Here is a 564,356-nt window from a genome sequence, read left to right as displayed (position 1 = left end):
ATGGGCTAGGGAGCTGGCATGTGATCATCCATGCTCTTTAACTAGGAACAAGATCCCCGAAGGCCTATCAGGCCTATCCCCTGTCACCTAGTGCTTTCTCACGCAACTCACAGGCATGGTTCAGGAGACAGCATGGACAAAGGACTGTTCCCTCTGGGCAGTACAGATGAGGCCACTTATTTGGAAGGAGGAGAATTTAAACATGCGGATACAAGCCCTCAGGGGCAAAACCTGGGTACTTGCCTATTTTATTTACTAGTACTAGGGTAGCCATAAAGACAGGATGGGACACTGTGGGGAACTTTTAAGTATAAGATCAAGATTGTATCTGCAAGACTCACCATACTAAGACCATGATGTTTCAAATACTAATGAATACATTCATGCACAAGAGTAATTTTCTCAAATTAATTAGGATTACTCCTATGCATAAAAGTATGCCAGCGTAGGTGTTTGCAGAAGAGGTTTTGGAATGTCAGTCATCATAAAGCCATCAGTTAAAGTACACTCATAAATGCTTTTGCTTGGAAGATTGTATTAACCTTAATATAAAATACATGTTTTCTGGGTCTGATGACTCAGGAAGAACTTGCAAGTCTATACCTCAACCCATTAATCTTATATAAATAAACATTCCCCTTGTGAAAGGGAGTCCCATAGCATTAATAATAGGAATCTTTCTCAACCATAATCAGATTCTGTAAGAATCATTTAGAAACATTTAGATTAATTATTTGTTGCGAATTATTCACTTAGCTCTGTCTGTTCAATCAAGCGGCAAGGCTCTATTTCTTTCGGCAACATGAGGTAGTATAATAGAAGACAGAGTTTCCACACTTAGCTCTCATATCCAACACCGTTTAATTAAAGTCTCAACTGTGAGCCTGGCCAAAGTTTTGAAGGTTTGAATTCAGGCCCACTGGAGTGAAAGCCCCACTTATTAAGTTTGCTTCTTCACTTGACTCCACCTAACTTCATCAAGGGGCCAATCTTTAATGGTAATGTGTTTAAATGCCAAAGTAGGGGGAGAGAGTACAGGGTGTACTACTTCACAACCTGCCTTCAAAATAAACTTTGCCCATGTCACCAAGATTTACTTATATAGAACTGATGGGTATTAAAAGTAGAATGCTGAGAGGGCGTTTTTCCTACAGCACTGGTATCTCTTAAAGTTTTTAATGTATGCTGAGTTTTGCTAAGTTTCTTGGCATTGACTTCATCACAGTTGGAGAAAGTCAAAATGGACTGTCTTCCAAACTTTTGTGGTCTAAATAAATCAAGTTACAAATAAGGACTCTCTTAAGTGATGAGTAAACATTTCCATAGTCTGATCTACCAATGCCAAGTGCTGGAGCTTCTATTCTTGTCTGAAATGAACACTGAAGCCTGCAAATTTTTGAAATATTCCACCTTCCTGAAAATCTCTCTGTGCTTCAGTCGTGCTCAGTTGCTAGTTCAGAATCTCCTATTCTTCACAGCTTGTGGAGATTTGCATTAGGAAAAAATATATATATTTTGCAGAGAAATTGAGATTAGAAAGAGATATCAAACTGATGTGCAACAGTCCCTTTCAGGAATTATATGCTGATGTTCAACTTTCACTTTTGCATTTTCTGACGTTTTATTCAACAACAACCAAAAAAAAATCTCTTTAACCACCCCTAGCTATGAAAGACAGGAAAAGCATACCCCAACTGAGAAAATGCAGATGAAAGACTATTGCTTCCAAACGCACCATGGGAAATGAAAACCCAGAGAACTCCCTAGCCTGAGGAAAGCTGTAGAGGTAAGCAGTCCAAAAAAAATTCCACCAGCAGAAGCAGCCAAATCAGAGATCTTTGGGCGTCCTGGGAATTCTTTACAGGATGAGTGGAATTGCTCTGCGATGCGCTCAGTTGGAGCTACCTACTCCACCTCTCTCCACATCTCCATCTCTTCATTTCAGCTTTACAGTGGTCCCCCTTTCCTTTTCCTTTCCTCCTCTTACCCTGTTTGTTGGCTCCCCTTCCCCACGGGCTTCCCTTTCATTTTTCTTACAACGAAAATGAAAGTGTTCTCAAATGTCATTTCCCTCATGAAAAATTACAAAACAAAACAAAAAAAATCCTACACCATGTTTTTAAAAGAAAATTGATCTATGTAAAAAAGAAACACAAACAAGGAGCTGTGCCACAGCAGCAATTACAAGCCCAAAGAAGTCCAGATACTGTTTGTACTAGACTCCCTATGTGCGTGTGCACACACAGATATTCCCTCCTCCCAGTCCTAACTGACTTACAGGTAAGTAGCCATTAAAAGTAGATTCAGAGGTGTTTAGTAAGATCTGGTCTTAACCAAACAAATCAGGACTGCTGACAGATTTACAGAGAAGGGGAGAAGATACTGGGTGTGAGAGGCCTGAAAATCGCTAACAAACATAAACTGGCTCTAGTCTGTGGACTATGTTTTACTTACCAGTCTTGGGCTAACACCCAGGACTTTTCTTTCTTTGCAAAGGTATGATGTCAGGCACATGGCAGTTCTTGAGATTCTGTGTAAGCCAGCATTGCCAGAGGCTCTGTGCAGGTGTGGTTAACAGTTATTTAATGATTCTTCACAATTGCATGTATCTGTCTGAACATAAATACAGTCTGATCATAATCTTTCTTTTCACACCATGAATTTGCCCTACTATTTCCACCCCTGCAGGATCTCAAATGCCTGATCACAGTTGTTACAAAACTTGGATTCACTGGATCATTTCAAACTATCCATAAGCATTTTGTTGTCCTGTTAGCTTGGTAAGGTGAGGAAAATGGAGGCAGTACATTTGATACAAATGCTGCAGTTCTACACTTAAATTCTGTAAATTTGACTCCCTGGTGACTCATGGGACTCTTCTTTCCACAGGTTTACACACTGATGACAAGTATTGTTAAGCTTCTAAAAGTAAAATAATAAGAAACAAGGCACTGGCAATTCCTGGAAAAAGCTCTCAGTCGTCCTCCTCTCCCCAGCAGTAACATGAGCCTTTATTCAGCATAAATCCTAGTAATATTCAATTAGTTAAAATAATTTTGAGTGATAGTTTGACTGTTTCTTTTCCAAAAGGTAATAGTTTTCCTAATTAGTCACTTGCTTTGATAAGGCACTGACTTTTACTCTAATCTAAATTAACAAGACTTTATCTACCTGCATCATTTAAACACACCCTACTTGCAAATCTGGTATGACTAAAAACCAAGACAAGTGTTTGGTTTCATTTTACATTTGCTTCAAAGTGCCCCACTTGGAGGTTAATTATTAAACTACTCAACTATATGTAAAAGTTCAGGGAAACAACGAGGTTAGTAGGTAGAGCAGTAGTTCAGGAATTAGGAAACCTGTGTCCTATTTCCAGCTTAGATCGTGTGCATTTGGACAAGACATTTAAATTCTGTGAACCTTTCCTTACAAAACAGAAATAGCAACACCCCCTGCACAAAGCCCTTTGACATCTTTAGGGAAGAAACTTCATGTGTGTGAGGCAACCGTATGTTTGTTCGCACTTTCAAGAGACTGAAACTCAGCTAATCCCTTAAGAACTCATCTAGGAACTTGAGATCAGATACTCAACCCATGCAACTCAGCAAAACTAATGATTTTGTCAGAGCTGTAGAGATCTTCGCAGCTGAAGAACCAGCTCCTCAAGCTTTTACTGCATTTCTCTGTCAGCTGCAAAATGGTGAAAACACACCTAATCTCTGGAACACAGTCTGGAGTTTATAAATCTCCTGCCTCCGCCATCCTGAAGTATTATAATACACGTACCCTCGGTGTAATTATGCTGCCTATCCCAGGAGCAAGCAAGCAGCAGCATGGACCAGATTTTCAAAGATACCAACGTTGTTCTGGAGTTGTCCATGGGGTGGGAGGATTAGATTCTGACAATTCAGATCTTGAAGCAGGGAAGGAAAGTGGCAAACAGCAAATGGAGTACAGAACATACATAAGAGACATAACCTGGGGGCATTGCTGCCAAAGTCCATGTACCACAGGAAGGCCACTCTACAGCCTGCTCCTGAATAACTCCCTTAAAATGCAGTTCACTTGGTCTTGAGAAACACAACAAAACAAAACAACAACAAATTTCAAAGTTTTTTACACCATCATTTATTTACATAATTTGCTAATGCTTACATAAACCATGGGATTCCACACAGAAAAAACTTCTTAAAAACAAACAAAGAAGAAAATAAATATAAAACAACACAGAAATAAGAATGTTGAATATTTATTGCTATTCATCCAGAATATTATTGGCAAGATGATTCATTTGTTAATTCATGGTGCTATAAATAGTACTGTAACTTAGTTGAACGGAAACATATCCTTCACTATCTCTAGTCACTTGTTTACCCATGTAAAATATATGTGTTTTGAGTTGGTGTAGGTATATTCCAGGAAGGGCTAGCAAAGTTCAATGACTCCGACAAACATTCAAAGCCCTTTGGCTCTCAGTTAATTTTCTTGTGCTTCTCTTACTATGTTGTTCACTCTGCTCCATCAATGCATGGACTGAAAGTCAGTAAGAGGCTATTGTAACAACTCAGCCAGTATTTCCTAATATCATGGGCCAGTGATAGCAAGCCTCTGGCACCAATACCAAGTTTGGCGCCAACAGATATTTGGTCTGGCACCAGCAATAACAAGCTATGATGGTTTCTTTTTTAGTTTGTTTGGCACCAGTAGCAAGAAACATTCACCATTCCTGGCAGAGTGCCACAGAATTTCACCAAATGGCTTCTGAATCATAACTTCATAACAAACATAACACAACATAGCTTCTAATTGTGGTAGAGTCTGTCTTAGCAAGCAATTCTGTCCTGAAAATTACATCCAGACTTATCAATACCTATGCTGCCTTCCAATACCAATTTCTTTCTTACTGTAATAATAATCTCCTTGAAGAGATCCACAGACCCATAAGTGCATCACCATTTGGATTTTCTCTCTCTTGGTGCAATTAGATGAAAACAGGCTATGAGAAAAGCCTATGGGGACAGTTACTAAATTAAGTCATCACAAAATATGTTGTAAATACCACGTTGACTTAACTTCCCTCCTCACCCTGTACTCTTTGTGTCATGTACCTTCTCAGACTGCAGACATGCAATATACTCCACAGACATTCACCTTATGCTGGTGTGGAGCCCCATTCAAGCCCCCAAGGCTTAACACAGCTAGTAACAAGAGAGAATTACCTATACATTTTCTGAGGTTCGTGACAGCCTAATCCCAGTTCTGGCAGATCCTTGCTAAATGGCACAACATTTGTGATTAGGCCTCATGGTGGATACCTCAGCGGACACAACACAAGTTGAGGACGCTGAAGAGCTCAGTTCTATAGACAGGATTACAACAGACCTGACAAACAAATTTCAGCAGGACATTTCCCCTTCACTTCTCTTTGGCTGTAATCCAGGTGAGCTTCGAGATCCCTGGGTGGGAAGGACAGTGTAAGAACAGGGAATTAATTCTCTAGTACTAGGCATTACTAACAACAGCAATAATGTCATCCTCTTCACAGGAGAAAACCTGTCCCTGCCCATTCTGTCACAATCCAGTACAAAGGAGAAAAGAAATTTACTTAGGTGTAGACTTTTTTTATGAGACATGAAGTGGGCATGAGAAAATTTCATCCTGAGCAACAGCTCCCAAGAAACTAAATACTGGGTGAAAAAAAAAAAAAGTTTAAACACAAGTCCCCATTGTAAATTCAGCCCTCGGTATCTGCCAAAGACACAACGAAACCTCTGCCCAAAGGGAATGCCTGTTCCTGTGGAAAACTGCAGATCCATAGAGTTCACAATGAAAGATTCATGCAGATATGCATTCTAACCCAGACGTCAAACCCTTCCTCTCAAGGTCTAAATAAATTTCCACTAGCCTCCTTTCTTATGGCTTAGTTTCTAGCTGGATATCCTTCAACTATAAAAATATATATAGTGCAATTAGCCAATCTTCACAGACTCTATAGTTCATTTATGCATGCTAGGCACATCTCCCGCTGTGAGTAGCCCATCTAAAGAGAACTCTTTGAACTGGTCTATTGTTGCTCATGTAGTGTATTGCATTGTCCAATTTCATCATTCCTGGCAAGGCACCGCCACTCCTGCAGCTTGCTGCAGGAGGAGAAAAGAGATGATGAAGCACTTTGTCCAGCTGGTGTGCCGGACATCTCAGATGTACAAATAAGCTTGCCTACCACTAGCTATAGGACTTCCCCCAGTCACCATAGAGAGACATATATTCACCAGTTGTGCTTATATGATCTTATCTGGAAGTCTTCTCTAATCTCGATAATCTTGATAGCCATCTGGAGGTACAGGGACAGAAAAGACAGTAAAAAAGGATCAGAAGGGAAAAAAAAGATTAAAAAAAAAAAATTAAAAGCAAGCCCATAGAGCGACGAACCTTTGCATAATGTTCACTGGAGCATAAAGCCAAATCATGGCTTAAAACACCATGCAGGCAACACAACTGGATCAACCAAAACCATGCCCACAACCACCAGACTGCGTAGTGTTTTGCTACATGTAGTAAGGAATATTTTTAGAACTCTAAGGCTGAGCAAACTGCCCTACCCTCAAGCACACATTGGCATACTCTTGCTGTTTCTGAAGTAAAGGAGTGGAATACTACTGAACATGGGAAGCAAAGTTGACTGTGTGATTTGCAAGCAACCATTCACAATTCTTCTATTTGTCTTTGACTAGGTACTGTTTTGGGTAGGAAAAGAGGGGGTCATACATCAAATAAATCCTGCTCTGCTGCGCTAGAGAGGAAGAGACATTTCATTTTAGAACAAAGAATCTAGATTTTTTTTACATTGCTTCACTAGAAGTTTTTGGAGGTTTTTCTTGGGGTGATGGGGGTGGAGTGTTTGGCTTTGCTATAATACAGCACATCAAAGCGCTTTTGATGTGAAGTTTACTTAACAGAATCAGTTTTTCCGATGATTGTGTTAATCTTTATAAACCTGAAGGCGATACTGTGCCTTTTAAAAAACTATAGCAGGAAAAGACTTGAGGTTACATATACTCTCAGTGGTGAGAGACAGGAGGAGTTGTACTATGTCACCACTTCTTAAAACTACACCCGTTCTTTCATGGGCAGCAATAGCAATGGGCTTGACTCCACTCCGACTTGGACCAGGAAGGCTCTATTTAAACCCAGCACAGATCTCACATAAGCACCTTCATCTGTTTTCTCAGGTAAGAGTCACCATAGATTTCAGGGTCAGTTTATACAGGGACTTGCTGAGAGGCAGCACAGAGGCCTTGAGCCCACACAAGAATAAACACTGATCTTAGAAAGGTACTCTGCTCCATTAATAGCCATTAATAGCTATCTTTAATTGTGTTATTTTGAACACAAGCTTCTGTCCCCTCTTAAATCTTGCAAAACCAGCTTTGCCATCCACTCCTCGTCTTGAAGTATGGCTGTGAAAAGCTTCTGTTATGTCTGACGTGTTTACCTACAGCATTTGAATGACTTTTTAAGTTCTTTGAATAAAGATAAGAGACAATGTGTACATTTTCCACACAAATAGTGGAACGGTAATAAAATAAACATCAAAGGTAAGCTAGCAAATCATCGCTACTTCACTGCTATTTACAACAAAAGCAGGAAGAGGAAAAACCTACCCTCGCCATTGGCATCATCTTAGAAAATACAAGTTTTGGAAGGAATGATAGCTTTTTCCCATACTCTTAAACACAAACATTGGCACCTACAGCTAATGCAGTGAAAGATCTCTGTTTACATTACAGGGAGACAACAACAAGAAACCAAGAGAGGTCTCCCTCCTCTTATTTTTGTCATTCAATTACCCATTTTTCTGAACTAGTATAGCTTTAGTGGGAACAGGAAGACATCAAACCCATTATTAAAGTTAGAGAGAGTACAACCAAATGGACAGAAGGACCTCTCATTGTTCAGTATTTAAGACCCACACAAACTGAAAAAAAATGTCAAATCTTTGAAACACTTTGCAGGTGTGTGTGGGAATGTATATATTCTATTCAAGAGAGATGGGGAAAGAAAAGTAGGACTGTTTGTTTCTTCTGTTAGTCTTTCAAGTCCGACTTCTTTTAAGTTCCTCCCCAACACACCTTGACGGCCAGACCGCAGGAGCACAGTCCTAGATAGAGTGACTCTGCATTTTTAAGCATTTATTCTAAAACAAAGTCTGATTTAGAAAAACTGCTTTGGGAAAAATATGGAGCAATCCAACACTTACTCTAGGACACAAAAGTCAAAGTATACGTATGAGAAATAAAATATAAGCATCATGCTAGATTTCTGCTGACATTTTTGTTTTGTTATAGTTTTGCAGATACTAGCACTACTGCTGTAGGAAGTCAAATGGGGTTTTGCAACTGACTTTGAATGAAGAGCAGGGCAGGACTGAACAGAGAGTTTACAGAGAAGTTACTGCTGTCTTGCTCTCTTCATTGAGCTGTTCTGTCCAACATACTGCTAAAGAGGACCGAACTTCTGACTTCTGAAGGAGCCTAAGACCCTGGCAAGTGCAAAGCTACAATTAAGCAGAAAAGTCAAGGTCACTTTTTCTAGAAAAAAAAGCATCTAGATAGAATTTCAGAATACTTTTGTGCCAGGCATTACAGAAAATTTATAGATCCACAATGTTAAAAAAATATTACAGCAAGTCACTTAAAATAAATAAATAATTAATTAAAAATAAAGATTTTATTGAAGAGCGACAATTATAACATTACAAACATCCGGAAGAGATCAAGCAACACTACTATATGCACAGTAGCACACCTAAAACTGAGGTTAAGGTTTTGACTACTTCTCTCCCGCGGCGAAAGCGCACAGCATTGCCTACCTGTTCACATCTTACCCCTACACAGGGCGTGCTTACGACAGAAGGAAAGAGGGGCCAGGACTGAAACGACTTTGTCGGGCTACATAAATCATGAGGAATTCCCAGCTGCGGAGCAGCGTGCTATTTTCCAACAGGTTGTTGAGCTGTCACATTACAACTTGTTGCTCTATGCAGCGCTATTAAAATAAATCACGGCGCGTACCAGGTTCTGCTCTGCCACCTATAAGTCGCTCCGCATTTTACACCTGGGAGGCGGGCCCGGCGATGCGAAGTCACGCCGAGCGGCCGCTTGGTTCGAAATGCCCGGGAAGGGGAGGAACCTGGCAGGAGAAAATGCAAACAAGTTTCGTAAAGTAACTTTCCAACAAGACCTCGCTGTCATCTCGGCTAATTACGGCTCTGATACGGCTTATTAGTGCGTACCCACCTTTGCTACCTTGCTTCTCCACCCACCACCCTTTCAGATCTTTTTCCTAGCTCCGCCTCTCGCCGGCGTTATAATGGGCTGGTCTGAAAGTGGTGGAGAGACACAGAACCACAGGGGAAGAGAGAGATAATGACAATAACGCTAATAACCCTAATAACCCGGCTGCTCCCCGCGCCGCAGCGAGGAGCCGGCCCGGCTGCCCGGCGCTGACGGGGACCCGCAGCGGCGAGGAGGAAGCCGGAGAGAGCGGAGCAAGTGACCCCGGCGGCCCTCCGGAGCATCGCCCCGCCACCGGGGAGCGCCCGACGGGACCGGCGGAAGCGCCCCGAGGACCACCGGGCTCGGGGGGGCGCGGAGAGGAGCCCCGGCAGCCGGCCCTCCGCGGGAACCCGCTTTCCTCCGGCCCTATGGAGCAAGCCGCGTAGCGACAAGGGGGACGGAGAGAGAGCGGCAGCCTCGCAGGGCGACGAGGACGCGGAGGGGGAAGCCGTCGGAAGCACCCCGGTGCCGATCCCGGTCCCGGTGCCGGTGCCCGCCTAGCTGCCCGGGGCGCGGTGCCCGTCCGGCCTCCGCGGAGCTGTCCAAGGCGGTGCGGGGCCAGAGCCGGCCCCCCCCCCGGCACCGCCCGGCCCCGCCGCCTCCCCCCCGGGCCTCGCCGTCGGGGCAGCGCTGAGGGGCGGGGGTCGCCCCCTCGGCCGACCCGCGGGGCGCCATGAAGCTGGAGGTGTTCTCGCAGCATTACGAGGACAAGCTGAGCGCCGGCAGCGACCAGGAAGGCAGCGGCTCCCTCTCCCCGGCGCCGGCAGACAGCGAGCTGGGCTCCGACGGCGACTGCGCCGCCAACAGCCCCGGCGGCGGGGCCGGGAGGACGGGGCGCCCCCCGCAGCAGCCCCCCCCGGCCCCTCAGCAGCCTCCGCCGCCGCCACCCCCGCCGCCGCCGCCCGAGAGCGCCAAGGGGAAGCCCTACACGCGGCGCCCCAAGCCGCCCTACTCCTACATCGCGCTGATCGCCATGGCCATCCGGGACTCCGCCGGGGGCCGCCTGACCCTGGCCGAGATCAACGACTACCTGATGAGCCGCTTCCCCTTCTTCCGCGGCGCCTACACGGGCTGGCGCAACTCGGTGCGCCACAACCTCTCGCTCAACGACTGCTTCGTCAAGGTGCTGCGCGATCCGGCGCGGCCCTGGGGCAAGGACAACTACTGGATGCTCAACCCCAGCAGCGAGTACACCTTCGCCGACGGCGTCTTCCGACGGCGCCGCAAGCGCCTGAGCCGCGCCGCCCCGCCGCCCGCCCGCCCCGTCGCCGCCCCGCCGCCACCGCCGCCACCGCCGCCGCCGCCGGGGGAGGCGACCGGAGCGGGCTCCGCGTCCCCCGGCGGCTCCCCGCGGTGCTGCTGCGCCTCCTCGCCCTGCAACTGCGCGCCGGGCCCCGGCGCTAAGAAGGAGGCGGCGACAGCGGGCGGCGCAGCCAAGTTCTCCAGCTCCTTCGCCATCGAGAGCCTCCTCCGGAGGCCGCCGGGGCCCCGCGCCCCCCCGCAGCCTCCCCCGCAGCCCCACGGCCGCCTCGTGTGGCCGGCGCCCCCCGCGCCCCCGCCGCACCTGCTGGCCGGTCCCTACCCGCTGCTGCCCTACCCGGGGGCCGCGCAGCCCCCCCCCGCCGCCCTCTACGGGGGGGGTCTCCTGCAGCTCTGCGCCTACGGGCTGCCCGAGCCGCCGCCGCTGCTGCTGCACGGCGGGCGGCAGGCGCTGCCCCGCGGGGAGCCGTCGGGGGAGCGGCCGCCGGAGCCGCTCTTCCCCGCCGGCCTCCACAAAGGGGGCCGGGGGGGACCGCAGCCGGGGTCCCCGCTGTACGCCCCCCTCCGGGTGCAGCCGGCCGCCGGGGGCTCGGCCGCCTTCCAGCCGTACGCCGTGGAGACCCCTCTGGCTTAATGGAGCCCCCACCCCTCCGTCTGCCCCGCGAGGGGAGGCAGGGAAAGGGGCGAGGAGGAGGCTCTGGATCCCGCACTTTAGCCCCAGAAGCGCCCAAAGCCTCCAAGCGAAAGCCTTCGGTGACTGTGCCTTAGAGAAATGACAGCGGGTTCGCGTCAACCCAACCCAAACCGGCCCCAAACGTGCCGTTTCGGACATAGCCATGAGCCTCAAGTGCTTCTTACTGTTCGTCGAGACTACTTGACTTCAGCCATTCCCTCGCCTTCCCCTTTGGGCCCCCCGTCCCCCCCTTTTTTTTTGTCCCCGCACCTCCCGCCACCGACGCCTTCGGTGACAGCAGGGGCTGTCCCCGCGGTGGCGGCAGCCGGGGGTCGCGCTGTGCACTCGGGAAGGCGGGGAGGGGTGGTGGGAGGGTGGGAAAGGGGGGTCGGGGGGCTGCTGCGGAGCCGTAGGGTCTGTACTGCAAAGCATCACTGTGCCAAAAGAAGCCTTTTCTCCTGTCCGGCAACTAGCATTTCGTGGGAAGGGAGGACATTAAATTATTTATAAAAGTAGTGTTTTTTTTTATTTTTATTTTGTTTTTCACACGAGGAAAGTGCGGCTTTTTTAATTAATTAATTATTGCTCGGGGGAAGGGGGGACAGGGAAACGCCAGGCGTTGGCACCCCTGCTGGCTGGAGCCCTACACTTAAGGCCACGACCCCTGCTACTGGAAAGAGTGATGTTTTTCGTATTTTATTTTCGTGTTTGTATATAATAGATGTGCGTGTGCATTTTACTGATGCTCGGCCACGATGTTCCTTCTTTTTTTTCCCCTCCTCTCCCCTAATAAAAGCCTTCCCCAGGTAAAGCCTGCGCTAAGGAGAAGAGCGCGATGCCTGTGCTGGGAAGGGAGGCTGCGGGGGGCACCCGCGCGGGACCCCCGCGCTATTTGGACCGCAGGAGGTGAGGGAGCTTCTTCCCCCGGCTCAGGGACTGCCTCCAGCTTTGGAAGTCCTTAAATTCCTCGCGTCAAATCGCCTTGCCCCGCTGCTCTTCAGCCCTGCGAAAAAATAAGGGCTGGCTGCCCAAACCGGGGGAGGCTTGCAGCGTGCGGAAGTCCTGCGCGTCTGCCTGCCGTTTTTTATCATTATTATTATTATTATTATTATTATTGTTTCACGAAGGACAGCAGGCGAAAGGCAATCTTGTTGTCATCTCTCGGTGCAAAGCAAACCCGCCGCAGGAAGGTCGTTAGCACGACCGCTGCTGACGGAGCCAACCTGGCATCTACAGGGGGCGAAAACGCAGCAGCCTGAGCTCTATTGGAGTATTTGCCGGTAATAAAAAAGTTTTCACACCTTGCCTTCTCCCGAAGCGTGTTGTGTTAAGGCTGTTTCGTATCGCCAGAAGTGAGCAAAGAAAGCCTCAGAGAGACCGAGGCGGAAAAAGGGAAGGATTGGTTTTTAACTGCCCGTGGTACTGAATTAGAGGCTACCGGCGTCCCCGAACTCACAGGGTTGGGGTTTTTTGTTTAGTTTCGTGTTTTTTTGTTTGTTTTGTTTTTTACAAGCTCTGAAATGGTCATCTGGGGTTTGTGTGCTTTAATAATAATAATAAGGGACGAAAACCGGCGGGCTTTTTTCCCCCCGAGTCTTCTGTAACCATGGATCCCCGAAACAAACGATGACAAGCAGGATTTCGGGTGCTGGTTGTTTTCTAAGAACCCTTTTTTATGGACCCTGGGCTTTTCCCCCCACTTCCTCTTCCCTCAGCGCCGGGGTTCAGCCCTGGCATAGCTCCTCTCCTACCCGCAAAAAACTTTGCAAAATAGCAAAGGTGGGCTCGGAAAGGAAAGCTTCAAACAGAACGATCTGCAGGCGAAAACCCCGACTTGTTTCAATAAAGCTCAAGCAGATTTCACGGTGTGTTTAGCTCAGACCATAACATTCATCAGAACACTGCGAGAGATTAGTGACTAATGTATTAAGTAATCCAACCCTTGAAGGAATTGGTTTTTATGTACACACACATGCACACATACACACACTTAGCATTTCGACATCATTTTTGCCTTCCAGGCTCTGTGCAAATATTAATCTGCCCTTCTATAATCTACCCTTTCCTCGAGCAGGCATTGTAACATCTCTTCCTTTATAGGAGCCCGTACGAGTCGTCAGCAGGCAACTGCTAGCAGCTTTTGGTGTTGTCGACCTGCAGCGGCCAGGTTTCAGGATATGTTAAAAGCACCTTGGTAGAGCGGGGAATTTCGTATTACAGCCACAAGCGCGGATTTAAACGGATGTATGCAGGCGCGAGTAGCGATATGTAGCAACAGGATGGCATTCGGCTTTCTCCGTCGAGAAAAGCACCCTTTCTAGTAAAAAGTAGTTAAAAGAGAAAGAAAAAAAAAAAAGAAAAAAAAAAAAAGCCCACGGAGCTTGTTAGGCATCTGAGGGGTTTGGATGCTCCGGGAAGCACAGGTCCCGGCACAGTGCCAGTGCCCGGGGTTTTGCCTCCCCCTTTCCCCGCTCAGCATCCAGCAGCGGGACGGCAGAAGAGTTGGGGAGCATCGTTTCCTCTCCCCATCCCTGAAGAGGAAGACGAGGGGCGAATTTCCCCCGCCGGGTGGAAATCTCCTCCCTCGTGAGGCTGCTTAAATCCATGCCGCGTTTCTGAGCAAGGGAGCTGGAGGGGTTGGTTCACAAGCAAGTGAATTTACAGGGAGGGATGAGGGAGGACGAAGAAGAAGCGGGGTGGGTCTCGGCTGCCGCCCCTGTCCGGTCCCGCAGCCCTCGGGGGCGCCCCACTGCCGGGACCCCCGGCCGGAGCGGAGCCGGGAGGCCTGGGCTGGTGCCTGGCCATAAATCCGTGCTGTCAGCTGTGACAGACGGCTGGTGAAACGCAGCACCTGTCCAAACACTTTCCAGCAGCAGGTAATCAGAGAACCGACACTTTACATTTTTGTGTGGAACAAGCAAATTAACCATTTCGCAGACCTTTCCAAAACAGCGAGGTTTGTATGTCTGGGCACTTTGTCTTTCTTAACGTCTAATAAATCAGGATGACAGAACAGAGAAAAAGCCTTTCTCCTTTTGATATTTGACATGTCAGCAGTAAACCAATACTTCTATGCTATGTTCTTCCAGCCCCATGAAGGTCTACATCACCCAGCGTATGAGACCTGGTTGGGTGGGTACAGTCTGGGATACAGGAGAGGATTTTGCACACTGCACAGGCACAGCTGGTGTCAGTGGCACAGAAAACGCCGCTGGAAGAAGGATGGAGCATAAAAGTTTCATCTGTGTATGAGAGGCTCTGCAAAAAAACCATGCTGACAGCTCCAAACTCCCCAGTCTATGCGCACCCTCAGTGGAAGCCCCAGCAGAACTGCCTGTGTATTCCAGTCCAGACCGAGTCCTGGTTTTAAATGAATTTTTTTAAAAGAGATCCGTATTACCAAATAAATATATTATGTTTGAGACTTTGTTTCACAACAAGTTCATCTCTCACAGTTCCTGAATGCCTTACTGTGTTTTAAAGAGGAAAAAAGTGATACCTGACAGCCAAAACATTTTCAACAAACATTTCAGGGAGTTTTCCCCTCCTCTTGAAACCCTGAACTACGTAGTTGTTAAAACCAGTTACTTGAATAATGTTGGTCCTAACTACTTTCTTAAATCTCCTAGAATTTTAACCTACTGAGCAGTAGAACTGCATAATTTCCTCCTTCATGGATTAAACCCAATTACAAAGGAAAGATTTAAGAACTTCATGCACTTCAAGAATTAACAGATGCCAAACACAAACTCATTGAAAAAAAATCTTGCAAAAGTGATCTGTGAATAACTGCTCATATATATTGCATAGAACCCACACAGCAGGGAGATACAATAATACACTTTATAATCTCTTTTGTGGTGGAGGCCAAAAGTTTTATTCCTTTACCTTACTTGGGAGATGTCAGTCGAGCAGCCTTTTGTGTTGTTTTCCTATCAGATTATCTAACCCCATTCACCAGCTACATCTGATGAAGCCTGAAACTTGCTTTCGCCTTTACACCCAATGACCCATAAAATGGGATAAAATGCCCGTTAGTATCCCTAATCCTTATTCAGGAAGAAGTCCATTCAAAGCAGCCACTTTATTCAAGAGCCATCTCAGCACAGCAGCACTAGCTACAAGACTCAGTTCAATACAGACCTCTGGTGATAGCCTCTAAGCAGAAGTGCAGCCTTGATACCAGCTTAATTTCATGCTGGTTACTGAGTGGAGTGACAGAAGATGGACATCAATTTGCTTCAGGATCCTGTCCAGTTCTTCTGACCCAAACTTTTTCCAAATGGGGTTTCCTAGTGGCAGGGTGCATCAGGCACAGAAGACCCTTAACAATGAAGTTTTAGAAACAGAAAAGACCTGGATTTACAGGTCCCCCATCATTCACACCACAACATAAGTAGTCCAAGGTAAAACTTCCTACACAAAAGCAAGGAGAATGTCCACAGCCCCATACGGAAGGGTAGAGCTTCTCAACCAAAGCCCAGATTTTGCACAATTTTTCATGGAGCTGGGGAAGGTGTTTCTTTTAATAACAGACAAGAGAGTTCATTTATTGTGCCAGGCTTTTTGCCTTTTAAGTCTGAAGTAGACATAAAACCAAAGGTGAAATCCACCTCCAGCCAAATTCAACACGCTACAGCTGTGATTTTGGCAAGGGTGATTGTATCCTGTTGCAACTTTGCTGAGTACTGCAATAGCTCTTTAATAATGGGGTGAATATGGCTCCATCTTTCATTTATGTTCTGGAGAGGAAACATTTTCTTCTTGAATAAACTGTCCTGACATCATGGACACTCTTAGAAGTCTTGAAACCAGCTTCAGAAAAGACATCTATGAAGACCAAATACCCTGTCATAAAATCAGTCAGAGGACTAGTGAGAGCCTGGCCTTTCCTAGACATTCAAGCCAATATTAACGCATCATTATTGAAGTTATATAGATTGCCAGTTTCAAAAACTAGTAATTTACATAGTCTCCAGCCTTGCATAGGAGCTAAACATTGTTATTGCCTTCAGGAAGTTTAACCTCCATACATCTGGATGGACTAGGCCTTTGTCCTCTTTTCCAGAGCCAGAGGGGGTGTGTATAAGGAAGGACTGAGAGTACACACTGTCATAATATTTGTGTTCTTGCACCATGGTATTGTTTTCTTTGTTATGACATGTTTCAAAATTTCTGAGCTCTTTCAAGCAGGATGGCATACTAATAACCTCCTTTGCTATGAGGAAAAGCAATGCTTCTGTGGGTTCTTTCCTCTCCTTAATAGCAGAGCAGAGAATATTCAAGCTGGAACAGTACAATTCTCCTCTTGAGTAGGATGTCTTGAAGAGAGTACGTGGCACTATTAGATAGAAATGAATCAAGGAGCATTAGATACAAAGGTACACACAAAGAAAAATAGGTTGACACCTCATTTTCCAAATTCCACTGTAGTTGTTTCCTGATCATGGCTATTTACTGAGTACATTTATAAGCAGTATGTAAGGGTTCATTATCTTTTTTACAAGTATAATTTAGCTGGTTTAGGGTCCAGTAGGTTTATTTTAGCTTTGTTTGAACTACAGTTAAAGGCAATGCTTTGCCATTGGAGTAATCCTCCAATAGCATCTGATAAACAACTTGTAACCATTCCTACATAGCATTTTGCTTGTTACCCTTACTACTACTAAAGGGTTTAGTCTGCTGTGGAGAAGCAATGTTAATCAATATCATGCCAGAGCCAAGCTGTGCTTAACTACAGGTATTCTGCAACTCCACGAAGTATCCCAGGCTACTGCACTGAATAGAAATTTCTTAAGCAAGACTTCTGTGAAATTCATTTTACAGAGTTCTCCCAAGTTGAATTAGAGATCTTAAAATTTCAGCAGAAACCCAGGAATCTGATCTCCTAACCTTGTATTTTTGTCAGTAGCTGTTACAACTAGCCAGATTAACTTCCATACTTTAAATAGAAGTTGCAACAGTCTTACTTCAAGGCTTTGAAAAGATCTTTTTTTTGTAAGATATCAGAAGTTACCTACAGCCTTTCAAAACAGACATATGACCAAGTGTTTATTTCAATTCCTTCCACAACATTTGCTGTTAAAAATTGTGTTCTCTTCCTAAAGAAAATATTTTCTCTAGATTTCTAACAGGAATCTATGAAAATAGAGGCATGATAGGCTTCTAGAATTACCTGATTCACTTTCTTCCAGTTTATTTTTAATAACTTGAGAGCAAGACATTATCCAGTATCTGAAGCTATGAGGGGATGAAATGTTTTTCTTTGTGAGAAAAGTTAATTTGCATCACCATGTAATAACAGATTTTTAGTACTATTTGGTATTCCTAAACCAAGTATATCATGCAGTTCTCTTTCACCAAACAACTCCTGTTGCTCTGGGTACATCATACAGCCATCTTCAGGACAGTAGCATGTGTTCATTACTCATCCTCCTCGCACAACAGAACTAATTCCTCTCTTTGGCATATACAAGCCTCAATTAGTTGTATGTTATCATCACATTCCCCATTAATCACTTAGCAGAACTGTACAGATGCACAGCAGCTTTCTTGCCTTTTCCTCATAAGTCAGTCCAGGAAGCCCCCTAGTCATTTCTGTTTTTCTCTGAACTTCTCTGTAGTATCATCTCTTTCTGACTAATCAGAAGACACAGCGAAGGCATAGCTTTCTGTGTCATAATACCTGGAGTCATGTCAGGTTCTTCCCACGCCCCCCAGTTCCAGAAACAGCAGGTTAAAGAAGGACAAAAGTTATCTTCCCAAGCAGCCAGACTAACACAGGACAGAGTACACAGACTCCAATTACCCAACCATATCAGTAGTAACAACTTAAAAAAATCTTCAGTGTAGTATTTCAGTCTTGTTCAGAGGAACATCCTTCCCTTTCGCCTCCCTCTGCTCCCTTATCTTGTCCTTTTCCAAGGCCATTCTTGAGGAAGCAAAAGCGCTTTATCCCTTGGGTCTAGTCTACAAAACACAAAGCACAGAAAGACTGAACTTGTCATATATAGGCACTAGACTCTTGATGCCAACATCCTTTGCTAAGACAACTGGCCCAAGTCTTGCAGACACCACCTCTGAATGGGGAAGAAAAGGCAAACATATGAACTTCTGGATCAGAGCTCCTAACCTAGCTAGCACACCCGGGCTGAGACAAAGTCTCCGCAGACACTTCAGCCAAACCAAAATAAGCGTATTTCTCTATGAGTGCCAGTCCCCAGGAAATCATGGGCAACCTCTGGGTCTTGTACATACAAGAAAGTCAAACAATTGTCAGAGCTACACCAGAGCAATCAGGTTTGAACTTTCCTATTCAAAAGGAAAATCATAGATTGGTTTTCCCCTTTGCTGTAAAAGTTTCCCCCACCTCATACTGCTCCCAGTGACCGACTACAAGGGAGAATTACCTCCATGTTATCACTTCTGTCCCCACAGACAACAGGTTGAAATCTGACCAGTTGACTTGACAAGCTCAGCATGTTATCTTATTTCTTTTTCTCTAGCCAGACAACCAGAGCAAGGAACAGTAAGGCTACCCAAATTACTTCTAATCAATGCTTTCATCAGTACCATTGAAATTAGATACAAGCTGTACATAATTCCCCTCAAGACCAAAAAGTCCTGTAACTTGCATAAGAAGTGAAAGACAGCTATTTGCATAGTTTGATTTAAACTTTGGGGAATTATGCTGGGTTTTCCTACAGGGTGGAGATGACTCCTCAGACTGGAAAACTTTCTGAAGCAGCTAGAAATCAATCAGTTGACAGTGTTTTGTGAGACACTGGAACAGTGTCAAGAGCCTGTTAGTTGGACAAATAAGCTGGTCTAGCAGAGAAGGGAATAGGATAAATAGTTCTAGGGGTAGTGCTTGCACCAATTAACAGATTCTGAAGCTTGTCTAATTCTGAGGTACAACATATGACCTTTCATTTTCAAGTCAGTGTGGTATCAACAATTGGTAACTAAAATAGTTTCACATAGTGCTGCATTAAAAAAAAAATCTCTGCAGTTTAATATGCAGGCAAGTAAGTACCACACAGCCACCTGTTCATTCCCTCTCCTCCCAGCAGGATGGGGGAGAGAATTAAAAGTGATAAAAGTGCAAGAACTCATCAGTTGCTATCAAGACAGTTTAATAAGAAAAAAAGGGGAAAAATATTCAGGTGCTGCACAAAACAATTGCTCACCACAACAGCCCCCAAGACCAACAACAAATTCCCCCATTTTTTTTTTTTTTTTTTTTAACTGAGCACTTCATATGGTACATTCTGGGTCAGCTGTTCTGGCTGTGTCCCCGCCCGGCTTCTTGTGCAGCCCCAGCCTCCTCCTGGCAGGGCAGTGTGAGAAGCTGAATAGTCCTTCATTTAGTGTAAGCACTGCTCTGCAACAATTAAAACAATGTTTTATCAGCAGTATTCTCATCTTAAATCCAAAACACAGTACCCTACCAGCTACTAGGAGGAAAATTAACTCTATCCCAGCCAAAACCAGGACACACACCTTAAACTTAATTATTCAAAAATAAAAATAGGACTATTGTGCTCAAACATCTATATTTTATGTACATATACCACTGAAACATGCTGCTTAAATTACAGGATCAAACTATTTGTCTTTCTATAGGATTCCTGCATCATCCAATAACAAGTTGTGAGAAGGAATCAACCTTGTGCAACTAAAAAGAATGTTTTCAGGGCCCTGACTCAACCTCAACTCAGGTGGTTTATTTCAAGTGAGGAAAAAATGAAAAGATGTTTCAGCATTTAGATTGTAGGGTTCTAGATATGCAGGTACATAGGAAAACTAGCTAAAGTCTTTTTTTTCTGCCAGCTTAATACCTGTATATATAGAAACCTGTTACAAATTAAGCTGTACTTTTTTCATTTGGGGTACTTCTGGTAGCTAGTTATATTAGTAATACATGCAGTCATTACTTTACCGTAATTTGTTGTAATATAGAGGACACAAATCAAAAGACAGACTCCTTATGATATCATGCACAATGTCACAGTATCCTTTTAGAAATGATGTTTTGCAATTTCTGAACAGTCACATGCACCTAGAGTCGAGTCTAGCTCAGATAGTAATCTGAGCCATGGGATCCTTCCCTTTAGCACAGTTCTGCTCTTCCTCACCAGGAAAAGAAGCCTGACTTCACACGCTGGTGCCTATAGGTCTCTCTGACCTGATGAGGTCTGACAAAACTGTACCCCCACCCTCACATTCACTCTTATTAAACTGCTTGCAAAACAGGACTGAACACTGCTCAATTTATTTTGGTTGGTTGCTCTCATAAGCAAGATCCATCTGTCTCTGATGCAAGGCCTATGAGCAGCATCCTACAAATGGAGACTGTCCCCATAGCCCAGATCAATCAGCCAGCACTATGCAAAGTACAGTACAGGAGCACTGCTGATATTTATGGTACTAAAAGGAGGACTTGATATCCATAAACTCTATCCATGAACTCTATTAGTTCATTCCTCAAAATTGCATATACTGATCTTGGACCATGCTTGTTCAGTGCACACAGTTTCTGCTGATACCAATTACTTCTCAGACCATATACACGACCCTTAAAAGCTGGAAGTCAAGAACACCACAAATCGATCATTGTACTTTACCATTTCGTAACTGGTATAAGACATTTGAATTGTATAAATAACATATGCCCTAAAAAGTGCTAGTAGGAGTAGATGCAAGCAATGATGAATTCCCATTTATTTGAAAGATTTCCTATTCATTAACATGAACAGACAAATTTTGAAATTATATTTCCATATATTAACTGGGAAGTATGTTGCCTATCTAGCTCCAGCCTTATAATTTCATTCCATAACAGAAAAAAGTTAATGATACCAAAAAATAAACTTTTAAAGGTACACACATCTACATGATAGCTACAGCTGATTTCAGCAGGTGTTCTCTTGGACACTAAATACCTCAGTCATTCAGGTCTTGTTGGGAGTGGCTCAAAACCCAGTAGAGCCAGGAACTAAATGTGAGCAGCTATACATTAATCTTAATTGCTATTCTATAAATAGTCTGGGAAAGAAGCTAATGGGAAACCCCAGCCAAATTGAGCAACCAGAGTCATGATGGGGGTATTTTTTTGTCCCCTGCATTATTAAAAGGCCAAATGAGTGTTCAAATTAGAAGGCTCGAATACTGACATGAAACCCTGTTTTGAGCAAGAGGCTCGTTTTGGCATAAAGCCAAAAAAGTAATTTTAATCTGATAAATTGCTCCATGTTTTCATCTTTTGCTGCACTGTTTCTTTAAGTTCTCCTATGTAAGAGCCAGATTTGAAATCTTAAGGTGCTGAAAATGCTGTTTACTTACGTAACAATTTTTTTTTCTGTATCTTAAGTTTATTACAAAGATATTTAAGGCCACAATAGCAAGAAACTGTGAGGGGCCAATACAATTTCAGGGTGCTGATCTTACCACAAGCAAGGCCACATCCAGTTTTTCCAAGGCATGTAACACAGAATAGGTTGAAGAAACAAGTGTGCCTGCTTTCGTGCATTAACAGCCCACAAACTCTGTAAGGTTCTGCCCCTGACAGGCAGGAAAAGTCTGCCACTTCAAGGATGTCACACAATAACACCCACAAGCTCATGCAATGCCATCCTTACCATTAACAGAAGGAAACTAGCAGGAAGTGAAAGCAAAGAGCAACACTTGGATGCCAAAAGATCTGCCAGACCAGGTCTCCCAGCAGCAAATGTCCTAGATGGGCATAAAAAACACTAAAGCTTTAAAACACATACTCTTACCCACCAGGGTGGATCACAGTAGGCAGTAGTTAGATAGCTATGGACAACGGCTCCTCATTCTGTACCAAAATAGAGGAAAGCTGCCCCCTCACGTATGAGGGCCCAGACTCTGCAGACAACCCTGACATCTAGAGTGATGATTCATTCTCCTCTTACCAGAGCTGCTCTCCACAGGCTGTCTGAAGGCATAGTAGCTTTGCCCAAGCCCTACCAACCACTGTTGCCTCTTGGGATGATCAGCTGTCATCTACGGCAGCAACTGGAAGGAGCCTGAATGAGGAGGGAATAACAGAGTCCTCTGAAGGTAATGCTGCAGCTCTGACAGCACAGTCACAAGTCAACAGGTTTGTAAGTTTCCAGTTTAAACACTTATCACTCTGCAGCTCCGAGCACACCACCCCAAGGGTTCCCTTCTGCCCCACTGATATAGATGTTATCATTTTCTATCATGTAAACTTAACTACTGTTCAAGTTACACTGATATGTGATAACCATCCATATCAGGTTAGAAACAGACCTGAGCTCTGAGATGTTTACATGCACGGACTGGTAGAGAAGTTTGACTGGTGGTCGTTTTTGCATAAGGCTCTTTCTACTCTGTTCTAAAGGTTGTACATAATTATTTGATAGTATTTGTTGAAAAAGAATATAGTGAGGACAAAGCCAAAGGGATAACTTTCCATTAGGAGACACTATCCTATTTGAAACTATTCATGTCTCAAAAAGTTTTTGAGGTATCAAAATATAGATATCAACAAATCAACAACTCAAAAGTTTTTATTCAGAGACTTGAAAAGCAGTGGCATGTATGCCAATGTCTGACATTTGTTTTATTCCCTTCAGTAGCAGTTTTATTTACCACCTTCCTGCAAAATATATGGGAAAAATATGAAAAATAATTTTTAGGTCTGCCATTTAATAAACAGAATTTCAATAGAGTTCATATCAAGACATTCAACACATGATTTGAAAAATACATCCATATTGTTTTCACAAATAGAAGTTTCAGTTTTTTGGCAAGTTGCCATTTACACTAACATGACAAAAATGACTGCACTTCATTTCTGGCTGCACAAACATGTATTCCTATTCACTTAAATAACTGAAGTAGTTTATCTTGGTAAAAAGCTGTATGCTATTATAGAGAAGGGTAGGTTAAACTTGGTCACATCTGAACGATGAACATAGGGCCCATAGACAAAAAAAAAAGTAAAAACTTAAACCTGCAAGTACTGTTTCACTGATGTGAATTTTACCATGAAAAATTTTGCATGAAAAAGGGTTTAGAGATCCAGTTTCTTGCTCTGCAACCAGAGAAGGGCCCACAGGCTACAAAGAGGAGGGAATCCAGCCCTCTGACATGAGAAAGGAAGGAATGAGTCTCCTTTCTGTACAGCAGTGTGCACCTGCACTGAGGATGGTGGAGGTGACCGCACTGTTCATGACCCCATAGATTTCATTTGAACCTAAGAGGCAATGCTGTCTCTTCCTGTACCCACAAATGATGCTGAAAGACCCAAGCAGGGCAGGTAGCTTGTCAGATACCACCAGCACACCATGTCAGGTAGGCAACCTCTTCCCCAGCTGCTCTGTCCAAGAGAGCTCCGCTGTATACCATGCAGCTCACACATCTTACTTAAAGCTCAAGTTTATTTCTGACCCATGTGAGTCCATCTTACAGATCTATAATTAGTAGAAAACACTACAGGAAACACCAAACTGGATTGTGAGAAGAGTTATACATCTTTTCATAGGAATCCATGCAATTCCCAAATCCCTTCAGACATGTCCAATTTTAAAAACCTATCCTATATCAAACCAAGGGCCTATTTAGGCCAGGCTCCCATCTGAGACAGCTATTCTCCATAGCTTAAAGAATGTACAACAGCAGGTAAACACATTCCCAAAGCATTTCCTAAGCCTGCATGAAGCTTACAATAACTAAGTCAAAACAGGACCCTTGTGTTCCCTAGCCCTTGAAGAACTTTTCCTTCAGGAATGTCCCATCACTTTGAGCCCATAACATTTTTTGCAGTTCAATTCCACAGTTAGTCTTGTCATGTAATGAAGCATCTTCTGCTTCATCACACTGAATGTGCCACATAATAGAGCTCAGGATAAACAGGTGTCAGCTGAGAGAAATTGGCAACCATTTTTCTAAGCACTTTTCTCCTCTCACAAGAGACCTCTATCACATTCCCTTTCTGAGGCATCCCTTGAAGAGTCACAGTACATTCATTCCCTATCTTGACCATATTTGTGAAACTCTACTGTAACATTTTGAGATGCAGAAGTGGTGGCAACTGCAAGGGGTTGGGAGGCCTGGAACCACATACACCATTTGAGAGCTGAGTATACCATGGATCCATATAATCCAAATACATATGATGCATTAATAGACATCAATAAATAACCTTTACTTGCTGCTATTGCTTTTTTTTTTTCCAGCTGCTACTAACTACAGACCTTTAATTTTCATTAGAAAAATCAAAACCTCTCTCCTGTGGTAATTGCTGTTTCAGAGCCCCACCTGCTGCTGCTTTTTTTTTTTCCTTCAGAGTTTGAGCTGCTCTACATGAAAAATCCAGGCATACCCCACCCAGCTTTGGCAGATCAGCTTGGACCTATGTATGCCATCAGTACTAGGTATGTGGCTCTGTCCCTTCATCTTTATGCTACACGAGATTTTATAGATCTTGCAACACACCATGTGAGTTCCCTTTGAAGACTAAAAGCTTGTGGAAGCCAGATGAAGTTAGTCATGCTTGAAAAACCTATAGGCAATCATCCAACCCACCATCCATACCAGGGGCATCTGTAGTTGCATATACCATTCTTGAAGCCTTGTCTACCACCCGAGCAGGCAGCAGAAGCACCAGCCCAGTTGAAGACCAAATCTAATTATACACAAATTATGTATTAATTAAACTACAGATCTGTTCTTCTGACCCTAAAGAGCAGCCATAGATATCTTAAGTACCTGGAAAATTTTTTAATTGGAGCAGGCAGAGAAAGTTTTCATGGCATAACAGGACTGGACAGAGGCAGCAGGAACAAGAGCTATCTTGTCCACCTTCTTTTATAATAGAGTGGCTGAATTATTTTGGCCATTTCTGCAGGCCTGGCTACTTTCTGTAGTCAGAAGACTTCCTGATTTTAACAGGTTTTGGCTAGATTTTAGTCTTATTCACCAAAAAACATTTAAGTCACTTACATTTTGTACAAAATTATTTTCAGGGCAAGCTTGCATGCCTACCACTACCCTATCCACTGTGAAGAGCAAGACTCTGTCTTTCTGCTTATCCAGAGAGGCACAGAAGGAATGCTTTGGAAGAGATTCCTATTTCATTTGTACTTGTGAATCAGCCAAAAGCTATTAAAGCAAGGAAAAGCACCTTCAGGAGAGTATAACATCCATCATACCTTTTCCTCTTTCCCCCAACAACTTCTTTTGTTTAATATTAGCTTCAGTAACAAAAAAGTCATTACAATTTACCCAAGCTACAAGATAGCTTAAATATTAACAAGGTTGTAAAGCCACTGGGGGTAAGAGCCCGGAGCTGTATAATAATAAAGTGAGGCTCAGCAAGATTCCATAATTATTTGTTACACAACCCAAGAAACTAGCTAGAGCATTTCTAAGATTATACACCTCTCATATATGATGTCTAACCATGCCAGAAATTACATAAGGCTTTTTATAACAATCATTAGTCATTAAAAATGCAGAACAAAGGGCCATTATGACCAGAGGTGACAATCCAAGAATTAGTTTACTCAGGACCTGATCCAAAGCCCATCATAGTGATTTTTGTATATTTCAACGTGCTTTGGATCAGACATTCAGTATTTTCCATGTTGCAGAGTTTCCTTTCAGAGTTTTGTGGAACAAGACAACAAGCTGCAGAGGACTGTAGAGGAAATAAAAGCAGGCATTTATCCCTGCCAGAGCTGAGAACTCAAAACTAGCACCTGTTTTTGTGGCAGTAACATTTGCTTTACATCCTTCCAAAAAGTTGTTGGCCATCAATCCAGATTCCCAAATATGGGTTCAGGTGCTTTCTAAGTATTTCAGCTCTGGAGACACTGACCTATGCAACCAGTCACAGAAGGGGCTGCAGGCTGTACCTGGAACTGTTCAGATGCAGGTGAATATATCTATCCCTGTGCACTTTTATGTCAAGACAAATGCAAAACACATGACTGGTTGTATTGCTTTAACAGAAAGTTGACATCTGCAACATGCAAATACAGCTCTTAACTCTATTTGTATCCACCAGGAAGCCCCTTTGAATAAGAGCATATAGCCTAGGGAGACAGTTCATCTGTAAGCTTGCAGGTGATGATTCTTTCCTTCCTTCACACATGTTAAGGGCTCTGGAGAAGACGTGCTATGGCCAGAAAGAAAAATAGCATTGTGGAATATACAATTTTACAAATTGACCTGGAAAACACAAGACTCTAGCAAAAGAAATAATAGTTCAAATTGATTTGGCAGGGAGCAATCTGCAGGATATGATTCAAAGATCTCACATCTGAAGCACTGCTCTGTAGCAGTTATATGCCTAGAGTCAACATCTTTCACAAGGAAAGAGTGAGAAAATCCACCTCATAATACATCAGAAATCAACAGAACCTTGCATATCATAAGGTGGAAAGAGGACACCTCTTAATTGTCTTTCTAATAACCTAAGGGACATTTGATGAAGCTGGTAGAATCCAGGTGGTTTGTTCGACCCCAGAAAAAGAAAATTTTATAGCCCCATTCTGAGAGGTCTCACCTCAACTGAGTGGGGCAGGCCTGCTAGGTAGATACCTATGCATCTGCCTAGCAGACCATGGTGGGGCTTCTGGACCCCCTGATTTTGTTGCCACATCTACACCTGCACCCCCAGGTCTGACAGTCAAGCCACAATGTCACTCAGGACTGAGAGAGCATTCTTGGCCCATCCAGCTTCATAAGTTCTGTTAGCCCACAATCCCCTCAATATGTGTAATAAACCCTAAGCCTGGCCTCATCTAAGGGTTACACAGCTGCAGGAACATTACTTCAACATACACTTTCATAGTCTTTCCAGACACAAATTATCTGTAGCCTCACAGAAGGAACCAGTTTTCAGCTGGCAAATTCATTGTGACAGCAGTAATAGGGGACAATATTTCAGTGAAGAATCATTGTCTTGTTCAACTGCTTTCTAGATATCATAATTCATAATGGTGCTGAGTAGCCAGGGGTCCTGCCTAAACATCCAATTTCCACTTGTAATTCTCTTTGCTCTGGTTCTTGCTGTTGGGGAGCAGCAGAGAGGTTATGGTCTGCATGCCTGGACCAGGCACACCAAAGACCTGCACAAGGGCTCACCTCCATGGGGCCTCTGAAGATGCCCCATCTTCTGATGCTGTGATTTCTAAATCTGACCCAGCAAAGGCAATACTCTCACCAGGCAGAGTGACACTGCCATCAAAGATCATGAGGAGAACAAAAACCCACACCCACCCAGCAGTTAAAAGGACTTTCTTCTTTTCCCACTTCCCAAAAGACTAATCCATCAAATTGCTTTTTGCTGGGATACTCAATCTTTCTTTTTCTTCAGCAACCACCTCTGGACATGTTAACCATTTTCCACACAGAGCAGGAGGCTCAGTCTTTTCCACTATTCACCCTTAAAGGAGGAGCTATTCCTGTAGAAGACACTTGGCCCTCATTCTGTTCTTTAGGCACTATATACCCTGACAAATGAAAGCATTAGAGAATTTGATGTAATTTTTCCAGCATTCCTAGACAGAAATGAACACCTTTTCAATCAAAAGAATTTTTTAGATGCTCACAGGAAAAGAATGTAAGCCAAAAGGGGTTTGCCTTCCAATAGAAATGTCACCAGCCTTTACACACCTTGTGACACCTTAAGCCTCTAAAATAGTAGCAAACACACTATCGTATCCGGCAAGAAAAAAAAACACGTTGCTCTTCCTCCCCCAAGTAGCTTGAAAAACACAGACTGAAGTGTGTAACTAGTCTACTTAGTTTTAATTTAACCATTTGCTGAACTGCTTGCTGGATTGGCACACCCATTAAGAAAAAACAAGCAACGTGTTTGTAGAGGTGTGCAGATAATCAAGGCAACACTGCAGCCTGCAGGTACCTTTTAAGATAACACCAGGACACACCTGGATACTCCTGTTCTCCACTCCCACAGAGCACACCAGCAGTGACAGACTGGAAGATCTTTTGAAGTCACTTTAGAGGGCTGACAGCAAGAAGCAGAGCAAAATTAATTATTCAGGGTGGGCTTGTAAGCACAAGGAAATGCTGCCTTACCTTTTTTTCCCCCCTTTCTAAGTAACAGAATGCATCTGTGAAGGTTATTTGTACAGTTTTTTTTTTACCTTTAATTCTTGTATCTTATTAGTATAGGAAATACTAAAAACCTCAAGAAGATAAATCATGCAGTTGTACACAGAACTGGGAACATAAGAAGGAAATGGAGAGGCTCAAAACTGAAAATGAGCACAAAAGGTAGGGACCAAATGAGCTAACTCTTCCATTGCCTTCTTTGATTTAGACACTAGATCTCAAAACAGTCCACCTACTCTGTCAAAGGTTTCTTTTTTCAAGTCTATTGTCCTATCCTCAGAGGTCAGGTACTCTACCAGTATCCTTTTCAAAACACTATGTCACCCTCTTCACATAAATTACCTCAGCACTTCAGATGCTTTGTCATTTCCTCCAAGCAATAACAGCCAGAAATATAATAGCATCTTTTTACAGCTTTCTCCACATTCTTACACAGTTAAGCATTCTCAGCACATTCCAAGCTTTTGATTAATTTTGTCCTCTTATATTATATTTTATTGAAATTCCTCCATGGCCTGCCTTTTAAATCTTCCTGGTAGCTACTCAAAACAAAATTCTGCTCTACCTCCTACACTCTATTATGTGACCTCCAGGAAACTTCTGTCTTTTCTTTTACTACTCAGAAGCATTCAATAAACTTGCTGCTCATCATTTTACTCTGCAGACAGAATGTGTATTCTTGGCATCCAGAGCAATCCTTTCCTTCTCTTTTACTGTCTCTCTTCCAAGAGATGTTATTCTGACGTAGCAGTCACACAATCTATCTGCCAGGTCTTTGTGGGACTTGTTATACTATAACCTTGGCTGTGATCTAAGACTTTGAATTCTTTTTTTATTGCCCTTTCCTCAGGGCTAGAGATATCCCAAGTGCTCAGCTCACCACAATGTTATTCTCAGTCCTGTTTCTCTGCAGGCCTTCTAACATTTCCCCATTCTCCCCTCCACAGGAGCCAGGATACTCACTTACCTGTGGATTCTCATCATTGCCCTTTCAAACCTAGTTCAGCCTTCTTTGGTCTAGAAATGCTCCTCCCCTGCTTTGTTAATTTGCCATCATCTTCTGTTTCTTCTTTCTCAAAGCCCTGGTTCACTGCCAAGAGACACAGAACAACTCCATGAGGACCCTTTGGTCACCTACACTTTCCCTCTAGCACTTGCCTGGCTTTCTGTTTGGCTTAAGCAACTGTTCTAGTACCCAGGACAACAGGAGAAGCAGTCTGAGGGCTATTTCTGTGCCCTTAAAAAACAGTACCAGATCACTAACTGCCCCTCTTATCTCAGCCTTTTGGACTGTACAGTCACGACACTTTCTCCTCCTCTGCTGCACTAAGTCCCTCAGAGGCTTACATATAAGATCACAGCTTGCCTTACCCACACCCTCAGCTTTAACTACATTTAAACAGCAGTACACTGAAAAAGAATCACTCCACTTTAACTCTACTGTTTCCAAGAACTAGCGTATGCACTGCCAAAGCTAAACAGCAGCCAGGCTCAGACATCCAACAGATCATTTCCCGCTACAGAAGGCAATTCCTTTACTTCCACTCTTTGTAGATTACCCAGTGGAAATGACTACAACTCATACAGCGTCTATTTACCTGCCACTTGATAGCACTAAATGCCTCACACAAGGACTATAGTAACCCCTCTGCTTGCAAACCAGAGAAAACCTACAAGGCCCAAAACCCTCACTCTTATAGCTGCCTTAATCAGCAGTGCATTGGAAAGAGCTGTGCTGCTCAGGTTCTGGAGCCCTTTGTATCCACCCCTCCTAGCTTTATGTTCTCTCAGGCCAATCTCTTCAATACAGCAGTCAGGTGTTGGTCATTTAGGTAGTTTCCCACGTTTATACAAACATGGTTTGGAACTGATGCTCAGTCCTTTGTCCATGGCGTAGTTTTCAATGTCGTAGTGTCTTTCATGAACCGTTCTGAAACAGGAATAATTAAAAGGGCTCTAATGGGTATCAGCTATGGAAATGGCTTTTGCTATACTGTGTAATTCTTCTGCATGCACGTGCATTCCTTGCAATACCCAGTGATCACCACAGTGATCCTGGATGGTTCCTAGCTGTGTTCCAGGCAAGCACAGGAAGAGGGAAAGAGCATGAAGCAATGACAAAAAGACAGAAAAATAGGAATCTCATAAGTTCAAGTAACCATACGTTTTCCAGTATTTCAGCAGGAGTTTCTTAATTTTCTATACCTTTGAGGGAGACAGAAAAGTTATGAAAATCCCTGTGATTTTTCAGCATCTCCAAAACAAAGCCCTCATGACTTTTCTGCCATGAATTTTCCCCAGGCACCCACAGAGTCTTTCTTACATAAATGGTGTGGGTCACAATCTGCAAGTGAATTTGTAACGTGAGATTTCTAATGTTATCCTTATGGCACAAATGGGCAAGAAGACGTATTAGGAATATTATGTGCTCAGGCTATGCTGTACTTTCAAGATGAAAGAGGAGCCAAAGTTAAGACTGAGTTTGAATATTGAATTTAAGAAGAGCAAAAAGCCATAGAAATGTCACTCCCTGCAACTGTGCCTTTTTTATGGTTATTACGATTTTAGAAGTTAAAAATTATTTTTGGGAGTAGGTTCTTTCTTGTTCCTAGTACTCATTCCAAAGTCATTGACATTAGTGGAAAGTTTCCAGATTAGAATATGAATCGGGCCAATCTTTCAAGAGTATATTTTTATTGAGAAACTATGGAAGGGAAAAAAGTGTGAAACCAGTGATTTTCTTTCAGTGAGAATACACAGGGGACGAAAGGGGTGAAGGAGTTCTTAACTGAGCCTCATAAGTGAGCTCTGACAGGGGCTCTTCTGCAGGTCTAGAAAGAAGAGCAGTATGTACCACCTGCTCCTGCACTCCCTGCACTTGATAATAAAGCCACAGAGTAGCAGAAGAAGACAGAAATCTTGCTTGGTTTCTGACGGCGTAAAGGTGGCACCTTAAACAACCAACCAAATGAATAGTGACAGCTAGTTAAGGACAGGCTCTGTGCAGAGCACTCATAGTCCAAATAGGTAAGATGGACAATAAATGACAAGCAATCTTATTAAACCTATTTTATGGGTAGGAAATGGAGCCCTGAAGAAATTAAGTGCCTTGCTCAAAGCCATTCAGGAAATCAGTGTCAGAGGAAACAAAGTCAAACCTGAGTGTCACTGTAGTTCCTTCCTCTCAATACTATTTTGACCATCAGGGCTGCTTTCAATTAAGTCTTTTATTGAGGACATCTCTCTCTAACTCTGCATTTTTATTGAATGTCCCACATGGTGGACCTGGGGAACCTGTAGAATTACGAGTGTCTCCAGCCAGCTTCTTTACTGTGTTTTATGAACCTTAATGAGCCCCCACAGAAAGCTGCAATACCTACATCAAGGGGGAAGGGAGAGGAGAAGCAGAAATAGCAACATTGTGCACAGTTTTTAGTGTGCAGTCCAGGTTCACGGAGTGGTATGTAAACAATCTGATTTGCTACGTTTAAGGACAGGCACAATTTTAGGAAATTCATGTAACCTGTTAGCCTAGTGACCTCTAGATAACCTATTCAACAACAATGAAACGTACAGTATGCCGGGGAGGCGGAGGGGCAACACTGGGAAGATGCTTTGTTGCCATAGGAAATTGGCCAAACAAAACTCTCTCATCATTTTTGATGTTCACTTGATGAGTCTGTAAAAGGAGAAGAGTATCAGCTTGCTAGAAAAACCATTTCCTGACAGATTCACAGTGAATTTGGCTGCCCCATTGGCGTTCAGGCACTAGCGCTGAGACTTGGGGCTGCGTACGCTTGTCTCAATCCTCTCGTCCAAGAGTTCTGCTTTTCCACAGACTCGGGTGAGATGGAGTCCAAAAAGAAAGTGGTTCCACATTGTCCACAGCTTTTCATCCCAAAGGCACAAAGGGAGTGTGCAAATCAAGCCCTTTTGCCTTAAAATACGCACTCTCAGCACGGGCTACAGAAATTCAGACAAGGGGAGACCCAGAAACATAGAAGTACATACAGATTGGAAATGAAGGAAAATCTGTTAAAAACAGAAGCAAAGTTTTTCTACAAGGCTGCTTGACAACATCTTATATCGTACATTTAGTAAGCAGCTGTCTGTGTAAATACCTTATCAGGCAAAGACAAGGAACAAAACTGTTCACCCTGCCTAGGTTTCTTATTCTAGTGGACAGTAAAGTGTCCTTTGTTGTGAGCTGTGAGGAGAGGTTACATGGCAAGCATGTGCTACCCTTTGCCTTTTTCACCTAGCCTACTTCAGAAAACACATAGTCTTTGATTAGAAACTAACATATGCTGAAGTACTTTCTTGACTAATACAAACATCCCCATCACCTTAGGTAGTCTACAGTCTGAAAATCTGTACTGAAGTGACTTGCCCACTGGCAATGCAGAGGTCTTGACAACGTCCTTTCGTTTTCTCCTTTTGCTCTCACTTCTGTCTGCCAGGAACTGCACTAGTGATCGGAAGCCAACCACATGTAAACACACTGTTTTATCCAGCTCAATATTTGTGTATTTCTCAAAGCCTGGGCTTGCTGTGTACCACATTGTAGGAATGCAGAGGAGAGAGATCATTGTAGCTGCATCATTTTTGTATTGTTTTATGTAAGAACCTGGAGGAACACTGTGAGGTGGGCTGGCAGCAACAGTAGGCAAAAAGAAACACAGAGAGGAAAAGTTTCATTGCAAGTCTATCTCTGCCTGTATCTCCTCCATCTTTAGAAAAGTCTTTTTGACTCTTTCTCCTCCCAATCCTCAATGATAACATACTGGAGCTTCGTTACTCTTGGAAAAATAAAATCAAAACATAGGAATGGCAAGAGTCACCAGTACAGTGTTGCAAGAGCAAGAAATCTTGTTCTTTATCACCTTGTTATGTTGGTCCTGCAAGCCTAGCCATAAAAAAACACCTTGTAACAATACCTAATATCCAATATGTCTGCAACAAAACACACTTTCCGTGTAATCTGACTGTATCAAATTCGTATACTCTACAGAAAGAATGACTTGGAACGGGAAGAAAGGAGGAACTCTGAGCACTAGGAAAACTCAAAGGAACATTTTATTGTAACATTTATAATAGAAAGTTGGGGGGTTTAGTTTCGCCTCAAGGTGTAACTTGCTAATAAAAGTTCTGGAAAACCTGCTGTGTGTAAGAGCCCTGGCCTATGATGTCAGAATTCATTATGCACACAGGGGCTATTTACAGCCTTGTAAAGTTGTAGACAAGGAAATTGTTGCTGAAATATGGTTTCAAAAGTTTAAAGGTAATCATTCTACTGGTGTATACACCTCAGCTATTGAACAGATCTTTTAAACGGTTCCGTGTAAACCAAGAAAAAATCATATGGCTTGAGTAGTAAATATCCACCCATGTTTCTTCATATGTGTTGGGTCTACAATTATATATATGCACAGGGACAAGAGTGGTGTCTTTAGTTTTATTCAGGAGTTATCTGGGTAAACCTATAAATAAAGCATATGCATAAGGTGTTCAGAGGACAAACAGGAAACAATTTTCACTGCCCTATTACCATTTCCCATTTCCCCCAAGATCAAGAAAAAGGCAGGGGGTGAAGAACTAAAAGTGAAAACAAACAAATATATTTTCAGCTGTTTAAATCTAAAGATGTTTTGTCAAAAATGGTGAAATATTTATTGAAATATAATTTTTTCTACTGATGTTTTTTCATCAGAAGAATTGTGGAGACATCATGTTTTATCCAGGTCCAGCCAACACTTGAGACAAAAACGCTGCTGACTTTGCTGGGTCAGGATAGGTCTACAGGAACTCCCTAAGAAAGCAGTTACTCTGGTTCATACAACTGAGACTGGCACTTTATATTTATATTTAAAATTGGGGAAAAATCTGTTCAGTGTGGTGTGCTCTGTTTCCCTCAATTGCTGCATGCTGTTTTATTCTTCAGCTGTAAGTGTTTTAATTGCTGCTATAGTGATTTTTCCATCACTCTGGAAAGGTTTTGTGGCCAGGTGTTGTTTGTCATTTGTCCCACAGTAGCTGGAAATAATATAATTACAAAAATGTAGGAAAATGTGCTCAGCATTGGGGATTACTAGCCAATCCAAGCATTTTCCTACTGAAGCACTTTCTCAAATATTCCTTCTCACAGCAGCCCAAACGATTTTCTAGCTCCGACTGAGTTAACTTCCCAAGCATTCCAGTTTTATTTATTTTTTCTAATGCACTTGTCAGCTACTTCAAACTCCACCCCAGCTCCTGACAGCAAGGCCAATCGAACACCCTCTCATTGTGGTTTCATGGGGAACCAGCTCACGGCCGCAGAAATGGACTGCACCCAATGGCACGAGACCAAAAATAACTGCACCACTTCCACTTTTTTCAATGCGTCTGCATTGTTCCAATAGCACTGAGATATTACTACTGATTAATTCTGCTATATAAATAATGTGCAAAATGGGGGATAGCTTTAAGCCTTTTTCCTGCTTTTACTCATGTTCACACTAAAAGTTCCCTTGCATTCAATAAGCTCTGTACACCAGACTTACACTGACATAATTTCATTAACTTAGCTGAATTACTCCTTGTTTATAGCAGCGGAAGTGAGTGGAAAATCAAGGCCAACAGGATAAGAAATAATCCTATTATCCTGCCCAGCAAGATTGCTCTGGATTTAGAACTGAGATTTAGGTTTAACATGGGCTTCTTTTGTCACGTAAGTTCTTACACCTTTCCTTACTCTCTCTACAGCCACTTTGGTGAGCTCACTCAGCTCAGTCTTTCAGGCTCCCCTCCTTCCTTCCTCTGCTGTGTGTGCTTCCTCAACAGATCTAACCAGGGCAGTAGGTAACTCACCAGGAGTTTAGGGTGCGTAGTGATCCACTCAGACAGCAGCAAATTATAAATATCATGTTGGCAGAAATCCTCCCAAACTGGGAATTTCCCTGTGCCTATCACAACACGCATTAGAAGTCCCAAAAGGCAGCAGTATGCATGGGTAATGTGACCAGCCACAAAACTCAGTTAAGTTCCTCTCACATCCCTCTGACCCTGTAAACCACAGGCTCTACATGAGTGCTCCTTACACTGCCACATCCTTTCTACGTGTAACAGAAATCACCAATGCATCAATTCTGCCAATACAAATGTAGTTATATTAGACCTAGCACAGGCCTAACTAACATTTTCAAAATGGGTTGGCAGAGATTTCATCTGTGTTTGTCACCCTGTGGCCCTCAGGATACTGAAAATGCAACTTGACTGCCACTGATGGCAATAAAATGTGTATGGACTCTGCTAGACCCAAAGAAGCCTCAGGTGAGGAAACACCAGGGCAAGAAAAATCATTGTATGTGGCACTAGTTTATATAAATATTTTACATATGTGTTGCATACATGTGTGTGTGTTTGTTATATGTGTGAAAATGTAAAGAGAAATAAATAAAGGATGTATGTGTGCGTAAACATATATATCTGTACCTATATGTATAAAAAAAGTCTATTTCTGATTTAGAATCTAAGTAGCTGGTAATAAGCCTGTTTTTCCTAACTTTTGGCTCAAAACACACCACTTCACCAGGCTGGGTCCAACCTCAGAGAAGAAATAACTTTGGGATAAAACTGGAGACAGGTTGAAAAGAAAGATAGCCACTGGGACATAATCCAGGCATACAAATAATCTGGATATCACTGCTGGTCAGTTTTACACTCGGATGTCTCAGTGAGATGAATGGTCCAGAGCACTACAAGGGCTCAGACTTCTAAAGGCCTCCACCCCCAGCATCAGATTCATATTTTTTATGTGGAGCTCAGAGGCTGAACCTGCTACTTCCTTTGAGCCAGATTTCCCCTTGGATTCATGCTGCAGATTTCAGGAGTTGGAATAAGTTATTCATTGGAGAATAAATTAGTTATTGGCAGGACAACTTTGGCAGAAGCTTAATCTTCCAATCAGTTTCTCCACTAGCATTCTTCTATCCTGGAGAAAAGGGCACGTCCTCCTGGGTCTAGCGTTTCTCAGGGTAAGTTTGCAGTCAGACTCAATTTGGAGGGGAAAAGATGTGATATTTTCTCTTAAAACAATAAGCTCCTTCTCCATTAAGGCCCACATGCTTTTTTTCTTTTTCTTAAGAGAACAGGAAGAGGAGCAGAGAAAAAAGCCTAATTAAAGTAACAGTAGGATTTGTGTGAGTACATGCAGGACATGATATCCTATGCACCACATGGCACAGGAGAGTTGCTGCTTTCCCCTTGGGAAGCCCCTGCCTCTCACCCACTCCATGGCCGTTGTTTCATTTCTTTTTCTGCTCTCTCCCAGGTGTCTTTAGAGCCTCCAAACCACAGCACCTGATCGTTGGAGGTAATCAGATGCATGATTAGCCATTAGGTGGATACCACATTGTCCCACCCATTAGATGGGACTCTGACCCTTTAGCTAATGTCTTACCAGACATCACCTCCACCCTGTGAAAGTGCACAGCACAGTTCCCATGCAGATCCTCTGGGAAAGGGGAAGTAGGATGGAGGTGGCTGGCTCACAGCCTCTGCACTGTATCTCTAACTGGTTATTGTTTGTTGTACTGCAAGAGCATCTGCAGATCCCTGCTGCACATTCCAGCCTCACTGTTCAGTGACTGGACGTACACCTAGCAGGAAAGGCATCCTTCTATGCAGAGATTACAGAGCATGTGTCTTGGTCCTTAGACACAGCTTGGGAAGTGCTGTGACAAGATCCAAAGAGCTGTAAGCTCCTGTAACGTTAATGTGTTGACTCAGCATCTTTCATGCATATTACTGGATTTCAGAGCCATGTCTAGGGTGACAGCTGTAGATGGGGCCAGGACTGCCCATGAGAGCAATCCCCCCACCCTGGGGTCTGCTGGCCGCTCAGCCTGATGCATTCCTCAACCAGCACATCTAAGGATGTCCTCCTTGACACCTGTCTGAATCCACAGCAGTTCCCTTCTGATGCAGATCCTGCTTTGCTTCTGGGAGGGTCAATCTTCATCCTCTGCAGTCTCCAACAGTAATAAGGGGAGAAACCTGCAGAGAGGAGCCCACAACTATCCCAGCTCCACGCACTAGTCTTTCTCTCTCTCACAGCATCATTGCTCCCCACTCCAGTAACTGTGCCTTGCCCTTGCAGGTCTCCACTCCTTTCTGGACTCCTTTCTTACCTAGCAGCCAAAAATCCCAGCCCACAGACAGCGCCACTGTGGTGTCACTTTACCCACCCCACTCCCCCCCTTTTACCAGCATTGCTGCAAGTGGGGGCAAAGACAGGTCTGAGAAAAAGTGCTCAATGCAGCCCACCTGCTAAATTGTGAGCTGGAAGAGTGCTGCCTTGTCCTGCTACTGCAGGCACTGGCTCAAGGAAAGGCAAACATCTTCATGTGCAATAGCAAAGACAGTATAGTGTTCTCAGGGTGGGAAGAAGATGGTAATATTTTTGCATGGAGAAGAACATGGGAGAACAAGGGGAAGCACAAGAACTTGCTTGAAAGGAGAAAGGAGAAAGAAAGGAGAAAGGAGAAGAAGGAGAGAAGAGAGAAGAATAAAGGAAGAAAGGAGAAAAAGCAAAAGTGAAAAGGCGAAGGGAAAAAGGCAAATGGAAAGGAAAAGGAAAAGGGAAAGCAAAGGGAAAGGGGAAGGAAGGAGAATGAGCAGGAGGAGAAGGAGAAGGAGAAGGAGAAGGAGAAGGAGAAGGAGAAGGAGAAGGAGAAGGAGAAGGAGAAGGAGAAGGAGAAGGAGAAGGAGAAGGAGAAGGAGAAGGAGAAGGAGAAGGAGAAGGAGAAGGAGAAGGAGAAAGAGAAGGAGAAGGAGAAAAGGAGAAAAGGAGAAAAGGAGAAGGAGAAGGAGAAGGAGAAGGAGAAGGAGAAGGAGAAGGAGAAGGAGAAGGAGAAGGAGAAGGAGAAGGAGAAGGAGAAGGAGAAGGAGAAGGAGAAGGAGAAGGAGAAGGAGAAGGAGAAGGAGAAGGAGAAGGAGAAGGAGAAGGAGAAGGAGAAGGAGAAGGAGAAGGAGAAGGAGGAGACTGAAAGGGAAAGGGAAAGGGAAAGGGAAAGGGAAGGGAAAGGGAAAGGGAAAGGAAAAGGAAAAGGAAAAGGAAAAGGAAAAGGAAAAGGAAAAAGAAAAGGAAAAGGAAAAGGAAAAGGAAAAGGAAAAGGAAAAGGAAAAGGAAAAGGAAAAGGAAAAGGAAAAGGAAAAGGAAAAGGAAAAGAAAAGGAAAAGGAAAAGGAAAAGGAAATGGAAAAGGAAAAGGAAAAGGAAAAGGAAAAGGAAAAGGAAAAGGAAAAGGAAAAGGAAAAGGAAAAGGAAAAGGAAAAGGAAACGCTCTTTCTCTAAACCATTCTCTTCTGCTATTTGCATTTTTGTTTTTCTGGCAGTTGAAAACAAGGAAGTGAAAAGGATATAACCGTATCTAGTGCTTGATGAGATTCCGTGCTTTGCATCTGTAACACAGCCGTATCGGCGGGCTGTTTCTGCGGGAGAGGAGGAGCAAAACCCCTTCGTCCCCGTGCCGGCCACTTCTTTGGATCTTCCCCGGTGCCCCTCAAGAGGCTGCCCCGGGGAGGCTCCGGGGGGTTCCGAGGCTGCCGGCACCGCGGGGCTCCGTGGGTCAGAGCATCTCCTAAGGGGATGTCCGCGCTGCGTTTTTGGCCCCCAGACGGTTCCCCTTGGGGGAAGGATAAATCCGGGCACTTCTCTCCGGTCCCCAGCCCGAGAACAGCGGGGTTATTTAGGGCCACGCGGCCCTGGATCCTGGAACAACTCTCAGCCTTCCTCTCCTCTTCCAAACAATAAAAGCCCTCCTCCAAGTATTTAATAAATACGAACTCATAACCTAAGTGTGGTGTCAACCTCGTGTTCCAAAGGCATCGCAGGTCTTTGGAAGCAGAGGCTGTTACCCTGCCCTGGGACAAATCCCAGGCGAGAGTTTTTGCTTACGAGTGCTCAGTCCCCGCCTGGCCCCTGACTGCCGGGGGATTTATTTCCGTGGCAAGAAGCGGGCATGGCTGGCCTTATCAGCAGGGATGACACGAGAGACAAACAAGGGGGCCTTGAAAATCATCGAGGTCGGGGAGGGGGGGGGGGTCCTTCTTCCTTTCCAAGAGAGAAAAACCAACCCGAGAGGGTTTACAAGCGAGCAGCTCCCGGCCCGTGGCAGCAAGGTGCGCGCTGGGGGCGAAGCCGAGAGCCCGGGGGTGTCGCTGCGGGGGTGCCGGGGCCGTGCTGTCCCGGCAGGTGGGGCCGTGCCGGGGCCCCCATTTCCAGGAGCCCAGCGCCACCCAGCGGAGAGGCCGGGCCGGCGGCACGGGGGGCTCCCCGCCGCGAGGAGGGGGTCCCGGCGGCCCCGGTCCCCCCCCTGCCGCCCGGCGGCACTGCGGCTCCCAGAGCCACCCCCGCCGAGGGGGCAGCCTGCGAGGGGCTTCGTTAAGAAACCTCTCCCTCTACATGGATTTGGGTATGGATTTGGGTCCTTTTCTTTTTTTTTTTTTTTTTTGGTGTTTCCCCCCTCCGCTGTAGAGGAAGAGATGGATCTGCTATTCCGCAATGTCCTAATGAGTTTGGGAAAGCAAGCAATAACGGTGTGTATATACTCTGTCAGTGGAAGTTAAAAAAATAATAATAATCAAAAAAAAAAAAAAGTTAATCATTCGGAGGGTTTTTTGGCCCGGACTCCGTGTTTCCGAAAGGTCAGTGGTATCATTTTGACGTTGATTATGTAGCTGTTCTGGTCCCAAGTATGCTCCCCTCCCCTCCTAGCGTGGTGTGCGAGGATTGTATTTGAAAGGGAGGAAGCAGATACCGAAAGTGATGGCTGATGAATTGTCTAAACCCTTCAGGGACATTTCGTGCGGGGGCTCGGAGGCAGCTCATCAATAAAAGCCTCCCGGATGGAGGAGGGAGAGAGAGAAAGGGCGCTGGGAGTGTGTGCGGGGGGGACCCCGGAGGCACCATCGCCCCCCTTCCCCTTTGATCCGGTGGGGGACCCTAGCAGACCCAAGGCTTTGGAGGCACCGGTGTAAAGAGGTGTGTGCGGGGGGAGAAGGGGACACATAGAGCCCCTAAAAGCACACACCAAAAAAAAAAAAAAAAAAAAAAGATGTAAAAGGGGCTTTCGGGTTTCCTGCCCCCGCCACCTCGGAGTGGCCCTAATGAGTGAGGAGGTGGCCGCAGAGTCCGTGCCCGCGTTTGGCAGGCTCGGTCCTTAGGTGCGAGCTCGGATTATTACTTTTTTCCAACCTCTGTTCGTAAATCATGTCATAATCCGGCACTCGGTAACCCGGCCCTACCTTTGAGTGGGTCGTTATGTTTTACGGGCTTTACTTAGAAATTAATGAAAACCTCTCTCACGAAAGAGGGGGGCTAGGGTGGAGGGAAGGCGGGGAGCGGGAGCGAGCAGGGAAACCTGCTCCTGATTAGGGCCTTCCCCGAAATTCATAGGCGAGCACCCTCCGATGCTGGATCCTTTTTCCCAGCCAGCCTCCCCGCTCTGGCACGGCACGGCACGGCACGGCACGGCGGCTCCCCCGGGTTCCTGCGGGATGGGGACATGGGGACAGGATGGGGAAGTTTTTGGGGCTGGGGTCCGGGACAGAGCGGGGGGGGGGGGGGATGTAGGGAGGGATGCAGGGGTTTGGGGTCACCGCTGGCTCGCTCGCCGCGGCCAAACGGTTTGCTCCAAATGGTATGGAAAGTAATTAAGGTCGGAGCACGCATGAAAATTATTGACAATGTGTAAAGTCAGAAATCTCATTTGATCGGAATGTAAACCCGGGCGGGTGAGAAGCCAGGCAAAAAAAAAAAAAAAAAAAGTTACCGCGCGCTCGGATCTCGGGCCAAACCCTGTTTTGCCCTTACTCGCGGCTGTCAGTGGGGTATGCGGAGCGGGATCCTACAGCTTTCCCTACAGCCTGCAGGAACGCAGATACCTGCGCCGGTCTCCAAACTTTCCGCTTCTTATTTTACCCCGCTCCCGTCACGTTTTATTTACACCCGCAGAGGATGCTCGGAGACAAAAGAGTTTTGTTTTGCCTTTTTTTTTTTTTCTTTTTCCACGTCAAAGATGTTTTATATTTTTGGAAGGGTTGTGTTTCCTTTTAAAGAGGTGACCTATATCCTGACCACTGTAGGGGGTTTATTTTGATGCTCCGGGAAGTTCAGTGGGAGCTGTGCAGAGCTGGGAGGGGATGAAATCTTTACCTTTCTCACCGGGCATAGGAAAAGCCAAGCCTACCCACACAAAGACTTGGTGGAAGTACTCGGGGGTGACACTTGCAAACCCGACGCTGTTCTTGGCGGCGGAGCGGAGCTCTCCCTTGCAACACCCCCGTTACCTGCTTCCTCCATCCCTCGGAGCCCGGCCGGGGGGGCTGCCAGGGTGCCCCCAGCAAGGCTGGGACCTCGGGGAAAGCAACGAGGGGCGCCGGATGGAGCCTGCAGCCCGAGAGGCGGCTGCCCGGGAGGGTTGCAGGGCTCCCGTGCACTGAGGAGGACCTCTTCTCCCACCTGCTGAGGCCGCTTTCCCCCTGAAAAACCCTTCCCCAAAGGCGAATAGATGCTGCTCTTCGCCTGGCTTCTCGCCCAAACCTTGTTTCTCGCCTGGCCTTTCTCTCCTTCCTCAGGCACTGAGCAAAGCCGCCCCGGACCGGGGAGGAAAGAGAAAGGTGCCCTACTAATTCGCGACCACTACCTTCATGGAGGTGTCCCGATCTGGGCTTAGCTCCCCTCACATCCACACACTGCTAAAAAAATTCCTAAGGTATATTAATGGGAAGCCAGCCAAAGCTACGAGGCGATCCCCCAGGTAACCCCTGCAAAATGCTACGAGAGCGGTGCCCGCTCTGGGCACTGAGCACCTTGGCTGATGCTATTGGGGCTGGGCTGGTTTTGTGGTTAATTTGCTCTTTTCTATTTCTTTTAGTATTGTTATTAATATTTTCCCCCGCAAGGAGAGGTAGGCCCCCGCTCTTTGCTCTGAAGGTCCTTGCCTGCCCTGGGGACGGGAGGTGCTCCCCCGACCTGGGATGCTTCAACCCCAACCACGGGATGCCGAGACCCTCTTCCTTTTCCTTCAGCCTCCGGAAAGGAGAGAGACCCCCAGCTCTTCAGCGGGAGCTGGGAAAAAGGGTCCCGACGGCAGCCTGCAGGGAGCCATCTATAAAAAGAGTCACGCCTGCTCCTCTTTGCGTACGCAAAGAAGGGGAGGGGGGTGGAGGAAAACAGGGAAAAAAAAAAAAAAAAACTCTCCAAACAAACACTGGGATCGCACGGCTACTGCCAGAGGTCCCGAGAAGTCAAGAGGTCCCGGGAGCAGCACAAAGGACGGGGCAGGACCGCTGCCAGCCCCTTCCCATCCCGGCCTCTCTGTCCCCTCCGCCCGGCGTCCTCCCGCCGCCTCGGGGCCGGTCCCGTCCCGGGAGGGCTCCCGGTGCCTCCGGGACCGGTTCCCGGTTGCCGGGAGCTCGCCTGCGGCCGGTGGGCTCCTCCCGCTCGGTAAAAACGCCCGCATGTCCCCCATGCGGCGGCGCATCGCCGTCAGCCGCCGTGGATCGAGAGCTAAGCCCAGGCACCCTGAAACTGACAGTCGGAGGAAAATCCTCCGGGGCTTAAGGAAAGGCACTTTTACAATACTGCGGGGATTTGTTTAAGTTTCAGTCTCGGGTTTAATTGGAAAAACGCTTCTCATCTGCAGGACCTCAGAGCAGGGGAAAGAGCCTCAAGCACGCAGTTAAAAAATAAAAATGGGGGGGGGAGCAGAAGAAGAACCAAAAAAAAAAAAAATGCGAGGACTCCAAGATAACCGTAAACATTTGTCTTTCATATTTGTCTCCCATTTTCTTAACTGGTTTAGTCTACGCTATTTCATTTAGCCCACGAAGCAGAGGGGACAGTGTTATGAACATGAAACTGAAACCGCAATAATGAAGAGATTTCCTAGAATAAAAACGATGATTATAGAACAACATCTGAGTAACCAAATCTGCCAAAAAGTTTAATTTCCGTATGCTCTGGTAAAACAAACCAGTTGTGCTCCAAAGCTGGGATCAGCTCAGAAATGGATACACCAACCAAAATAAACATCTCCACCAAACAGCAAATGCACTTCTGTTTAATCAGAGGCACTTCAAACCATCTTTTAAGGCCTCAGTACCATGTCTTGGAGACTTCTTAATGCTATGTTTAAAACAATCGTCTGTGGAGAAGAGGACGTTTCTAGCAGGTAGGAGGGAGATGACCCAGCGTGTGAGCCCCGATTCCCTTGTCAGGGCAGCGTGGAGATGACCGCAGACATTTGCTCTCTTCCCTCGGGTTTTGGTACATTGTCCGTGCGGGTTTGCCCCGTGGCAAAACACCGACATCCCCCTAAACCGTGACATCTGCCTGGGAATTAAATGCCCCTTGCCACCCCGCCGCTACAGCACGGAGCAAGGCGGGCTGTCTGAGAGGTGGCCAGGTCAGAGCCATCTACAGCCCTCTTCCCCCCTGCACCGGCGGGTATTTAATGCCTTCAGCCTCCCGACGCTGGCCGCAGTGGCTCGGGGATGCCACCCGCGAGTGGGACAGCCGTGATTTGCAGCCGGACGGCCCGCCGCGGAAGGCGACGAAGGACGCTCGCCCGCCGACCTACAGCAGGGAAGGATGTTTACGCACAAAAGCACGGGTTTTCTTAAAATATTCCCCATCGGTCGTTGCAACGAGACCGGGAATCGCACGTCAGCCTCCTCCCCGCCCCTCCGAGAAAAATAAAAGATATGTGTTTTTGTGGGGGGTTTTGTTCTTAATTTACAACGGGAACTATTTAAACCGATGCCCCAGGAAAGGTGAGCACGATCTATTGGCAGAGAAGTCTTTTTTTTTTTTCTTTCTATTAAAAATTTGTAGAAAACCTTGCCGGACTTGGCAGTGTTTTTCTTAGCTGATTCTCAGGTACAATCAAGCCCTTTTCGGACACATTCCCATGTACGTAGCAGTGGTGATCTGGAGGAAGCTGTCGACGCCTGTTCAGTTAATTTAGGTTTTCTTTGTCTAATTACTGGGGAGCTTAGGGAAAAGGAGCCGGGCTCAGGGCAGTAAACTGACACTTGGGCTCTGTGTGTGGTATCCAGGCAGAGTTTGATGGAAAAAGCCTGCTTCCACTCAACTGCAGGTCACTGTCTGGGACCAGCCCCACCCCCTCCCTGCCAGTACCCACCAGCGAGCTCCCAGCACGGAGCTGCACTGGAGACAGACGGACACACGGATACACACACACACACACACACACAGAGGGCTGCAGGCACGGCGCTCCCCTCTGCCCAGGTCCTTCCCACCGCCGCGCCTTTGCTGCAGCAACCCTGCCCGCCGCCGTCCTCCTCCTCCCGTCTCCAGTTTGATGCTGGAGTCTCCCAAGGCAACTGGGAGCAGCCCTGTGGCTCCGACGGCCCCTCTCCTCCCTGCCCCGTTTCCTCCGGCAAACGGCGGCTCCCAGCAGGGGCGACCCCCCCTCTCTTCCCCCCCCCCCCCCCCCCGATTTGAGGTTGCACCGGGAGAACATCGTCGAGGAGGGAAAGGAGGGAGGGAGGGAAGGAGGGAGCATCCTTGGTGCTCCGACACAACCCCTGGCTGCTCCTCATTTTATATGCGGAGGGGTGCGGGTGGCAAGGGGTACCGAGAAGCTGTCCCCATCCTAAGGAAAAAAAGAAAAAAGAAAAAAAAAAAAAAACAGCGGTCTGGTAGGCTTGAGGAGCGGAGCAGCAGCAGCAGCGCCTCCTGCCCAGATGAAGAGTGGCCACAGGCCAGCTGGAAAGGGGGTGGTCTCCCGCTCCTGCTCGCTCCCCCTCTATCTCCGCCGCCCGGCTGATTTCTTAGCCGGATTCAGGGGGGTCTGCAGGGAAAGAAATAAAATCATAATAATAAAAAAAAAAAAAAAGAGCGAGCGAGATTGAAGAACCCGATAGGCGGTCGAGCCTCTAAGGCAGGAAAAAAGTGCCTGTGAAGGGCTGAGGGTGCGGAAGGGGCCGGGGGCGGGCCGGGGGGGCTCCTGCTCTTCCTCCCCGTGCCGATTTAGGCAGCGGGACGGTGCCCAGGTGGGGGGCAGAGGAGGAAGCGGAGCGGGGCTGAGCGGAGCCTCGGCGGGCGGCGCGGGGAGGGAGGGCGGGGGCCGGGCCGGGGCCGGGCCAGGGCCGTGCCGGGGCCGTGCCGGGGCCGTGCCGGGGCCGTGCCGGTCCATCCCGCCCCGGCGGAAAGCAGAGGAGCCGTGGCGCAAGGGGCCGGCCGGGAGGGATGCGCAGGGCGCCGCCGCCGCGCTGAGGAGGTGCCCGGAGGACAGCGGCTCCCGGAGCCCCCCCGCTCTCCCCAGACCCCCCCTCCTCCTCCTCCTCCGCGGGGCACCCCCCGCCCCGGTACCCACCCCGCCCGGCTCCCCCCCTTCCCTCCCCGCCTCACCCCAGCCGGCCCCATTCCCCTCCCTCCGCCAGATGACCACCGCCAGCGGCCAGCAGCGGCTGGAGCCCCCCGTCCCTCTCCGCTCCTGCAGCCCGGCTCCCGGAGCTCTCCAGATGAGCCGGCCGCCCTCCTCCGCCCTGGAGACCTCCACCTCCTCTTCCTCCACCTCCACCTCCTCCTCCTCCTCCTCCTCCTCGGCGGCGGCGGCGACCTCCAAGAGCAAGAAGGCCAGCTCGGGGCTGCGGCGGCCGGAGAAGCCCCCCTACTCCTACATCGCCCTGATCGTCATGGCCATCCAGAGCTCGCCCTCCAAGCGGCTGACCCTCAGCGAGATCTACCAGTTCCTGCAGGCCCGCTTCCCCTTCTTCCGCGGCTCCTACCAGGGCTGGAAGAACTCGGTGCGCCACAACCTCTCGCTCAACGAGTGCTTCATCAAGCTGCCCAAGGGGCTGGGCCGCCCGGGCAAGGGCCACTACTGGACCATCGACCCGGCCAGCGAGTTCATGTTCGAGGAGGGCTCCTTCCGACGGCGGCCCCGCGGCTTCAGGAGGAAGTGCCAGGCGCTCAAGCCCATGTACCGCATGATGAACGGGCTGGGCTTCGGCGCCTCCATCCTCCCGCAGGGCTTCGACTTCCAGGCGCCCCCCGCCTCCCTCGCCTGCCACTCCAACGGCTACAACCTCGACATGATGCCCAACGCCATGGCCAGCGGCTACGAGGGACTCAGCGGCGGCCACCACGTCCCGCACATGTCGCCCAACCCCGGCTCGACCTACATGGCCAGCTGCCCGGTGACTGCCAACGGGGACTACGGCCCCGACAGCAGCAGCAGCCCCGTGCCCTCCTCGCCGGCCATGGCGAGCGCCATCGAGTGCCACTCGCCCTACACGAGCCCTTCGGCTCACTGGACAGCCTCGGGGGCCTCGCCCTACCTCAAGCAGCAGGGCCTCCCCGCCGCCAACGCCGCCTCCTCGGGCATCCACTCCAGCGTGCCCTCCTACTCCCTGGAGCAGGGCTACCTGCACCAGAGCCCCCGCGACGACCTCTCAGGTAGGGGGGGCTGCGGGGATGCCCCGGACCCGGCCCCCCCGCCGCGGGTCTCCGCCGGCAGCGGGGGGCTTCGGCGGGGACCCCCCGGCCGCGGCGGGGCAGGGGCGAAAGAGGGGGCACGGTCTGCCAGAGGGACAGGGTGGCAGGGGGGTCGGAGCCGGTCTGTTTCGGGACGGGGGGGATGGCTGAGGGCGTAGGGCATCGCTCCGTCCCGGCTTTAGTTCGTGCCCCCCCCAACCCCCCCTTCCCCGGGCGCCTCGGTAAACCGCGGGGACTCGTAGGGGGAGGCATCGGAAAAGGCGTTAAATATTATCCCCAAAGCCCTGCGGGCTGCAGGGGGAAAAGGAAAAAAAAAAAAAAAAAAGGAAAAAAAAGAAAAAGCAAAGCCGCTAATCTCGAGAAATGCGAAGGAGATTAAAGCAGATCCAATGCATTTCTGCAAGCGGAGGGAAAAAGGGTTTCTTCTGCTCTCTTTCTCACCCCCTCCCTGCCCGGCCGGTGATTACAGACAATGTCTGCTCAGAAAAAAATCCTAGCACAAAAATGGGTAAAAGATGTTGGGCTCTTACGGGGAAATTTTCCAAATAGCCCTTTTAAACGTGGGTCCCGGAGGTTAAGCAAACAAAGACAGTCTGGGCTGGACCACACCGAAGAGGATTTTAGCCTGACTTAACCCCTATGAGAGCGGGGTCTTGTTCAATTTTATGGGAATTTCAACAAGTAACAAATACAGGCGACCCTCAGCGCTGGGTCCCCTCCTGCCCCCGCCTTGGGCTCCTGTCAATCACCCCCCGGTCCCCCTCCGAGCCCCGCACCCTGCCCCGGCCTCCCCGCGGGGTGTGCGTGCGGGGAGCCCCGCAGCGGGCAGCCGGGGGGCGCGGAGGGGTTGCCCGGCACAGCAGCGAGCCGCCTTCCCTCTATTTAAATAACAACAATAATCATCGTCATCAAAAATTAAAGGTGACAAAACACTAATCAGCCCTGCAGTGGCTGCAGGGGAGAGGAGCGGGTCGCTGTGCCTTACCCGGGGGCTGGCGCAGAGCGGGCTGCGCGTCCTCCGCAGGGCTGCTCCGTGCCCACGGGGCTCTGCTGCTGCGCTTTAAATCCGTTTTTCGGAGATGCAGCCGCCCCTTCCACGGGGCTTGGTGGCCGAGAGGGGTTCACCAGGGCATGCCCCGCCGAAATGCCTCCCTTCGCCGCTAGCCACTTCGGCTTGGCTTTGTTGCTGTCGCTGTTGTTGCTTGGATTGGTTTTTTATCTGTTTGTTTGTTTGCTTTTCTTTCGGATTTTTTTTTGTTTGTTTTGTTTTGTTTTTTTCTTTGTTTTACTTCTGTCGGTGGCCCGGCCGCCCCGCGGGGACACGCGTGGCGAGGGAGCGGGGCTGCGTGGCGGCTGCCCCCTCCTCCTGCCAGGCACCCGAGGTGCCAAAGGCGATACCTGGAAGAGAAACGTTCATTGCGGGGCAGCCCACGAGCAGCTTCTGAAAACAAAAAGCAGAGAGAGAGAGAGAGAAACAGAGAGAGGGGAAGGGTTCTGGTTCCCCCGAAGCCTCCCGCCACGGTTTCCGAGGCTGGGGCAGTTTAAGTGCGGCTCTTTTCTGTTGGAGGACGGATGTACAGACAGACCGATGGACGCTTTTTTAATGCCGACGACGAGCGTCCACTTCCAGCAGCTCAGATTTAGTGCCTCTGCTTTGCGAAACGGCGTTTCTCCGGCTATTTTGCACAGCCTCAGCTCTGGAGTAGGGATCCGGGCCCTGGACTTTGGGAACAAACCATCCCCATTCCTTGATTAGATAAGAAAAAAAAAATCTTTTTTATTATTATTATTTGCGCGGATCCACTCCTCGTTCGTGTGTGATCCGCAAAATCTCTGCGGCGCAATCGTTTCGGTAGAATGAAAGGAGATAGGGAAAAACGATCCGAGCTCTTTCATTCGTAATTATTCCCAGCAATAATCTTTCTCCTCCTCTCCCCACAAAAGCAGCAGCAAGTGAATTCCGCTTTTCCCTTTCTTTTAAATGCAAAAGCAAATTCGGTGGCAATCGCTGTGGATCTGTTAATAACCCCCTACTCATGACAGCGACGGGGAGGACTTGAAACTTTGAATTTGCATCAGACCCAAGAATAAGAGAGGAAAAAAATTGGAAACAGGAGGCTCGGTTCTGCTAAAAGGATTTTGAAGCTGGGGAGGTGGGGGTGGTACGGATTTTTTTCGCACACTATTAAATCCTGCTAAATGATTGAATCAGGATTGTAATAAAGTGCCCTGGTTTATGGTGAGCATACCAGCAGGGTTATTAGAAAGCCGAGGAAATCCAGCGAAATAATCACTTTTATAAAGTGAGCTCTGCGGGGTGAAGAAGGGGACAGTGCTGGAGGAGCCGGGCTGTGCTCGCCGCCGCCGGGGCTCGCTGCACAAATCGCTAAAGTTGCCGGCTCCGTGATGCTGGGGAAAACCGTGCACGTCTCCCTCTTTTTTTCCCCTATCCCTTCTCTTTCTTTCCGTGCTGCTTTCTTTCTTTTTTCCTTTTTTTTTTTTTTTTTGACCCTCGGTCAGATTTGACAGGGTCCCACCAGCCGAGCCTGACATCCCCGCGCCAAAGCAAAGCAAATCCTTCCCTGGCTCCGTCCTGCAGGCCTTGCTCAGCTGATCCCCCCCTCCCCACTGGATCCTGTAGGATCCCTGCCAGGCTAAAGATCCCCGCGCGGCGCGGGCTGGAGGGCGATCTCCCACGGGGCCCCTTGCGCTCCGTCCCCCGAAGGGTTTCCTTAGGCTGTGGGAAATGAAAATCGGAATTTGAAAGGTCATTTACATGTCGGGGCCGCGGATGTACGTCGCCCGCTGCTGTTGACGAGGCGTGGGGTGTCCTCGCCCTGTATCTGAGGCTCACGAGAGCACACGCCAGTACAGGGGCGCAGCTCGCACATACCCCCCCAAAACCAAAACACACCATCAGCACACAAACGAATGCCACAAATGAGTGGTGGCAATTCAACCTGCAGCCCCCCAGTCAAAAGCAAGCCCCTCCCGTCCCACCCGACTGCCCCCCGGGAGTGGGATTTGGGAGAGAGGGAGGGGAAGGCAGCGAGGGTCAGGATCCAATTGCGATGTCCCCGGCGCACCCAGAAAACCACGCGAGTCGCATCCTTTGCTCACATCCCCAGTCTCACCGGACCCCGGGCACGACCGAGGGACATTCAGGGGACAGATGCCCGGCCGTGCCCGCGTTGCCGCACGCAGGGGTGCCCCGAGCCACGCCGTGCGCCCGGGACGCGTTCACGCGTGTGCCCGTGGCTCTGCCGCTTGTGGTGCGCCCTACAAGCGGGACAGGGGACAGGCTTCCTCGGGAAGGGGATCTCCCACACCGAGCAGGGACAGGAGGAAGCCTCTCCTCCGTGTGGGTGAGCTACCTGGTTTCTGAGCAGTTCTTCTCTCCTTCTCTTGCAGTGGGATTGCCTCGCTACCAGCATCACCCGTCCCCGGTGTGCGACAGGAAGGATTTTGTCCTCAATTTTAACGGCATTTCTTCTTTTCACCCTTCGGCTAGCGGCTCTTACTACCACCATCACCACCATCAAAGCGTCTGCCAGGACATCAAGCCCTGCGTGATGTAAAGGCAGCGCACCAACAGAGACAATCAGGTGGCGTCGAGCAGAGCCGAGGTATAGACGGACCCACGCAGACGAAATATAATGTGCACTCTGATAGCATTGATAGTACACGAGTCACTTAGCAAAAATTACCTAAGGAAGCAGTTTTCGGGCCCCTCCACTCCTTGAAGGACACGACACGTACAGCCGGTGTAACTCCGAAGCGCTCCCCAAAATCGCGCCTCGCTAGGTGAGACTGAGCGTCCCTGAGCACGCCGGTGGTAAAACGCCTTTCCGTCGTCTCCTAAAGAGCCGAGCTTTGGGGAAGTGAACGAGCCGAAATATTTTTGTACGAGAAAGTCTCTTTGAATAGGAAAAAACAGTCTCCCAGCTCAGCACCTGCGAGGACACCCCCCTCCGTTTTCCTTCCTTTTTTTTCTCCCCCCGAGCCCCACCGAGGACACTTTTTATGGACTCCAGCACCAACCGATCGATATTATTAAAACAGTATTGTTTAGCCCTTTCGTGTATAGACTTTAAGAAAAGTTCATTTTTTTCCAGTATTGCAGCAAGACAACGTTTTGTTTTTTATTTTTACAAAAGTTGTTTTTCTACCACAATATTTTTAAAGAAATATTTTAAATAAATCTCGTGTATACTCACACACTATTGCTTTAAAAGGAGAATATATTTGCACTTATGTATACTTTTTACAGTTTGCCAAAATATTTTGATGTACAAATTTTCTTTTTTTTTTTCCAATAAAATGTATATAAACGACAACGCACTGGGCAGGCACTTCTTTCCCCTCGGCCCCTTTCCGAGAAATTTCCTCTCCCTTTGCATCCCCCGTTGTTAAAGCTGCAACCCCAAATCCTGAAGGCTCTGGAGGACGAGAGAGAAGGAGGGGGGGGGGGGGGGGGACGACCCGTGCCCCAGGGTCGGGGGCTGCTCTGCCTGAGCCCAGGCTGTTCTTCTGGGTAAACTCGAAGGTAACGAGGGCAGCGGACACACAAGCAGCAGGGACCAGGTTTCCTGCTTCTTCTCCCGAGGGCTCCTTCCCCCTCGAAATGTTCAGGGCTGTTTGCAGGTGCCCCCCTCCCCACGGCCACGCAGCCCCCCTGCGCCCCGGCGAGGCTTCGCCAGGGGGCTGCAGGCAGGAGGGGGCGTCACGGGGAGGAGTGGGGGCGAGAAGGATCCTTGATAAAACCGTGGCTTGATAAGCATCGAGGGGCTGGGCGCGGGGAGAACCGAGAATAGCGTGGCCAGAAAGAAAAAAAAAAAGGGAGGGGGGGAAGGGGAAAAAAAAAAAAAAAAAAAGGAAAGCCGGTGGGGATAAAAGCACCCCCTCTGCGCCCCCCGACCCAGGGCACCCCCGGCGGTCCAACCCCTCACCATAGTGCCCGAAGAAGCTGAAGAGCGGGTTAGTTTTGGCAAAATAGGTAGCTGTGCAGATAGACGCCTGCATGCAGATATACGCACATGCCTATCGATTATATACATGCACTTATACATGCGTAATGACATATAGGCGTGCACACATATATAATTCTTCATCTTTTCAAATATATATTTATGCTCAAACATGCCCTTTTCTTCCCCGAGCTTCTCAGGGCCTGTGATAAATTATAAAGTCAGTTTCAGAGTTTGCTCCGACCACAGTGCTGTGTTTACATTCTTTCCGAGGCAAGCCTGCATGGTCGTAATTTATATCCTAAACACTCGAACGTAACTTGTTTATACAGGAATGACAGGACCTCAAAGAGAAAAAAACTGCCTTTGCCTCACCGGCGGCCTCGCGTGGGGTGCCAGTGCCCTCCAGCGGCACGACGCCGGCATCGGCCTCCCGCAAGCCCCGGCCTCTTCCCCAGCCTCCGCGGCGGAGGCTCGCAGCCTCGTGGATTATCTGATTTTGGGCATTGTGGTTCCCCCACCCTGCCCCGGCTCCTGGACGTGATTACAGGGCAGAGAAGGGGACTGAGTCCTCCTAAGAAAGGGGAAGGATCTGCTGGGGCATCCTGCGGGTTGGAGCTTCTGGGCTCTCCCGTAAGGATTCCTCTCCTCTAGCAGACTAAGGTTCCCTTTTCGCCCGGAAAGCTTCCCAAACAAAGGACGTTTCAGAAGCAGTACTCTTCTAGACATCGGTATGTTTCTGGGTGCTGTCTGTAAAATTAACCCGGTGTCTTTTCTTTTTTTTTCTTTTTTATTTTTTTAATTTATTTTTATTTTTCCCTGAATTTAAGGGTGACCAGCAAATGCCGGGGAAAAAAAAAAAAAAAAAGGCTAGATTTTTAAGTTAATTTGATCTGATTTTGTTTTGATATTTGATTTTATTATAGTACTCTCTAGCCTAGAAACCCGGTTTTTGTTTAATCTAAAGAACTCCAGTGGCTGCGGAGCCCATGAGAGCCAAGACCAAGAGCTACGCCATGGAGAGGACAAGGTATTTATGTTTTAGCCATGCAGTTAAAAACTTTTTGCGTCTTTTTACATTTGTTAACAATCACTGAACATGCATGAGTGCTAAGTATCCTAGAAAAAGAAAACCTTTGTTAGAGATCCATCACCTTGGGCCTTCTAATCACAGTACTAAAGGTGCAGTACCCATCCCTGAGACTTCCAGAGGTCTATAACACCAAAGAAAACTGGAATTTCTAGTGTTAACACAAACCCAGAAATCTAGATGTGTAGATGTAGCCTGAGCATCGTGAGAGAGCCCGGGAGGACACACCCAACTTTGAGTGTGTATTTGCTAGCCACAATGTGAGGAAACCTCTAGCTGATATGCTAAAATCAGCATCAGCTGGTGCACAGCATGGGAAGGTCTGCATCCCTGCAGCCTTCTGAGTTGTTGCTCTGTTTTATGAGGAGTCTTTTCTCATCCTCTTTATCGTTCATTATCTTCTCATTCTTTGCCAGCTGATGTCCCTAACTGCTTTGTCCTCTGTATGTGGATTGCCAGATACCTAAACACCACCTTTTATTTCTTTACAGTGCTTTCATCCAAGTAGCACCCAACAAGCACCGAACTCCATTGACAGAGTCATTGGTCACCTCTGGTCACCTCTGGCTTCCAGCCTAGGGCTATAGCCTCTACAAAACCTTTCTCCTTACAGGTGAGCACAGAGGAGGATGAGAAGATATTACTTCTAGGTATGCTTCTAGTCTATCCTGAGGAAGGTCTTGCACGTCTAAAAGTCTACGTTATTTTTTCCAGCAAGATCGGTTGGTCTAATGCTTCAGTAACGTGTCTCCCGCAAACCTTGCCTCACTAATGACCTCAGTCCATCCCGGCTACAAGAAAGCTACGACTAAATTACAAATAGTTAGTCATCTCGACTGATCGCCTAGCTCCCATTTGGTGAGGCACTGAGGCAAATGGACTGAGTGTAGGCTAATCCAAACATTTCCATTATTAGAGCACACCAGCCAGAGTTTCCGCAGGATGGGAATGAAATCACGCTGGAGCGCCTCAAACAGTTTGCATGTGATCTGCTATAATCTTAGATATATATTTTCTCCATTCTCTGGTTTCATCACAGTCTTACTGCCTCAGTGGAGGGATTTTGCTTGTGAGGGTGTTTATGTTACACAGAAAAAACCACTCAACCACTCCAAAGCTGGGATCGTTTGAACAATCAATTTAACGTTGACAAAATTAGCCAAATGCAGAGATATCTTATGCAGGACATCAAATTTCTCGCTGACATTTGACCAAAGTGTTTTTTTAAAACAGTCAGTTTATTAATCCCATTAAATCCCTTCGCCTATTATTCTATTAAGACCAACACAAGATTAATATCTTGCTGCATTTTGTCCCAGCTGGCAAAGTGCTTTGAGCAACACAAAATTTTCAGCTTAGTGTGAGAATTTTAGTCTGATTTGGAGGCAAAGAAAATACTTTTTTTAAAACTCAATAACAATACGAATGATTTTATTGAAGTAGAAAGACTTGCTCGTAACATATGCATGAGGTAATATTTAAATAAGCCTGCTCAGAGAAATGGTAGGTATTTCAGTTAGGCCCTGAGAAAGCTAGGTACTGCTTTCAATTATAATTTTAATATACCTGAGCATGTGAGCAGTCCCATTAAAGTCAATGGGACTGAGCAGCTGCTTAGAGTTAGAAGTGCTTTGCTGAGGAAGGACGATGGGACCAGAATCAAACACTACAGGTTCCTCTTATGTGCTGCAGCTGCGCACTCCATAAGAGCTGGGGTAGAATATACCTGGTTCATATACAGAATGAAAATTAATTCAAAACATACTCTGGCTTTGAATAGAGATGTATTTTACAAAACCTGCTGGCATTAATCTGCATGAAATACTGCCTTAGCTAATAAGAACACCCGGGCTTTATTTATATATTGAGCCATTTGATAGATACAAATGAAGAAAGAGGTAAATAGAAGCCAACATATTTTTGAATAAAAGCCCAGAGGTTCTCTCAGAGTTCAATGATCTTTGTGTCTAGATTATAAAGAATTCGGAGCAGCTTCATCTGACTTGCCAACTACTGAATAGAGCTCCAAAACATCTGTAATATTAAACAACTTCAAGCCTCCTTTTTATGCTTGTTTTCATCCAATGGTGATTTATAGAAATCTATTGGCTTCTCCATTGGTCATTTCTAAAAAGAAACATTCTGGGAGGTGGAGGAGGTTTTAAAATTTGTTGGGACACCACTACCAAACTGCAGCTGGAATTAGAGGTATTTGACAGTGGATTTAGATTTATTTGAGAGATTATGGAGAAATGTTAACTGCATCACATTGGTTATTTTAACCACTGCAAAATGAATTTGCAGTGTTGTGCAAAGAGCCATTGGGCTCACAGGTAATTTGATGTATTCAGAGTACATTGAAAAGACTGAGCTGGTTTTGAGGAACAGATAACGGATGGATTCCTTGGACTGGATCTCCACTGGTAACATTTTCCTTGCAGCAGAGTTGCAGCCCATTAATTCTCACTGTCCAAATATAGGTAGCATTAGTTTAAATAGAAGTTTTATAACTGATTCAGCTGAGCTACTGAAATCCTTCGTGTACGCAATCTTATCTCATTTTCAGAGATCCTCTTTGGATTGGCTTATACCTGTCCTGATTAACATATACCAAACACATTTTACTTTATGAGAACTCTTTTTTTTTATCAGTTCAAGGTAGTTTAAAATTCTTCTTTGAGACTTAGTCTCAGGCACAGCAATTTTCTGATATGTTGAAAGGTGTGATTTAGTTCAAACTGCATAACGGGTGTTTACGGGCACTCCATCACCATAATCCCTCGTTTATACAAGTACAGCTGCAAGCTATGCCAATACAACCAAATTTAAAGTGGTATCAACTCCCTAAGGCTTATTGAAATTAAACAGCACGATGTCTGTGACTGTGCAATCCTTACATTAAAGGGCTGCAACTTTTCCTTGCAAGAAAACTAAATATTCGAAACTGGATCTAAAGCATGAGCATAGTGGGAACTCCTGGACAATTTTACTTTTGGAATCAAGGCTTTAAAGTCAGCCTCTGGCCCTTGCATTGACTTTTTTTTGTTTGTTTCTTAAACTGGAGGTTTCCTCCTCAGAGATTTGTTGACCACTGGTGGTTTGCAGAGCATTTGCTGGTGGCTTAGAGTCAGCTCTTTGGTTACAGGACAGTGCTTCTCATCCTTTGCGGTGGGTGAATAGGAACAAATGGGAGTGGGAAGATGCAGTGAAGATGAGAGTCAGCAGCATGATTCACTCTATTAAAAAAAAAAAAAAGGCAAAAAAAAAAAAGCTGTTGACTTTAAAACTGCTGAAGCACAGAAATGTTTCCAGCCCCTGCCACGTCTCCTCTGGGACATGGTCTTAGTGCTGGTAAGGTTGGATGGTCCCCTAGCCAATAAGGAAGGGAGAACAGAGTTGTCACTGGACAAGGAGCAGCAGGAAAGCACTGGAGGAAGTGTACTTTGATCCCAGGTGACTGAACAGGCAGAGCTGTAGTAAAGATGGTGAGAAATATGAATGTTATCAGACCTGAGTAATAATTGATAAAATGCGTGCAAGAATGGGTAACTAGTGTAGACATCATGGGAAGCTCCACTGTGTAGCTCTGAAAGGCAGAATTACGTTGCTTAAAATAACCTTCACGTTCCACTTCTCACATCATGCACTAACCCCTGCTTTCACACATGGAAATCCCCCCTTTCTGCAGTGCACCCCTTTTTCCCTCCTGAGGCAGGACAGAGCTACTCTGCAATGACTCACAAATACTCCCGCGTTGATCTGGGAACTGGGATACTTGAATGCATTAATGTATTGGTTTTGCTTAGTGTGAGGTGGCAAGGAGAAGCGGACAGGAAAAAGGCAATAGCTCAAGATAAGCGACCTCCAGTAAACAAACAGAGGCTTGTGCAGGACAGCGGAGGAGCAGGGGGTCGGAGGAATCTGGCTCAATTTCCTATTGAAAGTATCCAAAGTAGCCTGAACAAGCAGAACCAGGGCCCAGGACTAAGCCAAGTTACTCAGCAGGCTCAGAGGCTCTGTCAGGAAAGCAGTAGGAGCTGTTTGGGGAAATCTGTCTGAGAAACTGGCATGTCTGAAGCAGCCCAGCATTACTCAAGCTCCTAAGAGTAGGCAATATGGACAAGTGTACTGAGCAGGTAGCTTTTTTTTCAAGCATCTTTTCTTTCTAAAAGCATTATTTCTTCTGTGAAAACCAATCAACTGCCTGTATTTCATGACTACTCTATCCCTGGATATTCCCAACTGTAGGTTTGCCAAAGGATGATAAATGCTCGGCCCCACAGAAAAAACTGGCTGATGAAGCCTGAACTTCCACACAGGAAAGGAAAGGACCACAGCCCTGTGCTTGCTCTCAGCGAGAGCATAAGGAGGACAAAGGTGGAGCTCAGCTGGAGCAGTGGTGCCTGATGTCAGCATGGTTGTAAGGATAACAGTGGTGAACATCCAGGAAGGTGATGACAGCAGCAAGAGCCTAATCTGGCCAACAGAGTGCAGAGTGGTATTCCCTCGGCATGCATTAGCCTTAGTCCTCTAGTATTTTCATCCTTCTTTTGCTGTCCCCTCCCACCTTTCCATGCCTGCTGATTGCCCCAGAAGATTTCTCCCTCTGCCAAGTGAATTTTCTTCAAATTCTGGGATACAAGCCTTGCTCCTGTACTGCTTCAGACAATGGCCTTTGTTACCAAAACCATGAAGGCAAGGAGTGGCCACGAATGATTCATACATCACTGTTTCTCTTCTAATATAATAAAAGCAGATACACAGATCTCTGCAAGCTCTTGACATTTCCTCTACATATTCTCACTAATTTCCTCCTTATTGTTACAGATGAATTACTCACACTGCAGCCCTACTACATGACCAGGGTTTAAAACATCCCTCAGCAAAAGAAAAGATATTCATATATGCTCGTTTCTCAAATCCAAAGAGAAGGAGTCCTGAAACTTCCTCTTTTTACTGCAGTGTGTTGATTCTCTCCTCCAAAGTTCCCACTGCCCAAAGGAAATAACATGGACTCTCCAACTCTGTTGCTGAAGGAAGAGGTCAAAAGAAAAGACAGCCAGAAGAGATGAGGGCAGGCTCATAGCAACTCAGCAGTTCAGGCCCAGAGGAGGCACTGGGAAGAGCAACAGGAGCACAAACCAGGTACTCAGCTCAGTGGAGATGAGCAAGCTCTTCTACCAGCCAGAAGTGTATTTGTTGATTACCTTCTCGGCTTCGTACTTGGATCCATCCTTTGGCATCGGAAGGAAATGTGATCAACAGGCCATGCTCTCATTGAGTAGAAAAGCACTGGCAGTAAGCAGCTGACATTTGTCTGTCCCAGGAGAGCCCTGCCTTCTTCCTCAGCCAGCACTGTCCCTCACCTGGGGGCTGGCTGTCTCCCCAGGGACGTCTCTGAGAGCAGTGCAGAAGGGCATTAGACATCAAAGCAGTTTCCACCTGCCCGTAGTCAGTTCTGGGTGTAAGTGCCTCCAGGGTCCCCAGGCAGGAACCACACTCCAAGGGTGAAAAACAGAAAACAGATGCTCGTATGAAACAGACCATCCCATCCAGGGGCATCTCAGGACATATTTATTAGTCAGGAGCATGCTCCACAGCAAATCATGGCTTTCCTTCTGTATGGAAAAGCTTTTGATGGTTGGCTACTAATGGCTAACAATGAGGCAAATCTATAGTCCAGACAGGCTTTAGATATGCCAAAAAGATCCGTGTGCTGGCAAACGCACCGTTCAGCTTGTTCATTTCCTGTGCGCTGTATGAAACAGCCAGAACCCTTTCTCACTATTTAATTCTTTGAATGCAAAGTAAAATAAAAACAGAAGAAACATCAAGCTGGAAAAAAAATCCCAAGCTCAGTACCTCAGGAGGGACTTGTGCACAGGGAGAGCAGACAGATGAGCTGGGAAAGCCCCCAGTTATAGCATACGTTCTGCATAGCCTGCTCTGTGGAGACAATAATAAATTCCTCTCTTGCCCGCACAACTGGCATTGACAAAGTCACTTCCTTCCTTCAGAAAGAGGACCCAACGCAGCTTTTCCTCATCCTTACAGACAAAGACAATAGGTAGAGCTCTAGAAAAACACCATCAGCCCCATAAAAAGCACATGTTCTCATGTTCTCCCAGTTGGACTCATGTCACTAAGAAGTGTAGCAAGCTCCTCATCAGTCCCGACTCAAAGTTCACATGGTCCAGGAGCCAGTGCTTGAGGGGAGGGGGGCAGAAAATCGGTGGACTTAAAAAAAGTGGTAAGGGCTTTAGCACCCCCTGCTTGCTCATGGTGGAGTGTCACCAGAGGGAGTGATCTACATCCCAAATGTCAGTCACTGTTTTAGGAAGATCAGCTGTTGCATAAAATTTTTCCAAATCATCCATTCCCCAAAATACTCACTTGGCAGTCGAAGAACTGCTTACCCAATTCAGCATGAATTTCTTTTCCAAGCCCATAGGTCAGTGCTGCACCCAAATAAGATGTTCTTTCAACCTGTTCAGCCCATTTCACCTGCACTAGAAGCTTCAGAAGATGTAAGAAATTTTGTTGCAGACAAGTATGAGATAACTTGCATCCACACCAACCACTCTGACAGTGAAGACTGCACTCAGCTTTCAACTTAGCTCTTGGTCTCTGTGGCATCCTGTGCTGGAGGGTGCCAGAGGCTGCTTAGATGACACGTAAAAGACTGGTTTCTTTCTGTCCATTATGTCTGTTCTGACTGTAATGCCAAGACAAGGGAGAACAGAAGCTCCTCTTTCATCTTAACTATTTTTTTAATTCATTTTTAAGTGGTTTTACCGCATCTCATCCTGTCTTCTTCCTGAAGCAGCTAACCATCATCTTCAGACTTTCTCACCCCTACAATCTTACAGTGATTCCTTCCCCACTTCACAAGAAGTGAAACCTGCTTAAGCAGACCGCAGTTTTCTATAACATAGACATCAAAGCTCAATGTAAAAACTCCTTTTGCAGAAAAAAAAAAAAACAATAAAACAAAAAAACAGTCAAAATTGGCATCAGAGGAAAAGGAATCTGACCTGTTAGAGACATTTGCTTTAGGAAAACATGAACCTTAAGCTCAGCAAGCATATTTCTCTCCACTGACTATGTTCAGGTGATGGGCTCATGGGAAAATATAGTCAGATAAACTGTATGTGCACTGGCTGAGATGCCAGGTCCTGTACAACATGTAATAGACGAAAGTGCTCTGCTGTCTTCTAGCATAATGCTGTATAGTCCCCAGCACTCTCCAACTGCAGCTCACAGCTGCACGGAGAGCAGAAGTTTCTCTTAAGCTGCCTTCAATAAGCCCTAAGTCTTTTTCCGGAACAAGTTTCAAATGCTCCCAGTCACACAAATATTTTGCCTTCCTCTCCAGTATGTCTTATTCTGCATGTGCCACCAATTTAGCTCTATTTGCCATTGCACTGGTCCTTTGCCTGCTTTGGCTAAGTCCCTCTCACATGGCTCCCCCACTGAAGTACCAGGGTTTGACTGACATAAATAACTTTGTTTGTATTTGGACAGCTCAATTCCCCTTTCCAGGCTGCCAATATCTATGTTAAACAATACCAGACCTTGGCGCTCCTCTGCCAGCCTTTTTTCAGGGACAGAAATAAGCCATTTATTCTTGTTTATTACCTCCAACCTCTTAGCCAGCTTTTGGTTCATGGCATCCCATCACGTGATAAACTTACTTTCTTCAGGTCTTTCTTCAAACTTAAACAGGACCTTATCAAAGGCTTTTAATGTAAGGATGGTGGATGCTAGAGTTCAGATAATTATTTCAGATATTTATTTCAGGTTGGAAATATTTAGATGCAACTGGAAGCTTGGTGCCCAGAGTGGATGTAGTGCATTTCAAGCCCATGAATAAACATCTTCTCGTCTTAGTTACACTGCTGCAAACATGGAAAAGCTTTATTACTTTTGGTTGATTACTTGATGAGAGTTGGCATAACTGCAAGAAAAACCTGCTACAAAAGTTCTGAGTTTACAGTCTGATCAGATACTGTATTGTAAATATACTGAGCTGTTGTTATCAGTAACAATCTTATTTATAATATCACCTTGTCCAATGCACTGGGAAGACTATGTACTTACAGATATCAGCATTTTGTTATTAAATGCACCTGTTAATCATAGTAAGAGTTAATGGTGTTGCGGAGAGCATGACAAGAAGAGAGGAGATTAAGAAAGAAAACCAGCAAATACAAAGACCCCATAGAAAACACACACACAAAAAATGTTGGTTTGAAAGCTATTGTTGCACCTTGACTTGCTTTGTGACTGCACAGAGGAAAACAAAGGAGGCAGCTGGGAGGAAACATGCAGGAAATGAAATAAAGATGGTTGTGAGATGCCTCCAGAAATGAGAGAGTGACCAATGCCCAGTGGAGTGGGAAGTAGCTATCCATCCAGGCACTGGTCAGTTTGGAGAGCAAGCTGGTCTGTCACCAACCCTGTCTGGACCTGAGCTGGCAGGCACCACTGTCTAAAACCATTCCCAGTAGAAAGGCAGCGAGCGGTGCCCTGCCTCTCCCAGCCATAGAGCGGGAGTGCCGAGACACACAAAATTTGAGAGGAAAGAATGAAGTTTAAGTCATACTCACGCATGTGGGCCTTCCTTTGTTATTTTAACCCAGTTATCGGAGCACCATGTTCCTGTTGATTCTTGAGTTCTGCTTTGTGTTGGAAAGGCCAAACGGCGTCACTGAATGCATTGTCTGGTTGCAGAGCTCCCAAGAGGGTGACTTCCAGCAGAGATCCAAGGCAGACCAGACTAGCAAAGTGAGCCATGGGGACATACATGTCCCTTTTGGACTGGGACATGGGGCGAGAGGATATAGACTGTAGGGGTTACTCCCTACCTGGGCAGATAAGCCCATAGACAGGCTCTGGAGGTACACAGAGGGCAGCAGGCACATTGGCCATGGTGGGACCATGTTGACATGGACAGACAGGTACAGGCTCCTTCCACAGCTCTGCACTGTGACATCCTGATGTACCAAGCCCATCCTGGCTAATAGGGTGCCTTTGGTTGTGGGTTTACAGTCTGCAAACCCAATATTGCCCGGGGGCCTGGAAAGCATGACATCCACTTGCTGCTGTGCGCTGACACCCAGGGGATGAGTCATGGATGGTGTGTCCGGGAAGCAGGAGAGCCCGAAGAAATGGCTGAAGGAGGATGTTAGTAGGAAGGCTTCACAAAAAGTGAGCCTACAAATAAAAGGTTTTGAGCTATAGGTGGAGAAAACACGTGTGGGGCCAGGGCTCAGAAATAGGTATGAATAAAAAGTACATAAAAAAGGACAAAAGAGAGGTGGTTGGGGCAATTCTAATGAGAAAAGGGGGTGGGAAACCTGAGGAAAGGAAAAGTGTTAGGCAAAGAGTGGGCTAAGACAAAGAGAAGTTCAGGAGGATGAAGGGGTGAATGAAAATATGATGCTGGGAAGGCATTTTATGAATGAAAGAAGGAAGCTAACATGTCTAACCTGCAGGACGGGAAGTCCTTTCCTTTTAGTACAAACATAGGAGGAGAACAGCCATCACCTTTCCTTGGGAGCTCAGTTCAGAAAAGGAAATGCAGAAATGCATGAAATGAAAGGGCAGTAGGGGATGGGAAAAAAAGAGAAATCTGAATGAGGATGAAAATGATCCTTCCTTTATTCTGGAGGAGAAGGATATATATCAACAAGTATAGTATCATACATATCAACACATACTTGTTATTTTTTTATTTTTCCTCTGGTCTTCTTTTATTCTCTCTAAAATATTTCTAGGTAGCTAAAATGGTTGCCACAAATGTATCAGAATGCTACTGAAATTCACATGGTTTCTCTGCGCAGAGGACAGAGACATTGCAATATATATTATCTCCTCTCAAAAGCATTTTTAGCTACCAGATGAAAGTGAATTTAGCTCACACATGGGTAACATTTGCAGATTCCTGCAAAGATGAGCTTTAGCTGTTCTAGCTGCTTCAGTATTCCTGTTTCCCTTATACCTGTAGTCTTCCTGCAGAGATAAAATCGCTGAGAAAGAATATAGATTTGCTCCTTCAGAAAAGCCTTTTTTTTTTTTTTTGGTCTTATCAGTGCAATAAGTACATCCTGTGCACAGAAACTTTAAAAAAAATAAAAAATCAAAGTTCCCTGGGACCTCACCATTAGACTAGGCTGCCGGAGTATTATAAAATGGCTCAAGTAAATAAATAACATTGCATTGTCCAAAAACTCCTTTCTTGGAAAGCTTTGTATCCAAGCTCTTTATGCAGTAAAGGTAACATCAACATCTTCCTGGTCCTTTAAAATGTAGTCTATTACATTGCTATAAAAAATGCAGGGAAAAGATACTCCAAAATTATTCCAAATAAGGTAAATCTGAAGCATAATTTATTACAGTCATAAATCCTCATGTAAATGTCAGCAGCCAGTAGATCCTGGACTTCAGTGATGGCAGCTCTCCTAGTAGGAAAGAGGCAGTGTTTAGTTTGAGGCTGTAAAAATCCTCATCTGTGGTCTCTGGACAGCCAAAACTCAGAGCCCGCCTCCCAGCTGTAGGAAGAGGCTCAGATGTGCAAGATCCCTATCAGGATTTAGTGTCAGGGTAACAGCTATCAGCAGCACAAGCAATGGCACAGAGGGGTGGTCAGAGCAGGACAGACCTCTGCTTTCACCTGGGACACCAAAGACATCTTTGCTATGGGAATTGTGTGCTGCATCAGCAAGATACACCAGCTCTGGGGCCAGAAGCCTGTTGCCTAACACTTGGAGGTTGCTTGTTACAGATCACTCCCAGGGTTTTGGGGATGCGGAAAACCTCGGGGTACCCAACTGCTGAGTTTGGAGGAGACTGATGGCTTGGAGTAGGCAGCTTGGAGCAGAGCCACCAGGCTTGGCTGCTGCTGCAGGAAGGATGGCCACAGAGCAAGGAGCCAGCTTCTGCCCTCCGGCTGACTCCTTGTGTGCTTTCCACTGGGCCAGGCCAACATTTTCCACTTGTGTTCCCTCCAGCCTAGGTGAGCTGAGTCCCTGTGCCCATGGCCGTTTGCATGCCTTTCTCCTTAGCTCTGGTATGCCTGTTGCCTGGCATGCCTGAAGCAGCCCTCATCTCTGCAGCAGGGTGATTCAGATGCAGGGTGGTAGGTGATTTATGACATAAAACAACACCAAAGCTGGTAGTTGGGGCTTTTACTGTGTTCAATTTTAATACAGGCCATCAAAAAGTCTACCTTGACTGACTCATACATGCACATCTATGAAGGAAGGTCATAACATTATGGCACTAAGAGCTGCTCAAGGTTTTGCTAAGGCAAATGCCTACAGTAGGAGATGCTGTTTATGTTTAAAAATAAAAATAGTTTATTTACAGAATGACCACATTCTCAAGGTGAAAAAAACAGAGCATATAACCCGTGGGAGGATAACTGCTGAAGATGTCTGGAATGAGGAACAAGGATGCTATTCTTGCCCTCTTTTTCTCCTTTTTTCTCTCTTTTGCTTCATTCTTCTCTTTCTTTCTCCATCTCACTCTCAGCCATATCTGAAATGCTTCTCTCATGCCTGTCCTCTCTTCCCTCCCTCTGCAAGCACCTGGTCCCAACATCACAACTTCATGGCAGTGGTGGGAATGGGCAAACTCTGGGGCTGGCCTGCTTGTGCAGCACTGTAGAAGCACTGTGAAAGTAGGTGATACAGGGAACACCCTTTGGAAGGTTCTCCTCAGACTTGGATGGGAGTTGAATGACATTTGGCACTCAGTGAAAAAAGGTCTTGTCTGAATCAGCCCATTACTCATGTCAATGGCTTGCTCATCACGTCAGCCTCAGGCCCTGCTGGGCTTCTGGGGCTCGTATAGGCAGAATAGTTGAGCCCCAGAATTCTCCTATTGGAAAACAAATGCAAAGGTGGAACTTCAGGGAGGAATTGCTCCCTAAACTCTAGAGGGGTGATTGAGTACTTACAAACAGGTCTTGTCATTGTCTTTCAGCTTTGGCCTTTAAAAGCTGTACAGTTAGAAGCAATAACTGAAAAAAGAAAGATGCTTTGTTCTAATGTTCGTTCTAAATTTATATATATATAAAAGCTTTATATATATAGAGAGAGAGAGAATATATATATTTTTTAGCTCCAGCAAGTGAGGACAGTCTGAGTTATGTTATTAACCTTTTTCTCCATTCTTCTCCATTTCCCCTTCATGCTCCTGTCTACTGTGGCTCTGCCTGCTTCAGCCTTGCTTTTGATTTTTCAAAACACAGATGCAAGCAGATAATGAGGCCACAGGAGGAGAATCCTTCAGGATGTCTTGTTTGGTTTGGAAATATTTAAATGTCTGCTGCATTTCCTTTGAGCACAAGGCAGGAGTCTGTGAAAGTGCACTGCTCCTTCTGCTACCCGCAGTACTGCTAGGGGTGGGAGAGTGTGCGTGCATGTAAGCATATGTGTGCATGTGTGCATGGGATGTTTTCTAATCTTTTCAGCATGGCTCTTTTTCCTGGGATAATGTAAAACATTTCTCTAGGTCACATTTCCCTGGAGGAAAGGATTTTAACTATAGTAATTCAGGTGAAACTTTTCTTTATAAACAGTCTGCCAGCTTCACATGATTGCAGCAAAATCATAACTCTCTAAGTAATGAACGGTTTGAAGAGTGATTTTTCTGGTTTGGATAGATTTAAATGTTAGGGTCCATTATGGATGACGGACGGTTGTTTTAGATTAAGGGATCATAATCAAGATGAAAATTCTATTGTTTTGTCATATACAAAGCGGTGAATGGCTGTTAGATGAATTACATGCTGAATCTGAGAATCAGATTCAATCAGCTTTATTGCTAGAGTGGTACAAAACAGTTGCCCAAGAGACCATAACGCAGAAAGAGAAACCTTCCTCATTTAGTTCTACAAAGTTAAAACAGCTTGTTGCAGGTTGCTCCAGACTTTCCATTGCCATACACCTTGTGGCCTGGCTGCCATGGATGTGGCTTGGGAGGAGATGAGACATAGCTCTGACTGAAAGGCAAGGATCAGAAAAGGACACTTCATGGCAGACAAATGTGCATAGAAGAACAATGGCTTGTTCAAAGCAATAGTATTCATGCTATAAAGAGCTGTGTCTTGCAAAACATGCAAGATCACTTCCTGACTTCAGTACTCTCATTTGGACCCTAGAGTTCAAATTTAGAATGTGACTATCAATACAATGAGCAATAGATTAAATTTTGCTATAAATAAATAAAAGGATATTACAGTCTGATCCAGGAAATTCAATGAATGTACAAATACCATAAGCATGACAAATTAACTTAAAATTCTGAAGTGATTTGGACAGATTTTCAGAAACAAGTTTGTTTCAAAGAAGTGTTAGTTACAAATGCTATTGCACACTGTCATTGCTACAAACACACTGTCCCAATATATGCACGTAAGTCTCACCATGAATTTTCTTGTTCATTTGAAAATAACTGTCTTTTATTGCCTATACCTTTTTGTGTCATTTTGATCATTGAATACTGATGTATCCAAGGTTTTTGTACCCGTCATAAAAATTTTTCAGCTTTTCTTCTTAGCTTACATAACTACAAGGTTTTGGAAACAAAGGATGAAAACCTTCCAAGTGTTTTTTTTTTTAATTCCTAAGGAGACAATAAATATAAGGAAATATTTTTAACACAACTTACTGTATTGGTGGAGACTGTGGTGTAAAGAGCATTTTTTTCTATTTCAGTTCATTGCGCCAACAGTTGAGTGATGCGGCTACTTTACTGTTAAAAATAGAAATAGTAATACAAGTTTAGAGCTGGATACTATGAAATGCACTCTACAACCACAAATGCATTCCAGGGTATTGTTTCTGGTAAATATGTGTACTGGATTTATCTTGTGGGCAAGACACTTTTGAAAGAGTGGGATGTATCCATCCACTAAGGATGGATATTGGATGAGAGCACGGTGAACACACATACACATGCAAGCATACACGCACACACACTCACACACACATATAAAAGTAAATATTTATTAAATGGATGTCTCAGTGTCAGCCCTGCTCTGTATGTTGACATGATCCAAGTCTAGAAACCACAGCTCAAAACAAAACAACCTATGAATACTTGACCTGGAAACAGTGAGAAATTCTTCTGCCATTCACCGATCTTCTGATGTTTAACCCTTACCAGTTCCGCTTCTGCTTTGTCTGTGAATAGCTGATAGGAAGACTTACGGCACGGGAAGTGAGATATATTATGTATCTCCAATAAATTAACTACCTTTGGGGAGCAGGGTCAGATAAGTAGGACGTGTTCTGAACAAACGGAGAAAAAGCTCACACAGTACATACTGCTCCCAGAAGGGAAAAAAAGAAATAAAACCTTTGAAACGACAAAGATTCTTACATTCAAATTACTGCTTTCCAAGTCTGTAATTTCTCAGCTAGGTCAAAACAGAAAATGAGTGATTACTGTTACAACTGGCATACACTCTGCACTTTGGCTGCATTTAAGATACACAACATTTTCCAGAGAATTATGTTGGATAATTTGTCTTGTGTATTTTAAGCCTTTTTCACATGTCCTGAAAGACATAAGCAATAAAATACCTTAAGGAGTGCAGTGGCTGAAGAGGGGAGGCAGCATGGGCCCAGTGTCAGGGCACCCGGGTGCTTTTCCTGGCGGTGCTGCCCATCTATCATATAACTCCAGATGGGTTGCTTATACCACTACTCCCCAGCTTGCCTGCCTAAAGTTCAAAATCTCTTTGGCAAGAGTAATTTCCAATGTCAATAGCACTGTTTATCTTCACACAGAAGAGAAAAAAAAAAAGGAGTAACTGCAGCTAGACACCTACATCCAGATCGACAGGCAGAAGTAAGCAGCGTGATTTGCAGAACAAAGCTCCCATGGACCGTTGTATGGCACTGTACCTGTTTGGACATTTGTGCTGCCAAACTTGCACAGCTTTGGAGAGTCTGTGTAAGGAGAGAGGGTGCTTGAAGGAATTTCACACCAGGAGCCACACTCGGGTTCTCGGAGGACCCTGTGTTCCCAGTGCCCCAAGCATCCAGGTTGGTCATCTGCTGGAACAGGCTATTGCTTGTCTCTGCCCAGGTTACTTTTTTATGGAAATCAGATCACAAGAAGGAAGGGCTGAAGGTTAAAGGGGCTTGCACTGAATCTGGGTGATCACACACACATACAGGAAATTGAATTACATGACTGAGTTTTCCAGAGCAGACAGATTTGTCTTCCCCAGGGGGTATCGTGTCTTTCCCCACTGACTACATAGTCTAGGGAAACTGGGCTTCCGTCTTTGGCATCTACCTCACCTAGAAAATGCGAATACTTGTCTGCCTATAGCTTGCCTAAATTCTAAAGCACACACCAACCAGACCAATATTTTTCTTACGTCATACTCTACAAATTCCATTGAACTGCATTCCCCCCTTCACTTCCTCTCTTATATCAAAACTAACAAAATTATTTTAGATAACTCCACATTTAGTTTTAAGTTTACACTTACAGAAGCAGTCACATAAAAATATTACACCGTTTGGCCTTCTCATAAAAGCATTTTTATTCTGAACTTCAAGCATACACTCTGATCCTATTAAATTCAATATCCCTCCAGTCTGTCGCAAACCAATGACCTTCCTCAAGAGAATTTCTCTTTAAAATCAGAATCACATGTAATTAGTTCCTTGGCTAGATTCTGCTATTAACACAGAAGAGGAAAAAATTTTAATTCTGCTGATAAATTGTGGTTCTAGCCAGGAAAAAAAAATAAATAAAAGAATGTAGAAGTAAAACTCTGTTTCCCTATCACCATTTGGTGGCATCCAAATAAAAATGGAACTCTGAAATCCAAATTTCATGCCTATGGAGTCATGAATTGTTAAGGTCAGAAAAGACCTCTTGACACAGGTGATCAAGGGCCAATGAAGGGAGGTGCTTTGTTGGACCAGTTACTTGCAAATGACAAAGAACTGACCAGTGATGTGAAGGCTGGGGACGGCCTATTCTACAGTGATCATGAGATGGTGTAGTTCATGGTCCTGAGAGAAGGGAACAAGACAAAATGCAGTGTCACAGCCTTGGACCTCAGGAGGGCAGATAGAAGCTCTTTTTGGAAGAAGCCAACACAATAAGGTCCTGGAGAGAGAGGGGGTCCAGAAGAGCTGTTTGATTTTCAAGGATCACCTCCTCAAAGCTCAAGAGTGGCCCATCCCAATAAGCTGGAAATCAAGCAAAGGCAACAGGAGCCCTTCAGGGATGAACAAGGAGATCCTGACTAAATGTAAACATAAAAAGGAAGTGTTAAATAGGTGGAAGCAGGGGCAGGTGACCCAGGAAGAACACACTGACACTGTTCTAGTGCGAAGGGGTGGGGTAAGGCAAACCAAAGCCCACCTGGAGTTGAATCTGTTGAGGGATGTGAAGAGCAAAGGTCTTCTACAAGTACATGAGCAGAGAAAGGAAGTCTAAGGAAAATGTGGCCCCACAGCTGGGCAGGGTAGTGGACCTGGTGACAAAAGACATGTAAAAGACCAAGGTACTGAATACTGCTTTTGCCTCAGCAGTCCCAGGTTCCTGAGACCAATGGGGAAGTTTGGAGCAAGAAAGACTTACCCTTGGTGAAGAAAGATCTGGGTAGGGAATATTTAAGCAAATAAGGCCTATATAAAACTATGGGCCCCGATAACATGCACCCATGAGAGCTGAGGAAGTTGGCTGATGTCATTGTGAGGCCACTCTTGGTAATTTTTAAAAGGTCGTGGCAGCTGGAGGGCATTCCTAAGAACAGCAAAAAGAAGAGTATCACTGCTAACTTCAAAAGGAGCAAAAAGGACAATGCAGCGAACTACTGGTCAGTCTCATCTCAATCCCTGGGAATGTAATGGAGCAAATTATCCCGTAAATCATTTCCAGAAACATTAAGGACAAGAAGGTGATTGAGAGTAGTCAGAATGGGTTTATGAAGGGGAAATCATGCTTGACCAAACTGATGGCCTTCTACAACAAAGTAACTAGCTCAATGGATGCAGGGAGGGCAGTGGATTTTGTTTATCTTTTCTTTATTAAGGTTTTCGGCACCATCTCCCATAACATCCTCATTGACAAACTGATGAAGTACAAGCTAGATAAGTGGACAGTGAGATAGAGTGAAAACTGGCTGAGCTGCCAGGCTCAAAGGGTTGTAATCAGCAACACAAAGTCCAGCTGGAGGCCAGTCACTAATGGCGTGCCCCAGAGGTCAATACTGGGTCCAATAGTGGTAAACATCTTCATTAATAACCTTGACGATGGGATAGAGTGCACTCTCAGCAAGGCTGCAGATGATATAAAGCTGGGGTTAGCAGCTGATATGCCAGACGGGTGTGTTGCCATTCAGAGGCACTTCAACAAGCTGGAGAGATGGACCAAAAAGACCCTCATGGAAGGGAAATGCAAAGTCCTGCATATGGAGAGGAATGTACTCCATGCACCAATACAGGCTGGGTGCTGCTGACCGGTTGGAAAGCAGCTTTGCAGAAAAGGAGATTGGGTGGACGCTAGTGTGCCCATGAGCTATCAATGCACCCTCACATCAGTGATGGCCAACAGCATCCTGAGCTTCTCTAGGAAGGGTGTTACCAGTAGGTTGAGGGATATAATCTTTCCCCTCTACTCAGTGCTGGTGAGATACATGGAGAGTGGTGGGCCCAGATCTGGAATCCCCAGTACCAGAGTGATGTGGGCATACCGGACTATGTTGAAGGGACTGGAGCATCTCTTATAAGAGGAGAGGCTGAGAGGGGTGGGACTGTTCAGCCTGGAGTAAAGAAGGCTCAGGGGGGAAGCTTATCAATGTGTATAAATACCTGAAAGGCGGGAGTAAGGAAGATGAAGCCAGACCATTCTCAGTAATGTCCAGTGACAGGAAAAGAGGAAATGGGCACAAACTGAAATACAAGGAAATCTATTTAAGCACAAGAACAACACACACACACACTTTATACTGTGAAGGTGGTCATACACTAGCACAGGTTTCCCATAGAGGTTGAGAAATCTCCTTCCACAGAGATATTCAACACCCAAAATTGCCCTGAGCAATCTGCTGTAGCTGACCATGCTCTGAGCAGGGGTTTGGTCCTGATGGTCTCCAGAGCTGCCCTCCAGCCTCATCTGTTCTGTGATTCTGTGGTCTTCGAGATAATTTTGTCAGATCTCATGCATTACACCGGCCACAGAATTTCATTCATGGTTTCCTCATACACCAAACTCAGAAATGCTAACTGAACTAAGCTTCAGTTTTAGATGGGTGTCTGGACTGGGGTGTAAGATTTCAGGGGATGGTAAATCCACTACACCCTTGGTTATCTTTTAAGTAATTAACTTCACTGTCAAGAAACCACCCATCCTTTTATCTAATCATCGTCTCCCATTAAGAAAACAGCCAATAACTGAATATTTCCATATCCAAAAACTAAGTCCTCATTTCTGCTTGTGCACAAATACTGTTTGCACTGAGTTCAGCCCAAGTACAGCTGGTTTAAACTTTCCAAACACTTCTGAGGGGTACACATAACCAAGAATTGGGTTCGGTTTGCTTTTCAGCCTCATTAGTGCGGACAACTTGAGAAGGAGACTACAGACATGACAACCCACAGGGAAAAGTGGATCAACTGAGTAAGAAGGAACAATTTTTAAGATGCTTTTCAAGATGAAATCATACACTCGTTAATAAAATGATGAGCCAGAGGTTGGCAAATGTTACCTGTTTGAGATCCACACTGAGGGTGGGGGGCTGAAACCCATCTTTTCCAGTTTACCCTGCACAGCCATGGGCAATTCTCCTCCTCTGCTATTGCAGTCCTGGGGCCTCTTGCAGAGAGTGAATTGTTGATTAGACCTTGTACTTTGATGATGTACTTAAAGATAAGAAAATAAATATATGCTATAGACAGTATGTATGGCTCATGTTATACATAAGACATTTTTCCTGCTTTTGAGAGATGTATATAATTCCCTACTCATCAGAAAGGGGAGTACCTTCTGCTATTTAGAAGTATGATGTTTCAACAATCTTTGTGAAACAAAGGCATACCCTAATCCACTGTTGAAAATGTTACAATAGCAGCTCACATTTTCACATTTAATGCTGCACTTAAAACCAGAATTTCATATTTCTAGCACTCTGCCATCCTGGTTTGGCTGGTCTCTAATCCCTACCACAACACTAATTTTAGCTAATAATAATCACCATTGTTTTCTTCAAATAAGCCCACAGTAACCAAAGTGGTGAGGCAATGAAGTACGTAGTTTCTTTTATAGCCCAATATCTCCATCTTATGGTCATAGCATGTATAAGTACTAAGCTTTTCAGTATTCATTTTACCATGACTTTTAATGGAGAATTCTGTGTAACAGGTAAAACTGTTTAGTATTTTATCAGAAATAAGTGGGATGGTGGTTTTTCTTTTTTTCAAAAAATTTAGGATTTTGAATAGGATATCTCTACTGAGGGTAGAGGTGATGTAAATTACAGATACATTCCCAGCCTGTACTTTTCAACACTAGTGCTGTAAGTCATAAGGAAACAGGAGCTATGTAGACATTAGCTACCCATCTAGGTGCTAACAAACCAGGGATTATCACCATTTTTTTTCCCTGCAGAATTCCCAAGGGAAAACTAAGTCATGCAATACTAATAGTGTATTTCCATGAATAATTTTACAGTCTTAATACAGTAAAGTTGGAATCCAGGTGACAAGGGTCCAGGTAGTCAGGAGCAGACACACAGCTCAGCTCTGTGTAGTGAACTATCTGTGTGCTACACAGCTGTCCCAGGGTAGCTGCTTGTGGCCTGCATGGCCTAGGAGGACCCAACTGAGCAGGCAGCAGTGGAGAGCTGGAGGGAAAGAGCTTGGCAGGAAACAGCTGCTGGTAGAGAAAAGTGATAGACAACAGCACTGATTGCTCTCTCAGAAATGCGCTCCAGATGGTGATATGGCATGCTGTGGTTCACTGAGAGCAACTTTGTTTGTACTGGGCTAGAATATCAACTCCTGCCTCCACTAAAAAAAAGGGCATGGATATGCTGAGGCCTCAAAATCAGATGGGAATAATGAAATCAGACTAGCATACTAGCCAGATTCTGTTCTGTGAGATATGCACTATACATCAAGCAAAAATGATGCAATTGATAGTGCACATCTTCTGTCGCATGATAGCCCTGTTCTGGCACTGCATGGCAGCACCACATGATTTCCTGAAAGGAAAAAAAAAAAAAAAAAGAAAAAGGATAAGAGAAACTGATACTGTACCTAACTAGCCTCAAAACATAAAATATTTTATTTACCCATCCATGCCAGTCTTGGCACAGAGTAGGTCATAGAATGTGTGAGTAAATTATTCTTTCAGGAATATCAAAGAAAACCAATTTCTGCCTCAAGGGCTTCCTCTAATCAGAGACCCAGGCAAGCAGCAAACTCGCCTTTACTTACATAGTCCACTTTGGACTGCTGCCTTTCCACATAATTCTGAACAGCAAAACCTGCTAACCACACAGCATCTCTTCCCAAGACCAAACATTTACTCTCACACTAGAGAAATTAACTCAAAAAAATGTATTTATCCATACTGCTTGGAAAAACCTGCAACAACAGTACATTTTAGAGTGGGAAAAGTATTAATTTTGCCAGATGTGTTAAGCATTTTGTCAGTTTTAATGCAGCGTAATGATAAAGACAAATACCCAGTAGCCCATCCAGTCTGCCTACCCACTACAGCTCTTTTGTTTGGCCAATGAAGAGTCCGTCACCAAGCACACTGCTAGCACTGTTTCTAATAGTTTAGGATAGATGTGATGCTAAGCTGTTGTGTCTTGAAAGAAGGTCTTCTATTTTTTTCTAAGGTTCTCTGGTTAAGTTTAATCCAAGAACCATCACAAAAGAAGCGCTAAGGGAAATTGCAAGGGAGCACAGACATGCCTGTTCTCATACTGTGATTGTATAGGCTTGGGAACAGGAAAGGCTCTGTAAATGTTACATAAGACGTGCTTGTTTATTTAAAGTAGCACCCGTCTACTGAAAATCCCTGCAGTATTGATCACATTGAACTGAAACATGTGTCCCTCCCCACAGGAGCAGCAGAGTCTCCAGAATAATCAGGTCCCATGACACACAACACATACTGAGGGACCACAACCAAAAGATGTAAGTAGTATATACTTGTTACCAGCAATGCAATCTTTCCTCTAAAATGGGACATCTCTGCCCAGGCTATACAAACTGTGCAATGACAAAGTGAAGGAATGGGAAACCATTACTTCACACTTTGCTTTGTCTTGCGTTTTTCAAGCAAACTTAAATTCCAGCAGTCTTTATTTAGACTAATACTTACCGAGAGAAACAGTTTGGATTTATTTGTCAGCTGGAGCAAGCTCACTGCAGGTGCCTGACTTACCTTTTTCTCATGTCTGCACAGTGGCTGGGCTTCCTGCCGCTCTGAATGCTGGAGGAGGACCATGCAGCCAGTATAGCACAGCAGCCCAGAGGGGACCTTCTCACTCAAGTCACTCTTCATCATACGCCTGTGGTCGATGAACCATTTAAATGTTCCATGAGTTATTTCTCATCATGGGAACTGGAATGGCTCACACTGCCTCAAACTGCACTCGGCAATATTCAAGAGTAGAGCTGAACCATTGCAAGCCTCCATCATAAAAAGAAAACTAAACAAGAGACTCAAACAACTCAAAAACCAACAAACAAACAAATAAAAAAGGCACCGAAGCAAGGAAGCGAGAAAGCAAGGAAGCAAGAAAGCAAGAAAGATGTATCTAAAAATGCAAGATGAGTAAGAGAAAGACTGTTGCTAGAGCTGGTGTTCCTAAATTATAACATTAGTAAGTCAAAATGTGGTGTTAGGATCCAAAATCAGCTCCCCTCCTTGAATAGTCCACATGTGCACAACAATCACAAAGTAAATCATAGCCACTACAGCTATGCTTAAGCAAAATGTTTCTGCTTATTTTCCAGTATAACACTTACCAACAGTAGATAGTGGTAACTGCAAGACATTTGCCAATAAAGCAAAAAACTGAAGCATTAACTCTCTTTTGCCAAGGCAAATGCTTTGAACCAAGACAGCAATCAGTCTTTAAATTGTAACAGTTAAAACAGGTAGCTGAACTTCCTAATTTATGGTGATATTCACCATCCCTTTCCAAAATTAATTCTGATTTTCTTAATTCACTTTCCATAATTCTCATACCACACAAACCACTGCATTCTCCTTGCAAGGTCAGGAAAGATTTTGCACTTTGTGAATCATGGATAATAATAGGCATACTGCACTGAAAGACAAAGCCAGGGAACATAAGTTTTATGCTTGCAACAGGATAGTGCCTGCATTTCATCACTGTCCTCTCCCTTCTGAGCCCAGGAAAGATGGTCGTAGAGTTTCTGACCGGAGCTGAAGAGACATACAGTGATGGTTTCCTCCAGTTCCTTATGCTTCTTTATTCTTGGTCTGCCTATAGCATCCCCACAAAAATGCCCATGCATTCTACCGTAATTTAAAGGGGATAAAAAATGCAGCTTCCCTGAAATAGTGAATTATAAAAGAGCACTGCAGAGATAAGAGAAGTGTGGAACTGCCATATCTATTAGCAGCTTCATAGTTAAGACCTTCCCCAATGTATCAACAGATAAAGCTACAGCCTAAGCAATGCACTGTACATATTTGCTCACATTGCATGGCAGGTATATCCTCCTCAGTAAAAATGATCAACTGCTTATCCATAGGATACTCCAGTGAGGTTATGTCAGGAGCCAAAATAACAACAATAACAAAACAAAACAAAAAAACAAACAAAAAAGAGATATTTTCATACAGAATAAACATCCCCACACCTGTTACAGTGTTGATGGCCACAGGATGCTGACAGATGCTGCTTTGCTCAGAAGAGACAACATGTCTCTGAGTGCTGCTTGGGCAGCAAAGGCTTCTGACCTCACATCTCATTGAAATCTCTGGGCATTTCACTAATGATACCAGACTTCATCTTGCAATGCTAAGTAGGTAAATAAACCATATGGAAACTGCCTATTTTACAATAGGTATGTAATAAGACTCCAAACACCCACAATTTCTCATTTTTATAAGAAGATGCAACTTTTGTTTTACTAAATAAATAAGAGGTATAGGGAAAAATGCAGTAAAATTATTAAGACGGTTTTCTTTGAAGAGGTGCTACACGCAATCCGAGTAAAATGCCTTTGTGGAATGAGATCAGAACTTCCCCTTCAATTCATAGCACATTTTAGAGAATATTACACATGTATGATACCTGAAGAAAATGAAGAATGCAAAACACAAGTAAATCTAAGGAGCACATCCATGTTCAAGGACCAATCACTGCCATAGCCCTGGATGCAAGAAGGTACTGCTTTAAGAGCTGCTGAAGTATCATTTACAGAAAACCCTTTCCTCAAGGGAAAGCAACATCACCTGGTAACTTCTGTAGTCCAAGTGCCATCACTGCAGTAATCCTGGGGCAGAGGTGACCTGCAGGTTGCCCCAAGGCCAGCCTCTTGGCAGCACGATGGGGCTGCCTGTGCAGTCTCAGCTCTTTATAAGGCACAGGAACCAGTAAGTGGCAGCCTTTCCGAGGGGGGCTTGCGAGCTGCAGGAAGAAGAGCCTGACAAATTAGGATCCATAAGTCCCTGACTTATCTTTTACCACATCTAAGGATCAGGGTAGTGGTCCATTTTTTCCTGCCACTTGTGTAACTCCCCTTGCATCGCCTTGGTTGACTCAGCTAGGCATGAGCTGTAGGCAAGGCACAATCCTTTCTTTTTGCTTGCGGTCTCCCTCCCCATGTTCACTGTCTCGGGGGCAATTTTGACTCACAGCCCAGAAACTGGAAGAAAAGTCACAGTGCTTGACACTGGGAGGCTTACAGCAAGCAAGCAGTAACGAAGCACAAATTTCTCAGGAGGTATATAGAGGATATTTCAAGAATATCATTAAATGTTGGTTCTGAAGTTCTTTAATGGGACCTAAAGCAACTGGCATTCCATTTCCATGCACTTAGTGTGTGTTTTGCATTAAACATTAATCATGATCCTTGAATATTTAGGCACAAAGAATTCGTGTGTTTTCTGACACACGTGTTGATGTTGGATTTATAGTTAAGATATTCTAAAGATTAAGTGCTCCCCTTAGTGTTAGCAATTTAGAAGGCACATAGCTATTTCCTCTCGTCTAAATATGTGATGATGCAACAGCCAAAATAAATACCCCCAAACACAGTCAGGTTGAAGTGCCCATAATATCAATGAGACACAGCTTTAATATAAATAAAATACTGCTTATAAAACTTTGGCTGGATCAGAGAGAAGAAAAAAAAAAGTAAGACTAGATCCAATGTACACTCATAATCCGTTGCATAGGAAAAGGGATAATTGCAACTTAATTTGAGGAGTTTTGCAAAGAGATGTCTTTAAATTAAATTTATTAAATACGTGCAATATAATTACACCCATAAAAATAAAGTCGTTCAAAAAAGCATTATTATTACTGAGTTATTAGAGTTAACAGTGTTTATAAAGCACTGAGACTTTGCCTGCTGCCCTTAGAGAAACACAATACTTAGCAAAAATCAAAAGCCATGCCTTGGCCCAAAGACCCAGTCCCCATCTTGGTCCATCTGGGAATTCCTCCGCAGGAGGGAAATGCCTGCTTGGCACACAGCCTCCGTGGTGGAAAGACTTCACACCCTTTAAACTTGTCCACCATGGAGTGCAGCTAGCACGCCCGGAAGAGAAGTAGAGGATGGGAAGAGATGATGGCAGCTCTGGTGATGGCCTACAAGGCACAGAGCAGGCTCGGTGACCCAGCCACAGCCACTCCTCCCCCTGCAAGCCCAGGAAATTAGGGAAATGGAGAAGCCGTCAAGCCATTTTTCTTCCCCTGTTTCCCAATGGCTGAGAAGGTGCATATGGCGCAGGTGAAAATCAGTACCGCAAGAGCTTGGTATTGCAGCAGAGGAGGGATCAGTGATCATATCCAGCATGAAAGCAATGGTTGTAATGGTTTTGATGGCTTCACGCCATCAAATAAGATGGAATTGCTTCTCACCAGACCCAAAGAGGTAACTTTCAGATGGTTACATTTCATGGAATAGGTGGGCTTTCAAGAAGTGATTTGGAGAAGGAAATGGAGGGCACTGACACACATTAATCAGAAGGCAGCATGGAAAGGGGCCCCCAGGCAGGAGTGGGGGAAGCAGACAAAAGGAGCAGTCACGGCAGATCACCAAGGGCAGGAAAGAACGGAGCAGAAATAAAAGCACTATTTTAGGTAAGGTATGAAATGTGAAGGGTTTATGGAGTTCAAACACCTCTGGAGGGAAAACAAGAGATGAAGACAGCACAGAGACAGGGAGACAGGGAATGAATGGCGTGAGGTGGCAAGCTTGCCGGAGGGATTTGGAGCAGACTGAGGGACTGAGAGCAAAATGGGCCGAGCCTAAAGACTGGGATGTGATAGCTGGAGCAAGAAATAACCAGAGAAAGTCTTCAAGTGTTGGCAGAGGGGACAGTAAGGAGGCTATTCCTGTTGGAGCACTAGGGAGAGAAAGAAGACAATTTAGATCAGCGGAAAGAGAAAGGTCTCAATGAATAATGTCACTTAGCCGTTTAGAAATGTTCCTGTTCCCTTTAAAAGGAAGGCATAATGAGGAAGCAGGAATGCCATGGTTAAAAGAGAGACAAGGAAGTCATTCAGGACTAGAAGAGCTCAAAGCAAGGATGGAAAATGACTAAAGGAAGGAAAGATATGTGTATATGTAGAATGGTTGGTTGCATTGTTGCACACATGTGCATCCCCTCCCCGCTCCTCTTTCTGTACAGAGCAGCAGCACCCAGCCCCACTTTGGAGCTGAGCTGTGGCCGAAGCTGTGTGTCCTAAGGGCCCACCAAAGTTACCCAAGCACACTGCTAGGCACTGGAAAAAAAAAAAAAAAAAAAAAAAGGCAAATCAAAATGGATCCCAAATGCAGCCATTCGGTTGGCTGGAAACCCTAGGCCAGATCTTCAGCTCATACAAACTGGCTTAATTCCACAGACATCGCCGGAGATTCTTGACTTACAGCAGCGCTGAGGAGCTGTCCCTGTGTTCCCATCACTCACAGGAAAGAGCGTATGTTTCTTTTCTGAGTCCAGACCCACAATGAGAAGCAAACTGAGCACTGTATTAATAAAAGAAACCTCCCAGCAGCAATTCAATAGTATAAAATTCCATGTATTTTCTTTTTAAGTCTTTAAAATAACTACTGGACACAAGACTCTCTTGAAATCCTACTGTATCTCCCTTCATCCTGGCGTTGCATTTTGCCTCCTATCCAGGATGAGGTCCTAACTGTTACAGTGCTTCATTTTTCATTTTCTGTTTTCTGATTTCAAGCATATGTTTTTAAAAGTAACCTTTTTGGCATCCTCCTTCAGTGAGGCTTAATGGCCTGTTTACATTTTCATTTAAAATGTTTCTCTATCTTAAATGAGCAAGATAAATAGCTCCATCATACAATGGCTTTCATTTTATAGTAGTTGAGTGTCACTTTATATCAGTGGAAATGCAGACGTGGTCTTTCTTCAAGAGTTTGAAACTAAATAGCTGGTGCACATCTGTTTAAATTTAATTTGAACCTAAGGGTTCTAAAATGAAAGTAAAATGGAAAAAAAGAAACAACTTTTTTGTGTGCGTATTTGTTAAAACAAGTAGAATAGAAAATTTCCATTCTTATTCCTTTATTTCTTATTCCCATATTTGACTATTAAATGACCCAAACATTCATGAAAGTCTTACGGAAATCAGTTGCTTTCATTCTGGTATTTCAGTTTCTTTTATCTTTTGCACTAGGTCTCCTTAGAAGTCTGTTACACCATGTATTCTTCCCCCCGTGTGTAAACCCCATCCAATGAACACCTATAAAGTGTAATCCTATCCTCCCCCCCCCCCAAAAAAAAAAGAAAGCTTTAAATTTTAAAAGTCAAAATCCAGCCTAGTAAACAGCAAAGCTTGTTTTACAAAATTATGAGATGAGACAGCCACTCGAGCCATTTGCAAAACCTTGCAAAACCCACCTACATGACCTACATGCACAGCTGCAAACACAGGTTCCAGGGAGTCCCTAGGAAGAAGGAGGAAGAGGTGCATGGGTGAAACCTGAATTCACCACCCCAGCCAGCTCTGTTGAGAAATGGGTGGGCACACAGCGAGGCCTTTTCTTCCCCTGGAGCAGCAGTAGGTCGGGGGCCTTACTGCTGTGCCCACAGCAGACAGTCCCCCCACTCCCTCTCCCTGGGCAAGTCAGAATAAAGGAGCAACCTGAAATGTGACTGGGGACACTAATCAGCAACAAAAACTCCGCCGATGCAGCAGTCCGCTTAGGGTTTGGGGCAGTCCTGGGCTTTTTATGGCATGGCACCTTCTGGATGAGTGTCAGAGGCGCTGGTTTCCCAGTCAGGCTGAGGCTGCTCAGCTTTGTGTGAATACAAACCACCAGCTCTCGGATAGCCTCAATATCCTCCTAAACAAACGCACACCCTACGGGGGCAGGCTGAACAAAGCTTTCATGACCCCTTTTCTAACAAAACCCGCCTCTGACTCAGTTTTTGGCAGGAGAGAAAGAAAGGAGGGATCCTTCTGAGACGTGCTCAGTGGGAGGGCTTCGGCAAGGGAACATCAGAAGGACCCACCAGATGGACGCTTGGACTACATCTAAAGCTTTCTCACATTTCTTTTCCTTCCTCCCCACCCTCCTTCCCCCTCCCAAGCACTCAATTTACCTCTTCCCTGCTTGTCTACAAAGTGGCTGTTCAAAGTGCCGGGGCCGTGATGGAAGCCCACACGCGCACGCAGGAGCACAGGGGCTGACACTCTGCACGTGCCGGCTGCTGCAGGAAAGGCCCTTTGAGACAGCAGCCTGGCTGCAAAGCACACAGCATGGAAGTCTCACTCCTCCAGTCCATGTCCACACTCTCCAATTTACAGGTAGCCCCCCAGACCAGACCTACCTCTGTCCCCTACATCTGAGACTCCTCCAAAGCCACTTCAGACATGAGGTGGGTGGAAAGAGACCCTGCACAATGTGCTGGCACCAATAAGCTGCCTGCAAGACACTTGTACAGACCTCCCAAAGCCACCACTTTAATGCAACGAAGGTGGTGGACAGGAAGGAAAAAGGAATAGAAGGATCCCTCTGCACTGATTCCAGTGGGATTTGGAGCTGATTTAATGACGAAAATTATTCCAGGCTCTTAAATTGCTATGGTTTCCCCTCTGGTTGAATGCTGGTATTCCTTTAAGGATTCCATATATATATATATATATATATATATAACTACAATATACTTATAATAGTGAGCATTTCTAGTTCTCTCCCATGTGATTTACCTCACTCATCTTTATCCTGTCTTTTTAGAAATAAGGATTTGACTCTTCTTCATATTGAGGGCACTAGTTTGCTAACAGGCCAAAAAGCATCAGTTTGTCATTTTAAGCAGATCTACTTTCTTCAGGTTCTTGGCAAGAAAAACCTCTTGCTTTAAAAGACAGCAAGTGTCCTGTCTTGTCTTGTTATTCCATTGGGAATGGATTATTCTTTTATGTATGCTTTGATGTTGAAATAAAAGGTTCTTTAAATACTATTTCACCGTACTGGTTATAAAAATGCTGTAATTTCCTTGTTATTTATCTTATTGGAAGTAAGTCAGCGACAAAAGCACAAAAACCATATACACAGAAGCTTCCTAAATACCCTTTTTATCCACGGTGCTCGGTTTTATTGAAGGACTCCAAATCCATTGTCTGTGAATGGAACTCCATCGTTATCGTCTACATGTTGTTATTCCCACTCCCAGTCTGAGTACAGATACACACACGTGTCTGCACTAATGGTCACTGCAATACATCACATCCTCACTCAGGCATGGATTTAATGGGAGAGGCTGGATGTGCTGCGGAGGGCATGTTTCCAGTCATGTGTTGCACAAGTGACTGTACAAGGCTTCTGTATTTGGCCTTGCCAACACTAATACTCTTAGATAGCACCCTGATTCAGAGAAGTTCCCGTCTGTGGCTCTGGTGGCAGTTACACAGCAAAGGCCAGTGCATACGCATGTGAACATTTACAGGTTTCACATTAAATCCCACCTGAATGAAACCAGCACACAGCATAAATTCAGCCCACCATGTATGTCTTGAGTCATGAAAGCAGTTCATGCCAAGAAAACTGCAGGCTATTAAAAACACCTTTGATACAAATCTCAAAGTACTGAGTCTTACAATTCACTTGCGCTCATAAAGCTACACTGACTCCAAATGCTGTCTTCACTTAGTCCAGTAGAAGCCAGAGAAGGATCAGGCCTTGGCTTTTAATCCTGATTATAGAGTTGTACAGAGATGTGTTCAGACCTGACTTTAAAAAATCCAGTACAACTGAAAGCAAGTTGTCCAATTAGCTCCATGACACCATTCCCAAAATGTGTTAGCACTTCTGCTGTTGAAAGACAGCATGCCTCACCACTGAGCCATAACGTACGTGACATTATATGAAGAAAGGCAATCAGACTGCTAATTCTTAAATGGATCCTAATGAAAAGCAACAAAAAGTCGGTGTCAGGAAGAACAATAAGCACCAAAGGAAGATGAAGATACACCTTCTATTAACTTTTGCTCACAACCACAAAGAGCTCCTCTGCTGTAGTCTGCTCCTGTTCATAGTGAGCCCATGATGGGTTAACACCTTAGACATTCACTGAACACCACAATACATTTGCACTGTTGATGGCTCAAGTCAGCAAATACTGGACAAGACTCATGGTGAAATTTCATAAATTATTGTTAAGGAGGTATATTGGTTCTGGGCATAAAACTGTCATTGGATAGTATTGGCTACCTTAAAACACGGAGGCAGGCCTGCACATGCTATTTGAGTCAGTGCAAAGATACAAGAGCAAACTGTGAGAATTTTTTTTGTTTTGTTTTATGGTTAAGCTTGCTTCAGGGTCATTTTAGAATTAACTGAAATGATCAGGTAAGATTATCTCACATTCAGCCCCACACAAGGGCCAGAAAGGCATGGCTGTGAGAATTCATGGAGGAGTAATAAAGGAATCAGGCTGACAAATCAGAAATATCTCTGAAAACTATGCTTTGTTTTACTCTTGGAATCACCTTCTGGAAAAAAAGAAGAAAAAAAAAAAAAAAAGGCTATTAGGTATTTGGTTATAGGGGGCTGTAAAGAAACACCCAGTACCAGCTAGAGCGGAGAGTTTTACTCTAATCTGCATTTGTGATCAGTAGACACAAGATCAGGGTATCAATGAGGAAAGACATTTTGTTCTTGGCTTTTCAAAAACTTCTGGATGAAAGGCCAAATAACAAAAGCCTAGCTATATAACAAGTAACTCTGTATTTTACAGGTTTTTAAAAGACACTTCATAATGTTTAACTAGTAACTTAAGCCCAGTTTGGGTATTTTGAGTATAAAGCAGAAAACCTGTCCACAGCCAATTCTAAAAACAAGAACCCAAAATACAAAGGAACTCCAAAAAATTTAAAATTGGGAACAATGTTGCATTGTCAGGGACTAGATTTAATAGGTGTCTTTGGTGTTCAGTATCCCAGTATCTACATGTCCTGGCTTCCTGAGAGGTTGGGCTGCATCTGCGGTACATAGAGATTGGAAAGTTTGTGGTAGAGCAGAAAAATTCTAGATTTCCAAGTGTTTTAGCTTACTCAACAATACTGCCTATTTTAGCTCGCCCAATTCTTCTTTCCCCCTTGGGAAGAAACTTCACATCTGAGAGGAGAAACAGCCTGCCTGGTCTCCGCTTTCTCAGAGGGACTTTGGGTTGAATTTGCCTCAGTCTTGCCCTCCACTTCCTACATTTCCCTCCTACCAAGGAGAACACAACACTCTTGCAGGTAGCTACCATCATGCCACCAAAAAGGTACAAATTTGTACTTGGCAGTCTAGTCTGTCTGCTAAGTTGTAGTAAGGGATGGAGCTGGAGCTGAGGCAGCTTGTTTTCAGAATGATCCTTTCTCTTTCCCTGATTTTCATCTCAGTTGACTGACTCTTGTATACATCATAAATATCCTATACATGTCTTAGGCATAGTATTAATACAGAAATAAATGTTCCTGTGGAGCGCTTGAGATATCTTCTGGTAGTGCTACAGGCACTGCTAACTTCTTCCAGAAATTATACAGGTTTCCTGGATTGGGAAGAGCAGGACACGATCTGCAGCCAGTGTGAACTGAAGCAGTTTCCAGTAATGTGAGGATCAGGCCCAGGAAAGCAGTCCATTTCCTCTGGAAAGGAAAGCCCCCCACCTCTTTCACTATAAATATACCAGATTTGTGTGCTTTGTTTTGAGACCAGTTTCCTAAGGAAACATGGTCTATACAGTCATGCTGCGTTTGTCTGTTTCTGTTCCCCACTGGTAACTCTCATTACTCATCTCAGCCAGATTTGACAGAGAGGGTCGCAGTCTCCAATACATAAAGATTTATTTTTTGCACCTCGGTGACCAGGAAGAGAAATCATTTGTTGTTCTTTATGTCTTCCCTAAGATACAAGCCTTACCATGTGCTTTTTCTGTCTGAGACAGAGAATCCAGAGGAGGAAGAGATCTTGTGAGACAGGTTGGTAGGAAACCGGGTGGTGTTAGTTCCTCTGCTCCGGGAACTACTTGTTTAGTTTAACCTCTGCAGGAAGTGTCCAGCATGGTAGGTTTCAGGCAGTCAGTACCCATAATACCTTTTTTGATCCTGACCACTTCAGATTTCAAAAGTTACAGATGTTTTCAGAGATCTGAGAAGGTATTGTGCTGGTCTTTGAAGGCTGAAGAGATTCTGATGCTTTTCTGTCACCCATCTTCCTGTCTTCCTGATGTCTTTATTTTCTTGGAGCAATGTTTCAGGGTGTACTTTGGGGTGCACTGGGGGAACTCCCTTTCCCAGCTCCCTTCCTGCCAGCGTAACCAAGTCTCAACTCTCCTGGCCTTGCAGATCATGCAGTCACTTGCAATGTTTTAGATTCAATGGACAACAGGAGTCCACACATGGTAATGACTTGAATTCACCTGCTCAAGTGCAGTCATCTCATAACACAAAGTAGAGGAAAATCAAACCTTAAGGATCCCATAAGAGAGCATTTTATAGCCACTGCACAGCAGTGAAAAATGCACACAGCATGAGGCAGAAAGTCTCCATAGAGTCTTATTTGTGTTACAACCCTCTATTAATCATAGCTGTGATATTATCCTGGGATGTGTAAGCATAAAGTCATCACCTTTTTTTTTGTTTAATGATGATGTTGTTTTATCAACTGCTTCTTCATCTACGTATAACAAGCACAAAAAATAGTGCTTAAAGGACATCTATTAACAAGAAAAAAATACCATAACAGAATTGCATTAAAGGTTCCACACAGCAACTTATTTCCTCTCATTATTTAACAAACTTATCACGTAGACATATCTTTCTCAAGGCAGACATGATAATTCATTGGAGAAATGACAGCTATTTTTATGCAAAGCAGAAACTAATGAAGTAAGAAAACGTATTGAGAGATTTTTGGCTATATACATATTTGGATTCTGAGCATGGTGTTCATATGGCAGCTGCTTTGCTGGATACTGCCTCACTGATGGCTTGTGGCATTGATTTATTGACATGCCCAAACCAGAAATTAAGGCAGCCTCAGGGGAGGATATCAACTGACCTGTAAATTGGAACATGTGTTTTGGGTTTTTTTGTTGTGCTTTTTTTTTTTCAACAAGACTTCTGCCACTGACTTCAATATTTTCCATTTAACAACAACAACAAAATCCTGTTTCATATCTCAGACATACCAGGTCATAATAATAATAATTTAGGACAATGGACTCATGCTGACATCTGCCAGCAGAGGATCTAGCTCCTGAGGTTAAATTATTTTTTTCCTATACAGCGCTAGAAAGAGATACCTTCTTTTTCACAGTCTTTTTCCAAAATAAAGACTGATCTCAGGTAACAAACTATGAGATCAGTGAGTACTGAATTCTGGCCAGGCTATTAGCAAGCTGGTGAAAGAGCACTCTCACAAAGCTGTTTGCCACATCTGCCCAGGTTTGATAACACAACAGACTCCCCCAAGTCCCTGTCTTGAATTACCCCCAGACCAGGTTTCTACCAGTCAGTCAAATTTTATCTGAGTCATTTATCCACCCACACCGGCGGGCGCGTGGGAGCAGCCAACCTAGGGCAAGCATCCATCGGGAGCTTGGCCAAATTGGAGACTGACGGGGCACGCCGGGCCCACATAATTAGATACCAATTTTTGTAACCAAATTGCAAGGGAACGATGCTGCCTACCTCTATGCTGGCAGAGTTCCTCACATGATATGGCCCAATACTGAAGGGAAAGAAAACGGTGATAATTCTGTCATCTGAGCTATTCATGAAGCATTTGCTAGGCATTTTTGAGGCAGAAACGGTGTTTCTGGAAGCAGCAGAAATCTTAAGCCAGGAGAAAGTTCAGGAGAACGTCTCACATTTAGAAGCATATTTTCCAGCGAATGTCAGTGCCTCGCCACTGAAACCCAGCCAAACCCTCAGCCACCGCCCGCAGGAGGTAGCACAGGCATTTTCCTTGTGTGACCATCCCCAAGCCCAGAACCGGCTGGCAGAGCATCACCAGCCACCTCCTGGGCTCTGCGCCTCCCCCTGCGTGATCAGGCCTGAGTGACTGCCCATCCCAGGAGCCATCACACCCACGCCTGCCCCATGGCTTTTGGCTTGCATGGGGTGCTGGCATCTCGTCAGCATCACGGTAACTGGCACAAGGTGCCTGGGGTCCAGCTGAGAAGGATGCGTGTTACGTGGCAAAATACAGCATCGCCATTGTCATAATTCCAGTATTTGTTCTGCAGTGTCTGCACACCGGTTTTCATCCTTGCCATCTGGCCTAATCAGCTGGGTCGTTTCCTGTATACTTACACCCACAGGAGAGTATAGCATAAAACCACCTTTTAGTTTTGTTTTTCCTTTCTAATGGAAAGGCAAACCAAACCCTAACAGCCATATTTTCCTTACAACTTTTTTACTAAACTCTTTGCACACACTGCTATGCTGCCTGACTACTCTCAATTACCTTAATCTGATTTTCAATCTCTGTAACACATGATGATATTAGCAAGAGTTATTTTACAGAAAGGCTGAGTTCCGGTGTCGGTTTACCTCTTCAGTGCTGGCAGACGTGCTACTTGTTCCTTGTTCCTCCCCACTCCTCCAACAACTGAAGGAAAGGTGCTCTCGCTGGCTTTGCACCAGTGCAGTGCAGCACACGGGGAATGTGAACGGCTCTGAGCAACTGCCTTGAGCTGCTGTGCACTCTAGCTTGGTGGCAAATACCTCAATGGCCTTCAGTTTCTCTTCCAACTGTAGATTTACTAACAGGAAAATTACAATAGCTTTCAGACAATGTGCAAAACCACGTTCTGTGAATTAGAGGGTCTTTTTCCTTTGGTTTTACAGAACATCCATACCAGGTATTCTTTGTTTTTGCTGGTGTGGATTGTTTTGAATAGCATCCATTTGAACAAGCACTGAAAACTAATACTTTTTGTTTGCTCAGTAAGCTCTGGATGCATTTGCACTGACACTAGAGCGAAAGGAAAATAATGGCCTTGATCTTTCCCTCAACCACCAAGACCAAAAGGCGAAGGAAATCCACCACCTGTCCCTAGATCTCCACCTCCAACATCAGACAGAAGAAAACAATTGCCTTCCTTGGAGACCTCACAAAGAATAAAGCTGTTACTAAATAAAATTCCCATGCCAGCAACTTTGGGAATAACTCTGTTGTTATTGTTACAGCAAAATCCCCATTGAGTCTGAAGGGCTTTCATGTGAACGGAAAAGGGTCTGGAAAAGAAGCTGAACTCACAGCAAGACAAGAATTCCAGTGTTGCTTCCGCTGCCATAGATCTGGGGCCTGGTGGTTCAACCAACTCATTCTCCAGACTGACAACACTTGTCTTTCCTCGCTGTTTGCTCTTGATTTTCACAACCCACCACAGCTCTGAGCCTACAAGGATGGGCACAGAACATGCCCTGGTAATACAGCATTCATGACTAAGGAGATGTCGGACTTTGGGGTCTGAAAAATAAAGCTCATGGTGAGCATCACATTTCATCAGTTATTCAGTCTTCATACGTCACTAACAAGGAAAGAACAAGTCAATATTACAACTATTCAGAGCTTATTATTTTAACAGTAGCAATGTTTTAACTGCAATAATGGTTGTGCTCAGGCAAAAGGAGCAGATCCAAATTTGGTCTCCAAATGCAGGATTTCTAAATATCCATATGAAGTCAATGCCAACACTTGCCAGCTCACAAACCCAGTCATCAGGGCCACTCACAAAGACCTATACCCTCTCCAGCACTGCTTCTAGCCAGCCAGGTTTTGCCAGCTCCAATCCAACCTGCACTGGGCTTGCATGGGTGCTGCCTGCCTGTCCTGAGTGGTGTGTGTGGATGGATCCAGGCTGACTCATGGGGAGAGCACGGAGGCAGCAAGTATGGCTCTGCCTGCAAAAGAAACTGCAAAGATTTGTTATAAGCCAACACAAGAGAGAGCCCTGGCATCACAGCGATGGCCACACTGCTGAGATGGAAGGTAAAATGTGTTGAAAGGAGGTGAGGGTCAATGTTCTAATTAAAGTGCTTATAATTTATGGGCCATCAATAAAGGCATTTTTCTAGTTTAGAGAGTCATTAGGAGTCAAGAGAATGAAGTTGTACCCGTGACTTGCTACATAACTTCTCCACCACTCAGTTTGCATCCTTACAAACAAAAAAGAAAGAATAAGATCAGCAGGAGGAACAATGCACTAAAGCCTATAAAGTTCCTTCAGATATTGGCTCTATGGTAAATTAAAATAGAAAATTTTAACGATCTCTTAGTTAGTGAGATAGATGGAAGCAAGGCCTCTGGGTAACCTTAAGGTATTGCTTTCATTGTGTACTAACAATTTATTAACATTCTTTCATTTTCATTTCCCAAATCCATCGTAATTAATTCTTAAACTTTTCTGAGTATATTAAGTCTTTTATTCAAAGAAAGGTGTCCTCTCCCCAGCTGGCCTAGAAACCCTGGCCTGTGATTAGAGAGGTAGGCTTTTAACAATTTATAAGACATTTTCTGCACTTTTAAAGAGTTTTCTCAGCCACCTCTACTTAGAAATGCCTCCCCACTCCAACAGCGGCAGGTCCCTCGCCACACCTCTCGGCACAAGCCCGACAGGCATACATGTGTGTGCTCAGACCTGAGCCTTGGCTGCTGAGCAGAGACTGCCAATTGTACCACGCCGTACTTAATTAAGTAGCAGTTTTATGAGGTGGACTGCAGTACACAGGGGACAGGCACGAGACCACCAGATTTATGGCATTTCGGTGCTGAGCTGACAGGGCGGCAGTATTCACACAGCGAAAAACGCATTGCAAGAAAGCTAATGTAGCAAGAGAGCCCCAAAAAAAGAAAAAGGGTGTGTGTGCATGTAGAAAGACCAGGTAGGAAATTCACAGTTGGGCATTAAAACCCCAGTGCCCAGCAAGGCAACATTAAGGTGGCATCCTGCCGATGCCTGGCTGCTGGGGTCTGTAATCCTTGGCTGTGGGTTAAAATTCCCAGTTTTTATGGCTGCAGAGGTGTCGGGCTCCACCACTGGCGTGCGGACAGCAGGTTCCCCACCAGTGAGCGCTGCCCAGCCTGCCCCGGGTACCTCCTGCTGTGGCCAAGAGAGGCTGTGATGCATTGGGTAGCCAGATGGACATCTGTCCAAGAGGAATGGGAATGGGAGCTGGGGGAGAATGGCTTTAAACCTGCTTTTAAAAGAATATTCGTCTCTCTTTCCTATATCTCGCTCCGATGAGTGGGCTCTTGTTTGTCTCGGTGGGACATTACCACCATTTCAGAGGCATTTTCCAGAAGAGCCTGGAATTATAAAAAGTAGGAATAAAATGGCTGCAGGAGAAGTGAATGGGTAACTGAGTTGTTGTGTAGAGTCAAACTTCAATAGGTCTGGAACACAGAAAAGCTCAGCTCTACCCCCAGCAACATTTTAGACCCATTACAGGCAGTGCTCTCATACATTGGCCCAACGTGATTAATCCGGGCAACTACGAGCTGGTGGAGTCAGCTCCATCCATCCACAACAGACTCTCAGTCCCATGAGGGACAGAAGAGCTGGAACTGATTATCCCCAGGGCACTTCTCCACAGGGTTTTATTCAGGAGTAACAGCTCAGGAATTCACTCTGAAAGAAGATTGCGCTACCCGGAACAAGGAACTGTCTCCCCAGACTTAAGTGCCCACATATACAGTTAATATGTTATGGTTTAGCCTGAATTTTTTACCTTAATCCATAACATAGATGAAGCCTAAATCCTGATGGACACCAAGGGCGGGATTGCTCAGTACAGACATACGTGTGGATACTTCTATCGTGGCTTCCAGGGCAGTCTTCTGACACAAAGCAGAACAGCCTATTGCTCAGCCCACACCAGCAGCGAGGGTTTCCTGGGGCCAAGGGGCACCTGGCCCCTGATTTCCTGGGGCACTCTCTGCTATAAGCCCTTTCCCACAGCAAGGCCCTCTGCTACACAGCAGAGGGGCAGTGCAGAAAACCCCAAAGCTGTCACCTCTGCAGGACAAAGAGTCTTTTGTTTTCTTTGACATGAACTAAAGTTACTCTTTGCTACCCAAGGGGCCTGAAGCCACCAGAAGAAGCCTTAGCTCTATCTCCAAATTGCAACAGTGCTGTGGCTTCAGACAGCAGGTAACTTTGCTTCAGCAGCCCAAGTTTGAATATCTCACCCAAGAACTCCATAAGTCTATTGTAATTTGGCAGAGAAAGACTTCTACCCTGATACTGTGATGTGATCTTGCTAGCCGTAATCAGGCTTCATGCTGTGCCAGGGCAATCTGGAAAAACTCTTACTTCCCCACCTGCACTTGCTTTCAGCAGACCAAATCCAGGACTCTGGCTGTAAAGTACTTCTATTCTGGCACCTCCTGCTGGGCAAAATGAGCCCCACAGTCTTGAAAAATATTGTCACTTTATACCCGTGGTGGTGTCAGTGGTACCCTGAAGGAGCACAGGCCGCTGGCGTCCAACACCATCCAGCCCCTTTGCTCCCACTGCTCACTCAAAGCAGAACTAGAAGCTGTGCTCCAGCTCACAAAAAAAGCTTGCAAGAAGAGACAAGAACCACCAGTAACAACTCATAACAGTAATAATAGCAGAGATCGGTGTTACAAATAAAGAGTGGCAGTCCGTCCAAAGCACCACCTGGGTAACTTGTCTTCTGGGAGACAAACTGGCAGAAGACAACTTCAGAGAGCTTTACAGCTGAAGTCCACCAGTGGATCATTCAAAATACTTTTCCCCAAATACCCAAAGTGACTTTGACCAAAAAGTTTGCTTTCTGGAAAAAACAGTTCATTAACTTCTGCTTCTTCTTTAAAAATCGGAGGAATAAAACTGCTTGAAAGAACCAAAAGGCTAAAGGCCTACCCTCTGTCTGTTATTCTGCAGTATTGTATTGTATTATGTATATATGTATGTATGTATGTATTATATATGTATGTATTATGCATACATTTGGGGTCTGGCTCTCTGTGCAGATCTTGCACCTCTCGGCATTAAGGCTTTTTATATTTGGGGTGTAAGTCAGTCCCATGTACACTGAAATAAAGTCCACCCATGAAGTCTGCATGCAGATCTGAAATCATTCATTTCACATCACAGGTCTGAGAATTTACAGATCAAGCTCTCTGAAGTGTTTCAGGTCTATCCATACTTTTATTTCATCAAAAAAGAAAAAGAAAAAAAAAAAAGAAAAAGAAAAAAAATAAATGAAAAGAAAAAAGAAAAAACAGGGCTAGTTATGTTGAAATTAGTTTCGCAGAGAGTTTGGACATATCTACAAATGAATCAAGCTAAAAGCAACATCACAACTAAGAGGTGCAAGAACCCATCTCATGTGCCAATTTCATGGACAAGATTCTTTAGACAAAATTTTGTGCCATAAATAATCATGGAAAATTCTCTTCAAAGGGTTTTGAGCCTTCATTTCTCATCTCCAAAATATGTAACCTTAGTACCATCTTTTTTCACATGTTTGTCTTACCTCTTCTAGCAGATTTCTCTGAGAAACAGCAACCATGCATGCTCTCTTCTGCCTGCAGCTGGCTGGGGCACACTATCTCCACTGGGATAATGAGGCCTTCCATAAGAAATGAGGACTTTCTAAAAGGAGAGAACTATTACTACTACTACTAATAATAATAACAATAATAATAATAATAAAGGAAAAAATGTAGAGCTTCCAGGTATTACTATTTAGGTATATTCTTGGATTTACCCAAACACATCCCCTTTTTTTATTTTTCATCTGGGAATTTTGTCCATGTGGAATTTAAGGCTCTCAGAAATATTCCAGGACTTTCTAAAGGTATTGCATCCTGATTGCAGGAGGACAAGAAATCTCCTTGCTTTCAGCTGCACACAAAGTTGAGGTCTGTATGTAGGGAACCTTCTCTCCAAAAGGGTACATTAATGGGACACCCACAGCCAGCACGTTCCCCCTGCCACCATGCCACCCAGCACTGTGACAAGCAGCTTTCCACAGAGCACACAAGCTAATCTTAAACCTTCTTTTTGTAGGGAGGCAGAGAGAACCAGCAGCTCATCTTATAGCCTGGAAAATACAGTTCAGCTGTGGCATGGGGTATAACAGGACCAGCCAGTCACACACAGTGCAAGTGCATAAAATAAAACCAGTCCTTCCCCAAAACAGCAGAAACACCACATGTGCACAGACCTGGGCTAAGTGCACATCTGCATGCAGCAGGCTGCAAAATGCCAGAGAGAAAAAACAGCAGTACCACGAACACAAATGAAAACTGAGGATTATTTGTACTGGGGGATTTCCTCCCAAGCCTCTGCTGACCCAAAATGTGCAGTTACAGCTCGAAAATCATTCCTGCAGCTGGGGAGCAAAGCACTAGAGGGCACCAGCAGGATAGGGCCAGTCCTGCTGCTGGAGCTAGCTGCCTAACTGGTGATTAAACACTTCTCTTTCCTTTTTCCCCGTCTTTTTATTTTTTTTTCCTTTTCCATTTCTTAAAAGGAGGTTTAGCTCACTACCATAAGCAATACACACCTCTGCCCTGCACAGTCATGAGCGTCCTGCTGTTAAAGAGAAAAGTTGGGTGCTAAGCCCATAAATGGAGAGATTTTGCAGCTCCCTGCCTTTCCACAGAGCAGCACAGACTTTAAATACCCAAGGTGCAGAGCATGAGGGGGGCATCAGGCGGTCTGGGCAGTACATCCCATCTGTACATCTACATCTGGGCAGCATCCCTCCAGAGCACGAAAACTGCTTGTTTAGCAGAATTTGACATTCATAATATCCACAGCCTGATGTCAGGAAAGGCAACCAAGGAAGCAAAAGAAGATGCAGGATGGAGACCTGTTGCCAGTCTGCCTCCTTTTCCTCCGGGTTGCCCATTTCTCCCTCATCCTGCTCCCACAGGGTGCCCCAGCCTCTGCAGCAGGTGCTGCCTTGACTCCCTTGGGGCCACCTTTGCACGGCTGCTCTTGCTCCCCCATCAGCATCACCTTCGCACCTCCTCTCTCCCCTGCTTAAATACTCACACTCAGGGGCCGTACCAGCGGTGGGAAGGCCGAGCTGCCCCCTCCTCACAGGAAGGCAGGGGGGCTGCGCTGGCAGGCAGCGCCTTCCCCCGCCTCCCCATCACCTCGAGCATCCACCTTTGGGGACCGGCAGCAGGTTTATACGCTCGCTGCTGTGCCTTTGCTGAGCAGAGACTGCCAATTGTGCTGCACTGTACTTAATTATGTAGTAGTTTTATGAGGTGGACTGCAGCACACGGGGGACCAACGTGAGACTGCCAGATTTATTGCGCTTTAACTTTGAGCTGACAGTATAACAGGCTCTAAGAGGTAAGTCCTCAGTGCTTTATTCACTGATCATTTGCCCTCTCCCTGTGTTTTCATACAAGGCTTTGGAGCCTGTCTGGGACTACGGGGAGAAGCTGGAACAGTGAATAGGAGCAGTAAAAGGAGAGAAAGGAAGGCAAACAGACAGGGAAAAAGAGACCCAAGGAGAGGGAGGGAGAGAGAGGAGGAGGAGAGGCAGCTTCTCAGTATAAACCCGCAACCAGGTTCTCCAGAACCCATGGCTCTTGCTTTTTGTGTCATTTTTTGTTGTTGTTGTGAAATGGGCATCACAAACTGGAGCCTCATCAGGAGAAGTAATGCCACCTGAGATGCGAATGGCAGCATCGCTGCTGGATCACTAGCTCAGCACCACTGCTAGGACAACAGCAACACTCATATTTCACCAAAATAATAAGAGGACCTTCTTGTGGGTTTTTGGCTGGGAACAATCTGCCATCATCCCACTGAAAAGTGACAAGAGGAGTTATTCCAACAGGAGGTCTTCACCCACATCCTTTGACAACATGGACTGGCCTTAGCCACATGCACTCAGGGTTTGGGGGGAAGAAATACTGCCTAGTTGTGGTATGTGGTTGGCTATGTGCACCAGGAGGATGGAAAAACCATCACATTTTTTTTTCTTTCTTTTTTTTTTTTAATCTGCACTTGTGCGGTATTTAAAATATTGCTTTGAATCTATACAGATTTTCAGTTATTGGACCTCTTGGATTTTTAAACCTCCCTGACTCTCAGCCAGACTGCCTCCGTCTGCATTGAAAGGAGCCATTCTTCTTCTTCTCCTTTTTTTTTTTTCTTTTTTTTTCCTTCAGTGAAACTGGAGCCTTTCCCTTCCCGTAACTTTCAGCTGGCTGAGCCATTCCTAGATCTCTGCATTTTTCACTTTGCAGGCTGACCCCCAGGACTTCAGGAGACTCATAAGAGAAGTTATGTGACACATTGGCTGCTGTGAAAAGCCATGCTGATAAAGGCAAAATGCTACAGATGGCAAAATAAAAATAAAATAAAATTAAAATTAAAAAAAAAATAAATCTATGTCCACAAGGAAGAAGCTGGGTGCAAATATTCAGATGGCAACACTATCAACTACAAACTACTGGAAAAGCAGCAAAAAATAGCAAGGTTTTACAGTGTAAGACAATAAAGTACATGTACCATTTTTCATTATAATTACTTTTTCCAGAAGACTAGTAGGAACAATGTTTTAGCTGTTTCAAATTGTCTTTCAAATGCAATTATTAAGAAATAATCACATTATTAGAAAATCATCTGATCAGAGTAAAACTGTAAGTTTAAACTAGTTCAAATTAACAGATGTAAATTGTTACAGACACTTTATAGGGAACAGCACATTTCACTTGGAAAAGTAAATATATAACATTATTGAAATGGAGTTTAAATGATTAAACTGCTGTAGAGATCTTTTAAAAAAAGTCCCAGGACATGCTATCAAATACAAAATCACACAATCCATTAAATTTTTCATGGGACTTAGTGTTTGAGAAAGTTTAGTAAAATCCCCGGGATGCCCTATGATTTTTAATACTGATTCATTGCAAAAAAAATACCATCAAAAATGAGCTCTTAGTTTATAAGTTACCATACGTAAAGGATTCGCAAAATTAATTTCTTCACCCAACACTGTGAATAGTCTTGACCACTACACAGTCTGAATGCCAAAATTTTCCCCTGCAATTTTCAAAGAGCAAGCACCCTTAGATGCTACTGCATTTGGAGGAAGGATAAAATTCTATGTTGCACTGACACAGAAAAGGACAGAAATGCTACTGGGGTGCTCTAACTTACAGCTTTGAACCGCTTCTCCCATAAAATAGCAACACACCTAAACTCTCATTTTACTTCTGGAATTACCTGGGGAAGGGTCATCCCTGAACCCATCACAGGACCAAAAGATGAGGTGTTTTTAAGATTACAGAGGATGGATGCCCAGTTACCACCCTGATACTTACACTGTAATGTCTTTGTGTCTGGATCTGCCTCCCACCGTGTGTCTGTATTGCACTTAGCACAAAAGAAGCCCAGCTCCTTTGGGGCACCTATCTGGTACAGGAATATGGATGCTAATATGGATGCTAAACAATAACAATTAACTAAATGCCTTGAGAGGTGATTCAATTTCACAGCAAAGTTTTATGGAAGAAATACATACTAAATATTCTGTTATCCTATCTGAAAGCATGCTTTTCCTTTTTTTTTTCTCCACGAATGTGATTTTTTTTTAAAGAAGCTTAAATATAATTAAATGTTAGGTTTATAAGAAGTTGGTAAGCAAGATAAACTTCAGTCTTTACAGAACTCTTATTTTATACAACTTCACACAGACCACAGTCATAGATACAGATTTAAATGGGAAAAGAAAAAAAAAAAAGAGAGAGAAAGAGAAGACAAGGAAGACTGCAATAAAAATGTTTTAACAAAAGGTCATTAACAGGATCTTATTTAACTATCAGTGTGTAAGAGATGAGAAAGAAGATCTAAATGGCAGTGAGAATTCTTTAGACTTCCATTCAGCACCTTCATGGGTGGAAAAGGTTGTGCTGCACCTTGCTGCTGGAGCTTTCTGTCATTAAGGCACATTAACATCGCCCCAGCACGGCGAGCTCGTGTTGTGTCAGCTCTGCATACCAGCCTGCGTACGTAGGATTTCACACCGTCACAACGGGAAGATTTTACTTATCCATCAATGGCTAGGAAATGTCAGATAAGCGGACAAAGGAAAACGCCAAAGCGTGATTAGGCAACCTCTCTCCTTTACGAAACGGTTTCCCATGCTGGGAAGGTGAACGGGACTCCAAAAAGCAAGTGTTTGCTCCCACCAGCAGCCAAACCTCTTTCCCTGAAAGTCGGCATCCCTCATGGAGGGGGTGAGCGGGTTTCACACCATGCCCTACCCACCTGCCTGCCCAGGGTCCCCTCCAGTGACCGCTCACCAGCTCCATCCCCTGCCTGATGCACGGGGCCATACACAGTGCGCAGCACCCAGCTCCAGCCTGGCAGACGCCCCCAGCAGCCCTCCTGTGCCTGCTTGCCACAGCAACGTGTTTTTTCGCATCTTCCACTTGTCCTTCCACGCTCGCTGGGGCATTTGGGAACTATTTGGATCTGCACTTCTCTGAGATCTTTCAGCACCACGTATAAAAATTAATGGGATGAATCATGCACGCGCTGGATGTTTAAGGCATGTGCGTCTGTGACTCCCTGTAATTTTTCAACCTGTTTTCCAATTTCAACCAAGTTTGACAGAGGGGCAAATGATGCTGGGACACAAAGTTCCCACAGGCTCTGTGAAAACAGACATCTGAATAGAGGAAATTGGCAAGGCGACTGCACGAAAGGCAGCAGGATCAGCTCAGCTCTCATGAGACAGGAGTACACCCTAAAGACACAAACACACAGGAAACCAGGTTTCACTGGGTCTGCAGCTCATGGAGCTGCTTGATTCCATGATAAATCATGTCTGTGCATGACTGGTGGGCAATCTGCACCGTGTTTTATGAATAAAATGGAGCCTGACTGCTCCTTTCCAGCATTAGCACTAGCAAAGCGACACATGGAGCTTCAGAAATTCAGCCCCAAAGCACATTTCCCAGGCCTACACATGGTGAGCTGTGCTTTCAAGGAGAACTGGAGCACTGGCACAGGAAAAGCAAGGTCAGGCCGACACTTTTCGTTCCCAGGGACACCCCACACTGTTCAGCACTGGAAAACGTGGAAACACCTACTCCTGCAAAAGGGAAGGAGAGCCAACATGTGCCTGGCTGCTGTCATTTGGAGGAGACACAAGATGAAACTAAGACGTGCACCCCTCACTCCTCCCGAAATTGTGCTCTCTCTGCAATATGACCAGTCCGCAAAGCTTTCCTAAAATACAAAGAAAAGCAGGTTAAATGGGCTTAGAAATGCAAACTGTTTTTGTGACTAGCTGTTAAATCCAGATCTGTCCCCAGGAATTCAGGAGGCATCTCCAGCAGGAAGAAGATGGAGCAGACAGAACAAGTTCTCCAAACTGAGGATACACAGCTCCGTGCAAGCGTTGCATTGAGCCAAGGCATCAACACCCACTTTCTCAGCAACCAACTCTGTCTGCACACCAATACACCCCAACAGTACCCACAATGGAAATTGAACACAAGTGTGCGGATTGCCACTCTCATTTTCAGGCTCATTTTCAGATTAGGCCTTTGCTGGGAGGCTCTTCCTCTCCATTTTTCTCAGGATAATTTTAAATACTCATCGCTTTCTAGGACCTTGTTTATTCTGCCATCCATCCATGCTCCTGAGGAGCTCTCTCGCATGTCTCTCCCAGGGAAGTGCAAACCTTCACAAAGCAACCACTAGCAAAACACCTCTGCACACACAAGCTAACTCGACCCTTTTTTTTGGACAATGCCTATTTTGGGGAAAGGCAAAGCTGTTATTTCAGGCAGTTCATTTTGTAATGCAGTCTAACTCATCTGAGTTTTTATTTTCTTAAATGGCTATGGAGAAGCAATCACGCCTGAGCCGTAAGGCCATACTGTGTGTTTGCTTTGTAAATACCCAGTTTCACATCTGTCAAGCTCATTGTGTATGTAAACCAAGACGTTTTTTATACGTAACCACAGTGAGAAAGAGCTAACTATCTTCACAATTACATACATTTTTTCTTCCTAAAAACTCACAGGAGGAGTTTGTCTACCTCTGGGCCAATGACTCTGGTTATGCACAAAGACAAGCACACATTAAAAACAAAAATGCACGTGCTGCTTGTATCTCCATGACTGTAGGAATCACCTCTGCTGTGCACCTATGCACGGTCGGAAGACCGAATACCTAGGTATTCACTCTCAAACCCACATATTCTTCATCTTTTACTTAAAGGGGAGTCCGTGCTAAGGGTCCTGGTTGCACAAATAACCCAGGGACCAGAGACATGGATGCGAGCAGGTTTAACATTCCACCAAGCAGGAGGCAGCGGTGACCTACATACCCCCGTCGATACATTTCACAAGAAACTGCAAGTCGCTTCAGCAAAATATGACTCCTTTGATACCTTCCTGTTTAATTTAATACAGACTTTTAGTATCCAAAGAACCCCACTGCTTTGAAATCAGGAAACTCGGTCAAAGACTTAGGCAGTCAGCCCACAGCTGGCAAGCACAGTTCAGGGGCCTAAAATACAACTGCTCACTAGGCTTACGTTCAGAGACAATGGAGCTTTTAAAATTAAGGCTTGTATACACAGGCAAATTTATCAGCCTAATTATAGTGGCATAATTAGGCCGATAAATTTCCCTGTGTAGACAAGCCCTGAGACTCTCAAACTCATAACTAGGCAGCTCTTTGGGGTGGGGGGGTGGGGGTGAAAGGGGGTGAAAAAGCAACTCCTGGAATATCCAAGCAATAAATTTTCTCTCTCTCTCTAATTTTTCCTAAGATTATTTTTTCCCTCCAAGCGAAACATGTATTTCATTTCAAATTGAGATCTGGAAGAACCTTTGATACATGTTTTTAGACAAATTAGAAACAACAATCACAAATATCCCTTGAATGGGCACTGGTCTGTCTTCTATGTCATTAAAAAAACAAACAAACAAACAAAAAAACATACTCATGGACAGAGCCACAGTAGTCTGAGCTTTCTCAGATTACAGTCTGAAGAACAGAATGAAGCTCACTTTTTAGGACTGTGCAGATGATGTGAGACTCTCAGACACTCCTGTCCCTCCACAAGCATCAAGAGAAGCCTACGCTGTTAGAACCATGGTCCAGACACGCCAGGAACAACGTTATTGTTAACTCTCTTCCTTTCCATCCCTCCCTCGCCAATCTTTCCACACAGGCGTATCACGTAACTCCCCTTTGAGGCTGCCAACTCCGCAACGACATAGATCAAACCTAATCTGGAAACAGCGCAAGACGCCTGACCAGGACAAGTCTTCTCTGGTCTGTGTGTGGTTAGAAAGAGTCACTCATTCCAGGCACCCTGTGCGTTTCACTCTGCCTCACCATCCTGGTGCTCTGAAGCACTGCTGTGACAACAAGGGTCATATGGGGGGAAGAGTCATGGCAGGACAACCACACTGAACCGAAACCCAAGCCCCTTCCTAATGGACAGCAGCACTGCCTGCATACCCTTCTTGCACCCCATAGTGTGTGATCCCAGCCCAGTTATTGCTAGTATCGAGTAAGTGACCCAGGCTTCATGAGAATTGTGACAATACAACTACTGCAGAGGTTAATCTGCAAGTGCTGGCTTCAGAAACTCATAATCTCCCTCAAAACAAACCTTTGGTGAGCTCAGAAAATCCAGCCTTCAGCTTCAGCCACTTCCTCATCCCATCCTTTAATCTCCTCCCTATCTTCAACTTCCTTCATCTTCCATACTTCTTGTCATGGGACACAGCCCTCTGCCTTGCTGATGGCAAAGACTTTCTCAATAACCAAGCTTTCTTCCCAGCCTATCCCTCCTCTTTTTCACAATGGTATCAGCACAGCACCAAGCAGGTAGAAGGAGGGCTGGGGTCCCCATTATCCTAGGCACTGCCTGCACACACAGTGGAAGGGAGACCCATCTTCTCGAACAAATAAGGCCTAAAGAAATGTTATTCCCATTTTACAGATGGGAAACCAAGACCAAAGATATTAAATGTCTAGCCCCAGGAAGTCTGCAGCCAAGGCAGGAACTGACCCCCTATTTCCTGAGAGCCAGCATTCAGTGCCTAATCGCACATGATCAGTCTTCCTCTCTACCTCCCTGTAGGCACTGGGAATTTGTACTCAACATCTCCACATGTTTCTCTTGTGCTCCATTACACACAGTCCTACACACCTAGATGGGACTCCTTAATAAATAATTGTACGTAGATCCCTGCATTTCTCCTCTACTTGTCAACCCGTGCCTCCCTTACGGCACAGGAATTAGGCTTTCCTTCCTGTATTCCCAGTGTAATTATCAAGAAAACTTTCCTTCTGGTGTAGTCTTCCTACACCATGGACACTTTAAATCTCACACATAAATCTCTTTCATTTCAGTGGGTCTCTCTTCTGGAGAATGACGTTTAATAGTGATCTTTTTAAAATCAGGTTCAGTCCCCTGTTTCCCACTCCCATCTGCTGGAAGCAAGTTTCCACTTGGACAGGAAGTCAGTCTTTGATTTCATAAATGATTACAAGAAGATTTAACATCCTCAGGAGCACAACTATTTTGATTAGAATATTTTTACTCCAATTTCTTTTCCAGCTGCCTCACTTCTGATACAAACCCCAAGATACAAAAATCCTTCAGAATTCACCCACAGAAATTCCCGTACAGAAGCTGGTCATTTGCCCTCTCATGGCCTTAGGAAGATCTTTCTCACTCTTCCCTAAGACCCTGGCTCCACGTAACACAGAGGAATAAAGGAGGGAGCCTTCAACATGTGGGCTCTCTGCTGGTCTCTCCCTCAAGCCCTGGCAGCCGATGTGCTGAGCATGTGTATGTGTGGGCTTGTTTGCTTTAGTTTACTGAGGAAAAACCTCCACTTTGTTACTGCAGCCCTACAGAATGCTGAGACTGCCACTAAGAGCAATATGTCTTAAAAGGCGGGGGAGCCTGACAGATAAAGGCATCGCCCACCATCACTACCTCAGATAGGCTGGCATGAGTGTAATTTTACAGGCAGTGCTCACTTGGGCACAACCTTTCCCTCTTCACACTGTGGCAGACAGAAGGAAAACATCAGAAGCTGCGTGCACTGTGCCCTAGTGGATTGGAGGTTTCTGGCTTCAAAAGCCTTATTTGAGCTGTAAGACACAATCTTTCTGCAGCTTTGCTTTTGAAGACTTTGTGCTATTTATCCTTTCAAACATCACCTCCCTGAAGATACGTGTATATGTAAAATGAGATGGTAGCACGAGGGCCACAGCCACAAGTCTCCCTCTAGTCTTCTCAAAGGCTGTCAGAAGCTCTAAAGGTTCTCCTTCAAGGATGTTCCTGACTCTGTTACCGAGTCCAAATGGGTTGGGACCAAACACGATTTTTTAATTATTTTTTTAATCAAGATCATCATTATCCCATCCTTGATCAGCAGTCAAGCAGCTTCACTTCAGCAGCACTGAAACAGGACAAACAATGTGAAGCCAACTTCACTTCTGAGGACTTCACTCCAAACCCATTCTCCAAGGACCAAAGAGTCTCTTCTGAGATCCCGGTTACCCAGCTCCAGTTTGCAGGTGGCACACCCATCCAGGAATAGGATGATTAAATGCAGCCTATGTTTCAACACCATGCTCAGTACAGTCCACTCTCAGTCTTGGTTAGCCTGTTTGGATTTGAACTGGCGTGCCTGGAGACTCAGACTTCCCTTTCCATAATATCATCAGCAATCATGTCAGTGCCTGTGGCTGTTGTGCTAGGATGGAGAAAATAAACTTCCCCATCCTAGCACAAATGTTTCGATGTTAAGGCCAGGGGAACTTACTGATATCTTTGTGTCTGACATCTAGAACAACGTGGACTGTAAGATTATGCTAGGTAATTCATACTTCAAGTTCAATAACTGTGGTTGAACAACAACCACAATAAATATGCAATCATGGAAAATCTACCACAGTTCTTAGTAAGTTGTTCCAATGGTTAATTACCCCCGCTGTTAAAAACGTACACCTGGGTTTCAGTCTGAAGCTGTGTAGCTTCAGCTCCTGGCTAGCACATACCAATACACCTATGTCTACTGAACTACACAATCCCTCATACTGCGTTACGGATCCTCCTTAGGTATCTTTAGACTGTGACAAGCAACTTGTTTGAAGGCAAAACAAGTGGAATTCCCCTCACATCTATTGCTATCTTGAGGTGGTTTTTTTTTTGGTTTCTTTTCAGTCTTTCAGTTGCCTTTGTAACTTTCCTCTGAACCTTCTCTATTTTTTCTTACCTTCATGAAACAAGTTGTGGATCTTGCTGAGCTGTAAGTGGTTCTCTCAACATTCACAGAACTAAACTACCTCCTTAGGTTTTGTTCTGAACACTTCCAAATGCTTTCATGAAATCCTTCCAGGGTGCCCTGTATTTTGACCAACCCTGCAAGTTACAGCAGCGTTTCCAAATCACTAAGACCAAAATCATGCTAAGTGACATTAAGGTGAAGCAACAAGACCTTGAATTCCCACATTAAAATAAAATAAAATTAAAAAGAAACAGTCTAATGGCAAGATCAGTGAGCAGAATGATCTTCCCCCTGCTCCCATTTCTTTATGTGGGTGAAAGCTTTCACAGTTGATTTGAGCCAGTGGCTACCAGCTGCTGTTTAAATTTTACCTCAGTTCTTTCTACCTGCCACTCAGACGGCCTGAGGAGATACAACATATTCAAGACCAACTTTCCTTTTTAATCAGAAAGCAAGCAAGTCCACATGGCTTGTTTCGGCCCAAAATGCTGACCAGCCAAGCAGAGTCAGCATAACTGTCAGGCCCTACAAATAAGGTCTAAGTTTGCAGCTGTGATAGACTTGTAATAGCACCTTACAGAAGGGCCAGCACTTTTCTAACAGCATGCATTTCGAACCTTTTCTTTCCAGTGGAAGCAAACAAACCTGGCTCAGATTATTTTGTGGTAGAGCCTCACTGGCTTAAAACTAGCAATATAACCTATCTGCCTGCTTTGAGTATCATAACTGCAAAGCAGAGCTCAAGAGGTTTTGTCTCTTTACTCCTATTAAGTCTTCCATTGTTGTAGCAGCACTCTCACCTAACTCAGTCACTTTCTGGAGGTCACTTTATGGCCTAAAACAGAACAAATGAAACCCTTTCCTTGCCTCTTAAGCAGAAGAACTACCATGGTCTGCCTGCATGAAACATCTTTGCTCAAGGAAGGAAGAGAGTCAGAAGAGCTCCACCACACCCCCAAACCCCGTCTTTCCCCATACACAGTGCCACTGCTCTCAAAGCATTAATAAAGCAGGTGTTGAAAGAGAGGCTCAGCCTGAGGCATGCTCAGCAGTACACTTGTCGCTTGACCCACCTCCTCATCCCAAAGATTAATTAGGCCTAGCCCCTCCCTGTTAAGTTGCCTCTTAGGCACATTGCTCAGCCTTTCTCCTCTTGCCTCTGGCATATTCACTCACTAACTTTTTATTTCAATATTCATGTTTTCCAGTTTGTAAAGCCCTCCACTGATTTTCCTTTCCTAGACTGGCCTAAGGACCATGCTCCATTAAGGGGACATGGGGGAGGAAGGGTGTCTGGAGGGAGAAGGAGCACAGCTGGGGCAGGACGGGGAGCTTCCAGTCTCTGTTCTCTAAGTCTTCCCCATGACACGGTCCTGGGTGAAAGGCACCAGCTGGGCTGAGAGACAACCCCACTTCTTCTCACCGCCAGAAGCAGCCCTCTCACTGCCATGTGCTTGTTTGAGAGATGCAAGTTCAGAGGTCCTCATGCAGTGGCAGGGTTGGCACCCATCAGCCCCCCAGCTTGGGCAAAGGTTGGGGATGACATCTAGGGACAGAGGTGTTGTATTTGTCTCCAGAAAAGCCCTCTGTACTCTGAACCCTGCCTAGGAAAGGGGAAAGATCTGAGGACTAAACCTCCCCTACTTCCTACCAGCTAGCTGGTATGGCTCTGTGCTTAGCATGTTAGCTACTGCCATTTCTTTTCTTATGTGACTTGCTCTTTTTGTGCAGCATCTGTGGAGCTCAGCTACCTTGCTTGGTGCTGAGGATCCCACTTTCAGCCCTGCAACTCCTTGGCCGAGTTTTAACTTGTGCTCCTGTCCACATGCCCTGTTCGTTTATGCCATCTGGATAGACTGGAAGCTCTTCGGGGCAATGCCTACCTTTTGCCACATGCGTACAGCAATATGTTCAGTGGGACCTTAATTAAGGTCTCTAGATGTTGTTGTAATATAAAAAATAAATATTGATTAGTAGGATCAGCAGATCCACATACCAGACATATTGCAAGACACGCCCCCGCTGTGCTTGCACATGCTGATACGTAAATGTGCCTGCAATGGTTAATACCACTGTATATTTGGCTTGTCTGTGCACTGTATGTTTTTCATGTATTACCCTTTTCTTTCATAATCAGATGTCACTTAATATCCTGACTAAGAACATTCTGTAACACAGTAGCACGAGTTTGGACAGAATCATGAAATTATCTTTGAAATGTAACACAGATGGAAAGATCAGATGACAAGTCTCTTCCATTTCTTTTAACTTTCTACTGTGGCTACCCGTGTTTTAAAATCCTAAACCATCAACGGGCTCATTCTTCATGTTGGTGATGAACTAAGTCATACTCACAGCTATCTGATTTTTGTACATGGATTGCACATTCCAGAGAAAATCCATAATGGAAAACATAATTGCAGTAACAAGCACCCTACAGGGATGCAAAATTCCTCAGAAGGATTGTTGGGGGTTAATAGGGCTCTTCTTTGCACAGTTCTGTATAGCCATTCCTATTCATATTGACTGAGCACTAGAGGAAAAGTAATAAAATTACCAGCTAAAGCCCAGGTTCCTGCCTATTCAGTATACCACACTAACTTCTAAAGACAGAGCTCTGATTGTATGGCTGAGCTAAACAGGATGGCTGTTTTTAACACCGTCCTAGCTTATGGTAACCATTAAGTACAACCTGACTTCCCATTACAACATACCACTGTGAACACCTATTAGTAGCTAATTGAATCATCTAAAAGTGGTCATAATTCAGACCTCCGTTCATATTTTTGTAATGTTTCTTATGGCTTTTACTATAGTACAAGAGAAGATGCAAATCAAGGTTCTGTTTAAGTGTTCATGGCGGAACGGGAGTTTAAATGGAAATCTAATGGAGTGACAAAGGGGAATAAAGCCACATTGTATTTTTGATGTTACCCATGAGACATGATAGGAGAAACTAATAACGGGCTAACAAGGCTCCCTATCTCTAAACATTTTCCAGCTGTGAGCCACTGAAGAGCCAAAAGACCTCTCTGAGTCAACACCAACAAATGCACGTACTCACGTCGTAATTTTCTGCAATTGCTATTTATAATTTCAATGCATAACTTCAAGGCTATACAGTATTTTCATTCTCCTTTATATTTAAAGAAATAAAAGTATTTCAACTTGTAGGCATCATGAGTTGTTTTTCAGATCACTATATCCTGAAGCTTTCCATTTTATTGTAGTGTTTTGGCATTTGTTTTGTATTGTTTTTTAAATATGAGTATGTTTTTATTATAATATGAAAGGCAAAGCACTATTATTGCTGGGTTTGTGCATATTTGCTGCCAAGTTTTTTTAATTTAACTTTCAGACTGATATCATAAAGCATTTTCATCAAACCTGTGGAAAACGCATTAGGTGTTAAGGTAGAAATTAGAATTAGGTAGAAATAGGGCTACTTCAAATTAGCATAAATTAGCTTAAACAAAAAGAACAGTTTAAACAAGCTACTCAAACTGAAAGAATACACTTCACTGATTTCAACAGAACTGTCAAGAGCAGATAATAAAGATAGCACACCTCAGGTGGATGTTACCTGAGCAAAAAGGTCCTCTGCCTTCTGCTGAGTCACAGCAATACAATGCTTCCAGGCCATTGCAACACAAAGTAAGGTGCAATTGCTCAAAACTTACTCAAGGTGTCATTGAGGTTTGTATCAGTTACGCAGATCCATACTGGAGGAAAAGAAAAAGAAATGTTTAGGCAAAACTTCTGCACCTCCCTCCTAAAGTGAATGACATAGCCACTGTTGAGTCTGCCTAATGTAGTTATCTATTTGCACGAGGAGGTATGAATTTCCTCAATATACTTGAGAAGGGGTGCAGACCCACTGCACCCAATTTCCACATTACCTAGTCCAGAAAAGGGCTCTTTAGACCTGCAGATTTGGCTGTGGGACCCAATGCCCAGTCACATCCATCTTATTGCGTGGGCCTTTGAGTTTTATTAGAGAAGCCAGATGCTCATGCCCTGTATCAGCATTCAGTGTGGACTACTGCCTGGTTTGAATAACCACCATTTTTCAACCGATACCACAAGAGGTTTAAATCACCTGCTGCTCGTCAGAGTGTTCCCCACCGGATTAGCACGAAGCATTTTGATGGAGAGAGACCAGTGGATTGCCTCCCCAGTGAATATATAATAATAAGGATGTGTTTTACATAGGAGATGGGAATTCTTCCCCGCAGATACACATGTGCAGCCCTGCTGGCTTTCTTGGAAGCCACATACATACTTTTGAACAAACAAACAACAACCACATCACTTCTCCCAGGCTAAAAGATCATGCTAGCTTTCTCCCACAAGCTTATTAATGTGCCAGAAATAAGCAACTAAACCCTTAATTAGGCAATCCAAACAACAACAGCTTTAATATCCAGCACCCAGAACTTTGATTCAATCCTCACTTCAAGCACTATGAAATCTGTATTTGTTAAAACCTTCAGAAATTTCTGGAACAAGTAGCAATGGGAAGGTAATGGCTGGGCACATAAGGCAACTGCCCTCTGGCTGCCAGATGGGCTCACACATGTGTGTGCATCTCTCCTGGGTTTTGGGAAGCCCCTACTGCCCTTGTAACCACCAGAGCTCCAAGAGGTTCTTCCTCTGCTCAAGCTGGGGGGACTCTATCTCATTGGAAAGCAGTTGACCATCCTTTGTGAGCATGTAGACATCTGTGCTGCATACCAAGGACGTGGCAATGTGGCTGGCACTGGGCTATCAGGGGCATAGCAGCAGCTCAGAAGGATGTGTCAGAGTGGCCTGTTTGCCCTATAAAGGCTCTTGGCATTGAGAAGAATATCCTTATCTCATTAGCTGAGCTGTAATGAGCTATCAGCATTCACATTTTTTATTTCAGCATGAATGGTAAAAGAAAAAATAATAATCTCCCAAAGACAGGAAAATCAAGGCCAGTTAGTAGATTGTGTGCCTGTCGCACTTTCATTCAGTCCTCATCCCATGGAAGAAAGGAAATTAAAATTCCTTTTTTTTTTTTAATTCTCAACTTTGACCCACTAAGCTTCAAGGTCATGACCTCCATTTGGGAAAAGCTGCACTTTCTCCTCTTCCCCAGCTCACACACACACACACTCCATGAAAACATTACCCTAATGACCACTGACAAAACAATGCCTGAAGGAATGTGTCAAATATAAGCATCCAAATAAGAGAGCCAACAAAACATGCCTGTCTCTTAATTTAAATTCCAAACATAGGTTAGTATCAAAAAACTGTCCCAAAAAGCTGTACATTTTTTACTAGACAACCAGTTCATCCTTAAATAAATTGACTGAAAATGGCTAGAAATTAAATAAAACAGCAGCACCTGAGAGCAACAATTAATTCTGGGTTCTTTCCTTCCCAGGCCTTCATTTGTATTTCTTTCCCTTAACTTAATACCTGTAATTTTTCCTCCCTTTTTTAGATGTTATCTTTAGTTATTTCTTTACCTCTCCTTTTCCATGTTTTCTTGATTTTCCTCTCATTTTCTGTGGAGCCTAACTCAGGGTTCCCCATGGAGCTCATTCACAGTCAAAAGTCTCTTAGTCAGGGAAACCTTCCACATCATCACGTTTGTCAGTGCAGTTTCTCCAGCTTTCATTATACCCTTGGGCTAAGGACCGTGTGAGCCCTGGGTCTGGGGAAAGGAAGTTTGCTCTTCCTGCCGACCACGACAGCTGTCTTCAAGCATCCCAGCTGGATTTCTTGAACCCAGAATGGGAAAACTCCAGTTTAGGTTCTGTCCATAGGCAAATTTCTTTTACCCCTCAGATGTGCCATGCTCTTTGAAATTTCTGCCATTTGCTCCTGGGTCCTTTACTGAGGCTCTGGTTAATATTGTCAGAGAGCTGCTCCTTACTGGGAGGCAGCAACTAACAGGGATGTACCCCATGCTCAACCCTGGCACATCCAGATACAACATGAGCCTGATGTAAGTAGGGATCCTACCTCCTGATGTGTTTCACCGTTCTCTTTCTACATCTGTAGCTGCTCTTCCTACTCTGAAAAGGTGCAAAATGTTAGAGTTCACCAATACGTATTCCATAATATTTACTGTCTGGTCACATTCACTGCTGATGGTACAGAGGAAGTATTTTTCTAGCGTCTTACTTGACTTTAGCTTGTCCTATTCTCTCTTTATCTGCTTTTCATTTAATGCAATTCAGTTTATCACCCTCCTCCCAGTCATGAAACACCAAGTTTGCTATCCAAGAAAATATCCACCAACCCCTGAAAAGCCACGGCCATGCGGCATTACACGTGCTGAGAATGTCCTCATGCCAGTCCCAGCAGAGACCGTGTGCAGGTGCAAGCTAAATGCTCGCTTTGGTCCTTTTCACCACAAAGCATTAAATCTCAGGATCCCTTAATGCTCCCACCCAGGCTCGCAGCAGGCACGTCTGAAGAGACATGCGTTCAAGCATCTCGTAGTGCTGGCGAGGCACTTAGTTAAGCGTTCCCCTTTTGGGCCTCACTTTTGCTACTATGCACATTAATGCTCAAGGCTATGCAGCTGCACTCCAGTTCATGCAGGATCAGGTTCCCCTGCCCTCTTTCTCCTGGCTTAGCACTTATTTCTCTTTTTTTTTTCTTTTTTTTTGCCCTATACTCATGCATGCAACACTTCAGACAGCAGTGCGCCATTAAGCTCAGAGAGAACATGCATGAGCACTTCATAGCTCTCCACGCAGCCTTTTTGCCTGCCCTTCCCTTCAAAGAGCCTGCTCCAAAAGCTGACTGAAGCCAGCGAAAGTCTCCCCGTCGGCCTTGGAGCGGGCCCAAAGCAAGGGACACAATTAGACAGGAACAGAGGCACTAACGAAAGGCAGCTTGCCTGCCAGCAGGCAAAACACAGGGAGACCCACAAGGAGAAAGCCGTGTTTGAGGGCCAAGCTTACAATCCTTTTTGTGATGAGCCTCTCTGCAGTGGAAGCCCTGCCAAGCAGCCTGTGTTCTTCGTGACTTCCACTCGAGCCGCATGCTGAGGCACTTGGCGGAGGCTTTGAACTGCGAGGCGAAGACAGGGCGCGGGCACTGCCTCGCTCTTTTAATCTGTCAGATTTATCTGCTTAATATATATTTTATTGTCTTGTTTATTCTTTTTACGAGTCTTATTATTACAAAGCAGTATTTTTTAAATGGCAGTGGAAAATATGCCAATTGAAGATGTTTGGGAGGGTCAAAAAGAAACCCCAAATAAAATCCCATATCCAAATTGGGGTGTGGGGGGGATGTCTATTGTTCTTCTCATTCCCCTTTTTGTTCTGCATGTACCAGTGAGCCAGAAGGAGATGTCTCAGAGCGATTCTCTCCAGCCCTCTCCCAATAAATAGGACAATACAAGAGTCTTCACAGCCCAACAGTTCCTACTGCCTGTTACTCAATAACTTGCAAACACATACTGTGTTAGCACCACCCAGCATGAAATAAAGTCCACGCTCAATGCAAATTGTTCCTGGCTCTCCATTTTTCATACTGTTCCTTCTCCAAAATAACCTCACTTTAACGACTTATCTATCTAATTTAGATGTCGGTGCTTTCTACTCACATTGACATCAGTTGCAACAAATACAAATGTATTATCTACGCCAAAAGAAAATCCAGCAGATCATTTTATAAGAGTTGTAAGATGATATGTTTGGATGAAGCGTCTAGCAGGGTCCTGCCAGAGCTCTGGTTTGTTTAACATTTTCAGCAGTTATCTAGAAGCAGAAGTAGAAAAAAACATTAATTATATTCGCATTTGACACCAAGACTAGGGAAGGGGAGGGAAAACTAGAAGTTTACAGGGAAAATGTAAATTGGTTTACGAGGATTTGAGAATTAGACAAGCATTATTCAAATGTTGCAAATTTATAATTACAATATGTCAGCAAGCATCTTATCACATTTGGATAACCCGATGATACCATGGAAGATACTTTGCACAGAAGAAAAATGGTAATATATTGGACCCCCAACTGGATTATCCATTCTTTACATAGTATTTTAAATGCTGTATAAATTAATAGATGCATGGAGCTCTCAGCAGAAGAAAAGACCTACAACTGAAGAGGAAAGCAACAGAGATGATGGAAAGACTCAAACAACTGCTGCATATGCAGTTTGCCCCTATAGCCCAATGAGAAGAGTGAAATTCAGCTACTTAATGATCACAGATCATCTGCACAGCTCTGTCTTAAATGCCATATGTAAAGTACGGCTTACTGCAACCCAGATTTGTCTACATGTGAAATGACAAAACACGTGCAAAAGAAGATGAGAGAGCTAGAAAAAAAGGAGCAGTTATGCAAGACAAGATAGCTCAGGAGTGTTAGTACATGACAGAAGAGTCCATGAGAATTACAGCCTGTGCTGCGTAGGTGCCGGATGCAGGATCAGTACTCCCTGCAGGAAAAGCTTTCCTCAACACTGTGAGCTGTTGCAAGGTCCCAGAGACCTGCAGCTGTTGTGAGTCACTGCCCAGCTGGGGTGAACCCAGCACATCACTCTTTGGCATGCACAGGAAATGGACCCTGTCCCATACCCAGCTTGAAGGCCAGCAGACAGACTTCAGATGAATTGTCTGAACCATAAATTGCCCACACAACCTTGTTCTTAGAACCACAGAATGGAATCCTAGAATATCCTGAGTTGAAAGAGACCCACAAGGATCATCAAGTCCAACTCTTGGCTACACACAGGACCACCTAAAAATTAAGCCATATGTCCAAGAGTGTTGCCCAAATCCTTTTTGAGCTCCGGCAGGTTCAGTGACATGACCACTGCCCTGGGGAGCCTGTCCCAGTGCCTGACCACCTTCTCAGTGAAGAGCCTTTCCCTAACCCCCAGCCTGACCCTCCCCTGTCCCAGCTCCATGCCGTTCCCTCGGGTCCTGTCGCTGTCCCCAGAGAGCAGAGCTCAGCGCCTGCCCCTCCGCTCCCCTCGTGAGGGAGCTGCAGGCCGCCATGAGTCCTCCTCCTCTTACTCTGGCTGCAGCCTATTGCTCATTTCTGTCTCCTCACTACCAGCTCATAGCTCCTTCCTGGTATTCAGCCTGGCCTCCTTGTCCTCCATTTCAGCTGGTGCTTGGTTCAGGATGACATACCACGGTGTGGACACCATAGTGGCTCCTGTCCCAAGCTCCCCCCCCGCACCCTTCCTCTTGGAGGAAGAGCTCACTCTGCTCTTCCTGCAGCCTTGCACGGGCTCCCTGACCCAGCACAACCCCTGTGGACACCTTGGTCTTGCCCCTTCTGCTCTTTGTGGCCACAAGACAAAAGAACTGACAGTGCCTCCTTTCCTCTAAAATTTGGTCAGATCCTTGTCCCGGGCATTCACCTCATCCTGAACTGAGCACTACCTGGAAACCAGCACAGCTCTCAATACTACAGTTTTCTTTATCTTCCTGCCCCAAATATACTGTGTACCATAAAAAATAACAATGCAACTCTGACTAGATGATGAATGTATAAAAAAATACATCAAAACCTGAGTGCAGCCATGAGGGTGAAAGCATGATACAGGTGCCTCAGCACATTTTGGACAGAAGTCTTGAGCTCGGTTTCATCAGGTGAGTGTTCTAAAGAGCCTGTCCCAAGGTGCTTCAGTAGTCATGGAGCAGTCAAGCCTCCAACTTGGTATCATGAGGGAAGTACCCCAGCTCTGCCATTGCGTATAGGAAAACCTCTGGGAATGAGCACATGGAAAACTCATTCCCTTTGTGGTTTTCCCTTCTCATCATTCCATGAATCAGGCAGCATTTATAAGAATCTTAGGTCAGCAAATTCCAACTGAACACAGTGGAGATTTGGGCACCTCTATCTGCCCCTTATTAGTGAGTTCCCAAGAAACAAGCATGGTAGAATTTGACCGCCCTGTCCTACCTCCCTCTCCTCCAAGTTAACAGCATGAAAGCCCAGAAGTTTTACTGACATACCCGCATAGCTAGCATGCACCATACTGAATTTCAGTATGACACACTCTGGGTTTCAGCTGGGATATATCTATACCAGTATACTTGGCCATTATTGCATCAGGAACATGCATCCAGGCCAGCTGCCAGGACAGAGTTTGCTAGTGAACTAGTTTCCTAAACGAGGTGGCAGCAAGAAAACTGCCCACTGGGTACAGTTCCTGGCACACTCCAGTTGCCAGAACAGGCCTAAAAATTGTTCAGAGTGAGTGTCAGTTGCAAAGGGCCATGCTCACACCAGAGAATGTGCTAGCAGTTTACTAGCATAGACAATCATGTTCCAGGGCCAAAAAAGGCTGCCAGACATGCTTAGATTTACTAGTACAGGCTCAGCCTCAGCATCTGTCTTTTTCCCATGTGAGTAATGATACAACACCGTCCCAGAATGTGGCAACCACACAGCTAAAAAGGGATCAGATTGCATCCTTTGTGTAGGAAGGTGGAAAGGTACATGCTGGATATTTCCTTCCCACTTGATCTCCTCACGGTGAGCTGAGCCAGATCAGCATATTTGCCTTTATCCAATCTGCTCATGATAGGTAGGAAAGTACATCTGAATACCTTCTTCAGGGCAATTTCATTGGTCCTAAGGTTATTTCTGAAATTTGCTCAGATTCTTCAAGAGTGCTTCACACACGAATACCTCTCAGTATAAACATATTATTTATAATAACATGCTTTGGCAAATGACATTCAGAATATGCTTCCCAGTCCACATCAAAGTTTAGAAGGATACCACTCCTGAATGCAGCTTTGGATATACATTTTAAGGGTAAAAATCTTCCCTCTGAGGCCTATAGACTTACATGTGGAACAATATATATGGCAGATAAGAATGGCTGCTCTGATTCTCCTCACTTCGTTGTAAATCAGGAGTGATTCTTTCAATATCAGATTGTCTGCCAGCATAAAACTTGTACCACAGGAGGAACAGTAAGTCCATAACTGTGTCTGACTTTACGAGCCATTCTGGCCAAATACCCATTTCCAGCTGTGTCATCCACAAAGAGTGCAGTCTCCAGTCCCCTTACCTACACATCACTGCCAGCAGTTATTGTCCTCTCAGCTCTAGGAATTCCTCAGCCATGTTTAGCACATTGCACCAAAGTCTCTAAAATGGTTTAAATTGCAGAGCTAATCCATTTTGACTAAAATGCTTATGTAAATCTTCCAGGAGAGTGAGAGGGGCCTTCAGAAGGTGGATAGCAAACAGCAGTTGAAAATAGCAACATCTTCAACAGATGCCACTGTTAGCAGATCATCCTAGTTATAAAACACAGAGCAATAGCTTTAGAACAGATGCTAAGCAAGGAATAAAATGGATGTGCTTTGTGTCAGAGGTAGAGGATAAAAGACAAAGCTGACTGCATTAGGTGCATTCCCTCCAGCTATATCTTCAGGAGAAAAAAAAAAAAAGTGTATTGTTACTGGCTAGCTCCAAACACAGACTCCGATTTATCCTCAGCACTTGATTTTCACAGTCAAAGATCAAGTGGAAAAGAAGACAAGATCTAAGTCAGGGAACAACTTCATCTGGAAGGGACCTCCAGAGATCCCTTCTCCAAGTCCACGCTCAAGACAGAGCCACCTCCTGCACCTTCGTGCCACCTGTGGGAGGACATGGAAAGGAGAGGAAATGAACTGTGGTGCCAGGACCCTGTTCTCTCACCCTTATCCAGTGCTGCTTCCAGAATAACCAGCATACACGGATAAAGGAAAATCCCACAGTACTCCTGGTCGGTGAAATCCTCCAGCTCTGTTGAAGATGAAAGTACACCTTGTGGTGCTGGAAGACAACTTGGTATCTGAAACAGTCATATTCATCTGTATTTCAGACTAACAAGGCATCAGTGAGATCACAGCCCAGACTGAAAGGTTTGGGTTTGTCTGCTTGCTGCTGGCAAAAGGGTCAGTGAGTGGGTACCTCGCTACTGGACACTTAACAGAGGGTAAAAATTCACTGAAAGCTTTAAGACACCACCAAAAGCAGTCAATTCTTTATAATTACAGTCTATCCATCCTGACTTCTGAGCAGTTCACAAATGTGACTACATTTTGACCTCACATTGCTCTCGAGAGAGGGGAAAGTATTATCAAAACCCCCAAGCACTGGAGCACAGGTGAAGAGCTACTCTAAACTGAAGTCACAGCTCACTGTGGTGGGGTTGGTCCTTCCCAAAACTTTGGCATGGGTCTCCTGCCCCCGCAAACTCTTTTTAGATCTCAGACATGGGGGACAGCAGACAGGCAGGTGCGCAAGTGAGCGGCAGTGTGCCCTAACTTTGTCAGCCGAGCACCATCAGCAGAAAAACTGCCTCAACAAGCCAAGTGTGCTCTTTCAGGCTGTCAGATCCCAACCCACTTAGGGTTTCATGGGTCAAAAACAGAAGAAACAAATGGCAAGGCACTGGGTCAGCTGATACAAATGAGCATGGCTCCATTAACTTTTCACTAGGTACAATATGAGGAGACTTGAGCCAGTTGCAGGATAACCTACGAGTGGCTATGAAGTTAAAAAGCAATCTTATGTCATTAGTGGGCTGGTTTTTCTGTTTGTTTTTTTGTTTAAGCTGAAAATTATTTCCTCTTTTTCTTTTACTTCTGCTGTTTTTTACCTCAAAACAAACTGGACATACACTTTGAACTATCGGTTGAACAGTGTGTTCAAAGATGACAACAGAGACAGGGCAATAGCTAAAGAGGTTCAGCCATGAAGTCAAGTCCCAGGGGATTACTGAAAAAGGGCAGGACTTGAGAGTTGGCTGCTGCAAAGTGGCTTTGATCTTCTGAAGCCATTGACCTCCACCTTCAGAGGCTGTTCTTCCTCAAGCCTCCCATCAGCTGCTTGGGACCTACTGCCAGGATCACATAAAGTCCCTGAGCTTTTCTGGAGCTCAAAGGTAGCACCGAGCAAAAAAGCAAATCCGGAGGGAACATTCCCCTCCCTGCAAAACGCACGGAGGCCAAAGAAAGAGGGAATAAGCAGAGGCCTCCTTGCTTGCGGCTGACAAGAAGGTCTGAGAAGAGATGGCCTCTCCTGCGACAGATGAAGCCTCCAAGAGACGCAAAATAGCTTGTGGCAACAGCTTGAGACCGTCTTGCAATGCTGGTGTCCTCACATTGCCCAGACAGCTGACGAAACCACATTGAGTTAGCCGGGTGCCTCACTGCGGGCACTGTGCTGCGGCTCCGCAGGCTGTCACTGCCCGTGCGGCCTGCACCACCAAGGCACGGCGCTGGTCGAGAGCAGCGCAGGGCCGAGCTTCCAGCCTTCCCCAGTTGGCGTAGCCCCACCAGCTTCCCTGGAAATCTATTGATTTACAGCAGCTGAAACTCTGGCCCCTGCTACGCTTAAAATCCGAGGCAGGCTTTCATTGGACACAGAAGAATACTCTTTGGGACGCTTTGAAACCTGTGCTGTGTGCTAGCGAGGAGCTAAGCAATTCCCAAGATTTTCACTGAGACATGTACAAACACACACCGCGCACCGAGCAGGCTCCCTCAGACACACAGACACCAAATACACTCCCTGGGATGTGCCAGGGTGAAGAAGAGTTTTCTAAGTCACTTCATTTTCACTGGAAACTCTGCGCCAGTCCTCCCACATACAGCGCGCTGTGTGCTCCTCGTAACCAGCATTGTCTGAACTTGTGGTATTTTAATAAGTGTTCCTGCCAAGCCAAAGACGCTCTAAGACACATCACCTTTGTCCAGAGGAGAATCCCAGCCGAATCGAAGTCCAGATTGCGTGACCTCTGCTACAAAGCAACGCATAGGTATGTGAAACGAGTTCCTATTAAAAATAACTGTTCTGCCTGCTGCCTGCGGTGGAAGGGGGCACAGGCTGCTCAGAGAGCGCACACAAGGGTGACAGAAGGCAACAAAAAATCCTTTCACCGTACACAGAGGAAAACAAGGAGGTACAAATGAATGCCTCTTTTTTATTTTGTAGGGACAGGTTGGCAAAAGCAGGCTACTGGGTTTGGGCTGCATGGAAAAGAAGGATTTTCTCTCTGGAATCCCGATTCATCTTCATTATTCAGTCACTCGAGCTGCCTTGGAAACAGAGTGCCACTGAGTTATTATGGCAGTCATAGATGAATTCAGCAGAAAAATATACATATAATAACGAAAGAAAGTAAAACTGCTCTCCTTGTGCAGCCCTACAGAGAGGCAGCCAGACAAAAGCATGAAAAAATTGACTGTCTGGCCAAGAATGAAATTGCTGGCAAGTCTGGTTTCAACCCTGCTATTAGCTCTCTTGCAGCTGCTTCAGCTACCCAAGCAGCATTGAGATAAGTGCGTTCTCTGAAGTCCCTTCTTTTTTCTCTCTCTCTAATTGGGGGTAGTAAATATATTTGCATATTAGCCTGCTTCTGATTAATACAGCATCTGAAAGAACGTAGGAGACAAGTCAGCCACCTTAAAAAATAAAATTAAAAAAAGGAGAGTGAGGAGAGAGAGAGAAAAAGCTCTCTGAAGCGTTCCTGCACTGAGGGATGACTGTCATCCTTCCTTTGTCGGCAGGGCGCTCTCCAGATGCATCGCACATGGGGCAATTTGGCTGTGCCAAAGGGCCAGGACGCAGGCAGCTGCACGAGGGGGGAGCTGGGGGAGGTGACGCGCGTTTGCAAAGTCCCTGCTTGGGGCTGCTGCCTTGTGCAATGGGTGGGTGGGCAGAAAAGAGTGGCTGGGGTGGATCTGCACCCACACAGCTCCCACCTGCACCGAGTCCTAACGCCGCGGCCACCTCGATGGCAGAAGGGCTGTGGGCAGAGATGCCCAAGAGGGAGGGAAGGGGGTGCCTGGGGCAAAGCTCATATCCCACCACTAGCCCAGGAAGATCACTGCTGAGCACCAATGGGCCAGGTCAGGGCAGGTCACACTCAGGGTCTTGACCTCAGGGATGTATTTGGGACCTGATGTAATGCTGACCAGCGTGATTTTATGCTCAGCTTCAGGCAGGCAGTAAGGTTTCCCCTCTCTTCGGAGGTGTAAAGCACTTCTGTTGTAAGCCCCAAAAAGAGGGCACTGTCTCAGGGTGGAACAGAAGAGGTTATGGAAGATTTGCCAAGAAAGTGCCTGTGCTCCTCTCCTTCCAAAACATGGCAGGCTGAAAAAATTGAAACATATCAAAAGGCACCCAGCAATTGTTTTTTAGGAAACAAAAGAAGCACTTACAGGTTGGCTTTCCCACATTGCTGCCTTAGTAGATATACTAAACAGACAGCTTGATCCGGATGAGTCACACAGCAGAAGAGGAACAATGACCCGTGTGTTCCTCCAGTACGAATTATTCATTTTTCTCTGTCAATAAAGACATTTTTTTTATATATATAATTGCACCCAGGCAGCCAATCGGGAAGGTGTGGCTATCAGCAGATCGCCCCCTCCCCCAGGGAGTCAAATCTATCTGGCAGGGTGTCAGAATTTCGCGATACCCTAAGGCAGGCCGCAGCACCTTAAAATAACTTCAACACACCTCGTGCCATGCCTGGATGTTGAATCAGCCCAGAGGTGTCAATCATGGCCTGCCGTTTCAGGGCAGAATCACCTCAGTTACTCTGATCCTAACTTTTGAACTTACAACTTCCCTTCACAGAAATTGGGGGGGGGGGGGGGGGGGGGAGAGGGGGTGTCTACATGTATGTGTGTGTGCCTGTGGTGTGTGTGTAATTCCCCAGTCTCCAAAACAACAATTCCACCCTTTGAGCCTCCCAGTTGGGAAACTGCCCTTGCAGAACAGCGAGTTCCTCTTTCACAACAGCCAGTTGCTGAGAGGAGGCAGCACAGCTTGGCACTTACAGCAGGAGACAGCAAACCTGGGCCATCCCTTTAGAAATTTATAGGACTTTTGCTACCGACAGGCACGTCGACGCGATTTAACCCCACTGAGTTATTCTGAGCTTAGCCCCTAGATCTTTTGAAGAAGCATCTGTGCATCTCAAAGGTGTCAGTGCTTTGAGAGCTCACCTTGAGAGGCTAGGTCTGGTTTTCAAGGTGTCTGGTGTTGCATTACACCCATACATGCTATTGCTGTTACTGTGGAAGTTATTTATCTATATGGGAATGGTCTCACAGGCCGGCATCCTGCCATGCTGGATCCACATGTGCTCTAAATCCTTACCAATCTCAGTTAACTGCTCAGCTGCACTGGAAAGCTGCAGCCACACTCAGCACCCAGAAGCGAGGCTTTAGGGCAGATGCTATTTGTTAAAGTACTGGCAATACTCCCTCGTGACTTGCTTCCCCAACCTGCAAACTAAGGATAAAAACACTGTCCTTAGCCAAACACTTTGGGGCACACGTGCAAGTGCAACGCATCCCACGCATCCCACTGCCCTTCAGCTTAGGAGCGCATACATCCCGCTGCTCTTCGATTTAGGAGTGTGCACAATTCCTTTCCACCTCACCTTGCTGCTAAACTGGTGACCTAACAAACCGTACAGCCTTCCAGAGACCCAAGTCCAAGGATTGACTTGAAAATAAACAAATAAATGCGATGACGGTGATGGAGATGACGATGATGATGTTGTTGTTGCTGATAATAATAACAACGATAATAACAACGGCAATAATAACAGCAATAATGATATACGGTGGGTTTCTGGCGCCTTGCCCCCACCAGCCGCCGGGTGCCGCTGCTGCTCCACCCGCGCTGGGAGCCGGCGGCGCGCACGGGGCCGCGGGGAGCGCGCATCGGCTGCATGCAAGCCTGCGTGCGGCGGGGCGGTGGAGAAGGGGATGAATTTGCCAAGAGCCCCACGACACCAGGCTCTTATCGATTATTAGGGGCGCATAAGGCACTTGGGAGAAGCTGGGGAAATGAATGGGTTTTCTTGGCTTTTTTTCCTCAAATGGCTAGTGGCGTTTTTACTCCATCAGCTCCCTCCCAACTCCTGGGTTTCACCCTCACCTATAAGCCCGCTGAGCATGAGGTAACCCCATACGTCCTCCTTCTGCTCATCCCCACATGAAATATCTCCTGTAGCAGCTTTCCAAGGCATTGCCTGCCGGAAGGCAAGCTCACGGGGTGAAGTCCTTTCGTAAGTTTGTCTGTTCAAAGCCATTTGCCCTGCAGCCTGGCTCGAAGCAGACCTAGTAAAACCAGACAAGCAACTCAGGCAAGCCTCCCAGCCTCCTTCTTCTCCTCCCCTATTTCTCCTCTCTCACCCCAACTAGTTAACTTTGTTCACTCTTAAATCCCAGGACCACCAGGCACTTCTGTCCTGCCAGACCGAGCATTGGGCAGGGCGATCCTGAACAGAGGGACAAGAAAAATGGCAAAGCAGGGGGGTTAAAGGCAGGCTGAGCCTAGCAAGCATCGTCTAGACTTTCAGTCTCATGATTCAGTATGTCTGATGTAAAACTATTTAAATAAGAGTTATGTAAATAACGTGGCAGACAGATAGATTATTTAATATAATCAAAGCGAGATAAGGCATGGGCCCCAATCCTTCCCTGAAGTAAGGCTGCTTTGTGCCATCCTCACAATGCAAACAGCCCCGAGGCCAGGAGACCCAGCCAAGGCAGGATCACCCCAGTACGAGGAGATAGCCTCTTGGCTAGCAACCAGCAGAGCAGCTCCTGCACAGCTTCTCCATCCCTAAAGCCAAGCGGAGGGGCATTTATAAGAAATCTCAATACCCAACAGGTCTCCGCGGCCATAATAGCGCCTCGGAGCCACTGCCATTTGGGATCCTTTAGAGCAGCCTTCCTTCAAGCTACGTTGGGGGACTTGCCTTCAGCTGGGGCCTGTGACCATGGAGAGAACTGGGTGGATAATAAACAAGCAAATTTTTCCCTCACCTCCCGGCACATCTAGGCTCAAAAACAGAGTTGAAAATAGCCCTTCAGGTAGGGTAGCACTTCCCTCTCATTATCATGTTATCACCTTTAGCGCATTGTCTGGGTTTTACTCATTTTTAAACTTCCCAGGTCACGTCTGCACCACTGCAACCAGGACAGGCCCAGCTGAGCTAGCTCCAAATCAGCATCCTTGGGGCCAGACAGCAATGTAAATGGAGCAGGACTGCGTGGAAGCATAAGGCTAGCTTGAGTTTGTTGACACGAGCGGGAGCTGTTGCAGTGCAAGTGCACCCTTATGTAATGTGATTTCCACCAGCCCCCCCTTCCCAGGACACCGAGTTTCCCACTAACTTGGTTTGTTTTCATTTCACAGTGAGGTAACTCCACTCTCTTGACATTTCCCCTCTCTTTTCCTTTAAATGTAGAGGCCTGACTTGACCGTCCCTGCATTAAAATCAACACGCGGGCAAGCTTAGGTAAAGTTTAAGTAAGGACTGTGCTCTTGGCACTTTCCGCAGCACCACACCCTCGTGCCTCTTCTCATTCAGGTCACCCGTACCTCTCCTGACTGTACCTTTTTTCTTCTTCTTCTTTTTCCTTTTTTCCTCTCAAATTACATGGTATCTGCTCAATTTAATCATCTCATCCACTTTGGATGGGAGCAGCCAGTCCTTCTTCCAGACATCACCTGACCCACGGGTAGTCTTAGCAGTTGCATGACCATGTCAATTAAGGACAGTTTGCTTTTAAGGCAGCAGAGCTAGACAGAACTATCCCCACCATGGGCCAGTTTATTCAGGTACAAATATGCTATGTTCTCCCACCTGGCAATGCAGGGTAGTTATAGCAGTACAGCTGAAGCCAGTGCTGATGGTTTTTATGTCAATGCATCAAGCATGCCTGGCTTTTGCACACAAAACCAGGGCAAGTGTGCATGGCAGCTCTTCCTCTCTGTCACAAGTGCACAGCAGTGGGCAGCATGGTAATTCATCTCCCTTCAGCTCACAAACAACATTAACCATCTACAGGCAACTTGAACAAGGAACAGATTTACTCAGACTTCCTCCACTCCTACCTTCTACCCAAATTAATGCTGGAGTAGACAAGGCCATGGAGCATTTCCCTTCCCTTTTTTAAACCTTTCCTTAGTTTAAATGCTCTGACTCATCAGCAACACAAAGATGACAAAATGTCTATTCACCTCCCCCCCTCCCCTTCCCAAATATTTTGGCATGATTTTGCTATCAAATTAGGGTACTCAACCCGTGCCAGTTGGATGAAAAAAAAAATGGACTCCTAAAACACTCATTGTATATGATTAGGATTCGGGGAGGGTGCGGAGCATAACATCATAATAGGCAGAAAGTGAAAACAGCCAAAGGAAACGCCTACACTCTTCCTTTACAAAAGCTGCTTGTTGTGTCTGTCTGAACAATTGTTCAAAAACCTGGAGGGGAATTAGAAGGAAAAGATAACTGACTTTATTAAGAGCAAAAGATTGATTGAGCAATTGATTGCACTTAATTGGAACTGCAGGAGGAAGGGAGAGGATTTCAGGTTTTTTTCCTGGTCTCATGGAGCCCTGCCGGCAGCAGCCCAGTTACCCAGCTTCGAGGAGAGCAGAGCTTTGCTCCTTCTCCCCGGGCATTGCCCACATGGAAGCAGCTGGTGCAGGGAGCTGACCCCTCACACAGCACTGCCAATCACAACATGTGAGGCCTCAAAAAAGAGGAGGAACTCAGGAATCACAAGGTTAAGATTCAGAGTTTGGTTTGCGCTTGTGTTTCTTTCCAGAGCTTTTTTTCTTCATTTCTGAGGGAAGCTCGGAATTGAGCTTTCCTGTGTAACTACAAGGTCTAGAACCCTTTCAGTTTTTTGCCCCCTCCTCCCTTATTTTTTTTTCCTTTTCCTCTTTTTTTTTATTATTTATTTTAAGAAAACAGCAAGATTCTTATATCATCCATTCATTTCATGAGTGGAGCTTCTAAAAGAAAAGTGTCATCCAATTCATAATAATGAAATCTGGAAGAACTACATGACTAAACTTCACTAATCAAAGGGACAGGAGCAACTCTGATATGGGACATATTTTCATGAAGTAAAGGCTCTGTTTTCTGGAGTCGTGTACATAATAATGAAGCTGCAGCACAAGAGAGAACTAGCTCAGAGTTTCACAATCTTTTATTCCCCAAAACAATCCTCAAGGGGAAAAATGATAATGTGCATGAACAGTTAAAATAAAAGCAAAACCTGAGCTAACCCCTTTGAATTAACCGATTCCTCCTAATGTATTGTTATTGCCTTACAATATGTAGTACCTTATTTTTCCTCTTAAACAGCAGGAAGGACAGTTACTCATACTGCACAGATAAGAGTGGGATTTCCAGTGAAAACGAAGGTTCCAGGAGTTAGATTTGGATTTGTTTTTTTAAATATCTAATTGCAGGGTATATGGGCCTCAAAGTTACGTAGACAGTAAGTACACAGAATCACTGAGGCTGGAAGGGACCAGGGACCTCTCGAGATCATCTCATCCACCACAGTTGTTATTTATTCACCTCAGAACACTTTATGTTCATAAATACAAAGGCTTTTTCCCTATGAAGGCAAGGTGCTCTCCAACAACACATTTCACACCCTTCAATCTCACCTGCCTTACTCTAAGCAAGAGCAGAGGCTTTACCTGAATATTTTCAGACGAGCAGACTGGGTAAGGAAGCAAAATAGGAGAGAAGGCAATACTGCAAGAGTGAATGGCCAGTTCTGCAGACTGGGACAATAACAGATGGCCCTAAGCGTGGTAGGGCTGAAGGGCTGACTTAGGTCCTTCCTCCTCACAAAGACCATAGGTGAAAAAACAAAACCCAGCAACATTGAAAGCAGCATCAGTTTCTCTGCTACCCCTTCTAGCCTTCCAGAGCTAAGAGCTACATGAATGTGACAAGAAGGAAACAAATAACGCCTTTTACAATAAGGCTGTCCATGCCAAGTTCCTTAGGAATGAGAGACAAACTCAGAGGAGGAGGAATCAGCATGGGCTCATCTCTCTCAGACACATACCTCCTGTGCCAGCTGCCACAGCTGCCAGCCTCCTGCAAGCCTCTCCACAGTCACCTTTCCTGCCCATCTGCCAGGAATTACCACTTTCCTGGGTCTGCCTGATGAACCACTCTCCCTCCTCTACCCCAGAGGAAATGAGCCTGGTCAGCTAGCATGACTTTTAATGCAAGTCTTTCCTAACCCAGCCCATCAGGACTGAAATGGGATGGGAAACCCCAATGTGAGCAACTCCACCAGCAGGGCCAAGAGGTCAGTACCCTCTGGCAGGAGGGCAGCAACCGGTGGTAGGAAAAAAAGCATTCCTGGCATCCAAAGGGGTCCCTGTCATTGAGCCTTTATCGCCCTGCTCCCTCTGGAGAGGGACCATGAGCAGGGCCACTGGAGCAGTGGGGCACACGATTCTCCCCTTTTTGCAAACAGCTCCATCACTCTGCAGCTACAATTACCTGTAGCTAGCGCTCGTTAAGTGCTTTGAAGATCGAAAGCGCAGATACAAGTGTTAAATATTGTAATTATTCTTACTACATAACATTGCTGCACTGGTAGTAGGGAGGGGTTGTTTTTCCATGTTTGTATGTGGGAATGCCATGACAGCTGCTCCTTTCTGTAAGTGAATCGCTGCCAAGGACCTTGATAAGGGGTTGTGCTTGAAGGAAAAAGACCGAGTCTGGGAGTTTTCTTGGAGTGCTGCATACCACAGTGAAATTAAACCGAGCTCTAACCGGGCTTCCTCCGTCAGAGCTTATTCCTGTACGTGCTGATTACCCCAAGCTGCCTCTGGCTGCGGGAGGGGCAGCAGTGACTCCCAGCAGCTCAACAGGGTTCAATCCTGTACATAACAGGCAGAAGGAAACACAGCTTGGACAAGAAGCATAAGAGAAGCCCCACAAGCACCAAATCCTGAAGTCCACATCTCTGTTCCTCATTACTGCCTTGCAACTGCTCCAGACCATGCCAGGAGCTGGGCTGGCACCCAGCTGGCTTTCTGTAGCCAAGCACAGACGTGGCTGTGCCGGATTTGGGTCACGTCTGAGGACAGAGCCGTGAGGGACCGCTTCAGGTTGTGGGCGAGAGTTAAGCAGGTTTCTGTGCACCTCTGGGCTCTGTGACACAGCATGTACAGCCAGACTCGAGCTGAGGCTGACAAGACATCATACAACCTGCTGTCGCCACATCTCAGCCTCCCTCCCTTGTCCTGTCACAGCCCTGACTGCCTTGAGCCTCACTGAAGGTAATCCCCCACGCTCCAAGAAGAAATGTTGCTGCCACTCATTTCCTCCACTGTCAGGCACAGCCACATGCACACAGACAGTCCTGAAGAGGTGAAGCCACAGAAAAGATGGGCTATTCCTACCTAAATAGAAAATACACATATGAAGCAAGCACTGTGAAGACAGCCCCTCAGAAGTCTTTGCCTCATCTGAAGCCTACTGACAGTGGTAGTACTGAATTTGGGATTGTTGAGATTGGTCATGGAGAGAGTCATGCTTTTGTGTCTTCAGTGGTTTGTGTAGAAAGATGTCTGTACTGTGTTTTGTTTTTTTTTTTTCCAAAAAAGGGGTGAGGAGCACAGAAAAACCCTAAAAAACTACCTTCATTTTACAACATTTTTCAGCTCACTTGGTGGCCTGGGAGGAGGTGCAAAGGTGGCAGAGGATGAAGGACTGGCAAGAGAGAAGCTTGGGTGCGTCACAGGGGAAGGGAAAGGTTGTAGGAGGAAGTGTAGGAGGTGATGCAGACAAGCTTACTAAATTGCAAGGCAAAATGTAGATTTTGTCCCCAAGCAAAACAACTCTGCACTGCTGTCAGGTCAAGCTAATAAAGCCAGCTCTTCAGAGACTCCACCGTCTGTCTGTATTTCCTCTCTCACCAAGAGGAAAAATAATTAATAAGCAGCTTCTGTCTGGCAATCAGCAACAGTTTGCATCATCGCATATGGAGATGGCAGCCTTCCTGATCAGGAAGCACACCTTCTCTTCAGTTGTGTAGCTTCTCCTGGTTCAGCCCCGAATCTCAGTGCCATCAACAGTGCTGCATACGACTCCTCTGAGGGGCTGAATTTGGGAACATCCCACTTATAAGTGCTATAAAATGAAGCTCATCGAGGTTTCTAAAGTCTCAGTGGTTCAGCCATGGGCACAAGGGCTGAGCTCCGGTATTTGCAGAGTCTTCACAACATGGGATTTGCAATAGAGAATGAATATTGCTGATAAGATGCATATTCACAGTGGATTTAGTACCGAATAGAACAACTTCCTTTGTTTACTATGCAGAGAACACAAGAAAATTAAGCTGATCTGGTGCAAGTCCAAGTCTCTGCTAAAAACGCTTTTGACAAAAGCTGACCTTTTTGCTCCTGAATAAATATTAGCTATTTGTTTGCGCATTGTTCAGCCAGTTTTGTAGATAGGCAAAGAAAAATGAGCAGAGAACTTAGTCATTTTCCCCCACCAGCAATTGTCAAATAAATTATTCACAAATACATGCTTCCATCATTCATCTAGCACTAGACTAAACACTTTCTACTAAACTTAGTTTTCAGCATCATGTTTCAGTTTATGGTTACATTTTTCCCTGGGCAAAGTGAGCCAGTCATTAGACAGCTCTCATAGGTTTCTACTAAACATGCCTGATTAAGTCTTTTAAGAAGGAGGAGGTGGAGGAAGTTGTGTTTTGAAGTCAATGGGAACATTTCCATTCAGTTCAATGGGAAATGTACTGGAAGAGATAACATTATTTTGAAGACTTAACGAGTATACTTAGTTCTGCACACAAAACAAAACAAACAAAAAAACACACACACACAAAACCCTATGCCACCATTGTACACTGCGCTTTATGGTGGTCAGTCTTCAACCTGGACAGAATAAGAAACCAATCTTAACACTAGAACTGCCCAAAACAGCCACTTGCCCTACCACCAGCCCAAGGCACTAGCTGGCATATAATATACACACATCAAGTCCTGCAGCATCACCAAGGTTCAAGTCTTGCTCACTCTCCAGCAACTTAACTTCTTCCACACATTCATTCACCATGGTGATGCTGAGCTGGCACAGGTGCTTGCCTTTAATTTCTCCAAGCCAGAGCCACAGCTGATGCAATTCAGCTTAGTGGCTTAAGGATCTGGCCTCATTTGAAAGGAAAAGCAGAATATTAAAAGAAAAATGAAAAAGAAGGGATTCAAACATGGATTTCTGGACTGATTTACTGCATGCCAAGTAGCCATGTGAGGTCAGGATGGCACACGTGCAAGAGACCTCTGAAACGAAGTAACTGCATGAAACAACCACATTCAAAATTTATATGGGTAGGCAAATTGAAAAACAGGCACACCTCAAGAGCACACCTTTGCTGCAGGTCAGCAAGAAAACTCAGTGTCATCTTTTTCTTCAAAGAGGTTTAGACGGCTGCTGCCATCCCCTAAATTTAGAAGAAAGAGGGACACGGTGTACTATTCATCGTATGCAAATCCCTGATGAACACCACTGAAGGCAACACCTGCGTTCGTCCCTGCAGAGAGCGATCATTTTAATCAAATGGTTACTGTAAACCTTCCTCTTCAAAAGGAAATGCTATATTTTATCCCCGGTCCCATTGGTTTCAGATGAATCCTTAAAGTGTGGCCCCCAAGATAACTATGCTCATTCATTACTAGCACATCAGCTCAAGATCCTGGGCACAATCAGGAGCTAGACGGTGTACAAATGCAGAACAGGAGGCAGTCCCTACCTACCCTGCCAAGATTACAATCTCAGAAGTCATAGGGGAAAAAAATAATAATAATAGACAAACAGGCTCAGCAGATGTTGAAAGCTAGAGGTGTGGTGGAGGGCTCGCATTCCTTGCCTTATTCAGTGTGGAGATGCAAGAGGAGCCCAGCCTCTGGAGGGAAAGAGATGCGTGGAGAGACACAAAGCTCTCCCCATGGGCCAGTGAGGCCTGTCCACTCCCCCTCCCACTCTCCCCCTGTCCACTGCCACCTCCTTTCACCCAGCTCTCCTAACCAGAGGATCTGTTTTGGATGTATCTGTGCCCACGGTGGAAGATAAGGAGGACAGCACAGCTGGACTTTAGCTTAATGCCCTTCTCTCCTTTTTCACTCAGCTCACTTGAAAGGTTCAGCTCAGGGCTTTCAAAAGAACCAGTGTTTGGAAGGCTGGCTGTCCACATTTTTTTCCTCCCCAACCTGTGCTTTAGCCCTTCAAGCTCAAGGCCTAAGCAACAAGAGAAGAGAGAGGCAACGGCATAAAAAGCTTTGTGCTACTGCCAAAACATGTCACCTGAGGTCCCTCCATTCAAAATCGAGGGTTTGACCAGAGTTGAGACCTCTAAAAGACAGAGATACCCGGTGCAGAGCTGATAAGGACCTTCCTTTCAAACCTATCCCAAAGCCCAAGACTTTATCTATTGGATCAGCCCCTGCAGGTACTTAGACGCCACTCTGCCTACTTTTTGGATCCCCGTGGGATTTAGGCTGAAAACAGGTGCCAAGATGCTCTGACTCAGGCGGTTGTGGGCATGCCCAGCAGCGGAGCGGCTGGTGCCTGGGGAGCACGCAGGTAAGAGACGCAGGCACCTACCAACCTTGTTGGATGCCTGCAAGGTCAGGTGGTCGCTCGGCCCCGAGCAAAGAGGCACCTCTGGCTTTGGGGTTTAGCAGTCCAAGCTCTGCCTAAGTCCTGTGGCAGGTGACAAAGTCCCCCTCCAGGGCTGGCCCATATGGAAGCCATCCACGTTTCCTCCACGCATTTCTCTCCCCTTAATTTAAGTGCGCCTAATCAGGAAATCTGCCTAATTGGAATATCTCGCTTAAAAATCAGGGATGCTTACTAACAATGACTGCATCTTGATCGGGATGGTAATATCACTTAATTGGGATGCCTTCAGGTATCTTAGTGGTTTGGGTTTTTTATGTCTCAAGCTCAAGCTAGTCTTGTCTGTCTGCTCCTCATAAAACAGCTTTCAGTTCCTCCTTAGTAATGACACAGGCAAACGATGATGTAAGTTACTTCAACATTTTTTGCTTCTGGCTGTTAGTTGGTGTGGGAGGGGCAAATTACCTGTTACTGTGGGTGTTCTTGCCACAGGGACGGTTACAGGAGCTTCGGCCTCCATCCCATGTGAAGCCTCCCCCTGCCTTTGTGGGCCTCCCCGTCGTGCAGGGCACGGGCTGTGGTGCTCCGGAGGCTTGGTCGATCGGGGAAATGCTGTTCTCTGCTACCTGGCGAGTCAAGGCCACCAAGCAGAGTGTCCTACCACAAGTGTGCTACCCGTGACTTGCTGTTTGCAGCTGCCGTGAGACCGAGAGGAAAAAGGAGTTTGTTAAAAGAAAGCTGTATCTGCCTATCTGCCCAACCAACCACACTTCTACCCCACAGTTATTCACGTGTAATTATTTTAAATATGAGCCTGGCTCCACTGGCTCCACTTTAGGGGTTATCAAGTTAAACAAAAAACTTATTTTTGTTTTTAAGTAATCCCTCAAGTGTCTTTTCCTTCATGGCACACCATCTTAGAAGACCTGTATTTGTGTTTAACAAGTGCAGCACTTCTCAAGCAGTCGTCGGGCAACAGATATAGGCTTGCAGCCTCTTCTACTTTGCAAAACAGGGGACTTGACCTTGTTTGGCCTGGCGGGTGCCATCCTCACACACAAACATGAGCCACGCCACTAAGCCCAGTTGGCCAGCTGGCCTCGCCAGGGCAGAAATCAGGGCAGGAGCCGTGCAGCAGGGCTGGCAGCGAGCCAGAGCCACAGGGCCAGCACCACATGGTCACATGAAGGGGGCTGATATCACCTGGGCAAACAAGGATGACCGAAAGCTTTGCTTTCAGTTGGTCTTCGAGAACAAAGAACTCTGAAGGGACATTGCAGTAAACACTGCCAAAGCTCTTTTCTGCTTCAGTGCAAATTTTCTGTTTCAAATCATGCCTACCAGCCTGTTTGTAGATGTGAGGGAATGGTGCTGCACGTGGCCTGGTGGAGGCAGGGAAGAAACAGAGAGCAAGCAGATTGGAAACTGCGGACGGAACTGGCATACTCGGGAACCGCTCGGTGGCTGCTCCTACCTTTGAGCACCACGCTGCTTAGTTTTGAGGACAGAGCCCTACCAGAAAACGGGGCTTGCCTGGGGACCCCTGGAGCTGCAAATTCCCTGTGCTCATTATGCAAGTCCCATTTAAAAATCCCTCTCTTTGGTGCGTTCCCTACATTTCATGGAAAACAGCAGCCACATCTCGAGCGCTCCGCTCTTTAATGATTCCTTCACCTCTTATTATTATCGTACCGTAGCGTTTGCAGAGTGAGCCATTGTTTTCTGCGTGTAAACAACTTTAATGGGCTACTCCTAGCAGTGCGCAAGTAACTGTGCAACGAGAGCGTTTGTGGCTTCGTTAACAGTGCATATGCAGATACCGAAGTTTTATGACCCGCATTACCATAGCTCGTAGGAGCCTTAAAGGAGGCTGGTTCTTTGGTGCGACTGTACTTAACATGCATAAATGCCTCGTAAAAGTGTGAAAGCCATGCGTGCATCTAGCTACGCGTGTATGTGTGACCCTGTGCGTATTTACACATCTCTCCAGCCGTACAAAAGCCGCAAATGCTTCTGCCTCTGGAGTCAGCAGACACTTTTACGAAGCTGTTCTTCGGAGGCCGAGCACGCCTGTAATTAGACAGCGAGGGGGAGGTTAAAAAACAGACCCACTTTTCCTGGAAACCAACACTTTTTCGCTCGCAATTTTTACGGGCCAGCCTGGCAACCCATAAAGACATTCCTTGGCAGAGCGCAAGAAATCACGGCCCCGGCAGAGCTGGCATCGCGCTGGCGCTCACCTCGGGTGCGCTTCGAGGAGGGGGGCCGGGGGTCCCTTTGCAGCCTCCTCCCCGCGCATCGGGAGCCGCATTTGCGCGGCCGGCAGGTGCGCAGGTCCCGCGGGGGGGCGCGGAGCGGCGCAGCAGAGGCGCGCAAGGGCCGGGAGGGGGCGCCCGAGACCCGCGCAGCGCTCGGCGCCGCGCAGGTGGCCGCCGGCAGCGGGTGCGGGCGCTGCGCGGGTGTTGCGCGGGTGCTGCGCGGGTGCTGCGTGGACCCCCGGGCTCCGGCGCCCCCGCGCAGGGGCTGGGGATGCTAAAGGGCTGCTCGCCCTTCGCATCCATCTCCCTTTTCACCCCCGCGGCCCGGGGGGCTGCGCGCCCTCCCGAAAAAAAAGCCCCCAGCGCTCTGAAAGGAGCGCGCAGGGCGCGGGGAATGTGATGTATCCAGGGGCTGATCGCTATCTGCTGCCTAATGACTTGCCAAGTGCTTATCGCTTCCCCGAGTAGGAGCTGTCGCTTCATTCTAATGTAAATAAAGCCTTCGTACAAATAAGTCTCTCCCCTCCCGGCTTGCTGAGGCAATAGGTGGAGATGGAGCAGGACCGGGCTGCGAGAGGTTCGCGCTCCCAGCGCCGTTGCCCCCTGCGTGTTTTCATTTACACGGTTCCAGAGAATCCGATGGATTCGGCCCCCCTCCACCCTCGCTGCCCCTCCCAGAGAAAGGAAGGAAATAAGGGAGGAAAAGGAACACAAAAGGGACAAGGGACCTTGGAAAGTAAAAGGGGAAAAGAAATCATGTCTGGTTATCTTCTTGCCGTTTCTGTAGAGAGTTTTAACGCCCCTCCAAGCCCCCCAGATGTTGGTATTTCACTGTGAGATGGCAGAGCTAGAGAATCTGCCAAATTAAAGGGGTTTTACTCTGTTGTGGGTTTTTATTCTTTTTTTTTTTTTTTTCTGTCTGTGTTTGCATGTGTGGCACCGCTCTACCTGAACTGCAGCAACAACACGAGTAGTTTCCCACAGCCTGGTTTTTGTTTTTATTCCCGGCGCTGTGACATCTCTGCGATGCAGCCTGTGTCACAGGGACGAATTATAGGTATGACCGCGATAATTATCATGGGAAGAGGAATCTCGCGGGCTCCAACCTATTTGTGGTCTCGGTTCTCCCTTGTAAATTAAATGCAAAATTCGCTTTTAGATACCAAAAGGTGAAATTAAGGCATTTCGCTTGCGAATCACACGCAGCCCATGACCACTGCCGCATTTACTGCGAAGGGCACTTTATTTCTCGTTCAAGAACGAGAGCCTAGAAGATGCCAGAGGGACAGAGAGCTCGATTTCGTATTGGGTTGTGTTATTTACGCCTTAAGATAAAAGCGTGAACTGGAAGACTACCTGGGCTTATTTATGAAATTGTTAACCCACGTTAATAAAACAACAATCACGCCTGTTTGCTTAACCGAGTGGCAGCGAACAGCCCTTGCGTTTAGCGACCGCCTGAATTGCTGGGGCTGAGGGGGCAGAGGTGCTCCTGCAGGGCAGGGGGGGGCTGTCACCGGTGGCCGGCGGCTGCAAACGGAGAGGGGGCTTCGGCTTCGGATGGCTTTTCAGACGGTGAGGCACGGATTTGTTACCGTCTCCTGCCCCCCGAAAGGATGTTTGTTAAGCGGTTTTCTCCTGCGGTGTCGCCCGCTGCTTCAGGAACGTGGGAAGCTGCATCCTGAGCTGCAAAGAGCCGGGCGGCTGGCTTCAGGAGTCACAGGGATGCTGCTGTGATGTTGGAGCCAAAAGCAGGAGAGAGAAACGAAGCTCTGACTACGTCTAAACATAAACAGCCCGAGGCTGGCAAGCAGCTCACCTCCAGGTCTGGGAGAAGAGAGGAGAGGAGAGGACAACCCCCAGCGAGCGGCGTGGGTCCACCTGGGCTTTGCCCAGGTCAGACGGCAGCCCCTCCGCCTACCGCCCCGATGTCATCTCTCTTTCTGACATCTCCATAAATAAGGCTGCGGATGACCACACACGAGACAAGCCCCGGAGCGCTGCCTGAGCTCTCCCGGCCCGCCGCTGCCGTCGGGGCTCCGGCTCCGCTCCGGCTCCGCTCCGGTCCCGCTCCAGTTCCGCGCCCCTCGCCCATGTAGAGGCCACGACGAGTGCGACAAAGCCAGGGCGCTGCCCAAACCCAGCACCGGAGAGCAGGCAGGGGGATGAAACCCAAGCGCTGAAGGCTCTTTCTGGGTGGCAGCCCAAGGAGGCAGTGGGAAAAGTGAGCCCTCAGCCTCCCCAGCCCCGTTGTTTTCCCCCCAACACACACATACCCAAAATCACAATCCTCACAATGGTGACTTTTGTGCCTCCAGGAGAGAAAGCAGAGTCCTGCTGCTGTGAGGGACGTAACTTAACACACACCAGGCATTGCGTCAGGTCGCAATTAGAGAATCGGAGGGGCTGTTGCAAAACGCATCAGACGCGAAACGCGCCGGATTAATGCCCCCCACCCCTCCTCCCCTGCCCTGCGCTGAAACTTCTCGCCCTTACTGCAGCGTGCTCGGGAGGGCAGCCCCGCTGCCGTGAGCACCGTCCTGCCAAAACGGCAAAGGCAGCGAGGGGCCGGCTGCTGCGCCTCCGGGGCAGCGAGCGGGGAGCGGGAGGAAAGTGTTTCTGACTGCAGGTAACGCCGTGGGAAAACCGGACGACCTGGGCTGCATGGAAACGCGCTGAAGTGCCCCGTTTCTTTTTGCTTTCTTCCTTGATTCTTTTTTTTTTTTTTTTTTTTTTTTTTTTGGCTTTTCAGCAAGGCGAGAAAGAGTTTTTGAAAACACAAAGTGTTGGGATCGCCGTGCAGTCCGGTGCTCGCACATTTATGAATTCTGCAGCGGTGGGAGGAAAGGGGAAAACGTGTAATTAGGCAGGAGCAGGTGAAAGATTCCAGACGATGAAATACAACAGGCTAAACGGGATAATGTATTCACCATTAAAGGACTGACATTTATTACCAAAAGGAGACCCGTTATGTTTGAATATGAAAAGGAGCAGATACGGGGCTGTATAAATTACCTCCTTCGCATTACTTGCATCTCGTTTAAAAATAGATACGTCTATATTGAATAACCAACGGATTTGTGTTTGGGAGCAAAGGACGGACCTGTGGAAACACCGCCTAGCAAACCATGCACCTCTAACACGCTCCCCAGACACGCTCCCCAAAGCAATCGATCACAGTAAAAAGCAAGGAAGGGGAGGGGGGTAGAAATCAGGGGAACCAAAAGGGGCTTTTCACGTATCGGTGGTGTCACAAGCTCAGGGTAGGCAATTCGTCTCAGTCACACACACATACACGCGGGCACGTCTTTCCCGTACAAATTCCACCCCTTAAAATAGATTTCAGCTCGTTCCCTTCAACTGATCTATTATTAACGCTAATGAAGCTGCAGAGGTACAGGCTGGGAGGTAAGGAAGAGTACCGGCTTGGATTTCAGATATCCGAAGAACTGGTGAAACACGCCGCTGGGCAGACACGTCTATCTACGACTCGCCCCGTGTTTAAAGCGCGAAAATAAAATCTTCTCTGAGACCCAAAAGCAACCGAAAAGGAAATGTTAAAAAAGAAATCACCGAGCCCTCACTCTCCGATCCCTCTGAGCTCCCGTTAAAGTGTTAATCTAAACATCTCATGACAGCCCAAATACGCTTTCAGACATTCAAACAAAGGCAACGACCCCAGAAATCAAGTCTTTACGGCAGATCCGGCCAAACAATTTCAGGAGCATCCATTTTATTGTACCTATTCTTTTTTTTTTTTCGCTTGTGACACACCTGACGTGCCACGGAGTCCACTCTGAAAGAGATTAGGAACAAAAGAGCGCTCTCTGCGGCTCCGGTCAATAAATAAAGAAGCCGCTCGCTCCGCCGCATCCCCTAAGGTCTGCAGAGATTTACCTGCACAAGCGAGCTAAAGACCCGGCACAAAGCACGGCGCCCGTGTTTATAAACAGCAGAGGCAGCGGGCGCTTTCTTTGCGGGCCGTCAGAGGAAAGCCCTTCATGGCTGAGTAATAAAAGGGAGCTGTGGAGGGAGGACTCGGCAGAAGCTGGTCAGCTGGAGGAATGCGATCCCTTCGGGAACGTCGGGGCAGGCAGGCGGCCGGCTGGAGGCAGGGCTGGGGCTGGGGCAGGGGCATCCGATCGCCCGCACCCGCACAACCCCCCCGCACTTTCCCCTCCGTCCCCGAGGCCGCGGGGGGTGAGGCTGAGCCTCCCTCGGAGAACAGCGAGCGAGCCGGAGCAGCCCGGGAGGCAGCCGGGAGGGAAGGGGAGGAGAGAGCCCGGCGGGAGGGCGCGGGGAGAGGAGGCGAACGAGCCTGAAGGGGGAAAAAATAAGAGTAAAATGGAAAAAAGAAAAAAAAACATAAAAAGAAATGAAAGAGAAATGAAAAAGAAATTAAAAAAAATAATAAAATGGAAAAAATAAACGAAAAAGTGAAAATGAAAAAATAAAATAAAATAATAAAATAAAATAAAATAAAATAAAATAAAATAAAATAAAATAAAATAAAATAAAATAAAATAAAATAAAATAAAATAAAATAAAATAAAATAAAATAAAATAAAATAAAAGTAGGGGAGGAACACGCGCGGCGGGGAGCGGGGTGCACGCGTGGGTGGGAAGCGCTCCGGGGGAGCACGTCCATGTGTATTTGCACTGGTTAAATATGGGGCTATGTGGATGCGCGCACGTCCTGCGTGCGCCCGGGGCGGGTTGCGCGGGTGGGGGGCGTGGGGTGGGCGCGCAAAACGCGCGCAGGACCAAGGGGGGGTCCACGCGTGCCCCGGGGATCCGCGTGTGCCGGCGAGCGTGTGTGGCCGGTCCCCGAGAGCTGCGACTCCCAGGGCTGCTGCTGCAGGGATTTTTTTTTTCCCGTCTTTTTTTTTTTTTTTTCCCTCTCTCTCTCTTTTTTTTTTTAAGCTCGCTTTTTTCTTTTTTTTTTTTTTCTTTTTTTTTTTCCCTCCTCATTCAGAGCCCCGGGTGTCTCCCGGCCCTCATTGGCCGGCCGAGCTCGGCGGGGCGGAGCCGGGCCGCCTGCAAAAGGAGGAAAAGAAAAAAAAAAAAAAGGAGAGAGAGCGAGAGAGGGGAGAGAGAGAGGGAAAAAAAAAAAAGGAGAAAACTGTAAGTGCGTAAAAAAGTTCTCGCCGCGGTGACGGATGCTCAAAAGTTCAGGAGTTTTTCCGATGCTTCGCAAAGCAGCCTGCGACTGAAAAAGAGACTGAAAAACGAGCGAGGGAGAGAGAGAGGGCGAGTTTGCACTGGGAGACCGGGAAGGTGGATTTTTTGCCGCTGCTGCCGCTCGCTTAAGAAAAAAAAAAAAAAAAAAAAGCCAGCAAAACACATCCCTCTACTTTTGTCCCTCCTTTGCAGACAACTTGTTGCAGATCCCCGTGGAGCGAGGAACCGGGAGCGTGGGAGCCTCTTCGCGAAGGTTTTATTTCCTTACTACTCTTTCTGCGTTGGGAAGCTGCTTTCTCCGCTGCGATTCCTTTTTTCGCCCTCCGCCGGTTTCTTGCGAGAAAACGCTTTCGGCCTCCCCCCCCGGCCCGGGCTCTTTTTCCCCCCCCGGCTCTGACTTTCCCCTCCTCCCCCCCCCGGGGCCGGTGGGCTTTGGCGGCCGAGGACGGAGCGGAGCCTCCCGGCGCCGCCGTCGGGCTCCGTGCCCCGTTTCCCCGCGCTCCGCCGGGGGCTGCCCGGTGCGGCTCGGTCGGCGGAGCGGCGGAGGGGTGGAGGGGAAAGGGCCGAGCTGCTCGGGCCGGCGGGGAGGCAGGGCGAAAGCTGCCGGGGGGACATGCAGGCTCGCTACTCCGTGTCCAGCCCCAACTCCCTGGGAGTGGTGCCGTACCTCGGCGGCGAGCAGAGCTACTACCGAGCCGCCGCCGCGGCGGCCGGCGGGGGCTACGCGGCCATGCCGGCCCCGATGAGCATGTACTCGCACCCGGCCCACGAGCAGTACCCGGGCGGCATGGCCCGAGCCTACGGGCCCTACACGCCGCCGCCGCAGCCCAAGGATATGGTGAAGCCGCCCTACAGCTACATCGCCCTCATCACCATGGCCATCCAGAACGCGCCCGATAAGAAGATCACCTTGAACGGGATCTACCAGTTCATCATGGAGCGGTTCCCTTTCTACCGGGACAACAAGCAGGGCTGGCAGAACAGCATCCGCCACAACCTCTCCCTCAACGAGTGCTTCGTCAAGGTGCCCCGCGACGACAAGAAGCCCGGCAAGGGCTCCTACTGGACCCTCGACCCCGACTCCTACAACATGTTCGAGAACGGCAGCTTCCTCCGCCGCCGCCGCCGCTTCAAGAAGAAGGACGCCGTCAAGGACAAGGAGGACAAGGACCGCCTGCACCTCAAGGACCATGCCCCGCCGCCGCCGCGCCCGCCGCCGCCCGCCGCAGCCTCCGCCGCCGCCGTCGAGCCCGAGGGCGGCCCCGCCGGGGGGGGCAGCGCCCCGCCGCCGCCGCCCCCCGTCCGCATCCAGGACATCAAGACGGAGAACGGCACGGCCTCGCCGCCGCACGCCGGCTCCCCCCCCGGCGCCGCTCCGCCGCTGGGCGCCGTGCCCAAAATCGAGAGCCCCGACAGCAGCAGCAGCCTGTCGAGCGGCGGCAGCCCCCGCAGCGCCCTCCCCTCCGCCCGCTCGCTCAGCCTCGAAGCCCCCGAGCCTCCGCCGCCGCCGCCGCCGCCGCCCCCTCCGCCGCCGCCTCCCCACCACCACCACCACCACCACGGGCCGGGCTTCAGCGTGGACAACATCATGACCTCGCTGCGCGGCTCCCCGCAGGGGGCGGCCGAGCTGGGCTCCGGCCTGCTGCCCCCCGCCGCCGCCGCCGCCGCCCCCCGCAGCGGCATCCCCCCGGCCCTGTCCCTCGGCGGCTACTCGCCGGGCCACAGCTCCGTCTACAGCTCGCCCTGCGGCCAGCCCGCCGCCTCGGCGGCCACCTACCACTGCAACATGCAAGCCATGAGCCTGTACGCGGCGGCGGGCGGCGCGGAGCGGACCCCCGGCCACCTGCCCCCCCCCGCCGCCGCCGCCGCCAGCCCCGCCGAGGAGCCGCTGCCCGACTACGCGCTGCCGTCGGGGGGCGGCGGAGCGGGGGGCGGCGGCGGCGGCGGCGGCGGCGGCGGAGGAGGGGGCGGCGGGGGGGCGCTGGGGCACGGCGGGCTGGGCGGCGCGGCGGGCGGCCACCAGGAGGGGCAGCACCCGCACCCGCACCCGCACCAGGGCCGCCTGGCCTCCTGGTACCTCAACCAGGCGGCGGCGGCGGCGGCGGCGGCGGCGGCGGTGGCGGCGGCGGGGGAGCTGGGCCCGCTGGCGGGCGCGCCGGGCTACGGGGGGGCGCAGCAAGGCTTCGCCGCCGCCCCCAGGGAGGTCTTCGAGGCGCCGCGCCTCGGCCTCAGCGCCTCGCCCGGAGGAGGAGGCAGCGGCGGAGGCCCGGGCGGCGGCGGCGGCGGCGGCGGCGGCGGAGGAGGCGGCGGGGCGGGGGGAGGCAGCTGTCAGATGGCCTTCCCCGGCAGCCAGCCCCTCTACCGCACCTCCGGGGCCTTCGTCTACGACTGCGGCAAGTTCTGAGCGCCCCCCCCGACGTCCCCCCCGCCAACTCCCCCCCCCGACGCCGCTCGGGGGTCCCCGCGGCCGCCCCGAGGGAGAGGAGAGCGCGGGCGAAAAGCCTTTGTACAGAGACAGCTCCAAAGCATGTCTTGGTTTTGTTAAAGGACAGTGTTACTCCGATAACACGTAAGTTTTTTCTGTTGTTGTTGTTGTTTTTTTCCTCCTTGCTTTTGAGAAATACTCCCTCCAACCTCACCCCTCCACCCCGTGCGCCCCGGCCCTTAAGGTATCGCCAGGCCCTGTGTTTAAAAGGGGGCGAAAAACCCAGCGTAGAGTACCGGCTTCTCCCCGCTCCTCCCCGTCCCGGACCCTCCTCTTTTACAAGGACTTGTTTTAAAATGTAAATTGCGACATAGTAATTTATTTTTAATTTGTAGTTGGATGTTGCGGACCAAACGCCAGAAAGTGTTTCCCCCCTTCCCTGAAAATTGACTGAAACGCTGATTTTTTTTTTTTCACTATATATAAAAAAGGGAAACTGTATTAATCTTATTCTATCAATATTTTTTCTTTTTTTTTTTGTTGAAAATATTCTGAAGGTATTGCATTGTTTGTTTATTAATAAATTACCATTCAGTTGGAATGCTCCTCCACACGTCTGTATATTTTAATACTTTCGTTCAGAGCGAGGGAGAGAGAGGGGAAAGGGATTTCCTAGCTAACTTTGCCGATGGAACAGCTCGTTCCCCTCCGCGCAAATTCCAGAGACCATTTAGGATCTGCCAGGTCGAAAAAAATCCCTTTTCGGTCTCTTCTGCAATATGTTCCACTTAGTCAGCTCGCCTTATCCGCTAGGAAAAAAAAGAAAAAAAACATACTTTCCCATGGCAGCTCTGAGTTGGCAAATAAACAAACACGTTTTCTTAGCAATTAATGGGCAAGACCTGGAACCATTTGGCCGTGCGCAGCGGCAGGACAAGCTCACGGCTTTTTAAATAAGGTGCCCGTGTAAGGCTATGGGAAGCGCCAACGCCGAGTGGGCGCCCGTGTGTGGCTGCGAGCCTACATCGGGCTGGCGATCGCTGTGGGTGCACTGCATACGCGTTTATATCCAGGGTTTCCATACGGATCCGTATTGGAAAAAGGATTGCCTATTTATTCACGGCTTCATATACGCGTCGCATGTGTTTCTGAGCTCCACGGTGTATTTTGGATGGCAGCTCTCCTGTAACACGGATATTCGTAAATATAATGTAAGCCTACTTTGTAGAACTGGTGGCAACGCGCGCCATCACACCCGTGAAGCCGCTACTGTAACGTAGAAATATATTTTAAAGTCCTATTTTATGTCAGGAAAAAAATAATAACGAAGTAGTTGGATTAAAAGGGTGCCTGTGCGCTCTAGCCTTACACCTCTGTAGCTCTTACTCCTGTCCTTTAGGGACATTGCCGCTCTGTTGGGAGTGCCCTAATTGCTCTGCCCGAGATTGTTTTAGAAAGAGTTGGCGTGGCAGAATTTTTCTTATATAGTCTTTTTTTTTTTTTTTCGCCTCTTCCCTCCCTCCTTTTTCCTTAAACCTGTAGGAAAAAAAAAAAAAAATGTTACCAGGGGAGCTGCTTGTCAGACCGAGAATCTCACCTTCTGGACATTTTGCAATTAAGAACCTACGGGCGATGGGGGGATCACCTCCCCCTTTTGTAAATAACCACCGAAAACGCAATAAATTCATTAACTTAAAAAGAATCTGCCTTGTCAGTCAGACCTAGGAAGAAGATTATTTGATTAGAGATATTTAAGGCCTAAAGTTTGCTTTCAAGATAATACAGTTTCCTATCAGTGCCTCTTATCTAAAGGCAACACTTAGCAGTAATTGCCGCTGCATTGTTAAGGGTTACACTGTAAATAAATACGAAGGTATTTACAGTTAAACCTTATTACCTGGCTTTTGAGCTGCTCTTCCTCTCCAAAGCGATAATCCGCTGTTAGAAAACCCCTTAAGCAGAGCGGCCGAACCGGGCGCTTGCTGCATAAAGCTGGTTTGAAGTGCGTTTGTGGAAATACCTCGCTCCTTTTATTTGATTTTATATATATATGTATATAATTATTTGGCTCTCGCTAAAGAGCTTCTCGGCCTTCTTTATAGCCGTTTGCTGGTTGAATCGGGTCCGACAAAGCGCAGCGCTCCGCCGCCCTGTTATTCTGGGGCCGAAGCGGGGGCAAAGCGGAGCCGAGCGGGTCGGCTGCGGGGTCCTTTGGGGGGGGGGGGGGGGGTCCCAGCTCCCCCCGCACCGCTGCCGGCCCCGGCTGGCCGGGGCCTTTGGCCGCCTCCTGCTTTCGCTTCTTTTCCCCGGGAGAAGCGGAGCCCTGGCGGCGGCAGCGGGGGGGCTGCGCGGAAACGCCGTGTCCGCCTCCTCCCCTCCCGGTATCGAAAATCGGGCTGAAAATTAAAGAAATGAGAGGGCAGAGCGGCGACTGCATGTGCTGTTTGCCTAGTTTTTTTGTTCTCATCGGACGCTGGTCTCTTTGCGATTTAGTATTTATTTTTATTATTATTTTTTTTTTCCAGCGGTGGGGTGATGGGGGGGAAATAAAATAGCAGGGAAAACAGCAGTAAGCTCGGCTCGTCCGGGCTGCGGGGGGATGTATGTGTGTGTGGAGGGGCAGAAATGGGGGGGTTGAAGCTCCCGAACAAGTGCCGCGGCCGCGCAACTTGCGCTCCCCGCCTGGCTGCAGGAGGGCAGCGAAGGCCCGGGGGGGGGGGGGGGGGGAGGCTGGAAGCGGGGAGGCCGAGAAACATCCCGGGGATTTTGGGGGCTGGGGAGTCGGTCTGTCCTGCGGAGATCACACGCGGGTTGTATTATTATTATTATTATTATTATTGTTGTTATTATTATTATTATTATTATTATTATTATTATTATTATTATTATTATTATTATTATTGCTATTACTGTTATTGCTATCATTTTATTGTGGTGACGATGATGATGGCGAGCAGGGGGCAAAGCGGAGGGTCCCTCCTGATCTCTGGTTGTCTCCCAGCAGAGCTCCGCGGCGGTGCGAGGGACGTGCGGCCGGCGGCGGCGGGACGGTGCGGCTGCGAGGCCCCGGCCCTGCCTGCGGAGCGGCGCCCTTGGGTGCCAGGTCAGCGCGCAGCTTCGCGGCGTCTCTGTGGCTCGAGGTGGATGTCAGGGCTTTCGCCTTGCTTGCCGTCCGGGGAAAAAAAAAAAAAAGGCGCAACATATTTTTAAAAATGATTATTTGAGGGGCCGTTCCGTTCTGGTGGTTTCTAACTCGTATTTGCTCATCTGCCCCCGAAACCGAGGGAAAAATGGAGTGTGAAATTCCCCTCGGTAGAAGGGCAACGTTCGCCCCTCCGCCTAAATCTCCTATGCAAAAAGTTCTTCTAGAAGTGAATGACAGCTCGGGGTTTGTTCCTGAAAGGTCATAACCAAAAATAGCGGGGAAGTGCATGCAAAGAGGACGTTTTAAACCCTTCCCTACCTCCACACACCAGTTTGCGGGGAGACTGTTTGTGTCGCGGACGGAGACCTTCAGGGAACGGTTGCAAACGAGCCTTTCACCGCAGCCGGGGCCCTTTCTGAAAGTCGCGAAGTTCGGGGAAAGAGCCTCAAAGTTCACCCGGGACTATTTTCATAGCCCGGCCCGACTTTGTACCGCTCGGCAGCCCTGGGGTCGCACCGCATCGCCCAGCCGGCTGCGCTGCGGTAGCGCGCAGTCCTCTGCCCCCCAAAAAACGGCGCAGCCGGAGCGGGACGTGCTGGAAATTGCGCTCCGGGGGCTTCGCTTGCGCGCTGCCGCCGCGCAGGCCGGGGCAGGCGCTGATGCGAGGGACAGCGGGGGGCTGAGCACGTCTGGGCGCCCGCACGAAGATGAGCGTGAGGTCACAACCAGCTCGCCGTGGTTATGACGTCCTCTTGATTGCGCAGGCAGGAGCCCGGAGCGCCGGGACGCGCGCAGCGGGAGAGGAGCGCTCCTGCGCGCCTCGGAGCGACGCGCCCCCGTCCTGTGCTACAGGGTTGGCCGCTAATTGAACATTAGCTCCCAATTAACGCCGTCGTAAAGCCATTGAAACCTCGGGCCGTTTTTCCCCCACTTGCTCGCCTCGGCGTCGGCCGGATGGTTCGGTCGCCTTGGTATGCGCGGGATTTTGGGAGGGCCGCGAGCAGCGCAGCGGCGCGCACGGGGAACTGCTGCGCCGTCGGGGTGCCCGAGGCCGAGCTGGGGCTGCGCGGGGGCGCAGGTGGCGTGCGGGGATTTGCGCGGGGAGCTGCGCAAGAGGCACTGCGCGCCCGCTTATCGGGAGGAACTCGAGCATGAGGGGGCCGTGGGTTGCCCGTGGGCTGCGAACCGTCGGCATCCCGTTGGCCTTTCCCTTTTCTTTATTTTTTTTTTTCCTATTTCTTTTTCCCTCTTCTCCCTCGCCTCCCCGTCTGCGTCGTGAGTCCGCCCCAAAGGTGGTGCGGTGCCGCGGTGAATGCGGCCCTCCTGCTTTAATTACTCCGGGGCTCATAAAGCCATTCGCTTCTTTCCAAAGTAATAAACAAACGTCGCGTTAGGTCAAGATTGATGGTGTCCATGCAATAAAAACGGGCCAGGTCAGGAAGGAATAAAATTCAATCAGAGCTCGCGGAATCATTTTTCAGGGGACAGAAAGACAGAAAAAGGAGACGGGGGTCAAGGGAGACGATGTCGCCATTCACAACACACCAGCCGGCAGGGAGGAGGGCGAGGGTTAACGAGCGATTGTTTTTTATCAAGCGGAGCCTAATTGAACGAAACAATAGCTGTCCCGGCGGGGGGGGGCCGGCTCCGGGCAGCTCTGCGGGGCCGGGCTGCAGCCTCGCACCCCGGGCACTGCCCGCCGCGGCGCTGCGCCCCCCCGGGGCACAAGGCAGCTCTTGGGGGCTGCGGGATGGTGGATGGGACCCCTGTTTTTCTTGGGGGAGTGTCCCGAAAGGGCTTGAGTCCGACGCTTCCCCTGACGGCTTGCCCGGGTCTCCCCCGGTGGCGTGCGGAGATTTGGGAAGCGGAGCCTCGGAGAGGGTGAAATTTGGGGGGGGGGGGGGGGGGGGGGCGGGATGTGAGGAGGGGAAGGCGGCCCCGGCTACCGGCGAGAGGTCTCCGTCTTGAAGGGGAATTGGGTGGTCGGCAATTTTTGTGTTGCCCCCTAAATAAACACAGCTTGAAGCGACTTGGGTGGGCAGAAGGGAACAATTTGTGGGGCGGGGAGCGAGCGCGCCGGGCGGCCCGCGGCTTACCTGCTGGGGACTTTCACCTGACCCCTAGGTGTCAGGGGGCTCGCTGCTCGGAGCACGGCCCCCGCTCGGGTCAGCGGCTTCGGGCTGCTCTCGGCAGAACGAAAACAACAGCAGCGAAACCCCCAAACTGGAATCCCCCCTCCTTTTCCAGCCCCCGTCACCTCTGGGGAGGATGCAGGAAAACCAACGCGTTTAGAGCCATTAACTCTTAAAATAGCTGAATTTCCTCCGGTGGAAAGGGGGGGAAAAAAAAAGACGCAAATTATTACACTCGGGATATTTAGGTATTAGGAATCGATGAATAAACAGGTCATATCGCCCTCGGAGCACAAGTGCTCCGTTTAGAAGAAACGCCATAGCAATCCCCCCGCCCCCATTCCTGGAATTTATTTACTTGCCGGAACATTTGAGCGGCCGAGTTTAATATATATATATATATATACTAAATAAATATTTGAAATAAGGAAAAGAAGAATGTTTTCCATTGACCGATAATGCGAAAGTCCTGATAATACCGTCCGAAGCAGAAAGAGGATTGTTTAAACAACGCCGGGCGCCCGCTGCGGATCCAGTGGCGCTGCCTTGGGGTTTCGGTGGGGGTCTCCGGCGGGGCGTTTGTAGGGTGCGGGGCTCCGGGGGGGCTCCCGGCCCCGACGGCATCGCCCCCCCGGCCCGAGGGGGCCGTGCAGGGGCAGGGGGCGCGCCCGCAGCCCCGGTTTGGGAATGGGAGCGCTCCCGGCCAGCGCCTGCAGCCTGGCCTCCCGGCCACGGGATGGATTCAAAGCCGCATTGCCGCTCGCACAAAAATGACGGCTTGCTCCCCACGCCCCCCCCCCCCCCTCCGCCCCCCCAAGCCCTCCGGAGGGGAGTGTGTGGGGGGGGGAGACACGGAGCGGGGCTAGCTCATTAGCAAAGCAAAGGTTGCAATTAGCGTCCGCCGCTGCGAAGCGACCTCTCCCCCGCCCGCCTCCCCTAGCCCCCATCGCCGGCTAATTGCGAGGTATCTGTTGATGTTTTTCTTCCACCCGTCAAAACGTTGGAGCTCTGCCTGCTCCGGCGCTGCTCCGGCTTTGTTGTGTCTGCAGGCGACGCTCCGCCGGCGAAGCACCGGGGGTGAAGGGGGGTCACCAAGGGACGCGGGGAGCGCGGCCCCGACAGCCGCCTGGGGGGGCTTCCCTCGCCCCCCACTTCGCCGTCCGAGCCGTCGAGGGGCAACCCGGGCTCCCCTTTACCCGCCGGCCCCGGGTGCAGTTCCCCCCCCCCAAAAAAAACCCCTTCGTTTTCCCCTGCAGGCAGCCGGTATGAACCCCCCCCGGGCCCGGGCTGCGTTGGCTGCTGCCCTCTTTAATTAACGGAGCCGTAATGATGCCGGACCAGGCGGCCAAACGCAGCACGGGCAGGCAGGGAATGAGTTTTTTCCGTACCTGCGCGCACAAAACGCTTGACACCCGCATTATAATTAGGGAACGTGCGCCTGAGAGTGGTGTGGTAGTGGCACGGGTGGGTATCACCCGCTTAAATCGCCGCGTGGTTTTTCTTTTTTTTTTTTTTTCCTTTTTAATTTTTTTTATTTCGTTTTTAAGACGTGATTCCGTGCTCGTTGCGAAGGGCAGTGCTTTCGGCAGAACTGAAAATCCCGCAGGAAGGTGTGTGCTTGGGGGGGGGGGGGGGGGGGGACACGACCGAAAAGCAGCTCGACCCTTTGCAATATTTTCAAAAAGCAGCGGGACACTGCGCTTTTTGTCCCCGTCGGGATCAGGAGCGGTATTTTTTTTTAACGAAAGAAGCACAAAGGCACCCAACACAAGGTCGCCACGGAAGGACTTGGTCTAGAACCGATTTTGCCTCCTCGGCCCCTTCCTCTTTCGTCCCCCAACACGGAGGCCGAAAAGGGAGCACAAAAATGCTTCTCTTGAACGCGCCACGGCTGGAGGTGCCAGGGAAAAAAAAAAAAAAAAAAAAAAAGAAACAAAAAAAAACCCTAACCCACTGAGGTCGAAGGGAAGCCGGCGGCTTGCGGAAAGGTTCCCAGTCCTCCGCAGAGATGCGCGAACTGGTGCTCAGTGGTAGCGGCAAGCGGCCCGGGAAATCACTGCAAGCACTAAATACTTCCCAGCCGTACAAAAATAACAACAACAAAAAATGGTGAGAAAAGCGCTTTATTCTTTTTTTTTTATTTTTTTTTTTTCTTTTAAATACGTATGCCACGGGGAGGGGGATATTAAAAAAAACCCCAAGCCGCGGAGTTGCACCCTACCGCATGGAGAAGCACCCCGGGAGGTTTTGCACAGCACAGCCCCAGGGCGCAAACTCGGTGCACCTGTAGGAAGCAGACGGACGGGGCTCTGCGTTTCCCTTTTTCCCGCTTTCTTGCCCCAAACCCTGCCGGGCCAGCCCCGAGGGATGGAAGGAAGGGGCTGCTGCGGCTGCCCGGCCCCGCACCGCACCGCCGTGCCCGTCTGCGGCCAGCTCGCACATTTTCCACCGCACCTCTGGCGACGGCGCACACAGAGCCCTCTCTCCGCGGCAGCCCGCTTCCTCGCAGCCTGCTCCCCAGCCCCGTCCCCTCCCCAGCTCCGCGTCCATCACGAAACTCTGCCCTCGCCCCCCTTGTTGGAGAGGGGGCCCCCCCTTCCCAAAGCGACGCGCTCGGGGAGCCTGCATCGCCCCCCTCTCGCCCCCTCTAAAAAAGGGCTCGCTCTCTGCTCAGCCGTGCCCGGCGAGGCAGCGGCTTCGCTCATTTTCGAGGCATAAAGCTAAAACGATGGGAGTAATTGGTGGGTGGAAGATCCGAAACCAACGGGAAATGTATGGGCTCGACGACCTCTGGATAACCCGGGTACCTTGGCACGAAACGTGCAAAAATATTTACTCAACTTGAAGTTTCTAATATTTTTTTTAAAGCTTTTTTATTTATTTTGTTTTTATTTCTTAAGCCATCTTTTGAGATCATTCAAGCTCCCGTCCGAGGTTTAATTATAGTAAGCGGGAAGAGGATGATGGGGAATGGGGAAATTCTGGGGGGAAAAAAAGGAAAAAAAAAAAAGAAAAACCCAGACCCCAGGGTCAGGAAGGTGCTGGACAAAAAGACTTTCTGTGACTCACTCACACTCTGAAATGAAGATCTGAAAAATGCTTACAAGCCCCCTCTGACTGGTTTGAAAGCGATTCCAGCAATTAGGAATTAATTCGGCATGGTCAAAAGGCGATTTCACTGCAAGTTAGATCAAGTTATCCAAACTTTTTACAGAGTTCAAGTGGTGGAAATGGGCCGCTGGGGTGGAGGTGAGCTGCAGGAAAGAAAAACAAGGAGTGTTCAGCAAAGGAAGGCTAGGGGAAGCCAGGGCCAGAGGGATGGTGGGCACGCGCTAGCGCCAGAGGGTCGCTGCTGTTGTGGCTGGGGGGCAGTGCAGGAGATGCTTTTGTTTATTTCTGTCATTCAAAATGGGAGAAAGTACTAAAAAGGTGCTGGAGGTCCTAGGTAATAAAAAGACGAGTTTTAATTAAAAAAGGAAATCGGTGGGCTTGCCAGCCGGTGGCTCCTCCAGGTACAGTACTGGGGGGATCCCCTCTGGCTAACAGCGGGAGCCAGAGGCAGCCCGTGCGGAGGAGCAGGGCAGCCCTGGGATGATTCGTGGGGCCAGAGGCACCAGGAGGGTGGGGGGGGGACAAAAACCGGGCTTTTACGCACAGGCAGGCCAGCAATAAGGCCACACTGGGGGGGTGGCCACCCACCCCAGCTCCAGCGGAGTGTGTGGGTGGCTGTGCTGGCCGTGGGGTGCGCCCCCAGCACGGGTCCCGGCGGAGCTCAGGCGTTGGGGTTGTTCCTCATGAGCTCCACGTCGGCGTCCACCATCTCCCTCACGAGCTCCTGCGAGGAGGGAGAGAAGCGGGTGAGGGTCCCTGCGGCAGGACGAGGGGGGGATAAGGAGCACGTTTGTTCGCACGCTTGCCCTGCTGCGCCGCGGGAGTGCCGGGTCTCCCAAAACTCGCTGGGTCAAGTCGCGGCCTGCGCTGCCATGCTGGCACCCGAGCGCGAGGCACGCGCTCCTTCCCAAAATGCTGACGCCCGCTGGGCCCTTTCCAGGGCAGGTTAGCAGAGTCACGGGGGACGCCCTGCGCTGCCGTGGTGGCTGCTGTCTTCCAAGCAAGAACAACAGCCCGGGGTGGCCACCGACAGCGCGGCTTCTCAGTGTGCCCAGGCAAAGCTCCCCCCCACCCCCGTGGATTGCTCTTGGAGGACATGAACCCTTGGTAGGTACAAAGCACACCACTCACATCAAACGTGACTCTGGGCTTCCAGTTCAGCTTTTGCTTGGCTTTGGTACAGTCCCCTTGAAGAAAATCCTGTGGAAAAGAAGAGAAAAACACTGCGAGAACCGTTCCCCTTCCCCGTCTGGCAGCGTGTGGAGCTGACCTCTGTGCTGCTTGTTCCCGGCCCAAAGCCCCCTCCTTTGCCATAACCTGTCCCGAGGAATGAAAGTCGAGCAAAAGCCTCCAGAATGAGGGAAACCTTTGCAGATCATGCTCAGTGGTTGGTGGGCATCAGGCGAGGTGCGGCACGGCCGTGCCCACGCGCGCGTCCCTGCCAGCTGAGCACGGCTGGAAGGGCTCTCGGGCCCGGCCACCTTCCGAGGACAAAATACTTAAGATGCAATTTTAGTGGAAGCTCATATGCCTATAAATCACCAGGAGGCAGCATCCTTTCACCAGGCTGTTTCGGAGCGAAAGAGTTACTCTTTGTTTTTGTGTGTGCGGGGTTTGAGCTCCAGCCTCGCTGCCTTGCAGTGGTGAACGTTTTGTAATAAGTTGTCATATTTCTTAGTCATGCTATTGAACGAGCTGTTCCAAACTTTCCCTCTCCCCCCCTTCTTTAAATAACGTAAATCACAGGACAAATATGACAACTAATCTCTTTCAAATAAAAACGTGATCACAGACAGATGATGCTGAAAGACTTTTGTGAATATGAGTAACCGCACGCAATGGTAGTAAACAGCCAGCTTTTGAACGCCTGCATCTTTTTTCTTCAGTACTTTGAGCATCCACATGAAAAGAACAGTCTAAATCTCTCATAAATGAAAGTAAATTATCTTGAAACTGTTACAGAAACCAAGACCTTGTTCATATCCACCTCGCTGTTTAAGTATCCTTAAAAGTGCTACCACACCAAAACAATCCCACAAGTGGTCATCAAAAATAACAAAATTAAGCAAGCAAAACAACTCATTTTTCTGCATCTCTGAAGGAACAAAGGAACTGACCGAATCTTCCTGAAAAACCCAAGTACTTTGTTCAAACAGTTAGCTCTTGCAATTGCATGTGATGGTTTAATAAAATGTCACCTCTCCTTACAAGCTTCACTTCTCTGTAGTAGTAAACACTAAAAATGCATCAGCTTGCGTTTAAAAAAAAAAAAAAAACACAACAAAACAAGCGTTGTTACAGGACAATAAAGCTAAGGCTCAATCCTGCTCTTGCCTTCGACTTGACGCTAGTAGCACGGCGGGGTTTCCTAAAAGATCCCTGGGCTGTGCTTCTCCCTCCTCGCCCTCTGACCGGCGGCGGGGCTGACGAGCACTTTGTGGCTGCAGGTTTTCCAGCGCGCTGCTGCTGCTGCTGCCGCCGACTCCATTTTTCAGATGCTATCTTTTGTGCGTGTGCGGTTCAGGTCGTGCTAACTTCCAACATCACCTCATCCTGTGCAGTAAAACCTAGGAAATTCTTCTTCGTAATTGTGCTGCAGAAAGCTAGACAGCTCACTTCCAGCAGCAGAGGAAATCCACCAAAGGAAATATTGCACTGCAGAAGGGGATGTGGAACAAACACGTCTGCTGAGGCTGTTCCAGGCAGCATTTGTAATACTTCAGCCTTTATGCCGAAAACATTTCAGTGCGCCTTCAGAAAAGAGTAAACGGACGGGTCGGAACAAAATGATATGAAAATAAAAACGCCGCGATTTCCTTAAATTAGACTAAATGATTTCCTACTGCAGCCCTATAATGGGTTTTTAGAAACTGCAGCAGACATTTGAGGGCAAGGCATGCAAAACCGCATCAGCCTGAGGGATCCCCCTGAGGGTCGTGTGAATATGGATTGCAAATTCTGGGTTGAAATGGGAAAGGCTCCCACTAACTTTGATAAAATTTGGATCGGGCCCTAATGTACTCACGGGGGCATGCCTTTTATCTGGAGTTCGCTTAAATTCACATTACATCTGTGCGTATGTACGTGCCTGGAAACAAGGAAATCCTTCTTAAAATAAATTTCAGCATAAAAACAATTGCCTTTTATTCAGTTCTAATTCGAGCCATTAGCTAGAAGTTGTGTTTTAATACCGCCTCATTTTAAGCCATAAAAGCCCTATCATAAAACTTAGCTTCACTTTTAGAAATGCTGCGTAAGCAATAATTTTACATCCACAATCTCCATATCGAAAACATTCTTTAAAACTGAGCCTATCTAGGATGCTGGTTTCCCATTTGAGAAGTGGACCAGGAGCAAGCGAATGAAGTGCTGTGTCGCCCGCTGTACGTAGCTGCATTCTGCTTTCAAACAGCTTGGGAGCAGTCTTTTAGCTTTCTTGGACAAATGCTTTTTGTTAAAACAGTTTATCTAAAAAAAAAATAATAAAAAAAATAAAAAGCTTTACCTAATTCCAGTCCTTCGTTCAAAAACATAAACACACAGCTGCTGTATGGGCCAAAATAAGGTTGGGGGGAGATTTCAAATCAGTAATAAAGTTATTTGCAGTGCTGGATTATACACAGAGATAACACGAACAACTAGTGTATTAAATCAATTTCTGTATTAAAAATGTTTTTTTTCTTCCTTAAAAAAATCACATGCTTTAACAGTAATGCAGTAAAATGCATTCTGGCATAATTTGTGAGTAAAAGAAAGAAAGAAAAAAAAAGAGATACCAGATTTAATATATATGGTAATACAAATTCCCCATCTGACTCAGGTTAAAAGATTTTTAAGTGGCTCTCCTGAAGAAGTTTATGTACTTTTGCGAAACACTACTTTGTAGTAAGATTTACCTGAAAATAGCATTACGGACAAAATAACTCCTATGCACTTTTTAAAAGGTTCTCTTATGGAAGTTACTAAGTGCAGAGATAAAATGCTGTATAATACCACAGTATTAACACCATATGACATCTAAATTCAAGGTTGAATTGTATTCTTGTTAGGCAAAGTTTCAACACTGAATGGAAATGAAGACTGGAACAAAGCTATTCCTGATTAAAGGATTGTATTGCAGTCATGTTTCCTGTATTTTTCTACAAGTAGCTCATAATATGAAAACAATAAGGTAATTACAATAAAATATTAAAAAAAGCTCCTCTTGGAACAGAATGACTGCTTGTTTATATTATTCAAGTCTTTCACTGAAACCAGAGATGCATCTGTCAGGCTTCCAAAAAAAAGAAAAAGGAAAAAAAAAAAAAAAGAAACACACACACCAGAAAACCTCTGGCATGCCGATCCTAAAGTGCATTGGTGCTTCAGTGTCAGGGCTTCACTTTCTGGAGGTACAACCAGATCAGAAAGCAAAGAAAGAAGAGGTAAGCTTCTGCTGGAGAAAATCTGGATTTTTTGGGGGTGGGGGCTGTTCTTGAAAGACAGCTGGCTGCTGCTGAATCCAGGCTGCCTGGGATCCCTGCGTCCGAGGGAACGGCACATGATGAAACGGCACCACTTCGTGTTTGGTATCGCTGCAGGACAACTTCTTTTTCCTTAGCGTTGTGCTTTATGTACTGATAGGAAAACAAAGCCCTTTGACTTCACGAAGGATTTAGATACTGTGCTGAGAGTTTGCAAACCTGAAAACACTGATTAAGGCTTTCTGTTGTTTTTATTGTACTCAGGTCACAAACATAAAATTAAGTCTTTGCTCTTAGTGAACGATTTTGGGAGGAACGATCCCTTATTTTCCATGCAAATACAGTTAACATAAGTGAATACTAACGATGAATTTTGCCTGGAAGCTGAGAGTTGGAAAAAACATCCAGGTAAATATTTAAAGGGAAGGAAATTGGAAAAGACAGCAGTCAAATTCTCTGTGCCACTGAATACGACAGTAAACTTTCCTACGGCTTTATATCCACTCCACTGTCACTATAACTGTCTCTCAGAGAAAAGAATGAGTTTGTCCAATGTGATTTTATTTTCTCTTCTACCTTTTCTGTGAGTTAGGCTGCTTAGCTGTGTAGAAAATACCCCATTATTATTAAATCTGATTTTATGACGATTCAGTTTCATTGTCCAAATGCACACACACAAATACATACAGGTAAGCAGGGAGAAATTTGTTACACAATGTGATAGGGCATTTTTAAATTAGGTTTTGAAGCCCTGAGACAAAAATGTAGAATATTTTAATGTAAATATCACATTTCCCAAGCTCTTGTTCTGAGTATCATCACTACTTTTATTTTGACTCCTGCAGTGATTGATCTGGTTTCACTGTGCAATGCATCACTGTCTCATTCAATTAACTTTAACTGAAAATGTAAAGCCTCAAGACAATGTGAGAAAAAGGAGATAATGTGGCCTGAAAGAAATCCAAGGTTTCCTTAATTACTACAGCTCAGCTGATTGCCTTTAAAATAGTCCTTCGTTTTAGCCAGCACCGAGAGCCAGATTTTGCTCGCTGTTACACCAGAATAAAATGCAGACCAAATCCTCAGTAAAACACCTGCGATGGAATCATGCCCAGCTCCATTCGCTGCGGCAGAGACAAGGCTTTACCTCTAAAAATAAACAGACTTGATCTAAGCACACAACAGTTTTACTGCATCTGAAAAGTGGCCAGGGTTACATTCACAATCAGCAAGACTGCTTGGAAGATGATTTGTTACGGCAGAGCTCCCACAAGTAAGGAGCGCAGACCCAGCTCAGCGGAGGCTCTGGCTTACGTGTTTAGTCTTGCACTCTTGCTCAAGGAGTTTTGTCAAGAAGGATTTCAAGAGTCTAGGGGCCAAAGTCTCCTGCAAACCCTGTCTTTTATTTTCCTTGTCTCCTTCTTATGACTCTTGCCTTTAAACTTTAACTTGTCCCGCTAACAGAAAAATTAATAAACATAGCTATTTAATCAGACATTAGCTTACAGCTTTGCATTTCTACCATTATATCTCAATAATTCATATATCAAGCTTTATTTTACCAGTGCCCTCTTTAAAGCACCTTTTGGAGCATTTTTTGTAGGAAATTTTAATGAGGGCTCACATAGCACACCTCAGTAACAACGTCAGTATGTATTCTTGGGTATCTGCTGCAGCTCCTTGCTCAGGAAACAGCCTTGCTGCAGCGTTTGCTGCCAACAAGAGACTGCATGCCATGCTCCCTATGCAGCTCTGTTGCTGTCACCCTTATCCCCCCCGTCCCCCAGCATCCTCCCGTCCTTGCCACCAGGCCCCGGGACGCTGTGTCCCAAAGCAGATGCAAAGCTGGAGAGCAGTTGCTGTGACTTCAGCTGAGCTATTCCCAGTGCACGCAGGAAAAGTAGCGAGACCTCCCTAGACGGGAGCTGTAGAGCCTGTAAACGTGCATCTCGCTGGTGCAAAATCGGATGCAGAGCTCAGCTGAGCAAGCACCGAAACCCAGGAGGAGTCGAGGAGTCCCAGAAACAAGCACTGTGTCTGCTGGGCTGCCGGCCCTGCTCTGCAAGCGCAGAGAACACTGGCTCGACTTCTTTGTGAAGTGTAGTGTTTGGTATAATATCTATAGTAACAGGAAAAAAACAGTAATTATAAAGCAAGTGACTCCTATCACCGCAGTAAATACGAGGAGACTGGAGATAAAACACGTCAATGAGCAAAGCCTGAGTCTAACGAGGAACACAGTAAACATCTTCAGGAATTTCAGAAGAGCCGTAATGTGTCGCTCCGTTTTCATTTTTTCTTTCCTCTGTTCTTAGAAAAGCAAAGTTGTGGAGCAGTCAGGGTACCAAGGGAATAGAGGAATGCCAGTGAATTTGGTTTCTGATCTAAATTTGTTTTAATGCAGCATGAACAGACTGCTTTCCACTCTTGGGTCAGCAGTCTTTAACAGAAAGACAGTATTGTTTGCAAAGAACCACAGGAAAAGGCAAAAGGCAAAAGCAACCAATAGGTTGAAACTCACATATAACAAAATGTCACTTAAAATAAGAGGCATGCTTTTTCCCCAGCGTGTTTTCATGTGCAAACACCCTCCCTATTCAGAAAGCCCCGGTTTTTAATAAAACCATGTTGAAGGGGAAGGGAGGGGAGAGGAGAAAACTGAGGACCAGGCTGACACTGCGAGGCGCTGAGCACCTGCGCGTCTGAGGGACCTCAGCAGGCTGCAAGCACCGGGCACCTTCCGGGTAAGCTCTTACCTCGGGACCCCCTGCGTGCCTGCATAAGGAGCCACCACAAGCAGCACGGCCAACAAAATCCGGGCACAGTCCTTGCTTTTCCACCAGGAATCGCAGGTGTTAGAGCGGCGGCTTTATCTTATCCGTTCGATAATCTTTAATGTGACCAGCGTCCAAAGGGTTAAGGCAAATGAGCTTGGAGCGGCAATAAACATCAGGGCAATAAGAACAGCGGTGGAGATGTCTCCCTCCTCCTCCTCCTCTACGCCCCCTTCCTCCCCTCCCTCCCGCGCCTTTTCCACTTCACCGCTGCCTATCAGCACGAACCACGGAGAAGCCAGACCTCTCTGGCAATGACAGGGGGGCGATAAGAGACGAGAAGAAAACAGCAAGCCGTCTGGCCTGCTCAGGAAGCCGGGAACCGGCGGCATCGTCCCTCGGTGGGGCCGGGAGGCGGCCGGCAGCAACGCCCCGCTCGGCTCCACCAGCTTGAGCTCTGCCAGGGCCACGGCCACCGATAAGGCGTCACACGGAGCCAAGATGGCCCTGGGGCTGAGGCCTCGTGGCCAGGGCCCGGTGGCTTTGATGGCGGTGGGGCCGCGGCAGGCAGGAAGGCAGGCAGGCGGCCCACGGAGAGCACGTGCAGGCCTCGCGCCTCGGTGCGGAGCTGCACGGCCAAAACCCCGAGTCCTCCTCAAGCCTATCCGTTTGCCAAGTGAAGCCTGAGAAAGCGTCTCGGCCAGTGCTGTCCCTTGAGCCAGATAAAATTCCTCCTGAATTACAGCCTGATATCCCCCACAAGCCAGCGCTGAATTTAACTCGCTTTGAATCGGGAGCGGAGCTCACTTGGCTGGGGATCGGCAGCTCCATGGCATCCCACAAGCCAGGCTCTGGGTGTTTTTCGGGACCAGCCGCATGGGAGAGGTCAGGGGGTGCTCCCCCAGAGCAGAGAAAACCCCGCTGCTGCCAACTGGTGTGCTTTGGGCTAACCTATGGATAAAGAGCTGCCTGAATAACCGGCATTTTGCACGACATGGCTTAGAAACGTTTGCACATTTTCCCTTCCCAGCAGAGGTGTTGGTGAAGTTGCATACGAGCATATTTCTTCAGGCTGCCGGGCCAGAGAGAATGCCAGTCCATGACCTTCATATCAGTGAAAATAAGACCCTGTGAGGGTAGAGATCAGCTGCAGCACAGGAAAAGAATGGCTTCCTTCTCTTTTCCTGGTACCTCTGAGCTCTGATTTTGTTCACTGTTTAACTGTAGCGTGGTGCCTCTTGCTTCACGGCAGCCTGTTCTCAACTCCAACAATGCTTTTGGGAGGAAGAGTAAAATAACCATGCCTTCATCACACATGGTTTTATTGCTACACACAATTCTTATCGTTTAAGCCAAAGCACGGTACCTTTTCAAATAAATGAATGCAACTCTCACAATTTCATTAATCAACTCTGTTTTCTTCATCACTCTTTACTTTTTGCATTTTCTGCAAACATCAGGAAATCACTCTGTGTAGCTGTTAGACTTTGGCGGGGTTTATTGTGCAGTAACGGCTGCATTTCTGACTGGAAATGGAATATGGCCCCTAGGGTTAGCTGTCTTCACTGACAGACATGTCAAGATGAACAGGAAGACTGATAACCCCACAGATTCATGCTGCAAGGCTGCTTAGTTTCTCCTCTGCTTCCAGTAAAAAATACTTCGTTTATAACAAATTACATTGGATGTATTAGTAGGTTTAGTGATCACTGCCAGCTGAATACCAAAAGATAAGCAATAAAACAATAAACATTAGGACAGCGGACTTCTATTCTACCTCTAGATATTTATCTATGTACCTTTACAGCATTAAGCAGCAATTTAGTGAATGCAGGTTTATGATTAGCAGGATATCACTACTGCATAGGATGAATTTCTCTATCTTGCAGATGACAAATTGGTGATTTTACGAATCCTAAGAACATTCATATCTCTGAAAAAATCAAGGCCTTTGTTAACATAAAAATTGTAATATTAAGAATGTTGGAAGGGTGTGCCATTATTTTTTCCCCAAATAAAAATATTAATTTCCTCAAAAGGTCATCTTTCATCTACAGAGCATGTCATCGGAAAACTCTAACCCACCTCTAATCTCCAATTGCTTTCTTTGACCTATGTTCAGTGCTCATCTCACCGCTCTCGAGGCTTGGCTGTGACTCAGGGTGGGCAGGAGAGATGACACTTCCTCCCTGGCATGTTGTACTGATGTATGAACCTCTGTCACCCTGACGCCTGTGGTAAGGCTATGGGTGAAAAGGACAGAGAGGGGATGGATACCTCTCTTTTCCTGTCTTCCTCCCCAGTATGGATTAACAAAGACAAAAGAGTTAGTGTGGAGAATGGTTAGTCATTTCTCACTGTTTGAAAACCAGTTGTAAATACTCCCTCCCTTGCAGTAAGAGTGATGAAGAAGGGAGCTGTCACTTCTCTGGGCAAAGCAGCAACATACTGCCCTTTACTGCTGGCTGTTTTTCTAGGAACAGCCTCCCTCTGCATGGTCATAAACCTGACCTAATTTATGGGGCACATCACCTTCCCACCACCCCTCACCACATTCCAATTTCTCACTAAAACCCCCATCAGATTTGAAAACCCTTTTGAAGACACAATATATGGGAAGAATTTAAGCCTCGAAAGGTTTAAAGGCAACTCATGAGCCGAGGCTTTGTTACCAAAGGAAAGAGACGGGATACCATGGGGCTGCTGTCTGCAAAAGTGAAGCTATCTTCGCTCAAGCACCTCTAGTTACAAAGCAAGGACTGATACACAAAAGGGTTAAAATAAAACAAGGTAGGATAATTTCTGATTCAGATTATGTCCCAAATGTATTCTCCAGTGTGCTTGATGGAGAAGGAAGTCCAAGCGGTGGCCTTTCACATGACATCATAAAAGCCTAATTTATCACCAGCCACCAAACATCTAGAAAATCATAACATCCTTTCAGGAAAACCATGTGCAAAATAATCAGATTTACTTTGATGAAAGCTATACTGCCTGAGTCCAAGTAGGACACTACAAAGAATAACCCTTTGCAGGTACTGGCGCACAACAAAGCAGGTCACATTTAATGCTTCAAACTCACTCTTTACCCATTAAACGGCTTATGCAGTTCCCGTCCGTAAACAAATGTATTTCTATGCTGCATGTGTATTCAACCAAGTCTGCTAAGATAAAACACTGGCCACTGGTAAGCCCAAGCAAAGTAGCCAGCTGAATATTTCCTTTACAGATGAAAAATCTGCTATTGCTGCAAATACAGGCACCATGCTCCCCACTGCCCTGTCTCACAGTCCCTTGCAGGTGTGTTAGGGATGCGGGCTGAGTATCAACATAGCATCTCACAGCTTTTGAAAGGATGCTCTGTTAAGTCACAGCAGCCTCTGGCAGCTGGGCGTTCAGAAGCATAAATCTGGTAGAAAGATAGATTTGCTTTCTTTCCTCCTGCACTTTAAGTTCATTCTATGAACCCCCAAGAATTGTTGCTCAGAATGAACTGTTAAGAGTGCCCACTTCATTGTCACTGCAGAGCATCTGAAGCTTTTGGCTATCTATACTAGACTTTCTGCATACTGCCATTTCTAGTCATGACTAAAGATTGTTGGGGTACTATCACATTGCTATGTAACGAGAGGGCACACAATCAAATTCACCTGGAAATCAAAACCTGAATGTAGCAAAGCCCTCCCAAGACGCTGAGCATCATGGCGACGCTGAAGTGAGGGGTATATTGTACCTGACAGACCCCAAAACACTTTGCCAAAGACACTTGCCTCTGTCTATACAAGGCCCTCACATTTCTGGCTCTTCTACATAGTGGCCAGCGTCACCTGACTATCTTGTTGGAAAAATACTGCTCGACTCCAATGAGGGATGTATCTCCATAAAATCAATCGGTCACACACAAATTAAATCAAACTAGTTCACTTTTTGCATTGATTAGATAGACAAAACAGACCATAAAGTGACTAATGAATGGGTACAAATATCAGCTACGTGGTGTTCAGTACTGTGTTTTTTTTGTCTGTAGTGTAAGTCAGTCGGTACGTATTTGAAGACACGCAGACTCCGATAGCCATTTAGCTCACTGGTCCAGCTGCTTAATAATCTGAGCCTTAGGCTCCTACTGGTCAATGGCCACAGGTTCTTCCGGTCTGACTTGAAAAATAACTGGCTTTTCCACAACATTCTTTGTAGTTTGTTGTTGCATGTTCTCTGATCTTGGTTAATAAAAATAACTTCCTATTACATTTCCTGCACAGGAAAGCCTGGAAAAAAAATCATACCTTTTCCTATTCTATCTTTGACTTTCTCTCAAAACAAACATTCAGCCTATCACAAAATCTTCCAAGAAATCAATAAAATAAATACAGATTTTTTTTTTTAATATTTTAGAGATAAGCCAAGCATTTTGTTCTCTTTTGTCCTTCCCTTTCCTTGGCCATTTAATTTCCCTCATTTTTCTTGTTGTTCATATCTTTCACATTTTAGGCTAATTTATATTTCTGCAAAATCCCATTTTTCTCCTTTCATTTTAAAACATTATTCTATCCTAATTTGGTGTCTCTTACAACTTTTCTCATTCAATCCCCTCCCATTTCTCTCTTGAGGATTATTCTCCTGTTCCTCACAAACAGCTTCTTAAACCTGGCTTTACTTCACCAGCTCTCCTTCACTCTCCAAATACATCACCTCCCAATGAGATTGCAGGATTTGGGAGACAATATATATCACCACTAGCACAGCAGAGGTTTGCTGACAGAGCAGAAACTTTGTTGAAATAAGTTTTAAAAAGCACAAAGATCTCCTAAAGCTTACAGTGCCAGTTTCAGTAGTGGTAAAAAAGTAGATTCGTTTATTGCTATTGCAGTTCACAGTAGTTGCCTATAAACTTCCACAGATTTGGCAGTGCATTCACCATATATACTTGAAAAGCATGCATAATATGCTCTGTTTCTTTCCAAAGCATCACTAAATGCAAATACCACTTCTTTAAATCTGTCCTCTCAATGACCTTCTCAGTTTAAACACCTTCAATTAAACAAGAAAAGAATTTCTGATCTGTTACCAAAAAATTCTTCATTATTTCGCCCCGCAGCAATCAAATATGAGAGAGCATTACAGAAGGGAAAAACATAGCGTTTTCTAGTGGTCCTGCCCTACTTGCCAAATGCCCTTTAGTTCCACTGCTAAAGAACAAGCAGACTACTCAGACACACACAGCAACGGGCATGGGCCTGGAATACTCCAGTGCTTTCACCTGTGTAATGTTTAAAATGTGAGATGCCTCATCCATCACTTGATTCCCTTACAAGGAAAGTGTCTCTTGAGACCATTCACACAGAAATAGTCTATTGCCAACTTTCAATACGAAAGACAGAGCTGTTCCTCAGACAAGCAATCCTATTTTTCATTCACGTTTTGGCAGCACAGGGACGCCAGGTAAGGGTCCCATTATACGTTGCACAAACACAAAAATGGCAGTCCTTTCTCCGAAAATCTATCAAAGTCAAACACTGCCTCCTTGAATATTCTGTTAGAATTTTTCTGCAGTGCACAGCTCTTTCTCAGTGCAGGTTAAGATAAACCTTGAGGTTTGGTTTACTTTGATATATTCCAACATAACAGGCAATATATATGAACACATAAAGCCAGGAATGACAGTATTGTCATGTATCTATTGAGAATCTAAAAAGCAGCTGAAGAAAGCCAGATAAACATCTTGGCAGCTTCACTCCACTTGTAACCTGAGCAAGACTTCAAGTGGACATAATACCATTAAGACAAAATAGAACTGTTTTACAGCAGCACTACAATGACTACGAAGGACCTCCAGAGAAGAAAGATGCAGATTTTATACAATTAAACAATAGTAATGACATTACAATAGCAAGAAAACACTGCTACCCCCCTTTTACAAAGCTGGGAGGCATTAAGATCTGGGGACTTGACCAACACCTTGGAGCGAGGGAGGAACAAGAAGAGACGCTGGGCTTTATCCCACCACTTCCCTCTAAAAAATGTGAAATTTGTTAGAGATAAAACAGTTGAAGTATTCACATCACACTGAATCTGGTGTAATTTGTCCCAAATAAGTCCTTGCTTTTTGTTTTGAGGTGAGCAACTCCCCAGCAGCAAACAGCTCTGAGGGTAAGTGGACATACCACACCTTGATGCAGCAGATGACTTATTCAGCTGCATATTCCTTACCTGTCTGAAGTTTCCTTTCTATTTTTGTCCCTGGATTTTCTTTTTTAGCTTATCTCATTTAAATCAAGTGCTCACCCTAATAATGTTAAAAAATGATCATTTGCAGCCCAGCCTTCCCCCTCTAGGCCCCTATTACTGACCTGGGTGTAACAGGACTCAAGAGTTTACTGGTTTACTTGCCTTCTGTGCTCTGAAGACTAAATATTCTGCTTTTCAAAAGATTTTCTCTTCACATACTACATCACAGCAAAAACTTAACATGTCAAAAAGCTGAGATTTCTGTGCAATCATGGGACACCAGAACTTCCTGTTTTATGAAAACAAACAAAAAAGGGCAATACAAGATTCATGACAGGACTGCAAAGGTTGGCAACAGAGAATAAACATAAATTCATTTCACTTCACTGTCATTCAAGGATTCACTCTGACTTGCAAGGCAGGACCCTTGCAGCACATTGATGCTACAGCCTACAGCAGTATTTTTTCCTTTTTTCCTGATTCCATTTTCACTCCAAAAGACATCAGGCCATCAAAACCTTTTAGAAATGCATCATCCAATGCAATTTTTGAAAAGGAAATACAAAAGCCTTCAAACATATCATGGCAGATGCTCAACACTTTACAAACTATTACCAAGATTTACACAAATTAATAACGTGTTCTCTGTGTACTATTAGAACTACCCAAAAAGACTTCACATTCTGATGACATCCTGTTCAGCAGTGCTGCCTCCAGCATCTTGCTGCAGTACCATACAACTGAAACAGGAAACAACTGAAGGCTTTAGTAACCAGAAAATCCCAAACCAAAATGATGCTATGGATTCTAAATGAGATTTGCAATACTCTGGCACACAGTGTTTGTCGGGAAAGCTATTTATTTCTGTGGCCTTAAGGTTTGTTTTGAAAATGTAAAGACTGATATTGTTCACTAATATAAAAAAAGGATGATATTGATCTAGATGGGCTGCCTGGCAGTTTCCACTAAGAAGACCCAAATAAACCCATTGTATCTTTTTAAACTAAACATTACACATTTTAATAGAGTATACTGCAGTAAAGTCCCATGAACTTACTATTCCTTGCAGGCAGCGAACAGAGAGAGCTCTGACTTTTTCTAGAACCTTTTGGCATCGTTTGTATTTAAATAATAACAGTCAGGATCATTTTCATCAACATGAAAAAGAAGTTCAGATCTAATCAAGAGACGGCACCATCTCCTGACACTGCCTGCTCTATGCTTGCTTGAGCACGTAGGCAGCAGCTGGCACTTCCTCGGCTTGATCATTACTATTGCTTTTCAAATTATGCCTGTCACACGGGTTAGGAAAACATGAGTAATTAAACATAAGCAACATCATAAAATAATAGTAAGAAAAAAATTAATAATAATCCAAAAGAGTGTTTGGGGCACCTCCCTAAACCACCTTGGATTTCTGCCCCTCCTGCTCAGACAGTTTTCCTCTGTGTACCTTTTAATTATTTCCTTCATGAGTCCTTTAAGGCAAAGAAGTTTATAGAGGAAGAAAAAAAAAAAGGTAGTAGAACTGATGAGAAAACTGATATGCAAAACAGAGAAACACCAATTAAGTAGTCTCTGAACTACTGCAGCCTGACTTTTAATCGCCTGTGGCAAAGATTTACTCTTCCCTATGACATTGCTAATTCAAGATGTGTGTACTATAAATGCAAAATTTCAGAAGCTGCTTGTTGCTTACTCAGACCACATGCTACAGCTGGTCACTGGGTGCAGTGTTTCTCTTCTGGCACATTAGTTCACTTTATCAAATTCAGTTTTTAAACCATATGCAGGTCAGTGCAAAAATTCTGCAGTCTTGCAGCCCCACCAGTACGTGTGCATGTATACCTGCTCTGGCTTGAAAAGCCAACAACCAGCTCATGCCTACCTCAGTTCTCTTAAAAAAACTGCATAAAACAACACAGCAGAGAAGACTGAGATGTTGGACTATGCTACTAAAAATCCTAACAGTTCTGCTGCAGCCTGTTTTTGTACACATGGAACTGAGCATGGGATTCTTGTAATTGCATAGGGAAAAGATGAGCTACACAAGTTAACGGGGCATTTTCCATCTGTAATTATTATTCTGTAGGATGTGTGAAATGTGTGGTCCTTCATGCCTTCAGCAGGCATGCAAATATTAGGTAAGAAGGGCATCATTTTCAGCTGCTTTGCATCCTGAATAGTTATTTATGTATCTAACCAAAAGGTGTAACCAACTCAATTTACCCTTACTTGGTCTGTTTTGCATGGAAATGAATTAGACACAGTATAATGAATACAATGTAGGGAAGACTCGTGCCTGTCTACATAAGAAGAAAAATAAGTGCAACATCATACCTAATGTTTAATACATTCAAATCCACATATTAAAAGCACATTTAGACGTGGTTCTTGTTCTCATTGGATAATTTTTGCTCAGGTGAGTGCCTGTGTTTTCACACAAACTTCAGCACCTCTCTGAAATAAAGGTCTTATCCCATAAATCTAATGCTTCACTTTCTATATTTAAGATAAGAAGTGGTGAGCTTACTGTGTCAGAGATGTACTAAAGATGTACGACCACTGTACCAAAAGCATGCCAGAAGTTCAATACACCTGCTGAAGCTATCTAATACAACACCGTGGCTTGGGATTTCTATTTCTGGTGAGGAGGTACTTCCATGTTCTCAGGCAAACTCCCACTGAAATCAACAGGATCCTGGCCAAGCAGTGGCTGAGTGGGCTAAATACACCCAAGCTTTGTAATGTCCATCATCACTGCTGGTAGCATCCTGACAGGATAAACTCACAAATTTGATAATAGCAAGAAATGAATTTGGCAGTCTGCACCTGCCGTTATTCCTGTTCTTTATAATACCTCCTTTATTCAGTCTTGTTTTCACTAGTTTGATGTAAAGATCATTAAACACAACAGCAGATTCTCTCCTTTATGTCAAGGTTTGGATTAAGCTCTTCTTTCTCAGCATGAACATATAACATGAGAGGCCTATGAAAGTCTATGTTATTATTCCTCCTCGGACTGTGTTCTTGGATATTCTCAGCATCTGCAATTCACGACTCTTTTAATCTTCCCTTTGATTTTTTTCTACTATACCTTTTTCTTTTCTCACCGTTGCTTTCTTCCCCAGCCTTAAAGGCTCCACCCTTGCCTTCCTATTCCCCAGCCCACTGAGATCCTTGTTTTCTGCTGTCTTATGGCTTTTCTACCTTTCTCACACATTAATATACATACTTCAATCTCTGGTCCCATCTCTGGAGAAGGTGTTCAGTTAAGTTGGCTCCTTCCACTCTCAAGCTTTCCAGCATAGTTGGCTTGCCAGAACTGGGGGTAAATTATCCTCAGATTCATTAATTCAGCTATAATAAACTCCATTTACTATTTACCAATATGCCACATGTGGGGAAGAATGTATACGAAAGCAGGAGACCCTCTGGCTGGTTTATGGACCCAAAGTCTTTCTGGGACGGTCAAAGATCTCCAAGATATCTCTGAGCATTAAGTTTTGCACTTGGATTTCTAATTTAGCTGAAAGATGTGTAAAAACACTTGCAGTCAGACAGCTCCTTGGCTATACATCTAAGGAAGCTCAAAGTGTAAGTTATTACTTCCAAAGTCAATTGTAACTTATGCTCACTAAATTGGCTCCAGATTCACACGCTTCAGACAGTAGTATAGGCATAATTTATTATTTTGGTGAAAAGCACCCATTTTAGCTAAACCGCACCCCAGCTGGGAGTCTCACCAGCAGAAGCGCCAAAGGCAGAGCAATTCAGAGATGCACGGAGCTTTTGGTGGCCAGCAGAACCAGGGTGAATAAAGCTCAACATGTAATAGTGTCTGTCAGCACTCTGAAACGTATAACCTCTCCCAAACATAGGGGGTCCGCAACACAAATCCGAGAGGAAAATTTGTTCCCATGGTTCAATCATCACGTTAGGTGAGGAGGTTTCCTTGCTTTTAACATCCATGCAATTCATACAGAAGAAATGTACGGACAGTGGTGAAACCACTGCAGCTTTCTGGGGACCTAATGTTTTGATCTCTGCCCTCAAATGTGTATCTTATTTTCTCCTGTGAAGAAAACGGTGTATATAAATATGGCACTAGGGGTTTGAAAGCTGTAATTTTAGACTTCTAACCCAGACGCCGAGTTAAGAGCCTAACCAAGGCAGAGATACAAAATCTACATAAGCTCGGAGCTCCTCTCTCACTAATTATACTGGAGACCTGCATTATTGTGATGCATTTGAATTCTGCCCCTTCCAATGGCAGCAGTGGCTTGAAATACTTTGCTCCACCAGAGAGGTAACGTCCCGGCAAGATTGCTTTACCTGCTGTCTACAGAAATACTGACCTACATACCTTGCAAAGACTTCTTTTTCCCCAGGTGAACTCCTGCATCACCAGATACCCAACGGCAGCCTCCTCATGAGATCTCTAATAGCAGCAGCTGCTGAAGGAAAGGGAACTGCAGAAAAACGCTTGTTGCCAAACTGCACATTTGAATGGAAGGAGGAGAAACAGATGGGGAAATCACTCTTCAGACAGTGTTTACTAGCACAATCAGCACCTGAGGCAGCACTTATTCAGGTGCTGAAATTACAGAGGTAAGTTTTATGATGAGAAATCTATTCCTCATATGACAGCTATATTTCTCATCACAGATCATAAAAAGCAGATGATCCATCAGATAACTACTTGACTGTAACGTGCATCACAATAAAACCATCAACTTTCTATTTTGTTTTACGACCCTGGTTACATCTGGAATGCTTTCAAGAAGGATACTGATGTTTGCTTTGGGTATGAACTGACTCAGGGCACTTTTGGATTGCTATTTATGCAGTGGTAGATACTAATAAGAATGAGAAATGATAGCAGAATTACCTCCAATTTTGCTACCAGGAAGATTACCATACCACCACCAATATGACTTTATTGAATATTTTTCTTGGACTGGACCATAAAGATTCTTAATTGTCTGACACCTTCCTCTTCCTTTTCAGTCAAACTTTTAGTCCTCTTTTTCCTCTAACATTACAGATCTCCACAACTACTAATTCAATAATATCAATAATAATAGCAATAAAACTGGTATTTGTAGTAACTCATATAGCTCCATCTTTCCATAGTAACAACAGTAATTTCTTATCTTTACGTAGTATTTGTTGTCAGGCCATTTCTAATTCTTGTCCTCTTAAAGGCAGGCAAAAGGCAGGCAAAAAGTGTTTTTTTTTTTTTTTCCCCAAAGTTTTAGAGCAAGACTCAAGTCAAATTTGTGATTTATCTAAGACTATATAATGGAAATATGAGCTTTGTTGTAATTCAACACCCCAAAAAGACACGTTACCCAAATAAAATTTTAAAAAGATCTGTTCTTGAAGATTGTTGTGATCTCAGTAGAGCCCTACAATTCAAAAAAGTTGTGCTTATTGATGTGTAGTTTGCCTCTTTGTTTGGCAAGGTTACAATCCCATTAAACAAAACAAAACAAACTAACCCTCTGCTCTTGCACAACTCTGCCAGGAGGGCTTGCAAGTTCTCTGGACAATTGAGGTTGCTCCTAAATTGTGGGGTTGATCCATCACATGTTGAAATCAACAACACTGAACCATAGCTCAATATTCAAATCAGTTCTGTGTGGAGGAACAGAATTTCTGTAACCAGCCAGGACATTGAGTTACTTCATTCTTGACCTTAAAGAAATGGGTTAAAGCAATATATACTTCGCATTGCCCTGGAAAAGCTCAATTGTGCTTGGTACTAGCGAAGACTTTCATTCATTCCAAGCACCAGACTTCAGACATTGTTTTTTAACTGCTCGATAAAATTCAGATGTTTTATAAAGGTCCTTCTTCCCTACATGTGCCCACCCAAGGAGAAGCAGCAGCAGCAGGGTTTCTGCTAAAACCTGACAATGAAATTTGCCTTTGGAGAAAGACCAAGCATGGAAGACTTCAGTGTAAACAACAATTACTTCAGAAAATTATGAGTGGACCAGCCTGGGGAAGGAGAGTTGTGAAGAAATGTATTTTGCCAGCTCAAATTCAGCAGGCCGTGTCAAGCTCCCACCTTCTTAATGCACCACGAGAACAGACAAAATAAGTATCTTATTTTACATCCAGACCTCCCCCACTGCAGTTACGGCAGTCTGACCAGGCCTTCACCCCAAATCTCACCCTTCCTCCAACTGGCAGCTGAGAAGAACTGCATAGCCTGCACCTATAATCTTCCTTCTGCCCAGGCTGATGGAGGTCCAGGCTGCCCCTGGATGAGGCTGGTGAACTCACACACCCTTGGCTGAGCACCAAACTCCCACTGCATTTTGCTCAGTTACACAAATGTATTTTTCTTTTCTAATGGTTCTGGTAGATGCAGCCAGATCCTAAGGGTACTCTAGGTGGCAGGTTTCTTGTCTGCAAAGACAATTGTGCCTGTGTGTCTGCTAAATCACCAAACTATTTTGTGCCAACTAGCAAGAAATGGAAACAAAGGGGCCGAAGCCTTTTTCTTTGACATTTTGCCGAGTACAAATATTGGGGAACAGCACAGAGGAAGAGAAAAAAAAAATGTAATGATGAAGTGCTGTGGTTTGGGTCCATAATAATAAAATATGCAGGAATAGGGACTGCAGTTACAAAACAAATGGGATGGCTCCTTGTTGCCAGATAGGTGTTCTCATTGAAGATCCTTTAGATGCTTGTGTGTCATTAGTGTGATGAAAGGAGCTTTAACACCTGCTTGATTGTGTGCAAACACTATCCCCATCATCAAGACCTAGATCATGCTATAAAGTACTTGTTAGATAGAAACAAACACACTAGGGGGATAAAGCAGGGCCTGAACTGCACAATAAAATAGAGATAGCAAGTGAAACATCTTCCTTCCTCTGTTTTGAAAAAAAAAAAGCAATTAATATCTCACCTGTACCCACAGAAAATAAGCAAAATGCATGCAAGTGTTCCTTCTGTGTTTCTAAAATCTTCAGGTTGTCTAATAGGGCTGCTATTTTGTCCTGTGGATGAGGCATTGCTATTTCAAGTTAAGAAATATTTCCATTTAAAAATTCGTAATTGTAAAGTTAACCTCTGAAAAACAGATCTAAACGTACAAGATCAAGAAACGCATTATATAAGTGGGGGTACTCTCTAACGACCCCCAAGCAAATTGAAATAAATTTGTATCTTTTTAAAATCAGGCAATTACCTGATACCTGCAGCTGGGGAGGGCCACTCATGTTTCTCTTAGCACAATATTCAAAATCTTTTTTCCATGATGGTTAGTTTCAATAAGAAAACATACATTTCAGTACGATGAGATTCTGTGCTAGGGTTTACTCCTACTCTTTCTCCTTGAAGGCCCTCTTCCCACCCCTGCAGCAGTATCTGTCTGCCAAGCCAGCCCAATGTTCTCCTCATATTTTAATTGGAGCTAACTGGATCCATCTGCTGCATGACTCAGGGGTTACTCTGAACCTTGGAGAAAAAATCCATTCTTATGCCAGGTCTCAGGGATTTCAACCCTGTTGTAAGAGAACACTGGTTTCTGTTAAAATTTATATAATGGAAATTTAAAATTTTAGTGCAGATGTTGCACAGCAGTGAAGAGCTGAGTGAGATGCTTGGTGATACATCTCTGCAAAGCAGTTTGAAGTCAAAGGTAATGAATGTATGGCTGCTGACCCCTCTGCTTCACAGCTGGCTTGCTATTATTCATGATGCTGAAAGGTCAGTGTGCGTTTTTATAGCTTACTACACTTTTGTTAAGGCCTGGACCTGAAAAAGCATGCTTTGGCTATCACCAAGATTGTTGCTGTCCTTATGCGTTATGACTGATAGTGTTTACAAATGTCTGCAAACATCTGAAATACTTAGGCCAAGGAAGTGTTTGAAATGGGCACCCATGTGAGGAGGCATTTCTACTTTTCACTGCTGGCAGACAAAAAGAAGGCAGCGTTTAATAAGTAGCACTGATGAGTGGGGGAGTGTGTGTGTGGGAACAATGCTCAAACAAATTGGAGCCTATGATTACTTTTTCACTGGTGACTGAAGAATCACAGTATCATTTTGACATAGCTTGGCCACTGGAATATTTTTAACTGAGGCATAAACATAATATCATATTACTTCAACTGCTATTAGAGCATTGCGTACAATTAACTCCCACTGATTTAACAGTGCTTGAAAAAAAATAATATAGCATTTGTCCCCATGGAATAAGAGTTTTCAAGATCCTGGCAATTGGTTGAATGAAGCAACAGAAGCAACAAAAGTACTGAAAATGCTAAATAACTAATGGGAACCAAATCTGAGCAGCTTTCTCTATGCCAAGAACCATAGGAACCTGATCATAATTTTTGGCAGTTATTCCTTTAAGAGAGCTCCTAGTGGTTTATATTGGTCTAAAAATTAGCATCTGCTTCCCTGAGTTCCTAAAATGCAGTTCGAACCAGCAATGAATCCAAATAAATCATACATTATGGGGGTACAACATAATTGGTTACGAAAAGTGTGGGGAGCTTTTAGTACATCCTGCTAAATGCCTTGGTCTGGACAAATCATGGGTGAAAAATTTTTGAAATGCTGTCAGGTTCTGAACTATTCCACTCAGCACTAGAAATCTGCCTTCCACCCTCTCCAGAAGGCTGAAGTGCAATGACAAAGCATGACAGGCCTCTCCAAATATTTAAGCAATAGAGAACAAAGGTATGAGACAATGCTGCAAGATAGTGTTGCATGCAGGGAGTGTTGCTGGCCTTGAAGTCACCTCTCAAAGTATGGTAACACCCTAGGGTGTCTCCTGCCATTGCATCATTCAAATATGAAATGGAATAAAATAGACACCCAAAACCTTAAGGAAACCTATTTTCAGGGAGGAATTACTAGTAGATGGAAGCTGGTGGAAGAGAGGCTCTGATCACTGAAGCTTTAATTCTCAGTCAAGGTCCATGCATTTTCAAAAAGGTGGCATCTCTTGAAGGAAAGGCAATGTCATTGCTCACCCTACAGTCACTTCATCTTCCTAGTGAGTGTGCCCAGCTTTGGGGGTCATCTGCAGGCAGCTCCCTGAAGCAAAGTGGACTGTGGTCCCTTTTCCCCTTTGTCACTTGCACGATCCGGGTATCTTTGGCTCTGATCTACCACAAGGTTTACACTGGAACTAGTATAAACCCAAAGGTGAATCTAGCCAAGTATTTTAAATGTCTTAATTCCACTGAGCAAATATTTTCAGATATCTTCCTAACTCCAAAGTTTTCCACGTTTGATTCCAAACGAACCTTTTCTGTAACAGTGTTTACATTTGGCTATCTGCCGAATCAAACCAACGGGTTTCTATGGAGCTACACGAGGAAGGAATCTGGCCTATTCTCTTTAAAACTTATTGTGCTTGGAAAGATATGACATGGGATGCCAACTGGCTGTATTTTATCTTGAGTTGTTTTAGATAAATTGGGCCTGTTTTCTACTAGGCTGAAGGATATCCACGGCACCGCTGCTTCACCGTGAAGTGGAAAAGAAACACTTCCCTTTTGATTGAAGCCATTTTATTGTGTTGAAACCCAAACATGCCAAATGGAACTGTGGTCAGAAACAGCAGACGTACAGCTTTAAATTATATGTCAGATTTGAAATAGATGTGCAGTGGATCTCTTTGATTAAGAGAGTCGTATTTCATCTGCTAGCAACTGGGGATTGCGTTCTCCATGCTGGTGCAAAGACAGTTGTGACCGCACCTTACATTTGCTGAAATCATTACAAAGAACACCTACTATGCTAATGGAATATTGCACACAGGCTGGAGAGAAAACTGTGGCTTCATCGTGGGTGTCCACTGCTAAATCCTTGGAAAGGCACAGGGCATGAAGCCCCTGCTGCTGTGAATAGCATTGTTATCTGATACAGCAAGACATGACACAACCAGTCATGGACAGGGAATAAATGTTTCATCAAACACCACAAGTACACCTAATAAAAGTAAATGCTAAGATGTCTGTTTAAGTGCGATTTTAAAATTAGGCTTTTAAGAATGTGAGGACCCAGCTTTGTTTTGCTGACACAACTTGCTTGTAAGAGATGTCTCTTTACATCTTTGTCCAAAGTCAAGCACATACAAGACAAGTGGATTTGCTTTGTCACCCTCACACAGCCAGGTGGGCCTGACATGGTGTGCTGCAGACCTGGAGCTGAACAGCATGACTGCAGAAGGTCTGGATGCTGGTGTGATTTCAGATATGAGAATATAATGATTGTAGGACTTCCAGGTGTTGCAGATAAATTGTAGTCTGATCTTACATATTAAACAGTTTCATGAGCTTTAGCAGTTAATCACTGCACCAACTTTCTTCCCTAAAACTGATTCAAAGTTATATATAAAGATACTTTGTGATACGGATTAGCTTTTAAAAGTCCTTAAAATGGTTTATATTGATAAAATTTCTTGCCAGATTAAAAAAATAAAAATAAATCACAGACCAACAGGTCTTCCATTTAGCAGACTACAGATACATTAACATGAGAGAAAGAAGAAATACACCCTCTATCAGAGTCACATGAGGATACAGACATGCACAGAGATATAATCAAAGTAATAAAATGATACAAGCATGTTTTAGCATATTTCTGTTTCACTTTTCAGGTTGACTGAACATTAACTGCATACATAATGAAAATAAATTGCCTGGCTTCTGTCTTCATTAGCTAATGAAATATGCTATGGTGATACAGAGCCATTGGAGTGTGTGAAATGCATATACTCAGAGTATACCAACAAGCCGAAGAGCCACAGTATCACAACGGCAAAAGACAGCAGGCAATACTTAGTAAGTGGTGCCAAGAAAAGATGTTATTGACCAGAAGTTGTAATAATTCAATATTGTTCTGTATAAAAGGACCCTAGGCAGAGTCGAAATGTTACTTATTATTTGCAAGTGTGTACAGTTGATAGAAATTGATTTCTCTTAATAATGACTTTTATTATTCTTCAATTGTCATTTGTTAATAAATAAAAGCTTGCAAAATATAGTTGTCTGCAGACTTTTGCCTATTAACATTTAGTAGATGTAGATGGAGGCATTTCCTTTTACAGAAAAAGTACTTGGAGAAAATGGATGTGAATTATTTAGCCTTCTTTAGCATGAGAAAAAACGATAACCATGAATTCTAACATTTATTTGCAAACATGAGGGCAGTCTTGTATGACTATTATGTGTATGACGTCAGCATGCTTTTAAATTGTAAAAGATATGAATGACTTAGCATATAAAATAACCCCAAGATGTCATTAGGAAGTTATGACAGTCCTTCCCCCTTTAATTTTCCACATAAAACACCAACAGCCAAAATGGTTCTGGAGCAGACAGCTATGAAAACAGAGTTGCAGTGGGAAAGCCCTCCTTTTGAACTCTGTGAGATAAAAGATAATTACACTGGCTGCACTGTTGCTTTGTTTTACCTGCTTGCTTAGCATACAAATAGTGCAGCTGGAATGAGGCTTGCTGTCACATTCACAGGCAGACAGGTACATCGGCTGCAGAAGGCACACAGCTCCTGGCCTGTCTGCCTGGATTAAGATGGCTCACCACATGTTGGGACCTGCATGGTCTTTAGGACTCACCTTTGCGGTAATGCCAAGGGTGGCAATATGCTCCATTTCATGTAAATTTGATACGGCCCTTGGGCTTCTGGCAAACTGCCAGGGCAGCCCACAGCTCTCTTGTGAAGATAACACTGCTATGATATTTTAAAGAAATCCATCAAAATGCTGCAGCCACTTTAGCGTCATCTGCAGCATGTGGGATCCCCTAAACTTGGAGTCCTTAAGTATGATTAAGATTTGTATATTTATTGCAGCCACATGCACATACGCGCAGAAGAGCTGGAACTGTGTCAATATTTTCTCCTGAGTGAAAACTGAAAAAAACGAAAAGATAAATAGAAGGAGCTGGAACTGGATTTTAACTATATTGTGCAACAGGTTAGTGGGACTTCCACCACTGACAAGAGAATGCAAGTCCTGCAAATCTGTCTTGCAAATCTATAGTATGCTGGTAGTCCCAACGTGATATGGTAGGCTAATAATTTCTGTTTGTTTTTCTCCAAGAAAAGCCATAGAGTTCTCTGATATCACAGTGGGTTGTCATGGAAATTAGCATACTACAAAATGAGGATGGCAAATAACTCCATTTCCAAAAGCTATGTTCAGCAGCCAGATGTATTAGCGGATTTGGCAGCATTTGCCAACTTCTTTGCACATGAATAACTCTACTCACGTGGTTTAAACAAATAAAACTAGGATAAGTGAGGTTAATTTGCCAATAGCAAATTACATTCTATTTAAAAATATGAATAGGCCTGTACCAAATCCACATGCTTTTTGACATTTCCCATATAATTTACATGCACGGAAACACTATAGCAGACTAAATACAGAGGGTGCAGGCTGCAGTATGCTCAAGTAGGTGAAAATGAGAGGAGTGTCCTAGAGTAGCGGTACGTCTCCAAGAGCCTGGAGACCATGGAAGGGTATGCAGGGTCCTGGCCCAAGGAGGAAAAGCATCCATCAACCTCTGGCGCACCTCATGCCACTTTGGAAAGAACCATGCTTTAGAGCAGCCTTAGTCAACATGCTGAACTCGGACTGAGGGGAACATAAAGCTGTGTTAACCTACCCTTGTAGATTTTGTTTTGTATCTAGCCATAGCTGGGCATACTTGGCTACTCCATCCAGTGGCAGGCAGAGTCTACTTTAAACAAAATGAAACCAGATGGATTATTTCCCATATTGTTTCCTTTGTCCATCTGTTTTCAAGCTGGTCCTCCAAACTCCATTTTGTCCTCAATTAGTGCATTCCTCAATTTGCTATATAAAAATCAGTGTAAGTCTGGCACTTCAGCTCTCGCTAATGGATAGTGAACATTTTTGATTAATGTAGCATTCTATTTCAACAACACAGATACTCTTAAAAACGTTCTTATTCCTTTCGCTAATATCTTCATTTATCTTCCTTTTAAAATTTTGTGACCTCTCCTCATTTTCCCTTGCCTTTTTTTGTTTCATACATTGCACAGCTTTTTTTCCACTTGCCATATTCCCCTGCAAATCACCTTCTTTCTACCCTCTTTCCCTTCTATGCCTTTCTTTTGCTATCTATTTCATTACTCCTACTGGTACTTGCAGACTTATGCCAATTCTTCCCTTTCCCATTTCTCTGAAGGGTTTCTTCACTTTCCCTTGTCCATTGAGATTTCTCCTCTCACTTTGGCTTTTATCCCATCACCCTTCTACAGGAAGACCATGTGTTAGCTACTGCCTCTCCCAACTGCAAAGCCTTCAAGACAGGGCCTAAAGCCAGTGGAGGCAGAGGGAATATGAAAGCTGCTTTCTCTCCTTGTTTGGTCACCAGGGAAGCACAGAAATAGGAGAAGTGTCAATAAGGTCTCCATACTCAGAGCTGCCAGATTGGGTTAGACCATCCTTCCTGATGATAGTTGAATGGGACCATCCATCATTGGACCAGTTGTAAAACCATCCATTACAAGCTAAGGAGAAGGGTAACTGAACACACAATGACTCCCTCTAGTGATGAATTCTTCCACGTCTTTCAGGACTGGCAAGATTTGGGCAAGGATGGTGGCTTCTCTTGATTAAGTCAACTAACCTGGGCGACGGGCCAAGGCATCCTTCTCTTAAATCACAATAAACAAACAACTAGCAGAAAAGTGGTGTCATTTCTGACATTGTCAGTGTGGAAGCCCCCAGTAGGAAGTATTGTAAACCGTTTCCCAATCTACTTTCATACAGACCTAGGAATTAAAAAGAAAACTTTGGTGTTTAATGCTTAAACCAAATGTTTAATTTTGAACATCCCCATAGAGTCACGCTGCAGTGTGGAGGTTGCAGTTAAAAGCCCAGATTCCTTCATCTTCCTGACATCGAAACTACAGTATAACAAAAACATTTTGAAACTAATGCAGAAATAGTTCTAACTGGAGCATTAACATAATTTACTTCAGTCATGTTCATCAGGATCATTTATATCTTACACATGTGATTTGTAAATATTCACCCTTCCTATGCATATACAGTTGGATTTTATATATTATATATAAAAACACTCCCTTACAAAGTATGATTCATTGGTGTAACAGTTGGTATTTTAGCTTTTCTAATACATTCAAAAGAAATTTATACATTTAGAAATATGATGTATATGATCACTACTGCTTCAAGTAGGTATCCTGTCTGCATGAGACAACACATTACATGTGCTAAGCTAAGTACCGAAAACTACTGAGACAATTCAAAGCTGTGGAAAAACTGTGAGCCGAGCTCTGGCTAACTGCTTTCTGTGCCATTAGAAACTGTTTTACTACATGATTTATAATTATGCACAGCAACATATACTTACCAAGACAAAAGAGTTTGAAATGCTACCCACTGTTAAGCACAAGAGCTAAACTTACAACGAGGTGTGCCTCAGATCAGGAGCAGGACTATGCTACCTTCTGATTAGAGGGCAGAGCCTGGAGTTGGATCCCACCAGTCTGCCCTGATGTTGATCTGTGGGCAAATCACCCAGTCTGCTTGGGTTTTGGTTCCTCAAAAGCAGTGGTAAACTGTACCAACCTAACATGTATGGTGAAGTTTCTTACTTCATGAAAGTCTCAAAAGCACAGAGATCTTCTGACTGGCAAGAATTATCCTATTTTCATTTGACATGAATGAAAGGCATCCCTTACTGAACACGCATTGAATAGCATCAAAACCAAGATAAATACATCATAAAGAGCATCCTTACACAAACATGAAAACAGTCCACATGCATGTGCTACCTTAAAGAGAAAATGGAAGAATGTATACCCCTAACCAGAGTAAAGCTTGTGCCATATGTGATTGAGACATGTAAAGTGTCCTGGGTATATTTAACATCTGTGTCCCATATTGACTTTTATGGATCTTCTTAATGTTGTTACTCACAGAGAATCCACCTATATGTGCTCTTAGAGACAAAGGAGAGTATACTCCTTTGACATGCAACCGTGAACCTGCTACTCCATTCTGCATGCGAACAAAGAAAATTTTCGCGGGACCTTTTCTGTAAACACTTAGTTCAGGTAATCACCAGCCTACTAGGCTTTGAGGTCTGTGCTTCTTCAATGTAGGCAATGTACTTGGGAAAAGAGATGGCGCTGATCTTCTGTATCAACTGGTCCATCTAACGACAGAGAACTCCTTGTCTTAGCTCAGACCAATTGAACTCAACCTTACGGTGTTTGCTGGGCGGAGGGAGCATACTTGATCATCAGAAATAACACATCTCTTTTAGCATCCTCAGAAGACTGAATGCGTTCAACAGGAATTAAACATTCTGAGATTTCACCTGGCAAAATTAAAGACTTTTTGCTAAGAGTATATAAACTGTGATTTCTTTTGAAATTTCATAACATGCGGTTATGAAAAACATGCACAGGAAAAGAAAACAATGCATGCCAATGACATATAAGCCACAGCACTGCCAAACTTGGCCTCCCTACCCCCCTCCAAAGCAGGACATTACAGATTAACAATTACTGGAAATGATTTTGGCTGAAATTTCCCAAATTCTTGAGCTGGTGCAGATATCTAACACAACATTTCGGCCAGTGTGGGCCAAAATCTAGAAACTTTCTTGGAAAATAAAATGATACAATGGGAAATTCTGTATAGCACAAACAACAGAAAGGCAACACCTTTCTGCTGACAGTCTGATTTGGCTGGCAAAACCAGACATATTCTGAATGCATAAGCCTTTCTTCAGCCCTGAATCGAGATCAACAGACCAGGCTTGCCTATGACTAAAATCCCTCAGGGCATCTTGGGCACCTACTGTCTTCTAACAAGGGTATATTTTGGGGCCTGCCTGGCAGTAATCTTGAAAATTTAGGTTGCCACACACCAACCTGGATGGTACAAGACAAGAAATGTATGATTAAACATTATGCTTTCTCACACTGGAAGAGCAGCCCAATTCACTATTCTGTCTAGCACATTTCCTCGACAATATCCCAGATCACGTGTTACTCACTGAAAGCAGTACCTGACCAGCACTCAGCTTCACACGTACACGCTAGGAAATCATGCAGCTCTATCCTGGACCTGACATCCTCCCCCTGCTCCCCCCCCCCAAACCCTTGTAATAGAGCGCACTCCTTCATTTGAGGAAGACGTCTCTATCCGGGTTCTGCTGGAGAAAGGCTCTTCATCAAATGAATTGATAATAGGGGTGATCAAAGTCTGGCAGTTGTACCTTATCTATCTGGGATCATAATTCAGGAACGAAGCTGCCCTTCAGTTTGCTCCTCCCCACCATTAAATTACATTCAATCACTGCATGGAGAATGTAGCCCATGCGCTAGCAGCCAGATGTTATCATTACAGGCTTTTTCTTATAAACTGATGCTGAAACCCGAGTGGTTGATGAGACTAGCTAAGCAGTTGTACCTTTGACCTGATTGCATTAAACTTGCCCTATCAATTTAAGCTTAGTATAAACACCATTTCCCAGAGTCCCTCATGACTTCAGTAGTGAGAAGAAGCTGACTAAGCCTAAACATTTTTTAACAGCAATCTTGTCTTACAACACCAAGGGGATTTGCCATGTATCTGGGGCTTTATAAAACCATATGAACATGCTGAAAGAATTAAAGTCCTTTAAAAAAGCAAAATTGATGGTGACAGTCCTTTTAGAAAACCAGTTTGTAGAATGTCAGCACAAGAGGAGTTGGAAACAGAATGAAAATAGTTTTTAAAAATGCAACAGATTTGTGTTTGTTTCACACAGTTGCTCCCAAATACCGAGATTTAGAGTTAAAAGACAAAATAAAGAAAAAATCTCCCCAACTTAATTCACTGCTAACTAAAAAACTTCAGCACTCCATGACTCAAAGCCCTGTCAGCTATAAAACTCATATGAGATTTCCCATAAAACACAGAGCATCTTTACCCTGCCATTTCAGATATATTTTTAATAAAGCTTGGTCTCTTTCATATTCAGAATAATTCAGTTAATCCTATCAAAAGTTACTGTGGAGCAGCACATGAGCATATGGTATAGCATATGGCCAACAAGCCTTGGCTAGTCTGAAGAAAGAGGGACATACTTATATTAACTATAAGCATAAAAATGAAAGTGGTATGCTTTAGAAAGCTGCATTGTCTCCTATAGCATGATAAAATACCAGTTTGGTACTACAAATATTGGTAAAACAACAGGAGATAAAGCAACAGGATCTTGATCTTCACCTTGCCAGGCTGCAAGTGCTCTGATGCAGAAAACCACACTAGAAGTTAAGCAAATGAGTATTCTTGCTAATTCTAGCAGAAGTAGTCAATGCTCTGTAAGATTGAATCCCTGGCCCAGAATTAGAAAACAAGAAAAATTAAAGAAATCATAGAGTCACAGAATCATAGAACAGTTTGGGTCGGAAGGGACCTTAACGATGACCTAGTCCAACCTCCCTGCCATGGGCAGGAACCCCTTCCACTAAATCAGGTTGCTCAAAGCCCCATCCAATCTGATCTCGAACACTTTCAATGATGGGGCATCCACAACTTCTCTACACCCAAGAGAGGCCCTCATTTTAGAACAGAAGCTTCGTGCCCTATGTTGGTTATGCTATCATTAACAGGCCAGCCAACAGAGCTGCTGCTAGAAGGACGAAGAGGAGGTGCATTAAGCAAAATGTAATGATTTCAGACTTATGGATATTCATGCACTACATGACTCAGAGCACTGAAACATAAAGCACATAAAAACAACAAAAAAACCTAACTTGTTTTACTCTTTTGAAATCTAACAAAGCAAGAACATGCATGTAAGAAAGAAACAAACAAACAAAACCACACACACACACACAAAAACAACCCATGCAAATACTATAGCTACTTAAATAATGGTAGAGAAATTTTTTCAAGATCTAATTTACCTGAGTTGCTGCCCCGGTTACACTTAGCAGCAACACCATCTTACTTCTGTTAGATTAAACAAATGCCAGTATTCCAGTGTGGGAAGAAAACACGAGTAATAGCAAAACAAATCTGGTGCATAATTTTACACGATACAGAAGAAGTAAGTAATCTAGAACTTGATACTAAGTTCTGCCGTGATTCAAATTAAAGCAGAATCTTTTTTAGCAAGTAAAGCACATGTCTTAATGATGAAAACTAAAACCAATGTTAAAATAAGACTTGCACAAATAGCTTGCCTTGCAGAAAGCATCTCTGTTAGTTTCTTTCCTTTTGGGATCAGATGAGACAGAACAGACCCAGTGACCCTGACTATAAATATCCATCCTGAGAGGGGAAAAATATGAAAAATTATCAGCTTTTCCATCTAAACTTTCTGAAGCTGATTTACATAGCCATGCCTTATCACTACACAAGATACTTCTGTCACATAGCTTGCAGCACAATGTGGAAGCATCTGAGCTAACTTTCACACTACATTTGCTATGAGGAGTGATCTAGCTGCGACATGATAAGGCACAACATAGGCTAATTAATCCTTACAGGAACTACAGTAACATCTGAGCTGGAGACAATGAGGTACAGCAGAGTGATAATAAGATGTATAAAGGGCGTTGACAACAGGTCACAAAAGGGGAAGTCTTAGGCAGGCATGAGGTTACTGGTGGTGTCTGTCATTATCAGTCTTAAGAATCATTACAGGCGCTTTCTATAATGTCAGAAATCCTACAAACAAGCTGAAGAAATTTGGTGAGGGCTAAATTTGAGAAATATCAATATAGGGGTGGCTCTGGTTATCAGGAAGAAAGAACTGTCTCAGTATGAAGGCTGCCATCATAAAAAGGAATTGAGAATCAGGAGAAAAAAGAAAAGCATGAGGTAATTTATGTAGAGACTAGAGACAAAAGGCTCACTGTATTTGGAAATAACTGGTGTAAATAAAAACCTGGAGGTACCAGTTCATCACAGGTGACTGAATCATCAGTGTGATGCAACCATGAAGGGAAACAAAATCTTAGTATGCATAGAATAAGGCGTTTCCAGCTAAAGAAGGGAAGTATTACTGCTAGTGTACGAGGTGCACTGATATGTCTTCTTCAAGGACTGTGTATACTCTTGGTAGTGCTGTTGAAAGAAAACGAACTGGAACTGGAGCAAATACAGAGAAAACTTATAAGGATGGTCATGGGGATGTGTTCTTATACAAACACAGGGAAGAACTTTGTTTGTTTAGTCAACCATACTCAAACTCGAGAGGCAATATGATTGCATGCTATACAGTCACTTGGAAGAAGAAGTTATATCACCCAAGGAAAGAACTATTTAAGTGAAGACCAATGGTACAAGAGCAGATGAATATAAGTTTGCCAAAAGCACCTGTATGGTGGGAGAATAGAAGAAAATTCCTAATTGTAAAATCAGGCAGGTTCTAGACTGCTACACATTTGGATTAGCTGGGATTAAACATCCTCATGACTTTTAATGTGCAATTAATGAAAAGGGTTTCGTGATATACCTGCATCAGTTTAGGACTCTTCCAGCTCTGACTTGCTGTTTGCAGCACGGTCATTACATGAGCATCAGCATCTGGCATTGTTCTTATTCCTCTTAATGATTTAATATCATAAATTTATATCATACTTTTCATCCCAAAGGATCCCAAAGCACTTAAAAATTGCAATTGATGTGCAGTCTGTGAAGAGAGGGCTTCATTCACTGCAGAAATAGAGCTGCAGCACAGGTGAGAGGCAGCAGCTGTTTAAAGTGTGGTTATACCCTATAAAGAAGTGTTTACGTTTTCTGATGGGGAAGACCAAAGTGGTCTTTTGGGGAAGAAATTATTTTCACTGGAAAAATGTAAGCACTCTGTATTTCCTATTTTCTTCTCCAGGCAGGAGTTCTGATGTTGATGTCATGGAGGGACCAAGGTGCAGCAATCCTAGTAGAATGACAGCAAAAATACTTCCCTCATTCACGGTTCTACATCCCACAAAAATAATTTTGCTGTGTGTAATGTTGCAAACCCATCACTAGACTCTTATTTTAGGGACTTCCCTAACTTCTTCAGGGAATGTTATCTCGGGAGAGTCATTAGGACTTGATCAAATGAATCTCTCTAAATTAAAGAGAATCTTGAAAGAAGGATCTTTCAAAGGGTGGCACAATGGCAGGTTACCTTCCCTGCAACACAGTATCTTTATGCATGAAAAAACAAAACTGGGAGAGACCTTTGCAGGCCATATAAAAAGGGTTGTCTAGCTATCAAATGTAAGCCTTCAAAATTGTGAGCTTGGCTTATGATCAGAATGAGCCTATGCTCCCTTGTCTTTGGGATTGTTTCAAGTTGTTTATATTGATAAAAACTGAGAATTTTTTTTTTCAGTGATGCCATGACATATGGTAGAACTCTGAGTAAAAATCAGACATCAGTCTAAGATTTGTTGTAGGTGGCTGTCTTTCACTAGAAGTGACTGCAAGGAAGGCTGTGAGCTTATAAGAGCAGTAGTTTAAGAGTTAAAAGTTAGCACCATTAGATTCTGCTTGACTTTGGAAAACAGTCAGGACAACACATTGGTCATCCCGTTATCAGATATAAGTAAAAAAAGGTTATTAAAGTCATGTCAGTTCTCTGTAAAAAGAAATCCCAGGACAATTGTGATTCTTTACAGCTACAAAACAGAAGTAACATTTAGAAACTGAAGAGAGAGGACTACCGTTACTGGGAACACCTGAAACAATGGGCAAATGACTATCTGTCATAGGCTCGGGGTCTGTTCTGGAATCTGCAAAATGAGCAGCAAAAAACAACAAAGAAAACTCTTCTTGAAGAGTTTACAGTAAAAGCTCAGCATACTTGAATGTTCAGAACAATCTGAAATCACGATAAGAAGGATCCAATGCCATGCAAAACTTGGAAATAACTTACTAAAAATATGCCAAATAAGGAAATTTCCCTTTTAATTGGAAGGAATGAAAGTTTCTCCACAGGACAGCTGAACTAGTCATAGATGATCATTTTATCTGCATCTCTTCCACTGCTTTTTTCTCCCCCCCTGCTTTATTCTGCATTCCATAGCTCCAAATGAAGAAGTCATCCGCAGGTCACACCATTGCCTGAGGTGTTACTCATACAATTTAAAAAAATGTATCTTCACACCGGCTACACACACAACCTGTGTGGGTTGGATTTCCACCAGCGGTTGTTATTCGAGCCCCCCTGCTGCCTCCCCTCTCCCCCTTCCCACTTCCTCCTCATCTCTCCCGCACTCCCAAGACTGACTTTGCTCGACAGCCTGACTGTCACAGCACGGCCGCGGGGCTCTGGGAAACTTTAGACGAGCTCACTCGTTTCCACGAGGCTCTCCTCCCAAGGAACGCACGCTTCTGAGATGACTCCGGGCCATTGGCTCATGCTAAGTATCTGACATGGGCTCCCTTGTAAGCAGCAGCGGTTGGTGCGCGGCTCGTAAGGACAGTACAAACTGGTGTGTCACTCAGCAGATTACGAAGAAGCCCTCTTACGAGAAAAACGTGTGCTCGTTTTGGGCTGGAGGTGGGCTCATCTTATTTTTGGAATGCACAAAGATGACATATTCAGGAATAATTAAGAAAAAAAAAAAGCAAGAAAATAAACTCTCCATGTTCGTCCCTCTCACATTACACAAAAATTCAGTGTGAAGACACCTAGCAAAGACACTGTGCTCCCTTTCACAGGCCACCTAACGCTGCCTTGTTGGTCACTGATTACTGTCTCCCATCACGGGGCTGCTAGGCCTCATCCAGCCTCTGGCCAAGGCCACCCACTGGAGGACACATGCCCACCCATGCCTCTTTGGTCTCTTGCTCCCAGGGCACTGGGAGAAAAGCTGTGTCCCACGACCTGTGTCGGAAATGTCCCTCTTGCCCCCTGGCCCCTTTTTGTACCAGCCTGGATGGAGCAGAAGAACAATGGGACCCGCATGTGGCTCTGTCCCAGGGCCCCCAGGCACCTCCCTTGGGGCGGTATTTCTCCATAAGGCCTCAGCTGCTGCCAGATGAAAGCTGAGGAATGTTTAGAAAGCCCTAACTCTCCCATATTTTGCAGCCAGGACTCAAAATAAAGCAGTGCTTTGGCAGCTTTGCCAGGTGTATGTGTTCTGCCATCCCGGTGAAAGTTCACCCGAGTCTGGCCAACTTATGTGCCTTTGGAAAAAAGGAAATGCATCGGTCTGCACATGTCCCGCAGAGACTCAATAGGGCCTGATAAAACTAAAATTTCTGGACAGTCCAACCTCCCTCAGACATCTCACAGGCTCTGCATATTGCCTAGACAAAGCAATCAGGCCAAATTAATGTCCTGCAATGTCTGCATTACCTAGCTCATAGATAAGTGACTTTTACCTTAATAATGTTCTTCAACTTGTGTGTGGCTTCCATATTTTTTTTTATAGTTTATAATACTATGTGTGCCTAGACAGATTGACAGGCAGGCAGTTTCTCTTTTTTAAAGTGGGAGATTCCTGCATGCTCTGGTCACATTGAAAATAATCCATATTCAAGAATGAACTAGCAGACAATTCAGTTTGTTGGTTCATAATATAACTGACTGATTGCAAGGAAAAGATACGATATCAGTGATTTTGCCTGAAGGAGCAATCGCAGAGAGAAGGAGAGAGGCGAAAACAGACAAAAAAGCCTTTAGAAACTTTAATTTTAGAACATGAAAAAGAAAAGTAGTTCCAAACCATCAATTACTGAAGCGTGCGAATACTACTTATAACACAGCATTTTAAAATTAAAAAAATGAAAATACCTTGGATCTAATTTTAAACAGGTTTTGCATGGTGTAACACCACTGATGTCAGCAGAATAATTTCCAAGTTATAAATTTGTTAACATAATGTTAGTTCAAGGTTGCAGTACAGTGGATGAGAATCACTTTGAAAGTGCAGTAGGAGATGGAAGACTACATGCTAATGCTGAATAATCTGCTAAGAGATGATTTGCTTTCTGCCTACACACCCAAGCTACATATTAATTAATGCTACCGCAGAGACTGCCATCTCCTAAGGCATAAAGCAAAATAATGACATTCTAACATTAATAATAATTAATATTTTCTCTTATGAATATTGTTCAAATAAAAGGATGTTGTATTTTAATATACGTGTTTACCAAGACCGGGTGAAATACAAAGCTCTTATTTTACTTGCTGTTCTTTTACCAGATGCAGACAATGATCAGGAAATACCTTTGAGCTGATGAACAAAGATAGGGGGTTACATCTTTAAAAAGCAATAGCAACCTCCTTAGAAACATAATCTGGCTGTAGTTCAAAACCCAAAGTAAACAGCCTGGACACCCATCTTAAACATGGCATATTCACACTTTCAGCCAACAAGAGCTGATGAAACAGTCTTTAACAGACTGGGTTTGCCTACTCAGGTGGACACACACACACGCTGCACCAATAGTTAAATAAATAGTCCATCTTCTCAGGTGGACACATGCACACAGCGGCAGCCTTGGACGAGGCAGGGTCAAGGAAGCATTTCTGTACCACAGGCATCATCTGGGCAGGTGTTTTACAGGCAGCTGGCTTGGCTGCTTCACTGCTTCATGGTACCAGTGAAATGACATCCAAAATAAAACCTCAGCGGCAATACTGAACACTGGGAAAATGCCCGTGAGTCAAGCTGGACCATGATGTGCTGCTTAGCTCCAGAGCCATGAGGTGATGGCTAAACATGGGATGAATACTAGGTCACAGAAACCAAATTAAGAATGGAAAGTGGAACAGAGGCTCAAAGCTCTGTTGTTACCTATGTAAACGAGGGCTGCATTCATTACTTAGGAACGAGGAAGGAGGGCATCTGCATCTGTGCAACAACAAGCAGAACTGGGAACAGTGTGTTGGCCTTGCAGCGTAAATAAAACATGCACAAGAGCACGGAGCAGAGGGCATTCTAGTAGGCAAGTGCTCACAGAAATAATGCTGGAATTAAAAATATACAGCAATCACTTGTTTATGTAAGTGAGAGGGCAAACAAATGAACAAATATCTGACACTGATGCCATTGGACCTAACAGTAAACCCCAGAAAAGTTGCATGACAAGCTAAATTGAAGAAGAGCCAGGCTCAGATGACATTTATTATAATAATTTTTGCATGAAGAAAAGCAGAGCTCACATGACACTTAATTATAATGATTTTCACATGGTAGCAATGACACGTAAAATAAAAGACAGTTGTCGTCACAACAGTACAGGTAAATGTAGCACTTCAAGAAAATCAGAGGACATCTAAACAAAGAACATCTCGAGAACAAAAAAGTAGGCACACCTGATATGCCAATAGTGTTAGAGGCCACGATGCTGAAATATGAAAACTGGAGAAGACATTGCCTGCAAAAAAAATAATTCAGAGGAATATAAAAGATTTTAAGAAATAAGAAAAAGAATTAAGTAATAAAGGAAATGCTAGGAGAAAAAATAATGCTCTCACAGAAGATTTGAAAAAGATGATTTGAAGAAAACAACAGTGATCTTAGGGATACACTAGATACTAAGGAATGAAAAATAAAGGGAGACTCAAGAAGTAGTGGATAAATGTGATGAATAATGACATGTAAAACAAAGGCTCAGAGACATACAATGCTACAAATCTGATAGAAGGCAGAAAGCAGTGGCAAGATTTCATTTACACCCACTGCTACCACAAACAGTAATTGAAATAAACAAACAAACAAAACCCCATTCAATTATTCAGACCAGATAATTTAGAGTTGTTTGTTTGTGGCAGAAGACCGAGATCTTTTGTTGATAGAGCTGAATTCATGCCAGTTAAAGGTTAAATCCTGCCTGCTAGACATAGCTTGGGGTATGGGGCATCATGTTACATGTCTCAGAGGAAACCCGGGCCTCCCAACACCCCTCAGAGATCCCAGGGCTGGTTAATTCATACTCACTGCTGCACTCTTCTGCTGAATTCATGCTGCAGCCCCTGCAGCTTCAAGAATGCCACAATCCCAAATCTTTCTGAAGCCTCATGATCTAGTATCCCCTGCAGTACAGGGACTGTAGTTTATCCTAGCACTGAGACGGTTAAAGTACATTAATTTTTGCATGCCCTCCATTGTATTTTAGTGTGGCCCTAAGCTACTGTTCAGACTGTCTCTCTTCCTCATCTCTTCTACAGGTGACAGTACACTGCATAGGCTGCTTGTTGGCCAAAGCTGATGTCAGAATTACATCCAATACTGTCTTTCATTGAAAGACCATGCCCTGCCTTATCAATTAGATCAGATTCCTACTTTGTATTTTCCCATTTCTAGTAATTTCTATGCATATAGACTTCTGATGTATATCTTCTTTTTGCACTGTGAGATATGGCTGGGTGAATACACCTCTGTTTTCTTTCAAGTTGCTAAAAATAGCAAAGCATAGCTGACACTGTCTAGCAGAGTCACTCCATTCTGGTGAGTAGTCCATCTCAGAAGCCTCCTTGAAGACAAAGGGACAACTCCCGTATTTTCACAGTGGACTTGTTTGTGGGTGTGATTCACCCACAAACCACTGTCTTTATGCCAGTGTAATTAAGTCAATGGGGGTTACATTGAGATAAAAGAGTATATTGCAAAGGTGAGTCAGATTCCATGTGCTACAAAATGTAAAAGGACCGTTTCATAGCAGGATGATGAGAGTTTGGAACTTGCTTATCAGAAAATATGTGCTTCAAAGTGATTCCTGATCATTTTGGAATTGCCATTACAAAATCAGCACAGGTTCTATTGTTAGTCAGATGATAATTGGGCAGGAAACATGCCAATGCAAACCTGCTGAAAGATACCTCATATTTGCTCTTGAACAATGAATTGGTCTTCCAGACAGAAAAAAAAACAACCAACAAGATTGACAATGGACTACATTGTTCTTTGATGTTGCAGCATGGACAAATCACAGGTGTATTACGTAAATACCTGTCAAACTGACAATTAATATCAATTAGTCTTTAATCTGACATATTACATTGGGTGCAGCAAATGCAAAATCTGTTCAGAGTAGATCATAGATACGAACCCTTCAATTAGACTTGAGGGAGGAGGAAATTCTACTCTCTGGGAAAGCACAGCATTTAACTCCTGAGCTGCTAAGAGTCCTCCATGGATGAAATTCATGCCTGTGAAGGCTGCCAGTCCAAAAGTATTTTGAGTCCTATTGATTTCAAAAGCATAAGGGGCATTTAAGTAGGAAGGACTTTTTCATCCTCTCTCTATGCACATGCATACTCAAGTGCGTACAAAGTTTATCAACATCTTTCTTTGACACATAAAAAGGCCAGAGTAGAATAAGTAAGAGAGGGAGAACCCTCTTGATTAGGTCTCCCAAAACAATCACTTTGGAGTCAGAGAGTAAGAGAGCACTCACAAAGCTACACAGGAGAGAAAAACAGGCACTTTCATGTCTTGGAGCTGGAACCTAACTCCTAAAAGTGAGAAACTACAAAAACGACTCCAAAATTAACCTAATGGCCTAGCCTAGGATTAATCAGACACCAAAGTAAAACATACATTAGATAGAGTCTTAGCAAGATTCTCAAGCAATGCACAATTGCTGTCATGACAATACCTCAAAACTTCAAAAGAAAGCAGGTATGACTACAATATTTTGTGGCATATGAAGAATACATACATGAAGCAAAAAGCACATCATTTGCTCTTCTTCTGGAGCAAGCACCTGATCTGTGCAATAGAATCTCTACTGTTAAAGTAGCTTTCCTTCATGTACGCTGCAACTGCTTCCACATTTTGAATCAACCTTTTCATCTTATTCGCTATCTCACATACTGCTTCCAAAATAGGATCTCATTTCAATTCTTATACAGCACTGTTTTTTTTTTTTTTTTTTTAATGCCATGGGAAGCTTTTCTTATTCATTGACTTTTCAGAGAGCTGTCTGAAAGAAAACACACATATAACTTCTCATTAGTCAAGAAGTATGTAAATGGATTCTCCCTCTTGTCAGCTACCAACATAAACTAAAAATTTCATTGATCTGACATCTCACTATCCATGCCTCAAATTCATATGAGGTTTCTAAATGCAAATATTTATCAGGATATCTTTAAGTCAGCAGATATGCTCTGTGATGGAGATTTGCAAAAGAATTACATTTTTAATTAACTCAACTCTCATTTAATAAACATTAAACATGATGAATATTACTGAAAATCTCTCCTTTCATTTGAGAACATAAACATCTACTCCTCTACCCAGTGATTTCATACTCAGAGATGATGCTTCATGTTGATTACTGAACCCAAAGGTTGGAATGACTTTGCCTCAGTTCAGAAGGAAGAAAAGGGGAAATATTAGAGAAATACACAGTAGCTTTATGTTCAATAAAAAAAAAAAAAGAAAGAAAGAAAAAAGGAATGTGTCTCCTTGCAATTAATTGGTCGTGTTTCTTAGAAAAAAAATAGACTAAAAAAAGAAGTAAAACAAGGACTTCATACTTGATCAAGAAGGCCCCTGTTATTCAAGAATACAGGACTCTCATTTTTAGTTTTGAGTTTCCTCAACAAAAGCCAAATTCTGCTCCATTTGTGCAATGAACTATTGACTTTGGTGACCTCCTTATGTGAAGGCAGTAAAGGAGAATTCAACAATTCCCATGGTTGTCTCAGGAGAGGTTCATCTTATGCCATGGATAACTCAAACAATCATTGTTCTGACAGAGATTATGTTAATATTATCTCATAACTCTTGTTCCACTGTGTTAGGTACAGACAGGCTTTCTTTCAAAATTACGGTAAGCCTTCTACCACTGTTGTATGCCACAGAATCTTTGACAAAACATTCAGAAATTAGAAAATCCACCTCCCTTCTTCTACTTGGCCTTCTAACTTCATTGTTGACTTTCATTAAGGTAGTAGTCCTAATGAGAAATGAGTTTTTTTGCCATGTAGGATGCAAGGCTCTGGAATATCTACACAGCTGCCAAGGGAATACGCCTGCACCCCTTGCCCAACTTCAGTAGCGTTGGGGAAATTCTTAGTACCACCTTTTGGAGACATCTATGCTGCAGCATTTGAAAAGCCATGGGAGCAGCTTTTCATTTCATTTTATATTTCCACAAAGCATTTCAAGTTGCTGTCCTGACATGTCCGTGTGAAGCAGGAGGAGGCCTCCTGCCAGAGAGCTACCCCGAGGTATGCAGCCGCCCGCCGCTCCCAGCTCTGGGGCCACGTTTACACAGTCAGATGGCTGGCTGCTACCAACGCTGGGCACGCCTCCCACCCACAGTGTAAAGATCAACGCGAGGACAAGGAAAGAGAAACAGGCCATCATTTGCTTCTGTCATAAATTCGTACATATTAAAAGAAGAAAAAAGAGGAAAAAAAAAGACTTCAGTATGAACAGACATAGGTTAAAAGTCCCTTTTAAATAAAAATCCCACTCAAATCAGCATTGAGCAAACTAACAGACATGTGTACAACTATGGATAATTCTAGTTAATCTGAAGGTCCCAGTCCTGGTCACACTGAAGTTAGTTAACTAGAGTAGTAGCAACTATGTCAGCAGTATTTCCTGAAATCCTTACTTTTCCAAAGACATTATTATTTCTCTCTCTCTGTCCTCTGTCTCTCAGTATAATTTTCCAATATAATGACTATGCTACAACCAAAGTTACATAAAAAAGAAACCTAAGCCACATGTACTTTATGATACTTAGACGTTAAATGAAGTTACACGATACTGCACTATGAAAACAGTCTCACTGAAACCAAACTCAAAGTTTTGATACATTTTTTGGAGCAATGTACGGCATCAATACATCTATTAGTACTATGTAGTTCCATGGCCAAAAAGTAACCTGAGGAGGATTCATACCACATAGTTTATGTGAAATATGAGCACAAGTCTAGGTAATATCCAACCTTCTACTCTATGAAGAGTAGAAATGCTGGGATTCCCAAAGGCTTTTGCACTTTTCTTGCAAGCTGGAAGTCCAAAGCAAATGATATTCCCAGGAAACTCCCACAACAAAGGCCAGCCAGTCTGGCCTGATGCCATTCCATCCCAGTTTCAGATATATGGCAGTGTCATGACTGTGGCTGAGCTATGCCATACATCAGCCATCAAGGGTATCACAGAGAGAGAGCAGGAGGCAGGCCTGTCACAAGAAGAAAAGAGGGGATTTGATGAGTTTGGGGAGGAGAAGAAAAGGATTCTTCAGGGCCAAAGAGATCAGGGCCCTCCTATCATAAGTCTGTCAGAAACACTGCCAGCTCCTTGGACCAGCAACGTGATACTGCATGGGCATCATCTGTTGTTATGGCATTAATGGTACATGAATACACAACACAAGGGCATAAGCAACAGTGCACTTGACTGACTTTCTCCTTAGTGCGAATTATTGCAATTATGCTTCTTCTCTTTGGCTGCGGTGGTCTTATTGAGTCCACCAGCTGCTTTGTGTGTCGAGCATGAAATGCATTTTAAAGCAGTTCATTAAAAACACCAACAGCCCAACGTGGTTGTATATTTTGCACTTTTTCATAAGATATGACATACATGTCAACTCAGGTATTTTACAGAGCTCTTTTACTTGGCATTTTTAATCTTTGCTCCACAACCCACTCAATAACTTCATTATTGACTTTCCCAGTTCAATGAGGGAAAAATGCAAGAACTGCCCTTCTGTATTTTCATTAAGAGATTCTCCTGTTTAACTCAGGATTCCTTTATAGCAGTTGGCGCTGTTTCTGCAGAGACCTGCTGCACCTAAAACAGCAGGCAAGGTGGTCATCTTATTGGAAACAAAGCTACATTTACCTTTGAGGTGTCTTTTCCTTTAAAGAACATCAGAGGATGAACTGTAATATTCTTAGCATCCAGCGCTAAGACTATTGACAATCTTTTAGCTGTCAGAAACTAACCAAGTTATTATGCATTTTTTTACTACAGAGGTCTATAAGGACATGATCCAAAATAATGAATTTACAATAGTTCACGGGCTACCATCCACTAGGCTGAGGAGTGGTTCACAATTCTGCTCATGATCCTAGCCAACATCAGTTCCTGAGATAAATTCACATAAACCACTTTCATGTTCAAAAAATAAAAATAAAAAAATAAAGAAAACATAGTTAACGTTGTTATAATTAAGTTCTCCTTTAACATATTTAAAATATACTAGTAGGTAATCTTGAGCTACTTAACTGGTACCACCAGTTCAAACTATCACCTATTCTGTGGTTTAGCATGTGTATCCCACATCCCTCCAAAGCTTTTAACCTTTTACTAGTTATTATTTTAGAGGAATGTGATACATAAATTTAAACATGTCAGACACAGTGTTCAACACTTCTAATGATCTATTACCCTCATATTACTGAAGTCCCCGAGGAAGTTTGGCAGACGTCATTCAATCATCAAGCTATCATTACTATGTTTTAGCTTTAATCTAAAGTGCCTAAGAGCTTTGTGCTCTTAATTCATATTCTATCACTGTTAGGGGAAAAAAAAAAAAAGGTGGGGAGGAATGAGTGGAAATAGTTCACCTTAACTGGCCTACAGTTTGTCATGTTTGGGGAACAGATTTTGGTTTTCCAAAATAGATTACTTGTTCTCACAACAGCTATAAATATATTTCCCCTAAAGTTCTAGCAATATCTCAGTAATTTACTTAATATACATCTGGATCATATTATGGGAAAACTAACATACTATGGTAACACAAAACACTTCAAAAAACAGTTGTTGTTGATCCAACTCTTCCTAATATATGAAAAAAAGCACAAAATTAACAGCTTGTGCACGAATACATTATTCTTCATGACTCTGCCTTGCAGTATAACCACATCACTGGTACCTCAGTTTCTGATTACCTCTCACTGGCAATTCAGAAGTACAACATTATTGATTAAGTAACACTATGGCTTTATGATTACCTCATTGTTTGGGTACTTTGCTGCCTCTGTTGAAGACGAGATTCAGATTATTTATTGTTGGCAATAATAACTCAAACAATGATTCAGGATGTCGATTTTCCAGTGTCCTAGATTCAGCCAGGCCAACGTGGGTGGACATGTGCATGGTTGCATTTCTGTGGGCTGGAATGTGGCTAACTCACAATGAAACTCCATCATCATTTAAGATAGGGAGGTGCCTAAACACAAGGGCCTCATGCCTGCGGCTTACACACACCTTGAGCACATGATGACCGACTTGAAACCAGCACAAAGCAATTCCTGAGGCCACAAGAGATAATATTCAGTTTTTGTGCAACAGTTGAGCAGTTACAACATTATAACACAAGAGATGGGAGATCAGGGTTCCCTTAATTTGCCAGACAACCTTGCAGAGGGAAACATCTTTTCATATTTAAGTAAATCGTTTTCTGTGGTGATTTAAGCTGGTGTTTTTGTCCCATTCACAGTGAACCTAGAAAATAGCCTGCACACTTCCTCATTATAGTATCCTACCTGTTCAAAGACTTTTGTCATGCCTCCTCTCTGTAGTAACAAAACCAGTAACCCCTATCTTAAAGTTTTTTTTCCCTCTAAATTTTTAATAATTTTTGCTGATTTTCCCTGATTCAATCAGCCCATGTTCTTCTACAATGTGGTGTGCAAAACTGGACTCCATCTTTCTGTTGGACACCTTGCCAGCACCAAGTGGAAGGATCACTTGACAAGTTTGAGACACAGCAATCCTGTTCATCATATCCCATAGGACATCTGCTTTTCCACAATAGTGCTACAACACTGATAAGTTTTTAGATGGCAATCCCCTATGACGTCCCTAAACCCTTTTCTGGGAAGTGGCTTTTCAGCTTGTTTTTCATCCTATCCTGATTGATTTGATATCTCTTCCTTAAGTAAACTACTCTTTACTTAAGCGCTTGCATGTGTTCTCATTCAATCATACCCTATTCATGTCAGAGCATTTCTGCAATGGTCAAGACCACTTTGAACTGAGAGTCTTTCCTTCCAGCTTGGTATCAGGTGGCTTTCCTGTCTTGAGTGTTAAATTAATCCCATCTAACACACTTCAGATTCAACAAATGTTGCCAGTCCCATCACCATGAAAATACTGAAAACACTTCTGTGAAACCCCATTTGAAATTTGGCTTAGGTTGAAATTCTATAAAAAGGCAGAGTAATGCTTAAATATTTCATTGCATAGATCTGTTTTAAGATAATACAACTTCTTCAGTAAACCTTCTTCGAACCTACACCCTTGCCCCATCACAAATGAGTCAGGATGCCAGTTAGTCAACCAAAAAAACAGATTCTGGCGAAAAGACATGGGATTTATTTTTTCTGGATAGAGAACATTCCTGTGCAGGGTTGAAAGCTAAGTCAACAAAATAGTACAAAAGCGCAGCTCTTGCCCACAACTATCTTTTATATACAGATAATTGACACCAGGGTGTGATTCTCAGGAACAGCCCACTAGATTTGGCTCCTGGCCGAGCCCAGAGACGTACAAACACTGTTCATGCACCCTATCTTCCAGAGTAGCAAACAAACAAGCAATGCTTCACAGATCCTCTCTTGCCACCATCACTTCTTTTCAAACAACTGTCTCAACTTGAGGCACATACACTGATAACCCCAAAATAATGTGTTTAGCATTAAAGATCTCTTCGCGTGCCCACTGAAGATAATGGTAGGGTTTCCACTGACCTGAGACTGAAGTTCACAGAGCCCTGTAAAGCTACCTTTAATTTTCACATTTCATTCCAAATTGAAAGAACAAGGCTGGCTGTGTGTTAAAGACCAGCTCTAACTCCACCTGCAGCAATTAGAAAGGGTATGTTGCAAGGGAAGGAGAGCAAAATCCAAGTGCAAGCTGCTTTCCAGCAGCAAACTATACAAGTCATGAGGGTCCTTGGGGTCTTATGGTTTCCAGTACTTTTTATAGTCATTTAATTACTTGGAAAGTAAAGATAATAAAGGATTTTTATTTGAATTGCTGAAAAAAAAAAAAGGAAATTAAGAGAATGTATTGGGTGATTTTTTTTTCTCTTTAGGTTGGTAAGTCTGAGCGAGGCAGTCTTTTAAGTTTGTATTTGACATCCAGCCCTTCCAAGTATTTTTTCTCTTTTAAAGATAAAATATTGCATTTGTATTTTGAAACCAATTAGAATGTATTACAGCATTAGATTATTGGGAGCTGAAATCTATCTGGGGCCACAGAGAACTTATTCACACAGAGTGTAATTTTACTGTAAAGGAAAGTAATTTACGTTTGACTACAATACTTCCTGTATGTCCCTTCATATGTCATGTTACCTTTGTCTGCTTTCATACCGTAAGTTCTTTAGGATGAAGACATTCTTTACTTTTGCCTTGTGTGGTGCCAAATACATTGCCGGTACTTAAAATAAATAGCAGCAATACAGGCTCATTATCATGCAATTTAAGCCCTGGCAATCTATACTTGATCCAGGAAAGCCAGGTTTTTTTTCTGACACTATCTGTGCTATCTGGGGAGGGACTGTGCTAATACCTTCCATGTGTGTTAAAACCGCCTTTGCTAAGAAGGTTTTCATGCTGGCTCTGAATCTGATTTACATGCCCCGTCTCACACTGATGTAAGTGTTGTCTTCAGTACAGTTGCACTTCATATAGAGCCTTCTCCCAGTGACCCTCCACGAGCCAGAGAAAATCTGAACCATTGTTTCTTGAGCCAATGTGTACAAACCTTGTATGACTTTATTTTTATATATATTTTAATAACAGATGCTTCAGTTTTTTTTTTTTTTTTTTTTTGATTACTTTCCAAACACTGGCTCCATATTCCCCTTGGGGCCAGAAGAAATTTGTCATTTTCCTATTATTCTACCTCCCACCCAGTACACAGGCAATTCGGGCAAATTTTGCCTCTGTGGTATTTAATTTAAACAACTGGACATGGGTCTATGCTGTGGGGACTCTGCCGGAGCACAAACATGTTTGCAAGGAAACTGGCTTTTGAGTGCTTTGGGTTCCCTGCAGCCACAGACTCCTGATACAGCAAATCACAGAATGAACCTGGCGATCCAGCTACACACATGAGCATCTGTGTGCCACAGGATTCCTGCTATTCTAAGTGAAAGGTAAAGGCAACGAAAACAGATTCAAATATAAAGGTGTGGCAAGCCAGAAGAAATCTGTCTCATGTATCTCCCTCTGTATGTACATATACAGACATACGTATACAAACCTATGCTCTTTCTATATATAGAGACAGGCGACAGAAATGAAACTAGATTTCCAGCTTCCCACAGAAAAAGCACTTTGCAATCTGAAACGACATCTATTACCTTGTGGAGTGGCAAGGCATTATTTACTAGTAGTATAAAATGATACATGCTCGCAAGAAAAGCTTCTTCTGGAGTCAGTTGCATGCATTACATCACTCACGGCCACATGTGAATGTTATTTGTGTATGTACTCTGAAACAAAATAAGGAGGGTAGACAAAGAGATATTCCTCCCACACCCTGCATGCCAGAATCTCGTTTCCTATCCTCAGCTGGTGCTCAAGAGTCTGACTCCAGCAATAACAGTCTCCCACTGAGATTAAAGCACTGGCAAACACAGCTTATCTTGGTTAATGTATACTTAAGTTTTGTGTGTATTATACATACATATATTTACATATATAGGCACACACACATATGTATACATTTATATCTCTCTCTCTCTGCTGATACACATATTGTGTTTATACACATTTATAAATATGATATGTAAGAAATCCTTTTGCAGAGAGGAAATAGTCCCCGGGTGGGAAAAGACTAGTAAATCTGAGCCCAAGCAGATACAGAATTGGACTTCAGCAGCTGCCCCCTGCCTCCTCTGCAACTAGATGGACACAAACACTCTCTGAAATCTCTGGCTCCCTCCCACAGAGGACGCTGGGCTCAGCTCCTGTTGCAGCGCTGCGGCTCCCACCTGGCCGATCCTGGCCACTCTTGCTAGTACTGTTCGTTCCTCTGCCTCGTGTGAACTGTACTGAGACTGTCATAAAGCCCGAAAGGCTCACAGACCTACGGCAGCCAAAGCAACAGACTTCATTTTTTGGGATGACCCATCAGCTGTGTCTGAAGTACGCAGGACAGCCCCTGAAGACGTTGCATGGTGATTTGTCACCACTTCTTGAGGCATTGCAATATTTACCGAATTTCCCTGAGGGGACAATCATATTGGTAAATGGGGTTCACTTAAATTAGTTTGGTCAGACACATTCAGCAAGGGCAAAGAAAAAAGAAAGTGATATGAATTCTGCAGATCATTAAAAAAAACACTTTAGTGGACTGAGACCAGCCCTTACCTAGTGCATGGTAAAGCAATAATAAAGCTCCTGTAAAAAAAGCATAAAACGCCCTTGCTAGGAAATGAGAATTCATTAGCAGGGTGCCTGTATAAAAATAATGCACATATGCAATCATGCATGTACAGTTGTCAGCTGTGAAGGGGTTGTACTTCAGATTTGTGTGACATCTGCTGATTACCAGAGCAAATTAGTTTCACCTGAAAACTAAATGGATCCATACAATGCATGTATGCTGGTGCTTAGAAGACACAAACAAACCAGAAGCCTTCGTACAAGGGAAATCTTAAAACTGCCAATTCTTACTATTGCATCATTTTGGCACAGAAAAAGGGAAGGACGGGATGTACGTAAATAAAAGCTGTTATTTTAAATCTACCAAAAAACTCATGTGTAAATATATACCAGTGAGTCAGAAAAGTGAGAAGTAGGTGGAGTTTGATCACGTCCTGTTTTAGGTGGATACAAACAAGTTGGAAGCAGGGAAGTTAAAGCCTTTAAGTGCCTCAGATTCTAAGACCTATCACGAAGTGAGCCAAAGAAACCATGCGAGCAAACCTGTTGGAAAGAGAAACTTCATATACCAAGAGTAATTCTCTGCTAGGATCAGCAAATGTAGAAAAGCTGTGAAGGAAACAAAAAAAAAAAAAAAGAAAATATCACGGAAAGGTACTGATGAAAGAATGAAGAGGTTATGGTGAACAAATGTTCTTTAATACGAACAAATGCAACACAAGTCTATAAAACAGCTGAGGTTCCTCTGACTTTGCAATATGCAATGTAACTAGGATTCCTCAGGGGTAAATAACACATGAAGCATTTCTATGAAAAAAATGGCAATTTTTTTTTGTAGGTCAAATACCTACATATGCATAATAATTTCAGTAGGAGGTAGACATAATCTGAGAGCATGTGAAATGAACAGCATCAAATGCACTGCTATAAAACAACAAAAGCAAAGGAGAGGAGTCCAGCTGCTCAGTGAGACATCGATCTACCCAAACACCTATTTCATCCTGGAACAGTATGCTCACTTCAATGGATATGTGTTGGCCTGAGCACTGAGACACAGGGCTGCTGCCATATCTGGGAGTGCACCTGTGTTTTCACACTGATCCTCACCACCCGTGAAAATCCCTGATTCTAAAAACTCCTGCCCCTTCATATTTTCAACAGAATTTTTATGTCTATGACCTTGTTTCTGGGGGCCTCTGAAATCTGAACTTGGCCTGGTGCAGATTACTTCCTCACAGTATTTGGGGACAGACTTTCTGAGTTTGTAACCTCAAGCAGCTCCTTGACTAACATGGATTTCGGTGGTGAGCACCAGCAGAGATACCTTCCTTCTGTCCACTGGCTGAATCTGTTTTCTTCTACCTTGTCATACAACAGCTTTTCTCCATTATTCTACACAGGTGAACTACTATGACAAAAACTTCACTGCACATGGTTTTCCAGTTTGTTTATGTTACCACCTCATGCCGCACACAGTGCTGAGGAGAGGGGTCTTTTAGCTGTAAATTGCAGTTCTGAGCCACCTCGCCCCTTACAATCCCTGCAGTTCATCCAGGAGAAAGGCCACATTGTTTTTAAAATCCTGGCAAAGATATGGGAGAAATGAACGGCACACATATGCGGAAGATCAGTGGCAAAAATGGCACTCAAAGGCAGGCTGGTTTGGTTGTACCTTCCAAAGGCTGGAGGTGCATTAAACACAACCCTCACCATCTGCCTCAGTCAGATCCGAATTTATCAGCACACCACAATTCAAACAGAGGATGGCCTTAACTTTGATTGCTGAGGTTCTTGCTGACCCCTGCACAGCATGTCACTCGAGGCTGAAAATGTGGATGGATACCTCTCAAATACTGTCATTTTACATTGATGACTTGATTAACTTGTTTCAGTCTGAAAGCTGGAAATCTGACATTATTAGCACATTTAAGGGAATTAATTAAAATTAATATATGAATATTAATTAAATTAATGGATAAAAGCAGCAAGGGCTAGCAGTGATGGAAATGGTCTGCCCTTTTAATAAATCTTAGTGACAAAAGCAGAATGTGTGACAGGCATTTAATGCTGCTCCTTTGGTGTGCACAGCTAATCCATATGAGAGGCAACTTTTAATTTTACGACAGGCTTTGCACCACCAGAGATATGATGGAAGGGAGTGGGAGTGAGAAATGAAGCTTAGCTAACTAATGAGTTGGGGCTATCCGCTGTTTTTGGCTAAAGAGCTGTTGCTTAGTTAAATATAGCAGTTATTCTCCTGGCAGTGCAGAGATGAACACCTCATGAAATGAATTAGTGACATTCCTATGGTTTGATTTCTCATGATCTGTAAAATTTTAAAACTGATCCTAATTCCCAGATCTTAGTTTTTGTGCCAGATTCACCAGACAGGAAAATATTAATCTACTGGGATTTTTCAAGGAATTTTCTACATCTAGGGATGCTGAGAATATGTTCCTCTAGAATCAAATAATAGCAATACTGCTCTCCTTCTTGCCTTCAGAAACACTTTTAACCTCTGCAAGTCTCTATCGCCTGTATCATGTACTCTACAATGGCTGTTGAAGGACAAGAGTGGAGTTAAAGCTATTCCAGCTCTTCCTTTTAACCCAAACAAGCACAAACCCTACTGCTCTCTGTTTTTCTTTCTTCTCTTGACACTGGGGAAGATTTTTGTTGAATCTTCCCTTTTCTGCGAGTTCTTCTTGGTCCTCAACCCAGCATCGGGAGAACCTTATCTCTGCAGAATATGAGCACTGCACCTTCACGGAGACTCCATGTCAGTCCTGCTTGGGACTTTGTGTCACTCCTTGGACTGCCTTTTCCTTGGGCACGCCTGGCCTAAGGAGAAATCAGAACATGCAGTGGGAGTGTGCAGCTCAGCATTCATCTGTGCAGGCCAGGAATGAAGGAAGGTACTCCTGGGACATAAAGGGCAAAGGGAATCAGGGACAGACTGATTCCTGTGCTCAGAACCTGCTTCAGAAAGGATGGAAAGTAAAAGTCTCTGCAGCTATGTCAATCTCTGTCATCGCACACCTACTTTGGATCCCAAATACACTAATCTGATTCCCCTGCATCAAATAATAAGGGAAATGATATATTAATATATATGAAAGAAATTGATGTCTAAACTCTTGCAAGGAGAGCCCATCCAATAAAACCAACTGGCACTAACATCGGTGCAACTGAGATGGAGTGTTTCACAACATGGTTCACGAATCTTTCTCAGCCTATGGACATTCTCCAGGAAAAGAAACTCTGAATAGGTTGTAAAAATAAAACTGTATCCCAAATCCTTATGCCTGCCTTTAAAACTGCACTGAAGAACAACAAAAATCAAGGAAAGTACAACAATGAATACCAGCTACAGTTTCAGCTCTCAGACCTCTTCGAAACGTCATTGCACCTTGCGTATTTATGCCTAGATGATATTTAAATGCTTCTGTCCACATAATACTGAGAATTTACACGGAGTGGTAGTTGGGCTGACTTTAGTCAAACACTCTTCTGAAAAGACAAAATAGTACAAAAAACAGCTAAATGCTAATCCTGATAACAACATTTTGCCTCCTCAAGGCAGACATGATGTTATAAATGTAAAATTTCCAAGTTTTGTGGGGTGTGGGGGATTCCTTAAAACTGACGCATCCCTTCCCTTGGGCATTGTCAAATCTTGAACTGAACTGGGAAGCCAACACTACTCTTTCTACACTAGACAGACTCAAAAGAGAGAAGATTCTGCTGGAAACATCAATGTGAAGCTGTGCCAAGAAAGTGTGTTTTCTCAGCAAGAAATGACACCCTCTATTTGCTTTGTCCTGGGATAAAGCAAACAAACAAATTATTAACTTGATTATTTCACGTTTTCAACATGGCACCAATCACAGCTTTGATAATGAAACTCCACTGCACTTTGGAGCTTTTAGCTTGAGGTCAAGCTCAGGAGGCCCATGAAATGCATAACAAAATACTCAGGAGCCATAGAGGGAATTCAGCACAACAAATACCTGGAGCAAAGATTTTAATCCATTTCCCCTGCATAGAGTCTAAAAGACTCAAGACTACCCACTTGATTGTGTTCCTTTCCTCAGGGCGAGTCAGAGATGCAATCAAAGCCACTCGCTCGACACAAAACATAAGGGGAAAGAAAAAAATAGCCTGAATTTGCAGTCTGGATGGGTCGTGTCTGGTGGCAGACATGGTGGGCTGCTGGTTTATGGCATTTCTTAACGTCTGACTTTGCAGTGTGTCAAGGCTAAGATCCCAGGGTCTGGACCTCTTTCCTAGCAAGTCAAATTATGCTTAACCACACAGCCACACTGTCCCATCTGTGACCTCTTCTCCTACATCCGGAAGGACCCACCCTCTCTGTAAAGACAGTTAATTGCATCTCCATGATAATTTAGCCTGAAGACTGCTAGTAAGTAGAGGCTATCAATTGTGTTGAAGTATGACTGCTGCTTTTTGTGTTCCAGATTACTATCCACCAAGGATTTCCTAATGCTGTTGGACTCTTGCCCATATATGCAAAGACAATTTGAAGTGTTAAATGAGATGCTTGAATTGAATTGCAGCTCTTGCTACGGCCAATGCAGATTATTTCCACTGAGGAAACCACCTCCTTTCTTAATTGCAGGGAGGTGTTTTACATGCTTATTTTACAGCCAGTGTTTGCATCGCACACAGAGATAGCTGTGAATGCACAAACGTAAAGTAAGAATTAAAATGCTTCCAAGGTTGCAAAGAACATAGTAAATTAAAAAAAAAAAAGTTTAAGAAGCCAAGTGTAATGTATGTGATGTTACATCAATCCTAGATCTAGAGTTTAGGACTGGACACACAGAGAACTTTGAAGGCACTAAAAGCTTCTTGCTTTGAAAATCTGGCTGAAGCAGTAATTATTGTTTTGCTTTCCCAAGGAACACTTTTATTTTGGAGAAATAATATCCCTTTTCACCTCAAAATGTAAGTAACTTCAATCCATTTAACTCTGAAGATGTACAATGTCTCTCTTCTGCTTGTTTGCACAGATGTCACATTTCTCCAGCCCAAGGTCAGAATTGTCACGGATTCATTTGTACTTGTACTTTTGCATGTCATCTGTACTTGTACTTCTCCATGTCACGTAGGTAGGATTTGCTATTCTCAGCTCATCGCACCCCTAAATAAAATAGCAGCATTTTACGCAAGGGAAATTGAATAAGGTGATCAACAGAAAACACTTAGTGGCCACCTTAGCCACTTCTGAAGCCAGTCATGCTTGGGCAAGGTTACTTGCAGTAAATCTACTGCTTTCCTTTATCATGTCTACAGTGCCAGCAGTCAGTATTAACTGATTTGGAAAACCAAGGTCACTTCTGACATGTTTATATCACGAGCCTCTGAGTAGGGTAAGACTGGTGAAATAAAATACTTATTTTCCCAAGGATGAAGATTTACAGCTAAAGCAAGCCTTCCCTCAGTGTCTCTGTCTTTCCACCAATCCTAGCTGCAGGGGAGTATTTATACCACAACCCCGTTGAACTGCAGACCTTTTCATAGTGCTTCAGCTTTGCTGGCAAGCATTGCAACCCTAAGGGCCAAGACACCAGCCGCCCCCTTGCTTCCTCTGCAAGTAACCTCGGAGGGGATGCCTAGCTCATAAATCCCCCCTGAAGCAGCACTCAAGATCCTGGGGATCTGTCTGCAGCTATGTGGCCCAGTGTCCCTCTAAGCATCAACTCTAATATTAGGATGATTACTGCCAGCTCTTCATGTGGGACTGAGCTTGAGAGCAAATTAAATGTGGAATGATTTGCTGTTTTCCATCAAAGTGGACTTCCAGTTGCTCACACAAGTAAGCGGAAGAATCTGAATAGCACTGGGGCTGTAACGCTGTTGTAGTCAGACAGAGGGGAAGAGTTTTATAAACTCTCTTTTTTTTCTTTATACCAACACTTCAGAGCAGCTGTACAGTGATACTCATAAGCATTCTAATTACAGCATTTCATTAGAAAAAAGCAGAGGGAAAGACAGTAGCAAAGGTTTACAAATGGACAGGACAGGACAGTGTGTGGGGGCAGTTTTTGAACTTGCCTTAACAAAAGAAAGGAGACTGTAATTCCTATTCCCCTCTGCCTCGCAGTCACCCCGCTGACAACCCTGACTGTGGGGTCTGAAGCCTTCTGCTGAGAGCATTCACTTTCCAGCAGTAGGATTCCTGTCGCAAACTTTGCGACACCATGCAAGTGCGGCCGGGGTTCCCCTGAAGACCGTGCCCACCATTTCAGTCTCAACTGGACTGCAGTCATTTCCATACTTGTCCACTTTGGTCGCTGCATGCTGCACTGCAGCCCATCACATGTGCCAGCACCATAATACATTAAAAGCAACTCCATCTCAAGAACCAACGGCCCCATTTGTTTTGTATTTGAAACGTTAAGAGATTTGTTTCACATCCCACAGCTTACAATTGTGTCAGTTCAATGCACTTTCCTAAGAGGACATCCACTATCAGTAAGGCTGCCTCTTCCCATCTTCCATTTCCAAGACTCTCGTTTCACTAACCTTTGAGCTCGCTTCCTTGGCAAATGGCTACAAGCAGGAAGGGGAAATAATGGGGTGTACTTAATTCAAACATACCAAAGCCCAAATATCCTTGTAGCTATGCTGTAACTCAGAGCATCATCAAACATTCCCTACATCTGTTCTGCTACAACACAGTTCCCCATTACTTTGTTATTTTTGAGCAGCACACCAAGGAATCCAGTGCAGGAAGAAACTATGATATATTCACTACATAAAATTATCTATTGTCATTTATCTTCTCTGTTGCTAAAGCTGTAACTGCTTAGCATCTTTTTAGCATTCCACTCATTAACCAATAATGACCAATACTCATAAACACAGGTATTTATTTTTAATAGTGCTCCCTATTAAAATTCTTGTATAAAATTCTATGGTTTTCTATGCTAACAGTCCCTAGCACTTTGTTTTACAGAAGTGTTAGGATAATGCTCTGGGCAACTACTCAATTAGTATCGGAGTACAGGAATGTTAACCTAGAGCTCCGAATCGGCAAAGCTATAAATGTGTCTTAATACAGTGTTTAATTAGAAGAATGGTAAACTTCCAAACATCTGTGCTGCTTCAGTACCCTTCTGGAAATATAGCCAGACAAGGACTTTAGAGATGGGTAATGGAAACACATATCAGAAAGAGAGAGCTAACAAGAAATGTTCACATTGTTGGTGATTCTGGCAGGGGAAAAATACTTCAATAAAGAACAAATTATTTTGATTATTTATCTACGCACTAAACAGCAGTTTTTTACAGGTGCTCTCAGCCCACTCTGAAGCTGTATGCAATAAGTTGTCAAACAAATCTGAGAAAGTACCAATTTGGCTGTGAAGTTCTGTCATTTTCTGTTTCGCAATCTTGCCCCTCACTACGCATAAGAAACTGTACAAGACAGATTTTGTAGCTCATAAGAGAGTGTAACAAATGCTTTCCAAAAGGCATTGGCTGAGTCCTTGTGAACCGCTTTTCCCCTCTTTTATAACTCCTCAGCAACCCAACCGGTTGCAAAGCATCCTGCAGAGCCGTCCCTCCAGCTGGTGTTTGCCTCCTGACAGAGCTGCACATGGATTACAACTCCCAGAAGTATCTGAGCACTGTTTAAATGGGATTTAAACAGAGAAGAAAGAGAGAGAAAGCACATGTATGCATGCGGCACATGCGTCTTATCAAGAGTGAACACCAAAAGAAATTCTGTTTCACTTATCAATATCTGGGGGGGGGGAAGACAAAAAATGTTGGACTGCCTCCTTCTTTTCTGTATGTACAATAATTCCAGGCTGAGGTTTTTTTTTTTGCTTTTGTTCTTGGTGAGCATGAGTTGGGATTCTTGAGGGTCCTTTTTAAAGGCATTTTCTAGAATAAGACCTATCTATAGTTTTGTTTCTGCAGAAAGACTGAGAAGAAGCTTGTGTGTTCAGCTAGATGGGCAGCACAAGCAGAGAGCAGCAGTAGGTGCTGGGGATCAGTGGGACTCACCCCAGCAGACTCATCAGAGGGGCAGGCAGAAATAGGGAAAGAACAAGGACTGGTCAGGGAAGGATTGAGCAATGCTGGATTTGGGGAATTTGAGTTCTGGGGAAAGGGTCCCAGATTTCTTTAAAAGCAAGCAAGCAACCAACCAACCCACCGAAACCTGTGTAAAAATGCAGTGACTACATTTCAAAAAGCAGAACTAAGGGACAACAGGCAATTGTGAGGAAAGAAGAAGGAAAATATTGGAGTGCCTAATGGTCATATAGGAAGGTGGTGATGAGATGTTCACAGTACAGAGAGTTAAGGTAGAAAGCTAGGCAAAGAAATCACCATCAAGACAATGTATCTCAATAGAGACGTATACTCTGTGCAAGCACATGGTGAGAGGAAAGAGGACAGGAGACAAGCCTCAGCCCTGCAAAAAACCTCTACACTGTGCACATGACATGCACCAGAAGCAGAATTAAGCTGATACATGAGCCTTTGCTCAAGTAGTAACAACCTTCCACTATAAGGCACATTTTGATGTAGAGATGGTACATATAACCAGGTCACAGTGTAAATGAAAATGCATTCCCAAACTCTCCACACAAAACTTTCTGAATCTTTAGCATCAGAAAGTGTAGATAACTTACCCCAGGGGACGCACCAAATCTGTAACATTAAACTATCTGACCCTTAACTCTGACTTTTTTTTTTTTTTAGTAGAAAATAGATGGGACAGATCTATTTCTATCTATTAGATACCAGCTGCATCTTTCTGAAAGAGAAAAAAACAGATGCCATAAAATTCTTGTAAGGGCTAGATGAAACAACATTTACATCCTACAATATTTTTGTTGTTTTGAATATAAAATACACCTTTTAAAAGTATGCCTCCAGGAACACTTGTGAAGATTCTTTGCAACTGCCAAAAATGTACACTGGTTTGACATTTATAGCAACACAGTTACCAGTATAACACTTGTATGATATAGCCAACAAGCCACTATGTCATATTTCTTTTTTCCTGATTATATTTGTAAAATTTGTCTAATGAGCTGATAGCGATAGGAGATCATGGCCCTATGTCAGATACTTTCATTTTCTTTGGATCTTCCTTAAACTGCAGGCACATGAGACCTCAATAAAAATGTGTCAGTGCAAATATGTGAGTTTACAGTTGCAGACCATTAATTTGAAACTCCAATGCAAAGAAAGAAGGGCTTAAAATTTCAGAACAGGCTTCCATTGATCCACCAAGGAGTGGAAAGTACTAATAAAAATACTGCAAAACGCTTAAAGATAGTATCCAAGGAGTTTCCAGTAAGACCATGAGCTCCTTGGGTCTAAAGACTCTGAAAAGCTGTCCTGTTACCCAGCCAGTGAACCAGGTTTGCTTACTTCAGCTTTTCATGAAGATGGAAGTCTGCATTTATGGGTCTGAACCTTAATAGGTGTAATAAGCAGGTTCCTGCAGACATTCCTCTCAACTAAGCAAAGAAATCACAGTGATTATTACAGTTTGTCTCTAAAAACCTCTGCCATCAGTAAGGATCTTCCTGCTCTAACTGCTGCAAACGTGGACAAAAACAACTTTTTCTGCACAAAAGCTCATAATCTGAGGTCACGCTGCACATGGCTGAATTAGCCAGCAACATGAAGCCTTACTGCTACTGTGACAAAAACAGGGTTTCACATGAGCTAATTTACCTTGCTTGCTTCCTTTACTCAGCATACCCTCAACATGTGAAATGAGGAACAAAATAAACAGAGATATAGGGTAGTAAGAGGAGACAACACCATAAAACAAAAGTGGTCATCACAATATACAGTACGTCACAGCGTATCAGTAGTATAATGATTTCTGTGGGCATCAAAGAGAAGAATTTTCAGGAGGGATTTGAGGGTACATAGTGAGGAATCTGCTTGCTTTGAATCAGCAATCAATGGGATGCTTTGTGGAGGAGGAAAAAAGAAGCAGCAAAACAGCAGAACACAATTGTAAGCACCCCTCTCTAATGTGTCATCATCTTATTAGGCCAAACTACAATGAATTAGGGGGATGAGAACAGACAATATTTGGGACATGAGCAAATGATTTTATCAGCATGCCTGGAACTCAGCTTTGGAGGAGGCCATCTCTATATCTATGCTTAAGGCCATGTGAATGTGCAAGGTCACTTACCACCATGATCTTCAATGTGACCATTTTAGTTCGGGTCTATGTGAATTCTACAGTTCTATCATGCTCAAGGCTTTATATATTCTTTTTTTTTTTTTTTTTTTTTTGAAGCAGCCTAAACGTAAACTTGTGTCTGAAACACATTCAATTTGAAGAAACAAAAGCAACACAGGAAGAGTCTATCAAAAAAAGTATATTAGTTCTTTTCACAGTGCTAGCCTTAACTGTACAAGTGTTTCTGGAAATGTTTAATAGAACAAGAGTCTGTGAAAAAAAAGAAAAAAAGGCACAGCTGATGTAAATGTCTTTTTTCTTTTTTTTTTTTAATAATCATTTTTATATTGCCTAAATCCCCAAAGTCGGTGTCTGGACTCTGTCTGGAGGCTTCCCAAAAATCACTGCTTGTCAACACCCCTTCCACAGAAATGAGTCTGTTTACCTCCACCAGTGCATTGTCAAGTCATCTCTTCCCATTCGTATTACAGTTCAAATTGGTATCCTTACAGAAAAGTCTAAACCTCCCTTTCCTTTTCCATCTCCCTCTCTAATATATCTACAGCTCACAATAAAATAATTTATAGCAACAGAATGTCTTTTTTCAAGGTGCTGCTCTGCAGAGATCACCATAAATGTTCAGACGGTACTGATTTTGAGAAGATCAAAATTTAGCCAGTTGATAACAATGATTGAAAGGGAAACATAAAAAAAAAACAACAACTGGATATTCATTCACTCTGAATCCTGATCCAAAATTAACATTTTTCTGTATAGAAACTTGATAAAAAGTTCATTCCCCTGTTTCAACAACATCCTCAAGGCTTTTGGAAAAGAGACACAGGTATGATATATTTTCTGGAGCATGCCAATGTCTTGAACTGTCTTTGCTAGGCTACACATGACCCCTGAGAAAGTCTTCACGTCACCAAATGTTTGAGGGCACGCTGGCTGTACTATGTCTTGTTAAGTTCTGCTCATAGGCAACTGCAAGCAGTGTCAAGCTGAGTTCTTGGCAATTAAAAAAACAGCACCGGGAGGCCTGAGGGACAACCCAACTTCCTCAGGCTTTACAGAAGAAAAAAAAAGCAGTCAGCAACGAGGGGAAAGCTGACACACAAATCAAGGATGCATTTACTTCTAACGTATTTAGCTTCTGTCTCCAGCAGTCACTGGCATTCATTGGTGCGTGGAAAATTAGTTGTTGATTAAACTTCTCTGACCACAGGGCATACCCCTGCAGCAAACCCTTTACTCTTACCGCCACAGATGGGACAAGCCTTGACAGACCCTGCCAAAAGCAACGGTGACTCCAACCACTTTGTCACATCCCTCCCAGCTCAAAGCCCTGATAACTTATACCCAGATATATGAATGGCAGCTGCATTCTTCCAGTGCTGTCGCAAAACTTTCCAGTCCATATGTCAAGGTACAAAATACCCATTCGATGAATTCTGGCACATAAATGCTGATCCTGAGAAAAAACTCTGCAAGCACATCAGCTGCCACCTCTCAAAGCTGTGCACATGGATGGTTTCTCCCAGAAGTTCCCTCCTGGCAGTCATGCCTCAACACCTGCTTCTTCTGCCAGCAAATCGCTAGCTGAAGTGGCTGCTGGATGTAGATGCCTGCATTCAGGCTATTCTCAGTCATAGCAAGCTATGCTATCAAGAGTATCAAAGATTATTGTTCCAGGCATTAGTCTGGAGTAGGAAATCCTTCACAAAGCCATATTTAAGAACTTAATAAAATCTTTTTTAAAAAAAAAAAACTCCATCCAGCAGCTAAGCCAAAGTAGAACTAATTGTGGTCACTAATACTAGAAGACAAAAATAAGAATACTTCTTGTGAGTATTCTGGCACGCAAACTGCCTATCATCCATCACCAACTCCCTTTGGCTGTTCTTCAAGTGCACATAAGTCTTCACTGCCGTGAATCTCCACTGTAGTGAATAATGTGCTTTCCTGTGTTTCTGTTTTCACTCCCATGTCCACCTTTCTCTTGCGTTCACTGTGGCACACAGCTATTGAATTATTACACAGGTGGGTGGCTTACCTTTAGGGCTAGTCAGATTCTAATCATGCCAACTTTTTGTTTACAGTGCCTGAGCTGTCTGGCTCTTCTGGATTCACTACTTCTTCAGTCAAGACTAATTTTGTTTTTTATTTGAAGCTTAGAAGCCTTGCAGAAGGCCTCTGACAAATATGTGAAATGCAGAGATAATACCAATAAGCACCTTGGGGAGGAGACAGAGAAGGAAAGGTCAGGAAAAACACCTAAATATTACCTTGGGTACTCATCTGCAAGCCCTTTAAGCCAACTATGTGCGGGATAAAAGATGGTGGTAACCATATAGGATTAGCACTACAGAAGAATTGTTTAGAGTGAGAAGTGAATGTCACAACATGTGATCAGTGGTGACACTGCAGTATAAGAAAAGGCCCCGGTAGGCTTTGTTTCATAGTTAAGAAAACAGTGCACAGAACAAACTTGGTCATATCACTCACCTGCGCTTTTACTAAAACCTCACATTTCTTCTGTTTCCAATTTCACCTTCACAACCAACTTTTTAATCTCCCCCAACACATGGAAACAGAAACTAGGATCAAGGGGGGAAATGCTGCCAAAGATTAGAGGTTTGGGAATTTACAACTGTTATCTAAGGGAAAACTACAGTGGGAGCCAATTGCTTTAGTCAGAAGTCTTTGTTATTGTAAAGAAGCTTTAATATATATGTTTTTGCTTTCTAAATCAGAAGGTGGAAGTGTAGTATTTTATGGGTCAATCAGAAGAAAAAATAAAAACAAAAGCAATTCAACTCCTAGTCACCCAATCTGGAAATTTGTAAAACTAAGGTCTGCAAAGCACTAACTCAGTAACAGATGTAGTGAATTATAAACATGAACTTGTCACAGATTACAGTAAAAAAAAACAGGCAGACATCCTATTTTAAAACACATTTTTTGTTTTCATTATCGTTAATCCACCTTTCCCCTTACAGCTATTCGATATGAAGCATGACTGCAGAGTAGTACCAGTTCAGCAGTCTGAAGGAATAAAAAAAAAAAAAAAGAATTTTCCAAAATTACAGAACAATGTTCCAAAAAGAAAATCTGATTTAAAAAGACATTTCTGTTCAGCAGTCAAGTGGTCTGTTTTGAATTTCAATGGCTATCTGCAGCACTGAGGTTTCCGTGTCATTGCATACAGAAAGAGCTGACAAGGAATGGTGCAGTCGTACTCCATTCCTAACCACAGCCCAGTAGATAAATTCTGAAGTCACAAGTCAGCTGAGAGCTCTTATTAAAATGCACTGGCAAGGCTGGAAGGAAGACATTTAAATGAAGCCAGGTTAGATGTTTCAAAGGGATGAGTGACTGATCCTGTTTTATGTCATGCCAGGCAATGCTAATAGTTTAAACACTAGCTCTGTCAAGTGAGGAATAGATGTATTATTGTCTGTGAATTATTAAAATTGACTTCACCTACTCACCTTCAGACTTTCCAGGCTGAAAGGGAAAAAAAAAATCACGAAATAAAGTCTTTCAAGGGAGGCCTACACTCTTAATCTATTACTAATGTCTTCTTGGATCCTGTTAATATTTTTTATATTGTCTGCTTTGGTGAGCTCAGACTCTATATGTGAGGAATGAGCAAAAATTCCAGCTGATCCTAGGCATAAAGCTCTTTAATGTTTAAGTCTCTCCTGCCTTGCAGATAAATACTGTCTCCCCTTTCACCCATCCAGCTGGGACATCAGACAGTTTGGGGAGCTTCCAAGATGGGCACGAAGATCCATTTCCTGGTTCATGATAAGTACAATAGATGCTTGTGCCACAAAGATCATTTTCTATGGTTTTATTCAACAACAAACTTTAAAAAAGTTGCTGAGACCGACAAGGTTCAGTTTCTCCTGCAACTCAGCCACAGAAGCTCTCCTGCAACACTAGGGAAGTATTAAGGATACTAAAAATACTAAAGTAAAATGCTTAAAGTTTTGATAAGGCCAGTATCATCACTACAGGTTTATAGTGGAATACAAAGACGAGACATGAAGATAGGGAAGGTGGTTAAACACTAATCAGCATCATCATCACAGGGTGGAAACAATAACAAAGGTCCCACCTCATCGTACCTCCATCACAAAGTTGTTAATTTACAAATTATGACTCTAAAAGTGGAAGAGGGGAAGGGTGAAGGTTTGTTTATTTTGCAAACAAGCAGTTCCAAACCTCCACTTCCTTTCAACCATTTGCCTCTTCAAAAGAAATTGCTAATAGTGAAGGATAAAGGTATGAGTCTGAACAAAAACTTCTTGTGGATTTTTTTGGGGGAGACAGAGGACCTCTATGATCAATCTGAAAGCAAGCCTGATTACCACCAAAAAAGTACTCCCCTTGCAAATTAGGTTTTCATTAGAAAAAGTGAAAAAACAGTTTTGGTCTCTCTCTCTCTCTCTCTCTCTCTCTCTCTCTTTTTTTTTTTTCTTCTGAACAGAATGCTTCTTGAATATTTCTCCGTCTCCAGTGTAAAGTCAAAACTTTCCACACTTTTTAGAGGAATAAACTTGAAATAACTAAAGAAACAGAACAAGAAAGTGAAAGAAACCTACTGTCATTTCTGGACTGTGAAACACTTGAAAAATATGAAATGAAAGCTCTTGGAGAACAACCCCCAAACCCTCCTCCTTCCTCAGAACCGGCTGTGTGTTTATGCATTTCTCCTCGGCTTTGTCGATATGGCCCTTTCTCGCTGCCCTGGGGTGTCCCTCAGAGGGACAACTGCACTCACTCTGATAACAGCATCAGCAACAAGAAAATAACACTTATACATGTAGGAGGAGGGACGTGATTTTGAGAATTGGTAGCTTGAAGTACCATCTTTCAAACAGGAAGTATATTAGGTGCCACAGCATATCCAGTCTAGGGACAGCTGTACCCCAGCAAGCCACTGACTCAATATTGAAAAGGCTGATGTCAAGGCATCTGCTGACCCAAACTCAGCAGAAGCTGCTTTTAAAACTGCACTAAAACCATCTTCTGGTTTCTCAGATGAAACACACTAACAGCCTGTGGCTGTCTTCTTCCCTTATGCACCCACTCACCCATAAAATAAAATACAGCAGCAGTCAGGCAAGCTCTTAAAAACACTGGAGAAATTAGAGAGAGAGGAGTTTAATCCAGATTTGCTGAAGAAAACCTCACCTCTGTCTCATATCCTCAGTATTCAAAAGCCACTTTTATTGTCATATAAATCATGTCATTTATGGTTCTGTGCTGCCACTCTAAAACCATAGCAAATGTTGTGTTGGCACAGCATACTTAAGAGGTTATAACATGGTGGGAACCACAGTCACAATGAACAGTATTATTAACATACTGCTTGACTTTTGCTTTTAAAACTCCACTGTAAAATAAAAGAAACAGCCTCCAAAAGGGAGACAGATCTTCAGAAATGCTCACACTTTTGAACGTGAATAAGCAGTCAGGTCAGTAAGTGACCTCAACCACCTCTGACATCGAGGTCTTTGGAAAGCCCTGGTGGGAACAGCTTCTCGCTGAGCACACCACCAGGTCTCCAGTCTCACCCAAGTCACTGGGCACTCCAAAATGTGGTCTGAACCATAGTTCAGCTCTTTTGAACACCTGATCTCATGCAGGAAATGGAGAAAGGCTGTAGGTAAAAGGCTGTAGGTAGTGGGAACTCTTGGTGGGAAGCAACACTTGGCAGTTGTGATGAATGTGTCTTTGGTGCTGCCTGTGCCTGGACTTCAGTTGTGGCTTTTGCCCATTCCAGGCTTTCTCCCACACTTGTGACCTCCCTGCAGGGGCTTTGCATTTCCCACCACAGCTGCTGGAGCACAAGGAGTGTTTGTGTGGGACAGGCAAGGGACAGGCGGTGATAAGAAAACAAGGCGAGACAACAGACAGAGATAACAGGCGGGAGGAGGAGGCCAAATGGCATGCCAAGAGAAGGGGGAGGCAAAGGGATAAGAGGTGAGATAAAGAGAGGCTTTCTGTGCATGAATAAACATGAATAAGTGAAGAGGTGGCAGTAAGACTTCTTACCGCCAGGAAGGTGGAGAAGAATTACGGACAGGAAATGTCACTACAGGAGCGGCTGATGAAAACTAAAGACTGCATGAACTTGGTCTAATCCCTTCTTGCCTGCAAAACCATCCTAAGACAACCTGGATAAAAAAACTGTATTTCAGCATCTCCTCTCCTGGGTACTGTGCTCACATACAATGGGGCAGGCAAACAAGAATAGTGAGCTGGCACCTCCTGAGTTCCCACGAGAGTTTGGGCTGACCATCTAGTTCCCATCACAGACGAATTGCTTTGCTTCACATTAAGATGCAGCAATGCACGTAAGCATGCCCATAGCTCCGAGTATGGAAACTGTCCCTATTAAGTATTCATGCCCTTGAAGTGAAGCACTTGCTTGGATGCTTGGCTGAATCAGGGCCTAATTACGGAGCTAAACAGCCTTCTGTCCTCATTCACCTCTCCCTCACTCTTAATCCTCCAGTCACCTAAGTTTAATTTAAAAATCTGTTTTCAGGAGTTGAGCATGGGTCTGTCACATCCAAGATTGCCACTAATTGCTACGTGTCAGCATCATTTAGAAAAATGAGCAATGAATTAAAATCACCAACCCTTCTGCTTGGATGACAGCTTTATCTTTACATGATCTTTTCAATGGGCTTTCAATCTCTTTACCTACTCCCAGTGGAAAATAGCTTTGCCCAAAGTTAGTCGTAGATTTCTTCAGCCAGTCCAAAATTTCTGAAGAAAAAAACTACGGATCTTGTAAATGAACATATGGTGCAACAGTCAGGATGCAAAGCCACTCCAACTTACACCCCAGGAGGCTGGGACATCCTCTTCCTCTGGCTACTCTTGTTGGATAGTTGTGGTATTAGGGGATCAGAAAGCAGGCTCAGAGAGACAGGCTGATGTTCTCAGGAAGATCAGTGAAGATGTGAAGGTCACAGATGACACATGGCTGGCTTCAAAACCTCAGGAATGACAGCAGGGAAAGAGGTGGTGAAGGAAGAGGGGGAACAGAGCCAGTTGCAGAAGTTGCCAGAGACATATTTTGTTGGAGGCACAGCAGAGGAGGAGCAGGATGACGCAAAGAGAAGCAACTGAGTAAAGCACAGCATATGAGGACTCCAAACAGCAGTGTCCAGAGGGATTCCTTTACTGGATGCGGCTGTCTAATACTGATGTAATGAGCTAGTTATGAAGCGAAAAGTCAGAAATGTGTGTGGGAGTGTTGGAGGGGTACATATTAGGTAGCTGCTCCCATAAAAAAGGAGGTAAGCTAGGGCTCCTGCCAAGTCTGTGAGGAGGATTAAACAGGACAGTGAGACAGGCTAGACACGAACCTGCTGAAGATTCCCAGGTTTAATGACCTCAAACCTGAGAGGGGAAAACCTGTGAGTAAAAATGGTCTTCCTATCTTTCAAGGAACTGCTAACACAAGCAAAGCCAGCATGAGACAAAAAAGCGGAGTGCTACCTGTGGAGGAACGGTGGCTCCTGCGCAGAGCGCAGTGCCCTCGGCCCTCCTCCTCCTCCTCCTCGCTCCACCACCTCACGGCCTCCCTCACGCAGCGCAGTCCCTCTGCTCTGCCATACACGTGTTTCACGAGCTGAAACGCGCTGACACTGCTTTTTACCTCTTCCACATGTTCGTAGAGAAACGTTTAAAACGCGTTAAGTGCTCAGTGCCTTGTAGATGGCACACAGTGACAAGTTATTATTATTCGTTATTTTACTTGGCTGAATTTGACACGTATGTTTTCAGAGACACTTCTGAAACGCCTGATACGTAAGGCCTGTAACTAAAATGAAAAAAATCTACTGCAGGTTTTACTAGCAGGAGAAACAAAGAAAAGGAAGAGGGTGGCAAAGGAATGCAGAGGTAATGTTGAGTCTTAAGCAAGAAATGATATAAATATTTTGGCTGACACAGCAGCAAAGCCAGCTTGGAGGAGAATTAAGGACAACAGAGGCAATCATTTACCAAAGCAGTATTTTTCAGATGTTGACATATGTTTTCAAAACAATAAAAAAAATAAAAAAAAAAAACAACAACACAGACAGGAGAAGACTGCCAGAGTTAAGACAACTTGCAACTTCTTCACCTGGCTGCCAGTGAGGAAAATAGACAGGAAAACTATCTGAAGATTACTCTTCCTTGAATGCTCTCATTTCATTTTCGTGACTATTAATACAGGTCACATATTGACATTGATGAGCATAAAGATCCTTGAGGAAGGGAAGCACGTGTTTCCTCATACAGACATCTAAACAGTTTACAAGCACAGACTGCTCTGAACTTAAGAGTGGGAAACGAAGCTTGCATGGAAACTAAAGTGGAAGCACAGGGCAGTCAGGCTTTTGTGATCATGGTTTCATTTGAGTCTAAATGGTCTTTACGGCAGGAACACTTAGAGGAATTCACAAATGTTTTTGACTTTAAGAAAGCTGACTTTGGGAGAATGTGATATGCCCCAAGGAATTTTTTACTGGAATCCTATGAAACATGGGAAACATAGAGCTGAATTTTTAAAAAACATCTGAAGAGACTGAAATTTAAAGCCATCCTGCTTAATTCCAACGAAGAAAAAGGGCAACTGAGGCCACACGTAGTTAAGTAAAGATGTAAAGTTTAGTGTAAGCAACATGTAGAAAACCTGGCAAATTTCTTTTTTCATATATTTCTGTAGATATTTAGATATGACAAGCAATCCTTTGAAAAGTAAGCAAGCTGGTGCAGAGGGATATGGAACTTCTTAGAAGTTAGAGCAACTTGAGAGAAATAATTCCAGGAGGACAAAGTATCCTTGGACACTGTGCTGCTGTGAATTTTTCTGCTAACTATGGCATGGAGTTTCATTTATATCAGTGTTAGAAAGGACTGGGAGAAAAATGCTTAATTGCTTAAGGCATATAACAAAAGGAAGAAGTTAGCATACCCTTTTTCCTTTGAAGAAGAATAGTAAGACGCCATATGTGTGCTTAAACATTAGCATCGCATTGTGACAGAGGTTCTAGGGCTTGCATAAGGGAAGGAAATTTGCATTGATGTATGTACATCCTCAGAGTTACAGCCATGCCAGCCCATAACAAATGCGATGCATGAATTCAACCTGCAGCTCCTACTCTAGGAAAGCTGTAGGACACCTACATAAACAGGTGGGATGAAACAGAAGGATTCCCTGTAACATACACAACACTTCCATATGGCTGAAATGTTTCCCCCCTCCATTTTTTTTCTTTAAAAAAAATATTAAGATAGAATTTATTAAATTCTTAACTGAGAAATACACATCTTAAGTTCTCTGGTGACAGGTCAGACCAATGAGACCTGAGGTTGATTTTCATTGTTGCAAGAAAGCGCAATGAAATGATGCAAACACCAATAAGAACTGTTAGCTTAATATCTGCCATGCAAAAATACTAGAAGCAATTTTACTCAAACACCTAAACATATTTAACTTGATTAGAAGCAATGATTGTGGAACTCTTGGAGGGAAACACCTGCTTGACTATCTCACTTGATTTCTTCAGATACCATTGTTCTGTTGTTAATTTTAGGATTATTCCATTTTTTCTAATATATGTAAATAAGATTCAAAAAATGACAGCGAGTTAATATCTTGCTGAAAGATAAGAAAATTAAAGACAGGCCCAAATTCTATAAAAATTACCCCACTTCAGGGTCTGAGAGATGTGGTGGTTCCAATATCCTCTGCTGCAGGGTTGCTTGTTTCCAACTGAATGAGATGGCTCACATAATTTTGTTTTGAATTCTTAAAATAAATTTAAAATTATTTTTTTTTAAACCAAGTGGATTATTCAAATCCAAGTATAGACTAAGTTGCCTACCTGCAGTTTGAACACTCTGATTGTAGCAATAATAGAAAAGACTAGTGATATCATTTCTGAAGGATCTAAATTTTATAGGTGAGTAAACTGCAGTGGAAACTTATCTTTTCATACCTAGAGCAGCAAATGAATGTAACATACAACCTTACCAGCCACGTGCTAAAAAAGACTGCAAAATGCACGAAAACATCTTTATTGCTGTATCAATTTCAGTATAAAAAGCAAGCTTGTAATGAAGCTCTTGTGAAAATTGTTGATTTTAAGAAAGGCAGAAGTAATCGTTTTTCTACAATCCATGCAGCAGGTTACAGTCTCCAAACACAATTTAAAAGAAGGGTCAAAAAGGATACTGATAGGATACTAGCCAACAGAAATGATAGCAATAGGTTTGTTGTTAGCAAGGCACAAGAATTGAAGGAGAGAGACAGGCATTAGAAGCATTAGCAGAAACAATTCCCAAGGCCAGTAAATATCAGGGGGCCCCAAAGCAGTCAAAAAGCAGAGTGAAGAGATTTAGAGTCAAGGCATTCAGAGTCTACTTAGTTTGACCAGCAGACAGTCTCACATTTCAAGGTTTCTTCTTCAGTACAGCTAAGCTTTTCAATGGGAGGCCTTGACCCCAGGGATCACTGACTGAAGAAAACAAATGTGTTTTCAAATGAATGTATTGGCACTGTCAGAACTGACTGTATACAAGATTAAATGTTATTTATTTTCACTTTTCAGAATACCATGTTAAATTTCAGAGAGACAGACAGAAACATTTCCAAGTAAGACACGAGAACCTGAGCACTGGATTTTGTGTGTCAGCCAGGATTCAACAGCAGAATTCCCATTAACCGATCTGGCTAAGCCTCTTGCAAAAATGTCAACCTGAGGCGTCCTTGCCTTCAGCGATCTCAGTGAGGGTAGCAGGAGGGGACACACGCTGTCAGTCCATTTCAGATCTCTCATTGCTTTTCCTCGCTTTCTGGCAATGGATTAGGTTTTGGTCTGGCCTTTTGGAATCGCACAAATGTGATTCCCATTTGGTGCTTCGACCCCTGCTTGTGCTGGAGCGGCTTTCACAGCCTTACAGGCTTCCATGGGAACTGAGTAAGGAGCATGTTAAATGCAAGGCAAGATGGGGGCAGCGGAAGAAAGCCCAAGGGAAAAATAGGTTGCCTAGGGCAGACCAGATAATTTCAGATAAACATCTCTATCACTCTCTATCTGCAGTGCTATTTGAAGGGCACATTGTACTCTGTATTTGATACATCCCTGTTTTCATGTGTGGACTCAACAGCAATTGCATGAGCATTCCTGAAGAACCTCCGTTTACACACCGTCCCAAAATGGACAAGCATATAATGAGCTGAATTTAAAATCCAGAAATCGTGTTCCCAAAACAGACCAACAAAGATGGAGAGAAGACAGTGGACAAAACTATTTCAGCAGAAAATGTCTGGGCACACAAATAAGGTGGAGCTATAGCGAGGGCAACCAGTGGATGCTGAAGAATATGTACTCGTTAGTAAGGAGTATGACAAAGCAGGAAAGCGGGTCTCACAAAGCGCAGACTTGTTGGGTCAAGTGTCCTTTTCCTGTTTGGCAAGTCCTTTTGTCTCTGTGTCCTCCTTATCATCCTGACACCTTACCAAAGCACAGAATGACGGACATCTCTTAATGACTTCCTAGCATTTGATTCTGGTACATGGGCCCAGCCCTTTTTTGCATACCATGAAAGTCTCTTATTCCCCTCTGAACTTCCACTTTAGAACCGATGTTCGCTTACACATACTCAACTCCCCACTTGCACCCTGCAACCTGTGTCAAGACAAACTTGCTTGTCACACCTTGCTCGTATCGGGAAGCTGAAGCCAGCACTTCTGAAAGAGCTGACTGACAACCGATGCTGCGTCAGCATCAGGCAGGGCTGGTGTCACCCTCCCCAGGAGAGGAGAACATCCTCTCCTGGGCACACCCTCTCCGACACTGCACAATAAGGCCTATTGTTCCCTGTGTCCAGAAACCAGGCTCCATCCTGTGCCATCTCCGTGCACTGCCACCATCCTGCCTGAGTTGGAAGTATTGTTTTTTTTCTCTAATAGCATGCTCACTAGGTGATTTGAGCACAGGGTTAGAGGTCTGGCCTACCAGCAGCGTGAGCGCCTGTCAGACTTCACTCCTGGGAGCGAAGATGCGCTCCGCAAATGAGCGTTTACTAAATGGGATCTCACAAAGTGTCTGAGAAAAAGAAACCCACAAGCACAATTGCACTTCTAAAATGGGTATTTTGTGATGCTCCCAGCTGCAAAAATCTAAGCTGAACAGGGGATACTCACTGGATGGAGCTGAAACACTGCCGCGAAGACACTGAAGGAGGACTTTAAAAATCAAGCCTATTAGTGCCCACCTTCCTCTACTTTCCCTTCTTGCATCTGGAGGAAAGATGACCACAAACCAATTCAGGACCAGAAGGCACAAGAAGTTGTTTTATACTTCGCTTTGTTACCCACAGGGTTACATTTCACTGCTCCTAGCCTCCCCTCTGCAATTCAGAGAGGGTGACAGAGGCGCAGCAGCATCTCCCCAGCAGGGCGGGCAGATCCCCTCCTCCTGGGCAGTGCTGCTTGCTAGTTCCCAGGTAGCTGGCTGCGAGGGGGCCGGCAAGCAGGCTAATTTAGAGTTCTAAAAGCTGGCAGCAGGACTGCAATTAAGCCGTTTTCACAGACTGCTAGCCAAATGCAGCAATTTATTGGCTGAGTGATTGGATTATTCATTTGCAAAGCTAAGAGAGGGCATTTTCTTACCACTTCAGTTGGCCTGTAGTACTTGTGATTGACTGTCACATGAATCTTGCCAGTCTCTTTGCATCGCCCTACTTCATTTTCATTCTTCCCTTCCCACCTGTAAAGAAGATAAACATTTAATCAACCCATAATTACTTTAGTGCTCTGATCTTACCAACATTTGGCCTGCTTTCATTTACTTGAGGCTGGTGTCAATTCTCCCTGCAGGACAGTATAAACTCATTAGCTATAGGAACAAAGGCAGAGTTCAGACTTGAATGGAGCAACAATGGCTTTTGAAGTCTCTTTGTTTTGGTTTTTGATTCAGTGGAAGGTCTAAAATACAGGACTTCCAAATTAAACACATAATGTGAGGGGAAAATAAAACATCCCGATTTCAGAATGTTTCATGTATCTTCAGATAAATATGACAGTGAGCCTTTTCATTTGTGGATTGGTTCAAAGTTGCTTAAAACGGTTCTTAAAATATTTTTAATTCTTGTATTTTAGCCAATAGTTTCAGGAACACTTTAATCTGTTAATTTTATGGAAGTGAAGCTCTGTTTGAATAGCATTAAGCTGCATAATCTAATTTGTGCTTAACTAGGAAAAACAAAACAAAAACGGCTCTTGAATTTTCAGTCCTAGCTTGACATGGCGCTTCACATACATGTACTGTAAACAATACTCACTACCTGCGAGCTTACAGTCAGCTCCTTTGTCTAAATTAGTTTCATATGTGTTGAACAGCCTGCAATTTGCTGTAATTTATGTGATCTGGTTCTGCCCTGGACTACTTGCTTAGCAACTGTCCTGGTCAAAAATTTTGGGCTCAGTATGGCAGCTGAACAGGCACAGTTTGATGGGTGAGTGGCTCTGCCTTTGGAAAGGGCAGACTGCAGACAGGAACCCTGAGGACAATGCTCCCTCTCAGAACAAATGTTTCGGATGAAACATTTGGGAACATACATTGATGTCGCAAAACTAATTCACCGAACGTACAAAATCCAGAGTTATGATTGAAACCCTATCTGCTCCTTGCTTTTTGCCTCTGAGTATATCATGGGGCTCTGAACCAGCTTGGCACAAAAACATGGTGATGAAATCCTTTACTTTTTTGTGTTCAAGTAAAATCTATGTAATTTAAATCAGCACTGTGATTTAGACTATTTCGCCTCAGTCATCAGCAATGAAAGAAAACTGCCCCTTGCCTCCCACTTACTAATTGTACTGCCAGTTCTTGGGATTTTGCCACAGATTTGATTTTTCTTTGCTCCCCTGCCCTCCCCCCCAGGCTCCTAGAAGAATTTAATTCTTTGACAATTTCAGCCTTCGTTTTTGGGTTTCTAGCCCCAAGGGCTATGGAGGAAAATTTGAAAATGTGACCTCTGTGTACCCATGAAGGTTAAAACACCAAAAAGCAGAAGGAAATACCAAATATGTATTATTACTAGTTTTTAAATCCCATTTTTTTTTTTAAGCAAAACTCATGACTTTTGGATGACTAGCAAAGCCTGTAGGATGCTTGATACTGGGAACACTTTACATTGAAATAATTTCCAACAGATAATAGCCATGGTGAAGTCAGCTGTAGATAGTCATGACATGATGCTAAAGATGATTTATAACTTAAATTTTCTTCCTTTCTCTTTCACAGTTGCTCTGTTTGAAGCTTGCACTGTAAAGTTTCCATTCAGAAGCCAAAACTAACATTAGTCCCTCCCTTTAAAGGGCAGAGGGTAAAAATGTGCAGGACTCAAATGAGCTTAATAGAAAACTAACCGTCACCAGTAAAACAACAGGAAGTGCTTAGATCAGGAGACGTCAGTTGTTGTTGGAGGTCACTGAACAGAGAACCCCATTTAACACCCAACAGTCTCCAGAAGGCTCGACCCAGCCAGTAAAGACTCACTTAATGTCACTATCGAAGTTATATAACAATAGAAATAACTTAAGAAGAAAGCTCCACCCGTTCTGTTCAGCCCGGCAATGTGAAAAGTTCACAAGGAAAAAAGTAATTCTCATTGTGAACAAAGCAGAACTTGATAGCAGCACTTTTAATTATTCCTGGCACCTCCGCGCTCTCAGCTGGGGACACCATAGTGCCGATAAAAGGGATTGTGCTGGGGCCAACCCGACACCAGGAGCAAGGCATCCAATTAGCTAACCAACTCCCTCTCCCCTCTTCTTTTAACAACAAAGAAGGGGAAAAAATCCCACCAAAAACACCAACAAACCCCTTAATTTGTAGTCAAACTGCAGTCAGAATTGTTTACTGGAGAATGTAAGGCCAGACTATCCTGAAGCATGAGCGTGGTCAAAGAGGCATGGGGAATCCTCACGTTGTTGTGGTTTTAGATATCTCCAGCCACAAGGACTTCTGGGTTTTCTGCTTCCTACGGCCCAAGTGGGCAAGAAAACAGCCTTGTATACCTTGGGGAAAATGCAATGGGACCCTGGCTAAAGAAAGTTTGGCTAATTGGGGCTGGGCTAAATTCAAGGAGGATGGCGTAGTGTAGGCTTTTGACCAAACGCTCGTCCTGGAGCCTGCAGGCAATGGGCCTCTACATTGGCCACATGCCAGACTGCTCTGTACCTACAGGAAGATGCGTGAGACCATGCTCCCTGCTACTGCCAAGGGAGCTTGATGCCTTCTGCATCCACGCTGCCACAGTGAGCACCTCACTGTTGGAGACGGGTACTCTGGGATTGCTTAGGACAAAAAGCAGTGCCAGCTCCAGTAGATACCACTACTATTACCGGCCTCAGAAGTTTCCATAGATCTAAGAAATTCATATTTCAAATACACGCACAAGTTCACTTGTGTAAAAGGTTCTTCAGTTCTTCACCTCAAGAACTCTCTAGAGGAATGAAATGCATTTACTTCAAAGCTAATTTCATATCTGCAAATCACTACTGTTTTAATACTTATTACCAGCTGTAATGAATGCTCCTTTTCCTCTTTGACTCTGGAGATGTCAATTATTTTCCATTTCCTACAACTATCCCGTAAGACAGCAAGCTTCAAGCTATGAAAACATCAACAGGTACAGAGGACTTTCTGAGGACGAAGAGCTGGGGCACTCGGTGGGATATGAGGAGGGTAGGGAGTGACCTGGGGGAGCCAGGTTAATCAGCGGGTGGCAGGAATAGCACTGCAAAGGACCAAAAGGTCCAAATGGCTGGGACTGAATAGCAAACAAGGCAAAGTGTGTGCATTTTTGAGGTGGCCACGAAATCAACTGCAAATGAAACCTTTCAAAAAGCACAGATATGCAACTCACGTGTGCATCTCATCCTCTCACTTAATCTTTACAGAGAGGCACAACTAAGAGCATTTTACAAAGTATTCAGAATCATTAGCAGCTAAAGACTCCCAGCCTCTATATGGGAAAAAAAAAAAAAAGAACAAAAAACCACAACTATCACACCTTAAAAATCAAATATATGCCAATATAAAATATTTTTATATTTGAAACCAAACAATAAATTGCTTAAAAATGACTTCTTAGGAAAGTTTTGCTCATTCTCCATAGCTAATGTCGATACTATTTGTGTGGGCTTTGCATATTTGTGACCTGATGGCCAATATACATGATTACAGAGCAGTTCATCTGTCCTGTTGCTTTATAAACAGCAAAACTGACACCATACAACAGACCGCTGATGTCCCTTACAAATAATCTCTTGTAGAGAAATTTTCAATATGACTCTCTGGAAGTTCCTTTGCTACCAACTCAAGTTCTGATGCGACAAAGCATTGAAGGGCACAGGGATTGCTTAACTGCTATCTCGTGCTTAGATCTAAGAACAAGTATGCTACCATACAGGGACGTACTTAAACATTTGCTCTAATGCTCTCATGATTCTGGTCCTCAGTGGTTGTTCGCTCAAGAAACACAGTTAAAACATTGGTATTAAATTCCCAGCATTGCCAAGCTCAAGTTTCAAAAACCTAAATTGTGAATCCCCACGTTCTGAATCTTTGGGAAAGAATACTTGCTACGTGGCCTATTTTTTGGTTTCTTTTTTTTTTTTTTTCAGTGTGTTGGAAATCTTTTAAAGTTCTTCCCCCTTTGCTGGAAAATGTGAAAGTTGGCGATAACGCTTCATTTTAACAAGGTTTTTGTTCACAAGATTTTTTTTCTCCAAGTAATTAATGCTTCTGTGAAAATCAAAAGGTTCTGGAAAGAAAAGATTTAGTTTCAAGTAAGTTACATTACTGTCAGTTTGCAAGAAAAATATATTAATAAGATCTAGAAATGAAGCTTTGAAATTTTCAGAATGTTTTTCCCTTCGGAATGGCATTAAAAATATTTTAACATTATTCTTTCTTTAATAGGACTTTTGAACAGAAACAAAACATTACAGCTGACCTGAAATCAGATATTTTTCCAAACTGCATTTGTGAGAATTAATTTCATCCCATTTGGGGGAAAAAATATGGAATATGAAACATCACGCTTAATTTTCACCCTGCCTTCATACAGGAGAAATTCTCGTACCTCACGATGTACAAAATCAGATATAAAATTCTTAGTCTTCAAACTTGAGTTCTGAAACAGTTATTAGATCTGACAAAGATAAAAGCTTAAATCAATAAGAAAGTAAAAGTGTCGTCTCAGATACTAAGAGTTAATTCTCTGGCTGAATTGGGTTAAATGCCTCCTGAAAACAGAGAGTTAACAATGAGAGGAGCGAAAAAAAGGGTCCAGTCTCAAGTGAGGGCTTTGCCTTGTGCATTCTTCACTGGCCTGGCTGGGCTGCTTTCCCCAGTCACTCGTCCAAATATCTCTAATTTACTTATAAGATTCTCTTCCCTTCCTCCTCATTTGAATGCTTCTGATTTTCCTGAGCTGTTAAATACAATGCACAGCACCACCAGACAGCAATGTTTGGTGGGCAAAAGCCAGACCTGAGTGCAGCAGCTGTTTAGATGATGACTTTTTGATGATGATGATTACTTACAAAAGTCCTTCAAATCTCACGTGTTTCTGTGACCCTGACTTCCATTTTAAGGTAGAAAGAAAAAAAGAAACAAAAACTTATTTTCTGTCAGTTCAACCTTCACTGTCACTGAAGAGGCTACTGCTTTAGTTCTGCTAATATTTCACCCCATTAGACCTTACAGCTTATCTGCAAACTTCTCCTTTTTGGGGTGATCTTTTTTTTAGAAGACCAACTGGCATGCTAGTTAAGATAAAATTTGAGTGTACAGCCAAATGACTGGAGTAAAATATTCATTTTTCCCAAATTAATTCTGATCCTGGAAGCAATGAATATTTCTGTAACAAATGTGCATGTATTTTTATTTTAATAAAAAACACAATAAATCTTTCCAGTGCTAGAACTTTTTTTTTTTTTTTGACATTGCAGACAGCAGTCTTTGTAGCACTCTGCAAAGAACTCTGAGTGCTGTAGTGGTTTCGGGCTATCTTCGCAATCCTGTTCTAATTTAATAAGATTAATGACAGAAAATTAGTCAAGACAAGCGTTTGCCTGTTTCGTTTACCCTGCTGTAGTTCAAATTATAGGCGGGAAGTGTTTCCCCCAAGTACTACTTAATTAGTAATAAGTAGCAGGGAAAGTAAAAGAAAAAAAAAAGTGTAATCCTTACAGGGGGAAGATATTTGTAGCTCTGAGGCTTTCCTGTTAGTACAAAGGGCTGGATTTGAATGATTCAGAGGATTATATAAATATAATTTCAAATTTCTCCCTCGAAAAAGAAGTGTTAGAGGGAAAAACGTACAGCGTACAGAAACCTCTGTGTACACTTCACAGTCAATTTCAGAGGGGAATCAGTCAGTCTTATTGCAGCTGTACATTTCATTACTTACAAAAATGTAGTAAAGTTTCTCTGTCTTTCATTTTGGCAAGAAGATATAGTCCTGACATGTGCTAATGACTGGCTTTGACAGAGTATTATGTTATCTTTTTGGAAAGACTTTTTAGGCTGCCCTGGAAGTTCAGCTGAAGAAGTTAATGTGAATTGTTTGGAAGAAAAAAGAAAAAAAAAATTAAAAAAATATATTTTTACTTGGTCGGTGGGGCAATCAGGATTGCTTTTCTTCCCATTTTCTACTGCAATATCAAGATGTGACAGCTAAGATGCTGTTATATTTGCAACATTTCCTGCTAAAGCACAAAGTAGGGTTGGTAAGTCCCTGCACACGTTCCCAGTGTTTGCAGTTGTGTTATGAGCTCTGTCAATTGCTGCTTGCCCTTACATCTTTTCTGGGCATTTTCTCCATCATTCTGTTGATTTTGAAAGGTGTATTGTATTGCCATACTGGGAAGCTGTGCCATCACTTACAAAAGTGGAAAAAACTGCTGGAAATTTCCCAGATAAATTTTTGGGATTACCAAAGTTCTTAACGCCTGCAAAAAAAAGTAACAACCCCAAAACAACACATCCAAACTTTCAGGATGGGAGATAGAAGGAAAGCAGCCATTCTTGCATGAACTCATTTAGCAACTCTGGTGCAATGTCCTTAGGTGCCTCGTCATAAATTGTAAAGAAACAGATCAATGGGACTCCCCAGTGGGGTCCCACAACACTAAAGGGGAGGATTTTGCTGCCAGGCTACTCCCTGAAGAAGATATATCCAAACGGGAGGAGGTGGGAGTAGAAAGCCCTTGGGGATTTCAAGGAATGTGAAAGGTTACCAGCTGCCCAGCCAAGACGACAGTGAGGGTAAGGAGAGTGTGTAAAGCATGGGCTAGGCTGACATCTACAAAAATTATGGAGGTTCTTAACAAAACTTTCCAAATCCTTAAAAATGTTCTACATCTAACGCAATTTGAAAGATGACTGATGGCTATAGGATGGTAGTAGGTCAGTTGTGACACTACCCCCATCCACAGAGCAGGGGAAATAAACAGCCTAAAGTGTCACCTCAGCTGTACAAATACGTACAGCTATTTACACAACACCCATAAATGGCTTAAGAAGTTAATAACATATTCACAGTGAAGAAAAATTTCAAAAAAACCATGATGATTACCAGCCTAAGCCCTGTTTCTGAAGCGGTTTGGAGACTCAGGCTCCTAAAAATCCATGTCACTAGATGTCATGCGAATTCTTACACAATTTTTGAAAATTACTTTTTTTAATTAAAAAAAACGTGAATATGCCTTTGCACACAGAGAATACCTGCCCTACCTCATCAGCGGGAGTAATACTGTAAAGTTTCCCCAAAAGTGAAACTTGAGTGATTGATTCAGTACAAACACTGAATGCACTAATCGCCACCATGAATGATACACAGTCCACCACATGAAAACATATACGAGTAAAAAAAATTTAAAAAGAGACAAAAAAAATTGTGTATTTGGACCAACTAAATCTAAAATAAGCATTTAGGATCCTATCTATAACCAAAGCTATTCATAAGTACTTCCACTTGTATTTGAGTAATTGTTGTTCTTTTATTTTGGTTTTCTCAAGAGTTTAATTTACTTTCTGAAAAATACATGCTGATTTGTAAGCCTTGGGACACACTGAGATTTCTTTGGCAAATACCAGAGCAGGGAGCTTAATTTTAAGCTAACAGTTAAATGTATTGGTGTCAAAAGAAACTGCAGTGACGAGAACATCTGCAAAAAAAGGCATTCAGCTAGGCACTGACCTATACATCTTGGTTTCTAATTTTATGTAATCAAAGAAAAAAAAACCACACCACAAACTACCACCAACAAATACTCGTTCTTCCTTTTGCAAACAACACTGGACAGGCAAAAAAGTTCTTGATATCACAAGAATTCTTATTTATATGGAACAAGTGCATCCACAGCATATCAATTTCAATGCTTATTAGGAAGAATTAGCTTATAAACATAAGAAGCAAAAATACAGAAAAAGGGGAAGAGCTCCTGCTCCCTCCCTTTTGCCCTGTCCTACCTCACTACTGTTAAGGCATATGGGACAATGAGTGATCATAAAGGGACATCTCACAGTGAAGAGATGTTAAAAATATGGAGAGAAACTTATTCCCAAAATTGAACATTTGGGCTAGAAGTTCTATTTATATAGTCTCTCTCTCCCTCTATAATTTTTTTTTCTGGAAGTTGATGCCAAAAATTGAAACCAGACTAAAAACTCATTGAGGAGAAAATGTTATTACCTCCCCAGCCACCCACTGGCTGTTCAAATAATATTGTATATATCTGTGCACTTCTGCATATTTATTGAATTTGTTAAGTTTTTGTTCCCAAGTAAAACTTATTGGCCCTGTCAAAAGTTCACCAGCTGCACTAGTGACTTTGATGGCCTGAGGAACAGCCCTGGCGCTAGCGTCATGGAAGAGCCTGTGGCTTTCCTCTCCCTTTTCCAGCTGAGATCGGTATGTTGATGCATGGGGCCCAGAGAAGATACAGAAGGAGGGAAATTGAAAAAATAATAAACAATAAAAATATAAATTACGGAAAGCGCTCACTAAGCCATCCTGGTTTTATTATATGGCCTTGAGAAGGAATTCTGTATTTTCAATCAAACTATGTGGAATATGCATTGTAAACATTCTGCACCCACTGCTCAACATTTTTATGGCTTGGTAGGAGAAGAGCTAGCAGGAATGCAGAGTGAGTTGCTATATAATCCTTGTGGAATGGCTGATGGGCTGTCATGTGGAAAGAACAGGGTTGGCAGGTGTCATTTCTTGAGACTGCAGAGGATGGGAACAGAACTGCAGGGATATCTGGGATCTGGGGGCACAAAATGGAGAACTGGGTAGAAAACTCCATTTGCAGCAGGGTAATGAAAAGCACCCTGTTACTAACATCTTTGAACAGGCATCTGCCCCCAATAAGGGGAACGAATGGGAGAACAGCAAATGAAGATTTGGAATCAGAAATGAAGATGTACCCTCCTACAACTTTCCCTTACGGTCAACACTGGACATATCCACCGTGGCAATCGTTTATGTCCTAAAACTCTCATGCTACAGAGCAGGAAGTAAGGGCAAAAAAATAGAGGAGTATAGAGAAATAATGTTTCGTGACACAGCAAACGCAAAAGGCTAGAAGTGTTCAAGCTGTGGCTACTGCCTCATGTTCATACTTACACAATGGTTTTCCCAATGTGCTTAAATGACTTCTCCACAAATTCACGGACGCTGTGGACCTCCCCAGTGGCTATGACAAAGTCCTCTGGCTCATCCGTTTGCAGCATCAGCCACATGGCCTGCGGGAAGACAAACAAAGTCAGATTCAGTGCATATGTAAGTGGCCTCTCTGGTACATGATATTATATTGCTGCATTTTAGATTTGGAGATAACACATACACACACACCCCTAGCTAGGGAAGTTAGCACTTTCCTAACATGGTGGCTATTAACCAGTTCAGTGCAACTTTGACAAGAGTTCAATTATTGCTTATTATGGAAAACAATGCTGTATTTGATATTCAATTTGTTTCACAGCAGGGATTTCTGCAGGGGAGACTTCAATATGTTTACTTTTGAACACTGAGACTTGGTCTAGCGCTCAAAAGCATGGATTCACTTACTTAAAACACTGCATGAATTGACATAGATATGGGGAAGAGAACGATATTTTGTAAGGTTTCCATCCAGAGCACTATTGTCTGTTTGTCATAGAATGATGGCAAACACTAAATCATGAAAATATAGGTCTTTTTGTTTTTTTCTTCTGTCATGTTTGTTTTGGCTAAATAGGGATTTTAATTATGAATATGTAATTTAAAAAGTAACTAAGAATAGTTAACAGTGTATTTGACCAAATTAATCTATTTTTCCTGTTGAATATGCACTGAATATTATGTATTACAGCACTGCAGCAGAAACCTTTTCTTTTGACACAAGAACACAGAAAATACTGATAGAAAAGTGAAACAACCATTAACATTTCTCTTTCAGAGAACCATTTGGGCAGCAGTGACAAAGATCACAACAGGTTTTGAAGCACAACTTCATGGGACTACCAACATTTTCGCATTTCAGGGGGGCACACTTACTTCCCACAGCAGTATCTTTCAGAGTCCCTTCCCACAAACACAGTGACAGATGAGCACAATTATTTAGGTGACCAGCTAAATCAACAAGAAAGCAGGAAAGCAGATGGAAAGAGAGGTGCACAAAGACACATGTGACTTGTCTGAGGTATCATGGCAGGTACATTTCAGTTTTCTGATGCCTAAGACACTGCTCTAGCCACTAGAATACTGCCTAGGAGCTATAGGTGGACAGAATAATTATTACTTTAGATCAATCAAAATGATGTAAACACTTCATTTCCTTTAGAAAGGAAAAGGGAATACCTGTACAGTATGATCCTCATTTAATAAATAACCAGAAAAGGAAAACAAAATAATTCAACTTTCTCTCCATATGGTAAAAAGGACTGTCATCTTCTCACAGTGTAATCCACAGCACTATTTGCATTGACCTTTTCACATCAGCCTTAAAGAAAACAACTTTAGTAGGTCCCTTGATGGTAGTGGATACTCTGCAAATCAGATTAATAAAAGCTTTGGGACAGCTCAGTTTCTCTTGGTACATACCACCTGAAATACTCAATCCCCACCCCCACCCCCCTTCTTAATAAATCAGTGTCCAGCATAGCAAGGCAATGCATTCTGCTTAAATGGTTCTATTTGCAAGTCATTTTTCTTCCCGGTTATTATTTTATGCATCTTCCAAAGTTTTGACAAGATTTTATTAACATGTTCCTTTTGAACCTTTTTGCTTCTTGAACGTGCATGGCAAGCTGGGTTTTAGGCAACTGCTGTGTAAGTCCTTGACATTAATTGTGCTTTAGGGATACGACCTGCTGGGCAGGACAATGGCAGCAACTTTATTTTTCCTTTCCAGGGTTGAACATCCTAGCCAATGACGCAGAAATATCCAACTGGCTGATGAAACTCCTCTTGTGGGGAGGAGATGTCTTAACTCGTATCTCTTGTATTAGCTTTCTTGGAATGCTGGCATTTCCCTGCTGATTTGAGAGGTCGCGGTAAATTGCCGAAGCCTGTTTCTTCATGACTGGACAAACTTGCAGGATTCTCAGTGGTAACAACCTCACGGGAAGGTAAAATTTTAAATAAGTAATTGATAGTTCTGGTTCTCCTAGCCTAATCCCTTATTTCACAGACCATTTTACATTAAGCAGCCCTGAAAACAACAAGCCTCCTCGCATGCAAAGGCACTTTTTGAGTGAAAAAGGATTTCCAGGATTAGACAACCAGTCAGTTAGTCAGTCAACAATTATAGTGGTTCTCCTCCTGACTTCAGTGGATATTTGCTGTACATAATGAATCCGAGGTCTGCTCCCGTTTTTGTTGGAATTGCATGCAGCACAGCTGGCAGAGATGTAACAACCAAACCTCATTTATTGGCAAAAATTCCCCCTGCCTCAAATGCTACGTAGGTTGACCTTGTATGCTATATTAGCACAAGGATCTGCTATTCACTACGCACTTCTGTAAAGTAGTATTAATATGCCTAAGTAAAATCAGGATCAGACTTATGATATTTTTTTGCCATCCTTCCACTTTTAAACACCTCAATATTGGGACTCATTGACACAATCTTAGTGCAGGCTCTTACGCTGAGACTTTCTACAAGCCAGTGAGTATTTCAAATATTTCTACATTGATTTTGTCTATTGATATAAAAGTGTCAGAACTTCGTCCTTCTTTACTTTAAAACATGTATTACATTGAAGACAACAGCTACAAAATACTAACAAAACCCCAGCCTCTAACAATTGGCCCCACCAGGTTTTACACGTTTGGATGTACCGACTCTTGTCTACCATTTCAAACAGCAAGCAATCGCTGTTCTAGAAATACAACTTTAACTACAGTAAATCTCTAGAGAACCAACTTAGCAACAGCCAAACAGTGCAGATACAGTTGCTAAAAGCAATTTTTGCCTCAACTCCTACCAGGAAAGAATGTTTAGATTAATGATTACTTGAGAATCTATCGCTGCTGGTTCTTTTATTTTTTCTGGCATTCACGATTGTTGGAACTTACAATTATCTCAATCAAATCAGGTATGAACAAAATCAACATGCTTAAAATTACAAACAAAGTAAGCGATAGTTGTGTTTTGCTTTGAGGAAGGTGACCAAACGCTCTCGCTTTGAATGGGTCTGCATGAACAGCCCGTAAAAGAATGCAAAGGCAAGCCAGAGGACAGAAAATTTTTGACCACACTCCACTTTCGGATCTTCATTTCCACAGGTAGAGCCTGTGGAACCAATGTGAAATCTGTGCACGCGGTAGCTACACGCTTTCCCTACAGTAAGTGCCAGGAATGTGCTTCCCCCACATCAGACTAATAAAGGCCCTTGACCTATCAATTCCTAGGCATTTCCTCCAAGAGTTCATATTGTACCAGTCTTCAGGCTGAGAACGAGAGGAAAGGGGGAGATACAGCTCCAGGTTTATTTGTCATTACTGAATGGCTTACTGGTTTTAACAGAGGGGAAAAGCTTTGTTTAAATTTCCACTGAAAGTAATTAATGGTTATTGACTGGTAAATGAAGAACAGGTGACACTCTGAATTAGAAGATAAATGATCTCATGTTCTAGCGTGATAATGGGTTAGTAATTGCTACAAAGCCCCAGCCTAGTGCGTCCCATCATAATGCTAGATCATGTCCAGAACACAAAGGCCTCTGTGTGAGAGGTATTCAGCCGTTCACCTCCTTATACAGCTGTGGAGTGATTTGGTCCATTTATTCTCTGATGGACTGCACGACTGAGGCAAAAGTTCACCCATTCTCACCTTCCTGTTCACATGCTGAACCACATGACCCATGACATGGCTGAACTGGGATAAAAACATTGCCCAGCTTTGGCTGGGCTACCTTTTAACCGTCACCAGGTTGTATATATTTTAGGAATTTTTGTGGTGCAGCAACGGAGAATCATGGATTTTCCTATCCTTCTCTGTAAAGGCTGTTGTGGATGGGCTGACAGCAAGTCAAGAAATTACTCCTGCCACCCTCTCCCTAATTTTTAGCTCGATCCCGTTAACAAAATGTGAGCAAATGCTGAAAAGGAGGAGAAAAGTACTATGGAAACAATTCAGTCTTCATCTCTCTTAAAATAACACTGCTCCTTTAATGGCAAATGTAACGAAACATATTTTTCATATTTGAACTCTTTTTGGCTCTGGTCTAGTGACTCACAAAGTCTAAAGGCAATACTATGTCATTTACATTTAAAGACAGAAACCCAACTGGAGAGAGATACGTAGCAAGTCTAGCAAGCGGACACACTTTTATGATTATGTGGACTAGGATATCTATTCTGCATGCCTGAACTACAGCTTCTGCCAAAATCTTTCCTCTTTCATCTTTCCCTCTTCTGTATATAAACCCCTGCCAGCATTAAGCACCATTTTCAATCCAAACATGAACCAGTCTTTTCCCTGTCCAAATTTCTTAGCTTACACAGCATTTGCACCTGGGCTAGAAAAGGGGAAAACCCAATATGGACTAATACAGCCCCCCTATAGATACATTCTGTGCATGCCACTGCCATTATGGTTGCGATGTGTCTGCTTGTCTCGAGCATCTGGAGTATGTTGAAGCTGTGTTTCACCATTAACTTCCAGTCCAGCATCGCAGTGAGAAAACATTTATTAACTGGGCTGTCATCCATGGATAACAAAGACTTGATAGCTGAGGTTATGTTTAACTCTATTTGATACTTTTCTTTCACTGTCCACTCTAATACTGTATATTGTTAAAATGGGATCAGTAATCAGATATCTGTATTTAAGAGAAAAAACAAATACAAATCCAACTTTCTGAGGTTTTAAAGTACAACCAATGATTTCTGCTCTAGAAATAAAAGTTGATTTTTCAAGAGAATGAGTAAAGCTTTTTCTTATGTCTCATCTGATGCCAGACCCAAAACAGATATGACTGAATGTGATACACATTTGGAGACTCACTATGTGATAAATGGAAAATATTCTTGTTGGTACTATTACTATTGCCTCACACTGCTACTGAGCATTTTTTCCAAGTCCTATAATGTCAAAAAAATGTTTCATACGTACTTCTAAGTATTATGCAGAGAGACTTCCTTGTATTTGACACAAACACACATACAAAATTAAACCAAATCAGTAACGTTTACTTTAGGAGACAGAACAGATAGTTGCAGCCTGATGCTGGGTGCGTTGTCCGTGTGTTGCAGAGACAAAGGAGCAGCGACTGGTGAATGTCTAGCTCTACTTACTTATCACTTGCAGAGGGCATGGGTTACCTCAAGGCTGTCAACAATTAGGGAGCAATTTCTGACTAAGTCAGAAAACATTACCACCCAGAGAGACCCAAGAGTACATTATCACCATTTATAGAAATTCTCTCTTTACAGTATTCCATACTCTATTGTCTAGAAGTGGGCAGAGGAATTCAGTGGGTTGGACATGGTACTCTCTAGTGATCCCAAACCTAGCTATCCTGCTGGGGTCACCACTGAGAAGGAGAATTGAGCAGTTTGGGCCAAAGCATGATGAGACTTTACATGGACGTGGCAGCAAGGAGAACCTTCTCCCCATATGGCGAGCACAAAGGCCTGGCATGACTGCTGTTCCTGCATGCATCATGAGGGACTACTCCCTTTGCGCCACAAAAGACAAGGCTATTTTATCACCTCCCTCACTGCATTGTCCCAGCTCAGTTGCACTGGCATGGAACGGAGCTGCTCGGCATCTTCCGCGCTGTGCGACATGGGGAGATGTCGTGCCCACACGCTTCCTGCCTGCCTGGATGCGAAGCAGTTCCAGATGCCATCGCCTGGCTCCTCCTGACACAATCCAGCTGACTGGCTGTGGTTTCTCACGCTGCTACAAAAATGGCCACTATTGAGGACTGCGCCTTAGAAAAGTGAGACTGGGGACATCGACTCAGGTCTCTGAACCCTAGCTGACTTCCAGTTTATCTATTTATTTACTTTTGGAGGGGCAGGGAAGGAAGAAGTGGTGCTACACTGGCTGAGTCACCCGTATCTGATTGACTTCTGCAACTGTTAAAAGCATAGGTGTGTACTGGGTGTACCCGGTAGGCATGAGAGTGTGTTATATAAGGAGATTATATAAAGAGACGGTGATACGTACACATAGTACACAACAGACTGAAAAGAATATCCGTACACATATTTGGTACACAATAGTGGAATGGCACGCATGGCTGAAAAACACTAACGAAGCTCAAGTGCAGCAGCAAAAAAAAGTCTTCTGATCAGAGTAAAGTGAAAAGCTTCTGCCTGAAAGCCAGTATGATCCCATGGGCATGGGATCCCGTTGGGCATGATCCCATGCTCCCTACCACAATGGGAGTTCAGTCTAAGTAATGACTATTGCTTTAGTACTTGTTTCTGACGATGTTATAAGGCAAGCACGGCAGGGAGACTCCTGCCAAAGAAAACCACAGGGATGTGCTGCCAGGCATGCTGATACTCCCAAGAAGCCAGTGACAGCAGGAAGATGGGAGCATGCATAATCAATGTATTCCTATGCTCCTTTTCCTGAAATACAACCCTTTTCATTCAGTTAATCAAAATATAAAGGTGCACACCCAATAAGAAACTTACTACACTGTTAACAGTTTGCATTTGAAAGAAGAAAGGTCGATGCCCATCATTGCAACAAGGGTGATGCTTTTCATAATCTCAGCACTCTCCAAAAACCCACAGCAGGAGAAATACTGACGAAGAGGCGTGGGATGCATGCCTCTTCCTTTTCCTGAAGAGTAATCATTCTGTTTTCTCAGATCGCCAATAATCACAGCATCAGTGCAAGATCTGCGGCTCAGGGAACCTCCATTCATGAAAAAGCCCCTCTGAACACCATTTAAGTATCTATCAGATCTCATCAGGTTAAATACATTTTGATATGCTTCTTCCTTAACAGTGTAATGCTGAACATAAGGACTCCAATGTCTGTGTACAAAGCTTTCCTTCAGTGTTGTCCTTTCTACTCACGAGGAGGAGACATTGAGTGCTTATGACATGGCAGCTGCTTCCATTCAGAAAAGAGATGTTTGCAAACCATAGACAGTTACATCACTGACTAAAAGGTATAAAATGAGAACAGACTCAAGATGAACCCATTTTCCTCTGAGAGCAAAACCACCTCAATTGATAAAAAACAATGAGAAATTTACTTTAATAATCCCAAGACAGTAAACAAACAACAAAAGTCTCTTTTACTGATATACACATTAGAAGTCTCCTAGGCTACAGTCACAGAGATAATACGTTGCAACTCGTTTTATAAACTTTCTCACAGACTTTCAAAGTTGCAATTGATAAATTGCCCCAGAAGCCATCTGAAGCATGCTTGCTGATTTAGTCAAATCATATGGTTTGGCTTTAGAGATGAACTTGTTCAGAGTTGAACTGCGCTCCATTCCATGACTTTTTTTTCTTTCAAGTTAAAAGGGTATGGTTGATATATTTAAAGATAATAATCTAACAATTATAAAGTTACTAAGATAATAAAACACCTGATAATCTTTGTGGAGCATCTTGAATGAAAACAATATCAATGTCTTCTGAAACAAAAGCCCTCACATCTGTAGGAAATACTAGGAAATACTGTCTAACTTTTCTCTTGTAAGCAGATAGCCCAATTGTTTTACAGATCCCAGTAAGGACTCATGAAACTTTAGTAGGCAGTTTTATTAATAAAGACCACAAGAATTATAATCCAGATAAACTTTAAAGGTCTCCCTTCCCTGTTAGCACAACACGATGTTTCTCATAGGCACCTCAGGTGAACAGTTGAACAAAAAGTTCTTACTGTGTTATCAAAAACTAAATTACTGCCTTTTTTTTTTCTTCTGTCACTCAGTGTCAAAATATTGTTCTTTCAATACATGGGAGCATTTGTATACATTTTTATAGCCGAACTTTAGTTGCTAGCTGGAGGCAAAAAGAAACAGTAAAGCTGCTTGTTGGGAAACCTCACCAACAATGAAAATTAATATAGTCTTCTTTTCCTGCCAAAAAATTTTGAACAGATTTTTTAGGTCCACAATGGTTTGTTTATTCTTCAAATGGTTAAATTAAAAGTGACATGCATGACACAAAGTAATTTAAATGAAAAGATACAGAAAGGATGCATATATGCTCTGTTTCTTTCGTTTTACTTTGGGAGGATATTGTCACAATTGCTAACAAAGGGGTGCTTTAAATTCTGTGTAATAAAAAAAGAAAGAAATTCAAAGTAGAAGAGAGAAAAATTAGATGAGTTTAAATTATAGAAAGTACGTGTGAGTTTTAAGCACTCAAGTTTGCATTACCTAGACAAAACCATAGAACAAGTACACGTTTCCCAGGCTCCACCTAGCAGACAATTCTCAAAGATATTTGACCCAGTTCCCCCTCCCTTTTTTCCTTCCAGAATTAATTTTCCCTGCTATTTTTATCTGAATGAAAGACAAAATGCCTCTTCACAAAGGAGCAGACTCCCATTTGACAGGATTACTCACCACTAAAGTAAAGGGTTGTACCCAGGTTGCGGTGAGGGTAGAGAAGTCTTAGGGATCCGTGCCAAGGAGGACCGGTTGGGGCCACGATCCAACCACAAGAAAACAGACTAGGCTTTCAAGTCAAGCACCAGCATGTTTACTGTAGCAAAATGATCAGCCCCAAAATAATGATCACAGTGTAGATATCGATCACAGAATGTTTACAGGGCAACATTGGACTATAAAAAGACCCTCAGGTCATGCTTGTGACACCTGTTTGTGTCCTGTTGCTTTCCTGGATTGCTCAGACACTTACAGCTAGGCATAAGCTGACGTGCTTCCTTTGGTGGAGGTCAGAGGAGCAGCACCATCTGTGGATCTAAGTGCTACTGATCTCTACACACTTGAGAATGCTATTGACCTGTAGCACAATTCGGGCAATGACTTTCTCTCTCCCAATCTCCATTTCCTTCCCTCTTCAGCTCGATGGCCTCTCCCCTTGAGGCTTGGAGGCCTGCAGGGATCTGCATGGTGCCTATCAGAGCAGGGCCCTGGCGTGGGTGAAACCGCTTGAATTATGGTGGAGAAGTGCTAAGAGCCACAGGGAACTGCCAGGGCACGGCCAGATAGGTTTAGAGGTAATAAATTGGTACTTCACAATGTTTACACATATTTGAGGGTATAATTGGGAGGGAAGAAGAACAAGTCTTTATGGCAGCATAAGTAACAAAGCAAGACTAGTGAGATTTAAAAAAGGGCAAAAAAAAAAAGAAATAAAGGGAGATAGAGTGAAAAAGTTAATAAGTTAATAAGAAATTAATAACCTTATTTCTATTTTATAATTTACATTTCCTCCCAATTTCCAGAACTCGCATTTATGCTTTTGAACAGTAACGCATTTTCTCCTCAGGCCCAGTATCCTAATGATGTTACGCTCCTGAATAATACTCTAAAATGGTTACCTTTAAATGCTAATTTACTCATGCTGAGGAAAAAGCTTGCTATTCAATGGGTTCTTATAAAATTAGTTGTCATTGTCTGAATAATCCATGTAAATAAAGAGGGTGCTGCCTTTAACACATCACTGAAATTGTCTACCTTCTGATTTTACTCCAGTTTTCAGTCCACCAGAGTTGGAAGTAGAAATTTTTCATATTTAAATCATCATTAAGCATGAGGCAGTGGTAAAAATATACACACAGCAGTATTTTATTAACTACGAAAAGCACGAAATAAACCTCAAAAAGTGTCAAGATGCTAAAGTAATCTCACTCCCGATTCCGTGGAGTTTTTCTTTTTCTTTACCAGAACATTTCAGGTGACAACATTTTGGAATTTGATGCTAAATTCTCCTGGTTGAATACAGAGTCAAAAGCACAACCTTGATGCCTCAGGGATATGGTAATGCAATACAGAGAGACTTCTTTTTATTTTTACCTCATGTCACAAGTTCAATTTTAGGCCAACAGTACCCAAGCCCGCCACCATGTGATTCAGCAGCTTATACAAAGAGTCTGGTGGTTTTAACCCAAACCCTAGGACAGAGAAAGGCGCTTTGCAGATTTGTGGCCACGATGGTACTGTTACCGCTGCTCTCACGAGGACCAGATTGCTCAGTGCAGGGGCTTGGATACTGGCTCATGGTCGATGCCATCTCAAACTGGGGCATGGGAATTTTCAGCTAGAAAAAGTCAACGGTAAAATGATCCCAGAAACCAAGGAATGTATTTTAGAAGTCTGGCTGTGCAGCGCAGATGTGGAAAGACAACAGGAAGTTTTTGTTCGAGCATGCTCAAAATACATTTGCAGGGCACTTCGCATTGACCTTCCCTTGGCTTATTCTGGTCATTTTAATTCCACCATTAGCAGTAATTGCTGCTTCTGCAGCGGCTGTTAATCACACCGAATCCTACGTCAGGCAGCGGAAAGGGTCTGTGTTAAAACTGGAGATATGGCTGCTCTCCGTGGGCCAGTGTCAAAATGGAATAGAAAATTTTATTCAGTTTGTTCCCAGCAATAAATACAGTCCTGGCATCCTGGATAAATCCTCCACATAACAGCATGTGTTCTTTCATGCACCCTGGGAGCGATTCTATTTAAAGCCATGGAATTGTGGGTGTGAGACTGTAAGCACATCCACTTACCCAAAACAAAATTAAAACCTGTCTTATATGAGAGTCAGGAGAGCTGTTACTAAAAATGCAAACCATATGAAGTTTTAAGTATACTTATGTTTTTTATCTGTCTCTGTGTAGCATATACAATTGACTTTCACTGCCTGAGATGAAGTGCTGACAAGTGTTTTACCATATTATTACAGAATACCCCAGTAGCATTATCCCACTTCAGCTTTTGCTTGCAATAAATCTGTGCTAGAGGCACGTCAGAAGTCATCACTCATATCGCATCCAGACAGAGTAAGGGCCCTCCCTCCTCAATGGATGTGAAGGAGACTCCTCGCTAGGTATGCTGCCGTTAAGGCTGGAATAACCTCCGCAGGCCAGACACCAGAAACAACATTCCCACAAGCATTACTTGGCAAGGGCCAGAAGTCTGTTCTTGGGCAAATAACAGTGGCACATGCATGAATCATTACAGAACGCAACAGATTTATCACCACAACGACATTATCATCCGTTATGTGCCTGTTTCCATGGGCAAGTCTCCCTTCGTTCTTTCTTTTTTTTTCCTTCTCTCTTCTCAGAGATTTATTACTCAACTGATGAAACATATTTCAGGCTGGGGCAGAAAATGAACACTATTTTCTGCTCTGAATATATATATGTATTTAATAGCTGCACCACAAGCTATATTCTAAGTGCAAGGGTCCAGCCTGTTAGTTTCAGCTTGGACAAAGCAAATGATGAGCAAGACACCATCTCTAGTGACAACCTAACCTCAGCAGTGACAATGACTAGTTCTTATGGCTCTGACTAAAGTATTTAATCTCACCTCCTAAATCTTGCTGCCTGTGAGGTTAGTGTGATGATATTTATGTGACCAGAGTGCTGTAAGAAAGTTAAGGGTAACACAGGCATTTACAATTAAACACATTATTTTTTATAGAATTAGATGCCATCCACAGTTCATATTAAGGAAAAAAAAAAAACAAAACCTTTTTATTTTTTCCTTCTAAATGTTGGAATCCAAACATCCTTTCTTAATACTGACTAGCTCTGGACTAATTAAAAAGTGAAAAAAAGGAGCAAGGAAACCTAAGGATGAGAAAGCATGGAAATGATTGTTAGATTACACATTCCAAAACTCAATGAAATAGCCATTTCTTGAGATACTGCAGATTTCCATTGTGATGCAAGAGATAAGTGAGATAACTGCTCAGGAGACTGAGATGCTAATAAGCAAGTTAGTGATTTATTGGTGTCTTTTTCTCTCTTGCCTAACCTTCAGCAATTTTTTTTCCTTCTTTTTCCCTTTTGCACAAAAATTGAGGGAATCCTGAAAATAAACTCTTTGAATCTTTTCCCATAGAAATGAGCTTCATCCTGCCAACTGTGTCTGATTCTGACTTCGCATGAGGATCATTTCATGGATTTCTACAGCCTGGCTGTAGATGGAGAAGAAAGGAAAGTGGGGCCCACAGTATATAGCAATGTAAGGAGCTCTCTGACATCACAGTATTTTCTGGATCAGGCTCAAGTGGTGCCTGTAAACCCAGATACGAAATGAACCGCTGCATCAAACGGTGAAACAATCACTAAACTTCTTATTAAACCTCATCACTTAGCATTCCTCCTCTTTCCAGCACAAAGAAAAAGACGGAAGAACTTGAAGAAACGGGGAGAGAAGGAAATAAAACCATCTAGCTGCACGTCCCATGGGCACATCTAAAGCCCAGGACCACCACAGTCAGACCTCCCTCGAACCCTGCTCTTTCGAGCTGCCACCTCTCCTCAGTCCCCATGCTGACCCCCTGAATCAAGCCAGATGGGACTGGTGGAGACATGTCAAGGAAGTGCTGAAAAGGTGACTTGGGTCTCTGGCAGCTAGTCTGGAGCTAGTTTCTATGCGAAATCTCTAGGGGCTGCTGCTTTGCAATTTCTCAGGAATGTTTAATTCTCCTCATCCCTTTACTGAGTCTCTCTGGAGAGGTCACAGAGGCCTGTGACATCCCTGGAGGGCACTGCCTAACTAAATTAGCATGAGATAACTTTGGACTCTCTTCCAAACAAGAAAATACAAGGGAGAGAATTTCATTAAAAGCAGAAGACTAGGTGATCCAAGTTAATCCCAGCCCAGAGCTGCTGCAGAAATGCTCTCTGTTTATATTTTGACTTTACTCTCTGTTACAGAGTTCACCGACTATAATGGAAGCTGTGTTAAGTGCACAACTTGACCTCAGTTGACCAAATCTTAGTTTCATACTAAAGACAAAAAGTGGGTTTGGCGGCTCTAAAAGGTTTGATTAGTAGCTGTTTTGCCTGTTGATGTGTTACTACGTAGGGCACTAAGTAAATGGTAAAAGATAAACACTGATGTACTTCAGTCTGTATGTGCGTTTTTTTAATCAGGAAACATGAACTCTAGCATGCAACAGAATTATAATTCATACATATACGCATATAGGTTTAGTATTTATTAGCAAAGCAAACACTACCCAGTTCCAAACTTGCATTTTTTCAGACTTCTGTACACAAAGTTTTGTTTAGGTTCCCTCAGAGGAGGAAGGAAAAAAGCTACCTCAGGACATAGAAAAAAAAAAAAAGATTTAGAGTGAGAGTGAGCGCTGACATCTGCATACACTTCTGCCATAGCATGTTTCCAATGCAACCCAAGGGCAGGGTAAGACACAAAGGTAGCTCAACACCCAGCAATATCCCACCTCATCTTCCACCAGTGATAGACTTGTAGCAAATACCACAGCAAATACCTCTGAAACAAGGATTCGACGCTCTGTATACAAACAGGATGTGGAGTGAATGAGAAACTTTTTGTTCAGGCTGAGGTTATAATAGCTGACTCTGGGGAAACAGGAGATGAAATAAAAATGTACAGAGAAAACTTGTTGCCTGAGCCAGATCTTTTGGAAAAGCTGGGTTGGTGAGACTCAGAAATTCACACTTCAAAGTATTATTAAATGTACTAGTAGTCATAAACTGAGACCACCTAACAGTGCAATATTAATGAAAACCATCTTATTCATATAAACCTGAACTTAAAAAGTGAAATTGTACTTTATTAAATGCTGTTTATAAGTCAATACAGCATAACAGCATGTTTTAGATATTTTGGGACAAATACTTCTTCTGAGAAGGCAAGAAGAAAAGGCACAAAAGTTCATGCGGTTCACGTTAAGGACAACTCAGTGTGCTCTCCCTTCAGGAAGGAAATATTAGTATGGCCTCTTAGCTACACTCCGAGGGCAACAATCTGTTGGGAAACATGATTTCAAGTCAACAGGTCTTGAGGCACCAACAGGCTCTCCTAGATTTCTTACTCCTGTCATAATTGTCTCCTTCTCAAAGAACCTCTGCTGCTTTGTGGAAGAGAGTTTGTACATGCACAGTCAAAAAATCAATACAATCTTCTCCACTGAGCTTTTCCAGAAGAGCTAGGTGTCTGTGCAGTAGGTGTTTTTTCTAGTCTTCCTCAGAAAGAAGAATAGGTAGACCAAAGGCGTGAGTTATTTCTGCACGGGAGAGAGACTGGAGAAAACGCATGAAGATCAGCTCTTCCTTCCTCAGCAAATACTCCTTACCCCTCCCTAAAGCCTATTTTGTCACTGAAATCATACCCTGAAATCAGGCATGTGGGCCCAAATCCTAGCCCCCTGGAGTCACTCAAATCTTTGCCATAGACTTCTGCGAGGATGGAATTTCATTCCTAGTGCAGGAGCCTGTCACGGCCAAAGGCGAAAAAAAGGGTGTTTTCCATACAGGCTCTGCTTTTCTACTTTTATGCCCCTCGGGAAACTAGTGCAATTAGATCCCTATTATTATATACTGGAAGGGCACATTTGGCACTGCATGTGAGTTTATGTACTTTAAAAAGTTTATGTATTTAAAAAAAAAAAAGAAGGAAATTTTAAATATAAGTTACTTTCTTTCAAACACCAGACTTTATATATAAACAGTTCAGAGCTGCTATAGTCTGGTAAGTGAATAATTAGGAAAAAACATGCATGTGAACTATATGATAAGCTGGCAGAGGAACATCGCTAAATAACATTCTTGCCTCTCTTTAATGCCAAAACAAGAGACAATAATTCATATTTGTGTCCAAAAAATAATCAAGCTAACTTCAAATATTTGAATGAGAACCACAAGGAGGGAGACCTACATTTTCAGCTAAAGGCCCGTCTTTTTTGCAGGGCTTCCTGGAAAGGTGCAAATAGGAAAATTAATTCAAATAAACTAAAGGTGTGATCTCAACAACTCTACTTGTAACTGCATTAAACTCACACATCCTTTGTCAGAATAAGAGTCCTACCTTTTATCTACCTAAATTCAGTACACTTCAGTCTTGAATACAAGCCCGCATCGGTGTTTAATGTAACTGAACTAATTACAACTTAGTTCAGGCTGATTTTCCTGGACCCATGGAAAGACACAGTGTAGTATGCTGATGGCAAAAACAATACAATGTTCATGGTGAATAACACTCAGAGGTCTTACTATGAGCACTGAATTTTCTTGCTTTTGTTTCGGTCTAATGAAAGTTCACCTTGTTTTCTGCTTCAAGAAAAATCTAGCTTCTCCTCCCCAAGTCTTAAGTGGATACACTAATCTTTATTGTCCTAAATGATGAACAACAGTATTTTGAAGTATTTACCAAATCATCTGTTTTGTTTCCTGAGAAAGCAGAAAGTCAGTGGTGAAGAAATTCCTTGAATTTTCAAATACAGCATGAAAGGACACATATGCATGCTATGTATCTATCCTCATATATCATTACATATCCAGATATGTCAATTAGTCTGTAATATGCTTTCAGATATTTCTGGGTAAAGGTACAACATAAACTTGAATTGTTTTCACAATACCCAAGCTTTTGTATGCCTTACCAGAACAAACCCACATAGTGAGAAAGGATTTTGTTGCAGGACAAGAAAGGAAGATGCCTTTTTTCCAGCTCCCCCAGCAATTCAATGCCTGGAGGAGCAACAGGAAAGAAAGCATGGTGACCTCTCTGAACTTATGGAAGCAGCTGCCAGCTCGGCAGCAGAATTGCTGATGGACTGTAGTACCTACTGCTGGAAGAAGCCCTTAAGCCAGTTCTCTCTCTCTGTCTCTCTCTTTTTACACCCTCTACCCCCAAACCATACAAATGGAGGAGGAAGAGAAGGCTTTCAGAAACCTCAGGAGTCAGCTTGTTATTAGAACGGATAGAAAAGTTGCCAAGTTAAAGTTTCCAGTTGTCCACACAAAATCAAAACAATATAATTGCTGTATTGAGCAAGTAAGATATAACTTTGTTTAAGATATGATTTATGTATTACTTCAACCTTATGAAACACTTTGTCTTTTGGCATATTAACATTCTCGCTCTTTGAATTTAAACTTCTTGAATTTAAACTTCTTGAATTTAAAAATATTTAACCTTCTAAAAAAATTAAACTTGGCAGATGTGGGACAAACCTATGTCTCATGCATAGAGAAAAATATCACACAAAAGGAAAACGCTGACTTCTCTAGTACTAGTTCTAAAGGTAGCTCTGAAAGTCTTCCAACCATTTATCAGAATGGAGTTCAGCAAAAGCTTATTCCCTCTACCTTGAAGAAAATAAGTCATTAAAAGAATAGGAAGCAAATGAACCAGACATGGAGAGAGGAATTTTTATTTTTTAAGATTAAAGATGAGAGAATATCAGGGACATGAGAACACAGCTGACATCCCGATCCTGAACAGCTTATACACACATTTAAACTTAGGGGTCTCATGCAGATATATGTGGGTGAAATAGATGTGCTTGTTTTACCAACACCACACGGAGACACCACAGGGCACTGAATCACGACAGCTGATCAGTTAGTTTTTTTTTGGTTTGTCTGTTGTAAAGTCAGTGTAAAAAGGATCATGTTAAAGCCCTGTTAGAGAGCTGTAGTGAAAGCATTTTACCTTGTACTTGTGATGGGTTAAGAGCACACAGAGAATCGGTTGTCCTGGCTCAGCTGCACATGGCGGTTTGCTAAGCCACAATAACTTGCATGTGTAACTCACCACTAAGAGTGCCTGTTCTTCTGCCCTTTTTTTTTTTTTTTTTTTTAACCCCAGCCAAAACATCTAGGAGAGTCAAGCACAGGCCTTGGTTTTGCAAATACTTTGAAACACTGGGTGTATACCAAATGGGATTACTGGTGAACTGAAGTGCTCTGGCCAGAGGCAAGGCCAGGAGCTTCTGCAAACTCAGATCCTTAATGAGGAAGTTCAGGCTCTGCAGCTAAATAAGAGAGCTGATATGGGGCTCAAAGCAAAAGGCAGAAGAAGAGGGAGGGGGAGGAGAACAGGAGAACGTTTTCTGGCATCTGACCCAGCTTTAAAACTGTGCTTCATTTTCTTAAACAAAAACAAAACACTCCTCCCAACTTTGGGAAATCCCTAGAAAAACAACAGAAAACATTGTTTCAGAACGCAATTACGGTCGCTAAAATGACACATCATTTATGAATGGAATCACTTAGAAGCGAGCAAGCTAATTCTTAAGGTCATTGGCAACCATGCATCAGAACTAAATTTACTCTTTCATTGGCACTGTTTCATTGGCAATTCAATTACTTAAGATTTGCACTACTGTAACAGAAAGCAGAGTCAAACCCATTGTCTGCATCAGTGACAATGAAATACAGATACCCTAACTGTGTAAAAGTCATGATAAAAAACACAAAATGAGCAACTTATTCAGTAAATTAAAATATGGACTAACTGGAAAATTCTTAGTACAAGTAGGGGTAGTAGTAATAATAGCAATAATAATAATAATGTAGCCATACATTACAGGCATGCATTGTTCATCTTCCAAAGGAAGCCTGTGTTTAACAGTTGTACGAATCAAGAATTTTATAGTAATCTTGTTAAATGATATATACAGAAAATATAGAGCTCAACAACTGAAAACGTATTATGGAAAACTCCTGTTGTTAATCAGTAAATTTACAAAGGTTAACGCGTCCTGTTTAGAGGCATCCCAATAGCACTAATGTAGAAATCAAAATAGTAGCTGCTAGAAATAAACCAGCTCACAAGTCACACTTAAGACTGTACGTTGTAATCAAAAACTCATTCTGTAGTATCTGGTAAAAGTAATCTATTGGTTTATTATCCGGGTCAGATTTAACACTTTCCATGCCATTTGAGCACTCCAATTTTGAAAGCAAGAGGATAAATAACTTCAAACCATGCACTTCCCTGAGTCACCTCTACTGTTCAGTCAACCAAGTCTGCAACAGAAAACTTTTCCTCTCCTTTTACATATTAAGTGTAAAACAGACACATCTCACTAGACTTTCAGTCATGTTTACTTCTGGAACAAATCGTATGCACTTTACCTGCACATGTTTGTGTGTCCAATTACTCCTGCTTACCTACTGGCCCATTTCAATCAAAACTTGAGAGAGACACAACAGTGAAAATATAAAATGATTGCAAGTCTTGTTGAAATAGAATCATAAAAACATTAAGGTTGGAAAAGACCCTGAGGTGATCTGGACCAACAGTTCCCCAACCACCAATATCACCCACTAAACCATGTCCCTAAGCACCAGGTCTAACCTTTCCTTGAACACCCCCAGGGACGGTGACTCCACCACCTCCCTGGGCAACCCATTCCAAAGCCTGACTGCTCTTTCTGAGAAGAAAAGTCTCCTCATTTCCAACCTAAACCTCCCCTGGCACAACTTGAGGCCATTCCCTGTTGTGCTATCACTAGTTGTCTGCAAGAAGAGGCCAACCCCCAGCTCCCCACAACCTCCTTTCGGGTAGTTGTAGGAGGTGTCAAGGGGAGAGATCAGACCACTGAGGGAAAGGCCAAGCCTGAAGGTTCACCAGGTACCAGAGAATGCACCCAGGAACAGTGCTCCAAATGTATGGAATATTACAAATGCTCATAGCTCATGGGAAACCTCACATGGGGTTTGCAGCTCATTAGATACCAGAGACTCAACCATGTGCTATAGAGCAAATGGTTTGCTTGTCTTCAAAAAAAGTGAAGTTTGGACTTGCTAGCTTTAGTGAGAGATTTATTACACATGAACGTAGTCTGTATTTTTAATTTGTTTCATTTTAAACACTGTTGGCCTGTGTAACAACTAACACATAATCGTTACAAAGAGACAGGTAGAGGTTTGCTCAATGTACCTGAGCAGCAGTTTGAGGCTTTGTGAGAGTTTCCTGACAGCTGCTCCCATCCTACCAAGGCCAGTGCATGGGATGCTGGCAGGGAAACCCTTTGGCCCTGCCAGTCAGCTGGATAAAGCTGCTCTGGTGTCCCAAAGAGATTGGCCTGGCAGGGGCTGGGGGCAGGGTACAGCTAGGCCGGAGGGCCACAACAACAGCAAATTGCTTCCTGCCAGGAGCAAGGGTTAAACTGGGAAACATGCTGCTGGTTTAGCACTGCAGTTCATGCCCAGGTCTGCTGACAGCATCCCTTTGCTCACCCTAATTCAAGGCAGGACTGGACATCAATGGTGTAGCCCCAAATATAACATGACGGGGGCACCCAGTTCTGTGCTTTTCTAAGTACGCTGACACATAGAAGTTAGTTTGATCAGGGACACGGGAACAGGTAAGCAATACAATGTAGACAGTTCAAACTGTTTTTCTTCCCTAGCACTTTCCAATGAAATGGGTTCAGAGAGCCTATTTCCCTTGTACCCCATCCCCACCTCACCCCAGATGCACAGAAAGCCCTCAGTGACAAGACAGTCCTACAGCTTGCACTCGTGGCTCTGACCGTGGCTGCTCTGCTGGACAACGGGAGCCTACTACATTCTTCAACCACAAGGAGAGAATAAATATCTGCCAAATTCCCAAATAAGCTGTCATCAAGGCACTTGCCTTGGATCAGCCCTGATCTCGCCAGCAGGCATAGCTACTCATCTGGAACATAAATTCTTTGTATGTGTGCTAAGGCATTTCATCTCTTAATTGAAGTAAAAAATGTCCGTATCTGCAAGTCTCTAAAGGAAGCCCTTCTTTCCTGGTGCAATCCCAACACAGCCCTTTCTAAACATGTCTTCGTTCACAGGTCTGATCTGGGAATGCCACTGAGGAAGAGGAAGGATGCAGCGCAGCACAAACACTTGCTAATCCACCCAGATTCCTGTGGGCTATCGAGCGGGCGGTTAGACACAAAGAAACATCTGATGTTATGTCCAGTCCTCATGGCAACATACAGCTGGTAGATCTTTTGTTTTATATCAGTTTGTGGTATCTACCAAAATCCCTTTGATTTTTTTTTTTTACAATTGGACACTATATAATACTATGCTATACATCAACACTGCGAACGTAAAGCATTTATAGCTGTTTGGAGCAGTAAGTTATATTGGTCCTACGAAAATCATTATGCCATCATCCCTACATAACAATTTCACAGATGGGATCACAAGTATTTTTCTTCAGATGTTGTCTGTGTGCATTCAGTTTACAACTCCATGCCAGTAAAAGTATACAGATGTTCTTGCCTCTTGGTAAATACTATGTAAATTTGTTCTTATGATTACAGCACTTGCTGAAATGAGCATAATAATTAGGAGGCAATCCTCGCTTTATGAATTTTCCATAGTAGGTTTGATGCTCCAAGATAAATCTCCAGTTCATCAAAGTAGCTGTGCATGTGCTTATTTTTCAACATATCTTACTCCACCACAATTAAGCAAAAGACTTAAGTACATGCTTGTTGCTTGGAGGGGTTTAAATCTGTTGATTTTAATTAGATTTACATCCAGACTGAAGTTCTTTCCTGAACTGAGGCCTGTGAAGTACAGTGCTTTGAAACAGGAAGCACTGAATGAAAACCTGACAGCCTATTCTGATTATCAAATTAATATGAAATACTACTTTGTATTTTTACATGCTCTGTATGCATTAGGTATTTAAAGCCTACAACATCACCCATAAATATGATACAAAATACTTTTACCTCTATTTTATATTATCCAACTCCAATGTAAAAAATCTCACACTTGTATCAAGCCTGATAACTGGCTATTCAAACTACAAAAAGCAAATTCTTTTCCTTGTGAATTAGTCCTGGGAGAACAGAGAGAAAGACTGTTGTAGATAGTAATATTGTGCTTCTTATGCAGTTACTTGTGACATTCGGGGACACTGTCTTTATGGACCTATGGATATACTTCAAATGGTTTGGTGCTAATTTTACTAAGTACATACTGTATTAGGTTTTCTTAACAATTTTCTTTTAAAAAGAATGACCAGTGAAGCAATCTCCATAGAAGAACAAGATACTAATTGTAATTTCAAATCAGACAGACAGGAAATTGCCACACCCTACATTAGTGAATGCATCCAGGTCCCACGACAGTCTTTATGGTGAGTTTAGATTGTCTATGGGAAATGAAATCATGTGCCAAAGGCCAAGTAAACCCAAAATTAAAATTCAGAGTAATGTCTCCCAGTTGCATTCATAATCCTGCTTATTACCTCTTACATCATTATAAAGTGTTCTCTGGAATAAAACAACCCACTGCTGTGCTATGTGTACCACTGATGTACTTACTATAGGCTGTCCAAGTTCTGCTCCAAAGGCCAAATATCATCTACTCAGTTTTAAAAATTGTGCTCAGGGTCATCATTTATGTCTATCGGGTGGTCAGACTCTTGGATACTGAGTAGCTTGGAATTATCTGCTGCTAATTCCCAAGCTTGTTTTATCACAAGCCCTCTAATTCACTTTTATATACTATATTCTATACAATGACGACAGCAACTTCAATCTACAATGGTGTTATGAAAATAGAGAGTGACTCTTCAATTCCCAGAAAGTTATCACTGCAATTACTTGTTGTGGCATTTCTGGACAGTGTCTTCATAGATACATGAAAATATTTTAAATGGTTTGGTGCTAACTTCTCTTTTACATGGATTTGTAAAACCTACCATCTCTCCAAGGTTCATACTGAGTGGTCTCAATTCCCTTCACTGTTATTTGCAAGAACAGGAATTAGAAACTTTGATGACCTGGTGAAATCACTCACTCAAGAAATTAAACCAAACAATAAAACTAAGCAGCCTAAATATTGTTTAGCAGAAATGTGGCACCTGCAATCCATTACTGAAAGACGAACTCAGTACCATAAAATACAGTGATCAAGTTTTCAGATAGTGCAAAAGATGTTAGTGGAAAATGAAAATAGAATAAGTTTATTTTCTTCTGGTTTATAACTTCATTTAGATTTTTTAGTTGGCAGCATGTCAGGACCAACAGGCTTCCGGCAGGAGGTCATTATTTTAAAACATTAACTCCCATGTTAATGTTTGATTTTGCTAATGTTTAAATTGGGATATATTTCTAAGCAGGAGAATGGAAGGGAAAAAGGATCACACACCACGTTTTTTCTCTGGTAAAAGTAGCTAGAGGTGGGTTACAGAATGAATAAAAGAAAAAAAAAATCCCCTGAACCTGATTTCTTCCTCTTTTTTTGTAAGAGACATTGACTGTTTAAAATTAATTGCTGACATTACACTTAACCCCACTTTTAAAACACACTTAAAAGACATATTATGTTAGCATAAATAGGTCGCAGACATAATACAAGTCATGTAGGTAACTTAAATTGAGGTTGCAGGAATGATATGAAAATCAAAAGAATGAGTTTAGCAATAACAAAAAACAATTTATGAAGCACAACAACCTTTGCCAGGTTTCTGCTGGGCCACCATACAGGTGAGGGTTCCTGCAGAGTGTCAGGCTTGAAAGAGCATGCCATCAGAGGTACAGCATTCTGGATGAGACCTAAAGCTCATCCTCTCTCTGGGAAGTCATCAGAGATCTCACCATACTTTTCATGAGAAAAAAGGGAGCAGCTCCCGGTCAAGTAGTACCTGGGTTAAATAATTGGCTACTTGGCATTGGGAGAGTGGAACTGCAAAGACAAAGATGAACCACACAAATAGGGCAGATTGTACAAACAAAAATTCTTGCCTCTTGGATTAGCCTCAAGCTTAGCTTCATAAAATAGTTTATGATCTCACATAAATTCACTAACTCACTCTTCAAAGTAAGAGATGGAATATTTAAGGAACCTGCCTTGATTTGAGTGATGACAAGGCACCAAGGGACTCTGAATTATCTGAGCTAACTCTGAGTTGCATATCTCAAGCATTCGAGTACACAGGATCCACTGTGTACAGTTCCCCAACGCGCCATCCACTCCCGGAGCCACACTTGGCCCTGTCCTCTCCGCAGTTCTGACCGCATCGCATGTATTTCACTCTCTATTGATAGTCTTGTGTAATACTACTGTCATGCCTTAAATTTCAGCTCACACTTCATCTAGTTTCCACATTTTTTCATAACAGGAAATGTGATTCATACATATCTTTAATTACATGTATCGATGTAAAACATCAAGCTGTTGCAATAGCAAAGTCTGGGTATCAAAACTTTTCCAAAATTTCAGAGTGGCTTTAAAGAAGAAAGGAGGATTTACTGCCATGATACTCCAGTGACACTCAACGGGCTCTTCTAGAAGAACACGTCTCCAGTATTGACATCCAGCTACCTTACTGATCATGAACTTTTGTTCTCAGCAAGGAAGATTTTCATCAGAATTTCCTACTACTCTTCACATAACAAGGGACTCTGCAGAGATATATTAAATTTAGATGCAAATGAGGCTTCATTGAGATTTCAGAGGGCTGGTACTGCTGAAGCAGCCTTACAGGCAATCTAATCAACAGAAGAGTGTAAAAAATAGCAAGTTACAAAAAAATGACTTCTGAGATGACACACATCATTCATATTAGTTTAGTCAGCTTGACAGAAAACACAAAAAAAACCTTATATTACATTGAGAAGAAGAGTAAATACAGCAATTTTCTGCTTTAGTATCCGAAAACAAAAATGCATAATTTCATTCCAGTGAAGTACTCACAACATGAGGTGACTGACTGTTTGTTGTACAAAACAGTAGGAAATTACTGAAATAAATTCACAAAACAGAGAACAGATAAATAAGGAGTAGTGTCATTTATGAGGACTTAATTGCCAGAGGTATATCATTAACAAGCTGCCTCTACCATAAAATAATTGATTTGCATAAATGCATTTTGTTAACTAGTCAGTAGCAATTATTACTTTGTTATCTTGGGTTTAAATAATGGAAGGAGAAGTGTAACCTAAAACAAGAAATATCTGTCAAGCAGGAAAACTCAAGATACCTTTTAATAATATACCAGAGAGTTGCTTTACTGTGTTTCTTCTTCTTTTGAACTCCTAGATAGTATCAGCTGAGGAACATTCTACTGTTGTATGCACATTTCCCTCATCACCATAGTATCTGAAAAGCTTCCAGTAGTTCATTAAGCAACATGACTAACCTCCCTCATTTGTGGTTTCTTCATTCTCTCTCATCCTCTCCCCAAGGGGAGAGCTGTGTGTGCACACAGCAGCGTTTTGGTTTATTGTGTCTTTTTTTTTTTTTTTTTAATTGTAATATGTGCATACTACTCTGCATTTATAACAAAGAGGTACATGGTTTTATCTCAGTTTCTGGCTTTGCTACTCACACATTACTGAACGTAACCTGCACTCCTGCCCTGCTTCTGTGTTCCATTACATACTATCCTGCTGGTTGCCTGTAAGCCTAAAGGACACATGGGCAAGTTGATGCCAAACACAAAAAATCAGCTAAGTCAGAGAAAGACAGAGGAAGGGTGGGATAAAAGTCTCAGATAAATTATGCATCCCATGACTTCACAGATGCTGAAAGGTCTCGTGCTTTGTAAGATGAAGTACTACAAAATCAGTTGCTGTGCTATTGCAGCGGATAGCGAGCAAATGTGAGCCCCCAGTAAGGGTGTGAATGGAGTTGCACAATTTGTTTACTGTGTGTGAGGTGCATATACAGGTTTTTTGATCCCACTGTATAACTGTGTGAATGTAGACGGCTTTACACATATAAAATGGAAAACTTAAAATCCATTAAAATTAAATTAAATTAAATTAAAATAAAATAAAATAAAATAAGCCTGCCTCTTTCATTCCATTACACTAGCATATGCAGAGCGTAACTTCACTAGCTTGGTACATGCTTGTATGAAATAAGAAGTGACTACATCTTGGTAGCATACGTGTCATTTAAAAAAAACAAAACAGACTGAGTATGTTATGATAGGTAAAATATTTAAGTTAGAGATAGACTGTCATAAGTATTGTGGAGAGCTACTTCAGTCTTTCTGCGTTCACCAATTTGGTATCCAAACACAGGGGACGGTCTCGGTTCCCCTAGCCAACATTTCTGGTATTATCACCTCTTTCAATATAAGTTCATATTCATGTCTAGCTGTAATAAGCTATACAAAAATACCCTCTACTTCTGCAATGCTTTTCACCAGTACATCCCAAAATAGCACAAGAAAATGAAGTATCTATTATTGTTTCATTGATGAGGAAAGTAAGAGAATGCAAAACAAGACAACTCATTCTGAGATAGTCAATGGTTCAGGGCTGCAGCCACAGTGAAACTCCAGCACTTGTAGACCCCAACATACAGGTCTGTTCCCAAGGCAATATTGCCACATGCGTTTGTACTAACCCTTCGAAATGTGCCTTACAATGAAAGGAAAATTACACTAATGCTTGCTTGTGCATATACAAAATTAACTCAATTTCTTTTTTTCCTAAAGACAAACTTCTGTGCATGTTATCAGAGCTCTAGCCCAGCATTATTTATTATATTATTTATTATTAGATAATTGTAATAATAATTATATATTATACTGTTTGATTCCTGTCATTCAGAATAGTTGCAGTCAGGTTGAGACTCTGTGCTCTCAGATAGACACAGACAGTGACTGAGTGACTGAACCGATAATCGTGTGCTGAGGACATTGCTGACATTAATGCATTAATACGGAAAAGACTGGGAATAGCGCTAGGCTTTCTGGCTGACGAGCCGGGTTGTAGGTCCAGCTCCACGCTGAAGGAAATCCTGAAAGGATTCTTCAGGGCTTGCCTGCTGCCTTCCAACAGTGAGCATCCAGAAACGACAGAGCTGTGCTAGGCGTCAGCTGTCACTGCAAGGGTCTCACTGCAAGTTAAAATACTCCGCGAATCCAGCAAATGCGATTTCTGGCATAAAACCAGCCACTCAAGGGCCAGCTCAATTCCCCCTCACCTTATTGCTGCCAGTGCGAGCAGATGGGGAGGAGAAGAGGGGCCAATTGTTTCCCCCCATGGTGGCTTTTTGCTTGAGACTCAGCAAACCGCAGTATTGATGTCAACAAGTGCCACAACAAACTCGAACTTGCTGTTTCCAAAAAGCCAGCAGCGTCATTCTAACAAAGCCTGCTTCAGACAGAAGAACATGCAGAAGCAGCATGTTTCTATACAAGTTACTTAATTGCTTAAAGATTTTTGGCTGAGCCTTCTAATAATTTGGCTTACTTTTCACCTTGAAATATTTTTGCCTCTGAGATACTCTCCTGATCATTGTTTTGTCATTTCTTCTTTTTCTTCTTCTTTTTTTTTTTTAAAAAAAAAAAACAAGTTTTCTTAGTAAAAGTCTTTTTTTTTTTTTTTTTTTTAATATAGTTTTAAGCTGCTGCTAATTATCCGAGAACCTAAGCGTGGGTTAAATTTCAGATAACTGCTTCTTAGGACAAATATAGAGTTTGATATAGAGCAGGTATGATACAGACATCCACTGTTTTCTTGGGTCTTTTTTTTTTTTTTTAAATATAGAGGCATCGTTGCCTTTCCCACAACACTGATAACATCTCAGCCACTTGTACATTCTTGTGGTCTGTAGACACTGTAGAGGGTAGGCAAGTCCTGTCCTCTTATGCCTGGATCAGGCTTTTGCACCTAATGGAAAATAAAGCATTGCCTCCAACACTGAAGGTGTTGGGAAAGGATGTTACAAAAATGAGAAGCCCAAGTGATTGAGCAGAAAATGTGTGTTACTACAAGGCAATACAAAAACAGATGCAAGAGCAATTGTTTTCCTATACCAGTATGCAAAGAAAGTCCCAAAATATCCTCACTTTTTTTTTTTATTTATTTAAAGAAATAGCAAGTTAAATATTGCCCAGACATTTGCTGGCTTAAGCTTGAGGGCCTGTGTGCAGAGTATTCACACTGGGACTCCACTCTCTACTCTCAATAACATTATTTCAACTATTGAGTCGTGTTGCCACTGGGAAAATACGCACATTTCAACAAAGAAAAATAAATTGCATTTGTGTTCTCACTTCAACTCCCAGTTTCTCGCTGGAGTAGTGCCAGGCCAGCATTTCAAGGTGCTGACTATCTCCTCCTAGCAAACCAGAACAGATGGAACAGGGAGCGAGGCTGGGACTCGGCAGCTAGATGTAAACACAAGGCCTGCATCAGAGCAAAGCTCGTTTCTCCCCTCACCCTTTCCAGTTTTTGCCTACCTTGGATTTCAGAATGTGTGCATCCAAACAGAGCAGCTGGAGGGAACCACGGTGTACTTGTTTCGTGCCTTGCACTGTATACTGCATAACCAAGCCTCACTTCCCTCCTTTGCCCCCTGCAACCTCAGGAAGGTCACTCCATCTCTCTTAGATGTAGTTTCCTTCCAATGAGACAGGAGTTATCGCCCTTTCAGTGGTGTACCAAAGGCTCTGAGATGGCCCGGCACCAATCCAATGAGGCCCTACAAATGAGGTGAGCTGCGTGCATGCTCTTCATATCAACGCACCCTGCCTCCCTGCCAGCTTTACCAAGACAGACACAAAACCGCATCCGTAAAGGTAACCCTAGTGTGTGTCCACATGAACTAGTCACAGAAGCTAGTGAAATGAAACATTTGGTGGCCGTGAGCAGCAGAGGGAGGGTGTGAAACATGAGCCTAATCGGAACTGGGGAGCTGAGGTGAAGTGGTTACAATTCACATTTGCAGAACAGTTTCTGAATACCGAAAGCTTTCCTCTTCGTAAAACAAAAACTTCGTTCACTTCAGTTCACTCACCGTGAATAATGAACTAGGGAATTAAAAGCTTTAAACCTGTTAAAGAAGTAATATTAACTTAGGTATAAATATAGCTGAAATAATCCAGACAGTTTTATGACCTTACACCCCCAAATGAAGGTGAAATGCAGAATTCTTTCCCCAGGAATAGCGGTAAACACAGCTAACAGATGGAAGAGCTGAATGGAAATTTCAATAAAGTAGGCCACAAAGAAGCGTTTGTAAGTGCAGGGGTGCTCACTTATAAAAAAAAAAAAAAAAAAAAAAGAGAGAGAAGAAGAAGAAGAAAAAAAAAAGAAGGCTAAAAAATGGAACTTTGTTTTATTTTGATAGAGTGCCAAAACAGTACTGCATTCCTTAAAGAGTAGAATAAAGGATTGAGTTAGACTGGCCTTCTCAACACCTCAGCAAAAGCCCCCATGGGTCTCATTTTGCTAGGATGACTATTTATATGACAGGTAAGGGAATAATTTTGTAGGATTCAGTTACACTAGGCCTCCGTGACCTCTGGGTCAAAAGAGCAAATGCAAAAGTGACAATGTGGATAATTGCCTGTTTAGGATAATGGAATACTGATTGAGGGTCAATTATTATAACACCTGAAAGATAAATGAGCTGATGTGAAAGGTTCAGCAGAGATAGCAAACGAGAACTGTCTGCACGCACCATGCCATGGCTAATAATGCAGAGTACAGACTGCGGCGTTTGATAGCAGGGAAGCATATTTCCTGAACTGAACTACTAAAGCTGAGCAGTTTCCAAGCCCTAAAATATTTTAGTTTGTAAAACATGCCATAAAATAGAAATTCAGCTCAACTGCCCAAAGCTGCAGGATTAAAGTAATATTATTTAACATGCTACCCAATTAATTTCCATTATAGCCCTTGTCTGTGCCTCATGTTCCAGACTCGTTCTTTCTTCTGTCTCTGGAGTGAACTTTCCTCCATTGCTACACAAATAAAGAAAACCAGCCTTGACATTTGTGTTTCTAATTCCAAGCACAGGAGAAACACCAATCAAGCCACTACTGTGGAGGGGCACCGTGGTTCAGAGAATTTTTAAAGAACTGCATTTTGCCCGTAAAACCTCTTGAATCTTGTGCACATGTGGCTAGCTCAGTTACTTTGCTCTGCGTTTCTTTTGGGTGGTGTGATAATTGGCAGGCTCATTCCTCACCTTGGTTTCTTCCTACTTCTTGTGCCGAGCAAAAGAATGATACCTTTCCTTCCTCCTCCATACACATCATGACAGAATATGGTTTGGGTTGGGAAAAGGCATTTTTAAGAGGAAAGCACAAGTGATCCCTCTTCAGGTTTACAGGCCAGCAAGAGGTCAGCCACTAGTCACTGCATGAAAGCACATCAACATCTACAATGCTTTGAGGGAGCAATATGCTTAGGAATTGTCCTCCACAGAGGCAGACAGCTAGTGTCCCGACACCTACAAAGTCCACCTCTGAAGTGCCAAAAAAGTTTCCATATCGTATGAAAGGTCCATCTTCATGCGGTATCAGACGAATGAGCACTAAGAAACCTTTCTCCATGAACAGCAGAGCACTGCTAAGGTGATCTGGAAATGAATATTCACATCAAAAGTATGCCACAGCGAAAACTGTTATTAGAAGATCTTCCACTTAAGTGAGATGACAAGGATTCAGGGAATCTTCTGCAAAAAAACCACAAAACTAAATGAAAGCCTCTCCCCATGCTCTCCCAGAGCAGCATGTGAGGACTTTGCTGGCTCTTTCTCTGCAGTCTCTGTGTGAACACGGATCTTGTAAAGAGAAGGAATAAGGTATGTCCCTGTGATCAACAGAATATGTTATAACGCAACAGGCTGCTAAGGAGATGAAAATATGAAACCACATCACCTTCAAGGGGACCAGAACGCTGTACAAATGTACTGCTAAGGCCTAGCACCCAGTTTGGCTACCACAGTGCATATAGATCATTACTTATTTGGGAGATTAATGTTCACGTAGCTACTGTGGGGAAGGTGGTATCTGGCAAAGATAGTAACCTCATATTTTACCATGAATCTACCACTGTAAAAAGTTCCATCTATAATGATTATAAATGCAGTAGTGCATTTTTTTTTCTTTTCTTGTACTGGCATACCGTAGTGTTCCTATTTATTTGTATTCATTATGTAAGCCAGGGAAAGGTGAACGACCAGACCACAAGAGGAGCTCATGGTTTTCATCTCCAGTTGTTTTGATGGGAACAGTGCTACCTTTTCTGTGCAATCGCCAGCTACAGGAAGAGCAGCCTTGATGCTGATCAGGAGCTTCAAATCCACAACGAAACCCCCTCAGCTGCAAGGTGAAGGCTTAAACCAAATCAAGCTAATAACAACCCAAGTGTCCCACCAGAAGCACCCAAGGTAGGAACAACAAGGAAGGAGAGTAAGTCACATGACTTCGGGTAAGAAAACAAAACAAAAAAATCCCAACCCTGGGCCACTGATTGAACGGTGTCTCACAGTGACTAATTTCTGACTAGAACCCTACTGCTTTGGTTTTCCTTTCCCTCAGACAAGATGAATCACTGTGTGCAGGCCAACAGAGAGAAAGAGGAGGTATCCTTTTCCTGCAGCTGCCAAAACCTTCACGATCCTCCTATATGACAAAAGACCATCCGCCTGTGATGAGAGATTTCTGAAACTCATTGAAGTCTTCAATGCTTAAAAGATTATTGGGATCTCTTCCAGTGTGGGGATAAATTAGCTCTTACTCCAAATATGATGTATTTTCTTTTCCACTGCATTTAGCTTCTGCAGGGAGCATACCTCTGAAATGTTCCACATTTCAGGAATGGCCCTCATTTCAGTCTCAAAGCTATTCATCTTCCTTTAAAATTTGCTACCTCTGCGCTTTTGTTATTGAAAACCCTTCATGGCAAGGGAAAAAAAAAACACAACCAAAAAACCACCCAAAAACTTCTACAAGCTGAGCTTAGAGAAAGAGCCACAGACTTAAAGGAATAAATCCCACAGTGTTTTCAGTTCCCATGCAAATGTGTGTTTTCTCTCTCTCTGTCCCACATTTGGGTGCCGGCACTCTGAGAGGGATGCACAAAGGTTTCTAGCAAAGAGACCCAGTGCAAGTTTTGTGGAGGCCCAGAAACTGAAGGCAGGGCCCCCTACGCACGAGGGACCCACACTGTTATCTTGGCAAAGCATCCCCAAGCAAAGCTTGTTCCTAAACCCAGCTGTGATGAGAGACGCTGGACATTTCAAATTTGCATAAGCTGTGCTAACTGTTAAACATGGGCCTGAATTCTCATAAATTACAGGAACTGATTACTACTGTAAAACAGCACAGAGCCTTCCGGAAAGTACCATGCAGTTTCATTCTATACAAGTCCCACAGAGGATTCTTGTTCTGAGGCTGCTTGTACAACATAATCGAGCCTTCAAGAGCAGGTCTGTGCACCACGAGTGAGTAACATCCACCAGGTAAGACATGGAAAGTGACAGTTAAGACTGCACAGATCTCTTAAAAGAAATGCCACTGCTGTATGAATAGAAAAACTAGGTATGAAGGCAATTGATTTGTTAGCACGCACGCAAAAACTGCAAACTGAACATTGCTGTACCAGTGAGACAAATACCTCAGCTACAGAAGAGGTGAGCAGGGATTTTGCAAAGGGTGAGAGGTGGCAGTGCTCTGACGTGGTGCAGCTGCCTTTACAACGGCCACCCTACCTCACTGCCTGTTCTGAAAAGGCTACTACTGTCCCGGAGAAACGCGATGTGCAAGAAGCTCGTAAAACCTTGGACTTGGCTGGTTCTCTCAGGACAAATGTAACATCTGCTAGTACTCTTTTTTCCCTCAAAGTCAGATTCTGCCTCCTTACAACCTTAGTTCCTATCCGTACAACTCTAGAGGGTTGCTCCTCATGCTGCAGGCATCTTCAGCAGGGACCCATGGCCACAGGAGCTACCGCTGAGCGTTGCCTTTTTGGCTTGTGTTGGTTCCTGGCTCTACAGTTCCTCTGCATGGCGTGGATGTTGGCAAGGAGCCGCTCGCCCATGCCTGCCTGCCTGCACAGCACAGGTCTCATCGCTCTGAGCAAGCCCTGACCCAGGAGCCTTTTGCTGCTTCTCCACGGAGGAACAGAAGATTCCTTCCAGAGGAGGAAATCTCACGAAGACAGCTCCAAATCACTGTAAATCTTTTATCAGTCTATCAGAAAACAAACAAACAAACACCTGAAGGGGTCTTTAAAGAGATTCAATAGAGACTGCGGGAAACAAATCTCTGTAGAGTAAGGGGAAGAAAATCTGGAGTAACGGTGAACTAGAAACCTGGGAACTCAGGGTGCATGGATGGGTAAGGAAGAAAATGAACCCTCGAGTGTTTTAAATGGAGAAGAATATCTGCTGTTTAATTAAGAATGAAAGAGGAACATGATCTGTTGTATACAAAATCCAGCTCGAATGGCTAACTTTGGAAGAGGTTGATAGCAAACACATCTGCAGAAACAGCCAATACAACTGAGACAGACCAAGTGCTGAAAGCCAGCAGGAAAAAGGAGACATTCTGCATAATAATGTTATCCCATCTCCAACTAACTTACATAGCTTGAAAGATGGGAATAAACAACAATCAAACAGATCTTTATCAGCGAAGAAGTTGATAAGTCTACTCTGTAAGCTGGCAATATTCTGAAAATCACTCATGGGGATTTAAGTCACTAGATGTCAACTTAAAATAGCCTCATATTTGAGTGTTTGCTGAGTATGCTGTGAATTGCTTAATGCAGCTCTGAAGGAGATTTTGCAGAACAATGGAAAGGTAAAAGGGGCTTTTGCCTTAGGTAGCAGACTGGGATAATTCTTTCCCAATAATTATTTTAATGCTGTTGGGCTTCGTTTAATACCAACTGTCATGGTGCCAGGAGGCGTGGTTTTTTTTTTTTTTTAATTTGTGTTCTCATTACCATTTACATTTCAGTAAGTGCAAAAAAAAAGGGGGGGGGGGATATTAAAGCTTAGACGTCAAAAAAGACTTTACAATGATTTGGATGGTAAGTACCTAAAGTCAAAAGTAAACTTATTGCAAGGAACCTAGAACAAGGTGTTTAGAGCTGCTCAGAAGATTTCTCATTTTCTTGTACGTACAACATCATTGAAAAACATGATGTTTTTTTCCTGTACCATTATGTTTTTTTTTCTCCTGGAAAGAATAATTTTGCAGGCTGTAGCTATGTTACTGAACACAAAACTGAAGCTTCACAGCCTGTGTGATTAAAAACAAACTTAGAAGCTGATTCCTAAACTAAAAACATGCTGTATTTATTAAAAATGGAAAAGGATTGAAGACAAAGCAGCATTCAGTTTGTTTTTAGACAGTATGTCAACACTCCACAATTTCTTCCTTTCTCTTTTTTTTTTCCGATGAACCATTTATATGCTGTTTTTATGCTAAACTACTACCATAACTACACAGGGAAAAGATGCATGCCTGACTCAAACGATTCTTAATCCTCACAGCCCTTGCATGAAACCAAAAAGTTAACTTTAGGCTGCAATCACCACAAGACTTCTCAGCCATCATCATCACAAACAACACAGGCACCCTGACACCTCTCCAATGTTTCATCATACAAAAACCAGACATGGGAATAGAGAAACACATCCGGAACGGCATCCCAGCTTAACTTTGGCACGACAGTTTAATACTTGGCATTAGTTCACGTGACACAATAGGTTTCCCTTCTCATTCTGATCCTTAAAACCTTACAGCACATATGCCCTAGAGAGCTTTTTCCCTGTCTGCCTCCTGTGACCCTTACATGAATGGGGAACCCAGAAGCCAGGATGCACAAATGCAGCTATGAAATGAGGGTTTGCTTTGAGAAGGTTTAAAGAAGTCAGGAGAAGAAACGTGAATGGGACATGCAGAAGGGAACATCTGAAGCCAGGTTTTCTGTCAAGTCACTTTGTGGCATCTTATAGGTTTGGGGGCTATGGTGACTGGGAGAAGACGAAGGAAGGAGAGTGAAATGTCACATTTCAGAGAAAGAACCAAAATATACTTACGTCAATAGCTAAACTCTGATTAAAGGGAAGCTTGCAGGGAGAAACATTAATTAGCAGTATAAGTGAGCACTTGAGACTTTCAAGTTTTTAATATACAGATTATAATGAATTCATCTTTCCTGCTGTTCTTCATGAGGTTAATATTCACAGAGCTCAAAAAAAAAATGGCAACCTACCCCTGGCTTGGATATGTCATGTGAATGCTGAGAAAATCTCTGACAGGGGACAAAGTTAATTCCCACCGAAGGAAACAGTGAGAGCAATAGAAAAAACCTCTGACGCATGGACTTAGATTTTCACTGACAAAAACTAAGGGCTGCTGCCTTCTTTCTTTTTCACAACAGTACCTTTAAAGGGCTTCTGAAACAAGTAGAAGACTGTGACATGAGAGATGGGGTTAGTATGCAGTCACTTATTGAAAAATCTGAACTGGACAGGAAATTTGAAAACAGAAGGTGCGAGTTACCCAGGCATGTCAAGCAGGAGCAGAGCCACTGGTGGGTAGTGACATGCTAACTTAAACTTCCTGCAGCGCTTATTCTGCGATACCAGAAAAGGGATGCCTAGTTTTCCCCTAAAGAGAAAAAAACATCTATTTTAACAATAGTCATTTACTTCAGCAGGTCTGTATCAGTCCCTTTCCTTATTTACAGAGAAGTAAACTGCTTGCTGTTTAGATAACATTCTCTTAGGGGCAGGCACAGCTTATCGGAGCTGCCTGCTGGGAGCGGAGCGCAGGGTACGAACAATACACTTTCCCCAACTCCACTGCCCTGAAATCCGACAACAACATGAGGTAAAGCACAAATTACCTTCTGAGCCTTTCTTTGGCTTTCCTCAGCATAATCAGCAGGGGCTTGGCCCCATTTATAGAGAGAATGAGAGGGAGAGTATGAGATCGTCAACGGGCTCCTCCAGGGACGTGGGTTGGGCATCCTGTCTAGCAATTTCACCAGCCTTTTACTGTGATGTGACATACTCTTCCAATGGGCTTTTAATCCATTCACTTCATAGCAGACACAGACATAAAGCCAGAAGAAGCCAGGGGCAAGAAACCAGTATTTTGTGCCACTCTGCTCTTTCATCGCTTGTCATTCACTCACTTATAACTTATCCTCTCCTGCTGACTTGATCACTGTGAGTAAGTTCAAGGCACACTTAACGCAGGTGAATCAGCTTTTCGCAGTTGCTGTGCATTTGTATGCACACACAGAAATGCTGATTTTGTCATTTGCCTGCCTTAGAGGACCTGCCCTCCCCATCAGCGCCTTGACCTGCTGGGAGCCACAGGAAACACGTTGCAGACAAACTCCACGCAAGCAAATGACACTACATGGACTGCCTGATGTGCCAGTCTTTTTTTTTTCCACTTTCTTTATTTTTCTTTTCTTTTTCATATCATGTTCCAGATCAGGTTGACAGTATTAATTACCATCTTACTTTCCAGTTGTTTTAAGTAACCCGAGCTTTGAGACATCCTTCTGGAGAAGTCCCCAGGTTTCACAAGAAGCCTACTTCACTCCACAGCTCACACCTTTGCAAGGTGTCTCATTGAAAACAAACAAGGGGGAGTGTGTCTGAGATCCTCTAAGGGCAATGAAGGAGGGATGGGCCAGGAGATTTCTAGTACCACTGCCATTAAAACTAAAACACAGGGCCTTTTCTGCCAGAGAAGTCCAGCCCTCAACCCCCTGAAGGTCCTGCAGCAAGGGACACTGCTTCAGGGCCATGAGCACCAAGCGAGGTCAGCCACCCTGTAGACTTCTCCTCTCTGCTTTGACAAACTGTCCAGTCTTTGCTGCTCCTGTACAAAACTAATAAACTTTATAAAACACCAAAATTACCATTACCAGGGGATACATCAATAATCCACGGATTTCTCTGTTGGCTGTGTAGTGGCTTGGTGCACTGTGACCCACCACCCTCAAAATTATAATCCCTTCACTGAATGAGAGACAATTAAAAACAATATAATATTTCAAAGGTCTAAGTGCTCCCATATGGAGATCAGATCTTTAAGTGTTGTAATTTGCCAACTATAAATATTACCGGAATTGTTTTAATGAAAAATCCTGTGCTATTATGTAAATACAGTATTGTTTCCATTCACACTTCTGTTCTACACAAGTATTCCAGATGTTCTACCCACCATCTCTAGATATTCTTTAGGCAAAAAAAATATATATATATATATACACGCACATACACATTTAAATACAAATCTATATAAACAAATATATATGTGCATAAAAATCAACTTAATAAAATAAAAACTAACATTAAACACTAAAGTTTAATAGAGGTTCTCTGGGCATGTCTTAATCTTCTTTTAATGAACTTGCAATCATATAACTCGAACCCTTAAATTATCATGATCCTAAATTGTAATAAAAACAATAATAAAACTTTACTATGAGGTCCAAAACTGTCAAGTGCAAGCGAGAGAAAATACAGAGATGCTAAAGAAACAGAGAGGTCAAGTGCTTCTGAAAACATTCAGGTACTGTACCTTCAACTATATTGCAGCAGGAGGTGACTGGTTACTGCTGTTTTATTTAATAAGACTTCACATAAATTCCAGCTGCTAACCATGTGATAAGTCCATCTCAGAACACAAGGGCTTCTATTCTCCTGCCACAGTGTGATCCTGACTTCTACCCACCTCACCGGGAGTTACAGGCAAACTAAAGTCAGAATAGATCCCGTGGACCATTTTCCTGGGCTCCCATTTGATTATAACGTGTGAGCTGTGTGAATGAACAATCTTTAGATTTAAGGAAAAAAACACCTTATTTTATGTAACCCTGTACAGGGTATGGTACTAATTCTGGGGCTTCACTACACAGCAAGTTTCTGAGTTGCTTTAATGCAGCAATGGCACTTTAAAAAAAAAAAAAAACAAAACACGAAGGAAAAAAAATGCACTCATAAAGAAGATGAAAAGATTAGCAACTCTGACTTGTTCTCTTCTTGCTCCTTCCCACGTTCTCTTTTTTTGCCCTGTATTTCAGTTACTCCAATTTTTTATGTAAAATGTCTTGCGTTTGTCTTAAGGGTCCGATCCTTAGCAAAATACTAAGGGCCCTCAACTTTTGTCTTTCTCCAGCAATTTTACACCAAGAAAATGCTGCTCAGTGCAGCTGCTCCATAATTCTTACTACAGCAGGTGGTGGTGGTTCCACAGCACAAACAAGTATTTCCCTGCATGGGGAGGAGGAGGAGGAGAAGTGTAGTTCAGCCCTGGGACCCTATGAACTGGAGTGGGGCAAAAGAAACTGTTTACTTGCTGGTTGATTAGCAAAAAATTGTTACTTACTTTGTCCCCCTCTAAAAAAAATATATATATATTAAAAAAAATCATTTATTCTGATATTTTTCATGGAAATATTTCCAAACTTCTGTTGCTGTCTCTCCAATACTGTCTCCTTTCTCACAGTTTTTTGTACTCTTGGGTGGTTCAAAATAAAATTTTTAAAACTGGAGAAATGAGGAGATACTTTCCTCCCAGTTTAAATGGAAGTTTGGTAAAACCTATTCTATTAAATGTGATAAAACTGTGATAAAACCATTTTTGAAAGGGAATATTGACTATTAGTGAGTGCCCATTTCAGAACAAAATAAAGGTATAAAATAAATAAAAACAACACTTCATTTTCTCTATACAATTATATGGACAACACCATGTATTAAAGCAGTATGCAGTGGTTTTAGTCTTGAACATTTTTAATCTCTTTGCAATGTTCTTAAAAGAAAACTTAATTATTACTCATAGAGTCTGTAAGCCTTTCTCTGGAGACCTACATCAAGTATCCGTAACACAAGCTGAAACTACTTTTAATAATCGTTCACTGTGCCAGATTTACTCTTTAAAAAGCAAAAGCTTTAAAATCATTACAGCATAAGCATTTAAAAAAAACGTGTACAAATGGCAGACTTTTTAAAACACTAGACTTTGCACACATAAGTAGTCAAGAAAGAATGTGACAGCCTGGGCTGGAGGTGAGTGCACATCTGACTAGGTCCCATGCGGTCACAAAGAAATCCAGACCTGGAGACTCGTCGGGGACATGCAAGGTGAAGCACACTGGATACGCAGGGGTGAATGAACCGGGCAAAAAAAAAAACAAGTCCAGCTATTTGTAGAAATACAAAAAATAAAATAAAAAAAAATCCAGGTGCTGTTCCAAATTCATGTTTCTCAGCCACAACCTGAGACAAGCTACAGCTGCAGCCCTCCTGCCTGTGGAGTTATTTCCAAGGCAGCTCTGCTTTGACTCGGGAGCAGCCTCCACTTGATGCCCTCAGCATCTACAGGCTGGGGGGGCACAGACATTTTTGCCAGGATGGGGCACAATATTCTTTGCATTTTTCTCAGGGTCTGTATGATGAACAACTGCAGACTGTGCAAAGGAGACGTGGAGGGAAGGGGTGGGAAAACTGAAGGAGGCTCACTGAAAGGGTGACCACGGTAGCTTGGGATGATTAAACAAACGGCTCACATCTTTTGATGTTTCCTTTTTTCTAATAATAAGATGGTCATCTGCATGCTTTGCTTTCTGAGAAATGCCGCTTCATTTCTCTCTCATAAAAATGGCCTGTTTCCTCTTAGCAAACAAATTAGAGGAAGAGAGCTATAATAATTTACAGTATATTAGACAGTTATTACTGTGCAATGATATAAAATAGTGATTATACTAAGTGAGAACTTTGGTAAAATTCACGTACTGGAAACGGAAGAGTAACTTCGAGCCTGGTAGAGCACTTCTGAAGTCAAATCATCTGGGGAAACATCTAAATTCCAAATCCCAATCACCTGACTCATTCCTGTAGTTTCATCATGATTATTCAAGCACTGCCAGTGTGTTCATGTCATAATAAATAATGAGGAGGAGAAATTGCAAGGTTGACTTGTGATAGGCACGATTTGGCCTTCCATGCCAATGTATCATAGCGAGACTCTGGGTCTTGCTATCACAACCTCTGCACATACCGAGCATTTCTTAGTACAACTTAGAACAGGAAAATGAAGAGAGATAACTTGTTAGTAGTTCCTGCTTACCACTCGAGACAGAGAGGCAGAGCTCTTTAAAATGGGACCTATTTCACTGAGCTGATAAAAGTCAATTGTTCAACAATGTCACAGCCTGGCATCCGCATTAAACTTCATTTTTATTAGATAATGTGTGTGCTACGTTTTAATGGATGCTAATGTAAATAGATGTGCTTATTATGACTTTAGTGCACTCATATCAGCTTAATAAAGCATTTTTATTGTTGTTTATTGCCACATTCTTTTTCCACTTAGAGTGGTATAAGTCCAAAATTGCCCCCCAGAACACACTGCTTTACCTAGGTGTAAATCTGTGGTTACTTTAGATGGTTATCAGTCTGAAAGGAGACTCTGGCTCACAGAAACTAAATATCACCTTGATTTAAACACTGCTGAGTTTAAGCAGACCGTAACCAGATCCTGAAGAATCACTCCAGCTCAGAAGGAGAGTAGCAATCATTCCAACTAGTGGAGAACTCTATTTCAGTATATAGCCTTTTTTGGGGGGTGTTTTGTGTTTGTTTGTTTGTTTGCCTTTTATATACGGTGGCCATTCAGTCTCAGCTTGAAGCTTCTCTGTGCCTTTTACCTACTCTACCCTTGAGAATGCAGTCAGCCACAGTTCCTTTTCTCCTTCTTGTTTCTGAGGCAGATCATCAATGTTGTTAATATCCCAACACTTTAAAGCACTGAGAATTGTGTTGTACACAGGAACGCATAACAAAGGACCACACAAAGCACAGCTGAAACACAAGTGGACCAGAGCGAGCACAGCCAGGTTTAAAAGGGTATGGCGATGTCAGAGAGCACATTATGGCAAGGGAAGAGAGATAACAGGACCTTTCAGATGCATGGGGAAGTCCAGCGAGAAGGATGTAAGGAATGGGAGAACATACATATCTACAGCTGCAGCTGCAGAAACAAAACTGGCCTGACATTTCACAAAAGGTCATCAGATGGCGAGCGGTCAGAAAATGCTATTTATACTTCATAGACAAAAATGACAGCTCTAGGAACGCTGTTCCCTTGACACAAAGCCGGTGTGCTGGTCAAGAAGAACTCAGTACCAGAAGACCAGGTGCTATGAGAGATGCCACCAAGCTGAAAGCAGAACTTTACTGCAATACTTGCTTCTTGGAGGACACAACCCACCAGAGCTGAGCATGAGAGATCTGAGAGGAGCTAAGCCCAGACTGGTGAAGTCCTTAGCAGTACGTAGGAAGGGAGACACTGGAACAAATTACTCTGAGGGTAAATGAGGGCATGGCTTCATGGCATGCCAATGGCACCTTGGCAACAGCACACGTGCAGAAAATGTTACAGTGCATAAAATAAAATAAAATAAAATAAAATAAAATAAAATAAAATAAAATAAAATAAAATAAAATAAAATAAAATAAAATAAAATAAAATAAAATAAAATAAAATAAAATACATAGAGGCATTTACCAGGGAGCAGCTGAAATGCCTTGGGTATTTTCTGGTAACGCATTCTATATCCAGGACTGGTGTTTTCCCCAAACAGTTTTTCCTTGTGTTAGCAAGCTGAGGCACGCGAATATGCTTTTGCTCTGCCCAGTTATGGATGCTTTGTGCCTTTTTTCCACCCAAGCTCACTCAACTTAATAGTTCTCCCTTCCAGGTCTTCACCGTGACTCAAAATTTATGAGGGAAGTTTTCTAAGGTAAAAGGGCAAGCAGGTGCCTGGTTTCCACTGACTACCAGCTCCTTGCTCCTACATGTGCTGCCGAACATCTCCCCAAACTGGCTCTGTAAGCGCCTGGGAAGAGGAGGCTGAAGAACAAGCAATCCAGCTGGCATCTGCTGCAGCCAATATGCCCACAGAGAGGTGAGAACTTTTTGCAGTGAACTCCCAAATATCCTCTGGATTTCAGCTTCACTACAAATACAAATTTCATGCCAAGTTTGCCAAAAGGTTCACAAAGATCTACCTATCTTTCTGCAAGCTTAGTGCAAATTATGACATCAGGTAGAAGCTAAAAAAAATAAAAGAAGGAAGAAAGGAAGGAAGGAAAGAAGGAAAAGAAAGAAAAAGAAAAAGAAAAAGAAAAAGAAAAAGAAAAAAAGAAAAAGAAAAAGAAAAAGAAAAAGAAAAAGAAAAAGAAAAAGAAAAAGAAAAAGAAAAAGAAAAAGAAAAAGAAAAAGAAAAAGAAAAAGAAAAAGAAAAAGAAAAAGAAAAAGAAAAAGAAAAAGAAAAAGAAAAAGAAAAAGAAAAAGAAAAAGAAAAAGAAAAAGAAAAAGAAAAAGAAAAAGAAAAAGAAAAAGAAAAAGAAGAAAGAAAATAAAAAAGAAAAGAAAAAAGAAAAGAAAGAAAAGAAAGAAAAGAAAGAAAGAAGGAAAGAAAGAAAGAACAACACCAAACAACAACCAACCCCGCTTGTGTTTCTTCTTGAAGTCGTGCAACTGTTGGCAGTTTGGCACCAAACCTCCGAAATCAAACAAAAAATGCAAGACAGTAACTCAAAGAGTATTTCCTACCAACCTCTGCAGGCGAAAGCTGCATATTGTTACATGCCTGGGAACACCAATTTGGAAGGCAGGGATAATAATGAAATACAAAAGAAAGACAGGAAGCTGGGGTGAGAATCTCCTGATGTGCTAATTAATTCTTGATTCATTCTTCCGCTGTAGGCGTATAAGAAACTATTAGGGAATTGCACAAATGTCTATGCAAGCTGTGGGCTCAAATTCTGGTTTCTGTGAATCTGGCAAAAAACTTTTACGCTGACTGTGGCAGAAAAATTATTTAAAGTGATGTAAACGGGAGCAGTACCTGTGAGGCACAAACGTGCCTTACTCTTGGCTGAAAAGAACCTAATAATTTTTAACTATTTTTAAAGTTCAGAATCCTGACTATAAAGTAATGTAGAACATTGGGGAATTGAGGGAAAAAAAAAAAAAAAAAAAAGAGCAGGATCCCAGTAACACCCTCAGTTGAGTGAGCTCAGATTAATCTTTTAAGGAAGTCAGCATTTAAACCAGACTGAAATCAAATTTATTTTTCAGAGGTAGCAGGACTATTGGACAAATGGAGGATGTTGTCAGTGCTTAAGCATGTTCAGTTCCGCAGCTTTGGGAGCTATACCCAGACCTTTTCCTTGTCGGTGGACCGGTGCTGCGCATCTCGTCGATCACAAGGCCTTATCGCTGCATTGCAGTCAGCCGTCTGTCAACAGCACAGAAGGTCACACCTCTTATCTATCAGTAAGCGATGAGCCTGAGAATTTCTTCAAATGAATGATCTGCAGGCCCAAATGGAAGCAGCCACCAAGCGCTGCTTTGACCAGGCCTGCTGTTTTGCTCGCATTCCTCCTCCCAATGGGGATGAAGCTCTGAATTCAGGCATTAGACCTACCATTGACTTGGAGACCGCGCTAGTCGCGATGCACCCCGTGCCTACACCTGTAAATATTCTCATTGGCACAATACTTAAATGCCACTACCCCACAGCACAATTAACAACTCCCAGGCAAAAATGTTTGTATTGATTCCCCGCTCTCACACCTACACAGCTACTGAGGTTCTGCCTCTTCAAGGAAATACTCTGTGGCTGAAACCAGGGCTGCCTCAGAGGCAGCATTTCACTTCCTCAAAGACCTACCAAGAAGCCAGCTTAGCTATGCCCACACAAAGCTACAAGTGCTCCCAAAGTCCTCGGGAATCCTGGCTTTGGCATGGTTTTGTTCTGAGGTTCTCTTCAGAGTCTCAAGGGCCTGAAGAAACACATCTATTGCTGTGCCCTGGGCCCTGGCAGAGCCCTGAAAACATCTCCTACATCTCACAGCACACAAGCATGGCTCTCACTCCACAGAACTGTTTTGCTCACAATATCAAGAGAAAATGTCATTTTTTTTCCACAGATTCTGCCATAATAACTTCCCAGAAGCCTACTTTCTGGCACCGTACTCCTTTCCTGTAAAGAGCCAGTTTTGAGCTGAAGCACCAGAAATGTCTCCTGAAATACCTATTTTGAAAATACTTCCACTGGATGACTACTGTTCGAAAATGTAAACAAGGATTATTTAGGCATCTTCATAACATGAGGTATCCTTTAGCACAGTCACATGTTTTCAAGTCCAATTTTAGGGATGCTTCCTGAGATTAATTTTAGCAGCAAAAGCAGATGGTGTGATGTCCTATATTTTTGAGATAAATAAGAGATGGCCAGATAGGGAAATGTATAACACAGAAGTCTCTTGAATTACATAATTACACAAGCATGCATGTATATGGAATCACATCTAGGTAAAATAATGCTGAAAAAAGGCCTTTTTCATCTCCCATCTATCTCATATATACATTATATATAATGTATTTTTGTTCACATATAACAAACAAACAAAAAACCCCACTGAAACCAAACCATCTACCTTTGAGTATTCTTTGTCCCCAGTGTTCAGCAGCAAGAATTCAACCAAACATTCTGGTTTTCTCCCATGTCTAGGCAACTTTCCAGAACTCCTAAGCTTAACAAGTGAGTTTTAGTCCTGTCTAGTTACACACCTTTTTGTTACTCATCTGTTTCCTTCCTGCCTCACATCTGGGCAAACTACAAAACCAGTTGCAATCAGAGACTCCTCACAAAAATTGTGCTGTAGTGTTGTAAAAACATTGATAAGGTTACCCCAAAACCCTGAGAAATGATAATATTTTAGGGATCTAGAAGACAGACAAAGGAATTTGCAAACTGAGGTGCAGATACACCTTTATTTAACCAACTGATCCCTCATTCCAAATAATTTCTTTGACTCAGACTTTTCTAACACCTCCTCACCTGACCATGTAAGAATGCAAAACACCATTCTATCAAATTTTACCTGCTTGTCCTTTGATTCTTCTGGGATCTGATTAGCTCTTGTGTGGATATACAAAGGGTAGCGTGCATGTAAGCTGACAAAAGACAGAAAGAGGGAACAACCTACATAGCTCAAATGAAGAAAGTATTTCAAATCAGTTCTTCACCTTGGATCAACTCTAGAAATTTGGTGAGAACCAAAATCTACACAGAAACATAGTACAGCTAGGGAGTTTACTTCATCTCATGGCTCATCTAGTTTCTTTCTTCTACTCTTCCAGCTTTCTTATCAGGCTTCCATGTACCTGTTTCACTTTTTGAAAGTCCTGTTCCAAGAAAAAGCTTTCTGTTTACAGACCACATGCCTCAAAACTGTTTTTTATGATGAAGAAAAAAAACCCAAACACTGGGAAAAAATACATTTCTCTATATCCATTCGTTTCTAAGATACTTCTTAATCTTTGCGATGGTTCCCTTCTAATCCAAAACCCTTGAGGCATTTTAAAAGGTAAATGAGTGATTAGAGGCATTCCTGATGTAATTTATACACTTTGTAAACCCTAATTGTTCTGAGTCAAAGATTTCATTTTTCCCAAAGTGCCAAGTTTGGGAAGCTTGAAGGCGCACAGCAAGATGTATCCCATTGGTCAGACTGTAACAGATGCTGGCCCACCTTGGTGGGTGTTTTGCTTCATCTTTTAAAATGTAAAGATTTCAGTTTGCCAGGGAATAACTTCAGTTGTTGATATGAAAGCCATCTTTTCGATTACTATCTGAAAAGTGCTTTTTCATCAAAAAGAAAGTTACATTTTGAATTTAAAAAATCTTGTCCAGCTCTAATGTTAGGTCATTGCCTGAAGCCTTTCTAGATGCTTCTAAAACTTGAAATATCTTAAATCAAGGATGAAGAGTGCAAATATTAGCTCAAGTAATTTGCTAATGAATGGTAAAAATCAAAGAAAACCAGCTACATACATAAAATGTACGTCACGGATTCACTGACTGCTTGATGGCATAGCACCGCACTGGATTTTTGGTGGCGCTTGCTTGGAATGGCCACAAAGCTCATGTGTGGAGCTCACTCAGGAATAATATGTCCATTCTAAACTCTGAGTGAATAGTAGTCTTCATAGTTTGTCATCACATACTGTACGTATTCACGCACAAATGACTAAGGAGAAATCTTTGCAGGCACAATAAAGCCATGCAAGTCAGCAACACTAGATGGTGGCTGTATAGCAAGAAGAAACTAGCTTGAATGTAAGAAATTTACATTATAATCTATGGACGCTAGCATCGACTAGGTATAGAGAGGTGTAATAGGCATATCTCAAACTAATGCGCAGGAAATGCATACATTTTAAATTTTTGCTTTAGGTGCAGCATACTTTTCTTTCTAACTACTGAGCAGCTGAAATCTTGTTTCCTCAGCCCAATGTAATTTCATGCTTAATTTACAGAAAGAGAATACCCCAAGACTGTCTGAAGGGGGAGAAAATACGGATAGCATAACATCAGTACAGGGACCTGCTACTCTGTTGTTTGGCAAGCAGAGGGGTCTGTGTAGTTTCTACCCTTCAGAGCATCAGAGCAAGATTCCAGCAAAAACACATGTTAAGGAGGGGGGGGAGAAGGGAGGGTTGGGTGTTCAGCTGAATGAACTTACTGTTACCTTTTTTTTCTAGCATAAGTCTTCTTTTTTCCTGATACTGTCTGAATTTGAAACATCTAATTTAATCCATTGAAGGGCCCCGTCTTCCTTTTATTTCCTGTCTGTACTGGAGCAGTCGCCTGTTTCAATTATGACTTTCTCCAGCTCCTACATTTTTTGTGCTCCAGCTGGCTCAAAGTGCACTTCCTTGGAAGGTAAAATGCACTAACTGTGCTGATCGGAGACTGATAGCTGGAAAGCCACAATATTTAATAGCTGAGCTGATAAGAGGAGGGGTTAACTGAAAAAACAAAACAAAACAAAACAAAAAACCCACCAACAAAAAACCCCCGGCCCCTAAACCCACCCAACACAACTTTAAGCCTAAACAAAAGGATATTATATAGCTGCGTGGTCAATTAAGGCCCCATTTAAAAACATGTATATATGTAGGACTGCAGACTGCTTACATAAATTCATACTTTTATGGTAAATTTCATCCACTTCCATGCATGTGTGTTAAATGGTTCTTTCCTGCTTTGCAGTCAGTTAGTGCTGACTGGGGACTAACCCGGCAAAATTATTTCAAGGAGGAGGATTGTGGGATTGATATGGCACTGCTGCAAACCCTGCTCAGCTAAAAATAAGATTGTTTTGTAGTCAAAACGGCAAAAGGAAAAAAGGCTCTGGGCTGTAAACACCAGTGAATGTATTTTTCTCTGCTTTATGAAAACCACAAATCTTTTTTTTCCCCTTTCCTTCTTACTCATAGGGCAGTTTAATTACAGTTTAATCTCTTTCAGTAAGCACCCCTGGAGACCTTATTGTCCAAGCACTGTATTATCAAGGCTACAGCTACAATTTACTGCAGTAGGTGGGGGCTCCCTTTAGGAAGGCCAGAAGGTACCAAAGAAGGCAAAAAAAGAAAAAAGTAAAAAAAAAAAAGTAGTAGTTTGGTTACTTTATTACTAACTAACAGTGCAAAGCTTTACTAGACCCTAGAGGTACTAGTTCAATAATTAGAGAAACACTGCAGAGGCGATGGCCAACACTCCCCCTCTCTAGCACTCTTACGTCAGTAAAAATGAAAACTTGGAGGTAACACAGTTGTTCAGTACTACAGTGGCTGCCCCACTTCAGACACGTGGAGGGGGCTGGCAGGGGAAGAAGTTAATGAAGAAGAAAAGCAGCTTGCTAGGTGTGAAATGCAAAGTATAGGTATTTTGTTTTACAGGGTAGGATCGAAAAAATGCAGGAACTAGTCAATTAAAAAAAATCCAGAGACCTTTGCCAGCTTTGTTTTCAAATGAATTTGAAAATATTTCCCAGAGATGAGAGAACAAATTTGGGTGTAGAAAAAAAAATAATAATAATTCAAGCTAGCAATGTGGAGGACATCATAACAGCTAGCTTTTCCTGCTGCTTATATGGGTGTAAATAGTGAAACAAATGTAGCTGAGAAGAGAATTGATCCACGTATGAAATTACTCAGGCTACTTAAGAAAGCACGGCTACCTGATCTTTCAGGTAGGGCTTAACTGTATGTTTGCACAGGCAATCAAATTATATCCCAGGCACACAGCATACAAACACAGCACAGTGAAACCTAAGTGATGCGTTACTAATATCCAGCAATGATACTTTCCCAATTATTTTTGCTCAACACACCGAGCTGTGCCGTCCCGTCTGCACTCTTACAACTGTTTGCTGTGCGCTGCAGGAACTTGTTGCCAAGTGCACAGATATGATACGGTATGTAGACAGTGACCTAAAGGGAATATTTATTTCTGCAGAGCATTGTAGGTTATGGTTACAGCTATCAAGCTGTTTCGGTCGCTGATTTATTCACCCAGAAGGACAGATACAATATTTTTCTAAATCTGTTTCCTATTAACTTGTCCTCCCCCCTGCCATGGCCACCCCCTTCAAGATTCCTAAAATGGATGAAGCCTCTTCTTTTCTCAGCTACGAACCAAGGTATAGCGTACATAAAGTCCCTCATCCTTGAGGCAGTGATCAAGGAACAGGATATCCTGGTTAATACTAATGCGGGAAGAAGGCTTGCTCATTCTCACAGACTCTTCAACCCGCTGGTGCCTTCTGAACCAGGTTAAGGCACTATTTCCTTCCCAAAGGTGTGTGTGGGGATGAGGCAGAAAGGCAGAAAGTAAAGGCAAAAGCTGCCACAAAACGAGGGAGCATGGCATTACAAACTTGCAGTCCCTCACCGGGTGCCCCATGCTGTGCATGTTTCCAAAGCCGTGCTTCCCGAGGCTGCGCGGCCTCCAGGCAGAGCTGCATGCCGAAGCACGAAGCACGTACTACTAAAAGCAGCAACGATGACAAAAAGTATTCCAAAATCTGGTTCCCGAACGTGGAGGAGCTCACAAACAACTGGTCATTGTGGGTGACAGAAAAACAGCAGGCAAACAGGCCACGACAAACCGTGAGGCCTATGCCAGCCCCTCCTCTGCTTCTCTAATGCAGGGCCAGCCTCTGGAGAACGGAAAGGCGATGGATGCTAAACAACAGCCAGCAGTGCACAGCAATGCAAAGGATCCATTTTAACGCAGACAAACACAGGCCACGCTGTTCTTATATCCCTCACTTTGTCGTCCCTCAGCCTCTGTTAAATTACGGCAGAGTAAGGCAGACGTTGAGGAGATAAGGTTTTTAATAACCGCTTTTATTTCCCAGAGCAAATGTTTATGCAAGCACCGCATCACCTTGTTCTTTTAATTGGTTAAGGCATTATGCAAATAGCAAGATCTAATCAATGGCAAGTACGTTAGCCACATGAATAACAGAACAGCCTTTGCTCTTGCTCCTCTTTAACATGTATGATACAGGTGGGCCTTGGTTACACTCGTTTTATACTGGTGTAATCTCACTAATTGAAGAGGAAATAATCCTGATTTATATCCGTATGTGTCAGGAGAGCAACAAGAACCACAATCATTTAAGCATTAAAAAATAACAAACAGAAAAGCTTTTCCTGTTAGATACAAATCACTGTGAGAGAAATAAAGCCAAATTTATTTACCTACACACACAACTGCGGATTCATGCAATGAGGTTATATTAATTCCCTACAGTGCTTCCTTCTAGTGAGTCAAACAACTTCATTAGGAGCATTTAGTCAGGGAGAGAAAAGAATTAAGCTTCCACAGTCAGTTCTGGAACAGGCCTGAATTTATTCTCTCTTATCGCAGGGTGATTTTGCACTGGTCTTTTTCTTTTCTCTCTCTCCCTCTCTCTCTTTTTTTTTTTTTCCCCTCAGTGCTATTTTCTGAGATTATTTTTAGGCCAGTGTAAACCACTAAGATTTCGGACATTTTCTCCACTGCCTGGACTTACTAAATACTATGCCTCATAAAACAGGGATTTAAATCTTCCCAGAATAAATGCATTTTATTTCTTGTGCTGCCCCCTCCCTCCCCACCCATGGTTTCTGCTATAAATGGCTGCTTACAGCCCAATCAAGAGCATAAAAGCAATTGAATAAATAAAACTATGAAGTAAGTGTAAAATATTAGTGTCCAGACACGCAAGATGTATGCAGGTACTATGAAATGTCCACAGCTGTATGGGCCTGGAACTCATGCAGTGCCACAGGTTTAACAGGGCCCGCTACCAATAAGAGTTTTATTTGCTTAATAAATTACATTCAAAAGCACAATAGTCCGGGCTCTTAGCTGTAAAATTGCCAAATATTGTCAATGGCTGCTCTCTGGTTATAAATAGTAAAATAATGTACAACTCATTAGATTTTTGATTCCCTGTGCAATTCTTTCGAACCATTACTCAGAAACATAAAAAGTGACTCTACATGACATTTTATAGAGGTTATAAATTGCTATGAGGAGATGACATGGGATAAATTTGTAGGCAGGGTGAAAGGGACCCAGCCAAGCCAAATGTGTAAATTAAGAGTTCGGGCAAAGTGTGGGACTACATGAAACAATACTGAAATCATAAAGATAGACGGATAAGGATTAACTACAGCAAAAAGTGGTTTATGCTGATGGAAAAAACACTAATAGACCTCTCCACTGAAGACAGATAAGTTAACTGTGCCTGGTAGTACATAAAAATCTTAAAATCGATTCAATTTCAAGTAACTTTAATGTCCAAAGTAAGATTAATTAAACCTGGAAAAGCACTATAGAATAGCCATTCTCATTTAGATGAGCCAAAGTTGCAGGATTTTCTATTTACTTTTCAAGATGAGTTTTGGCATCTCTACAATAATTTTACTGGACCATAGGGAAGATAAATGTTTCACTGGACAACGTTCCCAGAAAATTAAACAAATTCCTTATTTCTTTTTAAATAAACGAATTGATTTTTTTTTCTTAAAGACACACATAATGATGCTTTTGTACTATGCATTGACTTACTTAATCAGCGTATGAAAAAATATATTGGAACAGCCCAATACAGACTTGCAGGACTCTTCACAGTATTTCCTTTTAGCATTCGGAAATCAGGCAGAGAGGCTTTTCCTTCACTGCATATTTGATTCTCTTAGAGTGACATTAATATCCAGAGGATACCGCACACCAGTTCTACTACATCACTGGATGTAATCTTGTGAAATTCTGGGTACTTTACACAGGCTAGCGTCCTCTCAGCTCCCAAGACAAAGTCCTCAGCCTGTGGTCACTCTCTCATACCTGACCAGATGTCAGTTGGTAGGGTTATTTATATCCATGAAGTTCAACAGGACTGGGATTCTGCCTCAATGGCTGAGGCACTCAGTCACTTGTAGTATCAAGCACTCGGGCTGGTTTATTTGGTTCTCACTAGATATTAAATTGGCTTAGTGAAATGCAAAGCTGCCCAGAGCAGCAACCACGCTGTGTTCCATGCTTCTCACGGAGACGTTCAAAAAAGAGGTTTTGTCTGCTCTGTCTGGACTGCTTTAAATCTGTCTTTGCTCAGGCTGAAGCTTGCAAGTCCTGGACAAATGATTCCACATCCCCAGATATGCAATGAACATGCATCTGAACATCTTGGGGGTTACATTCTGCTGCTGGGGCAGTAACTAATAAACATCTCTCTACTAAGAAATGTGCCAATACTTTGGACAAAAACCATGGTAGAAGATTGGAAGATATTGTCACCACCACATTCACAACAAAAGCCTTCCTTGACTAATGGCATCACAGCTGTAGTGGTGGTACAGGAAGGAAGCAAGGTAAGGTTTTTAGGGAGAAGCTCTAGAAGTTACCAAGCCAAGCACTATAGTTTGGAAAAAAAAAGAAAAAAGAAAGAAAAACAACCTAATACGTTTACACAAGAGCCTTCTTTTAGGTCTTGAACTACTTCAGTACTACCTCTTCCTCACAAACTATACGTCACCTGGAAGGTTTCAAACAATTATACTTTCACTCTCACAAATATGGTCAAGATGCTTCACAACAGTGAACATTTCCCTCAATAAATTAACATGGTGCAGGAAAAGTGCTCCCAGGGCAATAACAACAGCAATGTAGACCAGTGGCAGAATACCAGACTGAGACTTTGTCCTACGTGTAGCCCTGCCATGAGTTGACCTTTGGTATTTTTCTAACTATTCCCTCTTTCATCCTTTATCTGGCCTGTCTATAACAGATTGAAGGTCCTTTGAGACAAAATCCACTCTCTTCCTACATTTTTTTGTGTAGTGCCTAACACAAAGGAATCCCAATCTGCTTTTAGCACTGTGCAAACACACAACTAAAAATGCAGCTTCTTCCTCTGGGACTTTACAATCTCAGGAAAGAGACAACAGAGAGATACATCAAACAGATGGAAACCACGAGTTAACGCAGGGCTCAGAGTGGTCTGTCTGAAAATGAAGAGTCATTAAATGTTGGTTTGCTTCACGAAATACAGCTTTTACCTAATTCTGAAGGCCCCCATTAAAACTCTCTGAACTCTCCAGTGGTCATTTTTCTATCCTGTTAATTGAGAATAAACCAACTTTATGGCAGAATAAATGGGAACCCTTCTCAGGAGACTTTTATTGCTTATAAACTTGCATAGTGGAACTCCAAACTATGAAAATGGGATATGGCCAGTCTATTTGGATTTGAGCAGTTCTGTTCCAGTGTTATCATGTACTCTTTGTTGGCTGCCGTTTCCATCTGTTGTCTCTTAGATCTAATCTTCTGAGAACAGTTTATCCTGCTGTGTGCATGTTGTACCTATAGACCAGAGGTCCTGGTCTGGGAGACAGGCTCCAAAGTATTACCTCAACGTAAAAAGAAACAGAGAACATTTAATAGTCAAATATCAACCACTGTTCTTGCCCATATGCACGTGGTAGAGGAACTAAATCAGCTTTGTCTCATCTGAAAAGTAGACACACAAGCATTTGAATTCCCTGTGAGCTACAACAGTTATCTAAAGAAGCTTAGAAAGCTGGAGATTATCTGACAAGGGAGTTCATGGAGAAAGTACGATAGATTTATTATAAGGAAAAAAAAACTGGCTAAAGATCTGGTGTGAGCTGGGATATTTCCTATGCTTACTCAAATGTCATGAATCCCAACTGAGTCAAGGGCAGCAGCATGATTCAAGGGCATTTCTGAAGAATGAATTTTGCCATCTCCTAGTCAACTAACATTTTTTCCATGTCTGAAGGAATTGTGTCCTGTCACTGTAAGACCTTGAAAAATCAGGACCTTGTAGAGCTTGCTAACTGACATCTCTCTCATTCATGAGAATTGTAATCTACTGGGCCAGTAAATAGCTATAAATATATTTTTTAGCCTGTTCCTTTTTCATATTACTGGCTTCTGGCCACCTGGATTTGAATAAATCCATCACCAGAAGATTCCACATGTTTGCTGTTTGAGCAAACAGCTGTTGGTTAAGCTGCTGTTCCCTTGGGAGTATGGCCTGGCTGCCCCACCAGTCAGTTCGGTGGCTTGGTTTCCCTTGTATGCAAATGCACATTGCTTTTATTAGCTTGCTGCTTTTCTCTCCAGCTATGGCAGAACCCACATTGCGCTCTGACGTAAGCCTGAATGCTTGATGCCATTTTATTGCTCTACATAGCTGAGTCCTATTATCCTTTTGGAAGAATGCTAACTTGCTGATTGTCCTACTAAGGACTTCACTGACAATTATTTTCTGAAGGACTTTTTGTTTGTTTGTTTGTTGAAATGTTGGGGAATGGTCTAGACCAGAAATATCAAAGTTTTTCTGTCAAGATGGTCGCTTTTTTAAAATTATGTTTTTAAAATTTTAAAATTACGTTGACCTGGATATGTACCACCTTCAGTCTACTTCCATCGCTGCTCCCACTGAGATCTTTTTCCCTTTTATTTCTCCAGCTTCATTCTTTGTTTGGTTTTGTCAAGGCTTTTCCACCCCGTTATCTTTCTACTTCTTCCTCTGCTTTCCTGATAGCTTAGCCCTCATTAACCATCTCCCATCATCTAAAATATTTGGAATACAATAAATAATAAATGATTAAAAAAATCAGCAGTTGTATAACAAGTCCCATATGAAAGACACACACATGTACATACATATATCTATAGGTCTTTTTGAGCTATAGCTTCAGGCAGTTTGCAGACTCAGGAAGACAGCGTGGAATTGGTTATAGGCTGTGCATGCATGAGTCATAACATATCACTGGTCTAGACACCACTGCATTAAGCTTTCCTCTGAGGACTCAGCTGTCTACCAATGAAGTCAGTCTCTGTGCACAGTGCTTTACCAGGCAAAGATAACATAGATTTGTAACTAGTTCTCTGGTGAAAGATATGGAGTCCAGTGAGAAAGAACCACTAATTTTATTCATCCAACCCATTTTGTCCTCTCTTTTTTTGAATAATCTGTCTATACTGGCAACCTGCATTTACTTCCCCCACCCGTTCTTTTTCAAATATGCTTGTCTGTTCGGGAAAGCCCTCATGCAAAGGACTGCCACCAAACTTTAAAGGATGAAACACCTAGAACGCTGTTTCAGACAACAGATTTTCCATCTCCAATTCCCCAGCAAGTTTTTTGGGTTTAGAAATATGCCAGAATATTTGCATATTAGAACTGTTTTGGAAGTACTAAGGCTGCCTTAAATTAATAGAAATGTTTAAAAATGTGATTTTCCTCTTAACCTGGTACTGCTGGTTATTGTCATTTTGAGGGAGAAAATGATTAGTTCTTCTCACAGCTGCTTCTAATTGATTTTAAAAAAGCAATGAAGATCTCCTTCTGGTGACATCTGCAAAGGTGGAGTCCTCACAACAGTAGTCCCTGTGGGCCCACGGATCAGTCTGCATGGACACAGTGGCAGGATAAAGGCGAGAAGTACTGAATGCAGAATTTGCTTCATCAATCAGTTTATCAAAACAAACTCTTATTTGAGCTTGAGGAGGCCAAAGAGCAGGTTTATCTCTGCCGAAGAACTATTTTTCTGTTTGTTAATTTTTTGTAGCAGAGGAAAATCCGAAGGACAGCAAATCAATTAAGTTCAGTTTCTCTTTTATTTGTCCTTTTCCTTTCAAAAATTAAGCTTCTGGATTTGTCAGGAGGGAGAAGCAAACCCGGGGAAAAAAAAATCACCAAGTACTGACTGGGAGTTCGCATTTCCTATAGCTATCAGAAGACATCTGGTAGTAGCCTGGAAAAGAGGGCTCATGCATCTGTGTGAAGACTGAAGCCAGCCCCTCCGGGACACGTGTGTCCCGTTGAGAAGGATGCTTGATTCCTCTGATTCACGGCCCAATCCACTGTTCAGCAGGGAGGGAGCTGTATCCAGCTTCAGCTAATGTCTGCTCATCACAGTTTCGTATGAGGAGCCAACAGCTTTGGCTTTCTGGAGGCACCCCACATTTCCTCTTCTTCATGTTAATTTGCTTTTTGGCAAAAGGTCTTACGACAGAGCAGAAAACTGTGCATTAACCAGACAATTAGCTGAAGTCTAAAGCTGACTGAACAGGCAAAAATGAAATCAGAAGTCCTCACCACCAGCAATGCGTCTTGTGAGCTGACTTGTCCATTAAGCACTGTGGCCACCTGGGCTAAACTGCAATGAGTGCTTACTGCCAGCTGGCCTTGTCATCACTTTCCCTTTGCAGGCCACAGGCCATGCAGTCAGAGGAACAGACAGATGATAAATTGCAAGAAGAATTAGAGGACCTGTTGTCCCAGCAATTGAATTTTTTCAGAGCAAAGAAATGGACATTTTTCTCTTTGAAGGAAGCAAGGCAGCACATCGGCTTCAACCTCAGAGCAAGAATAACTGGGGAAATCTCACACCCTCGCCGTGCATACGTGGTGCGAAGGGAAGGGGGGGCACCCATCAATCAAACACAGCTGTCTCCACCGAGGACGGGAAGCTCCAATGGCTGGCTCAAGGAGCCTTTTTCTAAATCTGCACGACGTCTTACACTATTTTAAATAAGACCACCGTGGCAGCGTGAGTTGTGCAGCTCTAAACCTGTTTAGCAACATCGTCCCCCTCCACCTATTTAGGGCCCAGCAAAGCATTTGTGCTTGCCCTTCTCTTTAAGGCCTCCCGTTGGTCCTTTGAAGTCAGCAGACTGTTCTTGTGCTTAAATGCTTTGCTGGAACAGCACCAGCTCAGCACTGGTATGACCCTCCGCATGGGCGTAAGTGTACCTTGTGTGCTGGCGTTACATTAGATGGACCCCCAGTCATCCCTACCCACATGAGAAGGCACAAAGACATCAGAAGATGAGCACCTAATTTTAAGGGCTGCAGGTGTATGTGCTTACTTGGTCACTGCTCACACTGCACCTTGCGCTTCACTCAGACTGCTGTTTTTTTCGTTTTTTTTTTCGTTTTTTTTTTTTCTTTTTTTTTTTCTCCAGACTTCTTTCTCAGAAAACGCTCTGGCAGAAAAGCGCACAGGATGGAAAGAGACACAGGAGAAGCAGAGCCAAACTCCTCGAATCCAAATTCCTAAAAGGTGTGTTATGGAATGAAATCTTAGAATAACAAATGAGCGGGACTGCTTTGGAGATACTTCCCCACAGCTTGAAACAGAGATGTAGGAATGTCTACGCGTGTACTCAAGCTGTTTGCATGTACATTTAGTAGAACACTAATATTCATCACTCGGCAGAAATTCAGCTGATATTAAAGCAAATATTTCAAGAGAAGATTTATGCCCAAATCTGCTTCTACTTAAATTGTTTCTAAAACAGGAGTTCATTCACCCTGTGCCTAAAGCAAGGACCAAAATGGAACAGCTGGTGCATGGACCAGAGGAGAGAGGCACAGGCTTGAAGAGATGTGCTGCATCCGCGCTTTGTTACCTATGACTCTGCTCTGGCAAGGGCGAGCTTTGTCCTGACACCAGCAGTGTGGATTCAGGTTGGTTCCTGCTGCTCTGGCTGCATTAGAAGGTGAGACCTGGGGCCAGAGAGCAGGGAAGGAAGGTGCCACCGTCAGCCTCGCCTGCCACTGAGGCAAGGTGAAGAGTCCAGGCCAGAAGGATTCACACCTTTTGCTAAACGACAGACTTGCTCACACTTCCAGTTGAAACCGATGGGGATGATTTCATCCCCAACGAGCCTTGTTCACTCCAAACGAGCAGAAATCACCTCATAACTCCCTTGCAGTGGTGAGATTTACAAAAGAGACATAAAAGGCATATGCGGTGCCAGGTTATTTTTCATTTAAGCAGGACTTAACCCGGCAAATGGTGCCAGCAAGCACACAGGCCTGTTTGCACACTGTGGGACAAGGAAGTCATCCTGGTCCTTGCCTTTGAGTGTTTGGCACTGTTTGGTTATGCACAGCACCTTTCCCTCCCCGTGCACACCACTGCTAAGTCACTGGCCGCTTCATGCGATGTGCAGGCCTTTCTACTATCTTTAATAATTATTCCCTTGTCCAAACATCCACCACCAACAAAGATTTTCCAGGTTACAAGTTAACCACCTGCTGAGTGACCAAAACGTTGGCCCAAAACTTCAAACACATTCCATTACTTTCATATGTGAGTAATTTTATGCTCAGGAATAATGTCACATGAGTCATATTATCCTTTGAATTCACTGTCTGAAGGATCAGAGCCCAGAAGTATCCTCAAGTCCAGCAGTTGCCATGTTTTCCTCTCACAGAAAAAAAAAAGAATGCACTGCTTGCCTTTTTCATGAAGATGGCCAGAAATACTGCCTTTTTATTTTTTATTTTTTAATATTTGACTTAAAGACCTATAACTAGAAAAAATTACCTTGTACTTGGAATTTTTCCCCCTTGCTTATATGGATAAAAAGTCTTCACATATAGCAAATTTGATTGCTTTTCTTTAGTAACATTAAACTCAGGTCATTTTCATATATTAACGCAAAATTTTTCAAATGAAATCAGGCAAGCATTTAACTTGTAAGTTATTTTGGCAGTCTAATGGGAAAACTTTTATACCATCATGACAGAAAATACTGGAAAATCAGCACTATTCATGCTTGTTACAATTTTTATTTATTTATTTTTAATTTCCTGTAACTTACTTAACAAGCTGGAATTGATCTTAGTCTATCTAAACTCACAGCAGACGTAGACGGTACTTCCTTCTAAAGAATTCTCTGCCAAAAAGTATCTTCTCTAAACACGTAAATATTCAGTGTTATTTCCAGACCCCTACTTATACAAGTTGCACTGCAAATTTCAGAACCATAGTGAGAAATTGCAATTAATGAAAATAAATAAATAAGTAACTAGTATTGTTCACGTGAGAAAACCATTCCAGCATGACCTGCCCTGGCTCCGATTCAAGTAAGTCTTCAGACAGGCATTTAAGTACAAGCCCAGATGTTGTTGTAAATAGAAAAGGGGTAAGCTACCCCATGAGAAATGAGTAAACTCTGCATTGCCCCAAATTAGAAGCACACAGACTGCCTTCACCTGCATTTGCCCTGATCTTTACCACTGCAAATGCAGCAGCTGGCTACCTGGGCCTCTGAGCCAGCCAAGCCTCGTGAATCAGATGACCAAGCTGGCCAAGAGACCACTGTACAAAAGCTTCAGGGTTTAGCAACACAGCCACAAGGATGCTCAGTGCTGCAGAAACCACGAGCTATTTGTTGTCACGATGACTACATGTCAGCCATTCCTAGCAAAAGTTACTCTTCTGGTGTAATTGTGGTGCTACTTGGATCAAAAATACGACTTACAAGTTCATTATCCACTAAGGGTTCACACATTCTTTTCAGTATTTCCTCGACAAGTAGTAATGATAATATTAATAGTTATGATTAAGATCGAAGCCAGTCTCCTAAATCAATCATCTGGAATACACTTCTCTGCTTAGTTCAAATAGGTCTGGATTTCTTCAGAGAGAGATGGGCTGAACAATCCGCTTTTTTGCAATACATAATACTTTGAGCCAAAGCAGCTTAAAAATAAAGATATGTTTTCTCCTCTTTCACCACAAAATACGCTGCACAGCTTGACAAAAGGAAGACTCCCCTACCTAGGCTAATGACTTGTTATTCCAGTCACCTGAGCCAAGCTGCCATTGCACTTGCCAGGGATGAAAAAATAAGTTGCTAATTTTCATGTCCTTCCTTAAAGCAATCATTTTTGTCATTTCATTTCCAAAGTTACAGTAATTAAATATTCCACAAGACATTTCACTTCTGAGTTCAACACAAAATAGCTGCATTGGGGTAACGCTCCTTGAGTACAGGCTGAAGTCCCTGCAATAGGCAACGAGCTTCACAGAGAAGTTTACTCCTGACACCTGTAATTGAAACATCTAGAACAAACACAGTAATTACAAATGGAAGTTCACTGCAGGCACTTTACTTGTAGTGGGGCAAAATGCATAAATTTTTCTGCTCGGTTTGGGATTAAGGCCCTCTGAGCCAGCATTTACCAATAGCACCAGCAGGCACACCTCATCGACATTCCTTCTCAGCTGTGCTGTCAGCTTTGTGTCTGAAGGGGATTACGTGCCCGGCCAGGGGATGCTTCCAGCCTTTTACAGCAAGCCAGAGGTTCGAGCCTGGCACCGAGTGATGAAGGACATTTGTCCTACACAGACGCAGTGGAAGATGTTCACTGTGAAGGTAACAAATGCTTGCATGAACGTACATCAGGCTGTAGAGAAGGCACAAGTAAAGAGGTTTAAAGTAATGCCTGCAGTAAAGCTGGAAGAAAGGCAGCATACCAAACACTTCCCCCTTCTCAGGGCGTCTGACTCCAAGTCAGAATCTGCCTTCACGCTCACCAATGTACCCTTAATAGGCTGAATAAAAATGTCGCTATCACGCATTCCAAACGTAAGACAACACTAACATGCCAATTCTCTGATGCAAGCCTGACTGACTTTTAAAGAAATGCTGGAAGGATGGGGATGACTAAATGCCTATATCTAGCATTCTTTCCCTTAAAGCTAAAAACAGGCATAGGTATACCTTGCGAACGGAAATTAACTGCTGATCAAATTTAGTGATAAACTGCAGCCACCCTTTACTGCAGAGATGAACAAAGAGGTACTGGCAAATACCATCATTTGTCTGTCTAGATGTAGCATTTCATTTCTGCCAGTTCTCAGGGCTTTCCTGCATCAAATGACTGTTCTACAGTGCTTTCATAAATGTGATAACCTCTGAAGTTTGTGCACATTTTTGGATTCTAATCAGTGCATTGCTGGATCAATGTTATGTTTTAAATACTGCTTACACTCAATGCCACATTCTCCTGTCTTGTAAAACAGACTAATTCTCAAATATAGACAAGGACACAACTTCACAGGCAAATAGTCTGTGAAATTACTAAATTAACATATGAGAGAGAGAAGCAGAACACACTATCACTATCAGCTGATCAAAGTGGTCCAAATTGTATTGCTTTTCCCAAAATGTGGCTTTGCCTAAGAAAGCATTCTCTGACTGCCTCCGCTCCAGGTATTGTATCCTGTGCAGCCTTACTGGTTATGAGTTTCGCCATCAACACCCAAGGTAGAGCTATATCAGTTACTTCTAGCAAATATTCCATGCATAATGCAAACATGCAATTTTAATTCTTTCAACATTATTTGCAAACTGGGTTCATATTGAATTAATAGCTAAATTCAATGTATGTACTTTTTCTTGTTCTGTTGATACTAACAAAACTAAAAGTGGAAGAGAAAATCCTCCCTTTGTGCCCCAAAGTCCAGGCTTAATGTTCTCATGTCACATGATCCATTAATACTTGTAGTAGATATTAATGACCTTAAAAATAAGACATCTTCATACATATGTATATGTGCTATTCTACACAACATTCAACAGAGTTAGGAAGAAAAAGTACCTGTTATTTAAGAATTTAAATTTTAAATACTCTGCATGAGCCGGGGCAGAGATATGCACAGAGGTTGTACAAATAAAAATGTAAGACTCTTGATCTTCATCTTATCAACAAGCAATGGAAGAAGAAAGTCTGTTCAGATGAAATTATTGAACCTTTATTGAAATTATTGAACATTGTGAAATTATGAACCTTTATTTCCTTCCACTTAGGTCTCAGTGGATGAAAAGTGCTCTTTGTAACTATCTAAAAAACTGCCTTATTACTATTCTTTGCAGATATGTTACAAATACTGTTGATGGTAGTCCTGTAACTGCTGTTATGTCCCTGTGTCCTCCTTTTATTGTCTGTCTGCATCTACTTGTATTTTTACTTCTTGCTTGTAAACTTTCTGGAGTGAGTTTATACTTCTGTAGTGTTTAACAGTTCAAATAATTAAATCCTGATCCAGGAACGGGTTCCCAGTACTACTTAGGGAAAAAGAAAGAAAGAAAGAGAGAGAGAGAGAGAAAGAAAGAAAGAGAGAGAGAGAGAAAGAAAGAGAGAAAGAGAAAGAGAGAAAGAGAGAAAGAAAGAAAGAAAGAGAGAGAGAGAAAGAGAAAAAGAAAGAGAAAGAAAGAGAAAGAGAGAAAGAGAGAGAGAGAGAGAAAGAAAGAAAGAAAGCAAGAAAGAAAGCCTATTGACAAGAATAGTGATCTCAAAAACATTATCTCCATGTCCAAGATGCAGCCCATCTCTCAACTGTGTCCTAGAGTTTAAGGATTATTCAGGCTTTGCAGTAAAAAAAATCTATACTAAATACTTTGAAAATTAATAAGTTCACAATTTACAGAAGAATAAAAAATCTGAATAGGAGAATCCTTTTTAAGCACAGCCCCGTTGTTCAAAAATACATATCCCAAGGGACTACCAATATTACATTGCCCCCAATAGAGGCAAAATTTACCCACTGTGAGAATGCAGTACATAAGAGATGACTGTGATGGGGTTGGTAACAGCAGCTGTAGTAGTAGAAACTTCAGTGATCAGGCTAGGAAAATGGATGGGGCAGCAGAGGGAGAAAAGGGGGGCACGGAGAAGATGCAGCAGGGAATGAACTATATATTTTTGATAACAAACAACAAAACCCAGACTTTATAAACTATAAGAGACTTTGTAAGAAAGTAAAAGAGGTAATTGTTCACATTCCAAACATTTTGATATATAAACTGTGCAACCATTGCCCATGAATAGCCCAGCTGTTAACAATTTTTTTTTTTTTCCAAGATAATAATCAAGCTTCATGCCAGCAACTTTTCTCCAAGTGAATGATATTTTGAAAGTCTGGTCAAAACATTGCTGTGACATAATAAATTTTTAAAGAGCGCAAGCGACGCTGAAAAGATCACAGTCTGGGTTTGAAAGAAGACCCAGTTTTATAACCCAATTAGGAAGAAAGCACTCTCAGGCTTTCACTGTAGTGGAATTCTCAGAGAGGCTCCCAAAAAAGCCAGTCCTGCACGCACATCTGTTTCCAGTGCGATGCTGGTATGCAAACTATTGTCTATTGGAAGTGTGTTGTGGTAACGTTTGCCAGGGTTAAAGACTGGGTCAATTTGATCAAGAAGCTAAAATTAGCTTCTGTGTGTTTTCCTGAAAAGAAAAAAATAAATACTGTAAAGCTCTTTGTTTTCCTTCAAGTCTTGTTCTCAGATTTCTGTTCGGCTGCAAGAACTACCATAAAACAGACTGTTCCAAAACCTACTTCTTCCTTGCTTGTTCTTTTTAATTGATACAACAACAACAATGCCAGCCATTAGCTTCTAAGGAACTGAACAGTCCGATTCCATATTTCATTCATCACAGGAGTTTAAAACTCACTAAGGCACTCAAAACCCCTACAGGAATACAGATGTAAGGGAAAACTTCGCCTATTGAAGCTGAAACAGACAGAGTATTTCTAGCTACTAACGGAATTCAGAAAAAAAAACTTTTACTTTTCTGGCAGTGATAAAATCGCACATGTTTCTGGAAATGTTTTATTGCTTTGTCTTTTAATCATATGCACCTTTAACTATTCATCACTTGGATCTGCTGTATTACAGTCATACCCAGGAACATTTTTATGTCTTTATTTTCTTAAGAAACACAACTGTTAATTTATTCTTAAAGCACTTAATTAAAGAACACTTCTTTATATGCAAATGTTTACTAAATTACATGCTACTAGCAGTGTGCCAGTTTTTGAAAGCTTTTAATTAAAATACTTAAATTATTGAAAAGTGGAAAAAAACATTTAAAAATTATATTAAAACTTTGTCATATATCATCGGGTTCAAATATTTACTGCCTCAGAGTTGCAGGTTCAGTTGGGCAAGAGGATCCCATTTTACCAGTAAGTAAAAAAGCACAAAGGAAAAAAAAATCATATTTTCCTTACACACATTTTCTAAGGGAGAAGCCTACACTGGAGGTAGCTGAAATATTTTAAAACATCGCAAAGACAAAGATACAAGGATGAGAATATAAAACAGAATACAAAATGCTGTTAGAAAATGTCAGCAAAGGCCTTGATCCTGCAAATAATACTTTGATGACTGTGAATAATCCCAAGAACTCCAGCATGAACTACTTCACATGTATAAATGTTTGCAAGTTTGGTGCATCAACGTACAGAGAATAACAGTAAAAAGTTACTGTAAACACATATTTATTAATTGGAATTTCTATAAATTAGGAGACAAAACCTTGATTCACTAGGATGTGCCATCTCACAGCAACTGCTCATTAAGCTGGATATAATTTTGTTGAAATTGATAGCCACAGTGGCCTAAAATGTCAGACCTGGACCATCAAAAAAATCAGAGAATTATCCCATTGACTCAGGAAAATACAGAAATTACTGGAAATGTCTTTCATTTCAGCCATAACATACAAAGCAGCCTGGGACCAACACTATTTCTTTGTTATGGATTTTCTTCTATCCACAGAAATCTCCCTTCTTTTCCTAAAGATGAGCTAATCTTTTATCACTTAAAGCTTGATAAGTTCTCATAGGGCATTTTGGGATGACGTGTTTCTTTTTGAATAAGCAATAATTTTAGAACTCATTTGCTAGCTTAGCAGTAAAACTGCAAAAGTAGAAAAGTGCTAGCTTGATGTTTTCTCAGTGTTCAACAGGCTACCTTCAATTTAGAGAATAATTTTTTCTATCTGTTCAGCTATAGATGCAGGACCAAATTTCAGTTAGCTGAGCAGAACAGAGGTCTTTTGGGTTTTGAAGACTGTATGCTTATTAACAGGTCTTTATTTTTGCATTAACTGCGCACATTGGACCACTTTTGTTGCTCCAAATAACAGGCTTGTCCTCATAGAAAAACGAAATCTCTATAAAGTTTCCTGTAGTTCTTCAAAATTTGCAGGAAGTCTGCAAAAGTCTGTCTTTTCAAGACAGAAAGGTTTAACAGGTAAGAAGTTAATACCTGTGTCTTCTTGCATTTCAAACTGTATATATTTGCCTAATTTTTCATCTTTTACTTTACTTTTCGAATATCTAAATCCAGTGTAGGGATGTGATGCACTACCTATATTACTTTCATCATCCTTGAAGAGAAAATTAAAAAAAAAAAAAAAAAGACACTGAAGTTTCAGTTCTAATCCTATCAACTGGAGTGAGAAAAGCTTTACTGGTATCAGAGATAAGGACCCTGCATCTGATACTTCATCTGCTATTCCTCCTTCCACCTCCCAGTAGTAAACAGTTTAAGCTAATTTTCAGCACAAGCCTTTTTGCGGTATTTTATGGCGTACCTCCTTCTATTTCCTAAATACGAGTTGTGCTCTCTGGAGCTGATCATGCCAAGTCACAATATTCCTAGTAAAATCAAAGGCCACTTGCTTGCTAAAGGGCTGCGAGCATCTGGCTCTACATGAAAGGCCTGCATGCAGAGTGCTCCCATGGGCTCTCCGGGCCACAGATTGTAGCTCAGGGGAGCTTCTCCTTGGGAAAGGGAAATACAGGCAGTTTTTTGCTTTCCTGGGAATGTTCAATGTCTGTAGTTTGATTTGAGGTAACCCTATGAAACTTAAGAGAGACTGAGGGATTCTGAACTACGCTGAGTTCAGAACTACACGCAAATACCCGGCTGGAAATAGAGCAACACTTTTCAGTTTTCCAGTGAAGCTGCCTGGGCCTGACCCAGGAAAAAAATCCTAAGAAATTATTTTATGTATAACGTCAGCCACCTTTAGAGCTGCTTTTAGGCAAAGAAGAGTCCACCTTTACTGAGATGAAAAGAGGGTATAGCAGCGACGGAAAACAGGAAACCTAAGGCACTCTTTCTCTCATATTTGGGAATGAGTTTGTGTTCATGAATGATATATATTGTGTTTTCCGATACTGTCTCAGTTTATCTCTCTACCTCCTAACAGGGTAAGGAAACCAAGGGACTTGCCATTGATCTCATCACTTCAGATAGATCATCTCAAAAACTTCGATAGTTTCCTGCAGGGATTGAAACCACACTCAGGGAAAGGGACCAGAGACGGCTGCGGGCACCGAGAAGGCTTTCTGGCTGTTCAGTGAGGGCACCACGTCCCCTGGCACAACCCGGGCTCTGCAGCCAAGAACCGCACAGGCCTCACTGGCCTAAATTTGAGGGGGCAGCTCTCAGGTGCTTCTTGGGAAGGATGCTGCATCAGTGAGTTTTCAAGACTAACTGTGATCTTCATGGAGACGTTCAGGCCCGGCACTTCTTCTAGCTTCCACAAATCAGCTAGATGAAGATCCAGGACTTACTGTTTGCAACTACCTTCTACAGACCAGGGAAGTAGGAAGAAACCTTAAAACATGAACAAAACCTTTTCTACAGCTTTCATCTCTACAAGGGTGCTTCAAAAATGCTTATCTTTAAATACAAACCTTGTCTAAACTTAGCTGGTCTTTTAGGTTACAAGCTATTCCCTCATGCTTTGTCCTACACACCATTATACGTTTGCCTCTTTTGCAGCTTCTGAGGAGCACGCAGCCATTATTTGCTTTGGATAAGATACCTTCTTATTGTGCATTTCTTATTGTGTGCTTCTTATTGTGTGCATTGCCCTGTTATTAAGGTAATTTGAAACAGCCACGTGCAAAGTAACAGGGGAAATCTCTCTCAGTAATGTATCCCATCCTATGGGCACAATTGTGTCCACATTATTTGAGCTGACTATTATGTTATTACAGAAATGTTCTTGTTCAAGTGAAAGTCAGTATATTTTCTTAAAACAAGCAGGTTATTAAAAGGCAATGTTTTAACTGTAGTATTGGCTCTCATATAAGTACTAAAAGGAAGGAGGGGGAAAAAAAGGACTTTGCTAAATTAGATTTTTGTATTTAGCCAAAGTCAAACACAGTAGAGCACCGAAGGGAAAGCTAATGTAAAACCTGCTGAATAGCTTCTGTAATAGAACCGTTTGATGAGCTCCTGAGAAAAAAATAATCTGGAAAAACATTATATGTGGGTAAAAAAAACCAAACCAAGTAAAACCAAAAGACGAGAGGAGTTATTTTCTAAGGAAGAAGAGCTAGCATTTTTGGCCTTCAGAGCCATGATCAGGACTGCACACTCACACAGCAAGGTGTTACGGCCACACAAGGAAGGAAGTCTTCAGCTACTGAAGATCATTAGCAGCAATGAGGGAGGCCACCAGCAGTCGCTTTGGACTGGTTTCTCTGGATACTCATACAAAGGACGGAAAATTATCGGCGCCACTGGGCCTCTGCCCAGGTCATCCTACAGCTGAACACACGAAACGTTATGCCACAAGAACGAATGCACTGGAAGGAGCCGAGGGGTGGTTTGAGCCCCTGCGTACATTAATCACCCTGAATGGGGTCTCATGCTGGGATTCACAGCCAACGCAGCCAGCAAGGTTGACTCCTCGGAGAAGGGGAGGCGTCAGAATAATATTAGAAGCATCAAATGTCCTCCCTTTCCCTGGTATGGAAAGCTCATCTAGGAGGTGTCAGGATAAAACATGAGAGCTGCAGTTGTACTTAGAGACAAGGAGGAGTGATTCACTGTTTCATGGCACAAGTGGAGGAGGAGACTGCAATAAAAACTTTTACAAGGTGAGATCTAAACCCTGAACACAGCACAGGATTACAAAGCCTTTTTTGTCTTTTCTCAAGTTTTTTTTTTTTTCCCCAAGAGAGCTGAGAGTGTTGTAATTAAACTGTAAATTTCTTGAAACGAAAGCACAAATGATTATGTTCCTGATACACCTGCTTTATGAAAGTTACCCATGCACTCACATGTATTTTTGTTAACCTGTACTCTTAAGAAGGAATCCAAAAGACTGAAAGCAGAAAAGTATGCTGCAAACTGCTACCCAGGAATGACCTTTTAATTATTAAAGGAATATAACAATAAAGATGGAATGAAACAAACGTGGTAGCATCTGCTGCATGTCTCTTTGGGGGAAAAAGGCAAACCACCAAACCCTGTGTAAATTTACACACTTCTGAGAAAAAAGAAACTATTTTGGTTTTATAAATATGGAAGTATAACTGTGCAGATACATTAACTATCTACAAATATCTGTTAATTAGCATTACTTGTCTGATTAATTTTTGGAATGTACTAATAAAGGTAAGACCTCCAATAGTACTACAAAATTTAATGGGTCAAAGCAGAAATATATCTGCCTGACAAGACCTGACGAGCCAATAGCAACACATTAATATTCCACATACACATTCGATTCATTCAGGAATTAAGTCATTTAATGACATCTGAAAATCAGAAGTCGTCATCACAAAATGCCAAATTACACATTTAAAGCACTAAATTTTCACAGAAAAATAGGGAACCACAAATGGAAAAAAGCTTTTCCTGTGCCCTCAACATGCTCACTTCTCCAGCTACAAATTCAGGATTAATTCTTACTTCTGCTGTCCAAGCAATTCCAAATTTCAAACAAGCCTGTCTTGCCCAAATCTAACGGAAATTTAATGTGAAGCCAGATCTAACTCCCACCCACTTAAAAAAGCCGAATAATAAAGCATGCTGAGATTCTACTTTAAACACACTAGTAGAGGCAGGAATGTTTTATTGACAAGAAAATACTGCTTTTGAGGCAATGTAGGACTGGGGAGAGTTAAGATTGAATCATACCATTCTGTGGTTCACTGAACTGCAGAAGAGCTTAGGGTGCTCTATGGTGGTCATGACTGTTCAAAAAAAGAATAGCTCATATTCAGCAATTGTTGTGTGTGTGCCATGTTCTCCAAGTTGTGTACTACATCTACTTTCAGCTCTACTGCCATATCACTCCGAGAAATAGAATATCTTATCTGACCCAGTCAGATAATCTTCCAAGATCTTGCCTACAAACAATTATGTCAATGTTTTCAAGTAATCTCACAGAGATTTAGAAATATAATTCCATACGTAAGTGCTGAAACAAAATCAGGCCCTGAAAAATTCACAGGTGTTGAACACCTTACTCATTGTGGAAGCTGGGAAGGATTGCTTGTAATCCCCCCTTGTTTCTATATGCTTTTCCCAAGCTTTTATTATTGGCCAATCACAGTGACAGGGTGTTTAGCAAGATGAAGTTCTGGTTTGAGCCAGCATGGCAGTGCCTATGAATAGTTAATACACTGTTGAAAGTTCAGTATTTTCATACTAATTACTCTCAATATTTCCTTGTAATCCTCTGTGATGGCACATTTCTCTAATCCTCCTTGCTCCATCTGTAGACCAGCTGGAATTTTAACCTGATATATCCCTGGTCTGATGTTTCTTTAATGTATATATAAACTGACTTGCACAGAAAACTTTTGCTGACTGTTTTGGTTCACCTCTCTCTATTTCCCCTCTGGCTAGGAAAGCATTGGCACTTCACGTCGGTTACTCTGCTGGTCTTCCTTCAAGCACAGGGCTGATGCAGGTTTCCAGAAGAATGCTTCGGAAGCTAAATGTCTTTCTGTGCGCTGAATCTTGCTCCTACCTCTCAGTTTAAAACAAACTGTCTCTCTCTGACTCTTTGCATTTCCTTCCTATTTCAACTTCATGTCTTTAGTAAGAACTTTCCAACCTTCCCAGCCGTTGTGGTGCCAGGACCAGGACGAGAGAGCAGGGCAGAGCACAGAAATCTGGCTGATGAGTATAGATTCAGAGTCCTAGCTGAACTCCTCTGGAAACATAGTGCTGCTATGGGCAGTTTAGGGCATCTGCTGTCTCAAAGTCCCAAACCTGTTCCCAGCAATGGTAAGGACCCAAACTCAGCTGACAGGCTCTCCATTCCACCTCTGCAGAGGAATTAAGCACCCTGAAACAACAAAGAGGAGTGGTACGCAAGGAAGGTCTGTGATAAATAGGAATCTTAACAAAATACAGACAATTCAAATAGAGAGATTGAAGTGTTATGGATTGCAGGATTGACATCCTGACAGAAGGAAACAAGCAATTCTAAAATTACATAATTATTTTTAAAATAAGAACAAGACGGACATGCACTGAAACATTTTCAGACTTCAGAGTCTCTTTTTGGGTCTGATTGCTCTTTCCTAACTTTCCGTGTTTTGTCCCTGAAGACCTTTAAGGATTGGAGAACTGTCCTCGAATATGTGTCTGAGGTTGAAATGACAAAGAGTTTCAGAAGAGGGTCTTGGCCTCAAGAAATCTGCAGCTGGAGTTTGGCAGCCATCAGACCATAACATATGCTACATCTGTTGAGGAAAGTTTTCAAATGTAAAAATGGTAGTGCGGAAAAAAAAGCAAAGTTAATGCAGTACTGATCATCTGGCCCCTACATGATGACAGTATTATGTATTTTAAGTTTATGAGCTATACAAATGCTATTACATATTTTAAAGCATGTTAAAAAATAAAAGTAATTACGCTATGATGGTGACAGTTTATTGTTTGCAGGCGCACAGGGCTGGAAGGGTAGGCTCTATGGATTACAAAGTGACAGCACTGGCACATACAGACAGCTGTCAATCATCCTGCCTAAGTTAGAGCATTACCCCAGATGCAACAACCAGAAATGAAAAGCACAGGTGTAGATATGAGAAGAGACACAAAAGAGCTTTAGTTGGTGGATGTGTCTTCAAAAAGGTCTTTTTTTTTTTTTTTTTACCAACTGCTCTGTCTGGTATTGTTTGGGCTCCTACAGAAGCTGTCAGGTTATGCTGTCAGAAATTACTAGGTAAGCAGAACACATGGGCTGTGCTGTCCCAGCCTAGAAAGGTGTGATTGTCCCACGGCTGATAAGAGAACTCCCTGAAGCATGACTAGCAATTCTCCCTGTAAAGTCCTCTCTCACAACAATTTGAATTAATGATGCCTACCTTCTCACAGATTTCTAGTTTTTATGTCCTTCCCCATCTCACCTGCTCCTGCTGTTCTTATATTCCCTATATCACCTCCCCAGGTAAGACAGAGGCTATGCAAGAGACAGGCAAGTGCATCCGTGTATGCCATCCAACCAGGCAACTCCGGTTAAACAGAATGGACAACGGCAAATTTGTACTCGCCATTCCCTCAGAGGCACATTCATTTCAGTCCCTCTCCCTTCCCAAGCCACTGATTTTCAGACTTAAAGAAAATTAATTACCTGTGAGACTCCTATCTGAGATTGTCTAGCAGGTTCAAAAACCCCCAGGGAAGAGGAAGGCACAGAAAAAGTGTGATTGCCTAAGCTTTGTTTCCTTAGGAAACTGGCCTAAACACACATTCAAATGAGAAACACCAACCGTAGGCTTCCTCTGCTCTGTTCCCTTAATCAGCTAACTTAATACTTGCGTGGAAACAGGGGAGTATAAAGAAGTTCACTGCCAGGGAAGGTTTTCCCCTTAAAACATCACTACTGTTCTGAGCCTCTTTGACTAACATCAGTACCTCTGTGTTCTGCAACAAGGTCTTACTGAGAGCATAGCTACAGTAAGGGAATGCCCTTTCAAAACAGCCGGAAGGTTACGGGCAGATCTGGGTGGGAAATCACTATCTTGCTCCTCATAACCATTTCACAAGGTTTGCAACTTTCCCACTTTACACCGGTATGAACCCAAGCCTTTTGAAATTAAACGAGGGAAGACAAAACAAAACAGCTGTTCCAGGAGAGACCTATCCCATAACCACTTGTGGCTCAACGTGTAGAGAGCGCTTGCCCCTGCCTCAAATCCCTAGTCCAATGGAAACACAATAGGGGCTTGGAACTTAGCACTTCAGATGCATACTTTAAACATCAGAGTGGCTATTTTCAGGTGGTCCCCATGCATCTTTTTTGTTGGAGCTGTGATACCTTTGTATAAATATTTTCCTATTTCTGGACCAACGAGCATATGGCTCTACAGAGCAGACACCAAAAGTTTTAGGTGGCATGTGGGAGACCAGGGTCAAATCACTGCTTGCAAAAAAAATTCCCCCAAAGAGACCTGTAAATATCCATTTTAGAATACCCAGTGATATGGTAAAATGTACTGCTGTAATGTGGGATTGAACTTGAAGGTCATTAGTCTAAAATGGGCAGTGGTGATAGAGGCAATGATGGCTTGAACCTGTGTTTTTGACCTCCAAGGTGAGAAGCTTCTGGCCTTGTAGTTATTGTGAGACAGGTCTATCTTCTCTGTCCTAGAGCTGAACATACATTTCTCAGTAATTTTACTGAAATTGGTATGCTTCTGCAAATATTTTATTTCAACAAAAGTTCTTTTTTTTTTTTTTTTTTTCCTCTGTGATAAAATATTTAATCAGAGAGATCCTAAGCCAATCTAGTCACTGGAAACCATAACAAAAACCTAGAGCCTTTTTGCTCTAGGGGATAAGAGGTAACACTTTTCCAGCACTCTCATGATCTTTAGGGCAGTCTTAGAGGAACAAGTCCAAAATGCAATTTGACTCCCCCAGGGCTGAGTGCTGTACTAGTAGCGGACCACTCTGCTGGCTCCAAATTTAAATTGCTGTTAAAATAAATTAGAGATTTTAAAAATAAACATTAGGAGTTAGAGATTGACCACATTACTTTATCAGGTAATTAACAAGAGTGTGTGCCATTTTTGCTCTATCAGGAATGCACCAATCAGATTATTTAGCTTAAACGCACATAGAAACCAGAAGCAGATTTGCCATTGAACACCCTCGCCAAACCAACCAAAATAATGTTCTGCTTTCACTGATGTGAAATGCCCCCACATGGGAGGCAGGATGACGTGAGGTGGGGGAAGAGAAAGGGTAGTCATTAACATCCTTATATAAGCTCATGTTTTTCCACTGAACTTTGTAAATTTTATCTTTTTCTCCCATAAATTTCTATTGACTCTACTTGTAAACCACTCATTTCCACTGCAGCCATGCTTCAATTCAGAATGGAAGACACCTGAATTACATAAATCTCCAATACAAAGTAACATTTTCTGTGTGAAGTAAAAGCTGTCATGAGAAAGGTAATGAAGAAGAATAGCTTGTGCAGAGGGCTCTAATGCTATCCAGCTGCTGCTATATGGCACTTGCTGATAAGACTTTGTTTTAACTTTACAATAGAGAAAGTTTGGGAAAGGTTAAAAATCAAAATACAGGAAGTAAAACTCTTTATACTTCATCTGTTACATTTCCTCTTAAGTAGCATTTATTTTCTTACATAATGTAGTTTTCCAAAAAGAATGTGTATGTGTGCCTTTTGTTCTTTTTTAATAAGAAGAGAAGCAGCATTTTAAGTTGTGCATTTTAGGTACATGTTTTTAGGCAGCTCTTTTATTTTTGTTGGGAGATTTAAAGGAAGGGATTGTGGAAGAATGAAGTAACTTAAAAACATCGTCAGAATTATAAAAAGCACAGTACAATTTGCAGCTGTGTTTTTGGGATGCTCTAATCATAACACTGTCTGTGACACTGCTACAAGTGTATAGCTTTCATTACAGTTTTTAAAAGGGTCAATTCACTCTAAATTAAAAATGCCAGGAATGTGCAAATAAAGTGCTATCATTACGCTTATTACTTCTCACTGTTTATGCAACGATCACTGGGACTGTGCCACTGAAAGACATTTTACCAAGAACTTCATTGACAATTACGTTCCAAAACTGATTTTTCCACAACACTAGAGAGAAGTTTTAAAAACGTCTGAAAAAGAAGCATAAATGTGATAAGGAGATAAGAAACAAAAACCTGGCTGAGGGTTGCAGTTTCACAACTGAAGTATTTTCTTTTCATGTTAAGGTGAAAATGTGGTAATATGGTACCCTGCCACAAAAACGAGGATGACCTTGATTAGAATCGGACTGGAAACAAAAGCGAAACTGACTACACTACTTTTATTTCCAAGAGGGGAAAACCAGCAAAAACACACAGCAAAAACTGTAGAAGATAGCCCTAGAAAAAACTTGCAGTGTTACTGTTTCAGCAACTGTGTCATGAATAGACAGGACTTTGAAATGTGTTTAAAATAAACCACCTTTTTTTAATGGTTTAACCTATGTTGCAGAGATAAATATATACATCTCCTCCTCCACATCTTTTAATTTATAGCTCCTATAAGACAGGCCAGAAGAGGCAGATATCTATCTTATGGGTCAAAAAACCCGGATGGGCTGCTAGCTATCACTGCGGAGCCACAAGAAGCCCTGTTCTGCTCTTGCAGTATCTCACTCGAGTTCAACATGAAGGCTGAGGGAGAGCAGACCCCCGAGGAACAGAGTAAACCACAGTCCAAAAAGGTTAGCCTGCAAACTCCTTCACACATTGAGACCATTTACTGGTAAGCCAAACTAACCTGCTGATGCTACCCTTTAAAAGCAGTTTTATTAACCTTGATGACAGTCAGATGTATTTCCAAATACTGAAGTCGACATCAATAATCTCTGAATCAGGCACTACTAACATCTCCCTGGGGAGAAGTGGGAAAACGTTCTTGTAAAGACTCTTAATGGCAAACCTCTGCTAGCAATTATTTTGAGAGACAATGAACGTTTGGCAAAAAAATGAGGCGGCTTTGTTGAGGCAGCCTAATGATGTAGGAGCCAAAGAGTTAAAGCGAAGCCGCTAAGTTGTGCAGACCGCCGAAACCTTCCTGTTGGGAGTTCCTCTCAGAAGGAGTGGGAAAGGAACAGTATTAATAGCTATTGCTTTGCTACACTTTCCCACAGGTCTGGACAGGATCTCCACAGCGGCTTTTGCCTTTCTGAAAGGAAGACCTGAAACCGCCGCAGATGCTGGAAACTCCGGGCCTCACGAGGAGGAAACAGGAGGACCTGAAAGACAAACCATGGGCCGTGCCATGCATTATGACTGCCCACGGCCTCACAGGGGAAAAAGGGGGGCAGGGGGAGTGAGAGAAACACCGAGGAAGAGAAGAAGCGAGCAAGAGCAGCACTGATGTCAACCACAGGTAGCTGCCACTTGGAGGCCGCTCATGCAACCCCGCTCTTCCCCTGAGGAACCTGAGGGAACGTCCCGTCCCAGCAGGAAGCTTGCCGATACAGGAAAGGATTAAAAAACCCAAGAACCCTCAAAACTAACAAAAAGCCCCTAAGCAAATAAACAACATTTCTCAAGTTTGTTACGAATCACCTCATTGTACACACTTGAGTCAAGGTTGTTTTTCCTCAGAGTTTTACCTCTGGGACTCCGAGGCAAGCGATAGCCTGAAAATACGAACTGTGTCCTCTTTATTACACTAAGTGGGAGGATTCTGCCAAAAACTGTAGAGAGACCTGCAAGCACGCTGGGATTTAGTTAAATTTATTCATGCTGACAGTAAGTTGCTTTGTCTTCGCTGCCGCTTACGTTACTGTTCGCATACAGCACTACCACGCCAGTTAAATTAGCCCAGCCCAAGCCAGAGCTGTCCACCTGCACGCACTGCAAGCTGCCAGAAGGAGCAGGATCAGCAGAAAGACCAACTGCACTCCGCTGTCTTGTAAGCTGGGGTGCTTTTGGGTCACCCCCCTATCCCGGCCGTCACTGGTCAGCTGGCACATGAAGAACAGCCTATGCCTTTTTGCAAAACACTAGGCATAGGTACCTGCGGTTACATTTTTATTCGTGACAATTTCTCACGATCACACAAATTCAGCATAGTTTATGTTCTTCCTTTCAAATCCCAAGTTAATAAATCCTGCTTGGTGCTCATTAAAAATATTACCTTTGTCGTACACGTGAAAAGGCATTCACCTTTCCAGCCAGATCATCCTATGCAAGTTGAACATGATTACAAGAAACCTTTGGTGACTTAAAACACCAGATTTTCTGAAATGAATGGGACAGCAGGCAGGAGCAGAGAAGTTACTCTTTAAAACTTCTCAAAATAATGGTGTCTTAGCTACAGAAATCACTTGCTGACAGGATGTGAAACAGCTTTGGGGGCTACCATACCACTCAAACATTTCAAATCTTCATTTAATATTGGAAAAAAATGGTGTCCAAATTCAACACCTAAAATGCAAAACAGGAATCTTTCTAATTAATAAACCCTAAAATAGATATATTTCACTTCACTGACAAGAGTGAAATGCATCAGTTACCAGTATGTGAAAATTATTCTAATTATTAATCATGGTTTTAAATGTATATGGAAAATTTTGGCTAAAACATGTTCAGTAGGTTATTAGCAGATTAACAAGCAGCGCTTATTAAGAAAAGATTATTCAGTTATAAAAATCTGCTTGGGAACAGGGACAGGGAAAGAAAGGAATTTGTCACAATCATTAGATGTAGACACATCTATGTTCTGTTGCTTTCTAGATATAATACAACATAGAGAAAGATATTACAAAGCCACTTTTACGTGACATTCAGCGGCAAGAAAGAGGTGAGGACAGTGTATCATGATTACATTCGCTTTTGAGGTTCAAGCAGTAACAGCCTAAGGATGTTTATTTTAAACAGTAAAATGCTGAGTGAAGTAAAATGAAGTCACTCTAATGATTAGTGGGCTCTTTTTCTCTTTAATACACAGAAGATTTAGCTTTGGTTGGTATTGTGATGTCTATGAGTAAGCAATCATTCTACCTATTACTATTATGTTAACAACTGTAAACCACCTACAATTACTAGCATGATCCCTAACCTCTGAGAGGTGGTAATCCAGTATTGGTTGTTAGCTGTCAAATTTATTTCCCTTTGGTGAAATATACCCTGGATTTAATTACCAGTCATTCTTGATACTTTATGGAGTTGAGCTCAAGTACTGTGGCTCTGACATTTAACCCATGACCCTTAAATATTTACCAGCTTTACTGGTTGTGTACAATTATCCCTTCAAGTATATCTCAGATCCATCATCCTGCCCATGACTTACTACTCCAGTCATTCTAAATCAGATACATCTTCTCCTTCCCAATGAAAAGGGAATATTTAATTTCCACTCTAAAAATAAAAAAAAAATATACTGTTGAACTGAATTGTGAGATATGGTCAGCATCTGCTAACTGCACTTTTACTGCATTAGAGGACAACTTATATCAGAGGGACAATAAACTCAGTTGTGTGCAACATTTATTAACAGGAGCATCAAACAAGATTTCTGTTACCGATTATGGGCTCAGCGTTCTTCTCCGGTAACAAGAGTAGAGTGCAGGGTGAAGAACAACAATCTCTGACATGCTTAAGTGATGACGCCGAGCCCACACAAGCTCTTCCGTGAGGTCAAGTTCCCATGGGTGAGAAGATGACAGTACCAGGGAGTAGCCATACTTCAAACAACACAAATAACTTCACAGAGTCAATGCTTCTCTAAGTTGCAATAACTCCTCCAGATGCCTCTCTGTAGCCTATGGGGAAGAGGCAGCTGATGGCCCTCAAAAAGCTTCCCATGCAGGCAGAAGGAGTAACATGCATCCTCCTAGAGTCAAAGTCTGCCTGCAAGGACTCCAGGTTTGGGAGCAGCATTTCAAGCACACACCTAGGGCCTTTTTGTGGCCCCTGAAAACTCCAAGTTCTGTGCAGGGCTGGAGAGAGAAAATTTGGTACAGTAAAATCCTACACAATGGCCTGGTGCGCTGTGCTTCGCCCAAAAGGTTTTTGGGAGTACAACATGACCTTTGCTTTAGCCAAGATGGACAGTTGGTTCCAGGTAATCTAAAATCATCCTTCTTAGAGGCAGGCAACCTAGTTTAAGACACCCAGACTTGCTCCTCTACTACCAGTGCTGCTATAGCCCAATCTAAATTTAAAGAACCTGGCCAACAGCAGAGGGAAATACTGCTGAGGAGTAAACAGGCATTTTTAAAGTGTAACACATGGCATTTTGCAGTGTTCAGGTATGTACGTGCACATACATAGCTTCACAAACAGGATCTGAGCCTGAAAAGATTTACCATTACCCTTCATTTTACGCATTGTGAGTTATTACCTCGAGGGAAAGGCTCACACAGCGCAGCATTAAGCATATATACAAGTCTTGGTAGGAGCAGAACCACTGACACACAAGATGATTTACAAGTAGCATTCAGCAGATGGATGAGCTTCACAATATTCCTTTACCATAGCTGATCAGCAGCTTGGCTCAAAAGAGGGTACAATCAAATGCTGTCGCTTTTCCCACAAAAAAGAAACCACTCCACAAAACACATATTCAGAAGTTTGCAAGTTAAATAATTATTTCAGTGTAGCTATCTTACTTCCAAAAGGGTTTAATTTAAAAAGAATGTTGTAAAGTAATTTGCACTCTGTACAACGTATTTAAAAAAGCGTGCTAGTCTAGGTATTGCATACAAGTAATATGCACTTCTAAAGAGAGCATCTCCTAAATCAAAAACATTTTAATCTAATTTTTCACTTGTCATAAATAAATACACAATGCTCACTGCTAATAGGTAAATGAAATGCCTTGTGGCCTTCAAACACACACATGCATGCGCACACACACGCACAAAAGGAAAACAAAAATGATTATTCAACATCACTGGAATGTACCACAGAATTCAAACTCAGAGATTCTCTGTTGAGAGCGATTATTCATTCCTCCCTCAAGCTACTTCTGAAATCCAGAGTAAAAACTAAAAAACTGTAGAACAAAATGACTCCTACTCTACCAATTTAGTATTATTTTTCTTTCTTCCTTTGGCTTCAAAGTAAGTCTAATTTATTTGATATCATGTTTTTACCATGCACAAGGAAGTATTAGGACTCTCAACTGACAAAATGTACACTGTATATCTTTTTAGAGGTATTTTAAGGTATTGTTCTGGGATTTGATCCTGCATTCTGTAGTTTGTGAAGTAGAAAAGGACATGCAGGTTTCATGTACATAATTAAGAAATTACAAGTATTTATAGGATCAAATTCTTCACTGTGAACTGGACTTACTGCAAATGCTAACATACGCCTCACTCAGAGCAAGAAGTCATAGGAGGGAGCCCCAGACAAAACCATGAAAATACTAGAGAAAAATACTCAGGGAAGTCCTCAAGCAATTACTTTATTCCACCTCAATGGTAGGCGGGCTAACGAGACCAACAGAAGGAAAAAATAGCAAATTTGGCATGCCACTAGAGTAGCGTAGCGTGGCTTAAGTCAATCTGTCCTCTCTTTGCTGTTACAGAGTAACTTCACTATTAAGACAAGGTTCATTCTAATTACAGTTGCATGGTGTACTTCACAACTTCCCCCCCCAAAAAAACAACAAAAAGCTTTAGTTACACTTCATTTTCTTTTCACTGTGCAAGAATTCACTATGTGAATGACACTCCTTGTATCTATGGAAAAAACTAAAGTCAAACTAATGAACTTACTTCTTTTAGACTTCTCTGGTTTTAACTGAAAATACATCCTTCTCTCTTGAGATATCAACAAACAAACAAACAAAAAAAGACCCAAACCACCCTAATTCATATTGTGTTTTTCAATCCAATGCATGTTTATAAGTGTGAGTTACAAAGGGAAGGAAAGAGGAAGGAATTTAATCCTTTATCCCCAGTTTCTAAAATGAATAGTGGGCACCAATACATATGAGATTACTATCTGTGTGGGAGGGTAGAAAAGGTGTACACCTAAAGTGAATATATAACACACTTCTATATTCAAATATTGAGCAAACTAAAAACCATCGAGAAAACTAGCTAAAATCTTTTCCGTGCTGGTATAGAACTTCCTTTTTTAGAGATACAGCCCTATAAGAAGCTGAAAATTAAAATATCTAATACATGGCATTCATCTCTTTTCACGAAAAAGTAACATCCAGCTCATATAATGATCGGGGAATTATAGAATAATCAAGGCAGTCATTGACCTCCAAAACTCATCAAGTCCACATGGATCTAGTCATACTCGCTATTCAAACATTCTTTCTTATATCCTCCTTGCTGCTTGTTCCTGTTGGTTCTCTTGAAACTATCTGAGCTACATGAATTTTCTGAAGTGTATTTTACACTTCTCAGAATAATTTACAATGTGATGATGTTTTTCTGGAAGTCTAAGAGATGCTTCAGATGCAGGAATACAGATTCTGATGAAGTATACTCTGTTTGTTCTGCAGTTTCTGAATTCTCTATATAAATCTATTTATTGAACTGTTCATATTCAAAAACAATGTTTCTTTTCCTTCCCCAATGTGGGCGTAGTCTTATTAATGACTGTAGGAGAATGAATTATTGGCAACCTTCTTGCAGAAGGATAGCTCCCAGAGTACATGACTTTCGTTTGCCAAGATTATAGTGGCTCTCAACGTGCTAAACCACAGATGTTTTAGAGATAGCTTAGCTGTTCGGTGAACAGTCTCCATCCCAGTATTGTTCTGCAAGAGAATTATGCAGCAGTTTGAGGAACAAAACCTAATGACATGCAGAGGATCTGAGCCTGAAAAAAAAAATTATCATTACCCTCAATTTTACTCAGCATGAGTTATTACCTAGAGGAGAACGCTCACATGGCCTAAGCCATTGCAATACTTAAGCAATGAGCCACTACTGAAAGCATGCGGTGTATCAGACCCCCTATCTAAGGGAACAGAAACTGCCATCAGCTTTGACTTACCTTGTTTCACCTTACCCTTGCTTCTAACACAGGTAAAATTCACCAGTTCTGCGAAGTGTTTTGCATTTCTACAGTAAGATAGTTTATAAATAGGTATAACCTAAGTAAATCTCCAGGGTATGAGAGAAATATTTTGACGAGTTAAAAAAAAATTAAAAAATCTCTCAAATACATATCAGTTTGTCCATAAATTCTTGTAAATAATGTTCCTAAATCCCCATAGCTATAGCTGTGCATTCAAACTTCAATTATAAAAATGTAAACCATACCATGTTTTGTTCTTTACAGATGGAAGAAATTCTTGACTGAGAGCAAAAGTAAACATTATAGCAAGGCCTGAGTCTGGATAGTACACAGAGCAATAGCTCTGCAACTGAAAAGTGTCCATGTTAATTTCAGTGATATATTAATTAACCTTTCTGACATCTAAATGAATTACTTCATGGTGATCAAAAGCATGAACAAAGTCATGGGGTCTCCAACAGAGATACTCTTTGAACAGGATTTCATTCTAGCATTTAGGAGACTGGCAATTGAGAGGCTCTTACCTCTTAATGCTTATCTCAAAGATGAAGCCAACTCTGAAGCAATCACAGTCCTATACAGCATCTTGAATGACATAAGGATGCCAAGAGAAACACGCTGATCTACTCAAACTTCATTAAGAACAAGAGTATTAACGACAAACCAAGGTCTGCAAACCTTGGAAACGTGCAGCTGTGTTGTAAAAACTGCAGAACTAGTAACTTGAAGAGAGAAACAGTCTCTTATGCCAGCACTCTGAAAATTTGTGCCATTGGAAGAATACCACATCCTTCCCTCCAGTCTGAGCTGATCTGTAAGGAAAAATATTGTTCCAGCCTTCATAAATACACCTGGACCTCTCTGTCATTGCTCACCTATCTTAATGAGTTAATCAAGTCTGAGCAAGCGTCTGGTCTTCTCTGATCATGCCCACCACCTAAGCTACAAAATTTGAACAGAGGAAGCCCTTCTTTGTGTAGTTTTTTTCTTTTCCTCTTCTTTTAGTAGGAATGTGGGCCCCTCACATTATCTCTGAACAGTCTAAACAGGAGTTAAACCAATGGAAGTTTTATTAAAGGTGCAAAACTTAGAGGAAATGAGGCCACATAAAAGACAACGTTATGTGAGAAACCTGTCAATGGGGGTATAAGGAGTGGAGAAATCATGAGTGAGGACATGTCCCGTTCATCTTCAGCCAACCTAAAACAGCTTGTTCTCCCGCAAGTTTCAGCGCAACCTGTGTTGCCACAGGATCCTGCAGGGAAACATGGGTCTCAAGATCAGCTCAGACCTGCAAGGATTAGCCCAGAGAGAGGAATGGGGAAGAGGAGAGGGTGTCCTCAGCTGCTCTGGTGTGCTGTTTGTCTTGTGAAATGTGGGTTCTCCCCGTGTAGGCTCTGAATTCACCCGATGTATTAAAGGTAGGAAAGGTCAGGAGACAATGTCCACAACCACTTCTTCTAATGATTAGTTTTAGAAACCCACTCTGACATCTGGAACACCTAACTGCCTTGAGGAAGAGATCATCAGGCAGAGTGCAGGTGTGGGGATCAAGGCTGCATGCTAAATACAGCATATTGCACCGCTCAGCACTTCACCATAGAGGCATCATCACATCATCTGAGTGTTCCAGTCATCCACACTGCAAATGACTCCAGAGTTTTAGATACCAGAGGGCAATCCTACCCATTCCCCCCTGCAAAACAAAAACCCAGTCAACGAACACTAGCAAAGAAAAACAGTTTTTGGAATTGGTGCTGCTGTTACACGCTGAGCATTTTATAATTCTTTGCAAAATTTGTTGTCTCCAAGACATCATAAGGAAATACCCCCAAAATTCTTGCATCTTCCAACATATCCTATCTGCCAAACAGACCAGGAATTATGTTCTGATCTTACTGATTTCAGTTTTCTAAATGACTACTAAAATGATCCGATGCCACAGAATCTAACTGAAATGACAGATTATTACAAGGTCACTAAACAGCTCATCGTGAACTTCCTGGTATTTTACAAACTAGGCTGCCTTCACATATTGTGACACATACATGATTGCAAAACTCCTTTCAACAAAGAACTTTTCAAAGCCTTTTGTCTTTAGTACTAGAAGTGCTTGGAGGGAGACAGCATTCTCCAAAAAAAAGGAGGTTTAGTTTTCACAATGAGGAAGCTGAATCTTAAAGAGCTTTTGTCCCTACTGCAAAGCCTCTGAATATAAAGTGGAGCTGGCTAGAATCTCCTGTAAGCGATCTCTGGATGAAGCCATAACGCATATTATAATGCATTTCTTCTTAACCCTTCCATCCTCTCTGTGCATTGGAGTATTGCTGAATTCTTCCAAATCAGGCAAGTGACAGCAAATGCACTTTTATGCCCTTTCAACTGCATCATAAATGAAGAACGTCTGTAAAAAATCAGTATATACAGTGGTAAGGATATTCCTGTGTTGAGTGTTCTCCATTTTAAATAAGGGAGGAACCACTCTAAAGCTGAAATGTCTTCCCTGAGTGTTATATCGTCAGCTACACTGATAATGGCTCAAAATGCTCTGACTCACAAAAAAGTTATGCTGTTTGTGGTATTTATTTTTTTTTAGTAGCACCCCTCCATCAAATCTGGATGGAAAGTCACTCGTTTTCTGTCTTCACCATTGAGAGTTAGACCCTGACATGATGAAATGCCCCCTTTTTATCGTCCCTCTGTTATTATAAAAATCAAAAAATAAAATAAAATGTCAGTACTATGCCTATGTGTCAAGTGATACTTTCATCTTGGTCAGTTTTCAATTAATTTACAATACTGTTTTGTTTATCAGAGCTGGAGCTGAGCCAAGCCCCCAGTGCATCTGATGAGCCTTACAATAACCCCGAATGCACCTGTTAATTTTGCCTCTGGGTAAACAGTTGAAAACTCCTCAGCTATTTCCTCAGGTTGGGTGGAAACAAAGAAACATGAGATTAAGAAAAAAAAAAAGAAAGAGAAGTCTAGATTAGGGAATTGGAGATGCATTAATTTAAGAAAGGAACAGGGTCAAACTAGGGGCTAGGAGGCTAATAAGCACAGAGCACACAGCAAGAAAGCTCACAGCAGGGTAAGAGTTCACTTAATTTATTCAAGCGATCTATTCCAGACGCAGTAAATGATACATTATTGGATCCAGACCTGCAACTGCTTACTAAGACCAACCTCACTTAAGTGTCATTACCCTCCCCTTTAGAAATATTGCTATTACCCAAACCTGTTCACAGTGAGGGCTTTACTCAGCTGGCAATCCACTAACTTTTGTTCTTTATGATGCTCCCCCTAATTCCCCCGCTCTGCTGTGGGAATTAGGCATAACAACCACCATGCTAACCGCAGAACACCCAAGTTGATCCAACTCTATGAGATTTTTAGTACTTATTACACCGAAAACCAATCCCATGGATAGCAGACTATAAACAACAGCAAATGCTATATCAAGCAAGCGGTAAGTGGTTAAGGGCTTTGAGATTTACTAGGGGGTTTCAATCAATCAAAGTCTCATTCATGCAAATTAGAGAAACTAGAAGAAGAAAGCATAGAAACACATATCATGGAAAAATTTAAAGGAACTTCAAGTTTACGTCTTCTTCTTTGAACAAAAGAAATAAAGGGCAGATGGCTTTACTGTAATTGATTGGCTTTTTCTCCCTACTGAATTATGATTAATGTATTTATTGAGCAAAATCAGAAAGGAGCACTTTTATGATGGCAAACCTTTTCAGTAGCTGGCTATTGATGTCATTAAGAATATCATCTCATCCAGAGATCGGGTTACGCAAGACTTCAGAATATATTAGAACTGTATGGCTAAAGACAGAAAGCGCAGGGACTGTGAAACACATGGAAGGCATAACCCTCTTCTTAACTCCTTGGAAGCCTTGTAGGGTCACCCATTCAAGACTACTTCTACCTACCTGTCTTCCCATCCCAATAAAACAGCTGACCCTTTCTGCATGGCTAATTCATCCTCAAAAAGATAACTGCTGCAAAGCTGACAAAGTTCCTCCTGCCCTCCCCAGGGCCAAAATTAAGTTACACTGAGCTTGATACCAAACACACAACAGCTGGAATAGATGGGAACTACTGAAGGTTTTGTTTGGTAAAAAGTTAATTGGCTGAAACTCATCTATTTATCAGCCATTTGCTTCCCATGTTTGTTAATTTTCTACCCCTAATAGCTTTTGCAAGCTCCTTTGCATTTCTCACTAGGAGCAATCAGCTCTTTATCTCTGGAAATTAGCACCTCTGGAAAGAAAATATTGACCGGCTGCTCAACAGAAGCCTTTACAGGAGAGTGTTATGGATCTTTCTGACTCCTCCCAGAACTGATTGTAATGCTAATGGCAAGGCAGTGTCAGCTGCTGTGCTACTTTATCTGTAGTAGATGACCACTGGTGGCACCACTTTTTTCTGTTCTCTTCATAATGCTTAAAAGATCATACTAAAAATAAAAACAACAAAAACATCACCAAAAATACCTTTTTAGCTATTTTCCTCCATTTTCCCCTACTATAAGGGTTTTATAAATTACCCTTAAATGTCTTTTTGAAATAAATTAACAAAAAACAAAGTTTGGGTCATGGTCTGAACTTTCAAGATGGTCCTGATCTAAGCTTTTAGGTTGGGACAATCTAGAGAAGATAAATCCCAAAGCAGCATTCCTATCCATCTTGGAGTGTAAAACTCAGGAATAATTAGGCATAGGACTCTGCTTTGAACACCTCTAGGTGACAGCACTAACAACTGAAGTGCTGGAGGTAATTTCCATTCCAAGCAGTTTTATTCAAATTGATTACATTCAAAGTATTGCCACCACAAGGCTTTAAAAAACAAGTTCTCTGCAAAAGTCATAAAAACATTCAAAACTGCAGTTTCTAGATTCTTTTTGTTTGCTTGTTACTTTTGATCTTTTAACGTTCAGATTTTTGGTCTTTTCTGGGAAATCTCAAGGGCTACAAAGCAAAAAAGCTGAGATCTCGAGGTAATCATCTAGTTCCAGGAGCTGGGGCTTTAAGAAAACACTAGATATTACAAGACTCACACTAAAATCAGGAGAGCTGGAAACGCTGTGTGAGGCTTTGGTTTCTCTTTACATGGAGTACTAAGGAAAAACAACACATAAAAAAGGCGATTAGATCTACCAGTCAGATTTATAAATGTAAGGGGGCTTAAAATACTCAAAATATATTAGATGTAGTAAATATTCTTTATCAATCTGATTTATCTGCAGAGTACAAAAAATTAGAGTATCATATACATGGATCCAACTAAAGCTGTTCATTTAAAAATCCTCCAAGTTTCTATGACTCACGTAAGGTGAATTTTTAATTTTAAATTATTTTTCCCTTCTGATATCAAGTGCCAATTCTCCCCGACCCCTTAACACGATCAGCAGCAGACAATGCCACCACTGTTCCCAGAGCAAGGACATAAGCTAGGAACAAGTAATATAACAAAGCTGTTCATGGCTCTACAGTTAAAGGTTATGTCAGCATTTTCATGATAGAAACCCTGTTTCAGAGGTCAGTAACTGCTGGAAAAGCTCACTCCATTTAGAAACTCAGCACAGAGGGTTCCAGCCATTAAGACACATTCTTTCAGGAAAACTTAACAACGCACATGTAAGTCAATATATCTATTAAGGGTAAGCTGTAATGAGACCGTAATTAAGGGTGCAGGATGGTGCCAGCTTAAAGCGGAATTCTGTCTCCTCTATAACATTCAGACACACAGTGTGATTTGAAAATTGTTAGGTCAGGTCCAGGCTTGGGACAGTTCGTGGCAATGTGAACTTGATCAAAGGGTTCCTACTGTAAAACTTTGCCTTTTGTTTCCCATGATCTGGTTTTCTAAAACACATAGTTTACAGAACTTTTAAAAATTCACAAACAGGGCTATGAGCCAACACTGCACGACACCCATGCCACTGATAACTATCTTTATCAGTGACCTGGAAGAAGAGGTGGGGTGCTCCCTCATCAAATTTGAAGATGACATCAAGCTGGGGGCAATAATTTATACGTTCTGCCAATCAGAGGGATCTGGACAGGCTGGAGGAAAATCAGCAAGGACAGATGCTAATGGGACAGGCTAATCAACTGCTGAAGTAAAGCATGGGTGCCAGCTCTGCTGAAACAGACCCCGGGTCCTGGTAGCCAGTAGGCTGAACATTAGCCAGCAATGCGCCCTGGCAGCATTAAGGCTAACAACATCCTTGGCTATTTTAAGAGTCCTACAGCCAGTCAGTAGGCTGTAGGGTCCTACAGATCAAAGGAAGTGACAATTCCCCTTTACTCAGCACTCATCATACTGCATCTGTAATGCTATGTCCAGTTTTGGGGCCAACAGCACAATAAAGATGTTGAAAAACTGGAATAAGTCCAGTGAAGGGCTGCCAAGATGGTCAGCTGGAGCTGGCAAAAATTTTCATGATGAGGCAAGACAAGCAGTGGAACAGGTTACCCAGGGGGGTTTTGCAATCTCTGCCCTTGGAGTGAAAACCTCTCAGCTGGACAGAGCACTCAGCAACTGGGACTGAAGTCAGTGCTGACCCTGCCCTGAGCTTGAGGTTGGGTTGAGACCTCCTGAGGTCCCTTTCAACATGAATGACCCGATGGGAGTGGGAATGCACCATCCTGACACACCAGTCAGAACCGCGGTCTTTGGGTCGTGGACACAACTTTCTTGTTCTCTATTTACCCTCCTCCACAGGCTTTCTGATCCTGCTCTCTAATATGCCACGAGGTGGAGGATGAAGTAGAGCACAAGTGCTAGAGCCATCATGGCATGTCCCTGTTTATTAACCTATACTCCTGACTTGGAAATACCACGCCCAGTACTAAGGACGGAAGGTTATTCATACTTCCCAACTTTAAACACCTCAGTTTTATGTCTCCAATGTTCGTCTACATTCAAGTGGATGAATCAGATCAGGTGTCTGATTCAATGTTTAAGGTCACTTTGTGGATTGATAGTCACTGTTTTTCCATGAAGCGGGGTGGGAAAATAGGGAAATAACTGATGAGCCTTGCCAGTTAGACTGGTTGTTGTGAATAATGTGCAGGTCTTTATCCTCTGTGTCCCACAGGCCAGTGCTGTAAGAGTTCGGTAACAGTTCCACGCTTGAGTATGTGTCTCTCCTACCTTTTCTGTCTGACTAGGGACAAATATGTGAGGCTCCTCAACCCTGAGAGTCCAGCAGGCAGCGTTGACATTCAGACAGTTTCACGAGGAACCTTTGGGCTGGCATCAGGCAACAGTCAATGAGGCAACAGGCCCATTAGCCAATAGGCTAATTAGACTGATAGGAGTAATTGGTGTAGCCATTCTTGATATTGAGACTGAACCCCTAATGCAACCCCAGAATTATTTATTGCATTATTATTATACCACAACATAGCCTGGGCAGGCTACTACCTTTGCCAAAGTAGTTCACATTGCAGTAGCACACACATAAAACAAAAGGTCTCAGAGAGATGATATGGACAGTGTTTCCTTCAAATGGCAATGCTGGAAGAAGGACATAAAAAAAGCTTGACTGTCATGACGGGCAACAGTTGCAGTACATCAGGTGTGTAACCATTCAGAAGATTCCTCTTGGTTTCACAGAACAAAGGTTTTAGGCAGAGATTTAAAGGACAGTGATAAAATAAATCTGATAGTATTCACAGCAGGTTCCTCCCAAGCTTGAGCAGTAGCATGGGAGAAGGAGAGAGGTGCTGGTCTGAAAATTAAAGAAGTGGGTGCTGAATACAGGTGTCAGAAGCTGGCTGCAGGCAGGAGTTGGCCAGCTGATAGTGAATGAGAGATGACAGATAGCGTGAATACAGGACATGAAAGGCATGTGAAGTGAAGACAAGTAACGCTGGCTTGATGTGATAAAGGAAAATGAGCCAACAGAGACACATGTGACATGTTGAAAGCAGCAAGTGAGGGAAACATCTTCCCAGAAATGTTCTGAGCAAATGTAAGCAATTTTGTGCATCACATTCACCAAGCCCAGGGAAAAGGATGCTGCCTCACTTAAGATGTGAAATGATGACTGCCTGAATGAGAAAAGTAGAGGGGCATCTCTTTAAGACACTAAGCACAGAGACTCAGCAAAACATAGACTTAACCCAGTGCATCTCGCTGTGTGCATTTCTTAGGCTTGAAAGCTTCTTAGGAACTCAAAGACTGTATTTCTCTTCCTCCAGTACCAGGGAGAGGATTGTAGCCTGGCCTGACTTTTGCACACCAACCTTCACAGCATTTTTGCTTCAAAACACCCCTGTGATAGATCCATGTAGTTAGGTATGGTAAAGGTTTGACATTCACATTTATTTTCTTGTCAGATTTTCAGCTTCCTCCTTCAGTTGTGGACCTTAACTTATTATTGATGAATTGCCAGTTCTGTTCGCTGCCATTCATGCTTGTGTGTATGTGCATATTTTTGTTATAACTCACCTGACCACTGAAAAGCATCATGTGCATTGCCTCTGTATCCACCCTGCTGCCTGCGCACTGAGAACAAATTACATTAGGTCTGCAGAGATACACCCTGAGACTGTAAATCCTGGATATATGCCAGAGGGTGCAGTAGGATAAACGGCTCTGGCTGTTGCTGATCTGAATGCTCAATGCTCATCATTTCTCCCCTTCCTTTTCTGCCCAGGCCAAAAGTTTCCTTCAGATCCACCGGTTTAATTGTTTGTTTCCTAAACAGGATTCTGTTGCATTCTGAGATTTCAAAAGAAAATAAAAAAAAAAAAAAAAAAAAGAAAAAGGTTGTTCCAATTATTTCAAGAGAACTACTCACATCAGTTAAGACAAGTGTTTGTCTAAACTTCTGCAGTTTATGCCAAATACAGCAAAACACTAGGCTCTGTCCGTGTTCATTTCAGCTACCAGTGATCAGGAAAACAGAAAAAAACACTCCATAGTTAAATTCAAATTGCTTGGGTATTCCATATAATTAGAACAATTTTTAAAAAGTTACTCAATAAACTCTTTGTTTGCACCAAATGTCATTAGGTAGATTATAATTCTTATCGCATACCAGCAATGCTGCAACGTTTTTCAGACAAATTATTTGTTATGCTTGTAACATTACAAGATCTTTCCCCGAAAAGAAGCTACAAACAATGCAGTGTCATCCAAAACTTGATCCTGCTTTACCTGAAGTCTAGGACTATAATCATGTTTTATGGTACACAGTCAAGATACTGATGTGCATATACAATAAATGTATATTTTTATTTTCTTACCATCCACATGGAGCAGAATTTATATTTCTTCTTTTTAAGCAGACAGCTTTAGGAACTGACATCCCAATCCTCAGCTGATAACAACCAGTCAAAAACAAAACCAAGGATTGTTACTTCAATAAATTACGCACTACCCATTCAAACCAGCTTTGAACTGTAAATGTAAAATACACATAATGTGCCTGTATATATATATATATATACACATATATATATTTTATACATACATTATATATGCAAGGAAATCCAGCATGATTTCAATTCCATCTGAAAGAGGGACAACGGAAACTGATATAGCGGGAGGAGAGAATTTATTCATGGCCCAAAAAGATAAATATGTCTTTTAGAAATCTGCTTCTTAACATGGTAAAATGGAAGAGCAAGGAAACTGAAATGGAGGCAATGACTGAACCCTGGAAACAGCACCAGGAGCACCTCTTGCTGGGGGCTGACTGGAACCACGCCGGCGAGAAGCCCCCTTTCTGCCAGCACTACACAGAAGAGTGCAATGTAACGTGGGAGTCCAGCCAGATCTTGCACACCCACAATGCTCCCAATTTCTAGCAATAACTGATTTATTTTTTTCAAAGCTCAATTCCAGTGCACAAGACTCTTCATTTTCATAAACAAACAATCAGTGAGGTTTCCTATTTGCAGAAAAATGTTTGATGCTATGAACCCTAAAGGCTTATGAACCAGCAAGAAGAAGACCCTAAGTGTTATTAATCATCTTTGAGCCATTATAATGATTTTTTTGATTCTGACTCATGGCTTTCCAAACTTGAGTGTTTCCCATTGCAAAGTTGAAAGATAGCCCAGCATTCAGAAATATGCTTTTCTACATGGGACCTCATTTTAATATCCTGCAATCTACTTCAGCCTATAAGGCAATGGTAATTCTTTTCAGCACACAACGATTTCTCGCGTGCCTTTCAATACTTTTCGGTCTTATTTTGGCTGCCAATCTGAGACACCAGTGCTTCAAAAAGAGTTTTTGCCTCTTGTGAAAATCACCAGATACCACACACGTACTGTACTTACTACTAACGTCAAAGTCATACACAACTGCCATTTTATCATAGACTGGTTACTTTTGAATATCTGTGCATAACTATAAAAGAAGGTATTTCTAATCCAGCAGTGGGATTGCCATCCTTACTGAGACCACGGATTTGAATATCCCTGTTGAGTACAAAATGCAAAAACAGACAAAATGCAGCTATAAAGCAATGTAAGCCCTTAAGCAATAATAAAACACAAAGAAAAGTACTTGAGACGTTACCCCTCATTTCTTGCAAAGTAAGCTCATATTTAAGTTCAGATGGACCAGGTTAACAATCACTATTTTTAATGTTAAAATGCCCTGGGGAAGTTATAAACTCACCAAATATGCTGTTAAACTTACTTTATATTGTGTGCAGCTGTATGGCTTCATACCAGTGACCAAACTTCCTAAATGGGCCAGTGAAGTAAAAGACGGTCTCCCTTCCCCCCTCACACCCTCCCCCCGTAACAGTGACTTACTTGTCACGGGAATTTAATTTATTTTTGTAGTATGTCAGGCTACTATTCACTTCTGATTTTCCTTACCTCTCTTACCCTACGTTTTCGCATCTGTCAAGATCAGGCCGAAGAAACAGATAAGGAAGGAGAAGAATTAAATATGAATGACACTTGCTGCCTTAGAGCAGTCATTGCTATTACACATAAAAGTCAGATTCCAATTTATTTTGAATTACACTTTATGTACTACTCAGTATGGATTTTATATTCATGTTAGAAGCCTCTTTCTAGATCTACCCGGCATAATCAATTCCACTCAGCTAATTATCAGGGTTACCCCACATTTTGCATCTCTCCATTTCCCCCTTCCCCCAAATTCCACCCTATAAGCCTGCAACATTCATTTCTTGCAGTAAATGTATTTCCCTGCAAACATTTCTGTAGCCTGTATTGGAGGTCTTAGAGGAGGAGGTCTGGCTTGCGGATTTAGATTTTGTGAACTTAACAAGGAGGCCGTTATGAAATGGAGCTTTGGCACGCCATGGCTCATTGGCAGTGATTAATTGACCGACATAGTTTCACATGATCCATTCTGACATCTAGACACAGACCTCACCTAGGAAATCGCAAGTGGATATTGATACTGCATCACAAAGCTCAGCATCACGAACTCTTTAAGGCTATTTTAAGCTCTGGTGGCAGAAATGGCTTCTCCTGAAGCCTCAGCTAGGATAAATGGGTGTCAAATAATTACTTTAAAATAGATTTCAAGCTGGATAATAAAAAAAAAATCTGTGTAGTCAGAACAATAAGGAAAAATTGTATCAGGCTGAAATGTCTCTAAGAAAATCAGGCTCTTCAGTAAAATAAAAGACTAAGTAGAAACTAGCAAGACAGCTGCTATCAACGGTGCAGCAAAGGGAAAATGCTCTCCCCATTATGGTTTGAAATTTTTTATTTCTTTTGCCCAGTAACAAAACATAATTGTCTATATATTTTTGTTCAGAATTCGTATATTTCCGAAGCTCTCAAGACACATCCAAAGCACAAAGACAAATACAGTCAACTAGCTTCTACACAGGTTCAAAAGAAGTGCTTTTTAGACCACTGGTCAACTGTTATACTTCAGTTTAAGCATATAAGAAACACTTTATTTTGCTACACTATTCTATGGCCATTTTTCATTATAAAGAGATAGCTGTCTTATTCAAGAAGAACCCTGATTAAAACCAGATGTTTCTTTAAAAAAAAAGCCAACAAGTTTAAATACATTATTAGTGCTTTAACTTGATTGGATTAGAAGTCTATAAAAATCTTCCCGTAATATATACATATTTGTTATAAAAATAATTCCCTAGATTTCTGGTACAAGGTCCATCAGCTGCCCTGCTCCTTTGGGTACCAAATCTGCTCCACAGCAACGTTGTTGGCAGAGAAGTGAAGGAGCTGGGCAACGTCAAGTCACAACACAGCATCCTGTCATTAAGTACAGTGTTGTACCATGACATCGGAGGAAATGAAGGAGCGATAAAATAAAAGGTGGCAAAACAGTGCAACTCTTCCAAGTTTGCCTTGTTTTCCAAGTGAAAACTAGCAGTAGGAAAAGCTACCACCACGTTCAGTGCCAAGAGCTGTTCGTCAGCCTGGGGGTTGAGGTAGGACTTCCACTCCAATTAGCAAACAGGTACTAGTGCGCAGGGGATACGTCCCAGATCCATGCTGACTTGATTAGCAGTATACAGGTAAAAAAGGAGAATAACATTTGTATTAGGATTAACATGGAACAGTTTGTTTAGCTCAGGGCTGCTAGCAATGCAAAATGCAACGTTTCGTGTGCTGAGACTTATATTGTAAGCCTTCCATGATGGCTCTGTGAAATATTTATTTAGTATCGTTTATTTATTTTTAAGGTTAGCAAAGCTTACACAGTGACAAACGTACCACAGATCTCAGATATTATTGAGAAGGACTTCTGGCAAGACTGATCATCATCCTTTGCCCTGGGTTTCAACTGACTTGGCATTGCTGGAGATGGAATCCTTCATTCCCACTTACACACTGTTCAGTGCTGTAGTCATACAAAAATATATTCCTATGGTCCAGAAACCATTTCAGCTTACAGTTTTTGCTTAATAAAAGTCTACACATAGAGGAGATTAAAAAAAAAAAAACTTGAAACTTTTTTTCTTTAGAATACCTTTTCTTTTAAACAGCAATATTTCATGGAAATGTATCTGTTTCAGTGAAAATATTCAGGCTGGAATTTGTAGTGGGTGTGAGAAAGAGTTCAGCATCAAAATGAACACAAGTCCCAAAGCTCCTCTCCCCTCCCTTGAAATGAGATTGTTGCTCTCTGACTAGCCTTGACTCTGGTGGAGTTCTAATGGGATAATTGCACATTTGGAAAGCTAAAAGCACAGAAACCAGTCCATTAAATTAGATTTAAACTGTCTCTCAGAAGAAAAGATGTGGCTATCCCAAACTCTAGTCACTATTTCCATGAATCAAAACCAAAAATCCCTACACCACACAAAAATGATGCAAATTCTCATTGTTTCAAACTAGAAACCAATAAGGAAAGTAAAGATGAAAGCAGGCTCTTACTCAGCCATGCCTTACCCACAAATGAATGATGTCTATCACAGAAAGTCTCAATCCATAAGCAGGCATTGAGGTCAGTGGAGTGGGAGCTTATGGAGCATAGATTGAGGCAAAAAACAAAGTTGAGAAGTCTGTTCTAAGGAGAATATTACAAGCGCTGCTTCTAATCAACTTTGCAAAGCCAAAAATAATTTGTGTAGTTTGATGACACATACTGTTTCTCAGATAAAATGTCTTCATGTCGTCTGTTGCTGTTGGAACTTTAAAATATTCAGAAACCAAACTGTGATCAAAAGACATTGGACAAAATTTAAACATGAAGCGCAATATTCCCTAGACACTGAAATCCCTACTAGGGCTACTGTGCAGGCACACAAACACATGAGAACTCTGTAACGTGCCCAGGCTTTAGCTCAACAACAAAATCATTTATGGAAATTTTTGCCTGTTGTAAATAGCTCTTGCATGTTGCAACTTGTTATAATTTGGGGATTTTGCTGGCTATCCCCCAACTTATTCAGGCAGAGGGTGAAAAGCAGCATGCAGAAAGTGACGAGGTCCTTTAGAAAGTAACAGGCATTTTTTCCATTTTCCAATGAGTAACAACTAAGTAGTCTTACTTTGTCAGCACTGAACGTAGTGAACAGTAATGAATAACCTAGGCTGGTTTTAGTTTGACCGATACTGCCCTCCTCAATCTCCCTGGTGTTACACCACCCCTGCACATTGCTACTAAGAATGACAAAGGAAGATGTTACTGAGGACCATGGTGGGGATGGATCCCACCATCTCCACAATAAAAGTAACCCCCGAATCCAACCTATAAATGGTAAACTAACAGGCGTCCAGGGTGTGAATGAATCAACTGAGTCTCTAGTACAAGTGGTTGGTTTGGCTGAAGATGTATTCCCTACATTCGGCCAGGGAAGTGGCAGGCTCATTTCGCCATATACAGAGAGGCGCACAAACACAGCAAAGGTCAGTATATTTTTCCAAGCTATTTTCCTCTGCCTACCTGTTCCTAGAGGTAGGATTTTTCCATAGGGGATAAAAATGTAGTTACATTTGGAAAGTTTAAACCTATTTCACCTTAGGCAATGTGCAGCAGAAAATTTTCAATATACAGCCTAAAGTTTCCAACTGATTTCAACAGGAGCTGCGTCAGGACTTCACAGAATAACTGAGGAGGAAAAAGACAGTGATGACAAGATGAAAGACAAATCTTAAGAAATATTCACTCTCTGTAAGTCAAACCAGTGAAAACAGTGTTCCATTTGATGATTGAAAGTACATCCATTCATTGAACAAGCTCCACCTTACGTGACAGTATTGCTATGACTGTAATGTGTTAAGAGAGTGAAAAAAGAAATGTGTAGTTCAGTGGCTCCTTCACTATATCAAAAAGTAATAGGAAGAGATACAGCAGACAATTTCAGTATAGACTTTAGACATGCATAATGCATTTTAAAGCTTAGCTCATCTTAACCATGAAATCACTTTCATAGAATCATAGACTGGTTTGGGCTGGAAGGGACCTTAAAGAGCATCTGGTTCCACCCCCCTGCCATGGGCAGGGACACCTCCCACCAGACCAGGCTGCCCAAAGCCCCATCCAACCTGGCCTTGAACACCTCCAGGGATGGGGCATCCACAGCTTCTCTGGGCAACCTATGCCAGTGCTTCACACCCCTCTGAATAAAGAATTTTTTCCAAATGCCTAACCTAAATCTACCCTTTTTTACTTTCAAAGCCATTCCCCCTTGTCCGATCACTACACTCCCTGATAAGGAGTCCCTCCGCAGCTTTCCTGTAGGCCCCCTTGAGGTATTGGGAAGTCAGTATAAGGTCTTAAGTCCCAAGTTCACTTGGGACTTAGTAAACCTAATTTTAACTTACGATTAGCAGAGCTTGATCACTACTTCTGCTTGCATAACATTAGCCCCAAGCAAAGAAAAGTGAATCTGTTAATTGTGTATGTCTAATATGCTTTGAACAGAAAAATTGACTGGGATAGATTCTGATAGGGTGGCATTTGCCTATAGCAGAACACAGTGGCTGTGACATAAAATGATAGACTGATCTACAATTTGAATGCTTCTAAGTGGACCGGACTTTGCTAGAGAGACTAGTACACAACACTTAAACCAATACAATCTACACAAAAAAAGGCCTATTCCAGATTTTAAAATTCATCAATATAGTAGAGAACACATTCAAACACAGTTCTGCAAAATAATGAACTGTATCTAGACAGAGAATAATACAAAATACTCCTAGATGAACCAAATAAATTAATATAAATATCTATTCCTTGAAAAAGATAAACCACAACGTAGTATTAACTTGACAGTGTGAATAACATAAAACCAAGGAATTACTACTTCACACAGTAGAAAGAAAAATGAGGAAACACTGATTTTAGACACTAAACTTAACAACTTCTAATTCTTATCTCTAAGTCTTGATAACCTTTGTTACCTTTATAGCTTTCAACTATGTGTACCTAAGACCTGGAAAATGAATTAGAGTGGCCCATTAGTCATTTTTTGGTCTCTGGATGTTAAATCATACTTTTGTTTATTCTACCCTTCACATGAAAACCCTCCGTTAGAAACGTACAGCCCAGTGTTTTACTCTTAACAGGGAAAATGAAAAAAAAGTGACAGGTAAAATTAAATGTTTCAGATGTTTTCTTTGGAAAGTTACATCTCAACTATTTTGTGGGGGAGGATAAATGAGGCGAGATCATTTTAACATACTACCTCAATAATATATGCAGAGTGCCTCAGGAAATGTAAAAACTGTTGGCCCTATAAATGAAAAATTAAGAGGAAGACAACTATTTATTTCATTAGTCATCTATATTTCTACTCAGAATTGTTGAATAACCTGAAGGCTCCAGCTGGCTAAAAATTCCTTGTGATCTCAGAAATCAAGCATACTTAACCCAGCTTTTAAGATAGCGTTCACTTTATTTTTCCCTCAAGTCACAGTTGTATAAGTTTTCTGGAATTTTAGAACACATTAAGGTACAGCTGAATTGCCATTATTTTGATTTGCAAAAATGCATAGTAGTAGCCTTATGGGCTAGAAAAATGTATTCCCCACCCCTGCTTTCAGCGTCCTGCCATTTCTAGCATAATATTCTCAAGAGAAATTCTGGAAAGCAATCTCTGTTTTTTCTCAAGTTCTAATAATTTCTCATTTCCCCCTCCCATTTTTTTGTACACTTATCACTGTAAAACATAGTGTCTTATGTGCGTGCATCCCCTATTAAAACTTGCTGGGCTCCTTCACAGGACAAGCTGCAACTGCAACCTCTCCTCGCATAAATGGTTACCGTGATTTGCAAACACCTTCAACATCTGTTCATGTTCTTTAATTTGTCACTTTCTTTATGAAATTACTGGTCAAAATACAGTTCACCTTTACTAAATGTCAAAGAAACAGGCTGTGATAACTGTTTTTGCAATCAGGAATTTCAAATGGTCATTGCAGGCATTTTGTTTTTACGGAGATATATTTAGGTCTGAAAACACAGACCAAATGTTGCCATGTCTCTCTGATTTTTCTGGTCGTACGAATATGTGAGTCAATAATGAAACCATCTGAATTAAGTCATATTTGGAGGAGTCCAACATTCTGATGAGTTCTCAAAAGGAAAAAAGATACCTTTCAGAGCTTTTAAAAACAGTAATAATGATAAAAAAAATCCATTTGGAATAATCAAATCTTATAAGAAAAATGTGCTCGACTTGGAACTCAAAAAACAAAGTGAAATCATATCACCACGCTGAATGAGCTTTGTCCTTACATTTGTCTTTTACAGGTATGTTTATTCCAAAGCACTATTAAAAAAAATGGAATGAGTAAATGTTGATGTTTACAACCCATATTCAGAATATTTTTCACAATTATAAAAAAAAATAAGACAGATCATAGTATACTTATTTGTGGCAGCAATCATTATATTTCCTTTTTAACTGCTGTATTGTTCACCACAGAGAGCCTCACGAAATCTTAATTGCGAGACATCGGACACATCCATACACAGCAAAATTCAGCACCAGATGTCTTGTATGAAAAAGGTTAACGGGGCTTCAGAGCAAAGAGCGAAAACAAACCTGATGTTGTATTATAAGCAGTAAACATAATACTCTGTAACACACTCAAAATAAATCATACAGATTTGCAGGATCTGGCCCTGCAAATCTCTATTTCTACTTCAGGCATTTTCACCCACAGTCCCACTGGAGTTATGAACCCTGTTTTTGAGCATAAAACAGTTCTCAGTAATGAGAACTATGGGATTGGGCGGCTGTTTTATTTAATACATATAAGTGGTGCTGTTTAAATAATAACAACAAAAAACTCTTCACTATACTTTTTTTTTAGAATATCTAGTATGTACCAGATCTGAAGGTGTCTGCTTCTGAAAGCTCACTTACACTTCAACCTGGATACAACACACGACTGCAATAAGGAAGGAAAAACAAAAGGCAAAACATATATACATTATAATGCATTACACAATCACAACTATAAAAAATTAAAATGAGTGAAAGTCACAAAGCAGAACAAAAAACTGGTGATGATCTTATTATGAAAAAAGGGGAAGAGCAAATCTTAGGATTTTTAGCACCTCCTTTAAGGTAAGAAGAGGACTTATAAACCAGAACCCCTGGACCCACTGATCTAATCAACTGGAAATTTCATCTCTACCTGCACTGTAATGTCTGTAAAAGAGATTCTTGTCAAGACCCAGGGAGAGAATCTCCTGTTGTCTTTTCCAGCACGATGTTGTTTGACTAGACAAAGAGAACAGAGATACCTATACACTGGAAATTCAGATGATCTTTCTTTCACCCCTCTCTTCCCTCTCCCCCATTTTTTATTTTAAATGCGGTTATTCATATGCAGCATCTTTGTGTTCTAACATCATATTTTTGATCTGAGTCTTTGGTACTAAATAACGTTTTTAGCTCCTACTTCAAAGACGTTCATATTAACTGTGCAGTATGGAGGAATTGGAAAGATCTGAAACATTTTGTATAAACTTTCAAAGCTTTGAAGCAATTTTTCTTTTAGGAACTTGAGATCAGCTATTGTACTCTTCACAGCTTTAATGCTAAGTGGTGATTTTAACAGACTTTTGAGATTGGTTGAGATTGTGGCTGCTACCTGAGTAACACCTACATTTGGGAATCAGGTTTTTAGATTTTAAAAATCTAATCAAATTGTGTCAGCACTTAATTGTTACTGTTATTAAAACACGGCCAATATTTTAGCTACAGTTTTGTGCACCTCCCTACCCTTTTACTCCATCTCTGTTTTTTTTTTTTTTTCTACTTCATCTATGTCTTCTTTGCATCTTTTCTTGCTTCTTTTTGGATTCTGTTACTCTCATACTGGTCAGCATTGGGAAAACTGACAGCGAAAGAATGAAAGTGTTGTGAATTGTACCTAAAAACACCTGGTAAAGGTTTATTTTATGGCATCAAATAAAAATGCTGAAAAATACCTGTCAAATGATATATTTTTTAAAAAAATACAGAAAACCAGAAGCTTGAAATACAGCTATGCAAAAAAAAAAAAAAAAAAGAGGTGTAAATTTACAAGAAGCTAGGCAACGGTGATAAAAAGCAATTTTGCACAAGTTTAAAAAAAAAAAAAGAAAAAAGATTAAATGACATTAAAAAATATCCAAGCCTTCATTTGATTATCTTTAATCTAATTATAAAAAGGAGCTGCTTAGTTCCCTGCAAAACAAGGAGACCTTAGATAGTTTAAGCAGAAAAAACAGAGGCTAGAGAAGCAAAAATAGTGCTAAATTAAAGCACTTGGAGGCCAAGGGCTTTGAACCTGGGTTTAAGCAGTCATTCCAACCTTGTGAGGCAGGGGCTACAGAAGTTTGGGCTGGTGCTAACAGAGCCTCCATTGTTTCCCCCGGCAGCGAGAAAAATGCTGCTTTATATCTCCTCACACCACAGGCCCTGCGCTGAGGAGGAGAAGGAGTCCGAGGGTGTGCTCCCCATTGAAAAGCCATTTTTCCGCTATAAACTACCCCGCGCTCCAGTCCCGGCTCGCCGGCTGCGCTAACGGGATGTTATGATGGAGCATAATTTATAACTGGAAATTTCTGATTTATGTGGGATTTGGGGCGTTCGCGTGGCCTCCCTCCCGGCCTCCCTCCCGCCTTCGCTCAGGCCTGGGCACCGCGAGGTGAAACCTCTCTGCCGGCGGAGCCGACGGATCCACCGCGTTAGCGGGTAAACACTGCGCAGTTGAAAGTGCAGTTATTACACACCTGTTTAATATGTTTATTCAGTAATTAAAGATTAATGCTTATTCCAGACCAGATAAATACGTACTGTACACATGCACGCATTCTGGGAGGAACAAAGATTTTACTGTAGCGGGCTACCTAAGAGTACTGAAACGTACAGTTTTAAGAAGCCTCAGCCACATCACATTTAGGCTTTGCTATAAATAACATTACACACATTTGTAAAAGATGCTAGCAGTAGGTCAGTAGGAAGAATTACTGAAGATAATTTAGAGCCAGGTCACTTGTATGGCCTATAATTAATGTCTGTTGGCAGAGACAGCTATGGTCCATCGCTATTCTATAGTAGGCACACGTGATGACGCTTGCATGATTTAGACTTGCTGAACCTGTAATAAAATGTATTAGGCTGGAGTGCACCATGGTGTTTATATATATACACTTTATGTATATACACCTTTGTACATATAACTACACAAAAATATTATTTGTATGTTTATACACACAAAAATTATATATGTAGGTACACGTATATACACACAAATAAATGAAGAACTCTTTATAGCTGAAATTTTCCTTATGCAAAAATATACACAAAATAAAAAGGCCAGACCCACTGCAATAATAAGAGGCTAAAAAGAAGCCCTAGTCAAGAAAATCGAGACAGACCGTCTTTTCCTTAACATCTGTCCAGTTTAAAAATATGTTTGACCAGGTTAATAAATAGCTTAATGAATTTGGGCTAACTTTTTTTTTTTTTTAATGTATAAGGAAGCTCTACTTGCATTCTGTTACACTTCAAATGAAGCTCTACCGGTACCTCCTGTAAGGTTCTTTTAAAAGATGTTTTCCTGCCTGTCAACTTGTGGCACACTGTACCATGGAGGTTGGAAGCAACATCTTTACAGTCATAATGAGCCATAGGAATAGCTGAATCATGTCTGTCTACCGAATTCACACCAATTATGCTAATTATATAATTTCATTTATTTGAAGTAATCAAATACAATTCAATTAACTTTGCTTCATATAAGGTTCATAGTTTTATAATCAGAAGCATCTGAACAGTAAAAGACTTTTTTAATTGTGTCATTTGGGATGTTACAGTGCTCAACCAAACCTAGAAAGCTGGTAAACCAGTAGGCTTGCTGTGCTGGAACTAAACCGCTGCTAAGGAGCACACCCTTAGATGTGTTTTAGGAGGTTTTATTATTTGTAGCTCCAAATCAGAACAGCAGCTAACGATGTTCTTAAGTTTAAATCAATAGCCCCTATGCAAGACTGAAAACATATGCTTCAGTGAACCAAACCATCAGCCTATTTAACCCATGCTCGGAGGCAGGCTCTTTTGCATTGGTAGCACTCCCAGTCTCTTTAAAGAAGGAGGCTTCAGCCAGTACTGGTTTTTTTGTTGTTGTTGTTGTTGTTTTTTTGAAGCTGCTACCTGCTGCATGGCTTGACCTTGCTCCTGATTTAGTAAGGGCAAAAAGCTCCATAAACCCTGCATGGGATGAAGAGCAATCTCCAGCAATGTGCTCTCAGCCCACTCACCACCTAGCAGAACAGGAAAGGACCAGGACAAATCACATGTAGCAAAGATCTTCAAAGCTTGTTTCTTAATTATTTTTGGATATAATTGCTGGTGCTGAACACCCTACAGTGACTCTCACAGAAGCAGTATACATCTTGCACTGTCTAGCACTTTCCAGATGGCACATTAAACTACTCAGAGGACAGCATGTGTGAGTACTCATGTTCAAAAAGAACAGGTTTGCTAAAGGATTACTGTAAATTCCTAATCTGACTCCTGTGTGCAACAGTACACAGTCACAAACCAGTCCTGGCCGCTTGCTCAGAGAAACAGGAGAATTGTTCTTGTTTTTAAGACAATGGAGCCCACCTTGCAGTGGCATGCACTTTGTATACACGTGAAGTACATATGCATTTGTAGCAGAGTGTGTGCAATTGAGCGTAGTGGTCCTTCTCAGGGCCATAATTATATATGTAAGAATTAAAAAACACTAAATCAAAGCCACAAAATTGTAAATTAAAATGCAAGTAGCAGAATTACTTCCTATTTCAAATTTTGAGAAGAGCAAACATCATTCCATCCCTTCCACAATGCAGTGAGCAGAAAAGGAGGCAAGCAGAAAGGAATTGCACATCACAATAGTCCTGACCCATTTTTGGCTTTCACAGTGCCCTCAGAACTGCAGAGAACATCAGAAACTGGATCCAAGGAAAAGGTGCTGCAGATCAAAGCCTCAAATCAGTGTTATAGTGCACAGAATCACAGATTAAGACAGAAGGGAACCTACTGAGGTCATCTGGTCCAAAATCCTGTTCAAAGCAGAACAACTTCAAAGTCAATCCAATGTCCTGATTGAATAACTAATCTAGAATAATCCAGCTATTCAAATGTTCTGGTCATGCAGCAATGTGCATCTTTGCAGAAAGCACAACTGTAGAAGAGTAGTGTACTATGCATCCACTTAGAATAGCAGAGAAATGTAGTTTATTTTAGCAAAAAATGAAACTTGTTACCACTTTGTATAGTCTTTTTCAACTAAAGGGCAAAATTGAAGCATTATTGTTATTCTTCAATGAAGTAAACTGCTAGTCTGTATTATCACTGTAATAAAGATTTTCTTCATATAAATATCTTCCACAGAATTAGAGGAAGGATCTTGTTGTTTTTCCTTTACCTGTGCCTCTCACACTAATAGGACTGTGAAGAAAAAAAAAGCCTAAATAAAGAATGAGTTCTAGTGAGCTTATCACTACAGAACATCATACTATTAGGTGTGGATTAGAGGCAGACGTAAACAGGACAAGCACATGCAAAGATTTCCTGAGATCTTGAATTTTGCATACACTCAGATGCAATATCTGAGCTTTTCTTATTGAACACGATCTCTAATTTTAATTCTTCTGCCTGAAAGCCATTTTATTTTAGCAAATAGTGTAGCAAATTAAACTTTTAGGTATTTTGTTGAAGACATACAGATGAAATCTACACACGTGTGTTAAGGTAGGATATGACTGGCAACCAGCGTCAAATTTATAAGCTTTGTGTAAGCACAAAAAATTCAGCTGTAGAATATGTAGTTCAGAACTGAAACATTATTTAGTATTAATTGAGTGCCATAAACATGCCTCTACCTATCAAACTACTGAGGTTTAATAAAAAGGGGACACAGCACAAAAGGACACTCAAATCGACCCTGTGCTAAATTCCCTAAGAATGCACTTGGTGCTGTTTCCCAGGTCAGAGAGCAGGAAGGGACTAACCTAGTCCTGTTAAGCTAACAAATATGACAGAACTCATTAAAGCAAATGCAGACCTCTGGATTAATAGGTATACTCCTCTTCTCCACCCTGGGCAAATGCCTCCTATCTCGCCTCATCTGCAGTCAGCTCCACTGGATTAAGTACAATCCTGAGGTTTAAACGGAGAAATCACTCTTCACACAAGAGAGGTAATTTGAACAGGCACTTAATTACTGCAGCCATCCAAACTGTAGTGAGGTAAGAGTGCAGTCCTGAGGGGTGGGAGAACCACCAAAAAAAAAAAGCAAGCCAAACTTATGAACAAGTCAAGTCCATAGCAGCTGGGAGCTGTTTGTGACTTCTCTGTTTCACTCCTTTAGACTTTCTGGCATTTTTATTGCCTGTTATCCCAGTGATAATATGTAAGCATGCAGATATATTAAACTGAGGGGTGGGGGTGGGGGAGTAAGAGCCACATAAAAAGCAGCAGATTGAAGTAACTGATACACATCAGTCATTTTCTAATAAACTAGAAGGTTTTAGAAGTTAGTAAATAAGCTACTAATATAATATTTCTGGAAAGCCTAAAGGGAAGGTTAGTATTTGTAAGAGCAAGCATTCAAAGAAATCAGTGCTTTAAGCTTTTCTAGCCCACCCTGGTCATTTGAAAAAGTGAATATATATTATGCTTTTTTGTTTGTTTGTGGGTTCTCCCCTCCCTTTTCTTCCCTTTTTCCTCTCATTTTTGTGCTCTCAGGATTCGCTCGATAACCCTGAGTATGCCAGCAGCTCTCCCCTCTCTTTTTTTCCACATGGCAACTGGGATTTTCATGAAATCGCTCAACTCCAGTGCTAACGCTTTAAGAAAAACAAGGAAAGCGCACACGCTCCTAACTAATGAGAATAATAACGAAACCTGGAAATGTTAGGGTTTGGTTAAAATGTCTCTCATTTAGAGCCAGATGTTGCCGTAGATCTCACAGAAGTCTATGGAAGAAGGATGGAAAGGTTTTTGTCAAAATTACAGAATTTGGACATAGTGCTTTGCAAATATGAACGAGCTAGAATATTAACTATGGTTATATTTGTTTACTTGCTCAACTAATGAAATTATGGAAAATTCTTTCACAAACATAAACAAGCTTGGAATGCTTGAAAGTGGGCTTCTTGCCAAACTAAAAGAAGATAAAATGAAAGCAAAGCCTGAAATAAACCCAGGCCACATAGGAAGAAATTCTGATCTCACTGACTTCAGGGGCCCTAGCATTTCACTCCTATATAATGAGTCTGTCTATTAACGATGTGAAGAAACATATTTTCATTATTCTGTTCACTGCAAAATTAAAAATGCAGCCTCAATTTCTTTGCTCGAGTGGAGATGGTTAGAAGTGTCTTTACTGAGAAGAAGGCATGAATATATATCTCTTATTCAAGCTTTGTAAGTTCCCAAGGAAAAAAACATGAGTAAGGCTGTCACTGGAAAAGACTAACCCATTAGTTGTCATCAGGGCTGCTTGGAGCCTTATCTCAAAATAGCATCATGCACTCAAAGCCCTGAAAAATTAGATAAAATCCTGGCCTAGCAGAAAGGATCCCACAGAAAATTCTCAGATTAATTCTCCAAGGCCTTGCGCATCAAAACAAACAAAACACCTTTCCCAGTTTTCCATGGGAAAGAGATAAAAGGCAAAGAGAAATAGCCAGCAGCTCTGTGGGCTCAGAGGCTCCCTGGGAATGCCAAAGACAGAGGTGCAAGTCCCTAGAGGCTCCAACCTACCTCTACATATGTAGCACAAACATCACCTCATTAATTAAGCCTGAGGATGGTAAACATTGGCCCCTTTTACACATTGACCACCATTCCTTACCCTTGCCAAAACTGATAGACACAATCCATCACCAACTTGCCCTCTTTTGATGAAACAACACATCTGAGTAACTTCTCACCAAACCGGTCAGAAAACACCTACACGGTGGGAGAGGCAAAAGGATATTAAAAAAAAAAAAAAAAAAAAAAAAAAAAAGCTGTAAGCAAGCCCCTAGCTTGGAGATCTTTTGCTGGTGGCCTTTGAGAAATTAGACTTTCAGAAAGAGCTGTGGGACCACTGAGCTGCTCAGCAGGGACAGCTGGAGGGGACTCTTCTCCCATGTGGAACAACTGCAAGTGGGCTCTGCTGAATCAACATGACGGAAAACAAAGTGACTGCCAAACTGGGAACCAGTTTAACAGCACGAGCACCTCAAAGTTCAAGAGGAATGCAATAGCAGGGGTCACTGCAGGAACAGGCTTGTAAGGAACTGGTAAGGTTTACTAAACACCACTCATCACTCCTCTTTTGGCACAATGGTGGGAAAAGAAGGTTTTATAGCCCAGTGATCCAGTCTACACCAGGAGTCAAGTGTGCATGACAAGTCCCGTCGCTTGGGAAGAAATCACCCTTTAGCTGTGAGAGAAACCACATTTGCTTCTTGGGCAAAATTTTAGGGACTCTCCTCCCACATAGAAGCCAGGCAAAACTCCTGTTTAACTGAAGATGCCAAGAGCACATTAATGCACACATCACTGCTCTACCACATTCTTTCTAAGGGCATCTCTAGCATTACGTGTGCACAATTGCTTGCAATAGTACCATGTTTGCGCTCACAAATTAAGCAGCACGGCTCCCAGCAGGCATGGGTATGGAGCAAGCGACCAGGACCAAGGCTGATGCTCAGAAAAAAAACATCTAGATAAGCTGCTGAGAAAGTGGTAAGATTTATTAAGAAAACAAACAAATGAACAAAACCAACATATTTCAGAAACTACTCAGAGTTTGCAGAGAGGAGACTCACTGCAGACTTCATCAGAGGATGCAGGGCATTTTCAGTAACCAGGAAAAGAGCTACCCCCTTTTCTTTCACAGTCCTTCCTACACAAATCAAAATAAAGATATTCTGCTATAAAATTCTACTTGCTTTTAATTGGCTAGTAGAAAGTAAAATGATAATCATGTTATACTGAAAACCTGAGGAAGAAATCCACACAGTTTTCATTGTATCTCAGGAGGCATTTTGTTTTAGACCTGCTACCCTATCAGGCCTTATTATTTTCACAAAGTTCTGACAATCGAGGGGTCATATTTGTTAGCTGCTTGTGACAACATTCAAAAAGGGCACTATATATCACCAAAACAGCTCACAAACTGGCTAGTCACATTATTTATTATGAGCCACACATGTGACAAATTATTTAACTCAGTGACTCCTAATAAGTCAAAGAGCAAGCAATTAGCTAACGCAGTATGAGGGCTGTTTGTGGCAATTTATAGATGCTCTCAAGCTGTCACAGCACTTCAAAGTACCATTAGGGGGGAACCTCTTAATGACTCACTTGAGATGACAAGCATTACACAGCACACATGGCAGCGGTGAATTTGGCAGCCTATTCTGTTACACGAGGCTTCCTCCCCTTCACCCAACAGCTGTTTACATGTTTGCAGTTTGCATTTCTCCTGCAAGTTGCACGTCGCTGGAAGTATGGAGAGCGAGGCCCTTGCATGGCTTTGCAACAGGGCAAGTGCAGTTCAAGGCTGCTCTGTGGGTAAGTGCTCTGGCCTACAAGAAGCTCGGAGAGCCGTGTGATTGTTAGCTGGCAGAGACACCACAGCTAAAATCTGCTGGTTGCATACACTACTGCTGCTCCCAGCTTACAACTGGAAATGAGCTCAGCCTCATATGAGGAAGCTGCAATCCTTTTCCGCTTTGCTTCCAGATTATTCTTTGTAACAGTTATTCTGATTATTCTTCATAGAAAACCAAACAATAAAATTATCACTTTGAATTCACTCAGGATCTGGGGAAGTTCAGGACCAGACGCAAGCTTTGGGGTTCTGACCAGCTTCTAGCACTCAGCCCCTGGCTTTCTGTAACAAATTACCGCAGCTGGGGGCTATTTGCATTTTCTTCTTTGCACCCCATTGAAAAGTAAATGTATTCCTGTCTCCTCGTGAGTCCGCTTCTACATTTCTAGTGACATTCGGTTAAACAACTTCCCAGCTGTACCAAATCTAGGTACCTCTGTCAATCATGGGCCAATGCAGAAGTGACGATCGCGTGGAGTAGAAGTGAAGACCGCCTAGGTGTTCCCATCCAAGTGAACACGGTGATGGTGTATGATCAGAGCAGGAACAAAACATAACGTGGTAGCATCAGGTTAAAAAACCTGGTGATGATTAGCAGAAACGTTATACTGGAGAGCGGGGAGGGTAGGAGAGGTGAAAGAGGGAACTCGGGGAAGGGATGATTAAACCATTACTTTGCAGAACTGCCAGGCGATAAAACTAAGGTCAAACAGACGAGGAGAGCAGTACCTCCTACTTAAGGACCAGCCATTATCCTCACGGCTGTACCTGCAGCTCTGAGGGCACCGAATAGCTCTGCCTGCTGAAAGACAGAATTGATCAATGGGAATGAATGGGTGACGCTGAGAAAACACAACATGCTGCCACAATCTGCCGTGACTGCACTATTTCAGGAGGGGAGAAGAGGGTGAAAAAGCAGATGTCAGACTCACAGTCAAAGGCAGTCACTCTGAGCTATCCAAGCAAAGGCTCCCCCACACCAGAAGACGCGTAACAGGAGCAATTAAACCTCTCACTGCCACACACATTCTTCTTTAAAACACAGCGAGTCTCTGACTGTGCTTCAGCATTCCTCAGCAGCCACAGCTGTATTTTAGCAACTCTGTTATTGCAGATAGCTTGAGGGGAAGGTACCTGCGCAGAGGAGTGCTAACCTCTGCCTTTAATTGCACGGTGACGTCATCCACGAGATTTAACTTGTGCTTTGACACAACATCAGACTTTCGATGGAAAAGCTTAATTTAGTGCACTGTGCTAAAGTGCTGGACTCCTCTTCGGTGTAAAATCAATACAAACCAAGTATAGAAGCGTAAAGAAACATTTCATCTGTAAGGAAAGGCCTCTGTTTCCAAGCCTGAATTTGCATATAGACATTGCTTTAAAACGTGGGAAATACGAGTTCGAAATTATTTTAAGGTGTGGAGTTTGAACGACATAAATACCTTTACAAATCGCTGTAGCATAACAATGTGTTTTCCTGAAGTGTTTTATAGGTACTTTCCAGTTACTTGGGAAATAAAAGGCAACACATTCAAGCCTCCATATAATAATACAGCAATCTTCCAGTAATATGTTTTTTGTTGTTGTTGTTGCTGGCTTTTTTTTTTTTCTTTGCCTATTTTCACTGTATTCCTTAACAACCTGATATTTCATCAATCTTTGGGCACCTTGTCCTTTTTTTTTCCTTCTTTTTTTTTTTTTTTTTCTTCTGGTATCACTTCATCTTTGTCAAGGTTTGCTTTTCTTCCCATGTGTTTATGCCATGCTGCTTAGCATTTCAGAAGCTACAAAGTGGAACTATCCGAACACTGTGCTGAAGATCATTTTACTGCATTAATGTAATAACTCATCAATCAAATTGTGGATGCCTATGAATGACTTATGCTGCTGTTCTAACTTATAAAAACAGCTATCCTCTGAAGGGAAAGGATTTCTAGACAAGCTAGGTTGGGGTCGGGGAAGGCTCCAGCTCACGTTAGGGAGAAGAATGGCTAAGTAGAAAAGAGAAGTGGTCAGGGAGTTTTTCTTAAAGTGGTACTTCTAAAACTAACCAGTTACAAGTTCAACCGTTTGACAAGAAGCCACCGATGGCAGGAAACAGACTTCATGTTCTGCAGCATAAACACAGAGCTGTGATTTTTGTTGCTCGCACTCTTTGGTGCTTTCCTTAGAGCTCTTCCTCCCAGTGATGTAAGACTGCAGAGGCTTCATAGCTTTCTTTTTTAAAAGAATTGAAAACAAAACCAAAGAAAAGTAAAGTCTCTCTAGTTTCAAGGGAAAGTTTAAAAGCAAAACTCAAGTATTCCCTGGAAGTTCAGAAAACCAAAAAGGCAAACAGCTTGATACTTACTCTTTTTAGGTTAAATAAATCATGAGCTTTTTTAATCTCTTCATTTTCAGGATCCACTTCACTTTATTTATTTATTTTAACACTGGGAAGGAATCCACCACGAATGTAACAGGTCATAATATCTTGGGTAACCTCATATTCCTTACAGGTACTTTTCATCAGGATAATTATTTCCAGTGAGACTCATAAAATTTAGTCATATTTTTAAACACCTTTTCTTGAATCATCATGACTGCTTTTTCCCAACATCCAATCTCATAGTAATCAAGGAAAACAAAACAGCCTTCTTTTGTGATCCTTGTCTGATCTGGGGGAAAAAAGGACTAATGGTACAATGGTGCCTATTCAGTAACAGCCAAAATATTATTTGAATACTACTCTCTAGTGCAGAAATCCTTCAGGCTCTCCTATTTTCTGACAAACAGCCACAACTTAGACAAATGCATAAAAAATGCATTTCAGAAGTGAGCAAAACTAATCTCTGAACTTTAATTTTGAGCTTACTTTGAAAGCAGAACTTAAAAATTATTCACAGAAAAGTGAGCTGAAGAAAGCAGGGCTTTGGGGGAAGGGCAGATGGCCGTGCCTTTGATGAAAGGAATGGTAATTTAAATAGATGATTACACTATTCTGAATTTACACTTTGTATTTTGCCACCTCTATTTTGCAGGTGTTTGATTGTGTCCACAGCTATTTATTAGAAACTGTAGGAGCCACTAACCAACTATTACCCTCTGAACTAAGATGTAATACATAGATTAAAAGCTGCCACAGAACAAGACTGTGGTTGCAAGGGGCAAGTTTTCAGAGATGATAGCCCAAACTGTAGGATTTACAGTTAGCAGCAGAAAACAATCGAAAATACACAAAATTGTTCCTTAAGTTCACTGGAGTCCTAGTCTTCTGAAATAAGCCTTAGCTACTCCAAACCACCAGTCAAGATATTATAAGGCCACAATTCCCAATGAGCAGATGAACAGGAATAGAATAAAGCCTTTCCCTTGTGATTAAGGTGTCCCTCCTTGCCAGTAGTCCGAGGAGAAGCACTGACTGTAGTCAGCAGGCTATTCCTCATGGTCCTGAAGAATAGCCTGTCTTCTGCCTTTCTCTCCATCCTATCAAAACCAGTTGTCTTTATCTGAATGCAATTAGATTTTCATTACTTGTATCTTACAATTCCTTTCTGACCATTTTTAAGTGACTTTCTTCCTTCCCCCACTCCACCTTCCTTTATTCAATTTCCTTTTGAACATTTTTTTAAAAAAAAGGTCAGTCCAGACTGTGAACATCTCATGCACCCATATCTGTTCCTTCCCAGCTGCATTATTCTGATCAAAGTGAGTCTTCATCTTTCAGTAACCCTTTAGCTATTTTGTTCGCTCCACATGTTCCTGAAGTGCAATGTCTTTATCTAATGCCTACTGATCTGCCTTACACTCTGCTGCTTTTCCTAGCCCGCCTGTCTCAAATTACTGGACTGGCACGTTCAGTGGATAACTATCATAGGAAGATGTTATGTGCATATATAACATGCATACCTTGAAGATCAGGGTAAGAAGACACAACAATTATTTGGAAAGCATTGTTAAATGATGTTAAGGACAGTATCTAGTCAAAGCATACCCCTGTGAGAGAATTCTGAGAACCTGAAAATCCTCAGGATGGTGTGAACAGCGTTTCTTCTGGCACTGCTGTGACAGAAAGCGATTCAGCAAACTGAAAGGGCAAAATATTAGTCACTCTGCTCAACACAGACAGTATTTAGACCAAACAAAGTCTCTGGTTAGCCACCTGGCTCATGTTTGAATGGGTCAGCTACCTTCTAGCTAGATGCATCATAGAGCTGTGTTCCCTGCTTTCTCCCATCAGATATGGCTGCCTTCTACCTCTACTGCCTTCTTCCAAATATTTCAGGACAGTCAGCCACAGAAAACATCAGCTTCCCTGCCTAAATGCTGTGCAGAAACCAGTCAGGTGACAAAACTACAGCAGTGAGATGTACAGGGGCTGAACAGGAGTTTGCTTCCTGCCTTACATGGCCCGGATAGGGCAGGGTCTGCATCTCTCTTGTGAGCACAACTCTTGCTGAAGGCAGCTGTCAGTCAACAGAAGGAAACCACGCTTACCAGGAGTTGGTGCTCAAATGAAATGCTATACACAGTAATCTCATGTTCAAACGGGCAGAGAATAGATGGCAGAGAACATTGCAAAAAGTCGCTGAAGAAACTTCCACAGGTTTTGAACATGGCTCAGCAGTCAGTGCACAGTCTGAATTTTGAGAATTACTGAGGTGAAGCATCCTAGCTACAGCAGTGACCCTCTGAAGTCATAACACACTGAAATCAGTGACAGAAACTTACAAACCTAACACAAACCCATATGCAATGCTTCTGTGGTGTTAGTTGGTTTTTTTTTCTTTTTTTTTTTTTTTCTTTAACAGTTCTGGGTATTATATAGACAGTCTTCATAAGAAATCCTGCCAGGTCAAACTGAAATCTGAGGATTCAGATTACACCATATGATCAAGGGCATCTGCTTTCATCTCAGGCACAGCAGGGACAAGGCAAGAGTCATCATTCACGATCTGAAAAGTGAATCAGCAGCTAGCGTGGCACAGTGAGCACTCTAGTGGGAATGGAGGCAGAACAGCATCAGCTCCCTTGGTTTTGCTTCTCTGCTCTCCTGCTTGCTTTTTTAATGAAAGACTCTGCAGTGTATACATGTATGTGTGTACACAAAAGCACACAAAGCATATTCCAGCTCTATACATGGAAGAAAGTGTAAGACAAAAAAAATAAAGAAATCAAATCAGCGTTGATTTATTTTAACTGTAACTTTAACTGTAAAAATCTCACAGAAATGCAAGATTGTTTGCAACGCCGTTAAATGGAAGAACTGCTTTAAAAAAAATTACTTGGGGACTTTATGGTCTGGCGGCACACTGTGCCCAGCTGCACAACTACTGGGCTAAGTCCTGAGTTACTCAATTTTCTTTTGAACAGTTTTTCATACCCTTACTTGTGTTTTAAAGTACGGAGGTCCACTGACAGGTGGAGAGCATAAACGTAGCAAACACCCCCAAATGTACCCCAACCAGAAGAAAGCAACTTCAGCTACTGACCAGTACACTATTGGAAAACAAATGTGAAAAATTTCCATTTGCCAGAAAATCACTGGATTCATTTTGCTACAATACGACACTCCTCTTTTAACACATGTATGCTGCTATTGCGTTGGCCCTTTGAAGGTTAATGGTAACCTTTTTGGTCTCACTGTGCATATTAAGGTATCACTCCCTGCACAGTGATCCAACAAATGGCTCCAACAAGGGCACGTGATATCTTTCAGGGGATGAGAGTTGTGACTTTCTTGCAGGATCTCTGCAGCAGCAGCAAGGAGTCTGAGACACCATTTGCGTGGGGATTCAATTCTTAACAAAGTAAAAAAGGAAATGGGTTATTTCAAGACCTTTCAAAAATAATTTCCATTGGGTTTCCAGTCCTGAAGACTTGTATACATTTAACCAGACCTCTGGGTTGACGTGGAATAACCACAGGAATGGCAGTTTTCCACCTGATGTCTGCAAGTGCAGCAATACAGGGCTACATTCTCAAATCTTCTTAAACAGTGGATTTACAGTTCTGCTTGTACACATGAAACCCAATTCCTTAAATTTTTTAAAGAAAAAGAGATTTAGGTTATTTTACTCTATCATGTCAACACTATTCAAACCTAGACATTCTATATTTATTTTTTTAAATGTATGTTACTTGTGTAAACACAGAACAGCCAATACCCCTTATAATGACTGATCAACACTAGCTGTATTTAAAAACTCACAATTAAAAGAAATCCACAAGAACTTGGGTTGGAATCCTTATGCTTCAGGGCATAAATGCAACTCTAAAAGAGTGAAAGATGAAGAAGTTTCCCCCATGACGCATTTATTCCACAACTGCCCGCTCCAAGTTTCTCGTCCTTTCTTGGTAGGCGCGATGAGCTGGCGGCCGTCAGAGACAGAACTGGACTGAACTACGGCTGGGCTGGTACAGCGTATCCTATATTTAAACGTACAGGAATTTGTCCCTTCAAACGTCTGGGTCAGACCTGCTGCACTCAGCAATGCAAAGGAACTTTTAATTTTGCTCTGTTCTTAAAGAGTGTCAGCACACACATGCAGGTCAGAAGGATTTGTACGACAATTTACAACAGTTTGCAGAGCAGATTAACTGGATTCTTTACTGCTGAAAGGATTATATAAAGATTAAAACATTCAAAGTAGGGAAAAGCATATAATACACGAGAGTAATTTACATTAAACCCATTATTAAGGAGTTGAATGCATTTAATTAAAAAAAAAAAAGAGAAAACCTGAGTCATGAAAAGAGAGATGATACCCCTTTAAATGAGGACAGCCTTCAAATAAAGCTGTGGTAGAAGTTATTTCTTCACCAAAGTGGCATTTTTGCCAACAAGACTCTTGGCAGCCTCCAAGGGTCGACACTAGCACAATTTACCAAATATGGTTGGGAATTTGAAAACATTGAAGATATTAGCATTTGTTCCTGAGTCTAACATAACACAGCCCAGCCTTGCCACCAGAGCCTATAACTATTAAGTGATAACTTAAGCACTGGAATGCAAATAATCCATTGGTTCACATTAGCGTCATTTCCATTTGTTGATGTCCCCTCCGAATCGTGGCAGTACCTTACTTGACTTCTGAGGGGCACAATCTACAGGAAATGTACTAAAAAAAAAGTTAACTTCTGAGACCAGAAGCCAGCAGTGGTTTACTTGCAAAGAAAGAAAAGGAAAAAAAGATGATACATTACACTACACTGTCCAGAGTTACTTGACCTCACACTGATTGCTGTTAAATTGCTTGAATTGAAGTTAGTCATTTACCTACTGGCAGCTACTCAAGATTTATCTTTACAGGCTGCAAGGTTTTATCATTCATCCATAAACTCCCCACCAAATGTTAACTTTCAAAATACTGACCTAACTGAGAAGTGTGGGGAAACTTTGCCGATGTCAACAAAAAACGAACATAACTGCATGATGAAAACATTAAATACTTAAATAATTTGGCACCTCTCCTCCGAGAAGTTAAAAGGATGCTCTGGATACCTAATGGGTAAAGTAGAACCAGCACAGTAATTTTTAAAGAACAGTCTGAGATCTGAAGTCATCTGACCTAGAAATGTCATGACGGGCATCTGTGTTGGAAAAATAATAAGGGTCTATAATTTATTAGAATACACCAGACAAAAATTAAATTATGGTGGAGATAAGCTTTATGCTACAGAGATAAGTGCAATTACTTCTCATTTTAAAGACAAAAAAGAAGAGTTACCCTGGGAAAAATGAAGTCCTCCCGCACGTTTAACTACACCTTTATCTAGCACATATATCAGCTTAATGTGTCCACACATCCCAGTAAAGAGCTACAATTTTTAATTTAAACCTGCATTCAAAAAGATATAAGAAACAGGAAGATTAAAAAAAAAAAAAAAAAAAAAGAAGAAGCTATAAACAAAACCCAAAACCTGGATTTCAACAAACTCTGTCGTTGACATCAGGATATTTTTAGGAAGTACATAAAAAAATAAATAAATACAAAAGACAAAGAAAGAATGTAAAAAATGACAGTGACCTTACAGAAAACCTGTTGTGCTTTCTTAAACACTGCTTTTTTATGGAGAGAGCAGCTGCAGGAGGACTCCAGCACTTTGCTGGACTGGATCCTAAAGCAATGCCGTAGAGACCATCAAATTATTCCCCTAATGCTCTTCACAACTGACTTTGTTCCTTTCTTACTGAGGCTGAACAGTGATGTAGGCAAGGGTAAAATCCAAGTAAAAAGAAAGACACAACTCCGAAGAAAGACCTATGCACCAGCGCAAACTCTCCATCCTAAAACCTGGCCAAATGAGGCACTAGCTGGAGGGGGAGCATTACAGACCAGTCCGTGGCAGACAACTGCAGCTGAACTAGCAAAGCTCAGCCCCAGTGCCTGAAGAGCCCGAAGATATTAATATCTTCATAGTTTGATATATTTCATGAGCCAGTGCTCCCTCCATACCCAGGTCGGACAAAACTCCACACCTGAAAGAGGTCTGAGCACATACTTCTCAGGCCCAACACAAAATATCCTCATAAATCAGCAAAATCCAGTTTTTCTAGCTATGTACCACACTGCTAGACCCAATTAATTATGCCACTCACCGGAGCACCAGAACCAAAGAAAGCTTAACAGCAAATCCCGAAGCCAACAATTAAGTCACCAGCTACATCAGCCCCTTCATTGCATGTTAGAAGCCCAGTGTCTGACTGGAACTTTCCTCTTATTTTTTAAATTTTATTTAAAAGCAGAAAGGTAAAGCAGCAAACATCAGCTCTGCATTTTCCAAAGCAGCCTATTACTCTAGGCACCTCAGCTCCTGAACGCTCAACTTCAAATACCATAAAGGAATTTGATTTCCTGAACTGAATGGTCCTCACTTTTTCAATAGGTAGACTGAGTCCACACACCAAAATGGAAGCGTTCAAGCTCTACAGCACTAGTCTCTTTGAAAATAAAAATAAATTGTAAAAGTTTGTTTAATTCATGTTCTCAATAGAGTCGAATAACTATATTCCATCTATGCCTTCATAAGACCACTGAAAGTCAGCATGCACGTTTCCGAGATGCAATCTGTTCCAAGCCCAGGAAAGGGATTTTCACAACTTCTATGGACAACCAGTGACTTAAAAAAAAAAAAAAAAGTCTGGATGTCTGTAGAGACAACAGAACTCTTCATGCCTCAACTATGTTGTTCCTGTAAGTCAGGAAGAGGTGCACTTTCCTGCTGTCTCTATGAGTATATGATTCACTTCTGACCATCAATAACAATAACCTCAGTGAATGAGACGTTCAATAGAAAACGAAAAAAAATGAAAAACACCCTGAAATTACAGTTACTGCATCTTCCTGAAAGCAGCATTTTATCTAATTTCAGTGGAGTTTCCAAACAAGCTGGGAATGCCTGCAAAGACTGGATTCATCCATATCAGATAGTTCTATCACATGGCACTATGCAGATAAAACAGTAACTGTCAGCATAGAATTATTTTTGCAATGTGAAGTCTAGATATTTCAAGAAGCATTAAAAATTATTAAAAAAATGAGTTGGGTACACATTCACATGAAAATAACATCTTGAAAAACAGAGATCACTGTAAAACTGGAATTTCAGAAAAAAAAATCTAATCATTCTCAGATTAAATCAATAGTTTCTTGGATCTAATAGGAGAAAAATGCTTCCATTCTGTCATACACTTCCAGCTTTGCTCAATTGAATCAAGAAGTACTTATTCAGGAGTCATTGCTACCTTTCTCTCCTTTCTCATCTCACCCCCAAATTCCTAGTATTTATTTTAATATGCAATCAACACATTCAACTAAAAAGCAGAGAACAACATTCCCATGGAAAAGGTAACTGCCTGATTTCTTAAGTGAGAGAGTAGACTTGAATGCTTCAGTAGTCTGTAAAATTTAGTTGTGACAGTCTGAACCGGGCTTTGATTTTAATAAATAATTACTAGCACAACATCCCTCTTTCTCTCTGGAATAAAAAAGTATATGAATTGGTTTCCCATCAAATATGCCAATTGGCTTTTTCATAGTTACCTTCTTAATCTATGTTAGCAATTGTATTTAAGAAAGTTTGCTTAATGCTTAAGAAATTAAATCAAATGATCACGTACATTCTGTATACAGACTTGTAAATTGCTTTTCTCATTTCTTTTTGGCTCCACTCACTATCCAAAACGTTTCTAGAATAACATAACCATATATCATAGATAACAAAAAAGGGTATGTGTGCCTAAGGAGAGGGGAAAAAAAAAAGTATAGCACTGCTTTGAAGTCAGTGTTTTGACGTTTTCTAAGGAAGATAGGAAAGGGCATTTGTCCACAAAATTCAGTGATTCTTGCATTTCCTCTTCCCCCATTTTCCCATCACATATCACAGCTAACTTTGAAGAAAGAAGGCAAATGGGAAAACAGATATGAACCTCAACAACTGGAATAGAAAACCCAAACTCTCTTTCATTGTGGTGTGCTTAAACAGAAAAAAAGTCCAGAGCTTTATGCACTTTTAAAATGCAGGTCTTGAAGAGAGAGAGGGGGAGAGAGAGAGAGAAAGAAAGAAAAAGAAAGAAAGAAAGAAAAAAGAAAGAAAGAAAGAAAGAAAGAAAGAAAGAAAGAAAGAAAGAAAGAAAGAAAAAGAAAGAAAGAGAAAGAAAGAAAGAAAGAAAGAAAGAAAGAAAGAAAGAAAGAAAGAAAGAAAGAAAGAAAGAAAGAAAGAAAGAAAGAAAGAAAGAAAGAAAAGAAAGGAGGCATTTCAGCAGTATTCTGTATAGAATTTCTCAAATATGTATATTCATTCAGCACCTTTTGGCACAAGCAGTTTTAAGGACCTGCAATCAAAACTACAAGGCATTCAAGAGCAAAAGCATTATGAGTATTTTTTTATTAACAAAACTAAGACAGCATTCAAAAGCAAACAAGGCTATGGCAAAGTATATAAAGCCAAGAACATGTAATTCTTAAATAAAATTTATAGCTATACCTTTGCTCTAAACATTTTTTTCAGAAAAAAAAACAGTTCAGAAGCCTCCTTTTACAGCTAGATTTTAAAATTTTCATAACTGAACATGATTTTATCCTATCCTCACACTGTCTCTTTCAGAATAACGTTTTGCAGTGTGTAGCTACCTATCTTGAATTTAAAAAAAAAGAAAAGAAAAAAAGGGAAAAAAAACCAAAACCCATAATGGTTTGTTTCTGCATCAAAACATCACTAATATTCAATGAAACATTACACAATGTGTCTTATACTGAGACAAGTTCACTGGAGATCCCATTTCAGAAGCATCACAGGTGAAGCAGCCTCCTCGTTTCCTTTGGCCATGTGAACATGAGGAAGAAAAGCTGCTGAGAGAAAAAAGCCAAAAATCGAGCTGGCAAGACCCATGACAAGCAGCTGAAAGAGGGACCTTGGGACAACAATGTCGTCATCAGTGTCCAACTTTTTTCTTCTTTAAAAAAAGAAAAAAAGCAAAGCAACCAGCAAACCCGCTCTCACATTCCTTCCCCATGATGAATAGCTGTTTCCAGAGGTCCCCTCCCACTCCTCCCTCAGCATCTACACAGCAGCCTTATTCCACGTTTGCCATTTTCTACTTTTTCACGTTGGATTTTCTTACCCTCCTCTCTTTGCACTCCCTCCCATTTCCCACATCCAGTTAAATGCCTCATGATGTTCACGCTGCTCAGCCTGGCTGTGTAAAAGTGCAAACCCCTTCCAGACAGGGCTTGCCACAATCTCCTTGAGGAGTACCTGCTGGACTGGGGCTCTGATCTTGGTCTGGGCAGCCCATAAAATAAACAATCTATTTCGTGATCTAAAGCATTTGCACAATCAGTAATTGCTTCCCACACGCAGTCATACTTCAGTAGTAGGTAGCTTGCACCGAGAGCCTGGTGAGTGATGAGGAGATCTCTACAACTTCTGGGGACACAATGGGATGATGAGCACTTCTGAAAACCTGTCCACAGTGCTTCTCCCTCCCTGAAAAAGTGCAGACTATCTGCAAGTAATTTTAAAGACGTCAGTTCCCACAGAGGAGCTGCGTGGGTCAGCTTCACAAAGATGACACCGAAGTTAACAACCAGCATGAGTCAGCTGCTCCAGAGTGTCAGTTGCCCCAGCACTTTTGCAACTAAGTAGTAGATGTCCATATAACCGAGATTACATGGAAAACAACTCTGTGATCACTGTAGTAGACGTTTTTGCAAAATCACATTTCTTCACTGTATGGGGAAATGATCAAAATCCTTCAAACTATAATAAAAATAAAAATCCACACAACACAACAGCTAGAGGCTCTTCTCCCCAGGTGCTATAACCAGTGTAAGTATTGTTTGCCTACATAATAGTTCCATACATAATTCCAAGGAAATAAAACTCCAGAAATATTTAAGATTGTCTTGCTGTAGCATATCATACATTCCCAGGTTAATTTGTTAAAACCTAAACATGGTGGACAAGGAATTTTATTTTTTGCCCTGCTTTATTTTAGAAATAGCAATTTAAGCCACCGCCATCATCCTTTACCATGAAGTTCTATACTTCTAAAAAGTCTTTTTATTTTTTTTTTTGATTGAGAAAAAAAAGTTAAGCATGTGCTTAATGTTAGGCAAAGGTATAAATTCATTTCACTGGTATTGTTCATCTACTTAATACTACCAGGTGGTCATATTTTTAATCCCCTCCCTCCCCATATATAGATACCAACACGTAATTGTTATGACCCTGAACTTCAGTTTGTGCAGCCAGGACCTCCTAAAATGATGGTATCCAAGATTTGAGAGGGAACTTAAGCTTTAGAAGACAGAGAAGGACAAAAATATGTATGTGGTAAAGGTAGTGATGCATGCAGACATACATTTGAAGCTGTTAGTTAAACCATCATTAGCAGGCATTTCCCTTCCTTTAGAAATCAAATAACAGTTCCTACCTAAAAATATCCAATGGACCAGATTTTCCTTTCAGAACTTTCTAATCCCACCAAGATTTGCAAAGTGTCGGTGAAAAAATTCCACACCTAAAAACCTACGAATGCATCTGAGGATGCTTGTATGGAAAGCTGTGCTTTTCTCCCCCTCCCTCCTGACGGCTTCCTTTTTGACTTCCCTGAGACTCAAAAGATGTATGCCTCTCCTTACCTCCGCTAAGTTGTTTGTAAACGAGTTACTTACAACTAATAACAGATCTGAAAAGACCATTTTTTTTTTAAAGGATTCTACTAGATCTATCAGGAAAGAACCCCTTGGTCTTAAATACAGAGATGGTCTGTGGGTCGAAGTGTTTCACGGGCAAGTAAGTCTTCCATTCTGCCCCCTAATTATGATGATCTATACACAGGATCAAAAAGTATTTACATAATCACAGTGTATACGCATACTTTTCTTCTTAGCTGCAAGACCAGACTTTCTGCGTATTGCCTATTTTGGAATTCTAGGTTTGCCAAAGGGTTTCATTAACATGTCTGTCTCTAGAAACTGCAAGACATGCTAAGGTTTTCTGTAAAAGCGCAACAATAAATCCACGCTTAATCAACCCTTTGTTGAGCTGCACACACATGGACACCGTAAAATACAGCTCAAATCTAATGGCAGGACCTCTGCTCACAGCTTCGAGTTCAACGGTGTTTAAGAAATGGAAGTGTTACTATTTTTTCCCCTTAGCCATGTAAATATGAACATCTGATGCCCTGGACTTCTCTGATTAGACATGCATTCTCACCACACAGCTGCAAACCTTTTTTCCCTTCCTGCTATTGCTCCCAGATAAAACCAAGCTATTTTGCCTCCATACTAAACTCAATCCTGGTCTTCACTGCCAGTTCACCTCCAGCTGCCTGTACAGAGTTTCACACTAAGCCCCTTGTTTATATCAGTGCTGCAATTAAGCCCAGGCCAAGAAGAGAAGTCCCTCAGAGGGTAGCAGAAGTGCAAGGCTACGAATTGATTTTCAACTTCTGCTCCCTCACCCCTATACATCCTTTTGCCCTACGAAAAAATCCCCAAGCAGACATCCTTACACCCCACCTTTCTTTGCATGTGTTTTTTGTTGTTTTGTTTTCTTTTGCTTTCAGTGGCCATTTTGGGACATTTTTCACAAGTTGAATCCCCTTTCCAAATTGGCCAGTGAAAAGTTTCAGCCATGCTGAAATCATTTCCAGGGCTAAATTGGGAAACCTGAGGCAGCTGGGCAATCTTACAGCTGGCTGAACTGTGGCTTGCAATAAAAGGCAGTGTGAATAAGGTATATTGAAGCTAAATTGGATTCGTGTGAAGGGCCGTTTATTCTGAAGGGGGGCGTGGGGGGAGGAATTAATGAACAGAAATTAAATTAGCTCAACCACGCTTTTAAAAATATACTGAAAAATACCTGACCTGCTCTGAACCTTTTAACAAAGCAGGAACTTTGGGCTAGCAGGACCAGCTCAGCTCAGTTTCATTTCCCTGCCAAAGGTACAGATTTCAGAGGATGCTCACGAGTACTCGACCCGATAAGAAAACCAGGCTGACAATGGATGGGGCAGACCTTATTTCTGTAACCTGAAGGCAATGCAGCACAAAGGCTCTGCTATGGGAAATCTAGTGTAAACTAATACGCAGTCCAAATACAGAGGTCATTGTGCCTGATGAAAATATTTAATTAACTAATCAGCAGATACCTAGAGAAAAAGCATACATGCCCTTTCATCCTAGTTGCCAAAATTCTCTTCACTGAAATAAAAAGAAATCACAGTGTAGCCTGTTTTGGAAAGACTACTGATTAACCTTGTAAATATTAATATCATAATTATTTAGAATAATATTTTACTCACACTCTCTAATCTAGGACCTGTTCCAATGAAAGAAATGCTATATGACTATATGAAGGACCTTCAAGTGGCTGAATGCAGAAGTGGAAGCTAAAATTACCTTGAAAGGATTTGTTTTCTTTTTTTTGTTTTGCACCCCCCCCCCCCCCCCCCCTTTTTTCTTTCTTACAGCACAATGAAATAGTCAAATTGCATGCTTCTGAAGAGCTGGAGCCACTACACCGATATAGATAAATCCACAACAAAAGCCACTTGGTTGTCACAAAGTTTCCCTCGGGACCACAACCAATACTGTATTTCTTGTATCTACTACAAGAGCAAGTACTTTTTCTGAAGTCTTACAGACTACTATGTACAACCAGAATAACAATACTGAGAAATACCTTTAATAATACCTACTGATGTGACAATGTACAGCTAAACTACAGTTCTTATTGAACTTGGCTTTATAGCTATATAGCTGTGAGGCGTCCAGACTGCGCTCATGTTACAGGTGTAAAAACCAAGAAAGATGATTCAAGGAAACCTTGCTCGTCCATTTCTGACACCTTATCTGCACAGCACTGCCTTTGGTGCCCACGGCATCTCAAAAATACAAAACCTTTACTGAAAAACATGCTCAGGGGCCAGATATACCTAGTCACGTTTGTTGAGGAAAACTTCCAGAGATACCGGTATTTTGTGCCATTTTTTCCCAAGTGTGAGAGTTTTTCAGGGTGGGGTGATGGTTTGCCTGTTTCTGCTCTCTTCTTGCCAAGAGGTGCCACCTTCCCCCCGCCACCTCCTTCCAGCTATGAGTCATATTATTATGAGCTCGATGATGGGAGAAATCAGATTTTCCATCACTCCACTGTAATCTTGACCTTGGTATTATTCATCATTCTCCCAGCCCCAATTCTAGCCACAGGAGAGTCAGTTCCTCCAAAGCCAGTCACAACAGAGGTACCTACAGTACATCTGAAAATAACAATATACTTTCTGTGCCTGTGTAGTGACATCTTTCCGGCTATACCAGCTGAAGATTTGCTAGGGGCACAGGGAATTGAGGGAGTTGCAGGCATCCTGAGTCCCATCAGCAGCCAGCCAGCCTCTCTGCATATGATCACATCAGGTCTTAAAATGTTTAAAGGAATGTATACTTCACAGATGTTACGATTCCAGGTTTCAGTCTGCAAAAATCTAATCAAATAAATTGGCTCGTACTTCATGTGTAAAACACACTGTAAATAAGAATGTGTAAAACTTGAAATATCTTAATTTCATTGCCTCTTAGTTAGAGATGTGTTCTTTGTACACGAAATTACTGCTTGGGTTTTAACGGTGGATAGGAAGGAAAAAGAAGATGGTTTCTAAGGGACTTGGATACTAACTTGTATTTATTCTATTGACTGGCTCCTACAGGCTCTATTACCCAGCTCTTGCAGGCAACAAATACTTCTAAACGTTACCTTCTTCCCTGCCTCAAATTCAATTTCAGTGTTTTCATTCAAATTTCCTAGAACAATGGAGAATTCCTGGCAGGCATTGGCGTATCTGAGGATGCCCTGATGTAATATCTTGTATAGCTGGTACCCCCTCTGTCTAGGAGGATGCTGAGATAGGCAGGCAGTTTACTTTGCCTCCTGAAGGCCGCAGATCCTGATCCTGAGATGAGAAGGAAGCAGATCAGGACAAAGCTTGGGGCCCCATTCAGCTCACCATCATGATCCAGAATTTGTGGCTGGAGTCCTAAGAGAATCCCTACCCACTTCAAATACACCCCAACGTGGAGAGCCCAAAGGGACCCACTGCACATTTCTTTCAATTAGGCTTTCAGCATACATTATGTGTTGTGGGCGCTGCGGGACTGAAATCAGTTGAGCTGTTTTGCAGGGCTGTATAAATTAGCATTGGGAGCTTGTGCTAACCACAGCTGAAGTTCCTCAATGTTTTCATGTTGTGAATTTCAATTTTCCTTCCCCTGAGTAAATTGCAGCTAAAAGAAATGGAGTTCATAATATCCTGAGCCAAAAGCAAAATTTTCCAAAACTGCAACAAACGTATGCTTGGCCCTCAGCAATGTGTACCACCAGCATGCGTGCCATGGCCCAAAGAGCACTGCACAAATGTTCAGCTTGGCCTGCCCCTATGGTTTTTTGGAAAGGGCCATGCTACTTTCCAAGGGAGCTGCTTAGCTTTTATCCAGTGAGGAACCCCTATCTGGTTGCTCATTGACAGACTAGCTACCAGGCCTTCTGTGCCAACAGTAAATTGGTATTTAACTTAAGCTACTTTTATCAGATTATAAAAAATGACCACATGACAAGCATATACGGGGGTCATCTTCCACAGTGTTGCATACCTGGCAGAAAAACTGCTAAGCTGACCTGAAAACAGAAAAAAGGAAGCCTGCCAGCATCACAGAGACCCTTGAGCAGCATCAATGTCCTCACCAGCTCCTGGAAGAGGCATGGTGCCTGGCCGGGAGGGAGGTGCACACAAGCCATGCCTGATTTCCTCTATCATCTTGCTACCGGAATGAGCCCTGAAGGGCTCAAGCAGCTTGCGGCGTGATGGTGGTGCAGTCCTTAGCCAGCCCAAAGGTACTGCTGCCAAGAATAGAATGATGCTTGTGCCACCTCCTGAAAAAAACTGAGCAAATTCTGGGCACGGCAGAGGATCTTGACTGTATATTGAACAATAAGTACTTGTAATAATAATAAACATGGTGGAAAACTGCACTGCACATTGCAAACGTAATACAAACACAAATCAAATTCAGTATAAAACCTTATGCCTGTGCTCAGACGTTGCATATCAAAAAATGACCCGGGGATTTTTTTTTCCCCTGTTTTAAATGTTAGGTTAAAAAAAAAATCAAGAAAACATTCTCTTGTAATGGAAATACCAAGAGACCCCTAATTATAATGACACGAACAGGCAGCACTGTGTAAAATTTCTGAAACACGTTTAAAAAGCCCAGTTACTAAGTCTAAACAAAGTTAACAGATCTGCTTGTGTATTTTTCTAATCCCTACATTTCATTATTTCACCCATTATGATTTTCGTTATTAATTCTCTATTCTGAAAGAGATTTTTTAAAAATAAAATGCAATTATAATCAAATGAAAGCATTGACATGTTCTTTCCTTTTCCAACTCAGTTACCTTCCTTAAACTGTTGCAAAATTTCTATTTGTAAAAACATTATTACAAGGAAGGGACTCCTCACCACCCACTCAGCTCCCAGAAGCCAAGAAAACTCAAAGACATTGTTTTTCTAATTTTACACTGATACTCTTTGGCCCTAAAAAAATGTTCCAAGTCTAGTGTGCATTTTAAAGGGATTTATGAAGAATTAGCTCAAGAGATGCCAAGAGTAAACTTCAAGCTTATATTAATTTTTTAAAACACAGCATATAAGACAAATAATTCACTAACTATATTTTTCCTCCAACTTTCATGTTGAAAGTACTATGTCTTTTCTTTAGGACAGAAACATTCTGAGAGTGCAGAGTAACCTCATTTCTACAAATATTAATACATATCATCCATACTATGGAATTCTAATGTTAGAATTATGAACAATCAACCAAAAGACCTTTTTCAACTAGATCTGAAGTAGGAATGTGCTGGTGTTTTTTACTACTTCTCCCCTCTAGCTAATGATGAATTAGTATATTAAAAATGTATATTCTAACTTCAAAGAAAAGTTAGGTTGTTAGAAAATGCAGGCGTTCAGAATTAAGTTTGAAAAGATTTGACCTTTTGCACACAAAAACTAACACCTACATGAATGAAGTACTGTAGTAAGTGATGATATATGATGGATCATTTAAAATGTGTGTATGGAACCATGCACATTTTTTAAGGCAGGGGCAGATGGTGGTTACAGCAGATCCAACATTTTCCAATTACTTTGTTTTTTCAAAATATATCCAGCCCATAAAAACATTAGTAGAATCCTTGTACTTTCATGGAAGTAATACTTTTCAAATATAAAAACTGTAAATTACATTTAAGTTCAAATTTAAGTTCAAAAAATACCTTCAGACAATCCCCTTCTCCCATTCCTTCCCTTTCACAGTTTAATCTGTTTCAACGGAAGAGAAAATTATGAGGTGCCAGACTCAGCTTTCTTAACTAGAAATTTACCCCGTCTTCTTCAACAGGAGATAAAAACTAACTACAAAGATCTGATCCAGCCTGAACTGCTTTGAAGATGGGCTGGTTGATGCAGGAGTTTGATTTTGTCCAAACTTCAACAAAAAAGGAAGTAACTTGAGATTGAGGATACATGAAATCTTCTACCTGGATGAAGAGATTAAATGAAAATGGGGAAAATAAACACAACACTATTAATATTTTAATCTAATAAAATCAATATTCCTTCCAGTCTGTATTCTGTTAGATAAAACACTAGGACGAGATTTCAGCAAAAACATACATTGGGTTGACAATGGAGCACAAATATTTTCAAAACAAAATTGAGTATGTTGGAATTGGACCTCAGTGTGAAGGGAAACAAAAGTTCACAAACACAGTTCCCTTCCAAGTTAGGCTGTAAACCAGGAACACATGGAGAGAAGAAAAGGCTATTTGTATCGTTCCAGGAAACTGGACCAAGGATTATTCCATAATTGCATTACGCAAATACAGTACAACATCTTACATAGTGAAAAGTTCAGAGGCATCACAGGCCAGGTGATTGAACACGATATGCTAAAGTCCTTTAAGTTGTTAATTCCTTAATCACACCACAGTTACAAGCATTTGACAGCAGTATCATGTTCTATAGCAATCAAATTGGGGAATAGTCTTCTTAGAGATTTTCAAATACATTCATTTTAAGTTAAGCGAAAGAAAGGGAAAGTTATGTTGAAGATGCTTATGAATTGATGAGTTCTACACAGCAAAGTTCTGAAGCAAAGATAAAAATAGTCTCCAAAAACTGTTACTGAGCTGATGGAGCCGAGACTCATGTTATTTCTAGGTGAGTGTGATTTACTAAACCAAACAACTTCCACAATATAGGCATTACTTACGCCTTCCAAAGATCACATTCTTACTATCCTTACTGACAAGATGACTCAGGTAATGCCTTTCAGTAGGTTTTCAAGTCAACAGGAACTGCTGGGCAAGATGTCATTGAGACCCTGAAGAGAGACTGAAGAGAATTTATTTCTTCTTCCAGCACTGCAAAATGCTTCCTTGGTGAACAAAGTCAATAATGCATCTCCTGAGGAGTCTGGCCTGCATACACACAGGACAAGATCTGCTATCATACCTTTCACACAAACCTAACTGCCTCCAAGCTGAAGGGATGAAATACTGTACTACTGTAATTAATCCGATTAAGTGATGCAGCTCTCTAGAGTAGAAACAGCTTGATCCAAAGCTCCAGTTGCTTTCAGAGACCCACCATTAAGATCAATCCGCTTGCACTGTACATGGTGCTTCCCTGTCTCTCTGCTCTCAGCCTGTCTCAGGGAAACATGGTCCAGACTAATAAACTTCTTATCACCCAAAAAGCATAGGAAAAATGTCCACCCATAACTTAATGGTTCTGTGTCCGTGGAATTACACCTTACCCTAGAGAGCTACCCAGCCATTATAAATTAGCATAATACTGCTCTTTTGATTGGGATCTGCTGACTTGCATCAGATGAATAGTTGATTCTCTAAGGAAGGGAGGAAACATTTTTTTCAAGTACTGCCCAGGAAAAATCACCCGGCACCCCTGACAGCCAGGATGCACTCCTTGTGCTATTCATCTGGGCCCAGATTCGGGAGTACCAAGATTCAGCTTTATTTCCCCCACTAGAAAACTGTCTTCTTATCTTCTGTACCACTTGTCTCTCTTTGGTTCCACAAGTATAAAACAAAGACCATCACTGGCTGGATCCCAGAGGGCTCCCAGCAGGAAGGACGGTGACTGGGAGAGGGCCTCCTTTACAGGGAGAGCAAAGAAGAGGAGAAGAGGGGGGTCTTAGAAGAACTGACAGGGATGTTAGGGACCACCCAGGAGATAAAGAAAACATGAGTTGAAGGGAAAGCTGGGGAAGCTCCTGAGCCTGTACAGTAGCTAATTGTTAAATTTTAACCACTTAGCCTTTTAAATCTTTTTTTTTTTTTCCTTACACACACACACAGCAAAGGCATAGTTCACATTCAGAAGTAACAGCTTGCAAAGACATTTAAAACTAAAGCAGGTTTTTAAATTTAGCACAGCCTTCTCAGTGTTTTCTAATCCTGGCTCAAAGGCTGAACTTTGTTAAAATTTCTTACAAACAAAAATGTTAAGAAGTTCCCAGACTTTGATGGGCTTTGCTAAATTTAAACCCATGGCAAAATTTTTATAGGAAATTATAGACTGAAAACGATACAGTTGTAAAGAAGGACCACAGCGGTGCTTCTTGTACATGCTTCCCTGTCACAAAGCTCTGCAGTATTGGTGTCACAACACCTAGGTCCCTGCTCAAACACTAAGTGTCTCTCCTCCAGTGCTCTCTGGTCCAGGCTTTCCCCGGCACAGTTACATATTCCCAAACATGTACAGCAGCCTCTGTAAGAGGCGAGTTGGCCAGCCAGCTGCCTGAAAGCCACCTATTGTTTCCAGAGGCGAGTTGCACTGCAGCCACGCAAGGAGCACAGGCTCCACATCTCCAGGGGGAACGCTTGCATGGGGCTTATTCTCCACTGCCCAATATTCTGGGGCACAGAAACACTGTAATTTGGTGTTAACTAGGTAAACTCCCCACTTTAATTAAAAAGAAACTCCAGACTCTTCCCGTTCTAACTCCAATTACATTTTATTATGATTTAACTGAAATAAATTTACTCTGATGGTGGTTCTTTCCCTTTTCTGCACAAGTGCTCCCCAGGAAGTCTCCTCTTCACCCTTCTTGCACCTGTTAAGAGCTCGCTCTACCCATAGTTCCAATTCTATCCAGCCCTGGACACTCAGACCTTGTCTTAGCTGTGTTGTAGGTTTACCTTGGCCCAGGGCTGTCACCTGCTGTCCTGGCTAGCTCACTGGTTCTGCTGGAAGGTCTCCAGCACTGCCTCCAGCCCTCCTATTGCTCATGAACGGATGGACCCCAGATTAGATTCATCACCTCACCTTGGCTGGGGCTGTTGATGGGACCCTGTTACTCACACCTAGTTCTATCCATCCAGCTCAGATGCTGCAGGACTGTGCCCTGGCTGGTGAGGGCACGGCCTGGGTGCCTGGGTCACCCAGCTCCTCCGCCTCACAGAGCAGCCCCACTTCTGCTTTGCCCTGATGCCAGCAACCATTGTAATGTGACAGGGACCTTCTCTTCAGCACTCTCCAGCACCCGAGAAGAGGCCAGTTAAAAGTCTTTCCTGGACATATGGTCTTGTAACACCTCTAATTAGTGGCAATAGTAGGAGCAACAGCAGTGAAATGCATGAAGAGTCTGCCATCTAAAACAGGGTAAACACGCAGAAGATATGAAGTGACATTCATCTAGGAGCATGGAAGAAACCAGAATTAAAAATAAGGAAATGTTATTGAAAGTAGGATATGAAGAAGACAGTGTTGGGGAAGTCTGATGGAGGAAATGGAGAACATCTCACTATCAAGACTGTGTAGAAAACAAAGAGACTGCCAAAAGTCTGAGACACAAGGAGGGAGCTTACAGGTGGCTACAATAATTTTGAAGTGCTCCTTTGGAGACAGGGCCATGTGTGAGGCAACCTAACACAAGCTGCCTTTTGGTGAGCTAAGGGGCTGGCAGTAGCCTAGCGGTTGCACCGTTCACCTCCCACCTCACTGCACGCCGGGGTCGCAGGTTTGAGCTACGTCCTGGGATGCTTTGTGGGCTTCTTTTAGGACCAGGGACGTGATCGTCTCCCTGTACTCTGCTCTGGTGAGGCCACACCTCGAGTACTTTGTTCAGTTTTGGGCCCCTCACTAGAAGAAGGACATCAAGGCCCTGAAGTGTGTCCAGAGAAGGACTACAAAGCTGGTGAAGGGCCTGGAACACAAGTCCTGTGAGGAGCGGCTGAGGGAACTGGGGTTGTTTAGTCTGGAGAAGAGGAGGCTCAGGGGAGACCTTATTGCTCTCTACAGCTACCTGAAAGGAAGGTGTGGGGAGCTGGGGGTCAGCCTCTTCTCACAGGTAACTAAGGATAGGGCTAGAGGGAATGGCCTCAAGTTGTGCCAGGGGAGGTTCAGGTTGGAAACTAGGAGACATTTCTTCTCAGAAAGCAGAAAGAGTGCTTAGGCATTGGAACGGATTACTCTGGGAATTGGTGGAGTCACCGTCCCTGGGGGTGTTCAAGGAAAGGTTGGATGTGGTGCTTAGGGAAATGGGTTACTGGGTGACATTGGTGGTAGGGGGATGGTTGGACCAGATGATTTTGGAGGTCTTTTCCAACCTTAATGATTCTATGACTGTATGAGTGTCACAAGTTTCTGAAACACCCTGACTCTCAAGAGGAAAGTATCAGGATCACAGGCTTTCCCCTCATTGCATAGGAGAACAGACTGCTGAAGAGCAAAGCCTATTACTTCCTAGCTGTCTGACATACACGCTATAGCCAGGACTTGTCACAAACCACTTTGCCAAGCTGGCACAAATGTACATCTACCATGTGCAACAAGGACACACCACAGAGACAGCAGGACTTTGAGACCTCGCACTGAATGACTCTCACAGCCCAGCTTCCATCAGTCTTCCTTGGGTCCTTAACTAAGTACTGCGTACTCTTGGCTCACATTTTACAGAAATAAGGCCTTTATCTACCACTCTCCTCCAGCTCCTTACTTCCTCCTTTTCTGCCAGCTTTGTAAAATGGTGGCTCTCATTTATTCTGGATGGAGGAGAGATGTGTCAGGTTATCATGTCTCAAACAGGATACCACTGAGTTGTTAGTGACTTACAGATTGGTCTTGCTGAAAAGCTATATGTAGATACATATGAATACATAAGCATATACATAGGAACATCCCATGCATAGGAATATCTAGAGTATCACAGCTGACTGCCATATACACAGTGGCCCAGACTGAACAGGCCAGGACAGCCCTGTAAATCACTCCCACCATCCCAGAACCACTCATTCAGTTTTAGGAAATTTTAACACCACATCTCATCAGAGCATGTATGCATACTCATGACTTACATACAATAAAATCAAAGAAACTGAAAACAGTTAGGACAATTATTATTGAATGAATCTTATTCAAGGAAAGCATTTCATTTTGATCTAAACAGATACTGTTATTTCGAAAATTTCTTTTTGCAAAAACTCATAATTCTGTGCCTGTAAAAGAAAGTGAGGGAACCCATACACGAGGTGTCAAAACCAAGCTGCAGCACTCTCAGTGCTTGCCACTTTTTAAAAAAGAGTTAATCTGTGCACACTGTTAATTTAACTATTGAAAAAAGGTTCTACGAAGGCAGTAAGGCTAGCAAGACGTCATTTAAAGGTATTTCATATACTTACATATAAATATATTGAATTTAGATACATGCACACTTTCATATCTGTCCCTGTCAGAGCCTCAGGAATCTTCAGCTAAATTATTTTAGTCGAGATGACTTTCAGGACTTTAATGTAAAACAGGTATTGAGCAAATTCAAGTCACTGGGCATGCCACATATATATATATTTTAAACACAAAAAGTGCAAAAGTTCACTTGCTGTGTTAGTTTTCTCCCACTCCCGATTAATGCTGAACATTTTAACAATTATGTTCTTCACTGCTGTTGGAAATATACACACGTCTGCTTTGTATTTTTTCAGAGGTGTTCTAGCATAGAGCTTGTCTTGTTTTCTGCCAACATAGATGCTATAAAATCATGCTTGTTTCAGTTTACTTCTTCCCTCCCCTCCCTTCTTCCTTTTCCTCAGCCTTATCCTCCTCCATATTCTTGGGTGGGCAGATTCATGGGGAGACTTGGTTTTTAGTGCAGCCACCACCAGGCAGTTTGCTACTCTCCTGAAGCACATCTGGGCTTTATATCAGGCCTTTAATTAATCCTCAGTGAAAGCCAAGCTATGACATTTTGACTGGGCAGGCTCCAGTTTTGGACAGGTCTTGATTTATTGCGACTGAGTCTCAACCTACTTTGATTTATTTCAGCTTTGGGGAGGAGGGCAAGCACTGAACAGAAAAAGCACTGTTGGATGCAGAAACATGTGATGCATGTAAAGGACCTCCAGACTTCTGCGGCCCAAATGACAAACAGCTCAGACAATTTGCAATAAAAATAAAAAAGCCCAAGTGATGAAAAGATTTTGGTGGAAGAAATCACTTAAAGCAACAACCACCACTACCAAAAAAAGCAACAACAAATAATAAAAGGCTTAGTGGACTAGGATCAAACTATTTGGCAGAAAGTGCCAACGAAGGAAGCCCATGCCTTATCTCTAAGTAAACAATAAATCCCCGGACACTCATTAGTGTTAATCATGCCTCTCATCTGCATTCAGCTAAATACAGGGAGGCAGGACCAATGCTTTCCTGATGAGTTGCTTTCAATGAAAAGGATGTTCTACTATTGTCTGCCAATCCGCCTCGGGTGGATGTCCTTTTGCAGGTCTCCCTCTCTAACAGTACCATGCACAGTATGCAATGTGCCAAGTCTTCTGTGTGCTGAGAACAAAGGCATCCAGAGCCAAACTGTTCATCTAAATAAAGCAACAAACATCATAACAACACAAGCTACTGAAAAACAAATCCAGTCTGCCCAAGTATAAAGGTTTAATGTTTCTATGGGCAAGCTTACTCTCTTACTCAGGCCCTCTTCACTTTCTTGTTTTGTTTTAATCCAAATTCTGTTGGACAGATGACTTGGCGAGCTTATTCTGAATACTACTGTAGATACTTCTGGTTAATAACCTTGTGTGCACAGGTAAATAAACTCAATCACTTAGGAACTCTAAAGAAAACAAGTAACTTTATTGTTTTCCTTTACGTATTTTTAATTACTAATTCAAATAGTCTGATTTCTCCCTCCCTTGTACTTGTTTTTTACCAACAGAAACTCAGCTTTTATTATTTTTTCCTTCCAACTGCGTGAACTAGAGAATTTATGGCAAAAGAAAGGAAAGGGTGAGGTTTCAGCAACTGAAAAGCAAAACGCGTTTAGCCTAAACAAAGCCTGGCACTTTTTATTTGTTGACACCTGTCAGGCTCTACTGCCTACTGGACCTCTAGCAAAAAGGATGTTTTTGTTAAAGACTTGGCACCCACTCCTATTAAAATTTCAGTAACACCTCAGATCCTACCTCTGCAGTCCCCATGCAAGGCCAGGGAGGACAAATCTATGCACTCTTGTCATTCTCCACAACACAAGGTGGAAAAAACAGCAACATCAGCATGCAGGCTTGCACCTCTAAGGTACCTGCAAGTGCTATAGAGCAGAAGAGGACACATAAGGAAGAAATATGTATGTACATCATCTTTAAAAGCATTAAAACATTAAAATGTCTGTGTGCTCATTTTTAAGTTTCACGGTGATATCTGGTAGAAATGTCTGTCGTACTTGGTAAGATACATGTGCAAGTGAAAGCCACGGGCCAGGTGCGGCCTTTACCACCACACAGGTAAGAAGCAGGATCGAGATGGCCGTCTGGCTGACCATTACTCATAGCTTCTGCTAACTGAGAAGCAATTATCTTGTGTTCTCAGTCTGATCCATGCCGCATCGGCTAGTTTTATTATCTGTAAAAAAAAGATGCCTTTGTTTTTTAACAGTGGTAGCTGGTAGGCCTATTTTTGCTGGTGGGCTACACAGGAAACTTGTGTTCTTTGTCTTGTTCCCCTACTGGGTGAGTACCACAGAGAACGTCTCAGCTGGCTCTCCATGACCAATACAAAATCAGTAGTTTTGCAGAAATGCAGAATATTCCCGTGTTACTAAAGGACCTCCTGCGGAGCCAGTCCCTTTGAGCTTCAGAAGTCAAATTACCGTTAAAGGAAATTCTCAAGTCAAAGCGTTCTGCTGAACACACCCTTCTCTCACATCTCATGACTTCTTAAGAAAATAAATTGTCAAAACAATGTAAATATTTGCTGTTTTTTGTGTGTTCTCATTGTGTGTCCCACTTAGCTTGGAGAATGTTGGCCTCCTTTCACAGGCAGAATCAAGCCCAATAGCAGGTGATGGTTCCCTCTTCCCCACAGGAGTATAAGAGCAGGTGACAAGACCGCTTACCAACTAGGGTCTTAAACCTCATCCTGTATTTTCTCCTGAGACAAGTGTCAGCTATGCTTCTCCTGAGTGTAAATTTTCTTTGCTCTGCCAGCCAAGTGCTCTTTCTAGCTGCTACAGTGCTGGTTCTGGGTGGGATTCCAGATGCAAGTTTTCATCCTGTGCCTGAACACTCCTGTTTACAGGCAGTTTTATTTTCCAGCTTTTATCTGCCTTCACGAAATATAAAAGTTTGTGTTATTCTTCCCTCCAAGAAAGTGTAATAACACTGTAAGGTCCAGAAGTACTTTCTAATACTAACACAGCCAAAATTTGTAGTGACAAGTTAGTGGACTATTTCAGTGAAACAGACTTTATATGAACCAGCATCCCAGTGAAAACCCCCATCTAGGCAAAAAGGATCACTTTAAGATACTACTAATAAAACTATCAACTTAGGTTGGAGTCAGCTGTTTTACAAGCCACTACAGAGCATAAACAACTATTCAAGACAATGTTAAAATAGTGTTTCAGAATTTGGATTTTTTCCCCAGCTTGAAATATTTATGACACATTGTATTTAAATGATCTGACTGCTACAAATCAGTGCAACTAAATGCCTATCGTCAGTATGCAATTTCATTACACAATTTGTTTAGAAACCTCATATGAATAAATTCAGCCGAGGTAACTGAGGCTTTTCTTTCCCCACCATATAGTGTATTTTAAAAGCAAATGACATGTGTGTGATTCTATTATTATTTAACACTATTTTCTGTAATCATCCCCAAAATGAATGTGGTAACAATGATTAATTTAATTTACTTTTGGTTGGACTTTTTACTCAGACCTGTTCTTCAGCCAGCTACACTTTTACACATGTGCCTGTTGTTTTTACGCTGCCCTTCTTTAGATGTGACCTTATGAAAATCAGCAACAAAAAAGCTTTCTTTGAGGAAAGTATAATTTGCTTAATTACAAGGAGTGGGCAGTTGTGCACCAATTTCATCATTCTGTCATACTTGAGGCTGAAAACTGGCAGAGAACAGGCCAGGTGAAAACTCTTTATTGCGCTTCCTGTTTACACTGGTAACACATTACATGGAATTTTAATGTCTCCTGAGGTCACTTTTAGAGCCAAATACTGGCTGTCCCTATCACAGGTGTACTGAATAACCCAGTGCGGGCACAGAGTCTCTTTCTCTTCTGCCAGCCTCCGCCTCCCCACGTATAAATGTAAGACGCAGGGGATGAAGTCAATCCCACTGAAGTCAATAATCATATTATTAGCACAAGATTTCATTCCAGACCAGTTCCAGCAGTCGGCTTGCAGTACACTCGGTCCTCAGGCTTGCCAGGAGGGCAGGGAACGAACGCACAGCCCTACAATCCTCATGAGACTCACGGCTGGTGAACCCGTCTCCCCGATGGCAAACCAGCACTTCAAGGGTGTGCTCTCACCCTTTATCGCTGTCTAGATCCAATAGCCTGATTTTGAAAATGTTTTCTTAGCACCCCAATTTGTAAAACTCCACTAAAATGCTACACATTGCATGAAGTATTTTGTTAAGTGTGCTCAGACCATCAAAACTTGCACAAACCTCTGACCAACAATGGTTTTTAATCGATACTCATCTAGTCCTGAATTGCTTTAGAAAGAAAAAAAGACTCTCCTAGAGATGAGACACCAGATAGTGCAGTGAGTCTGGGAAAGTGTCTCATAAGGCAAACCCCAAGCTCCATGTTTGCATCCCGGGATGAGCGCAGGGCCAGGCCTGCTCCGTGGCAGACCGGTCCTTGCAGATCATGGTGATTTCTGCTACCAGCACGACCGATTCAGAAGGCCCCTCTCCACTGTTATGGCACAGAAGTCACTGGAAAGGTTTACGAGGTATCATGGGCCAAAATAAAACATTACAAATGCATTCATGGAACGCACATGGATAGGAGCAGTGGCAATTCCCCAGCTGTGGTCCGAATTAAAACCTGACCTGCTCTCAGCAGCTGCCAGAAACCAGAGGATTATGCTGTTACAAGGCATGGTGCCCAGCACTTTTTGAGCCTTCCCTTGTTGGAAGACAGACCTGTCACACCTGCACGCACACTTGTCACATAATGACCACCCTCTCCCATGCCTCTTGCCACCTTGCCAACAACCTGGGATTCACTTATAACCAGAGAGATGAACAGTTTTCAACTGGTAGTATTTTTAATATACATCTGCCCTGGATATCAATAATAATATTGGCAATGAAATGAAAAGGGAACTTGCATATTTTTCCCTTGTCAATTTTTTCTCCATTAGCATGAATATGATCTATTAAAAGCCTTATGCTTGTTGAATTTAAAACATCTCAGAGGAAGAGAAAAATTGCCACCAGATACAGAAAAGTAAGGTTTGTCTGGAATAAGTGCAGCAAAATAAATTAATGGTGAGGTGGAAAATATGCCTGTATTACATAAGGAGAAAATACTGCATTAGCAACACAAAGCATCACTTTTTCTTGCAAAATAACACACAGCACAGCATGATTATATGATTTGTAACAACTTTTCCTTATGTCAAAAGCAACATGCTTGGTATTACAGCATTAACGTTGCCTGGACAAACGGAGTGTAGAGTACATCTCACATGTTAGAGGCTAAGGCAGAAGGAAGAAATAATGCTCTACTAATGCAATTGCCATGGCTTAAAGAAATCTGTAAAGTGTGCATGGAAGAAACAAAACCTCTTTTGGTATTAAAAAAAAAACAATACTTGCAGATCAAGAAAGAACAGCACAACTTGTGCTAGAAAGATCAGCTTCTAAAAAGTACAAAGCTTGCTATTAAGAGCAAAGTTTGAGAGGGAACATATCTTCCATTACGGTGCCTGTTCTTTTTATAGGAGAATTGCATGAATGCAAGTAACGTCAGTGCAGTGAGAAGTTTTTTCAATGCTCCCATTGCCATCCAATGGCACAGCAGTCTCTGCCATCATTTACATGCTTGTGATGTGTTACTTATAGGTAACCAATCAGGGGTTCCTAATTGGAGGTCCTGGTTCTTTGAGGTGTCAAATGATTGAATTTGCACTGCCATTTAAGCACACAAAAAGAAAAAGAAAGAAAAAAAAAACAGAAAACGTGCCAAGTGCATTCAACTCTGTAAAACAAACAAACAAACAAAACACATTTATCTACATTTATCCTTGCAGACACGGGTAACATTTCATATCAGCTGATGGGGTTCCCCCCTAAATTTTGCTTCCTCAAATCCAGCACTGGAGACCCTTTAATCCCACTGCACAGCAGAGAATGCAGAAAACAGATACCCAGGCCACCAACTTTGGTATCGCTAAGAAACACCACCAATTTTGCTAAAAGCAATGAAATTGCGAGCAAGTTTGCTGGCCACAGGTGGTGTTCTTCTGGCAAGGGGCAGCTGCTGGGCTCCACGGCACCAGCGAGCCTCCACGTGCAGGAAGGAGGAAGCACCGAGAGCACTTGAGGGATGCACCAGCTGTTTTATACACAGCTCTCCTGTAAGCTGCGGGCCCAGGACAACTTTGGGGATCACTGTCTACTTAATTCTCCTCTTCCAGGGCTGCAGGCAATCCATCCCGGCCACGCTGCTGAGCTGACTGGGGAGAGGGAAAAAGAAAATGCTAAGGCTGCTCATCTGCTTTGCAAAGGCACCATTCTTCATATTCCCGAGGAAGCCAACAATTGGTTTTGTTGTAGAAATCGCATGGGTTTTCAGAGGAAGAGAGGAGTCACGCACATGACAGCAATAAGCTTTCTTCGCATGCTTAACCTGGTAACTAAGTTAGCCCTCCCCAGGGAAAGCCTAATGTCAACCACAGAAGGCCAAGGGGAACGTTCAGCTGCTCTATCTTTGGGCCATTAATGCTGGTCGTTAGGTCAAGGCTTCATCCGAAAACACCTACAGCTAAAACTCAAGCGTTTCTGCTAAAACTAAAAGTGGCATATTAAGTGCACCCTGTGGGTTTGGGGAATGTTTCCCAGTCAAACGACAACAAAAAAAAATCCTATTTTTTTCCTTACCGAGACAAGGAAAGAGCAGTCACTCTGTTGATAACCAACCATCTTCTTAATAATATACAGAATATTAACAGCTAGAGTACAATAAAAGTGAGCCCTGACATTTTAATTTATCCTCTGAAATATTTCTTCTTTCAGTGGAATGACCCAATATTATTGGAGGGCTGAAATCTCTGGTTCTGGGAATGCACTGCCCACAATGTTTTACTGGCTTGATTTCAAATGAAAACAATTATAGTGTAGCGAGGATGTTACCACACAGACATAACACCATTAACTATTTTTGACTTCCAGTGTAAATTCAACCATTATGGGGTTTTAAAAATGTCCTCATTAAATTTTAATGATCTGTTTTAAGGGATTTTTTCCCCCCTATTAAAATTAAAACCAACTACGCTACATAGCTTTCTCAGTATGGTGCATTACTCTAAGATTCAAATAAATCTGCAAATTGCAGATCAGTTAATAAAGAGAAACTATCTGGATTATTATAGGTGGGGCTGGTAGCAGTACCTGTTATTAATGTTGCCAAGCATTTCCCAGTAAAAGATGATGCTTTCAGTTCTTTAGAATGTTGCCAAATACCATCTGAATCAATTAAAAAAGTAAAGTTCAAAGGTAGACACACCTGGTTGCTTTTTTAAAAAAAATTTTCCCCACTCATGATAGGAGAAAGAGCAAAGAAAGAAAGGAAAAATCTCAGCTGAAGTGACTCAGCTGATTAAAGGATATGTTTCATTTGTATTAACTCCCCCATAAACCTCAATAATTTATTTTTCCATGAATTCAGGATTTCCTTACTTTACAGCGAGCACTTGAAATTCTGCATGCAGAGGACTAGGGATGTTTATGTGAACATTTCCATGAAATTTGCCCCAAACTTGCCCAATTCATAAACCTTATGTAGATTAAAAAAGGGGAAAAAAATACCCATGATTTACATATACTCAGGAGAGACTTGTGAGACTTTTGCTGCTAAAGCTTGTGAAAACCAACTTCACACAAGCATGCTCCATCCAGTGATGGGGCAGTGGTTTCCCTCCAGGTGCAGCCGCAACCTCAAGCTGGCTGCCTGGTATCCTTGCTCCCCAGCCCAGGCAATCCCACCTGCCTCGTGAGATTCACCTCTTTCCCACAGTCTCATCCACAGCTGCCCCAAGTGAAAACCACTATGAGACTGTCTGGAAGGAGGAACACAACATTTCTGAACTTTTTGTTTTCATCCCGGTGTTCTACTGCCACTGCTAATGAGTAAACACCGTCCTGCAGCATGCAGGTGCTGCAATGACAGTATATATACTGTATATTACATAGTCTCCCTGCCAGTGTCCGTATGTTTTTCTTCCAGTCCTGCCATTAAATAGGAAATCTTGTTCTTTCACAGATTGCCAGCCATAGCGGAAAACTAAAATCATAGTAACACAGCATGCATTTAAAGTTACCTTTGAAAAGTGCCTTAATTTGGTAGTCTAAGAGAAGAACATGCTGCAAAAGCAGAATTTGTTCGGAGGACTACATTGGTTGTGTTACTTAAAGAGATGCTGCACTCAAGCTAACAATGGCATAACAGGTCAGCCTCAAAAATATGACAACAATACATAATTTATCAATCTGGAAACCTTATACTTGAAAGAAGCCTTAGTCTAACCTTTCCATCACTCCAATTGAATTGTAAGACCACCACTGTAACAAGACCACTTCGAAAACCACAGGGGTGGCCTTGATAATAATACACATATCATTGTTGAGGCACAGGAAACTAAACCAGATGGTTTTGCTGAAGAAAGCTCTTTTTTTGGCTTTGTAAAGCCTAAAAACACTAATAGGTCAAACACAAAAGTGGTGAAAAAGAAAGTTAAAGGAAAATTTATGTAAATAAGAAAAAAAAATCTTTTTACAGTTATATTCCCCTCACATAAAGAATGGCCGCAAGAAAGTAAAAAGGGGAAAATGGTGTTGGAGTTCTGAAACAGATCAGGATAGTTTTCTGAAAGGAAAAGGTCTAGCAGCAACACTTACAGTAGGCACTGCTGCTGGAAATCAACACCATATGACGTGCGTTAGACAGAACACCTACGTACTGTAATTAAAACCCTCTCCTCGTTTTTATTCTTTAAATATGGAGACCATTCACGTCTACTGTAGTAAACTATGTTCTTTCTTGTTTAAACTCTTACGAGCAATCATACCAACCGAAAGAGAAAAATATCACAACCATGCACCTCTTAAAATACATGGATGGAAACGTTTCCACAAAATACATTTGTGGAAATTGAAAATAATTTCCTTTAACATGGAGATCTGAATTTGTCTGATTCCAAAATCACCCATACGCAGAAACATACACGTATGCACACATTCACACACATACATATAGGTTGTGCGTGCGTGTTAGTGTGTGAAGCATGTTTGAATTTTCTCGCTTATGCTGTAGTTATTTAAAATCACATTATTTTTACAGACATCAGTACTTCAGAAGGCTTATAACCAAACCCCATAAAGGACATGTTTTGGTTTTGTTTTTCTGTAGAGCAGACATCCTCTACATAACTGAAATTAAGCTGATAGTGCGTTACTCTGCTGGGAATTGCAACTATTTCCAAGTCAAGAAGTCAAATCTAAACTACATGTGCTGAAAGAAATGTATTATACGCTCTTTTGTTGTGCATCCTTAGTTACCAAAATGTAAGCCTTTATTTGTCACTAAAAAAGCAAACACTTTCACTATCAGTTGTTCTAAAACATACTTTCTCTTCATAAGAGAAGCTTTGCCCATATTTGCAAAATCTGAAAGATGTTTGAGAGTTATATCTACATTTTGCTGGTATCCAATCATGCTCTAACTGAAAACAAATCACCATTTAAATATCAACTCTTTCTCTATTTGCATGGGACAATGGAGAAGAAATGTACACAGAGGAGAAGTTCACTATCAGCTAATCATTTGTGACAGTTCATTTTGGTACTGCTCAGCAATAGCCTTTGAGAAAATATTTCAAGTCTTGAGTTTGCCGAGTTCATAACTAGATCCAGAGAACTAAAAAAGTGGCAGGAAAAAAACAGGCTGGGTTTGTCATTGTCTCTGATACATACACCTCTAGAAAAGATGATGCTTCAGCAACTATCTGTCAAGAATTTTATGAATGTTGAATAGTTGTTCCAGACAAAGGAGCACAATCTATCAAGCTTTTCTACTAAATGTTCATACAAGCCCCGCTCTCACAATTACTTCATCTAGATGGCAGTGATAAGATAATCAGTGCAGTGGATCGTCACATCAATCAGAGCAGACTGGATATCTTTTTAAGATCGATTTGGCTTAATTGAGCTATTAATTACCCCAGCTCAACCAAGCTGATGGAAAGAAAACATTCTCATTATGACACACACAAAATACTCTAAACTACTTTAGATGGCTCAAAAGTCTTTACCCCTCATACTCAGAAAAGTCCAGCATTGAAAAACAAAGGAGATTTTAAAATTATTTAAACTATTTAGAATTTTACTTTACTCTTGTGCATAAATTTTTATCTTTAAATGTACTTACAAACATACAAGGAATTCCCTACAACAGAAATGGTAACAGCTGCCTACAAGGGTCAACCTCTATGTATTAGAATAATGAAGAAGAACAATCATGAAAGAGCAACCAGTTGATGCAAATTGGAGATCTGAACACAGATGACATCACAGTGCAGGTGATTAGATTTTACTGTCTCAATCTGAACATGCACAAATGGCTTAAGCAGTAAAAATGACTATGCAGTATCTTGTGCATTTTGATCATAAATAAAAGTACCAACCAGCACCAGTACCAATAAAAAATATAAATAGGATGGAAGGGCTCTGTTTGAATATTTTCTTAATGTTCTTGGTTGGACAGTACAGAAATAACTTACTACCTTATTTATAAACTATTCTCTGAATGGTATTTTTAATGATTTAAATATAAATTAATGAAAGCTGATTGCCATGTACTTGGAATATCAAATGGCTCCCGACTTCACAATGAATTTAAGCCCATGCTTAATTTTAAGCATTTGAGTAGACCGCTAAGTAAATGAACTAGAGCCAATTATGAGCCAATTATGAGTCCTCTTTAATTATTGCTTGAAACAGTGCCAAATTTCTATTGAAGGAAAAAGAAAATATTTCTGATCTGTACCAATGCTTAAAGGCTATTAAAACTATTACCTTTGCCTTCTTTTTTTAAATACTTTTGTGAAATGTATATTGATAGATATACCTATAGTATTCATCAGTGCTACATCTATGACATCCTGCAATAATTAACAAGTATATACTATGCCAATATACTGGTGATTTGTTGGGATCAGACACAGCTAAAACTGCAGTGGGACAGCAGTTCTCTTCATAGTATTTCTGCTCACTGGACAACATGGAGGTGTGGGCAATGCAGTGGCAGATGACAACCTGAGCATCAGCAGATGATAAAATGAGGAGACTGAAGAAAAAAAGGCCTCACCTGTTGAACTCTAATGAAGATGAACATGCTCTTCTCCCCAAACCACTTTCCAATGTAGCTATGTCCTGGTTTGTGGCTATTCCCTTACAATCTTGCAAATAAATGCACCTACTGCTTCCCCAACAACAACATTTTAGGGTTGCAGTTGCAGATATACTTTCAGGACCGTAGCAATTACAGTACTTAGCATGTAGGAAATAAAACACAAACAATCAGTGATGGACTAATGCACATTTTTTTAATGATCCAAGTTAAATGTTTGTGAGAACCTACACCTATATGAAAGACTCCTGGGTGAGTATCTGAGGAAAAGAGTATGTTGCCTTGTGTTTTGTAAATGCCACAGAAATGAGTCAGACTGTTAAGGCTTGCTGTTGTACTAGCATTTGAAAATACCTAGCAGATGGTTTACTAGAACTTTCTGCAACAAATAAAAGGTATAAATTACCCTCACCAAACAAAACAGCACTCAGAAGATTCATATATCTTAAGTGCTGATACATTGTTTTTCCTCTTCCAATTCAGTGGCATTGATCGTCATCTATAACACCATCCCATGGGACTTGTGCTGGATCACATTTAAGTAAAAATGGAGAAAGGGGAAGTTAAGAGGCAGCAGCAATTTCTTCAGATATGTTAGCAGCTACTAACAGAATTTTAGGATAAAACCAATAAGCTGCCCAAAAGTTTGCTGTCTACTCGGTTCTGTTTTGCTCTTTTCATACGCTGAATGGAAACCTTCTTTGAGTGTTCTATAAAAAACACCGGTTTTTATTCAGCAGCACAATGCCACTGTACCTGATTCTCAGTTACTGAATATGGCAGTTTAAGTACTAGTTCATAAACCTAATCAAACCCAACTCTTCTCCCCTAATATGAACCTACTTTTAACTCCGAACTTTTGCTTCTGCTTTTTAATCACCAGACTTTCTCCACACCAATGCATACAGGATATGATCTCTGCACGACGTTAATGAGAGTTTGGTCATCAGCTTTCATGGGATCAGGAATTGACCCATAATGTTTTATAAAACAACAAAAAGGAATGTATTTATGGTTTTATTATTATCCCAACTAAGAAAATACAGAGAAAGGAAAGACAGTATATGGTCTAGTCTATATGCACATGTGTTACTTGTATTAATATCAATGGGATTTAAAAATACATATGGAGAGGATAAGATATATCCCTATGTGTTCAGCCATATGCTTAAGGAAGCTCCCCAAATGCTTGTAAATATGATCATGCTTTCTAACATACTATGTATTTATTTGAACAACGTTAAATCTCTAAGCCCTACTTTCCAGCCCATTAAAGCCTCAAATAATTGTTTATTTCCAGTTTAAAGTTACTCTCTTTTTTAGCCATTAGAAGGATGTCTGTAAGCACATTTCCATGATATTTGGGGAATTAGAGAATTGATAGTAACTCTCCCATTGTCCGAAGGGGTATCTCTCTGGGAAGAGGAATAGTCAAGATGAACTATATTTTAGTGAGGAATTCTTTCCAGAAGGTTTTGGGACAGGCCCAAAACATGTTAACTGAAAGGTCTGGAATGCTACTTACACAACAAACATGTGTTCGCGTTGTAGACCTCGGACAACTACATTCCTTATGGAGGCCAAAGACTTCGAAAGCTAGTCATTTTTCTTGATAGACTTGTTCTTATTTTCTTTGTTTTTAAAGTTTTGGACACAGGACAAGGGTCTGACCCACTACGCACAAGAGTGTTATATTCTGAGTTTCCCATATGAAAGAGGTCACTAGATTTCATCTCACGATTTATGATTTGGTGCATGCCATCTTTAAATGAGATAGCTTGAGATAGATTATGGAATATCCTATTCATTTTAGGAAGTTATGTTGATGTGGTTGCAACTGATCATTGTGTTTGGCTCATCTGTAGCTTCCTTTCAGTTGAACCTTGGTAAATGACTTTGTGAACACTCACTTATAGTTTTATCAATTAAAAGATGATTGGGATGGTTTACTGGATTAACTACTTCAAATAATGTTGAATCCACAAATACAAAGCAATTTTCATGGAGATGTAGTCAGGACATTTGTGTTTCTCTTGGTACATATAGTACCAATATGTACCATCTTTCATGTAAATGCAGCGCAGAACCAAAAGCCAAGTTTACAGCCAGCTACTGAAAATCACCTGCTTAGCTTACTTGGCACATTTCTTTTGATGCAAAGGCAATATGGCTACTTAGTGTTTTTTTTTTAATATCACAGAACAAAAATTTATGTTGTGGTATCCCCATTTCATTTTCTTGCTATTTCTTTTTGACCATAAACAAGATTTGGAAATTCAGCTTTTACTTGACCTTTTAAATCTCAAATTATGATAAAACTCAAAATCAGACTTTTCTTCCTTCTATAGTACTTCATACTTTGTAAAACAGAAAAACAAAACAAACAGTCGTCGTCTTTTTAAACTACATCAATGAATGTTGAAGCCAGATCCGGTTTCCCAGCAAGGAATTATTAAAAGACAGAAATAGTCTAATGACCACAGGAAATCTTTAAGCACCAAAATGGGGACAAAAGTCTCCTGGGGAAAAGACAATATTTCCTACATGGTCATTCATGTCTCCTTGTAATACAATACAGGGGTATTGTCTGTTTGTCTGCTTAAGCAGATGCACAGAATAAAATTAGAAACAACTCCTGACTACAAAAACATTTCAAATGCTAGATGCAGGTATGCAGGTACATGCATGGCAATACTGACATCACTAGTATGCTGTGATGCTTTTTTTTTTTTTAAATGCATAATAAGCTAGACCTTTGATCATTAATATAAACATCATTCTTGCCCCATGATAATAAAAGGCCACCAACCTCCAGCAGGATCTTTGACTTCAGGTCATATTGCATCTTGCTGCAATCTTAATATTGGTTATACAAATTGTCAAAACAATAGGAGAAATACTCTAAAATAGATACAGTTTATAGTCAGTCCCCTCCCCCAAGGAATTCAGTACAGGAATGTAAACCTAAAGATTTATTTTTCTGTTCAGGTCATGCCTGGGGTAGACTGCTATGTAACTAAGCCCCCTAGACTGAAGTCAAGAGTTACACAAAATTAACAGGCCTTTGTAGGCAAAAAAATCCTGAGATAGCCCTCCGTGGATCATGAACTGAGGTTACAGCATTATCCCCACCACAAAGATGATTCAGAACAAGGCATGTGGCCCACAGCTTACCTCAACGTAGTCCCTGGCATGGCCCCAGTCTCTCTTAGCATCTAGATTACCCAGGCTGAAACAATCCAGCTGTCCAAGGTGAATCTTTGCCACCGATCGGCTAATTTTTCGAGTAACGAAGTTAGCTCCTGGCATAGGAATAAAAGATAGCATCAGTATAATTGCACTTTGAAAAACCGGCCACAAGAAACACCTTGTTGCTCTGCCCATCACATTTTCTTTCAGTCTTCTTCATTCCCCTCATACTACCTAGACCCATGCCATCATTTATTGTTTGAGCGGGCTAAGACGCTTCCAGTGCAAGTGTCAAATTAGCTTCACTTTCACAGCAAACATCTTTCTTTGTGGGACTTCTAAGCATTCCTAATTTGCTGCCTCAGTGTTCAGTCCAGGCATAAAGCCAAAGAAAATCATTTGGAATGTCAGTTCTTAAACACAAAATGCAGAAGGTTACATAAAGAAGACAGACATCTTAGACCACCCTCACGTTGTTGTTGTTGTTGTTGTTGCCATTTCTTTTTTCCATTTTATTTTAAGGAATGCATACTTCCAAATACATTAGTTTAATAATTAAAAAAGAGAGTCTATCCAAAAAATTGTAACAGTTAATCATGCTCTACTTTTCCAGCTATTTGGGGTTCTTCACCCACTGATTTCAATAAGATTATGAAACTGTGATTTTACCTTTATCAAAGGCAGTGTATTATTTTTGTTATTATTATTTTAATAATAATTTTTATTATTTATTTGTTCACTATATTTCATTGGAAATTTGTGCACCCATTTCTGCTCCCTCTAGAATTGTTTTAAATAATACTTGCTTTTAGTTATTTTCATAACCTGAATTTTAGATTATGACTGCTCTTTTTCTAAAATGTGGTCAACAGTTTCCTCAAAAGCAGAAGGATTTAAATTTAGACCGTGAGTGCAGGCTAAACAAGCCCAATGGCATTTGCACACTAATGGGCCACAAAAATTAAAATTACATGCCTTTTTAATAGCTAAAAAATATGATTGAGTGGTGACAGATGATACCTCATCCAAATGGAAAGCAGTTAGTGAAAGTTAGTGAAAATGACTGCACTTGTAAAATGCTCTTAGCAAATTTAAAAAGACCCAAGTAGTGCAGCTTGTACATTCAATGCATGTGTGTGGTTTTTTTTTTTTTTCCTTACGGAACTCTGCTCTTGAAATATTCATCTGAATATTTTCTGTTTCCTGTCAAAGAAATGCAAGCTGCTACAAAATTACTAAATAATGTGAAGTGTGTGTTTCAGACTCTAAGTTTTGCTGTAAAGTCATAACTATTACAGTACGTCTTTGCATCATTTGACCCTGTCAAATGTAAAAAAAAAAAAAAGAAGAGTATAGTATACCTATCAACATCATATTAAATGAAGCAATTAATAAATTCAGAACTTATCACAGGATTAAGATAGAATTTTATTTTTCTGTCAACTGCTGAACTAATTGGGCATTTAGAATACATCATCGTTTTGTGCTTGTTTTTTAAAGGACGAAAATAAAAATAATTCATATTGCCTGAAAAAGTGCTTATATAAAAGGAAGTTTACAAAATAGAGTGATTTGCACAAGTTCATAAATAAAAATATTCTCGGGAGTTTTTTTAAATCAATGATTCTCAATAATTAGACAAATGAGAGTCATCTGGCAGGATAAAAGCCCAAGGCATTCTTTCAGACTGCATTCTGCATACTCAGTAGGAGAAATATAATTATCCCAGAGATAAACCAGTGTAAACCCCAGGACCAATACTACGATTCTGCTATTGCAATCCCTGAAAGAAAGTTCCCCTGTTCCTGGCTGGACAAGCTTGCAGCAGGAGTGGAATTCTGGTTGAAGAGCAACCAGTGAAAGAATCTCTTTGGTTAGTCTGGCTGGCACTTCTCCAAGGATTTTTTCCTCAATTTTTTTTTTATGTTATCAAAGTGTTTTAAGGTCTTCATACAGATGATTACTAATTAATTTAAAATAGATTCAACCTATTACACAAACTGATTCACAGTAGCTCTGAAGTTTCTTAACCTTCTGCACTGAAATAATTTCAGTTATTATTAATATTTGTTAAACAATTGGAGAAGCTTTTTTTTTTTTATGGATAAAGTATGTGGCTTTATGTTCCAGACTGCAACCGAGTAACAAGCAAACCTATCAGCTTTCAACGCTACATTCCCATTTGCAGTAAAAGCAGTGAGAGTTCTAATCATCATCTGCATTAAAGCAAGTTTTTTACTGTCAACCTCCACAAATAATGAACATCAGCTTCCATTTTGGAGCAGTCACTTGCTGAACACAAAAAAGAAGTATATTAGGTAATGTGTGAGAGAACTATGAAATCAACTTAACTTGAAACGTATAAAAGTAAGAATGATGCTGTGCATGGAAAAAGAGACTCGTCTGGCACAATGCAACAAATACTAATAACTGCTGTCTTCTCGCAGAGTCACTGATAACTGGAGAGAAACTATCTTTAAAGATCTTCTCCAAGCAAAATCAGGATACACCTTAAAATGCAGAAATTAAGACAGGGCATCAAGAGTGAAAAAATGAAAACCCTTATTTTCCAGAAATGTTCCAGTAACGGTTCTTGGAAGTGCTTTAGCATCAAAGCTGTGGAAGAAAACTCTACTACTGTTCATTTTGAAACATGTGATTTTTTCTTGCAACCAAGGACTGAATGGCACATTTCAAAAAACATTTAAATTTTATGGTTCATAAATAAAGTTTAAATACTGATTCTCTTCAAACACAGTATCTTAAAATATCTTATTACACTTCATGTTTGATCCCATGCCATTAAATGAACATCATGACTAGAACTTAAGCTGATGCCCACTGGAGTCATACAAAATAGTTAAGGCTGTGTCAGCATTTCCATTATAAAGCCCTCTCCTAGGGGTTTGCAATCAGGCTATAAAATCTTGCTTTGGCCTGAAACTTGGCAGACATAATGTCTCTATCCTCGGGAATGACTATCAGAAGATCTATGTGGATTTCTACAGATACCCTCATATAACTGAATACAAAGTACCTTTTGAGACACTGAAATGGTTATCTTCCTTCTTCTCAGGAGGTATCGAAGACTTAATTTAAATGTTGAACCTCCATGAGCATTTTCCTCCACAGAATGGCAAGTTGGTAACAGTAAGAGTATCAAGAGAGCTGCTGCTGTGTGAATCACTTCATCCTTCAGGTTCATTTTCATCAGCTCTGGATGACATATCAGCTAAAATGCAGTTACAGCTCCGTAAGGTCTACATTCTTATACTGCTACCACCATCACTTAGTGACAAAACTAACTTCTACTGCTGGTGAAGAGAGAGATCAGAGTCCCACATTTGTCCCCTGGCTTTGCACCACTTCCTCAATTCAGAGAGGCTTTTTATTCACCGCTCACACCTCACAGGAATAAACTTTCACATCTGTATTAAACGCATGATGCATTTTGACTTGTTCAAACACTTCCCCAAAGTGTGTGAAGCTGCCACTGCTCTGGGAGTTCGCTATCCTACAGTAACCAAGACAAGAGTCATTCTTGTTCCCTCAGTAGGGCTAAGCTGCCTTGCATAGCTATCCTCATTACCTAGGCAGAAAATACATCCAAACCGCGATGGGCCAAATTGCGTTGCGTCTCACTGCTGCTGACAGCACTGGAATTACTGGAGTGCCGCGGCACAGGTCTGGCCAGGCACGGCAAAGGTCTCTTTGGTATGTCCTCACATTTTGGCAGTTCCTCAGTTGAAGACTGCCTTACATGATTTTACATTTTAAAGAGGCCTTAAATATGAGTTTTCATGATATTAACAGCTTTTCAAGAACCTTGGGCATTAGCTTAGGTTTGTTTTCAAAACCCGAGCCCTCCCTCTGAGACCATTAGCATCCCAATAGGAAGCATAAGGTCTGGTTTACAAACTTCATTTATCCTAGGCATGATTCTAAGCAAGGATTCCTCATTAAGCAGACCTGATCTGTAAAACACATACCCTGTCAGCAAACCATTATAAGAACAATACTGCAATAAGAAGAAATAGCAGAGGTATAAAGCAATAGCTTGGGCTCTCCAGCTCATGCCTGTCACCTGTCTGGCTCAGGGTTGCTCATCCCTCTAAGATGGATGCTGATTACACCTTGCAAAGACACAGCTTTGAAAGCTGGGCACACATTTAAAACCAATGCCTTAGGAAGCACAATCTCAGCGCACCTACAGTTCCAAAGCTGGGTGCCCCAAGAGAAAATAAAATCTATCTCCCTCCACCAGTACACCTCATTCCCTTTATCAGCACTGGTATTTCACCCTTCCTGTATTTATCAGGGAACTGATGTTTTCCTCAAGATTCAGGGGTTTATAAGAAGCAGGCAAATGGATGAATCAGCTTGAAGAGCTGCTGTTACAGTAACTGTTGCTGTTTTGTTTGTTTCTCCAACAACCATAACTTTCCCATCTCTCAAAGCTTAACACAAAATTCAACAGATGACAAACTACTGTCTAAGAAAGACTGCGGTGTATAACACTGGTTATACCATGTTTAAGCAATATCCATAATTAATCCATGTCATGGAATAACAATCTAATAACATTTAATAGCAATATTTATCAGCTGAGACGCAGTACTAGAACAGTTTATCAAGTTTCCATAACATCTTTTTCTTCATTTTGCATAAAATCTTAAAGTTTTCTGTCTCTAAAGTGCTGGCACAAGAAAAAGGGGATTTTTTTTCCTCTCCTAGTTTCTACAGTTCTGGCATAGACTCTAGTGGGAGCCCAACATGTTCAAACACATTGTGTACCTGGTGCTTCTACTAACCCAGAGGAACATATTTCTTTTAGCATATATGTTGTAAATGATACATTTAATGAGATCATTAAAATGTTTTGATTGCCTGAAAATCCACACTGCTCATAATTTCCATTCTATTAGAAGCTTTTCCATTTTTTGTGGCAAGCTGAAATTAAAAAGCAAAGTAGCACCCAGTTTTTCTCAGAAAAGAAGTCCAGAGACTCCTTTAGTTTGTACTGATGAAAATCAGCATGAACTATTCTGAAATTAATGGAGTTACGTTAATGTAAACCAGACGAAAAATCAAATTACATATCTTTAAATTAACCTTCTAGTTTTGAGGTTTAAATGGAATTTTCAACTGTATCTTAATTGAAACAACTGATAGAGTAAAGCAGCTGCTTAGTAGATGTTAAACACAAACTAAAGCATTTGAATTGTCAATCCACTCTCAATTTACAATAGCAAATTGTTCATCTCCCAACAAAAACTATACTAAGTTAAAAATCACTGTTTGGAAACAAAGGAAATATCAATGTTAATGGTGATTTTTTCCTTCCCAGCTAATATCCTACTAATTCTACACAGAAAATTTGCCTACATTTGGATGAGCTTGCCAGAAAGTCTGCAATCAGATTTTTGCAAAATGAAATATATATGAAATGAGGGCAAAATGATTCATAAGCAACTCATTGTAAAGTCATGCACTGCATGGGAAACATCTTCCTGATCTGAGTGATAAATCATTTTATTTCCTGAAACATGAGATATAGAGCTCTAATCCTAACATTTTAATCCTGTATAGCATAGCTGGAAATATGCTTCATCATAACTTTTCTAATCTCCTTCTCTGTCCTTTAAAATTGTAATATCTTCTTATGATAGTGCATTTCTCAGATTTTTAATACATATATAAAAAGTAGCATATCTCACACATTTTCAGTATACATACCCCTAACTATTTTTCAATGGACACACGGGATCTCTAAATACAGAAAAAAAGTTACTGATAATAGGCTTGTTTTTACAAGTTATTCTTTATCTATCCTCCTAGGAATAATCATGTAACAATAAAATTCACAGATCACAGACTGAAAACAGCTGTACAATAACAAAATTGTTCCTCCTTATCAAGAGATTCTCATTTGGTGTTACTTTAGTATGTGTGATTTCAAGAAAATGAAGTGGCACTCATTCTAGTAAATTTGGGAACAAAGACATTCTTTAATATATTGACAGACATTTTTAACTTTCCAATGCCAAAAGTAAAATGTGTTAATATAGGAAAGAGAGTTCGTTTGTCCCTACTTCCCATTTGCACCATCCTTTTTCAATTGGAATTCCTTGCACAATGGCAAATGTCCTACCATTATTTGAAAAAATGGGAGACTGAGGCAGAAAGGTAAAGGTGTGCACAGGTAGGAAGCATCATCAGCAGGAGTGCAACACGCAGGAAAGCCCTGCTCTTCCAACCCAAGAGCACACTCAGGACATTTGGACTGATGAGGGCAACAGAGGGTCATATGAACTTGCCATAGAGGCAACAGAAATTAATGGCTTTCATAATCGGAGGAGAAAATAAGAGTCATTTATCTTGTGAGGAAGGACAAAGTACAGAAACTGGGAGGGAACGCAGAAAGAAGGGAAGACTTTCCTTTTTCCCAGAGGGCAGAAAGATAGTGTGAAGCCTACCTGGAGGGGACAACTAGCGGGCACTATAACAGAGGGGCATGGACGTGGGGCAAGACATGTAGCGATGGCCATGAAAGGATGAGAGTCAGACATGACGTTTGTCACTAGGTCTCCCCACAGCAAAAGCTGCATTCCTCAGTGATTTAGTACAGCCAACCGTCCATGCTGGGATCTGTCAGCAGAGCTTTAAAGTCTCCACAACTGTTTTGCATACAAACAGATATATGTTTCCACCTCTGCACAGAACAATGACAGGATGATTCCTATGACTTCACAGCAGTTTTCTGAAGTGACTATGAAAAAATGACATTTAATTAGCAGTAAATTTGCATGTGTAATGTGGAACACAAAGCTATTAGATTTCACATTAAAAGGGACCTTATTCAGGGATTAAATACATGCATCAGATCTATCACATGGGCTTGTTAAAAGGATATGGTGACAAACCAGCAATAATAGCTGGGCACAGAAGTGTTATTTTAGTATATTTCCTCCATATAATTTTTCTTAAATTAAAATATTTTCCCCTCAGGAACTGTACACTGAACAGGAAAAGGTGAGGCATCAAAGATTCTTATAAAGGAAAAACCAAACATTAATACTGAAAACAATATGTAAAAGTGTTATTTCTGTTCCCAAGTTTATGCTCCTAATGGCACTTACATAAACAGAGCAGCGTTTTGCTTACAGAAAACTTAACCTTTTGCTCCAAACTATTCACTTTGATTTCTTAATCACAGTTCATACGCACTACATCTTAAAACAAAGGTAAGTGTATTTAGCCATTCTGATTTGTTCACTCGTTTGAGATGTATCTTTTAAATTGTACAGCTAATATTTTTGAATTAACCCATTCATTTAAGTTGTCAAAGAATTCGACAAGCCCTTGCATGTATGAGCTATGGGCATGCATGAGTGTGCTTGCCCATCAGCACGGTCTATTATGTTGTTTAGGCGTGTGTAAACAATTGGAGTTAACCAAATTCTTTGCTGATCTGGGGCTACAATAGCTAGAAATGGTTTCAACCAAAAGGAAAATCCAGCCTTTGTACAAAGCTGGAATATCATGCAGTCTAAGGCAGCTTGCACAAAAACCTGGTTTTAACTCAGCTTGTTAAATAGCCAAAGTTTGGACATCTGTGCCCTCTAAATTTAACACCCTTTCTCTTCCTTACTCTCTTTCCCCTCCTCCATGCTCCCAGCAACCAGTAGCACATCAAAAAAGGTGTTGTTCGATGGCTCAAGCTGAGACATTCAGCCTTTACCCTAGCACTCCCTTGAGAAGAAGCAGGCAAGGCTTTTAATCTTACCTGGTGACACATGACTGACTAATACGGTTTCTTGGACCTTCTGACCTTTGAGAGACTAATGCTGGTTGGTCCCTCAGCCTCTCCCGGTGGCTGGGACATTAGCTTATGGTGGGTTACTGTATAATCAAGGTTTTGCACAGGTCTTGTGTGTCTCTCTGTACACCCACATTAGTGCCAGCTTTTAATGTGCAAATTTCCAAGTGTAAAATGTGTCGCTTCACCTCAAGTCAAGGGTAAAAAAAAAATACTTTCATGTTCTTCTACAAAAGATAAAAGAGACTGTAATAAGAGCTAGCTTTAAAACAAATCACAGTGTCATATAACTTTGCTGAGTCAGTGCTTATGTATTTTTGTGGAGAGAGAAAAATGGGCTAGCTACAGACAAATAACTTAGTTGAAACTTTGCTTCCCACACAAACTAATATACAGTCCTGGACAGGTTGGACACTTGGACAAACTTGAGATATTCTAAAATCCAAGTACTCCCCTTCTGAGCTTTGTTGCTCAACCTTTTTTTTCTTTTTTTTTTCTTAGGGCTTTCTTCTGAATAGCTTTGTGACAGTGGTAGTCCTCAAGGCACCCTGTAGAAAGCCCTTAGTGCATTATTTGGTAAATATGTCTCAATTGTCATAAACCACCCTTTGCTACAGGTGTCCTGGAGCAGCCAAGAGGGGGTCCTGAAACACTGTCAAACTGTACTGGCAGGGAGCTGTGAAGAGCCATGGGCAAAGAGCTCACCCAGAAGTAACAAGGGACTAGGGAGAGCTGGAGGGGAGGCGAGAAAAAAATCTAAGCTCCTGCAAATGCAGGAAATATATTTTTTTTCTAGTACTTGAAGAGCACACGTAAAATACAAGGCACTACATTTCCTTCCATTTTCTGTGTTATGAATAATTGGACACTCAGCTAGGGTGCAGTGAGAAGCACATCTCTAACACCACTGATGATCCCAAGAATTCAATGCATAAATCAATTACCATTACAAGGATGAGTTGTTGTTCCAGCTACAGATACCCCTTCGGACTCACAACAGATGTGTTACCAGCAATGCTGGCATGCCTCTCTCAGTGCTTTCAGCTCACCCTGCCTGCCCCAGCCACCCCGTTTTCCTCAGCTCTGCTTCTGCACAGGGACAAGTGGGGTGCTGAGAACAGAGCAGGACAGCACTGGAAGACATGATCTTGGACAAAACCAAAGCAACACTCCTCAAAAGCAGGATTTTAACAATGAAACTCCTTGAAATGCACTTCAAAGTAGTTGTGCAGAGAAAACACCCACATCTTAAAGTAACCCCCAAACCTATCAGGGTAAGAAGAGAGTGGGAAGGAAGTGCAGAGACAAGCTGACGAGATATCAGGCAGAGTGAAAGCCAACAAAACAGCATGGTCCTTCTGCTCCTGAAAAACCTGGATATGTGTGGCCAAGCTGTATTGACCTCCTGCATTCAGAGAGCCAATGAAAACATCATTTCACCTAGCTGCAGCTGCTGCCAGTTTCCTAAACTTACCATAAAAAGTTTTGTCCTTATTTCAGAGCAGGCCACGATCACTCTCAGGGGACTGTGGAGTTAAGCAAGGGCCCACAGCTTCCACATCCAAAACCTGAATGGAAAACGTGACCAGGCAGAAGGGCAGCTCTCCCACATGAGAAGATACGTCAGGAGGTTGCATAAAAGCCATTGTTGCAAGCGAACCCACACTCTGGGACAAATCCCAGGAATAAAGTTAATTTTCGTTTTTAATTGAAAAAGACACTGAGGTGAATAAATAAGATACCTTTTAACTGAGAAAGTTACTTGAATGTAGGAAAACAGTACCATTAGAGCAGCTGTTTAAAATGTACATGCATTTCAATGAATATTCGCTTTTTCTGACTTTTTCACTGAAATAGAATCCCACTCTTGCACATTCTTTCCATGTGGGAATAATGTATTTTTAGTGTAATTAATTCTTAAATTAAAGATAAATATGCAGCTATATACATAGAGAACCCAGTTTCCTACTAAGATGAAGTAAATGCAGGAGATGCACTTCTACTAAGTGCAATTTCACTGAGATTAGATTACTGAAGTTTACAAACAGGAACCCAAACTTATATATTCTACCATTAACACGTCCAATTACCACGATAATTTTGCATAAGAAACCAGAAAACAGAGCAGAAATCAGCTGTACAAAACATTTGGAAAGCAATTAAATAACAAGAGTGTCTAAACAAAATGTCCATTTTCCAAAGTTCAACTTTTTATACTCACTGCTCTTTTAATATCAGTATTTTTAAGAACACGTCTTCCTTTGTGGACTCCTGAAATTCACTGTTATCCTGTTTTTGTGATATTTCCCATTTAAGTTAGTTTACGCTTCCTCTAGGAACAGAAGAGGCAGTCGGATCACCTGCTGTTCTGAGATGCCTACAATACTTAAGCACAATGGGGTGAAACCAGGACAGAAAGTTAGCCCAATTCTAGATTTCCTGGCTTTGTATTTTTAGTGGGACCTTTCACATAATTTTAGCAACCCCATAGGTAGCTGTGCATGCTCTCTGAAACTCTCACATGCACATACAAAAACTCTGTGCCTGTTCAGGAAGAAAGCCGTAAATTCTAGCACTAAATATTCTAGCACTACGTGCGTCAGTGTTGTTTTTGAATGTACAATAATACAGTTTCACGAAATACCTCTGGATTAATTATATATATATATACTTTTTTCCTAATAAGATTGTGCCCTGTGCAGGATTTGCTCTGGTAGCAGAAACTACTGTCTTGTGAGGAATGAAGCAGGAGTCCTATGGAGTCTGAAGCTCAGAAAAGTAAAGAACTGCAGAAAAAGTAGTTAAGGATTCACAGCTCGATCTATTAATGCTGCTATGGAAAAATGATTTACACCTTAGTTTCTGAACGGGTGCTCAGCAATTCACTGCGTACTCATTTAATCGCTGCATCAGACTCCTCTGTGTACTTGATTACCAAGCACTCAGTTTTATTCTTAACATCAACCAAAAAATAAATGCAGATACTAATCTTTTTTTCACATCTTATTTTCTCACCTAACGAAAGTGGATAAAATACCAATATTTTACAGGAATCTCACAAAACTAAGTATCTTAGTATTTCTGAAACAACAGGAGAAAAGGACCCTGGAAGAGTCAAAAAGGGGTGAAACCATTCTCTGTGCATGGCCTGAAGGGTGCCATGAATGGGGCACAGAGCAAGTTTGTTGTCAAAGAACTGCTTTCTTGCCCTTTTGCCCCAAATATTGAACATCTAGTCATTCAGGTGAGAAATATTCATCCTGTGCAAGTAATAACAAAGAGGAAGCCCACGGGGGTGTGGGAGGGAGTGCAAATAACAGCCTTATCAGACCCCACAGGTACAAGTTTGAATTAAGTTTATGGAAACACCCTTTACTCACTCACTACACAATTTTTGAGCTAAGCAAGTTTGGAATATTCCCTTCTCCCCCTTCATAGTCCTCAGGATGTGTTCATATTTACCTCATTGCTTATGCTCACACAAATGTCTTTGGATGGTGAAAAAAACTAACTTCTGTGGTCACAGACACAGCCTTCTTAGATTTCCAGCTGCAGTCTAGAACCCAGTTTCAAAACTATACAAAAATGAATTTTAAAACAGTTCCCAAGTGTACACAGAGAAGTTTGTCTCTCAAAGGACAGTTTATAGAGGGCCTCGAGGAGCAGGGAGGGAAATTGCTGAAATTTAACCCTGAACCCCATGTGAACCCAGGGATCGGGACTGCATATTTTCCACTGTCCTGCCATCTGCTGCTTCACTGCACATGGTAATCTTTGGCAACCCCACTGAGAGCTGCCTGGGCTATGGCTCTGTTCAGACAGGGTGTAGAAAGAAAAGACACTGAGAATGTCATGGCTGGCTGACCAGACTACTGAGATCAGAGAGATTATGCCTCATTTGCTCACCAAGCCCTGCCAAAAGCAACACCATTTAACTGCAGGTACTCAAAACCCAACAGGCATGTTTAAAGGAATTCTAGGCTTAAAAAGAGGACCATTCATAACGTACATTTGTTGGGGATACTGTAGCTACCACCTTTTGGCAATTATTCATGAGAGTTTTTTTAAAGAACGTTTACAATGCCCAGCGTTTCAGGTAAGAGGTATATGGTAGAAAGTATCATATCTTACTTACAGGACAGATGGACCTGGAAGATGACTCAGGCTTAATAGCCCAGCAAACAGAGAGAAAACATAGCTGTTATTTTAAAACAGCTACAGTCTGTTTATCTCCAGGCTGTGAAATGCCGCACAGTATGGGAGTGTGAGGGTCTGGTACTTCTATGCATAACCCTCATATGTCATCTCATGACAAGGGACCTCCCTTGAGCCAGAGCCAAATCTACATTTGTTCCCCAGAGCACCCCCATATGCTCTGAATGAAGCAGGCAAAGAATCAGCTTTCAGAAACTGGCTTCCCCTGACCACATACTTCTGGACACGGGCCTCAACCCTCTCGGTGACAAAGTACCTAATGCTTACCCGTGGAATCTACTGACTATTTCAAAATGATGACTGTAAAAGCTACGGAATATTCAGTGTCTCAATAGTAGCGTCTCAAAACTGCTATGCAATAGTGTAGTGTCTCAAAACTGCTAAGGAATATTTCTAAAAGAGTCTTAGACCTGCAGGAAAGTTACTGTAGGATACAGAATTCCTGCAGGAGGTAGAATCAAATAATGCCGACACCAACCGCATGTTATTAAGGTATCTTGCCCCATCCCCTCTGCTCCTGCCAGAAGCACTAGAAATGAAGATGTAATTATGTATGTGTCTACAGCAACATCCCGCCCTATTTCTTCACTCAAATGCTGATTTTGGAAATGGCAGTGCCTTCTCTCATCTCTGCTTGGGAAAACAGTCAAAAGCACTTCAGTAAGATAAGCTTCTCTTGGGGCTGCAGAGCTATGGTTGGCAGATGTCAGGGTTGACAAATGTTCTTCTAATTGCAAAGGGACACTACAAAATTGTCCTCTGACTTGGAATAGACAGCCGCTGTCACCCTTTCTTCTTCCCTGCTGCTCTACTGCCTCCACTCTGTCTGCCTCACAGGGAGATCGGAAAAGAGACAGAAAAAGCCACATAAGAGAGGAGGAACAGACATCTCTTTCCCAGCTCCAGCTGTGTTGGAGCCAACAGGCTCCGTTGTTTTGATGATTCCGGGACCTGTAAGTCTCTTTTCATCCCTGCTTGACAGAAGTGCAAAGCCGAGGTGAAAACGGCTTGCAGGCTTACCGGGGGAACTTCTGATCCTGAAGCCGTTCCCCTCCTAGAAATGGCCCTTTTCTCTCAGACCTGGAATCAAATAATCTCCACCCCAACCTCATGGTAGTAGGCTCTGCGCCTGTGTAACCTTCACGGGTCACAAGGGAATTTTGCTAGCACTAAGCTTTGTAAACAAAAGGCAAGGCAGAAGCAATTTGTTAAAATCGGTAAGGCAAAGAGATCAAACTTGCTTTTTGCAGTGTTTTTCTTTTGATACGAATGCATACCTTGAAAAGAAAATGTTTGAAGTAGAAAGCTTCCCATTAATATTCGCAGCTTAAACTGCTTCTTTGCTGGGCTCCACTGAATCAGAGCTCCACTCCTGCTCTCTTTCTTGACTCATAGCCTCGGTGACAGTCAAGAAGCCAGGCAGAGCCACTTCATAAAATGTACTAAATGAAGCAACTTCTAATAACAACACGGGCTGGCAGGTAGCCATGTTAAAGAAGGAAAGACCTAGTAAGAATGTCCTGCAGCACTGAAGTCTCTGTTGTTCTCATTACTGTAAAGGAAGAAAATCTCTTTAAATGCTTTTGATTCAAATGATCACTTGACAGAAACGACGGACAAGACAAATGGCTGTAAAACAAGGCAATTGGATTTCCTACTGCTACAATATCTTACTTGGCTCCCATGACACAATTTCTCTGTTATTCTCCCTTGCCATGGTAAAGTAAACTTACAGGCTACCCAGAAAACAGATTAGTATAATCAGTCCTTTATAAATTATATCCCTTCACTCAAGGAAAGCAAATAACTTTGCCTCCTCTATAATAACTGTTTCTAATACTTCATTTATTCTTTAAATTGTTTATAAAACACTTCAACAAAGGTCAAGACGAGAGGGCAACAATAACCGTAGATTAAGGAGACTCTCTAAGTATTTTGCGCCTGTGAGTAAACACTTTGGCAATTGTTATGATACAAGATAGATCTACTAAAAAAAATCGGTTCTATTTATGATTTTCTGGACCATACATATTATGCCATCAGAGAGAGATTCCTCATCTTTTCCACAGCTAATTTAAATTCAAATTTTAGCAGCTGCATAGTTGTTTCATGTCACATGCCCCAGGCAAATAATAGATTTAATCATGGTGTCCCCCCCAGAAGAAATCTAGAGGAATAGTGAAGATCTTCTCATGAAGTTTTCCCCAAATCTTGAAGAAGTAGAGGCTTTCCTCCTCGATGACGAGCATGTTTACATTAAAGCCCATGGAGTCAGTAAGGTGCAGAACTAGGCCATAACAGCAGGGCCACAAAGGACAGGCATGTTTTCAGAACTGCATCCAAAAGCATCACCAGCAGGTTGAAGGAAGCGATTCCTCCTCCTCCTCTTTGACATTGGTGAGACCACATCTCACCAGCACTGGAATACAGGGTCAAGTTTGGGTGTAGCCACTACAAGACAAATTTGAAAATACTGGAGAGAGCCTTTGGGGAGGACCACCAGCGGGGTCAGGGGCTGGAGCGCAGGGCACACAGGAGAGGCTGAAGGAAAGGGACTCAATCAACCTTAAAGAGCCCAGGATTGCCACCTGTAGGTGCCTAATAGGAGGCTGTAGAGAAGATGGAGCCAGTCTCCTCTGAGGTAGCTACTGCACATCTGTGCTAGAGGCAACGGACACAGCTTGCAACACAGGAAATTCTCTTCAGATATGAAGCAACTTGTATTTTCTATAGTGAAGATGGCTAAGCATTGGAATGGGATGGGTGAACAACAGGCTGGGGATCTCCATCCTTGAAGTTATTTGAAACTCGAATAGACAAGGCCTTGAGCAACCTCATTCAACTCTGAAGCTAACCCTGCTTTGAGTAGGGGTTGCTGAACCAGACAAACTCAGAGGTCCTTTCCAACCTAAATTACTTAACGATTCTTGATGCCATGTACCCAAAGGACATCAGCATCCTCAGTGACAATTAAGTCACAACTGTTGCTCCTTTCTCAGGAGGAAAGTTAGTACAATGACCTCTTACCCTGCTTAGAAAACTATGTTCTCGCTCTTTCAAAGATTTAAGTAAAGAGGAAATACAATTAAGATTGGAAAACAAAGGACTTATTTTCATGGCAAATATTAAACATTTCCTAGTTATTACAGGGGGGAGGGAAGGGGCAGGCAAGCAAAGGGGAAACTAGGATAAAAATCTAATTTTAGTAACACAGAAATAGCTAAAAAAAAATAAATATGACAGATGGCACTAAATCAGAAAAGATTTATCAGAAGATAAAGATATATCAGAAAAGCCCAAATCATATGTTCTCTATTATTTAAAACGATGGAGCAAAAAAATGATTAAGAGTAAAATTTTACCTCATCATTTCATTTTCTTAAAAATGTATGCAAGAACAACAAAAACAGCTTCAGCGAGGATGACAAAAGTCCATGTCTGGTACCTTCTCTCAAAAACTGGCAACACCAAATTCTTAAGAAATATACATACAAAATCCCCAAGCTCTGTAGAGAAACCATTTATTGCTATTCTCTTATGGCTTTTAGGGATTTTAGTATGTTTTTTGTCACATTTCCTCAAATTTCAATTGCTTTTTAAAGCCATAAAAATTTTTGACACCTACAAAATTCTGCGGCAACAAATTGTTAACATCACAAACACACCATGAAGTCAAATTCTTTATTTGCTTTGAACCTGTCACTTGGCAAGATGAGAACCAGGGACTATCAAATGAACTGATGAGAGGGAGCATCATTTCCCATCCAGCTTCTCCCAGCCACTTTACATTGGTCATATTTTTAACACCTCCTACCCCATGGCTGAAGTGTCCTAGTTATGTTTAAGGGCATTCCTCACAGTGAAACCTCTTTCGTCAAGCTGGTGGCCTTGCTTCACATCTTTTTATTTTCATATTAGGCTATGTGGACATAAAAGCCTGACCTTGTAAATCACTGAGGATACTGGTCTAACACTGAAATTTTGAAGGCCCTATTTCTTAATAGAAGTACTTAGAGGTGACTGCAAACATCTTTGTATCACCATACTTCAGATTTATCTCAGACTTCAAACGTACTCTGAAACATACCCACTGGTGTCATACAGACCACTCTTAAACAAAATCTCAAATATTTTGTTAGAACATGTGAAGTTTGTTCATGTCTTTCAGGACTGAGCCCTTCAGTAACTGCATTCAGTGCTGTGAACTCACATGCAAGTTTGATGTCTTTGAGTGGGATTCCAAAAAGGGGTTGAAGACAGAAAGGGCAACGGTGTCCTTTTGCCAGTGCTGTGGCATGGTTCTGCCCTCTCTCATCTGTTCTTCCTATGCCCACACACAGTACTAACAGTGACCATGCCATTGTTCTGGAAAAGGGCACTGTATACGCTCTCTGCACCATAACCTTTTGAGCTGCTGAGTGTCATGATTCTGCAGATTCTTAATGAAGCTGAACTGTGCCACATCAGCTAACACCAATCAGTTTTATACCACCTTTAGAAGTACACAGGAATAAAATTATATTAAATTTTAATCCTCTTTTTTTTTTTTTTGTTTCCTTTTAAAACAGTTAAATTGTAACATGACAGAAAAAAAGTGCTTCTTGGTCACGTTTCTGCATAGCCCCTAACAGGCTGCTGAAGAAACCAGTCATGTCCCCTAACATCTCGCCCACCAATAGAAAACAAACAAAAAAAAAAACAACCCTAAATTACTAAAAAAGAAAAAACAATCAAATTGTGAGCAATTATACAGAAATAATAAACTTAAACACAACAAAAATATTTGCAGAGGGATTTAAAAGTAGCCAGCACTATAGGCATATCAGCTTACTAAAACGAAGTTAAATTCTTAAGTTATTCTCAAGAGTTTCAATGGAATTCAGTAAACAGTATTTTATTCATGACGAAGTATTCTCTTTACACAGCCTATATGATGACAAGGTTATAAAAACGCAGGTTCGAGATTCAGGTTTGAGGTTCAGATTTTCATATCATCCCTCTTTTTTTTAACGTCCATGTTTCCCTGATCTTCTCATAGGCACATCATCATGTGGATTTAAACACAAACACAAACATTCTTCAAACCACTTCAGCTCAATACCAAATCTTTACAGATTATTCCCACGTTTTAATCCCAGTAAGATATTTCCCCTCGAACCAACACATCCCCCCCATTTTGCTCGTTAGTCAGACACTGCAGCACTGTACTCTTGCACGCCAGCCAGGAGGTATGCTACAGCCCAATAAAGCAGCTTACCCAAGCAGAGTGAAGTGTGCAATGTAGCTAAGTAGCGCCTAACTATGAGAACGCTATTTTTTTTTGTTTCCCTCAGAGTCAAACCGAACTGAAATATAAAATTGTTCTAAACTATTTTTTCTAAAATGGGAAGCGAACCTGCACCGTCACCTGAAGTCTTTGATGAACTAATTCAGAACTGAACCAAAACCAAAATACTTCTGATTACAGATCAGAATAATTGTTTAGCAGAAAATTTGCCAGAGGAAGTTCCGTTATCATATGTACTTTACATTTCAAAAGTTTACATTTTCCAGCTTGAACTGATACAGACATACCAATCATTATTGATCTGAAGAAACTGAACTGACTTGAGTCAGAGTCAAATACAAATCAGATCTGAACCAAACCATTTACCTGTTCTTCACTCTTTTATTTTTTTTTGTTTGCTTTCTTTGTGTGTGTGTGTGTGTTTTTCTTTCTTTTTCAATTATTGATATTTTTCAAATATAACAAGTCCATGTTCTTGTGCTTCAGGAAACACAATGTTTCTTTCATTTTTAAGTGAAATATATTAAAATTAGCAGTTTTCCCCACAAACATTATTTTAGAGTAAAAGGGAAATGAGGCTAAGCAAACACTTCCAGGTAACCACTGCCTACATCATTCATCATTACAAAGTTGACTTGTTCTGCTTTTAGAAGCATGGAATTATCATGTCCACTGAAAAATATTTCTTACCATTATGGTTCTGTCTTGCAAGGACTCTCTAAAGCACCCATCCTTTCAATATGCACACCTCAAAGCCCTTTGAAAAATCTGAATGCTCGTTATTAAATAGCAGGTTTGAAAATCTGACCAGTATTATTCACTTCATGGCAACAACTTTCTTTTTAAAAACAACAGAACCAGACTTAGGAGTCAGAGCCCGTAAGCACCAAGAGGTCTCTATAAGTTTTTGGAGGATCACAGCTATAAAACTCTCTGTTTTATAAGGCAAAAACATTCAAAAGAACTTACTGCATCATGTGGCTGCATAAGCGTTTCTTTCCGGATAGGCTACAGAACAGTAAGAGGCAATGCCTTAATCCAATTCAAGCAGGGGATAATGGGGGAAAAAAAAAGAAAAAACCTCGAAGTGAAGGTGTTGCAGAAACCACGGGATATGGCAGTTTCACAGAGGAATACTGGATTTAGAGGAGCCTGGTTCAAACACTGTCAAGAAACAGAAACTTTGGATTCTTGGGGCAAGTGCATTTGGAAAACAAACCTTTATTTTAACCTGGATTACTCTGAAGAAGCAGCAAACTAAATAAAATGACAGTCCATCAAATGACAAAAACTTACTCTTGACTGCCAAAAAAAATTAGGGGTAGAGATCTGGTACTCCGGACAGACAAGCAGATATTCATGAAAGCTTTTCTTGACAGAAAGGCATATTGCAGGAAAGTTCACATAAATGTTAAAAGACATAAATCTGATCTACAAATGTGAATCTGAATTTTTTACAGTTCTTATTCAGTGTATGTTTAGATTCAGGATTTTATAATTAAATGAAATTTGCATGGAATAATGGAGCAATGCCTCAGATTTTCTGAAAAAAGGATTTGTTCATAACTTGGTTAGATGGGGAACTGTTCCCTGACTTTTTCAATAACCAAGACCCAAAAAAGATATCAGGATAAAACAAACAAACAAACAAAACCACCACAACAGGAAAACACAACCACTATATACTATGCCAAGCCAGAAAAGTAAACCGTACAAAAGGTGCAGTTAAAGAAAAAATTCAATATTCCAAATTATTTCTACTTTTACAATAAAGATTAAATAAACAGTGTCCAAGCTGATGTTTTCCCTAAATACTCTACAGAAAAAGCATATTTTAAAATGTGTTAAGTCTTTCAGATTTTTTTCTTCAATACCAAATCTTTTGTATTAAATATTAAGCCACCTGACTTTAACTTGTAAAAACAACTAAGTTTGAATGAATCCTCATGTACGTGATCACACTGGACAATGAATACAACTTTATTCTTTTTATTATTCTACTTATTCTGCTTTTACAGCAAATTCTACTTAACATACTAATTCTTTCATCAGACTTTCAAGTACAGGCAACCATTTGCAAGCATCATCCACATACTCACACACATAGATAATTTTGGAAAAAATGAACGTTCCCTGATGACTCTGTGGGTTCCTCCATGAGTGTTGATGCCTGGTTATCATTGTCTATAAATGTGACGGTAAACCAGATGATGTCACCCCACCACCAAACCCACAAGGAACCTGTAGAACTGAAGTGACAGCAGACACTTCACTTACTTGCAAGTAGACCAAAGTTGTGCAATAACTGCAGCACCCTAATGAACTCAAACCCAGAATTGCTTAATCCCATGATTTCAAAACAAAGAGACTATTTTTCATTTAAGTATAGTTTAAGATATTTTTTTTTTAAGAAAAGCATCATTACAAGACAAGTAAAAATTTAATAAAGACCTGTTATTCACTGGTTAGTTTTCTTACACTATGTTGGCAATTCATCTCGGTTTCACCAACATGACAAAAACTACTGCCACTTCTTTAGTAACACAAGCACAAGTAGAACTAGGCAGCAAAGGTAGCATTTGCCTACTGTTATTGTTAGATGAAATCAAACTTTCAAGTTCACAGCCTGAGTTACTGTTACACCAATCTTCCTTTAAATGTTTTTATTAAATACTGCATGGTCTGTGGGGACAAAAAATCTTGTCATTAAATCTCCTAACACTAGAAGAATTGTAATAACATGTGCTATGCTACACCTTTTTGTGTGTGTGTGGATTCAAACAGGTGTAAAGAAAAATGCATATTATTTGTACTACATGCTCATTTTACTAGTTAATGGAATCAGTCACAGTAGCATCTTCACCTGAAGATGCACTGAGTAAGATTTAAAGAAATGGACTTGAGACTATGAGAACATAAAAACTTTTTCAGAAAAGGAAAGCTTTTAGAGCATCGTAAGTGGAGACCGTGAACCAAGGCTGTGGTGCTAGGCCACGCCAAGCTGACGAGAGAAAGACTCTCACTAGCATTTCTGTGAGGACACACCAGCTACAAAGGAGACCCATGGAGCCACCTTCTACCCCAGATGCATGACAGCCATTTGATTTTCAACAAGTCAGAGCGATTTTTGCTTCTAACTCCTTTTGAAATTCATAACAGATGTGTTCAGGATTCAAGCACTCACTACTGTCGTATGTTTAGGAGGAAAATAGGAGATTACATTAATTTTAATTAAGTAATAAAACCTCACCTTCCTCAGGATGGGGTGAATCATACCACTACCTGGAAATAATATCTGAACAGGATTACAGTCCAGGATACATAGCTGCACACCTTCCTGCTGAACAGAAAAGTACAAGCATACTCTCTAGTTTCTCAGAAAGGGCAGGCTTTTGTCCATGATACCTCAATGACTACTCCAATAGAACATGACAGCAAAACACACTCCCAGCACTAGTCTATCCCATTTCCCAATCCAACAGGTGACAGAAAACCTCCGTTATCTCCCACCTTCCCTACAATACATCTAGAGGATATCAAAATGAATGGAAAAACCTGAGAAAAGACAGACCCATTCCTACTGAAAAACATGTTAAAATTAGCCATTAATGGCCTATTTTGCAATTACAGATGTATGCAATAGCTTACACCTAATTTATGCAACCAAGCAGAGCAGAAGGAGCATTTACAAACTCAAATGCCTACTATGGTTGCTCAATTGGCTTGGCTCAAGATTCAATGGCACTTCAGTATAAATATATAAAATGAAGCGTATCACTGGTACCATCCCTAATCAACAAAACGCTTACATCGAGGAATTATTTTCAATTCACTCCATTTTCAAGAATTATGTAGAATTTGGGAGGTATAAGGACTGTTCCTGACCTTTGAAGGCATGCAGTATTTTCATTTATGTTTAGAAAGTACAATAAAGGTAACAGAAGACCTCGTATTCTTTTTTAAAGTCTATAGCAAATAGAAACCGAATGTAAGTTAGAGTACATAGCATGCCAGACAACTCAAGTATCCCTAATAGATATACACATGCCTACCAATAGCTGAGAATATGGGCAAGATGTGGGGTGGCAAAGAGAAAAGTGTTAAAACAACAAACACAGAGTGTTAAAATTTTAAATCAAATGTTGCAAGAGATTTTAAAAGAAAGGTGAAGTAAAATGTTTGTGTGTGGCTAATACTTTTCTCATTTCATCTGGATTTCTTTTAAGTCTAAAATGAGCTTTGAATTTTCCAGATTCATCCTGCTTAGACTTGGGATTACCGCAGGATTTTTGTTTTATTTAATTTTATTTTTTAAGTTTCTTGTAAATCTTCTCAAGCTGCCTATTGATTAATATCGATGCAAGTAATAAACACCTTTAATCTCTCTTAATGGAAGGTTTTTAATATGAATGAGAAAAAAAGGATGTCAATGGGAGGTCTGAGTTATTTAGCTGGCCGATTCTTTAGTTACATGTGCAATCAATTCACATTTGATGTCATGAAATTAAGTTCTTTCCATCAAAAATAAAAATCTTGCAGCGTTTCTACAGCAGTGGTTCCCACACTCACATGTCCTACGGCAAAAGTTATGAGAAAGTAGAGGGAACACAGTACTGTATTTTCTGTTGTTTCTCTTGTTTTCCCATACCAAAGAGCAACCCCGAAGGGTTTTGTGGGAAACCTGTTAACTGTGACCTACAACCCTGTGTTTTAGCAGCTATCATTCTATAGGGATGAGATAGAACACAGTGAAATATACTGTTACAGTAGCATCTACTTACATATGGTAACAGTTTTAATTACAATAAATACTTGCAAACTGTTGGAAAAAAAGAAAAACAGAGAAACAGGCATGTAATCCATATTAATAACCTTGCCACAAGTTTGTGCATTAATGAAGCCACAAGAACACTACAGATGAGGTACATGCTCTGACCACTCCATTTCCCATTGCTGACTTCCATATCTTCCACATTTTATTTTGAGTTGATATTTCATTAGATGGAAAAAAAAGTCCACAATCACACAGTTTAAGAAAGTAACCCTGCTATCAGCTAATATAACTTGAGAAATGAAACACGGCAAGGTTTTCTAGATTGGGTGGGTGCTTTTTTTTGTTTTTGTTTTGAGATTACAAGAAAAAGTTAAATCAATCATGGGAAACAGCAAAAAGTGTAATCTACTTTCTTCTCAACATGGAATAAGCCACAAGGGAGCACATGATTTAATGACAAGAAGATGTATCTGATAAGATAATAATTTGCTTAAGGAGAGATCTGGGTTGCGAATGCAGCTGTTCCAAAAGTCTAAACCCACAGGCAAGAAATTACTTAGACTTTGTAAGAGCTATATCTATAACTATTTAGATAAACTGGTGACAGACCCCAGAAAAGTACATCAGATAGAGAAGTATAGAACCAGGGATACGCTATAGTATTGGACAAGAAAAAAAATAATTAAGAAATCAGAAAGACTTCCACAAACTACTGTTCATAAGACTTATTCAAAAAGATTTCAATAAATGTCCAGCTCAACACAGCATTTTCCTTTATCAGTGACTCACTTGAGAAAAATATATGTTTATATCCAGATTCAGTTCATTTACATGATTGTTTAGTTCCTATTTCAAACAAGTTCCATGGTCTGACCTGGACAACCTGGATGCCCAAAGCCAAGCACATGCAGGAATGTTCATAGCCTTCATTTCTCATATCAGAAGTCTGGCACTGCTTCCAAAACCCAAGCTCACAGAGGGAAGCCTGCTCATATTTTGGTGTGATTACATTGCCTTCATATATGAGTATTGCCTAGAACTCAAGATGAAGATGACTTATTAGCCACACAAAAATTAGACAGACCCACAATGATCCCTGCATATTGTTATGTGCTCCTATCAGTACTATCTAGTCAGTCAGTATCAGGTTCAAAATCAGAATTAACTGCATTCACTTATCCTGGAAGGTCAGCTCTTTCTCATAGGAAAACACAAGCACCTAGCTAAAATAGCAGAGAGGTATTACCTGGCAATTTTCTCTTATTATGGTCAATATTACCACAAATCCATCTGTACAAGTAGACCCTAATGCCCATATTTATCCCCACTGACGTTTGACTGCATGTGTAGATAAGAAAACACCTGCATGGATCACTTAGCAGGATCAGCCTCACAGCAGGGAGAAAAAGCCAGTAAGAATGCATGTCTTCAGGACACTGCATGCTTTCTCTGTTGAAACATGCAAACTAAAAAGCATGAAATGATCTTGGCTGCGACGCAGTACACAACTGTCTGAGTAACTCCTCTTACATTGGCCATGGTACCTTGACACCAAGTTTTCAATATGCTAGGCAGATGATCCCTGACAATAACTAGCCAGCTTGCATTCTTCTCATCTAGCAAGGAGTCGGCAAGGCACAAGCAACGCTCTGTTGACTTTTGCTATACAGATGTACTTGTCAGTTTAGAAGTTTGTATAGTAAATAAAAGATAAATAGCTCTGCACTGAAAATTCTATATACTTGCATCTTTCACTAAACTTATAAAAAGAGGGCCCTTAGTACTTCCAGTGGTGTTGGGTTGACAAGTCCCTCTTGCACAGAATATTTGTAAGGACACCAGCAAATTAGTCACCTCAGTCACAGAACTGAGAAAGGGAAATCTGACAGATGTTGGCTACATCTCTTTATAGGAGATGCAGAAGAGCAGCTGTTACTGTCAGGATTGGAGGGATTTCTTGTGAAATTCAGTAGCAGATGTCACCATCTGCTACTGCCCTCTCTATGAAATAGAGGCAAAAGGGAGACTGAAAGCTTGTAAAAAAATAATTAAAAAAAAAAAGGTAATAACAAGAAAATTCAAGACATCCAAGCACATTTACAGCAAGCAAAGAAACCCCTTACCCCCTCCTTCCTGGCAAAAGCGTGATCCAGTTGCACAACAAAAGCAAGGAACACTCCCCATTCTCTTCCAATCATGATTTCTTTTCATTTTAATCTTGCTACATGTACTTTGACAACCTTCAGCCTGCAATCTAACACCTAGCCATTTCCTTCCTGGCTGAAAGAGATCATAGAAATGAGCAGTTGTATCCTTTCCCTCTGGCTATACAGCAATGGTCTGATGACAACTGCTTTACCAGAGCTGGTATCAGACAAACAAAAATTCCCTACTGAATGATCTACACAATGATGTCATGTGTGGAGGCAAAGTATTTATTACTTGGAGAGAAAAAAAAACACACAACAAAAAAACAAAACTTCTGTTGCATTGTGTCAGGAAACATGCAGTACATGTTTGTACATCTTGGCAGATAAAGATCAGATGAGGCAAGCAATGAAGTGGTTAACCAAATCGGAGAGTTATCTCAGACATCCAAAGGCACATGTTGTAAACCTGAGAAAACTCTGTGCAGAACCAAGGAGCAAAAAAAGTAAGAGCTTGTGTGGGAAGAAACAAATGATACTGTCAACAAGTAGTTTGCTTTCTTACTCAGAAAAAAAAAAAAAAAAAAAAGGTATTAGTGAGATCCAGAGCCCAACAAAAGAACAGGAACCTTTCCAATGGTGTAAAAAAGGCTTGGATCGAGCCCCAGCTTTCCTGAAAACTAGACTTGCTAATTGCCTCACTCTTCCACTGTCAAAACCGTCATCTCACTGAACCGAAATACCTTTCCAATATTGCTACAGGGCAGATATTTCCACGCTGGTAATACTGGGAGCCACATTCAACCACCAACAGAAACTTGCTGGGCACCAGCTTCCCCATTTGGTATTCCATAATTTTGTTGAACAAACAAACAAAACCCCCACAATATCGTGTGTCCAGCTTTCTGACAGTGTGTGTACAAGCATTCTGTACAAGATCACCCACTGGAGCCTGGCAGGTCATGACTTTGGAGCTGGCTCTCTGAAGCACGATAGAAAAAACACCCTGTTACAGTAGGTTACGACATCTGGCTGCACAAGAGAACTACGGAGGCATAGTTCAGCTCTATCCTAATGTACACCTCCCTGATTTTTCTGGGAAGACCTTTTTAGGGTTTCTTTTGTATGCTTGATTTTGGAAACAGAGATCATCTTGTAGCATACTAGCACTGTAGAGAGCATTTTGCTTTTCAGATAACGTTTAGACAGTAAATAAACTTCAGAAATGGAAAATCCCACTATCCCTTGGCATGGCCATAAATCAGGAAACAATTGAATTACACCCAAGTAAAAAGTGATAACAGCAACCAAGAAACCAGTTTTAGCAAGGTGTATTGTCAATACTGGTCTTTTCCCCAAAATAGGCAGATTATGCTCATCTGACGTTACCAGACCATCACTTGAAATACTATGCTCAGCCAGAACAAATCAACATGACCCTGTTCACTTCAGTGCAGCAATGTTGATTTGTGTGAGCTGAAAAACATGTATTAGTTAAAAAAAAAAAAAAAAGTGACTGATATTATACATATTATTAGGTATTATACCTATTATATGAGGTAATTATACCTCATTTCTTAAGTAGAAAATTTGAAAGGGAAGTACTACATTGCCACTTATTCTACTCCATATGAGATTTTAGATAACGTCCTCTGTTGCTATGTATGTATGCATCTCTTGAGCATGGATCCAAGTATTTCTGCAATTTGATAATGGTGTACTATTCCCAATTTAAGATGCAAGGCTCAGGTAGCAGGTTCAAGCTATCTGGAATTTATCACTGGTGATTTTTTTTATTTATTTTTTATTTTTTAAGTCACGGGGGATATCAGAACAAGAAACACCAGACTTAAAAGCAAGCCCACACAACAAGCTTAAGTGTTCAGATTTGCAGTATAGTGTCACATCTTAAGAGCTACTCCAGATATTGTATTCTTCTTAGATGGTATAAGAGCAAGGTAAAAGTCGAAAATCAAACAAGCTCCTCAAGGCCAGCACTTCTCTCAAGTCTTCATAATTTCAAAAATAAGAAACCTCTTACAGTAGACTTAAGCACTCTCTACCCTTATGAACTCTGCACAGACTTGCCTACATTATACAGGACACATGAGATTAACTACTGGAGATCCTTTCCAAATTAAAATTGGGAAGGTTAAAGAGAAGGATCAGTATTCTGAAGTAAGATGTGTTGTTTGTTTGATTTTTCCTATACTGTCCTTAGAAGAATATGGGTTCAACAGAAGTGTTTCCCCTATAAATCTGTAAGGCAGAAAATCTATTTTTTTTCCAAGTTTCCCATTGTATTGCACCAGGTTGACATGTTGTAGTTATGCTTCTATTTTTCAAACCTTTTACATGTTATTTGAAGGGAAACACACCAGTGAAGAATTACGCGGATGCAGTGATAAACCGTGATATGAAGATAAAAAATACTATTTGTGTATTTCCCTTGCACTAACTGAAGGCTCAAAGATGATGTAAGAAGAGCTTTGTTTTCCTGTTTAGGTTCATATGCAGCAACTTACAAGAGAAATATTTAATTATCTTGCTAGGTAGAGGCATTTATCCAAAGGTAATGCTTGAATTTCTTAAGCTAGAATGCAAAAAAGAAGAGTATTTCTGCAAAAAAAAAATATAATCTCACATCTTCCCACCTGCTCCCAATCTCTTTCACTTAACTCGTTAAGTTAAAGATGGAACCAATATAATTAAACTGTGTATTGATGAAGCAGTTTGTGCTCAGGTAAGTTTAGTGCATTCAGTGTTCATATCAATTATGCTGCAGACTGAGATGCGATATTAAGGAAAAATAAAATTCATCGATCTGCTGATTATGTATATTGCTACATTCCAGTCTCAAGGAAGCAGTTCTTTGATTAGACAGTTCTCATTTTTACTAGGCTCATGCACTGCCCCAGAAGTAAAATACTTGAATGTTATATGAAGAGAAGACAAATCAAACTCTAGAGTCGTCTTTTCAGCTCAGACTCAGTGACTATCTGCTTCAGTTCAGCATCCTTCACCATGAATATTGGTTTATCAAATACAAATACCTCTGTATTTGATCACAGTCCACACTTAGGCTACCAGTACCAAAAACGCATTCTGTTAATCTTTGCCATTGCCTTGCAATATAATATACCTTATGGATGCCTGCCTACAAGAAACACTAGGATTTATTTCTCTTCTCAGGATTTCCCTATAAATACATTCACTGTACTTGACTGCAAAAGTATCACCATCAAAAGGGAGTTGTATTTGATCGAAGCAATGTAACATTAAATCAACTGGAATAACAGTCTAAAATATTGGAACAAATACATATTGTTTCATTTATGTATTTCCAACCTCTGAAGTCAGTAGAATAAAAAAGAAGACTAAACCATAAGATATATTAAAATTTCCACGTATATTATAATTTTTGCATAGGAATTAGGTAACCCAATTAAATCCCCTTTTCCTCCCAAAGCACCTTTGCAGTCTTTAAAAACATTAGGAAAGTGATGAATGGCTGTTAAGAAACAACCTCAAAACTACCTTCTCTTTATAATTTTCAGACATTCTCACATAAAAACACTAAGCAAATGGCAGCAGGCCGTAGCTACAGGTTGCTTTCACTGCTTGTGCTCCTGCTAAGGCTAATGGTGTCAGCTGAAACTATTTCTAAGGCAAGATGGCAGATGGGGCTTAAAACTTCCTCTAGCACATACAAACAACTAAAAGTACAGCCTGAGAGTTCAAAGCACAGACTCAGGTTTTCCACAGGGATATTAAATGTGTTGAAATGAAATTTCGGATTGGAAACTCCATTGCAGCAGTATCAAAGCTGGAACAAACGTCAAAAGGATCAAAACAGCAATGAACACTGAAGTTTTTCTCCTTCAAAATGGCACAAATCATATATGCTCTTGTAATTTCCATCTCATCCTATAGCTCTTTAATATTACAAGAAATCATGCCAGATTAGTATTTGCCATTGCATTTCCCCCCATTTTTTATGTTGTTCAGGTGGTTTTTATTGCATCATTATAACTCAGCAATTTGGACATAAGTTTATATGGTGCACCACGAATATACTGCAGTGAACTGTTTAAAAGAAAGCAAAGTATTAGGGTTTCTCAATGAAACAATTTAGCGAATTTGATTCTCTTTTAATTTTAAACTCATACTGACATCTGCTCCAGCAAGAAGTGCTGCACCAACTTTTGCCACCGAAGATTTGATGCATCACTTACTGTAAATGTTGTCTACCCAGCGTACTGTAAGGTTTTACAGCTGTGACTCACAAACACTAAAATCCCTATTTAAATCCTATTGACATTGACTATTTTTCCTTTTTCTTTTTTTTTTTTCAAACAGTTGCAATTATGGTCCATTTTATACTTGTAAGTATGAGTAAAATTATTATATTTTGTGCCAGGCTATAATTTACATGATTACATTCCTGTAGAATTTGAATTTATTTTTCATTTAAAAACAGACCACAATAAAAGGCTTCTGCACTGAGAATCCAGTTGTGTGTGTTAATTTAAAGTTTAAACTTAGAGTGTTTTTTAAGTCACAGTATTTTAAGGGCTGAGGAAAGCTGTCGTATAAGAGACTTTTAATCAACTGTGGACTTTTTCACAAACTAAGTAGCAGTATTAATTGTTCATAAACTACTGCAAGAGGAAAAAGGATGATAAAGTGGAGCTTAAAATGTGTTGCTATTAAGGAATAAACAGAAAGGCATTTTAAAGCTGTGTGTTGAAAGCCATCTTGTCAGAAGGTAAGGGTAATAATCCACAAGTTTCCAAAATATACCGGGCTGTACTTGTTATTCTAATGAATTTAGAGGGTCAACTATTTATGCTCCTTAATTTGGTGTTTATATACAAATAAAAATCTTGAGTACAAGTCACACTTGAAATTGCATCTGTTATGCAGTTGCCCACCTAAATGCTCTGGAGAGCACTGATACACAAAATCAGCTACCCCAGCCTCCCTTCAGAGCCAGAGGGCTACAAAATGGAATATGGTGCTTGAAAGTGAAAACTGTTATACTGCAGACTCTGAGACTGCCACGAGTGCCACATTAAACACAGTGTGCTGGCTACCTCAAGTCAAACACCCTCACTACGGCATTTTGGCAAGTTTAAATGAAACCTGCGGATGCATTGTTTCATTTTTCCTGTCAGATGCACACAAATTCAGGAACAGTTTTTACATGGATTTTCTAACCTCTCCTGGGACTTTCATGATTGAAGAGAATGCCATTCACAGCAAAGAGATTGTAGGCCTCTCGGAAGTTCACCACAATCCAGTAGGCATACAGTTTTGCTGCCCCTACAAAAATAATTTAAGACGTTACATACATCTGCTCCACTTGTGCACAGCTCAGACACATATACAGACAGACACAGACACATATGCACATCTCTCTTACATGCAGGGTGAAGGCCATGTTTCAACAACGGACTGTGCTAGAATTCGATTAATTCCCTAGATGTGTCACATTTCATATGGAAAGAATATCCAGCCCAATAAAGAGCAGCTGAAGAGGAAAATACTCCTTTTCTGCACACCCCCAGAACCAGCCAGGAAGTGTTAGCGCACTCTCTCACTTGTTTTCTTATGTACACTCAAGCATAGCACTTTTTCTTTTACAATATAATTAACACAGCCAGAACGTGTGAAATACACCACTGTGGTGACCTCTGCTAATAAAAGAAATGACTTCGGAGAAATAAAAGTGAAAATCTGGTGCCTTAACTCTCAAATTGATTTGAAACTTTATCACCAAAGTCTTCCATGCGCATTGCTTTAATAAGTGTTTCAAATTTAATGCAAGTTCATGACGGAAGAAACGAGCTCTTGGGAGTTTTTTCATTTAGGCAACAAAAATCATGAAACCTTATCACTTCAGTGGTATCTTACAATCCTTTGTGAGGGAAGAGCCACCCTTCCCCCTCCTCCGTACAAGAACTCTCAACTTCTGATCTGAATGAAGAGAGTCTTGTGAAGTGAGATGGTAATTTCCAACCCCCGGGCAATGGCAGCAAATACTTTTTATATAGTAATTCATAAAGGCATGCCTCTCAACATGTCTAGTCACTTTAGCTCTATCGTCATTCTAATCTCACACCCAAATGACTTCAGCCCTGAGACACGAGAAGGGAGAACAGACAGACAGACACTACTGACACACGCATCAGCGAGCTCTTACCATAAGGCGATCTTGGGTAAAAAGGGGTGGTCTCCTTCTGCGGGATTTCTTGCACTTTTCCAAAAAGTTCACTAGTGGAGGCTTGGTAGAACTTCACAGAGTTGATAAGGCCACAGGTCTTAATAGCATCCAGGAGCCGTAAAGTGCCAACTCCATCAACGTCAGCAGTATATTCTGCTAGGTCAAATGAAATCTTGGGGGAGAGAAAGAAAAAAACACCAATTATACTAGGAGAACCAGAACATGCAGTGATCATGTACAACCAAACAAAGCAATACATCACTTGTCACAAACCATCTAGACACTTTTGTACAGAGTAGATGCTCAGTTTACAGAAGTACCCTCAAAGGATTTCTAAGAATAAACAAGTGGCTCCATAAATAGCAGAATCAAAAGACTGGTGTTCCCTGATCTCTCTCTCAGGATCATTTTCCCATGTGAAGTAAGGGGTAAGCCTCCCCTACAGTGGGAACGTTATCAGGTGCTCTGTCATTTCCACAGCTGCCAATTTGCACAATATTCACTTGGGCTTAATATCTTTGACATATTTGAAATTGGTTAAAATTGGCCAAAAGTATGTAAGATAGCATGAACATTTATTAAAAAAATCCTTGTTTATACCACCATCAAAAAAAAAAAAAACGCAAAAGGGAATGGACATTTAGAGCGATCTTCTCCATGGCCCCGTCAAAAGGAAGAATTAATTTACGTGTACCTCTCTGGCTGATGAATGATAGACTTTCATGAAACAAGCTCTACAGCAATGGCAATGTTACAGCCTCGTTATATGATCTAGTCCAGAGCTTAGCGAGACACTACCAAAAGCAGAGTACAAACCTACCATGCCCTCTTCTTCAGTGTTCAGTGACAGGGCAGCTACGGGTGGAGAAGGTGGTAAATGACCCTCACCCAACAAGCTGAGCTATCACAGAGAAATCAATGGGAAATTTTACACTTGCCAGGTATTTTTTCAGGCTCTCTGAAGATTCAGACAGATAGCCCAGTATTCACTTCTCCTCTTAAGCTGCTTTCTCTGCTCAGTAATCACGAGAGGTTTGAGGCTTATTTACACAGCAGATGAAATCAAAGTAATTAAATTATTTTTCATTTGCACTTATGGTTATTTTAATACAAGTATGAAATAATCTAAATTGTATTACTGTTATCCAAAATAAAAATGTTCTCACATAGCTTTGATCTGAAATAGCTATTGGTATGAAAACAAATTTAACTCTCTTTTTTTAACCAAAAAAAAAATATGAAACTTGATACTTTCTGTGTTAACCTAGTATGACACAGCTAAAACTACACACTGATCTTCTAAAGAAGTGCTGAGCATTTTTGTTTTGTTTAGTTTTAATTCATTTGCCACAAAGATGACAGTCAATTAAGGCCTCTCAGCTTCGCTGTTAGAGTAACTCTTCTGGAAACATCTTAATGAACGGGTCATACAGTCAGTCTTGCACTAATTAACATAAATTAGCATATTCACCACATGGCTAGCCTAGCACCTTCACATATTTACAGTGGCATCCCAGCCCTCTAAGAAAAGGCAAAACACTAATTGTAGAAGAACCAGGAATTTACTTATATTAACATATTTTTCCCCCCAAAATAACCTGCTAAAAACATCTCCTCAAAATGCAAGCTTTGTTTGCATATTCTACCACGTGAGTAAATGGTACACATACATCTCAGGTGGTCTTAAATGAGCGATCCCACATTATAAAGCCTCGTCACCGAGGCGAACAAAGAGCCTGTAGTAGCAGTACCAGGGGTTGCCCTCGCTGGCTGCTGCAGAGACCAGTTTCACAAGATCCGCTTTTCCCTATTGCCTTAAGAATGACCTCAATCTTCACCTAGAAAAATCACTCCCTAGGGTGTGAGGTAATTCTGCCTTCACACTGGCTGGGTCTGAGTGTTCCCGAGCAGAAACCGACAGCTTTGTGCGGGTTTGGTGTTTTTGTAATGTGGACTATTGTTCACCAGGGACAGGACTCAGACCGCTAAACTCATTTCATTTTGGAGTGCAGGTTAGACTAGAATGGCATTCAAGAAAATGAAAAATGGTTTTATCCACTAAAAGCTCCAGCTCCAAAAACACGGGACTGTTAAGACATTTTGTGCAGTGTAACTTCACGCTGGGTTTTAATTTGATTCTAATCCAAAGTTAAGAATGTAAAAGTTTTATAAAACACCAGATCAACTAAATAGTTACAAATGAAGCAGGGCAGATCATGAAAAAGTGCTAAGTTATCCATTACCCCATTATTTCTCTTTCTGAACATGTTATTTTGTGCAAGACCAGCAGGAAGACTGAAGTTATAAAATAAAATACGCAAGGATCTCATTAAGAGAAATGTGCAAAAGTGTACAAAATACAAAAGGACAGGGGTTGTCTTACAGAAACCAACTGTAGAATCACATTCTTTGCTTGTGCACTTAGTTCAGTGAGATTTATTTAAGAGTAAAAACTTCATGGAAACGACAGTTCGTAAGAGCAGGTGCAGAAAGGTTAAAAATCAAGCCCTACTTTCTGAAAGGTTAAACATTTGTCCAGTGGAGAAGAGTTTAGGTAATACTAACAGAGTAGAGCTTTCACGCAGCCTAACTTATGACAACTATCTTAAAGGCCTGACTTAGGAAGCTTGTCTCTATGTACACCACTGAAGACAGTGGCAAATCAGCAGAAAACCTAAAAGAGATGCTCTTGATCATGCTTTGGAGAAACCATATACACACTGTTTTTCACTTACCTCCTTAAGAGAGATGCTCCATCCTAGCCTCAGAAATCCCAAACTAACAGTTACTGTCAACTGCATAAAGAAAGCAGTGTACCTAACACCTTTAAGGACAACTCTGTGAGTTTCTGTAAGGACTGGAGTAGGGAACCGAAGCTTCTTTGCCTGTAATAAACTTCCAAACTGAAAGTTTTCTCAAAAAGAAAAGCATGTACCCAAAACTCATTTGCCCTCTTTGGACAGACTTTGTGACAAAGGGAAAGTGGCATACCGACAAAACAGAAATTGTCTACTTGGAACGTCGGAGTGAACTTGGAAGTGCCTTCCCATGTACAATGAGGACGCGGTGCTTTTGGAGCTATCATAGCTGATCTGTGGAGGTGCTGTGAATATATACACTTATGACGTGCCTCTCCTTATTCCATTCACTAAGCAGTTATTCCATTCAATAAACAGTGATTACACTATCATTAGAAGTGAACAGAACAAAATGGAGACACTTAAATTTTTGGTTAAAAGTGCTTCATTGCAGGTTTTCAGGTTCTGAAAACCCTGCAGAATTGGCTCAGAAAATTGAAAACTAATCAGGAGTTTTATACACTGAGTATCTTCAGTTCGTATAGGTTTTACTGCAAGACTAATCCCTAATTGCTTTACAATTTAAATACATTGTTAGGCAAGTATAAATTTCCACAGCAAGGCTTACCCATACGATGATAAAATATTCGAGAAAAGGATAGACTCATTAGTTACAATGCTTCTGGAATCACAGGACACAATATGAATACACTGAATACCACATCGTGTTTCTTCAATCACACAGCTTCGAGAAGGACAATGAGTTTTGAATATATTTTGAATCTGAACTCCTTTTTTTTTCCCCATTTCTTTATAATTGCCAGATTCGATCTCTACACAAGATTTGAATTTAATAGAGCAATGTTTTAAATATGATGTTTCCCAACTGATCATTCAAAACTAAGCTTAGCAAGGTCTTTAACAAGATTTAAAAGCTTACTGAAAACTATCTAAATGAAAACATATGGGGCTTACCCTCCACAAGAACACATTCCTATCATGTCTATGAGTACTATATGCAAGCCTGCAGACTTTATAGTACATGCTTCTGACCAATGCATTGTCAACAATGGTGATATTATGAAAATAAATATAAATTTAGCATGCACATAGGTTCAGCTTTGAGATACTTCATCTCTTTTTGTCATTTAAAACAATCCAAAGGATGGGCGACAATCATACTACCTATTTGCTTTATACAAAAAAATAGTGCGCGCTAGCAGAATATGCTCTAATGTTCTAACTAAGGAATATAAATAACAATTTGAAATTTCATCTCCTTACTGCCTTCCCAGCTTGAGAAAATGGGATTTCTAGAAGGTCTGTCTTATAAGAGGGAAGCTTATGAGAAGCCCCAGGAGGAAATAGGATAATATAAATGTAAATTGTTATTCTTTCACTGTAAAAGCAAAGGTGGCTAACCTAAATATAACATCAGATGAAGCATCTTTGCTCTCTTGAAAAAACTTACAGTAGTTTTCTTTAGATTTATCAGAGTAGATGATAGATATCAGGTATCTTTAAACACAGAGAAAGGTTTACACCTGAAAAGCAAATCATAAAGAAAAAACGCTCAGAAATGTTCAGGCCTTACAAGTTTCACAGCAGTTACTTTTTGTATTCTTTAAAATCAATCCTGTTTGCTTTGAATATTCAATGTGCCTTCCACTGCCAATAAAAACCACTGGGATCACTTATATCATCTCAGTAAACAAACTCCTCTACCCCTAGGAACAGGCATTTAAAGCATAACATTCCAGTTGCTAAATCTAACACAGAGTATGGGCCAAGCATTCCTGTAAAGTCCTAATACCACAGAAAAAGTCCTAGGGATTTTAGGAAATCTAAAGAATTTGGGGAGAAGTGGAGGGTGTCAGCGAGGATGGGGATCAGCCTATACACCTACAACAACATTAGGTAAGCTTCTAGGAGAACACAACAATTCCTCTTGCCTCCAACCCCTTAACTCAGAATGAGTGCTTAACTCATTGCCCTCTCACTCAATAAAAGTAGTAGTTGAAAGATACCCAAATCCCCCAAACTACTATATATATTTTTTTGTTCTACAGAAAAATGGCCAATTCAATAGCTCTGCTTTGCTTATTGTTAGGTTACATTCCTAATATATTAAAGCCCTATTCAACTTCTTAGCAAAATAGACATGGACTGAAAAATGACTGAAAACTTTGATAAAATGAATGTTTTTTGTAGATATATCTTCTTTCCTATCTCCTTCCCCATTCTCTTATTAATAAAACAGAAATAATAAAGTGATCTGCATAAAATTAGAGCAACAACTATAAGCAAAGAATTAGCAAGGAATAAGTTCTACAAATGCAAGCAGAAGTCAACATTTCTTCCTAAATTTCATGCTAGCCAAAGCTATTCACAATATTGTTGCAGCAAATGAGTGAAGAAAGAACAAGAGTTACCAGTATTTCTTAAACAGTTCATACCCTGCAGGAAAACAGGGATTCTCATACTTTGTGTGTGTGTTTGTTTTAATGAAACTTTGGATCTGGCAAACTCTAATTTTCAAGTTACTGGTGAGGTAAAGGAATAACCAGTGGTACTGATAGAAGACCAGCTTCTCTGCCATTCCCAGTGCACTGATTCTGTTCTACTGCAGCTACATCATACTCTGGACTGCAGGCTGCATGACCAGAAAGACTTCTTGAAGTGGCTAGAGGTTTGGTTTTTACATCAGTGGGACAGTATTTCACTTTCGCTCCTAAATGAGAAGACCCAAACCAAGGTGCAAAACTCTGCTTATTCACTGCTTAGCGACCTTAAATCATGGTCTTCATGTTCGATACGTGGTCAAACTGCAACAGACTCTGCCCTCAGAAACCAGTTCAGTCTTCAAACCCCAAAGTGGTTTTCATCACATGAAAAAAGAGGAGCTTGAATGTAAACTTGTTCATTGCACCAAACACAAACATGCTTTTGCACCCACAAAAAGGCACAGACGAGGAGTCCAGGTCATCCATGGCTCCCCATCCATGGCTCCCCACCATCCATGGCTCCCCACCATTCATTTCTCCAAGGATATGGAGATCAACTGATATGTAAAAGCGTGGGGAGAAAAGGGTGAGAGGAAGCAGAAACCTCACAGCAACAGTGTGCTTCTAAGTCTGAAAAAAAACCTCACTCAGGATAACCGCAGCAAAAGCATTTATCATCTTTCATTATGTCCCAAAGGGTCAGGCACTGTAGAACCCAAAAGCAGCAATCACCTTCCAGCTCCGTAAGCACTAAAAAGTTCCATGCAGCTGAGCTATACTGCTGTTGCCCCCCATGAAATGCAATGAGACTGCCTGAAGCCCCCAGCTACCTTGCAGTTGAAATACCCTGCAGCACACTTTTCCCAAAGGGGCAACAGCCTTCCCTGTGCAACTGAAATACTCAAGGATTTTAGCAAGAGGCCCCTAGCATGCTCCACAATGCATGCCCATATGGCAGCTCCTGATGGTTTGAATTGGGAAAGTTCTCCTTAGAACTTCCCTCCTGATTAATTTCATGTTTTGATGCAAACTCTCTGAAATAATCTCTAAAGAGAAATATCCTGGCATTATTATAACACGTTTCATTTTTCCTTCTTAAAAAACTACTACTTTTTGTTGGGGAAAGAAAGAGAAAATATTCAACCCAAAGCAGTGAAAAAGCAAGGAGAAACACTCCCTGAGTAGTTAAAATTTTATTTATTGAACCAGTATATGAGTTGATAGCTGGATTCATTATTCAGCTTCTATAATAAGAGGCTCCTCAGCGTTCCCTGGCAGCCTGCAGGTGCAGTTGTAAATCCAGCTCACGAGGTCACCACGTTCACCTTTGCGTTTCAAGCAGCCTACCGATAGCTGCCTGACCACTGAAGAGGTACTGAAGAACCACCAGTTGCCTATTATTTTTAGGTTTCAATCCTACAGTCCTTAACTAGAATTATCCACTCCCTCTGAGGTCTATTATAGTAAAACAAGGTCTCCTACAGACCATACAGTTGTTTTGGCCACCGACTATGGACTGAAGGGTGTGTTTTGGAACAGATCTCTGAATAGATGTAATTTGTAAAATTGTTTATTCTTCTACTCTTTGATGGGCTAATTTACTGCATTAAGAAAATTTAACAGACTGGATTAAAAGAGATTTGCCCAGAGAGAGGTCAAGAGGCAATGGACAGAAGTTGTAACACAAAAAAAATTAGAATTAGATATTTGGAAAAAAACAATTTGCAGTATGAGTAGTCTAACACTGAAACTGGATGTCCAGAGAGATTGTGGCATCTCCACCCTTGGAGATGCTCAAAACTCAACCAGACATGGCCCTAAGCCACATGCTGTAAAAGCTTGCTCTGCTTTACGGAAAGAGTTGGTCCGCATGACATTCAGAAGTTGCTCCTATATAAATTATTCCACAATTTTAACGAAACAGGGAGATTGCATTACATCAGCGTGTTTCGATGTTCAGATACATAGCACCAAATGAGTAAAACCGGATGCACAATGTGCAAGGACGAGGCCTGGTCTTGTACAAAATCAGCCATTTCTACTGGGGGTGCAGAGAGCTGTTCACAGAAACTTTTAGGAGTCACACAGTCCAACTCGATATTCATCTTTTCCACAGAAGAGCTTCAGATACAGGAATGCTCAGATCTGATAATAATAAAAAAAATCCAACACCAACGTGGAGGAGGAGAAGGAGGAGGGATATTGCAGAACATGAGATTCAGTATGGCCATAAACCTTTGTCACAAAAATGTAACCTCACCATTAGTTCTGCTTATCTTCTCATCCATTTGTTATTAATTTGATGGAACTGGGGAGTTGTCAGGGTTATGTGATGCAAGGAATTTATCTTGCAGAACAATCTCCAACCCACTGTTCAAAGTCTTTAGTTTCAAATTACAGAGATTAGAAAAGAAGCTTTTAAAAAGAAGCGTTGATTCTTTCTTTCTTTTCAGCACCGTTTTTTTCAGGGATACTTTCAACAATATACATGTTTACCCAAGTTTTTAAGCACAAGGAGCATGCAGCAAAGTCAGGATGGGTTTGGATGTTTGAAATTTTGCAACTTCAATGGCTAGTGACATTATAATACCCTAAAAGCTTTCTTACATACTGAAGTCCAGCTGTGCCAGAAGCTTTAAATGCTATTTAGTAGAAAGACAAAAAGGGGCAACTTGCAGAGTTACTAGAGAACATTCAAAGGGAGATGTAAAAAGATAGCCAATTCATTTTGCTTTATATGTACCAAGGGAATTGAGAGCTATGAATAAAATGTGTGCAGGGAACGCAGTCATTTTGGAAGAAATATCACCATTTTTTATTCCCTTTCACATATAAAGAAATGAATTTAAAGAATACAGGTTATTTTAAAATTCTAACGTGACAAGTAGGTTATACTATTATTAAAATACATATATTTTACTTCTGATTTTTTTTAAAAAAAACTTCCGTCCTCGCTTCCTTGATGTTTTCAAAATACATAGACGTTGTGCACAGTGGTGATAAAAAACATCACCACATACAAAAACAAAAAAGCACACTACAAAACAAACTTTCAAAATCTATCTTCTGTATGATTTTGATAGACTTTCAGTGGGTGGCAAGACAGATACTGAATTAAAACAGTAATCTAATATGTTACAGCCTTGCTGACAACAATCTCACCTCTCTTTTTATTCCTATCCAGCAGAACCGCAAAACATGAGCTAATACAATGGACCCTCTTAAATGCTGGTAAAACTCCCATATTGCCTAGAAGCTAGAACTACCCCAAATAATTTGCAATTTCATTGCCTGAAACTCTTTTAACTCCTACTGATGCATCAGGTAAAATCTCACAGGTTTATGGACACTGCCAGAATTCTTGCCTTTCAACCAAAGAAAAATTCTACCTTTTCTGCATTTATTATTTATCACTTAAGAAAATTATTTCCTAGTCTGCCTAGTCTGCAATTCCTCATGCCAAGTAACATTGTTTTAGAAAGCTTAAAAAAAGTTCAAACAATTGTTTCTCCGGTACACCCAAAGTGTCAAAAATGTTTCTCCCTCCATGACAAAATAAACTTAAAATCATATTTCGTATATGATTTGGATAGAGACGAGGACCTTTCTTTCTTGTAAGGGTATTTAACATGGAAATAAAAGGTACTGAACAAATTTAGAACTTTTGTAAAATTGTTCTTCAAATTTTTCAAATTCAATTAAGTACAAACTTAAAACCTGCTAGAAAATTGAAAACATTTTTACAAAATGATATTTGGTTCCTTCCAAACACAACAAGTTACTGCGGAACAGAGGTAACACTGCCTGGGGAACACTCTTAAACCACAGCAAGTGCAAGATAAAAGCAACTTATCTTAGCTCTCTCTTTCTGTCAGCTATTCTAAAAATCAAATCACTTAATTCGTCACAGTCTAGGAGCAGACAGTACCTCCGTTCTGACCACACGGTGCAGCTTGTTGCCTGGTGGCGATTTGCTTGTGGCTGAGCTTTCCAAACAGGCAGGAGGACTTCAGGGAGACAAATGAGAACATGAAATCTTGAGGAAATAAGTAAGTGCATGCATGCATGCAGAGAAAAAATGGTAACTTTTTGTCTTGGGCAGAGCTGTCTAAGGAACATCCTCTGCCCTGAAGTACCTGGGAGGGTTGAGAGCTCTGAGTCCAGTGCTTGCATGAGGGCGGCAGAGACACTGAGTACTCCACCTCAGCAGGCACACAACATGCCTCCACTCATGCACTCAGTTTATTCTTAAAGTACTGAAGTTCTTCACAAAGATACCACCCTTGGAGAAAAAGGACTATAAAAACACATCTGGAAAAGATGAGTGCCATTACTTCAAACTTATTCTTAGCCCACTCACCAGTGCCAATCGCTTACTCTTCATGTTACACCTCTGTGGACCTAGGTCTACTTTGTTTTGCCATAAAGCAACCAAAAACAAAACCAACTCCTCTTTAGCTAGCACATTATCAGCATAGCACAGACTTCTGTGTAATTAATTTGAGACTTTTATTCATTTTTACTGTGTGCATGAGGAATTAAACTCTGATGGCTAATTGCATGGGGCAAATTTGGATGTACCTGTATGTACTGACAAAAGGCACGCTCTCACAGTTGCCATCTGCAGTTCCTGCTCCAGTACTGCAGCAGAAACAATGAAAAATGCATAAACACACAACAGCAGGTCAAAAAAAAAAGTTTTCTTTTTGTTTGTTTGCTTTCTTTTTGGAACAGGGCAAGTCATTGTCTTTTCTTCCAATGCATAAGGTCATCTTCTGCCAAATGTTACTCCAAAATCTTACTCCAAATTTTACTCAGAAAAGGACAACGGTTCAAAATCAATATTTTTTTTTTCATAAAACCAACAGCATTCCTTTTCCTTTACTTGTTCTTAAAAACAGCTGACATTTAAAAACATTTTAAAAATAAGTACAACAGGCTGATATTTATACTTGCTATGAAAAAAAAAAAGACTGAAATCTTTTAAATTTAAAGTACAACCAGTGAACCAGAAAAAAGACACCCCACCTTGAAATGCTAAAACCAGTGAACTCTAGCACATAAGCACTGACACCCTCACCTGTAATGCATGTACAGGCACTACATATGATTAATTTTAAAACCAGAGTATTAATAGCATCCATGAGTGCAGTAGCTGATGATGGCTTTGTTGAGAATGATGTAATAAACCTGTAGAAACCGCTTTCAGTAAACTCACTGTTTAGTAACAGTGTAGTAACACCTAATTTTAACTTTCCTTTTCAGGCAAGGTGTGGATAGCAGTAATTACATACCTCAAAGTGGACTGTGATTAATTCTTCATCCTGTTTAGGAAGCTACAGGAGAGGAACACAATTTTGTCTCCACTGCAAGCACTCAGATTTTAACGTGTTTATACTTAAACACCGTAAGCCTTACTTCTTCAGTCGCATCCTTTCAGGTAGAAGACTGTTGTTTTCTATGTGAAAGTGAGCCCTCTGAACTCAAAGTCGATCCCTTCATAGAAAGTTCTACTTAATCAACCCATCTGCTTCAAAAGGATGTGGGTGGCTAGCTAGAAACTTGTGGGATGAGTCAGAAAAAAACATGTGTCTTGACAGGTATGTGGGGGTTGTGGGGAGAAGGCTAAGGGGCAGAAAGCTTAAAGGGATGAGAACCATGGGTTAAACTTTTAAAATTATTCTTCCCTTTCCCGAATAAGCAGGACGCTTCTCTCAGGAAACAAATCACAATCTGACAGATTTTCTGCTGGCATCCCTTTTGTCTTTAATTTTTATGTTTATTATTGACCACTAAAGCCTGTTCATTCCAATTATTAAAAAATAACGTGGAAACATTGATTTTAAGAGGCAACTTTGACACTCACGAGGCATAGTGTTAATAAATCAAAGAAGAATATTGGAATTGATTTGTGTATTGTAAGCCACAACACTAACATTAGCCTTGTTTTTCATCTTTTTGGAGCCACCAAGAAAAGGAATAGGAATAGCAGCTGCTCTTCTCTTGAACATAGGAGTAAACCATTCAGGAAACAGGGAAGTGGTAGTCAACTAATTTCATAAATCAAGTTTGGGAGTTTCCCCCTCTTGCCCACGTCAACAAATATTATACTACCTTCATCCACTTGACTGTGCCCTGGGAGCGCATTGAGATTTTTTTGTCCCTTGCAGTGCTAGAAGTGAAACAAGACCACATTAACACATACAAAACAGTATTCCTTCTATATTAGAGAACGATATTCAATGTGCCAGTAAATACACACTTTGAGAAAGACTTGCCTGACATTAAAAACTGGTGGAGCTTTCTCTAAGTAAATTTTGCAGCCTCAGGATGAGGCATATGTTGGAAAGGCGATGCGGACAAGACCAAGTTGCCAAAATGCAGTGAATGAAACATTGGACACTGTCAGTGGGAACATCAAATTTCACAAATCAGGTGAAGTCTATAAAACTGTGTATGGTTGCATTTAATTTAAAAAAAATGTACAGCTCAGGCAGTTGCCATGTCTCTATTGTATGCAAATATTTTATTTCAATTAGCACTTTTCAATCACGCTTTTCTTTTCTGAATGACTCATGGATCTCTCAGTCAAGAAGTGGCAGGATCACAATCACATGCCAACAGGGTGCATTTATCTCGCAGGGAGATAAATGTGGAAGGAAACACGTAAATCTATCTCAGGAGTTTTTCAACCTGTCTTCCTTTCCAAACACGTTCTCTCTGAATGCCTGCAAGCCTCCATATCACAGCGAACTCAGTTTTGCATGTCCTTCCAAGCAAGCAGTGTTCACCGGAATTCAGCTGAAGCTAAGGAAATGGTATTTCTGGAGCCTGTCAGTCAGGAACAAGAAAAAGTCCAGTTCAGCCCACAAGATTTGTTATACCATATTAAGCCCAAGCACAAATGAAGGGGGTCATAATACTAACTTGCCAGCAAACATGCATTCAAAAAGGGGGAATCTTTACAAGTCGTAGGCAGCACTGAAATAGTCGTGCTGCACAGGTCATTATGAGAGGTGATTGTCCATGAGGGAGACGCGCTGAATAGCTGTGAAGTACGGCTGGATGAAAAAATAACGCAAGTTGAGACCCACGGTTCCACACAGCACTGACATAAGCTAAGAACATTACATCTCACGGCTGCAGTAATAGTTTTAGCTAATTTCCAGTGTGCTGACCCCAAGCTGCCTTGGGGCTCTGAGCATCCTCACCTGGGATACAAGAAGCTCTGTCAGGAACTGCAAAGAACAAGGGGAGAAACATACTGGTGCTGTCTGTTAGCCAGAGAAGCAGAGGAAATTGCAAAAGTGTCATTTGGGAGTTTGGAAATGTTAATTTTCGATCCTGCATGACTAGTATATACTAAAGAAGTTGTGCTGGGAAAGCTGAGAAATGTAAATATTCAATGTTGATGAAGAATTCTGTAATTGGTAAAAGATTAAAAAGTTCTGGCATGAGAACAAAACCTCAGCAAGTGTTTCACTTTCCACTCCTATAGATTTTAACACCTCTCATGTTGCAAGAGAGCTCTCTCCACACACAAATTTAAGCTGATGTTAACTACAGTTGCATCTGAAAATATGTATTTTTAATACTGGTTAGGTTCTAGGCAGTAATCCCTTTCTCAGAAACTGAAGGATTTAAATGAAGTCATGGTTGCTAAGTGCACTATTCAGCCGTATATCATGTTCTCAGAAGTACAAAGAGTACTCAGGGGTGAAGGGTTTTTAGGGTAATGTACGATTTCTGCATTAAATACAGAACTGCCTTTATATAATTTTAGAGTCTTGCCAACTTTTTTTTTTTTTTTTTTTTTTTGAACAGGAGAAGGAGGGAGAAATAAGGGGTTGAATGAAACTAAAACAGTACTGTTTGTACCCTGGTGAGTATTAGGGAAATGATAAATGATCCCTAAGCACATAGACTGATTTATGCAATAAAAAATAAAATACAGTGGGGTGGAGCCTTCGTGTGAAAATCTCATCCTTGGACAGCTACAAGGTATGAAATGCACCCGAGTGTCTCAAATCCCTCAGGGTTGCAATTATCTCATGATAACCACACCCTTGAGAACTGTCTCTTTTGCTCCTCTGTTGGGTGGGGGGAAAAGGAAAGGGAAAGAGGTGGATTTCTGATAATGAAAAACAGAAGATTGATAGTTTATGTTAGTGAACCCATTTAAGCTCAAACTGTTGAGTTCTCATTTTTTCCTAATTAGCACAGTGAAAAAAAAAAAAGAAAAAAAAAAAGTCATGTCTCCCATCTGTAACATACAGGCAAAAGCAGAGATAAAGAAAATCTACTAAAGCAAATACCAGTTGATAAAGCAAACCACACATATGCTTAAATCAAATGTCTCACTAGCTCTCAGTTAATACAGTCATGGGATTAATAAATGCAACAAAATCCCATTAAACCTTATTCTGCAAAGGCTATTACCCTCAGAAAATTCAGATAAACTGTGCTATCCTCGAATCTGCAATATCATTTGAAAATCCTGCCTACAAACAACAATTACACCTTTTATTCCTGTGTGTAGTTGTAAAAGATACAATTAGGGAGCACTAAAGTTTTATTCTGACTCTTTTTTTAGGAAGACTTTTACAAAATTAAGTGGATAATGCTAGGAAGTGGTATATAAAAAAGTGAAAATTAATCAGTTTTAAATATCTGAGCTACACCAGCTATTAATCCAGCCACGGTCTACAGAGAGTTCTCCTTTCCAGGTAAACAGACTTAGCTAATATACATCCCATTCAAGTTACTGGTATCCATTTAAATCTCCAGTGTATGGAAATGCAGATGATCATTTTCTCTTGCCAAATTTATGGAGAAAACAGCTACTACTCTTGTAAAGTATAATGCTGTGTCAGCCTAATAGTATATTTACATGGAATTTTTATTCCCTAGAACAGCAAAATAAACAACGTTTTCTTCCTCAGGCGAAAGAATGCATAGCTACTTGATTCACTTTACTGAACTGATAATATTCACTATCTGCCAGCAGACAGTAACACTGTGAAACACCTTAAAACACGAACTTATGAACATCATATGCAGGTATGAGATCTAATTAGATATCATGCCAAAATTACATAGCAATCTGATCCCAGGAGTCTTGTTTTCTCCGACACTACCCCAAGACATTAGTTCTCATCAACATTTAACAACTGCTCACACTGTTTTGAAATTATAAGTTTCTACAAAATTCTAAATGCAAACACCCACTCAATTAATGTATTTATATGATACTCGGTATTCGAAAAACTGGTATGCTCACAAAATTTCATGTAAAGACACTGCAGCACAATGTAGAGCAAATACAGGTACCCTGCATCTGAGAAGTGTCTTATAAACATTTATTTTCTTCAGATCCACTAGAAGTGGTGAAATTGAAGAAATTTTAAGACTAGATGCAACAGTTGTTCTGAAATGACGTCTCACACAGTACAAGGTTTAGTTCAGATTAATCTTTGTCTCTCTTTAAAAAAATCAGCAAGTTCATCCTTGAAATCCTCTCAGCTGAAAATAATTCTGTCTGCATTGGGAATTCTTACCTACCATTAAATATATAGGAAAATTTGCAGTTTAAGACAGTGAAAGAGGGGATAACAAAAAGATTTTAGCTGTCATGCTATTTTGCTTACTTTTCCCTCTGCTATTCATCAAACCCTTGAATGAAGTCTTTCACTGGAGCTGAACTATGACTTCACGATGTTTCTTCTATTGTTACAAGAGGGAATGACTGCCCTGTCAAGAAGGGACTTAGCTTTTAAAATGAAAAAGGTATTTCTAACACAATGAGTCTACAGTTCATCCATCATCTGTTCATAGCTCTGTCTAAAAAAAAAGGAAAAAAAAGTAACATGCTGCATGGCAAAGATGAACTAAAAATTTCACAGCTGGCAAGTATGAGGAACTGTTTTCTCGGTAAAGAATAGGGCCACATACAGAGAAAGTGATTGACTATTCACCGGATTTTTTCCTCCCTTCCCCCCCACTTTATTGTTTTGGTCTTGGACTTTACAGAAAACTCTAAGTCCAGGAATTTGATTTTTATGAAGTGATTTCTACAGGATTATGATTTGAATTCTAAAGGACTACTTTTCTTCAAAGCTATCATGATATTCATAAATTATAAATTGGAGTATTGAATTTCCTAATGATGTTCCAGTATTTTTTTCACAAAATCAGTTATCTTAACTTATTAGAAAACTCTATTTATGATGGATAAAAATACACCTCAGCTCCCTTTCTTTGCAATCTGAAGTAACATCAACTTTTGGAACAAAGGACTGCGGATATAATCTTTGATAACTAGCTCCAGATCTGTTCAGAGTGTTGTCCAAACTGTGATTCTTCTTTAAAAGTTTACATTCATATGTAATATGCTACAGAACAATAGATAACAGGCTCAAATTCCTCAAAAATGTCGTCTCTTACTCTGCATGTGTCAGTATCAGCAGGGTTTTTACTGAAAAACAAATACATGATATAAATATGCGCACCCTCAGCTTAACCAGAGCTGATTTTAAACCTTAAGCTCATGCATATATTCAGCAAAGTCAAGAAGGTCCACACAGACACAGGGATTTATCTTGGTGGAGCTGTTGGTTGTACTGGGGTCAACGTTTAGGAGACTTCACCTTTTTAAGAAGGAGGAATGTGATCACCAAATATGTGGTACCACCACAGATGCTATGGTGATATCCCCTAGGATCAAAAAAGCATAAGCAGACATTTGGGGTGGTTCTGTACTTTTAAACTAGCACTGTGATCTACCCTCCCAAACCTATCACCCTCCCCTCAGCCAGTCAGAAAAATTAGTAAATCTGGATCCAAAGCCTGGAGCCATTAGATCATGGTTTGGCAGACCTTGATGTTCACATAGCTTGCTGGGCACACAACCAGCACCGTGCATTGACTGAACACTGCCAACAGCTTTTTAGAAACGCAGACCTTCTCAGTAGTAAGAGTAAAAATCCTACACGTTAAATAAACCTTACTGAAAACTTGCAAAGCTATATGCACAGCAGGAGTACTTTCTGGAATGTTTGCAACCTCCTGATATCAATGCACGCACTGAGAAAACATAATTGCATGCTGATTAAGCAACTCCCCAACACTAGGCTAAGGAGAACCATCAGCTGCTCAAAATTGCAGCATAAACCCCAGAGAGGTTGAAAATAGAACTATAGCAAGGGTTTTATTAATAGGCACGAAAGGGGCAAGCTAGGCAGGACTTTACCCATCCATGCCTCACAGAGCAGCCCTTGCTATTGCTTCATTCAAATCCCGAGAAGAAAAAGCATAACAGTGTATTGTTTCACACTAGTCCATCTTGGCAGCCTATTGCATTCTGACTGTAGAAGTGTCTGCTTTCAAATTTTAAGCCCTCAAGGCAATTATCCTGCTCTTAGACTAAACCTACAAAGCATATTTCAAAAGAACTTATATCTAAACAGAGGGAATTCAGCGGTGATCAATGTTCAGCAGGCCTCGGTGGCAATAAACTATTTACTGCCCTAACCTTTTAAGTTTGCACAAGTGAAGTGCTCGAGAGTCCTGTGATGAATTAGCTGAAGTGTTTGGTTGTGACTCGAGCAGGCACTGGTTCAAATCATCTATCCAGCTACACCGCCCGCCTCACAGCCCATAGCTGAAGCCATTGCCTTCGCATTGTTTCGAAGCTCCATTGTCCAGGCGCACTTTCTGCTTGCTTTTCCTATGTCTGCTACCCCTAATGCAGTCCTTTTGGAAAGGGAAGGTGTCAAAAGCTGGGCATGATGCTCATCGCTTTATTGCCAGCCTGATTACTACCATACAGAAGACTTAACATACATCAAAGTGCATTCAGCACACAATGCTACAGTAGCTGATTTAGATTTACTACCCTCCTCCTGCAAGATTGCCAAAATAAATTAAAAGGGAAAAAAAGAATCACGCCTACTGCATTAGCATCATTGTCACCAACGCTTTCCCACCACCCCTCTGCTGAAGTGCAGGAAGAGGAAATAATCTACTACAGATGGCTGTAGTACGACCTGGAAAACTACTTCTGGAAAGTCTGTCTTTAAAGAAGACAGTTTTTAAAATTTCAAACTGGACTACTTTGTAACTAATTCTGAGATTATTAGAACAGGTTTTGAAAACTGGTGAGACACCTGTAGGCTTTCTGTTTTTATAGTTTCAGAAGAATTTGACATTATTCTCATTGATTTCTATCACCATTGCATGGAAATACACCAGGTAATCTTGTGCTTTATCTGAAAGGATGAGATATAGATGTGTTTGCCTCTGTGTAGATACATGTGAAATCCATAGGCTAAGATATCACATATACACACCACAGTCAAGTCAATGCAGACTTTCAAAATATTTTAAGGAAATAGAGAATAAGTTTTGATTTGATTTTCCATATAAAACGTGGAGATATTTGCATTTTTCTTTTAATTTTAAAAAGATGAGACTATTTTTTCCTTTTTTTTTTGCTAAACATTGAAATAATGTTTATAATAATTAAAATGTTGTAGTACATAGCACGCTAGTTTAAGAATCTGGAAGCAAAACCAAAAACAGCATTAACTACTTAGTTTCACCTAGATTAAAACAAAAAAACGTAGCTGGTATTACAAGAGACAATCAAGAGGCACACCTTTTCTTGAAATAAACTGTTACACCCATTGCAGCAGGCTGATGATACCAAGTGAAGGGGTTGGAAGGGACCTCAAGAGAACACCAGGTCCAAACCCCCTGCCAAAGCAGGTTCTCTAGAGCAGGTTGCCCAGGTAGGCGTCCAGACGGGCCTTCAATATCTCCAGAGAAGGAGACTCCACAGCCTCCCTGGGCTGTTCCAGTGCTCCGTCACCCTCACTGTGAAGAAGTTCTTTCGCATGTTGGTGCGGGACTTCCTGTGATCCATTTTGTGGCCATTGCCCCTTGTCCTGTCCCCACAGACCACCAAAAAGAGCGTGGACATATCCCTTTGTCTCCCACACTTCAGGTATTTATAAGCATTGATAAGATCCCCCCTCAGTCTTCTTTTCTCTGCGCTGAACAGACCCAGGTCTCTCAGCCTTTCCTCATAAGAAAGATGCTCCAGGCCCTGTATCATCTTTGTCCATCTCCGCTGGACTCTTTCCAGGAGTTCTCTGTCTTTCTTTCTACCGGGGAGCCCAGAACTGGACACGGCACTCCAGGTGAGGCCTGACCAGGGCAGAGTAGAGGGGGAGGATCACCTCCCTTGACCTGCTGGCCATGTTCCTTTTAACGCACGCCAGGATCCCGTTGGCCCTCTTGGCCACCAGGGCACACTGCTGGCTCATGGCCAACCTGTCGTCCACCAGGACCCCCAGGTCCTTCTCCGCAGAGCTCCTCTCCAGCAGGTCATCCCCCAGCCTGTACTGATACATCCGGTTGGTCCTTCCCAGGTGCAGGACTCTACACTTGCTTTTGTTAAACCTCATTTGGTTTCTTCCTGCCCAGCTCTCCAGCCTGTCCAGGTCTCTCTGTATGGCAGCACAGCCTTCTGGCGTGTCAGCCACTCCTCCCAGCTTTGTATCATCAGCGTACTTGCTGAGGGCGGACACTATTCCCTCTCCAAGGCTGTTGATGAAGATGTTGAACAAGATCAGACCCAGCACCGACTGCTGGGGAACACCGCTAGTCACAGGTCTCCAACCAGACTTTGCGCTGCCTATCACCACCCTCTGAGCTCAGCCAGTCAGCCAGCTCTCAACCCACCTTACTGTCCACTCCTCTATCCCACACTTTCTCAGCTTGGTTAGCCGGATGTTGTGGGAGACAGTATCAAAAGCCTTGCTAAAGTCAAGGTAGATGACACCCACTGCTCTCCCCCCATCTACCCAGATGGTGATGTCATCAAAGAAGGCAATGAGGTTGGTCGAGCACGATTTCCCCTTGGTGAATGCATGCTGACTACTCCTCATAACGTTCTTCTCTTCCAATTGCTTGGAGATAGCATCCAGATCAAGCTGTTCCATCACCTTTCCAGGGGCAGAGGTGAGACCGGCTGGCCTGTAGTTTCCCAGATCCTCCTTCTTGCCCTTTTTAAAGACCGGAGGGACACTGGCTATACTCCAGTCTTCAGGCACCCCTCCTGTCCTCCAAGACCTGTCAAAGATGATGGAGAGAGGTTCTGCAAACACCTCTGCCAGCTCCCTCAGCACACATGGATGCATCCCATCAGGGCCCATGGATTTGTATGCGTAGATCTCACTCAGAGGCTCCCGAACTACCCCCCCTAATCCAGAGGGGAGATTTCCATTTCCCAGACTCTTTCTCCTTCCTTCAGGGTCCAGGAGTCCTTGGGGGGCAGTCTTTGAAGCAAAGACGGCATTCAGTATCTCCACCTTCTCAGCATCCCCCGTTAGCAAGACACATCCCTTGTTCAGCCGGGAACCTACATTATCCCTAGTCTTCCTTTTACTGTTTACATACTTAAAAAAAAATTATTATCCTTTATCTCCTTTGCCAGCTTCATCTCCAGGTGGGCTTTAGCCTTCTTCATCGCATCCCTGCAGGCCCTCACAATGCTCCTACACTCCTCCCAAGGGGGCACGCCCTTTTTCCACATTTCATAGACCTTCTTCTTCCTTTTGATCTTGTTGATGAGCTCCTTGCTCACCCACGCAGGTCTCCTGCCTCCCTTCCCCTGTTTCCTACTCTTTGGGATGCACTGATCCTGAGCTTGGAAGAAGTGCTGTTTAAATGTTGCCCATCAGGATCTTTTCTCTACGGGGGAGACCAGAACAGGACGCCGGAGCCCAGGGGCAGTTGCAACATGACACCAGAGAAGAGAGGAAAGTGCTTTCACTGGTTGTTGTTTATTCTTATTGTGGTTGTTGTTGCAACATCCTTCTTTCTTTCCTATTTTTATTAGGATTATTCTACCAGCTTGCTGTCTGGTCTTGGGAAAAACCGGAACCCTAGCATCTTGAATGGACTTTACGCTGCACTCCTGCACTTCTTCCTGGCAGAGCTGAAGACTTGCGCTTCTTCAGAGGAACAGCTGTCTGCGTCACCATTTTGAGGGATCTGCTGCTCTTCTCTGTGCACCGCCATGCAGGGCACAGCTTCGGCTTCAAGCATCTCTTGGGCAGCCTTCTCGTCCTTAGACCGAGACACCCCGTGCCCAGCGTGGCCTTCAGAGGGCTTCTCCTGTCGCCCTGGTGCGGCAGCCCAAAGGAAGCCAAGTGCGCTCTTGTCTACTGCTTGGGACTCCGTGCAGAAGAGATGACACCTCCACACGAGAGGAGGGGATGGGGGGCAGGGGATAGGGGAGGAGGCCATCGTGCAGGCAGTCCTGCCAGATGGTAAACTGATGGCCTCTCCCCCCTAGTTGTGGAGGCGCAGGCAGGGCCGGGAGTAAGGAGCAGACCGGGCGGTTCTGCGATGACAGTGGTGATGTCTCGCAGGTGGAAGCCCTAGCACGATGATACTGTGCCACATCAGAGGGCTTGGAGATGGATCTACCTCCATCAGCTCTTCTTCCGCAGGTGGATCCACCTCCATGGGCTCCACACCGTCCACCACGGCTGCTCCGCCTCCACTCTCTGTCCTCCGCCTCCACTTCTTCTTGGGTTCAGTCACCCAGCTCGCATTGGTCCCACGAAGGTGTGGGCAGCTGTCACCCTAGGAGCTCTTAAGGACAACCATGGCTGCCATTCGCTAGAGGGCCTGGGAGATCAGCGAGTGGTGGGCCAGGCACAGGGGCTTTTATAGGCCCCAGGACACAGCGGGGGGCAGATGCCACAGTGACATCAGGAAGCCTCTGTGATGCTCCTGTGATGGCGCACCACGCACCAGGCCCAATGTGGCCGTGTTGGGAGGGGGCTTGTGCGGCCTGAAAGAGGCCCTCATGTGGAAGGAGGAGGAGGGTCATGGGGGCTGAGGGCCCCTTCCCTGGTGGTGACTCTCCTGGGCTGTTCTGCTTGCCAGAGAGACAGGCTGCCCCTTGGACACCAGGACTGTCCTCCACCTCCCCTTCTGCTTGGCTTCCATGAACCGCTCAGTCCCATGGAGCTTTGGGCTGCTGTTCCCCCAGGACCTCTCAGCTCCGCCGTGGCACTGTCTTACTCCCACAGGAATCATGTTTTTTTTCTCTCCTCATCAGATTGAACTTGCTGTGTTGCAGTTTGCACCCGTTGCTTCTCGCCTTGTCACTGGGCACCACCAAAAAGAGTCCAGAGGATAAGAGGAGTCTTATCAATACAGAGGGAGAAGATCCCCTCTCAGCCTTCTCTTCTCCAGGCTAAACAAGCTCAGCTCCCTCAGCCTTGCATCCTAACAGAGATGCTCGGCTCTCCTAATCATCTTTGTAGCCCTCTGCTGGACTCTCTGCAGGAGCTCCAGGTCTCTCTTGTACCGGGAGCCCAGCACCGGACACGGCCCTCCATATGTGGCCTCAGCAGGGCTGAGTGGAGGGGCAGGATCATGACGTGCTGGCAACACTCGTCCCAGCACACCCCAGGATCCCACTGGCCTTCTTGGCCACAGGGGCCCTTTGCTGGCTCACGCTTAACCTGTTGTCTACCAGGACTCCCTGGTCCTCCTCCACAGGGCTGCTTTCCAGCAGGCCAGCCCCCACCATGCCCTACTGCATGGTTAATATTATTTTTATAATAATAATAATAAAATTATTTTATTGGTATCATTTTAATTATTATTATTTTAATCATTATTTATTGTTGTTATTTTTTATTATTATTTAAATTATTATTATCCTTTATCTCCTTTGCCAGCTTCATCTCCAGGTAGGCTTTAGCCTTCTTTGTTGCATCCCTGCAGGCCCTCACAACGCTCCTACACTCCTCCCAAGGGGACACGCCCTTTTTCCACATTTCATAGACCTTCTTCTTCCTTTTGATCTTGTTGACAAGCTCCTTGTTCATCCACACAGGTCTCCTGCCCCCTTCCCCGATTTCCTACTCTTCGGGATGCACCGACCCTGAGCTTGGAAGAAGTGTTGTTTAAATGTTGCCCAGCTCTCACAAGCACCCTTGCCTTCTAGCAATCTAGCCCATGAGATACCCCCAAGTAGGTCCGAAGTAATCACTCTTCCCCCATGCAAATATTACCTTTCCAACAAAAATAGATGTGTTTCTATGGGATAGGACACTAACCACTTACAGAAAGGGAGAGGAGATTCACAAAGCCCTTCAAAACAATTAAATGAGCCAGACAAAAATATGTACAAGAAGGGTGAAGGAGTGAATTCATATACAGTTATCCTGAGAATGCACAAATCACTTTTAAACTCCATGGCTAGCTTTAGCAAAGCCTGTTTTTTAGTTTTATTTTCTTTGTAGGTGTGATGCCTTGGGCAAGATCTGCAAGTAAAAAAGACAGCATTTTTGAACTCCAGTTCTGCTCACCTGCTAGCTCTTCCTAAAACATATGGGGAATGGGTAGTAATTTCAAAGCATTGTCTTAGTTAAAAATTATGCTCATCCTATCAGAACAGAGATATAGTCCCATATGATCCTGTCAGAAGTAGCAGCTTAAAATGTCAAGTACTTTATTCCCACATGGGTACTTAGGAACATCTATTTAAGTCTGCAGGTGAGAAAATTGAAGCATCAGCTATTCAAACTGATACATAGATAAACCCCCAAAAAATATGATTACTAAAACAGAAGGAGACCTTTTTTTGTCACAATTATGGACATCATAAGGAACAATTATACACATATAACCAATATTATTTAAAATTTTCCTTTTTCTTTCCTAAAAAAATCCTGCATAACAGAGGCCATATGACTTTACTCAGTGATTCTTATATCAAGCTGTGTAAATAGCTAGTAGTTATTTATCTCTCTTAGGCAGGCATCCAATCTTGATTTAAGGACTGCAAGTAATAGAGAATCTTTCACATCCTTTGGTAAGCTCTCAAGTGGTAATTGTCCTCACTTTTAAAAATTTGCACCTCTTCTCCAGTTTGAGTTTGTTTAACTTTAGTTTTCAGCACTGGATCTCTGTATAATTGCCTGCTAGTTTAAGGACCCTGTAATACCAAACATCTTATTCCCTGTGTTAACAGGATCAAATAGCTCCTTTGCATTCACTTTAATGAGCTAACTCTAGTGGTCTCCTAATGCCTTTTATGGGGAATCTGTTTTCCAGTCCCCCAAAAAATCATTTTTATCTTTTCTCCAAGTCATTTCCAATTGTTAACACATTCTGCAAATTAGAAGAGCTGCAGTGTTTTAGCATTATGAGTTTACACAGGCAATATTGACTACAGAGCCTGCATTGGCAAGCGCTGTGCCGCGGAGGCAACAGCCCCTATTCCACAGGGCAACCACCTGGCTGCCGAACTTCTCCGACATTCAGCACAGCCACTCGTTTGCAGCATTGATTTCTCAGGGGTCTCTGTATTTATATTTTGCCTGATAACGTGAACATAAAGACATAAAACCAGAGAACATGAGAAGAAATAGGAAATGCCTCAATACTATGCTGGAATTCTGTCTCGATTCCTAAAACACAGCAGTTTTGATGACATCAAGAAACCATCAGACAGATAGCTAATGATTCCTCAGGATTCACCTTTTAAAAAGATTTTATAACGCTCTTTGGTTATGGGTCTGGGAAGTGTGAAGGTCTGGTTAAAGAAACTTCTGCTGTGGTTTCTCTGGGGTTTCCATAAGAAAAACTAGCTAACTGGAAGCAGTGTTTTCTTGTGGTTTTTAAGTTAAATGGTATGTTGGGAAACTTGTCTTTTAAATTTGCGTACAGAGCTGATCCATTTAAAAGACAGTTCCTACATGGTAACTCTGTATTAAAGACAGGTTTTTATACCGGTACCTAGAAAGTTTCAGCATATTGGTCTTGTGCTCAGGGCGTCAGGAACATGCAACGTGGCAGCAGTGACAGACACAGCTGCAGACAGGGGGCCCAGCGGAGTAGGCCTTGAGCAGAAGTTGAAGGCATGTTACTGTGGGCACCGGAGCTTTCCTTGCTGCCGTGCCACACAAAAGCTGCGGGACATAGCTTTACCCCTGCTGTGCCTCCCAAAAAGGCAAAATGGACAGGAATAAAACTTAAAGACAGCTGCATCAGACTAACCTCTCCTTCTGACTGCTGGCATCAACTAAGCACCCCTTCACAAGCAGATGCGCTTTCTAACCTCTGGAGCTCATTTGCCAGATTAAACTGCAACGATGAACACAGTTTACCTCTGTCAGCATCTTTATTAAATTAGAGACCTCACTAGGTCTGATCCAAAATGAAAACAGGAAAAAAAAACCTAGATCGAGCAGACAAGACGACCCTCCCTCCCCGTCTTGTGGCTGTTGTCCTCCTGCATTTACCTTCTGAGTCACATTGTGAAAAGCAATCACCTACAAGCAGGAAGAAAAAGCAGGTGAACAAGACAAAAGGTCCTGAAATTCAAGAAATTTGTCAGGGTGCCTTATAAGACCTTGGCGTTCCCTCAGTGTGCCCCACCAAATCCTGTTTAAGCAAGTAAGAACTTTACTGGAGTTCAGATCAATGCCGCTGGATCTATTCTGATTTCATCTGCAGAAAAGATGACAAAGGAAATAGTTTTCTAATGAAGTGCTTTCATAGTGCAAAAAGCTAACAATATTTTGAAAGCAAATGAAAGGTTTTCCCAAGTATAAAACACTTTCCCTTGTACTGATAAGTTCCTCCTTTCATTTGCATTAGTTTTGTTATAACCACATCTCTGCCAGCATCACAGAATATACTTTTGATAAACTTCAAAACAAAAAAAATCATGAAATACCCACAGACAAAAAAGGTATTTGAAAGTATGACAAGATGCACTCGTTTTCTGAGTAACTTGAGGGGGAGGGGGGAAAACAGAAAGGCCCCCCAAAATCCAGAGACAGACATCTGGGTTTTCTGGGAAAAGGAAAGTACGCCATAAGAAACATTCCTTTGGCTCATTTTGGGACCACGCATTGTAGGAGTGAAATCATAAAATATTTGTTTTTTCCTTGTTGGCTTTATCTCTCTGGCATGAAGGGATTTGGAGAACACAAATGAAGTAAACTTTGGAATGTTTGTAATGCAGCCAAAAAGCATTAAAGTTATTATTTTATATATATATGACTATAGAAGGCCTTCACTCTCATTTGTTGAACACAACAGCACAACACCTTTGGGGTATATAATAGAATAAGCCCTAGGGAGGATGTATACATGCACACACCCCCATATTTGCATATACATGTGCACACTAGCACCACTCAAACATTCACTTGTCATATTCCGACAGCTGCATAAGTGAAAGAATTGTGTGAATCTGTTAACTATTATTCTCAGGATTTTAAAATAGTATTATCCATTAATTTTTCAAAATCTTTTCCCAAGTTAAACAGGAATACAAATTTGTTGATAACAGTACTGTTTCCAAGCCATAATTTGCGTTGCAAAGACAGAATATCTACCAAACCATTTAAAGAACATAATCTAATGGAAAACTTCAATATGCTTATTCACAGATTTTGCACATCTTTCTTGAAAAATACAATTTCAATGAAGGGCAATTAACCTCTAACTTCTAGAGCATTTTCTTCTGAAAGCAATCTCTTTTCACAAATGAACTGAAGGGGGAAAAAAATTAGACTTGACATACAAGTTTCCACAAGTTGTCTCAACATCCAACATCTGCTCTCAACATCCCACATCTGCTTTGGGCTTTAAATATAGATACATCTAAGAATACATAATGGTTTTGTGTTCCAAAATAGCAGCAGGCAAGTTCCATTAGCTCGGAGAAAATTAGTGCATCTCTCAATGCTTTCGAGCACCTTTTTTTGGCACTACAAGACAGGAAAAGCACATTATGTGATGAGTGGGAGTTTAATTGCTCCAATATTTTAACTTTACCTATATAAATAAATCTTGTTGCATTGTTGTGTGTAACATGAACAATAATTTATAAAGAGTTTCTTTTGCTATATTAGGAAAGCCCATTACATATTAATAGGCAAGCTAGGCTATACACACACTATCAAAGGAAAAAAGTAATTGGTTGCTTTCTAACAGGTGCTAAAAGCAATAAACAACAGAACGATACTTGCTAAACACTGAAACATGTCTGCTTTTCTAAAGCAATGCCCATTTGCTCAAAGAGCCCACCTCACCTCCCCCAGCAGGCAAGACCCTCCAGTTCCACAGAAGATAATGCAGCATAGCGCACGGATCTGGGCAGACGTCTGTTCAATGGTTGTTTGTTTTTTTTTCCCCTTGAAATACGACGTGAATGAAGTGAAGGTCAGCCTAGCTTCAGTCAAAAACCTGCATCCCAAAGCCAGTCAAAAGAGGATCATAAAGTACCTGAGGTTTCTATTTTACAGCACAAGTTTATGGAAGTATCCTTTTGTTCTCTCAGCAGCCACATAGCCTCTTGGCTTTCCAACTGTTTATGCAAGTATCACTTTGCTTTGCTTGATGTAAAGACAGACTGTTTTGGTTGACGTGTATTAAGATCTTAAATACCCAGCTCTGGAGGTCATAAAATTTGGCTGCGTCTATTCTCACCATGCCATGACAAACCAGCAGCAGTCCCAATGCTCCTTCCTATGTCAGGCAAACTGATTCCAATTCTCACAACAGTTCTCACAAAATGGTACCAACATTAACTTGAAAAGAAAAACAGGAGTCATGGAAAAGGAGTTAAGAGTCTGGCAAGTTTCAGTGAGGAGAGAGGAAAAGGGGGTGCAGACAGACTTTGTGATTTACTTTGGGAACATTTTCCTTTGTTTCAAGATGGGAGAAAAGTGTTTCAGGAACATCTTTTAAAAAAAAAGAACCTTGTCTGAATTGTGTGCTTCTCTGAAGCATAACAGTGACGGTCGTTACTCTGATCCCCTGGCAGCACTGATGTTGAGAGCGAAAAGAGCTGAGTGACGGATGCCACCATACTGAGCGCTAGCAGCAGGAGGCCTGATCCAAAGCCGAGGGAAGCCAAGAGGAGCCTTTTGCTCCTGACCTGACCGCGTGTTGGATCAGACCCAGGGACTGCATGAGCAAACAGTCTGTGCTATTGACATAAGGTACAGAAAGGAAGCTGCACGTGTATAAAGTAGCTTTGTGATATGAATGCAAAAGGCCGGTGTCATGGGGATAATCACATAAGTTACTTCATGAAATGTTAAAGAAGGAGCTTTGTCTTATGGGCTGTGGAACATTTTTGACAGTAAAGTAACTGCTGTATTTTAAGCAGTATTCCACTGTCACTGTATCTACAGCACATACCACAAGACACTTATTTTTTTGTGCACGTCTGTATTCTACAACGCATTCTGCAGCTGCACAGGGAAAAATAACTGCTTAACACTTATCTGAGGGCACGCATGTACTCTAAAGGTTTGAGAAGCTGTATCTTTCATGGTTTCCTAGAATACAGGAAGAAACAACTGAAACATTTAATGTTTTTTCTGCTTTTCTATAAAAAAAGGTAAGAGAAGCACGTACACTGAGGGCTCTGCCTGAGCACGCAGCAGTGAAAACTACGACAGTGATCCAGATGGAGAATGCATCTCGGTCTCCACACTACTCCTAGCTCTTGACTTGTTGAAGGTCAGTGGGCAGAACTCGGAGAATTTGGCACCTGCATGATCAGAGTCTGTAGAGTCAGCAATTTAGCCAAACTACGGTGATGAGGAGTGTTGTATAACGTTGTGACCAAAATTAATTCTGCCTAGGCCAGGCACATACACGCGCAGCATTTTCCTATCGTCTACACATTGTACGTGGTTTCTAAGGACTCCAAATGCCAGAGGAAATAAGTGCTTATCTGTCAAAGAGTCAGGAAAGCAGAACAACAAAGGTGGAAGGGATTTAAAAAAATTCTTTTGCTGTCCTACCCCCAACTGAGAAGAGCTTGGCGCTTCCTCTTATTCCCAGCTGTTTCTAGTGCATTTGGCTTTAATCAGGTGCAGGGCAGGAACTCAACATCCTGTTGCCTTGCTCTGATTAGGAGGAGTCAAATTCTACAAATTGGCAGATTTCTTCTTTTAGTGTTCCTTATTTGATGAATCATTTGTTTTAAAGTATTTGGAAAGGGCCATTACAGAGGCAGTGGACCCAGCTTGTTGCTATTTCCAAGTCTATTTATAACCACTGCTCTGAAGAGTTTCAGCAGAACGCAGTTTCTTCTCATTTAGCATACAGAAAGAGCCATCCTGTTACAGCAGTGGCACGGGAGAACAGAAGTAGTGATAAAAGGCCTGAGGCATATATAACCAGCAAGATGCTAATAAATATATATAGAAATGTGTTTTAAGTCATACCTGTGAGGTTAATGATTTTCTCTTTAATATCTATTCTAAATCTCAGCTTGAACATTTGAGTGATTTAACCTCGCAAACCTCACTTAAAATCGTAAAGCCTTGCTCTGTCTTCTCATTTTGCTGCTTTCTTATAAAGGCTGTGCAGTCATAATGTAACTGAATCAGCACAGCCTGCTTTCCCACACTGTTAGCAGTAACAAACCTGTAATTCTAAACATTTAACTTTACTAAATCAGCCAATATAGTTAGAAGATAGCAAAAGAGCCATTAAAAATACTCTCTCTTTGTCCTTGGCAAGATAATTGCTTCTCTAACTGAAAGTGCAGTCATAAAACACACTTAGAAAAAGGTCTACAGGAAAAATAATATGACCATCCAGAATATTTTCCTTCTTTCAGCACTAGAAAATAGCAAGTACACAGAAGGAACATGTATTTTACTTGTTCTTTTCACTTTTTCTTTTCCCTTGAGAGAAGCAAGCCACAGAAGGGATGACACTCCACCCTACCCATGTACAGGATATCCTCTTCCTTCTTTCTGCCTTCTATTCTCTCACTTTAAAAATACAGAAATATAAGACGCTGACCAGGCCAGAAGTGTATTAGATTTAGGAGTAAGCCTCCAAAATCATCATTTATAAAAAACTTCCTCCTCAGGGAGGACTCACACTCATTAAGGGAAGTCTCAATATTACATACCACCTAGTTTGACTTGGATACTAATCAAGCTGGGTTTACTACAAAACAAGAATTTGCTGGAAAGATCTCCTTTATACGTTACTCAGATTTATTGCAGCATAGAAAGTCTACTATACGGTACATTGTTTTCAGTGTTTATCCACTCCCAGGTACAAGCTGATGCCCAGTTATATCATAAATCATACCTATACCATCATCTGCTACAGTCTAGCGCTTATGTTCACGAATGGCATCTCAACGATGAAATGCAATTTCGTATAACAAAAGGTAAACAAAAGGATTACATCGACCCCTCACCAAACCAACAATATCTCATAAGACAGCTCCCAAGAAATGGATTTGCCTGGTGTTGCTGAGGCCAGCAGCTAGAAACCCTTGGAAGTTAAAAGATTAAGATTTCTTAGCTGCAATACTCTTCTGTTGAAAAGCTGTTGCAGTACAGAGAGACAACAATGACCAGTCCAAAAGCTGGAAAGCTCCCCAGTTCCCGGCCAGCTCAGCTGGGTCCTTTGTGCTTAGAAAGGTTCCAAGTACACCGTGGGGCAAAGAGGAAAGCAGCATGGTGCAGCCTTTCACTGAAGAGATGCTCAAGTGGGTTTCAGTACCTGGATCGTGTCTGCCCACATTTCACACGCACGAACAAATGAGGTACAGAAAAGTCTTCTTCCAGTGCTTTATCCACAACATACTGGTAATTCAGGGCTGAAGAAAACAGTTTTTAGAAGCACTGTGGACCACAACCATAAATTAATACATGAAAAAGAGAAAGATAACACATAGTTGATGCTTCCAACTCCTCCTGTCTTTTAAGAAATCAGAATTAGAAGGAAGATTGGTTCCTGATTCTGTCAAGTGGTCAATCGAGAATGAAATAAAAAAATATATATATTTTACCAAACTCCAGTGCAGGACACCTGTAAATAACCATTAAAAGTCACCTTCAAAGAATCTGAGAGTAACAATTGAAAAATAAAATACCAGGTGTTTTTGTTTTTTTTTTGCCCATCTCTACTTCACTGAAAGCCAAACAGCCACTCACTGCTGTTTTTAAAAAAATAACTATTTATTCAGTTCAAACATAGTGCTGTTCAGCAGCAGAACACCAGATTCATTTTATGTAAGTTGGATTTGAGCTTACATGTTTATGTAACATTTTTATTACATAAAGTAGGTTATTTCATTTTGGCACTTTTAGCTTTCTCCAAGAGTAACGTTTCCTCCTCTCAAAATCTGCAACCAATTTCAGTCCACTGATAGAAAAACAATATCCAGATTATATTTAAAAGTAATTCCTGGGACTAAGAGCTTTTGTCCTGTTGCACCTATTAAAACAAAGCTTAAATACAAATCATTTCCCCATTCACTTTCAAAATGTGTCTGATAGGCTTCACAGGACAGGCTTTTGGCATTCTGAAGCTCCGAGTAAAAATTGAGAAAAATATGACTTCTTAATTTCAATACAGTAGGGGAGGGAAGGCTTCAGTTTTTTGATTGTTTGTTAGTTGTTTTTTTTTTTTTTTTTTTTTGGGGGGGGGGGGGGGGGGTTGAGCCTTAAGAATGGGAGGAAGGCAGTAATGGGCTTAGCAATTCCATGAAGGCTGAAACAAAGTAGAAGATTTGGGAAGATGTTGCTACTTCACATTTTTAACACAGCAATACAAATTGCAATTAAGATGAAGTATTGGTCTTACTATTCCAAGTTTTGAGTTTTTACTCAGTTTCTTTCCCACCCTAGAAGGTATATTAGAAGAGGTCTGGGTGTTTTTTGCTTTGTTTTGTTTATTGGTTTTAAACAAACACATAATTTAACCATCAAAGCAGGTAAAAATATCTCCCCAAGCCTTTGCATGATTAAATGAACCATTAAAATATTTTCTGACATATATCAAAGGCAATATATCCTGCAGAGCCAGTACAATCCACTTGGTAAATAAATACTTAATTCCATAAATGTACTATTTTTTAGAAATCTGTTTTGCCAAACTGTATGGCCTCTGCAGCCAAGACAGTCATCTGACTGCGTTTTTACTTCCCAAAGCATTAAACTAATTGCTTACAAGGACTCTGAAAACATTTAGAACTAAAAGTAATGATTTTTGTAGGTCTAGGTCAAGTTCAAGTCTCATGTATGAGTGCAACTCCACATACATTCTCCAGCAGGGTTCCTATGGTTCTGTAAACGTGTTCCTTAAGCAGCGGCAAGAACAACTACTCTGCTATCTCGATCTAAATGGGAAAAGCTGTCTTGTATTCTAATTCACTGAAATAAAACACTGAGTGCCAAGCAACACTTCTCAGTCACAGAACAAGTCTCTAAGAACTCAAACGTATAATTCAAGGACTAGCAGTCTTAGCTACACAAGCCCAAGTAACATTTTTTTAAGGAAGGATATGTACTCTGAAAACACTCATGTTATCTTTAAATCTGTGAACTGTCCCTCCAAAACCTTCATTTGCTTACAGCTAAGTGCATATGGTAACGTTGCATTGTTCACAAATCAACATTACTTTTATAAATATACACAACAAAAGATCCAAGTACCTCATCATTCTTTGCCCTAGCTTTTTCCATACAGAACAAACTGCCTGCAATAAGGACTAAGTCAGATTTAATAGTCTTTACTCATGCAAGCTAGCAGCTGGTCTGAGTTGACTCCTTCCTCCTATAACAAAGCAAAAAGTAAAAATGCTATACATTAGATCTAAAAGGCAAAATTATTAGCATACAGCTTCAGAAATCACAGCAACTTGTTTGATTAAAATATTTTTTAAAATCCCTCTGAACATATGATAGAAGACATGAATTCCTCTTAATGGAATTCTAAAGAACTTTAAGAAAAAAAGTGACCCCACTTGACAGCCTTTAGAATTGAAAAAAAAAAAAATCTTCCCCTCCCCTCTTTTCCTCTTCCCCTTTTCTACCAGAGCAAAGGACACCAGAAGTGTTAAGGTCATTAGCCACTTGGTTTTTGCCTCACACACATACGCTCGTTAGTCAAACAGGATCTAATAAGATAGCTGTCTCAACATCTTTCTTCAAGGTGAAGAAAGGACAGAAGGGCACATGAATTTCCTTTGCTGCTAGCATCTTAATTAACTCCAGAACAAACACTCACTCAAACTCGTTAAAAAAACAGCCCTGTTTCTGCAAAAAGCAAATCTGCACTACCTGCAAGCAAGCAAGGATCTCACCCTCAACTTAATCACAGCAAGCACCCGGTCATAAAGGTCCCCTCCAAACTCAGCACATAGGTGTCTGATCTTTTTTTTTCTTTTTTTTTTTCCCAGCTCTTCTTTCCTCTGCAGGTTTGATTGAAATAATACTGTTATTTCATTTTCTTCTTGTTTATACTCTCATCCTTCGCGCTTGTAGCATCTTGGTCACTGCAACAAACATCCTGAATTGTTGGCTGCTGGATGGCACACACTGGAGAGAGTGGGTCGCATCTTGGTATACCCTCACATATTGGGAGTTTCCTGCGAAGGATGGGCAATGTGGGTTTGAAGACCTCTAGGATGAAGGAGCTTTAACATCAAGGTACCCACTTCTGGAGCAAGTGGTTTAAGCACAAGGCTTTATACAGAAAAGCAGAAGACTACTTCAACCAGGTTTTTGAAGGAAGTGGCTATATAGTCAATAAAATAAGCTGTGGAAGGAGGGGGTTGAGCTCTTCCTATGATTCACCCTCTAGGGCAAACTCCCTCTCTTCAGAGGTAACTAAGACTTCAGAGGTAACTAAGAAGGTACCTATGGAGATCCCACTGTCTGGGGTGAAATCAGTAAGATATTTACCAATTCATGTTAATCACCTTCTGATGTTTCACAGGTGTGTAGTCCCCCTGGAAATTAACAGTACCATTCATGATAAACAAATGCACGTATCCCAACAAATATGGGACAGGAAGGATCATCATCTCATAGAGGAAACCTCTGCAAGTCCCAGGCAACTCCACAAGACTTGGCCTTAGTACAGATGCCAATGTTAGCTGACTCAGTTCAAGAGAGACCCTTTTAAAAGCCTTTTAAGGGAAGAATTTACCAGTTGCCTACAGATACACTCCATAGGATTAACAGAGGATAGAAACCTTAAACAACAACGGAAAAGAAAAAAACACAAAGCAATAGAAGCTACAAAATACCAGTGGCAGTCCAGTAAATTTATGGAAAATGGATGAATGGAGATAAGTTTGTCAATGTAATTATTATTTAAAGGAGAAGAGAACTAGAAAGGCGACTGACCATAGATTACGAGTGTTTTTTAATTATGAGTGTTATCCTGGCTGTTTCTTGGGCGGGTAAATGGAGGACACGGAGGAGACAATGAAGAAAGGCTTCTGAAACTCATACAGTCAAATCGAATAGGCAGTACAGAAAACACCATTCCCTTTTAAGTTACCTTTTGTTATTGTAAAAACAGGAGAGAGCAACTGACCTCATACCTTGTTATAATGTTTGAAGTATTCAAGAGCAAAATTTTTCATGTTTCTTCTTTCTCCTCATCTCTGAATAGTGAATACTGTATCTTCCATTAAATTGCCTAAAACCTAGCTTTCCCTATCCAGTTAATCTAATGTCATATAACCCAGCACCTGCAATTAATATCTGTTCCACAGCAACTGATCTGTGACACTGTCAGGAAAATCAAGCACAGAAAGAACACTATTTTGAAGTAAAATCTAATAAAAAGCAGTAAGTACAGAAAAAGAAAACCTAGACAAATAAGCGCGTACTGGAAGATGCATTTGAACTTTCAAGAGAAGTGTTGTAGTGCTGGTACCTCGCTATATGTTGCTGCTCATATATAGGAAAGGTATCTAGACCTGTAATTTTGTATGTAGTTACCCGTATACTTGGACAACTTTTGGTCACACATATCTAAAGAAAATACGTACAGTATTTTATTTGTATGAAGATTTAGAGAACCATAAGGCAAAGTTCTGCCCAAATGTAGCAACTATCCTCAGAGCTCAATGAATAAACCCCACCGAGTTACTCCGTGGAATTTGGTTCCACAACAGACTGCCAAAAGGCACAACACAGGCTCGTGAGCTTTCATTTGTGCTTTATAATCGGAAAATGACGTGTTTCCAAATTTAATTAGTCCCCCGTTTTTTATTTTATTTTTTTTCTCATTTCCAAAGACATCTTATGTAGCTACACCGAACATGGAGCCGACTAAACAATGCAGCTTACTAGCACAGGACAAAAGGTCATTTGGAAGGGATGTGCCTTTAAGGACTTACAAAGGCTTCATCCTCACTCCTGTATTGAAAGAGGAAGCCTATCTCAGTAAAGGAAGGATGCCCACTTTAAATAAGGAAATGAGTTTGCAGGATGTACACATGCTGCTTTCTATTAATGATAAGCAAAGTCTACAGAAAAAGCAATAGACTTCTTCAGCTTTGGCAGAAGTCGTCTTCTTGTGAATTACCTGTAAAAAAATTTAAAATAAACAGACTGCAAATAATTGTCCTCTTTTTTTTTTTTTTTTAAACTGATTTATGTATGAATAATGGGAATTAACAGACACTGATTACTATACTCTGCCGTAAGAGATATAATTACTGACTGATGATTTTGCATGTAGGTCAGAGATGACAGCAGTGGTATGGGGCAGCAAAAACAACTGGTTGTAGTTCTCAACATCTTCTTGTTCAAGTTAAATTTCCTAACTAAAGAAACTAGCCAGACTTAAGGTCTTCTAAGGATTTGTAAATTTCTCTCTTTAAGCTTAATAAACCGTCACGAAGTGATTATTTTACTTAAAAAAAATATTGGTCATTCATTTATAGATGTAAAAAAATGGATTCCGCTTTGCAGCAAGGATTGAGTATCTGAAAAATTTTAAATAAAAAGGCATAGACTGTTTTGTTATAGTCTCATTTCCCTCCTCTGTGAGTACATATTTGACCACTGAAGATCAAGTGAATGCGTATCATACATAGTCCCAGAGAAACTGATTTAAGACTGGATAGGGAACTGAAGTAACAATGTACAGAAATCCGTAATAATTATGTAATCAGTTTAAAATATACATACAGATGCACACATACATTCTTTAAATAAATATGCAAATCTATTTATGTGCACATTCCGATTCAGATACAAGGGTAAGCTCAAAAGGCATTCATTGCCTAAAAAATCATGATTAATGCACACAATCAAGTTTCCCCACTGCCCTTCAACAATTCCAGGATTCAGTGTTCCCTTACATTATTATTATTACTCCATAAAACATTTTGGGTTTCAAAGACAGATTTTTTTCCTCCCCCTAGAGTATTTAAGACGACCACAAATTCTGGCTGGCCTAAAACACTGAACAGACATTGCACTGTATTGGCTTACAACTGATTGAAAGAAGCAGGCACACTAGTTCACCGCAGCTTGGACCATCACATCCAGCTGGGCTGCATTCTTGGTGGTGCTCACTTTCTTGTCTGCAAGGTACTCAGTACACCCAAGCTCAGAGCCAAGTAAGATCCTTAACAAATGCCACGCGCTGTTTCCAAGTTGAACATCAATGGACCTCATTAAAACAGAAATTTCTCTCTGCATGATTGGCTAGAACGAGGCTGACCTTCCACACACCACAAAAAGCCAGCTCTTTTCTTTCTTTGTTTGCCTTTGTTATGCTTTTAGAGCAATATCCCCAGCCAGTCTTCCAAGCAATAATAAGCTGCACAAGGAAATTGTTGTGGCATGGAGTTAGGAACAACTGCATACCAAAGTGGCTGTAATCCTTATTTATCCTCTTCTACCATGCTGCAGAAACAAGTGTAAGAAATGTGTAGACAGAGAAGCACCCAATACTGCTAGCTTTTGCTCAGGTGCTAGAGCCTGACAGTTCTGCAACACCCTTCCTTGGATCACACGCAGCATGTATGCAATCTGAAAGGGTTTTGGCTTTCAGGAAATGATTTGAAGAAAACTTCGGAATATCTAACTCTAAAAAGCAGAAGTCTCATTACACAAGAATTATTTGTTCAAATAACCTTGGAGGTGTCAACGTTTCCATTAAACAGTGATGTGTTCAATGTTTATTATTCTGCTGTAAAGAAAATTGCTGTTAACCTGAAACTTGGCATAAAAACATTTTTTTTAAATTCATCGAAAGTCAGACTGTTTATTATATTACATAAGTGCACCTTTTTAAAAAAAAAAAGAAAAAAAAGAAATAATTACTGGGATAAAGCTCTTCTGGGTGCTTGTGCAATTCCAAAACAAACAATCTTCCTCAAAAGTGTCTCTAGGTATTTATGGGAAAGAAGGAAAGAGGGAAATTAAAACCAACCAATTTCATTTATAACTTTCTGTATATATTTTTTTTCAATCAAGCATTTGTAAGGATTTTCAGCAAGCAGACTTTACGCACGTGTATGGTAACCAAATGAATATGGATAGACCACAACAGGTCCCAAGAGCTGTTACTGTCTATTGGGTCAATAATATGCAAACTGAGAAGGATTTACAAGCTGGACCATAATGGCTCCTTAGGACCCATTACTTTCTGATGGGTAAATAATACATGTTTTCTAAACTACTGCCATGCCAAAATATGTGTTTGCCCTTCAGGCTGTAAAGGTTCCAAATAAACCAACAGGATTTATCAGATAAATAATAGATTTACAAAGCAAAATACATGTTTAACTAAACAAATAATGCACTTAAATGCTGACTGAAAGATGTATAGAGATAACCTTAAATATTGTACATATTTGGAAGATTACTAGAAGTCATTGAACAACAAAAAAGGGCTTACAGAAGTTAAAAACAAAATGCAAAATGCTAAGTTAGTAGGGATAAGTCGTCTTCCCCCTTTTCTGAACATAATTTGTCAGCTGTCTGAAATACCTGTCAAAAATCAAACGCTGTATTCAGACAATCAAAGCAGTATCACAGTTTCAGCAGCTGCAAGAAGTAACTGCAGATGTTACAACCTTTTGGGGCTCTAAAAGCTGTCACATTTCTCAAGTGTACTGCGTTTCATGGGACATCCTGTTATTAAGCCATTTTCCTGACCACGTCCCAGGACGCTGCTCTCACATCACGCGTCTGTTGTCTCTGGACTGTCTGATCTCCTCACACTTTCCTCCCGGCTCTGCCTGAAGCATGTGAGCAAAGGAGGAAAGCACCGATCAAAAGCGTAAGAATTAACCTGGTGATGTTGGGAAACGATGAACAGTGATCCCAATGCTTGGGAAGGGGAGATAACAGACATGGTGCAGACAGCACCAAGGAGGAAGGAACAACAACAAAAACTGAAGGGAAAGAAGCTAATAGCAAAGACAAAAGGCAAGGGAGGAAGGGAAAGATGAAAGGACCACGTATACAAAAAAAAAGACAGATGGGGAAGAGACGTCCCACATTTCAGAATCAGAGATTCTGCAGAATAATCTTTGTCTCTACTGGAAGCCTCACAAACTGTGAAACATGGCTGAACAACAAGCACACTGAGTTCAAGTGTAACACCAAAATCAACTTAAAGAAGTACTCCAATGTATCAGCTCTATTTTGAACATGCATTTTTGGGGGAGCATTTTAAACTCAAGAGGTAATTTTGCTTATTTTAAATTATGTTATCCAATGACCTGAATGTCACCTGATGACACAAATGAAGCACCATGAAACATCTCTTGTTTTCACATAGGGACAAATACAATCTAGTCATGACATTACTGGGAAATACGATTTAAAATTAACCAAGTCACAAAATAATGGCTTTGGGACTGACAGGATGAATCAGTCGAGTAAATTTAAGAAGAACTGAAATAGCACTAATGATCAAGAGACGGACTATATCAGGGACAGGTGATGTGCTTGAAGACTATATGTAAAGAGCACAGGTGATCAAGCCTCAGAGCCTCCACTTCAAGGAGAGCTCTAATTTTAATCAAAAGTAGGTAGTTAAAAGAAAGGCTGCAGTAGTTGGCAAGAAATTATGTTATTTTTGTCCTGCAGCCCAGGTAAACCTTCACAATCGGGTGAGGAGGGGATAGATACCAAAGCAAGCCAAACACTTGAACAAGACCTACATTTAGTCACAGCAGCAAAAACGTTCTTCTGTTTCCCTTTGACTGTTTGGAGACCACTTCCTAAAGGGAAGGTGGCAAAGTTTGTATCATTACCATTTTCAAAAAGGTAATGAATGAAGAATTTCTTTCATATCTGCAGGAATGATAAAATGAACAAGATTCTCCAAACGGCACATGGCAACCCTTTGTTTCTGAAGTTTACAATAATTCTTGAAACAATAGGCCCAGACAAATCATCGTTTGTTCGCTGCTCTAGATAGAAAGGAAATTCTGTATTCAATCTTGACTTCCTTCAGCAGCATTCAAATCTCACCTTTGACATCCAACAGAATATAACAGAATTTTGTCTCTACTTGCACATCAAAAAAAAAAGTTAACAATTTCTTTACACAGTAGGGCAATGTTTCTGCAGCTAAAATCAGTCATTTTATAATAAACTGCAACGGGTGATGTGCATTGGGGATTACACAAGGTTGGGGTTTTTTCATGCATTTGTCCTGCAAAAATAAAGATTAGACTGTTCTATTTTGACAAGCTTTTTAAAAGAAATCTAATGGGCATGTTCTTGGGTGTAAAACATTTCAGTTCAGCCTCCATATCTCAACAAGTTGCCAATAATAAAATTCAGCAGAACAAAATTAAACATAGTTTCCTTTCTAAAAAAAAAAAAAAGCAACACACACACACACAAAAAAAACTTTTCTGTGCAGCTCTGATAACAAGGTGTTAATAAACCACTAGATAAACTCAGAGTTTACCAAGTCACATTGCTGTATTTTTTGAAGTGGCCATGGCTCAAGGTGTACCAACCTGCTACCACATTGTTTCCTTCCCAAGGTTGGCCTTTGGCCATCTCTAAATACTCAAGACCCCTGAACACTGGGAATTGTTGCTATCCATTAAGGCTTAACAACCGAAAGCACGTTTGCCTTTCTGACACAGTCTCCATTTCTCCAAAATACCTGATGGGTCTATGCCAATCTGATCCTCAGAAGAAAAGTCTTGCTTGATTTCTTTTGCTGAAAGAAAACTACTGTTTTCTCACATTATTAAACAGTAATAGTTGTTAGTCAAACAACTAATTTAAAAAACAAATTGGTACTCCAGAGGCAAGTCCTGGTCTATAACCTTTTTTTCCTTGCTCCTCTTGCTTCTGATTTCCTGACTCACTACAAGGAGTAAAGACTGTTAGGAATATTCAGGTGAGTCCCATCTTAATATCTTTTATCTGGGCCACCCCAGACTCCCCATTTGGTGACCAACTACGAAATTTTCATTTATGGTTCTATTTCAAAGTTTGGAGTATCTGTCAGTTGGTGTGTTTGTTTGGTTTTATGTAAAAACTGAACGTACTAAATTTTTATTAAGACCAAAAACTAGACTTTGTCTATCAGAAGCTCATCAAATGCACTGACCATCAAAACAGACATTGTATATGAAGTAATTTTGGGAAGTGCAATGGTGAAAGAACACCAGCAAAATCCAACTTCAGCATCGAACCACGTGAATTAGAAAAAGTACCGAAAAAATTATGTTCTGCCTATTTTTTGCTAACCTCTGAAATTCACTTACACTCTGCTCCTCAGAACGAATGATACTTACATGCCTCACGTTTATTTCCTCCTACCTTTGAGGCATGATTCACATTAGCAAAATATTTTGAGAATCCAAAATAAAGAACAGTATATCAATCCACAGAAAGTGGCCTCCATTCTTTGTGAGGCCTGCTAACGTTTCATCCTGGGTAACTGTTTCTCTTGGACTTGAAACAAGGTCCATGTCATTTATAGGAATTAAATCTAGCACCTCCATCAGAAATATAAAAGCATCCTAAATTAGTATGATCACCAACAGCACTCATCAAGTCCTTTAAATCAGCCATGGAGATAGCAAAAAAAGTTCTACAGCACAACTGCTTTCTAACGCTTCTCAGGCCACTTCCTTGCAAAGGCTGTTTAATCTCATCTGCTACAACAGTTATGCCAACCCAGTAGCTGGATGGGGAACGATGGGAGGATTTTTTCCATAAACATTGTAATGGGCAAAATAATCAGTACTAAAGGAAATCTCTAGGTAGCAATTTGTCAGCAGAAATAACATCTTTCAGGTAGGAGGTATGATGATAGATGCCAGGGCCCTTTTTGGGGTACAGGTTGCATAGCACTGTATCCTCAGTAAAGCTCTAGCAGAGTATTTCGATTGTAAGCTGTGTAAGTTCAACCTGTCTGGATTTAATTCACTGCGGATATCCTCAATCTCTTTTTCAAGCTGTTGTAAGCATATTTGCACATTCTTCCACATTCTGTAGAATATAACTTCTATAAAGAGTCAGATTAAATCATTCTGATAAGCTGCCTGAATGAATCTAAAATGAATACTGTAGAACGTTTTTTGAGAGTCTTCTGGATCCATGATATTAAAAGAATGTTATTTATTATGCATATAAGGAAGTGGATTAAATAAGCAATACCATAAAGTTCTTCATTCTTCCACATTTCTTACTCATTTGTTATGTTCAAGGAAAGGAATGAAAACATGGTCTGGTTACAGAACTCATTTGCCCAAGTTCAAAGACTGATATATAACTCATTAACAGGACTTGTCATAGTTCCGTCAAAGTAAACAAGGTAAACTGTTTCTAGACTTCACTTGTATCCCATGCAAATGCTGAAATTCAGAACAAGATGAATATTTAACACCTCCTCCTCTTACTCTATCCCTAGGTAAGGCCTTCTGATGACAAATACTCCTCATATAGAAAGGCAATTGCAGAAAGTCATTGTAAAACTGCTCCAGGAAGAACAGTGAACCATAGCCTGAGGATGGTTTTACAACCAAGACGACCAAAGAGAAGGCGTTCAGAAGACTGCAGCACCGTGAGGTTCAACACGTTCACAGTGGTGCAGGGATAACCTTCCCTTAAGGCACCTGTGGTCTGCAAGGTGAAGCATTAATGCTGTAGGCTGCCAAAAATCAGCAGATTATCAGTGTACGGCACCCAGCTGAGAGACGTAAAAGCCTGATGAGTTTCAGAGTCTCCAGTGTCCACTGGAGCCCAAGCTGGCCGCACCAGTGCTCCAGTAGGATTTGTGCTGGCAGGATGTCATACCTTTCCAGCCACTTGCTTGCTTCAGTTATTAACATTTATGTTAATATAACATCTATGAGCCAGAGGCCAGCACATAAGGTAAGGGGGAAGGAGGGGGCACAGAGCAGCAGGTGCCCAGGCAACACCCACATCTTTATTATAGTGAAGATCCCAGGTGCTGTAGACACCTGCTGGGAATGAAGAAGGTATTTTTGGTGAGCTATATGAACTTTGCTCAGAAACAGCTCTTCTGTATTCATTTCTGGCTAATATGGGAGGTGATTAGTAACTATTCAGTGCCCAAATCCATCCCACATACCTCCCTCTGGCACAGAAGTGGGGAAAAAAAACAACAACTTGCCATTCCTCTGTTTTTCAAAACCACCCTAGACTCTCTAAACTACTGGGTGGTCTGTTATTCTACTTTGCCACCCCACAGCCACTGCAGTGGATGGGGCTTGGGTTTGCTCTGCTAATCTCCTCCCTTCCCCACACTCAACCTCTGTTTTTTGGGTTCTCCAGGCCCAGGAACAGTTACAAGTGTCAACCCATGACACTGCCCATGGCTCACCAGTTTCAGTCACGTCTGGACCCTGAAGAGCAGACGTGGTGGTGTTAACCTTTTCTCCATTGCTTGCCTTAAACCTCATTAAATCTCTTCGTTTTCAGAGGGTTAGGTTCACCCTCATGAAGGCTGGATATATAACTTGTGTTTGTTTTTTACGTATAAAAGCAAACACTGAAGAACTGGTGAATTATTTCCCCCACTCTAAACATGCTCTGAACCTGCCCTTCTAAAGTTATTCAAACTCCGTCTACCTTTAAATCTATTTTTATTTTTTTATATATACAGAGAAAAAATAGAATGGAAATAAATATAATTATAGGCACACATTTGCACCCTGTATCTATATTAAGGACATAACACTCCACAGATGTAGTGATTGATCTGGTCTGCTACATTAGCACTCAAAATAGATATGCTGACACCTTCCAGAAAGCTGAAATGGCAAGGAATGGGGGTTTACCAGAAAGCAAAAAATCCCCATACCAGTGCTCGGAGATCCGCAGTTTGGTCTTTGCATATTTTAAATATATACACATACACTTATATTTAACTGTGTTGAAGAGAATACCTTTTAAAAATAATAAAGTAAAAACTTGGAGCTGCGCTTGAATTCTTTACCCTTAAAGATTATAGGAAACTAACCCCAAACTCGAACAAGCCCCGTAATACAATGCTGTTCTTGTCATGAGCTCTGAACCAGCTCTGCAGCACATAGTGTACATATTGAAAAACAGCTGTTGGGTGACAGACTGCTAGCTGGGAAGTTAAAGTTGAGTGAAGTGGTTAACCCACATCCCTTCCCCACTGATAAAGTGCTTTGATAAGCAGGCCATACTGGTGAAAGCTAGCAAAAGAGCCAGGGCTGAGATTTTCAGGAATGAATGTAAGACTTGTTTGGTAGAAGCAACCTGAATCTCTTGCACAGCGCTCTCCAGTTGTTGTTTTTTACCCACCCATCCTCGGTTACTTTTAGTACATGCTTGTTCTTTCTGTTTGCAGCAGAACTGATTCTTTGATATGTCAAAGCAATATCCTGTACATATGGGAAATAAAAACAGAAAACTCTAAAAAGTCTCCCTCACTGCAACATTTTTATAAAAGTGTTTTCCACAATTCAGAATGTTACTAGTGGTATAGCATTAAAGAAAGGTCTATATTGGAAAAAGCAAGTCTGGGCTAACCACAAGCAAGAAACACATGGGATTTTTTTTTTCTTTTTTCTCTTTTATATTAACAAAAAGTAATTCAAAGAAAAAAGATTTCTTGGGATTAATTTCTGAGCTTCAACTAAGCACTTTTGGAAATAAACTTGTTAATCAAATACAGATGTCACATAGACATGTATGAAAAACCTATACCTCTTTTCAGAAATCTTACAGTTTAGAAATATGTCCACAAGTTGTACTTACTTTAAAACTACTAATACAAAGATAATTTTTTGTCTTAGCATGTAACCTAAGTTGTTTAAAACGTTCATGTGCATACAAAATTATATAAGAGTTTCCATCCTTCCAAAACCATATGGTAAAATTTCAGTTCAGTGGGACACAGGTGTACTAAAAACCTATCCAAAACCAAACCAAAAAAACAATAACAAAATAAACACACCACCACCAAAAAACAGCAAAACCATTACTTGTATTTAAGTCTACTGCACTGGAGATACATACCAATACACTGAGTATTCACCTTCCACAATGTTTTGGTCTTGATGTCTCTGTACTACTTTCTACCCACCTCTTTGAAAGTGGAAGAAAAGCTACCTAGCTATTGTTGCTTGACCCCAAGAGAGCCATGCTATTGCTGTAACTTAACATGCAGTTACTGGCTTCATGTCTACTTGCACAATAGCCTAGAGGTGGAATAAGACACATTTGTAGATTAAAAAAAGGTTTCTCCAGATGCATGCTCCAAAAGAACCTTAATATACGTTAGATTTTCTGCTGCTAATACTGACTGAAGTCTTGTTCACCAGAACGTTACTATCTTTTTAAAGTGCAATAAATAATTCATTGCAAACTCCCAAGGTTTAAATGAATGATTTGAAAAACGGAGGAAGACTCAAAGCTTGTTGTTTGTTGTGGAAACACAAAGAAAGGACAGAAAACTAATGTCAAAACCAAACTTTTTTCTGTAGGGACTGCTCTCTGGCCCCTACGAGCCAATTTTGCCTGCAGCCTCCTGAATTACTCACATCAAACTACTGTTGACAGTGGAAATTTTTTGTTTTTAACATAACTATTGCAGGACCAAAACCAGAAAACAGACCGTTACCATTTCTTATGAATGCGAAGATGTTAAGTGCCCACAAAAGTGCCAGAAGATCCAAATTAGATCTCCCTTGATGAGGTCACCGTACAAAGGCATACATTCACCAAGACATCGGAGTGGGCTTCAATGTATTGATTAGTCACAGCACATTATGATTTGGGGGAATATTTTAGTACTTAACTTGCAAATTAGTGGCAGGAAGTTGCCTGGGCACTTTAAGAGAAGCAGACTAAGCATGCACTTACATCTTCAAGAATTATATTGTATGACAAACATGGCCCTACATTTACACTACAACAAGTAGAGGACACTTACAGATTAAAAAGGCAGCACCCATGGAGCATTGCTTAGGGTAACCAGCAACACATTTGCCTGGCATTAGGTGTTTTCCTTATTAGACAGCTTTGTTGTGAAGTCTCATCTGGTCTATTTGCTATCAAACGGATTCAGCTCCTTCCACAGAGCTGAGTGGTGGAAGAAAACAAATGAGCTAGCCAATATAAGCTTAGTTTTCCTTTAACAGAAAATGCAAGTGATCGCTTCATTATTAAAAAACGGTATTAACTCAGAACTAGAAGAGTACAGATAATTCTTTAATTGCTATGTCATCAGAGAAGATTTTAAAAAATTAACTGCAATGTGTTTTTTTTCTTCTCAACATAACTCCTAACACAAACGGTAACTGGTTGGGGAAAATATGAAGGAGAAAGTGCATCTTTAAACATTTTTCTGTCTCAGTATCTAATAAATTTTGAGAGACAAACCAACCAACCAAGCGAAGTTTCATCTTTCAGAGGCAAAATACCTCTGTAAAAATATATTATGATAGTTATCTCAACCTATATTGTGTTATAAAAAAAAGTAAGGCATACTACAAAGCAGGTTTTCCATTACGCTACTGAAGTACTCATCTTTCAGCTGCTAGTTCTGAAGTTACAAGACAAGTTTTCATCGATGACAGTATTACAGTATTATGCTTGGGTGTGAAACCTGCCCTCTCCACATCATTTTGAAAAACAAGCCTCTCTACCACCAACCTCACCTTTCTTTTCCAACAGCCAGGGCAACAGAAAAGCTACTTGCCTACTTATTCTGGCAAGAAAAGGTTTTGGTGTTGCAATATTTACAGGAGATGTATTAAAATCCAAATGTGCTAAAAGTATTTCAGTCCATTTTATCACAGCAACTTTGTGACAGGAAATTGTCACAGCTTTACACATATTCAGATGGAAACAGAAACCCTTTCTTTTAAGAACAGTGTGCACAGATTGTCTAAAAGCTATAAGGATCTAACCAGAAACACTTTAAACAAATTCTGTGCCAGGATCAGGACATAACTGTCAGGATGTCTGCAGGGCTTTCCAGAATTAAGACAGAGGAAAAAAATCACATGCTCTTAATCAACATAAAAACAGTCAGGTTACTTGTAAAATGCAGCCTCAAATATACATGTACTACATATAATATAGCCTCAAATATATATATTCTACATTATACTACATATTATCACAGTAAAATGAAATGTCTGAAAATCTTACTTTGAAAAATGACCTTGTTATCTCTTCTGGATCTTATACAGAAGGGAGCACACAATGTGAAAGGAGCAATAGAAAGCTCATTCAGTCCATAAAACACAATGTAGACTGAATATCCAAGGAATGTATGTCAAAATGATGATATTAAACGATTTCCTAACTTCACAGTAGTGTATTATTTCTGTTTCTGACCAACTTTAAACTCATTCACTTAAATTTTTATTTTATTTTTATTTATTTTTACAAATTTGTCCTTTTTAAGCTTATTTAGAAAAAATGAGGAGACCAGCAGAACCAAGATCTCCTCATTTCAAGCATGTTTGATCCATTGCAGTACACTACAGAGTAAGCTCACTGCCCACACTTTTACTATTTCTTAATCCAGCTAATGATTAAGCTCTTTGTAACACTCTTAATCCGTTGTGCAGAACTATGGGCACATGCATGTTCATGTATAAAATCTCAGCTGGCCTTGTCCAGTTGAGTTCTGAATATCTACAGAGAGAGAGCATCGGTGTAATGGAGATACATCTTTATAAGAACTGGAGAAAGATTTGGAGAAAGATACAAATGGAGAAATACATGCCTATAAAACACAAAAGCAAGGCTATGTGCAGTGCTGCCAGGTTAGTTCCAAGATACTCAATACCAACTTTGCAGTCTGATGAATATCAGCACATTGTCCCCCAACGTGCCTGTCAGAAACTCCCCTGAAGCTTCAGAATTGTGGGTCTAATAAACATAGTGTCCTACACACTGAACCCAAAACAAGCAGAAAATGCTACCAAGGCAATGGTTTTACATCACTTCCCACAGGGATAAATGGGAGCCAAAAAACAGGAGGAAAAAGAAATCTTAAACTTATTACTTGCCAGAAAAAGATTGAAGATTAAGAAAAAAAATACTCTTTCATCTCAAATAATGCTGTTACATCCTATCATAATTACCGACTTCATTATTCAAATGTCTAGATCCAGATCCTACATTCGCCACAGGACTCATACATCTATGGAAATACAGTTACGATATTTCCACAAATGTGGCCCCAAGGAAAAGCACTTCCAACTGAAACTGAGTCTTAGCTGCTAAAATTCAGAAACTAGCTTGAGATCACACCTTCTCATATCATACCACCAGTGTGCTCTCATTCATTTAGAGGGACAGGCATGCCCTGTCTCAAGATTGCCCAGTGTGCTCCACTGTAAGGTTTTGTTTTCAGCTGGTCTTTGCCAGAACATTAACTATTTATGAAGCCACTATTTTCCATATTTGCATTCTGCCTCAAGCTGTAGTTGTTTTCTTATTGTTTCTTTTTTTCCAACTTCACCCAAAAATACAATTTAGGATTTTTTGCAAAATCAAAGCTAGGAAAACGTGTTTTTTTGTTGTTGTTTTTTGCCAATGTTTTTAAAAATCTAAAATACAGCCATTTCACAGAAGAGCTACCCCTGCTTACGAGATTTCAGGTAGGAGTGCAAGTTAGGACTAGGTGGGATATAGGTCAGAAATGTGGATTGGCTATGAAAATATGTTCAGATGTTGCAGAGTTGTCAATCTTCCATAATACTATCACCTGCTTACAACTAGCAAAACTCAAGTATTTCATTGGCCCAGAAGAATACTGTTTCCAAAACCCTGAGTCCAAACTCAAGCAACAGACCTAAGTTGCAGGTGACAGCATACTCCAACCAGCGCCGATGTTGAGATGTTGAAGCCGATAGAATAATCAAAGTAGAAAGACCTGCTGACGGTATAACTTGTCAGAACCAGTCTAGCTTCTTTATACCTCTCCTCACATAAAAGATGACTGAGATCCCATTCTTCCTATCCCTATTTCAAACTATTTGAGTGGCAGTCCCTGAAACATTCAAACCTCAGAGATAGAAACACTTCCCTAGGATTATGGAAAAACAAATTTTATTAGAAGTGATGCTTTGAGCAGAACCTTAGCAGGAGTAACTTACCTAGCTTATATCCTTAGCCCATCACACATGACTATGCGGGATCAGCTGAAGATATCCAGAGCACAGCACATAACATCACAACATCTTTGCACATATACTCTTCCCTAGCCCCTATTGCTGACCAGCTAACTACACAGGGATCTTCCACAGAGCACAGCATACCTGCACCCAATTTCTGCTGCCTCCATGTCAAAGCAGCCACTTCCTTCCCATGGTCCATTAAAGTCTACATTCAACCTTTAGCTTTCCAAAAGCTGAATGCCACTGCTCTGAAGGAATTCCAGCATCACCACCATCTCCTGTGCTCCCACCTTCCTCTGGTGATAGCACACAGAGTGAAGGAGAGAAATGTGAACATTATTTATTGCCCTGTACTGGAAGAGAGGAACACAGTAGGAATGTAGATACTATAAGGGACTGACTTATGATTGCTAGGAAAGAAGTCTGGTCTGCTTTTGCCAGCTTTTTATTATGTGTCATCACAATATAAAGGTTCTTTTGCCTCTTCTTTTATCATATATACAGGAGCTGATTTAAACTTCCCCAATCAATTGGTATTACACAGAAAACAGCACCATGGAGAAGAATGGAGCACCTTTCACGAGGCCTAAAGTTAGTGAAAAGAATAACATTTCTGCTTACAGTCTACTAGTCTATACTTTTCAGTACTTAAAACCTTGCAGTTTTATTAAATGCCTGTAAAAACTGGAATCCTGTAATTTCAGAAAAGGAGCATGGGTAATTATCTCAGTTAAGATAACAGAATTTCCTGTTGGAAAAATAAATGCAAATGGGTCACAGCCCTGAAATTATCATTTTCAGTCTTGAAAAGAAAGCATCTGCTGGGTATAATGGTATTAGACTGCCACTTTACAGTGACCTTTAGCTCCTCTGCAGTTTAAAACTAATTGTTGTTCACTGCAAGGAGATGCTTTTCCAACAAACACCAATATGGATTGTCTGTACTATTTCCAAAGTATTAAATATATTTCCCCTGTCTTTCAGAGGGAAATCCCAGACAATTTAATTTTTTTTTTGGGGGGGTTGTCAGTTAGGTTTATACCAGCCTTTTAATTCGGATACATACATGCCTCAGTTACTGGTAAGGCATGCCATAGAAAGAGTATGAATTACTTGGTTTTGTTACATTTGGAAAAATTCCAAAGATTAAAAAAAAAAGAAATTCAGAAGTAGTTTGAATGTGTAACAAAACTGATACCCAAGTCACGCCCCAGATTGCTGCCCTTATGCAATTGACATTGGCCAGTGTCCATAAAAAAAACATCTCCTGGCTCCATGCTCTAAAATTTGCTCTGTTCAATTTGAAAACTATGCCTTTATTCTTACAGGCAGAACAATGTTCTGCATACCAACGTGAGAACACCTCTGCAGATAATCAGTATAGCAGTATTTTCAACCCCCTTTTTCACACACAGGATATTATGAAATATACTGTAGGGCTAGTGAAATGGTTACTATATATATATATTTAGAAGGTAGAAAGAAGAACAACAGCAGACTTCTTTAATGCACCATTTGCACAAAACAATACCTTAAGAGTAAGCGTGACTTTAAAATGTGGTTTTTTTTTTTTTACTAGTACTAAACTAAGAAACCATTCTAATTAAACACAGAGTAGTAAATGGAAGATTCAGTTCCTTTGAAGTCTGCACATCTGCTCACTGATTTTCTTCCAGTGAGAGATTATTACCAAAACTGAAATATACAAATTATGCTGACAATAATATATGGAATTTTTATACTGTATCTCACAGACTTTTTTGACAGCTATGGAATGTATTTGCAAGATATCTGCCCTGTTGTTTTAAATACAACTCTGCAACATGAAAAAAAAAAGAAAAAAAGACTACCTACAGTATAATCAAGCCATCAAAAAACTATCTATTGCATTTCATTTTACATGATTTCTGAATCATATTGCCGAAGATGAAATTTTACTGTCAACAGCAGTACATACAATTAATTTCCATTATTTCAGATAAGTCTATATATATGACTACTGTTTTAAAAGTTACTTTGTTATGCTGAAAAAATTAGACACTTCCATAGAATAAAACAACATGATTTGATAGCGTGATTTGATGCAAAAGGCATCATCCACTAACACTGTTAGTATTCCAAAAAATTATATTAATGGGAACCACGATTTTTATTGGAAAGTAAAAATTTGCTTCATGTGGGTTTACTTGGAGAAAAACAGATTTTTGCAAGCTTCCTCAGGAAATATAAACATACTTAAAGGCCCAGAGTTTTAGACGTGTGAACCGCCATGTCAAGCTTTAAAGACACAACAGGCATTTTTAGCATTTCTCTTTCTGCTCCTCCAGGATAGAGAACACCAAGAAAAGAGAAAATCACAACTTGGGATATTCATGGTGATATCCATATTTTTGGTTGTACCCAGCTAATTAAAAACATGGTAGTCATACAATAAAACATTGACATAGGCATATGCCAAAAGCATATCAAAACAAACACAGAGATAAAAGAGAGGTCACCAGCTGATGGGGAATCTTCTTCTTGGCAGGAGGCCAGCTATATTTTTACATATCAAAACAATTCCAACTTGTAATATCAAGCAGATATCCAATTTCCAAGCTATACAGCAGAATGACTTTATGCAAAGGGTAAAAAAAAAAAATTTGTTGAAAATTGTTTCAAGCCACACAGTATTTAAAAGTAATCCTTTGGAAGAAAAGGTCCTAGCAAGCTAAAGCATCTCCACTCTGCTCTCTATGTACCTTTGAGCAAGAATAAGGAATTAAAAGGAAAAAAAAAGGTGTTATTTTCTGGCTGGTTAATTTAAATATGGGAATGGCTCATTTCAGCTGAATGCTTGTTTCATTCACATGTCTACAGTTGACCTATAAATCATAGCATGGCTTCTCAAATACTCACCTTATAATTAACTAGATAATCCTTACCACACGTTGGTCAGAGTGAAAAAAATTGGTTACGTTAATACAATTTTAGTGAAAAAATGTCATTTAGAATTTAGTCACTGGAATTATGCTGAAGTAGCTGAAATCAGAAATGACCCCATACACAAGAATAACACACAGGCTTACCAAAACAACAGACTATGCTCTCTTAAAGCCAGTTACGATCCTTGCTACCAAACCCAAGTGGTATCATATGTCAGAAAGGCCACATCTAGTGAACAAAGACTCATTTTGCTCATAAAGTGTCTTGATGCAATTAGTAGTACCTTCAGTAGTACCACAAGTAGGACCATTCAGTTAAAGAAATAACCAATCAAGTTAAACTACTTAATTTCAGGCAAAATGTATTTTGAGTTTTGGAACATATGTGCATATGTTTAGTCAGAACTGTGTACAAGCATGACTTGCGGAGTTTGATTTAAGCAGGACAGACTTCTTTTCAAGGACAATCAGCATAAAGTTTTTATTAGGAATTACAGATGTATAATATTTCTATAGGAAATTCATAATCCCAAGTGTCATATCATACAATCTAGAAAAAAAAAAGAAACATGCTGTTTCCTGTCATCCTCTGCATATTATGAACTTTAAAATTCAGTAATAACCCAACAGCTGACAACTTCTTCCCCTTCCCAATTTGCTTCCCTTTAAAGGTCAAGATTTCCTCTAACACCAGTTTATACAAGCCTCCACCTATAGACACGTACAGGCTAACAGCAAATCCACATTGCATGTGGTACCAGAGAAGGACATCCAATTCAAAACCAGCAGCTACAAAACTAAAGACCCACCCTAGTTGAAATTCTGGAAGATGACGACCAACATGGACAGCAGGGAAATTCAGCTCATGTGCAGTGCCAAAAAGGACACAGAGAGCAATAAGCCTCCACTCTGACACGTTGGCAAAAAAAAAAAAAAATCACAGCACTTAGTGTAATAACCTATAATCTAGTACATAATGTTGCCTTTATGCGTGCCTCTTTCACAAGCAATTTTTGTAGGTATTAAGCACAAGAAGTCCGTTCCTTAGTTTCTCAATGTACAACAATTACCTTATTGTCACGCAGTCCACTGTGCATTGTACGTCTGATTTCATGTAACGATCTTGCTGCATGCTGTCATGTCTGGGTATAGTGACTGTGGTATTTGCACTGTTCAAAATCCTGCCTCCAGGATGACAGATTCCCCCCCTCCTTCCTCTCTCCCCTCGACCGGAGGACATTTTAATCCAGGCACCTCCACGGCAGAGTGACGACATCGTGACCTCTGGTTACAGCCCCTGCCTGAGCTGCAGGACCGGGCTAGTTGTTGGAGGTGTTGAAAGGTATCGTTGGTTCACTTGGATACAGGTGTTTCAGAACTGATCTATCACATTTGCAAGGCCAGACTTCATGAAAAGCCAGTCACTTAAAATATTAAAATACGCTTTTAGTCATCATTTCTAAAATGTTTTCCTCAAATTCTACTGGGAATCATTTGAAAGGTATGGTTTTATGCTTAGAAGCAACAGGCTACTATGTGTGATTTCAACTTTTACTGATTGGTTCGTCTTCTATTCACACTTTGTTTCTCCATTGGCTTAAGCTCCACAGTTAAACAGTTTAATGACAAGGCAAGTCAGCCAAGGAAATTAAACACACAAGAAAGAGGGGGAAAAGCAATTTTTTTTTTTTCATAAAGAAAAATACACAGACATACAGAAAAATAGCTAACATTTTAGGGTTTTAGTATGAAACAATATTCATTTTAACTCTAGCATCAAAGAAAATAGATCCAAGAGCAACAGAAAAGATCTTCAAGCACAATGATCAAAAAAAATATGCTGGAAAACCTAAGAGCCTTTTATGAGCAAGTTCATGGTCCCAATTCACATTTAGCCAAAACACTGCTACAGAGGTGGAGGCGCAGACTAGACTAGTATTAGACCAGTATTACTGGACCAAAATAGAAGAAAGTTTTAGATTTTAACTAATTTTCAACTAATGAGTAAATTATTGCTTTATATATTTTTACAAAATAGGAAGATTTCATAAGAACGTTTCGAAGCTCAAATCAGCTTCCAATGATATCCTTCAAGAGATTTCATGAAAACCCGTGAAAAAGAAAGTATTGAGCACTCAAAGCAATTCTTTCAAATATTTTGTCCTAAAGCCTCAAGGACTGCAAGACATGGACATCTCTATTAGTACTCGGTCTGTTCCAGAGGGGGAGAAGCCTAATCAGAAGAAAAAGAGAAAAAGGAAAAGATGCAATTAACTCTAAGTATTGACTTCTAACATAAAAGACATTTAAGACAAATTCCAAGTTACCCTCACCATAGAGAGTACACTAATTCATCTATCCCACAACATGGTAGTTTGTTTTTCCACAAAGGAACATGGATCAAGGCGAAAAGTACAGGTAATAAAATGAGACAACTGTCTTTTCTGGCAAATGACAAGAAAAAAGACGAGGCTGACAGAAGTCTGAGCATTTTGAATCCATGCTTACTCCCAAATGATATTAATCTGTTCCTTTCTTTCAAGAAGATAGTCAATTCATAGTTAAACTTCCCAAAGTTATATCTCCTTTGGAAATTAATCTATTTACTAGATTATTGATGATGAGGAACAGTTATAAATTAAAGAACCAAAAGTTCCAGAACCAAATATAGTCAAACCATGCTGCATACCAAGAAATGGTTCTCCCTCAGAAAAAAAATAAATAAAAATCAGTGGAAAGGATGTCAGCAGGGTAGGCTGAAGTTCTCCAGAAACGGTGGTTCCACCACCGAGATGGCACTGCCTCAGCCTTTTAAGTGTGGCACCCCAAATTCTCTCTAGTTTCCTGACAGCTATTTTTCCTTCTTCACTGGATATACATTGCGCTTGGGTCCCCAGTGTGCATCTTTTGATTTCCTCTCAAGTTAGATGTCTAAAATAACGTGGCTACTCCCCACTCTGCAATTAATTCTCAAGAAACCATTGCAATGCAACTCCAAGAAAAAACACTTTGAGCAGATTTTTTTTAAAATGTAAACATCTGAAAGATTTAAGGCTGGTTTTGAAAGCAATGCCCCTTGAGAGTTGTTCTATTGAACTAATTGAGTGGGATTTTTTTTTTTTTAATTAAAATCTATTTTAACAGGAACACTTCAAATATCCAAAGAGATATTAGTTTTAATTTTTCAACCGGACATATAATTCAGTGTTTACTGCTTGCAGTTATCACTGCTTAAATTCATTTCAGACTACTTAAATCACAAAGGCAGTAATACACATACAGTTTCAATTCCAGCCACTCTGTTGTCCAGGATTTAGAATTGCAATTGTTTTGTTAAGCTGCATAGTGCTCTTACTCAATGTTGCAAAGGCCTCTATGGCTGACTGCCTCTGCTTCTAAACCATGGCCACGAAGTTTTGAAATGTCAAATTTCTAAAACTAGTCATTTTGACACTGCTTTGGTCTGGAAGCTGCATTTTCATAACTATTTAATGAAATCATGAAAATAACTGTGTTCCTCTCGCCCTCACATCGATATTCTCAAGAAGTATAGATGACGTATTAGACATTCTTTAAAAAGCCCACTGCAGTGAAAAGAATCATGTTAAAAGTGCTACAGGCATATTAAACAATATCTGGGATCTTAGCTTGAAGAAATTCACCAATTTAATAGGAAAATTGACACTGGGCACAATTGAATAAAATTTCATTTTCTTTGCTCATTTGCCTCATAATGGTATTTGCAATCTATTTCTACTGATTCACAAAACACTTTCACACTCACTGAGATGATATAAGAGCAGTTCTAATATTTTTAATACCTGTCATTTTCTTGTTTTTAACATATTAAAATACATAAATATTTCTCCTCAACAGCTACTTCCACCTACTCAGTTATTATGATGGCCTTTCCAAGTCACTTTTCCTGCCCCAAATAGGCTGCCAAAATTAAATACGTAGTTATCATTGAAATAATCTGTAAAACAAATGTTAGAATACATTTCCTAATTGTTTTTAGGGAAAGCTTTCAGACCTGGTTTTCACATTTTACTCAAGGTATAAGTCAGTCTATCTTTTCTTGCATTTAACCGAATTGTGAAGTCTTGTATGTTTGCCAACATGAAGGTTAAATTTCTATTCCTTGTGATTGGCATGTACTTTTACATTCCAATTTATTATTTACCACTGTTTCATGCATTGTGTAGAATGAGACACATTTGCTGACGCAGGGAAATAATTTATTTCTTCAGATTTATATGATCATCTTTGTATGTTTCTCTTTTTGCTGTGTGATTTTCATATTAGTATGATAACTCTGAGTGCTCTTTTGATTGCTAGCCATATATACCACATACGTAAGCATACAGTATACGTACTATACCCTTGCCACAGATTGCATCAAAGAGCAAACTGAGACACCCCAGCTGCTTTATTCCACTACTGTACTTGTAATAATTTTGTCTAAAATTCAGCTTCATTGGCCAATTTTTCCACTAGATTCTATATTTCACTTCAGGTTATAATTAACTATTTCTTTTATTGAATTTATTTCAATGAAAGCCAGAAAAGACTTCTCTGCCAGCCAGTGGAGTAGCAATATGCCAGGATCTTTACCCAGCTTACAAAGAACGCAAGCAAGTTACAGTGGTACAAACCAAGCACAAATTCCTACTGCATCAGGTCCTTCATAGTTCCCTGTATGCACCTACAGCTCATTTCCAATTCATTCCATGCCACACCAGTTCAAGCAACTCACACACAGGGCACATACAGCACTTAATAAATGCATCTTAAGTTCAAGCACTGGCTTATTACATGATACTTCATTCATCTGCCTGCATCTTTGTAAGAAAGATTTACAAAAGAACACACGTAAAAGTGAAGGTAATCAAGAATGAAGACGAACAGATGTAGTTTATGAATATTTGCTGTAATCATCCTGAAAAGCATTTATAGTGTTCTGTGGATTTTCAGAACAGTAAGTGGGAATAGCAATGGGTTAGAACAAAGTGTTCAGCAGAGAAAGAGTGAAACAAATCCACCTTTTAAACATTATGGCAGATTTCAGCTTTAGGTGAAGCTTGTTTTGCTTTTTTTTCCATTCACTATAACAAGATTAGGACCATTAAATTATAAAGGTTGCATTACTACTAACGGATTACAGAAGTTACTTTGAATACTTGAAATATACTTTGATATACTTTGAAAAACCATATAGTTTTGAATACCTTTATAGTAAACCTCTGAATGTTAATTTTTGGGAATTTTTTTTTTTTAAACATTTATCTTGAAAGGAGAACACTAACACATACAAACTGCTAACATCCAGATATTTAAAGATATTTACAAACTTAGCAATTGAAACTCCATAACTAAAATGTCTAAATTTAGTCTGAAATCTTACAGAAACAGGATTTATTAAATGGTTCACAGAACGACCACGCTAAAACTAAAGTATAACAAAGCCAACACAAGATGTATCTTAGCCTGCAAGTGTTGAAAATAAACTATACAAGGGATATGTGAGACAACAGTAGAAAGATTGAAAAGGGATTAGACAACTTCAGAGAAGACAAATTTGTCAGCAGCAATTCAAATAAAGATTCTTGACACCACACTAGGCTTGGGAAGTCACTAGTTCACTCACTGCCAATTCCTTTTTAATTCAGGGACCCACCTGGCCTGGGACTTCTTTCTGATTCCTTGCTAAATCAGTGATGTATTTATTAATTTACTTCATGTTGCAGATACAGCAATGAATTCCAAACCCTGGATTAAGTCTGCAGTATTAATATTACACAGTATTTGGTCCTGACATTCTCAGACTCAGAAGAGACCTGGTTTCCTGTTTCTGTATTAGTGTCTGCTTCCTGTGTGGCAAATCAAGAAGCTTCTAGATAGCCCTACCTGCTCCAGCCTTTTCCTTAACTCACTGACAACTGGGGTCTTGCTGACAAATTTCAAGCTTTACCTTCTTTCTGCTTATAAGCTGACACACTGAAAAAGCTAAGTTTACCAAGAAGTCTTCTATAGTCTAGGGGTTTAATATCCACCTGACTCCTCAGGCTGCTCCTCCTCACTCCTTCTGGTCCAGCATCTGAGAACATCTTTATTTTTTTCCAACGTTTTTTAAGGTTATAACATTACAACACAGCCTAAAATGACTTAAATATAAGGCAGCCTAAGTTATTTACACCTCTGTATATCGCTGAATTTAAAACTTCATTTTCTTTTTCATTTTAACAGAAAACTAGGTTCTAATTTTCATCCCTTTCTGTCCCCAGTTATCTTGTGGGTTTCAATATACCCACAATTATCCAGATAATTTTCTTTGCTTTATGCTACATATTCTACCTGCCTGAGAACTTGAGGCTACTAAAAAAAAAATCAAAGGCAGTGCTTAATGCAAAGCTAAGACAAAGGAATGGAAGAGCCCAGCCTTAGTACAAATTTTAATTTAAGCAAAACTAAGGTTGAGAAGAAGTTTCTAGAGTGCTACAGCCAGACTTGCTATAGCACCACGGCATGCCAGACATCTAGGCAAGCCCAAAGGTACCTCAGCCAGTCGGCTCACAGCATGCTGAGGTCCTGTGGAGCTGTGGTCCCAGCCCTCAGGAAAAACTAAGTAACCCAGTCCCTTAAATTTGGCGTTACTGACTTGCAGAAGACCATCCCTTCAATATATTTTTCCAACTGTTACATGCAAAAGAGAACCCACTACAACAATACACACAGCCTAAATAAACACATAATGCATAAAAATGGCATATTTGCGTAATATCCTGATGTAAGCGTGACATCATAGCTTGTTTCCTGCTGAGATATTCTGGCACAGAGGTAACAAACATGCACTCTGCCAGTACCAAACCCCACCCCTACAAAAAGAGAAGATTTCTCCAAATACATGACAACCAGAAGTGGAAGTTGCGTAATTTCATCTCTCCTCCCTACTGCTGGACAGCAGTTTTAATAGATGTTGCTGAAGAAAACAGAATTTAAATAATTTATTTATGAGCATAGTCCAACCTCAGCATGAAATGTAAAAAAAAAAAAAAAGCACGTCTAAATCTAACAAGTCATTTACTATGGAAAAATATACAAAAGAAAAAACTTTTTACTCCTATTGTACAATTTGTTTCAGAAACACGTTAACAATTCAGGAAAAAAACTTGATGCCATTTATAAGGCTAACTCTTGCAGGCTTGTTCCAAGTCCAATAAAGAAGGTTAATGCTACAATGGCAGTCAGAAACATGCAAGTCAAAACACAATCTAGGAGGAACAAAGCACCCATACAACCCAAATTTCAGCAGCACTAAATAATATCCCACCTGTCATTATGTCAAACAGCTTGGCATGTTTCCATTACAAGACAAAAGTCACTTTTGTTTGTGTGTCAAATGTGCTGTGAGCAAAAGGGAAAAAAAAAGAGAAAAGCTTATGGAGAGTAGAGACAGTTCTGAGAGGTTAAAAACCCAACCAATAAATAACAGTCATGCTTACCACCTTTGTGTTTATGTTCAAAAATAGCGTTTTTGTTAGCCAGATGTTACAAATATAGTTACAAACACATGTAATGAACAAATTTAGACATCATTGATGCAGGGAAGATAACAGGGTGGAACATACCCCACAACTTGAAAAATTATCTGCAATTTACAAATGGGATCTAAAGATAAATATCTGCATTTTAATACCTCATGTTTTCCATTTCTCTAGGACTTGTGTGCTGATTTATATTTTTCTATTTCTTTCTATGGCAGGAGAGGAGGGAGGCAGAGAAAGAAGGCGGACAACATGATTTAGTGTTGCCTCTTGGTTACCTGATAAAATTTCACAAAAACAGATTTTTTTAAAGATTTTATTTTATTTAAGTCATCTGTTCCATTTATTTTAAACAGAAATGTTGAACTTGGACAAAAAGTGATCTAAGAGATCACTTCTGTCTCAATACAAGATGAGGTGCCTTACTAAGGAAACAGGCAATCTGTCATTGGTTTTAAAATCCTTGGTTTTGTACAGTCTCTAGCAATGACAATAATTACTTTATTCCTGAGTGCTTAGGCTGTCAGACTACTTGGTTTGGTGGACAAGAAAAATCAGAGTTGGAAAACATAAATGGAAAGATAGACGGTAATACATTACCATTCTGTCTCTGGATGTCAAAACACTTTACGGATCTAAAATAAGCCTCATTGTGGAAGACAAGCAATATTTAATGATGATGGTCACTACTAGTAAGAAAATAAAAGCAATCCGCTTCCCAAATTCATTGCATTAATTTACAATACGGGAAAAAATAATTGGAAAATATAAAAGAATATTTAGTTACAAGAACACATTTAAAATTACCTAAGGTTTACTCTGTTGAGGTTATCCCCAGAGATCTCAGCACATATGGCCTGCAAGCATCCTGCAGTTGCTCTTCTTTATCTCAAGTGTAAATTCCGAGATCAGCCTAAGGAGATTTTCAGCTTCAGCTGAGCCTGAAGCCCCTCTGTCAGAGGAGCCAGAAGCAGCACTAACAGCTCTCTGTCCAAGAAGCCCTCTGCAAGACCAGGCAGAGGAGCCACCTGCACAGCTACAGAGGTCCTGCATCACGCTGGTGCATGTAAGGCTGCAAAAATGTGCAGTGTAAGCAGGTTCTCTGAGCAGCTTAAGTCATGCACGAGGAACCTCTCTCGTCTTTGAAGCAGCTATCTTAAACTATTCTTCATCTGGTTTACTACTTCTGTAAATTTATCACGGAAATGTAATCTACAGTCTCTGAAAGGTCTCAAGGCATTAAGCACCTTTGTAATAGGCTAACTCAATCAGACCCATAACCTCTCCAGTCTCCTCCTTGAGTTCTTAGATTCACTTCCTTCTCCAGAAGGCTACTCTAAGAATTTTATTTTAGTTCTTTCTGCTGCTGTACCTGTCACTTTTGGGTGTCTTTCAATACTGGGAACAAGATTCAGAGTATGAGATTCAGAGGAAGTCAGAGAAAGATGTAATCTTTTTGTAGAAATCAAAAAATACAAGAATAACTACTCAAATGAACTTGGGAATACTGACTTTACTCAACAGAAAACTGAGAAGTAAAACCTACTATAGCATTTAACATTACCTCAGATTGCCTATTTAAGGTGTTAGAGAAAATAAAAATGCCATAAAAAGGACAGAATCATAGATCGCTAAGTAAGAAGACAGCCATGCACAGAAAAGTGTCAATTTGAGAAGAAAAAAATCTTTACTTCAGTAACTGAGCACAGACTAGGCACGCTCTTAAAGCAGCTACACCTGGACACTGGAGAGTAAAATACGATGTGAAATACACTATGTAATATTATACAAGAAAACATACATTCAATAATACTGCTAAGTAATGAACTAAATCCTTTAACCTTTTTAGCTGGATGTTTTGCCTAGAATATTTTCAGAACATTGGAAACCAGCAGAAAGCTTCTGGAAACAACTCGGCGACGAATACTTGATCCAATGACTTCACCTCCTGTGAAAGGGAGGCATGTGGAAGTCAACAGGACAGCTACACTCAGTGGGAGGCACAAAACAGCTATTCAAGATGCTTTCACCTATTTGAAAAAAAAACTAAAAAAAAAGTTCTGAATATGAATTAATGTAGGAGCTGGATTCAAAACCAAAACCAGAAGTCACTGATCCCCCAACTCCTGCGCAGGAGCTAAGTTTGTGGTTGTTTTACTTAATCATTGTTTAAGATCAGTAGGAAGCTAACTGATATTGCTAACCTAGGTATTAGGAAATGAAAGCTAGTAGGAATGAACGAAATCACCAAGTATCTCATAAGGGAAGTCAAAGCATTCACCCCATTCAAAAAGAAAATTGCAAAGATTTAGAAGATCTTGACAGACTGATACAAAGAGTAATTCCTATCCAGGGCGGGGCAGCCTTTGTGGAATTCATCTCATGGGGGTCTCAACGAAAAGGAAAGTTCAGTCATTCAGGTATTGGGACTTCAAATCAGTAGAAATTCCTATGGAAAGATGAATTATACTTTTTTAATACTTTTTTTTTTTTTAAAATTAAACTGTCACATGTATATTTGCATACTTATTTAAGCATGTGGTCTTTAATTAGAAGGGTCATAAACCCAACAGCAATCCAGTGTTGTGGTCATTGCAGGAGACCACATTTTTCAAAAAAAAAAAAAAAAAGGAATAACATACAGATACCCTACTTAAGTCAGGAGACAGTAGTTAGCAACAAGAGTTTAAAAGCATTTTAATACTATTTTATGAAACATATTAGTCTTGATGTCTATATCAAGCTATACATTCTCATTTTTTTACATGTAGTGAAAGTGAAATCCTTGGTCCTACAAAAGTCACTGCAAATGTGTGTGTGTCGGGGGGGGTGAATCTGAGGAAAAAGGGGAGAGCTCATAAAATGTAAGGTTTCAGGAATGATACTGGAACACATCCAAGATCAATCTCCACTCAATTTCATAATTTCTGGGACAAGCAGCAGGTCCTTCACACTGCATGGAGTAAGATCATGAAATGCCAAGATCAACAGGCATAACTCTTTCAAGATCATTCCATCAGGATTTTGCAAATGAAAACAGATTGAAATATCTGAAAAAAAAAGTTGCTGAAGAGAGCAAAATTTTCACTTTGCTCTTCTCTCACCAAGTTAAATCTACTTCCCCCCACCTCACAAAGACCTTTTACAAGAAAAGGAAAGAACGTGGCAAGTGAACACCTACCTATCTCAGCTAGGTGAAAATTTGGAGTGTTCCTTGGTCTTTTTAATATTTTACATGAGCCTTCCCAAAATTTTGTTGGTTTTCAAAAGGTATTTTTAGTTTCAGAGGCTCACTGACCCTTACATTGAAATATTAGCTAACAGCTTTGATTTTACACTGCAATGTTTGTATTAGTCTGTCAGTGCAGAGAGAAAATTAATACAACTCCCACCTGCAGTCAGTGATGTTAATTTATGCACATGCCACCTGCATGCTGGATTCACAAGAACAGCTCTGGACTCTCCCAGGAGGCCTCTCTCCAAACATCTCCAGTTACATTTGGTCTCCGCAGCATCCCAGTGGGGCAAAACCATGGCTGGTTTTACACACATGCAAAAGCAGCAGTAGTCTAGAGGTGCAGGTTGCTGGGGAGCAGCAAAACAATCCCAAGTGAGGGTGTCCATGCCCATAAGCTGTGAAAGTCAGAGGGGTGTAGAGCCCAGTTGGCTGCTGCAGCCCCAAAAGGAGAGGTCAGAACGAGGCAGCAGCTTTTCCCAGCTCCGACAGGAGACGCAGGCATTTCCCACTCTCGTTTGCTGTGACAAAACCGATTTCTGGCTGCAGCACACAGAAACTTTGCACTGCCTCTGGTAGAACCATACACTGGTAAATGGTCAAAGAAACAAAGGACAACAGGACCCCCAAAACATTAAGGAATGTGTACGTCATAACAGGGTCTGAAATCTTACCTGATTTCAGAACATCATTCAGTTTATTTCTAGGAAGACTTACAGGTTAGCAAAGCCCCTGGGTTTATGCCTGCCCTTAAAATTCCAGGTCATGGCAAAAAGATGCTCAAAATTACTCGAAAAAAATGTTTCTAATGAAAGTCTTCAAAGTTTCATTCAGTCATAACGTTTTCCCCAATAATTTATAAGTGTGATTTGCAGTTTCCCTTTCCTCTGTCAGCTTCATGATGCTCTAGAGCATGGAACTGTCCATTCTAAAACAACTGTTAAAGACTAAAATATGAGAAATCAGAAAATGGAAGCTGCAAACCTGTTTTATGCCACAAACTCTAATGGTGTAAGTTTTTTACTCAATTTCTGCCTTGAAAGTGAATTAAGAAAAAGGAAATGTAGTTTTAAGTTACAGACCTATTCTGGCATTGAAGATGTCAAGAAATGTACTTTCGCTAAAGAATTACCATGACTTGCCTATGACTGACAAAACAAGTACCTTTCTCTTTCCTGTTTCTTAGTCTAGATAGGCTAACTCTCCTTTTCTAGCATTCTGAGCCCATATGCCATGTGCTTCTGTAATTAAATGTATAACCAGAAAATACAAATAAAATAACTTCAGCAAACTAATGGATATCAGATGAAAATTAGATGCTAAAACAGACAAAAGATTTTTTTCTTTTTTTTTTTTATTATTTCGGTTGTAATACAAATTGCTCAATAAAGTTTAATTAGGACCAGAGCTGCGGACAGTTAGTTTTTTCATCTGACAATAAAAGCTCTCAGTATTTTTCTGTCAAAGACAAACTTTCATGACTGGTCTCCAGTCAGCTGTTCGTGAGAATCAGGGGAAAGCTCAACAGGTGTTTTTGCATAGAAGAGTAAGGTAAAATACATTTCAACAAATTAAAATTTCATTCTTAGCATTTTTGTCAAACAAAACAATCATCGTGTATCTGTGAACACAGTTCTTTTTAAAGATGCCATGATATACGGAAAAAAGGTGTTCCGGCAGTGGAAAACGAAATTAGACTATACATAGGACATCTGTTAAGAGTTTAGCAGTCTTCATAAAAGATTAATTCCTTTTAACATTACAGTGAATGGAACATCACCTCAGTTTGACAAAATTTAGGGTTTTATCTGATAGTCTGCAGAAGAGCACTACTGAAACATCTCAAAACGAGAAGACAATTGGTCTTCCCTACCAAATTTTCATGCAAGGTCACCACCACTGAATTCTTTTGCGTGAATGAGGGGATAAGTGCGAGAGAATGGGGAGACAGCCTATTGCTTTATAAATGCCCCAGCTCCTGCATTGCTATAATAAAAAAAAAAAGGGAAATGCTTCATTACAAGAAAAATATGACTACTCCTTAAGACTGCAGAGAAGCTTTTTTTGGGAAAGAACACAATACACTGAGGTCTTAAATACAAGACAAAATACAACTATGGCTAAAACCACATGATTTTGAGTAGCTGTATTGGTGATACCAGGAAAACTATACATAGGCTAAATTCTAGCAGCCCCTGCAGGAGTACTCACAAAGCAGAAAAGGTACTCACTCACATGAGCACTGGGTTGCCAGAATGGTTGAATTCTGTTTTACATATATATCAACAGGAAAATATGGTACAAGGAGAAAAGTCTAGCACAGTCAGCAGTTCCACTTGAGTAAGGCGGAGGCAAGGTGACAAGCTGCACGAGTATGTATGTGCACATATATACAAAAAATACATCTAAAACAAGGAAACATTTTAAATAATGTTGAAATTTTGACTGATTTTCTCTAGGAAAAAAATCTTTTTGCCTCATTGGGCAGAATACCTCCTGCAAACGCATTTCTGAATCCTCTCTCTAGTGCTGTCCAAGCCCTCCCAAGAGGAGCATGATTTTGCTCCTGCCTGCATCTGTTCTGCAGATGTGGCACTGCCGCCTTTTACCCATCCTTGAGGGAACAGCCTATGGATACCACACTGTGAAATCGATCTTGTCCCACACGTTTTACTACCAGCTAAATATGCACTCCAACATTCTCATTTTATCTCAGTGAGGCGTGAACTTCAGTGACTGGCTAGGACGATTTAAAAGCTACAAAAACACTGTTTTTCTCTTCATTGTGCCCTTTCCCCTTTCCCACACCTCCATCCCCTGGAAAACAAAAGGAAGGGAAAAGGAAGAAAACTATTACTAACATAAGTTACTGTTTAAAGAAAAAAGCAATGAAAGACAAGGAAATATAAAAAATAACTCGCATATACTGTGAACGGATAATATCAGGTATAACACCGTTTACCTATTTAGATAAGTATTAATTGCACTTGTATGACAGAGTTACAGTTACTTCCAAGCAGAATTAAGAAACTTTTGTTATATGGCAAACTAACTGTTTTACACATGTTAAAATGAAAGCCTCTATACAAAATCTTTGAGCATCAGTAACTTTTACTTTGCATGTTAAATAAAGGGAAGCTTTAGTGCAGCATTCCATCTGCTGTGTTAATAGTAAAATCATACTTGTCTAAACACAACAGTTTTGGCTGATGCCTCAGTATCATTCTGTCCTGTTAAGAAGCTTATATGTTCTTGTTCTTCTGCCATGAACCAAAATATCTGCCAGATACTCTTCTAGTCCTCTTGGCCATATTTCTTAATGAATGAACTCACCAGTACATCTCAAGGTGATGTTTTGTTTTTAAATCACAAGCATAAAATTGTTTTAAATTTCCCACATCTCCCTTTATATACACAGAGGTTCTCTTCATTCCCTCTTCCCATACATATAATTTGGCAGCAGAGGGAGGGGAGTGTTTGTTTGGGGGCTTTTTTGGTTGGCTGGTTGGTTTTTACTTTTCCCATGCATCTGTTGTGGTTTCACTCAAAGTGCCAAACACTTAAGTAAATTGTGAAGCACATCATTAGTAGTACTATAACCTTACTCCTTATTTGTAGAGAAAAAGTGTATCCCGACGATCAGTGTAATAGCCGAAGATCTAAAAATGCTTTTTTTTCTCCTAATGAAAGGAAGGTGTATGTGCTCATCTAATCCTAGAGAAGTATTTTACTCATACCAGACTGCTCCTTGAACAGAAAACAATGCTGTTTTGATTTTTGCAGCTGAGTGAACTGTACTAACATCTTCGGCCAATATAGAAAAGCTCAGGGGAAGAACTGTAGTCTTAATATCATAATTAATTGGTACTCTAATTTGCATCTTAAGGGATTATAACAGGTCATTATATTTGATGAAAGACAAAGGAAAATATACAGAAATTTTTAATGAAGCTTTCGTATTTGCTGGTGAAAAGCTGTAAATGACTTTTGATGTTTTACAGTTTAGGATAACTGTAGAAAATCTGTGCCTTAGAGTTAAAAGAAGAGTCAGCACTGGGGCGCAGAAAGTTTTTAGTAATTACACCTTCAAGAAATGAAGCTGAGACACAAAGCTGTTACTGCTGCTCAGCTGTTCAGCTACATTAAGTTAATTCCTCAGCATACTGTTTTCCATACCCTGTCTCTGATGGTCCACAAGCTCAAAGCAAACAGTCTGATCTACAGAACCATATCTCCTTTAAATGTTCTTAATTAAAAACTCTGCAGAAACACCCACAGTCCTCCATGAAAAAATGCAAAGGGTAAACAGTAGCCCGTCGGTACAGAAACTGTGAGAATCACTGTCCCAGCATGACGGCAAAGGATACCATGAAAAAATAAATGCCAGTATATATTTCACCTGGTAGACTGACATCAGGTTCTTAGTCACTTCATTTTTAAGAATGGACTTGGCATTATATCAGACATCCAGGAGTAGCTTTTCCAAACCACCTTAGTAATACATGAATGTTTCTTGTACAGCAGACTAATGGTTGGATACCACTAAAGTCTCTTTTCTTCAGTTCCACCTGAGTTCCACCTGAATATCTGACTCATAATAACCAGTGAAAGGTGTGAAGAGTTGTGCTGCTCTTTATTGGCCACCGCAAAAAAAAAAAATTCACAAGATTAACAAGACCTAGCCTGGTGTTAGCTATGCACCAACTAAACCAAGCATGTTAGCCTTCTGCCAGAGAACAGTGAGTCAACAGGAAGCCTGAATCAATTCAGCAAGACATAGCTGTCAGTCTATCATAAAACTCTGGAGTGATCACATTGTACCCAAGAGACTTGGGGCATTATTTTTAAAATGGACTCTAGTTTGCCCACTCAAGTAATGGGAAAATGCTTGCACATCATTTCACTAAAGCCAGGAGGTATTACTAAGAGAGTGTTTTGCCTGCTACATTCATAAACCTTTATTTTGGCGTCACAGCCTGGGAAAATCTATAATCTATAAGCTTTCTTACTCGTGAGGACACAAACTTTGTTCCTCTAGAAGTCAACAAAAGGATGGAATTGTCATTGGAGAAGACAAAGAGGCAGGCCATTTTCCAAGAATAGCTAATACAAAGGTATATAGCGCTAATCAGGAGTTATGACTTTTTGCAGTAGTTCTTATCTCTGTGTTACCACTTAAAAACAAACAAAAAAACAAAACAGTATGCTCAAAATGGCAATGCAACTCTGAAGTCCTACAATGCAACTTCCTATTGCTCAGTTAAAATCTGTCTTTAGATTTAAGAATTATTTGAGTTTTCTTCCTTAAAGCTCTATGCAATAAGAAGTGTGTGAATTCACATGTGGAAGCTTGATGTTACACCAGCTCTTCCGCAAGGTAGGAGAACAGAAGCCAGAGTTCATTACCCAGCTCAGTGGCTCCTCTTGTAGGACATGTACATCTACTCGTGTTGATTTGTTGAATCCCACTTGTGACAACACGCAGCTACTCATTCCAAACCTCATGCTGCAGTCACACCATTCCACATATTCTCCCCCTAAAGTGATAACATTAGCAGCCAGAGCAGGCAGCACTCTCTCAGGAAAATACGAGAGCTAAATCCTAGACGGACTGAGACTGAGAAGCAGCTAACAGATTTTTACTCTAGTGATTTCAGAGCTCCATCTGGGAGGACAAAAGCAGTTTTGGTGACAATGGCACAATAGGAAACACCAAGTGGGATCTTGTTAAAGACATATTTATTCTTTGCCAGATCAGTAGCTTGTACAGAAGTGGGGAAGTGCTGGCACAGCTTCTGCCTCTGGTACATCTCCTATGCCCAAACAGAACTCGCTGCTGAAAATCTCCAGGAGCTTCAGAACCACATGTTGCAGCCCAACATGGCACAGACTGGACTCACGAGGTTAGAAAACACAGCTTTTTTTAAACTTCAATTTTAGAGCATGACATGGCTGCTTAAAGATGTGTACACGGCACTTTTTTTTTTTTTAACTACAAATGCAGATCTTTAATAAATATCAGTTTTTCCAACTCTGTAAACAACTGTGTTGTTTTTCCTCTCCAAGTTACTCAGAATACTAAGATCCTCTATTATTTGTGAGGGAGTTCTCCTCCTCCCCCCTTTTCTCTGCTAACAATTCAACCATCTCCAATACATCTTAAGCTTCAAGTAAATATATTAACATTAAGGTAAAAACATATCAGGTCTAGTAACTCAATAACTGCATATATGTTGTTCCAGTGCACCTTTTGTTCAGTTTCGTGAACAGCTTGACATCTGTACTTTACCGTAACATTGCTACTGATGAACAACAATAGAAGTAATACTCAAAGATTCTCCAAAAGAGAAAAGTAAAAGAACAGAGGCTCTGTCCTTCAAAGCCTGAAGAAGTTTTTATAGATGAAAACAATTTTCAGTGTATATGTTTGCATCATAAATCTTCAAAACAAATCATCTGTCTAAATAAATCGCAATAGCAATATACAGGACTTCACACAATGAATTGCAAAGATTGTAACAAGTGAGCATCACACCACTCCACATATTAGAACTTAAGGCTCCCTTCACTTCCCTACAGTCATTGGTGAGAGAAGAGTTAAAACCCTGGACTCCTACTTTTAGCCTAGTACTTTAACCGTTAGAATATGTGCCCTTCTAATCTCCCTTTTGCTCTTAATTTTTTTTTTCAATAACGTTGATTATTTCACGGCTCCTATCTGCAGAACTCTAATGCAACTACAAGAAGTATTTAAGCTTAAGATTATCAAGTATTTTCAGGATATAGAAAGCAGGAAACAGCAACACATTATGTAATTCAACCATTTTATACTGCCATAATAAATATTTAGAAATTCCAAGACTCTAAAGAAGCCCTTCGTGCACAGTATCAGCATTCATCCCTTCAGGGTGTAACATGCAGACTGCTTCTCCATAGGGAGTTTTATCTTATTTCATTTTCGTACTGCATTCCAACTCTATGTCGCCAACCAAATTGTTTCCTGTTTTATTGTACAAAAGACCAAGAAAAAGCTTAGCAATCACTATCTACTTTTAATGCATACTGATGAAATTACATACGGTATCTAATATACCTACTGTTATTTAACTGTAAGAAATCAACAGGGTCACAGAAGGTCTAGAGAACTGCATTATTGCACACATGCCTAATACTTAAAAATACTTAGACGTGTACTGTAATTACTTCATTTCCATAGTAAAAAATTTTGCATTTATAAGCTTATAGGTATAAAATGCTTAGCTCATTGAAGAAGGGAGAGTGTCACTTAATTCAGAAACTACTTTTTATTTTTTCTTTCAAGAATATCACAACCTTGGATACACTATAACAATGAATAACTATTACGGGCACTGTCAAAATCCTGCTCTTCTGAAAAGTTTAAGTCTAACTGGTTATCACGATGAGCAAGATGGGAAAACATACCTCTTCCAATTTTTAAAATAAAGTTATCCAAGCAATAATTTTGTTTTAAAATGTCGCTATCATCACTTATTTAAAATACTTCAAGTCTGAAATAAAAACATATCTACAAAAAACATCCTGAAATAAATTGTGATAAGCTGAGTTACAGAACTGTCCTACATCCTAACAGTTCACTAGACCAAAGGGAGAACTGAAGAACTGGAAGTGAAACGCACTAACTCCTGAAATCTGCAATATCAATGTTACACAAAGCTTTGCTGGTCATTGCTTCTAACAGCAGTAATTCATGGGCTTGATAGGATTCTTTGATAGGATTCACATATAGGCAAACATTGTATAATTAAAACACAGGGACCAGCAGCTCTTTCTAAAGACCATACTAGTTAGCACATTAGTCAAAGATACACAGTGCAAACATCTAAAGCAACATCTGCATTCGAGATGTTTACAGCTGTAACCATTACCCTTGTGCCTATGCTTCTGATCCTGAGAGAAGTACTATTATCTTGACTACCTGAATTAACAATTACTATTGGTACACTGAACAAAACAGTGTGAACATTCACTGTTTAATAAAACTACTGCCTTGCTTCCTATTCTAGCAACATATTTCAGTTTCCCTACAGACACTGCAGGGACAGGAGATGGGAGATATCATGTTTTCCTACTCCTATCAAAGGATCAGGCTCTGGCTATGATAAGAAACATTAAGTGGAGTGCAGATTTAACTGGATACATCAAGTGCTGTATGCACCTGCAACAGAAATGAAAAAGTACCCTGCTGTCTTAGGCAAAAAGAAAGTCAGCATAAAAGAACAACTAAAAAATATCCAATGTGTGTTTTTCAAACAACAACAAAAAAAATCAGCCATCTCCATTAGCTTAGCTTACAATCATGTCATGTCTGGAGCATGCTAATAATAGTGCCTGACAAAGTAAAAACAGTTACCACATTGCAAAGTCTGAATTATTCCCACAGAACACAACACTTAAAAACAAAACTAAAGAATTTATTTTTCCAAAGCAATTTTATAAACATAACCTAGTCATTAGAATATGCAAGTATGAAGTGACCCACGCAATACTACTACTAAATGACTACAACATATACATTCTGCTAGGGAAACGTAAGCAGTTCTGAGAATTGCTTATCTTTGAACCGCTATGTTGCAGCTCTTTGCTTTGAAGTAGGAAGCCAGAAGATGAAAGTTTTTGCTTTCTTCACTTCATGTAGAACACCCATGGCCATGCACGTCAGGTGCCACAACGGCAGACCTTGCAGGAAAGGCAGTAACATCGAGGAGCTATAGTCCTTGCTGCATCGAACTTAAAATCTATATTATTGAAATCTGTATTAGCAGCACAGTTCAAATGGACAGCCAGCGCGTCCTCCTACTTGTCGATGCAGTTATGCTCTGTTATTTTGCACTGTGGAAATAAAAACAATTCTTACAGAAGCAGATGGATACTCTGCAAACAAATTGTTTTAAATGAGCTAGCTCAAGGAACAGCAGCATCTTAGGCACAGCAGTTAGAATAGGCCTTGAAAGTGTGCCTCCCTAGAGGAAGAATTTGAAAAAAATAGTTAAACATTTATATTAGTAGGGAGGACTTTTTTTTTTTTTTTTTTTTTTTAAGATTACACTCCAAGACAATCATGGTATGGCAGTAAAAGGGCAGAGGCAGTTTGGTATCCACTCTCAGCTGCTCTCTAAAGCCCTTAAGTCAGAGGCGAAGCATGACAATGATGTGAAGGTGGTAGAGCAACCTGAGGACACAATTGGTTTGCAGCCAGCTTCGTTTTCCGCTTTACATGTAGCATATGAAAAACAGCAAAATACTATTCCTAAATCACTCTACAGTAGTACTTTTTTTTTTTTTTTTAATGTGAAGACAAAATAGTAGGAGTAGTATTAGGGCGTACAGGCTATGTTACAAGTCCTAGATGGGACTGAAACAATCTAGTCAGCTACCAACACCAGTTCCACAGCACACATTTCTGTATGCTTGGGATCTCCCTTTTCCGAGCAACACCTCAGGAACATACAGTAAAATAATTCCATTGTCTTCTATCACAATGTTAATATGCTTTAAAAAAAAAAAAAGATTTCTCTGTGGCGCCTATAGTATGCGAAGTATTTAATATACAGCAAACAAACAGCCTCTCTTCCCTGCTTTCCCTCCATGTAGGCACCTACGTAGGTACAATTTCTTTGACTTTCTTGATCAGGGGGCCACACTAGCCAACAGCTACCTTTCTTCAGGTTTGACAGGGATACACAGTATCATTTATTTTCCAGAAGTTTAATACAGAAATTTGGTTCTGAAAGTTGGCTAGAGAGCTTTTCTTCCAGGAGGAAATACAATAGCCTAAGATCTGACTCCTGCTAAGACCTGCATTTGGAAATCATAACCCTCTGAACTGATGCTGTGGGTACACAGCTGTTGCAGAGCTCATGTTGTGAAAGGTGAGGATCATGTCTCCAGCACCTGGGATAAAGCCCAGATATGCCATTAGTAAACAACACATTCTGAGAGTGGACTTCATACAAAAAGAGAGATCTCAGGGTGAATGTATTCACTGCATAACTGCATTTATTGGTGAGAATGAGGCCAGCTTCAGCTTTTGCATACTACGTGGATGTGTATTTATAATGAGTCACAAATCACTGTGCATCCATTGATTTTATTTTATTAATTTTAAAAGGTGAGGTTCAGACTCACTTTTAGTCCTAAAAAGAAAAATGGAACATTTTTCCGGGACAAGGCAACACAGTTTGAGGGCAGAGAGTATATAGAAAATCAGTTCCTCTGTCAAAGTGGAAACGTGTGCACGTAGTAGGCAGGCAAGGTGATGATGTTTCTTTTTCAAGTTTCATTGTGCTAGTATCATACTGTTTAACATGGAGACAAATAGGTGGCTTCCCCCTTTTCCCCATATGTATCCTATATTCCCCTTCCCACCTAAGAAAGCCAGAACTGCAAAAAAGTACCCAGAAGTAAGAGTAGGTTGCTACAGATCATTGAGCTTTTGGTATCTGTGTATTTTGGATTTTTGCATCTTATTATTGTTGAAGATAGTTGTATCCACTGGACCCCCTGGGATAAGGTTTGGCCTATTTTTCAAGAGCTTGAAGATTAGAAGGTGGGAACAGATGGTTCTAGTCAAAGTCTTTTAAATCAGTTCCAAAGTGTAACATTTTCACATACTCTCAGTGCTTACCACCCATCTAACAAAAAAGAAAAGAAAACTTAAATCAAAAAGTGACAGAAGAAGAGGAAAAAAAAGATGAAAGACTAATTCATTCAGTCTGGCTTTTGTACTTTTAACTTGGTAAGTTTTAATAGTAATGCAACACCCAATCTACTACACTTGTACTATTATCATTACATTTAGCTCATGACATGACAAATACTTGAAATATTTAGCATTATTAATACGTAGAAAATAGCTTTGATGGCATTCCAAGTAATTCATGTGTGCCACACAATGCAACTAAACATTATAGCAATGCAGTTGAACATGCATAGTACAGTAACTAAATTTAATAAACAGTTATAGCACTTTTTTCTGCTCTGTCAGTAAGTCAGTAATTCCATGCATCTATTAGTTTCCCACACAGTGTTATAAAAAACAGGGAGAAGGAAAATAAAAATTGAGATAAAATATATCTAATAGTCATAAAAACAACAATGCAAATAGTACACCCTCCAGATTTCACTGTCTGTCAGGAAAGCAATTTATCACTTTACAACACTATTTTAATCCTAATTGCAATATGTTTCTATGTTAAGAGAAATACAATGACTAGAACTCTACAGATCTTTCATTTTACAAAGATCCTTTAAATTAGTCATTTACAAAATAACTATTTCCTGATTGCCATCTCATTTTCAATCACAATTTCTTAAGCAAAAAAAAAAAACTGGTTCTAAATGTTATATGACAATGTACAAGTATGTTATTACATGTACCAATAAATATTTTACTAAAGATACAAAGTACAGATGGGCCAGTACAGACTGTCAGAAAGATCTATGCTGTTTAGATTTGCATTTGAGGTTGTACCCAAGTACACGTTTGCATTTACAGGCTATGCCTACAAATAAATTGTGCTTCATTTTATAAATACACCCACCTACATTTATATCAAACATTTAACTACAATTTTATAGCATAAGAAAATTATATTAATTTAACAAGTATAGTTTGATTTTATGCAAATCTAATCACGTTGTACAAAATGGTTTACATAGGCTGAAAGCTAAGCAAAAAAAGCACTAAGTCATGTTCAAGGACATACAATTAACATGCTGTACAAACAGCAGTCCAAATAAAACCAAAAATCATGTTAGAAAGCTTAGTCTGAAGTAAGGTATCTAACAGTACACTAGTGGAAGTAGACCAAAAATATTGTTATCAACTGCTTCATTTGAAGCACTCTCTATCATCACGTACTGCAGTCCAAAAGAGATGCTATAAGCCACACCAGAGCCCTCCCAGAGCTTAGAAGACACATTAAGAAATATCTTCTGTGTTGGAAGTCTTGCAGCGTAATCTACACAACAGGTAGAGATGAGCACACAAATGAACTGAATGGCACACCTAAGCAAATTTCTAGTGACAGCCAGGTTTCTACACATGCACATATACCTCGGGAAGTTCTTTACAAACTCATAGATATAGTAAATGAAAGCCACTTGAAAAAACGTGTAAACTTTTTATTCATAACATTTAATTATAATATGGAAAAAGTTCTTTAGGAATTTAATGTTAAGTGTTCATCCTTCCACATCCCACAGAAGTGCCTGTCTTCTTTAAAAAAACCAACCATAAATTAAAACTTAAGCTACATCTAAATTAAGGTTCAATTACCTGTTTGCCTTAAAACATAATTATGTTTTCAAGATATTGTTCTAGTGATGTTTAAGTCTTCAAATTATGTATACTCCATGGCATTAGAAAGCCACATGTTTTACTTTATTAACAGTGCACATTGTGAACACGTTAACATCTAACAGTAAATATGCATGTGTAACATGTCATTAAGAAAGATAGCCCTCCCCCCCCAAAAAAAAAGTTAACATTTGCTTACAGAAGCAAAGTCAACTTTAATCTATACTTGCTGACAGAAAGGATAATATATAGCAGACAATTCTGTTTTTTTTTTTTTTGTTTTGTTTTCCATGGGTCTCACCATATTAAACTTTCTTTGCTTCCACTCCCATCTACTCTTTTGTTTTAAAGCAAAGCATTCTTGGATTTAAAAAAATATATTTCAACTTTAGTATGGAACCTCAGAATCAATGGCAAAATTGCCCTTTGAATGAGGACAGGTTTTCATGTTAGATAGTGTTACATGCGTTTTCAACCATTAAATTGCAAAAGTATTACTGTTCTTAGATTACTAAATCTACATTGACACTATCATAAGTTATTTATATTGATAAGTTGCATGTCATTATTGTGAAATTTTGTCTTCAACATGACTTGATGCTAATCATCAGATTTCCAATTATTTAAATTGAAGCACTGAAAAGAACGTTCAAGTCATTTGCTTTGATTTTTTTAGTATAAATAAAGAATACCGTACACCAATATTTATAGAGGAATTCCAGTTCAGTACCTTAACCACAAATATAAGACAACGAATTCTAAGTAATAGAGTACTACTTACACAATTTAAACAAGGTTAACAGTATGCAATTCTCAAAAACTACCTGAAGTTTTGGTCTTCATCTGACTTGTATGGCATTCTTTTAAATCTTACTTAGCATCCAGTGTTTAGTCCAACTTCCTAATACGTATTTCTCATCACTAAACTATTTAATAAAAATATTGCAGCAAATATAGTAACATTGTAGAATGTAAATACTTGCTAATTTCATACATTCAATAACAATACTGAAGCATCTAAATTTGACAAGAGAAAAATTCACACTACCTAGAATACTAGAATCCAAACAAAACCAAAGTATTAGGCACAGAACAGAGCAGTAACAAAAAAAAAAACACCACAAGTTAGAAATACTCCCAAGCACTGTACACAGAGTCCCCTCCATTGACTTCAGTGGCCTTTGGATCAGACCTCATAACAAATCAATCAACTCTATTCTCTTTCAGTAGAATTACTGCCACCACCTTCAGAAAAAATCTAGTTTTCCAAAAGACCTGAAAGGTGGTGGTTTGTTTTTTTTTGTTGTTGTTGTTGTTGTTACAGAATTGTGTAGTACATTTGAAAAGAATTCTCGTTTATCGGCTATTTACATACCATATTGTTTCAATTAAGTTGTACCTTTTGAAATCAGCAGGAAGAATTATATACCATTTTATTTCAGATAAAACTGACAAGAACTGCTACTATAATTGAAGTTCATACATTGAAGAGATTACAGTGTAGAAGAGATCAGTATCATAAATAATTAGCATCTTATATTATCCTCTACTCAATGCAATTCTTAGTCTATTTTTAGTGGAATTGGTATTTTAGATAACATGGTTTTAGTAAACAATCTTTTACTAGCTCCATACACTCAAGTGTGCTGAATGCATACAGTGTTTTCAGGAGCTTTTTTTTTTTTTTTCCTTCAAGCTTTGCAATTAAATTTTACTACCCAGCTAACTAAATACATAGGTCGCATATATATGCCTTGTAATTAAAATACATCATTTCTAGAGGATGTTCTTTGCCACAATGCAGTTTTAGAGACGAGTCAAAGAAAGAAAGTATTACACCAACATAAAATTAGAAATGCTCCACAGAACTTACTTATTACATAAACACAGAAAAAGCTTTTAAAAATCTAGAATATTAAGCATATTAAAATCTTTAAAGCAGCGCTTCAAACTTCTAGCATCCTTTAATTTGTTTTTATATTCCTGTTTGATGCTGTGTTCTTTGTTCTGATGCTATGCCAGTGAAATTGCATCACCACAAAGCAACATTATGCAAGAATGTCTGGCTAAAATTAAAATGCTATTTCTTTGCATCACAGTTATAGCAAAAATGCAGTTTAGGCATTCACAATGCAATTATTCAAGCCAATATATTCAGTAAATGCTTAATGAAAAAATAAAGTAATGGAAAGCTAGTATGGATAGCTGTATAGTGAGAAAAGCCACCAGGCTGCTCCTCCTTGTGCTAATTACACTCTGGAGTCTGAGTCTATTGCCAAAGATGCTTGATACAGCTACACATCAAAAAATGTCAAAGAAAAAACTAAAAGAAGTTGAAGAGCTCTTAACACAATGGAAAGAGCTGAGTTTAAAGAAGTATTTTGCATAACAGCTTATTGTTCAGAAAAACACCTAACTCCTCCGCAAAACAAGCTGCACATTAGGGCACAAACATTGATCAAGATTTTCCCCAGACCCAAGTGTTCCTAATACCTAGTTCCTCACTTCTGAGGAGAACCAATCCATTTCCTGAATAATGTTTTTCCGTCTGCTAAAGCGTAATACAGCGGCAACAGAATAAAATATAACTGTAGCAACACTAAACAATCTGATTCCTGATTTGGACAGACTATGAATAAATACCAAGTGGACACTGTTTACAAAGTAAACACACATGAAGTAAACAGTTATCCAATTTATGGAAGAGAAACAGTTAAAAAGCAAGGACCTTGAGGGAATCTGTATAGAATATTGCTAAAAACTGGAGAATGTAAATGATCCTAAACATCCCAAAACGACAACTTACTTTTTGCCTTTTTCTTTAAAACATCACTATGTTGAACAACGATGTCTATTCTTAACATTCCCAAAATTTATTGAAACTCATGAAGCAACAAGAAGTTTCATTATAGTTAAAGGATCTAAATTGTTTCATCTTCAATTTCCAAAATGTGAAAGGAAAAATAGAAACTTGTGTCCACAGACTGTAGTAACAGTGAAATTAATCCCTCCTAATATAAATGCATGCTGTCATTACTGACCACACAGAATTTCTTAATCACAGGTTCTATGATTTTAAGTGTGTACATCTCACTGCAACAATTCTTTAGCAAAAACAGTGTGCTTTACGTTCTCTGTGCTGCTTTATGCTGTAAAAAAGCAAAACCATTTTTACAACAAAATAGTTTATTTCATTTTGCATGCCCATAAAACGTACCAAGTAGCTTTAAGATGCACATTGCATTTCTTCCACTGATGAGGGAAGTTGAGAGGATGAACATAGGTTTTTAAAACTGCATAAACCACAAAGCCAAGCTTACACAGAACAAAGAACAAATCTAGCATTACTCAGCAAGAAGAATAGAAACATGCACGCACACATACACACCAGCAGTACTAATGATCCTAAAGGGAAAAAATACTGCTTTGTTATGCAAATACACCATTTCAAAAATTGAGAAAATTAAATGATGTCATTCAAGCTAACATCCTTACCTCAATGGAAAAGAGGCAAGAGACACCAACCCCCCCACAAGCACTCATTTCAACGGTGTTTTGCTTAAATAGGATCCTGCAGCACTTAGCCCCAAGAAGAACTGGGGAACAAACTTCCGAACTGCTTATTTTAAAAATATAACATCTGTTTTTCCAACCTAGTTTATCTGAATAACCAATGCAATGCATGTACTATCATGTATTCACAGGTATTTCACAGAATTTCATTTATAATGCAACTTAGTTAATGGTTTCTAAATATATAAGAACAAGTATATTTTTAATTCCAATAATTTAATGTACAACAATTGAAGTGTGCTAAGAGGCACAATAAGAATTTTAAAATGTGATATAACAAATTAATTTGATACTTAACAAGAGTAAATGCATTAAGGTAGCTTCATGTTATTACTCATCTTAAAAAAAATCACATATTCTCTTGCAGCAGTGCTTAACATTCAAATAGCAGGTATTGCATATAATTGCATATAATCAACAGTTTCTTAGAATTGTCAAAGCACTTCAATTTTAAAGGAAAAACCCAAAACACATGCAGACTTACTCTACAGCCGCATGAACAACAATTTAATCATAATGAGTAAACTCCAGAAATCAAAGCTATTCTACCAGCATTCTCCATAGTTTCATGAACGATACCGAAAGTCACCTACACTTCTGTAAACCTGCATTACCCTCTGATCTCAGTATGCTGTAGCAGCTAGCTTTAGCTGATACACTTCAAAGTGAATTAAATGTTTTTCTTCCAACTTCTTAGAAATAAATTATGCTATAGGTTGTTTTTTCTTATTAGCCTGCAGAAGTGGGTGAATGGATCACTAAAACACCAAGTATGACAAAAAAGAAACATTAGTTATCAATAGAAACCTGCCGGGTATCACCAAGCTGTTGTTATAACAGCTTTTCAGTCAATTTGGTTACAAAAGCATCTGCTTATAGAAAGTAAAACTCTAATGAGGTACATCAGGAAAATAAACACTGAAGCTATGCTTACACAGGATGGTAGCACTCACACAGCCATATCAGAAATAAAGTGTTTTATGACTAAGACAGCACCCTATCTTGGCTTTTCCAGCCTTGACATAATCTCTAGACTACTTTAGTCACACTATAATATTCATTTTTAAGGCTTCTATTCTTCTACAAGATCTTAAAATCCCAGGTCTTGAACAATCACTGACATCAAAGTCAAAGCCTTCGATATAGACAATTCTACCTTTATCTTGAGAAAGCCCTGCTACAAAATTTTAGAAGCAGACGAGCATACAAAAGCCTCTTTAAATGCCTAGATGACCGTGTTTTGCAGCCATTTATTTCGTACATAACAAATACTAAGTCAAGCATTGTACAGCTATTATTAATCAAACACTTCTAGAGACAGATCTGCACCTTGGCTCATTTTAACAGCAAATCTAATTTGGGGGATCAGGGCATAACAGACTGCAGCTCTTTCTTTTTAAAAAAAAAAAAGGTGACATTTGAGCAAACCTTACCAAAGAATGCTTGCCTGACTGAGGACTGACATTTCCTTTCTCTAACTTGCTTAACTAAAAAATAGGCATTCTGGCCAATTCCTACAGTACCCCAAGGCAGCTGTATATTACTTTCAGTTGCAACTTGTGAATACTTTCTTTTTCTTTCTGTCTCTTTATTTTGACATGCATATTATGTTAGCTGATTTCAATCATGTTGCATGAGTGGATGACATACCTTAAAAGATTAAGTTTTGCCACCTGGGACTATTCCAGAAATTCAGTACTTTATAGCATCTCATACCCTTCTTCATCCTCTTTGCGCTTGCATTATCAATAATAGCTTTCTTTCCTATTTTATGCCTAACTACAAGTTGTTCAAGGCTGCAGTTGATACAAGTCAGCTTGAAGTGTCATTCCTCTTTCATTCCCATTACCCGATGTGGCTGCTCTATTGTATACAACACTCTGCTGCCATCTATTTGACAGAAAAAATACAACTGCATGAATGCCACAAGTGTTTGCCTTCCCTTTCCACCAGCTTTTTCTTCCCCTACAGCAGCTGTTAGAAGGAAAACTACCAAGGACCTTTTCATCACTTCCCTCTGCTCATCCCCAGACTTAGAAATCAGTTCAGCAATTATTTTTGCACTTAAAAAGTGCTACAATTCAAGTAGAGATGCACAAATTATATGAAAATATATCTATTAACCATTCAGTTTAACATCGTTTATGCCCTCAAACAAGATTCCAATTCTGAAATTTGTTTTGAAGCATATTTTTTTTTATGTTTACTTATGTAGCAGCAGAGCGAATTGAGGGCTTGATTTCAACAACAGCTACCTAGACCTAACGAGGGCCACAGCACTGAATGAACATGGATTCCACTGCAGCCCCCTACTACTATAACAGATTCAAAATTCAGAAGTCAGTCAGGAAGTCAAATTACGGAGCCTTAAAGCAGAAACCACACACAAAGCAGGAGATGAAGGAGTTGGTACTTTATCCGTCATCAGGGTCACAAAGATAAACACCACTTCATTCATCACAGGGCTCAGCCTGCTTTGTATGCAACTGCACAACACAGGAACAGCAGTTTTAAAATGTCCCGTACTTGCATTTGCAAGAGACACCCACTGAAGCCACAAAGAAACCTGAAAGAAATCTATAATCTTCAGTTGTAGAGCCACGACATTTTGCTATTTAATTTCCAAGCCATGTGGAAAAGTCCTGAGTCTGGTCCTTTTGACATCTGATTAAAATCTGAAATACTTTTTAGTTTTTTCAAAAACATGATTATTTACATGTATCATGTAAAAAAAAAAATGAAAGCAACTTATTAGTAAAAATGTGCTTTGCATTTATCCTGGAAGTGATCCGTAAGAAAAAATGAAGGCAGAGATCAAAAAAGCAAAACCCTAACAAGTTATCATAGAAACCACAAATAAAGGTTACTGGAATCCAAAAAGCATACAAACTCGTGCTGTTTTCTAGAGAAGGGGGGGGGAAATTCCCTGGGAGCATGGGCAGGGAGAAGATTTTTGTTGAGGGAAGGGGGCAGGTAAGGAGAAAGTGAGAGAGGTGGAATAGCAGGGCACAGAGACAATACTAGCACACAACAGTCATGAGATATTCTGTGGTGTTAAAACATGCCCATAAACCTAACACCCTAATTTTCTCATTGGTATTGACATAAAGAGTACTTGGTTTGGGGAGCTATTTGTTAATGCTTATATTTGCTAATAACTCTAATACATACTAGTAACACCGAGCGTGTTATTCCATTGTTCTTTTCATGTATTCACAGCCATAATACCTGTATTTAGCTATTAAAGTTAATCTGCTTAATAAAATTAATAGTCGCGCTAAGCTACTAAACATTTTGGTTTAGATCTATTTAGTCTGACCATACAGGCCACAATTACAAAGACTGTGTGAAGTGCCATAAATATTTAGTGGGTCAAATGAAGAACCATACAAAATGGCAATTGTTACTTATTACTGGAATTGCCTTTCTTTCTAGGCCACACACAAAATCTGTTTGAACAGGTAATATAAGTATTACATTAAAAAAAAAAACACGCAGAATAATCCAAGTGTAAAACTAGCTAAAATTTGATTGCTTAAAAGGAGTCAGATTGCTTAAGGAGTTTGTAAACTACACACAGAAGAACACTGTATGCAGGCGTTAGAAAGCAGCACTCAGGAGGCTTATTCTGCCCTCTGGTGCACTACAACTTCATCCCACAAGGACACAGCATCCTGGACAGAACTCAGGAAAACACCCGAGTAATTCTAACAGCCTGAAATTAAAGTGGTTATAGAGTGTGCTGAGCTACATTAAGACTGTTCAGCACTTTACAGGATTGTATCCTTAGTACCTACCCAGTACCAGCAAAAGCAATAAAGCATTCTGGGGGACAGAAAGTAGCCCAGCCAACTCTTATGCCTCTGTGTTTACAGCAGAGAGACTAATTGCCCTGGCTAATAACCAAATCACCATCACATGAGGCAGTGTAAAAGCATTGAATTTGCTGTTTTGCATAACAATTTTCTTGCAAGGCTGTGTTTGTGAGGCTGGTGTTACAAGCTGCCACGACCAACAAACAGATGACAGGAGATGGACAGGTACCCAAGCATGCCACAGAGCATACTACTAGAGGGCTGCACAGGGAGACCCTAAGCAGAAGTACCCAGGGGCCAAAGGTTCTCTATTTATAGCCTTGTTACAGCACAAATCAGGTTGGGGAACTAACTTCTTGGCTAATAACGCGAATGGCCATACATGCTAAATTAGGAGCAATTTGATATCATCTTGAGACAATAAAATATTCTATAAAGCATAACTATAAAATTCTTCAACTCCATAAAATTAAGGTACACTAGGCCTACTTTTGCCTATGATTAAGTATTACATCTCTACAAAAGAGTGCTCCTAATATTCTTTTCAATTAGGTAGACTGGATCTTGTTACACAAAACAGCCAAACTACTTGTTTTATAAAATGCAAAAACTTTGTTTGTTTTCCAAGCAGCTGTGAGCTTCTGCGACATTTATAACAAAACCTACGCAATAAAGCTACAGCAGAACACGGTATACTGAACAATAAGATCCATGAGGTACAGTATACAGAACATTCATTCTGCAAGATGTAATGCACAATTTAAGCCTTGTTACTAATGCAGTATTTTAGAAAAAATCCAATCAATTCCTTGAGTTACCTAGCCTGCAATTTCATACAGGTGAGACTGCAAACTAAAAAACAACTTTTGCCACAAGTCAGCACTGCAGAACTGGAACTATCTGCGTAAATATACAGTTAGAATACGAGCACAGAAGTGGCACTAAGATTACTGATTGGTATTTATTTGTGATAAAAATCCACCCTACAAAGTAGCGGGAAACATTTCTGTTTAACATGGACTACAATACTAAAACACATCTCCAGCACAAAAAAAGAAGAACTATTTTAAGAACTAATCTACCAAATAAGCAATGCCTAAGTTAAAGTTACTTCAGTGCAATGTGACTGAGATGGTTAAAGCTAAACCAAACCAAGCTTAAGGATTTTCAAAATGAGGGTCCTAGCAAAGAGCTGCTTTGTCCAGAATGCACGTTCCCCCAGCCTAGCTAAAAGACTTTGAAACTATCGCAGAACTGAATCAGGAGACTTTGGTTCTCAGTTCTGCCTTACTTCTGGGTTATGCTATTTAAGGTTGTGTCTTGACCTTCTTCATAGCTAAGTACTCACCAGACACACTATGGAAGCAGCTTCTTCATGAGACCACCTCAGGGTGACATTCTCTCCTACGCTGATTTTTATCAAATTTTCAACTATTTAACTATATGAATTATAAAGCGGGTGAGGAAAGCGAACTGTCCCTCTAGTATCTCTGATAAAACCTGCAAGAGAGAGACAGCAATATTTCTAAGTATTTGATACACTTGTACCCTGAACAGAAGGACGCTAGCTTCGAGGCTGTGTCCCAAACACTGCCTTCCTCACCATAAAGTAACACAGCACCACATGTCCCCAGCAGTGTTCAAAAGCCCTGTTACAACTGCAGGAAAATGGAACCTATAAGAGCATGGTGGGAAGTAAGGAGGAAGCCCTGTCTTCCATAAGGTTCTGGACTCCTCAAGCCAGGAGCAGTCCAGGTACACAAGCAGGCTTTACAACATGTAGTAGGAAGGCTTTCTTCAGCGAACTACAAGAAACTTTACATTTATAGGCTTTGGCCCTCATGGAGGACTTTCACCATCCTCATATCTGTTGTAGGAACAACACAGCAGGGCACAAGCAATCCAGAAGGTTTCCTGAGCACATTAATGATAAGCTCCTGACATACGTGACTGAATAACCAACAAGGGGAAATGCTATAAAGACCTGATTCTTACAGACATGGAAGAACTAGTTAGGGCATCCTTGGCTGCAGTGTCTGAGACTGTGGAGTTCATTGATCCTGAGAGGAGGGTTCACGACATGAAGCAGGACGACAATCCTGAACTTTAAAAGAGCAAATTTTGGACTGTTCAGAGATCTGCTTGGTACCGTACTATTGGATACAGCCCTCAAAAGATGAGGGATCTAGAAGAACTCACTGATTTTCTAAGATCTCCTCTTCCATGCTCAAGAACAGTCCATCCCAATGCCACCACTACCATTCCATCCAACCCCACTACTGTGAGCTGAAAATTAATTCCTGCACATCTCCTAACACCCATATGTTTACAAGGAATTAAAACTAATTAAAACTGAGCAGAATGTAAACTAAAGATGAAGAAAAGAAACTTGTACACATCTTGCCAGGTAAAGAACGGAGCATTTACTGACTTTTTAAACATAGTTATATGCAAGTAAGATACTGCCCTTCAATGTTGCATGTGTAAGGAACACCCATCACAGAAAAGCCAACTTGTTTTCATCTCATAAAACACATTTGCTATAAAATTTCTACCAACAAACCGCAACATTAAGTAGGCAAAATCCAGGTTGCTAACTCAATGCAATTTAAAGAAGTAAATGGAACACTTGTGGCTATCTGCACTACAGACCCATGGGACTAGACTATTTAATACATGGCTACTAGGATAACAACAGCACCAAAACTGGAGTCGTTTCTTCAGTCCTATATGTAACTGCTCAGTGCAGTTTAAAGTGCTGAAAGCAAAAGACCATCAATACAACACAACTCAAAGTATAAATCTTACAGCATAGTCAACAGTGGCAGAATCCTTGTCCTTTAGAGAAAAATAGTTCCAAGTTTACATCTGTGTGCATCTACTGAAACACTATGAAGAAGGGACTCTTTAGCCAACCTAGCATTTGGATAATTGAACTTGAAGGCATTTAACAGATGGATACAAGCAGAGTTTTGGTAACTATTTAGGTTAAGCCATCTGCATGCTACCTATGCACAATAAGCTGTTATTATTTAGAGTCAATACACTGTAAACAATTACTCCAACAAAACTTCAACGAAAACAAATCATGATTAGCACAGTGGATTCCCAAAGCACCAAAAGCAAGAGCAGCAAGACATACAAAGACTGGATGGAGAACATGAGGCTAAGTTGCCTATTTAGTTGCTACAAAGTGAATGTGCTACTGTTTTCTGAACACCCAGTGCGGAAGTTACTGTAGGGATAGCTAATCCCCATTCCTCATCAAAACAGACAGGAATGCACACTGGATAATTTGTTCCTACTGATGATATCATTCTGTTAAGTTTAGTGTTTTTAATCATGAGTAAGTTTCAGCCTTCTCTCACTTTCTCCCATGCACAAGATCAGATCAGCCTCTCAGTGACCTACTTTATGAGTCATAATCCTCACTATTTATGATTCAGAAAAACGTCTTCTCTGACAGTATTTCCCAGACTACCGTGGGTTCATTCCAAGAACCAATTTCATCTTCATTGGTTTCCTACAGGAAACCAGACCAACTTCCTATTATTTTGTTTTCCTTCATTTCAGCATGGGCTCACATAAAACTGACTGGAAGTGAGAGCACTAGAAAAAAAAACTTTATCCTACATAAATACAAGCCAACATAAACACCACCGAAAAAATACTGAAGACGTCACTGGTTGAAAGTGACCTGAATGTGAAGCAAACTATGATTAGAAGACTTTTTCTTCCTTCCCCAAACACGATGAATGCAGGTAGAAGGGGTAAATTTACATAAGCAAAGTTTAAGGGCAAGAAATGTTCAGTTTGGAGTGAAGACATTCACTTCTAACAGGTTTTCAAGTTCTCACCCCTCTCCTCTTCTAACACTGGGAATTGTTTTAAAACTGTAAAGACTGTTGAACAGCTCTGTCAGGCTTGGGGTACCTAGGTTCTTCCCCCAGCTGCAACAGCAGAAGCGTTACTGGAGATGTTAGGAAGCACAATAAGCACCCCCTAAAGAAGCCCCTGCCTAGACTTCACCTACGTGCAGCAGAGCTTCTTAGCATTGTTTAAGTATTGGTCTGCTGCATTCAAGCTAGCTTCTGAAAAAGCTGTTTCGATGTCTCTTCACTGTGCTCCAAAGCATTTTGGATCTCTAAAAACCAAGACTCAACGCCAGATCCACACTGGCTCAGAAAGTTCATCCAGTGAAATACTTGAGGAATCAACTTTCCCAGAGCCCATGGCAGCGTTATGCAAGAACCTACTGCTGCATAACCACCACCACCCCTTTACTACCCCCCAGTGCTGTGATTTGAGCTGCTGGCAGATGCAGCAACCATATGGATATAGTTTGGGTCTAGAACATCAGAACCATGTTAACGATCCCTAGGGGCACGAGCCAATTCCACAGAGATTGTTAACCAACGCACTGGTTTAAGAAGCAAAGTGCTGGAACACCCAACCATAGGCTGCAAATAACTTGCAAGGTTTGCTGGTTCAGGTTTCATTCTGCAAAGCAGCAGATAAACTGCCTTCTGGACCGGAGCTGCCCTTGGAGTCATGTAGCCTTGTTCCTCCGATGCTGTACCCAAGCTAATAAACCTAACCAGACCCATGTGTAGCACAGAGCAAACTGGATAATTCAATCATGCAAGCAATTTGAAAGCAAGATTATTCCCATTTCATCTCTATATTCTGCTGTATGCCTTGTCAATAGCTGGAGTCTTTCAGCATGATTTCCTCATGGGTTTCAAGACTTGTGGGTTGACAGGAGCGACACATTGCTTTTTGCAGGAAGGCTGACTTACAAAACTGAAGCCAAACTCATTTTCATAAAGCTAAATGCTCCTTCAGTTTTCCCCTCAAGAAAGGCTAGGGAATTTTACGGCTTAAGAATACATTTTGTTGTGGTTTAACCCAACAGGCAGCTAAGCACCACACAGCCATTCACTCACTTCCCCCAGGTGGGATGGGTGAGAGAATCTGCAAAAAGGTAAAACTTGTCAGTTGAGATAAAGACAGTTTAATAGGACAGAAAAGGAAGGGAAATTAATAATAATAATAGAATACACAAAGCAAGAGATGCACAATGCACGTGCCCATCACCTGTTGACCAACGCCCAGCCAGTCCCCAAGCAGTAGCAGCCTCCTGCCCATCCAACTCCCCCCAGTTTTATTGCTCATCATGACACCAAATGGTACAGGGCATCCCTTTGGCCAGTTTGGGTCATCTGAACTGGTTCCCTTCTCTCACAGCTTCTTGTGCAGCCCCAGCCTCCTCCTGGCAGGGCAGTGTGAGAAGCTGGAAAGTACTTTACTCAGTGTAAGCCCCACTCAGAAACAACTAAAACATTGGTTGTTATCAGCATTATTCTTATCCCAAATCCAAAACACAGCACCATACCAGCTACTAGGAAGAAAATTAACTCTATCCCAGCTGAAACCAGGACACTTTCCTATTGCACACATTTAGGAAGGATGTAAGCATAACAATTTGCTACTTGGCCATCAGTTTTAGTTTGTAATCACAACATGGAGTCTGAATGAGGTTTTGCAAGTTTACCCATTAGTGAACTGAGTTGAAAATAAAGCAATATAGCCTAACATATGCAACATGCAAATGAAAGTTGTCTGCTCTACTGTTCATACTCCATTGTGATACAGCAGTATTTGCCCTGGTCGAGTTGTTTCAGTTTACATAACTTGACTTTCCAACCAAAAGTAGTAATAACGCCATAAGTGGTAGCAAAGATGTTTTCTCTCTATATAGGTCAGTCTTTCAAAAAATACTATGTGTATGAAAACTGGTATACGTGAAGCATTTCTGCAAATGACAGATATATGCATCAATTTTAATGCAAATAGAATAATGTGGTTCTAACCATAGTCTGACCTAGCTATATATTGCACAGATTTTCCACAAGGGTTGATCCGTGGAATGCTATGCAGCAGAAGTTGTTTCAAATAGTAGAAAAATTAGACTTCTAAACCTAGAGATTTTGTTGATAGTGGTAATTTAACCCGACCAATTCTGATATCTTATTATATATTCAGTACCAAAACTCATGCAATAATTCAGCACCAGAGAAAACACAACTATCTTGATTTAAGGCAATATTTAAAATGTTAAAGTGTTATTAAAATTGCTATAAATGCTGCAGGCCAAAACAATCAAAGCAGTATGCCACCAGCAATGAACATTCTTCATTCCCAGTGCTAGACATTACTTACTTTAACATGGCTCTGAGCTCCCAGGTTGTATATCTCAGTGGGTTTGACTTCGTTAATGATCTTCACCAGGCAGGTGCTGTCCGTGAGGTCACCATAGTGCAGCTTCATGTCTTCAGAGTTTAAGAACACACCATTAATACACTTTAATGCCAAAACAATACAGCATTCTTGGTCCAGACCCTATTCCAAGTTCAAAAGTCCAAATAAACACTTATTGGTAAAAGTTAAGAGAACATTGGATAAGTAAAATTTTGCTTTTCTTCTTCTTTAGGCACAGTAATTATATCCCTGCAGGAGTAATAAATATCATTTTAGATTATCGTTTGAATAATATGATTTACCTAGCAACATTTACATCATCTCTTCAATAGCTTACACTTCATTAACCCAAGTTATATAAATTTGATCAATGTCATACTGAATTTCAACAACACACAAAAAAAGAGCATTTTAGTTTGGGGCTTCCAATCTTTCTTTTGCAGACATTTTCATGAACTTAAGCATACATGACAGCTTTCTCCTCCTTTTCAAAATGATACCCATGTTTAAGCCCCTCAACGAAAATAATTTCATAACACAGCTAACAAAAAACGGTACAAAAATGCCTAGGCTTCCTGTAAGGTGAACATTTAGGTGACATTAGTGTACAATTCAGTGCATTACAACTGATTTTGTATTTTACAGATCTAGATACACAATGGAAAGTCATTTCAGAGAAAATTATAACTATCAATAAAACATTCTTCATAGCTTTACACACAAGTCTCAAATGTGGTTAGTCAGGCAGCCATTGTTTAGATCTCAGTGTTTAGATCTTTCCTGATTGAGTTTCTAATTTGTGTGTGAAAAAGTGGGTAAGAACTAGTCCAGCTCCTGTAACAATCAATACAGCAGGTTGCGATGGCTTATTAATTTGTTCATGGTTTCAGACTAACCTGTTAAGATCTCATCCAAAAGTGAAATTCGCTCTGATAAAAATAGGTCTTACTTTTCTCTTTAAAAACAAGCAAATAAATTATATCAACACACTGCTACTCATATATTTATTCAAAAAAAGAAAAATGTTGCAACTATAGATGAATTAGCCTTTACACTTAGATGCCATATTTACATTTATTTTCATTTGATAATGTTTTTGACTGTATTCAATTTGTGTTTACATTTCCTTTTTATCTTGGAGATAAGGCCATCATATTTCAGTACAATTCAGCTATCTTCTCACTTGACTGATCACTTTTTTGGGGGCAGTATCATCCATAGATGTAACCATCTTTCAACCCCCAACCTAAAACACAAGGTTTATTACGAGAGACCACCATTTTTAAAACACTGTTCAGATATGCCAGTTGCATTTTTAAGCTGGCGCTTTTTCTTTTAAATAGCTTAAGAAGGCAAGTAACAGGTCACAGTTCTCAGATGTTCAGTTTTGCACATTCTTCCTGTTTCAACAGGTGATTAAGGCTCTTCAAGTTGATAAAGTCATAGAGTCCAACAGGCCACAATATATTCCTGAAATCTGCTTGTACGTATGCATTGCTTGAAAAAAGATAGTTCTGAAAAAGACTTCAGACCCAGCTGAAGCTGTGGCTAACAAGTAAGACACATTATCATTCTCTTAAAAAAATAACTGACTAAATTTGAGGGATGGAAAGAAGCTCTCTGCATACACATCTATTAACCACAATGTGAACTACCTTCATTACTGCCACAAATTCTACATGAAAGATCCCCACCATATTTCCACTTGCAGGGAATTCAACTCTTCTGCTTCCAAAATGAAATTCAAGTTCTGCCCATGGACTGCAGCATTCACAACATCCCAAACAGTTGTTAAACAAAAACATTTGGATTTGATGTTAATCTGTAATCCTCAAAACTGCTGGCGTTCAGATCACCGTCAGGACTGCTGCATTTTTCCGACAACACTGAATAGAGATCACTAGCAAGCATTACTTAAGTGTTTTCTCTGATGGCAGTTGCTACTTCTTTCAAGACAACTCCATGGGCTGGTGGGAGCAGTGAAGAATTGAAATGCACCAGAAAAGAAAGCTTCCCCTAGGCAACAGGGGCAGTCCTGTTCTTCCTCTTCTTACTTCATCTGGGAGTTAAATGCAATCTCCCTGAGTGCTGGGCCATCCTTCTGGAGAGAAGGTTTTGGAGAAAGATGCCGTTACAAGAAGAGGCTCCAGATCTGAAAGAACGGCTTTCTCCCCTGGCTCAGCAGCAGCAGAGCAAAAAAGAGGTGCCACAGAAGAGCTCCCTCTTCATATGCCAAGGACATCCACTTCTGCCATCATCCCCAGGCCAGAGAGCAGTCTTGGAGCTTCCCAAAGGGAAGGGAGGCTGCCAGCTGGGTTGAGCTAAGCAGAGATGCTCTCCCATGATTAATTTATATTTAAAGCTCTCACTGTGTGCCTATTTTGGTCTACCATCATCCTCAAAGTTTCTTTGTTGAATGCCTTTTTTGAAGGGTAGGTCTTGTTCATTTTCTGACCCATGAGAAAAAGAGGTCTTTCAAGAGTAATATGCTAAGTGGGAAGGCCTACTAGAAACGGGGTTTATTTGGTGCAAAAACTTATAAACACAGATTAAATGTCAACACCTTTGGGTAAGCACTGGTAGATATTAATAAAGTTGTTAACAAAGTTGTCCAATCTAAAAGCCTCCTCATCAAGCAGTAGCTGCAGGGCTTGCTTCAGGGAACCTTGTTTTCCTTCCTGTTTTTCCTGCTTTTTTGGGATGAAGAGAATCACTGTCTATGAAGATCATCTACCCCCTGCAATGTGTAATCAGTTCTTCATGGGAAGAACACGCGGCAAGCAAGTTTAGAGTTTGTTCACATCAACTACTATTGCTTCTTTGCTTCCTCTAGTACTGCCTGGAAACTCATTGTTTCAAACCAGTTGCCATGGAGCAGCCTTTCCTGAGATTCCAAATGCAATTCCTCCTCTTTCAATTCACATGGCTACATTCTTCAGTTAAAGGAAAATGAGATAAGTGGGGTGAAACACTCCAGGTCTGCTTTCTTTGTTCCCTTCTATCCCTTTCCTTAAATGTTTGTAGGCATACTATTTGTGATATACATTTTCCTCTCAAATCACTTTTCATATTCACAAGATGGTCCTCACAACATATCGTCCCTTTTATTTATTTATTTATTTAGCCTGATTTTACCTTGTAAGCCATAAATTTAAGTCATGGGATACAGTTCTTATGTTTCCCTTGCTGGAAACACAGGGTTCAGTATTCTTCATGAAGATATTTTAAGCAGCAACGTACAGTAAGTAGTAACTATTCACAGTGAATTCCACTGAAGTCATGTCCAAAACATTTTTTTAAAGAGACATGCAAAGAATCAAGTCAAATCTAAAAGATGCATTATTTGTTACAATTTGTTAAATTATGTTCTGTTGGACCATCGTGGGAAGCAGACTTCAAAAGACATGAGATTTGCTTATGGCACAGAGATATTTAGAGATAACACCTCAAATGGGAAGGCTTTCTTTAAGGCAGTGTCAGCATGCACAACTTTACAAAATGCACATAGCATGTAGAACTACATTTTCATTCAAAAGCTCAGTCCTCTAAACGTCTGCTGAACCGGAACCATCAAATAATTCTTCTCCTCATTAAACAAAGAGTTAACTTCTCCTTACAGTAAGATACCTTGAAACAACTGAGTGTGCACTAAAGTGTAATCATTTCTGATCTCCAAATCATCAGCAAAGTACACAGTAAATTATTTTCAGCACATTTCCAAGAGTAATGCTTTTCCTTCAGGAAAAATGGGTACTTGTTTCCATGGATGGGGATATTTTGAAGGTTTGAGCATTCATTCTTCCTGTCATCAGGAAGAACTGATCACATTTTATTTATGTTACATAAGGCTGTCCTCAGACCTCCATCAGGTACTAAGAAGCTCATGATGAAACAGAAGTGGGGTGAAGAACATCACTAACATTTTACCCCTCCAAGAAGGTTCATGCAATAAATAGGAGGTTGCTGGGTGAACTGAAGAACCAAATAAATACATCTTCTTGATACAAGTTGTTCTAGAAACAGTTCTGAGGAGAGCCCACTAACATATCACGTTATTCTCTTACTGTATCTCTTACTGTACAATATTTTGTACAGTGTAAGCAGGACTAGCTCCATTGTGAAGAATCTGTCAAAATATGGCCCAGAAACTATTAAAGGAGACCACAAAACTAAAAGAAAACTAGCAATTAGACAAACACCTATTTAAACATGAGATTTCATGCTGTCAGTGATGTAAAAGCCTATTTAGCTGCATAAATAACATATTGGTAAATAATTTTTAGGTAAAATGTTTAAGATACCTGCCTCAAACATTTCAGTGTTCTAATATCTCAATGTTTTCAAACTTTTATAGCTCTTTGGAGGGCCAGCCACTTTGTAATTGCTACAACTTATGCAAGAACCACATCAGTATTTCTGCCTAACAAAAAGTGTCTTCCTGTGCCCTTCATGTTTTCCCCTCTTGGTAACACACCCACACAAATGTATATACTTTGTCACATTTTGATCATAGAAAAATAATTACTTTCCTGAGATAGAAGCCAACATAACGGGAGGCTTAGCTATTAAGTGGTTTTTTTTGGTTTTTTTTTGTTTTGTTTTGTTTTTTTGTTTTGTTTTTAAATAACAAATCCTATATGAAGCATGGCTTAAAAATAACTACTAGTTAATACAATTCAGTCAGAGGAAACTGGGATTCCCTTCCTGCATCTGGGAACCTTTCTTCACCAAACAAATAGACTAAAAAACCATTAAATATAAAAACAAAGTCTTACTTCCTTCAGTGTGAGCCTGCGGATTCTTATAGAGATGTTCAATCCGGCCTGTATTAAAGGAACTGGATCGACGAACGATTCCATGCACCTGGGGGTTAAACAAGGAAAAATATAAAAGGAAATAGTAAACATAAGAGGGGTAAATGATTTAAACTTTAAAACTTCTATGTTTACATTTTTGTGATATTTTAAGAACAGGAGACCTATCATGCCTCCGTTCAGACACATGTACCTTGTCTTTCTATCAGGTAATCAGTTCTCCTCCATTCCTAAAGGCAGACCTGTAGGGTCCAAATCCTAACAAAATACTTTGAGATGTGTTACAATGTCATTTATTTTAGTACCCCTGAGTGGTTTCACCTTCTCCCTTGTTGACACCACTAGCAGCCCAAGCATCACACACAGTACAGAAAACCCACTGAATTGCCCAGGAGCACCGTATCTCCTAGTGAGCTGAACTCGCCAGTATCACTAGAGTTGGAGAAGCAATGCGTGGATCCCAAGATAACTACTTCTACCTGGTTACAGAGAAGCCTTTCTGGAGCCAAAGGTGACAAGCATGGAAAAACTAGGAGTTGTGACTAGGGAAAGGAAAGAGGTGGGCAGAGAAGAGAGAAGGGAGGAAAATAAGGAAGAAAAAGCAGCAGCAGCAAGGCCCAAATATATTTTAGAAAACAGCTGTTATTCACTCTCTGGTGTCTTGGAAGAACAGACAGAACACTCAGTCCCTTTTTTTTTTTTTAACCTCATGAGTCAGTGTTCTCAGATGGGTTACAAGACACACAGGCAAGTCTAAGACTGAAACACAGGTTGGGAATTTCCTTTAACCAGCCACGATAAATAAGTTGGTAAAAAAGCAGCAGTTCTGACTAATGTTAAAAGAAAAGTCTGTTTGTGCCTAATACATTAGAGAAATTGTTCTAACACTGATGCTGTTTCTCCTTATGTAAGATAGCCCCATGCTTGCTGCCAAATTCACGTTAGCTTAGGTTACCTGATGCAGGACTTGTGTTTGCACAAGTGAAATCAAGCTTCAACATCTGACTGTTCTCCACTTCTCACTGTCCTGCATTTCTGAAGGTGATCCTTTACAATTTGAAGCATCCAATGCTTGGTTAAGTTGGTCCATCACTTCACACTCACTCCATGCTAACTTTACCTTCCTGCCGGTGAGAATACACCAGCAGGAAGAGCTGGTGGGCTGTTTTGGTTTTGTGTTTTGTTTTACACATGGCACAAGCTACAGTTATTTACACAGAGAACACTTTATTCCATCTTAAGTCTGAAATTTAACTGGAAAAAAAAAAAGGTATTTACAACCTTAGAGTGAGACCAGCTTGCTGCTTTGTGAATGACGTTTTGGTGACAAGGTCTGTAATTATAGCTGAACAGATTCATCTTTACAACGTGCACATCAATTCTATGATGCAATTTCCTTGCATAAAATTTCTATTGCCCAGCTACACCACAGCCTCATAATATAGCTTGTTCTAGCATTCAAATGCTAAACATCCTGCAACCAAGTAGAATACCTACTTCTTGAAGATCAACAGGGAACTTAGACACATAGCCACAAAAAAAAAATAAAATTGCTTCCCAAACAATGAATGTATCAATGTAAGTTTTAAGTTCTGTAGTTAAAAACCCCATCAAGATAATTTATGGAATGTGTGAACAATTTATAGAGACATATGGTTTATAAAGAAATATTTTCAAACATGACACCTCCATAAGAACTTCACTTTTGCAAAAGATGCTGGTAATACTTTGATTACTGAAATGAACATCTGTTTTGCTCAGCAAAACAAGACTTCACCATTTTAAAGTATTAAGTTATTCAAAAGGAAGTTAACCGAAATACTTCAACTGTCCTAGCAAAATCAGACATTTTAGCCTAAAATCCAGATGAGGCCTCTGATCTCTCAATTCTCTCTGAATGAAATCATGCTGAAAATCAAGTTCACACAAATGATTGACCAATAAGTCAAACCTTGCCAGCTCAAAGCTTGATGAAAGATTGCACTTGCAAGAGCTTTGAGTCAGCTGAATGACTGCGATACCATCATTTGACCAATGAGATGTGTTAAATGCAATCACCCCAGGACTTCAAAATGCTTCGAACAAATCCAGGGAGCCTCTTGCATCCAGCAATTACAAAAAAACAACCCCAGCTTTTTTTTTTTTTTTTTAAACCTCCCACTCCTTTTTCTGGTATGCACATACAAGAGAAAGAAAGCCTGCCAAATGCTTAATCCATGACAGCAATATTACTGTAAAAAATGATGAAAGGTACCTTTGTCTGCATGGGACAGGTGAAATGCAAACTTTGTGACAAGCCGAAATGTGTGCAAACAGGTTAATCTAGTTAAGAATGTAAGATTGGTGGATTTTCCCTCAATAGGGCTTGATCTTTAGATAGATCACAATTTTAAAAAAATGAACAGTAAAACAAATGACCTTGGTTAGGGAGGCAATCAATCAGTTATCACATTTACCCCGGCACTGAGTTATTCAGGAACTGAGGTTTCCAGCTAGGAACACAATAAAGAATTTCAACAAATAGATGGAGATTGGAGGAACAAAGAGGAAAAACCCTCTACCCTCTTATTGTAATATTGCTACTATGAAAAAGATCCATATATTTCCATATGGGGTCAATTAATATTTCATTTTAGTTGCAGTTAGCAGTTCTCATTTCATCATGGACTAAGAAAAGAGCACACGCTTTTACCTGTAAGACAGCAGAAGCAACCACAACAATACTTCTCATCTCCAAGGGGAATGGAGAAATAGTAAAAAATACTCTATTTACAACACTGAAAAAACAGTAATTGGATCAATCAACAAAAGCAGCAGAAAGAATGTAACGAGCAAGGCAAGAGTAACCATGTGACAAAGCACAGAAAGTGCTAACCTGCTGAGATGAGTCTTCTTACTAAGCAACAAAGCAATGTTACAACAGACATAATTAGCCAATATTAGTGAGCATTAAACTTTTACTGACCCAGAAAATACTCCATTGTGAAGAGATTAATTCGACCATCCCTTTTCTTCCTTTTTCTTCTACTATCATACCTCTGGAAGCATCTTTCATGACTGATATGGCTAGTGTTCTCAGACATATGTCCACAACAGTTCAAACCCACTGAATCATTCCATAATTATGTGATTCTTACACTGGTGGTCCACAGAAAAAAAAAAAATGTGTGATTGGCAGGTTATGTTACACGGTAGGAAAGAATCTGATTCCCTTTATTTTGAGGAAAAGGTCAATAGAATCATTTGCTAAGCAAGAATATAGTGAAAGCAAAATGCAAGGTTTTCATTAAAGTACAACTGCTGAAATTAGAGGGCCACTAGTGTCGAGAGAGACAAAAAGAACAAGAGATCCTTATTCCTTTATGCGGTACATTGCATCATAAATTATTCCCTAATTCCTTACAGTTTTGGCTCGCACAGGTTACTGTTTATCTGAGTTGGCGGGAAGCATGCAAAGCAGCTATACCCTGAGGAGAAGAGGGAATCCACCAGTGGACATTAGATGATAAATAGTACAATAAGCTGGCATGATTACAGGCCGTGTTGCACATTCCTCTCTGGAGTTTTGATTTGTTATCTAGGGTTGAGTGGAAAACATACACAGAGGACAGAAGCAAAGGAAGCTAGAGCAGCGGCATCCAAGTGATTCCATCAGCCTGCAGTTGGTCACCAAGTCACTCACCTCGTAGCCTTTTTCCAGCAGGAACTCAGCCAAGTATGATCCATCCTGGGAAGAGAAAGATACAGGAAAGTGTTAGAAACAGAGTGAATGGGCCTGGGAGATTTGGACTGGCTACTCTCTCAAAAAAGGGAAGAAAAATTTTGCAATGAGTTGACTGAACAGCAAGCATATACTTTGACTTCCCTAGATTTATGCACTGACCTAGAATGCTACAGATGCTTTTTGGTTAATTTTAGATTAAGAAGCAGTATATTTTAAAATAACTTGCTTACAAATGCTGGTTGAGAACTCCTGTCTCTTGAATCTCTTCCCAAGTTCCATTATAAAGTGTCTGGGGACATCTTTCCAAAATATCCTAACCGCAGCAGTTACTGAATTTGAACTATTTTGGAGATAGGGAAGGAAAAACATTTTAAAGAAATTCGTGCAAGCTTAGCGCACTGACAACGCACCAATAGGCTTCTGTAACACCATGTCACACACATCTCTGGGCTCACACTCCTTCCATAAGCAGTCTAAAGAGCAATCATTCTGCCTGACCTACTGAGTTTTTCAAAAAACATCCCTAGCACACCCTATATTTATACTACCGAATACAGGTAGTGGTAATCCACAGTTTGTATATCATTGAGGGTAGAGAGGTGTTCCCCCCTCCTCTCCTCCTTTTGAATGTCTATCAAAAAAATTACAAAATTCCCCAAAAGCAAATGCTTCAAAGCACGTGTTTTCCTGAAAGAAAATGACTTTCCTGGCATCACTATTGCCAGGATTTCAAAATACAGAAAGTCACATTATCCTCAAATTTCTATGTACCATCACAAATCCAGCAAAGTTCACCCCTCTGGAATGAGCGCTAACCAATGCAGTGAGTATCAGTCGTGCCCAAAGACTCTGTTTCTTTTGCTTTCTTGAGTTAATTGCTTCCTTTAATAATGTGAGAGCATTCCAGAGTCAATTGCCTTGCCTCAGGAATACCACAAAAACATGGGATACCACCTTTGCTTACATGCTTAAGCTCTGTTACGTGTGTCTGCCCTGACATGATCCTGGCCAGAGACACCAAAGTACAAAACAGAACACACAGCTTTTTGGTCCTTTTTTTTAAGCCATGCTTCCAGAGAGCAACCTCTCACCTAACATTAAATGAACTTTTCTCATCTCAGACTGCCTAAGGAGAATAACATAGTAAAGAAAGAAATTTGAGAAGCACCAGGAGGCCCTAAAGCAGCAGGATGGCCTGTGGAGGGTAGCACATTGATGGCAAAATCATGCTTAAATCTACTCACAATGGCAGGGTGCAGGGTACTACCGTATGTTTAAAACTCCAGCATTGCTGAAACACTGGAGCCTTGATGGTGCAAATGTTTCAGTCTTACACAGTCTAGAAGAGCCCGAAACCACAGAAGTCTCAGCTTACACATACTGCTCCCAATGTACGTACAATGTGCATGTGCTCACAACTTCCTACTCACAACTTCCCAGTGCCTGTAACCAGAACAGACCATGACACTGGTTGATCTGGAACAAAACAAGCCATGTGTGCCATGGAATCAGTGGAACAGTATGTGCTCCTGGACGTCACACAGAACAAGATCCCATCGAAGGGAGAAGCAAAGAATAGGCAATGAAAACTAGAGAAATACATGGTTGGGCCCCGAAGTCTTTAAAGTAGTTGTCTCTCTTAGTAATTACCCCAGGATTTAGCAGAGGTGGATCGGGGAAAACTCCCTAAGACCCCTTGGTTACACATTCGACCAAACTAAACAAAAAGGAGGTGAAAGTGGGAAACCCAGAGAGTGCAAAGGAGATGAAGAAAGAAAGGCTGTGATTGCTTAGGAAGTTGACGTGAAACAGACTTGACTAGGATTGAACCCTGTCAATAAGGTCTTGTTCTTCTCACCCAGGCCATTGCTCAAACTTTCCAATCGCACTGGAACATTTTGAACCAGCAGTGGCATTTGCTTCCTCTGTGCTTCCTTTCCAGGTCTATCAAGTGATAGGGCAGGGCTTCACAATGAGTGGGAAACAGGCAGCAAGTGTGAAAGCGACGGGTTTCTGGCTGTAGCACGGCACAGCTGATTTACTGTCTGCTAATCACACACAATGCAGATTCGAGCTGTCCTGCACTATGACACATTATCACAGAAAGCCCCCAACTTTCACATTTCCCTTCCTTTTCTTTTCAGTACAGCAGCTGTCAGTAAGAATGGTAATCAGAACAGCAAAGTGCCTAAGAGTTTGCAGCTTGTAAGGACAGCAGCTTCAATCTTTCCCTGACAGGATCAAAGAGCTACAAATAATTAAGCAGGATCTGTTAAGTGGTTTAAACCTACATTATGCATATAAATTCTAGTATTGAAGCTATGTATTTTGATTTATACTACAGAGCTTTCAGCGTTCCAGGATCACTAAACCAGGAAAGGAACATTAAAGGAACGTGGTAATTAGCAAGAAAGTTCACTTTTTGTTACAGGTAGCAGCTTTTGCTTCGAGTCACAAAGCCTCAGAGGACAGAAGTACTTTCCTTTGTGGAAAAAAACATCCATTTTAATAAAAGAAAATAGGCTATAAACTACTTAAGGTAGAATCGTAGAGAGACCTGGCTCCAGACCATTTTGAACAGTCAAAACAGTTTGACAAGACTGGTTACATAAACCACCTCAGTTAAAACAGTTCTTCATCAGCACGCTGACATATCAGACTTGAAGAATCACTTCACCACCTTCAGCCAAAGAAGCTTGAAAGCATATGCAAAGAATGATACTTCGCTGGTTTCCAATACACAGCAGCAGGCTTCCAACTGCAGCTGTCTTACAACATGTCTGTAAAATTCCCAGACAAAAGAAAACAGTCATATAAACTAGAGTGAGACAACCTTAGGATGCAATATTTTATATTTAATACAGTAGTTAATGTCAAGAACTTCAATAAACTTTGACGTGCTATCAAAGAAAACCCCTTCTAACAGAGCAAAGAAATTGAGACATATACAAGAGTTAGAGCCTTACCACAAACATCTAAAATAAAAGTAACGTTTGACTTGATCTATGAGCAAAGAATAGGATCATTTATAAAGAAAACTGAAAGTAAGGGGAATTAAATAGCCTGTTTAACCATCCAAGTCTCCTTTATTTTGTACTGTTCTACACAGGGAAATCACATTTGTACCCATGGACTAATTTCAAACATACTGACGCATTCAGATAAGGCTGTAAAAGCAATCCCAAATGCAGGACATCTTCCTTTGATGTGACCAGTTCCAATATCCTCCCACAGAGTTCCTGGAATCAAGAACTAAGTTACACACCCTACCTGAACATTTGTAATCTAGAGAAGAATCCTCCTTCCCCACAGCTCCTTTCTACTAAAGAAAGACAAGCAAAAGAAAGCACCAGGCAGACAAACAAATGAAGAGAGATCAGGAGTAGGATGAACAGAGTTCTCATTACAATTCCTTGAATTCCGGGGGAAAGAATACAGTGGTGGTTTTTTTGTTTGTTTGTTTGTTTTTTGTGTTGTTTGTTTGTTTTTACATAAGGAGGATAAGGAATTAAAAACCTAACACAAGCGATGCAAGTGTACCACAACCATCACACAGAGAAGAAAGGACTCTCATAGAAGAGGATTGGGGTGGGGGTATGAACATTTTAGAGGAAACATCTCCACAGTATTGTGGTGAAGATGACATCCCACACAAACATGCAATTTTATAACAACGCCATACAAATCACTGAGAAATCTTGCTGAATCCTAATGAAACTGTCCAACAGCCCAGATCTCTACTTGTTTCTGAAACAGAGCAGGTATCAACCAGAACCTACAAAACCTGGCTCCAGCCCAGAAGAGAGACAGCCACAGAGAAAGCATCATATCATTGGGTAACATAGCAGGGGAGAGAGCCTGAGTACTGCGCTGTCTTCCTTGCTCTTAATGCCTGCCCATCTGCAAATACATTGGCAGTAAAGCCTGAGAACATAAAACACAACAATTTCAGTCAGATGCAGTGTTTGAGGAAGGTTTATATCTTGTTAATAATTTTTGTATTTTTAAGTTGGGTATGATGAAATATCGGTCCATGTCATAAGCTTATAGACCTGCTCCGTACTTTTCCGCAGCTCCTATACCAGGTTTGTAGACTTTGTTATTCCTTTTGGAAAAAAAATGCCATGATTTTCCACAAAGACGAAAGATGGTTATACTTACAAAGTTCACAACTGAAAAAGGCTAATGACATACCCTTACAAGTAACACTACAAAGGTGAGTTCATTGCAGTTCAAAATATAGACGGTGTCAATTATCAAAGTCATTCATAACAGTCCTAAACTCATTTTAAATTACACGGTATAGGTGTGCTGTGAAGTCAAATTTTGCTAGGTTTAATTAGCCTGTTCAGGGGAAGGAACATGAAGAGAAGAGGTACAAATTCAATCATAGGACATGGGTTTTTATTTCTTAAAGGATTGTTTCCACCAGCTTTGCACCATCACAATATTCCTTTATCCTGATTTAAAGGAATAATATATACTTCCATTAAGATACATAGAACTGGTGGCACTAGTAGCCTTCCACAATAAATAGTTGCTTCATCAAGTTTTAAACTTTCTCATAGCTATAGACTAATGCTATTGCAGTGACTTAAGTTGGACTGCGGTGACAGATTCTTTGGAGCAGCGAGCATATACCATTCTAAAGCAACATCTAAATGATTTTAATAACAATCCATAAAAAAATCTATTCATTTATTTACAGCATAACGGCCTTCTTTCAAAAAAAGAAATCTGAAAGAGTAATACAGTGTAATGTTATTTTTGCTGAAAAATGCATACTTCTAATCGTTTTCAATGATTTATGGAGGAAATAAGTATTTTTTGTAGCTACTATAAACAGAACAGTGCTGGACTTTGTCTCAAGTCTTTAAGGCAGTATTTGAGGTAAAGCATTAAAGCATGCATTAAAAAAATCCTCCATACTGAAAAAAGGAAGAATTATGAACTCTGAAGTTTTTAACTGATTTATTAAAGCTGCCACCCTACAAATGCAGTAGCTATTTTGCTATTCAGATTTGTATTCTGGCCAAGTAAGAATAGGAAAACAAGTGTCCTTTTGTTCTCGCAAAAGAAAAAGTCAAAAGGTAATAAATGTTAAAAATCTTATTTTTTTTGAACATTCCTCAAAATTGAAGGTTTTTGTAATGCATTAAATGCAGCACAACAAAAAACTAGGCATGAGGAAGAATTATTAGCAACAACAGAAGCATTCTAATTACATTACTCTGTCCTTTTTCAATTAAGAGTTATTTAAAAGAAAAGCGAAGTTGCTTTGGAAAAGTGAATCACCATGTTATTTCCGAGTCTGAGTTCCTTCTGACTTCATATACTATTCCACTGGTAAACTATTAAGTTATATTAAGAATTGCAAGTACTATTACATACAACACCAAAAAGTTTTTCTTCCTTCCTCCCGTCGCAGTTATCTTTATCCAGAACAATGTTACCCACATCATCAATATTTATAGCTATTTTACTGCGAATCCGGGCATAGACACTTGTCTAAAAAAATGTACTGTGCCTTTCTAAAGCCAATACAAACAGAATAACCTTGTGTAATTAGAAATGCGCCTTACAGTTAGGAGAGGCAACCAGTTAAGAGTTTTGGCTTAGATTAAGCCAACAACAGAAACAAATGAAAGCGCAATGCTGCTTAAGTGATTTGATATTTTTGAATATCAAATCAGTCCAAAACCAGATTCTATAATATCCAACAGCCTGCAAAAAACTTGGTTTGGGTCAAATGAATTACACCAAACTGATTACACTAAGGTGTGTGCATATGTTGTTGTTTTTTTTTTAATGATTGTAAGAAAATCCGATACCTAATTTGTTATTTCCAAATATGCTTACCACAAATTTCCCAGTGAACAGTCAGATGCTTGACAGGCTTTTTTTTTTTTTTTTTTTTAAATAAGGCCCCTAAACACTCAAACATTCAGGTACCCAAAAATAACTGCTAGTTTTCAGATGTGTCCAAAGAACTATTTTTATAAAGAGGAAAAGTATCAGTAAAGCAGCTTTAAAGATTTTAAAGAACAAGCCTTTCCCAAATTCTTGTAATAAGCCATAATACATTACATCTTTCTTCAGATATGAATGTGGGCAGTATACTAAAGTAAACCAATTATGAACTCTAAATTTGAGAAAAACCTAGCTATATTTTTCTGTCTCACAAGTGAAACCACAGGGATTGTAAGAATGTGTCAAACAGCTCTATAAACATGGCAACACAAATCATATGGATGACAGTCCACGAGAAAATTAAAACTTGCACGTAGTGATTGTGATGGAAACCTGCAACACTTAACAGCCACAAGATGATGGTTTTGTCCATCCTCATGTCCTCCTGCTTTCAAAGAACTACTGGTATCACATGGTCCTTTACCTTTCCAAAGCAGTAGCAGCAATTCCCACTAGCAGCAGCCAAGGGCTTTCTGGATATGCCCATCCTCTAGCACCCAGACTAATCCACCAGACCTTACTGCTGAAACCTCCCAACCTGCAAACAAATGCAAAATAACTAAGACCAAACACTGCTCGGTGGAAACTCAGACAAGCAGACCTGGTTGCACAGAGCAAAGAAACCAGTGAACCCAGAACCAAGCTGCAGGGCACCTTCTCAAAAGAAGGATTTTAACCTCGCGTTTTGAAAGAGTCAGGATTTGTTGCTGTAATGATAAAAAGCCATAAAGTCCAGAAAGAGTTTTGGAAGAAACACGGCATCTGTTATGATCACAGCACGTAAGTAATTTTGTGAACTGACACAAGGAGGAAAAGACGAAGTCTTAGCCATAATCTTCACATGGCATCTTTACCACCAACAACCTGGAAATGCCAAAGCAAAAGCAATTAACATTGCTATTACTGCAACTGGGGAGGCCACCTGAACGTATGACCATAGCTCAACACGTGTCATACCAGATGAGAACCCACTTCATTCCCAGATGGAGCTTTTTTCCTTTTTGCTACAGCAGCCTACTACAGCTGCCGAGGTTAGAGCTGCTTTCAGCATCATATCACCAGCCTCCCGTGCTGATAATCCAGTAGGCTTTCTGGCACCAATGTTCACTGCCTGAGCGTATATTACTTTAACTTTATCCCAAGACCTCTTCTCCTCTGACTGTCCCCCCGTGTTGTTTTTTTTTTTGTTTAAAAAAAGGATTGCAAGGTCTGTTATTTCAGACAAACAAAACAAACATCACACTTGCTATCTCACTTGCATGAGACCAAACTTAACGAGGGAGATGTAAATGAATGTACATAGGAGAAAAAGGGTTCAAATTCATTCTTCTGTACTCAACAGCTTTAAATATGAACATAGGAGTTTAGTCTGAAACTTCATTTATTTACAGACAAACAAGAACAGAAAGAAAGCACATTACAGTTGCAATAGAGAAGCAATGTGCAGTAAGCCAACTTCATTTTTCTTCAGTATTTCCAGTATTTAAGTTTGAAAATGCAGTCAGGAATGCTCAGCTAGTATTTCTGAGTTTAACAGATCTCAGTCTTGCAGTATTTGCCTGGGTTGAGTGAAAGCTCTGATACACGCAGCACCGAACTGATACAGCAGTATTCTCGGGGTGGTCTGGCAGAGCAGTGATACAGTCTGCAAGTCATAGGAGCGACCAGTGTTTCCTGGACATCTGAAACCCTAGGATAAGACCCCTTGTGCTGCAGCTGATCATCCGCTCTCAGGCATTACTTCTCCCATTCAGCATGGTGGAAGCCCAGCATTCACTGGCCTGACATCCATTGAAGCACAAACAGTTTTTCAGGAACCCTGCTGGTTCATGTAATTTCTCTCTCTTCATTTCAACATTGTTAGTGAAGATCAGAAAGTGCGAGAGAGATGTTTAAAAGGTGACACCCAACACTATCCACACTGTTGTGAATATTTAGTGACCAAGATTAGCAGTTGTTCCTTAATCTCTACTCTACACGTGTTCGTTACCTGAAACAGGGGCACACTAAGTATTTTGAGTCTTAAATACCTCAAGCTATGCTTCAAAACAATGAAAAAGACACAAATGATAGGACTCTTGAGATGACAAGCCCTTCCTATGCCTTCTGAAAGATCATCCTCACAAAATCTTGGAAAACAATTAGGCAAGTCAAAGGAACACAATCTACAAATACTCTAATAGAATGTTTTGAAACAGTTTTTCCAGACAACACTCTGAAATCCATGTTTTGCCAAACATTTTTATTATGCTCAGAATCTGCACTGTCAGATATTTTTGGACAAGAGGCTGAATATGCTTCAAAAGTTTTGTTGTTTGCTTTTATATAGTCTAGGATTTTTTATTTTTTTTTAATTATTTTTGCAGTTATGTTCTATAGTCCAATTGTAAATAAAAGAAATACATGGCTAGTACATCTTGATTTGGTACATAATTTACCAATGAACGCAACTACCGATTCTGACAGTGCATGCCTTCCTCCGGAAGCGCTGACAGCCATTGATGAAGATGCCTAATTATATAATAAGAGCACTGATATTTATTAAAATAGAATGATTGAAAGTGGACATTAGACCTGACACCTCTCTTCCACAGGGCCACGTGGACTAGCTCTTGTTAATCAAGTGCTCAGATTCCACATGAACTGAGCTTCCTGGTGGCAAGGAGCCAGGCAGGCCGAGCAGGATAAGAATTATCTAGGCGATAGACTGCAAAGGGATGCAATGTTTTTTCAGAGAAGGTTGGCGAGGGTCATCTTTTATTTACAGATCCTGTACAATGCCTTGTGTACCCAGCTTCAGTTTTCCCCTGTCAACTTAGAAAGGGGAAAAAAACCATGCAGTTCCATCAATTGCCAAGGTTTTTGTCTAAGGGGAACTAGAAAAGGAGAAAAGGAAAGTGAGCAATCGTGTTTGTTTATCCTATCTGTCATGAGCAGGATCTGGAATAGGCAACTACAACATTGCCAACAAAATACCTATTCAATTCATAAAATACTAAAAGTCACCTGTAGTCTGAGTTAGCACATCGCCCCCTCGTATCAGGTTCAAGTACAATTATCAGCAGAATTTTCAGCTAGCTGGTCCGCAGCTGCTTTATGAATGGCTTCCTAATTATGATTAGGGCAGAGCTATAATCAGGGTAAAGCAACTGTAAAGTCTAAGTATTTCCAGTTTGGTTTTATTCCGATGAATTATGCAATTTCACACAGATCTCTGAAAACAGAAGAACTATTTAAAACTTCTACAAAGAAGTCTTTAAGAAGCATCAAAACAAATTGCTTTAAAGAGCTTGTCACAAACATTTCTTTAACTTCTTTCATTTGCTGTTCCACAAAACCTGAAACTAGTTAAATTTAACTGACTTTACAAGCTGTGGAGAGACTGAGTACATAGGACACATTTTAGTCATTTTTGTCTGTATTCACAGTAATTTCCTCTAATCTCAAGGTTTCTTAGCAGTTCGTTTGAATCACTTTGCGCCCTAGAAACTACAGGAAATACTACGGAAACCTCCCTGTCTAACTTTCTTTGTAAGCTGTTCTGTTACATTTATTCCTGGTTGAGTTCATAACAGCATACCAAAGCCAAGCAATTCAGCATCACAATGTTACCAGCTTAAATCTTAAAAAAAATTCCTTAGTTTAGTTGCCAAGTGACATGAGGGCACACTAACTGAACAAATAAAGCAGTTTGCAAAGAAGTAAAGCATGAAGAAAATTGTGTCTAGTTTATTACTAAGTTGTTTTTTCTTTCCTTTTTTTTTTTTTTTTAAGAAATTTAGAATTTCCATATCATTCACAGGAAACAAACTCCACTAGTTTTGTTAAATATCACATGCACATAAAGCAAAGTACAAGAAATGTTCCCAAGATTTTCAGAAATGGGGATTCAATATGACAATTTCCTCTGAAAAATATACTAAGCACCTCAGGAGAATGTAATTATATATATATATATGTATATATATACACAAAAGAAGTTCCTAAAATAAAGTACCAGGGTCATCCTTTTAACACTATTAAAAATTACAGATTAACACCACCATGCAAATGGCTATTTAGATTAGTTTTTACGCTTCATGTTTGCAGATTCAGCTGCTACCTGGCTTTTGCCTGTGCTAAGACAACACCTCCAGCAGTTCAAGACAACAGATTATCAAGAAATTGCATCTTGTACCTTACAAAGCTCCTTGAATGCTCATTCATCAAATCAAAACATGCTAAAATTAGTCAGAAAAAGGAAGTTTTCACTGAACTAGATCACACATGGAAAACTAATTTAAGTAGCCTTTTAAAGGTTTGTTATCACCACATCAACTAGGCTACTCTGCATCAAGCATTTGTCTTCTCCTTCTACCTTATTCCAAGAGAAAGGGCATGATCCATTTTCCTCCCATCCCTCCCCTTGAGGGCTATCCATTACTTGGAATGCTTCAAGAGGCATTGTAACAGGATTGTGACTTAAACACCAGATTACATCACCTGTGCCCTCAAACTGTGCTACCTGGGACTGCCTAGATGAGCATCCTTACTCTTTAGGGGCTGACTGCATCTAATTTGGGCATCTGGAAATACACTGAAGGATTTGTCTCAGCAGAAACATCAGCAAATATGCTGACAACTAATAGGTGTATACAAGCAGCCAGCTATGTTTAACTCTACTCCACCCTCAAAGAAAATGAGGGTTAACACCAGCAGGATTTTTGGAGGAAGTTACTTGATTTATTACAACGCAGAAAGAACCCTACAACAAACTGCTCTGAGATAGTGGTTAGAAAAAAAAAATCAGCCTTCAGGATCTAAGGCACCACAGCTACCTCCCTTTCTCCCCCCACTGAGGCTGATCACACCGCCCATCTCACAACACTGCCTCATTCATTCACCAAAGTTGTGATTAGCACTGCAACCATCTGTGCGATCTGCTGTGTGCAGACCATCCACAAATACAGGCAGCCATCCAGCTTTCCATTCTGCTCCTGTGGCAGAAATCCAAACAAAAACCACGGCTTCAGGTTTTTGGATGTCTTGTTTGTCAATATGGTTTTGCTTCCTCAAGAGAAGCTCAACGAGTTGAAGGACTAGAACAGCATTAGCTGGTGCAAAATTCCCAGAATCTCCTTTCAGCTGGATGCCTACACAACATTTAGGTCAAGCACTCTGCACATCTGCATGGCTTGTGACAGGAATATGAACTCCTCTAGTTCTGAGAAAATTAGAAGTGACAACAGTCCTAGACCCACAGGGTGAATATTCAGTTTTTCCAGGTATTTCTACTTTACTCATGACAGAGGTTTACATGAAAACAGGTTCAGATCCAAACTTGAAAAGTGTTTCCAGGTATTCACATGTACTTCTGTAGTGCAATCTGAGCCTGGCAAACTAATTTAACCATCAGGTGACTGAAGTTTGCATCAGAAAGTAACCAGCATTGGTCCCAGGGAGAGGGCTAATTACCACCTGGATGCACAGGCAAAAAAGGAGGGGTGCTCATCATGCTGAAATGCAACATGAGAATTTCTCCAAAGTTACTGGCACAGGACCAGCAAAGGTTGAGCTCATTGCATGCCTGTTGACATGCAGGAGAGGTAAACTTGTTGGTTTCTGTGAAAGTTTTTGTACATCTGTTCATGTGAGGAATACCACGTTACAACTATTGTCACCATTTTCATTTTTCTCTGCTACTTTCCATAGAAAATAAGTATTTCATATGTGGTTTTAGATATTTCCTTGTACTTAATGCATTTTTCTCCATATACCCACACATACATCCAGAATATGAGGCCCATATCTAGTCAGTAAAAAGCATTTCACGTTGCTACAAAAAAGATACCACTCTTATAAAATAGTTTATTTATTCATGCTCACCCAAGTGTCTTAGATGCTAATAACAAGGTTAGTAACACTTTCACAATATTTCATTTTGCTTGTGTTTATTTACAGATTGACACAAAACTGCATCATACAGTGCAACTTGCTAGACATGTAGTGCAAGATACTAAAAGGAATCTAACCCCCCTTTTAACACAGTGTGTCTAAGTAAAACAAATTTGTCTTGCTTATGCCATGCAGTTAAAGTACAAATTACAAAGTAATTTCGTGAGGTTTTTGTGTCATTCTGTTGAAAAGAAGTAAAGCTCTGAAGATGTCATAACAAAAGGCAAAGACTTAGCTGTACTGACATTCTTAGTATAAAACATGCAAAGAACAGCCTCATGTGCCTTGACTTTTGCCTCTGGCATGACTTGATCTCCTCCAAGCAGGCTGATTTTGTTTTTAAGCTTTTTTCCCCTGTAAGTGTAAAATAAGATTGGTTATAAAACACCCCCACATACTATAGCAATGTATGCAAACAGTCCAGAAAACACATCAGGAATTAAAATTCATTAACATTTGTACACAAGTGCTTGTTTCAGGAGAAACTCAGGCAAACTCACCATCAGAATGAAAGGAGGGAAGATTTTTTTTTTCCTGCATGAAACATTAAATGACATATTCAAATCTATTGTTACAGAACAAGAATGAACTGATGTTAAGATTAGTGGAAGCAACAGGCACTGCACCAAGTCATTTCAAATTGCACAGGTTTTGACTGAAATTCAGAAGAAAAGCTTCACTGAAAAATGGAAAGACTATTAAGGTAATATAAATGTCACCAGCCTCTATGGGATCCACTGACTGACTCATTCGAAGACTGCTAACTGACCCTTGACAGCGTTTTATGTGAAGAGTTTTAATTAACTCACAGTCTTAATGGATTATTCTACTGACAATAGTAATACTTTATAGATAGAGCATGAAAACAAAGACAGACCTGTGGGTAACCTAGACAGAGAGCAGTACTAAATCAACTGAAAGGCTCAGAAAGAAGCCTTCAGCTTCCCTGTCAACAACCATTGAGTACATTGTAGAGTAGTTGGCAAGAAGTTCTATTGCATCTCATCGCTTCTTTCTCTGGCCTTCTCTTTATAAAATTATTTCCTCCTGATATCACCAGACGCACAATAACTAGGCTAAAAAATTAAGCTTGCTGTCTAAAGCAATCCTCCCACATCTTTTTTCCATATGAAATTCAAGCCTATACAGGAAATATTGCAACATTTCTCTAGGCTTTTCATCTTTATTTCTTACAAGAAGATTCTTTTTAACTTTTTTTTTTGCTTATGAGCAATTTGTCAATACACATGAATTGGCAATATTTTATTAAAGCTTACCAGCTACTATTTATATAGCTCTTCTGCTACATATGCCACTGTACATATTGTTCCCAAGAAAATGAGGCCCTTAATGAGTTTATCATGCAAAAAAAATGCTACAAGTTATTACAAAAGGGGAAAGAGAGTACAGAAGTTCAAGTACACTAGATGCTAAACTGCAATGCCTTATTCTTAGAATTGTTTTAACTTCCCAAACTTCAGTGTATCACTTGGTGTTCACAGAAAGTTTTGTAGTATTTTATAGTTAATTATGGAAAAAAATGTTACGGTATGAACTATTGATTTCTTCTATAATTTCTTTACACTATATAATTTACAAGAAAAAACAACACAAGTAATTAGAGATTTTAGAATGCATGTTAAATGAATGATACTTGTTTCTTTAATAAAAATATCCTAAACTGACTTAAAAAATTCTAGAAACCCAGATCCATGGATGTCTTTTGCATGGCTTTCAGAAAAGGAAGGCTATATAGCCCAGTCACAGTTACCTTTCCCAAAGTGGGAGAACTATCTCAGGTGCTTTATTTCAGTTATGCCTCCTGGAGATGGCATTTGCTGAAGGGTAGAAGATAACTCTAGAATCCTATAGCATTACTATAGTATTACCAAATTCTAGAACCACACCAAGTTTACTGATCTGTGAACTGCAGATGAATAAATCTGATCTCTACTACTTAAAATTATTTGAGTAAAATAGCTATGCAGAACATCTGCACTACTGAAAAATATACTCAGATTGCTTGAAGCAGGAGGTTTGTGTACATATTAGATAGCCATTCTAAGACTAATGTATACATTTCCATGAACTAAGTGCAAGTATTTTAACCTTCCCAATTGCTGTTACACAAATAACAGTTTGAAATGTAAACTGGTTAACAGTATTCCAAAACGGTGAAAATCAGTGGCCTGTCTGAAGGTTACCACCCTCCTATTAATGAAAAGCACAAGCTGAGAAAAAACTAACAGAGCAGGGGAAAAAGGAAGTGGAGCTTGTGCTTTGTTTTTAATAGCACAAACACTCTGAACTAATAGGCACACTATTTAAGGATCATGCAATGTAGCACAGATACAACTCTTCTTCAGATCAAGTACCAGCAATTTTCCAAAGCTCTACAGCAATATTAGCTAATATCAGTACATTACTTCATAATCCCCTAGAAGCATTTTAGTCCAGGTTAGTTAAAATGTATCTATTAACGCCTAGCTCAAAGTGAATAAATTCCCTCAGATTATAGGGAAAATCTTAAGCAGGCAGACCAACAACTAAGATAAAACACTCACAGCAAGTTAGTACTCCAAGCAGAACAAACTCGTTCAGATAAAGTAATTGAATCTTTCCTTCGTGTTTCAAAGTATAGGGCAATTCTAAGATAACGCTGAACCCTTCAATACTATGTTAGGCTGAATTATTTATACAGATGTAGGGTTCCACCTCCAAAATAATCTAGAATTAAAACACCAGCACCACTTCTCGCAGCTTGCAGCTGAATAGTAGAGTACAGCCTTGGATATCACAGACATCCTGAAGACCCAGTGATGGAATTACAGATCACAGCACAGCTTAACAGGTCTGTAACAGAGGCTGCAAGTATCTTCCTGCAAGGCTTTCATCAAGACATCTGAAGCTGTTAGCCTATTTTAAAACTTGAACAGACTTGACAACAGATTATCTCACATACCAGGGAGACTAATACAGATTTTAGAACCAATGTCAGTTCACAGACCCCTAAAAACACTTCCCAGATTATCCACTGCATTAAATAAAGATGTTCTCATGTAAAAGATACAAATGAAGGCCATATCGCATCGTTCTGATACAAGAGAAACTTTGAGATCCAGCCTTAACAAGTCAACCCCTATACTGTTATACACTTCTACCTCTGTACTTGGGATTAATGGAATAATCACCAACATGATGATTCAACTGGAAATAATCAGTCCGCTGTATCTTCCCTCATCTCATGTGAGAAGCGTTTGGGATTTTAAGCTTCTTCATCTGTGGTAGAGCAGGGGCCGAATGAGGTATCACTCCATCACGAGAAACAGCAATTCTTCACTCGTGTCCCCAGAGCAGAAACTGCATGGCTACAGCTTGATGTGACACCTTCGGTTTTGGTGCAACACAACACTTTCAGTCATCATTTGAAATCACAGAAAACCAATGCACAGGTCAAAGTTTAGCTATAAATTAATAGTCACTTTAATAAAAATTATTTTAAAGAGTGACACCATCTAATCTACTCTTTTGCAGACATCATCTCACAGCTGCAAATATACCAACACAGATGTTGGAGAAAAGACAAACTTTTTCCCTTCCCCACAGACTGAGATACCACTTTTGCACAGGAAAACTTACATACTGTCACTGCGCTGGAAACTGATTATGCTCTTAAACCTTTTGTACATGTTTGGTTGTGTTGACATGTATATAAATATAAAGAAATCAAACTTGTGTAACAAAATATGGCTGAAAGCTTTGATGCTGTTCTGCTCCAACTACATTATGACACAGGAAAAGTGGAGGAACTAAGGAACTCTAACCTGGTGTGAAACCTTTTCACTAATTTGGCAATTGATCAAGGAAATCAAAATACTGGATTGGTTCCAAAGAGAACTGAACTTCCACATTTTGTAGCCGAGAGTAATTAACTGCTGGGTGGATGTCCTGTTAGAAAACAGTGACAAGGAGTCCACAGCCCCTTCTGGACATTCCTCAGAAACAACTCCCTCAGCAGCTAAGAGGAAGCCTCTTATTTCCTCAATTCCAACAGAAGACTGAGTGATATTTCAACCTACCTGAATCCAAACTGACAGCAGAGACTGGTCTCACAGCAATTTTCATTTTTTTTTTTTTAATTAAGAAAACCCTATGCAATACCACTGTTTTTTCAATTAACATACCACCTCAGGGACAATCCGTCTTTAAGAAAAATGAGGTGTTAATGGATTACATGTCATACCAAATGCTCCCTTTAACCTTAATAGTGCAAATTATTTTCAGTTCTTGTAAATAAGCAGTTTCACTTAGCTATTATTTTTACTATGTTAAGAATAACCTTCTGGTTATTGTAATTCAATCTGCATTGCATGGGGACTTCTTTTTGTACCCTACCCCTGAACGAAGCATCAGCAGAACTTAAGACAAGCATTCCCTTTCCACAGAGGAAAAAGAAAGGGCAATGAAAAATTGCTCAGGTTTCTGTCACTGGCATTCACTAGAAGAATGTGTTTTCAAAATCTTCTTCAATTCCTAGATTTAAAGATTTAAAGATTTAAGGAAGACAAATTCCAAAGGAAACAAGTCATTTTTAAAGACAAAGGTTCACAGCCTCTAAGTCAATAGTGTCTTCCTTTTCTTTCCAAGACCTTAGATCGTTCTGCATGCCATGGATCTCTGCTGCTAATCTCTAAAAGACTAAAACACAAGGAAACTCGTACAATTTTCAACTTCCACTCTACTGCATGGTTCAATGCACGTTCACACAGTGCAGAAGAACAGGGTATTAGTCCCAAATCATTAATTACAAAAATCATACAAATAGGAAAGAGTACCAACCATATTAAAGCAGTTTTTATATTATTATTATTCCAGAGACACCAGAAGTATTCAAAAACTTCTAGTTATCTCTAGAAGAGGGTCACAGCAGCTCAGAGGATTTCTGCATTTCCACATTCCTTATTTTACTTTCAGCGTCTTCCCCAAACTAAAAGCTCACATACATGTCTCTTCTCACTCTCACATGCAGCAATTGCAGAATTAGATTTATCAGGTTCAGTAGTGCCCTGATGACTCCTAGTTACAAAAGTGACAGCCATGTTAGTCTCACAAAGCTGTCATGCCTCAAAAAGCTAAAAGTCAGTAGCAGAACAAAAATTATCTCTGGCCACAAACTTCAGATAGCATCATTATAGCCTTCCTCATTTTGGGATTTTGTTTCCAAGAAAAAGCAAATCTCAATTGCACTAGTGTCCAATGACTCGCTGTAAATGAGACTAAAACGTTAACACACTAAAGCCATCAAATATATCACCTCTCAACAAGAGTTGCTGGACTTCTGCAAACTAGGGGTGCCAGATGAGTTTTAAGCATTCAACTTAGCCTATTGATCAGGATTACCCAACTAGAACATCCTCTTAACTAAACTTTCTTGCAGAAACTGTATTTCAACTGTCCAGGCCATCCTCTTTAGGGTATGGTTTACATCCATAGTATATACAGCATATCATTGGTATTTTCAAATAAAACTCAGGTTTATTCAGAAGACAAGCCACCTCGTGTTCTTGCAACGCACTTGAACTCTGAAAGTTCCACAGATAACTAAAGCGCAGGAAAAAAAACAGACTTAATATCCAGTTGCAATAGGGAAATAAAAGGCAGGGACAAATGGAGAGATGGGGAGACAACAAAAATACTACAATCGAAAAAAAAATCTAAGCAGTAATGCCAAACTAATGATATAAAATGCTAACTAGAATTAAGAAAGAAATAATTCTTATAAAATAGGCCCACTATAGCAACCGCTTTGTTACAAGCAAAGTATGAAGAAAAACATTAGTTGCCAAATGGGTAAATTTCTTAGCGTATACTATACGCTATATATATGCCCATTTGGCAATTAATGCTTTTCTTCATACACTGTTTAAAAAAACAAGACAAGACTGAAATCACTTGCTCTAGCGCTTAGCCACACACCAGTGCAGCATGCTTAATAAACTGATGCAGCAATTATTCTTACAGTATTAAACAAATCCTTTTGAAGGGAAGTTAGTATTTACAAATCTGCCCTTGGCTAACATTAACAGTAGTCTAGGGAATAAGATTTAGTAAAGAAATGTGAAGAACAATACTGATCCCTCAAAAGTAGTTTACCACAAAGTAGAAGATTGCCAATTTCCGCGGTATTCCTTAAATCTTTAGTCTGATTGCTGAGCATGAAAATTTAAGTAAAAACACAGAGTTGAGTACTCAAAGTTTGATCAACTGATTTGACATTGGTTCTACCTGAAATTAAGCCATCACTCCCCTCCAACTCTTTCAGAAAAGTTTTTTTTCCCCAATACTCCTCTGAAGTATTCCTTCCAGTACCTAAAGGGAGCCTCTCCAAGAAAGAGGGAAAGTATCAGGGAGTGTAGTGATAGGACAAGGGGTAACTATTTTAAACTAAAAAAGGGTAGGTAGATATAAGGAAGAAATCCTTTACTCAGAGGATGGTGAGGCACTGGAACGGGTTGCCCAGAGGAGCTGTTCAAGGCCAGGTCAGATGGGGCTTTTGGCAACCTGGTCTGGTGGGAGGTGTCCCTGCCTGTGTTGGAACTGAATGGTCTTTAAGGTCCTTCCAAGACTGGCAAGTCACATCACACTGTCACGTTTCTCCTGTTCCAAACAAGCAACCAGGACATGCTTTACATGCGAGATTCAGACAGCGTGCCTTACTGACTACTGTGCCTTTTATGGGTTAGTTTGCAGAAAACATTGGCACACTTTTTTGCCTATGTTGTAAGTAAACATCAAATTTTCTTAGTGAATGGCAGCTTAAAACATCTTACCGTGTATTAACAAACACTGCTCAAAGCACTTGACTTCCAGAAAGAACAAACAGCAAATTATTCCGTGCTTATTAATCACCATGACAGAGAGTGGCATAAGTATGCGTTTAATAGCTTCTAAGGTAAAGAAAACCCACTCTCTCCCTCCTACAGAAGGAATAAGATCAAAGAAGAGTAACAGGAACTTACTACCAAAAATCAAGTACTACTATAAAGACTGGAGAGCTTTGGTGTCCTAAACAAAGTGTGTTAATCCATCTTCAAAGACTTCAAAGATACTGAAATAGGAACTGAAATTTTGTGTGTATATACATATATATGCAGATAGACTATTCAAGAGCAATCCAACATGACAGAGAAATAAGTATAAAGTTTTTTGACCATGCATCACACACTAAGTTCAGCTTCCTTCTTCCATGTCTTCTCTGATGCCAAACAAAAACACCAGGAGTGCTCTGATCCTCTGTGCTTTAAGGCTGCAGAAAGAGCAAGGCAATTCCAGGCCTGATGCTTAGAAAGTTACGATGAACAAGAGAGGCAGAAGGTTAAAAAAAAACTGGCAACAGCTGGGCAGAAGCTAAGAGCTTCCTAAAAGCCCAGGTTTAGTTCCTTCAAAGCAAAATAGAGATTCCTGAGAATAAGCCAGAAGCCAAACAGACTAGATTTCAGCTTTCATACTGGACTAGATGGAAAGGATATGGTTGCATTTAAATGCAAAGTCACTACGGCAGACAAATTTAGATTTAGAAACACTAATGTGGCATACGCTACATACTTCTTGGCAACCACAGATGTCAGACAAAGTAATGCCAGTCAGAAGATACTCTATTACAGTTCAACCCAACTCTTTTTACTGGTGGTATACACCTGTATTCCTCAACTACTTTTCCTAGAATCATTCTGTGGACCGGTCTGCTTATCAGAAGTCAGAACAGTACATTTCTGACTCACAAGCATAACACAAATTGTTATCCTGCTCAGATGAAATGCTACATGTAAGAATTGTAAGCAACGGCTATCACTTAGCATCATTACTCACTTGTTAACTGACCTGATTTGAGATGAATAATTTCGAGATTTGTAACAACAGTTTTAAGAAAAAGGCAATTTTCCACTGATATCATTGTTAAGAGTAGTTTGCAGGCATCACTTTGTTAATGATGCAAATACAGTTTATCAACTTCACCGTTTCATTTGAATATATGCTAAAGATGTGTTTTTTTCCAGTAGGTAATTATATAGTATCCTAAAGTACCTAAGGTCATCATTCTCTTCTTCTTGTCATTAAAGAAGCCAAGCCAAAAAGAATAACTTAATTCAAGTCTAACACACAAGACAGATTTAGGTTCCAGTATAAACTACACCCATAATATTTCATTACATTAACCAGCCTTTCAATAAATTTAAGAATAGAGAACCAGTCGCAATCCCTGTTAAGTCCACTTTCATCTCACATCTTTTAGATAGGTGAGGATTCAGTGAGGTGAAAGAGTTTGGAAGGAAACAAAAGATTACACCTGATATTGTTTAAAGGTTTCAAGCACACAAGAACATCCATCCTAGCAAAAAGTCCACATGGAAAAAAGCAGAAGACTCTCTCTCCAAGATCCACGGTACTCCACGGAGCAGTGTCACATGTCAGACTTGTCAAGGTCTGAGCTGATGTCCACAGCCTGATACAAAGCTTAAGAAAATTGGCAGCTACAGAATATGAGTTTTCCATGGGATTCCAATGAATAAAAGTTAAACATTTCATTAAAAAAATACATCCTTGTCAAAACTGAAGTCTGGTTACTTAAAGTTCTTGGCAGAGAAATTTGTACTTAACGTATATTTTACTTTTTTTTAGTAGCTTTAAATAGCCAATCCTCCTTGCAAACAGAAGCAGTAAAGCAAAAATGTTTTGCTTGCAAGGTTAACTGCTTCATATCTATAGTGTTATTCTGAAACAAGAAAGGATGCTTAGTTTACCTTTAGAGACAGATTAGACAGAGCCACCAAATCCCTGCAACACTTCTGTGTATTTTTTTTTTTTTTACACACACTAATAGAAGAACGCTATTTCACAGGACTAGCCAGAAAAAGATATAACAAGTCATTGCTGTATCAAAACATACAAATATTTACCCAGTAATAGATACTCTTCAGGGAACGTGGAAACAAGATAGTTTTTAATAAGACTATATTCTAGGCAATGAACTTGTACTTGTCTTAACTTCTTCTCTTCATCCCACCTCTCAGGAAGGCACAATGACTACTGACATTTCTTACTTGGCAATGGGCACATCCCAGTAATGATACAAGTTAATATTGTATAAAACAATACAACACTTCAGTGTGAAAGGGGAATTTTATTCTGATAGTATCTCCCTAACAGAGCACAATGGCCAACCTGCTTATTCAAAATGAGAGGGACCTCCATTACTGAACAGCAATAATTTCATCGTAGGAGGGGAAGGAAGGAACCTCATTTCCTCCCTCACTTCAGCTTTTTCTACAGATTTCTTTCAAGTACCATGATTTTAATATTGGCTCTTTTCAATTAAAGTTTTTCCTTTCTCTTTTTGCCAAAAGGCTTCTCCTCCTTTAGCAGACAGTAGAGGCTGGAAAAATATTCCTTCCTACATACATAAGTGCAAGAATGCGTACTTACCACACTTGTATTAGCTTTTAGCCCATCAGAATTGTTTAGGGCATCAAAACAAAACAAATCAACACAACTGGAGTAAACTAAAAAACAAAGGGGACAACATTTGTTTTGGAATACTTTCCAACCATGCCTGCCGTTATTTTTGGTCTTTAATCTATGACAACAGAGAACAGCACAGGACACCCACACTTAGAGGGTAAGAAATGACTCATGAAAATCTTCAGGTATCCTTAACAAGGCAGGAAGGCACGATTAAGCAGTTGCCTGTGCATGAGAAGGAATTTATTTTTTCTCTTCATAATTGACAGAGGAAACGTAGTTTTTCTATTATAATATAGAACACAAGTGTAAGGCTGTGGTTACACAAGAAGCTGAAGTCATTTAAAAATAGCTTCTCCAGAAGACTTCAAGCATTTCCTTTCCAGTTCCAGGAGCCAGTACACAAACTAGGCACTCCTTGCTAACACCACTTGCCCTCAAACTTAAGTTTTTGATTCAGAAGAACAGCAAAATAGTGCACGTATTTATATGCCTAAACATTTGCACACATACACAACTCATCCGAAAAAAGCCTGACAGTACTACTAATAATAGATGTATGCCTTGCTTAAGTGTGAGAATAAAAGTATTTAGAATAAAAGTGTTTCCACTTGTTACAAAAGCACAATGAGTAAGGTGCAAGTATTTACAGAAGGCACCAAAGGAGATAGATGCTCTGTAATCACTGAACAAAGGCTATTCTGCATAAATGGCATAAAAACAAAATATCAGTCTATTTACTGGAGTATTATCTTCTGTCCATCCCACTTACAACCTAGGAAGGGGTTGTATCTAACTGCAGTTCTGAGATATGCTGCCTGCAACACAGGAGGAGATGTTTGCATGTTACCCAGTAAGGGGCTGGGGGGGGACACCTCGCAAGAAAACACCATCACAGCACTGCTGCCTTTTACCTGGAGATATCAGTGGCCTACAGCTGAATTCTCTGGTGTGCTCACAAGTTCAGGATCTTGAAATTCTATTTGCTGTTCCAAGCTCAGGATTTCATTCTTAGAGAAAGCGGTACACTTTAAAACAAATAGAAGTCTCCTCGTTGCTATCAAAGGCCCAAATCTGTTCCAAATCCAAAATCCCCAAGTAATGATTAAGTTAAATTGATACTATAACATCATTAACACTTTCATCCAACCCTGTGACAGATTTCAAGTAGTTTGCCTAGCACGAATCTGTTCAAGGACTGTACAGAGACCAGAGTGGCTATTAGCCAAGAAAAAAATGGGAGGGAGGGAAAAGAAAAGGATGACTTGAGTTTAAATTACATGGAATAAAGCCATATTAGAATTTGCTCTTATGTATTCTAATAGGAAGAAATAGCGATTTGTGGCTTTGTTGGATGTTTAACTGTTAGTATTGCCAAGCAACTTTCAGCTGAAGAGAATGAATCCTCTCCCCCACCATCATACGAGATGACTGGGGAAAGGAAACACTTTCTACCATATCAGATTCAAAAAAATCAAAATTTTTCAGCTGAAACTTCTTGCCAACTTTGTAAACTTATGATGAGAGACCACTTCCATTTACCTCCATTAGAATCTATATTTTGCTCTTGCCTGGGCAGGTAACACAAGACCTACTCATTTGTGGGACAAGCACGTGATTACACAGGAGCAAGTACAAGACTTGTCTGGCCTTGCCTGCATCCTGAGCGAGCATCTAAAATAGCCTGAGCCTTCAACCATCTCACCAGTCCCTCCATTACAAACTTGGGTTGGGTAGAACTAGCCACGTCAGAGGGAGAAGAGCTGTGGTTTAGTCTAGACAAGCAGCATTTCCCCTTTCCTTTAGCATGGTCCTGTTTCCAGCAAAGATCCTTTAGTGAGCACGCTACGCAGAGGAGATTCCAGAGCACAGGGCTGTGAAGGGAAAAGTTTGCTAGCTTTTGGGGAAATCTGTCCTCAGAACAAACCTACAAGCAAATAAGTTATGGTACAGTTTGGTGTTGACCAGATTTCCCTTCGAGGTTTTGTCTATGCTTGGAAAGGTAGAACTAAGCATCCTGAATCCACCTACTCCAACAGGGACCTGCTACTTCAGATCACTGTTAACCTAAACAAGTTTCCACCTCAGGAACTTCACCTCTGTTCCCAGCTTCAGTTTCCTACAAGGCCCACCTTCTTGGCCATTCAAACTTCACATGTGCCAAAGTAGTTTTTGTATTCTGCAATTGGCCGAGGCACCACAATCATTCTTCAAATGCTGACAATGTGCCGGACAAAACCTTAGTGGCACGAGGAATACCTGCTAGAGACTGCTGTCAAGAATTATTCTGGATTTCCAAGCTGCACGTACTTCAACTACCTGCCAGCAAGCTGGTACAGGGCTATGGAAGCTCTGCCTTTTTCTGCGCAGTCCTCCCTGTATTTGTAAACTTCTCAGAGTTCAACAACTGTTATTTATTTCCAGGTAAAAAACTGAACTAGAAGTACTAGGTGAACCCTACATTACTTAAGTTTTGACTACATCAGGAAGACTTGTATTTAAAAATATTCCTCACAACCACTGGATGAACTCCAGATATACACTATGCTCGCATTTAGTACCACAAGTTAAAACAGATTAGTAAGCACTTGCTTCTGAGTCAACTCCTAGCATGCCATGTCAGCATGATATCAGTGAAACATGTTAATCATCACTACATTATTAGAATAACAGCACAACACTTTCAGTATTCAAGACCCCGTTTTCTTCTCAATTTTAATCATATGGTTTTAGAACTTAATATGGTAATTGATACAAGATACAATCACTTGATTACACTGGCCATTATCCATTGCTACAGGAAAAAAACGTTAGTTTCATTTTTTACCAGCTGTGAAGACTAAAAGAGCTGACTACAACTCAGAATAGTTCCAGATTTAGTGATTAATTGTATAATATCAGCCTCCTCCAGCCAGGCTTGTTCTGGCGTGTCTTTCTAGTCCCAAAAAGAACAGCAGCTGGTGACAGTCAGATCGTCATACTTACTCATGCACTGACAGGAGGTGACTAGACATCCTAGACAAACAGTAGACATAAGGGAATCCAGGACTTCCCAGTATAAGGCTGTATTTTCACACTATTTGTAAGATCTGCACCTTAATATGAAAACATTCAGTTTTGCCTGAATCTTCAGCATCCTCTCTTCCCTACCTCAGTGGAAAACCTCACTACCCCACCTCCATGCATTAGCTTCCTGCATATTCTAGCTCAAGCACCCCAATTTCTGTTTTAAAATTCCTATTGGTATCCAAGCTAGAATGAACAAAACTAAAAAATACCAAGTCAAACTAGAAATGGGACAGACAGAAAACCTGTTCTCTGAGAACTTCCCATTTTTGTTTAAAAACCAGATGATGCTTTTACAGTAAGTTTTTAGTCCCTAGCACACTGAGAAAATTAGGATCCCAAATATATATATAGTAGCTCTATGGTCATTTTTATTTAAACTTCTTTGGAAAGAAGTTTAACCTGCACATTTCAGCATCATAAAAATACTGGTACTTCCTTTTTCTCTCCCCCTACAAACAGTAACCCAAATCCCACTCACTAATTTCAAAAAGTGACTAAAACACAAATCTGCTGTAATACCACACTATAGGAGTACATACAGGAACACCTTGCTCTCTGCACTTGTACAACAATGTGCAGTGATGCACTGAACTGTGAATTCCTTGAAACTTGATAGCAGGTTGCAGCACTATGCAGAACAAGTGTTTTTACATTAGTGCTGAGCTGCAGTGAAATACTGTGGCGCGAAGTGAACCAAAAACATTTAAGAAATGCTTAAGGCACTATATTGTTGAGCCACCTTGTGGCATATTTGTTGCATTACAATGCTACTTCACAAGTCAGTGTTGTTGCACTCGTCTGATTAAATTCAGGCAACAAAACCCATAGAAAGAATGTAGAAAGCTGAAATGCAGCGGGTTCATGAAGCAACACTCCTTTGGTAAGGAAAACATGAGTTTTGGAAGTTAAACTACATAAGACCATTCCACTCCTACTCTCAGTCATTATTTAAATACTTGGTAATTCCAGCCAAATGCATACCAGATTACTGTGTGAGAAGCGAGTTCTCAACAACATAACTTCAGCTGTACATACAGAACTCCTTATGGATGAGACAACTAGTATCTTGATCATATGGGAAAACACAGATTAATAAATTCTTCCCCAAAAGAATTAAGAAGAGGCATTCTTACAATTTTTGAAGACCAAGTGATTTTCACATGCAAGAGTTTTCATTCTCTCACACACTATCTTTGAAATTAAGTCCTGTGATTGAAGGTTAGCTGTGAAATCATTGTCTTAACAGAATGTGACAAAAAGCAAAGACAATAAAAAATAGTAAGAGTAGCATTGCTACTACAGAGAACCACTAGCCACTAGTGAATCTGTGGAATACACACATACAAACTCTCCAAACACGGGGCTATTAACTGGTTTATTACTAGGGCAGGCAAAGTATTGGTTATTGCAGGTGAGCCATCACATGATTACCTATTATTCCAGTGACTGGTTTTCCACCTCTAAACTCTAAGACAGTACCAAAAGACAAAGCTGTTTCTATACAAAATGGACACTGTAGAAATAGCGAGAGTGTAATCTTCTCACCACTCCACTGTAACCATTACTTCAACAGATCCTTTTTGGAATGATTTTAGCTTGTTGTTGTCCCCTCCAATATCACAAACATCCAGCAGCTATTTAAAAAAAAAATGCCTCACACATAAAGACATTTAGATCCTCGCTTATCTCTGTATACTACACATACTGATCATGAATTTATTCTGTATGTATATAACATGAGGTAGATGGAAATATCAACATGCTAACTACAAACCATGCCAGACATTCTAAAATGAGTTCCAAGCCTCAAAACACAGGAAAAACTCAGATCTGCCAGGCAAGATCCTGGAAGGACACACACAACTTCTAGACAAACGAAATAGACAGCTTCCACACGTTACCAGCAAGCCATATGCTTTTCATCAACCCCAAAAGTTTTGGAGTAATGAAGATTTACAATGCCTTACCTGGTTTTATAGCCTTTTCACAGAAATTCAAAGTACTAATAAATATCATCATTAGGATAAGACACTTCAAATCCCTCCCTGGAATACCTATACTACAGTTGACAGAACAACAAAAATTACTGCCTTATTTTCCACACTATCTTTATGAAACCTCAAGATGTAATCCTGACTCTAGTTCCCACATAGCCTTGAGAAAGGCTGAAGATAGATAACATCACCTTCCATCCCCAAAATCTGAATTAGAAAGAAAAATACAGGATGAATACAGAGCAATACTGACACAGGCTCCCATCCATTTCCTACAACCACCTCCCCTCCCTCCCTCACCAGGAATCTCCCCAGACCCTTTACAGTTTCAGCCTTCCTGACTCTGGCAGAGCAGCATCAGCCGAAAGCCAAAGCGCACATTTGCTCAAAGCACACAACTGAAATGAACGGAATAACTAGCTCAATCAAAAAAAGTTCTTCTCTCATGAGATTGTTTGAAAGCTTTGAAGTGAACAATAGGTTAAAAAAATAGGGACAAGTCTTTAGGTGGGCTTGAGAAGTCCCTGACACCCCTCAGTCTCAATCTTATCCAGATACTGCCTCCATGATTCCAAAAGCCTTTCATAAACTCAATTTACAGCAGTGAAATTCTTCAAAGCATCCTTACTTAGGTCAACCAGTTTGGGAAAAAAAATACTCCCCCCTCTACTGATAAAGTTGTCTAAGTTCAGGATGAAACCACTAGGGAAAAAATCTACCAAGAGAGTTTAAAATGTTATGCTGTTTCAATAAGAGGAGAGGATCTGTAGCATTTTTGTGGACTAAGGCTTTAACTGTAATATCAAAAAATTGCTTTTTCCTAATGCTAGAAAATGCATGCTCCTACACTTTCAACCTGTACCATGCTGATTATTTTCAATATCTTTTATCAGTGTGGTTTTAAAAATAATAAATGCCACAGGCATTGCCATTCATATATTCACTAACAGATGCACTATTTCCTCTTAGTTTATATGCCAAGTATCCACAGCAATACCCACATAATTACAACTTTAACAAAAAGTTTCCTTAAGAAGATAACTTTGCACCTTACCTTCTCTCAAAGGTTCTGCAGGTGGGGAGGTAGAAGGTGTTACGTGGAAGTCATGGACATTTTACATCCCAATCACCTGGCTTGGACAATTTGCCCTGAGGAAGCTTGGCAAAATGCAAACTAGGGGGGGAGAAAAATCTCACCTTTTGGCTTTTGATTTACGTAAAATGATAAAGTAATTGATAAAAATAAAATAATTTGAGTAGTGACATACTGCATAAATTAGATGCAAATAATAAATCACAATAACAATAAATCTTACCTTGGGTAGCTGTCTGCTGTATTTCATGAAACATCATATATGCTTATATGGATTCTGGGTAAAGACTACCCTTAATTCTAATGCAATCATTTCAAATTTAATAAAAACGAAATGCCTCAGTGCCAACAACGTAAGCTTTGAACAAGCAGGATCCTGTATAGTGTAAGCAGTGAACAAGTTTAGAGATGGTGTTAAATACTCAAGGTTTGCAAAGCTGCAGTGACATTACAATAGTTAAGCATTAAAACCTGAAGTTAGCTAAGTTAAAGCTGAAGCTGCTAACTCTTAGACGAACAGAAAGCTTTAAAAACTTTAGGCTGGTATTTAAGAGTGAGTCTAAATTATCACATCATGAATGTTTCAAAAACAGCAATGAATGTTATGTAAACACTGCATAATGTATCAGCATGGGATTCTGTACTGGTCTTGCTCCAAAAATAATAAAAAAATCAATTAATACTGAAGGAAGGTACATATAGAATAAAAAGAGTAATGTTCTAATGCTAATATCACTCACTATTTTCAAAGCACTCCTATCCTTCAGTTAACTACTAAATTAATTGTATGAATTGCATAGAATGATGTCTGTCAAAAGGAGCTAGAAAGATTCAGTAGTAATACAGAAAAAGAAAACCCTGAAATGCTGGTAGACTGCCCTAAATTAAAACTTTGGAAGACACATTTTGAATACCATACCAGGATTCAAAGTACACTCATCTATACAAACCCAACCTGATTTTGTGGTGATGGTTCTTCCAGTCATATCAACACTTCCCATCACCAAAAACAGAGGCAGACACTGTGAAGGCTGCTTTCAGGCAAAGCAAGAAATTTGCCTTTAAATCTGTAATTCAGATAGTATTAGCACTCAGGAAAGGGCTTATATATACAGGGTCTCTATACACAAGTAATTAGGCAGCACAAAAACTCCTGTTAACTTTTCTGAAACAGCTGATTCGCATCTGATCTGCTTGTAAAGTCTCTAATCTAGATTCAGAGAATATTCAGCTCTCTTCAGCAAAAGGAAATGCATCTCCCATGTCTAGACATCCAATTTAAAAAGAGCACAACACTTTTTCAATTTCAATTAAAGAACACGTGTACCAGTAATTTCTTTTATCTAAGGTTTTTTGAAACTCATACAGTAGTTTTATTCATGAAAGCAAACCAGTAAATACAAGCCAACTATTTATTTTCTCCCTCACTGTGACAGTTTGGTAAATTTAATGACTTGTTTCATGTAAAAGTGACACAATACCATATTGTAGCCTTTTGCTTTTCACGGTTATATAAATATTTATCCTGTTTAGTATACCGTGATGTTAAGTATTTTACACAGTACCTAGAATTATTACTTTTGTTCTATAATTGAGATTTTCCTAGAACCTGTTTGTTGGAAATTTATGATTTTATGAAGATCATTTCGAACTTAAATTCCCTGCAAGACTACTTGCATACACATACAGTTCTGGATATTAACCCTCTGCTGTCAGTAGTATGGATTTCCACAAGTCTCACGTGCTAGTACTATAATGCATTTGTACTTCAGTTGAAAAATACAAACACGCAGCACTGAAGGGTTAATATTGAAAGAAGTATATATTGCAAAGGGACTAGCCAAAAACCAGCAATTCCTTTGGCTGCATTCTCTTAACTGTGACTTTGCTGTAGCTGTGGAAAAAAAAAAAACCACACAAGCAACACATGGTTGGCATATAGAAGCTATGAGACTTTTCAGATGATCTTTGATTTGTTTATTTGTTTTTACAGAAAGGAACAAACCAAAAAAATCTATAGTCTGAAACTATTCTGGACTATGTATTCCCATGCCGATGAAAGTCTATTTGATAATAATATTCATTAAAGTTCAGCAATTTGATCAAGATTATGATTCAATCATTGAACTCAGAGGAACGGGGGAAGCTAGGCATGTGCAGGCATTTTTTTAAAGCACAGAAATAAGGATGTGACATATCAGCAAACACAGACATTAGAAAAGTAACACTAATAACTGAGCCAAAGTAATACACTGATTTTTAAGTCAACTGAGATAATCCAGTGTGCTAGATTGTACGCATAGAATTTTACAGAAGATTCCAGCATCAGATTTAAGCTTTTAATATTCCACTGCCACTTTTCGTTTTAACATAACTACTGAATTAATGCAAAGTTAAAAGTATTTCCAATTTCTTCTTTCAAGTGTAATTTGAGAGCCATCTAGGCTGGCAATACAGATTTACTTTTAATTTAAGTGTTTTAACAAGGAAAGGTATTTTTATTCTGTAGTAAAGAATACAGAAATCTAGAAACAAGTTTTCCCTTTGACATACTATCCAAAGACAACTCAGTGATGGAGCATTGGTATAGTCCCAAGTCAGAGAATTTGAGAACAACTCATCGAGTACGTTTATTACAACAACTGTACTCATAAAAGTTCTTTGCCAAAAAATCTGATAGAGACAGCTCAAATCAGAGATAAGCTGTTTTATAAAATGTAGGGTACTTTTTAGCAAAGTGAAATCTGCACACAAGGGACCTGTCAAACATGCAATATTTTTTAAAGCATCTTAGCTGTATCTGAATTTATACATGGCATTTTAAACCAGCCATTTTATTATTAAGACCATGTTTGGGCTCCACATTATATAGTGTCTGATGCACTGCTGAAACACTGAAACAGAATGCTTACCTGGTAAACATCTTCAAGACATAACAGCTAACTTGTTAACAGCTCACAGACCATTAAAAATGACAATTTAGTAGTGTCTGTTGTAAGAATGAAAGGTAGCAATTCAAGACTAATATTCTGGCCACAGATCTGGATATCTTCAGCATTGCCTAAGATTTAAGGTATTCTCTGCTGCTATAAATACAGAAAACTAGTAACATGAGGAAAGTCACAGCCATCACATCATAGAGCAAATGTTAGAACAATTGTTCTATCTCCTTATTTGCTGGACCTTTCACTCACGTATCAAATATCTGGAAGTGCTTGTATCATCTTTTTGGAGTCTGACTCAGATGTTTTAGTAGTGTATACTTCTAAAAAAACAAAAGGTTTAGAAAATTTGGTTGTAAGAGGTGTTTTGGTTGTAAGAGATGTCCAGCCTCTTCCTATATTTAATAGCTGTATATATATTTAATAGCTATATAAAGCAACAATACTGAGCAGTCACATTTATTGGCAGAGAACTGCATAGAAAAAGCAGCTTTTCTTAACTGAAATTGTCTACAGCTTACAGCCTTGATATAATTTAGCTTGATAGGTTATTCTATTCAGTTAGAGAAATTCAGGTATTTTTAAAGTGGCAAAAGTGATCTTCTGCTTCTATGGACAAGTACCATTTATCACAGTCACTCTATTACTACTAGGATTATTATCCGGCAGAGAAACAACTCCACTCTTGAGCTAATTAGGAGTTCTTTGACAAAGCAGAAGGGTTTTTTTTTTTTTTCTTCTTTTTTTACAAGGAAAATTACAACCTAGTTTTCATGGGAGAACTAGAACTAGAAGAACTAGAACTAGAGAACTTTCACCGGAAAAAATATTGTGGGTTTTTGAGCACAGGGGTCTTAGTTTCAGGATTCAAGGCAGTGCTCAGATCTGAACCTTTAGCAGGTAACAACCAGTCACAGGTTATCTGCTGTGCTAGAGTAAGTTTCACAACTTCTGTTCTCCTATTAGTTGGAATCACTGAAGTGTACATACATAATCTGAATTAATAGAAACTATCACCCATAACAGTCTAGTTAAGTACTTCAATCAGCAAATGAAAATTATTTCCCCCCCAACTCAGAATACATATATAGACTTAGTTCATACAAATAACACTAGTTTACTCCCAAAAACTTAAATACAGTTTTCCGATAAAGTTTTTCAATTTGAAGGCTCCATACAGGCTACATCAAGACATGAGCAAGGCCATGTGTTACTTTAATTGTGACAAAAAATCCACAATCCAGTGTACGACATGCAAGTTTGTGAGGTGTTCCATATTTTTTGGCCCATTAGTTTGACTTCAGTGCCAGGGAAGCTCATGGAGCAGATTAAGTGTCATCACTCGGCACTTACAGGGCAAGCAGGTGATCAGACCCAGCCACCATGGGTTTATGAAAGGCAGGTCCTGCTTGACGAACCTGATCTCTCCTTCTATGACAAAGCGATGCACTTGGTGGATGAGGGAAAGGCTATAGACGTGGTCTACCTTGACTTCAGTAAGGCTTTTGACACCATTTCCCACAGTATTCTCCTGAAGAAAGTGGCTGCTCATGGCTTGGACTGGCGCACACTTCGTTGGGTTAAAAACTGGCTGGGTAGCCAGGCCCAGAGAGTCATGGTGAATGGAGTTAAATCCAGTTGGAGGACGGTCACTAGTGGTGTCCCCCAGGGCTCAGTATTAGGGGCCAGTTCTCTTCAATATCTTTATCGATGATCTGGATGAGGGGATCGAGTGCACCCTCAGTAAGTTTGCAGACGACACCAAGTTAGGTGCGTGTGTCCATCTGCTCGAGGGCAGGAAGGCTCTGCAGGAGGATCTGGATAGGCTGGACCAATAGGCTGAAGCCAACTGCATGAAGTTCAACAAGGCCAAGTGCCAGGTCCTGCGTCTGGGGCACAACCACCCCAAGCAGCGCTACAGGCTGGGAGATGAGTGGTTAGAAAGCTGCCTGGCCGAGAAGGACCTGGGAGAATTGGTTGATAGTCGGCTGAATATGAGCCAGCAGTGTGCTCAGGTGGCCAAGAAGGCCAACAGCATCCTGGCTTGCATAAGAAGCAGTGTGGCCAGCAGGGCTAGGGAAGTGATTGTCCCCCTGTACTCGGCTCTGGTGAGGACACACCTCGAGTACTGTGTTCAGTTTTGGACCCCTCGCTACAAGAAGGACATTGAGGTGCTCGAGAGAGTCCAGAGAAGGGCAACAAAGCCAGTAAGGAGTCTGGAGAATAAGTCACCGAATTACAGAATCACCTAGGTTGGAAGAGACCTCCAAGATCACCTAGTCCAACCCCTGACCTAACACTAACAAATCCTCCACTAAACCATATCACTAAGCTCTACATCTGAATGTCTCTTAAAGACCTCCAGGGATGGCGACTCAACCACCTCCCTGGGCAGCCCATTCCAATGCCTAACAACCCTTTCAGTAAAGAAGTTCCTCCTAACATCCAACCTAAACCTCCCCTGGCGCAACTTTAGCCCATTCCCCCTCATCCTGTCACCAGGCACATGGGAGAATAGACCAACCCCCACCTCACTACAGCCTCCTTTAAGGTACCTAAAGTCTTACAAGAAGCAGCTGAGGGAGCTGGGATTGTCTAGCCTGGAGAAGGGGAAGCCCAGGGGTGACCTTATCGCTCTCTATAGGTACCTTAAAGGAGGCTGTAGCGTTACTCTGAGTTACTCTGTGAATATCTGCCTGCCCATATCTTCCTCTCCTGTTTGTGCACACAAGTTTGGACAGAAATCAAACTGACTCCTCATGCCACAGCAGCACCCTGTTAAGTTCAAGGCCCTGCTCTCAGCTCACAACAGAAAGCCAGTCTGCACAGCTAGTGTTTCCAGAGAACACAGGTCTCCCGTTTCTTAAAGGGGGAACCATCTAGATACAATTTACAAGTATTTATGATCCACCCAAATGACACATTTTGTTATTTCATTATATTTGAATAGTTTCAGTAAAGTAAAAAGTCTTACAACACTAAATACTAGAAGGACAAAGTCCTCAAATCCCCCTTCACAATGTCAAGAGCAGAGACTGTTAGATGGTTTGAAGAATGATTGTGACCAATCTCACAAATAAAATCTCTTGTGCCAGATAAAGATGCAAGGGACGCCTGGACTTCTTGAAGGAAGATATAAAAATCTATTTCCAAGAAAAAATAGGGTGAGATGGAATGTTGTTTAGTAACTGTAGAGAAGTTTGTAACTGCATTGTTTTGAGGATCTAACTTCTAAGATGAACTTGCTTGAGTACCAGATTTGCCTGAATTCCTGCAGGAGATCCCACACCCATTGTTACAGTGCAAGGAGCAGAAAACAGGAAAAGAAAATGCGGAGTTTGAATGCGGTAATGCAGTAGGTTAACTGCTCTGTACAGCTGAGGGTAAAACCAGCCATTTACTGATGTAATTCCACCCCCCACCCCCCCCAATGCACATACCTTTTCTAATAAAGAATTTTTCTGAAAACTAACAAGTGTGCTAGATTTCACTTTTTATCCAAGGTGGACTTTTTTTTTAAACTGGATTTTGATATAATTTAAATACAAATGCTTAATTGTTTCTAAACAATTATACAATTCAAGACAACTGAAGCTCTTAAAAATTAGCTTAATTACAGCAGACTTAAGTTTGCAAATAACAGACTAGTGATTGCTACATATTTGAAAGGTGGTAAGTTCCTCGAACTCAAGGAAGCTGGCAGCTCAATACCTAGGACAGCTTTATTGAATTCTCTCCCAACAGCAGCCTCTTCAGCAGGTGCACAGAGAATATTTTCTTCACCTGAATGTGACTTGTTAAATTCAATAACAAGTTCTTTAAGAGCTCAGGGTGACTCTAGAAAACTTGTTTTTCTTCCAGGTTTTCTGTTCAATCTAAAATATGAATAAAGAGACCTGCAGCCACTTTCTGGCAGGAACATTTCCACTTGGAGCACCATAAAGCCACCGCTGATGTAGACAACGAAGCAGGCTATGGAAGAAGCCCCCCTGCCCACCACACTTAAAAACACTGGTGACACTGGTGATCACCTGATAGGCAGTACCTTTCCTTTCTGCTTTCAGTTGGAGCTCAGCTCCTGAGCTGGAAACTGCATTTTCACTCCTCTCCCCCCAGGAGAGTTAAAATTGCTCTAAGTAAAAGGACTTCCAATTGTTTTTTTGATTGGAATATAGTCCAGGTTGGCCCAAGTCACAGGAAAATATTATAATGGAGTAAACAAGCAGAAAACTACTAGTTCACAGCACTGTATAAATACACATACACAAACCACATACATACACAGGTTTTTGTATAGGCTTTGCTAATTAACTCATTTTCTTAAAAAGTATGGGAATACAAAAAATCAAGGTTAAGTATTTGACAAAAATCAAGAGCCTTTCATTGTATGATTGAAACTGGTTTGGCTCAACAGGCACCCTAGTTTTTAAGAAGCAGAGATTCTGATTTCCCTAAAACATCTACCATTCACATAAGGAGAAAATGTACAGACAGAACAGGATCTCTACACATTTATTTGTAAGAAAGCACATCCACAAACAAAGCTACTTTTGCCCAATAATAGGAACCCTCATTCACTACAACTAAGTTATTTTCGCATGGAAGATCTTTGAAGGAAAGAAACATTTAGGTCACTCAGGAACAAATTCAGTTCTAAGGGATTTCAGCATAGTACTCAAATGAAAAAATTGAACGCTTTGCACATAATGAGCTACATAACACCCAATAAAGATAAAACTACACTAAGCCAGAATTAATGCTATATTGTGGGAAAGTATTAAAATGAAGGAAGCCTTCAACACTTTCTGGAACGCCACGGATTGTCTTGAAAATTAAAATAAATGTACTTTCACTGATTCACGAATTTATGTTTAAATGATTACTGTATAACAAATGTAACAAAGCTGTAGCAAACATACTTTGCATTTCTATTTTCTATTCTTTTCATTACACTGCAGATTACTTTTTTTAAGCCACTACTTCAAAAACCCCACAATAAGCAATTCATCTGAAACATTCACCTTCAGCGTTAAAGTACCAAAAAAAATGAGAGCTCAAATAATTGCAAAAAGATTTGCTGATGCTTTTCTAGCTCCATTTACCCAGGTCAGCTAACACATTGTTTTAAGGTTGGTCATTTTTGCTTGACAAACTTACAAATCTGGAAAAAAACTATAAAGAAAATAACCCTGGAAATAGAAAAATAAAAATGCCAGTCTGAAAATGTCAAAGCAGCATTAGCACAAGTCTCCCACAGTGGCCCTACTGTACTATGTCTAGTGGAATTGGGCATTTCTCTAGAGCAAGTCAATAACAGGAACTCAATCATAAATGCCCTGGTTTCCGGTGAGTACAGTAGTCTCAGCTGCACAGCCTAATGAGGCAGGAGCACAGGAGTTTAAATAACAGCTGGTGGAGAAGTCCCGAGAAGGTTAAAAGTTTGTGTTTGTGTGTTTTTAGTAAAAAACTATTATTTCTTTGTTAAAGACAAAAACTCTCTCAACATTAACTTACTGAAGATGCAGCTCTACAACAAATTCTCATAGTTGGAGCACCATGTACCTAGTACAAGTTACCACACTACCTTGAATATATTTAACTAATGTTGAAAATTGCTAGTTTTTCAAGTTAGAAACTGAAAAGAGTCAGTTTTTCATTAACCTAAAGAGGTTGTTTCTTTTTAAGGTTATTTCTTAACATTTTATCTCTATAATACTCCCTTTTAACTCTTAACTGCATTTTCACATGGTTCATAAGGTTGTTTCGTCATAGGATTTCTCTCAGAAGCAATCAGCTAACATTCATAGAATAAGTATTGTTGAGGGAACACTAATACAAAAATCACTGTTTGTGCACTGTATGTGTAAGAATCACTTAAGACTTAAATTAAGAAAGTCTTTACATGAATTTGTTTGTACAAAAAAGTTTGCTATGAATCTAAATACATAGGTTTGATTCCTACTAAAAGTGAAAAATATTTTTATAAACAGAAATTTGGGATTTTAAGATGTCATCTTTTAATTACAGTTAAAGTACTGAGATCATTTCCTACAAACAGGCTGCTGAAGTTTTAGTTTAGTGGAGAGTTTTCAATCTCAAATTGAGAATCAAGATTTAGGGTGAAGGTCTTTTCTGTGGTTAAACAAAGTCTTATTCATATCCAACATACTGCAGTCACTTGATTCAACATTATAAATCTACAGGCAGTTTCTGAACACCATCAAAACTGATTAGACACCTATATGCACACTTCATTTCATTTAGTGTAGAAATGCCTGTAGCAGTTCAGAGCTCTCGAGCATTTCTGGCTAAAATCTGCACTTAAAGCAAAGCTTTTGACTGACATCATTCTGATTAGAGTACGAGATCTCTGGTGCACATTTGTCAATCTGCAACTATCACAGAGAAGGGCTCAAATCTCAGCCTCCATCTACACACTAATGGTGAAATAACCAACCACATATGCCAAATTTAATCTATAAAAGTAAGACTTCATTTTATCACTACGCTGACAAATTATCACTGGAACCAGATGTTGGTATCACCAATAAGGACACCAAAGTCTGTACCTCCCCCAGTCTCTCGCTTTACACTGGTAGAGTAGCCAAAATGGAGCAACACATATACTTGTCATGGAAAGTTTTTTGACAAGCTTTTGCAGTGGACATTTGTCTCTTCAGTGCGCTGGAGCAAATCATCATCTCTTTAGTCCAACACCACTGCGTTCTACAACCCCAAGGGGAAGAGATACCCGAAGACGACATTCCAAGGAGAAAACTTTCAGATCACCCCCAAAAATCAGGACTGTTTCTCTGACTAGAGCTCTCCAGACATCTTAAAGAAAAGTTTGCCAGAAGCTAATATTTATTCCCCAGAAAATGAATGAGAGGAAAGCACATGCACCAAGACACATTAAATGCCTGCCTCATTGCTGACAGAAAGAAGAACAAAGGAACCAGCAAGCTGAGGGAAAGAGCCTCAGCTGGATTCAATATCCACCTTATTGAGAAAGCCCTTCCTTCCTCTTTCCCTTTCTTTCCTTTCTAGCTCAACTGCAGGCAGTCAGAAAAGGTCCTCAACCTCTGGAAACAGATAAAGAAAGGGAATTGCAGCATCTTTCTACTCACTTTCTATTCATTACATTGCTCACATTTCTTCCCAAAGAGCTCCTGCTGAGCTACTCACCCACAATCAGTACCAAGTATAGCAGTTCCAGCACCCCTGCAGTGTTCCTGCTGCTTCACACTCTGACCCGGTTCTTCCATGTTTCCTTCTCTCAGGGAGGAATAGGATGGACAGAAGTTAGAAAACTGAATCTGGCCCACACACCAGATGAAATGCAGCAGCCCGTTAAACACAGTACGTAGGTACGTTATTTTGCACGGAGTTTTTTTATAATTATGTACAAACGACTTTGAAGAATAGCACCTGATTGCCTGTTCAGCAAATAATTTATTTTTCAAGGGTCACTTCCAGATTGAATTACATCTAAACTGAAGACTATGCTCCATGCTGACAATATGCAATAGTTGATTTTGTATTCTCCAAGTTGAAAAATATTTACAGAGGACCCACAGGAACAGTAGCACACACATAAGGCACTTGGGAGGAATCCAACATTTCCAGCACTTTTCTGTTCAAAACTGAAAAGGTCACTACTAAGAACCCCAAAACATAAGAGGACTGTCATTGTACTGCAGCACAAAGACCATATTTGGCATAATACACTGACACAAAACAGAAGGTTATCATCATAGCATGTGGCATTTACAGAGCTTGTGTACTTCAACTGTGACAAACAATCCCTGTTTCTTTTTTAAGTACAGAAATAGCAGTCATTGTTTTTAGCAATTAAAATAATGTCAAAAGCTGTTACTCAGAAATCAGCGAGTCCTATGAACAGCCTACCCCAGACAGCTTTGATTGCAAGCCTGTTGCTCCATTTTTAACTTGGTCAACACAGAGCATTTAATAGCTGCAGTCAGTCATGGCAGGTCAAGAGCAAAATGCAGCCCAACTTCCCTCACCAACATCCACAGCTCTACTGACATCTCATGCTCTGGGACCTCGGATCAACAGCAGCAAAACAGGCAGTTAAAACAAATAAAAGGACCATCTATTGTGCTATTTAGCACTGGACAACAGATTTATCAGGCGTACTGTATAAAGCACTCAAGGATGAATTAAGAGAACAGATTACTTCTGCATAAGTGTTGTAGGAAGTTTGCATTTAAGGACAAGGTGCTTTAAAACATTTCAATAAAAATGGCTATAGTTTTGCCCAACTGTTTTCCCCCTACAGGAATGTACAAAACTGAAGCATTAGCTGCTAACGACCTGGGTGGGAAATGCAGGGAAATATCGCATCCTTTCCAACAAGGAGTCCTCATCTCTGCCATGGCATTTCTGTGCTGGACACATCACATATAAGACTTGGACAGTCATTAATGATGCCTTCCTCATTTTCCAAAGGCATTAGGTGAGATCTTCAGGGACACCCCTAACTCATTAACATTCTGAACACGCCAAAGCAACAGCTACAGGAACCTTGCTCTTAGTGTATTAAGCATCTTCAAAAAAAACATGAAGAAACTAACTTTTGTTAACTGAGGTTCAAAAACCTCAGTATAGAGCCACACTTCTGACACAAAAGGGCTGCCCTCTGCATCCCATGCAAGAAGGCATGTGACTACAAGGCAAGTCAGATCAGCTCAACAACCCAGTGAAAACCCTTTCTCTCCACTAGCTTTTTGTCAGTTTGCTGATCTGACTTCCCTCTACAAGACTCCAGGCCCTCCCATCACAGCTTCCTCCCTATCCAGACCCCCTCTTACTGCTTACCTAAATCTCAGCTGCAGGATGTTCCCCAATTCCAAACCGGTACCCAGTCTCCCAGGCTTACTTCCTTCACATGCCCTTTCCCAGTTTCTCTTTACAAGCCCTTCACCCACCTCTGACACCCCACCCATCCCTTCCCCAAACTCTTGCTGCAGCCCCATTGCTCAGCCCAAATCAGCCGTACTGCCCCTCATCACAGCTCTCCTGAATGCCCCTGCTCCATTTCGCCGGCACCCAGTGCCAAGCTTCTTGCCCAGCTGCTTGTTCAGCATGATTTTAATCATCCACCTCTAGCGGATGACCCCTGCCTCAGTTCTATTTCAAAGCTTCCAGTCCCCATTTCTCTTCTCCTGTACAATGCTGACCCACTCCTAACAGTCCTCATTTAGGATTACAGCACAGTTCTTCTGCCTCTTGATCCAAACTACCTATAACACAAACCAAAAGAGGTCAAAAGAGAGGTACCATCAGATTTCATTTTGGTTCCCCAGCCTCATCCTAGCTCACTGAAGAAGAAAAGCCCTGTCAAGCCTCAAATACAACAGTCTGGAAAATACCTCACAAGCCCACAGGGATGCTAAGTCTAGCAAAAGAAAAAGCTGTAAGGACTGGAACATGGCCAGCATGAAGAAAAACCTCAGAAGTCAGACAGGCAACACCATGAAGTCCCTATTTGACTCCAAGAAGAGTCATTTTCAAAAGAGTTTATTAACATAGCCCAGAGACAAAAGCCCTTATCTCAAAAAAGAACTTGAGACTGTGCTCCAAACTACTGACCCTACCCCAAAGTGGTAAGATCATGCGACCCTTTAAAACTTCTCCCTCCTTCTCACACTTGATTTTTCATTACAGTTGGCTCGTTTGGACTGAAAAGTTATGGAACAGATGGCTGTAGGAAATTTTAGGATCAACCGGAGAAGCCTGGCAAGAGACAAAGGCGGCAAAACACAAGTCTTCAGGAGAAAGTTTCTGCAAGCCTAAGAAGCAGTGCTACCAAGCTCACCCGTTTCAGCAGTAGCAGAACTCTACAGAAGACAATTCATGTTCTACGGACACCGCATGTTGTCTGGTCATAGAAACTGTATTAACTTACTTGCAGCTTTCTTCCCTGAAGGACTGATCGAGCCATCAGCAATTCAAGATGATTTAGTGATGGATGGTAAGAAAAATCCCCACACAATAGCAATAATTAACTTAAAAGTAACTTAGCAAATATCACGTACTCTCCAGCAGTTTCCTCTAGATCTGCTAAACTGACGTACTACTTTACCTTGTTTTCCCTATCCTTGATTGTCCTGCCAGTTACCCATAAGCAAACTTTTCTCACTGACATTGGAACAGAAAACCAGCTCAGTTTATATAGGGAATCTGAAAGTATATATGCTACTACTACAAAACTTGAAATAAATCAAATGCTTAAGAAAGGTAAAAACACTCCCAGACGTGTAAAAACACAAGGATTCCATCCTATTCCTATTAAAGTTGATTTCCTCCTCAAAAAAGAAATTAAACCAAGATCTTTGTCAAGACAACAGAACAAGAATCTTTAACATATATTTTCCACAGGAACCAAAGTGAATATTTTTTTTTGCCAAAAAACAGAAACACATACTTGTATTCTCCATCAGCATCCAAGATTCTTAAAAAAGGCTGCCAGTAAGCCAAAGCAATACATTCCTTCTGCAGCAACTTATTTTGTATCCCAGTGAACACGCTTATGCATAAAGTTTTCAAAGGTAACATTGAGAAAATGACTTTAAATATTCTTTCAAGATAATTTTGATTGGATAAAAATATTAGCACCTCCTGAAGTTACCTTTTGATGCAACAGTTCTACAGTTTCTTCTGCATGGAAGAAGTATGTAAATCTCTACACATCTGGACAACACTAAGTCCCAAATAAAAAATAATGAAACTGTTGTTTGCCAACTTTGTGGCTTTTTTCAGGCATATGAAAAACTTAAGTCTGGGAATAAACTGGCAATTTCTCAAGTCCCTGAGAAGGACAGATAGAAGTATCATGAATTACTTTGCTCATTACCCAGCACTACATCACAGCATAGCATGCCAGCTGTGACACAGTGAAACACTGTTTAGAAAGACATGCTTCATAATTCTGTATCTGGACAGAACACTGCTCATTGAGGAATTTTTCTCCCTTCCCACTCAAATTTGGGAAATTAAGGTGCTGACATCAGCTCTAAAGTCAGCCATCAGTTTGAAAGCTTGAAAAGGGTGGGGGGAAAAACAGTGGCAGCTGTAGCTGCCAGTGACAGCAATTCTGAGAGGGATTTTCCTAATGATCTAAAACCAACAGCACAGGAGGTAGGCAGCTAATGGTCATGTAACAAAGCTCAAAATAGAAAAGACCCAACGGGAAAAGAGACCCAAGAATAAGGTCGAGGAAGTTAAGATACCAGAAAGACAATTTCTTACTGCTTACACATGCACCCTTCTACCTATGATAAAAACTTCAGGTTTAGGCATGACCAATACCATTCTGCAAGCGCAGCCGTGCATCCAGAGAGCATGTTGGGAAACGCATTTATCAGAGTACTGCCTTCAGCCAGGGTAAGGAGCACAGCTGCTCTTTAGAAGCCCACTCTCAAATCAAGGAGCAGACAAAAGAATATCACTTCGAGCAAACAATTTCTTTCCAAACATATTATTTCTCACTGACTAGGGCTTTGGTTTTTGGTGGCTGAAACCAACTACTAAACAGGAAAGTTAATAGCTACTTGATTCTCTTTTATTATTAAACCACCATGCCACTCTTTCCCTTAGGCAAAGCGCAGATCTTCCAAGTCGGTCAGCCTTGCTCTGGTGACTGTGGGAAGGCAGTCTCTGCCTCTAGGTGGAGAGCTTTCCTCTGCCACTACTGCACAGCCCCGCACGCTGCAGCTGGGATAGGAGGGAGAGAACTACCACTTTGGCATCAGTCTGTCAGGATACAATTCTCCATTAAGTATCCACGTTGGTCCACGCAGCACAGTAAAACCACCATCCATGAGCGGAGGTAACACCAGCATAGAATGAAATTCTGCAGAGCAGAACAGCCTTTATGGGATTTCTGGATCAGGAGGCTTGTGACCTATTCAGGGAAAAGAGGGAAGCAGCACCATGTCCTGTTCAGAACAGCACTGTTTTCAGGTTTTGAATTTGGACTTTCTTCATTTCCCTGGACCATTCTGCTTTCCCCCACCTCAGCAACAATTTATCTCCTTGCTCATATCACCACGCACGCACACTGTTTCTTCACTAATCGCAAAGATCAGACAAAGCAGACAAATTTCTATGCCCATCTTAAACTTCAATGTTTGGCAGCAATTTTAACTAATAGAAAAAGTAGTATAGGGCTGACTTAGTCCTCTCCAAATTTTCTCCAAGAGGCCTGGACACCTTTCACAGATGTCCAGAAGAGCAGCACTCCTTGATAATGCTTAGGATACCTGAAGCACTTTCTGTCTACGTAAGGTCCCGTTACTTAACTAAAGCAATAACATTAATCACTAGACTTTTCACCTAATGTTTGTATCTTGTCATGAGGAATTCACAGGAAATAGTTGAAAGGTAGAAGCTTAAGGAGAAGTCAGGTACAGTTGAAGTACTGAGAATGACAACCAAATCAACTAAAACAATCAAGAATCATGTCAGAATTTGTTTCAACAGCCACTGATAACTTTAAGCAATCTGTCATTTTTCACCTTTAACCATTACTTCAAGATCAGTAAGTTTACTCATATACAAACACACACACTGCCTAGGCAAAGAAATTCATTTATTTAAACTCAGGAGCAAGCTTGCTTGAAAAAATAAAGTCTTTGTGAAGTGCATAGTTTCGCTCTCCCATTGCAATGGGCCATCCCATCTTTAAACTCCAATCTTCTGTCTTGACAGCAGAGGAGTTGGTCTTTGCTGGGCTAAGCAGCAGTAATGCGAACTGGAAGGCAGCAAGACCAGAAACTTCACCTTTACAGTTTTCCCTTCTCTTTCTCTTCTGTTGTTCCCTCCCCAACATCATTTTTCCATTGAATTAGTCAGCCTTTTTCCATGTAATTAATGAACTAAGTGTGGTTAAATGTATTAACAAAGATGGCAGTATGCTAACAGTGTTAATTCTGCTAGTCTGGTCTCCACGCTAATTAAGCCATTCCTCCTATAAAGTCTCTTAAAAATCTAAGAACTTTCGGCTAGATGGAGTTCGAGTAATTCATTACCCAAACTGTTTAAAGGTGCAACTATATACCCATGCATGCTACAGTATCCAACACATCTTTGAAATCCACAGTAAAGCATTATCATTTGCAAATAAGTCTCACATGTGTTTTACAGATGTCAACAAGCTCAGGTACAGACTGAGGAGAAAAGGAAATGTATTGGTACCACACCACTTCTGCTAGCCATGTTTCAACAGCAGTCCCTAGGAGGTTATAACTAGAGTTGAACAAAGATTTGTTTGCTTTATAGGTGCCAGGAGCCACACAGAAAGTTGCTCAGTGCTGAAACAAGTAACTTACTTCAGTTTCTCCAGAGGTCAAGATAGCTATGTATTATTGCATTAATCAGCACTACCTGAAAGAGGCAATGCACCAACGCTCAATTAATTTAAATTCAGGCTCATTGATAACCATAGGAGTAAGCACAGTTTTCTAGTTCATTTTATAGAGAGTGTTTCACCAAGCTGTCTGAGGAGTGACTATACCCACCTAAATTATTCCAAATTCAAGCTACATATACAGTCACTCCTTTGTTCTCCCAACACCACTACATAAACCAGAACCAAGAGGGAGCAATAGAAAGTCTTGCAACAGGAACTCTGCTTTTGCATTCAGTCATCCATTCTGTTAAAAGCGCATGACATTGTCAGTATATATGCCCAGCAATAGCTGAGAAAAATCTTTACTGCTGTACTCTGTTCAGTTTTCCTTGATGGTGTTAGAAGCATATAGGCTTTTTTCCTCAGAGATCTGCTGTTCCCTCAATGCTGGTAATACATTAGCTAACTCTCAAGATCTCCTGCCAACTGAGTATCAATGGCACACCAGTGAAACTAGAGAAATCAGTATTTTTCCAAGGAGACTGACAATGGAAACATCAGATCGAGTGAGGCTGCCCATTATCACAAGCAAGCCAGGTTTTCTGCTTTTCCCTACCAGAACGCTGCACTTCAAGAATTAAAAGTAATGAAGATTTTCAACATATGGATTTTTATGACTAAAAACCTCAAAAGGAAAAAAGAGTCAAAAGGTCTCTCTGCAAAAATTAATCCTGGAATTAACATGATTCATTTGAAAACTTACCAAGTGTTGTCTTCTAAGAGTTATTATACGTGAACACCTGTAAGGAGCCAACTATTAATAGCACCAATGAAACTGTCATACAAAAACAAAGAAGTGCTACTTGTGGCACTATGATTCAGGTTGTGTCAGCAGTTTGATTTTCATGACTTTAACACCCAGCTGTGAAAACTGCCTTCAGTAGAACCAAGCATATTATGCCTCTGTCCATGGGGAGCAACATTTCTGTTTTCACTGGGTAAAAATGCAAGAGTCAATTTTAATACATAATCTCTGGATAATAAGATCCAAAATTTGCAAGTTGCTTTTGGATATGATCATTGCCAAACAGGACTATACCTTAAAAAGACAGTTTGGTAAATACTGCAAGGCAAACACGGTGGAGTGCAAGAAATGGGGAAATAAGAATGTGTGATTTCCTATTTTGGCATATGTACTTCAAGAATTAGAGGTATACCAAAGAAACCGCATGCTAATAAAGAATTCACAGCTATGAATCTTTGTAACTTGGACACCGTGTGTGCTTTAACACAAAATAGCAGCAACATTTTTGAGAAGACATCACTTGAGATTCTTCAAGCAAGAAAATGTATAAGTACTAAGCACTGAGTGACTAGTCCTGTACAAAGTCAGAAGGACCACTCAGGCTGCCACTGGACTTGTGTCTGTTGTACACAAGAATGAACAAGTGGAGCTTTTCAATTAACCACATCAGGGATATATTGCTGGAGAGATCCTGCAATGAAAGAGCACCTTCTTTTAAATAAAACAGTACTGAGAAACTCACAACAGAATGAAACTAGACTCCATAAAGACTTTTCCTAGTATAGTTTGATGCATTGGGCATATTACAAGAATTTGGGATTTTATTCTACTTAATAGCCAAGTTTAATTACAATGAACACTACATACTAGCTTAGAAGGTTAGCACCGCTAACTGTGAGGAACAGCAGTAATGTCTTAGCTATGTTCAGTAACATATGGCAATTTACTTAATTAAACACTGAATTTTAATAGTGTGATTTCCTACCTGCCTCTCATTGTGTCTAAATAGAGACCACAGCTATGTTTTAAGCTTAAATACGTAATGCCAAAGAGAGTACAGCCTTACTGTAAAGGTAGGAAAAATAGAGTAGCTTTTCCTCCAGGGCTTTTGTATATCTCTTTCGTTTTCCCATATTAAAATGAAGCTTTTTCTCAGAGGAAGATGGGTAACTAGAGAGATTTAAAGGCAATGCACTTTATTCCATAGATTTACAAACCTTTCTCTCATCCATCTGTCCCTCAGAGTCCCAGACATACTAGAGGGAAAGCTGAAGGTACTAAATACTAAACTAAATAAAAACTTTCTGAACTACTAGACTAATCTCAAACCTCTCTCTAAGCCATATTGAGAGGCAAGTGTTGATAACTAGCCAACTACACTCCTATAAGATCAAATCCTTTTAATGAGAGCAATTAGAAATCCATCAAAACCACTTTCATTGAAACTCAAGAACTGGTCAGGATCAAGCCACTATTATTTTGCTCAGCATATTGAAATCACTCAAAAGATTTTAGACCTTCCTTAAGGAGGTGGGCTTGTACTTCCTTCAGAAGGAATCTCTAATTGATTTTTGGCCACCCTTTCCCTTTTCCTACCATCTAGAGCTACAAATTGGCCCCATCCTGTCCTTCAACACACACAGGCCATATGGTAGATGCCAATATTTGTAAGTAGTTATAGGAACATTTTATGAGGGGAATATGGACAGACTTTAGCTTACATTGAAATGCCACAGCCTCAGTAAACCAATAGACAGAAATGCCTGAATTCTCCAGAGGGTTTTGGAAGCAAAACCATTACATTTTTGGCTAAGTGCATGGTTTAAGACAAAAGTTACGGTACACACAATAGAGTAACATGAGACATCAATGAGGCCAGGTAAGGTGGAAGTCAAACACACCGGATGGTTTCTTAAACAGAAAGACTAGAGGGTCAGTCTTCAAACAGAAAAATCGGAGGGTCAGGGATGGAGAGAAGGTCGGCAGTGGCAGAGTTGCAGTGGTATGTGGAGAGTGCTTAGGAAACTGCCAGTAACTTGGGAGCACCGTCCCTCTCCTGATCAACTCCAAAGCAGCAGTCCCACAAGAACAGTATCTTTAAAAAAGGGACCGAGTGTTTTTACACTGTGTATACACACATTCACTGTATAAGCTCTCCTTACGACAAGAATTACGACAAGAAACAAGACTACAAGTGAAACTCATTTGCTTATCTTATAGAGTGCTTCAAATAAAATAAATGCTTCCTCATTACAGAACGAAGTGCTACGTGGGGCAATACAAGCATAAACTCCATCAGGTGGTCACCCTGAGCACCTTTCACAGTCAGCAGAGCAAACATCCGTATAGCCAATACAAGTTACAGCACAACTCTCCTTATCCTGAGGTAGGAACATGCACTTGATAAAACAAGCCTGCACTCTGAACTTAATCAGCTAGATGACTCTCACTCACCTAAACAGCTACCTGGAAACTTGCTGAGATGTAGACATGTAAGCAAGGAGGTTCCCACTTGAAGTGACAGAACCCATCTACTAGTAACACAAGCTCGTACAAAGGAAACGAAACAGCTTCAATTAATTAGTGCAAGTTCACCAACACATTTCTGTAAATCACACAAAGTATTTCCAACAGAAACTCAGCCTACTTAACTGGTGTCAGAAGTAAGCTGTACGTCCACCTCCGCAAATGCCAGCTACAACATTTAATGATTGGGAGGTTGTCTATTATTTCAAATGCATGTGGATTCTCTCATTTCACTCTTTAGACACCATGTTAAGAAAAATATTTATGAATCAGCAATAACTTAAACCATTATTTTACAGTTTTCAGTTTTATCAAAATAAATACAGTATTACTGCTCAGGGAATTTTAGTACTGTAAAGGCTCCGGATGCTTTCTATTTGCCAAGTCCGTGTTATGCTTCCCATTAACTGATCAAGGTAACAGATAGCTGTGATATACTGGAGGTGATAAGGACTGTCAGCATGCATGTGGCAAAGCTAAACTGGACTGCACGAGGAATAAGCAGTCAGCATCTTCCCATCTAAGTGTTACCTCCCAATTTAAAGAAAGTCCAGTTTTTCATACTGTTTAAAAAGCAGCACAATAGACAGTGTAATGATTTGAAATTCTATCCACACTTCCTAAATTAAAAAAAAATCATACAATAATGTTTCTGCAATGTTTTTTCTACACCATGACATTCTGCAAAAGTACAAGAATATTAATAAAAACACAGCAAATATTAGAGACAGTAGTAAGACTCCTATTTCATTCTTTAATAATGAAAAATTTGCAAATTAGTGAAAAAATTCCTCTCTCATTCTAATCGTAAGTTTCCTTAAGTTTCAAAATGGAAAAAAGGATTGGAACAGTTGCACTGTGTTTTATAACAGAAAAGGCTGCAATAAGAACATGGGAATGTAAACTTCTTAAATTTCCTACAATGACCTGATATGCATTAAATAGAAATCAAATACATGAAGCAAAACCACATAGCCACAGATCCACAGATGCAGGAACAGCTATGAGCATGACTATTTCCCTAAAATGGGCTGGAAAGAGCATAAACTGAAGTTTAGCTCTTAGTCTTTGTGACTTCCTTGCCTTCCCATCTTCAAGAAGAGTTCTGCAACTATTTCAGCTTCAATAATGAAAGGATATATGCTACTGAGTCTGCAGATCTACAACAGCAGAGCCTCTGCAGCTGTTCAAAGGCCAGTCATTCTGAAACTGCTCTTTCCCTCTCTAGCATTGCTGCAAGCGCAGTGGGAGGAGGTGAGGACATGATAAAAAACATCAACTTGTAAGCAACAGAGACTGCCAAGTTCCACCAGTGCAGACCAGGCTTGGGGCTCTGCAAAACAACATTTGATCAGGAACAGCCAGTTCAGCTTCAGTAAAGAGGCTCCTTGGCTGTGTCTTCTTAACCATTCCCATGAAACATCTCACAAAGCTACTGGTATGGGCATACCATCTATGAGATGAAAGAATACAGACTTCTGTATGCAAACCTGAAGTCTTCTGTGTCCCTTTTATACTGCACATCTTACAGAGTTGTAATGATATTCTAGTTTCAGAAGCAAACAGCATGCTAAGTTTTGGCATGAATATTTTGACAGACTACTACCTTATAATCATGGGAAAAATTACACTGACATGAAAACCACAATTATTTAGTTGTACGAAATCCAGAAGGCTTTGCCAGAAATTTCAGCATCTGAAAAAACAGCCTTCTCCACATCAATGTTTATGCTTTTAGAGAGCTGTATCTATGACAAAGGTAGCAAGTACACCAGCAAAAGAAAAGAGTAGCTGTTCATCCATCTAAAAAAGAAATAGCAACTAAAATGATGTTATAGGTCACCACCAGCATCACTAATGAAGCCTGACATTGCTAATGCATCTGAGGAGATCCCGCATGCATGAAGTGTTTAGAAAGAGGCACACCCACTTCCTACCATAGGATGCCTGCAATTTGACAAGTAGCAGCCTAAACAGCCAGATGGTGTGTCCCAGTTCCAGAATAGCACCAGCCACTTACAGAGAGGGACTATAGGAGCAGTCAGAAGGGATTGCAATGTATCAGACTAGAAACAAAAAAGTCATTAACAGTGTGCATACATAGGAACAGTCAGAAGCATTCCCTGCCTGATTTGGGGCTTTCTTCTCTTCTACACATACATATTGTTCTATACACCTTAGGAAAGGCTCATTTACTGTTTCATGAGTGGGAAATATGTTCAAACTACTTCTGGCATAGGTCCATACATAAAGTCTGAGTAATAATCTCCTATTTTCAAGTTGCTAGGTTTTTTTTTTTTGATTTGGGTTTTTTTCGTGTGTGTTGTTTTTGTGTTTGTTTTTTGTTTGTTTTGGCTATGTTTTTAAGACTTCCCATACAGTTTGGCGAAATACCACCTCAAAATACTTTCAAATACATAAGAACAGAAGAACAGACAGTAGACCTGGCAGTGCAAAAGCATGTGGCTGAGAGATGCACCATCCTGAAAGGTGGAAGTTTACAGATTGAGCATTATGTATATCACATACAAAAGGTTATCTCCTCTAACTTGAACAATGAAAAAGCCAAGAGGCACGTCTTTAATAGCTATGCAGGTGTCAGATACAAAGCAGAGACACAGTATCTTGTCATTACAGCAAAAGCACCTGAATAGAGTTTCAAAAAGACAATTCCCCCCCTGCAAACCCACATTAGATTTTATGACAGACTGTAGGAATTCCCCTTAGAGAGGAATTCTCAAGCAGCAATAAGTGGGTCAAATGACAGCTAAAACCAGAAAGCTTTCATAGAAAGGTGAATATCTTACCACATTTAAGAGTCGGCTTTTTCCAGAGCAAGCATATTTTCTTCCTATTATTTCAAATGTGTTCAATTATAGTAACCATAGCACCAACTAGTTTATCTTCTAGGAAACTTTCCAAAAAACAAAGATCTGCAGCATCCCACACCCAAGGCAAGTAATTTTTGTAGCTGACATACCTGTTGGATCACTGTATTTTACTGATCATCAGTACTAAGCTGTTGCGATACCATCAACTTTTATCTGATTGATTTGACTGTCTGATGCAAGCTGTACCATTACTCAATGCAATAGAGTTGTCTCCTGGTAGTGAGAAATGCTATTCAACGAAACCTGTCACCGAACAGATTCCAACTAGATAAAAGTCAGACACATCCTTAGACAATTTGCTTCCTGTCAGATGACATTTGATTTGCAAAGCAAAACTGTTTCCCATTCTGTTTTTTTCGCTGTCTTAAAATAACGGACAAAAACTCTTGAAGAAAGCCTGACTTAGGTATCCTACTTGTGTGCATTTGTGAACAAACAAGAGTTGTTACAACATTTATATTGCATGTGAAGAAGTTTAATTGCTTAAGAACACATAAAAGGCATAGGTGACAAGAGACTATACAGCTTACATCAAGTTGCCAGGCTTTACAAAAGCTTCAGTATGGATTTAGATTGTGAAAACTGCACACCCTAGAAACAAAAAAAAGCACAGTAAGAACTTTCTAATAAGTTAGAAAGCAGATGGGAGAATTCCACTCTTCTTTCTCACTATCCTATAACTTTCCTTCGTTGAGTATTTTAGACAGAATGGGCTCATACACAATAAGAACCCAAAGGAATTCCTTAACTGAGGTACTGAAAAAAATAAAAATTGGTGCATTCATACGAGAGGAGGTGAGAAACATTAAGAAAAAGCTTTTATTTTGCTCATTTGGCTAAAAAGCGACCAAAGTAGCAAGAAGAGATTTAGAGCAAGATAATATGCGTTTGTGAGAAAAAATTAGACACCTACCATTATGTCAACATTCTCTCACATCATTCACCTTTTGGTTTAAGGGAATGATGCTTTCTAAAACAAGCCTGAGTTATAATGCAACAGCATAGAAAGGGAAGCAGAGCTGACAAGTTTGTAAGAACAGGTAACTTAATCAGGATTCATGTCCAGACTCAAATGCCTAAAGAAGCTGGGATAAAGGTGTGAGAAATTGTCAAGAGAGAAAGTACTTCATGCCTCACCAACGGAGCATTATAACAAAGAATAAATAAAAGCACAGGTAAGCGTAAAGAAACTCAGACTCAGTCACAGCACTCTTCAGAGAAATAAGATGGGGAAAACAGAATTAATGCTAGGATGAATACCAGTGTCATAACTGCACTGAAAAACCTTTTGCGAAGCTTTCTTGGATCACAGGAATCAGATCGGTAACCTTTCTGTTCTTCACACAGTCCGCCACAGCAGGCAGTACTCCATTTTCCTTGTCCTACTGCATAGCTACCTGTTTTCTAGGAAATAGACTCCCTTCTGCAGAAAGCTCAACAGCTAAAATAATGTGAAAGAGGCAATCAGAGGAGAAACAAGACCAAAGCTTAGTGGGAGAGCATTATATCACAGGAAGAAGGGAATTATCTCTTCACTTTGTATTGGCTGTAGGTATATAGAGAAAGATGCTTGAACCCTAAAATTTTAGAAAATACAGAAATACAGGAACTGTTTACATTGATGGTCACCAGTCTTTATTTAAAAAAATGAAATAAAGAAACTAAGAAATCCATATGCTGCTGGTAATGGGATACACTGCTCTCCTCGTCAGTCTGGGCAGCAGTGACAATAGCTCCCCACGGCTATCCACATCATAAACCTTCATGAGAAACACTGCTTAGCACAAGTCAGCTTCCCAAACACAGATTGGGTACTATGCCTCTATCTTTTTCATATCTTCGCACAGTTAGAGTATACTTTAACACTGTAAAATACTGAATACATTCCAGAAAATTTATCTACTTTTCTATCAGGTACATATTACTGTATGCAGTAATTTATAATTCACTTGCTGTTGACAATGCTTTACAGTCCATGTCCTGTGCACATGCTGTTCAAACACAAGGAATTGGATTGCCTCCACTGGTCCTTGAGTCAACACCTGTGATCGGTGCTGCTTCACCAGGACTTCCATCTCCAGTAACCAGCCAGAGAATAGACTTTATAGCAGCCATAAACACTGAGCAAAGCTGCACAAAGATGAAAAGAAAAAAAAGTTAACACCTCAAGACAGGTGTACGAACTAACCCTGTATCAGCTATGCTTTATCATGAAAGTGTTGTAGCTCACCTGTTTCAAACACCCCCCCACCAACTGCATTACGCATTGTTGCAGGTAATGGTATACAGCTGGGCTCCTCTGAGCAGGCACAGACAGCACCTGCTGGACCCTCAGCTCTTGGAGAAGATAAAAGCCCTGCCAGTCTGCATAGAGTTGTGGAGCATGAAACAGCTGAAAGGTAGTAAAGCAGAAGACCGTTTAATTGTAATTGCCTTGGATAACAAGTCAATGCATTAGGTGAATTACAGCAACTGGTAGTCCTCCTCCCTTCAAAGGAAGGGCTGAGAGGAAGAAATTCTGGCATATTTTCTAAAATAGGGCCCGTGCTTTCAGATAGTATTCTAGCCTCCTGTTTCACTGTTTGACATTTTCCAAGACCATTTCTTCTAGAGTTTTGGGTGAAACATAATGGCAACACTTTATATAACTCCAGGTATTTCATTTTAATTTAAGTAAGCTTGGGTTTCACCCCACAGACATTCATGTGCTGCAAAACTTCACTAGGCACTTGTAACACCTTCTTGTCAGATTGTGGGTGTTCAGCTTCTGATACTACGGTGGTTTTACAGAATCACTTAAGTTGGCATCAGAAGGGACAGACCTCTAGATCATAGTCCTAGATCCATGAGCAAGCCAGGATGAACTAGAGCAGGTTGCTCAGGGCCATATCCAATTTCATTTTGGATATTTCCATGGATAGACACGCTACATCCTCTCTAGGCCATCTATTTCAAGGCTTGACCACCCTCACCATTTAAAATATAAGCACACACACAGGCATCTGTCTCAAGTTCAATTTATGTTTCTTCTATTTCAATTTGAGCCCGAATTAGTGTGCCTCCTTCTTTAAGACAAAGATGTTCAACACCTCTGAAAGCCTCACTCAAGACAACTCCTGGCTATTCAAAGACTGACACTGAAATCAAGAGCACCCAGTTTCAACCAAGACAGTGCCTGTTTTAACAGAGGCAGCACTGCTTACCCATACCTTTACATGTAGCCTATGCAGTTTCAGCGAAATCTAGCCTGCTATTTCTATGGAGAAAAGCAATCCTTCAGACCCTAACCTTCACCTGACAAAAGGTGTCCTCTCTGGTACAGCATGCTGTAATGGTTCTCTGCATTTGCTTTCCAGGTACACACAAACTTCCTAATGACAAGGAGTCCTACCTCACCACTTGATCACAATACTTTTAAAAGAACAGCTTCTTCAAGTGTTTCTTAACTGTTTAAAAAAAAAACTCTGAGAAAAAGTTGCTTTACCCATAGCATATCAAAGTTTTATAGTCACCCTCTGTACGAGGCATTTGCTGCTTCATTTTATATATATATATACACACACACAGATAAAAAAACAAATTGAGTCATTTTCTTAGCACCAGTAGTTTACCTCGCAGTCTGTCTTGTTTGTTTCATTCTTAAGAGCCAGATTTTAAAACTTCCTTCAATTCACAACAGTAAATTCTGCATGCTCCGTGATTCTTGTCCCTGTCAATACAGTTCACCTTTCTCCAACTATGAACCGTAACACCTGTATGGAGTCTGCAGTGCATATGGGTTTGGTGTGCAACTTGTCCTTGTAGTGCACAAAGTTGAATCATAGGCAGGACCTATTTTCTCCCTACATCAAGCAATTAAAGAAAATGTTATGGCACTTATGCACACACTTGCTTTTCAATTATATTTACGCTTATGGCAGCATCTTCAAGAAGGCTCAACCAAACCCTGAGTTTCACCAAAGCAGGTGAATTTGACAGAAATGCAGGCAACTGCACAAAAGCTGGTGCTAGCAGGGCTGCTAAAAGCGCTCTTATTTACAAAGCAGAAACAACTATTTCACTGTATACAATTTGAAAAAAGCCTCTGGCCTCGTATTGACATGAGTTCTAGTGTATTGCTTCATTCATAGCCTAGCTTTACAAGTTAAATGATCATCCTATTGGTCCACAAACTCTTATCTTACCATCTCTCCAGGTAAAGCAGAGCAGGACAGCACCAGATACAAGATAAATGTTATTCACAGCTCACAATCCAGCGACAGAAGGGGAAAAAAGAAACATCAATATAACCTAGTTGCTGGACTCAGCCAGAATATTTTTTGGTATTTCTCCAATAAATCAAACATCTAAATATTCTTACAAGCATCCGTGTACAGAAAGACAATCAGACTGATTGCAGTGGAATCAGACTTCCCAGAATTATTTAAATGCAACTTTAACAGATATTTAGTCATAGAGCCTAGAAAACAAAGCTGTCAAAAAGCACTGCTTCAGCAGCTTCCCCAAACAGGAGACAAGACAGGAGGTAAAGATCTGGATATTCAGTAGTAAATGTTAGTTAGGCTGGTATTTGACTCAAAAGAAAATTATTTTCATATAATAGCTCTTCAAAGTACCAAAGTTTGAGAAGTCCAGTATTTTTCCACATTTTGCATTGTGGAAAAATCCATCTAAAGAAATCACAATTTGTTAAAAAAATATTTTAATACACACAAGAGGCATGTGTTTCAACAAAAATAATTTTTTCCTTCAATGAAAAAAAGAGTGCTACACATTACTCTCAGAAGTAACCTACCAGCAGGCCAGTATCTACGTGAAACTTCAGAAGCATTTTATCCATCCAAATACAGCAGTTACTCAGACCAGAGGTCACTTTAGCAAAACAGCAAAGTGCAGTTTGCCCCACTGCTGTGGTGTGAGAAGGCAGATAAGGGAAATCTCAGTGCTGCAACAGGAGTATGTAACACCACTGGTTACATGCTAGTGTCTCTTATCAGTAATGCAAGTGGTAGAATGACACCAATTTCACCCCAACCCCACTGGTAAACACAGGATTTGTAGAGATTCATTTATATACTATAATTTCACAGAGACTATGGTCCAGCTCTTGGCACCAGAATGCCTTTTAACTCCTGACCATGAATTGATTTTCACTTATGGCTTTACCATCCATGTTGCAACCTCATTTTGCTATTCGGCCAAAGGTCACAACCTCCTTCCTATCAGTTAGGAATTGAACCCTGCAGAGCCAGTACTTCTTTCAGATACAAGATGAAGGAAGTAATCCACATGAACCGTTTTTAACCAACTGGTGCAGGTAAGCGGGCACATGACAAACTTCCATTCACTATACAGAGGAAGTTGTTGCAACCTCATTTTGTTATCTGGCCCAAGGTCACAGCCTCTTTCCTATCAGTTACACGTTGAACCCTGCAGAGCCTGTACTTCCTTTAGATACAAGATGAAGAAAGCAAGCTGCATGAACCATTTTTAACCGACTGGTGCAGGTAAGCAGGCACATGCCATAAGCTTCCATTCACTATACAGAGGAAGATGTGCAGATAGTCCATCCTATTCTGTCATCCTCCACAGCCTTGTGAGTCCCATTAGAAGTTGGTAACTCATAAGATGCAGCTATACCATGTCTTCATGGCATACTTCAGTTAAAAGCTGCACCATAGGACAATTCCTGTATCACGAAAATACAGTCCTACCTGGGCTCAATTCCTTCATCATAACAGGATGAAAATCCCCTCTTTCGTCAGCGGAAGAGAAGGATAATTGAGATGTTCACGACTACTTGGAAGTTCTCAGAAACGTAATGAGGTGTTTGATCTCAATGTTTATGATCAAGCATGCCTGCTGTGGCATCATCTTGAGTCAGGAGGTGCCACTGCAGTTCAAGCAGCACTTCATTCAACTTCTTAACACAAAAGCACAACTCTACATTTGCCTAGAACTGTCACGGTCCACTTGGCTCAGTATTTATCTCCCACCAACCCTCGTTCCAGGAACCAGGCTCTATGGGGCCTTAGATCAGCAAGCAGTCTCGGAGTACACTGGCCACACGCAAACAAAAGCCGGGCTCCTTACATAACGCAACTGTGCCAACTCACTTCTCAAAAGAAAAAAATCCTGCAGGAGAAGGGCCTCAGTTTGAATAAGATTAGTTTACTATCCAATGCTGTTCTATGCTTTCCTCAGCCTGAAGGGATCCAGGCCTTTATTTCTCCACTCTGAAAGAGTTCCAATTCCAAGCAAGAATGCAAAGAGAGACCAACTCTGTTTAGCCCAGTAATTAAAACGACTGTCTAGAAAAGACAAAGCCTGAGCTCGTTTCCACTTTAACATGTTTGTGCATTCTATGCACGATAATTAAGCTTAAAAACGTTCTCCTGGAAGGTAGGACACACAAACTTTGCCCATTCTCAGATAAGGAAGAAACAGAATCCAGGTCTCCCATTTCCGGGTAAGGCCTCTCCAACAAAGAAGTCATTAAGTGAAAATAATGACAGGTAATAAAAAGGGCAAGGAACAAATACTACAGCAACTATCCTTTAAACTTCAACTAAGAACAGATGACAGACCATTATTCCTAGTAGTAGATCTCAAAATAATGGAAAACTACAGGACCCAGAAAGAGGTTGCTCCCAGCATAAAGCTTTCATCCTAGGCCAAGAGTTGGCACTGTCTCATCACTAAGGCACCCAAACTCTTTGGCTTACTTTTAGGTATTCTAGGCCTTTCCCAGCTCTGAATCCCTGCATGTTTCAACACTGAAAAAATACGCCTGACAAAGGTTAAACTAAGATAGAAGAGCTGCACTGAAAATAAGGAAAGGTAGCACACAGAACACTGCACTAAAAAAAAAAAAATAATACCTCTATGGCTAGAGTCCTCTAACTTTTTAGATAAAAGAAACACTTCTGTCAATGAACCAGAAGACTATTCATCTAAGTAGTCCTTTGGAAAGCTCTGTCTGTGCTCTTGCTAAAAATAATCACCAAGTAAAGATGTTAGTATATACAGATTAGCTTTTTTTTCCTCCTTTTTCTCAGACTCAGTTGTATCTCCTTGTCAGACAGCCATTTGGTAGGATTTCTTAACCCGCTCTTGGCAGACAGTCACTCACCTATCGGAAAAGGTGACACCGAGACATGTTTTAAGAACACACGAGAATAGATATAACAAGCTAAAACAAAAACAGCTAATGAAATTCAAAGCACAGTCCAGGTTCTTTTTGATAAGAGACAAAAATTGCTATGACACCGTACTGTCGCTTGATTTATTCCCTCAAAGGTCACGTGGCTCTTCCGTTACAAAAGACAGAAGCATTGACTAACATCATTACAGAGTACAGGATTAACATGCTTGTTTTCACATACACTTTTCCACAGTCCAACCAATTCACACCAGTACCTCACAGATGGATCTGCAAGCATTCCAGGACAAGTCACCATTGAAGGGGAAGAAATTCTTCCACGTATGAAGGTGTCATTGGTTAAATGCAAACCATAAGGGAAAGAAAGCTGATCCGTTGATTCTAAGACAAGTAACTATGTTTGCTGTCCCATGTTACCTACTTAACAGGTTCTACCCATCACAAAAGATACATCCTACAAGCAAATGTCACTCAGCATGTTCTAAGAAATAGTGTGCAAGCAGAGCAGTTTTTCCAGGCAGTGGGCAACATCTACATTGCGAAGTAAGGTTGATTAAGGAAGTCCAGGGCAACTTTCATTTAGCACCCACTTGGCAGCAAAGATGCAGCAGTGTCAAGCTCTGCGTGGACAAACAGCCCAACCAAACATCCAAGCTGCCTGATGGTAGTGAGAGCTGCAGATGCTGTACATGAATACTCCTGCAGGTCTCACAAGGTTAAAACTCACCACTGGTGCATCCTTTTTGACAGAGCAGGAAATGCTGCAAGGCAAACACTTTTATTTTCATGCCACCTTTCTCCCACACCTTCTGCTGAGCGCATTGCTATCCCTATGATTAACGCAACCAAAAATAAAACGGGGACTGCAATGAACCTGCAGGAATACAAAACAAGTAGCCTCGGGAGCTGCTTGCATCATGCACCCTGGGCAGGAAGCAGATGCTGACTGCAAGGATGCCCGGGATGCAGAGGGACAGGTGCTAGCGGGAAACACGCCTGCAAAGGACAAACCTACAAGGCAGGCTGCCCTGCACCACCACGTTGGCACCTCCAGGTGGAAGGGCTCCACCAGCACTACCTCCAGCCCCTCGCGTTGCCTCTAACAGGTGCAGCTGCCTTGTGCTGAAGCTCAGCGCGCACCTGGGCTGACGATTCCCTAGCAACTCCGGGCGCAGGATCCACAGGGACCCCCCTCACACCCACCTGCAGGACGGGGCACCCCGAGCCCCTGCTGCCCGCAGGGGGCTGCGTGCCTCCGACCACCCGACCGGGGGGGCAAACACTCCCGGCTCCCATCCGTACCTGCCCGGTGATGCCGGTGATGAGAGCCACCTTCCTGCCGGACCCCTCCTCGCCTCCCTGCGCCATGCCGCCGCCGGGGAAAGGTGCAGCGGCAGCCCCGGGGCGGAGGCGCGGCCGCACATGGGCTGTGGCTACCGGCCGGGGCTACCAGCTCGCCCGCCTCCGCGCCGCCATTTCGCGGCTCCCGCCCCGCCCCGCCCCGCCCCGCCCGCAGGTGCAGCCCCGCCGCCGGCACGGCCCCCGCCAAGCGCGCTCCCGGGCGCGGTGTGCGTGGGGGGGGGGGATAGCGGCTGCGGGAGCGCGCCCCGCTTTTCTCTCCCGCTCGCCTGGCCCCGCCCCGCTCGGCCCCGCAGCCAATCGGCGGCCACCGGCGCTTCCTTAAAGGGACAGCGGAGGGGCCGCCGACTTCCTGACCGCGTGTCGGGGAGGGGCGGGGCTGTCCTGCGGGGGGGGGGGGGCGGCCGCGCAACAGCGCCCCCTGCGGCGCGGAGGAGCGGGCGGCCGCGCTGGGGTAGCGGCGGTTTGTAACGTTTGGTCGCTCGCCCCATCCGCCTCCCTGACTTTCAGTCAGCCACGTAATCCAAAAAGTAATAAACGATAAAAAAGAGGCCTGTTGATATTTCACCGTTAATCTCCGAAGGCTGTCAGAACGGGATTTCTATATTACATGGTTGGATGGCAGGACCTCTACACATCCAAATAATTGGGGTTTTGTGTGTTATTATCATTTTACTATTTTATTATGGCTCATTAGTGTGCATGGTCAAACATTACTCTTCAAGGGGAACTATACTCTGAAATCCTCAAAGCTTTTTTGCACATTGTCACTACATACTCCCAGTTTAAATCTCCTCGTTACTTCAGTCTCAACTAAGTAGTAATCTAGGATAGAGTGAAGTAACTGCAACTACAGGTTGCCCTGTATGGTTAATCAGTTGCAAGATTTCATCCCAACAGTGTCATTCCAGCATCTTGTTTCCAAAGCTTTCTGGGGTGAGGCAAGACCTAACAGTTTTAAATTCAGGACTAACATACTAGTAGATCTTTAGATTGATAGCACATCCCATGTTCATCGCATCTTTGCCATTCCCAGAATTGGGAACAAAGTTTTGAGTAACTCAACAGTGACACCATTTCTGCAGCATCAGGAAATTTTACGAGAAACCCTTCATTTTGAGAGGATTGGCCAACTTAGATGATATAACACTATCTAGCCATTTCAAGCATTATTTGCTATCCTTGCCAGTGTCTGGTGAGAAGGGGAGTTGGCTGCCACGATCTCTATGAAAGAGCAGAAAGTGAAGCTTGGTGCTTGCTGCCTCAGGTGATGTTCAGACAGGATTTTGTGGAGGTGGTGGAAGAGTGCAGTAGAACGAGAGATCAGACTTAAGCATGTAGTTTTATGCTGTTTGTTTCTTCTCTAGCCTACCAACTTAGCTGATAAAGTCCCTTTGCAGACATGAAAACCAACTTCTTGTAGCACACTTCTGCCTGGTTAACTTACAAGATTTCCCTAGAGCGTTTATCCAAATAAACTGAGACCAAATTGGACTCTTGTCACTGAGACACAGTGTTCACTTGCCAGAAAATGTCTTTGTTATACCTCATGTGAAGCAGAACAGCACTGATCTTACTTGTGACAAGAAAGAAAAAGAGTAAAGAAGAATATTAAAAAGGCTACTGAGAGAATTCTGCAATAAACCCAAAATCAGACTGTTGTCTCTTCCACCTATTATGCTGGCTGTTCTCAGGAGTTACATGGTCATAATATCTGTTCAGGAGAAGAATTTTCCTAGACACAGGCAGTTTTATAAAGTTGACAATATTGCCTACTACTTCTGCAAACTGTTTTCATTCCAGTAATGATTGCTGAATATAGGTGTACAACCTCAGATCTGAAAGACAAGGAACACGTCAAATGATATGAATTCTGTCTTCTCAGCTTTAAAATAACACTGGAGACATAAAAAGGCACACAATTCTGAGAACTGAAGGATTCCTTGTGCTAGGAATGAGGCACAAAACTTATTTTTATTTAAAAAATGAAGATTTAGCACTGGAGAAAATGAAGAACGGGCTTTCTTTATTTACTTGTTTATATAGATCATTCACTCTCCTGCTAGATCAGAGCTGCATAAAGCGATGCATGAAGAAATATCCTTTTTTCTGGCAAGAAAAGCTCATAATTTCTAGCTTTTGCTGGCAGTCTCTTAAATGTACTCCAAAGTAAAGCTGGCCTTCTTTCTGTGTTCTGCTCAAGAAAGCAAAGAGAGGTGCTGACAGTGCAAGGCCTGAAGCTGGACTAGATCAAGAGCCCCCATCATTGGGCTTTCGTGTGCAATTAAGAGGCTTTTTTTGGTCACCCTCCAAACAGAATTTTGTGTGCCCCTGTTTGTCCAATAACCCACTGGAACTCTTTTTCAAATATAGCATTTTTCTTGACTAACTCTCCAAAGCATTTCTCCAAAGGAGGGAGCCTGCTCACACCTTTCCTAACTCAGATGATTAATCAATTATATCAACTGAAAGACTGCCTTGTCCTATGACTGTGCTCTCTCAGGTGACAAGTACCGTGGGCTCTCCCTAGATTCAGAGCAATTGCCTTCCTTTCTACTCAGCATCTGCACTCCCCACTGAGTGGGGAGATTCAGAACAAAAGACTGCAATCTATGTCACTTATGCAAGGAGAACATCTCAGTCAGACTCTGCTGAGATCACTTTTGCAGGGCTTATACCGGTATTTTTAGTCAATGCTAATACTAGAAACAGGCAGATGAAGCCAGACAGGATGTAGCTCAGTTCAGGTTCCAGCTGACTGAAGCAAAAAATGTCTTGAACCTGTTTAAATTTCTGTTCCATTTATAAGTCTGGCACTGGTAGTTACAGATACTGTTAGCCAGCTACCATAATCCTGTTAAATCTGCCCCTGGCATGCACTGGGGCACATTCCAGGTTTAATGCACAAAGACCGTTCTGTCACCAAAGTCTTCCAAGGTACATTGTTTACAGAAGAGACTGAAGGCTCGATTGTGGCACAGGTACTAGGTTTTACCTAAGTTGCTCTGGTGTTGACAGCAATTTATGACAGACTGCAGCATTTTTCAGGATAGGCTGAAAACTGGACTACCCCAGGGATCTGGGGGTTAATACGTACTCTGGGCGCTAGCCTGCACTGATGTCTTTCTTGCTGTCTCCAGCACCTGTACCATTACATGTGCTACCTAACTTAAAGCTATGTCTGCCCACATCATAATCACTTTTTCATGCGTCTGTGGACCTGGCTCTGGCCTCTAAAATTGGCTAGGCCCTCACTGAAGAGGAGACGGCAGATAGACATACACACGCACCCTCAGTCCCCTTGAATCCCTGTAAGAGGAGAAGATTGCGTCGAGTAAATTTTAAGCCCAGAGAATAAACAGAAAATCTCTGACAAAAAAAAAAAAAAAAAAAAAGCATGTGCCATAGCCTGTATGGTGTTAACCTGAAAAACCTGAAAGCCGCCACCCCAGGAACTGGGGAGAAAGAGAGAGAACAGATGCAGATAAATTTGCTTTTTGGTTGTGGATAAAATTATATATCACAGAGAAAGAAGGATGGAAAGCACTGCTGATTGATGTCAAGTTGGCCAAAGTAGGAAATAATGGAAAATGAGCTAAAAGGAAGCAGGGAAGGAAAATTAAAGAGAATATAAATGTTGCTGAGAATAAGGAAGAAAGGAATAATAGGAGGAAAAGCCTGAAGTATATTAGATTGCAAAAAAACACCATCTTAAGTATTAAGGGAAAGGGAAAAGGAGGGAGAACATAGACACACTGAAATTTTGTTATGCTTGAATACCACATACATTGCAATCCTGAGGACCTCGCTGTTTGTATGGGGATTTAGCCATATTGCTGACTGGGATTTGAAAAGGTAGTTATGTGAGGTTTAAGAATCTCTTATGAATCCCTTGTTAGTACTTAGAGAAATAAAGTAACCATGCTTTAACTCCAGAAGTAGAAATTACCGGTTTAAAACAAACTTTTCATTCATTGTGGAACGAAAGCATCCCTAGTATTATTTCATTAATTGTGTTATTCATACTAGAAATGCTTTTTCCACATTACTTTGATATATTCTGCTGTGCTGAGAGCTGACATGTTAACAGTATATCCTGCTCCATACAGGAGTTAGAAGATGTCATCAGACCAAGCGTAGTCCTCTTCCTCTGCATCACTCAGTGCGATATAGGGAAAAACTGGCAGCTTGTCTCTTTTTGAGCTTCTTCTGAATGACCCACATCAAACAATTTAAGCAACTTCTACATCAAGACACTGTGAACTCTATCATAGCTGTATCCAAAGAAGAGCTCTAGCTCAGTGAAGAAGAGATCTAGCACAATGTGAAAGAAGGTGCAGGTGTTAGAGAGTAACCAGTCACAGAGGAAAGAGAGACAGATCTCATGGGAAATAAAAAATGAAGAGTGGGAAGTTAAGAGAAGTCAGTTCCCATAAATATTTTTTTTGACTGTTGGCTTGAATATTTGAGGGCACATGGAGTGACCTACTCTCAGTGCTCTGATATGGCAATGGCAGCTGGAGCAGAAACATGAGGACTCAGGAGATCATACTGGGCTGCGAGCCCTGAGACCAAGGCCTGGAGATGAGCAGTGCTGTGGCCACCGTTGCCTCTCAGGTAATTCTTATGCTTCTGACACATCTGGCATTGCAGACCTCTCCCCACAGGCTGTCGTATTTCTTTCCAGTGGGACCTTCTAAATAGCAGAGCCATGAGAAGCTGAGAGATCTATGCTGCAACTCAGCATTACAAAGCTGGGAGCTGGGAGGAATCCTGGCACTACTGTCTCCCAGCTGGAGCTCCTTGTGTTCAGCATTTGTTGCCTGTGCCCAGCCCACAAAGAACTTGCAGCCTTCTTTTCCTCTTTGCAAACACTTGCCTGCTTATTTTTGAAGGGGTGGTTAATATTGGCTGTGTTTGCCCCTTGGCAGACATTCATCCTTTGAAAGGCAGAGTCCAAGTTCCTGTTACTGGTGGTGTGATGTGATTTCAGCGCTCTGTGTAGCGTGGTGTCTCAAAGGCAAAGACAGTGCCAATACCCCATTCTACCCTCACATGTATCCCCAGCACTACAGTGAAATGATGCTACGCTGCAGTAAAACTGAGGCAAGAGCAGGATCCAGGCTGATTTTTTTTTTTTTTTTTTTTTTTTTTTTTTTGCCACTGTTTCTTTCTATCCTACAGGCTTGCTTCTGGAAATTTTACTCAAGACTGGTACAGGGCCATAACTGGGCACAGGACTTTCGATCCCTCTCTCACTTGGTGCAGATTGGTGGAGCAGATTGGGTGTGAAAACATGGGGATATTGGCAAAACTGTTCCTGTGCAGGCTTGGTGCCTCTAGACTTCCAAAAAAGCCACGTTCCAGCTCAGCACATGGGAAGAAGCTTGCCTGTGTTCACCGTTTTGTGAAAGAAGGTTGGGGAAGACCTCCTTTCAGTTTTGCTTACATTTTCTGTGGTCAAGAGGAGCTTTAAAATAGCCTTGCAGCCTCAGATACACACACTGCATTGCAGGAGTGTGAGCTGGCCTGACAGCTGTCACCACACCAGATTTTGCATTCAAAGTTGTGTAATCTGAAAACAGTTCACAGAGGAAAAAAGGTCCCTACAAAAAAAACAGCCATTACATTAGATTTCCCCCTTGCCTCCCATGGGTTTTAGTACTTTGGGTGGGAATGAATGTTCCCCTTTCCACAAAAACATATCCCTTAGCTTCCTCTGGCATCTGAAATGTCACGTTACTCCATGAACCTGATGAGATGCAACCTGCCTGTCTGTGCTGGCACCGTGGGGACTTGTGGTGCCTCTTACTGCCGAGGTATCGTTGCCTGATACCTCAGCGTGCCTTTACAGTGGGCAAATCACAGCTGCCATGCTGGGGCCCATGTCCAGGCAGGACTGGGCAGGGAGGATCTGGAGCCCGGCCCTGCTGTGGCTTCCATGGGGCAGGGGCTGACAGCCCCAGGGCTGATGTGGAGGCCTGGCCTGTGGGGGAGCCCCAGGGGTGGGCGGCAAAAATGAGGCCTATGGGTGTCCTCAGGGCTTGGACACAGCAGCCAGGATCACAAGCCAAGCCCTGGCTCAAAAAGAAAAACTGTTTAGTTAAAAAAGAGTGTGGTGGTGATAGTCTAGTGTTGCACTGTTTGTAAGTGAGCTAACCCTCATTGTAACATGTTCCTGCAGCACACAGAAATAATTAACAATTGCTCCTTTGTACCTCAGCCTGAACTGGAAGTACCTAATTATTGGTATTGTTTCTGTCAGAAACATGAGATAGGTGTCTCTTCTCATTCGCAGGAGGGGGTTAAGAGCCATGAGCACAAAATGGGTCAGGCCCAGCAGCTTGTGAGCATGTACGGTTGTCCCTCACAGCCTGGTGCCAGCTGGGATAGAGCCAATGGAGCTAAACACCTGAGGGAAGACACAGGTTCCTGGCTGGAGGAGAAGGAGAAATCTCCCTGCATGACTGACTAGAAGCATTCAGCTGGCATTATTATTTCAGTATGTACAAGGAGTAACAGGACTTTCAGGGGACATTTTGGAAGTTCTTTGAGAAGTCCAGTGGTCAAAGTTGAGAAAACTGTAAAAGCATAATATTGTTAGCACTGACAAGCATCTTTGTGTGTTTCAAAGGATGTTCCCAACCGTGAAGACGATTAACAAACATCTACCTCCACATGTGGGTCTGTAGATCCAATGCTTCCAGCAGGATAGCAGAGATACAAAAATATACCTCATACAACAAATGCTGTGAAAATGAAATAAATACATTTGGAAAGCATAAAAATGTGTCTGGTTAAAATCTTATTTTTAAAGAGGATATCAGAGAATGAACTAAAAGTTGCTATGCTGTAAACCTTAAAAGTCTACCCAAAGAGAGAAATGAGTATCTGCTGGAAGGCCAGCTTTTTCACAAATGCCACCATTTCCATTATATGTACACAGATCCACTTGTGTATCTCCATCTGTAGCCCTGATGCCAAAAGTCATCTTTTTATCACTGACATTTTTCCTTATGGGGAGTAAGTTTGAACAAGCCAGGGTTTACACACACTGTTAATCCCAGGTAAGGCTATTTCAGAAAACTATTTATTCTGCTCACTAACAAGAATGAGGACATCAAAGCCTGTTTGTCTGGAAAGTCATCAAAATATAGTACAGGGGTTCTCTTCTTTCATCTGGCATTGCACAACTGTAGTCCAGTACACACACAAGTCCTTGTGTAAATCTTGTCCAAAATACTTCTAATCAGAAAAGAAAACAACAACACTGTATTTCTCACACTATAAAAAAGACCACCTTGGGAAAAGAACAATGCAGTCACAGAGTGGTGTGGTGTCTGTTAAGAAAGTTTGCATTAAGCAAGCGTTAGCTATTCAAAGAATTAACTGCAACGAAGCAGTAAGGGAGCGTCTGTTCCTTGTCACTTAACTCAGCACCATAACAGAGGGCAGGGCAAGAAGAAAGTTATAAAAAATTCTAGCAGAGAAATGAAAAAATCACTTCGCTGTCCCCCAGTCTGGATTATTCTCTTAGAAGGTGGTTCAAAATGCCAGTGGTTGCTTTTCCAAGTTGTCTCTACAGTCACTGAACGAATCAGTAGCAGAATGTAAGAGAAACCAAAGATATGGACCAGAGGGGACTCTTAACATCGCTGAAACTAAGTTTTTTGTAACAACACATGCATTTGGCTAGATACATGCTATTCACACTCTTTATATATTCCTTTACATTTATTTGTGGCAAAGCGGTAAGGTAAGAATTAATGCTGTTATTTTTAACATGCATATTTCAAGTGGGTGAAAGCTCTCTCCCAGGCTTGTGTGCCTGGGATAAAGCATTCTGTGATTAGTTGTGACCAAAACCAGAAGAACGATACATAAAATTACTTCTTTATTACCCCTATTACAATGCATTAACTGTTTGCTAGGTGCTGACAGAGTCAGACCCCTGCAGCCTTTCTTTTGGTTTGCCACAGAGGAGTGCTGGATTCAAACCAACAAACAGAGGCGCATAGTGGGGCTGGTCAAAGAGTAACTTGGGTGCCAATGATGGGGAAATGACAGAATTCACATCTCCTTGGGACTGGAAAGAGGCAACACTGCAGTAAAAGCAACAGGATTTCAGGAGGACAGATTTCAGTTATCCAGAGGGTTGTTAGGTAAGATTTCCTGGAAGGCTGATCCAAAGTAAAGAAAGAAATCAAATGAAATTATATAACTCTAAATAAATGTTATTAAAGGTGCAACTTCAA

The 564,356-nt window shown here is 41.4% G+C and overlaps 4 protein-coding genes and 3 long non-coding RNA genes across 13 annotated transcripts; 3 read left to right on the top strand and 4 right to left on the bottom strand.

The window, feature by feature from the left end:
* Positions 1–9,875: 9,875 nt before the first annotated feature.
* Positions 9,876–11,379, top strand: FOXQ1 (forkhead box Q1). The gene has a single exon (XM_080580391.1). It carries the CDS (start codon positions 10,015–10,017, stop codon positions 11,233–11,235), a length of 1,221 nt encoding a protein of 406 aa, XP_080436517.1. The 5' UTR covers positions 9,876–10,014; the 3' UTR covers positions 11,236–11,379.
* Positions 11,380–16,219: 4,840 nt separating this feature from the next.
* Positions 16,220–30,169, bottom strand: LOC308189847. 5 transcript variants are annotated; one of them, XR_013946640.1, is made up of 5 exons: positions 30,009–30,169; positions 29,378–29,500; positions 22,212–22,325; positions 21,915–22,008; positions 16,220–16,615 (listed from the first exon to the last, which is right to left on the bottom strand). It is a non-coding gene; the product is annotated as an uncharacterized lncRNA (long non-coding RNA). The 5 variants fall into 5 exon arrangements; XR_013946642.1 differs by lacking the exon at positions 16,220–16,615 and adding an exon at positions 19,389–19,657; XR_013946643.1 differs by lacking the exon at positions 16,220–16,615 and adding an exon at positions 19,389–19,652.
* A 15,314-nt stretch (positions 30,170–45,483) lies between these two features.
* On the top strand, positions 45,484–51,258 carry FOXF2 (forkhead box F2). The gene is made up of 2 exons (XM_080582251.1): positions 45,484–46,881; positions 50,332–51,258. The coding sequence occupies exons 1-2, from the start codon at positions 45,864–45,866 to the stop codon at positions 50,496–50,498; spliced, it is 1,185 nt and encodes a 394-aa protein (XP_080438377.1). The 5' UTR covers positions 45,484–45,863; the 3' UTR covers positions 50,499–51,258.
* An 85,113-nt stretch (positions 51,259–136,371) lies between these two features.
* On the top strand, positions 136,372–138,442 carry FOXC1 (forkhead box C1). Its single transcript, XM_080579296.1, has one exon. It carries the CDS (start codon positions 136,512–136,514, stop codon positions 138,300–138,302), a length of 1,791 nt encoding a protein of 596 aa, XP_080435422.1. The 5' UTR covers positions 136,372–136,511; the 3' UTR covers positions 138,303–138,442.
* An 8,014-nt stretch (positions 138,443–146,456) lies between these two features.
* GMDS (GDP-mannose 4,6-dehydratase) lies at positions 146,457–556,313 on the bottom strand. Of its 3 annotated transcripts, none has more exons than XM_080579297.1 (11): positions 556,045–556,244; positions 497,421–497,465; positions 493,700–493,787; positions 488,886–488,995; positions 401,444–401,636; positions 400,459–400,563; positions 370,982–371,109; positions 227,431–227,549; positions 218,390–218,486; positions 147,843–147,911; positions 146,457–147,435 (listed from the first exon to the last, which is right to left on the bottom strand). In XM_080579297.1, exons 1-11 carry the CDS (start codon positions 556,108–556,110, stop codon positions 147,373–147,375), a joined length of 1,083 nt encoding a protein of 360 aa, XP_080435423.1. In that variant the 5' UTR covers positions 556,111–556,244; the 3' UTR covers positions 146,457–147,372. The 3 variants fall into 3 exon arrangements, with proteins under 3 accessions (XP_080435423.1, XP_080435424.1, XP_080435425.1); XM_080579298.1 differs by lacking the exon at positions 556,045–556,244 and adding an exon at positions 496,704–496,876 and having other exon boundaries at positions 497,421–497,468; XM_080579299.1 differs by lacking the exon at positions 488,886–488,995 and having other exon boundaries at positions 556,045–556,313.
* LOC308189351 lies at positions 195,758–218,383 on the bottom strand. The gene is made up of 2 exons (XR_013946314.1): positions 198,363–218,383; positions 195,758–198,265 (listed from the first exon to the last, which is right to left on the bottom strand). It is a non-coding gene; the product is annotated as an uncharacterized lncRNA (long non-coding RNA).
* Positions 253,464–370,975, bottom strand: LOC308189350. The gene is made up of 2 exons (XR_013946313.1): positions 315,015–370,975; positions 253,464–314,487 (listed from the first exon to the last, which is right to left on the bottom strand). It is a non-coding gene; the product is annotated as an uncharacterized lncRNA (long non-coding RNA).
* Positions 556,314–564,356: the final 8,043 nt, after the last annotated feature.

The sequence above is a fragment of the Anser brachyrhynchus genome (genome assembly GCF_964034855.1).
Source record: "Anser brachyrhynchus genome assembly, chromosome: 2".
NCBI classification, from domain to species: Eukaryota; Metazoa; Chordata; class Aves; order Anseriformes; family Anatidae; genus Anser; species Anser brachyrhynchus.
This window is presented reverse-complemented; position numbering and strand designations above follow the sequence as displayed.

Bases quoted from the DNA above. Each gene is read 5' to 3' on its own strand.
- FOXC1 (XM_080579296.1), top strand. From the start codon at position 136,512: ATGCAGGCTCGCTACTCCGTGTCCAGCCCCAACTCCCTGGGAGTGGTG.
- FOXQ1 (XM_080580391.1), top strand. From the start codon at position 10,015: ATGAAGCTGGAGGTGTTCTCGCAGCATTACGAGGACAAGCTGAGCGCC.
- FOXF2 (XM_080582251.1), top strand. From the start codon at position 45,864: ATGACCACCGCCAGCGGCCAGCAGCGGCTGGAGCCCCCCGTCCCTCTC. The intron at 46,882-50,331 runs GTAGGGGGGGCT...CTTCTCTTGCAG, and splicing joins CCCCCGCGACGACCTCTCAG to TGGGATTGCCTCGCTACCAG.
- GMDS (XM_080579297.1), bottom strand. From the start codon at position 556,110: ATGGCGCAGGGAGGCGAGGAGGGGTCCGGCAGGAAGGTGGCTCTCATC. The intron at 493,788-497,420 runs GTGAGTGACTTG...TTTAACCCCCAG, and splicing joins TGCTGGAAAAAGGCTACGAG to GTGCATGGAATCGTTCGTCG. The intron at 147,912-218,389 runs GTAAGAAAATGC...TCTTTTCCACAG, and splicing joins ACTACAGGCCAACTGAAGTG to GATTTTCTTCAAGGGGACTG.